The following is a 576,716-nucleotide window of genomic DNA, read 5'->3' as shown; positions in this document are numbered from 1 at the left end:
TCTACATAAGACCTCTTAAAGCAATAGAAATCCCCCGAAAAACATTTTTTTAAGTTTTTCTTTGATCGTTTGCATAAAATGGAAAAAAAAAGTGTAAATGTTACTCGATTACGGCTTCCATATCAGCTCATCAAGAAACTGCACAATTGCAGCACTGAATAGGCGATATGTTTCAGTAAACTTTGCCCTTGGGGTACCAAATGTGTTTCCATAGCACTAAAGAGGCACTAGGTGGCCTTTCATGTTATCCATACCTCCACTTCAAAAGAATGACTGCAGCTTTTTGTTAAAAAGTTAACACCTGTCTTTCAGATATGTGAAATATTGACACAAAAACAACCACCGCAGGCACGCATTTGCATCTGATCCTAACCATTTTTTTGACAAAAACTCCCATTTTAATTAATGGTACATATGCTAAATTGCATGTACCATTTTCCCATTTAATAGATAGACAAAGTCCTCATTATGCATGGTTAGTAAATCTGGTACGTTTAGCTTGCTTTCATATATATATATATATATATATATATATGTGTATGTATGTATGTATGTATGTATGTATGTATGTATGTATGTATGTATGTATAACCTTAACAAAAGTCAATGCACCGAAGTTCCATTGAGTTAAAACGATATAATAGCAATTCACTACAAAAAATAAGTCAAACTTGACGTTCCATTCTTTTTATTAGCAGTTTGGTCTTGGATGTGAAAATAATTTATTTGTCTTTGCTTGTTAAATTCTGTAAGTGTGTTAAAAATCACAAACAAAAATAAAGTAGTACCAACACTTTAAAACAACTTCATGGAGCCAAGAAAATGTTTGTGATCAAAGCAGACTTGTATCCATTAATTTAACTTTGAACCGAAACAATCTTTTCAGTGGATGCTTGAAATTGGGTTGCAAATTCAAATAGTCTATTTTACATTTGCGTATAAAAACATAATTGAGGAATAGTAGCAATTACATCAGTTTAGTCCCATCACGCGTGCAGCTTCAATCATTACCCAAAGAAGTATGATAATCAGGTAATAAATAATAAATAAAAAAATGAACATCCTTTCAGGCTTTTGATGGCTATTAGCTCTATCTGTTGCATCTTGAAAGTCACTTCTTATTCTAAAATACTCAAAACATTTGTGTCAAATCAATCAGGTTGAGGAGTTTGAAGAAGCTGCTACTTTGTTCTAAAAAGGTGAAGCGGTTAATTAGGTGATAGGAATGTGACTGATGCAATCTGCTATGTATCTACAGCTCGTGCGACAGGGAGAGAAGTCAAAAGGGCTGCTGCTAAATATGCCCTCCACCCCCTTACTTCTGTGTTCATCTGTTCCCATATGCTTTTGAAGTCAGGACTGTCAGGCGTTCAGTGACACACGCTCAGCTTTATTGGATTTCATAGAGAAAGTGGGCTTTGTTTATAATGCCAAAGTTTGAATAGTTCTCAAAAAAGCCAAAGTACATTTAAGGTTTTCAAAGAATGTTATTTTGAATACTGCAAACACTGGGGCGCCTTTGCTCTCTCTTTCACCTCTCACTAATTAATGCATGTTTTCTGCAGTCACAGAATTTGAGCAGTTCAAGGAAATGTAAGCACAAGAGAACCACAAAAAGTGACACCTGCGAGTCTGTACGTTTGAAATCGTTTCAGGTGATTGAGGTTTTTGTGTGTTTTAATTTTTTCTTCATTACATCTGCAAAAGGAATTACACAACAATCGGGAACATATTTGTGTTTCCTGCCATTTCTCCTGCGACAGATTTACTGACTCCTTTTCCTACAATGACATACAATATTGTAGTTACAGCAAGTAATCAGATGATGATTATAAAGTAAAAATAGGTTTGTTTGTTTGTATGAATGCGTGCTGACATGTTAGTAATGAAAAGATAAAAAAACAATCTGTCACATTTATATAATATATTAACTTTGATCTTTTAATCTCATTATGTGCTTAACCCACACAAACGCAAAAGCACAAAAGCAAAATAAAACTAGAAATAATACATATTTTAAAAAGTCTTTTGGTATTAGCTTGATTAAAGAAGCACAGCAAAAAATACGACGTAATATGAGAGGAGAATAAGTGTTAGGAGGGATAAGGTTTCAGCTTTATACTACTTTATGTTTTTACATACACTTTTTTAAAATTTACTTAAAGAACCCAGAGTGAAAGCTATAGTTAAGTTTTGTCACCATGAAGACAGGTGTAGTATTACTGTAATATAAGCTCTAATTCTGTGTAGAAAAAATATCCACAATAAGAAAATCGACTTTTTACAAAGCTGCTGTCTGCCTCGCCTAGCTTGCGAGGCAGACCCAGGCGCTGGAACCCAGAAGGAAAAGACAAGGTGAGTAAGTAGGTAAGTAAAGTTTTAATGTTATTCGGAGTTGTTTGAGATCTTGATGTGGCTGGAGGCCGAAGCGAAGCAGGTGAAGTAGCTTGAGGTAGATGTGGCTCGTGCCGAGGCTGAAGGTCGGAGTTGGCTCGTGGCGAGGCTGGAGGCTCTTGAGGTTCAGAGAGGTTCTGTGGCTCAGGTGATCTGGTGACTCAGGTGTCCACTCGTGGTTAGAATTTCCTGAAGGTGGAGCAATAACAAGGTTACACGTGAACATGAACACTTGGACTGACCTAGACATGAGAACAGGTTAAGCACCATCAGGGGCAAGAAACTGGCGATGAATGCTGGTTCTGGATCTCCTTATGAAGGTCTGGTCGGTGATGAGGTGACTGGACACAGCTGAGATGAATCAGGAGCCAAGCAGAGAGGGGAGGGGGAGGAGAGCTGACAGAGGCACCATGACAGCTGCAGCGATTACAGTAAAATGGTGCTCACTAAAGAAATTTCCTGAATTTGAATTTTATGTTATTTCACTCCTTTTACATCCCCTCTATTTCTATTGATAGACATTCCAGTTTCAGATAAATTTTGATCAAAGGAGGGCTGATAAAAAAAAATGAAAGTAGTTACAAATTTTTACTTAAACTATGGTCAAATGTTATATTTGCAAACCTAATTGTAGTGAAATATTTCAATTCATATATTACATAAAGGACCACATTCACACCAATAATCTTTACTTTTTTTTACGGGACTAATCTTTCCGATCTCATTTGTGCCTTTCTGCAAGCTCCCATTGTTGTAAGAAAAGTAAAAAAAAAAATCTAAAATAAATCTGTATGTCAAAAATAAATCTGTATGTCGAGGTGAGCATCAACTAAAAGGTATAACTCACTGTTGTTACTCAACTGATTCTACATGGTTCTCTTCTGGTGTTTGAAAGCAAACTGAATGAGGGTGGGTTTCTATTTAATAATATCAGTTCCTAGAAAGAATCAAAATAGGCTCAAATAATTTTTTGACCACTGTGTTAGAAACGCACCCTCAGGGCCATTTAGCAACAATGCTTGCTGAGGCGTGTAATGCGAGGTTTATAATGGTCATCATATTGGTAATTTGGTTTTCCTCCTGTGCTTTTAATCACCTCCACAGTCGGTTCAAATATGTAGCGTGTCCCTGGACTCCAGCACTCGACCTTCTGTTGTTTGCCTTTGACAATAATTGCTTTGCTTTGCTTTGCTTTGCAAAGTAATAGATGTTTGCTTGCTCAAATGAGTTAATTGATCACAGGCTGTGACCCAAATCAAAACCCTAGCAAGCAATTAGGATCAAACCTGAAAAAAGATTATAAATTAATGAAGAAGGCATTAATGAATTATTAATGATGAAAGAATTATAGCATTAATGCATTGTGTGTTGGTGACAGATGGAAGATGCAGAAAATGAGCTGGCTTCATTCAAAGGATCCCCTTTTCTGCACAAACAATCCTTTTCTTCAAAACCTCATGCCAATAGTTTCACTTTGAAATATTTTTATTGTGTTTTTTTTAAAGAACCCCTTTACACTGTTAGGTGATATAAAAAAACAGATCATTTTTTTCAAAACCATAATGCATTTTTATTTTTATTTTTTTTCCTTGGTTTTTTACCAATATGGACCCAAGAGCTAAAAATATAAAAATACACGACACACATGCACCTCCAATTCATTTAACCGTCGTGCATGCCAGATCCCTGGTGAAAACACTTTCCAGCATGTACCAGAACTATACAAGCCCATGTTCTTTCATGGTGTCAACCAAACACCGCATTCACTGTGTGGGCTGCTCCCCAGCCACTATTCCCTCTCAGAAGTAAAGTAATCCACAGATAAAATGCAGCATCCAAGAAGAAAAACTGCACGCGAGCATCAGAAGGAGGCTCATGGAAACTTGCATTGTTGACGGCTCACATCAAACAGAGTTGTTTTTTTGACGTAAAAGTTGCAGTATTTTTTTCATTAAGACAACAGTAAGAGTAATCATAAAAAAGCTGATAATGCAATGCTATCATTTTTAAACATTGGCCTCTCCACTGTCTCATTGACATTACATTTATGCCAGCTTCCTGAGTTCCTTACTCTCATTTTTTATTTTGAAGCTAAGAATGATATAAATGTTTCTTTTATTTCTCCCTTCTCATCTTCCCTTTGGCAAACGGGGGGAAATTCTTGACTTAATTCCATTAACTTTGTATTGCTCTTCAATCTTTTGTGCCCCGACCATCAGCGCTGTGGCTTGCTTGCCTGTCTTTTACCAGTTCTGCTTCAGTGCTCTTGGATAGAACATGACAGTTACATTAATGTCTACATGTAAATTGCTGTCTACATGGGGGAAACAAGTGAAAGGGGGAAAGAAAGAAAGTATGGGACATTCATTGGCCCAATGACAGGGGAATTACTACAAAATTCATTGTGTGTAGCCCTAGATGGCCAAGTCTATAATTGTGTGTAGCAGTTGCACTGAGGAGAGACCGCAAAAACAGAAAGTCCACACGCCGTATATTTACCAAAAAAAAAGAAAAAGAAAAAGCAAAGAGAATCTTAGATTTCTCTAAATATATTTACAGACAAGTAAAGCACCTATATATATATATATATATACACACACATATATATATATATATATATATATATATATATAAGCACCTATATATATATATATATATACACACACACATATATACATATATATATATATATATATATATATATATATATATATATATATATATATATATATATATATATATATATATATATATATATACACACACACACATATATATATATATATATATATATATATATATATATATATATATATATATATATATATATATATATATATATATATATATATATATATATATATATATATATATGTATTGCCTGTGTATGTTTTTTTGGTCTATTTTTTGTAAATATGTTAATGTTGTAAATTTTATGTGTTTGGCATAATTTGAAATGTCTATTTTGCGTATTGACCAATGACCAAAATGCGAAATATTCTATCTGCAATTTTTTTATTTTTACATTAAAAGGTGAAAACAAAGATAACTTCACATTTTCGTTGAATCTGCAAAAAAATACTTTCTTTTTTAATGACAAAAACGTCACAAGAGGAAAACCTCCCATCAGCATTGACTGGACTATTTGAAACTTTTTTCTTGTTCCCTAAAGAAAGGGATTTTTTTCTCAGAAAGGAGGCTTTTATTTTGTTTTTAACTGCAACACACAATTGTCTTGGCAGTTTTAATTAGAAAAAAACAGAAAAACCAGCTGAGCAGAGCATGAGAAGGTTTTGTTGAAACTAATTTAGTTCATTATTGTTTACACAGTATAAGTTTCAATAAATGTTTTGCTGTTCCTTTCATTTAGTCCTTAGTCCATACTATTGCACACAAAGAGTAAAGTTTATAAGAAAACTATTTTCTCCACTACAAGGTCACACTGACACCGGTTACCACTGGTTGCATAAACATAAGAAAAAGAAACTTTTTACTTTTAAATTAGAATCTAAAAATATCGACTTCAGACTTGGTTTCAGAAACTTTAAAGTTTTCTTCTAAACAGCCTGCAGTGTGTGATCTCAGGGCAATACAGATGTGTGTTTTTCTATAGTGAGGTGGGCAGGGTGGACTTCAGAGAAGATCTGACACAAAAGTTGTGTTGTAAAGATGACAGCACTGTGTGTCCTGAAGACATGTGCAAAGATGAGTGTCTCATGCCTCATCTTTGTTGGAGCGGCAACATTTCAAGAGTCACCCACCTCACACTGAGCCACTTGTTAGGACCTACGTACCTTGGAGCTGTCTCCTTCTCAGTGTCTGGTGCACTATGTGCCGTCGTAAGTAGAGAAACAGATTGAAGACAAGAATGTGGAATTTTTGATAACATTTCCAATTAACCAATTCATCTAGAAATTTTAGGCAGCTGAAATTTCTCAAGAGAGACTTTATTTTTTTCTTTTTAGTTAAAAGAAAACCTGAATTTATCATCATTATAATAATAATAATAATAATAATAATAATAATAATAATAATACTAATAATAATAATAATAATAATAATAATAATAATAATAATAATAATAATAATCCATTTTATTTAAAGTGTCTTTCAAGAAACTCAAGGACACTTTACAAAACAAAGGTTAAAAATAAACAATAAAACCACAATAAATATAAAGACAAAATAAAATCATGAATGTCAATATTCTGTGGAAATATTTTGTGGTTAATCTTTTTAACACCTTGATGCCTGTGGGTTGATGTATGTACGCATTATTAGGGATCAAGGGGTTAAGGGCCTAACAAGACAAAATCTAGTTTACGATTTAAAAGCATTTTGTGATCGTGCCTTAAACTTACTTCTCTTGAAGCAAAATGTGCATTGAAGCACAGAAAATGAGTAAAGTAAATATTTAATGCGATGTCACACAGCCACTACATACATTTTGCGCATATTGCACAAAAAAAAGTTGGTCTTATGTAAATATATGTGTAAAAATCCAAAAAAGTTGTGGTCTTTACGTGAAATGTATCACAAATGAACCGCGTTTAAACCACTGAAGGAGTACGAAGAAACCATTCAAAGAACACGTAAATCAACATGAAAGCCAAATCTGTCCCAAAATATGTGCATCGATTACGCTATTTCAATGTGAAATACGTGCCACATATGTGATATGAAAGTTATACATCAGCGGTACATGCATGAAACGTTCGTTAGACATACAGTACAGACCAAACGTTTGGACACACCTTCTCATTCAAATGAATGGGAAGGTGTGTCCAAACGTTTGGTCTGTACTGTACGTGAAACGGTTGTGGAAAGCCACAAATTAGCATATGCATCTTGCAAAAATTATGCACGATTGCATAAGATTTACGCAATATGTATTTGTGTCTTGACTACTTAAAAATGCATAAACAGCGTAATTCTCAACCGACCAAAAATTTTGAACAGCTCAAAACCCAATTCAACAAAAAAAACCTCGATGGACAGCTGTGCACATAGATAAATGACAAGCGCAAGAAACACTTCTGATTTATGTATATCACACTTGTATGAAAAATTTACAAAATGTATGTAGTGCCTGTGTGACATAGCCTTTACAATAATGCATCAATCAGCTAAGAAAAGCAAAGCACAAATAAACCATGTGTTCAATTTAAATTCACAATTATAAGCCAAAACACTTTTTTATGCTTTTACAAAAATATTTCCATATCACTGTTTTAAAATAGAATTGTTTACACGTGAGGTTTGGTTGACCAAGGTTTGAAATATGACACTATTAAAAAGAATAAGGGATATTTCTATTATCATGCCATTGCTGCAGCATCTCTACAGGGACCCTTACAATATTCCTTTTTACACTTTGCTATCCATCATGATAATGAATGGCAGTAACTTATCCTGGGACATTAATCTGGCAAGCTCCAAAAGTACCCTGACACTGCATTTAATTACAACACATGTCTAATTGAAAGACCCCTGGAAAATAGTGAGATGTCTTTCTGGGCTGTAGCCGGGTTAAAAAACTTAATTAATTATGAAGCACCTCCCTCCCTCTTTATTCTGAGTCGCTGGCGTCCCTGCCTCAGTGAGCTGATGACATTTTCAGCCTCCCTTTCATCCTTCAGAGAAACGAATGGCGTGGCAAGAGCGTTATCAAATGAGCTGTAGAGCCAACCAGTGAATATGTCATTGACTGTGACATATTCCCTTAGTGTGACTGCTCCCTGAGTGAATTGTGATTTATCTGTATGGTTCCCTCGTCATGTGAGGGAAGTGACTTGCTACCCAGAACCCGTCACCCCCACCCCGTGGCTGACAGGCTCTGTAGATCATCTAGGGATATCTGTAGGTTAGATGCTGGTAGGCAGCCCCCCTTCCTCATTGAATAACAGTAACTCTATATTTGACCCCAGGTGCTCCACACAACATTCAACTGTTTCCATTCATTTCTCTACAGCCAATCAATAGTATTTGGAACCCACATTTATATCTTATTGGGTTAATGTTCATGTCAGTGCCTTTTGTGGAGGATTGAAGTGTGCTACTTCAGGTTAACTAACACACATGACTGCACGGTCCTTCATCTTTAAAATATCCTAAATAAAGGCGGGGGAAATGACTCCCTGAGCTACAGAAAATGATGTATTTTGAAATGTGTGTTGAAGACTTGTTCCTCTGTCGACAACTCCTCTACAAACACAGATGAGGTAAATAAAATCAATGGAAACAAAGTATATTATTACTGAAATGAAAAAAAAAGGAAACTAAAAAGTTATTTTATCTTTCAAAACTGATTGAACAGTCTTTTTAACAGCCACACACAGCTTAATTTAAGAAGTTTTTCTTCACTTTTGGAGTTCACCAAACTGTACACAACCCCTGCAGTCACATTAAAAATTTACCTTAGAAATGTTCAGGTGATGATATTTCCTTGGGCTCATAAATTCTGGTTCTTTTTTAGACCATCTTGTCTTACTTAACAGACACTTCCTCAACTAAACAACCAACCAAGCCCCTGAAAATATAGCAATTTTATTCAGGAGAAAAAGTAGTTATACTATAAAGCACCCTTCCGACTTATATTTTCTACTGTACTTTGTCAGCATATAGCCGTAGGGGAAGGAGACAGATTCTATTTCCTCAAAATGTTTAACATTCAGGGTCAGATAATAACCTGATTAAGCATTAAAAAAATGTTAACAATTAATAAGAATTTTTGTTTTTAATAAAGGTTTAGTGAGTTGGGCCTGAATACAGTTGTAACCCCATTCACTTTGCTCCCACCAGAAGCACCATTGGTTAATCCCAGAAAGTGGTGCCAGCTGGATTCAAGGGTCTCTCTAGTGGGTTTGGCACGGTGATTGATGCTTTTCAAAATAAAATATCAAATGCAAATTCTGAATTGCTCTAAAAATCAGACTTTGACATAATTCCTGCACTGTAGTGAATAACCATTTTGACACTTTTGTATGCGATTACATTAATGTACAAAATAATGTTTGAGAGACTGACAAGCAGACAACACTTCATTACTTATTAGCGATCATTTAGCATGACTTTATTTACTTTTATAGCACAATTCATGCGAAGGGTAATTCAAAAAGACACAAAAGATTAATTAGAGGCAGATCGACAACAATTACAGAACAGTAACATTGTATTTCAAAATGTAATAAATTAATTTAGAAAATAAAGTTGAAAAACATGAATGTCAGTTACACAATTAATTTTCTTTATTTTTCACATATATTTTAAAGTTTTACAGCTTTTTGTTATCAGAACAGATTTCCTCAAGTTTTTTAAACCATAAAATTAAACTCTCCAAAACAAAAACTATGTTTCTTGTTTTTTAGCTCACAATCCATTTCTGATAGAATGTTAAGGAGAAAATGGAAATAGTTGCACATCCAAAACCTACACAGTGTAAACAGTGGAAAAAATGCAGTTCCTGCTCAACTGTCATAACAACTGTTTATTTTGAAGGTTCCACGCTTGTTTTTGACATCCACTGAAGCTTTTGTCAAAAAAGTTGACTTTGAAAACTAGAAAAACTTTGAGGAAATTTTCATCAAGAAAAGCTTGGAGTCGTTGACAAGGCATGTCCTAAAAAAAGAAGAAACAAGATGCACTTTTAAGTTGTTCATCTATGAATCAAGTTTATGTGAATAAGGAATGCATTCATTAGCCTTTTAACCTGCGTTCAGTGCCTCTGTCTGGCAAATGACATTTACAAGTACATTTGAGCAAAGGACTGTTGGGTAAGGACAAGCAAAGGGGCTGTAAAGAAAAAAAAATGCTCTATTCAAAAAAGGTGATTTCCAAATATTCCTTTAACCATCTTCACGTGTGTCACCAACACTCCCCATTCATGAGCACCTGCCCCACCTAAGCTTGATTAGTGAAAGCCTGAAACGGTCGTGCAGTGTTAAAAGGCTGCCAGCAGACACTCAGCACCAAATCAAAAGCTTCACTGTAAAATCAAAAGAGTTCAGTTTTTATCTACATAAACATGAGAGCGTTGGAGGTAGTGGGCTGCTCTCAGTTCTGACACTCCCCGGGCTTCTCGCACACTTTAGCTGTATGCTGTCACATTCAGGTGTCATTTTTACCCAAGTAAAATTAGAGTTGTACACTTTAACTCTCACTTAAATCTAAATGGGATGTTTTGTTGAAGGATTAGAATAATCCATGGAATGATAATTGAAAATTAGTAGATGTGCCACTCAAAACACATCAATATGTTTCTGCTTTTTTCTTTACCTAGTGTCTTTAGAAGTCAGTTATTCAGTTCAATTTAGAAAACACAGAAACTAAGAGTAGCAATTCATTTAACGAATAGTCAATTCATTTCATAAGTTCTGTACTATGAACTGTGGTTGATTGTAGGAACCATGGTTCACAGTACAGTTCATAGTCGATGTTGATTCCTTTTGAACAATCTGATTCACTGACCTAAAATTGATCCAGTACATCTTTTTTCAAAGTCAATCAGTGTGACTCAGAGATAAATACCTGGGAACTGAACCAATCAGGTAAAGTTTTTACACTGTAAATACAAATTAATGGTAACTCCATTCACATTTTAGTTTCATGAATTTTAGTCCACTGTTGTTTTTCCACATAAAAATAATACAAATGGAAGATTATTTGTCATGATTTGAAACTGTTGTCTTGTTTTGGTCCTTGTTCTGTCTTGTTTCTGTTTCCTGTTTTATTTTGAAAGTCTCCTGTCTTGTCTGTTTTCTTGAGTTTTACTTCCTTTGGTCCCCATCTGCCCTGATCGTGTTCACCTGTGTCTTGTCTGCCCTGTCTGTATTTAAGTCTTGTCTCTGCCTTCCTCCTGTGTTGGTCCATTAGTATTCCTGTTCTGGTGTTCATGCCATGTCATGCCCTGTTCCTCGTTCCTTGTCCCTCGCCACGCCACAGTGAGTTTTCGTTTGGTTTTTGTCATCCTGCTCTGCAGCGCTTTTTGTTTGTTCTTTTTGTGCATTAAAACCCACTAGCCCTGATCCTTGCCTCCTGCCTCTGCATCTGGGTCCAACCGGCTCTCGAGCCACCTCACCGTGACATTATTAGAACAATTCACCACACTGTATGGCCACATGTCTTTGTATGGTTACATGTCATTGGACTTTAATGATGGCTTCATCATTTTTTTGTCTGTCATCACAGGCGTTTTGTCTATTGTGATGGCACTCGGTTGTTTTTACATTATAGTAAAATGAACCTACTGTACTCAATCTAAATGGGGTTTTCCAATTTTGATTATCAATTCATCTCATTTTGATATTATTTTTTAATGGTATTGGTCCATTTGATTCAATTCAATTTGATTAGCAACTTTCCTCAGGCAGATCAATCTGGTGTGATTGTAGGAACATAAATCGATAAATTGATTAATCAATTAATTCTTACACTCCTATTTGTTATGATACAATTCAGTTTAGATATATCTAATAGTCAATCTGGCTTCATTGAAATGATCTTTGACCAGGATGTACAGGTTTACAACAAATTTTATCAAACTGTTTTTGGTGTAATCTTGATACTGAGCAAGCAAAGGGTCAAAGGGGTTCTTTCTCTTTAGTTTAAGCAAAAATTGTATGTATGTGTGGTTTTGTATGGTTCCTTGTGTGGCTTTAACATTTCATGCATTGGGCCCACATGAGAGATGCATCAAGAAAAGCCCTGACTACTGGATTTTATGTTGTTGGAATAATTGACTTGAGAGGACATGTTGTTGTTCCTAGACGGCGGTTTGCTCTCCTACACAAACTTCCATATTAGTGCCATTTCCGTCTCCGGTAAATGTCATCAAAACAGACAGGTTGTTTACATTTTTAACAAAATTACTGTACATTTTTTATTTGTCGCTGAAATTAAAGACTTTCTTAATCATTGTGGAATGAGGGGGACTTAGCTGACGTACTCATGTGTTTCTGATTGCATTAGAACTGATGTGGCGTGGCATGATGGATATTTAATAGTTGCACTGTCCTTCTGTATCATGTCAGGAGCTTGACACACAGATGCTTTGGAGCTCTGCAGCCCTATGCAGAATTGCTTTAATTATTAGGGCTATCATCTCAGCCTCCAGATGAGAGGAGGGCTGAGGAGAGTAGAGAGGAGGAGAAGGCGAGATATACAGAGAGGCAACACAAGGCCGAGAGAGACAAGTCAAAGGTTGTTGTCAATGGTTTTAAATGAGTTTATCAGACATTTGTGCATGGTGATATAGTATCAAACTGACATGCCATATCCTGTTTGTCTGCAGTACTTTCTTCTCCACAGGCCTCATAGCAGGGCCTAATTGCTGTGTGTATCTACAGAGGCTGCGAAGAGCCCACGGCAGCCCTGTAGTGCCCCAGGCAGTGTGCTGATCAGATCTCCCTCTCGGTTGCACTGAACTGTCATCTTCTACTCCTCAGTGTTATGTGTTGTGTGTGTGTGCTTTACATTGCAACAGAAAACTGATTCTTCTTGATTAAAAAGATCAAATGATGGCCATGCCAATACCAGTACCTCAAAAGAAGTTGCATCACCGGTAACATCACTTCTGCTCTGGCCAAAATACACAGGGGCTGGCAAGTCAATTCTTCTCCATGCACAAATGTCGCAAAGGAATATAAGACAGCCAAACAATTTTGGAAGAATATTTTTTCTGGAAATAAAGAGGACAGATGAGAGCAGAGGCCAGAGAGCGATTATGTGAGAAAGAACAGCCACTCAACGTTGGCACTTCCAGCTTGCGGGCCATCTGCTTAGAGGGCCTGGAAATGACGATGACAATGCTAATCACTGCCATGGAGGCCTGACTGGTGTGGATGAATGGCCATCTCAGGCTCTAAACACACTGAGTAGGGCTCATCACACAATGTTTTTGTCTGGGCATGCCAGGTCCGCAAGCCTCCACCAGCCCCGCCCTTTTCCTGTGCACACTCCATCACTCAGTGGCAACATGTGTATGGTTTCCTGTCAATTCAGGAAGTCTTGGTCCATGTCCCAGCCATATTAATGGTCGAGGCAGAAGATTGTTAGTAATTTCCTATTTCCCTATTGAAGCAATTGTTCTTGGCTATTCTCATTCATCTCAGTCAAAAAAAAGTTCATTATCTCCTTTTTGTTTCTGCATTGTCCCATTAAATCCTTCATTCTGTAACTGTAGCAGTTGCTCCTTTTGATGTGAATTCATCAAAAAGGATTGCTGCTACATTGGTGTAATGCTGCTACATCAGCAATACAACACAGGAATTGGCAGTAACGTATATTCCGCAGTGGAATTTTAATTTGTCACGGGAGAGGTCTGTGTTGCAAAATAATTATTAATAAAATGTAAAATGTCACTTTTTTAACATGATTGATACCTTAATGCCCAAGACTGGCCAATTAAAAGCCATAACTGCAAATAAAAATAAAGCACATGAATAATATGGCTATTCATACAAACAACTTTTAGTCTTCATAGTTTACAGCTTGGAGTGTGCCTTTGCAGGGGTCTCCATAGGAGTGCTGAAGTGGACCAGCTGCCCCGCAGACCTGGGGTTTTTTGCCAAATTCTTTAAAAAATTTCTGGGTTTTTTATTACTGCAGATGTTAACCCATAGGTTTTCTTAATGAGAAGGTCTGGTTATTCTTAAATAAAAAAAGACAACAAAATGGTAACTAATTATTTTAAACTCAGCTTAATATCTTCACAACTGTAAAAGTGGTATTGCTGAAATTTTATCAATAAATTTATACATTATCTGATAAAGCATTAATGAGTTAAAGTCTTTTAGTTAATGAGTTTTAGTTAAAAAGGATTGAAAACATGTTTTATAGAAAAAAAAACATTAAACCTTAAATTGGAGCATATACCTCCTTTAATCTGGATATTTAATATTTGTATGTTTGTCAAATTAATATCTCTGCCAGTGATACACTTTCAAAGCTTGTTTTTTCTAGTTGTATTTATTTATGAAAATGATTAAATTGAGCATGACCCTGAACTATCCATATCCACTGCAATAATCCCAAATCTGCAGGGATTTTAACGTCTAAAAAGCTGGAATAAATGTTCAGAGAAAACTCACACATGCAGTGAGAAAGTGTTAAAGTTTTTTCACAGAAGTATCCCTCTCAGAAGTTTTAAAACATATTTTTGGGTTGTGAGGTAATAGTGCTACACTCAATACCACCATAGAAGGAAAAGAATGAAATGATATTCCTTTTTTTGTTTTCTAAAAATTGTGCCAAAATTGAGTTTCAAATTGGAAACCTGAATGAAAATGTAGAAAAATTCCAGCTTTCTCTGTAAGTCATGTGACAGGTTAACTTTTATACTTGACCTGCTGTGAAATGTCATTCTAATGTGCTGCAGCAGATCACAAGTAAGAAATAAAAAGCCCAGACAAGTACATTACTGTCCGGCCTATCAGCTTTGTTAAATATAAGCTCAGGACCGCCTGCCAGAGCCTTAAAAGCCGAGCTGGTTGACTGCAGGACTGGACGTGACAAAAGCAGATTCTATTATCTGTTTTTTAGAGAAGGAGACTGGACACTAAAATGTATTTTCATGCATTTACAAAGAGCTCATTCTGCCCCCTATGAACCAGTAATGAGCAGCATGCAAAAGACTTGAGATACAATTATCCCCTCTGTACTACCTTCTGTGTGTCACTAAAATGAGAATGAATGTCAACACGATGTCAGGTTGTTCATATTTTTCCAAAACATATAAAGAGGCTATGAAAACATGTAAACTTTCTTTCTTTCAACAATAGACTGCATACATAAATTGGTAAACAGGCTTCAGCTGTATAATTCTAAAAGAACGATATTCCCTTATTCAGCTAATTCCCTGTAGAACTCACAGAATCTATACTCATTGATATGGACTTGTTTTGAGCTGTGAAATAAAAATCTACTTTGAATCGATTTGCCAATTTGACGGAAAACATGAAGCTAAGAAGGTAATCCATTAATGTAAGTGTATATAAAATGTATTTTTGATATAAATCTAAAAGTGTTTATCCTTAAGGCCAACATTTCAGCAGATTAGTTTTGAAAGAAGCAATATAAGCAAAAATGGATTACAAAACAGTTAAAAAGTTAAAACATATCTCACCTCTGCTTTACCCAAAATAACTTATTTTAATGCCACCTGCTGCAGGGTTTCACACATAACAAGGCTAATAAGTTGAATAGCATAGCATGGTCTTGCCTTTTGCTTATTTGTGTTTTTTTCCCCAAATTTCCTTGTTATTGAAATCAAACAAATTTCTGATCTCAGCTGGCATTCACTAATACATCCAAAAAACAAATGTGTGATTTATTTTCAACACATTTTTCACATTGCCAGTTTTAGTGCAACTAAAATCAGAGCTAGTCTTCAAGAGATGCACTCAGAGAAAAAAACACATAAGCATCTTCAGGAAACCAGTTTGTCTGGCAAATAGGTATTTTAATTGACTAATCGGTTTAGATGGACATGAAAACAAAAACATTTCTGATGTTTACTTACTGGGGAAAATATATTTTAAAAATTAAGTTTGGCTAAAATGATATTAAAAGAAAATGTTGTATGTATGAAATTAAATTAAAGGTAAAAAAAAGGGCTTCTTTAATTTATTTTGTCATCAAAACTATTTAATCCACCTTAAATAGATGTCTTGAAATATGCTGGGGAAAATAATTCGTGTTGTTTTTTTGTTTTTTTTTTAAGAAAAAACATTTCATAAAAATGCAAATAAAAAACACTATCATAAAGTTGGGGTCCAACAATATAAACACGGTCAATATGTCTGTCCTATTTCTCTTTCTTTAATATTTTCTTTTTAAAAGATATTCTTGAATGACTCTGTGTGAAGTGATTCCACTGCAGTGGCACAAAAAGGCTGCAAGGAATGGTCCAGCCACAATATGCCTGAAAGATGATGAAGTCACCCCATTCCACACATTTACTTCAAACCTTTTCTACAAAGTGCTCCAAACTGAGCCATAGCACAACTGAGGTGAAAAAAAATTGCTTTTATCACCCATCTATTTGAACACTGGTCATGTTCCCAGTCAGACAAACAAAAAAACAAAAAAAGCTCAGTGTGTTGCTATCACAGTCCTGTTTTGCATGTCATCGCTTCAAATAATTTACCAGCCGCAATTAGTACACTTTGGGAGTCATCTGTGCTTTGGGGAAATTTTAAGTTATTGAATGAATTTTAATAAAAGTGTATCTGAAAATACTGTATATATACACACAAAAGCTATGTATGTACATGTGCGTATGTGTGTATCACCAATTGCAGGGACCAATTCAAAGAGGAAAAAAAGACCTTAACTTGACAAATTAGAAATAAACCTGTTTGACAGGCTCCGTTTGGTTAGAACAAATGCGAGACATGAAAAATTGTTTGACACACTTTCATAAAAGCAAGTGGCAGCAACCCATCCTTTAGCATGTGGTAATGGCCTCTCGTTGTTAGATTCAATGGAAAAAGCTATTCATACTGCTATGTGATTGAAAAGAAAATTGAATCCTTTTGATGTTATAAATGTGTCTATTACCGCATTTGCACACAAAATTTCTATGGAAATTATAGAGAAAGGAGTGATTCTCTGTAGGAAACATTTTGGAATGAAATATTGAATTCTATTCCTTTCTGAATATCAATATAGTGTTGCAGAACAACTCTAAAACTATATGATTTTTCATTGGGCTGAAAGGCTAAAATTACTACACTACATATACATAGTGTGGAAAAACTGCTTTAATGGCCAGACATTTCTTATGTCCTAATGAACAGTCTCTTCAGTTTACTTCTTAAGTTATAAGAAACTTTCTCTGCCGCTCTCTTGTGCATGACAAACTGTGTCTGTGGCTTAAGGTTGTAGTCAAAGAAAGCTTTCATAAGTGCAATTGGCCTGAAAAATCTGTTTGAGGGGGTACAAATCTGTGAGGGTAACGACAATTTTTTATTTATTTGCACACTTAATTTTTGTTCAATTGCACATACATGCTTTTTAGGTGATAATTGTTTGAAATTGGTGATATGGAAATGTAATCTAAAATAATAAATAATTTTAAAACAACATGTAAGCATTTGTAACATTCAACATTGATGAATCAAAATTAACCTGCCCTATAATTGATCTTAAACATATACCGGTATGTTTTTTAATAAAATTGTTTTTGTGTTTTATTACTACATATCAGACTTACACCTTTTATGTTTTATGTTTAGCTTAATTTAGCTAGTTTTTTTTTTCCATTTTTTGTTTTTGCAAATGTTTTTCTGTGTTCAGGCAATTTTAAGTGTTCCGGTATTCTGTTTCTTGTGCTTATTGACATGATTTCTCCAATTTACTTAGCGTATTTAGTTTCCCACAGATATGTTTGCTGTTATTTCTGATCATTACTGCTGTGACATAAATTATATATCAATGTATGTATATAAAAAAAATACCCACAAAACACACACATGTAAACACGTTATGTCAAAGAATTAGAGTTTCAATAATTCAATTTGTTCGTTTTGCTTATTCTCTTTATTTTGATGGTCATGATCAGGCACTGGCATAAGACAAAAAAAAAACTTTTATGAAAGTACTTTTTATTCATCCCCTTTTCAAAAACTAAAATACATTTTTATTTAATTTCTTTTTAATATTTCTTCAGAACTGTTTGTTAAAACATAAACATAAAGCAAAAAAATACTAGAAGGTTCATTTAGAAATACTTACAATGTTTATTCCTTTGGATTATTCCCTTTTTCAATGGTATGTAGAGTTTTTTCTTGGAAACATAACAGTCAATTTCACAACCTGGTGAGTCAGTCTGCTTCAAATAGGATTAATTGATTTGATTCCTGGAGAAAAAAAACCATCCACATTATGTGGCAAAACCACACAAAAGATACAAGAGCATGAGATGAATTAGGTTTTAAGAATACCACGGCTCAGAACCAAATCCATTGCTGAATATGAGTTGCTTTTCTGATAAATGCATTTAAAAACTATTGAGCTTTGCCTTTTTTTAGGTTTCAAGCCTATTGTGAAAGCGTTTAGAAGTCCCAGCAAATGGCAGCAACGCTTTCTTTAAAACAAAAAAAAAGAGATCATTGATAAATTCAAATAAAACTTAATATAAAAGACTGATTCAAGTTACTGTGACTAACTCAAGGGCAGTGTCTTTGTGGAGCTACTTAATATGAAACAGAAAGGGGAAATAGTAAGTTTTAATCAAATCTACGTGTATAATAAGAAAAGAATATGTACATGTACTGTGCACTTGAACGATTCACCCCCTTAAACTGAGGCCAGATCTTCTCAGAATGTTTAATTAATGAAGAAGCTGATAATTTTTTTTCGTTTCTTTAGAAGGTTATCAAAGTTTCTGCATTGGGAAACCAATTTATCACCAAAAATCCAATGAGTATTTGCAATTGAATATATTTTTAAAAACCTTCACGTTAGACATATCCAGCTGCAAATTCATTTTTAAATTCATTGTTTTATATTTTTTAATTTATTATAGGAAAATTAAGGAAGTCAAACAAAGTGGGGAACATTGGGCCTGATATGGTGAATCCGACCTGAGGGCAACAGGATATTAATTTGCATGTGATTAGCGAGACTGTGATTGAGTGGCTACAGAACTGGCGTGCTGTGGTGTGTTGTTCCCGAGTCATGGGGTTGTCATTCGGTGTGCGTGAGTGACAGAGCGATTGTGTAGCGAGTGTGTGAGCATGTGCGACTGGAAAACAAGCTCAGCGGCTGCAGGTGTGAAAGTAGCCCAGGCTGTGAACTCCCCACACTCCAGAATCCTTTCTCACTTCCTCTAAATTCATTTTACTTTTTTGGTTTAACACTGCCGCATCTGGTCCTGACAGCCCAGAGCAGACACACATTCAAAGTAAAAGAAACAAAACAACCTATGTTATAATTTTTCAGTTTTTCCCATCATGAGAGAAATATTAAATAGATGTTTATCGATCAACTTGTCCTCATTTTTCTATATTAGCTTGTGAATATTCTGAACAACCAAAAAGATTATGTGCCATTTAACTTTTGGAAATAAATGCAGCATTGTTCTATTCTTGATGTGTTAGTTGAAAACATTGTCGTGAGGAATGGTAATTGGCCTACTTATATTCAACCAATTGTGATACCACAAAGGAATATTGATGAATGTTCATTCTTTTTTCCTTGAAAGCCCTGCTTTGCCATCATCTTTGTTGCACTGCAATGCCACTCAACACGGCAAAGTGTTCTTTTCTTCCAGTCTCGGTCGAGTTTGGTAATAAAAAATGATTTCAAAGCTCTGTCAGCAGCATTCAAAATGAAAATTATTTAAAAATTAGTTGACCAAACTAGATTAGCCACATTTTTTGCGATACAAAATGCAGATACAACAAAAATACTTCAAATTTGCTGTCATAATTTTGCTTTTTGCTACATATTGAATGATATTTTAAAGTGACCTGGTTAAGAAAGAGTTCCTTACTAAGCCATTTAAAAAAAACATGATTAACCAATTAGTGCCTTAGACACAATTTAATTACAAGCAGCTGCACACTCATAAGCTGCATCAGGTGTTCATCAGTTTTAGTTTTGCAGTCTGCTAACTAAAAAAAGAAGTTAAGCAAGCATATTCACTAAAAGTAATTAGTCTGACTTGTAATAATTCTTTATTTGCTTTTATTCTTATTATCCCTTATAAAAAAGGATTAATAATTGAGCTGGGCTTATGTTAGAAACTGTTGTCCTTGTATTTGTTTTACATTTGATTTTCCAATAAAAATACAAAATACAATTCTTAATTTATTTAATATTTTTTAAAGCTATTTTGAAATGCTAACTTTGATCAAACATGAGTTTTGAACACTAACCTTCCTGATTAAGGAAAATTGACTTTTGATTCATCAGATCAATTTGAAAAACTTCATCAGACAAATAGTAATTAGTCAGGATTCTAAAAATATGTCATGGATTTTTCTTAATTTGGCTTTTTAACAGTCAACATGAACACATACACAGATGTGTAAAATGCATACTTATACATGGGAAGCATGTGTCTAAAGAAAATCATCTTTAAGTGAGAAGAAAATAACAATTAACCAACAGTAAAAGTAATTACCTCAGGTCAAAGTTTCAACAAAAGAAAAACTGAGCCTGGGGAATAATAGACTTGTAAAGAAAACCTGGTTTTACCTGTAGTTCTGTTGGTTCTGAAGCAGTTTAACAAAATTTGTCAGGTTTTTTTCTTTTTTATTCTGGAAGAAAGGAACTGATTGTACCTGCTGGTTTCTGACATTTTTGGAATGTCTTTGCGCCATAGGCAGAATTTCATGAATTTTTAACAATTAGGATTAGGCAGACAAGAAGTCTTTGTGGTAGAACGGCATCAATGCAGGAAAAAAATCCACTGGATTTTCAAAGTAAAATACAAGGTGCAATCTGTGAATGTTATCTTCTCTCTTGATCTTAGTAAACTGCACTCAGGCACTCAGACACAGTAAATCTACTGTTTGCCGCTAAGTATGATAACATCTGGGCCTTTAGAGTAGACGACTGCTAACAAGATTGCTTCAAAGATAACATGGATTTTATTAGATGACAGTGTTGGTGTACCATGAACTAATGACTGAATTTTTATTTTATTTATCGAGAATATTTATGGCAAAACAACCATGGTATTGTTTACTTAAAAGAAAAATGCGCCCGAAACTAACTTAAAATATATTTGTGTTTGAGAATGACCATCAAACCTGCTTTCCTTTTACAGTTTTCTTTAAATATATTAATTTTATAAAAGCTGCAAAGCTTCTTATTTTGGCTGAAGTGCTAAAGATATTATGACCCACAAGTTAAAGTAAGATACAAAACAAATATTTATTTGTAAAAAATGTACTATCTGGAAGTTGACAGATTTGTTTTACCTTTTACGGTACTGGTATGTGAGTTTATATTTAAGCTACCGGTAATTTATTTCAGCAAACTCTATACAAGTCCAGTTTATTTCTCCTGATGTAGTCTCTGTCTGCAAGAACTTCAGAGAACACTTTGATTTCCTGTGATTTAAACACTCTTTAGTTCTTTTTAAATGTGTTTTTGCTGACTTTTTCTACAGTTTCCATTACAAATCTTTTTTTATGTTTTTTTTAAGTTTACCCTCATAGACAAGATGTTTCTCAGGGTGTTTTCAGACTGGGAAAACCGTTTGGTCAAGATCGAGTCCTAAACCTTGAGTTTGGTCTGTATTCAGATTCTCTATTCAAGGGGGCTTTCCTGATTCGAACCAAAGCTAGTAAACAAAACCATGTGACTAAAAATCTCCTCACTCATTGTTCATGAATTACGAGGGTGGGGTAAAACAACTACAGACAGAAATTATGGAAGTCCTGCACTTTGCTAATTCATTCAAACTTTATACTTCACGCTTTTAAGGAACCATGCAATTCAATCCAATTCAAGTTGGTTATATAGGGTCTCAATGGGCTTCATACCTTTGGTTTTTAGGATGACGTCACAGCGGCGCCCGTCAGGTGAACTCTGGTTCACTTTAAGCGAACCAAATGTGTCCAGTCTGAATACACCCTTAATGTGTTCTTAAAAGAGATTGACACATATTGTCATGTAAATGTACATTGCAATGTGTTACCCCAGAAGCACAAATGTTTGAGTTGATCTCATTGGCAGCTTGAGAGCTATATCACTCTTGAGTGCATTATGGATTTAAGAATATACATTTTTTTATTACATGTTGTTTTTTCTAAGCAAAAAACAATAAATCCGATAGCTGTTCTCATGGATGCAAAGAAAAAATATAACTAAACAACATTAGAAAACGTTCAATAGGTTTTATATTTAGTAACATCATACTAAAACTATAGGTTTTCCTAAGTTGTCCTTAAACCAGCGCCTGAAGTAACAGTATGGATGCAGAGTAATTCCAAGCTTTTAAAAAATGACAGGTCAGTCTAATTATGTCTTTGCATAAAAAAATAAGCCTGATCCTGTACACCTCAGACAATTGTGGGTTGATTTTCTAAAGAAACTGTGTTTAATAAATTTAACTACAGGAGCAGGACCAGGTGGTCAATCATTGTCCCATTCTCAAAGCTCTTGATGAGCACCAAGACACATCAGGAAAATAATGCATCATTGTTCTGTCTAATTACAACATGTCACAGACAAGAGCGGATTTGCATTTTAAACAAGCACTTGTTCTGATTGAGGAAACAATTGTTATATGTTTCAACAAATGCGTGAGCTGTAGAGAGGGCAGCATGCGCTTTCCAAACACGAAAGGCAGATATGAACCACTTTAAATCCAGAAAAACTGAAACGGCAATCCGTCATCAATTTGCGATACCATTATAAATATATATTTGTTTGTTTTTACTTATTTTACATCTATGCATATTTTATTGATAGTTTCTCCCCACCAACAATTAATTTAGTCTCTCAGCCTTTCTTCAAGGTCTTTCCATAACACCCCCTCTCTGAGTTCAGCTGGAAAAGAGAGAGGAAGCGGAACTAAACAAGATGCAAAAATCAAATACCCTTTAACAGTTTTTGACTGCTTTTGCTCTGTTTTCTTAGAGTGGATTTGAAGCAGGGCTGGGCTGCTTCCTGAATATCTTACAGCCTCCTCAGTGTCTTTATCTACAATTCCACTTATTTACAGATCACTGGAGGAACATCTGCTCCAACACTTGCCCCAAATCTAAGAAGTGATGTTTTGCAATATACCCTTTAATTTTTAATGCTGAAATTCCGTTCTCTTTCAAAACAGAAGAACTTTCATAGATAAGCTGCTTTTGATGACAACTACACTATATCCAATAGCCTGGAAATATACGAATATTCAAGAGATAAACAAAACTCTGGCAAACAAACAACCGCAGAAATGGTAAATACTGCAAAAGTTGACAATATCACAGCGACATTAAAGTAGCAGCACTGTTTTATCTCAGTTATAAACAAGTTTGGATTTAGCTAATCAGAAGGAATAAGCAAAAGGATGTCAAAAATACATCCACTTATGAGGAGAAAGTTTTTTTTAATAAAGTTAACAAGAAGGGGTCATGCCTTATTACTACTTTGAAACAACTGGAATAATTAGCTTTACAGGCATAAAGGTTACAATAACAAAACCCTAAAAGATCCACTGAAACAAAGAAAACTTCAAACCATCTGGTACATTTGCCCTGAAATAAACTCCTGTAATTTTTACCAATGTATTTTTTTCCCCCCTGATCAGCAGAAGAAAGATGTTATGCACCTGCATGTGTTCAACCACAGAGGAATACAGGCTGGCCAAATGCCAGCACTCTGCACTTCAGCTGCTGCCAAATGCTACGCATATTTGATTTGTAATACAGCATAATAGACCATCAGCTTAATTATTACTGAGGAGTCATCATTCAGAACCTTCCAGTACACAATTGCAGAGACATAAAGAACCGCTCAAAATACCAATATGTGTGTGTGGCTCAACAATAATACAGAGAACTCGCCAAAATGTCTCTTTTTGTTTTTAAACTCCATTATGATTCTACTTGTTTTACAAGAAATTGCGCAAAAAGAAAAAGGGCTGTTTCTTTTAAGAAATACTGCTAAACTCAGAAAAAAGAAAAGATTTGAAATACAATTTCTGCTGCAATCTATTTACTATTAAACCATTGCTGATCTTCTAATTGAGCACTTCATGTGGACATATTTAAAAAGAACAAACAACATAAAATCATTTTTAACATTTGCGTCATAATTACACAACACAACATTTTAATTATTGCATTTCTGAATGTATCTTGCACTGAATTCAGTGGGGTCAAATCCTTGATTTTGTGTGTGTTTATAGAGTTTTTTCAAATATGTTATTACTGAAAACATGAAGGGCTCATTTATTTGCTGCATATTAACATTCATTTCAATATTATTTCCCCTATTCGAAAATGGTCATTTTTCTTTTCATAAATTTTCTATTGGTAACTGGTTTATTTAAAAAAAGATCTTGGTGGTGGCTTGCACAATTTTCCTCTAAAGGAAGAAGATGAGGGAAACAAAGACGTAATGGAGTGAAGCAGGGGCCTGCTAACTGTAGTGCCTACATCACTGCTGCAGGCTTTTTCCAACGGCATTTTGCGTCTGCTCCTGATTCACAACAATTTGAATAAAGAAACAATTTAAAAAAATGCTATTTTAATCCCAATTTTTTTATATATGTCCTCCATCATGAGAAAAATACTACAAGAACATGATAAAAACGACAAAAACAGGATTTTTATTGGAGTGTGTCTTTAAAATGATCTATTAATGAAAGACCAGTTTAGACTCTTAGACTGGGTTTTTACCCATACATTGGGGGAAAAACTGTATTTTGTAGTCACCAATTCTTCAAGCTGCTCCTGCTGACGACCTGACATGTTTGACCTCTGTAATTGCCAACCAGGTTAACATTACAAAGTATTGCGGTGATTTTTAGTAATTGACGAAGTTTTCTGTGCCAGTATACACAAATTCTTTAGAAATCATACAATGATGTCCAGGATTTTTTTTTTAGATATTCAAGTCTCTCAGTTGAAACTTATCTATGATAAACCTGGAAGACTAAAGTCATCTTTTTAAGTGTGACAACTTGGAGAATTGTTCACTGATTACGTATTTTTTCTCCCCTTGTTATACAAAATGCAGTATGCATCCAAATGAGCTGGATTCTAAGGGTACAATATACTGTGCATTTGAGCAGTTCAGAATCCTGTGATGTTTTACTTGGCCTTGATCAGGAAAGCTAAATTCTCCACCATGTTCCTCACAACAGCCAAACAAACAGACAGACAGACAGACAGGCTGGTCAGTAAAGTTTAGTTCTGGAGGAAAGAAAAACTCTTTTGGAGAAATTACAGTAAGGTGTCAGCCTTTTTGTAAACACAAGCTCCTGGGTAAACATGGTTTGAAATAGCTGTTTAGTGATGATAGACACACATCAACACTTGACCCCAGTCTTTGCCTGTGTTTGCCATTTCATTGTCAACTTCCTGGTATTTATTTGATGGCTCCTCATCACACATCTTGTGTTTTGGGTTCTGGCTCTTCAGTGTTCCAGCAACATTGCTACGAGTAGCTGTCAATCACCGACTGTGGGGGATACTTTCCTTCCGATGTGGTTGTCCATCAGAACAGTGTTGGACACAACATTCACATATAGCAACTGCTCCTTGATAAATTTGACTTGTCTTTGAGGCTCGCCTTATTTCTGGCTTTGATTCACCTTCCTCATACAAACAGAATTGCGTGTCTGGACCTTGTTTTGACAATGCAACAACATGATTCAGACAAAACCCCAGTCTTTCTAAGTTTTTCTGTGATCAATACAATTTTCTGTGAAGCAGAAGTTTTCTCCACACAGGGGAAGGATATGCAAACTTTTGTTTTAGAGCCACTGTCTTTGGAAGAGATCTTCAAATAGAGGATACATCAAACAGAAAACCAGAACACTTTGATCTCACTTTGAATGCAATGAAGTTACGTTGCATTAAAATTTAAAAACTGGTCTTGAAAATAGAATACTACAGGGGAAACCAGTACAGTGAAAAAGACCTGCGTATTGAAAGAATATTGTACAATACTTTTTGAGGAGACACACTTCAATAAAATGTGTAGTTTTTTTTTAGATTATTAATGACTGATTCTGTGCGAGGTCTGCAGAGCTAAGATTGAGAAAAGTGTTTTTTAACACGTTTCTTTGACTTCTTTTCATGTGGTATGGTTGTGTATCCTCTGGTCTGCATAGTGCTTTTACATTTCTGTTCTTTAATACCTTATGTGGGGCATGTAAGAGAAAAATAAATGCATTTTTAAACTAGGTAGGAAACCCAAAGCAACATAACTTTTTTTCAATAAATCTGGCAGCCATGACACTTAAATTTACCACACATGAAACACAAGTGACAAGGTTTAAGGTCCCAATGACTCCTATCATCTTTTGATCTATTTTTAAAATCTTTTAATGAGGATTAAGTTGTTTTCTAAAACTTAGTTTCTGCAGAGCAGCAGGAGTTCATTTGCCTCTGAGTTGTGGACAGGTGTCTCAAGAATAGGCAGACAGCTGGTTCCAAATGCAGTAGGTTTATTAGCTCAGCTAAAAGTCCACAAAGCTAAATCAGGATCAGACAGGCAGGGGTCATTAACAGGCATGAGATCATCAAAAGAGAGAGAGGGTAATCAGGATCCAGGCGAGAGTTAGGGCAGGCGGCAGGGAAACAGAGTCAGAAACAGGGTCAGAAGACCAGCTCCAGATACAACAATCGACAATAAAGGCAGAGTGCCACAAACAATACTTTGCACTGAGTGAGGCTCAGTGCAGAGCTTAAGTATGCTGTGATTGATTGGGTGAATGAGAGCCAGGTGTGCAGCATCCAAGAAGTGTGCACTGTGTGAGATGTAGTGTGGTTAGAACTCTGGAGATGGTTCCCGCTGGTGATAAGAGGGGTAGACAGCTCTCTGACTTCTGACAACGGGACTTTTGGCACGGAGTAAGCCTGCTCTCACTCCCCATCATCCCTTTATTTACACTTTCTCTCGCTAGCTTACAGTCCCTCACAAACCCAACCTTACAATAACGGTGAAACAAAAATGGCGGGAAATGTTGGAGCTATCCAGTTATACAATTTGAGCCAGATGCCAGCTCAGATGTTACAAAGATGTAATGGATCTAGTCATCTACAAGTAAATGCATTAGAATGGAGCGGAGCAGAGGGCTTGTGGCCTCCTGGTTGTAGTTTGTACACAGGAACTACAAGTTTTTTTGAATGCCATGTTTTCGCCTTTCCCTGATTCACCACAATTTCAAATAAAGAGATACTCAGAAATTCAATTTTTTAAGCTTAATTTTCTCTCTCTCTCTCTCTCTCTATATATATATATATACTCCATTCTATAAATATATACTCCATGATGAGAAAAATGCTACAAATGTTACAAAAAGCCAAAAACACAGTTTTTCTTGGAGTGAATCTTTATTTGTTTAACAATTTCCCTCTTGAAGCATTACGTAATAACATTACTATGGCTCTGTTGCAAACACAGGTAGATAGAGTTCCCTCTTTCAGTTGCTGAGATAAAGTATGTAAAAAGAAAGGAAAAACAAAGGAAATCAGCATGTACACACAAAAGCTTCTGTATATAAGATACCTGCGCTATTTCAACACCTATGCACATCAGTCATTATCAATACAGAGAAAAAAAAGAAAACACACAAACTGTGCAAAACATTTCACTTCCGTCAACTAAAAGTGCTTATCTTAGATTACACTAGGTATTGCAAACCCACATTGTTAAATAAAAAGAAAATTGTAATAAAACATGTAAAAAGATGTATATTCATTTGCTTTCTTGGAAAAGAATTCTGTGAGTGCGTTTGAACTTATTTTCCACTGCCCTGTGGAAAACTGCAGAGGTGAAAGGCAGAACAAGCAGACTACCAGTATGAAGTTTACAGTTACAGCTGTTAACATATTTGAAAAGGATTAAGTTTGGAGGTGGGTCTATATTTGGGGTGGGGATCTTTTCCATTAGGGAGTGATTAAATAATGATAAGCTTGTGAATATTTACTGTGATATTACCGTGAATGCAGAGTGTGACCCACTTTAGACTTTCACATCTAAAAAGGATAAACCCTTTGATAATACGTTGACTGCAGACACTATTTGACAGTCTGTTTTGAGTAATAAAATATGCTTCTATGCTGTTTTCCCCCCTACTATCTCAGTTCTGTTGAAAATGCACTTGTGGTGGGCTGTGTGATGTGTGGTCTGAGGTGGATGTGACTGAGTGATGTGTCATATAATCTCTTGGACATGTCTGCAGAATAATATTCTAGCAGGGGATATGGGGACTGTCTCATGAAACATTTATTTGGAGTAGAGTAGCCCGGCGATGGCAGAGAGATGGAGTGACAGAATGGAATGAGGTAGAGAAAAGAGAATAACAAGGAAACCACTTCTTTCACCACATTTCCCTGTCCCCTCATCTTGTTCTCCTTTTCCCCCCACTCTAGAACTATTTTGAATCCAGACTGTCCTATAACGTGTAGGTACATACACCTAGTGTTAGATGTTTCAAAGAAATGCACATACATAAAAACACACACCTGTAGTTATAAAAACTACTGATTTTTAGCTCAAAACCTAAAGTGTTTGCTAAAAGTACTCAAGTTTAGTCAACAAAAAAGTGATCCAATAGTGAAATATGGCTGCATCTCTGAGACAGAAATCTAGTTAAAGTCATTAAAAACCAATAACTTTACTGTTGTGTGGGTCAAACTAACTATATCAAAAAATACATGAATGTACCTTCAACACTTACCTAAAAAATGTTGTATTTCCTTCAGATAATAAATTAAAAGCCACATTGTTAAATGAGGAAAGGTCCTACTTCATTAAAAATATAGGTATGTTAAGCGTACTTATGATCAGAATATTTTTTTAAATAAAAAAAAAAAAAGATTTTTGTCTAAATGAGGTCCAAAAACATCCAAGGTTTAGAATTTTCTTTAAGTTTAAATTGTATTTTTTTAATTTAAATTAATGGGGATATTTTAGTTTTTTGAGTGTATTTTCTTAAATTATAAAGATGAAATGATATTGGGCTTCAGAATTATCTTTTCTGATTCATGTTTTACATGTGTTTTTTAGTAAACATTACTGCTTAAAATTTTATTTTGATTTTATTTTGCACAACGAAAAGACAAGAAAAAAAAATAGATAAAAGAAAATTGAAGACAGTGCAGGGAAAGGCAAAAAACCTGTAGGGCTTTATTAAAGGCTCCACCTAATACATTTGCAACAATAGTATAGAACTCAGAAGCACAGAATTAGGTAAAAACAAAGGAAATTACCGTATTTTCCGGACTATAAGTCGCCCTTTTTTTCATAGTTTGGCAAGGGGTGCGACTTATACTCCGCAGCGACTTATATTCGAAATAAATTGAAATAAATACATTGTTAACCCTCCTGTTATGTTCATTTGTGAGGAACAGAGATGATGTTCCTGGGTCAATTTGATGTATGAGGTATGTTAAGTGTTAAGAGTATGTTAAGTGACTCAGAGAATCAGCAAACTTTTTTTTACAGTAAGATCTTGAAGGCTAACAACATAATATTCTATTTTCCAATGATTTCATAGATTCAGAAATGCAATAAAAGTGAAAACTGTTTCTACAAATACAGGATGAAAACAGAGTATTAGTTAGCCAATGATGCTTCATGAAAAGAATAAATAAATAAGTTTGAGAAAAAATTACTGTGAAATTATTAGATAAACAGTCTGCTATGATTGTGTCATATAAGGTTGTGAAAGTTAAAATGCGACTTATAGTCCAGTATAGTATAGTCCTTATCTGTGTTTTTTTCTACTTTATAATGTATTTTTGGGCAGGTGCGACTTATACTCCGGTGCGACTTATAGTCCGGAAAATACGGTATACAGTGATATTAAATGTGGATAACATTTTACAAAGTAGAGTTAAATGTTTTTTGGGCATTTTTTGTTAACACCTTAGATGCAGCTTTCACTTGTATCATTTTACCTAAATAGGTCATATATTTGTTTCAATCTTATTCAAGGCAGATTTGAACATAGCAAAGCTTGCATTACTTTAATATATCACTATTTTGTCCTTGTCATAAAACCTTTTTAAGTCAAAAAAATATCACAATACCATATATAGATATTAATAATATCTTTATGCTCTAACAACTGCCAACACAAATCAACATCCAATTCAAAGTACTTTTCCATAAACCATGAAACAAAATAAATCAACACTTCAAAACTTTAAAAAAAAGTATGACAATGTAAAAATATGAGAAAATAAAAAATAAAGAAAATATATCTTACACAAATGAAAAAGTAAAAATGTTTTATAGTCTAGTGGAAGCTTGGTGCTCTGGCCTAATCCAGACAAGGTCATGATGGCCTCTTGTCATTATCCTTTGGACAGATGAGGAAAATGCATTTCTATTTAGAAACCATTAGAGGCCAATCCCCAACATGCAAAGGGCGTACAGTAAGCGGCCACTAATGAAGACGGACAGGTCAAAACAGCAATCCGAAGCAAAGGTTACTGTTGTCATAATTTCAGGTAAGTCAAAGCTGCAGATAGCTCATCTAGTAAAACATAAGCAGCAAAGGTTAAGTTATGTACACATTTCATGCATGCATTAGTGTCATTTTGGTATTGTCAATGGCTCAATTGTCTTTCACTAAAGGCTTTTATTGTTCAGAAAATGTTGATTTTCCTCCTTGAATTTAGAACATTACAATCAGAAAACGCTACTAGAACATGTTGTTTCTAGCTGTATTGGAGTGATCGTTCTTTCAAGCAGTACAGTGCAACGCTTAAAGTTTTGCAAAGTTCCTTCATAGTGTACTTTGACTATTGCAGGATATAAATAGTTTTTAGATTTAAAAAAGTTGTGATTTTCTTCCAACTTCCAAAATGAAATGGAAGCACGTACAATGTGACACGCAATATGTTGAGTCAATGAGGTTGCAAGCACAATTTCAAAGTTTTTTTTTGTACACTGGTGTGTATACTTGGTCTTAAGTTTTGGGAGAAATAACGGCCCTTATCACTGCACTTCCGTTCATCTATCAAAAGTGAAAAAAAAGATCCCTACATCCACAGAAAAAGAATCCAGTCGACCACCTGCTGTTTTACAAGTCTAACCCTGTCAACAGCAACATGATGTCAATAACAGGTTGTCGGGCTTGCAGAATATTTCCCTCGAGCTTTGTTACTTTTTAGTGACAGTAAAAAAAAAAAGGTGCAATTATGATCAGCAATCTGTTACGAATCAGACCTCTCATGTGCCTGCATTAAAGCATGAACCTAAACGGGGGATTTAAATAAACATACAATATTTACATGAATCACTATGAAGATTTAAAGCATTAACATCCAGATTTTTCTTGTGTAAAAATATACTAAACTGTATGCTGATACAACTAAACAATTAGTAGTGGTCACATAATTTTGTTAAACACGAAATTGAGCTAATTGCTGTTATAAACCTTTAAATAGGTTGTCCCAAAAATACTGTACAGATTATTATTTTTTCAATTTAATTAATAATTACATTAGCGGCTTTGATTAATTTATCCATTACACGATTATTATTAAAGTTAAGTTAGCAAGTCGACTTGTGGTTGGGACTTTTCATTTCTTTTTGAACCATTTAAGTTTCTGTGAATAAAGAAAAAACAAACACACAACGTAAATCCATTGTCCTCTTGTGTCTTTTCATCTCTGCTAAGGAAGAGTGCTAAACGTACAACTACAGATTTTTACACACCTCCTCCCACTCCACGCTTACATGCCATGTAGAGGTGATCAGCTGGAGGAAATCAAGTCCCTCTCTAAATTTCCTCTCAACTGATTAAGATAAACTGCTTTTCAGCCATGGTTACCCCCCCAGCCAATCAATTAAAGTAATCAATTAAAGGCCTGCCGGCTGAGGCTTTGGTAATTGAGGGTTGAATAAACACAGACTGCTGATACTGATCATGAAGCCGGAACAATAGCATGGAAGGGGCTTAAAAATGTCATTCCTGGGATTTGAGTGTGTCTCAATTGTAAGAAGGAAAGCTAGACTAAGTTATTTATTTCATTTCATGCAGTGGTGCTCTCTGTTCATCCTCTGCTGCCAGAGATTCTATCCTAGGACTTTAAATATTGAAGAAAATCACCAGCCAGGCCCTTCCAATTGGCTGAGAGTACTTTTTGAAAAAAAGTGCCAGTCAAATTCGAACATGGCACTGTGTTCTAGCATGTTCTCTAGTGAAAGCAAATCCTCAGAGGCGGGTGAAAGAGACTCTTTGGCCAGCTTGGCCTTTGCATGGCTGGCTTCAGGCCCAAGAGGTGAGGAGACTGTGTGCTTCAGGGATCGCAGGGCTCTCTTTCTGAGCCATATATCTATATTTATATATACACATATATACATATACTTATATTTAAATATCAAGCAGAAAATAAAACCTACAAAATAAACAATTTTTGCTTGTATTCTCTTATTAAACAATTTTAACTAAACAATTCTTTATGATCTTGATTTTGATATTTTTAACTGTCATTTAGTCTTTCTGGTATTTGTAACGATTTTTGTGGACCCTTTCCTTTGTTTAGTATCTATACTTCAAGGGTTTTTGACACGTTGTTTGTGTCAAATATATTCTTGATGTACACATGTCGCAAAAATGAAAAAATCTGCATTTTGTGCTAAAGACCTAATTAAAAAAAGCTGTTATCAGACGTAATCAAACACACCAACAGTCTTTTAAAACAATCCAGCCATCAAATTCAAAAGGTGTAAAATAAAACACTGTGTGCAGTAAGTGTACAGAGAAGAAAGTGCTTTGCCTGCTCCAGCTCATTATCTAACAGAAGTATAACATAATTCAACATTTCCTTTGTGTTCAGGGACACCGCAGCAATTAGCTAACAAGTGGGTCATCCATTAACCAGGCCCACGGCCCTGAGAGAGATGTAAGCCTCCAGGGCAACACTCAACAATTCTCTGTAATAGAACGACTAAGAGAAAGAGTCCATTAGTAAACATTTAGGAAATAAGTGAGAAGGCAGGTCTTGGTGGGTAATTATATTACTGATTATTTACAGCAAATACTCACCATACATTATTATGTATTACTGCTTTATCCTCCCTGCAAGGTCGTTTTTACCTTTGATCATCTACCACTCGCAGGTCCACATTACTGAGCTGAGGTTATTAATAAAAGTTTGTTGCCAGGGCCTCTGAGCCTGAATACAGTTTTCTCCAAGACAGAGCTTTTTTAAAAACAGAAACAATTGAAACTCTGCAGTTACATGATCACTTAAACTGAAGACTGGAACTGGCCCTCTGGGTTTCAGAATTCTGAAGACTGGCAGATACTTCTGCCTTTGACTGTGATTTCACTATTGATGCCCCAAATTGTAGACATAAACAAAGAATTGGCTGCACCGTTGGACCCCACTCTCAACAGGGATGATCTAGTATGGACACCCCTTTGAAATAGTTTACTTCAAAATAAATACTTAATGCAGCTTGCTTTTTCTGATGAAATAATTCATTGAACACACTAACATTTGTAATAGCTAACCAACCCCTCACAACAGTGTTAGAGTAAGACTCAAGGTTGATCAATAGAGGCCTTAGGGGTTTTATTTTCTGTTCCTTGATCAAGGCTGTCAGATTAGTACAGGTACACTGTGAATAGGACTGCTCCTTGAGCAAAGACGGCAGCTCTGCAGCCCAGGTTGACGCATCGCTCCTTCATTAATATGATTAGGAAAACAGCCTTCGGGCAGTGAGGATGCAGAGCAGCCCACACCAAAGCTCAGTGGATACCAAAAACAGTACAGCGGCACAATGGATCACTGTCAGGGCGTTTTTTTTATGCCTGTCCATTGCAAATCTACTCTTCTAACATGACTGGATAAATGGTGGACAAAAGAGAAGAGGTTTTCAGCAAGCACTGGCCAAACTCAGAACTGATGCAGGCTCTTGTGAAATTAAAAAAATGTCAAAAAGTAAAGATTTTGAGTTTGAAAAGACTTAACAATTCTTACTTTTAGAGATTATTAGTCATTTGTTTGCTGAAAAGGTTATCTTTCCCCCCCCCCAAAAAAAAATCCTCTTCTGGAAACTTCCTTTTCTAATTTACTTAAAAACAATTAATCAGGATTAATGCAAATATGAATCACATGAATATTTTGAAAAAATATACAAAGTAGCATTGTATGCTTTTTGCAAGGCAAGAAAGGGGAAAAAAACCCACAATAAACATTGACACAATTTTTAATTTTGCAATGACAGAAAATAACTTTGGACCTCAAATCAGTGCAGTTTCAAAGAACCATCAGAAAACCTTTTTCCGTGTGTTTCTTCATTACACTGTGGCTGTCATCAAGTGTCATCAATAATTATCATTAGTCTGTGTGTCCTAAGTCAGTAAGGACGGTGACATTTCTACTGATCTATTCATCTTTCAGTGTGGATTAGATCCTATTTGCCTTTGTAAAGCAGTTGTCACCTCCTCAATTTAAACAAGACGACAAGTGTTATAAGGATGTGTTCCGTATTCAGCAAAGAGGGTGAAAGTGAGAGGAAAATGGCCTTAAACTGCAAGATCAGTGTTTTGTGGCAGTAACTCTAATGAGACAGTGTTGCTCTTGTACTGTTCAATTCAGCAAAAACACTAAGTCCCAAATCAGTTAACCTTCCATCGTTTTGTTCTTTAATAGCATTGTAGGCAGAGATAAATCTGTCCAAATGTGTTACCTTAGTCACGATTAGGGGCAGTCAGTCTTTAAAAGGTGGAGGTCACAAACGATTATCAGGACTTTTTTTTTTTGCATGTCCCATCATACTAGCAAATGAAATGCAGCTAAAAATCTAATAAACATCAAATAAGTTGTCAGTCTCAAGAGCGAAGGTTGCACTCTTTGAGTGTGCTGCACCACTTGTAACCAGTAGATGGCAGTCTTCTGTGGGGCAAAGCTTAGAGAGAAAGGTAGACTCCTTTTAGATATATTTTCATTTATTTGATTGTTGTGTGTAAATAATCAAAAATTAAATAATTGATTTCAAAACATACTTTATTTTTTATCAGAAAATTAAACATTTTGATGTTTGAAGCAAAACATAATTTCTGAGCCGACAAGTTGAGGGAAGTTTAATATTAAAGGACTCCTGTGGATTTTTAGGTGGACAGACATGGAGCACATGGCCTGTCTGCAAGAATGTTAAAAGATGGACTAGTAAGATTATTCCTGTCAGAATTCATGTAACAATGCTTTATTTCGGTGATTTCAAAGGCATTTGTTCTTTGATAAAGTACCAGAAACAGTTTGCGACAAGATGGTTGGGATTCTATGGAAAAGAATACACTTTATATCAATTGTGTGTTCCTTATCCCCTTGTGGCGTTTGCTGGGTCTGGGAATAGGCAGCATTCTGGGCACTGGTATTGTGAGATAGCATTCACAGGCCAGAGCACAAGAACAGGCTGCATTCAGCCTGAGGAACCGGGGGCCCTGCACTGCAGAATTGTACACAGGGATGGACAATGTACACTATCTTTGGTCTGGACACAAAGAACCACGGCAAGAGTTCTTTGTGAGGTTTGGCAGGTTTTGTTTGCTCTTTCTTTCATTCTTCCTTTCCCTTCCATTCTTATTATGTCCCCGTATTTACCTGCTGCTTTCCATGTTGCAGCATTTTAATTAAATTTGCGTATCATTGAACATGGGACTAATTAAAAGCAAAATCAGTCTCTCCTGTCCGGCATCGCCATTTCATTTTGCATTGCCCTTGGTTTTTCTACTTTCTGCATTATGACACAGTGAAATCTTAATTGTGGTCTCCTTTCCTATTTTTCTTTTTTTTATAGGGAGGTTTTCACAAGCATTTCTGCTCCACTTTTTGCCAAACAGTACAATAAATATTTCTGCAGCACATGCTCTGGAAAAAAAAGCAGCAATGCACTGATGTTGATATTGACATAATTGATTCTTTTTAATAATTGGCACCACTGCCTAATGTCTCCACTGATTTGTGATCCATTCAGAGCTGGAGCTCATCAGACGATGTGAAGGCTAAACGTTTTTATTAGAAGTTGGACCCACTGCTGCCACCCACAGAGTCGCCACATTGCATTGGATAAATTAGTATTATGATTTTAAGGGATAAATACCGTTCCACCTAATTAATCCAGCACATCACAGGGTGATATGACACCATTAGCCCAATAGATCAAGGACTAGAGATCAAAGGCAACACCACTGTTAGAATGCTACACAAGCAAGAAGAAGGTTTTCTTGTTTATTTCTATGTACAGTTGGCCTGTAAACTAATGACTAAAGAATACAGCAATATACGCAGATTTGTTTATCGGTTGTTGACTGAAATATGCAGCCACGTTGGTCATCTACTAAGCATGTATAATTAGGCAGTGGGGTTTTTAGAACTTAAAACTGATATATTTTAAGGCTTCATGAAATTCCTTGTTTGGGAAACCAGTGATTTCTCATGAGCATGATGTATGATTTAAAGTGAGTGTTGAATTTAACTTTCATTTGTTCACAAGACTCAAAATCTCCTTAGTTTTCTATTTTCCTTTTCCTTTTGTAAAAACCCTCAAAATATGCAAAAATGTAGGTTGTTCTGGTGTATTGGTATGGGAAAAGAGTGTTGTTGGACAAAATGTATACAGTTGATAGTTAGTTGGCACACTCTGTCAACAATATTTTGAAACCTTATGAGACACCTTTTTACAAATTCAAACCTTCTAATATTTTCAAAAACCTTTAAAAGACCATGCTTTAGGTCTGGGTTCATGCAACGAGGTCTGAAGAATCCGGAAAACAAAAAAAAAACAAAGATGCGAATCAATCTGCTCAACCTGATAATAAAAGAGCAAGCTTAATGCGCTGGCTGTGCACTCAAAAATGTCACTGTTCTGCCAAGTTTACTGCATAGTCACTGTTTACTTATGGCTGTTACACATGTGGGTTTTGCATACGCTCTCCTCTCCCACTTAAGTCATCTTTAGTCCTTTAACTTTTCCTTTTTTATATATATTTTTTGACATGTGCAATGTTGATGCTCCCACTGAGGCTTAAATTTTTCAAGCAAAGAAAAGGCATGTGCATGAAATAATAATGACCATTTCAGACATTTTTCATATATGACTGTCTCCTTTTTTCCTTCCATCCCTCTGGGGCCACTGAAGTACACATAGCCCTCTTTTCTATTTCCTTTCTACTTTTGTTTTGTTTTGGACATCAACGTTGCCATTTCCATTTCACGTCTTTGTTTTTCATTTCACACTTTTTGATAACTTAATTTTTGTCAATTCTTCATATTTCTTAATTACTTGTTTACTCAATGTTACAACTGCATCCTCCTCTGAAAGTTGAGCTTTGGACTTGCCCTCATGGGGACACAACCCCCTGACTGGACTGACTGACTAACTTGGGATTATGGTCTTGTCTTCAATAATTCATAGAGGAGTATAAAGCCCTTCATTAATATACTATTACTATCTATGTCAAAACAGGAGCGCATTCCCAATAAATAGAGTAGTTACAGTCTATTTGAATTCCTTTTTTTAAATTCTTAAATCCCACGCCTTCATTGTCAAGAAAATTGCCCCCATGTTGTGCCACTCAGCATATTTTTAATGATTTATTAAAGGATGCACAGAGACTGTTCCCACATCCGTCAGAGAAAATGATGTACATGTGTTTTGTGCAGAGCATCTTTCACAGACTGTTTGCTTTGTTGCTGTTCCTTTGTGTCGTCAGTTGCAGTCCCAGCAAAGTGTGGATGTCACAAACCATTAGGAGGTACGAGATTCAGGGTTTTACATTTAATCTCACAGACTTCCCCAGTTAGCACAGGAGCCAAGCAGCAGCAGCAGTGAAGGGAGTCCCAGCTTCCTGTAGAACAAAGCTGGCTGACATGATGTTTGCCTGAGGGGCCAGCACTCTCTGTCTCTCACAGGCATAGTCTCAGAGCATGTAAAACAATGAGAAACCAGTCAGCTGACAGATACACTAAGCTGCAGTCACTTTGAATGACAACAGTGCATGAAAGAAGCAGAGGCAGCCCCAGACTGGGACTCAGTACAAACAGCAGTTCAAACAGACAAAGTGCTCTATTACAGATATCAATCAGGGCCTCTGGGATCTTGCTGTTGTAGTTTATTGCATTGTTGGAGTACTGCAGAGTCATCACATAGTGCTTTTCATCTCAGTATTTCACCCAACACAACAACAGCCTGTCAGGGACCAGTTTAAATTACGAGGCATCTCATTCATTTCTGAATCTGTAAGAGTTTCCTAACAGCCCGCAGATCATCGGGCAAGTCTTTTTGTAGCTGTGGTTGCTCTGGTGCCGTCCCGGGCTCTGACCGCTGGCCCACCTTGCAGAGGTGTGCCAGATCACCGAACCCTGGGCAAAAGCAATGCAGCGGTGCATTGAGCGTGAGCCGTAATGGAGCTTACGGCCAGTAGGAGTAAACCCTTACTGTTTTAACATACGTATCAAGCTACGTTTATACCAGGCATGTAGCGCACGTTCTTGAATGTTCTTGAATGTTCTTGAATACGCATCACAGGGACTTCTTTTTCTTGTTCTCTTTCTTCTGTTTACTAACACATATCTGCCACCTACAGTTGGAAGAGCTTTGGTGAGAAATGTCAAAACTGTATTATTCCTATTCCAATATATGAGAGACTAATCCCAGCCAGGCGCAAACCGCAATTATTAATTTCTCCTCCATGATTGATTTTCCAATGGTTGGCACTTCTGAGAATTAAAAAGCCATACGTCACTACTAAATTCTATGTTTGGTCAGTTAAACCTGGTTTACCATTCTACATGCGTTGAGCGGCCGTTTGCTTTGTAAGTAGATCCCAAAAGCAGTTGTGGAAACATACATATAGCAACATGTGAACGTGAGAGTTTTGAATGCAGAAGCCCGAAATGTGCAACGCCTGGACACTTATGGCAAAAATAGTTTGTGTAACTTGTGGCTTTATGCTGCTTCATGGTTTTACAACCCCCCTCTATAATCACCCTCTTATCCCCCCCTCTCTAACATCCCTCTCTTCTTCCCTTCTTTCCTTTTCCGTCCAGTCCAACACAAAAGATTTTCAAATACGATTAAAATGAATAAAGTTTGGCCTCGATTACAAAAGGGGTCTATTCAGACATACATCTGGTTTGTCAGAAGATTCATAACCCCTGTTGTTAAAGTAAAGTATGTCCAACACAAGAGGTCTTCAGCTCCCATCTGTTTGCCCAGCTGTTTGACAGGACAAGTTAAGAAAAAAAAAATAGTTTGAGTGGGGACAGGGACAGCAGTCAAACCCCTGTGGTGCTGTCGGCATGTCACAACTGGTATGCTGTCAGCAGACCCTAAAGACTGGCTATGCTTTTTGGTTAAACAGGAGCAGATGCTGACTTGGACAGAAGTTTGAGAGGCTGTGCAAAGCTGCAAAACTGCAAACCCTTTGGAACATTTTGGATTCATTTTTTTTCTCTAGTTAACATCAACGAGATTGCATCAGCCCCTAACAATCTCAAAGGTTATCAAAGCGATAATCAAAGGAGTTATATTCACTTGATTTGATACGAATTTTACATACCATACCAGGCTTTTCCTGTTTATCACAAACTTTGAAACCAGGTCACTAAAATTTGAAAGGTCACCCTGGGTTCAAATCTCTTTTTTTGACTTCAAATAACCCTAATCCCCCCCAAAGAACTGCTCCAGTGATACTGATTGCCTTCTTTTCCATACCCAATAAAAAGAGCCAGGTGAGCAATATTTGCAGCTGACGCCGGCCTATCGCCACCACTTCCTCCACCCTATCAAAAAGGTCATGTGCCTCAGATTGTGGCTTCTCTGATCGTCCCCCGTCAACCTCTCTGGGGTACAAGAGACTTTTCGGCATACACCACTTCTCTCATTAGTACAAGGCAGGCGGCTAGTTGCTGTGGCTGAATCCAGGGCATGTCAGGAGCCATGTCTAGGAGCCACTTCATCTGACAAGATGAGAATGAAGGGCCAGGGGCTGGCATATGGTGCTGATTAGCAGTCAAGTTTACAGGGGTTCTCCAAACACAGAACATAATCAGATCTACTTTCAGCATCCTGCCCCCCGAACATCAACTAACACACATATTCCCCCATAACTGCACCGTGCCCTCAATAGGAGAAATTATGCTGCATTATTTTAGACTTTTACCCCAAAGCGAGCCCTAAAGTTGTGTCATTTAACTGGATCTTACTTGAAATGGAACAAAAATGTTTCAGCTTCTTTCCTTACAAACACATTTTTTGAATTTCGTTATACAATTCAAAACTGCTTGCATTGTCCAATGGAGAATAATGATTGATTTATAGAGGGATTGACAGGTGAACCCCATGACTGACAACAAGAAACCACAAAACTCTTGCAGATTAATGAGTGATTTCAATTAGTCTATCCCTACCTCTCTGCTCACAAGGCACATGCAGCGCACAACTCCCCTCAAAGAAAACTTCCAGTGCCACAGTCGAAGCAGCAACATCTGGCTCCTTATGTAGGCACTTATTAGGATCAAATTAAGTAGAAATGAATGGGATGATACATGACAGGGTGCAGATGTTCAAAGCGCTGGTGTGAAAATCTGAGGGCAGAAAACAGCTTAATGAATTCTGCGTCTTACAGCAGGGGCGAGGCTCCGGGTTCATGGGTTAAAAAAAAGGCTAATTAAATTCTGAAGCAGACGCAAAAGATTATAAATGTTTGCTTGCCGCTCTACTGTTTACCAGAGGCATGTAAAGGGACAATGTTATGATTTGCTGTTAATCAAATCATATAACTGAGCGGTTTGCTCTTTTGTTAGTTGTGGACGAATCAGTGTTGACATGATGTCCCTTTTGAAGGGCAACACATGTAAGCCGTGTTATAAAAGCTCAAGCTTTTTTTCAAAATCAAATCTAATAGTGTGTTATTATTAGAATTGTACTCTTAGTCTGGATGATCATTTTGAAGTTTTATGCACAGGTTTCCTTTTCATCTTTTCATCTTCTCAGCTGGCAATAGGCTCAAAACTGTATGACTGGTCAGTTCACATATTACGTGCCATTATTGTTGGACCCGTAATGTTATGTTGGGGTTGTAAGGGACTGTAGGATCATGTAGACAGAAGGATGGGCTTACTCTGCGCCAACAGTCTGACCCACAACTCGGAGCTAATTTCCTATTGAACTACTGCTGCTCTGCAGAACCATGTCTACAGAAAATTCTAAAATCTAAAACATTTTTTTGATTTTGGCTAAAAACTTCATAATCATAATGAAAAGACCACTAGAAATGCTTTTAAAATTAATCAAAAGGTAATCAGACAGGGACTTTAAATCTTGCTATTTATTGCAGACATATATTGCAAGCTACTTATTTGGTTGTGGAAATACTGGCATTAGCATTAGCCCAAAGGATTGCTAGCCACAGGCCAGTGAGAAATCGGGGGAACAAGTGAGGAAACTGTCCCAAGTATGCCCTTTGTTTAAACGTGTGGTACTTGTCAAAGTGACATTCAGACAAGTGCAAGAACACTAAAATGTCACGAGTGTGATCGTTGAAGTACATAATGACAGGAAAACCAGAAGCAGGCTTGGCAGAAAATTAAATACAGTGATCCCTTGATTATCGCGGGGGTTACGTTCCAAATAGAACCCGTGATAAGCAAAACCCGTGAAGTAGAAACCTTTATTTTTTTACAATTATTATACAATGAAATTCACTATTATACATTGAAAAGAAAGAACAAACCATTTAACAGGCTAAATCAATTGTTTTTTTAACAAATAAAAGTACTTTAGAAACGTTTTTTCAACAAATAACTTCTGTAGTGTGCTGTCAAATAATAATTTCAATCATCGATAAGAACAGAAGGCTTTAAATTGCGGAGATTAGCCCCGCCCACCGCGACCCGAGTGGATTAAACGGAGGAAAATTTAAAATGATTATGAAAAAAATAAAAAAGTACAGTGGGACAGATAGTGACACCGGTCTTCTTTTTCACTGCTCTTCATACTGAGCCGCTGCATCCTGTGCAGCGTTTTTTCCTTCTGAAGCCCGCGGTGCAGCTGCAGGTGTGTTTGTTCGGGAGAGGAACATAGTGATAGGCAGTTGTTGTCGCTCTTTTTTCTTCTTTGCTAAAGATCCTTATACACCGACATGCCACCATCGATTATGTTGGAGAACTGTAATGAACGGCTCATCAAAGGGTCCCATTCTTGAGCTACTCGCTGAGTGACTTTTTAGCCAATCAGAATGCAGAACACAATGCACAATCCAAATCCGTGAAGTAGCGAAACCGTGAAAAGTAAACCGTGATATAGCAAGGGATCACTGTAAACCTCTTGGGGGGGGGGGGGGGGGGGGGGCAAATGCACAGGTAAAAACTAAACATGACAAAAGTTGAGCTTGACAAAGTGAAAACAAGAAGCTCACGGGAAGAATATGACAAAACACTGGCTTAAGCACACTGGAGTACACTGGAGTACAATATTCCAACAGAGAGCAGCTGTCATGAGGAGAAACTCAAGCAAGGTCTGACATTGACACAGCAAGAAGAAAAACTTAAGAATCAAGGATGGGACACAATCTCACAAATTGATGATTAGAGTCAATTGTGAGAACAAATGAAACAAGCTAAAACAACACAATTTTTCTCAGCTCAGTGTTCTTGTGTTAGAGTGGCTGCCCTGTGACTGGAAGGTCATGAGATCAAATCCAGGCCAAGTCTTATCAAAGACTCTAAAATTGGGTCCCAATACCTCCCTGCTTGACACTCAGCATGAAGGTGTTGGATTGGGGGGTTAAACTACTAAATGTGTCTGCAGCTCACCGCTTCTCCAGGGGATGGGTCAAATGCAGAGAGCAAATCTCACACACCTAGGTGTGTGACAGCTAATGGGACTTTAAAACTGGGGAAGATTTTGCCCTGTTAGTTCTTACGTACATACTTTTAACTTTGATGCACTTATATGTTGTTTTGCCACAGTTCAACATCAGGTTGGTCATAATTTAGCACTGAGATGATTAAACCTCATAATGTAGGACTTGATTCTTAAAAGATAATAAATTAAATTGTCAACGACTTTGTAGTTAAATAGACTTTAAATACTAACTGTATTAAAGGCTTTGTTGTTAGAGGTGTTACCCCTTTATTGTATTAGATCAACAGTTTTTTTTTTCTATTTTTGACCACTGGGATGAATTTATGCCTAATTTCATGTTTTTTTTCTCAAGAACTTTAAGTCTGCATTCATCCACAAATCTGCCAAGTACAATGAAAAACAAATAGAACAGTCCAAACTCTTTCTGTTGGTGGTATCCACTAAGAGTCATTCCTTTTTATAAGTCCAAGTTGAGCACTGGTGACTCATTTTTTTTGGCAAAGTTTGCACATAACTGTATTCCTTCATATAATGCAGAACCTAATAAAATGTCCAAATCCAGACCAACTTCCCTGCACAGGAAACGATTCGTGGCTTGTTCCAGCTGTTCTGACACGTAAACACAGATTTTTACAAATTCACACTTGTAGAAAGTACTCCTTTGTTTTTACATGAATAACCATGGAGTCTAAACAGTAGAAAATTCTTGTGAATGAGAAATTAAACATACTTTTATGACATAAAGAAAATGTTGATGTATTATTACCATAACACATAAAAAATGTTTGCACTAAAATGTTCTTGCTGTTACTCCATCTTTCTGGACTGGCACATCCTACAGGAAACTGACAGTATTGGGTGACAGCATGTTAAACAGGGAAACTGCTGTGACGTAGTGACCTAAGTACAATACATGTTTTTGTTCTTTCTTCCCCTTAAAATGCTCAGCTTCCCTCTAAAGCTCGGTGTTTCTATGACACCAATAACAACAAAAAAAGACCTTTAATTGTAACAAATTGGAATACTCAAGGAAAGGAAACTATTCATTTACACAAGACATTAGAATAAACAAAAATACTTTTGTTCATGTTGTCTTAAAATGATATATGATAATGATTTTGTATTCATTACACACAGTTTGTTGTGAATTATATTATAATAATTTATTATATCCTGAATTTCCATCTAGCTTTTCAAGGTTGAATCATTAAAAATCAATCAATTACTTGATTGATTGAGATAATCAAGGGCCACATCCGGCTATATACTTTGGACCTTTTTGGCCGTATTTAGAGAAAATATTTACAGCAAAAGCAGAAACCTTTAAAACCATCAATTGAGGATTCTGTTTTAAATAAATTATTTCATACAATTAAAAAATGTGTTCAAGGGAATTTTTCATTTTCAAATTTCTGACTGCATTGAGGCAACATAAAAAAAAAAGTCTAGAGTTAAAATCTAACTCAAGTCTCGAGCAGTTCAGTGCTAAATCTCACGTCACAAAACTAAAGAGGAGCATAAGTCAAAAATGCTCTTGTGACTTTTGGAGTCAGTCTTTATGTCCTCTGACTAAAGGTGAAGTCTAATGTTGCCTGAGTAGTGAAGATGAACAACGTTATCCAATAATCAATTCAGTTCAGCTTATTTATGAAGAGCCCGTTAACAACCAGGGTTGCCTCAAAGTGTTACACAAAGGCAGAACACTTCAGACAGAGCTTTATTTATTTTCACTGCTATAATCCAATCCAGTCAATTATGGTTATCTTAATTTTACACTAATGTCACATATAAGTGACCGACAAATTACATTGAAGGCTTTTGGTGTAATAACCATTATGAGCAAGAGAAGGCAACAGTGGAGGGAAAATGTCCTCTAAATGGAAGATTAGGAAGAAGCAGAACCAGAACCAGTAAGTAAGACCAGTTAGGGTCTGAGAGGACAGGACTTAGACAGACAAACTCAAAAAATATTGGAACATGACTAGTAAGATGAACAGGCAACTATGAGAAAGGAGATTAACTGTCCTGTCCACTGTTATTGGACAAGACAGTGGAAACAGGAGTTAGAAAAAAATAAGCAGATGAGCAGAAAGTCACTGAACATCTGTTGTCAGACAGAAATATGCATAACATGACAGAAATAGATGAAAGTGAAGTATCATTGGAACATCAGTTATAAACAAAAGCAGATGTATTAGTAATGACAATAACAGGATTACAGAATAAAGACAAAAAAGATGAATATCTGTTTGAACAAAACACATGTGTTTGTAACTGCAAAAATGAGACAGCAGGAAGGAGACAGACACAAAAACACTGTGCCATCATTATGCTGGGACAAACTTGTTTTTAAGCTAGACCTTATATGTGTGCTTTGCTTGCTGCTGTGTTCAGCATGGTCATAGAATTTGACGCAAAAAAAGCAGATTGACTTTATTATCAGTAGTTTAAATTGGACAAAACAAATGTGACTTGGGCTTGTAATAAACAAGCAAATGCTTTTCTGTTTTGTGAGAATATATGACAGAGTTCTGCTAAGATTTTACTTTTACATAAAACTCTTGAGGTAAAATTAACAACAGTAAAAATTTAAGGTTGTATAGACGCTCTGTTGTGATTTGTTACCTGCTTAACATACAACAGACAGAATATTAGCCATACCCCAGTCTTGTTGTCATGTCGTGTCCTGGCTTTGGGGAAAGTGTGTCTCAATTTGCTATTGTAGAATCCACTACTTCTTGTTGCAAACCACAATCCTCACAATCTTGAATACTTTACAAACATAGGGGCTGTGTTTCTTACACACAGTGATAATGGTGTTCCATTTCATGTTAATCAGTTGGATAACACATTATTTCTTAACACATTTCATTGTTTTTCACCCATACCAGTTTGTATAGAAAGATTAAAAAGTGGAAATAAAAATCAGATCTCAGCCACCACACTATAAGAACACATCTGCTATTCTCAAAAAATAGCTTTGAGCAAAAATTATTATTATGAGTGTTAGATTATGAAATGCAACTAGCATTGCAAAGGAAATAAATGTGATCGTTTTGTACTTTTGGAAAATCAAAGCTTAGTCTGTAGTAGTATAAATAATACAACAAAACGTGTAAATTATAATATAAGTTTAATAGAGGTGAGATTGTAAAGGTTTGCTTCTTCCCACTCTCTTTCAAACAAATTATTATTAAATTTAGTTCAATGTATTATTAAATATATAATATTGTATATAAATTATTTATATAAAATTAGTATTAGTATAAAGCCATAGTATATAAAACTAGATTATAAATCATAGAGTACAGTAGGTCGCTTTTGTTAGTTTTACAGTCATAGTAGTTTGTGTTTCAAAGTTCTTCCTCCTCCCAATCACAGCCTCATCTGCTTTAACTATCCTCAGACAACTTGACCTCAACTTTCACCGCAGCTGATATCAGCTGAAGAAGGATATGGACCTGAATCTAATGTCTGCAGACATAACATGGAAGAAAACTATTAACTGTTTAAACCCAGAAAATCGGCTGTTATCAGTAAAAGAAGAAATGCCAACCTTGGACAATTCGACAGTTTATGGACCCTTTTTATTTTTCCCCTACAGCATTACTTTACTTTATTATATAAAAAATAAATAAAATAAAAATACAAAAAAAATATATATAAAAAGAGTAAAACAAATGATTAATCACTTTTGAAAATTGTTAAATTGATTGACTTTTGATGATATTACTTCACTAGCTCCTAAAATTGATAAATTGATTCAAAAATCTTTCCTAATGTAGCATAACTTTGCACATGTTTTTAACTTTTGATACTTGATGAAATTTTGCTATGAAAATTCCTGAAACAGTGTTGTGTCTATTTTACTGATATAGTATTATGTTTTAAAGCATATGAATGACTTTTAAAAGTAACATAATTTGCATATATTTCAGATGCTGCATTTGCCATGTTGATTTCTAAAATAGTTATTTTTGACGTAGTACTTAAGTAATTCATCTTTGGCATCTGCTTTATTGATACCTTATGATTGTTAATTCTGTCTGATAAAACCTAGGAACCGGATATTGATAAATCATGTAATAAAATGGTTATAGTATAACGGGGTGGGATTATATAAGTTCGCTTCCTTCCACTCCCTTTCAAGCAATATTTATTAATTATGTCTAATTATCCTAAGTTTGATTAGTTACTGTATGAATGTATAACTGATGATTATATTGTTTTTGTGTATTATTTCTATTTTGATTGCTTGAAATAAACCATTTCAAATCAAATCAAATCAAATCAATATTTAAGAGTCTTGTTGTAAGTTTATCTCTGAAATGTCATTTGTTGTCACACTTTTTTTCCCTTGGTCCTCAGGTTTGTCATGTTCAGGTTGTCGGAAAAAGTTTTAGGTTTCCCCCCAAACCTCATGCTTTCTGGCTCTCCAACCATTAAAAAAGAAAGAATTAAAGAAAAATACAATCAGAAACAGACTCAAATACCTTTGAATAAATTAATACATGTTTTCATTGAGATTCTTTTCGTGACCTTCAATTAAATAAGTCAAAACTAACCCAGAAAAAAAAAAGAAAATCACATTTTACTGTGACATTTCTGCGGTTGGTGACTTAAAGCATTGCCTGTATTTTTTAACTTATACATGTAAAATTTTCAATTCAAATGAAATATGTGCAAATTGTTGAACATTGTACATTCAATTAAATTAATATCCAAATATAAATGTTTTCAAGACTCAATAAAGCTGTTTTCTGGCTTGTTCTGACAGGGCATTTTTGACTTGCCCCAACTTCATTTGGGCTATAGCCGCACAGCAGGAAGAAGATAAAAGGGGGGCTTTGCTGCAGGAGAAAAAAAAATCACAGCACATTAAAAACAAATCTACTGGGGAATCCGCCAGCAGCTTAAGTGAGCCCAGACGATTAAAGGGTCAGTGGTCATAGACTGCAAGTTGAACATACCTGATGCCACTCACCTTGGTCCATAAGAGGAATTGCCAAAACCAATCTTTAAAAATCCAATGCATATCGTACACAGGAGACAGAGCGAAGGTCAATGCAAAGTTATCGTCAGTAATGGTATCTAGCTCAGCAGATCTTATGGCTTCTTATGTCTTTCTTTCAGAAAACATATTCCAGTGATTTTTTTTCTCAACATTTATCCTTGAGCATTTAAACATGCAAACCTTTGCTTTTGAGAGGATGATGCTGGTTCAGCTATAATGCATGCTAAAACAGAGAATATGTCATAACTATCTTCACTTAGGGGAAGTAAGCTATACTAACGATCTGGATCAAAGACACGTCTTGTCAGTTTTGAATGCCTACATTAGAAAAAAATACACTATCTCTCATCTGTTCAGGAGGAAGGCTTTTAAATAGAAAAGGTTCAACGTGTATTGGACTAAAAGATCAGTGGTTACTTTGCTCAGACACTGGGTGACACCTAACTCTGATACAAGAGTGGATTGAGGGATCTGAATCCTTTTCTGGAGGATATCATGAGTTATTTTTGAAAGGATAGTCCTCCCTCTTAAAACCACAGCAGTTTTAGCAAGACAATTAGCTATCAAACCACTGTTATGCAAAGTTCACACCAGCCACAGCAATGTACGCTTCCAATAAAAGTCTGCGTAAACGCATGTTTCGAGAGCTGTGAAAGAAAAATCTGAAGCAAGATACATATATTTTCACTGCTTCAACATTTTGCACTGCAAACACCTTGCATCGCATGCCCTATGTGTACGTAAAATTACTGTACATATACGTTTGAGTAGGAATATTAAACTTGAATAGTATTAACAAAATAAAAAAAATAAAAAAAAACTTGAAGCTGTTCCCATTTTTTAATTTCTGAAATTGGAGAGATTACGTTTTATTGGAACTTCAGTTTAGGCACTTTATCTAGCTCAGTTACCATTAGAGGTTAATATTTGATTGAAAATGATAGACAATAACAAAATTGTCATTGTGGAATTTCTGTTTTTAATGAACAGTTTTATTTTCTTGCCAAGATTCACATGGATCAGAAAGTTTGGACAGTTTCTTATAAAATACCTCCTGAGAAGATTATTGACAGTGGGATTGAAAACGAACACACTGCAAAATAATTTGATTTCTAAACTTTCAACAACAAGGCATTTTGCCTCTGGTGAGGATGCCTACAACTTTATTAACATGGTGGAGAATGGACGGTTCAACACATTAGGCACAAGTACTAAGCCCCTCCAAGAAGTTTTCTCATTTTATCTTCCACAATAAAGATAAACCAAGTCCAGTTGACTGTTGTTGTTTTTTTCATTTACCTTCTGCTCCCATTGAATCAATCTGAATTAATGGCTACACAGAAATCTACAGACCAACCTGTTAAAGTGTGGGGGACAGAGAGGCCTAAATAAATATGATTGTCATAAAAACTGGTATTTTCTAAATACAATTTATGTGAATTTATGGCATATCCACCTTTATTAGCAGCTTCCTTGTATCAGTAGAGCGCTGATGGCTCCATATTACACAGGCTTGTGATGTTGGAATAACTGTCGCAATTATCCATCCATCCGTCCGTCCGTCCATCCATTTATCATTCTATCCATCTTATCCGGGACTGGGTAGCGGGGGGCAGCAGTCCAGGCAAAGATGCCCAGACTTTCCCTCGTGCCGGCCACTTCCTCCAGCTCCTCCGGGGGGACCCCAAGGCGTTCCCAGGCTACCCGAGAGACGTAGTCTCTCCAGTGTGTCCTTGGTCTTTCCAGGGGCCTCTGCCCAGTGTGACATTTCCGGAACACCTCCCCAGGGAGGCGTCCAGGAGGCATCCGGACTAGATGCCCGAGCCACCTCAACGGGCTCCTTTTGATGTGGAGGAGAAGCGGTTCTACTCCAAGCTCTCGGGGGACCGAGCTTCTCACCCCATCTCTAAGGGATCGCCCAGCGAGGGATTCCTATCCTAAGGGATTCCTACCCTACGGAGGAAGCTCATTTGTCGCAATTAAAGGAATCTTAATATTGTCTGTCAAGCTAGAAATTTAACTTAAACCGAAATAAAAAAGGTTATGTCTTTCTGTGTGTGTGGCTTACTACCAATTGACCCATTAACTGGTGCTGGTTTAAGGCCTGGTGGCCAGGGGTCACAGTATAATGCCCACTAAAATAGACCATTTAGCCAAATTATTGATGTTACTTCAAAGTACAATCAAAGGCTGTTTATCAGATTTCTTAAATCTTAAACTGGACTTTATCCATGCACAGCTGTAATTACATGAAACTGATTACTCCAGATACTATAATGTTGCAGCACTGCAGACTCTTGTTATTTTTAAAGTAGTAAAATTCATGTATTTTTGTGAATTCTAAGGTCGGCCAGAGACTAAAGTTCACTCAGATCGAGCAAAACATCGATGTTAGAGAAAATAAATGACTTGACTGCTTTGATAAATGGTACAAAATTATCAACAACTGACCTCTTGTGAATCCACTGGTTCATAAAAGCTATGTTTAATGTGTTTTAAGAATGCATATTTGGTATGTCAAAGTGGAAAATGAGTAAAGTATGAACTAAATCTTGGGCTGAACTTTTTCTTTCAGACTTTGGATGGTGACTCAACCTTCTCTCGTTTTTGTGCCACTTGTAGCGACTGTTAGTGGCTCTCGAGCCAAAGAACTGCTTTATCAAGCAGCCAATTTAACCAGACAGCTCCGTTTATGCTACTTGGCTATTCTAGTTGTAATAGATTTCCTCAGTGAGCGCCTCTCTTTCTCCAGGTCTCACAGTTTTCTGTCTGTGCTACTCAGCTCCGCGCCGGAGCAAATCTTCCAGGACTGACTTTGATTTTGTTAACTGGTCCATTGCTGCTTTATGTCCACTGCTGCCTGGAATTTGGCTTCACTTTGGTTTTCTGTGACTGACACCTTGATGTAAACTGAAAAGGCTAATTTACAGACTATATGGTGTTAATCTACAAACACTTGTCATTACACTACTGCCACACACAATGTCTCAAATTCTCTTTGCATTTCCAGAGTTCTACTAACAACTAAGGTGGATGAAATTTTATCTACAGTATTTAAAAAAATAAGTTTGAGTCAAACTGTCAAATCAATCAGTAGCATCTGCAAGTTATTTCCCATTTGTGCATTAAGCGCTGTGTAGGTGAATGTGAGTGTGCATGGTTGTGTGATTTGTGGCCCTGTGACAGACTGGAGACCTGTCCAGGGATGTCTCCTGCCTTCTCCTGCCTTTGCCCGCAAGTGGCCGTGATAGGCTCCGGCAGCCCCATGACCCCGAAAGGGAGAAAATGGCTTTAGAAGATGAATGAATGAACTAAATTTTAATTTTCTGTGAAAATCAAAAGGGGCTCTATCAAAATAAACAACATAGTTGTTTTTCAGATATCTGGCTAAACTTGGGTGTGTTTTGTCAATGAGAAGCTACAATACCAGATAAGTTGGAAGACACAGGTCACTGGCCCGCCAGGCATGGAGTTTGACATCTGTGGCCTAGCAAAATAGTATGATGGGACCAATCTTTAACCACCTGATCCACCATTTAAAATTGTGATGTCAGTTTTGTTCATACACAATATCCACCTATTGACTTTTTCATCTGACATACATAATGTAGGACGTAGCGGGGACTGCTGATGTAAGAAAAGCTGGGAAAGACACCACGTTTGCCATGTTGGATCCTAAGTTATGAAATATTTTTTCTGGGCCTCCATGGATCTGACCTTCTATCGACCTCTAATCAGTTACAAGAAAACAAATGCCCAAGTCGATTGTTTCACCAATAAACAACATTAGCTGGGTTAATGATAAAAAAAAACAAAAACTTTTACTTGAAATTTAGCAGTGTAATAGAAAATATTAGAAATTATGTTCTGAAAACAGTGTTATTGTTAAGTACCATTAAGTTTTTTGTTTTTATAACATGTCTGTAAAACTGCTGTTTACTACAAACTAGCAGCTTCTCCATTGTTAACATCTCTTTGATTTTCTTTAGCTTGTTTATCAAAACTAGTCTTGTGATTAAAGATTTGTCCATCCAATTGTAACAATGTTGTAATAAGTTTTCAATAATCAAAGTATTAATTGCCAGCATCTTAAACAAGAGAGAAAAAAGTTAGAACTTCAAATGACAAAGTGATCCAAATCCATTTGCCGTCATATCCACAAGAGTCATTCCTCAGTCAAATGTCATTCCTCTCTAATGGATCAGAGGAAAACCCTCAGAACTTGGTTGCATGAAACAGATGGCAAAATGTGATTTATCAACTGTGATTTCAGACACTAACAGTTTTCAACAACGTGCCAAATTTCTAAGAGCCTACACAGTTGAAGCACCACCACCATCCCTGGAATTAACATCATAAAAGACTACAGCCATTCACTCAATTTTTCCCCCAATACGGGGTAACTTTTAAATAACTAAATCATATTTTTTTCTTCCATAGAATCAATTTTCCACACACAGTACTGCAGAAGAGAAACATACTTTTCATTTGAATTGCAGTCAATGTCCTATAAAACATAGGTTATAGGTTTATAAATCACTGCAATTCTATCTTTGTCTTCTACACATTATTCAAGAATATCCACAACTTATACTAATGTTAACCTTCACTCCTATACTCATTATAAAGGTTTTTTCAAAAGCTCTAAGCAATTAGTCCTGCTTCCATATTCTCCTTCTTCCTTTCCTCTCATTACTTTTGCCAATACAACACATACATAGAATATTACACGCTAAAAATGATGTTTTCTTCTTTTATTCAATGAATCAACAGTTAAATGTAATGGCTTGAATGAGTAAGACATTTATTTTACACAAACATTAATTACATTTTGATGTTGAAAGTATTGCGTTTTTCCACACAGACACACTTGAATTAATTTTGATTGCACATAGGACATCAAGTCTGATCTTTCTGTGATCTTTCACAGCATTCATTGCTGGTCAGTCCTGAGGCAGTGGTTCGTAATGAGACATAAGAATTACAGTGGATGTTTAAAAGGCAGCCTAAATCAAAAGGCTTCACCACCTCTGGGTGAAGGGTAATTGAGATTGCTGGCTTTATTCTGTCGCTCAGCAGGGACTGGCTAACAAAGTCACAAGCCACTATAATTGATTTTACAACTACTTTCTTTCCTGCTGGTCATACCGTGGGCTGTGATGACAATAGCATTACACTCAACGACTGAATTTTGCAAAAACTTTAATGAATGCTGAATAAACTATCTAATTGGATATAAATAAAAATCTGAGATGCTTCTTTGTTTGTGGAATAAACTACCCAGACAAAAAAACATCAAATAACAGATTATTAACTGTTAAAAATTGACTCAAATTTCTACACTTTCCATACGCCTTTTCAAGTCTTATGCTTTTCTACTTTTTGTCACAACATGAACCTGTGATCATCTGAAAATTTTCTTTATGAAACATTATCATTGTGCATGTTTAACATAATAATTACCTTAATATTCATCTCTAATATTAATCTCTTTTATTCAAGTAATAAAAAGGCTATGTTTGATCATTTTTTAAAGCCAGTGACATGATGGCTGGAACTTGTTCACATACCATAAATATAATAAAGAACGCCTCATTTTTTAAAAAGTGAGCATTTTCAAGAAAGAAAAAAAAAGGATTTGTAAAAAAGTATTTGCACAGTTTTTTTTGTCCTGTCCAGCAAATGAACACAAAGATTGCCGCTGAGTGCTTCTCGTGATGAACATATTTTGCTTTTACAATTGGCGTTGTTTGTAACTCTTCCAGTGAGTCAGATGCTTCGGAAGCTTCTGAAGCTTGATAATTTTATACTGTAGGTGGCACATGTTTGCTTGAACTTCTTACATGGTTAACCACAAAAAAAACTGCCTGATTTAAAATATATTTCAGGACAGAATTTCTCTTTTATAAACTGAACACATTCAATATATTCAGACTAAACCAAATAAAGTATCTCTGCATAATTATGAAGAGAGCTAATAGAAATATAAACAAACTGACCTGAACTGAACTAACAGGGGAAACATGTTGACTGATTAAACCACTGGACCAACAAGGAGAAAATTCAAACTATTTATCAAAGACAACAGACAAACCGTAAATAGCGTTGGCATTTTAGTGGGAAGGAAGTAGAATACAGAATTGACACAAATTCATTGGCAGAACAAAAGCCTATAATAAGAAAAAATGAGTTGATGGCAACTGCCCAATTCCTGGCTAGTGTGTATGAGGGTTTTGGTTGCAGGATTGTTTCTGTTGGATAGGCTCTAACCGCACAGCACAACTCCAGGTGCTAGACCCAGCCAAACCCACAGCAACTGAGACTTGAAAAAGGTGGTTTAAATGTAACTAATAAGAAACCTATTTAAATCAGGTTAACTTTGCAAAAATGCAAGAGTGGGCGCACTACAAATAAACACTAATGTACCGTGAAAATCCACCCATCTCTCCATTTTCTATACCTGGTTTATCCAGTTAAAGGGGCTGCTCGAGCCTACCCAGGTACTGTTTGGTGAAGGCAAAGCATATCCTGAACAGGTTGACCGTCCATCACAGGGCCACACAGAGACAGACAACCACACATATTTGCACCAAAGGGGCAATTTAGCATCACCAATAATTCCTCTATAGAGGATGTTTTTGGACTGTGGGGGGAAGATGGAGTGCCAAAAGAATACCCAGACATGCATTGAGAGAAAATGCAAAATCCACATAGAAAAGACCCAGCTGGAATTCAAATCAGACCCTTCTTGTTGAAAAGCGAAAGTGCTGACCATTACAACAATGTTCTGCCCTAATGGGAAAATGTTATATATATATATATATATATATATATATATATATATATATATATATATATATATATATATATTACCTCAAATGTGTGAGTTTTAATTAGGAAAACATAATTGAAAGAACTGAAAATCCAATCTCAATGGAAAAAAAATGCTTAAATTGGGATGTACAGTGAGAGAGAGAGGAGGGGGCAATAATAGGTGTGGCAGAGTTTACAGTCATCTCAACTTTAGTGATGTTTAACAAATGTTTTTAAAAAATCCCATTCTAATCATTAATAATCTAATAATCCTGGACTGATCATCAAACATTCTTATTCCTTACGTACATTTTTAAAAGGATCTAAACTAACATTTTAGCTGAGATGTTGGACAGGGTTTACAGGACAGATGTAGTTGAATGTGTAGTTCTTTCAGTAATTTTACTGTAGTCTGTAAATTGATTTATATCTGATAAACAGAGATTTTAATAGTTATTGCAGACTAAGAAATAGTTAAGACTGCCATCAAATCAAATTTTGTACATCTATGTGCACAAGGTGTGTGTGAACTGACACAATCATTTTGCTGCAAGTGTTTGGATTTTCGTCTTAATCCATATTTTTGAGTTACATCATGCAGGAAAGGCTTCCCAGATTACATCAAGTGCGTAAAAATGATTTTCCTCAATTTCTATGAACATCTTTGAGGTCTAAGCACAACAGAGGCTCACAAACATGCACTCCATATGATTCAGTTTGCACATCATGTACAAAACATGATCTATCCAGCTTAAGAGAGCTAATGGACGGATATTTGCCAGCGCAACAGTCATCAGGGTGAACATCTCCTTTGATGCCCCATTGAGCAGAAAGCTTTTAAACAAAATGTTTGAAGTGTCTGCCTGTGTAATAATGATTTATAATTCTCTTGAACTCATGCAAAATTTGCTGGTAAAATTTTGGAGAAATAAAAATAAATTGTGCCCAGAGGGTCAGGCCAAGATTCAAAAGAAGATCACCCAAGAGCAGCAAATGATTTAATAAGCCACCAGCTCCACTAGGGCACGAAGAGGAGCAGGATGAAGAATTTCAAAGTGTGTCTAATTAACATCAGTTTATTACCATGTCAATCTCTTCAGCTGGAGTGTGAATGAGATGTTTAGAAATGGAGAACAGCGTTTCATCAATGTATGGAATAACACTCAAGTCCTCAGGTTAATATGAAGGAATTAAGGCAGGAGACCCAGTCGTCTGGCATGGGTCTATTTCGTGAGACATTAACCTCATACAGCCAGTCCTTTGAAGCGTTGTTCAAAATAATAACTAACATAATCATTAGGAAAGAAAAACTGCTTCCAAGCGTGTTCAATGAGAAATATGAATGCATTACATTAAAATGTTGTATTGAATAATTGATGCAATGTCCACATATATGATTATAGATTATTAATTATAAGAACCCCAAAGCCTAATGAACTCTAGGTCAGAGGCAAATTTCAATGGTTGACTAGGAATATAGTTCCTCTGCTGCAAAAATGTGGTACTCTGTTAATAACAACCAGGTTTATTTAGGCTTGACAAAGTTTAGTTTTTCTGTCTTAAATCCATGGTATCACTTTGACTGGACTGTCTTTACTTCCTTAAGCTATGTTCACACCGAACGGGATAATGCAGGGGCAACCAGTTTTATGTTAGGCCAATGTACGGACACGATCAGAGGCCCTGCAGTGGGATTTGAGTGTCGGGCGTAGTGGTCTGGCGGGAGCGTGTTTTGTGTAGGTGCAAGTTTGGTTGATGGGTCTTAAAAATGTTTGATGGGGCCTTTTCCTGCCTCCTCTGGGGCAGGGGTGGCCAGCCCCTGCCTTTTTTTCTCCTGGACTAACCGTGGGCTGAGTGGGTGGCTGCCTGGAGCGTGGGGCGGGTCTCCCTTGGGGGGGCCTGGGTAGTGCCTGGGGTTGGGGTGGGGGGATGCTCAGAACTCCCGGGTGGTGGTGGGCGGCGGGGGGGCTGCTCTTCTGTTTTGGTTGGAGCTTACACTCTCTATCCCCCTAAGCTTCCCTGCTCTCTGTCATTGGGCGCCCCTGTGGCGGTCCTGCTGGACCTGGCCTGGGTGGCGGATGTGTTTTTCTCCATCTGCTACCGTGCGGGTGTTAAGGGGGTCCTGGCTGCCGCTGCAGCGGGATGTGGGGATGTGGTGTAGGGATGACAGGGCACTCTCCTTCCTTCTTTTACATTCCATTCCATCATGCACCTTAGAAGAACATAAACACTCCCCTGAGCACAGGTGCTATCTCACCTTTGCACAAATAGTTTGCGTGACTGAATGAAATGTTTCACATTTGTTAGTCTGAACGCACAAGTATGCGTGTGTGGATGTTAGTTGTTTCATGTCCATGTAGGCCTTGGCGAAAAATCGATTGAATTAATTAATTCTAGTTTTTTTTTACGGGCGATTTAAAAAATAACTAAATCGAGTTTTTGTGTATTGGTGCATTTTTGGCTCCCCAGAGCTTCCATAGTGTTAGTTTCACTCGGCAGTATGGTAAGCAACAAACAAAAACATCACAGCACACACGAAACAGCAAGAGACAACATGGTTACCGGTGAGAGTGGGAAGTTTGTTCCCAAGACATGAATAAGCACCACAAACCAATTCCAGCACCTGGGGGAAACCTTTTATTACTGTTCTCCTTCAGTCCTTAACTCCAAACATGAATGGCGTCCTCAACGCTTGTTCACGCTCTCACTCACTCTCGCGCAGCACGCGCTCCTTCCTCCTACACACACACAGCGGGCTGACACACATAAACATACTCATTCTATAACACCTATATAGTTAGTTCATTACTTAGTTAGTAGTTAGTTGTAATTGTCATTTGTCAATAAAGAATACTGCGTTGTAATTATAAATTGTATTGACTTGCGACGCGGCCGCCAGGGGATTTTGCGTTCGGCGGCAGGGCGGTTGACCGCGACTCCTGCTGCTTCATCACCGCGGTGGTCAAAAATCCCACACCGTCACAGCTCTAGTTTATATCTTGTGGGACACAAAAAATGTGACTTCTTCAGGACCGATAGCAGATCTGTTGCGGTCAGATCTTACGGATACTGCGGTCTTGAAGAATGTTGCCCCGGGGCTCATTCATTACCGGGGCTCGGTACCCATCCCTAAGAAAGTGGCACGGTGGACAACAATCACTGAAGCGATCGCTTTGCATATAGCCAAAGACATGGCACCCATATATACCGTAGAGAAGACAGGGTTTATTAATTTAATTAAAACCTTAGACCCCAGATATGAGCTGTATTGTTAATCCTTTAGAAAATGGTGCTACTCTCAAGGTGAATGTTCAGATTTGTGAATCAAAAACACAAACTAGCTCTGAAGAACCAAAGGATGAATCTGGAGGGATCTGCTGCTTATTTGAACGACCATCTGACCAGAAGGAATGCTGAAATCGTCAAACATGCCAGGCTTCTCAGGAAGCGTAAGCAGATTGAGAACACTTGGGTTAAAGGCTGCAGGATTTACGGCAACCCACTCGGTCCACCGGACCGGTCCAAAGTTCTGGTTGTGCACACCATGAAGGAACCAACATGCAGTAATAAATCAAAGAGCCGAATAATTTCAAGAAATATGGCGCCTGGATTCATGGCTTTCTCCAAAAGTCTGAAGTGACCTGGATTTTTTAAAGCAAATTTCTGACCTGCAGACAACTTGACCTCAACTTTCAGCGCCGCTGATATCAGCTGAAGAAGGATATGGACCTATATGTAATGTCTGCAGACATAACATCGAAGAGAACTATAAACTGTTTAAACCAGAAGAACGGCTGTTAATCAGCAGAAGAAGGAATACCTACCTTGGGCATTCGACAGATTATGGACCCTTTTTTTAATTTTACATCACAGCATTATCTTATTATAAAAAAAATAAAAAATAACAAAATAAATGATTAATCAATTATTGAAAATGGTTAAATCAATTGATTTCTAATTATAATATTTCACTTTTTCACAAAAATTGAAAAATTGACACATGATTTGTCCTAATGTAACATAATTTTGCACATATTATAACTTTTGATACTTGATCAAATTTTGTTCTGTTGGTTTCTTGTGTAGTGTAAGCCTTTGTGATAAAAACCATTGTAGAAATGGATTCTTCCTGTATTTTGGGTCCCTTGGTTTTGGCTGTCACATTGACATTTTTTTCCCTCCATTTTCTGCAAGTTTTATTTAGTTCCATTTCTTGACAAATACCTGTTAACTCATTTGTTATAGGCATTGTTGCATTGACAGTCTGGTTGACTGATTTATTGTTTCATCATTTTAAAACAATGCACACCATTACAAATTTAAAACAATGTACACCATTACAATAACATTTGTTTATTTCATTACATATTTAGGGCTCAGAAGTCCCATGATACATGTTTCTCAAAGGGCACTCATGTTAACAACAAAGGGTCCTTTGTAAATTTACATAAATGTATTTGTGCACCACAGGGGAGCCTGGAACAAAGTGGCTGCATGTGTATTAAGGTAGCTGACATCTTTACCTATAAGGAAAAAAAGATGATTCCCATGTGCTTTTGCAAACATGCATTCATGTTAAATTTATGATGCAGTCCTGGATGCTGGCTAGCACTCGCTGGTGTTTTGCATTTGAAGTCAAGTTCACTTGGGGATCAAATGTCCTTAAGTTGGTAATGATTTCAAGACAGTAGCTGGTCAAATATGTAGACATTTGGTGAGGTTTGTGGCTATTAGAACATTGTTTCTGTTTTATTTTATTCTTTTTACAGGTTTCGTATTATCATTAGTCAGTCTCACCTGGTTTCATACATTATCCACAGCTGTTCCTCTTTTGGGTAAACTCCGAGTCTACAAAGAGTCGCGGTCATCTGTTGCATCCCTTTTACTCTGTTTCTGTGATTTTGCAGTTGTATTTTGTCATTATTAAATGTTTACATATAAAGTTTTAGTTCTGACACTCTGGTTCTAATGCAATTTGGAATCCACAACCACCCCTGTCACACTGTTTAGTAAAGCTACATGTTTCATGGAAATAAAACTTTAGGAATAAAAGAGTTTGAGTTCATTTACCTTCTCCAAAACGTCTTTATTTTGTCTGTTTTGACTTGAAAAAACATTTGCAACCAGAATGTTAGAAGAAATCAGTAATATGCAATATTAAATATAATTTTTAATATAAAAAAAAAGTACACCCATATGCTAATAAGAGTAATAGTATCAGACAGCTGCACTCAAATGAACACAAATTTCTGTGCAAATCATATTCATTGGATTACAAGAATTACAGATGTAGCTCAGAATCTCAGAAAATGTGGTGATGAATCTTTTTTTTTTTTTTTTACTTCTGACGGATAAATCATCAGTCTGCACCGGCAAAGTATGGGGCTTGTGAAAAATGTATGAATTACTAATTAATGAAGCATTCTGGCAACATTTACATATTCATAAAGGTGTGTAATTCACATATGCATGAGGGAGCGCAGCAATAGTTTTTGAAAGAAGAACACATGTTCAAAGAAAGAATGCCTTTATTTTGCTAAATTCTTCAAAAAGCAGAGGGAGCAGAAATCCTTCAAAAACACACACACTAACACACGCACACACACACAAACATTGCACATTTATTCTTCCCCACAGAAATACGGTCAAATGATTTGGGAGACAAATGCACTGAGGAGATGCAATGATGTGAAACTGTATCCAAAATTACTTTTTATGAAATATTGTCCCATGTGGATTTTCAAAAGTTCATTTAGCAGCTCAGTGTCCCTAACAACTGTGAGCAGAAAATCTGAAAGATTTGCATAAACAGAAATATATTTTCCGTCTCATCTCTCCTTGGTTGTGAGGAATCTGGCTCACCCTGTATACAAAATAATCAATTTTCATACGACTGTGATTTTATTTAATACTTTTTAAATGTATCCATTTTCAAAGCTTATTGATAAAGAATTTTAAGATATGGCCTGGGTAATCATTAATACAATCATGATGGTTTCAAAATGTCATCTGAAATTATTTTTTTATGTAAACAGTTATCAGTGTACAGTTTGTTTCAGCAGAGTTCAAAACAAAAAAATAACTGGAACGTGATGTCAGCCTTTTGGAGACAAAAAGCGTCAGTGAGGCAGCTCCAAGATAGCTTGGCTGATGTTAAAGCTTGTCCTTTTGAGACGGCCTCCCCATTGTTTCAGCCCCCCCCCCACAAGAGCTATGTGAAAGCAGAGTGAACATGGGTCAGAAAGCACAAATAACATTCAGATGGCTCCTCGGCTTTCCTCCCAGCCAAGCACTAAAGAATGACAAGTCAACAAAGCCATGTCGACTTTTTCACCCCCCTCAATTGTTTTTCTGGAACATTTACTCCAAGCTGGGCCTTTTCAGGAAGGCCAGAGTTGTGTCAGGCCTGCTCGGACACAGACCAACTCCAGCATCAGACTTGGACTGTCCAAAGTACCACACAGAGTCTGAAGCGCTCCTTTATTCCAGTTCCGAAAAGCAGTTGCCATTGTCTTTTCATGAAGTGCACAAAGAGAAAATACACACACACAAAAAGGGCTGGTTACAATGGACGAATTAACAGTCCACGCTGGTTCTTTATTAAACAACAGGAAGTGAAAACAAGTGAAAAATGTCAAAAAAAGAACTAACAAAATTTAATTTGTATTTTTGTTTTAATGGATGCTCTATTGTATCTTGTGATGCATGAATAATGAATTATTTAAATCTGCAGATATTTAACAAAATACATCAAAAAGACAGTCTAAGATGAAGTTAAGTGGTAAACGAGGTTGGTGTTTTAAGATACGTAAGTTTGAGTTTAACCTTGCAGGACTTTTGGAAGGCACTTCAGAGCCTCAGACGCAGGGTTTTGGCAGCTGCACAGGGAGCCTGGTGGGTCAGCTCTTCTAGTCGGGCTGCTCCTCTACACTAATCTATTTTAAACCATCTGTGAAATTAGCAAGATTTCCCAAGTCCTTCACCTCCAAGGATTAAAACATTGCAAAGGGCGTGGTGTGTTCCTACATACAGTTCTGGTGTACATGTTGGATGACTCTTGAGATCACTCCCATCGTGTTTTCATTTACCTCTGTTTTAAACTGACAGAAACAAGCAAGAAAAAAATCAAGTTAGAACTGAAAATTGTAAGCAAAACGAAATATTTGGACAAAAAAAAATGTTGACAACTTACGGTGTTCATGTTTGGCAAAATTTCAGACAAAAGGATAGCACTGACACAGTTAGATACACCCTAAGATCAGGGGGAGGGGGGGCGTCAAAGCAATTTCATAGAGATTTACCTAGGCATGCAGCACCTCTGCCAAGCCCTGCACAATGAAGTCATGAGTCAACTCTAATGAGAAAATCAGATAAATAGCAGCTGTTCTTGGGGAAATGGGGCTGTCTGACAGATTCACTGGGTGCAACAACTGTAGCACTGAGCAGACCCAAATGGGTAAAATATTGTTTCGAGCTTCTGTAACTGCTCTCCTTCCCTCCGGTGTTTAGTCATTGGAGGAGTGAAATAGCAGCCCTCTGCTACATGACAGCATTGCTGTATTAATTATTCTGTGCCGTTCGCGTGTACATATCTTTGCACAACAGTGACAGCTCATCCGAAGAGGCCATTTACAAACAGCAGTATTACAAACTGTAGCTCACTGGGCCCTCACTTATTACTCAACCGCTTAAAAAAACGTTGAATCAAGATTTAAAAGAATGTGAGACAATGTAATCAACTCAGCAGAGAGAAAAATTTGCACAAAGACAAACACTACACGTGCCTTTAGTTGTCATGTGTGCTTAAAAACTACTGTTATTTTACTTTATATGATTTATTAAGGAAAGGTAAATGTCTAGGCTTCCATCTACAGCTGGAGAGCGGTAATATAGCCATCTATTACAGATATTAAACTGTAATTCCTCTGCATTCTCTTGAAGGCACAGCGTTGGAGGTGGAATTTGTTTTTAGACATTTTCCAAAGTAAATAACACAGAGAAAACGTGTTCCATTGTCACATACTGCCTATTAAATATGTCCTCTCTTTTGTATGAAAGTGGGAAAATGCCAGTGTAAATAAGGGGGAATGTTTGTGCTCATTAAAAATAGGAAAGATTTTATTCTTTGTCTCAAGGTGGATTTTAAGGCATAACACTCATGATGATCATGAATGTTGGATGGCAGAGATCCAGAAAGGAATGATGAGCATGGTCTGGGTTCACCCTTATCAGACGACCTCTGGCACGCACACCTGTCTCTATAAGCTCACACTGACTCCTCATGATAAGTACTTTGAGGTCAAGGAGCCACAAAGAGTACCTCTAAAACACAAAGAACACTGTTGAATTCCATTTTAAGTTTTTAACAAAAATCTATTAAAACTGGCCAAAGAATGTTGTTTTTGCATTGGATCTTTTCTATTGAGGTTCCAGGTGTGTTATATGCATCCATCTGCTGCTTACCTGATACTTGCATATCTTGATGATTGATTAGATATAGTAAATACATGATTTTATCAGCTGTCATCAATGTTGTCACAATAAACACTAAAATGCATGATTATGCCACGCTCTTTGAGGGTATTGGGATAAATCAAACTGGTTTTCCTTGTTCAGGTTCACTGTTTTTTGTGACCAAGTCCTTTTAGCAATTAAAGAAGAACCTATTTTTTTGCAAAACAAAACCATTTTTTAAATTAGGTAAATACAATGTTTGTATTTTTGTGATGATGCGTTTTCAATATGATGTCGTTAAAATGGTCCAAAAGTATTAATAGGCTACAGTTTTTATCCAGGATCCTGTACAGAGTAATAAAATTTAAAAAGTACTTACCGTACTTTCCACTCATGAATTGTGAGCACAAATATGGCAGGATCAATGGAATTAACTAACTTTTTTTGTTCAATCTTGTTTAGTTTGTGAATGCTGCATTGGTGTTACCGATTGATTAACACATGAACATTTAATTTTTTGTGTACCTAAGGATTTTATGTAATTGAACTGGAACCACCTGTATCCAGCTGGAGAAAAAGTATCAAAAGCCATGCCCATCTCACTTGTGATGGTTGAATCCAGGTCTGTTTAGCAAATATTTACCAGGGGGCTTGTCATTGGAAAGACATCAGTTCACATTTACCATGTTACAACTTTGTAACAAATAAACAAACATACATAATATTCTGCTTGCCAAATCTTTTTTGATGCAGTGGTTAGATTTAATATAATAAGTACTAAATATAACTTCTGGTACTCAGCCAGGTAAACAAGGAGTTATTTTAAAAATGGCACAGGCTGCATGGTGGTGTAGTGGTTGGTGCTCTTGCCTCACAGTGAGAAGGCCCAGGTTCAAATTTCAGCTGGGTCTTTTTCTGTGTGGAGTGGCATGTTCTCCCGTGTATGTCTGGGTTTTGTCTGGGCACTCCAGCTTCCCCCCACAGTCCAAATCCCAACATGCTTTGTGGGTCACTTGAAGAATCCAAATTATCCCTATATGAGGATGTGGTTATGTGTGTGGCACTCGGAGAGTCTGGCGACCTGTCCAGAGTGTATCTGCTGTCACCCAACAGTAGCTAGTACAGGCTCCAGTAACTCTGGAACCCAAAAGGTATTCAGCACATTCAGAAATGATCACAAAATGGCCTGATTCTTTCTCCTCTAAAAGCTCTTGCTAGTTGACCATGTTAGTGTCTTTTGAAAATGAATGTTTGTGGGCTGCATGGTAGAATGGTGGTTAACGATTGCCTCACTGCAAAAAGTTTTTTTTTTTCCTTCCTTATAGCGCAGTCCAAAAACATGCTTCATAGATTAATTTGTAACTCTAAATTGTCCCTAGGTGCGAGCATGTGTGGTTGTGGGGCACTGCAATAAACTGGTGATCAGTTCTGCATGTACCCTGCCTTTGCCCAACAGAACAAAGTCTGCTGCACGTCATATTAAGTTTCTTACCACTACCTTCTTCCAAAGAAATCTTGCAACTTCAGATTCATAGAAACTAAATTGAGAAACATTCAAAAAGCTTTGAGATTGATCATAATGAGAGAATATTTCATCAACACGTGCTAAAACCTTAACGCTATTTAAAGACTTAAATATGCAAATTTACAATGATTGGTATCTCAGTACAAGTGAAACAGACACTAGAAATAATTAGAAGATTGGAGAGGTATTTACTTCAAAGTCAAATGAAGGCACTTTTCTTCCAAAGGTCATGATTGACATGAAGTTTGTGAAGTTTGTCCAACGTTCTTTAAGATGAGGAGTTTGTTAGGCTTGGAGTGATTGTGCTGTTGTCTCATTAGAATGTACTATATGTGTTCAACATGTTACCAATTCCAACAACATGACGGGCAAGATCCTAAGACTCAAAGGAATTGAAAATGCTGTTGCTTTTTTCTAACCTAAAATTTCTAACACATAGAGAGACAAACTCAGTGTGAAGTTAAGGAGTCACAAGAGTTTATTGAAATAAATATATGATTATGTGTATCTTCATTTTCTAATTACAGTGAATGTCTTTACTGACTTGTTTAAGTTACGTTTTTGCATCCCTGTACATAATCATATTTTTTTTTATATCTGTTTAAATGTAAAGAATAATCCAGAGTTAGCTTTTCAGTAAATAAAAATAGGAATAACTATAAGACCAGAGACTAGTAGTCTGAAACTATTCAGATACTTTTTTAACTCTTGTTCCCATGCTTAGTTTAGACACTCTCTGTATAGGTTACTATACGGTTTTGTAGAATATAGGTTTATGAATTAAATGCCTGTCTTAAAATATTAAATTAGCAGAGCATACTGGTAGATCTTTTACTGAAAACTCAACATTTTTTTAAGAATCCTGTGAATCTGTAAGACTTTATGCAAAGGTTTCTTTTGTAATTTGGAGAAAAACACAATTTTACTGACTGTCTTTATTGTGCAATACAGTGTGAGCTAGCAAATAAGTCAACCACACTGCTTAATGTAAATAATAAATCTCAAGCATCCCGCTTTCTGAAGCCACATTCAATAAAGGATACCATCCTTGACAATGAAGTCTTAAAACAAAATGTCTCTTTAATTTGTAAGTGTCAACAGCAGTACAAAAGATGGAGTGAAGTGAGAAGTTCTCTGCAACATAGTTTCTCTTTTACAGAAAAGGAGGGAGTTCTTGAGGTAAATGAGCTAAAACAAGCAGTTAGTCAGTTCACCGCAGCATCAATACAGTGAACCGAGACATACAGGAAATGTGATCCTGTGAAGATGCTTTAACAATTTACAGTATACACATTACTATGGTGCCAGGATGTACCCATGTGTGTCAATCTATTTTTTTTCTTGCTTTATTTTGATCTTTTTTACTTTATCTAGTGTATTTTTTTCTTTTTTACTGAGAAGAGGGCCTCCACACACACACTCACAGCAATGTAGAATTATTCACCTTACGTTTACCTCACGTCAATACTGCACATGGAAACCGAAGACTTGCTGGTGTACACTTTGAAGCCAAACAAAACAAACATTAAGCAAAAATTAATTAACACTTTCTTTTTTTCTCTTATTTCATTTTTTAAACAATAATACCCCTTACCAAATAATATTTTTTTTTGTATAAAGAAAAATGTGAACACAAATGTGATGGCGCGTTTTTGTCTTTTACGTTGAATTAAAAACTTTACATTGGACTGTACAAGATATTATGATAAACTATTTACATTCTCAGACACACTTTTTTCAAAAGCAGCAACAGACACTATGCATTTCAGTTTCTCTAATAACACCCAAACAACACTTGGTGTGGGCCTAGGTACCTGCCAGGATGGGGAGAAAAAGGATTTCTATGCGAGAACAGTTTCGGGTTGCCAGCAATTTCAAAACAGTGGCTCCAGTGATTGAAGAGCCCCACACAGTGTTGCTTGAAAAGACAACTCTAAAAAGCAGAGTACCGAAGGCAACTAAAAATGTTGCCCTGAACAAATAATTTTACACTTCTGAACAGCAGCTAGCATGTCAGTCCAGCATGTCAGTGAATTGTGCTGATTAAATTAACACGAAGAACAATCCCACCATATACATCACAATGTTCAGACAGAGAAAAAAAAAAGAAAAAAATCAAATCAAAGTACAGTAATGTTGAAACAGCAAAGACGCTTTTGTCATCTGTTCTGTCAATCGAGGAAAAAAAAAGAGGCTTTGAAGGCTACATTTGGAGGACAATTCATTTCAACTGGGAGCAAACTGAAAAAGTCAGGGAGAGTACCTAGATGATGCAGTTTGTCTATACATTTTGCCTCTTTTAAAAGAAATAAATACTTGCACACTCCCACTTGAAAAAGTTAATATTAGGTGTATTAACAATATAAATGTGTGGAAAAAGATAATAGTAGAGATTAAATGTAGTTTTCAGAATTCCAATGTATGCAGATCTTTTTTAGATGGTCATTAAAACGATACACATTTTCTTACCCCCCTTATAAAAAAAAAGGGACACCATCTACCAAAATACTCAGATTGTATACTCATTAAAATCAAATTGTCATCGTTGTTTTTAACATCAAGTGCTTCTTGTTTGCATTAGTACCTTGCTAATTAAAAAAAGGGGTTGGTTGGAATATTTAGTTGCTCCTGCAAGAAGCTGTGTGCTTCTCTCTGTCTCTGGACCAATAATACATTCTTGCAATTGGGAAGAAAACTCAGCATCTACGTGAGGTACAGTGACTTGTCAGGTGTGAAAATACAAATTCATACAAAAACAAATGAAACAGAATGTAAAATAACCAAATACAAAGCTTTTTCTGAAGAAAAAAAATACTGTCATGTCAGAATTCATACATAAATGAAATGATGCATATTAACTTCAATTACGATTAAAATTTGATCTCATTTCCTCTGGATTGTCCTTTAACTGTGTACTGTCAATTTTAGAGCCATCAGTGGCTGGTAATAAATACAAGTTGATGGGAGTTTACAGTTTCAAACACAATGTTTAATGCACTAAAATCTGGTGTTGACTGGCTCTCTGAGCCTGCTTTTGATTTTTTTTTCCTCTTCCTTGTGCCAAAAGCAGCCCTGAAGCTTTGACCATGTGTTCATTCATAACACACGTCTTTGCATAAATACATAAAATAAGAAAACAAATAAACAAACATTGAAAACGTATTTTTTTAAGAGTGACAGCAAACTGACTTTAGTCCAGCAGGGGGAAATTTGTTATTTTATGGTGTTTTTCCTTTTAAAACAGCTTCACATTAATCAGTATTGATAAAAAATACAGTTTATATCCAGTGCTCGGAACACTACTAAAACATCATCTCTGTCTGAGCTTTTGTTGTTGTCTTTTTTTCCTTTCCATGTGTTTTCTTGGTAGAAAAGCACAGTCAAGTTTCAGTTCAGCGATGAGTCCTTTTCTTTTTTTTAACCAGCAGCCACCTAAAGCAGTGTGGCATGGTCGTGAAATTATTTACAATCACACACAAATCAATGGAGCCACCATCAAACAGGAGCAAACAATTTTCAAAAACCTGACAGCTTGAATGGGAGGGTTATCCACTAAAGTGTGTTTGTACGCAAACATGCTATAATATTTATTTTTTGTACCTTAAAAAAAATGTATAAAAAAGATGGGAAGAAATGAAAATATCAATGAGGTGAATTAAAAAATAAAAATATAAATAAATATTTTTAAAAGCTGAACAAAGTGTGTCAGCAGAAAGACCTAAGAACTAAGTAAAGACTTATCTGTACCAATTGGATTCAGGAAAAAAATGCAGTGACCAGCAGTGGGGATCTTCACCAGTCAAGGCCAGTGGCCAGCCATTCAGATCCTTCAAAAACTCTACTCTTTCTGGTCTGGACACGTTCAAGGGCACGGGAGGGGAATAGCTGGACTCATGCATTAATAATGCTGTATTTCAGTTGATACCCAGTCGTCAGTCATTTTAATAATCCCCCACAGCTTGATGTACTTGTTCCATCTGCTCGCCAGTTCCTGGTGATTGAGCCAGGGTAGGAGCCCTGTTGAGGCCTTACTTTCAGCACTTTGATGGAGAGCACAATGAGGAACACACACCCCATTTTTATTGTTTCCCATCCTTCCCTGCTGCTTTCTACTTCTCTGAGCCAGATGGCGCCCCCTGGGTGCTGAGGTTTCCACAGACTGGGGTCAAAGCATGGCAGGGAGGAGAGCTACTTAGACCTTCTGCACTGAAGAGGATTTGAATCTCAACATCAAGGCCTTGAAAATGTTGCATCTAGCTTCTGTCATCGGATGCAGAACTTGTTGTTGATCTTCCTAAATTATTACACTTTGCTTTCTTTATCATGTCAGGTGAAGTCAAAAAGATGGTCAGAATATTTGAAATAATTCAAAAAAGGTTCAAAGTAAACGGAAAATAAAAATACGTTCTGTGAATAATAAAAAAAAGGTTTCTTGTTATGTTTGTTGTATGCTCATGACATGGTAAACAAATGTGACTTCAGCCTCTGCTTGTTGTTGCACAGCCCATTTCTTTAAAGACCACCTCAGTAATTATGGTGTGGCATCAGCCTGACGACTCTCCTCCCTCTTAAGACTTCTTAGTGTCAGTTTAAGATTTACAATGTCTAAAAAAAATTACATTTTAAGACTTAAAAATGCCATCCAAATGAGGCTAAAGTGTTTACCAGAATGTGCTGTGGGTTTACGGCCACACATTGTACATCAATTTGAGCTTGTAATGCCACCAAAGCTGCCTTTCACGGCTGTTCCAATCCTTTGGATTGGAGGCCTTTGGCCCTTTAACATTCTGGCCTGATTACAATCACTCTGATTAAGATCTTGGTAAATCAAACTGGGTGGCAGTGTTGAAATGAGTGAAAGATGCAACATTGGCCTATCTGGACTGGGTTTGGAGTGGGTCTGTGTTATTAATGTTCACTGCACTGACACTCTTGTGTTGTGACAAGCCATTGATGCTGCCTTCAGAGCTCGTTGCCACTGAGTTCCTGAGTTTCATAGTTGATTTTAGTTCAGGTAAATTAAAGAGGGAGGGGATAATGAAGCTGCATTAAGAGATGAAGATTGTCTAAGACTTGCAAAGCCTCTTTCAAGAGACTTTCCAGGTCTGAGGAACATGTTTGGCACTTTCACACTGAAATGTTGTGGTTAAAAAAAAAAAAATTTAAATAAATCAATAATAAAATAACAATAGATTACACTATTTGAGTTTTAGATCTTTTGTCTTGTATATTTTGTCCCTTGAACTGAAACATTCTTGAGCTGTTGGCTGGCGCACTTTACCTGAGTGAGAACTTTAATCACATCCTGAACTGCAAAACTGTCTTAGTCTGCATTTCCCAACCCTGGTCTTCAGACCATCTCGCTCTACACGTTTACCTACTGCAGCAAATCTGATTCAGCTCATCAGATCTTCACTGAGCTCCCCAAAAGCTGGATATATTGACACACTCATTTGCATAATGAGGGATGGAGCAGGAAAACATTTCAAATCTGTAGAGCTCAAAGTCTTGAAAACCCAAGCTGAAAATTTTGAAAAACTTGAAAGTCATAAAAAAATGACTGTCAGAATAACAAATGTTGAAAACAAAGGTTTAGCTTCAAGTTCTCTGACTTTTGTTTTAGGCTAAATAACTGTGTAAATGTGCATGATATGAATGGCAATGAAAACAAACAAACAAAAAAAACCCACATACATAAATTATCGCAACCAAAGGCCTCACACACTTGAAGACCTAAGAGCTTTTGATTCTGATGAAGCCATGGCTGCATGCAGGCTTTTATGTGATATATCACTGCTTAACAAAAAAAAAAAATTCAAATTTGTGGTACAGTTTTTGCTTGCTTATGCTTTTTCCCTCACCAACATTAGCCCAGTCCTCTGGGTTTCTTTCTACGTGAATCGTGTATCTGCATTAGTCTATTCAACAGAACAGTCTCAGTTGGTGCTGACTGGCTCTTGTGTGTCATTTTCACTGCTATAGTCTGATTTAGGCTCGTCCTCAAAATCTTCGTACATGTCCATCTCGTCCTCGCCGTTGACCGGTTCGCTGTTGTTTGCCATGGTGCTGGGCTCTAGCTTCATGTTGTAGGTGCTTTGAATGACGGGAATGGAGGGCTCAGGACTCGCTGAGGCACTTGAGCACTCCGACGTCATCTGAGGTGAGGGTGTGGTGGTTGCCATGGTGATTGCCCCTGGGTAGACCATACTGGCGCTGGTGGTGATGGGAATTTGTGGTGGCTGCCTAAAAAGATTTTAAAAAAAACTGTTTATGACTAATTATTTAATAGTTTTATTGCAAAGAAACACAAGTAGATATTTACAGTATTGTCAAGGTGCTGCAAAGAGTAGGCAATGTTTTTTCAAGTCCTGAAGAGGGAGCTTCCAAAAGAAGTTTTCCTCAGCTCTGCAAAAATAATTTGGGAAAAGAAAACCTCTCCTGACTCCGTCCGTTTTAGATTGTTGAGAAATACTGCCCAGTTTATTGGTGACATAAAAGCAATTTGTGGTTAGAGCTGCTCATGTCTGCTGCTGTGCTGAATGATTGATGCTCCAGCCCCAGAAGCTTATGACAGACATGGGAACACCTGGAGAAGAGTTCTTCTCTTAATCGCATACAGTAAATAAAAGTGTTAAGGCCCAGACAGCATCTCTTAATGCTTCTACATGGTTACAGCTCTAACTCTGTAATAATATGTGCACTCTCACGCTCAAATCAATTACTGCATCTGTATGAAACTATTCAATTACAGCTGTTGAAAAACTATTGCGAAAAACTCCTATCCCTATGTAATCCACTATGTAAGGTTAAAGCAAAATTCCTTTGCAGTCACATGATGATGCTGGAATTCAGATCTGTTTGCAGAGATAAATTGTGACAAATGTCTTGTGCACGTACCCCACAGTAAAGAACTGCCTCATCTCTTGCCGTCGAGAGCGCATCATCTGCTTATACTCCCCAATGCGAAGTTTTTTTCCGTCAATAATGCAGGTCCTCTTAGGCCTCGGCTTGTACTTGTAGTTTGGATACTTCTCTAGATGGAGCTTGCTCAGGCGAGCCTGCTCTTCGTAGTATGGCTGCTTGTCCTGGTTAGACATGGACTTCCACCGAGACCCTGAAAGAGGGGGAAAAATCAAATATTTGATATTTGAATATATATGATTTTTTTTTTTTTTTTACAAGATTAGGGAATTGGAAGTTCATAAATAATAACATAAATTAACAAAAATGTGCACATAAGAGGGCATCCTTTACTGCTGAGGGTTAGGATAATTAAACACAGCTATATATCATGGTTTAAACTCACAAGCAAAGATTTATGAGCAATTCAATACCAACCTCTTGATAGCAGTGCCATTGCACATTATCACAGAGGAAGAACGTGCTTGGTTCCTATTGCCAAACAGTAAGCAGCACCTTGTGAGTGTAGTAAATACTACAGCTATGTGAAGTGGTCTACATGGGCATGGATGACAGCCCTTTTACCAGCTCTGATGTATGGACTTTAGTGCTGAGGGGACAAGATCCATTTAGTCTCTGTCATTTTTCATGACAAACACTTATGGTAGTGATGGGCAATAAATCCATCTGTATGCAGAGTGAAATGATGCACAGTGGCCTGTAGGATAACACAAGCTCGCTCCAGCAGACACTGGCTAATGTGCACATTTCACTGGGAAGTACATTTTAACTTTAAAGTGAATAGACCCCTCAAAAATGTGTTTGTAATTTAACCCTTTTTATGTGAGATAAAAAAAGCAGTTGCATGGTCTGAAAGTAAAGCAGTCATTTCTGATTTAGTGGACTTACCCAAAATTTTGCTTATATTGGAGTTGTGCATATCGGGGAAAGCCTGGAGGATCTTACGCCGCTCATCCTTGGCCCAAACCATGAAGGCATTCATGGGCCGTTTAATGTGAGGCTCATTGCTGTTCCGTCCGCGCGACTCCCTGAAGACACGCGCCTCAGCAGATCCAGGGCCTCCTGTAGGCCAACAATAATAAGGTTCGGGTTTATCTGCAGAGCCATTGACTTGCCTAGACCCTGGAATAGCCAGAGTAGGAAGAAGAGAGAGCGAAGCGAGACATTGATTAAATGACAGGCCAAGTTTAAACTCTCCTTCGTCTCTTGGAGTGACTGCTATCATCATTATCACCATCATGGTTATTGTTTCAGATGTGTGCAGAGGAGGAAAATCCTCCTTAAGGAATTAGATTTTCTACTGAGGGAAATATCCAACTGGACTGTTTCATGTGGGGCAAAAGTGAATTGTCAGTTTACAGAGGAGCTGTGCGCCTCACATCACTCTCAAAAGAAGTAAAAATGTTGACTAGACTTAAAAGTTTACACTTCAAGTGTTACTTTTTCTTAAGCATAAAGATTTTAGTTTGGGCACGTAGAAAAAAATGCCAACCTGAATAATATATGAGAGAGCCTTTAAAAATAATAACATAAAATTTCAACTGGGAAACCAAACTTTAAATAGCATTCTTCAAAAGTAAATCTTGCCATGCGCATGAGCACAAACATTTATTTTCTTCTTTTTCTATTAATTTTCTCCAAGTCTGTATGCACACACGCAAACGCACACACTTGAACAAATCAGGCCTGCTCCTCAAAGTGCTGTTTCTCAATCAGGGCATTCACAATCACCATAAGAGAGTTTCTCTCTGTAATAAACTGTACATCAGAGTGATAATGATTTCTGTTTGCATGCACATTTGCTTCCTTTTATATGTAAGATGTGAAAGAATTAAATAAAAGCAGTATGAATATTTAAACAAACAAAAACATGTTGATAAACAAGGCTTGAAAAATAAGACAAAAAAGCCTTCCATATGCTACGATACATCTTTAATGATCTCAAATCTGGAAAAGAAAGCTTGGGATGACTCATGCATATTTCATCATCCACATGTGAAGCCTTCTCATTAGACCACTGCGCTAGCAGTCTTGGCACATGTTACCTGGGGTTTGATTTCTATTATTATTTCAGTTGATAAACAAAATCAAACTCTTAACGAGTAGAGGAGAGTTTTGCAGATTCGTTTATTTTCAAATCCCCAACCTTCATTTACCTAAATCCCTTCAGAAATTACAATTATTTTGTTGTTTGAATGGGCTCTATAAAAAAAAAAAAAGTGGCCATTATTTGCCGAAGTTCAAGTAAAGTGGTAAAAGAGAATTTCTGATTTTAGTTTGACTTAGGGTTTTGGAATTGTGGCCCACCACTTTAAAAACAACCCAACTGACTAATATCCATTCATTTTTAAATGGTGGTGGTGGGGGGGAATCTACCTTGTTTATCTTTAAAAAAAATCGTCACGGGATGAAATAAATGTTCAATGTCAGGGGTTGACATAGCCCAGAAATTTGCACTGGCCCACAGGGCCAGTAGTTTTTGAAACTTACTGGCCCTGCCTGAAAGTTACTGGCCCGACACCGCGCATAGCGGGACCCGCCGCTCCGCAGGTGCTTGCAACTTTAGGGGGGTCCGGGGGCATGCCCCCCCGGAAACTTTTAATATGGTGCAATTTGGTGCATTCTGGTGACATCACTTATTTCTACACTTTTCAATGACTGAAAATAGACCATATCAAACTTAAATCTGCTCTAGTCTGTTTCAGATGTTTTGAAGAGAGCACTGCAGTGTAGTAGGAAACACTAGTTAAGAAGTTTTCATGGTGCTTCTAACGGCAAATAGCGCAATAAATCATAAACCTTAAATGTGTTAAAACAATCTAATGGCAGCTTGAACCATTTAACGAATCAAATAAATCCCTTAATGCATTTGACCAATCGGATGGACGCCTTCACATTGTTGACCAATCAGATGGAGCCCTGTTATGTTAGATGTTTGTAACCTATGTCAACGTGGGTCATTTGGAGTATAATTTTTAAACTTGGAATGGTTATTTGGTTATTTTGCTGTTTGTTTATATACCGCAAATTATATCGTTATCGCAATTTTAATCTCTGATATCGCATATCGCGAGTTTTCCTCATATTGTGCAGGTCTAACTGAGATCATTCAGCTAACTAGAAATACTTACTGCTTACAGTGTTGTAAAGAAAAACTAAATTAAGTAGTTTAACATTCTACTGCATTTGAGTCTGAGATTCAGGTATTTGGAGTTGCCTTTGATTCTTTGACATTCAGCTTAAAGCTTAGTGGATACAGTTTCATCTTCAATGCATTCATTAAATATCTTGCTGTCCATACTACTAATTATACCCACTACTCCATCCAACATATTCCTATCTATTCCTGCCATGTCTTCCACATCTCTGACATGCTTCAGTCTCTCTTCAGTGACGGTGTCGGATTTATAATCAAATGTAATAATAACCCACTGGCTTGTGCCTTCCTTGTTGCTGTTTAACATTGTTTTGTATTGAATTGTTAAATTCAATAAAGTTTGAAAAAAAAAAGTAGTGAGCGCGTGCCGCGTGGTGCTCGGCAGTGAAAGCCACGCGCGCGCAGGCGGGAGAGAAGGAGAAGTGATCAAAGGTTTCCCATAGAAACCCTTGAAGTCTGAACACAGGACTAGCAGAAAAACTAAATTATGAAGAAGAGGTAAATCTACACGTTTTCGCAAAATTTACTTTATTGAAAAAGGTGAAGAATAAATAAACCGTTAGATATTTTAGTGGCCCGAGCGGGCAAGTGAAAAGTAAAGTCTTGTGGTCCGCACTGCTCGAAAAACAGGACCGGGCCAGCGGACAAATGGCTATGTCGAGCCCTGAATGTTATTGAACATTTCAACATTTTTCAAAGTAATAACATAAAACATATAAAAGGTCTCTTTTAGTCATATTCGTGGATTACTTCTTCGCCTGAAAATACACAAAATCAATCTAAATAATTTTATCTCATTTAAAAAGTTGAGAAGAAAACATTTCTCAGGTTTTTCCCCACACAATATTTCATTAGTTTGAAATGTTTATCATGTCTCGACAGCAAAGTTCTATCCGAGATATTGACATCTGATGCTCACACTTTGAAAGCTCTTTCCTTTTAAACTATAAAACTACATTATTAAATTGTTTACTCTCCAAAATATGCACATGGATGTTTTTAGACACACATATATTGCACTCCAATTGAAATTATTGAAGATCCTCCTAAATTCTGCATGAACCTTGTTTTTCCCTTTTTTGCTTCTGCCTCCTGGAATGCCACGAGCCCTAAGGCCATCAAGAATCCAGATATAATACACTACCTTTGCTGCAAGCAAACCCCCCGTATGTTAATTTCATTTAGCATGCACTCACTGTACAGGATAAATTGATTTCACTTTGTTTGGTTTTGACAACCATGTTTATTGTGCAATGAAATGTGGTGTGGCGAAGGGTTGACAGTATCCATCAATGCAGGGCAATCTGCTGACTGCCGGGGCCAGATGAAGGTATTCATTAGCTCAGGAGCGCAGCGCTCACTCAGACACGACAGCCAGTGTCTGCACCACGGGATCGCTTGCTGTAATTTACGATGCCTCCCGCGCCATTACTCTATCACTGACACTGATTCAGCAATTTATATACTGGTGTGCATGCATACGGGCAGAGGTGATCTTCTTATCGGGGGGGGGGGACAAAACAACTGCCTGACATCACGGCGTGCCACATCCATAGTTAGCCAGGAAACCAGCCACGTGACTGTTTTCGTTCAAGAGGAACTAGATGAGCCATGTTTTTTTCCTCACATAGCTGCACATGTGGAAGACAGGCTCCGTCAGTCCTGATAAAGAATAATCCAAGTTTTCTTGCTTACTATACCTGAAGGCTGCTCCTGCAGCGTAGCTCAAACATTGATGTTTGACTTTGTAGTAGTTATAGTTTCCATAGTAGTTTGAAGTAAATGGCTTTAGCTTATTTTCTGCAGCAAATTTCCAAAAAATATTTTATAAGTGGCTAATAATGTATTTCAGTGGAGAATAGAGTTCCTTCGATTAACGCAGAAACTTTCTAAAAATTACTCGAGATATAGGTGAAATATGTGAAGTAGGAATATGAATCTTATAAAAGCCATTATTGCACCCTTTATACACTTCTCAGAGAAAAAACATTACCATTGCTATCTTAGATGACCCCACCCTTCCATTGACGTGTTCTCCCTACCATGACAAAGGTGGATAAAGGTGGAAAGATTTCATGTGATCCATGGACACCAGTGAAGATCAAAAATCATTGATGAAAAAAGGATTTAGAGCACTGTCTAGTGGGTCTAGATGACCCAACTCCCAATGTTAAAGTGCCTAGGATAGCACAAGGGTTAACTCTTGTTTAAACTCTCAAAGTTAAAAAAATAAAAACGAAAGTTCATATAAAGATTCAAAAATACAAATTTGATCGCGATCACAGATTTATGTAGATTGGCCAAACAATGCATTCTGGGCGGGAGACAAGGCACAGATGAGATCGACTGACAAGATCTACAGCCAATCAGGAGGAAAACACAGTAAGCTGTTATAAAAAGGAAAACATGCAGAAAAATTTGTTAGAAAAAGAAAATCCTGAAACAACGAGATCGCAAAAGATCAACTGTGATATAGTGAGGAGACACAGTTTTTTTTATTATTGTTTTCTTTTTATTTATTTTTTTGGAAGTCATGTCACTGCTCTGGGATTTTACAACCCACTATTAATTATTATTTCTACAGTACGGGCAAGGCATTTAGGAAACAGTTAGTTAGGTGTGTGATTGTGTAAATAAACACAGATGTTTAGCAGTGACAGGACCAGGCCCCCTGGGTGGCAGATGAGCAGAGAGAGAAACAGAAGAGGAGCTGCTTAATAGAATTTATTGTGATTCATGAAGCCCGCAGCTCAAGTGTGACAGAGTGATATGAGAATCCCCCTTTTAATTTGTCTCTCCTGGAAGCGCTGCAGATGAGCGGCATGAATTATGGTGAGAAAGACAAATGTGTGTGCATGTGTATGTGTATGAGAATAAAGAATGAAAAGAGAAAGCAAATAACGAGGAAGCAGGGAGGGAGAAAATTGCAACGAGAATGCTGTGCGTCCCCCAAGCGGGTTGCACCTGTGAGATGCAGGCTCAGACTCGACTCTGGATCCAGCTAGAGGGTAGCGCTGCTCCAACTGCCCTCTCTCCTCCTTTTTTCTTCTTCTAACTCATCTTTGTTCTTTCGTCACACAAATTCTGTCACCCAGGAATCTGCTCAAGAGGATGAGCCTCAGTTAGCATGCAACAATTACACAAACCTGCCAAGACTCCCTGTTGGGATCAAATCTAACACCTCTGACTGAAGGCATTTACTGCTGACAATTGAGCCTTTCCCCTCAGAGCAGGATCAGGCCAGATTAACTAGTGTGTACGGACTAAACCCTCTCTGAGGGATTGTTACCAAATGAGTTCTTGGCATTTTAATTAAACCATTGCAAATGAAATGTAATAAAATCTGTAAAATTACATGTCAGGTGGCTTTGTTTGACACCTTAAATTATTTCAGAAGTTTTGGATTGCCCTTATTTATTTGATGCTTTCTGCAGGTTTTCCTTCAGTTAGATTACTTCACTCTCTAATGCGTTTATTTTCCAGCTGTCACAAAAGGCAATGCGTGTGAACACAGAATGTCATAAACATAAATTCCACTGGGGTAAATCTGTATTTTACTCACTTCAAAACACAAATTTGTTATTGATCAGTTATTGTCGTTGTGACTTTTATACATTTTTATTTACAGGATTCTCCATCTAAGCCTCTTTTTTGAGTATTCATATTCTTTAAAAGCCAATGCTTGATTCCTTTGGCCTCAGAAAAAAACCTCAGAACAGCTTTGAGCAAATATGAAGAGAGTCATGAGTGATCACACTCAACAATGCAGCACACTGTTCTTTTGGTCTTATTCCAGTGGGACTTTACGAATAAAACATTGCTTGGCAGAATCGTATTTTTTTCTCTTTTCATAAATCTCTCAGACATTGCTTCTGTTGTTTTCAGATTTTAAATGATGGAGGCGGTTCAGACAAATCAGCAGTTGACTCTTGCCTGTTTCTCACAAATGTAAAATGACAGAAACCCTACGCGTTCCTTATGCCTTTTTTTTTACTTTGAGTAATCCAAGTCTATCGTATTTTGATTGCTCCATGTTTGGTAAATATTAGCTCAGGAAACATAAAGCTTCTGTGAACTGCTGTATAACAGATGCTGCTTGTACACTATGCCCGCTCAGTATAGCTCCTGTGTTCTGTAGGGGAGCTGCTACACACCAAGGGGCTTTCACACCCGACGTATGGGATTGGAGTTACTCCCAGTAATTTTCCCTTTCAGGAAACACTGAACACATGCAGTTTGTCTAGATGTGCTCTGCATAAAGCATGTTGAAGCCCAAAAGTTTCCAGATTTTTTTTCTACGGGATTACAAGACCAATTTTTTATGATTTTCTTTATCTTCTTTTGCAACATTGACTTTTAAATGAATGAATAGTTATTGTACAAATTTAGCCCCTTACTCTTTTTATTTATACTCAACTCATTTAATCATTTGAAAAAAATAATGAATCTAAAATGAAGACAAAGATCCCGCAGAAATAATAATGACAATAATAATAAACATGTCCTGTGAAACAATTTCCAATGTCTTTTTGTTAACAATGTTTAGAATGGCAGACTGTATATGTGCTTTAGGATGAGAAATATTAACTGCACATTTTGAATTATGTGTTCTGCCACGTCTCTTGGCCCCCCCGCCTTTAATCCTGGGAAAAGGACCTGTCCCCTTTGCTAACCTCTGCCTACTCCTAATGTAAAATCCACTGGGAACACTGAAGTGAGGCGTCTGGCTTAAGCTTTTCCCTTAGTCATGAGCAGGACTTAAAAGGACACATATGTCCTGATACATGCTCTGTTTTTGTCCTGACTCCACGGTGGCCACAGAGGGAGGGTTCCCACCGGGTGAAAGAGTGCCGAAAACATCCATCTGAGGAGCGAGACGGGTGGAACCAGATCCTCTGCCGTGGCTCGCATGGGAAACATGTAAATGAATCCACTAAATGCACCTCAAATTCTCCTTTTTAAGATTGGGTGTGATGTGAAACGAGTCACACTTTTGGAAAATGCTTTTGATCGTAAGCTGTAAACAATATTTTTCAGGGAATTTTTTTGTTTATTTGATTTTTTTTTCTTTTTTTTTAAACTCTGTGTGAGTCTGTTATGCTAAATCATTTCTTTCTGTGTGAAGAAGCATTTTCAAGACTGCATGGGTCACAAAGTCCTGAGAAATATCTATTTCTCTCACTCTTTGACGCATCAAAGATGAGTGAGGGCCATTTCATCCGCTGGTATGCTTCTGAAGTGCCATGGAAACTGCCACAAATATTTGTGCCAGACAAACACTTCTCCACTAAGGTACTCCCTGCTTCTAAGTGGGAGTCAGCTTCACAAAAGCAAATGACGCTTTGTCACATTGGTGTAATCAGAATTTACACCGCTGTGCCTGGGACCTTAAACAAGCACAACAGCTTCAGGAGGTGAGCCTGGAGACAAGCCAGCTTTGTCTTTAGGCACCCTTGTCCTCCACTCACCTATCTGTGAAACCCTGGAGCCACTGCTTATTTCAAATGCTGTTCACTTCAACTCCCACATTCCTTTTACACAAACCTACTTGTTTCGGCACAAAGGGCTCTCTGCATCTAATACAGACAGGCAATGTTTAAAAAAAAAAAGAGTGTTTTTTTGTTGGTTTTTTGAGAGAGCAGAGAGCAGAGTTAAACAAAAGTTCACACTAAATGTCCTAATTAAAACTAAGCTTAATAATTTAAGAAATTAACAATTTCAGCTGCTAAACCAACAATAGAAAATGAAATATTGGGGTTTGGCCTTACCGTCTAGATCCTCTGGTCTGGTGAGGTCGATAACCCTGTGGCCAATCTTTCCTTCCTCTCCCAGTTTACTGAGGTGCTGCCCAAGGCTTTCAAAGTGTCCCCTCTCCTATAAGAAAGGTAGAGTCAGGTAAATTAAAAAGCAAATACTTTTTTTCATATCCAGAGAAAATGGTTCAAAAAAAGAAAAAATAACCACATAAGGATGTGAAGATTGAATAGGAAAAAGTGTCTTCGATAAATGCAGGTTGTTTTGACTTCAGCTAGAAGCAGCTTTTTCCCTCATTTCTCTATTCAGCAGCAGATATAATGGATAACAGGAGGCAGGGAGACAGTGAGGGCCAGGGGTTCTGTAAATAGATTTACAGAAGGATACTTTGTGATCTGCAGCGCACAATGAGGCCATGGCCCTCTTTGCAGTGTTCAGATTTTCCTCTGTAATCTTCTCCTTACATCCTCCTTCCAGTCTACGGCGCCCAGAGCTCAAAGCCCATCATTTATTCAGAGTTCATACTTTGCAGAACACACCGTGTTTTCCCATTTGTCATGTTGCTTTTGTGCTCAGATTAAACTTGGCATCATGTTGTACTTGACGCACAATGAAACCCTGTCATTCAGCACTCCGTGACAATATTAAATGTCATGTCCGTGTGCATTTACAGAATAAAATAACAGCTTTCGGGGGCTACTGAATAGTTGCTGCACATTACACTTAATGTATTATGCAAGGGGAAAGTGCCGACTGCTGCTGGCTCCATTGTTGAATGACCTACTTCCTCAGTGAATACACAGGGCATTAGCAAAAGGCTGTCTTCCTCTCTAAAGACTCAACTAGGAGATGGACACTTTGACTCTGCATGATACAAATAATCTCCGCCTCCCCCCCTTTAAGGTTTTGCCCGGATGACACTAAAAGCAGGCATGTTGCCACCATTCACAAAGCAGTTGTTTTACTCCCAGGGTGTGTGTTCAATCTCTGCCAAAGATGCACTGCCTTGCTCTGACCTCGGCATCTTCTCTTTGTAAAAAAAATCCTATCACACGCAGGATGAACACACACTCAGGTAGAGTCGTCATACATTACTAACAGCTCCCCGAGCTCATGCATTATCCTCCAAGTCCCCTCTTTGTACCGTCTTCTCTACATAGAAGTTTTACAAAAAAAAAAGAAAAAGAATTCAGGAAAATTTACAAAACTGTTTATCTTTAAATTCAGTTTAATGCTGACAATAATATCTAAAAAAAATGTTTGAGGATTTTGGAAAATATATTAAAATTTTGTTTAACCTTTTTGGTATCTTGGAAAAATATGACAAGATGAAGACAGTTCAAAGTCCATTTGAGGCCTTTCATACAAAATTTTGATTTTCCATCATCCTTTTATTTATTCAAGAAGTATTTCTCAAAAGAAAGAAGTCGGGAGAGGGGGCAGGAAAAAAGCCCGGCAATTTCCCAACATACTCGAAGAAGCTCTTATTATTTATGACCAGCTGAGTGATTCTGATGTACAATTAACCACTACCTGCTTATGGCCTGTGATTAGAGCCTGTCTGACTGACGGCCCTTTGCTTACTTAAGTGTTTTCTAATTATGACATATGTGGTGGTCCCTGCTGGGCAAGAGGACACTTTGTAAAGAGAAGATAGAGTACGGCGCCTTTCATGGTGTCACGTTCCGTGTAGAGACACACATGCACAAACGCGCACGCCCACGTGCATACAGCGGTATCCATCACCCAGCCACATTATTGCTCTTAATGAAAGACGCTAGCAGCCTGATGACAAAGTGACTGAAATGTGATTAGCTGGATGTTGCTGCTTCAGATGCTTCTTGGTCAGTCCACGAGGAAGACACAGCTTTCATTGGAGCTGTATATCCGTAATAAAGTAGTCATTTCATCCCTCTTCTGCGCTTCGTTGGCCCCTCTTGATCAATCAAGTCCTTTTATAAACTCATGATCATTAAGCATCATGTTGGGCTGAGAAATAGAGAGGGTAGGAGCCATCCATCAATGCATGTCATTAATAAGTAGTGAAGTGTTGAACGTCGGCCTTCACAGCCCTAACTCACAAGATCAGTGAAGATCAGCACATTAGATTGGAACAACACTGAATTAAACTTTTGTCTGAGGATTCTTTGATGTTGTATAACTTCTCACATAAAAAGAATAAAGAAGGCATGATGATTATGTAGAAAACACTGAGATAGAGCTTTTTTTTAACATATATTTAGTCCTAGCTTTGACTTCTACAACCTCATCTAATTTCAGTAAGTATTGCTTTGTTGCTGTGTTAATTATTATCAGACTATCTACCAAATACGGAACCACAAATTTTCATAAAACTTTATAGACTGAGCTTAATATACTTATTGGTTCTACGTTTGATAATTTACAACACTGTGTTAGAAATATGGTTGAAATTGAGGCTGTAAATTATCTGCACAGCACCAGGGGTTTTTGTTTAAGGGCTGGAAAATATTCAGCCAACTAATTCTTCTTTACTGCCCACGCATCAAGTGCTGTGATAAATTAATGGCAGTTTTATTATTTTATAGTGTCATTAAATTTTTACTGATCACTCTGACAGGGAGGAGTAGCAAAGGACATGCAGGATCTGTGGAGGCTGGCCATTTGCAATGAGAAGGGATGGGAAGGCTGCAAAAAGGAAAGCCTTTTAATATGGGGAAATGGCTGGTATAAAAAAGGACACAATGCATGGATTTGACAAGTGAAGGCTTCCCTGAAAAATTATACTTTTGACTCCTCATGAAAAAAAAAAATCGAAATGACGCATATCTGACCACAGATGGCAGGTTGAGGGTGGCCAAAAGAAGAGGTAAAGATAAAGAAACAGGAAACAAAAGATGTAGCAGTGCACATTATTCCCTACCCGCTCTGACCAAAACTGCTGGCAAGCTACCGGTCCCACCCCTAAATGAGTTCAGCATGCATGCTGTCCATACCACAAGTAAAATTACAGCAGTGCGCTCTGAGCAGTTGCAGACTGCCACCCACAATAATTTCATCTGCCTTACATGCGCCTTCGTTGTTTTCAAAATTTGGTAACACATGTAATACTTGTTCTGTGAAGTTATGAGCCAAGCCGCCAGAGCCTGTGAGACAGAGAACGTAGAAGATGGACTAAGGAGATGGCAGAATGTATCTCATTCTTGGATGAGGGAACCCAACAGGCTTTGTTGATGTTGTAAAGGGAGCTTTAAACCACAGAGCATGTGAAGACGGACTTCAACTCTGCCCACAGGGTGTATTCTGGGCAGATGCGGGTGGCGTGCGGCCCTTTGTGTTGTGCACGCTCCTGCCCTGTATTTAGGCAACACACTGCAAATCCTTTGAAGTCTGCCACTCTCTCCTTTGAAAATAAAACAAAAACTTAAGAATAACAATATGATCTGACATTTGTTCATATGCAAATTAGAAAAAGTTGACCGCTGAGTCAGGTGGATTTTATTTGCTTGAACTTTTTATGAAATAAACAGCGGAAAAAAAAGTTTAACAGTCTGGTCACACTACTCTACTCTACCTTTTAGTGATCAAATAACTCGGTCAGGTTGGAGATGGACCTCACTGCTGTCAGGGGTCAAGGCTGGGATGTCTTGATATTCTCTGTTACCGCCAATTGCGTGTCATTTTCACCTTATTGAAGCTTTGTTTAAAGTTAATTAAAATCCTTTTTTTTTGTCAATTCCAATAGGTACACAACTGTTTTTTATGACTAATTATAATATCAAATACTTTTAGATGACTTTTAACTGATAATACATAATGAAAATACATTTAAAATTGGTTGATTGAATCTTGATTGGATTCAATTTACTCCTTTAAAAGAAAACTATAAAAGTGTAACTTCAAGCGATGTGTTTTTTTTTTCTGGTGTGAATTTTAATTTAAATACACATTTTAATTTAATATACTTTCTTGAAATCCTACGGCAATAACATATACTTTATTCTCCTTTCCTTTTTAAATCTTCCCTTTAACAGCTGTGCAACCTAAAATAGCCACTTTATATTTGACAATGTGCAAAACTAGCTCTTGTTGTCATGTGCACCTGGCATGTGATATATTAAAGGCAATGCATGAGACCACAATGTAGGGCTTTGTGTACTGAGTGTCATTCACCACTGTGGTCTGCAGCTCTTGAGTGAAGACTCAAGAGTTACTCAAGATAGTCTCCGACTAAAACCCTCAGCAATCTGTCCAGGTCCTGATGGAAACAAAGACTGCGCTTTGACATGGCATCAGCTTCTCACAGCCCAACGCCTCATCTGGTTTTTATTTTCATTGTAACCAGTTGCAGTGTTATTTATAAGTCTGGAGCTTTCCAGTGGCTTTATACTAGTTTTGAACCATTTAAATGTTAAGTAAATCCAGCCATGCGGTCAACCTGTGGGTCCTCTCATATGGGCTGTTGCTTTCTCTAACCAATAGCTCTCCTTCTCTGCTAAAGCTGGTGTAAGTAGCAGCAGAAGCAGCAGCAAGAGCCACAGAAACCTGGCACATGTTCTAACAGTAAGCAAAGATGGAAATCTACGCAAGTTCTATTTGTCCTGCCAGGGCATCACCCCATTTGTTGAAAGCAGTCAGTTTACATGAAGTGGCTAATATTGTGTTTGTAAAAGTGTGTTTATATAATATGTAAGATATACACATTGTATGAGTGTGTGTATGCAATAATCGTATCAGGGCATTCTCCATGCTTCTGGTTTATTGTTTAATTGAGAAAATACTTTTTCTGTAAGCATTCAAATGTGGGCTGAGAATAACACTAATGACGTGGCTATTTCGCTAACATTTTTTATGCACTGTGTAAATGGCTGAATGAATAATGCTTTATTGTGCTACATGATTAATTAGAATATGCTGCAAAATTTAAAGTTGGAATGTCTAATGTTTGACCATTTGAATTCTGGGATACATTCCTGACAGCACTGTTTTCCTCTCCTCCCTCGATGATATCATTTGTGTTGACATAATGTGCTTTTATGGGCTTCTCATCACTGGTGATCCAGAACAGTTTACTGGGTCTTACAGGGAGCAAAAGCTGGACAAAAGCCCCAAGTTTTCTCAGATCTTCCAAGATGCTAGCAGGGGGAAAAAACAGCAATGCTCTTTTTGACTGGTGGAATTAAATATCGCTCTTGTTTTACACAGGAGTTACAAAACCAAAAAGACTAAACTTTGCAGCCTGCTTTTTTTCTGCCTTTTGTATTGTGTATGCATGTCAAATACACAGACATGTTTTAACCATGGGGGACATTTAAAAATGAAAGAAGGACACAAATTTTCAATGTGAAAAGACAGTTGGAGAAAAATAGAGAAAGCTAAGCCATGGCCATCAAATTGCACCACAAATCTACAATTCGACGTCGGTCTGGAGAAGACCAAAAGAAAAATGCACACACACACAAAACTTGACCTAGGAGCCTGCACTCAAAACACACACTCTGCGCTCCTTCCAGAACCTTACATTATTCTATTCATTTGGCTAAAGTGAACAATTGGACAAAGCATTAAGGTAAGCAATCTTCACAATAGCACTTGCTGGCTACAGCCAGTCACTGAGAGCTGAGCATAATCTAATTTGGATGAGCAAACCCTCGTATGCCAAGGATTTACACTGCAGCCAAAATGCCTTGCTTTGCAATTTCCAAGACAGGAGTCGAAAAGGAGCGGAAAATTGCTTCCAGGGCTGCAAAGCAGACAGGGTTATATTTAAAGTCTTTGTGAGGGTTTTGCCTGAAAAGAGGCCTGGCATCACACACACCCACATGCTCACATGTGTATGTGCACGCACACACCGATTTTACACAGTAACCACTACAACCAATAGGTTAGAAGTCTGGATTTTGTGGAGCACATGTATAAGCTCCATTTGAATATTTACAGGCTGAGCTTTGGGATGTAAGATATGGACAATTGGAGTCATCAATACTCAAGGAAAGAGCAGTTCAATAGGTTAATACACTGACCTTTCCCCTTTTGATTCCAGTTAGGGACTTGTCAGCATAAGAATATATTTCATCCAGTGCAACCTCTGAGACATCAAATATCCTTTTTTAGACCTAACATGAGATCAATTGATACCTGAGCAGCCAAACCTTGCAGGAGAATGCAAACAAGAATTCTACAAACACATTTATAAAGCTGAAGGGGGACAAACTGATACATTTTATAATTTTCATTTTTCTTTTAATATATATTTTTTTCCCTTTTTAAATTATGATTTACGTGACGTAAATTTTTAAAATGCATTTCTCTGGATATTTGTAAAACTGGGTACATGTTTTGTCAGTAAGAACTCACTGTTTAATACTTCTTAGTTACATACATGTGTTTGCGATTATAGTACAATTTAAACAAGCATAATTTTCAAGATGGTGTCATTTTTTATATATATATATATATATATATATATACATAAATAAAACTCCAACTACGTTTGACCTCATTTATATTTTTACTTTTACAGTTGAATTTAAGAATGTAATTGAAACACACAGCTTCAATGGCACTAAAGCATTTTTGTGCTGAGCCAGTGGAACTGCATAGCCGAGAGTACTCTGTCTCTGACCTCCTGTCTATATATTCTAATAGGCCATAAATGCTGATGACAGGCAGCAATATACAGCTACTGAATCCCTGTGTGGACTGTCTGAATCAAAACATGGTGGCACACATGCTTATTAGTTTATTCGCCTGTAACCCTGAAAATCAGCACGTCCAGTTAGAGCTTCAGTAGATAATAGAGGGAAACATTTCAAGTAGTAACAAATGGGCTCGGATGGACTGTGTTTGACTGTAGGCACACTGCTTCTTTCGAGGTAAAAGCTTCCACTGGGTGAGGAGGAGTTGGTAAATAATGGAACAAAGTAATTGCCCTCTGCAGACAATAATACTTTTACATAAATATTTCAAGAACGAAAATTGCAGAAGTGTTATAAAAGGGCTTTATTGTACTGACGGGATATAGTAAAAACAGACGAATAAAAGAAGAAGCAAAAACATCTGTTCCTGTAAAGCATGAATATTTTACATGTCCTCGGGTGAAAGGCTTGTATTCTGTTGAACAGAGCATCTGATTTTGCTCCTGTTTTCCTGAGTCGACGGCCAGGAAGGGAGGGAAGGACAGAATCATAGCGATAAAGGTTAGGGAGGAAGGCATTGTACTATTCAGATACACTTTGAATGAAAAGATGAATTGATCCATCTGTAAGGAGCACTTAGACCCACTCCTCTGCCTGGTCATTACAGTGGGATAAATCAATATTTAATATCCCCTTCTTACAGCCACACTGAATGATCTTAACCTCTCCTTAATCCCATTTATGTTACCTTTCCAGAATCTTCTTTATGTACGCTCTTACTATGATAAACTTCCAAACAAGAAAGTGGGAGGGGTGGCTATTAAAGATCACACCGTATTTATGTCAGGTGAGGCGTTTACTTAAAATATTAATATTCGGAAAATGACTAAAGTGAAAGCTTTTACTGTATCTGAGGCATTCAAGACCTTCAGGTCTGTTGGCTTGTTGTATCAGCAAAAAACTTGCCATTCTCTTTTCACAGCTGAATTGCAGTTTATTGTTCTTGAGATGACAAAGCACTTTTTGAGGAAGACTTGATTTAGGTTCCTGCCTTTTGCACTTCCATCCTGCCAGTGTGATGTGTGAATAAGACTGACACATGACAGGCCAGCCAGTCAAATGTTAGCAGTTTAAGCTCTTCACTGACATTGGAGAAAAAAAGAAGAAACTTTATCTAAGGTGATGCTCTTTTATGTAGGGTGGTATTTGGCACAGACCTGTGTGTTTTTTGCGGCGTGCAGAGTCTAAAAGGCATCAGATACCTCTAATTAGTTTATGCCATTCTTTTTTTTTTTTGTGATGTTGGTTTACTCTTGTACTCAACACCCGCACAAACACACGCCATCTCCCTCGTCTTTGGTGGCCAACACAAACAAAAGGCAGATTACAGGTGAGGACGGACTGACTTTTCCAAGTAAAGGAAGCCAAAGGCTTTTTTTCCCTGTGTGACTCTGGAATGATGAACACTGCTTGAACACAGGTCGAGTCTAAAAATTCCATAAAAACAAACTGACTCACAAAAGAGTGAACGGGGAGTAAGAAAAGGCGTCAAGCTCCACTTACTAAGCACAATGAAGCTGTAGGTGTGCTTACTCTGGAAACTGGCATTGTTTAGCTACAGCCTTCAAGTCATGACAGATTTGACTGCTTGACTGACCACAAGCACACCTTCATTTTTCAGGCAGGTTTTGGGGAGGGGCGGGATTAGCAATATGACTGGAAGTAAGGAAAAAATTGGTTTCTTGCAAATTCATGCTCAAACTCTTAATCTAAAGACAGGAATTCTCCTCTGACAAGGAGAAACTCGTTTAACAAAAGTAGTTTTTTTTTCTTTAGTTTTTTTCTTTTTGTCAAGGTTTTGTTGCCGTAAGCCATAAATTTGGCAACATTTATAACAGTTCTTTGTCAGTCCAAGAATGAGATAATGGATTGCTTTCTTTTAAAAGAGGTTTTGAGGCTTGTGGAGGGGATCAAGAGATGTCTCATTTGTTCCCCTCCTCTTCTCTTCACTGGTTTATTTGCTTCATTTCAACCCAAGCACAGAAGATTGTCACCTGCATAAACAGGAGTCTCCTCCAAACACCAAATTAGAGGGAAATCAAAATAGATATTCATTGACTTTTTTACATATACATTGACCTAGTTGAGGGTGTTGGTTGAAAGTGTCAGGTGCTGAAATATTAATGAGCATCGCTCCTAGTTTCTGCCTGCTCCTCACAGCCAACTGGCAACATGGCATCAAGCTGAAAAGAGGAGGACAGCTTTTTTCTTTCCTTGATTGACTCATTGATTGAAGATATTTTTAAAGGGAATCCCTGGGAGTGTGTGCTCCTGGTACAAAGCAGCCCCATCCCGTGTCAAGGGACAGAGAGGACTGCAAGTCGGCTTTAATTGGGCAGAGACTTCAGAGTCTTCCTAACCCACACCGGGCACTGCCATGGCCTTTCACGGCCCTCACACCAACATCAACAACGCAGAAGCCTCTAGACACAAACACACAAACATATTCATGCTAATTTGAGTAAATATACATGTGCCCCCTACGCTGTGCCAACTCTTATCAATACGACCACCCTGGACTTGGATTAAAGAAAGTCATTCGTTTTAGGATTTATCACTATATCAAAATCTTTCACTTCTTCAATAGTTCCTTTTCTACTTGCAAGGAAAGCCGAAACTCTTGTGGTCTGCTGGTTATTTTTTGATTCATGGAAAAAAAAGGTTGAAGTATAGATGACCTGGAACGAGGATAAAACAGAAGAACTAAACCAGACCGACTCTAACCTTGTCGACTCTGCAGTTATTGAGGCCTACTGAACCGAGGGAGGACAGCTTCGCCTCCATGCCCTGCTGGTGATGTTGCAGCTGCTCCCTTTGGATCTGCTCTCTCATTTTCCGAGCTTCCTGGATGGCTTTCATCACTGTGTCCTGGTCTCCAAACAACGCCGTTGAGTTTAGGCTGGACAGAATGTCTACAAAGACAGACGGCAAAACTATATAACAACATTTGTAATGGGTGAAGAGGGCTCTTGCATGGCCTTACAATCTTATTTAACATTTTGGTCTTACCAAGAGAAGACCCCCGGCCCAAGCCACCGAGCGGGCTGGGGATACCACTTTTACCGATGAGAGTGTTCGGGCTGCTTTTACTGCCAGAGAAGAGGTTTTGCGTTGGGGACGAAGGGGATTTGACCATTTCTGCTGTTTTGGGGCGAGCAGACAGGTTGAGGGGCTGTGTTCCCTCCTCCTAAAGCAGCAGAGATAGGAGTATGAAAGAAGACAGATGGGAATTCCCAGACAGCAATGTTCTCCTCAGTTACTGGTTAATTATAGGCTCCCTATCCTGACCCACACCCCCCCTCTTGATTCCTTCTCTTCTTTCCTCTCCTCTTCTCTCCTCTCCTCTGCGATCTTCCTCACAGTTGCCCTGCGCCTTTGTTCACGCTAATTAAAGCAGATTCTCTCTCTCTGTACATCTTCATCTGTTCTGCCTCTCCTCCCTGCTCTGTGTGTCTGCTCTCTGGTTCGAAGAATAAATAATGACCAGATAACGGCAGTGACAATGATCAAAGACAGCTGTTTCATTCATCAGATGTTGACTTGCATTATCTACTTCATTAATTTTTTTTTCATTCCTCATTTGTGCATGCTTGGTTTTATCATGCGCTTTGATATGCCTTTTTGGTAAAAATGTGAAGTGTGGAGAGGCTTTTATGAGCTCAAAGGAGGATGCATTTTGTTTTGTTTTCCTGTTTGCTGAACTACTTGCAGCTTTTTTGGAACAGTTAGCGCTGTGAGATGAAGAGCGACAACCTGCCATTTCAAACACTTTTGGGCAGAAAACTCAGAGATCTTTTATTTTCTAGAGATATCCATGCTAATTTAAATTAAATCAACATTAAAAGTGAATTACTCGATCAACACTCTATATTATAACAATTTTCAGATATAAAAATTCAAAGATTATAAGAAAAAAAACACCTTTGACCACATTTATACTAAATACTAACATGACTGAAAAGTATAAAATGCCCTTATTTTCTTTGCAGAAGATAAAGGACATTTGCACAGGATAAATTTTCTTGTGTACACAGCAGTCTTTCAAGTCAGATTAGGGCTCATGTTGTCAGTTACACTATATTTCAGAGCCCAAGTGTCTCCTTGTCCAAACATATGGCTCAAGCATAGACTGCCCCAAGGCCTTGTTATTACTGTGCCAATAACAGTTTGTCAAGCAGTGAAGCCTTAAACAGACAAACAAAACTGAAGGCAATCTGCCTCCACTGGAGTTTGGACAGAGATGGGGGGATGCCAGTGTGTGTTTGCCATCAATTTATTCATGTTTAATTCATATTATTGAAGGCCCTTAATTTACAATATACATGTGTATTCTATAGAACTGAGCTTTTGTTGGACTGACCTTATTATATATATAAGAATAAACAAAAAAACAGCTGCCATAGGATGAAATGACTGTATTTTGATGGAAATTCCAGAAGACAGGAAAACCGAATAGTTATCGGCATGTAAGAGGAAGCGGGTGAAGAAAAGCTGGAGTGGTTTCCGCCTATGATTTATTGTTTTTCTCTGTTCCAATATCACTAAGTTATACTTCTTTGAATGGTTTTGATTAGGGCCTAGTGAAAGAGAATGATATATGTAACCTTTCTTAGTGCTTTTGTGCCAAACAGCAGCCAGCAGCAGAGAAGGGAATCTGCATTTGGTTAGTTCACTTGACAAAGACTAAAAAACTTCCGCTCCCACCACTCAATGCTTTACTTTTATCAGCTGTTGAACAACCCTGTTTCAACTGACATAAGGGTTTGTATAGTAGTATTTTCAAAAAACAAGATATTTCCGGATGAAAATTTATACATATATATATATACATATATATATATATATATACATATATATATATATATATATATATATATATATATATACATATATATATATATATATATATATATATATATATATATATATATATATATATCTCACTGGGTAAGTGTGTGTATCCACAAATTACTGGTGTGGAGCTGTTATAGCTATAGCAACCATGCCCACAGAGTTTTGGTAAAAAAGAGAAGGCCTTGTTAAAGCTCCAGAGATTGATGGCCTGTAAGAGGCTGGACCACCAGCTGGCTGTAACACTGAAGTAGCAAACATTGTAGGTGCTTGTATTTTTTTTCTTAAACTACCATTTAGACTAGGCTACATCAAGTACCACTTAAGGTCCAGCCTGTGGGGTGTTGTTTTTGTTTTTTTCAAGAACTGTACCTTGACTTGAGCAATGGGGCTGGAGGAACTCTTGTCATTCTTCAATGAAGAGGGGGAGATGGGCCCACTGGCACCAAGGGGCTGGGGGAGTGGCGGCATCTTGGCACCAGGAGAGACCTGCATGCTGGCAAAGTGGGCGGCATACAGTTGCTGTTGGGGGTGGGGGGGAGGGGGGGAGAAACCCACAAAGCGTTAACATCCGAATCCAGCAAAACATTCAAAGTTTTATATTCCGTCTTTTCCTCTCCCTAGAATCCCCATCACCTCCTCCCCCACCCCCACCCCCCGCCCAAAATCTTTTACGTCTTTCCCCTCCTTCCATGTGGCTGGCAGTGAACCTCCATCAAAGGTCTTAACTGTATTTCAAAGGCTGAGCCCAGAGAGAGACAGCAGTCTTAAAACCATACAGAGATGGCATTCAGTCAAAATACTTGGAGCCTCTATTTTCCCTTCATCACAGAGATAAGTTTGCTGCCTGGATGCAAGTGTGTTTGCAAAGTACTCTAGATCTCTTCAGTTTCTATTGAAGTTCCTGGCCTAGGATTTGTCTCCACTCTGTCATGAGAGACTGTCCCACTCCACAAGGAACTTCAGTTTTTGCCATCATAGAAAAACACATTAAATACACATTGTAAGTCTTGGGAATCTGAACACAGAATTTGTTCTACTTCAGCAGCATTAGTGAGTGCTGGAAACAGGGTTAAAGGCTTAAAATTCAACCTTCCTTACACAATTGTGTTTGCTTTTTGACCTTTATAAAGTGGTTACAATTAGGTAGAGCCATTTAGATGTACGTTGTATCAGTTTGTAATTCTTGTAAACTTAAAAACTTCTTAAACCTGTTTAAACTGAAAGAAAAGCAAACAAGTTACTTCACATTGCACCTTAGATCCAACTTTGCTATTTCTTACTTAGCAAGATGTATTATTGTGTTAGTTAGCTGTTGAAGATAATCTAGTTTCTGTTTTTCCAGCCAATCAGCCAATCAAGTGTCTCATTTCCTGATTTGACTTTTCTCATCCAGCTCACTTTTCTTAAAATAAAAATAAAAAACAAACTTTAATGTCTTCACCTTTGGTGCTTTAAATGAAGCCTAAAGCCAAAAAAAAAAAAAAATCCCTTTTTATCCATGCACACATCTGCAGACACAAATGCGTATGTGCTTCCGTAAGAAATGTTATCGCTGCCACATAAGCGGCAGTACAAAAGGTCCATTCTTCCAGGGGACCTCGGGATAACAACAGCGCATGGGCAACGGAAATGACAGACTGATTATGTTCCCAAAATGATAGCACTGCCTCCATCTCCCTCACAAATGCTCTTTTGTCTGAGACCAGACTAGACACTGGAGCAGACCTAACTTTATTTTCCTCTCACCTGACCTAAACCTATTTAAGGCCAGGAGAAAATGTATTTGTGAGTTAAAGAAAAGTGACAAAAGGGGGAAAAAAAACAAACTGGTCCAACAACTATCACTTGGAGCTACAAGAGGTCTTAGTATGTCTGCTGGACAGATGTTAGCTAACAGGCCTACTGATGGGCAAACCATTGACCTTGAGTGGGAAGAATTTTATTGTCCCGGAAAAAGAACATAATTAGACTTTTCCTCAAATTGCACACTGTCAGGATGCCAACACTGATTAGCGGGTCAGTGCCCTGGGGTGAGAAGCAACAGTCACCCTTAAAACTCATACAACAATAAATACAATCAAGAGAGAGAGGCTGATGTAACCTTATGTTGAAGCATAAAAAACTGAAAAATGGTTTCAGAGACTGGTGGCTTTTACTTAAAGCGTAGCAGTAGTTAAAATGACAAAAGATTACAGTGGATTGTGCAATTCCAGGACAATAACAAAAACAAAAAGAGCCTATCAAAGCCAATGCAGGAAATCTGGCAGTTTAAAACAGCATTGTACAATTACTAATATTATTACCTTTAAAATTCATCATACACCTAATTTGCTCAAATAAATTAAACATATTTTGGAATTAGATATTTTTTTAACATTTTTTTTGTCAGAAATAGTGAAGAAAAAAAACATAATAACAGAAACTCTCCTCTTACACTAAAATGTGCAATTAAAAAAAAACAGATATAAAAAAAACAACATTAAAAGTCATTTAAAAAAAAAAACGAAGAACTTATTTTGATGATTTCTTTTTTAATGGGGTAACTTATTTGCCTGTTGTTATCTTTGATTTTATTTTCATTTCTGCTCCTGATGAAATAAGACTTATTTATTTCTCCTAATTTGTGTTTCTGTGAGCAGTGCAATCTTAGAACAACTATCATTTTAAGTTAGATGTAAACATGCAGTTTAGATATTGTTGTCACATTTTTTTCAAAACAATTTGAATGTGGAATAAATCTGCATTTCACGAGAATAAAGCCCGTATTCAAACTAAAAACATAACCTTAGACATACAGATAAATGTACAGATTTAGCCATTACCACATACAAAGCAAGCTGTTTTCAGTCATTGCCTTTGAATATAAAAGCATTTGTTTAAGAAGACAAGCCCTAAAAGTGCTCTGCTATCAGCTGCAGTCTTTGTAATTAACATGTCATCTTCCAACAGAAAAACATACTTTACTGAGCGTCAAACATTTATGTCATACACTAAGTGAGCTGTTGTCAACTCCAGCACCATTTTTGGCAGCTTCTCCAACTACTACTATCTACAATCAAGTATGCAGACACACAAAACCCCTCTACAAGTAGTAGGCTTACATTTTTCATCATTGTTGCTAGACTGTTGACATTTACCTGTTGCTTCACTTGTTGAATATCCGAGATCACCCAAAATCGTCTTGTTTACATTATCTACTTGTGCACATATTGTGATACTTCTGTAGCTCAAACTGGATAATCCTCACCCAATTAAAAAAAAGGCAGATTATGAAAAGCACATATATTATTCTACACTTGCGAGCGATTATTTGGGTGTCTGGGCTTCTGAAGTGACTGGCACCTTAAATCTCAAACATAAAAGAGCCTTGACAGTTTGATTGAAGCCTCCAGTCTGAAAAACACATAATCCAGTGAGTGGTTGAGATTTGCAGTGCAGTTACTGCAACATCACAAATCAAGGTGGAATTATCTTTTGTTCGTCTCCTCTCAGTTTTGCCTTGGTGCTGCATTTGCTGGATTTTAAATACTGGTAACACAAACCTAAAACACCAGTGATTCAAACAGCTAATATATTTTTGTCTTTTTTACAGACATATAATTATTTTGTCTTTTTTTTCCCATTCGCTGCTTAATTTCTATTTTAAATTATAGTGCCTAGCTTTGCTGCCCAGTAATTGATGAAGGTGTGATGGATAGGAAAGATGAGGGATGTGCAAGTTACAAGTGAGATATTTTTAATAAATGGATCTGGTGTCAGAACTCAAAAAAGTTTTTTTTTTTTAAAAAACACACTTTTCTGAGTTCCAGAGGTCTGTGTCTACCAGATCTACTCTGTGCAATTCACCAACTCATACTTTATGTCAATTTGGCAGGTGAGGGCAGACAGAAGTTCACCATAATGATGAGGGTCAAGCTGAATGTCAAAGCTCAGGCTGGGAGGTTCTGAGGGATAAAACTGAAAAATTGACATAATATTAAAACTCCCTCCACCTTTCTCTTTTTTACTCCAGTTTTGTTTTACACTATTTTTTATGTAGTGTCTTTCACTTATAGATCTGTTACTTAAAGTCTAGGTGTGGAAAAATATGCAAGGATGACATCTCTATTGTGCAAACGGCGCCATTTATCATTATTTAAACCATGTTTAGACAAAAGCAGTATCTAAGGCATAAGCTTTGACCCCATCGTTCTGTGATACCCCACAGAGCAGAGTCGATCTCAGCACACATAGATTCAAAGTGAGTTGAAAGCACCCAAGGTCAGCCTATTAGCCTCTGGTAATTAAAAACAAGCCCTCTGGAGGCAACAGAGGTTAAAAGGAGGGGTTCTGCCTGCAATGTTGAACTGGGTTTAACACACACTACTGATAAAGTTGGAAATCTCGCACGCATGGTACGCATTTAAGATGGGCATTATTTGTATATCTTTTTAATAAAATAAAAATAACAATGTGTGGCGCAATTAAGCATGTTGTTTATTTTAAGGGAAATGTGTTCATAAGCCAAAAAAAAAAAGAAAAAAGTCAGACAAAATTCAAAACAATTTAGTCATTAAAAAGGTTGTTAATGTGAGGTTAAGTATATTTATTTCAAAGTCTTGTGTTTTGATCTGTCTGTTTGTTTGCACATCAATGTCTCATTCACCTCTGAGTGGCCTGGGCACAAAGCACTGGACTGGATATGAGGGCATTAACTTTGCTTCACTGCACCCCACCATTTAAAAGGCAGCACAGCGCCAGCCCCGTTTGCCACAAGGCTTGTACAGGCTCATTGCCCAGGGCGACCATGCAGGCTGACCCAGCCTAGGCCCAGATGTCAAGACTGGGGGAAGGCATTCTGGTGCACTGTGCCGATGCTTTCCAGTATGGCTCAACATCTGTTTCATCTGCTGGCACCCAACCTGCGCCTCTCTGACCCTCCTCCCTCATCTTGGCTTTTCTCAGTTTGTCCATCTTACAGCCTTTGGAAGTATATATTTATGCCCTTCTCTCTCTGTTTTACACATACACACACATAATCCAACTCTGTCTTGTGTAAGTGTGCGCACTCCCGGCCCGTGGCCCCTGGAGCCTGCCCTCTCATTCATTGCTGCCTGCTGCATTATCAGCTCTATCTGTCCATCTGTCCCTCTGTTCACCACTGCCTCTATCCAGCTGCTCACCTAGCCGTCCTATTAGCCAGCCTTCCGCACACTCTAGCATTGCTGCACTGCTCTTGGTTACCTTCAAAGACCGAGCTCCTTTGCTCATAAACACAGAAACAGCTGCTCTCTACAGCATGCCTCTCTTTGCTCTCCTCCTCCTCTCTTCCTCTTTTTCAAAGTCAAAAGTGCTTCACTTGTTAATGATAGAAGCTATTTCTTCACATCTGTACAACACAGGCATTTACATCTAAACAAAAGATAATGTGCGGTTTGCTGCTCTCCCACTTTCTTCCTGTTTGTCCCTCACTGTGTAGCACTCTTTCTTATCACCGCAGTCGTCTGAGCCAGTGAGTACTCCTTCAGATCTGTCTGTCTGCCTGAAACGTGGTTGTTGTTTAACCATATGGGCTGCTTTTCATCTTTACAGGGGTTGCGCGAGCTGTGGATGGGCTCAGGTCTATCATGGTTCTAGAAAGATGCCATAGCAAATGCGACGAAATGTAAGCGTGCAACTATGTCTCATCTAAAGGAGGTCAATTTAGCGTACTGTAGGGGTAAAAGGATGTCATGGGTCTGAAAAAAGGGCAAGACAGATCAGGAGAATGACAAAAGGAAAAGATTGGAGTAATCGACAGACATTTCTTAAAGTCCCACTCAGACGAAAATGGTGTTTTTTGTGTTTTTAATATGTTCTACTTGGATTTTTCTCATGATGGATGACATAAATAAAAACAATTAACATTAAAATTTTATTACAAGATGATCAGGGTGGGACCTTAAATAAAGCACAAGTGGTTTAAGATGTGAATTAGAAATGGAAAAAAACAAGTTACAAAAACAGGGAGTGAGAAAAGGAAAACTGTGTGTTTCCTGAGTGAATGCAGAGGCTGGATTTCTATTTATTTAGACCAAGAGTGATGCTACACACTAGGAACCCAGATGTTCTTTTTTTGTCCAATATTATCTTCTTTTTAAAGCTTTAAACTCCAAAGTGTGCCCCCAATGATATAAAATAAGACTTTTCTAGGTCTGTCCCTGCTGTTCATTTGTTCTCTTAAAATGCCAGGTGACATATTAACTTTACATTCTGTCTTAAGTAAATTGTTTTTTTTTTCCACTGGGCAATTGATGTTAGAAATAGTGTACAAGCAGCAAATTAAATGCCCTCCCTGATAGAAAATTCTTTTGTGGAATTAGAGAAAATCCCTTCTTGTCTCCTTTCTCAATTTAATATATTGGATATCCTGACAGATTGGGGTACAATCTGAGTACAATTTCCTATGTTAGGTGAGACATGTCAGTTGTAATCAATGAAGGACAGGCAGGGATGGAGCCATTGTTTCCTGCTGGTCCTGGGCTCATCCAAGCTCTGTGTGGGCATTAATGAAGAGGGGCATGTTGCGCTGGGGTAGTTTACCCACCTCCTCTCCTGTGAGTTGCAGACCAGAGCCAATCTGTCAGGATAACATTGGGTAAAATTGCCCTTTGGTACAGCAATGCCTGGTGACAGCCACTTGCAGACTGTCAGCCACCAGAGTGATGTTACCACCCTGTATTGACAGGCAAATTACAGCCTCCCTGCACTCAAATGCATCCTGGAAGATTCATTTACATCCATTGGCTTTAAGCCTTTGTTACCTACTGGGGTTTCTTCATTTTGCAAGGGGCAACGAATATGACTATGACAGAAAAGATCTTGAAGGTGATGTGTGACAGTTTTTAAGACTTGGTGTGGCCTCCTAACCAGCTGATCATATTAGCCCTGCATTGCTGTGGGAAAAAATTAATTGTACTAGTAAGGTAATTTTTTATGGGTCACTCGCAGTCCAGCAGGAGAACATTTTACCATGTCATGAAATAACAAAAGACAGATCTTAAATACCTACTCCAATCATATATTGATCTGGTCTATTAATTATGATTATCAGGTTTTTAGCCAAAATTTCAATTTCATTTTCTAGGACAGTTTTTGCAGAGCACCAGTAGTTCATTAGAAATTTGCCTCCGAGTTGTGGGCAGGATAGTTTGTATGGAGTAAGCCCCCCTTCACTTTTCATCATCCATTTGTTTACACTCCCTCCCGCTAGCTGACAGCCCCTCACACCCCCAACCTAACATTAGCGGTGCAACAAAAATGGCGAGCAATATTAGAGCTATTCAGACATACAGCATGAGCCAGATGTCCAGCTCAGACGGGAAAAAACAAAGACGTACATGGATCTAAGGTATTTGTCTGGAAGGGAGCAGAGCAGGGAGCTTGCTCAATTGTAGCCTGCCAATTGTAGGAATCTACAGAACAACTACAAGCTTTGTTAAACTCAATTTTTTGTCTGCTACTAATTCAACACAGTTTGAGTATACTCAGAAATATACTATAGAACATACTAAGAAATTCTGAGAAATGTAATTTTAATCTGAATTTTCTTATATGTGTCCTCCATCTTGAGAAAATGCTACAAGAACATGTTTAAAACACTAAAAACACAATTTTCATTGGAGTGGATCTTTCACAGGTTTATACCAATTTTTTTATGTGGGATTGTGTTTAGAGACTCAAGTGTTTGTAACACCGATAATGGATTGGAAACTCAACACTTCATAGAACCATAATAAGCAGTATATAACAGCAGTATGTTAACTGATTTACATGTATGCTTTATCTAAGAACTGATATTATGTTTTTAATTATCCTCCAAGTGCTTTATAAAGGAAGTGGCACCTGTTCAATGGTCTTTTGATCCAAACATTTTGGAAAAGGGCATGTTTGACTGTTTTAGGGAAGAGTGATCACTATGCAGGGTAAATAGCAGGCAAATTATGTGACAGGCTGACAGACTTCAATTAATAAAAAATGGTCTTCTTTTTGTTTACTTTGTTGAGTAAAGGTCATCTAAGTCATGGTCTTGGGGGCGCTGTTCTTCCCAGTTCCCAGGGTTATATACATAATCAAAATTAATGGCTCTAGATCCATTCCTTCATCTCAACCCTACCATCCGATATATGGCTGTCCCATGTGACCTCATGGAGCTCTATAAATAGCCTGAGCATGTCTATCCTAACTGGCACTCCCTTCCAAGGAACTTTAGTTGCAACAAATTTGCTCCAGGAGCACATTTACAAAACGTCTTGATATATTTCACATTACCCCCCTTCAAACTGAAACAGTTGTACCTTGTATCTTGTGACAGGCACTTCAGAGACAGCTTCATGCATTGTTGAAACTTGCCAAAGCTGGTTAACGCCGACAGTAAAAAGACAACTGCCACGTACATCAGCATGCTCAGATTTGCAGTTACTGTTAGGCTTTCTTAAGCAATCTGGTGAAGCTTCTGTCGGCTTCTAAGCATCACAAGTTGCATTTGTTGATAAAGCAGAAGTGGCCCTTTAACCATGTGCTAAAAAAGAGGCTCTTTAACTATTCAAGCACTTCTTTTGTTAATTAAGCTGATTTCTATCTTCACACTCCTGTAAAACCTAAAATTACTAACATTTGTGAAACAGGCAAGTTATTCTTTTACTATTTATTATGTTTTTATTTAATAAATGCAAATAAAAAAATAAATCAAAGAATTACAGTATTTGTATTATTGACAATAAGCAGGATAAATGAGAGATAACTGTCTTCATTAGATAGTATGGCCCCAGGTTACGCATTGACTTGGGTTCAGCTCTGTAAATGCTGTGTGAGAAAATTCCTGGAGCAGCCTGAAGGGGCTGGATCTTTTTGTTTTTTTGGTGACACACAACTTCTGTTCAGCTTTGTTTGAGATTGTATAACATGATCCCAACAGAGAAAAGGAGCAAAGCCTTAAACTATTCTTTCATCTCAACTGTTTTCCACTAAAGTTAAATAAACAATGTAGTGGTTTTGCAATCGGAAGCAGACTTTGCAAGTCCCTTGATAAATTCACTTGCTGGCTATTAAAGCAACTAGAGCGATTCTCTTTCCCTCTAATAACTATTATCTTCCTAACTCTAATGTTTTGCAGAACCACAGGGGATAAATCTTCTATAAAATAGGGATAAATTACATATGTAAGGTGATAAGCATTTGTGAGCCAGAGGCATCCAGGATTATTAAGTGTGCAGCTCATTACTTAGCGTACAGCTGCTTAGCCACCCTTTCTGCCCTGAGCTTTCCTTCACATTCTTTATCATAGAACTTCACATACCTGAAGCTGGAGGGGGCTGAGTCCTGACGCTGCTGCAGCTGCCATTGTGGATGGAATGAACTGCACCGGGTAGTTATCACCTGTCAGAGCGAGAGAGAAAGACAACAATGCATATAGGTTCAGACAATGAGCCAGCTCACAGCGACCAGACAAGTGCCAACAGGGATTGTGGGTCCTCTGCTGTTTATGCCACAGCAATGTGCCACATTGCACCGAGCTCTGGGCTTCAAGCCCATGCATCTGCATTAACAAAAGACTAAGGTGGTATGCCTGAAGTGGGATTACCTAGGAACGGTTTACACTGTTGCTTGTTTACCCCACCTGCACGCTATTCATCCTGGAAAATCCCATCACACCACAACATGGCAAAAAAGTCAGGGGTTCCATAAAGGCTTATTTATTTGGGTGTGTCTTTTGATTGCATCTTCCCTCATATTTATTCAGTGAGTTTGTAAAAATGGAAAGTATGTTCTTTCTGGCAGTTCGTGCAGCTACAGACTTGTCTGGCCATTGTTTAACACATTGTTTCGGAATGCAACTTTTGGCAGCACAGTGAAAGCACTTGTATTCAAACTAGTTAAAACAAGTGTGCAGTCACAATAACAAGGGCAAATAAACGTCCTTATCTCACTTATCACTGTGATCACGCAAGGAGGAGCAAGTTTCCAAACCCCCCCCCTATTCATTACCGTTGCCCTGCCATCAGCACGTTTGCCAGACAAAGATATAAAAACGGCTGCAGGATGAGTGATGTCCATGAGAGTGCAGAGGCTTTTACACAGTCAACCTAGTGTGTTGAGATGGCACAGCGCTAGTACAGGGGGGAGGCTGGTTTGATGCATGAGTTGGGAGGAGGGGATGTGGGGCGCGCACAGTTGGACAGGGGTGGGAGGTGGGAGGGGTGTTGGCCTTCGCTCAGACCCCACTTCATCCTGTCACTTCTCCTCACAAACATATGGAGCCATTAAGCAACAGACAAGGTAAATGTATGTACCTTCTCTTTCACTTTGCCCCCATCCACTCTACTCACTCTACAATCTTGTACAGCACAGCACAATGTGATACAGGCCATGAAATTCAATCCCCATTTAGTAGCAAATAAAAACACACAGCAAAAGTGGTTTCAAATGGTGCTTGGTTGGATGTTCTAGGAGCACACGATGGTTATTTCTACACCTCTTAGTTTTGGTATTGCTTTCTCTGTCTCATTTGCTCTGCGCTGTCAGTGATGTAAGATTTGGGGCTGATGGATGGCTGTATGTCTTTAAATGTCATGTGAAACCTGGGGAGGGTCATGTGTTGCTCTATGATTGCTGGGGGTCTGCCACTCCGAGGTCTGGGTTATGGGTGCACACAGTCTGTCTGAAGGCACTGGACTCCAGAAAAATGGGCTCAGAGCCCTGATGGTGTCACTTAACCATAAGAGAAATTGCATTTAAAACATTTTTTTTTCGGTCTTAAAACAGAGCCATGAATGTTTGCTTGCTCAGAATCTGGACTGTAAATGTTATCGGAGAAAGCAGTGCAGTTGACGCCATGACTATATTTTCAAGTTCATTTGGTGTCATGAAATATAAGTCATAGATCTGCTGAAGGTTGACAGGTGGTGCTGAGACCTTTCTTAGTGCAGATCACATGAGGATGAATGAAATATGTGACATAAACCCTTCAAACACAAGTAATTATTTTCACTGTTGTACACATATTTTTTCCAAATTTGATTGGAAAAACAAGGCTTGAGTAACAATGATCTTTACAAGGTATTTTAAATAAATGCATTTTAAAGTACTGTTAAATAAAGTAAATGCTAAAGAAAAATGTCCAAAATTTTGTGATTTACCTCATTTGGTGGTAAAGTCTCCTACCAATCCACCCAACTTGTGTAACTTCAATATAATGCAACAGTCTCAAGAAACAATTTAAATGCAGCATGTAGTAAAACCGAATGGCACAGGAAAACTATTAACTGTCAGCAGGATGTGCATGAGAGGGACTGGTAGACGTCGGGGTCATTCTTCAGCTCCATTAGAGGTAGCCCAGAAAAAATGCAGCCGTGTCTGTATAAAATGGTTTGAATATACTAAAGAAGTCCAGCTTGTATCTATTTGTTTAAATGATGAGTTGGAGTTTCTATAGCTGTGCTTGTCTACCATGTAAAACCAGTACATTGAGCACAGCCAGTGGATGGGGTGATGGCTTGCCATTATGGGGCTAGAATGGCTACGTTGCCATGAGAGCACTGCGGGGTTGAGGGTCATGAGCAGCGGCCCCTGTGAGCTATCTCATAATGATAACATCAGATTAGTGTTTCTTAGTCTTGGAAGTGAATGCTTGGTCACTCACTTCATGGAGAAAGGATCCAGCAGCATCCTGTATACCCTGCAGGTGGTGATGATAACATTGTACTCTGTGGGTATATTGTGTAGAAATAATGAAGGCTTTGAAAACACCTCTCCCGACTACAGAAGTCATTTTCAAACCCTTTTTACTATTTCTTCATGAACTCATGAATTATGCAGGAATCATACACATTGTGACCCCTGACCATGATTCCATAATAGCTCTTGTTATTTGAACTAAAACATTTTCCGTGTCAAACCTACTGCAAAAAAGCACGGTCGTGACAGGCTCCCCCTCAGGCACTTTGTTTAAGCTGTCATGGCTCCATAGTTCCAAAATAGCTGACTTTCTTTTTTGTCCTGTCGTTGTATAGTTAATTCATTAACTGCTCTACCACACCTTTTAATGTTCTGATGTAAACTTGCTGACTTCTGGCAGGGTTTTTTTTTCTTTCTGGCATTCACCTGCTTTATGGTTTTATTTCATTTTTCTGTTTTTCTTGATCTATTTTTACATCCCAGACAGAAGTTTTCTTTTTCAGCTCCCTCAGAAATCAGACATCAGTCTTTTCACGTGTAAAAGGTGGATACATTATTAAGAAATAAATTAAATGATGGGTCTGCTAAACAATAGGTTTAGTAGTTTTTTTTTTTATGTGGAGCATCTTTCTTTGATATATTTTGCATGGACAAAATGATGTGATGCCACTCTTGACATTTTTTTTTTCATATAGATATATAGGTACAGTTTTGGCAGATGGCAAAAACAATCAATTTCACATTTTTTTGTTCTTTTTTATTTATTTATTTTCTGTTCATTGTGTGAAATGTTTTTATTTTTCAATTTTAAAGACAAAAGAAGAAAAAGAGGCATGTTGTTACATGCAAAAAAAAGCTACACATCCAAGAGAGGCAGTTCTTGCATAATCCAAACCTAACTAAACTATGACTTCCTTTTGCTCTTTAAATATCTTTTTTTTTTAAAAGAGTTTCATTTTAGGCTCCATAGAATTAGTGGAATGTTGTGTTATCAACAGTGCATACTTTAAAAACAACTACAGCGATTCCTCTCCTCTAAAAGCTGCGTGCTAGTTGAGAACAATGTTTGCAATCCTCTTTTTTGTGCCCATATCTTCTGTTCCACATGGAGTAGAATGTGTTTCAATCCTTCAATTTAACACCAAGTTTAGTTTAAGGACCAACCTTTGAGGCAACTAAATGTCTTTTTCATATTTTATTTATGGTGGAGAACCTACCGAGAATGCTATTGTTTTTAATAGACACAAGAATTAAAATAAGATTAAAAATATGGCTGAATGACTGAATTCATACCTGGTTTATAAGACATCCCTGGAGGGAAAAGAAAGCCTTGCTGGGCGGCAGCTGCTGCTGCCAGAGTGCGTTGGTCGTGTGGAAAAATGGGGATCATCAATGGAGGCATGTGACCCTGGACCTGCTGAACAGATAGAGAGCAAAGATCAGAGAGAGGCCTAAGCATAGACACAGAAACAGAGCCTTCGATGGGTAAGGACAGATCACAGCTTCTCCTAACACGTGCTGACAGGGGGCTCTGCAGCAACGACAGGTCTCGTGTGCTCGCACAATACCTGCTCGAGCTGTGCTGGCTCTTAATCCAAAGCACAATTTCACCTTGGTACATCAAAGACTCTGCATATTCACTCTGCTCCAGCATCACTTTCTATGAGGCAACATACAGGACAGAAAGCACCTCTTTACCCTTGAGTGCTGTACATTTAGATGTGAGGCTGATAGTTATAGTTGATCCAGCATGTCAGCAACAACACTGACAAACATGCAGAACTGATTAATGGGTGTCTGCATTTGCACAGACCCACATATATAATAAGGTGTATATAGGTTGCAAAAGCTGGATGACAAGAAGAAACCCATTGTCCTTACCTAAAAAAAAACTTAAAAAAAACGTTATTTTACTGTCATCCTCTGTCCATTCTTCTCAGTAACTTCTAATGTATTTTGTCAATTTCTGTAGAAAACATAAACATACATTTTGTACATTCTGGATTTTAGAGTGGCTGGGTGTGTTTTCAGAGTGGTTTGCACACATGTTGCAAGTCCAACTTTTCTGTCACTGTCAGCTTCCTGAGACTGCATGAGAGGGAACAGCTGAGCTACCTTGGGGTTCCGAGGGTTAATCTAGCACCAGGCCAGATCACCTCAGGGGAACCTGCCTGGAAAATGGGTTAATAAAGGTCATCCCCCAAAATAAACACTTTACAGAATGTTTCTCCATTTATCCCTCTTAAAATCAACTCGCAATAAAACAGGTCTGGAGGTCTGGGTGCAATTACTGGCGCTGCATTGGGGCATGAAATCAACCTGTCCCATGTTCTGGCTGAGGTCTGCTGTGATCTTCACTTTTTCAGCCTGTGTTGCTCTCCCCTGAAGAGCCGTTGCACCTAGTTTCTCTCACAGCTAGCACGCTACATCCACTTTAGACAACTTTATTGATTTGTGCAGAGCTGCAAAGCTAAACTGAAAACTTAATAAATAAAACCATTTTTATGTCTACTGAGCTTTTCAGAAGTGGAAGTGTAGAAGGTGCAAGGCACGGGAATAGAAAAGTATGTAATTCTTTAAAGGAGTTTTGTAAAATATGCTGTTGCCAAAGAAAAAAAATGGCCGAGGTGGCTGTGACATAAACATCACTTTATGGATTTGTGTTCCAACTTTCCAGGCTGAACGGATAAAAGATGGAGCTTGGCCTGGTATGTATGGAACATATGGAAAAACACAATAATTAATGTCACAACATGAGGTAAGGCCAGTGACAGGCGGGGTAGTTGGGGGTTGGACACAGGGGAACACTGCTTTTCTCTGTCTACATTTTTGGACTGTTAAAACAGATGGGGTTTGTTGCTGAATGCACGGCAGTTATAAGACAGAAAGCATTCCTTCAAGTTCATGTCCGTTAAAGTTTGGAAAAATGTGTAACATGGCAGATTATTTATTTTATGGATTAAAATGCAAACTCAAAAGTAACTATTTAAAGACAAATGATAGTTTTTCACACACGCTACATAAACAAAGTTTGCATATTTTTTTATAGGACGATTTGCTCTTATTTTTCTGACTGTACACATTACATGTCCAAAAGTTAATTCTTAATGCAACTTATTCAACTTTAATGCACTATTATTGGAATTAGTCAGATAGATATACAATTGTGATGACGTTTGGTGGCAAGGCAAAAAGGCCTACTAAAAGCTAGATAAATAAGAATAGTCTGAACGGGTCACATTTAAAATGTAAAAAAAGGAACAAAAGTTTATTTTAAGCTGCAAATACTGACTTTGTATATTTTCTGGACTATATAGATATAATTTCCAAAACCAATAGAGAAAGAAAGGAGCATACAGATGTGTGGCATTCGCTCTTCTGTTACCACAAACCCAGCCCCCCACCTTTAAGAGTTTCCCTCAAGTTCATCTGTGTATGGGCCGCATGCCCAGGATATTTCTATTGCCAAGATGATCTTGAGGAGTCTGAGGATGAAGTGGAGCAGATGTGAGGGGGGCACTTGGGCAGCGTCCCCCTTCTTCATATATACAGCAGCATTATTGTGCTAGTTCTACTCTCTCTTTGTCTTAGCACTGCTAAGTACTGGATAATGTCATTTCACACCATCTGCCCCCAGGCTTCATTAAAGATACATGAATGGGCCATCTTATGAGGAACAGGTGCTATTGTTTGTCCCTCAAGACCCGACACTAAGGATCTGACTCGGAATACTTGAAGAGGAGCATCTGTAGTGATCAGTTAGACTTGGCTGAGGCCCTCATCAGTGCCAGCATGTGCTCCAACAGAGGTTTCTCCGGGAACTCAGCCGCCACGCTACTTGTATCATCAATTCAGATGACCTGATGAAGTCTGTAGCAGGCCAGCAAGTAATGTGTTTCACTCACAAGGTGAAGTCTGATAAATAGACACAAATCACAGTTGTTGCAAATATGATCAAATACTTTTTCAAAATGTTATTGTAATAAAATAAAATGAAAAAGCATTACTTTTATTTTTGACAGAATGTGGGCCAGTCACACTTTCCTGCTGGAATATTACTTCAAGGGCTGGTTGATCAAACTGAACTCAAATGTGTTTTTTATCAGATGAAGAAAGCGATGACTTAGACTCATGATGGACAAAAGTAGTCTGTCTGACTGCACAAGGTGAGCCCCACAGCTCACATGTCTGATGTGTAAATACACAAGGTGTTAAGGAGACAGGCTTTGACTTGAAAGAGCTCCCCTTATTTCTCCAACATCATATGTAATGCCCACATTCATGAGTAGAACACACAAACAGCTACACAAACTAAATTCCTCCCAATACTAAACTGAATCATTCATTAGACAATTTCTTTGATGCATTCACTCCAATCTTTCATTTATACTGATGCAACCTTCCTTGCGTTTAAAAGACAACAGATTCCTTTTTTTTTTTACTTATTAAATAAAATGCATTTTTAGCAATGTCGTGAAAGTATTTGTGCCATTTTCTGATTTGCTCCTTTTTGGCCAACAAATCCTTCACCTACATCGTGAGCTCAAACAGATGAGAAAAGGCTGAGTGCAAATGGAGATGTACAGCACTACAGTGCTCACTTGGAACCCTGTCAACACCCATGCCCCTCACTGTCTGTTACGGCCTCTTCAAAGCACCCAAGAGGCCTTAGGACCCCCTCTGCCTTTCCCTCTGAACCCTTTGACACATTTATGCCCTGATTCACTCTTAAGGTTCACTACTTATTGTGGATTACAATGTGGCGTATAAAAAAAACAGTTAATATTGACGAGATTGAAATACGAATGGTGGAAAAAGGCAAGACAGCTCTATATCATGTTTTCAGCATGGTCCATGAATATTAGCCTAAAATGACCTCTGACAGTTTAGGCTCTTTAGTTCGTGCTTATTGCTACTTGACACCTTTTGACACATCTCATGTCGCTTCACTGTCATGATGTAAATTCCTTTGAGCAAACCTGTAAAACATAAAGTCAGATCCATCAACTACATGGCATCAATTTATGGAAAAACCTGCAGCTGATTCTGATCACTTTTCTTTCAACTGTATTATTTGTGGAAGAAATTGCATAAAAATTAATAACAAAAGCCACTTAAAGTTACATGTACCAATACGCTTAATAAGAATGAGCTTCACACCTATATAGATCTATTGCCCTCAGACTTTTGTCTCAAATCATCTCCATTCAGAAATTACATTCAAGCAGGATGAAATCTAGCTGCTTTAGTACAAACTGATGGTTACACTTTGATTCCTTACTGCTTGGCTTTGGAATCTGTGGAGAAAACTGCCACAAGTACGAGTCACCTTTTTTGTGATCCACTTACAGTGAAAGTAATCTTGAGCTTACTGGCAACTCTGGCTGCTATCCAACAGCAGCGCACACAGTAAAACTGGCACTAGACAGCAGGATATGTTTAACACTCGCTACTGTGTACAAAGCCCGCTGGGTGCACGCTGCACCGGAGCAAAACTAGGAGGAAAATCATTCAGTGGAAGCAAAACTGCTGAAAACGCTGTTACTTCTGGATTTTTTTTCTCCTACAAACAATCAGCACTATTTAGAGAAAACATTCCTGCTTTGCTTCTGGGCAGTTCCTGCTGTACACTGAACAGGATGACAAAATTTGACCAGAGAAGCAATTGTCTGTAAATAAAGGGTATCAAACGATAAGATTATTTATTCGATCTGAAAATAGTCTAGGACGGTTTAAAGCGCACCCCCTTGCATGGGTTTTGAGTTTTCATGTAACCCTTGTGCTATCCTAGGCACTTTAACGTTGGGAGTTGGGTCATCTAGACCCACTAGCCCTTGTGCTATCCTATGACCCCACCCTTACTTTGACGTGTTCTCCCTTCCATGACAAAGGAAGATAAAGGTGGAGAGGATTTCATGTAATCCATAGACACCAGTGAAGATCACAAATCATTGAGAAGAAAAAAGGTTCAGCGCACTGTCTAGTGGGGTCTAGATGACCCAAATCCCAATAGTAAAGTGCCTAGGATAGCACAAGGGCTAGACAGTGCTCTGAACCTTTTTTCTTCAATGATTTGTGATCTTCACTGGTGTCCATGGATTACATGAAATCTTTCCACCTTTATCCACCTTTGTCATGGTAGGGAGAACACGTCAATGGAAGGGTGGGGTCATCTAAGATAGCACAAGGGTTAACGAAACATTTGAGTGAAACACATCCATGCTTATCTAAGATGGGAACTGGAAAGGCAAAAATACTTAAAAGTTTCAGGGGAAGAACAAAAGCCATTTTTCCTGATCAAATCTTTGGCTTTTTATCAGTCTGCACTGCTTTTATGTTTTTTGAGCTAAAAAAAGAAAAAGAAAAAAAAAGGAAATTATTAATGCATAGATGTGGGGGGAGAAAGGCATCTAAAACATAGATGGCAGCAAAAACCCAATTAGGGAAAAAAATAAAAACAAAGAACTAACAGTCCTAAATGTGAATAATGAAATAAAAAACTTTCCCAAATCCCCCAAGTAAGGTGTCTCTGTGTTGAAAAATAAAAAAGAAATTGATGCATTTATATATTTAAGTGCTATGCCATGATATTCACATCTATGTCTATTTTGTTGTTCAGGAATGAACACACCTATAAAGAGAGACACCTTTATTATGAATTAACAAACTGTCAAAAACGATCAAACATCACCCCAGTGACTGACAGCAGAAATGAAAACAAGTCTTCCCTTCTTTCCTTTTCCGTCCGGTCCATCACTAAAGATTTTCAAACATGATTGAAATTAATAAAGTTTGGACTCAATTACAAAAGGGGTTTATTCAGACATACCTTTGGTTTGTCTGAAGATTAATAACCCCTCTTGTTAAAGTAAAATATGTCCAACACAAGAGGCCGTCAGCTCTCATCTGCCTGCCCAGCTGTTGGACAGGACAAGTTAAAAAAAGAAAAAGAAAAAAAAGAAATGAAAACAAGTGAAGAAATATTTAAATATTTCCCAAAAACACATGCAAGAAAATTTTAAAAAGTTAGTTAAAGACAATTAACTCCCAAAAACTAATAATGTATTGTGCAGAATAGTACGTCTAACAGAACAGCTCATTGATTGTGTTCTCCTGGGGAATGCTTGGACTCCTCTCTCCCTGCAAAAACAAAAAGCTCCTTTTTTGCATTTGCCGCAAGCTCAATGCTTTGCTTTGCCACCCCGGCCCTAAAAAAACATGCACCCCTTTCTTGCTCCCCCCGTACACAGTTGAGTCTATTAATGCAGCTCCTTCTCCCTGTAAGTGCGCCCGCTGCTGAGGATGTCGGCCGTGCAAAGCTCATGGAATGACAAAACAGTTTGCACAACATTAGCAGAGAAAACACAGTCTACGCTGTGGAGGAGCGAAAGCAACAGCACACTGGCGAATGTGTTCTCCCTCAATTGATATTTTTCCTTAGCAGAGTTGGAGGAGGTGAAGGGCTGTCACAATGAGTGTAACTGTTTTCCCTCCATCCAGGAAAGGTTGAAGGAGCTCCAAACAGGTGCAGTATTACATGATCAGAATGAAATGGCACAGAACCCCATTCACAGTTTTTGTTAAGAATAGTTGTTGCCATATTTTGCACTACTGTTTAAGCGTGTATCTGTTTTAATGTGCAAAATCACTGTGGTGATGGTGACGTTCTGTCTTGTGTTGTCACATATGACAGCTAAAGATTTGTGTGATCAATTAACTATTCTCAAGGCTGCTTTAGAAACTCCTCAGCCATCTAATTAATTCTGCCTACACCACTCAGGTGTTTAAAAACAAAGGACAAATGGCACAAATGCATGGCTTCATAGTGTAATTTACGACAATTACAAAACTGCGTCCCTGGTTAAAACTACTGTAAGCTTGCAGCAAATGCTTCATCTCGCCTGAAGCTTTACTTTGTTCTTTCATCAGCAAATGTCATTATATATTAATGTTCTGATTACTTTGCAAACCATTCTCAGCAGTTTTAACCTCTCACACCTTTTTGTGCATCATTAAGCTTTAACAGGGCCATGATGGCTTTATTGTTTAACTTCGACAGGACTTTGTTTAACGTCAGCGTTTCCTCTGCTTCCTGACAAGGAGTCACATTTCATAACTAATTAAATTGATCCCTCCAGCCCCACTGACAGAGTCCACTAAATGGAATTATTTGTATCCGAGTGTCAATATATTAAATCACAGGGGCTAACGAGTCAGGCTATGGCTTTCTTTTATCTTCAGTCTTGCATGTGCAGATCTTCATCAGCTAACAGTCGCCTTAAATGGAGGATGAACATGCTGGACTGAGCCTCCCTGGGTGAAAGCCAAGCCTGTCTGACTACGCTGTTAATGCCGCCCCATAATCCTACTAGCAGGGTAACAGTGCTCCTCAGCAAACACAGGGGAAGGAACTGGCAGCATTAAAATCCACACACTGCGCACGCAGCGCACGTAAAGCACACACACTTACACATTATCATTTCCCTGCTCTATTATTCCCTTATTATCATGTTAACAGTTCCAGCCTGGCTGTGCTAATTGGGGGACTTACACATTCCCTTTAACAATGTCTATTCCGGTGTTTTTTCTTTCTTTCTGTTTTTTTTTTTTTGCTAGTGCAATAACAAGAGCTCACACAGAGAAAATAATGTGTGTTGAGGAGACAATAAGAGCAATTGAGAATACACAAATTAGCGCTTCTATCTTTATGTAATTACCATACGACTTTGTTTATTTAAAAACACATTCTGATTGATGTAAAATATTTACCATAATCGCTTATTTTTGGAGTCTTTGCTTTTCTAAACTGATAACCAAACAGAATAGAAATACTTAATTACTGGATAAAATAACATGCATATTTTATTTCAAGAATGAGACCAGCAAACACTATAAAAAGCAATCCTAAAAGGCTATTTATCTTATGAACCAAGTACCATTTTGACAGATTTGTTTGTCCGCATGCTGGGAGGTCGGGTCAAAGAACAAATCTAAATGAATATATTTAATTCTCCTTATGTAGGAAAAACCCGTGTTTAGCTCATGAGGATGGGAACACCAGAAGCAGGCCGAACATTTGTGGGAAAGAGCCAAAACAGTGGCATCGACTTTACACTGGCATGATGATTTGTGTTATAACTGTGCCATGACCCTGACCCCCAACCCCTTCAAGTTACATGTGAATCACTGTGGAAGAGTTTAACAACAAGAATGTGAAATGCCTTTTGGTGGCTCAGCAAAGGCAGCATCTGGATTTTAAGGAATATCTGGAAAATACCAAGATAATGGCTTCTGGTCAAGTTTAACTTAAAACAGATGTTATGCCAAAAAAAAAAAGCTCTTTGCCTTTTGTGTTGTTAAAAAGTGATGTTTCAAACATATTTTGAAAAAAAAAAGCATTAATGTAAAGAAGCCTTCGGTTTTAGAGTTTTACAACATTTATTTATAACATCTTAGCTTTATCTATGTTACTTCTGTGCTCAGCTTCATTTTTAAATGTGTGACTTTAACTCTACCGCTGGATTGTTTGCTCTATAAATTGTTTGTAAATGCTGGAGTAATTTAATTTCATCTTTTCCATCTCTGGACCTTTAGCATTAAACGTCGGCGTGACCTCCTGCTGTTTCTCTACACCATTAAAGACATGTGAGAAAGCCTTTGAGACTTTGAAGTGTGTGGTGGACAACAATATACCGGCCTGCTCTCTTCTAATCTCTGCTTTCCCTTTTTAAAAAAGAGAGATGCATGCTGGGTTGTGTATCTTTGTGGGCACAAGGTTAAAGGTAGGATGTGCAGACACAGATTGTGTGTGTGTGTAGTTTCATGCCAGGCAAGGAGAAGGAGGAGGAAAATGGGTGATAATCTCACTTCGTCCTGCTTGATGAACAGATCATTAGGGATTTAAAAATCAAGTGAAGATTAAAAAAAAAAGAACTACTCACAATGGTCTCAACATAAATTGGAATTAAGCACAGATTTTTCTTTTTACAATGTACCTCCAGGTTAAAACACAGAATGCTGTAATCTGTAGAAAAATTAACAAATGTCAAAAAGTAGTGAGATTTAATGGCTTAAAAATTTAACAAAACTGTCTGGATGGAAAAGTGTTTCATTTGCGAGGCTCTGCTTTCTCCTGTTTGTGAAGATAAAGTTCACCCTGACCTTTTGGCCACTGTTTATTCTCTTGATATTTGTTTCAGAGTGTCCCTGTGTTCCTACACACTCGTGCACACTCTTCTCTGCTATGTGTGTGCTCGTGCATGCCAGTAAAAGGTTTGTATTGCAGTTTTCTCTTGGAACAACTGGATTGGGCTTATTCTTACGAAGGGTGATCACCCAGTTAAAGTCTGAGAGCCTCACATTTTATGATACAATTCCTGACACTGACACACAACCTCAGCCTCAGCCTCAGGTCTCCACCTACTAGCACAACCGCAGAAGGAGAGATTAGTACTGCGACTTAATTGACAAAGTAGTTCTCAGCTAATATATATGTTAAATCGTCACATGTGCCTTAAAAGATTCTATGGGGTGTTTGAAATTTTCAACCAAATCAGTTAATCTAATCCTGGGATTGAATTGAATGCCAAGTTGATTTCAACAACGAAGGATGGATGTGAGAAATACAAAGACCCAGAGGGAAAAACACACAAAGCCCAGAGCTTTAACTTTTGATAAGCCTCCAACACATCAATCTGCCATCTTAAAACAAGTGACATTGTAATCCTGAGGGACAAAGACTAAATCCCTCTCCCTCACTTGTAGGCATGATGAGAAAGGATAAAGAGACAAGGCTATTCAAACAGGAAACTTGATTTAATGCTAACCCTCAAGCCACTAACCCTATATAACTACAAAATCCTGAACCTTCTTGCAAAAAAAAAAAAAAAAAAAACCTCTTGAAAGTACACACATAGCGTGCCAACAACAGTCTCTGGTTGCAGTCCCCATGGTTTTATTGTTTGGACTGTTTACAAAGTCACTATGTGATCACTCACATCATCAATACGAGACCTTAGCAACAGGCTCTCTTGGATTTTTCCCTAAAGCAAAAACAGAAGGACTTTGATGGCAGTAGGGTCTCCTATAAAGTTTAGTGCTCTGCATGCTAACAGCAGAGTAACTCAATCCCTGAACACTGCTTATCACTTTGCTAAGTCTGTGACATACTGGCTGGAAGCTTGTTTACAGAACTAATTAAGTCAAAGCTGTTATATATTAAGAAGGCTGGGGCACTTTGAAGAGGCTGCAGTAATGAAAACAGGATGGCAAAAATGCTTCTTTAACTTGCAACACTTCCATGTACTCCACCTAATACATCAGAAGAGTGGCCATCGGAACTCTGGGTATCTGAATTTACTTGGATGGAGATCAACGTTTATATTTTTTCTTAGACCCACTGTCCCAGCTACTAAGACCAAGTGGGCCCCATGTAATTTATAAGTGGGCAGAAAATGTGGGCCTCGAATTGGTTTCCGTGATGGCCCCACCTGTGTTTTCTCACATTGGCTTAAATCGGCTAGCATAGTGAGCTATGTCAGTGGGATGGCTCACTATGCTAGCCAGCCGCCTGGTGGAAAGCTACCCTCAATCCAGCAACCTAAGTTTTAATGCAACCTAAGATTTAATGTTGCCCGGTGGACAACGGGTAGACTCAGGTCAGCTGGCTAGCATATCAGGCCTGCCCACTGAGTGCCCACTTAAGCCAACGTGGGCAAACCGAGGTGGGCCCACCAAGGAAACTGCAGGCAAACCCACTTGGGGCCATATTTTCTGCCCACTTTTAAACCATATGGGCCCCACTTGGCCTTGCTGGCTGGGGTGTCAAGCATAGCTGGTGAACATTTGTGAACAATGGACAGATGTGAATCTTTATTTAATTTGACTTTTTAATGAAACATCATGAAACATCAATTTGTGTCCAAGAAAAGCTAAATTTCTGGTCTTTGGCAGATAGGACTCTGCTTAGATGTCAAGTGTTTGAACTTGATTTTTAATAGACATGTTCTAATATTTGCTGTTCCACTTTGCTTCAAAACTGCATCAAAGAAAGTTTTCAGGTATCATTTGTCTATAAATTTGCGATCAAATCAAGAGTCCTTAAAAGGGAGATTTTAAAGACTATGCCCTCATGCTCCATGAACGTAAGTAAAGGGCTCTCTGTGATAGGAGTGCTAGCAGCCCCTCCGTAATGTATAAGGTACTTCATCCTAAAGTGTTTTTCACAAGGAGCGACACGCTCCCTGCTTGTCTTTATGAGAGTGGAAATCATTTTTCTAATAAGCGATCCACTGTTGAAGTGAAAGGTCAAGGCCTTGTTGCTTCTCAAGAGATTGCTGAAATAGTATTTCCCTTGGGGGGGGGGGGGGGGGGTATTGATGCCCTCAATTTAAATCTGACTATTAAACAAACTGCTGTTCAAACAGATGTCTCTATCTCTAAAAAGGAGATGCACTAAACTTTTTTGTGGTGACACGATGATCGAAATAGGAGAAAACACTGCTTTCTCAAACACAGCAAAAGTTGTCGCTTGGGTTGAAGAGGACAAATTTTATATGGCAAATTCCCACCAAAGATTTGCACAAGGGTTGCTGAATGTACAGTCTGTTAGAATTAAATATTTGACGAAAAGAAAAAAAGCAAAGAGATAGCTCTCAGTACTGTCAAAGGAGAAGGATGTACATGATACCAGGCAGACCAAGCACAAAGGCAGTCAGGTCCATAGCCTTGACCACTGTCGGTGACCAAACCAGGATTACCCTGTGCCCTCTAAACACAGCCAGCATGTGTTGCCTGGGTGGTCTGAGTTCCAAACCACTCACACACCAACCATGGCACCACTTGTGTAGCTCTGTTTCTATGAAAGTACAACAGAAAAAAATAAAATCCAGAAAGATTTGCAACAGGTTTAGCAGGAAGGATTACAGGGAATTAAAAAAACATGCACATAGCATGATGACAATGTAAGTGTCATCCGCTCTTGTGTGAAGGCAGATTGCGCTGCCCTTCAGAGACCAACTAATTTCAGAGGCATTTATCAGCCTCTTTCATGTCCCCCACCTCCAGGCTCCCCTCCATCAACAGGACTCATTAGCTGTTACTTTTACCCCTTTTTTATTCATTAAGATGTGCTAATTATTCGCCTCCAGATTTTAAAACCCCCACGATTACCAACAGGCAATTACGATATGATGAGAAAGATAGATGTTTGTGTAACACAGAAATTACAGACATAAAGATAAAAGAAAGAATATTAGGAAAATTAGAAAATATATTTAATTTCATGTCTGATATTATTGATCCACTATAGCCCCAGTGGACTCATGGTGGGAGCAGTTGTGTGTTAATTACATCGGAGAGACAGAAGCATAATTGAAATATAGCTGGATAAAGAAGCAGGAATGACATCCCCCTGGGTTACGTGGCCAACAGGATCACAAACACTGACCTGGATCTGCTGCTGGAGGAGGTTGATTTTATGCTGCTGCTGCAGGAGCTGCTGCTGTTGTCTTGCAATCTGGTTGGGAGAAAAAAGCAAATAACTTAAAGGGCATCCAAAGCAGATGTAAAGAAAAAGGTGAGAAGGTCAAAAACTTTATTTCTACACTTTTTGTTGCCATTTTTACTGTAATATTGAATAGATTAGACAGACAATGTAAAGGGGTAAAAAAGAACTAATTAGTTGAGTGGAATTTTATTTGTTTTGACATCAAACAACTGTAAGTTTTTTTCTTTCTTCAAAAGAATAAAAAAGATGTGCTGAAGACCCCCCCCAGGCAGAGTTTGTGGTGAAGAAGAATCAATGATTTACAGGACAGACACTTGCGGTTATGAAGGATATCACTGGCACAGGCAGAATGTGAGTGACAGACGCTACCAAGAGCCTTGAGTGACATGCAGGCACACCACAATGTTTCTCTGTCTCCTTCTACAGGCCCACTTCATTGAGCATGACAACCAAGTTTTAAGTGTCATTTAATTTTCATTTTTAAAATATAATTACAAAGTGTTCACTGTAAGATATCTGCCATCTGCAAATGTGTCAAGATTAATTTGTGCTGGTTTCCTCACGAGTGTCAACAGTTAATTACTGCGTTGTGTCTTGATGGCTTGATGACATTCTAGCTCTCAGCAGGCTCTCCCTCTATCCCTCCCAGCTCGCTCCTCCATTTTAATAATATTCTTCCATCTTAAAATGAGATCTAATATTTTATATCCCTGCTCATTCATGCTGCAATCTCTGCAAAGCCTACAGACCAGGGCGTAGTTTGAAGATGAGCATCATTGATTGAAAAAAGAAATCAATACCGTTAATGTATTATTAGTGTACTATGACCAAATGTATTGCTCTGGGGTATATGGTGTATCTCTTCATTTACCATGGCAAGGTCTGAGAGTGCGCTGAGAAAACTCTGAGTGAACTCCCAGCTAATAATTGATTCATGCCCATTAAGATGGCTGGCGATAATAAAAGTGTCGTCGGCGTGGATAGTTGTGTCCTTATTTCTTCCCAGACATTAACACACTTCATGGCCTGTGTTAATTTGCTGATTTGTACAATATGGCTCACTGGCCTGATCTGTGCTGAAACTCTAATGTCATTATTTTTTTTTATATATTCTGAGTCAGTTTATAAAATATCATGTTTTATTCCCGCATATCTTTAAATTTGTTAGTCAATATAACCGATCAAACAACTCGATGCATTATTATATGGCATCAAAACATGTAAAACTAATTTGCTGAACTCTTTTTAAAAGATGTGTAATTTTATAAGCACATTTTGAGCATAAAGTGCTTTAATTTACCATAACTGTACTGCATAATATTTGATACTTGCAAAGATTTAGAACCTTGTTTTAGATTTCAAGATGTTTGACCAGGTTTGAAGTTGCTTTAACTTATTTTAACTCTTAGCCTTTCATAAAATCAGAACAGTCCAGATTTTTTTTGTCTCATTAAGTAATAAGGAAATTATTTTTAAAAGTCTAAATCAGTTTGCTTCATAGTTTTGATAATAGAAAACTTGCCTCAAGATTAAAAAAAAAACTATAGTTTTGCTGTAATTATTGGTTAGATTCTAAATGATGGTATTTTAAAATTCAATAAATGTTGACAAGTTAGACTGACATTCATTGTCTAAAATGAGTCTTTTCCACTTAATACACTAGTTTTTTTTAGTTTTTTGGTCAACGTAATCAAAATAAAATATAATGGCTCACATAAAAACTCAAAAAAAACAATTGCTCAGAACTAGCAAAACATACTTATTATTGGGCTGTATACCATTCAGTTTGAACTAAATTTCTCTAACAGTTATTTAGCCATGTATTTCCTAAAATGACTTGCTTCATGTACAAATAATTTTACAACTTTCTAGGGATTTTCTTCCTAAGATTACTGTTGTTTTTCCTTTTTTAGGGTAACTACCTCTTTTTGCTGAGTGGAATTCAATTAAATCAATTGTATCCCCTTAATTTAGAGGGAACTAACAAGTGATCGAACAAAGGCTATTAGCTGAGACAGACAGAATGCGGACGACAGACTGAGCAGTTACCTGCTCCTGTTGCTGACGAGCCAGCTCCATTTGCTGCCTCTGCTTCTCCATCTGTGAGGCGGCCAGCTTCTTCTGCTCATCGTGGGCAGCCAGAAGCTGCTCTCGCAGGCTGATCAGCTGGCTGATCATTGTAGAAAGCTGATGTTCCTTTTCTGCCAGGCTCTCTGGAGTTCCTAGTGAAGGATGAGAGACAACAAGGTCAAGAGTGGAGAAGAATCACATTACAAGCCATATCACAAACTATTTGTGCCATGTATATCTGACGGAAAGAGAGGGGCTTAAAAGGTTTCACGGTGGATACGAATTGTAAAAAAAAAAAAAAAGAGTAGGCTTTCGGAAACCTATTGTCCATACTTTGTCTACCATCAAATATAGGAAAGTCACCATGCTGCTCATACCGATCATCACATTGTGCTATTGTAGAGCACATAATATTTAATACAAAGAAAGCCACACATGCAGCAGGCAACTGCAGGGAATTCACTCAGTGTTAAGGTCACACACAGCCTGTAGTTGATGGTTTTGCTTAAGCTAGTGTTCACAGCTTTCAGAGAAAAGAGGGGAAGAAATTGTTGCTAGCACATTGACAAAGAGCTGCAGGGAGCTGTCATACTGAGGTGGCAGGTTGTGTCAGACTTCCAGGGGTTGTTAAAGAGAAAGTTTTAAAAGTCATTGTTTGCACTGGCCTCTGAACTGTGTTTTAGATATAGCAGTCACATCAACTTATTTGCAGCAGCATGGTGGTGTGGTGGTTAGCACAGTTACCTCACAGCAAGGTGGTTTCCTCACTATGTCCAAGCTGGGCTTTTACTGTGTGTTGTTTTTTTTAATGTTTTTTCCGAGCACAAGTTTTCCAAAAATAAAAAACTGTTGTTTTCTGCATACTTGTTATTCTCTTTTGGGTAATTAAATGGTGGTTGTGCTTTGCATGGGCACTGGCTCTGTGTGCACAATGACAATTATCAACTGAGATCTTCATCAACACGCTTTCTCTTGTAAAATAATGAGAGAACGATAGTCTTCCTCCCTTACAGCTCCATGTCCGCACTGAGCGCGACAGAAGAAGCAGCCCCGCTGCACCGGTCTCTCCCTCCACCTAATCAATGCTAAGTGATTCCACCATTGACTTACACAGCCAACATAATTGCCAGTGAGAGGCTAGACAGTAACTCACTTCCCCTTCCCTGTACTCCTGTGAGACAAGCTGATCTGAGGGAGCTCACAAAAAAAACTGATTGGAAAATGAGGAGACAGACAGAGTCGGTCAAAGAAAGGGAGGAGGATAAAAGCATCAAGACTCAGATAACAGTACAGTGAAGTCTGGACTGAGGCCAGCAGAAGCTGAATTCTTTCCTAGGTGTCTTCCTCTTGTCTTTGACCACATCTGTCTTGAGTTTCTCCGAGAGCTCCCGGGGGCCCGCTCCACTCAAACTATTTTAATTCGACTAAACACCTGATTTATTTTATCTCTCCAATGAGGAAAGCCGTTTGTCTTAATAGGGCCTGTCAGACTCCAGAACCCATTCAGGGCAATTTACTGGCAGGCTTGTCTGAACCTCAGTTCGCCCCTCTGCCTCTGCTGCCTGCTGCAATGGAAGAGAGCTGCAATTCTCCATTTATCCTCCTCACAAAAAAAGCACCTAAAAGCAGCTATTCATTGGGGCTGTGTGCAGTTTCCAAGGCCTGAATTGACTTCTTATTCACCCAACTACACTTGTTGTGAATGGCTTATCTGTAAAATTGATACAATCGGCTCCAATTTTATTAACCTTTGGCAGTGTCCATGAAGGAGCTGCCTTTTACAGGTCACTAGTAAGATACATCAGGTATTGTCACAATAAATCACTGCAACCAATACTATGGACTCTTGAAAGAGGCAGAACTAGAGAAGAGATAGGAACAAAAAAACAAAGAAAAAGATTAAGACAAGCAGGTCACAGATGAGTTTAAACTCAGAAAGTGTCTGGACTTAACAGGGCTCTGTGGGTCTTCATGTCTATACATCTCTCAAGTAGCTTTTTAGAATTAAAAAAGAAAAAAAAGACTCAAAACTTTCGAAAGTGTGTGGAATTCAGGCACATCACCAGTAGACTGGTCCACCGAGGGATCTGATGGGCTCGTCTGAGTGTGGGGCACGTTGTTCTGCTTAGACACCACATGAATACTAACAGGAGGGCTATTGTTGTGTGCCCGAGCTAAACTGTGGGAAGCCCAAAGCATCCTACTCTGTAATGCAATTGAATCATTATAATCGGTACTTTATATTAGTTTATGGTCCCTAAAAATTTGAGCTCAAGTTGGTGCTCAATTTAAACATTAAGCTGCAAAATAAAAAAATAACTTTAAAAGTAAAGTATTTTTCAAAGCAGTTTTTAAAAATACATTTTGACATAAATGGCGAGCATTGAAAACATTGTCAAAAACAGTGTAGATGTTTTTTTTCTTTACCTTGGAGGCTGCACACAACTGTGCTGAAATCAGACACGTGTTTTTTGTTGACTGACTCGTGTTAAAATCTCTTTCTTCCTGCTTTAAATTATGAATCAGCTTTAAAATGCAGATAAAAGTTTTATTGGGTGGTACAGAAGAGCAGATCAGTGGTCTGTGTCTGACCAGCGCCCTGACAAAAGAGGCCGTTTCCTGCATATTGCATGGCTTTTAACAGCAGTGGGGCTGGGGTCTGCCTGTTAACATGTCTCCTCACATTGCGCTTCCGATGGCAGACAGACAGCCCAGAGATGCTTTGGCGCTACATAAACCTCGGCAGCCGGGCCAGACCTAACTAGTTGTGACATCCTTCTGGTAGATGACTGAACCTCAGTAGGACAATACCAGTCTGACACAGGAAGTGGAGGGCCAGGAGTCAGTGGTCAAGCTGTGTTGGCACATTGCTCGTTGTTTTCTCAGGCCAACTTCAGAAATACTGCATGGACTTACAGAAAGGCGAGGCTGTGCAGTTTCAGCCTTTTCAGAATTCACCTTTTGAGATTCCTGTCTCTTTTAAATGCCCCAAAGTAGGGCAGAAAGCATCAACGGGTGACTAAATAAATGATAAGAGAAAAACAAGCCAAGCTACGGTTGCTTGGGGAGGGACAGGGGTATTTGAGCCTTGGGGTCTTTGGATAAAAGGCACTTTGTAGGGGTGCGATTTGTTTTGTCCAATACTCACATCTCCCTCTCTCTTGGCTCCCTTCTCTCTGCTCTAATCAAGCAGTCTCTAATTTGGGTTTCAAGTCTAGTACCGGGGAAAAAGAAGGAGGCTTGTTACTTTGAAGAGTCCCGAGTGAATAACACAGATAAAAGATTCAGGCACAAAAAAAAAGAAGAAAAGCAAGAGAGGGTGAAAAGGAAGAAAATCACAAGGCCCCCTATTCTCTGGCCTTCCTTTTGGTTAAGACAGCTGAGCCATTATGACAGTCCTGAATTGAGTTTTTTAACACCAGAGAACTGGAAATTCTTTGTGTCTTTATCAGTTAACTATTGTGGATTGCCCATATGCTGAGAGCACGTCGCAAGTAAATTAAGACCTGTCCAAATGCCGATTGCACCAACTCCGTGAGCACAGACACTACATAGGTTGAACGCCACACATGCTGGGGTTCCCTGCTTTTGCTCTCTATATAACTGAGCATAAAAGTAGACATGACTGTACAGATGTTTCCAGCGCAAAATGTCCCATGCCAGCAATCACTAAAAAGTACATCTCTTTAAGTAAATGTGCATTTTTTAACTCGTTGGTCACATGACTTTTTGTCTGGTCTTTACAGGGAAAGAACAAAGAGGCCAATTGTGAAGAACAAGGCTGCAACTATTGGTCCTTTAATGACCCACTCCAATGAAAATCATGTTTTTTTTGGTGTTTTTCTTATGATGGAAGACTTATATAAAGGAAATTAAGATTAAGATTCCACTAGTAACACATTTACAATAGACCAAAAGATAATTGGAGTGAGACTTTAATGTTTCCTCCCATAAAGTACTGTTTTTTTGCCACATATTTCTACAAATACATGCATCAAATATAAATCTTTGAAACATACCATCTATATATTTATTTCTATTTACAAAAATGACCTTTTAATAGTTTTTCTTTGCTTTTAACCCTTTCCACATATGCTCAGCAAAACGACACAGTTGCATTAATAGTTCACACGGTGTTAATGTGTTTCCATGTCCTACAACCAAAACAATGAGCAACAGCTGTTTTACCTGGCTTCCTGCCTGTTCTGTGATATAAAACCTGTTAAACGTGCCAATAAAACCCCCATTAACAAGCAGAAACGGCGACCCACGAACATGTCACTCTCCAGCAGCAGTAACTCTCAGTCCTATCTGTTTAAGGTGTTTGAACACATCCACCGTGGCTTTTGAAAAAGTTTCCCATTTTCTTGTTGAAAGTAATATTGAAAGAAAACAACATTTTAAAACACCAAAGTTTTCATAAAGATCCTTTTAAGCAGTAGGTGGATAAGGAAATGACTGCTGATAGCGTTCTCTTTCAACAATGCTGGTTGTCATGGTGAATGTCATGACCAAAACTATTATTTTTGAAGTTTAAGAAAGTGTCTCTTTGCCACACAAGCATACAAATAGAGAAACTGCAGCACTTAAAATCCCGGCATGACAAGGACAAAGTGAATCAACAAAGCCAAACCAGAAAGGTCGACCGTTACAAGAAACGTTATGAAGACGTGCTGTGACCCCTTAATTTACACATAAAACAAAAATTGAAAAGAAAATTGACACTTTTTTCTTTTATTTATATATATATATATATATATATATATATATATATATATTTACGGATCATAAAACAAAAGCTGTGATCACCTCAACAAAGTTTATTATGAACATATATGTAAGGTAGCACAAGAAAGAAAAATATACAACATTTCATAATTTCTTTCATTTCTGTTGCCTTTATGATAAGTCTGACCCATTAGCCCTTAATACATGAGCAGAATTCACAATTTAATGGTATCTAATACACAAAACTCCTAAGGTTCTCAAGGCAATGGCTGACTGTAAGTAAGCACATCCTTGAGAGGATTTATTCATTTGTCTGACACATACAAATGAAAAAGTAAGCCAACGTTTTGTTTTGCAGTTTAACTAATGCATGACATTATTTATGCCTCCCTCTGTGAAAGTTATTCTAGATAACTTTTGAGAGACTGAAAGAGGAGGACTAACTACTATAAAGAGTATAACAGACAAAAATTTATTTTTGAACCTTTGAATTGGGTTTGCTCTTTTTCACGTCACATTATATTCTATCATCTTTTACATTGTTTTTAGGTATTAATGCTTCGTTTTCCATTAAATAAATAAAGAAGCTAAGAGCTTTTGAGACACATACTGAACTCTTATGGCAAACTTACTATTTTTAGATATTTACAACTAAATCATATGCCCAGTTGACTCCATCCATGTTGGACATATTTCCTGTAATCTCATCTGGAAGGGCATCTCTGTGAAAAACTGTGTGAATTTAGGAAAGACTATATAGGAAGGAGGATGTAAAAATAAGAATGAGATTATGAAATGCAAACAAGGAACACAATTATGTATGCTTTATGTCAGTATTTACATGTCTTACATTAGAGTCTGGAAATTCTGTCATTGCGTGGCAGAAATTACACATGATCACTCCACATTGATCACAATTTGAACTTGACTGTGTTGAGGTTACTCTGCAAATTGAAAGGAAGCTAAATAACCTCTTAAAAATATTTTAGCTTTCCTTTTAATAAAAAAAATACTTTGCTCTGTGCTCTTCCTGGCTGTGAATATACAATTTGTTTGGCTGAAGGAAAGACATCAATATTTTAGGAAAAAAGCTTTATTTTTCAAAGAAATCTCTTTGTTACACTCATGAATGTTTTGAACTCCTCTTCTGCAAAATGTTGACACGAATGTGCTGGTAAATATATTTGCATGAACAAATCATGCCAAAGCAGTGGAATAGAATCCCAAAAGTGGACAATTTTGTCCCTGTTTCACACATATATACGCAAACACCCAGCAACAGAGCACTACCTTTTTACCTCCATTGCCACAAGCTAAATTCCTCAATTCATTAGAGGAGAAAAACACACAGTCCAACACTCACTTGCATTCATCTGGCAAATGTGGCCTGAGGAATAATGATTTACTGTGGTTCATATTTCACTTGAGTGCACAGGGCAAACAGTTGACTGAAGTGTTATGGAGAAAATGCTAACTGAAGCATTTTTGACTGAAGAAAACTGGACAGATAGAGTTTTGTGCTGCTCCTATGAATGTTATATACTTTTTGAGTTGATAGCTATAATTAGCAGGATGCAGTTGACTACAAAGCTACAAACAAACCCTAATATATACTTTATTAGTGAGCTTTGCAACTGCATTTTTCTCTGTACCTGATTACAGAAGTCACCCCACAACCGATTAAGGCATACAGTGAATAAATATGTTCTGAAGTTAACGTGGGCAGGTCGACAATGGGAGCTCTGTGTTCACACAGTGCACTTCTTTCTGTCTGTGAAGGAGTATGGTCAGCACAGGTATGAACGCCATCTAATCGGTCTCAGTCACCATCCTGCCCTGCCCTTTTCCTCTTCTCATAAAGAGCTTCCACTTATCTGCCCTCCCCAGGACTGTCTGTGTGCAGCCCACTACTGTCATGTAGTCACCATTTTAAAATTGATTGTGAAGGTCCAAAAAACCCTGATTTTTCTGCTTCCGAATTCAAGATGCCATTTTTTTTTGGTACATTTATGTTTTTTTCTCTCCCTATTTTTAAGCACATTCCAGGACAATAAATACAGCTTGTGCTCTTAACATTTTTGTTAAGCTTCGGCAAAGTCTTGAGCTGAATGTGTGTTAGTTGTTTTTCTTTTTTGCCGCTCAAATTGGAGCCAAGAAAATTAGCTCTCAGCATGTAAATTTAAACAGCTTTGTCAATTATGAAACTTATAGACATCTCACAGGGAAATACAGAAAAAGGGGATGAACTGCACATAATATAGTACCAGATAAAATATGTATTTCACTAACCATATGTGATATTTGGCTTAAATATAGTGTGATAAAGTAACACTGCCTTTGAAGCGTGTAATTATAAATTTCGGGTCTGATATGCCACATCTGACGTCTCTCTCTGGGTGTAATTCTCTCTTTCACTCCTTCCACCTTGCCTTCTATTATCTGCTACTTTGTGTGGTTTGGAACCCTTCCAGCTGGCCTCCCTTTCTTTGTGGTTTTGTTCAGGAGATTTCATCGTTCCTGCAGATTGACAGCTAAGCCCAGGTATGAAAACACACAGTTAGCTCTGGAATTGACGAGTGAAAAGAAATCCGCCACTAATGCTCCCTCACAAACTCTTCTTTTTACATGCTCCTGCTGACATTAAACCTTGACAAAAAATAAAATAAAAAGGCAGATTTTATATCATTCACCCTCGATTCTACATGTTTTTCTCAGACACATTTCCTCTATGGGATGATTGTGTTTGTTTCAACTGACTTTGAAAGTCTTCCCCTTATTACCAGCTCGCTAGACAGACCAACACCCACATGACAGCCGTAATTATAGATTTGTCATCCGAGTTTGTGGGCCTTGAAAAGCGGATCTTTGATGCTCTTGACACCATTGTTTTGTTCCATTTGTTTACTGTACTTGTTCACCTCAACTGGATAAAGTATTCTGGGCATGTTTGAACACAAGTGCAGTGAAAGAATGTCTCCCTTTTCATGGGTAAAGCCTCAGGTCAAATTCTGTCACACCAAAATTGTTTCTGCACCAGTCATATTCCACCACTCGCCGCTGCGATAATATAGTTAATTGGCTTTCAAGGTTTTTTATGAAACATTATCAAAAGGAACCCTTAAATTTGCTTGGTATAAAAGATAGGAATCAGGTAGCAATCTTGATATAATCCACAAGGCCACTCAGCCAGTAGATGCTGCAGTCTTCATCTTAATGTCAACCTTTAGTCTATAATGTCCTTATTCATCTGAGACCAACAGGCATGTTTGCCTTTTGTACTCGTTTTAACCTGACAATTAATAAAACCTCTAATTCATCACAACACTTTAGATCTTAATCATAAGGTGTATTCTCGCTTGGTACCTTTTGTTTGTGTTTTAATTAGGCAGACCTTGTGCATCTCCAACCCTGGGCTTCTTTTTAATTGCCCGTATTTACATCAGGCAGACATCAAACGCAGGGAGAGGGAGAGACATTTGTAAGGGTGAGCACAAAGCAGCCCTTTGAAATGTCTACAGTAATATGAAATGGCATGCTAATTAAAAATCTAAGGTTGCCCCTACGATAGGAGCAGCATTTATGTTTGTAACTGTGCGGCGTCGACTGTCCCCCATAACTTATCAACACAGAGGCTAAAGTGTATATTATCAGGCCCACCGACCTGTTTACTAACCATAGAGTAACCTTCCGATTCTCATTCATCAAAAAGAAGAAATGCCCTGCCTGTAATTTAACGCACCAGATTTCAAAAGGCTAAGTCGTTTTAAACATTTTACCACATGCACTTTGATCTGAATTCACACGGGCTGAGATTACAATAAATCTAGTCTTTCAAGGAATGACTAATCATTCAGTTAATTTAGTACAATGATAAATTATAGACTTAGTGGATCCCTAAACAGCATCTTTTATTTTTTATTTGATAAGGAATAATTGTAAATAAATGAATAATTCTGATGCATCCACTTACAGACAAATAGATCTACAAATGTCTTTGTTTTCCTCGTCTGAGCTGACATCTGGCTCAAAACTTTACAGCTGGGGTAGCTCCAATATTGCTTTTTACATTTTTTTGCACCACTAATGTTTGGTTGTGATTGTGAGGGGCCATAACCTGGTGGGAGAGAGTGTAAACAGATGGATGTCGGGAAGAAGGGGCGAGCTTACTCCGCGCTAACAGTCCCACCCAAAACTCAGAGGCAAATTTCTAATAAACTACTGCTGATCTGCAGAAACTAGAAAACGTTTTTTTTAAATTTGGCTAAAAAAAGGAAAATAATAATTAAAAAACAACTGGGAACAGGTCAAAAGACGGTCAGAGTCTGTCTTTACCTTTTCTCAGGATTAAGCATCGTTCCATGTGTTTTATTGGTAATGGAAAGTTTTTAAATTAAAATCTCTCTGAACGTTTACATAAAAAACTTGTTCTGTGGAGACATTGAAAAAAAAATTTAAAGTGTAAAAGTCTACCCTTTCTGACTAATGTAAACCTATTTTGACAGTTCTTTGTTTTGTTTTTTTACCATTATAAAAAGTAATGTAGACAATTGCAATTATTTAATTGTGCAAATAAAAAAAAGCAGGAAAAATAGGAAATGCTGGTTTCCATAAAAAATTCAAGGAAAAGAGCTAAAGTTTCTCTAAAAGACTTACTGAGCGAGAATCCTTTTTAGTTATGATCCGCCAGCTGGTATTGTGCTTTTCAGGCCTCTATAAACACATGTGCTTTTAGTAACAGTCAGTGCTAAGAACTAAGCAACAGCCCTGCCCATCCTCAGCCCACCTTCACCCTGTCATAAACATAGATTTTGTGGGAGTGCTGAGTTGCACTTCGGCGCGGTGCGCTCGATACTATGCGTAGGGCGTTCACTGTCAGAGTCAAGACATTCCACTCAAATGCAACTCAACGTGGAGACGACTGTGCACGTCTCTGCACCCTATTCTCTCCTTTCAGCTGAGCCAATCTCTGTTTACATCAAGAGAACTTTGTGATCGACAATTGCAAGTGCGGCAGGAATACTCAGGGTGCGTTCAACCGTTCAATGCGTTCAATGACAATAAAGCATTGACGAGCACGGAGACCCCTAAAATTTGTCCTAATAGGCTGGAATTTTGGAGGAAAGCTCTTTGGATAGATCTGGGCATTCCAACTACAGATAAGGGAGGAGAGACATGAATAAGGAGGGCAGCCAAAGGCCTTTGTTTTACCTCAGAGTACAAAACATTTTCTGATATTGCAGTGTACACATTTTCTAGGTCTGACAGAATAAAGACTTTTTTAAGATTGTTAGGCTTTAACTCATTCTTACCTTTTACTTCTCCCAGCAGCTCACTGGTGTTTAGCCTTTCCATCTTCTCCTTCCAGTCTTTTGAAAGAAGTTTCTCCATGCAGGAGGTTTCTAAAAAAAAAGAGAAATCAACATACCAATTAAAACAGATTTTATTGCCATTGTAATAATTTTCTTCATTTAAAATATTGTATGGAATATAAATTCTCTTTTTATTATTCTGTAACTGACATAAATCTATTCACCTAAATGAAAAGTCAGTGTATCAGATGAAAAAGAGGTATTTGATTTGATAGGGAACATAAAAAGAGACAGCCTGACAGTTGAGAGATGAGCTCAGGGTGGAGTGAGGATGGAAGTGGGTATTGTGGGGATAGCATAAAAGGCGGAGACGCACATTAAGTGGGAGGCAAGGAGTCAGGCTGGGTACGTCCAAACGTTCACATAGCTGCCAATGATGAAAACAATTAACATTTGTCCAGCAGACAATGAATCAGGGGAGGAATCGCTGTAATCTGCCATGCTGTCGCTGGTGGAGCTGATAAAGAACATGCTGGGCTGTCTGACCCAAGCCTCTACCATCTTTGCATTGAAGAGGGTTCAGCCTGTTCCCATCAAATATCAGTGGCACGACCAAGCCTTCAACCCTCACCTTGACCCAACCCTTTTGTCCTGCGTGAACAAGCATGCTTAAAAAAATACTTTAAAAAATCCTTAAAAATCATAGTAAAGACCCACTTTGATCATGTTTTAACATATTAAAAAAAACTCCCTGTGTTTTTATTTTTATAAGGATTATGCCGGGTTTAGCCGAAAATTATGTTTATGTATGTTTATGCATACCGCTAGCTTACAGTCCCTCACACCCCCAACCCAACATTAGCAATGCAGCAGAAATGGCGAGCAATATTGAAGCTTTCCAACCATACAGTTTGGAGCCAAATGACAGCTCAGACGAGGAAAACAAAGATGTACATGGTATTTTTTGGTCTTCAAGTGGATGCATCAGAACGGAGCAGAGCAGATAGCCAGTGTATTTTCTACGTTACAAATAAACTTTCTATCAAAAAGCATTTTTGTGTGCTCTTTTTTCACAACTATTTAAATAAAGAAATACTGAAAAATACAATGTTAAACTTAATTTTATATATATATATATATATATATATATATATATATATATATATATATATATATATATATATATCATGAGAAAAATGTCACAACAACACGTTAAAAACACCCAAAACATGCATGATTTTTATTGGAGTGGGTCTAAGGGAAAAAAAAATAATGAAGTGTATGTTTACTTTTCTGCCTTTTAATTGGTTGATATATAGATTGTAAAAGCTGTAAAACTGAGGTTTTTAAAAAGTTTTTTGGACATAAAAAATATTTCAAAGCCTTCAAGAGGCTTGATTTTAATTTCGATCGTGGCTCCAACACAACAAGACAAAGAAAAAGGCAGGCATTTCAAGAAAGTTTGGGTTAGGCATCTCAATCATCACCAGCAGGGTTGTAGAATTTCCCTGCTTTTTATTCTTTTCTTTTTTCTATTTTCTGAAAGACTTAGATGGATTTTTCCCAAGGAACAGACTGATCCTTTCAACTCTCACCATTATCGTACTTGACATCAAACACACAGGAGATTTATACGGTTCAGGATGTATACAAATGTTTTGTTTTCTTGTATCCCTCTGTTACATCTCCTGCCCACTTTTATAAACCAAACAGCCCTGCCCCCTCCCCTGGACAAGCACGCTGACATCTGAGGAACAGGGAGTAACAGGGGGTCAGTAGTTCTTGTGGCCTTGTTTCAGGATGGCTTTCAGAGAGATCAAGCAGAGTCACCGTTTTGTTTGATTGTCCACTTCCTCCAATATGATGGGGGTCGACAGGACATCTTCAGCTCAGGGTCATTATAACATTACTTCTGCTTTATTGACTTTCCAATTCCCAACTCACAGTTTGTCCCCTTGACCCTAAGAGAGGGAGGGAGAAAAGGCTGTGTGTTGCTGCGTGTTAACTCCCCACGTAGCACAAAGATCACAGATCTTAAAACAGGGGCCAGAGGCACAGGGAGTAGAAAAGCTCAGCTCTTCTTCCCTGCTTCTCACCCCTGAGTGAGACCGCTTCCTCTCCTGGAACAGCGAATTCCCTTCAAAAAATTCCAATCCCAAGAAAAGCAAAGCTGCACTAGCACTTGACACACATGTGCACGTGCACACTTTCATCACAGATGCTCCTCCAGCACTTGATCATTAAGGAATGCACCAACAGTTGGAGATAATGTGGTGCCAGCTTCCATTCTACTCCAGTCCTCCCCCTCCTTTCCACCTCCCTCCCAGGAGAGCCTCCGCTCCTTCACCTCTCCGTTGGGTTGGACACAACCTGCCAAGTGCTCCGGCACAAGAGACTACAGCTGGAATGCACTGCTGTCCTCCCTGAACCCTCACCTGGGGAGCATGAATGATGACCTGGATGATTCTGATAAAAAAAATAAAAAAATAAAAAAACCGACATGTCTCAAACACTTATTTGTGTGCAAATAATGTTGACAGATGAACCAAAATGGATTTGGGGAAAGAGGAAGTTTTTGCACATGCGTAGTTGTGAAAAATACTCAACGAGGAGTCTGGCTTCTTTCAAACCACCCTTCTCCAGCCCATTTTCTTCAAGAACTTTGATTAATAGAAGGAATGCTAATTTAGTTTTGGAAAAGAATGTCTCTTTCCTCAAGAGGAAATAAAGATGCCAATGGAAACACTGGTTTGTATCAACAAAATAATTACTGTTGGAACATGACAGAGAACCTTATCAACGCTTACATACCAAATACACACTGAATTACAGCAAAACAGATTACTGTTGATGTTTTAGTTACTCTTAATTTATGATTTGAGCTAATTTGGAAGGAAAAGCAAGAACAGTCACCAGTGACAGCTGGTGAACTTCTTAAGTTTTGTAAAGTTTTTAGTTCTTGCCTTTCTTGTTGTTTCAAACTAGGACATCACATTCTGGGGAATTAGCTTAAACAAGAGAATAGTCCTGCAAGTTTATTTTTATTTTCCTGTGGGGGCTATTAAGTCTCACACACCCCCATGCCTTCCATTTTGTTCCCCTCCCCATCCTCAGATAAAATGCTCAGCGGCTGGGGAGCAAGCCATTCAGCTGGGATGAGAATGGAATGAAAACAATAGCCCTTATCAGGCCTTTATTTACATTTTCCCAGCGTCCCTGCAGTAGACAGCTTGGCTTGTCACCAGGCTCAGATCGCCCCACTGGACCCAGACCAACTTCCTCCAGGCCCAGCGATTCCAATGGTCCCTATGGACCCTCGCCTGGCACAGACAGAGACCTTCCACTCTGCAGCTAGCACAGATAGCCACATACAAGACAAAACTACTGGAAAATGTATCCAAGACATTTTCCCATTGAGAGCAAAAAGGCTTCTGGACTTGTAAGCCTGCCTGGGAGTCATTGTCTTGGGCTTGTGCTACAAACTCCCCAAAAAATACTCCGAACATTTTCTTTCTGCCGAGATAGAAATGATCCACCGTCTCTAAATTGACATTGCCTGAAGTGGTATTTGTCTTGTATCAGAGCTGACATCTTCAGTGTACAGCTTTTCTATGCAGGTACTTTGTGATCTTACTGATGGGGATAAACAGGCGCAGGAGAGAAAATACCTAAAGCAGATAAATTGGCAAGATTAGACTGCTTCTTTAACTGTATTAAAAACAAAGCTAAGGAACGTCATAAATCTTAACAAAGGAATGTTCTAAGTTGATGCATGACATAAGCAAAGCCTTCAGCACCTGGCAGCCAGTGGTGCTTTAATATCATGTTGAGTGTAAACCACAGGAGTAAAGCTGCAGTCAGCGGCAGGTTACGACTATCTGTCCTGACACCGACTGACTCCCTGACAGTTTTAGGGAAAAATATTACAGCTATTTCTGCTCTTTGTCTGTCATTCTATCTTCTCATCTTTCAGTTTTTTTTTCTTCTGACCATGAGGGAAACAACTAATCAGAATTTAACTTTTATTTTCTATTGCCAAAAAAAGAACGAAAAAGAAACCGATGTCTATTGCTAAATTAAGTTCAAGTTAATAATTTATGGAAGCAATTCTGTGGCATAATTAAAAATACATTTTAATTAAGTGACAGCATAAGCGGTGTTGAAGAAGAAAATGAAAAAGCATTTTGGCGGATTGCTTTTTCATTTTAATTTTGAGTCAAAAAATGCAGCTTCATTTTGAAAATGAAAAAGAATTTCTGGTTTTGACTTTTATTTTTAATTATGCTACAGAATCGCTTCCATAATAATTCGTGGTAAAGTTAAGAACAATAAAACAAAGATAAAAGCGCTTCACGTTCTAATTCTAAAACAACCATGAAGAGCAAAGTGGAACGATAAATCATACTAAACTATTAACTTACAGCACTTACTTTGACTGCCTCACTTCACACATTTTCAGGCTTTTAAAGAATTACTAAAAAAGTTGATGCAACGCATTAGGCCATCATGTTTCAGAGAAACCATGACCGCCTCAATGCATAAAAATGGTTTGTTGAAACATGCAGCAGCGGGTTTTTTATTACCCTGGGTTGTCAGCAACGAAAACGTTTCAACTGCCTGCCACTGCATTCTGAGCCTCTCTGTGAGACTTATTCTCCCAGGAGAAAGATGATACTTGTGTTTGAGTGTTTGTTGTGTCGAAAAGCAGTTGGCAGAGAAAAGAGTCCTTTCTGAAATTTTGCATAAGATGTGGATAAAAAAAAACAAAAAAAAAAAAAACAAGAGACTTTGCCTTTAGCTCTGGGTTATGAGCAAAAATCAACGATTAGCTGACACTAGGCATATTAATTAATTGATAACCACAATGCAGAGGATTGAATAGCAAATCATAATAGAAGAATTTGCATTTAAAGTGGAGGGCGGGGGAGTAAACTGAAGAGGACAACTTATTCTGTGTAAAGTATTTACTGTGGACTGAAACAAACTAGTACCGGTGCACAACATTTTTTCTCAGTGGTTAGAAAAAGTCAGCGGCATTCGAAATATTTCTCAGAAAAAAACAAAAAATAACCCTAAATACGGTCAGACAAACCACTTCCATATCTTGTCTGGAAGAATAGCATGTACATGACTAAAACTAAAAGTAGGAGCACAATCTTTTTATCAACTAGTCCAAAAGCTTACGTGTGAAAATTATTAGGCTGCATCAGTAGCTTTAGCAAAAGTAATTTCCACATTTGTTCTGGCGGCATTGGTGCAGAAAACAACATCGACATTTTAGAGAAACACAGCCCGACTGTAACACAACATATTTTTTTCAGGCATATCCTTGAATACCTGATGTTGAAGAACATTGGGCGATATTAAAAAGCACTGTAAAGAAGGAATCACCTGAAAATTCTGGTCTCACTACACATTTGTAAAAATTCTTTAAAGTTATAAATGCAGCAGCAATACCCTTGCACACGTGTTTTTTAAAGATTGGCACTTACTCAAAGTTTTTTTTTCCTGTTTTACAGAATGAAATGTAAGAAAATGTAGTTTAAATTTATTTATTGAGGCAAAATATGTGACTTTGTGGGCTGATCCTGAATACCCGTAAATAAAAGTCAGAATAAATCTGCATTTTGCATTCATCTAAGATCCCATTTAATTTAAAAAAAAGAAAAAAAAAGAATGAACCATTTCAAAAAGCAGTAAAATTCCTGACATTCTCACACATGTGGGAACACTAAATTTCTTTCAGAGATAATTACTCTTAAAAAGTACAACCGTCAGACTCTCAGACAGACTGCAATAGGTTAAAGTCTAATTTCTCATCCACTCTGCACTGAACGGGAAACAAATCAAAAGTCGAGATTGATAAAAACGATAAAATGACTGTGACACACTCCAAGGAGTCCTTTGAATATCTTAATCACAGGCACACTAAAAACAAGACCCCGTCATCAAACCAAATAAAACATAATAATTGCAAGAGGCAGGCAGGGAAGTGAAATCCTAAGAGAAAACATGTTTTTGTCATTCATCCGGTAGTCCCTGAGACAACAGCTGTTGGAAGCTGCAAATACTTCTGAAGTCTCCATAATCATGCTGTTATTGAAGTGAGGACAAAAAGGGCACTAATTGCAAAGGAGCAATCGGAACGCAATAGGTTACACACCCGGGTGATGCTGCACAATGCAAACTCTAAAGCGGGAGCTTGAGAGAGGAAAAAAAAAACATTCTGAACACAACACTGCGTTGTCGCTCATTTTCAGGCAATTACCTTTCCTCATTGTCAACAGTTGTAATAACCTCTACCACTTTCCAGAAGACTCTCAGGTGCAGTTAAATGATTCCAGCTTTTTAATGTATAATTACTGGTGCTGTTGTGCATAAATAAAGAGGTCCAGCTCTGTGCCATTGTAAATGTGATGCAGAACACCTGCTCTTCGTGGTGGGCTCTCTTTAACTGACACCTAATCATTATTCCACTGGCTGAACATCTCTGTTAGTCACCTTTAGACGATCCTGTTCCCTTATGTAAACAGTTGTCATTAGTTTACTTTTAAAAAAGATCTGCTCCATTCGGAAAAAAGGAACTACTTGCTCTTTTTTCTCTCTCTTTTAAGCCCATTCCTGCTGAGCGTCTTTGTTAAATCAGTCTTGGAAAAGGTTAAAAGGTCACCAGACGATTTCTATTCCTGATAAGTCAAAGGTCTTTTCATGATCAGCTGTTTGAGGCTTTGGAAAAGCTTTGATAAGGCCTAACAGTGGATTAACTGTTAAAATCAGAGTTGTTTGAGCTTTAAACTCTTGCCTTGCTTTTTGTCGTTGATGACAAATTTCTCTTAGCAAATTTAATCATGCTGCCCTTCTTAATTATGTGGCACCGGTTCACCGTCGTACTGTCTGGAGGGGTTTAAGAAGAAGAAAAAAAAAGATTAAAGATTTCCAAACCCCACGCAACTTTCAGTGTGTTTGTTCTCACTTTAGGAAGCTCGGCGCTCTGGTTTTTTTGCCTCTCGCCTTTTCTCTGTCTGGGCTGACCAAGATGTTAATCCCACTGAGCTGACCTCCCCATTCTGAGGAGCTGTCCACACGCGTACACAGCACTATGACCTTTCCAAACAGGACACGTGTCTATCAAGCATATATGAATTAAGCATCCCCGAGAGGCTTCACCTCCTGAGCAGAGCAGCATGTGACCTGTCCCAATCCATTTTACTGCGGCACTCTGTGGCAATCAGGCTTGAATTATTAAAGTGAGCAGTGAGCAATGATCAATTCATTGCGGCCCTTGCTCGTGGACTGCCCAGCCGTACTTCAGCAGAAATGACATTAAGAACACTTGCGTTTGCTTCTAGACAATGCCCATAAATGTGAAATATGTCAGCCTCAATATGTCAATAATCATAACTGTACAGGCTAAGGCCATGTCCAAGCTAATCCTCATGAAATGCTGGCAGATCACCATCGGTTAAACAGATTTCACAGTTGGGATATCTAACAAATGCTTTCATGAGAAAGCATTTCCTTTCTTCCGTTCTTTTCTAGGAGGATTCCAGAAGCCAGATTTAAAATCGTACACTCAACCTGTTTCCAAATTTGAAAAACAAAAGCAAAGACACCAAAAGACAGAGATTGACAGGGAAAGGCAGTCAAAAAAACCTGGAAGTAGGAAGGGAAAAAACAGAAACTCTCAATCAAAGTTTTGTGATGAGGAGACGAGGAGCCAAAATAAACCAACACTCAGCGCCCCCAAAACTGCAATTTTCCCTTAAGCCGGAGAGTGGCAGCTGGCTGAACAGCTGGTGAACAGGATTAATGTCAGAAGAATGAAATAAAACTCAACATATGTCCGAGCCTGAGGTGTTGGGACTGTGCGTGATTGTGCCCCCGATGGATGCCATGTGTGCAGCTGGAAGAAGCTGCTGTGCAGCTCTGCCTTCTACCCCACAAGGTCACTTTTAAGAACTAAGACCATTAAATGCTTGGACGGCAAAATGAACTTTTTATTCCCCGTTCACTCTCCAGCCTTTCCTTGAAATATTGTTTCAAGGAAAGGGAATACTGAGTCTTATCACTTACGAGACAATATTGTATTTTATTGATAATATTGTTAAATAGCACAATTGCTACTTTGTATGTTGGCACAGAGGAGAGAGAGCTTAGGGAGTAAAAAAGGACACATAAAAATAGATCAGATCAGCACTCGGGTGTAGGGAGGCTGAACACTTAGAGCAGAAACATGTAGACTTGATTTCATTTATAATTTACATTTGATGTTGGCAATCATTACGGTCCACACACTGTAATAAATTATAATAATTTTCCACAAAGATTTAATTACTGGGTACCTTGCATAGGGGAGATTTTTTGGGGGTTTACTATGCAATTTTACTGTCAGACGTAAACTTGCCTGCTAATCAATGCTCAAAAAACATTCGCATTTATTCATCTATGTTAAATTAATGTGAGGAAAACGTAGAGTACTCTGATCATGGCAGTTGAGTGGGATTTAGCAAATTAATGGGTGTCTGACTCTACAAAAAGAGACTAATAGGATTCACATGAATGCGTCTAGTGAAGACATTGAAATTTTATTTTGGGAATGCTGGACAGCTTCCACTGAACACAACTAAATTAATGAACTTCATACTTATTTATAATTTTAAAAAAAAATACTGCAGATGACATGACAGTAAATGCTAATACTGCTATTCGCCATACTAGTTAATAAAAAAACAACAATATTAATAGTGTTGATTACAGGCACAGGAAATGGGAAAAATTCCAAATAAACAGCTTAAGCTAATTTTTGAAAATTAACTTTGTTTGTAGTCTTTTTATATAGCACTACACTTAATTTGCTCACTGGAGAGTAATCAATAGAGTTACTGCTTATTTTTGTATTTTTATTGAAGCTGCCTCTAAGCTGAACAATGGAACATTACGGTAAGTTGCAAAAGCCTTTATGAAGGTTAAACTCCTTAACTTTTAGGAAGTCCACATCCATTTGCCGTCTGCCAAGTGTCCTGTTGTTCGGCTATAATAAAGGCAGCATTTCTTGTTACCACTGCCTGTCTGGGCGGTATGGAGCTATACAGACTGAAACCTGCTGAGCAAAGATGGAGAATTTTGCTTCTCATGGGACTCAGCTCATTGGTCCAGCTCACAACGGGGAAGCAAACAACAGGCTTACAGCAGAGGCTTTGTTGAGCAAAGTGCCAACCACCCAGAACTAATATGAGAAAGAAGAAGAAGGCAGATGATCGCAGACAGTGTTGTAAAAATAGGGGAAAAAAAGGTCAATTTTTGTCAAAAAGAATTTTATTTTTACGTGAACATATGAAATTACCTCACAAGGAAGTGAGGTTTCAGTGTCCAGTATTGCCATAAAAATTGGCCTTAGGAGTTCTCCTGACGACAATAATATTCATCAGGTGATTATAATCATTGGCACCCACCCTCACTACAGTAATAAAATACAGTTCTGCTCATTGTGTTTGACAGTTCCATCACGCCTCCCTGTACGTGTAATGTTTCTGTACAAAGCAGAAACAAAGATCGGGAGGAAACAGTGATTAAATAATCTCTTTGTTCAGGAAGCAGCTCATCACAGTGTAGTGGAAAATGCTTGATGTTTAAGGGGGGGTAACAATGCAACTATGTTAATAGAGTAAATGTGTGCGCGTTGTCATGTTTTGTTATGTAAAGGCGGATCTCTTTGCGGATCTCTTTGCGAAGTACCTTGCAGAGAAATCATTAGCGGGCCGCAGAGGGCGTCTGTGACCAGGCTGGGAGTTCCACTCACACTATTTTAATCCTTGGCCGGATGACTCAGGTTCTTTTATCAAGAGATCTGGGGAGAATGTTAAGGATCTGAATGCTTTAGCTACAACGGTAATAGGTGGCACCCAAATGTGGCACAATATTTCAGCGTTCTCAGACACAGGACATATGTGTCCTCACTCCGTCTTTTTATCCATATTGGAATAGCCCTTGTTCCTTCTATTTCTGACTGCCTGAGCACCCCCTCCCCACCACCACCACAACCTCATAACTGACTCTTCTTTAAGTTTAACTGCCTAACAAGGGTGCTGTATCACAGCCCACACAGCTTAATGACAAATATAGAAGCATCAATGTCTCCTGTCCTGTATATGTCCAAAAGCTATGCTGCAACATGAAACTGTCGGGTCATGACAACTTCTGCTAAAGCTGTAGTGGTAGTGATGTCACAAAGTGTGATTTTAACAGGAACTCTTCAAAAATTAGACTTACCGATGCCAATGTGTGAATTAGTGACCAAGAAAAGACAAGCCAGGCTCTGTGTGACCCTGGCTGTGATTTGTCACTCAGAGACACCCGCTTCCTCCTATCAAGGGGCTTCTGTGCAGCCAGTAAGTTGGCATCACAATGGGAGTTTTGTGCAGCATGGGTGTAGGGATACAAGCTCAACAGCTGAAACCCAGGAAGATGGCCCCTGGAATGCTCCACAGCAGTTGCTACTGTTGACTAATCGGAATATGAGAAGTGAGGAAGGTGATCTTGAATGCAAAGAATGGGACATTGAAGAGGCAGCTGCTTGTTTTGTCATCGGAACGACCAAGACAGCAGAAAGGGGTTGTCGTTTTGAAAGGGGCAACAAAATCTGTATCTTAGGTTGTGTGAAATGAAACCTGTGCTGAGTCCCTACAGGGGTGGGCCTGTTTACTTGAGGGCACTGTTTTGGAACTGATAATAGATACATAATTCAGTGGTGGAGCAGACACCCAGGGCTTACCATTCCCCCCTTGGAGCCACTGCATTTAGGAGTGGGCTCTGATCTCAACCTGGCAGAGAAGCAACTGTATCACTGGAGAGTTAGAAAGGGTGGGCAGGAAATTTACGGGAGGAGGAGAAAATGTGGATTACGATCAGGTAAGACAGACAAGAAAAGCATAGAAGAGAGGCATTTTTTTTAAGTATAAAAGAGAAGGAAGAGGATAAATGATAAAAACAGGCCGAGTCAGCGACCAAGTTCACATGTCAGCTTGGCAGGCGGCCTGAGGCATGCAGCCGAAAATCTATTTAACGTCTCCTTCACAGGGTGACAAGAGGCTTGATTGGCAGAGAGCACTGAGCCACTTTTGATCGTGTGTCCTAACAAGCGATTCCAGCTCATGTCTCCTCAGCCTGAACACATCTGCATTACCCATTCAAACAAAAGTGACAGAGCAGAGCGCTGCTCCACTGAGCTGCTGCACCACGCCACAGGCCAAGGGAGAACACACACACACACACACACATATGCAGGAAGGCCCCCACTGACACGTACTGTACATGCATGTGTGAACACACACACAGAAAAATTGGCTATTTCATCAAACAGATTATCAAGATAAAGAGCGTGCTGAAATTTCCTGAAAGAAACAACAGCTTATCAAAGTTGTTGGAACATCACACTGGGGATATGCTTGGCAGATGTCTGGCCTGTGTGCATGTCCTAACAGCAGAGTCCTGGCCTTACACTGTCCGGAAGGATGCTGCAGTCAGAGGCACACAAAGATATTTGCAAAAAATGTCTCAAAATCAGGAGCCAAGGCAACTGGATTTCCAGCCCTCATTGCATATGCATGCACCGAGGCTCATGCTCAGATCATTATAACAAAGATTCCTATTAATTAGGTGGGATAAAGCAGAACCAGATGATATGGCAGCTGGGATGAGATGAGCAGCAAGAAGGGCGGAACTTAAAGGGGAGGTAGAAAAAGCAACCCTTTTTTTAAAAGAGGGACTCGATCTTTACTGAAATTTTTGTGTATTAAAGAGTGCACAAAAACCTTTTTTTTTAATTATTTGGTACATGATACAAACTAAATATATGCAAAAAATGAGATAAAATAAATCTGTGCAATCAGCACCTGCAGCCAATTTCTAGCAAGAGTGTACTCAGAATAAGCTGTGACACTGACAGGGAAGGGTGTGACAACAGAGTCAAGAGTTCATCAGTGCTAATCAGACCAGAGGCTTAGAGATGATCCTATTCTCTTCCAAAGCTTTCAACCATCCCTGATTCTCATTTCATGATATGTTGTTATAGCATTTAATGACCGGGGGCTTCTCGCACAATACAGATCACTCCTCTATACTCAACTTACTGCGCAGTCATTATACAGCCACAATACACAGACTCGCCACGGGGACTACACTTACAAATGGGGGGGGGCACAGAGAGAAAATGAGGTCTGGGTGGAAGTGAGGAACCGCAAACAATCACAAACCAGCGCTCGAGCACAATGAGTCAAGAGGCACACCCTGCTACACTGCTTTATGTCACAGCTCCAACATTACCTGCTCCACTTAAAGTGGAAGTCTTTTCTCAGAAGCTGTTAAATAGCTGTCAACCTGGGATTAAAAAGCAACTGTAGCTTTTTTCTTTTTTGACTCCTAGTTGCTGAGCTAATTAGCCATGAGTCTGTCAAAAGGTTCCAGGTGTTGAGCATTATTAAAGCATCTACAGATCTGCTCTGGCTGATGCAAAAAAAAAAAAAAGATCTAAAAAATTACAATTCTTTTTAGGTATTTTTGACTCAAAGCCTATTTTGTTGAGGCTCTTTGACAGTTTGACTATGAATAATGCTGTGAAAGTGTTAGAATTCCTAATATTATTAAAAATATTATTCTGTCAAATGTTTTATGTTTCAGAAACAGCATCAATAAAATCATTGAAAAAAAGTATTTTTTACTGAAGAAAACATAAAATATAAAAACATTAACTATTAATCAAAAAAATCTAATCCTTTCTTCTTCTTCACAAACTTTTTACTTAAAGAAATTTTTTTGGTTAAGGCTTCGCATCTTTCAGCATTTTGCACGGTAAAAACAGATGGACACGATACATTTCTCTTCAGTCCTGCTCGTTTTTGGCATGGATTCCACAAGTCGATACAGATCTCGAGAAAATGCCTAAAAGCTTCAACAAGAGGCGGAAACCCAATTACTCGTCCTTGTCTTGGGGACGATCATAAAGACTCAACACACAAGTATTTCTGTGTTGACTTGCCAGTATTGATTAATGCTTTAGTGCATTATATAAAACAGTTCTAATTGCACGTGAATCAAAGCAAGGTCACCTTGGCGTTTTATAATGGTGGCTATTTTTCTTTTTGCCCCAATACTTAAAACTGACATTTTATCTCTTGACAAGCGCTGTCTGGAGGCTTATCCATAAATAATGCATTTACAATACCTAGTAAATAAACATGGGGCACAATCGTTAGCCCTGCTGGCAACTGGGCCTAATAGAGCTTTTACAGCAAAGGTGACTATTCAGCTAAATGCAGTGCTCACTGCTGGGAGGACATTTTCATTCATTAGCACAGTCACAAGCACTTAAAGCACTTTAAGGAGCAGCGACGGAGAGAAAGGGTGGCTGGATAGAGAGGTTGAAAGGGTACATATATAGAGAGGTAGGGACAGGGGAATGATACCTCTAATAATGTCCATATTGTTATAGGTTTATTGGTATTGTGGTAAATAACAAATGGTGGTACATCACTTCCTCAAATGGATGCATAAAATGATATCATGTTGATTGCTTTACATTAATTTATCTTCATTCCTTCCACACTTTTGAACCTAAAAGTTAATCTATGGATGCAAAATATCCAAAACACGACCATAAATGAAAACACCTCAAATGCGTTATTAGTTCGTCTCTGGGAATAGGACTGATCATTCTGTCATTCCCTCATAGAGCGTTTTTGTGTCCCATTTGGTATGGACACTGTAAAGTGGAGAAATATTACAATAAGCCATTTGTTTTTTTTATCTTCTTCAAAATCCCTGTTTATCTTCATGCCATGAGGACAATGAACTATCATGACCTGACAAGACGGCTTAGAAGAATGGCAGCAGATGGCCAAGCTTCATTGAGGACCATATGATCCTGACCAGACATGAACCGAAGCAGTAAAATTAGACACGCCAGTTGTCATGTATAAATAATCTTTAAATTTAGCTCCTCTGTTGCTCGTGACACAACAAAACATCATTAAGATGACAAACGTCTTCTCATACATTTTTGGGGTTTCCTTGAGCATTCCTGTTTTCATTCTCAGCATCATTTCTAAAAAGGCAAAGAGTTAAGAAATAAAGTTCTGAAAGATTTATATAAAAAAACTTTTTTTGTTAGATTTCATTTTTCTTTTAAAGCATCACTGATCTTCACCACTAAAACTTAGTCTTTGAGTGTTCTCAGGGCAAGATCATACCTGGTTCTGGCAGCATGAGCACAGCCCGTTGAACTGTCTGGGGCTCTTGTCTTTAGCAATGCTCATCCCTTAGAAACTAATTTCCTCCGGCAAGGGAGTGTGTTTTAGTTACAATGACACACGGCACATGAGGCAGACCGAGCCACTATTATTAACAGGAGATTAAAACAGCTGTATGGCTCTCCAAAGCACTCTCCCCTCTCTGCACTAGCATACGGCCCTGGATTACAAGCTGCACTTGACCATTTAAATTACTGCGAAAACCAGCCTTCACCAGCTGGGGCTCATTATCATAATGCCCACTGATGCTACTGTGAGCACTAACAATATTGCTGTAAAAAAAATCAGCTCTGAAACAAAAATGCAGGGAATGCACTGTAGACAAATAAGTAGCACCGACTTCTGACTTTTAAATGACAAAATATTGTTTCTGAGGTTATTAAGCTGAAAAATGTAGGGGAAAACATAAGCATTAGGACAAAAACACACAAGAAAGATTAAGAAATTGGAATATTCCTAGTTTATAGCATTTAATAGAAGTCCTGTGCAGAAAAAAATGTTCTTCAATCCATGTTTTTCTTGCAGTATTTGCAATTTTTAACGATTTGGGTAATTTTATGCATTTGATAACGTCTACTTTCTGTGTGATTACCTGTTCTTGTTAAGCATCTTTGAGTTTTCTAAAAAATATCTTCTTCACCGGATTCTGGATTCTCTGAATGACACAAATGATCAATCATATCAGGACCAAATGACAATCTAGTGAGAGGCTTCTGATGCTGTGATACAAAGATCGCCATATGTACACTTAAAAAAGAAGTGGCAAATTATTTTTAGGCTAACAGAGGTCTAATTTATTCATCTGATGAAGTGCTTCAGCTAAGAGCTCCCCAGACACTAAATGAGACACATGCTTTCCCAAGGGGGTTTAACATTTGATTGGATGTAGTTATATTACTACAGCCCTAATTAAGAAGGGGGATGTGTTTCAGCAGCTCTTTCAAATATTTGTTTTTTTGCTACATACTCCTGACAGACTGCAGGCTGTACTAGGGAGCAGAAAACTGGGCGAAATAGGTGCAGACATGACAAAGATCTAAAAGTCTAATCATAGTGTTACACTGTCCATACTATGTTGACTAAAATGAACTAATTAGGCACGTAAAACATGTAAAAACTTTGAAAAGGCTTTGGAATATTTTACAGGTTGCTAAAATATAACTATAAAGTGCTGTGTGAGGCAAAAAAAAAGTCCCTGTTCCTGGCGTCAGTTCAGCACCGTGAGTTTTATCGTCAGTTTTCCTTGGCGTGAATGAGGACCACACTTACACTGAGGAGCTATGCCACACAGTCTTTGTCACATTGGAAAAGGTTCAGAACAAACTGGAAATACTGTAACGTCAGTATTCCCAGCTTATGTTAGTCGGCGAGACAGAGACATTAAAAGAGAAGTGTGCCAAGCAGGAAGCAAAGTAAAATGTGTAAAGAAAGAGGTAATATCTGAAAAGGCCCAGTTTGGAAGAGGTAGGCATTCCACAAACACACAAGTGCACACTCAGGGGGGAGTCATACCGTCTTGCTCTGTCTTTGTCATCTCCTCCAGTTTCTTCTGCTTCAGTGTATCCACCACGTCTGCCAGACTTCCTTTGCGCCGCTCAGGAGTTCCAAAAGCTGATCCGCTCAGCAAGTCACTTCGCTCCCGGGCCCCCTCCTCAGGCTTGTGTGGAGAGGTGGAATTGTTCCGAAAGGAGTACAAGGAGCATACTTTGTTGCTGTCAGATTCCTGTAGAGACAGAAAAAAAAAGTTGAGAGGGTTCAGATGGAAGGCATGATGTATATTAAATGATGATGTGCTCTGTTGGAGCTCTTTGAGCTTTTTGACATTTCTTCATTCAAATGCAATGATTGCCGGTTTTTAGCAGCTCAAGGGGCGATTTGCCTTTGCCAAATGGCTACTTTCTGTCTTTATATGGAGCAACTGTACTTTAAGCATAGCCAGCTGATATGACAAGTGAAAAATTGGGATGAAATGATGATGTACACTTGAAGCACACCTATAATGCACCATAGCTTTAGTATTCATCTGAACAGACTACACAGAGAAACATGCCTACTATAATCTTTTAAATTACTGTTGAGAGTGCATCTGTGTTGGGGTGTCTGGTGTGTAATTTGTTCATTTTATGGTGGAGAACTATCCTCAGCTGAGTGCCTGGAGCATTCGTAAATCTGCGTTCTGTCTTAGACTGTTGTTTTTTCTTGGTCCCACCTGTAAATGGTTTAGTATTTAACCGAGGGTCCTGTTTTTGGCTTACTGGTCGAGTGTTCCCCATGCACAAACTTGATGGAAAAGGTAGAGAAGAATAGGAAGGAGAATACTCTGCACACGAGAGTGTGTAATCAGGACCCAGACCGCGACTGAGGCCCGATTCCTGCAGAAGGTAGCGTTAATTATGGTTTGACGAGTCTGAGAAAGCACAAGATAGCAGAGCAGACAGGGGTCGTTAAACCTAAAAAAGTTAACTCTGATTTAAATGTTACCACACATTGTTAAGAGAATAAACATCTATAATGGAAAAAACCCAATAAAAATGATTTAAATGAGATAAAAATTCTAAATAAAAAGCCAAGATCCCTGTAAACTGAGCGGCAGTCTTGACAGTGCCAATTTCTCATCCCCTTGTGGCATGTCAAGCTTGAGGCAGACTTGCAGTGAAGTGTGGGGTGGTCTGGTACCAAGCGCCAGGGTGGCACGACCGGGCGGCACCTCCCAGCCTTGGGCTAGATGATTATGCAGCGCGGCAGAGACAGTGGAGAGTGCTTGAGGGGAGTGGAACAGTGCTGGGTTAATCAGTTGGCGTGAGTTCAGGGCACAGCCCACACAGACACATGGCACGGCAATACGGTTTGTTAATCAGTAAAGACAACACTCAGATTCCCTCCACCTTATCCCATTACCTTCTCTTTTTATCCTTTTTTTGGTTTTAATCCTTCTCTTTGTTGTTTTTCTTCTGTTTTGTTTTCTTTTATTTAAAACAGTTTGATATGTTACAGGAAAACACTCCAACTTCTGTATAAAATGTGCAACAAACCCACATTGTGCTCATTTTAGATTACTGTGACGCATTTATTGTCATTACAACTTAATCAAAAAATTATTTTTTTAGGCATCAACTTTCCTGTGCAATATTTTTTGTTAATCGTGCATTAATTATTACTGTATAATGTGTAAGTAATAGAAAAAAATTTCACTTCAACTTTATGTGTTAAATCGTGAATTTAAAAAAATGCTCATTCGTGTTTGGCAATGTTATTTTTGTTGCTATTATAAGGCATGTTATTGCAGCTTTTTTTAAATAAATGTTTTAATCTAACATAAATTAAGGCATAATGTACAAAAGATAATTATAAAAATTAAAAAATCCTTTGTTGCCCAACCTGCATTCAGTCTGGTTTGTCTGGACTAATTTGCTGCAGTACATATGTGTGTGTTCACATAATTCTTGTGCTGCGAAGTTTAGGTGTCGAACTTCCCAGTAGACAACTACAGAGCTGCTTCAGAGGCCCTCTGGGTCTCTTTAGTGCAGAGCCGTCTGTCATTGACAACCACCTGTCTTCCATGTCCACGCAGCACAAGAACATGTGCTCTTCCTTGTTTTGTTCATATCAAAGCAGGTCTGCTTTGTACTGGGGTTTGGCTGCAGATGTACCTCAGACACAGCACAAAAAAACGTCACGTGCCACAGTCAAAGTTGAGATATTGTTAGAGACAATGTAAAACAGTTGTAAGAAGTCGCTAAACTCATGTGTTTTTGTGCAAAAAAAAATGCTTTCAGTGACAGTTTATAATATTTACCAGTAGTCTGTTGGTCAGATAACACCAAAATCCTATAGGTTTCACATTAGTAAAAAATGAGGGCATCGGATGAGACAATTTATAAAAAGCAAAATGAATACATGTGTTAATCAGGGATCATGAACATCCAAGGAAGGATTAATAATTTCTTTCAATTTATAGCTATATTAACACTGGATTAGGTAGTGCCTCTTATAATGAGAGTCTAATATCACATCAATTATCATAGGGATGGATGTAAATATGTGATCATAAACTGCTGATTGTTTTTGTGTGTGTGTGTGTGTGTGTGTAGTAGTATCCCTGGCTCACCATGCGCTGCTGTGCTGACATTAGGCTGTCCCAGTCGCTCTCTGTCGGTACACTGCTCAGAGGCTGCATTTCATCTGGGGCCTTTCCATGAAGCAGGCTGTGCAGGGGGAGCTGTGGTGTGCCGTGGGCCTCTGAACTCTCTTCTTTCTCCCAGGTCAAGTGCTCCTGACTCATGGCATCATCACCATCAACCACAGAGGCAAAAGGAGACGTGGCCTGCTTAGAAGACATGACTCTGCTGTGGAGCAAAAAAAAAAAAAAAAGGAAATGGAGAACAGAAAAGACTTAGTATCTTGTGAGAATTGCTTAAAAAAAACATTTTGGATATTTATCCTGCAATTAATGAAGATGAATGATGCAGTAGTAGAAATGAATTGACAAAAAAAGAAGAAGAAAAATTTGATAAAACTTTTTTATAAAGTTAATGAATAAAAACGCCTGGTAGCTTTTTTTTCTTTGATGATTTAATTTATTTCCATTATACCTGAGGTAATTTATTTCTTTTGGGGTTGATTTGGTCTTGTCTTTCAACTGACTTCATTATTTCCTAATATTCCTTGTAAGAGAGAATTTTACTCAGAAGTAATCAAATACAAACAAAAGCAAATCTCTACATCCTTTGATTCTATGAGCCCAATTAGGAAATTATTAACATTTTGGAGCGACAGTGGTCCCCAAGGCAAACAAATCCCACTTAGGCAGCTTAAAAACCAAAAGCTGTGGGCTGCATTCACAGAACTGTCATGTGCTTTCATGAATATTGCAGTGAAGAGTGTAAGTGATTATCAGGTGCAAAGGAAACTCATATTAATTCTAATTTCATATTTTTTTCCCCGCACCTTTTTCAATTGAACTCTTTTTGTAGTAAAATTTAAGCAACCAATTTTACTTCTTCTCACAATTAATGAGGCTGCACTCATGCCTCGTGTTACATTGAATGAAATTAAACAGTGCCAGCAAATCTAATTATGCATTTGGTACTAAAATAAAAAAAAGGGGACAACATGGCCTTCCTATGATGTGCAGTGGAGAGGAGGAGTTTGGCCATGTTCTATTCCAAATCCCCTTTTCCTGAGCTCTTGCTCTGTTTATCCCTCTCAATTGGAAGATTTTGTCTCATAGAAAACTGACTACTTGTGGCGCAATCTTCTGGGGGGGACAAGTGAATGCATATTTTTCTTTGCATGAGCCGGACAAGAGCAAACATTTGGTGGCAAGAAAGTCCTCTGCCTGCAAACACTTCTACATTTCATCACTGATCACCATCTGCCCCGTTCTCCTGCTCTATCCACAGGGGTCAGTGTGACAGCACTTTACATTCACCCTCAGCTTGTTGAGGGAGAACGTGCAGAGAAGGGTGGTGGTGGTGGTGGTGGTGGTGGGGGGGGGTTTTCAAGGTTGAAAAGCAGAGGGTGGTGCGTTGGTGTCCTTGCGCTCTTTGCTGAAAGCCAGGCAGTGCTAGATAGGCAAAGATATGTCCCACATAAGAAAGGACACGTTGCCAAACAAGGTCTCTAGATCTGACAGTTCATGGTCTTACTCAAGGAAAATGTGAGATGCTTATCTCTGCACAAACACCAGTGAATTGTCATCAGTTACAATTGGGTAAAGCCTCTTGGAACAACCTTAAACAAAGGTAATACAAAGTACGAAAAACAGCAATAAAGACGATGATGATGAACTACAACAGAGGAGGGAGAAGTATAAAATGAAAGAAAGTATAAAGACATATTTTCAGTCTCTTATAAATAGAAGAGAGGTTTGTGGCTTTGATTTAGAAGTTGTTGTTGGAGCAGAACTCTCGTCTTTCCTGACATTTGTTCAAGATGCAGTATGCAGACACGACAAGATAAAGGCCGCGTAACCTTTTTTTGTTTGTTTTTTAATAACACTTTAATCCAGCCAAGAACCTCAAAAAGATATGAGGTGTGTGGAAAGAATTCCTGCCAATGAAAATATGAAATTATTTGGGAGCAAATTTAATCACTTGGAAATGTTCACCGGAAAAAGTATATGCAATGATATTTTTCTTTTTCCTTTTTTATTCATTTTTTTCCTTTTTCCCTGACTTTTTCCTGAGACTCAGAACTGCAGCTTTAGATGATCTATCGTGGATCGGCAGATGTAGAAACATTTGTTAAATCAGAAGGCAGATCATGAGTGTGGACCCCCTGCTTGATCACCTATGCGTCTGCCTCTCTTCAGTCTTTAAGCCTCGGTGAGCAGAAGTGTTGTCGGCTGTGTTTTTAGTGGGACTTGGCCCTCAATTTTAATCAGCCATTAAATTGTTTCCTGCAATTATATCAAACAGAACATGAGCTCCGAGTTGTGTAGTGTTAATTGAAAATCAAGAGTCAGAGCAGAGTTCAGAGCATGCATGTCATGGTAAGCAGCAAACGGGAGTGCGATAGAGTGGTGGGACGATTTTTTATTCATGCACCCAAAAAGGCTGAGCCTGAAGCGCAACAAGCGCCTCGTCTTCAATGGAGTGTGAGAGTGAAACAAAGCACTGCTTTTGTACAACACAGTAAATCAAGTGGTATTATTTTAACCACTAAAATATTCAGTCTCTCAGGCACTCTTACTTTGGTCTCCAGCCATCAGTCAAGCTGCTGAGGCGTGAGTGAGAGAACAGGATAGACAGAGAGAAAAGAAAGGAGGGAGCAGCGGAGACTCTATCCTCCTGTAACATGTGTCTACAGCAATCTTGTTAAAGAATGCAACAGATCTGCAGCAGGCTCCATAACAGTATTTGTCAGCAGGAGTTAATAATTTATTAGCAGAGCTGGGAGGGCTGCGCTCAGGCAGCTAAAGGGAGCAGAGAAATCCTTCCGCCCCACCCCCCAGTTTCTGACAAGACCCATACAATACTGCCTCATATTATTGAAAGGGAAAGGGGGAAGTGTGGCAGTAACTCTGAAAATATCTGAGGGCAAGCGTACTCTATTTTATTCCTCGTATTTAAAGTGGGGGATCTCACACCCTTAAGATCTAAAGGGGGGATCTGTGGATCAGATGGGAGCAGACACAACAAAGACTTTTGACGAAATACAAACTAGAGAGCCGTATTCTGCTGCATGTGAGAGCTGTGCGAAATTCGATCATAATTTTTTTTTTTTTTTGGAGGAGCACTGTTTACCCTGTTGGTCTCCCCGTCTGCAAACAAAAATCAGCAAAACAGCCCTTTTTGTGCAGCTGCAGTTCTTGAAATAACCTTACTTGCATTAATAATTGAATCCGTTTCACTGAAAAACAAACTCCCATTCTAAACACTGAGAATACAGTGAAAAGGGAAAGGTAGCTCATAAATTCTTGACAATTCTGCTCTGCTTTGCGCACAATAAGCAGAGAAAAGAGTGCAGAAAGTGCCCTCTTGTCATCTTCCTTAAAGACAAAGCAGAGTCACTTTGAAGACTTGAAGCAGACACGAGGGAGGGTCAGACAGAAAAGTGATCTGGTTTATAAATAGCTGACAATATTGCACACATTAGAAGGATTAGGACTTGGGTTCTCTGGACGTGGACTAACATGGCCAGGAATGCTTTGAGTCATGAATTGTTCCCTGAGATAATGTTTCATCATGGTGCAAAACAACTTCAGCTTAATTGGTGAGTATTAGAGGGGTGTTGTGCGCTGCTAATTTCAGGGGTCTTGTGACTGCTGGGCCATGTGTTCCCAGCGATCCCATTTCCTCTTTCATCATAAAAGGTTCTGACTGACTTTTACCCGCTGTATCTGCTCCGTCACACTGTTTACCTTTTATAGACAATGTGGATAAGTAAACTCCACACCTTCTCCCCCACCACCCCGTCCCAACCACTTGTCTGGCTCAGTGAAGATGTCCTGCACCTTTTGGATTTTGATCACATGTTGTCGGCACACCAAAGGAAAAATAGTTTGTTTCATAAAAAAAAAAAAGATACTATATCAGCGTAAAGAAAGTTTTAACTTTAACTGTTCATATCAATCAATAAGTCTGTGAACACAAAAAACAACAACATGGAGGCAGTTAACATATAAAGCTGCTAGTGATGAGATGGGAAGTATTATGCTGTGGAAGAAGTCAAAGAAAAGCAGTCCTCTTTGCACACCGAAAAGGGAATCTTTTCAGTGTGCAAAAAGTGGTTACATGGTTACATTTTGAAGATTTGACATCAATGAGTCCTGGCCATTCTTATTCTCCTCAAGCATAAATGAATGATCATTCATGTGATCAAGTATGTGTTTGATCTTGTTTGCAAAATATTTCCACTCCATGCATTTTCTGAATAAGAAAAACTTAGGATAAAATTCTGTTTTGAGGAGAATTTATGTACGACATTTACTTGCACCAATAACAAATAAAGCATAATAAATAGTTCGTTTTTTTGCTCTGTTTGTACTTTGTGTATCACACTAAATATTCCATGTATTGTGAATGAACTTAACAGGTTTGTGTGTGCGTGCATAAGAGAAAAAAAAAGGACGTGTCACACAGTGGGAAAATCATCTGTGAATTTCCCTTCAGGGGTTCTTCGTGTTCTAACAGGTGTGTTAGTAGGGTTCCTCTGGGTTCTTCACCTGCCATAATGAGATATTACTACCTGACAGCTCCCAGCTGGAGGAGCTTTGACACCGAATCCACCGTTTAGCACAATTAAATTATTACCTTCCATTGTGATTGTGGCATGCTGTGAAACAGCCAGAACACTGGAAACATAATCGAGTCATGAAAAAAGACAGTAGAGTGCACAGTGTTGGTGTTTTTTACTCCACGTCTACTGTGTGTATTTATCCACACAGTTGTCTATTGTATAATTTCTGCTCTTTCAAGCCAACATCAATCTGAAAAAAAGTGAGTTTCTTCTGCTTGACACGGTGATCTGCAACTGATTTAAATGTCTTCAGAATTAGCAGACAAAGTAATTACACATAATGATATTAAAATATACCAAATGGCTGAGGTAGTACTGATTTCTCTCCCCTCACAACTATCTAAAGAGACAGGGGAGTTTGAATTTAAATGAATTTGTTTAAATTGTTCCACCATAATTGTTGACCTTCCCCTGCAAAAAGTCAACTTAATTACGGTGGTACTTCATCCTCACTTCAGATTCTCTCCTGATACCTCCAACATTAGAAAGAAGCACAGTTACCCCTGCTAAAATCCCCCCTCAAATGATAGCCACCCAGAGCAAATTAAGTGAGCCACCTGAAGAGCAGCACTTTACATATTGAGCAGAGCACTGATAATTTGCAGGGTAAATTATTTGAAATAATGTGCCGCTAAAGGATCTGTATCTCATTCGGAACACTTGCGCAGTTGCAGTGACAACATGTCTGGTGTCATTGCCCCCCCCCCCCCCCCCCCCCCAGCAGCAGCAAAGGCTGATGCAGGTGTGAGAGTCCTTAAGTGTCCCTGTCTGTCTAATAGGGAAGGGTCGATGAGCTCTCATGACTGAGTCTTTCCCCTTCTTCATCCCCCTTCCTCTCCTCTCCCTTATGTCCCCTGTGCCACTGGCCCTTTTTTCTGATCCCAAGGCTCCAGCTTGATGGTAAAACAGCCTCTCAGTTCCTCAGGACACAGAAGTTTACTCATGTGTATATTTTTTTTTAAATGAAAGCTAAATAAAAAAAAAATTCACTGCTGGTCTTTTTCTCTGGAAAATTATCCACAAGAGGAAGATGGTACAAGTCTTCCACTTAAGGGAAAACACACATCGCCAGACACTGACCGTTCCAAAACAACAACTTAAGCAAGATGTTTTCTTTTATTTGTTGTTCTTTTTTAGCTGTTCCATCGCTGGGCCTGCTGACTTTAAACAGACTCTTCTGTTGCTACTGCAACACTTGATCTTGCGAATCTCACAGCAAGTCTAGTTACCAGCAGACACAACCCTATTTGATGAGCAACAGTGGAGCTTTGTGGCTTTCCTCATAGTTGACAGTAAGTTACAAGTCCTTTGTGAGCAGGAGAAGCAGAGCAGGGACTGGAATTTGGCAGAGACATAATAATACAAAAAATCTTCTGTTCATGGAACCTGAAATTTTCAGGGAAAGAATTAGGCATTGTTGGGTGGAAGAAAAGCAGTGGTGACAAGTGAAATGACTATAGGCCCCCTTTTGTAAAATGTTAAACAAAGCACCATTCAAGATAAGTTTATTCTATCATTAAAAAGACAAGTTCTTTAGGGAACTAAAATGCACTTCATTAGGCTGGGCATGGTGACTTTGTTCAGAAGCGTTGCACTTTTATCCTAAAAGTGCGAGTTATACTCCAGTGCAATCTATGCCATTAATAAATGCATATGGCTAATTAAATACATTAATTTATAGAATACATTGGCACTTTTTTGTGCATATGCCCTCCATACACTAACTGTACCTTTCTCAAACTTGACTCCAGGCCAGAACTTAAAAAAAAAAAAAAACTTCACGGGTGTCTAGAGGAGATTTAAGGTTAGTAAAGAGCAGCCATGTTTCATGTGACAAATATCTATTGGTAAAATCAAAACAGTGGTAGTTAATTTGCTCCACCCAGATGGAGGCCATCTAGCTGAGCCATGATGAATAGGGGTCAAGCAAGCCGCACCTCAAAGATTTATGATTAAGTCTTATTATGTTGGGAAACTGACATTGATTGCTGATTTAAACTACTGAAACCAATTAATTTACCAAGGCTGAATAGAAAGCATGGTCGACAGTGTGTGTCTTTCTGACAGGTTCAATAGGAAGAACCCAAGCAAAAGTGAAGTACTAAATGAATGGCTGGCACCCAGCTCTGGGTAAAAGGGAATAAAAGTTACCAAGCATGATTGACAGGTGATACAGGAAAAATAAAAGAAGATCTGGAGAGCAAAACCAGAAGTCCTAGCCACTGATCTGAGTAATTGCCAAAAATTTTGGTTCACAGAAGACAAGTACAAGCTCCTGTTTTAGCAATGCTAAAATGGATTCATTCGTTGAACATAACGAAGGGAACCTGAGTACTTGAATGTGAAACATTGCACTAATAAAATCAGAAAACTGACACACATGGTCAAATAGAAAAATGTCCTGCATTTCTACACCAGAGAAATGGACACTGCAATGGATTAAACGCTGACTGACACACAGGCCTTTACTAACCACAGCTTTCTACAGTCATTGCTTTAGCTCTTTGCTTCATTTGTCCAGAAAAGGCACATATGTGCATGTCAAAGTGATAACCCAAACACAATGTACCACTTGAGTGACTCATGCAGTGTGTAAATGACAAATGAAGTATTATATATGGTTCCTTGTTGTTTCTGGAGTGGATGTAGAGGGAACCGTGTGTGTACAAACACATTTTGCTGTACGTTAGGTGCTCCTTAATTCTGCTGGCTTCATCAAACAACAGAAGCCTCATGAAAGCATGGCAAAATGAAATCATTAAATAAACTGCTTTCTTAAAAACCCTTCAAGTGTGCAGCAGGACTCTCTGTTTGTGTGTTTTTGAGCGTGTGCATGCTTGTGTGTTTGTTTGGCTTGGGCTGCAGGCCTCTGGTTCTGCCCTGACTCTGTTGTGGTTTCCTGCCACCGCACTCATTATGCTTGGCCTCAGCTCAGCGTGGTGCTCAGCAGAATTCACCTCACTTTACTCACTGGGCTTGTAGGAAATAATTACCGGTAGTAATCTCAAACTACTCTACCATTTCAACTGTGGCATCATTCCCACAAAAAAGACTCAATCAGGTTGGATCTCACTCAGAAAAATCAATCGCAAAGGCATTAAACAGATATGCTTCCTACAGTTCATTAAACTTGTTAATAAACAACAAATAATTGAAAATGTTAACAGAATGATAGAATGCGAGAATTATCTAAAGGTAAATTTAATGTTTGAAATAAAAGATCAATTTGGAAAGAAACACAAAAAGCCATGTAGATGTTGTGCAACAAACTTTCTGGAAACATCATCAATTTGTCTGAAATAGATTTCAATAAACAAAGCAAACTGAATGGAGGGCAAACAGAGAGTGAAGGACAGACAAATATTTGATAAAAGGAGAGTAACTGTGGCCAGGCTGTGTGACAGGGTAGCTGAGGAGCCCTTCTGCCTTCACATATGGCTTTACAGTATCTGCTCTCCACTGCGCTAAAGGTAGCAGATGTTTGCTTCACAGCCAGTGGAGAACGAAACCAGTCTGCAAACAATGGATGGGACTTGACAAAGGTCACCGCACTTGCAGCGCAGTCTTTTTCACAACAGGGCGGTGAAATTTCCTCATCCCAATCAGTAAATAATTTACCTTTTTGCTCTGAAGACCACTAAGGTATTCATTTGTTATAATATAATTACATAAAACACACAAGCTAGAAAGCTAGTAATATCTTTAAAGCCCTCTTTAATCACATTTTACATGGCTGAAGATGGTTTTTGACCTGTAAAGGCAGAAGCTGGTTTAACACGTGGAATCCTGTCTAGCTTATAAAAATGAGACTGTGAAGTATTCAAACCTCATGAAAGAGAACAGGGAGACAGCATTCTCCAATACATTTTCAATAAATATAAAAATATTGGATTTCGTGTCAAACACAGTCCTTAGTGTAAAAGATGTAGTGAAAACTTTATAACTTCAGTAAGGTCCATAAACGATCCTCTCTTGTGTCAGCAGGGCAGCCCCCAGCAAAGGCATCCGAGCTATAAATGGAAGTTACGTCACTACAGAACAAACTAAAAATATAGGACCTAGTTTCTCCCTCTTCCTTGTATTCACAATTGTGTGTCAAACTTAAGCTGGTTGAGTCTATAATACAAAATCGCTTAGGCAGAGTAATCTGAAAAACAAACCAGATTGTATCTCTGTCTACAAGGGAAGTTTAAGAACCCACTCTAAATGCAAAAGTTTCAACATTTCCCACATGCCCCTCCTGTGGGTGTGCCTGTTAAGTGCTTCACTCCCTTTTCTTGAGAATCTCAAAGGAGTTGCATCATGGGATGGCGAGTGAATCTTTGGGAGCAACATACTGCAACATATGGAAATATTTTATTTTGGTTGATTCTTAAAAACCTATGGTGTTGTGATCACTCGTGTATTGTACCCAACTCCTTGCACAGCAGCCAAGACTTACATTAAAAAGCAACAGTTTTTTCAGCCTTTTGTTTTCTCAAACTAATATTGTATATTGGCTATTTTTCATTTTCAGTCAGTCTTTATCAGACTTCTTGTTTGACAAGTTTAAAGTTAGATTTGAAGTATTATAAACTGCAGACCAAGAGTCAGGAGTGATCTGCATATTCAATAACTTGTGTAATTATATGCGCAATTCATCAGATGGGTTGTGATTGCACGGGAAGTGGAATAGAGAGGAGCAGAGAGGTCTGATTCCTGAAGGACGAAAGTCTAATCACAAAACTAACATGATAATTGAAATCTAAATTGAAAGGCTTATCTCTCGGGGAGAACATGTCAGACAGACAAGTGTATGGCTTTGCTGAGAGTGTAATACAGCAAGAAGAAGAGTGGCAGAAAAATTAAATCTAAACAAGCTGATAACAATATGCATAAAAAAGGGAGAAATTATGTGTGCTACTATTAAAGCAAGTGTCAAAAATGTCGCAGTGAGCTATCCATAAAATTAAACTTGTTGATCTTAAAATCACACTTTTGGATGACTGGGATATTTAATTAACCCATAAATGATGTCTAAATCATTTAAATCAAACAGGCTTTCATTATGGTATGTATTATTCTTATAATTTATTGCTGACTTCTTTTTGGGGTTTTATTCATTCTTTTAAAGTGGTTGACTTTATCTTTTTACTTGCAGTAAACTCCCCTCTGAAATTGACAAACAGAATAACTCAGATTAGTTAATAATTACTTAGCAAACCTGCATGTTTACTTAGTTTGCTGGCTTGTAGTGTTATGTGTTTTGCCAGATATTCCTATTTTGTCAGCCTTAAGATAAGGATTGCTGCTTCTTTTCTTTTATTTTTATTTTACTTAACTGGTTGTTACACTTTCCCCTTATTTCATTTTTCATTTTTATTCATATTTTGTGTAGATTTGAACACTTTTACATTTTTATTGTGACAGACTTGTCAAAGAAACAATTTAATATTTATATTGAGGTATCTAGAGTTGCACAAAAAATGTGAAGAACGTGTTTGTTTTAAGCACAACTTGTACTTTTTCTATCCTAATTTTCTTGAAACAATTGGATAATCAAAGTAAGGTCAAACTAATTTAATGTCCGCACCCAAACACCTTTGAACCATGAAATTAGACAAGATGTATTTTTGTTCGATAAACATAAGTGTCTGCTTTAAGTAGATACTTAGATAAGTATGATATGATATTTTTCTGCTTCGTTTGCGCAATTATTTTTAGAGTTGCTGAAAAGTTAAAGATCCTCTCCACTGAAAAATGTGTTTTTGGTGTTTTTAACATGTTCTTGTGGGATTTTTCTGATTATGGAGGACATATATAAGAAAATTACAATTGCATAAATTTGCATTGAGTATTTCTTTATTCAAATCATTATGAATCAGGAGCACACAAAAATTGCTCTTGAAAAAAGCTTGTAGGTGTAACATTGAAGCCACTATGGCAAGACACAAGCTCCCTGCTCTACTCTTCTCTGATGCATCCACTTGTAGATGACTAATTCCATGTACGCCTGTTTTTCCTCGTCCGAACTGACATCTAGCTCAAAGCTGTTCGGCTGGATTGCTCCAATTTTCTACGTTTCAGTTGCAACAAAAATAACATCCATGTTTAGCACAGATCTATGGTGGGAAGCTTCAGAAACACATCAGTAAGTGTCTGGTATTAGCAAATTAATTCACAAGAGAGGTTCTAATGCTTACTTTATATTTACACTTTGCATTTTCTTTCCAAAAAAAAAAAAGTATTTTCCAGAAGTAAACCTGTGTTTTATCCCTTCTGTTTGGAATGTCCTTCCTATGCATGAGTTAACTGGACTCCCTTCTGGTTCAACAATTAGGTGAGACAGGTTGATTGCAGTTCTAAATTGATAACAGGATTTGGAATAAGTGGTTGTTTGTCTATATATGGTCCTGCGATAGACTTGTTGTTTGTCCAATGTGTCATACTAGAGACCTAACTTAATTATCTCATTAAGAAGAAGAAGAAGGTACAGAAAATGGAGTGATGAACTAAGTGACTCAAGTAATTGGTTAGCAACTGTTGTGTGAAAAAGGTCATCCCACACGGCAATGCTGAACAGAAGAACGCGACAAATCACTTTAGCTCTTCGTTTGCTCTTTTACTCAAGTTAGGTCATTGGACTGAAACAACGCTGTCCTCTGTCTCACCTCAAGTACTGTGCTGCCTTCACCTTCATTGTGACTGCTGCTTCACTTGTTGTGAGTATAAGGCCCACAAAGACACAAGAACAAAGTGCTGAAAAGTCCTCTGTCACATCCTTTGTCCCCCCTTTTAGATGTCTATCCCAACCACAGGATTCATAGTTATCCCTCGATAACATTTAATTAGTAATGCCAAATTCATTAACCTGTACTGCTGTTATGCTGGCCTTGGCCATAAATTAGATTAATGTGAGCAGACGAACTGCAGCTGTAATAAGGGACATAAAACCCAAAGAGAAACACAGACACTTAATCTGTAGTCATGGATCATTCTGGTCCTGCCGTGTTCTTTTTTTACTGGGAGCTCTGTTCAAATAGGCCCAGGATCATATTGTTCAAATAAAAAATACTCTATATAAGACATGCAATTTAATTTCCCATTGGAAAGAATATTAAGCTTGCGTTACAGTTTTGGTGAACGGGGTTTTGCCTCGTATTATGAGGAATTTTTGTATGTGTTGTGGGTTTTTGTATGTGTTGCCATGGCATTGAATGATTTTTTTACTTTTTATTAACTTATTTTGTGCCATTTAGACTGATCTATGTTTTAGATTAAACAAAAGATGAATTCATCCACTTATGTGGTTAAGCATGTTAAAATGTAAGTTGTTTGGCTTTATGTGTTTTTTTAATACTAACAATCTATTGGTAGATTCAGTCATCCTTAATTTTTAGTTCTTTGCAGCTCTCAGAAAACTGTTAGTTTTTTTTTTTTTTTTGTTTGTTTCTAAGCAAACACATTGATGAAACAGTCTTGCACATTGACCTCTGTGGTCTTCTATCCCCCAGTGGTCTCGCCTAACAGCTCGCACCAAAGAGCCTATTAGACCTGAATTCCACTTTGTTGTTAAAAAGGGTCTTGTCCTTTCAGTTCTCTCACTTCCCTGCTTTCTGTTTTTTAAGCATAGGTGGCGAAGGAACACAAGTTCATTGTTCCTTCACAGATGGAAGTTTGGGTTACCAGGGTAACAGCTCTAATCCTCCTTTTTTTGGCCATTTCTTTCATATTAGCAGTATATCGAGTGCTACCTTTTAAGTCACACGCAAAAAAGCTCACTCACTTTTAATTAGCTATGATTCTGTTTGCCAGGAGACAGCGTGATGAGCTAATCGAAAATTTACGAAATAATGACGTACTGCAAGCAACCACTTCTTCCTCCTGAGGCCTGCTCCAAGAATAACAATAATGAGGCCATTATAGAGGATTGCACTTTAAAAAGCTGCTCTGCCAGCAAAACAGAGGGCATAATTGTTCTGGTGTTTTCCATACAATCAACAACCCATTGTGGGTGACTTGAGATCCAGGGGAGCAAAGAATGGGTGTCATAATGATTGGTCTGTGCTGCCTTCAACATCCTGCACAAAGTGTCTTCCAAGCATGGAGCTCGATAAATGACTGATTTGCTTGTGGATGAAGGATGCTTTCTGGCTCTGTGGAAAAATATCTTTGCTGTTTTTTGTCTGTTTTGCCTCTCAAACAACCCCGAGGTCATATTAGGGAAACCCCATTGATGCAATGGAAGCAAGGAGTCTAACCCTGGGCTCACAGTGTATCCAGTCGGAGCGGTCCAGCTACGGTAGATAACTCACATTCCCTACGAATAGCTGCAGCCCAGGCTCTGTCCCTTTTGTCGTTATCCTTATAAAAAGGATATGCAGTATCATAAAGGATGGGGTGGTTCTGGACCTCTGTGATCATGCTCCTATCCTCCACTGTGTTAAATGACCAATATGATGCTCTACCACACACTTTGTGACCCCGTGCAGTGGCGGTTTTTCCTATGGACGACCTGGGCGGTCACAATCGTATACGGGCCCCCCCCCCCAAAAAAAAAGTTGCCAGTTTTTTATCCACCGTAGTTTTCCTAGACTAGAGGCGACCACTTCGGCGTAAAGTTAATGAAATTTGCGCTAGGGCGCCCCACTATCATGTCACCTTGCTGCTGTAATGACAGTATTTTGTGCTCTCTGCATAACAGGTAGAGGACAGTAGAGAGGCGGAGGAGGGGCTTAGACAGACGGAAAAGTCTATTCAAGGTTGTGGATTTTTTCATTTATAATTGATGTCAGGGTTGTATTCAGCTCAAGAAAAAAACCAGAAAAATGTGGCAAGTTTTACCAGAACCAGCCTTCAAAAAGAAAATACAAACTGATGCATGTTAAGACTAGCTTACATACTAGATCTTAATTGTGAATTCAACTACACAAGTATATTTTACTGATATGATAATATAAGTAAAGTAATAAAGTAAAATAAATGACATTTTGTTTTTGTGTTTGTATGTATGCAGGCTTTGAGTTATTGAGGGCGGGGCTAGAAAGTGACGTCCAGTGTGTCACCCAGGGTGTCAGACTAACCAGGACCGCCTCTGACCCTGTGTCAGCAGAAATGACATAATGCTTGGACTGGAGCTGGACTGGATGCAGGGTAAGAGGGTAGATTTTTTTTTAAGTCACAATTTCATAAGAGTCACAAAAAGGATTTTGGAGTCAAAAAAAAAAACATTTGAAAGAAAATGTCTAGTTCCTGTTAAATGCATGTTTGTCTGACATGACTAGACAATTTAGAAAAAAGAATGTGTAAAAATTTGCATGATTAAAGAGAAGTTGAGTCATTTTGAAAATGGAAAGAACAAACAGTGATTAACAGGAGGGAGAAAATCTAACATCTAAACCTGTAGGTTGGAAACTCTGTGGTCTTGTAGAAACAGAGCTGAAGTTATTAGCTTCTGCTCCATTGTAAAGGAGCAAAGAGAAACGGGGCTTGAGGGCAGAAGGAATGCTAAGTGGGGCCCTTAGTGTAGTCAACCTTCAGTGGGTTTCATTTATCTTCATCTTGTTAGACTAAATTAATTAACAATCTCAATGTTGCACACTTTCTCCTTTCATTACATCAAATAATGGCAGAAATGTAAGGGGAGGTCCTGCTCACTGGGAGTAAGTTGAGCCTGAACATCTTTCTTTTTTCAGTGCTTATCTCTCCTTCTCTCTGTTCAGTCTGCATTCAGTTCCTTCCCTTTTCTCCATCGCCCTCTCATTTTCCCAGTTGCTATGACTACACAAACAAAAACCAGTTAAATGTTTTTTTTCCTAAACAAATGAAAAATTTATGTAAAGAGAAAACACATCTTCTCGACAAAAAGAATCCTTACAAGTACGATTGTCTATTAAAGGCACCAAGTACTCAGCATACTGTATAAAAACAAAGGCATAACTGCAGCTGCATCTTTGAGAAATAATGAGAATTCCTAACACACTTTTGTCACCAGATAAAACAAAGCCTTTGAGCTTTGAGATAAATAAAAAGTTTAGATGTGCATTCTTCATTTATTATGTATTTTTTGCACACGAATGCTTGATATCAGGTGCCATCATTAAGAAGCAGTGGTTGGTTAAAAATGAAAGTGAATACCCCTGCAGAAACTTTACCTCGCTTCAAGCCTGTCTCAAAACCAAACTCATGACTCATTCCATTACCGAAAGACCCATCTGGTATGCCGCTCAGATATGAAGTTGGACTTGAGGAGTTAACAACAAACCTGCATGTCTACCGTTCAAGCCCTGATTGGTCAACTGTAAATCTCTCTCTCTTTGCCACAAACCAGTGGGATTCTTGCAGAAAAATATCTAAGCGGGATGTTTTTTCACTTCAATCCTTTTTCTGCATTTTTACCCACCACACAGCCCCCTGCCCACTCCAGGACACAAGTTCTATCAAAGTAAATGGACTAACCCCGAAGCAAAGCCTCCTTTTAATCTTGCCTTGATTGTCAAGGCCTTAGCCTGAGTGACATCTTTCTGCTGCTGCCTTTAATTAAAAAAAAGACACTGACAGAAGGATGCAGATTTGCAGTGTTCACTTAGAATAATCAGTGTTTGTCACAGCTGTGGGAGAACAATGTTGGGAAACAATGAGGTTAAAGGTAATTTTTGTTTGCTCAGTATACTAACATTTCTATTTGGGCCAATCTCAAACCAGCCTCATTGCAATTTCACGCTCATTCCTACAGGATTCAACATACAGGGGGTGTTTCATTTTTGGAACACATTGTTATTCACTGAGGTGGTTTTGACCGTTGAAAAAGTTAAACACAGAAGAAACAGAAGAAAAGAAAATGAGAAATAGCAGCACATTTTCAGCGCTTTAATTGTCAGACTGCAGCACATATACCATACCTGATACATTGGTGCCATGCAATGAAAAGTATTAAAAAAAACAGAAAATTGTTTATATTGTTGTCAACATTATGAAAAAAATCAGAAGGCTTTTTGCAAAAATCCCACAAATAACCATTTTTTCTTACGACTGCATGCCTAATCACTCATCTATAAAATAGGTGAAAGATGTTTTTATTGAATTATCAAAGGATGTTTTAAATACCAAAGGTAATGGTACCAAATTGTCCTTTCTTTTTAAAATGCGCCCAACAGTTCTGGAGAAAAAATGCTGTTAATTTAATCAAATAAGTGACCTTTTGAAAAAGAAATCAAAGAGGATTCATTAGCTTTAGTAAAGTTTGTCTGACAGCAGCTTTGAAAGGCAGATGCTGCTGCTGTGGCTTTTAATGAGCCAACCCTAATTAGGGAGCAACACTGCAGCCCATAGAAGGTGGCTGACTAGGAAAGAAGCCAATGGTAAATAAGCATGCTTATTTATTTCCTCTGTGTGTAATGACAGCACAAATTTTTAATTAGAATCGCAGGAAGGGTAAAGACAAAAAAAAGTAAATCTTTCGTTTGGGTTAAACACAAACAAGCAACAGGAAACAACTGGGCATCATGAGACTGATAGGCTAACAATTTGCTCAACATCCCTGATTAGGATGGTTAAGGGAGGACAGCTGAGGAGAGTGGTTAGACAAGAGCGTGGAGTACAAAGACATGGAGGGCATGACCTGCACGTCGTTAAAAACTGTAAAAATAGAGAGAAAATGGAAATGCAATCTAAAAAAAGCAGATGAACAAGTTCTGTACTCTACACTTGTACATCCAGCCGGTCTACTGGAAATATGCATAGTCACAAATCAAATATTAGAACTTTTCACAAAACCAGGATTTTTGTGTCACTCAGTCTGCAAGAACAATTAAATAAAATCTCAGTTTACTATTACATTCTTTAAACAACTATTTTGTGTATTTTTAGCTAATTTGAAAGAGCCATTCTTTAAGACTACTGCGGTTTAACAAAAACGTATAATGTTTTGCTGTTTTCTTTTATTTTTTACTGTTCCTGTTAACCTTCAGTTGAGTTAGCCCTTGTGCTATCCTAGGCACTTTAACATTGGGAGTTGGGTCATCTAGATACACTAGACAGTGCGCTGAACCTTTTTTCTTTAATTTTTTTGTGATCTTCACTGGTGTCCATGGATTACATGAAACCTTTCCACCTTCATCCACCTTTGTCATGGTAGGGAGAACACGTCGATGTAAGGGTGGGGTCATCTAAGATAGCACAAAGGTTAAAGCAATATTTTGGAAATATGTTTGCAAAAAGAATGTCTATGCCAATTGCTTCCAGAAATGTCAAATTTCTATGCGTATACATATAACTTTATGCTGATATGTTAGTTGGTTCTTTAAGTTGATGTTTCCAACGTATTTCAGCATTCCACTGTATCATATACTACAGGAAGACAGTCGCAAAACACAGCCAGGGTAAATGCATTAACAGTCAAGGAGTTTTTTTGTTTGACAGTGTTCAAATATACACACACATGCGCGCACACACAAACATGTGCATGCACATATGGGGGGGGGGGGGGGGGGGGGGGGGGGGGGCTCCATGGCTAACAGAGTGCTTCGTCCCGGTGAGCCCACCACCATCCATGCCGGGTTTGTGATCCTAAATGGCAACAAGGAAATGAAACTAACCTCAGTAAAAAGCTGCTACGAAGAAAGCCCTCCATGTCAGCGCGTGGGGTTCTGGCAGGAGAAATCACAGAGAACCATTTTCACTATGAAATGAGAAATAATCAAGAATAACAGCAAGGAGGGGGGATGAAAGAACACATAGATCATGCATTTTTCTCCTGTATAAGGTCTAATATCTTTAATTAAAGCAGAGATATGACTAGATCCTTTCTTTCATGAATACATCATTAATTACACTATTTTTTCTACAGAGGGAGAGGATTTGCATACAACATTGGTTTGAACTGAGAGCCTGATGATATGTTTGCATCTGCCTGCTGATCTCTATACGGCCTGTTTCCACCACTTTCTGCATGTACATCCAGCGGAGTAACCACAGAGCCAGCCCATACAGAGTAGCTAGCGGTGGTCCAGCTGCAGCCCATGTGTGACGAAACTGCTGTGGCTCCTGCACGTTCGGCCGCAAGGGACCTCAGGCTGGGATCCGCAGCACCAATGAGGCAAAGGGATGTGGTCATGATGTCACCACTTGCGTTGGCCCTTCAAAAGGCTCACCCACAAAAATACTGGAGACACATTGCTGAAAATGGCTCACAAGAGGTTTCCTTTGGGCTGTGTTACTGGTCTGTGTAATATGCATTTTTATTATCTTCAAACTGGCTGAAAATTGATTAGGTCTTGCAGGAACTTGGTTTTCAGTGGTAGATTAGTAGGTGGAAATTTTATCCGTGGTAAAATGTAAATATTTCACAGAGAATGAAGAGATTTTCAGCTTTCTAAACATTTCTTTGGGGGCTTGAAAAATTCATTTAGAGCTATTGACCTCAAGATTTTCTTTGGCCAGCATTCTTTTATTCAATTTTACGACCTTTGAGTTTGTATTACAATAAAGTCAGCACATTAAAAGTTCTACTGTAAAAAGTATGCACTTTAAGACCATTCATAGAAAAAAAAAATACTTTTCTGAACATCGCCTTTAAAGTTGCCTCTTCGTTATCATTTCAAAACACAAAATTCAGCTGCAAAAAATTAATCTTGGATGTTAACCACCCTAACTTTTAGTGACATGGCTGTAATTTGGCATTTTCTCCCCTTTGCACTCTTGGCTTAAAAGACAAAACCTCTGAGAGAATGGAAAGAATGAGCCGGGCCCAAGGACACTGTGCCTTTCAGTCTGGCCAGCACTTAGCAAGGCAGGGAACCACGAGGCCCAGAGGGCTCAGCCGAGACTTTTCTCACAGTGAGGTGTCTAGGGAGGCGTGAGTGGCATAGCCAGGGGTACTGCAGCTCTGCTCTTTTCTCCACTATGTTGGGCTCAGCGCACATAATACCATCACCATGCCACAGCACACCAAGCCAGTGACAACGTGAGAAAACAACCGTCAAACAGTGCAGAGCAGATCAAGCGTGTCTCCTCACTTCTCTGAGTGCAAAAAGCACACATACTTGACGGAAGACACACACAAACCAAAACAATAAAGGGCTAGCCCGAAATCATTTGAGTTTAGAAACATGTACTATGCATTGGGTTTATTAACTGTATTAAATCCCTTAATAAGAGACAGAATAGGGGAAGAATTGTGATTTTACATTGAGAAGTAGGTCAATTGTGACTTTTTAACAAGTTTGCATGAAAGAAAGAAAAACAGATAGCTAATACTTTTCCAGTTGTCGTTGTTTTACTCCGTTTGTTTGAGGTTCCTTAACTTTACCGGCTGTCTTCAACCTCATCGTGGACGGAAAAAACAAAAGATGCGTTTAAAGAATATGTCGAAAAAACACTGTCTTCTTTTCCTTGCTGAAAACCCAACACACACACCCACACAGAAAAAAAAAACGAAAAAACATACCGGTAAATTGTGAATTAAGGCTTGACCACAATTCAAGGCCAGGCTTTTTAATGAGAATGAAAACGTGCGCGTAGACATCACTAAGTTGGCCTGGACCAGTCTGAGCAGAGCGGTAGCCCTGTCAAGAAATGAGCTGCTGCCAAAAGCTGCCTCTGTTTTACCAAGTCTCCCACCATCTGTAACAAATGTGCTCTATTAAAGCAGTACCATATGGACAACAAGCTAGATATGAACACGGCCTCAGAACATCCCCTTAACCCAGCCCAGATTTCCAACTTCCAGTTAAATTGACTGCTGATTTAATGCACCGCCAGCAGCCATGTGGGTCTTGGCACAGGACGACACTATCAGTCCTTAGTCATTAACAAGCTCACGAAGTGCACCGTCCTTAGTGAGACACAAAGGTTAGCTACACAGATCGCACAAGTTACTAGATCCCAGGTTAATTAGTATATTCATGAAATAAAAGTTGATGGGAAAATTAGCCATATTTAAAGAGGAATATATGGAAAGTAAGTCTGGATAAAGCAGGGACTCAAAACATTTTTCAAAAACTTTGGCTCTGAAAATGTTACCACTGAGTGAAAGCAAACCTGTGAAGTGCATCTTTCTACGGAGCTGCCGCAGCCTAACTGATGACTGGTGTCTCAGTTGTTCCACAGTGATGCAGAGTGTATGTGCTTCCTCTGCATGGATCCAAAATGGCAGTGATTAACCCTGCAGGGTGTGGGGGGTGGGGGCATACTTTAATCCCCACGGGCAAGACAGGCATGTTGACGCCTCAACCTTCTGAGTCACAGGGTGACCCACCCACTACTAACAAAGCCATGCTCTCTTCTCGATCGTGACGCCATGACTGTGAGCCCTCTGTTTTTTGTTTTTTTTTACCAAACCAATGACAAATACCAAATCAGTTGCAGTTCTGCAGTTCTGACTCAATTTGAGAAATTCTGATCGTTTTGTTTATTTTCTCCTGAGTCGGCTGAGTGTGCCGTTCCGCAAACGTTGTTTAGCTCACATTTTGACAAAAACGTTAAACTTTATAAATAAGCAGCCCTTCAATGCTTGTTCGACCAAACAATACTTCATATCAGTAAAAAGACGGGACCCTTCTTTCGAGATTAGTGTCTACAAAAGTTCATGTGATGAATTAAATGAACCAGCTCAGTGGCCTTGTGGTAGAGCGTCTGCCTTGAGACTGGATGGTTGTGAGTTCAGCTGAGTCGTACCAAAAACTCTAAAACTGAGACCCTTCATCTTCCTGCTTGACACTCAGCCTTAAGGGGTTGGATTGGGGGTAGTTAAAGCACCAAATGGTTCCCAAATGCAGCTGTGTCTGCAGCTCACCGCTCCCCCAAGGGATGTGTCAAGAACACACCTAGGTGTGTGACAACTATGGGACTTCAAATTAACTTTACAGACTGCCTGTTGACAGTCTGATTAAATAATAATCTCTGTGGTTTCATCAGTCTAGTGCAATGTGTGAAAATGTACTGCTGATTGTGGAAAAAGAAAATTAGGAAAAAAAATCATTTTTAGTCTAACTTAAAGCATCACACCATCGGAAAAACCCCAGAAGAATTGGGATACCTGATCCATCCATACATCATTCTACACTGCTACTTATGCCTATACACTTGAGGATACACACGAACACTAAATGTTGCTTTTATTAATAGCAACAATGTCCCATGAACCTCTCCACACACCTTTACTCATGCAAACACAAGCACACACTCCTGTGCAGAAAGACACATCTCAATCAGAGTTGCCAGATGAGTAGTGAATTAATTTGTGTGAGCCACTCCAACATTAGGAAGGTGTGTTGAAAGGTGTCTGCTCATGTTTCAAATTAAACGCGTTGCTGGTCAGCATTAGCACCTCGCCACCCGTCGGCAACTGACACATGAGGGGGGTTGTGGGGGAAGCAGGGTAGCCCATCCACCGTTCACACTGGAATAATTAGAACATGTCAGGAAGAATTAATTTCCTCATTTTTCAAAAGGATACACAGAAATTACCATGTTATTATATGACAGCATCCCTGGGAGGATTGGATTAAATTTGATTTCTTGTGCAGCCCACACAACAAATTAAAGTCATAAATAAGATGGAAGGAAGCGGGGCACAGAGCATATGTTTATGGCAATGAGTGAAGCCAAGGGAGCAGAAACAACTATCTTCATTTCATTTTATTTAAATTGGGCCGACACCGTGTGTCTGAATGACAGCAGTTGCTAATGGGTCGAGATTAGAGGCTTCTTGATACTAATACAGAGACACAAGAACTTCAACTAAGGCAATGGAAAACATACTGTGTTGTTTTAAGACGATCCTGTTCTGCATTTACGTCCATCCGCTTGATAACACCTCATTCCTTCACGCATCAGAGGAGCACCACAATTAACATAAGGGTTCTTGTTGTAAATCAAGCCTTAAATAAACCTGCAACCTGAAGATGTCCCAACTAATACACTTCAGTGGCATTACTTTTGTGTTTATAAACTGTAATGGTGAGCATGTCTTCCACAACATGAAAAAACCCTTTGCTTATTTTTGCCTTTCTGTCAAAATACTTCTTTTTAAATAGATTTACTGACATTAAAAAAACACAGGATTTAAATTTGATTGGCTGCTTACCAAAATGCTGATGTCAAAGGTCTTTGATAATTTTTATTTTATTTTTTATTTTTATGTAATTCATCTCAGTGGCAACAGAGCCTTGATTAATAGGAATAGAATAAAAATGTACTGAGCAAACATACTAGTGTGGCTGATAGATATGTGATATTCTTCTCTAAAAATACAAAATACATTGACTTTACAAAAATTGCTTGTTTTTACAAATGTTTGCTGTTTTTTTCCTTTTTGGCTTTCCTGTGTTGGATTGAAGTGAGGAAATTAAACATATCGCAAAATCCTTGTGGTCTGTTCACCTAGTTGTGTTGGACACACAATAGTTCTCTATCTCTAGGCTCAGAATACACTTGTCAGTTTATGGTTACAATGTAATACAGCTTTGGCCAGGAAGAGTTTTTCAGCTCTTCTGAAATGGGCTGTCATTAGAGCCTAGCTCTCCCCTGGGTGCCACAAACTTTAAATAATTTGCAAATCAATTAACTGGCTACTTTCAACGCAACACAGATTTCACACTCCGGCGTCGTGGTGCATTATCAGTTGGAGACGATTTGTGGCTTTTTTGGGGAAAAGCTCATAGTAATTCATCTTACCAGACTTTTCACTTTGCATTACTTTCAACAGCTGCAGGACCAAGAACATTAATAGCTTGTTCTTGGGTTTAGTTTTTTGGCAGGAGCAGCAACTGAGTAAAACTCTGTCCCACATGAAAAGGGAAGTCAGTCATGAGAAGTTGTACAGCAGCCAAATCAATTATTTTTTATACTCCTAATAACAAAAACAATAGTATTTTCTCAAATTTGGGGCCTTTCATCTGGGCACAACACAATCCAACATTCAGGTATTTAGATGAAACAATTAGATGTCGTAATTTCACCCTGAAATGATTGGATCTGATGAAATTAGAATCTTTGTTAAGCAGCCGTTGTCAAGCAGTCACTGTTCAGCAGATTGACCACAATCAGTGGAGGGTCAGTGGGCTGAAGAGGCTCGTTTGGTAAATAATAGATGGAGAGAAGCCATTCAAAGGTAATTTATTTTCATTTCACGATGAAGTGCTGTTTATTTAATTTCTGACAAAATGACTCCCAGCATCCCTCCAGTGGAGCCATCAATACTGGGCTAAAAAGCTACGAGACTGTGTGGCTGTGGCTTATTAGATAAATGGCACATTAACAGAGAGTGCATCTATTCAGATGGTCTTACAGACTCTCAGGTGTTTCCAAATGAAATTGCATGAATGTAATTAAGCGAGCTGTATAAGCTACAAAAACCCAATTACTTCCCGTCACATTCTGAGATTAATTAAACCCACAGATCAAAATATTCTCAATCGCATGATCCACTAAATGTAAGCAGGAAAGAAGCACACCCGACACGGCACGACTTCATGCTATGTTTAATTCTAATAAACACTGACAAGTTGTTAATAACATAGCAACGCCCATAAACCAAAAGCCACAACGTTTTAGACTTTTTCAGTCAAACTTCAAGCCAGTGTATTCAAAATATGATATACTTTTGGAGACTTTTTCAGGGTTTTTTTTCTGCACCACTGGACATTATTTGAGTCCTGTCTTTTTAGGTATTTGCAGATTAACACTATAAACGTGCTTCTGAATTTTATATTCAACATAAATGAGTCACTTTTGACACCAGAGCAAATGCAGTACATATCAAAGGCTAGACTGTTGGCATTATCAATAATGTGTCAAATATGTTTAAGTTTATTATAAAAGGACAATGTATAATTTTAGATAATACCTTTCTGTTACATTTTTTTATCCAACAATTGAATTTAATATGAGACTTTTAACTAAGTCCAACAATTTTGAGGTTCTGATCTGGCTGATAACGGAGCTGCGTTAGTTTGAAATCCTAACAGGTTGCAGCAGCGGCAGGTCGCTGATAGACGGGTGCACATTCATCTGAGCAGACAACGCCGTGTAATATGAAACGGCATGATCAAACAATGGTAAATGGCCATGAACTTTAATGCAGAGAGACATTTCACAGTTGTTATTGAAGGGCTTTCCAGTCACATTCGTGAAACTCAGTGGTGACATTTAGAACAGAATAATATCAAATTTCTCACTTTCATTTGTTTAATATCATCAATGCAATTTTATTAGAAATCTGGCAGAGGCTGAATCTGCTCTAAGAGTACTAAAATAATATTACTGCAGAAAAAAGAAAAATACAGTAGACAGCTCTGGTTTGAGGCTTAATACCGAACACTTGAGTTTTGGAATTTTACTTTGGAAATTTCCATGAAACCCTTTATGAATGACTTTTTGTAAAAAATTACTTTGATCTGGTTTAAACATTGATCTAATGGTTTGTATAGGTACAGAAAAATGTTTTTCTTTAAAACCAAGACGATAAAAATGAAACACATTGATGTCTAACTCAAAGTTTTGTTGCACTTTGATCATTTTAAGCATCTGTAAAATATTTTTTATGGAAATAGAAAAAAATAAGACAGAGAAACATAATCACGATCAAAAGTGATATTCGCAAGAATAAACTTTTTAAGACTTTAGTGTGTAGGCCCAAGAACTTTGTGCTGCAACCATTTAATTGTGCATACCCTGTGTGCCTATCTAATTGTCCACCTCATTTAATGCAGGTGTTCAGTGTGGGTGAAAGACAGCAGGGGTGAAGGAGGCATGCAGCAAGACAAAGACAGCTGAAAAGGCAAAGTGATACTTACAAAAACTGAAAGACTCTATCCCCAGCTCCCAGTGATCACAGACTGGATGGTTTTGAAGTCATGAAAATAACCTGGAAGATCAATACAGACATAAGAGGAGTGTTATTTATACATATATGTGTATAGTATATGTATATTCCGATTTTTTTGTTACATTTAAAAACATGTTAGGTAGATGCAGATATGCTTAAATTTGGATTGAAATGGGAACAGGTTTACACAAAGAACTCATTGACCATCTTTTTAACTATATTTGCCAACATCAGAGACAGGGTAAGAAGAAACTAGATCATATTGATTCTTGAGGGTCAGAGTCTCCACAACTGAGCCAAAACAGCTTTTCTAGTTCAGCCGTCATTGACGGACATTTGTTCAACACAATTTTGAAAATATATTCGGCTACCTCATTAATCTGCTTTGCTGCCAGCAGATTTTCCTTATAAACTATTTCATATACTCTCATATTCTCATGCTCTCATATAGTCTTTTTATTTGATTCTGCTGACTGTCATCAAACAGCTCATGCTAATGATTTATTCAGAGACTGTGTTCTGCTTGTTTTTTAGTCTCCCTGTTGAAATGAAGTGACAGTGCAACATTTTTTGAGAGCACAAAAATGAAGGGGTTTCATCACAGAATAAAGTTGCAATTATCATTCAAGAAAAAAAAAAGTAAATCAATGCTTGAGTTTTTTTTTTAATGTCAAATATTTTATGGAACATATGCCATCTAAGTTTATTTTACCTTTGGCATTGCTAATTTATCTCCAATAGATGTATCATCTTATTTTGAGACTTAAAGCACAGTAAGTGCTTAACTTTGCTGTTACTGTACACTGAATTAGAGCACATGAAAGCGATTTCTTTAATCGTGGTGATACTGCCTTTCCTTTAAGGTGAAAATTAACCTCAAATAAAGACAATAGAGAGAAACTAATTTACGGATCAGACCACAGAGCTGGAAAGGCGACAAAGGCTTCAAGCTCATTCATGATCATTTTCCACCATTATCATGTTTTTCACAATAAGCCAAGATCTCATTACCAGCTGATTTATGCAATTAGTCCGCCTTAGCACTGGCAATTAAACAAGGCTAAGGGTTTTTTAAGGTCACACTTATCTGATCTGTCACTAATTTGCACTGCAGAACCTCAGTTTTTTATTGCTGGGGCCAACAAGCCAGCACCCCGAGACTAAATAAATATATAGACACATTGTTGCTACAGCAAAGCACAGTCCGCAGCGTGGGAGGCTGGTTGGCTGACAGAGTCAGACACATCTGAAAGTGGCAGCCTTGAGGCTGGAAGTGACAATAGGTGTGAGGGAACTCTGCTGACCCCAGCTAAAAGGGAATCTGCTCAACATGGCAGTGATGCTGCTACCTCTAAATACATTGTCATCCTACAGCTTTCTTTGCTTTTTTGGACCACTTACTTACGTTTTTTGGCAAATCATATAACAGACACTTCACAGTTCATCAAAATTTAGATGAACTTGAATAGAAGAAAGAACAAATATGACATCAAACTGTAAAAAGTCTACTTTTGCCTCTTAACACTATTCCACTGTTTTCTATGTACTGTGCTCCAACGGCAGCCACCCACTCTTGTATTCACACATACACATGATTAACTTAACATTAGCAGCCATTCAGACGACATCGACAGTCCCTTCCTGCTGCTAAAACCTCAAACAAGATGAAAAGTAATTCGATGGAGGCTTTGTTTAAATAAGTGAGAGCTCTTATAATTGCAGAGACCATTTTTATTAAGAATGCTTTGAATTTATAATTTGATGTTAATTGAGGACAATGAGGAGACTAAAGCATCAGGGCATGTATTCTTTATTCACTGATTGTTGAAGTAAATTTTTAATATGAGAAGGGAAAATAAAAGAAATTTTAATTGCAAAAGAAGAGCAAAGCCACATGATATTAGAAAGGGGAAAATGTAGGAGTCCCTGTGGTGCAGTGAGAGCATGTGTTTGCTGCAGAAAGGAGCACTTTTCTGTTGGCATCACCTAAATCAAGCATTAAACAGATTCACTGATAATTAATCATTCTTAAATACCAGCAGGAGTGCCTATAGTTCCAGTCAACCCCAATTGCAAACCGATGTGTTTAAAAAAGGGAGCTGCAAAGAGGCAGAGTGAACACAACACCCGAGCAGAAGTCTGGCTCTCAGGTATCAAAATCCAAGCAGACTGGTGTAGCTGACATCAAAGAAGCAGAAACAGAGAGCTCACAGACACCTGTGGCATTTTTGTCAAAGAGTACTCTTTTCTTCTGCTGCGGCTGCACAGACTTCACATTTGTTCATGCCCTTGCAAACTCACAAACTGGAAATTGCAAAAACTGCAAATTCTACCCAAGCTCCGGTGAGCTGAAAACTGCAATTCGCGCTTAGATATGCTAAAATTCCAACAATGTTTTATGTTATAAAATTCTAACTCAAATTCTCTCATCGTCAAAGGTTTTTGATCGGTAGTATGTCTGGAAAAAAAATGCAATTCTGGTTTGAAATCTTACAGTGGCAGTGAATTCCACATTCATCATCTTTTACAGGAAAGTTTAACTGCCGTGGCTCACAAAGATTCTCTTTTACATCAACCTTCAAATTCCAAACATGTTTATGTAAAGTGCGGCCGGTGCTTGATTAGATTTTCCCTGTGCATAAAAGAAGGCTGTGTTCTATTAATGTCATGCGACAGCGGCTTAGCATGAATACGCAACATCGACACAACTGCACGCAAAACTTAAGAGATCAATCGCCGACTGATCTGACACAATTCAGGTGCTGTGTTATAAGAACTTGGGTTGAATCGAAGTTGAACTCGTCCAAAGTTGCTTTCACATTTCCTTATGCGGTGTGGGTGTCTCCATCAGACTACATACGGGCAAACCAGTTTCGTGTGGATATACATGAGCAAGCAAAAAGTTGTACTTAAGCTCTTGTTTGGAATTTGTCCAGATCTGCAGCATGTTAAAAAAATAAAATAAAATAAGGACCATATCCTCCCAGACCTTCATTCCAAATACTCACTCTGCGTCCAAACACATGAAAGTGGGAATTTTGCAGAGTTAGTTATTTTGACAATACAGGTAATCTATGCCATCAGAAGGCTGCTCTCTACCTGGACGCAGTGTGGTTATCTCTGCAGGAGCAGCAGCCACATAGTCAGGCAGGCAGGGGGCTGCAACAGGGAGTTTGGAATGCAATGGGATGATGCTATAAGGGTGGCCTAATGGGAAATAGGGAAATCAGAGGAATGGGTTTGAGGGAGTTGGGGCCTAAGGGGCGGAAAGGTGAGGAGTGTAGCATTCTGGCACAGACGTATCTGATTCACACAGCAGAGGTACAGCAAAAAAAAGTCCAGAGGTGTGCCACCAGAAAAAGACAAGCTGTATGTCTACGAGAGATCCACCGTATCATTGAGTTATTTGCTGTTAGAAATGTGGTCAGTCAGATGCAAACAGCCGTTTCTTGCTCCAGTGCACCGTTAACTGTCACAACCTTACAAATCTCTCTTTTTTCTTTCCCCTTCTGTTTCTGCCCAACTCCTTTTTTCCTGTTTCGAGCTTCCCTGCCCTGACACTAAAATCCATCACAAAATGTCTCACACCACAGTGTCAAGAATGGCTGTGGGGGTGTCACTCTAGTTAAAGTATCTTTGTTGAAAGTGACAACGCAGAGTAAAATGGCAAAAGCGCGCTGCTCTTTTAAGCAACAAGCTTTTATTTCTTTTTCTGTTTTCTTTTACAAGCCTGATACAGATACAGAGCTGTGGCCGAACAAGACTTTTATGCACCGCTTGGCAAATACATTATCTGCCATTTTTTCTGCATCATATAACATGAATAAAAGTCTATTTACTGAGCAACTAGATTGAGGCAGGGTGAAGGGACAGAAAAGACAAGGATGCTCTCTGCCACACTGGACGGATTTCAGCTTTCCTAACAGGCAACCTATCAGTTTAAATTTTTTTATCTAACAAATTCTTCACTGTAAGACTTAAGACAGAGGACAAAATGCATTTTAACATGCCGTAAAAGTCCTTAACTGCATCCTTAACTTCCAAGATATTCTCTCATATTTTCTTTTCCTTTTGCCTTTCTGTCTTTTTTCATCCAGTGTGGGTCTTTGTGTGCATGTTGGGGGGCAGGGGTATGGAAACAAGTCTTTCCCTTCTCTCCCAGGTAATGTGTTTATTTTCCCGGACCCATCTTCTAGTTTACTGCGTGGTGGCGTTTCTCCCCTCTTATCGCCTGGCCCTCGTGGGGCACTTTAGCCCCTCAAATCCTGTTCACCACATACTGGTTTTAGAATCTGTGAAATGAGTGCTAGAGAAGCGTGGCCACAATGTCTGCCTGTGTTGCTACTGGACTCAAATGGGCTCGGGTTTTTTTTGTCCAGGGAAATGCATAAATGGAAGTTTTTAACACCTCAAAGGAGGCTGGGCCTTTGTGGAGCCACACTAGAGAAGCCTGCCAGTCTCCTGAGGAGGCAGACACACTGAGTGCTGCAGGACAAAGAGCTGGAGGAGCAGAATCAGCAGGGGCGTCACTCTGCTTAGGGTACCGAGCGAACACACACACATATAGATGCACTTACATTTGGTGCGAAGCCTGCATGCATGCAAACATCCCACTGATAAGGATACAGTGACGAGTTTCTGACTGCCTGCAAACACAAGGTGATCAAATGATGCTTTACCATCAACCAAACCCATTCCATAGTCTGAGATGTTACCAACTCTTTACAAATGTGTTGTGATCCATTGTTACAGGTGGAAACTCCAACGACCTGCAGCAATAACCAAACACTATGGGGACATGACTAGAAACTGTTTTTCAGCAGTTAAAATAAATACAGCTAACTTCCAATAGGTTTCAAATATAGGTTTATATGTGATTATGCAAACAAAAAAATACAATAAGCACATCACCGTTTTCATTTTACTGATTCCAGCACCACTGTTTGAAAATCATTTCCTCATTTCCCTCCCAGTTTTTCTTATTGAAATACTTTTTTCTTTACTCCAGAGTACGGCATCAGCTGGCATTTACAATCAGTCTTTATGCTGTTTAGATGTCTACAATAAGCATTTAAATGCAAATATGCCTTGTACAAACAACTTGCAACTTCTGTCAGAAACAACATAATCAACTTGCAATTGTCTCCAGCATCTGACAAGGCCAAAGCCATAAGCATCTGTATTCAAATGATGCCTCAATTCAAGCATGGTTCAGTGTGGATATTTTCCACCGGTACTGCACTGAAAATCAATCACATGGTGAATTAAACCAGAAAGGAAACAACTGATCCATAAATGAACAGGTTACAACAAGGCATTGGAGTCCACAAATTATTTAGCACTTCCCTCATTTTGAGGGAAGGCGAGGCATATTTGAAAACAATGTTTTAGCTGGCAGGGAAGGCAGACAAGCTGGAGTATTGACATGTAGGAAATCCCAGTAAAATCCTTCATGAGCTGCATTGTTCAGACTAAAAAGGCATTGACAGCTCAATGTAAAAGTGTTTTAACACAGATCAAAAATGTAAAGCTTTAAAACTTTAGCTGAAACCGCTTTTTGGTGACTATTAATGTTTATTCTTTTGTTCAAAACTAGTAGTTCCAAACAAAAGGAGCATGTCGCCTGAAAGCTGTAAATACAAAAAGTCAGAGTGTAAATCCACAAGCTGAGTTTATGCTCCATCTCCCCTAAAACATACGTTTTTTTTAATATCTGCTAAATTTATTTTTCAAATGAACAGCCTAGCCAGCAATTAGATAAAGAAAAATGAAAAAGAATCTGTTCTCTTTTTGGCAGTTTTATTGTTAATGACGTTTTGGTTTGTTCTTTTCTTTTCATATTCTCTGTTTTCCCTATCTGACTTGTGTCTCCTCACCAGTCAATTTCATTCTCCTCCAAATTCACCTCTGCCCCCCCCTCCCCCTCCGTGTATGTAATGCTGGAAGGGGCAGATGTCAGAGACAAGTCGCTGAGAGCAAAGCTCTACTTAGCTTAGCTCCTCATAGGAAACAAATGTAGTGTTTGAGCCACTGATCACTGGTCTAATTGAGTTTAACACTCCTTTCCTGGATTAAAAAGGGTCTTTGAAATAAAAGGTCAAATTACCTCTACAGCCAGGCAATAAATACAGCAATTCAAACAAGGTACAGGGTTCCTGCTAGCATATGTTAGTGGCAAATTAAATTAGAGAAAATCAGGAAGATTTTCAAGTTTATACTGCTTTGTAAAAGGCCAACGTTGAAGTCCTTTCTTTTAAAGCAAATACTGTCAGTTATGTTAAAATATTGTTGCACAGTGCAGCAGCCTCTTTTGTTTTTAAATATACATGCAAACTTCATTTTATAAAATTAACCTACATCAATTATGCACATAATTAAGTTACAGGGAGAAACCTTTTTTTTTTTTTTTCACAAAAAACATTTGGGGTCTTTAGCCTTCATGCTTCTAATGCATGATTTTTCCCATTATGTAAGCTCCCCTATTGGTCTATTGTTTATTGATTGCAACACAATAAAAGGAAATGAATATAACGTAGAGCTGCAGTCTGGACTGAAAGAACAGAAGGTGGCCAAGCAGGGCTCAGAACAAGAAAATGAGGGAGAGCTTTATACCCAAAAAGTTACAATGTGCCTTTTGTGACATAAAGGCAACTCTGCAGCAGATTGTGGAAAATGCCTCGAAATTTACTGGCGTGCATATCCAGCAATAACAAGTGACATCACCAGAAGTAGCATATATTCCACATTTCTGGATGTGTTTCAGATTTCGTGGAGGGAGGGGGCAAGAAAAACATTGTCAAGTGGTTATTATTTTCCCATCATGCCCTGTGAGCTTATTGCACCATGGCACAGGCAATGGTAAAACTGAGAAACTGTAGGCAAAAAGCAGAACGCACTGAAAGCTAAAGTTAGGATTCTTACACAGAATTGGAGACTGTTTAAAGGACAAATTCTACAAACATATTGAACGTTTTAATTCTGATTGTCATGAACTTTACATGCCTTTGCTTCTGTGCACTGTTTTTAGATTTAGGCCCCGCAATTCCAGGTGTCTTTACAGAAAGAGCTGTCCTCAAGGAATGAAAAAGAATTTTGTGATTACAGGGGTTTGAAATCTTACTTTGTAAGTGAAATCAAGAAAAACTGAGGCCCATCTACATTTAAAATGACTTTATAATGCATGTACGGGCTAAGTATTCTTAAAACATTGCAGTGAACAGAAAAAATGAAGAGGTTAATAGTTAAAATTACAAGCTATGTCTTGAAAGGCATGAGGACTGTCAAAGCTTTTTTTTTTCATTTCTTAACATTCTAGACTTCAGTTGGCTTGAGCCAAATACTCCTGCCGACTGCTTTGCATGTTCTTTAGAAATGTGAACTAATGCGTATACTTAATAAAATATAATAACAGACATAGATTTGCTGAATTATGGGACTTCCATCCATTAAAAATCCATTGGTACGATTTCAATAATCAAAAGCTACAATAACATTCTGAAAAAAAGGAGCACAGAATGTTCTGTGCATCTGTGTGGGCCGCATGCGCTCCAGTGTGTAATATGTGCATGTATGTCCATGTGTTTCCATGCATGGTCTCCACAACAGCCCCCAAAATGTGGTTTTGGAAAGAGTGTGGTCTAACAGTAAAATGTTGAAATTGGAAAAAATATTACCCCTCTTTTTCTTGAATGGTCCAGAGATAAGCAGCCTTTGGCAATGAAGCCAGTGGAGTTTAAGCTTATTATGAATACCTCTTAGAGCACAGAAGCATGGACTGTGGAAATCAAAGGGAGTAATAGGCAGGTAAGCCAGTGTCATTTTAAGGAAGAAGTCAGTTGTGAAATTGTAAAATCGTAAGGCCCCGCTGACAATCTGCTGCCCTCTGAACACTCGCATACATGATTTATAATGGCAGAAGCTATCAAAGATCTGGAAAAGTTGTGGGTCTGAGAAAGAAAATATAGAAATAAATCCAATGCTCATCTTTTTGTTGATGGAAACTACTAATAATATTAATATCAATACCATTTATCTGTGTGATTAAACAGCACACACAGTACTCTGAAGTTCATAAGAATGTGTGATTCCTTGTGAGTCCTGTAATCTTCCAGGCCGTGCAGAACAGTCCTCCTGGTTTTATGTTAAATTGGCTGTAAAAATCCACTCTTATATGCTAGACTGAGACATTTAAAAAAATCCTCTTCATTGTTTTTTCAAAAATATTTAGAATAAATGAGATGCTTATGGGTTTTGAGTATCTTCGCAGTCAGATTGGGGGGTACAGTTGTGCCCGTTAAGCTATAAAGCTTCTCTGCTGAGATCAGTAGTTAAGCTGATATCATAACACGGCTGATCCAAGGCAGCATGGGCACTCAAATATTCTCCGAAGACACAGACACACAAAGACACTCACGGACTGCAGCATACTGAAGCTTTCTTCCCTGAATATTCATCCATGTTTCCACATCATCTGCAGGTCTCATAATCACAGTCACTTCCCCTTTAATCACAGAGCTCTAATTAGGTCCTAATAAACCATTTTGCCATCCTCTTGGAGCGCCTCTATGTCACTCACACATCAAACCATAAAATACTATATTAAGGGGCTGTCAACCTCAAAGAAAGCTCCTCCAGCAGCAGCCTTAAAGATACTGCAGGCACACCCTCTTACGCTAATTGAAATTATCGAAAGCTCTGCTTACATGTGACACTTGGCCGTGTCCTAAGCCCAGGTCTGAAGTACAGCAGGCAAAGCACGATGGTTGTACCAGAGCTGCTGGTTTCTCTGATGTTGGATAATTGTTTAAACCTGAGTGGATATGGCACAAGGCCTTGTGCTTTTTGTTCTGCCAAGAGAGGAAAGACGTTTCTCAGCAGCACTTTTTCTCCAGTTTCTTCTATTTTAATTCTGCCCAGCTTCATGGAAAGCTTCAGTGATTCCACGCTCATGTTGTAGACCAGTGTTGGGGGACAATCATTACTGACCACAACTTGAAAATGATGACTGGTTAATTAGAAGCCTTTCTTTGGCCTGGCTATAACCGATGCTGCTCCACCCTCCAGATGGTGACCAATAAATTCAGCTTTGCTAAGAATGAGGAGGAACGTTGTACCTCCCCATGAGTACTCACACAAACCCCTTCTTCTGTTGCTTAAATGAAAACACAGCTATAGCAATGCTGTGCAATAAGGCTAAAATAATGTGTGATTTCAATCTGTGACTCTGAGCTTCAAGTTAGAGTTCAGGAAGTTTTGTGGGTAGTTAAGCGTCAATTTAAGTCACCTTTTAGTGAATGTATTAGTTTGTCTAAAACTGAAACCCATTGTTAGCACTTTTGTCTCAGAAGATGTATGAGTCATCTTCAGTCTAAACAGATGCAAATCTGTTCTCATCTGTAAAGTCTGTAAACCTGATCATCAATCTGAACCTCATCAGAATTAATTTCACAAAGAATATCTGCATTCAAAATATACCACAATCCCATCATCAAATAAAGGGTTTCAATGTTGACAGCTTTTGACATTTTTACACTAAAAACTCCAAGTGATTTTGAGGAATTCTCTAGAAATGTGCACAATCAAACAAGCTCCAAAATTGTTGAGTATTAAATTGTGCCTCTTTAGGATGTGTAAGAAAAGGTTTTAGTTGTCAAAAAAAAAATTTGAGGCACGGCGTAGAAAAACATGTTACGTGTTGTAATTAATTAACTCACCTGTTTTTGAATCTGAAATGTGTTTTCCAAAGTGTAAAATGCTAAAATGTTATCGTCAAGACACAGCAACAGAATAAAATAATATTTTAGAGCTAAAATAAACTATTAGACAGGATTAAAAAAACATAAAAATGGATTTATAACACTTTCACAAACAGTTCTTCAAGATGGACTTCATTATGGTACTTAATCAACTTAATCCAAAACCTAAACACACCATGACAACATATGTTATTAATCCAGTCTAGATGATAGAGAAAGGTATTCTTTTTTCCTCTGACGAGAGGACTCGTCCCATGTCCTTGTGTCTTCACCAGCCTGTCAGTCACAACCTTTGAGGCAAGCTTTCTTCTAGATGTTCTACATCCATAACCCCTGGCAGTGTCACCACGGGTGTGTAAATTGCATTCGGCATGTCCCAAAGTGGCTGTCCCCTTAAATTGTCAATGAGGCTCATGGGAGAATTACATCATAAGCACAAACCACAGACTTTCCCTTTCATTTTAGGCCACTTTTTTCATTTTTTAAAATCTGCTTTTTTTTGTTTTAGCTGCCATAACCAGCTTTACTTAAAAAAGGGCTGCCATGTCCAAAGTCTCTTGAAGAGCAACTCAAGATGATTTGCAGCATTCATCAGTAAGCTCTATGAGTTCTTATTAGTTCAAACATTAAAAAAAGGAGCAGACTTTCATGGGGGAAGAGCAGAACTAAAATTCTACATGAGCTGTAGACTCTCAAACAAGTTTCATGATGCAGATCTTAAACAATAACCCCCCAAAAAGAAAAGAAATGCTATTTTTTTATATTTGTTTCTCTGTAAAACAAAAGAAGTTCTGTACTAAGAAAAGTTGTATCTTTTCTGACTTTCATTTGTTGGCTAACAGTACTGAAACCTTAGCTCTTTTTTTTTCTTTTTCACAATACTGCCTAAACACCACCTGACTTTAGTGAATGTGTGTCTGTGTCTAAGAGAGAACAAAAAAGGAGAAGTCTTGAGGTTGTGGGTTTGTGGTTGAAGCCATGTTCTCTTAATGTACATTAAGAGCAAAGCCTCACAACGACACCCAAATAAAGACACGAAATAAGTAACAAAAGACCAAAACCAGAAGAGAAATTGCCATTAAATTTATGAGAACTTATCCTCAAAAGCCTTACCATCTCTTTCATTCCTCACTGATTTATTAATGGCATTATTTGAATTTTCCACAGGAAAAGACTCGAGAAATTCAAATCTAGTTTTTATAGGCTATTTTATTTTTCATATATGACACATTTAGGTGTCATTATAGGTGCTTTATGACACTAGTAGCTGAGAGGTGCTAGTTTATAAAGACAGATAAAAAAAAACACACAAAGCTTTTCTCTGGAGAAACTAATCTCCAGTCATGTTATGAACTTTCCAAATGTTAGGGATAATTTTGCATATCTAAAATGGAAATTAAATGCTGTTTTCATTAAAACAACCATAATTTAACCCACATTTCTGTATCATTTAACAAAATAGTTGTTTTTTTTAAACTAGATTAAATACTTTATTACCCTTTAAGAAGAAAGTACTTTGACTACAGTACATGAAATTAAAAGTTGCTAATATAAACAAATGCATCGAACCAAACGTGCGCTCACTCCTGAAGCTAAACTGTGCACTTATGAAGCCAGATTGCCATTATCAGGTAACAACTATGATGCTAATTTTACATGTGTGAGATCGAGCTGCCAGATGTCAAGCTGGCAGTTAACCATCATCAAATAAAATAATAGTTGTCCAGCTTCAACGAACCACATAAACCAGCCATAAAAAGCCAAAATACCTAGTGATTTTAAGGACTACAAGGCACGTATTTGATGATTTATACAAGAAGATCAATAAAAACTTTTCTTTTATTCATTTTCTGAGAGCGAAACAAACTTATTAAGATTGAAATTGTGTGTAATAACAAATTCAGCTTTGCTGGAGAATACTGCTTGTGTGTTTCACAGAACAGCAGAAGAGCAAGGCCATACAAAACCTCCACATGCCTGCACTTTCATCACGGCGTGGCTCACATGAGGTATCGCAGTTTCTCAAAGGCTGGTATTTGAAAAAATTTTTTTTCAAAATATAGATTGCTCATGAAAATATAACATACAAACATGATATGATGCGTTTGCTGGGTGTGCGCTTGCTTCCATGTTGAAAAAAAAGTTTCAATGGCATTCCTTCACATTTCTAAGTGTCACAGCTGCCCATGTTGGCTCAAATTATATGTCCAAGGGATCCTTTAATTCGTCCTCCTAGGCTCTGGCTCGCCCATGGGATGGCCTGATCCAAACACAATGAAGGGGATCACAAGTAAAGGTTGTGCGGCTTTTGTGTGTGAGCAGCGCAAAAGCCCACATTACACTAATCTCTTTTCCCTTGTTCACTCGCAAGACACAATCTCAAGTCTACAGAGCGTCTCCAATTCTAGCAGGACAGAAATCAGTCGGGGCAAAAGATCACAGCACCCCCCCCCCCCTCTCTCTCTCTCTCTATCTCTTTTTTGAAAATGTCCTGGCATTCTACAAGCAAGGTCAGTCACACCTACACACTTTTACAGTCCATTTGTATGTCTGTGAAAAGATTAAACCTGCGTGGACAAATAAATACGATTTTTCTTTTTTTTTCTCTGGGACCAACATAAAAGGAAAATTTAATGTGACTGATGTTAATGAGAGCGGGTGCTAAATCAAATATTAAAAATAATTAATGGATGACTCAAACCATAGTAAACAAAATGTGTGCCTCAAAAAATTGCAAGATTGTTTATTTTGCATTTTATTTTTAACTAATTGCTTTAAGATAAGTGTCTAAATTTCTGAAGAAGGACAAAAAGTGTTTGTTTAAATTTTGCTGCACTATTTCTACACGACCTGACAGTCCTCAGCCTGAGTCGATACTCCTCGCACGTGCATGAGAAACAGAGAGAGTAAATGTGTGTTAGTGCGTGTTAGTGTGGGTACGTGCGTGCATGTGCATGAGTCTGTGGTTGGTGTGTGTATGTGTGCGTGTGTGTGTGTGTTTGTGGGTGTGGGTGCGACGGTGTGTGTGTGTGTGTGCGTGCGTGCGTGCGTGAGTGCATGCGTGCGTGCACGCGTGTGTGTGTGTGGGTGTGTGGGTGTGTGCAAGGACTACAAAATCCAACACATTTTAATTACTGCCCGGCTACACTGTGTGTCTCTTTGATATGGAAATGAAGGCAACCATCTTCACACAGCCACTGTACAAATCTTCATCTGATTCATAAAAACAATGAGCCCCACTAATTCCTCCACCTGATTACAGTTCCAGACCTGTGTCAGCGACATGCGGCCACCAACTCCCTCCCAATTAATTCTACATACTAATATGTGATAAAAAAATAAATAAAAAAAAACTAGAGGCTACTTACCATAGCTGAGACTGTTGCATTTTTGAAGTCAGTGTTAATTATGCACAACTATGCTATGGACTGAAAGAAAATGTCCAATTATTTTCAGAAAAACAGATTCAGTAAGAGGGTGAATGATACAGATCAAAATGGGCCACTTAGGTTACTTGTGCAATTATGAAAATCCTGTGATGATACATTTATTTTGTTTTTTCATCTATAATCCATTAGTTAAAGTCTTAGCAGTTCTTTTCACGTGGTGCAACCAGAGAGGATGAAAATCTAATAAAAACATTTTTTTAAACCCCGTGCCCCATTGGTTTTAAGTTCACACACCATTTATCTGATCATGTGTGTTTCTGATTTAAAATTAATAATAATAATCACACAAGAAAAAAATGAAATGCTGCAACGTGTAATCAAGGTCAATTATTCACATTTAAAGAATATGCATCCAAAGGAGAAGAAATTTATGCACAATAGCAAAGTATCTGAGTAGTTAGTAGCAAATGAGCAGCAGAAGCTGAGCAATATTCAAAATGCTTCAGAAGACAGCTGGTGGATCTGCTCCATCTCCCATCTATTGGACTAGCTCTGCGCTTTCATAGCCCTCTGTCTCCACTTTATGTGTCCTCACTACCACAGCTGACCCATCATCTATCTGCATCTCCCCCACCTCAAAAAAGTAAACTCAGTTACAGCTGGAAATGAATTTAGTGATGTTCATTAATGATGTGTTAGTAAGTTGTCAAAAACTTCTAGAAATCCCCCACAAGCACACTCAGACACAAATATGACATGACATCTACTAATAATTTTGATCATTGTTGAAATACTCTGCCGCAAATTAGATAGCACTTAGAAAGACAGATGTCACAACATGTGCTGCCACATTTATTATCTCTTGCGGTCCGCCAGCCTTCTGCTGCTGCTCTCTTCCTCTACCTTTGCCGGGCCTGCTGTTGTTTACCTCTTCTCATCTTGTTTATCACCAGGTCCCGGTCACAACCAACACAAAGAGAAGGGGGACTGGTAATCGTGCACCCTTCAGCTGATCCCCTCCTTTATACGCTGCTTAGGCTCTCCCTCCCTACATCCCCTGCTGGACCGCGTAGCTGGGAAGCAGAAATCTGTCTTCTCTCCTCCACAGTTTGGATCAAATCTTGGTACTACTGTCTTTATTAGGGGCAAATGAATGAGGCAGGCGACTGGTTTTTTTATTAATATCATCATTATTTTCAAAGTTATGGATTGTTTCTGGCTTTGTCAAGAACAGAGACGTTCCTGCAAAACATCTAAGAGCTTAAAAGTCTCACATTAGTGCACACACTGAAAAGCAGAAGAACTCTGTTTTGACGCGCGAGCACTGCAGATATTCAACCAATATCATTTTTTCAGTCCTAAGATACAAAAAACAAACCAAAAAAAAGAAATGTTCTGTGAAGCCTAATTAAAACTTATAAAATTATCTTTTAGAATATTTTACTTTGCATCACCGTCTTTACTGCATCCGACAGCCCATTACTAATGCAAAAGATCAATTAAAAAATTATCTTTAATTCCTTTTTTGTGAGAAAAACAAGCCCATTAAGATTGTGTTTTAATTCCAGATTTAGCTTCACTACGGACTTCAGTTTAGGTGAAATTGTCAGCGGAAGAGCAAGGCCATCCAAAAAAACCTCCACACGACTGCACTTTCATCGCAGCATGGCTTATAATAAATACATGATTGTTCCTGAGCAGTGATTAACACTTCTGGATCACAACTGGAGTCACCGCATGTCAAACTGAGAGAGCAGGCATTTACTTTTAAAAAGAATCAAACACTGATGATCCTGAGGAAAATGTGAGGGATTTTTTTTTCTTTCTACGTGTTATTTTCTTTGTATCCTTTTCTGCCTTTTTAAATGTCTAAAATGCTTTAAATGACGAAGACAGCTATGACAAAAATCCACACTGAGTTGTTTCGCCTGACAAATTTAAAGATCAACTAATTGGAATCTTTTTTTTCCTTTCAAAAGAAAAGCAAACACCAAAAAAAAAAAAAAAGCTGGTGGCAGGGGTTTTGTGTGGCAGCAGCAAGGTGAGGGTCAGCAGCACAGTTGGTCATCTGATTTGTGACACATTGGACCTGAACAGAGTGCAGGGTGTGTTTAGACAAGAGAACCATGGGCTTTACGCCAAAATACAAGTCCTAAATATGTTTGAATGCATCATTTTTTCTTAGGAGTCCTGCTGAGAAAGGCTGCTTTAGTCTCGCAAAACTAAAAATAAAATAATGATTTCCGAAAACAAATTACTGAAACACATGAAAAAAACATAAATGGCTATGCAGAACAGCACTATATGTACATTTTATTTATTATTTGTTCTGAAGTTTTATTATTATTATTATTTGTTTTTTATGAATTATAAAGAGTTGTGCAAATGCCTAATCTGGTTAATTCAAGCAGGCTTTTCACAAAGTGAGCTTTAGTAGAGAAGCAGCTTCTGCACAACTCTACATTTTCAGCAACTGCCAGGCTGAGTTTGCACGAAGAGGCTGATCACTTCTGCCGCTGTTCCCCCTTCCCTCCCTCGCTCTTTTGGGGGAGCCACACGCTGGGCAGCACAGGCTGAGACAGGGAGAGACGGGTGTCCCTGTAAGCAATCAGGACAATGTGCTGAATGAGCAGTCTAATTATAAATGTGCCATTTAGACTCGCATTTGGTCGTCAGGACCGTCTAACCTTATGGAGAGACTCGCAATAACACTCACGGACTGCCCTGCAGGAGGCAGGAGAACTTTTAGGAACAGACTTTTGCGCACGGAAAGCAGACATTTTACGCGTCATAATTAAAACAAAAAAGTTTGGAAAAATTAGAATAGAACGTGAAACTGCCATATGTGCTTGACAATAACCTGTATATCAGTCCGATTTTTTTTAATTAATTGGATTTTACCTGTAATTACATAATAGGTTTATATTATAGCGTTGTTAAAGCTCACTAATGTACACTTAAGTGAGTCTAATTTGGAGAAACATCCTATAATGAAGAGAGACTGTCTCCGCGCTTCTCATATTTTTGTATTTCGTTCCAATGTAAAAATGAAAAGAGTGTTAAGTATAAAAAACTGTCTGCAATTAGGTTAACCTCCATATGGAAAAACATACAAATGTAAGAGCAATGTTTTTTTTTCTTATTAAAAAATATAAATATCACGTTTTGTTTTGTTTTTTTAATCTAAAAATAATTGTGGGCTATATTTGAACATTAGTTTGATGCACGCTGTTGAAAGCGAAGAGCATATTGGGATTATTTTGGATTGTAATAACAGCAATAATTATGGAAAACACGCGCGCTTTAACTAAGTTTAACAGAGAGAACTTTGGTCCTGGAGCGCACGGGCTGAAGCCGAAAAGTTTTCGGCTTAAATGGAAAAAGAAAATCGACTCCGTCTACTTTAAATGGACAAGTCCTGCGATTGTTGAACTTAATTTATGGCTTACGCATTCTTAAGAGGTCAATTCCCTCGACCCCGTGAAAAGTTGAGGAAGAGCAAATTCTCAAGCTGCGCGCCTGGATGAAAGTGTGACTTTATCTTTAAAAAAGTAAGTGATAAAGTAAAATTAAAGACAACATATCCGTATAGTATGTGATAGACGCAGTTAAAGCGCGCGATAAAGACTCAAAGGTGTCAAATGAACTTGCCCTACGCAGAGGGGCAGAAAGCCTGTCAGAGGGGGGCACGCCGTTGTCAATGATGGTTGGTACCGCTTTGTGGACAGAAGTGAAACTACCGACAGCAGAATAAATAAAGTTATGAAACACATAAAGACAGAAGCGATTTGAAACTTTGACCATGTGGTGGTTGTATAAGAGGCTACAAACGTGTGTGGTTAGTGAAAATGTTTTTGGTTTAACGCAGCTGCCCCTGCGCTGAGAGCGTATGCTGGCGCGGCGAAGCGCTGCTGGAAACGGGGGAAAAAAGTAGTAAAAAAAACGTGAAAATGTGTTTGAGGTTGACGTTTGGCTGTGGTGAAGGTGCATGTTGATCGTAATAAAGAACTGTAAGTTGTTGTTTTGTTTTTCTTCTTTGTGTTTGTGCGTGTGAACCGGGAACCCCTCGCTTTCAGCGCCTCTAACGCGCCTCTGTCGTCCTGCATGATGTGCTCGGCTTGTTTTGATGAAAGCGGCGCATCACAGTCGCAGTTAAAGTTTCCCCCTCCTCACAAAAGTGGTTGGATTTGACGCCGAAGTACTTTTTAAATTCCATTTTGTGTGCGCAGGACGCTCTGGACGCTTTAACTTGGAGGAGTCATCTCTGAAAGGTGGGAATGAGCGCACAGCGTTGCGCGCTGGAAAGTAAAGCAAAAGAAAGTCTGGTTTACCTTGATGATGTGAGTCGTGAAGAATCCGTCCTCTCCCCCCACCCTGTGCGAAAACAACTCTAAACTTAAGTAAAACTTCACAAAAATGGGAAAAAAATCCAAAAACTAAAAGTGAAAAGGATCACTGAGCTATCTGTTGAGCGAAAACTTGACTCGGCTCACTCGGGGCCATGTATGAGGGGGATCCCGTAGACTCTCCGTGAAGTTCAGTTGTCCAAAAACTACAAGTATCTTTTGTTGTTCGCCTGTCTGCTCTATATGTTCTTCTCTCAGATAAGAGGAGACTATAGGAGTGGAGCGGCTGTCAATCTCGGCAATCAATGCGCGCAGCCATGTCGCAAGTATTCAAAGCATTTCCCGTCGTGCAACATCAGAAAGTGAGTGGCCAGGGCATTGATCTGAGGAAGGCAAAGAGGCAGGACTCCCCTCTCCTCCTCCTCCCCTCCTCCTCATCCTCCTCCTCCCCCAGACAAGAGAAGATGCAAGAGAGAGAGAGAGAGAGCAAGAGAGGGAGGTAGAGAGATGTGACATAAAAGTGGAGACCGGCTGGATAATTGTTTCTGCCCGCTTTGAGTGCGTAAAATCCCGAATACGCATCAAGCGACGCAGGAAATGCAAAGTTAAGGGCAACCTTTCCTCCAGGAGAAGCTGCACTCTCCTTGTAGCAACATTATTTTTATTCTTTTTTTATTATTATTATTCTAAGAGCGCACCTCTCCAACTTGACAGAAAACATTTAGGAATCACATTCTTTGAAGAGGAGACAGGCGGACAGCTAATGAATTTTCGCGCGCAGGTGAGCAAAACCTTCAGAGATCAGACAGAGGACTTTAGACCTGACAAGAGACGAAAACTGTTTATTTGCATGAATAAACATCTTCCAGACTTCCTTTTAATTCCTTTTTTTGAATTACCGTTTAAAAGTGTCATTTTGCAGGTTTTTATGTCACTCATAAATAAATGCAATATTTTATCATCATGTGGTCTCCAAATTTTCTTTTATTTATCCCCTGACACCTACAAGGCTATCATAAAAAAATCTAAAATTTTAGGAGGAGGACAATCATTTTTATTTTTAAAAGTATCCTAAAATATTACCTCAAAATTTACACAGCTGAATTTAAAAGAAGTGTAAATATTGTCAATACAAGATGAAAAGGAATTGAAGAATTTTGAAATTTGTTTGGGCTCAATTTTAAGAAGGCACAATTTCTTTAAAAATGTATTAAAGACAAACTCTTAATATAAATTCTGCTAATTTTAGTAAAATATATGAAACTATGTAGGTATTTTACACTGATTTTTATAAAGAAAAGTTTTCATCGTTGACTACAAAATAAAATGTAATGCATAAAGCACACAGGTTGCATCACTTTTACGCACAAGATCCGCTTTGACACCGCAGCATTTATCCACTGTACTGACTGAACATGTGTTTTAGGTTATCCGACAAGTAGGATGATTAGGAGGCCCGAATGAAACTGAAAAAATTTAACCAGAACCGCATAATTCAGTAGAAAAAGAAAAAAAGAGTTGACTCAACTTATATAATGAAAAGTTATTATGGATAAATTTGCAGCTTCATAATTTTTTAAAGCTAAGCAAAGACACACTCATGTAAAAATGGAAAAAAAAGTTACTTACAAAGAGAGGAAACAGCAGGAGGAAATTCTGATTGTTAACGGCAGAGTGCAATAAAGCTGAAAGAGGGAGGAGAAGAAGATAAAGAGCGAGAGGGAGAGAAGAGGGGGGGAGTGACAAAGAACTGGAGATGGGCCGAGAGAGAAAGAGAAGTGGAACACAACGACTCGTACTGAGGTGCGCTTCGAGTTCTACCACTTTCTGTCCAGGTGAAGGAGAACACACACAAGTCAACACCAGCGCGGTGACCTTCACTTTGGCGCGCGTTACAGCGCGCATCTCTACCTTCTAAGAAAAAGAACACACTTTTCGCACAGTGTGTCAATTTTAAGAAAGAAAGGAAGGAAAGAAGTTTATCAATACCAACTTTTGTGTGCTATGACACAAGAATTCCATTTTTAAAGAAACTTGGTAATTTAACCACGTGGCATGTTGAAAATAATCCCATTATATACCCGTGTTTTTTTCTGATCCATACATGATGATTCATAAATGATGCCTGCCCTGAGTGCAGACACTAAAGAGTGGATTTTTCTTTTACCACTCGGACTCCAACGCGCATTGCACGCTCCTCATGCGCCACCTTTTGGACACTGAAGGGAGGACAAGGACGCGTCCTGCATCATGTAAAGAGGGGAAAAGTTGCGCGTGTGAAAATGATACATTTTACTGTTTAGCGTGAATTTGTTAACTTAGGCGTGTTTTGTAAACTGTCACTCATGGCACCAACTTTTAACACATAAAAAGCTTTGAAGATTCCAGAAAATAAAAGATACAATGACGTGGTTCATAAATCAACTGCTTACTTCACATTTTTACAGCAGTGACACATGATTGGGCAACTAAGCAGGAGTTAAAGAGAAGAAGTTTATTATTATTATAGACTCAAGGTCCATTTGCAGCAAGAAACACAAAACAAATAAAAGACTTAAAAATAAAAATAAAGGCATTCACGATTGTACAAGTATAAAAACAGTGACATAAAATTACCAAGTATCTTAAACGTAAAAAAAACAAGACTAAAACTATTGTGTTGGACACACACAGACACTTCTGCAAACATGATTAAATCACCTATATATATATATATATATATATAGCTAGGTGATGCATAAAATAAGCAAATATGAGATAACCTATATACATTATTCCAACATATTGCCGATTAAAAAGCTAAAAAGTTTAAAAAAAAGGCGACCATACCAGTCCCCTATTTGGGGGATACCAGTCCCCCAAATAGGGGACTGGTATCTAAAAGTGCTGTACCTTACTTTTGTTAGAGTTAAAATGATTTTGCTATTTGAAGCCTCAAGAGAATAAGTACAACCATACATAAAATGTCTCAACAAAGCTTGGAGAGTATTAACTCTTGCACCAACAGACAAACTGCTTGCGCTGCAGCAGCGTGGCTGTTGTAATAAAATCTTCAGGGCATCATTATAGGCAACCTGCAGCTTCCTCATGCTGGATGCCCTGTAGTTGGTCCACATGTGGGAAGTCTACAATGGGACAGTAAGTTTTGAATAGAAGAATTTTAAGATTGTCAGGACATGAATAAAAACTGCATATAAAATACATCATTATCATTGATGATATGTCTAAGATACATTTCTTTGAGACAGACTCAAGGTCAGAATCAGAAAGTTTAAAAGAAGTAAAATTCATTGTAACATCATCCTTTGTATGACAAATTACCACAGCACTTTTACTGGTATTGTATAAAATATCAATTCTTAAATCCAAATTCAGAACAGACATTTCAAAGTTGTTGCAATCCAGAGCTGCTGGGGAAAAAAAAAAACAAAATCATCTGCATACATAAGATGATTTACTAGAAAACCACCAACCATGCAACCAGTTCTACATGCATCCAGATCCTTTGACGGTCATCTACGTACAAGTTAAAAAGAAGTGGGGATAAAATACCTCTTTGTCTTACCACATTGGTCATACTAAATGGAGAAGTGACCACTGATCCCCACCTAACCATCATTTTCTGATGGGCATACCAGAAGGCTAGTAGTCTTATGATACACCATGGCAAGTCCTGATTTTTCATTTTCGTAAAAGGTTTGGTGTAATTTACCCTGTCAAAGGCTTTAAATGCGTCAATAAAACACATAATTATCTTGTCTGTATTTATTAACAATTTCTTTTAACGTAAAAATGCAAAAATGTCTGTCCTATGTTGAGTTTTAAAACCATACAGCAGATAAATCAGAGATAAAATTATTTCCAAAACCTTTGATAGGACACTGACTAATGCTATAGGTCCATAATTGTCAATACAGTCAAACTTGCCTGTTTTGACAATTAACAGCAGTGACACATGATTGGGCACCTAAGCAGGAGTACATTCAGTGTCACATAGTTTCCCAAACAGCTTAATCCTTGTGCTATCCTAGGCACTTTAACATTGGGAGTTGGATCATCTAGACCCCAGTGCGCTGAATCTTTGTTCATCAATGATTTGTGATCTTCACTGGTGTCCATGGATTACATGAAATCCTCTTCACCTTTATCCACCTTTGTCATGGTAGGGAGAACATGTAACTGTAAGGGTGGGGTCATCAAAGATAGCACAAGGGATAAACTGGCTTTTGTTATACACAGATGAATGTCTTCCTGTTTGGAGCTCAGATGCATGAAAGCTTGCGTGAAGAGCAAAAGACAGTCCAACTTGTTGGGGGGTAAGGCAGACACATTTCCATACCCTGTGAGTCTTTGATGCATCTTCAAATTCATAAATATTTGAAAAGCAGAGTGCATGAAAATCAACATTTTTGTTACATTAAATTAACATGTGTTCTTCTCCTGTTCTGCGTGGTTAATTAGAGAAGACCATTAAGTCAGGGAGTGAGACTGCGGGGGTGTCTGTGTGTGGTGGTGGTGGGGGGGGGGGGGTCTTTTAGTTATTGTGTTGTCAAGGCAGGTTTTGAAGGCCTGCTGACTCATGCTTGATAAAACAATATTTATCTGACTGAGGATTCACAAACATTAAAGGTGTGATTTAGTAAAAGTTTAGATTTAAACTAAACCAGCAGTGTTAGTTAAAGTAACTTTAAATTTGTGAGTGACATCATTGTTGTGACTACATTTTCAGTCTCTGCTGGAAGTCATTTGTGCTATACTAACTCAGGTTTCAGCAGAATTCAGGCAAAATCTTAGTATATTTTATGTAAATGTAACAGAGAGAACCGGCATGCGATGGTTGGAGAGGATATCTCAGAATTTGTTTTACAGAGGTTTTATTGTCCTTTATTTTTTTATTAACCAAGGACAAACAATGTCTGTGATGCACTGGGAACCTGCTAATGGTGAAACTTGCCCTCACCTGAGCAGATACACACCTCAGCATGACCTCCAATTACTACCAGAAAGTACTGAGTTATGTTTATGTTTCCACCCTTAATTTAGAATAGGCAGATACTGTGAGAAGCTTTAGTTTGACCTGATGGGTTCTAACTGAGTTCATAATCCCCAGCAGCAAGTTACAGCTGTAAAAACAAAAACAAACAAACTTAAGTCTCACAAAACTGCATAATGCCAAATTATCTTCAACAGCATTTGCATACATGCAAATGTCCTCTCCCAATTGTCATGGCTGTGTGAGATGCTCTGTACTCATTAGTTGACCCAAATCTCTTACTCGTGACTCTGGAATTCATCAGAGTTTAGACAGGATCCAGGGCAACGTGCATGTTCTATTTATCGCAGATATCACCCCACAGCTTGTTCCAGCATACATGGCAATGTACACCTATGCACCAACGTGAAGTAACATTGACCAGTGAAATATGACTGTGCACATCCTGATTCTCTTTCATCAATGCTGTTTTCACAAGTGTTTATAAGAATATACTTTAACTTTGTAAAATACCGGTACCTTATAAAGTGTTTTTTTTTTCTTGTGAGTAAATGTGTTGCCTAACTGAACATGATGCACCAACCAACTTCTTACGCCACTCAATTGAATACATTCCTGTTAATGTGGTTTGCTGTTTGTAGGTAGAGCTGGTTAAATAAAGTAAAGGCCCAGGGGCGTTAGGCCAATTTTTATTTTTTAACATTTATTTTGTTGAAGGAATATTTGTTTTCTTCTACTACTTAACATTTGCTTTGTCTCTATTTAGATATGAATAGTTTTGATGACTCTATATCTTGAAGCTTCATAATAAACTGCATTTTTTCCAGTTTCTGCACACAGACAGGATATCCCATGACTGAAACCCTCATTTCATTCTTTTATAAGACCATAAGAAGAACATTCAGGGATTCCTAAGCAATACATAATTCAACAAACTACATTTTTTATTCAAAAATGTACTGTATGTGGAATATGAAAATGATAAAACAGCATTTAAACTACTTTTTTGAGTTCATAATTGGATTTCTTTGTGTTACAATTGGAGTAAAATGTGAGATTCCCATAGCGTGTAAATAAGGCGCCAACCATGTTTCCATTGAGGTGTAGTCCTCAAACATATAAGGTAACAATAATGTTTATGTGATGAAGGTACAACTTGGAAACATTGCTGAGTTGGTTGTCTCTATTGTCCAAGAGACACTGATGCAAAAAGAAAAATGCATTTGACTGAACTGAAGACGAACCCAGATCTAAGAACAAGTGGTTCTCTCCTGAGTAAAAACACAAAAACATAGAGCTGTATTCTAATCACTGTCACTTAAAGTGTTCTATAAAATTTGATGTCTGGCTTTTTGTTTTTAATCCTGATGCTCCAAAGGAGAAATTTTATTTACATGTGCTGCTACTTATCAACTTTAATTTACACGTTCAAAAACCGCTCTTAAGCATCATGACACTGAGGCCCACTCTCTCCTCCTCTAAAAAGCATTTTTGAATTTGGTAAGTATTTAGGAAAAGGATTAATGTGAGAGGCCTTGATTGCGTTTAACAGAACAGGACCCTATTAGCATAATAGGCCCTCTTTCATTCTCTTTGAAGTCCAGGGCATGGAATAACAAATGTACATAAACCTCCAGCCAAACGTCAATACATGGAAATGCCACAATCCTCAGTGGGAGTTCTTGGATGATTCTTTTTTCCTTTTCTTCTTTGCGGGAGGAGGGGAAAACATCCTATTTCATTGCAAAAGTGGGAAGGGAATTTTCTTCTAGTCGCTTGGACAAGCAAAAATATGTGGGGTTATAATAATAATAATAATAATAATTGATACTTTATTTATCTCACAATTAGATTGAAGCAGGAAGCCTGGGGTTGGTAAACTGTAACTGTCAGGTGGATTTTTTTTTAAAGCACACTGTAGTGCAGATGGGCAAAGCAATTACACTCCACTTAAAGATATAGATGTCAGCCAGAGGAGGGCTGTATCCCAAAAAGGTTCAAAGCAAAAGAGCACAACACATTCAACCCTTGTGCTATCCTATAGGGTCCAGATGACCCCACCCTTATATTGACGTGTTCTCCCTACCATGACAAAGGTGGATAAAGGTGGAAAGATTTCATGTAATCCATGGACACCAGTGAAGATCACAAATCATTGAAGAAAAAAGGTTCAACGCACTGTCTAGTGGGTCTAGATGACCCAACTCCCAATGTTAAAGTGTTAGGATAGCACAAGGTTTTAAGGTTGCGATGCAGGGAGATACATACACTACTATGAATATTTATCATTTTATATAGCTGCTTTATTTGGTATTAGCAGCACATGTGATTCTTCTTTCAAGGAGCATGCTCTTTGTGTTATTTCTTTTTGAAGCCACAGTTCAATACATGTATTTCTCCGAGGTTTCTTTTACAATTGCAACGGAGACCAAGTTCATGATTTAAAGATATGAATTCTGTACTTCAAAATCCAGAGTTATTAGCATCCACCTTCGTGGTAAAAAAAAATACACGGAATTAAAAATGCCCTTTTGAGATGGAGAAAGCTTTGAACTTAAGAAACATTTCAGGAAGGCTCTCTTTTTTATTGGAAGTTCACCTCTTTTGAGGGGACTAGTTTGGTAAACTTGTCAAATAATGGAATGAAGTTTATATTAGGTCGAGGAATCCTTGAGAAAGTTCAAAGAGAATGTTGGAACTATAAAGAGTGCTCAGTTTGTATTTTTGCTTTGTACGTGATTTTACTAGATGTAATAAAAAAAAAAAGCATTAGATTTAAATACAAAAGTCAACACGTTAATATTGACATCACTATTTTAAAAAAGAAGAATACAAAAGTGTCTCAACATCCCACAAAGGGAAACACTTGACTGTTGATTCATTTACAGATCATTTTACATCATTCCTTAACCTCATCTTAAGGTGAATAAAAATGTTTTGTGTTTCTGCTGTCTTTAGCACAGGTTTATATAAGTCTGGTCTCCAAAGTTTTCTTTTGAAATTTAAAATACAAAATTGCAAAAATGAGAAAATCATTTATTTTGCAAATTATAACAAGAAAACTTACTGTGTGAAGTTTTTCAGACAGTGGAATAAAATATGAAGTGACAATGTACTTTAAAGACCCACACCTATGAAGTCACTGTTTTTAACATGTTCTTGTGGCATTTTTCTGATGATGGAGGACATATTTAAATAAAATTAAGATTAAAATTAAATTTCTGAGTATTTTTTTATTAAAATTGTGGTAAATCAGGAGAAACATCAGATGAATAAAATTATGTTTGAAAAAGCTTGCAGTTGTTAGGTACAAACTACTATCAGCGAGCCACATGCTCCCCGCTCCGCTCCATTCTAATGCATCCACTTGCACACAAATGGATCCATGTATATCTGTTATTCTTGCCTGATCTGGAATTTGGCTTAAAACTGTTCGGCTGGATAGTGCCAATATTGCTCACCATTTTTGTAGCACCGCTAATGTTAGGTTGGGGTTGTGAGGGGCAGTAAGCTAGTGGGAGAGAGCATAATTAAAGGGTTAATGGGATATCATCGCAGGCTTACTCACCACCAACTCAGAGGCACATTTCTGATGAACTCTTACCCCTCTGCAGAAATTATGTCCTAAAAAATGACACAGATCTTTGGATTTTGTCTAATAAACAGCATCATTGTAATTAAAAGACCACTGTGAACACTTTTACTATAAATCAAAAGGTGATTGCTGTGGGACCTTAAATTTGAGCACAAGTAAAGATGAAGCATTTGCTTTTGATTTAGAGGATCGTTTTGATTCCATAGAAGAATTTCAACTTTCTTTTGTCTGTGATAAGATTAACAACTACTGTATTAAAACAGCCTTGACCATTACAGCATTTTTAAAATGTGTACAATTTGAATGTCCTCTGGTAAACATGATGGGAAGTTTATGAAAGTCATCAACAACCTATCGTCTTCATAGGGTTTATGGGTTTGAGTTCTCTCTTTTGGTTAATATTTGCATGTTTTGACAGAATTTTTTCAAAATCTAGATTTTTTTTCAAGAGCTACAAATCCTAAATTGTGAGAGGTAATATATATTTAAAAAGCATGTTGCCATATCAAACAATGATTCATGACTTTCTGGTAAAGAATGTATATTTCTTTGGCAAACAAAAAAACATAGTCAGGAGATTATGTCCTTGGATATGCTTTGTAGGAATAACTGGGCATTATTTTGAACACAAGTGACTTTGAATTTTGGCTCAGATTAGTGTGAATCTCTATTTTGGCATTGATAATGCCAGGCTTTGTTTGTAACTGTAACTGATTCAAATCTGTCTGTTCCTATAATTCAAACTAGACCAAATATAGTTTACATGTGCTCAGACAAAACCGACAACGCTCATCTTAAAGCATAAAACTAGTACTTAAACAAAAAATCATTATTTTTTCTAGAACAATGTTATAATTCAATGTTTGAATTGCCATATTTTGATGTTTGCATGACTTCTGCACCTACTTTTCAAAATACTGAAGTTACACAATAACCTTCATGTTTTCAACATCTTTAATATTCACATTTACAAATGCCATTTTCCCCATCTCTCCTAGTTACATAAAAATATCATGAAGTGTAATTTCATCCAGATATACCCAAAAATAAAATTCATTTTGGCAAGCCTAAATGATACAGGCAGTGCTCCAGGTTCAGTATATAAACAAGAGATCTGGGTGACTGATAGAATCTAAGTAAAGAAAAAAATAATTTTCATGATGCATTTAGTTACTCTTGTTTTTTACATTCTGTACCTGGAGAATAACAACAATTCCAGTTGAAAAGTCACAATAACAAAAAACAGTTGAGTCATTTTAGGAAAACATGATGCTGCCCGAAACTTCTCAGTGGAAAAAAAAACTTTTAAAAGAGTCTTTATTATCTTAGCATAGCTTTTCCAGAAATAGGTGCTTTCAGTCCCGCTGCTTGTTTTTCCCAGGAAGACAAAGCTTTCAGGAGTTAGAAACACATCACGTAAGATCATTTCTTTGTTAGCCTTAAATTAAATATTGACTACCACTTATTTATTGCTGAATATAGAGATGTCCCAGTCAACTGAATTCCCTGGTTTCAGATGATCCAATGGTTTCCCAATATGTTGGACTTGCACCTCAGTGTCCGGAACTAGCTTGAGCTAGAGAGACGATAAAAAAGACAACAACGAAAAAGTAAGAATAGGAAAGAGAAAGCGCACACAACAAAATTAAATGCATGAGATCATGTTTGTATGTTTAAAAGTCAACACTGGTCAACACTCCTGCCTTTCAATTTATTTTAAAAAATATGTTTTCTTTTTGCATGCAAAAACAAAAGTAACAGGTAAATTACAAAGATGCAAAATAGCATTTTACTGAATGAACCATAACTTTCACCTATTCTACCAATAGTAAAAGCAGGAAAAACTCCCCAAATCCTCTCTGTTTAAAGGACAACCAAAGAGCAGTGCAGTGATTTTCTGCACTTTTCAAAGATAAACTGGCTAGACAAGTCCCCTAAAATACTTGGTTTCAAGTGAGTCCTGACTATGTCTACATCTGTCTTTGGAAAATCAAAATTTTCCATCAAACTGTAGTCAAACAGACAACAGATGATGAGCACAAAATTACATTTCTGGTGTCAAGCTGGTATTTATAAAAAAAAAAAAAAACACAAAGCAGATAAATTGTAAATAATCTTTTATAGTTTAAAATAGGTCTACGAGATTTAAGTTATGATAAGTAGTCATGGAAAAGTAATGATATTTAATACTCATATTAAAAAAAACAAAATCTGTGTCTTTAGTTCCTATTCAATAAAAAATAATATTTTACATTATTGGTGACATGAAACACAATCTTATGACAAACCGATCATAAAACATGTTCCCTCACCATCAGAAAGCTTTAATACACAAGAAGAATAAATGTTCTTTTTGTAATAAAGTACATACAGGATAAGTCATTTTTTAAATCTTAAAATGAGATTATCAAATTAGAAAAGCATACTTTCTGTAATTACAGCAAGAAAAGTGATGAATTCATTGCATCTTTCTTCCTCTGACTTAACCGTGCTACAGATGTGGAGCTAATTGGCACAGAGGGAAGCAGCTGTTCTGATTATAGAACTGTTGAGGTGCTAAATCAGAAGGTGTCTTTTTTGTTAATTACACACAATGCTCCAAACAGTCGTAGTCTTCTGAGACCTTTCTTATCTCAACAACGCATAAATATTTTGGCAGTTGTACAGAAAAAAAGACAGCAATTTGCACACAATTAAACCTGAGGCAAACTTCAGACGAATGTGTATTGTGATGATGAAGGGAGTGGAGGCTAAGATTTCCTGAAGCTCAGGTTGTTGTTTGTTTTCCAGCCACGCCAATATTGTAGGCCATCCCGGTGGGTAGAGAGCACAAGGAAACATGCAACTATAGGTCTTACTTTGACTTTCCCGTCACACAAACGTGTAGTGAATTCCGTTGTTTAGAGGAGAAGGAGGTGCCACAGAAACAGGAGGAAGAGGAGGAGGAGGAGGTGGAGGAGGGGGCGGGGGAGGAGGGGTGGGCAAGTTAACCTGAGGTGGAACTACAAGGAGAGGACAAAAGAGAAAGCAAATAAACACGGGCTGTTAGTCGTGTTAGTCAGAAAGTCGAAGGCTACAGCTGCTTGATGAGACCTTTGGAGGGGGGAAAAGGATCAACAGTGCAAGTGATTTGTCTGTGTCCACTCAATATTTATTGTTTAAGTGTTATTTTTGCACCAGAAAAAGGATTTTGTTTATTCCATATTTACATTTATTTGCATTTTTTGTCACAAGATGTTTACATTTTTAAAACATATCAGAGAAATAAGGTAAATATTGACAGATGATTAAGGCTTATTTTCTTCCTATCACAGCAAACATAAAATTAGAATTTTTGTGCATTTTAATAAAACTGCAAATAAACAGTCCCAAAATACCTATTTAACCCCCCAAGAAATCTTAAAATGTGGACCATTTAACTAATGCAATCTAATTTATGCAAATAACATGACACACATTTCATTGGAACTTAGCTGTTTAGAAATTAACATTCAAGCAGGTATAAAGGAGCATATAAGCAATTTTTAAGTTCTAACTTGATGAACCATCACATATATCAATCAGTACATGTGCCATAACATTTTGGGATGTTAGGATTCCTGCAATTAGGATGCAGTAGTTTAATTAAGACAGCAAATGAATTTCAATATTTTGATAAAAAAAAGAAAGACTATACGTTTGGTAATAGGCGTGCAGTTAACACCTCCCACTACATCAGGTGATTGAATATCGATGTAAACAGTCCACAGAGGCCCTTTTTTTCTTTTTCTTCATATCAACATGGCTACAGCTAAAACAAAGAAAAAAGAGAAAGTACACATTTTTTGTGCATACATTTCTGGCACAGCAGTTTGTTTCATTAACCTTAAAGCAAAACAGTCAACTTATGTTGGGAATATCAATTCAACAATCCAAAAAACACCATTGTGAAACAGAGTGCATGTAAGTGCAATGTTGAATCCTCTTGCTTCCATGGCAGCTGTGGTCTCTGAAGTCACTCATGCATAAATAGACTTTTCTTTTAATTCATGGGTTTGAAAGCACACCAGCAGACCTCACTTAAACACCAAAGGGAGAGGAACTCATTGCTTCTGTCTGCAGTGACAAGATGCCACCAGTTATATTCTTTGGCACTTTTCTACGCTGGAAATAATGTTATAATTGTTGACTTTACTTCACTGTGCATATTAAGCTTCCACACACGCTGACAGCTTGAGTGTTAGGGCATGTGACACATATATGTGTGTCTCTGCAAATGTGTGTGTGTGTGTGTGAGCAGACAGACTGACAATCTGCAGCAGCTAGAGTGAAAATTAACTCGCCTCTCTGCTGTAAAGTATGAAAGAGAGGAGATGTGAGAGCAGTGTCTTTTATGCTGGTTCAGAGCGGCGTTCAAAGCCGCCGTAGCAGTGCTCAGATGCAGAGTTTGAGTTTGACTTGGTTGATTTGCCATTGATCAGCCCACAAAATGGCCCCATCAAGTGATTCCTCCCCCGTCTGAAAGATTCTACATGGATTGCAATTAGAGACTATCTGAACCTGTAATAAGAATTAATGTTCGGTTATTAGGAAATGAGCGGCCTTACTCCCTGACTCCACACCTTACGTCTTTTTATCAATAGGGCATTCTTGAATATTTTACCCCCTTAAATCTTTTTTACAAGCTAATTTCCCCACAAAGCCATCAGTTTAGCACATTTCCTCCTCATTTGAAAGACAAACCATTGAATTTTGTAATTGTTTTAGGAAGGTACACATCATCAGCTCATGAATCCAAAATAATCAAAAAGGCACAGTGGTTTTAAATCATCTATAAAACTGACCTGCAACTAGTTTGCTCTTCAGTGAGGCTTCAGAGGCGAGAGCATAGGACATGGTGATGAGCCTCTCCTGCTCCTCCAGAGCTGAATCCAGGGTCACCGGCTCCTCCTCAGGTTTGTCCGCAGACACTGCTGGAGCTATGTTCTGCATGCTGTCAAATGAGTACAAAAAACCCAAACATGAACACTTATGAACAAATATTTGAGCTGTAAATGAGGACAAATTAGATACCTTGACTTTGCCAGTATGCTTTTAATACGCTCAACCTTTTTATGGCGCTCTTCCACTTCCTGAGGACTGAGTGGCTCCTCAGGCTCTGAATCCACGTAACGCTCTGGAATCAAAACCTTCTGAGGCTTGGACAACTGGAAAACAAGTGGGTTTAGTCAGGCTCTTAATGCAGTGGTTCTCAATTATTTTTTGCAAGACACCCCTAGGAAAAATAAAATGTCCCCCCCCACACACACTCGCGCGGTGACAATATATAGATTAGTATCTATAAAAATTATGTAAGTATACCTAAAATTGCATCTTTTAACATTAACATAAGAAAAATATCAATATAAATCCACTTTCAATAAATATTAACTTTATTTTGCCACATAAACCCTGCTATAGTCTAAAACAGAAAAGAAGTTTAAAGTGCCTGAAATAAAAAAAATCTGTCAGTCCTTATTTAAACTACAAACATTTTGACCGACTGAACTATTTGATGCTGAGAAAAATAATTCAATCAATAAATAATATTAAATGTGAATTGCTCTGAAACATCAACACTGCAGCACCAATATATTTAACATTTTTAGTCTGAAGAAATAGGTTAAAAAAAAAACATTGTGCAGATTTTTTATAAATGATCGATTGTTTATTTATGATCTCATAAAGTGCAGCAGTTTTCCTGCATTACCTACTGTCTTTATGTCAAATACTGACACCAACTAAACGACAGGCAGACAAAGAATACATTTATGGAAAACAAAGACACGTCATTAAAATGTCTACAATAGTTAATAAAGAATGACATTATAAGCATGAGCTGAGTAATCTAAAGGCACGTGATGATCCTGGTGTTGCGCAATAGAGGCTGCTCGTTCCACCTGGCAGCCTGAGCCCACTACTCCTCTTCGTTCCTTCACACACACAGTCGCGTGTGACAGGAGACAGGAGCGCAGCTGGAGGGACAGCAGTTCACAGTTTTAGGCTGAACTCTGTCATATAACAGATAATAGTTTTTCCAAGCACTGAGCCGCTGTCACCACCGCGTCCCGTTAAATTTGCGCTCCAGGCAATTTCCCGTATTACCTGTGCCTAAAACCGCTACTAGTGCGCGCCCCTCCCTTGCACTATTTGGGAAGCACTGTCTTAATGAGACCATGCACAAACAGAGATTAGCATTTAAATAAAAGTCATTTCAAGAGCTGTACCTTAGTGGAAGCAGCTCTCTGAAACTTTAAAATTATGGAGCTCACCAATATCTGCTCTCTGTTTACCATGTAACAAGTGCTGATTCAAAAGTCAGTGTTCTGCTTTAGTTTTAGCAACACAAAAATTCATGTTCACATTCTGTAAAAAAAGTTTTAAAAAAAATCCTGTCTGTGATGTCCAAAACCAGAATCCAGAGTTTCACTTCTTCCTTCGAATTGTGATTTTCTATATGACTATGAATTTGACACTGCTTGGCTGTTTTTAAATGTACCTTTTAAATCTGGTCAGTTCTTTATGTGAGCTCATCGGGGTAGGATATGTGGCTGTGCAACTTCTATGGAAGCTGAACAGAAACTTTTTAAAGTTTTTAAATTGTTTCGTTTTTATGGAACAAATTGTATTCACAAGTGATTTGAATTGTTTAAGTTGTATATTTAGGGATAACAAATGCAAAAAATAATGTAAAAAAAAAAGACATTGGTGAGAGGATCAGATTTGCAGGATTCTGTGACATCATAGATCCAAATAGAGTAAAATAAAAGTCACATTTTTTTTCACCAATTTATTGTCTTACTGCACCTAAAATGTGTGAATTTGTTACCTATAGGATAAAATAGAATAACTACAGGCAGATCCTACAAAAGATATCCTTTCCCTGTAACTTTCTTTATTACTAAATAAACTTTTTTTTTAAGTTTTGGATTTGTATCATCATTTTGACCCCAATTCCACACCTGCTCAGCTGGAAATCAGCCAGGCTGTTCAGTTCTACTGCTGCCTCCTGCCTTTTACCAGATTCTGTCACCTGCCAGTCCCTGTCTGCACCTCTGACCTACCCTGGTGAGATTTTTCCGTTTTTATAATATGGTTTGAAAAAGGTAAAAGATTAAGAAGAGGATTCCGATTTTTACGTTCATAATGTGTTTTTTTTTTAATAAAAAATGAGTCTGAGAAAAAGAGTGCTTATGAGGAGGAGACACCTTTAGGAGTCTGGTGTTGCACAAAGAGGAAGTGAAATTGTGTTTGTTTATGCTGATCAGCCTCAGAACTTCTCTGCAGAGGTGACTTCACCATGAACAAACTGTCACCAGTGAACTTTAGCAGTCAGCTGCCTTGACCTTGCAGCCCTTTAAGTGACACAATGCAGGTCAGATCACCACTGCTTATACTGAAATTTTCCTTCAATGGTGATCAAAATATTTCTTCACTGCAACCTGTTCTCTTCTTCTGTGCTGCCCTTCAGAATGGAGGCCTTCTCCAGAATGCTTAGTTTCCTTCACCTTTTTTATAAACTGAGTTTGCAAATAGAACAGTTTAACAAACTCCTACAAATCATTTTAGCCTGTCTTCGGAGCTGTTACAATCTTCAAGTATCAAGTGCACATTTTTTTCGTGGTGTGTTAATTCTGTTGCCTCATGGCATTGAGGTTAAAAGTTCTAATCTGTACACCGTGTGATTTCAGAGTGAAGTAAAACTTGTTCAACAAGTGTATGTGTGCGTTTAAAATCTACAGCTTCTTCCCACAGGAAAGACAGCACAAGTGTTGGCTTGTTGGCTTTAAATCTGAGCACAAGCAAATCCGATTCCAGACATTGTGTGTCTAGAAAACATATAGTTACCTCTTTACTGAGATCCAGCTCGTAGTCCAGTGGCTCTAAGTCAGCCTCCTGGGTGGGAGGTGTGGTGGTGAAGAAGCGGAAAGTCAGCCATTCATCAGAGTGCGAGCGCTGTCTCTCTTTGTGTTCAGGAGGTTTCTCCGCTCCCTGGACACTCCTAACAATCTGAGCTTCCTCCCCTTGAACGGCTCGCTCAAGCAACTGCAGGTCAAACTCCTGCTCTCTCTTCCACTGGACAGTGTACACAGGAAAGACACAGAGAGTCAAACAAACCACAGGGTGCTGCCATGATATCCATCAGGCCAAACTGAAATGCATCATGTGACTCATGCAAAGCGCACTGTACGGAAATCTAGCTCTGAACAGATTTATCAGTATTTAGCAAAAAGAAGTGTGCATGCATATGTGAAAAAAAGCAGAGTTAAATATGTTAAAATATGGATTTAAGTTTCTAAATGGAATATTTAGATCTGTCAGTTAGGCAGCTCCAAAAACACTGAAGTGGACAGCTCCAGATGTATCGACAAAAATATGAAAACACACTCTACATTCATGAAAGACAATGAGAAAAAAAACATGGCAATAAGATTTCTTTGGAAAATACCATTTATTTTTTCCCCCATCGTTTACATTGTTAATAGAGACAACCTTCCACTTAGCATTCAAACTGAAGCAAACAATCAAAGCTATGCTTTGATGTAAAATGGAAGCCATTTACCTCCCGGTTGGTTTAAAAATAATGCTTTGCTCCAAAAAAAAATTTACGAAACAAAAGCAAGTGCTGTCTCATCATCAACCACCACATATTATCCTCTGAAGTAACAGAGGAAAAAAGAAATTGGAACAGAGACACGTTGATCTAAAGGCGCAAATTACAAACAAAACATAAGTAATTCTCAGATGTTGCTCGATTTATACACTTTACAATCACTATCCACTTTATGAGGCACACTTGTCCAACTGCTCATTAACCCAAATTTCTAATCAGCCAATCACATGGCAGCATTTCTATACAAACATAGTTCAAACCAAGCATCAGAATGGAGAAGAAAAGGGAATGAAGTGACTTTGAACATGACATGGCTGTTGGTGGTAGACGGGCTGGTCTGAGTATTTCAGAAACTGCTGATCTCCTGGGATTTTCACCCACAACCATCTCTGGGGTTTACAGAGAATGGTAAGAAAAAGAGAAACGATCTTCAACAAGGCAGAAATGCCCTGTTGAAGCCAGAGGTCAGAGGAGAATGGCAAGACTGGTTCAGACTGATAAAAAGGCAACAGTAACTCAAATAACCACTTGTTACAACCGAGGTCTGCAGAGGAGCATTTCTGAACACACAACACGTCCAACCTTCAGGCAAATGGGCTACAGCAGGAAAAGGCCACACCTTGTGGTTCTCCTGTGAGCTAAGAACAGGAAACTGAGGCTACAATTCGCACAGACTCACCTTCTGTACAATAGAAGACTGGAAAAACATTGCCTAGTCTGAAGAGTTTCCATTTCTGCTGCAACATTCGGATGGTAGGGTCAAAATTTGGCCTCAAAACATGAAGGCATGGATCCATTCTGCCTTGTATCAGCAGTTTATATTATAGATATATAGGGATATTTTCTTTGCACACTTTGGACCTCTTAGTACTAACGAGCATGACTACCTGAGTATTGATGCTAACCATGTCCATCCATTTATAATCATAACTGCGTGGTGCTCTCATGTCAATATGGACCAAACTCTCTGATGTTTCCACTACCTAGTTGAATCTATGCCACCAAGGATTAAGCTAGTTTTGAAGGCAAAAGGGGGTCCAACCCGGTGTTAGCAATGTGTACCTTACAAAGTGGTTGATGAGTGTAGATCAGCTTTAACTTGCCTTAAAGATGTATAACTAGCTTTTCTTCCCCCCAGAAGTTTGCAGTTTGTCAAATGGGTAATTTCTAGAACATTAAGATTCTTTTTTTGAGGGACCATGACAAAACAAAAGATGCACAGTAAAGTAAAAAAAAAAAAAACATCAGAATGATTGGTGGTCTTTCTTTCTGTTCATTTCTGCTTCATTCATGCTGACTGTTAATCCTGCCTGTTTGTTCCCTCAGTCAGACAAGGACACTTTTTTAACCCTTGTGCTATCTTAGATGACCCCACCCTTGCATTGACGTGTCCTCCCTACCATGACAAAGGTGGATAAAGGTGGAAAGATTTCATGTAATCCATGGACACCAGTAAGGTTCACAAATCATTGAAGAAAAAAGGTTCAGCGCACTGTCTAGTGGGTCTAGATGACCCAACTCCCAACGTTAAAGTGCCTAGGATAGCACAAGGGTTACACAACCAACCAGACTTGAAATAAAATGAGGTAGAATATAACAGTGACCTACATTTGACAGGATTTTGGATGGTTGTCTGTTTTCCACTTCGAGCTTTTTTACTTTCTTTTTTTTTCAAATTTTTAATTGTGTAAACTTAAATAAAAACATTTAAAATCTGAACATTTGGTTAAATGCCAATTACTATGGAGCAAAGTGAGTTACCATATACATGCAGGTTTTCTCACAGAAAGTAAGCCAGTATATCCAGAAAAACAACAGGACTCGAACACATGCTGTGAATACACTAAAGTACCTCATTAAGAATCTTGCACAATCTCAAGATATACGTAAATGCACAATTTGAACCCTTATTGTAAAATGTTTATTATATTGTGAGGTTGAGATATGTGAGCTTTTAGGAAGAATTGTTAATGGAATGTAAATTGGTTTTGGTAAGTTTTGTAAGGTTTATTAAATTACTTTACTTTTTTATTATTATTGGGGATTATCAGTTATTCTTATATATTTTTCTGACATTCGCGCACACAAATAAACACACAAACACACCTACAAACAGATGTAGAGCGCAGAGACTGCAACAGCAGCGATCAGACAGCACAAATATAATAAATGAGTTAACAAAAAAGTTGATGATACTTTTCTTATATAAAAAATGTAAACAGATTTTAAAATGAAATGGATAAAGGGATGTTAGTGTCATGATTTGAACTTGTCTTGTTTTTGGTCCTTGTTCTGTCTTGTTTCTGTTTCCTGTTTTATTTTGAAAGTCTCCTGTCTTGTCTGTTTTCTTGAGTTTTACTTCCTTTGGTCCCCATCAGCCCTGATCGTGTCCACCTGTGTCTTGTCTGCCCTGTCTGTATTTAAGTCTTGTCTCTGCCTTCCTCCTGTGTTGGTCCATTAGTATTCCTGTTCTGGTGTTCATGCCATGTCATGCCCTGTTCCTCGGTCCTTGTCCCTCGCCACGCCACAGTGAGTTTTCGTTTGGTTTTTGTCATCCTGCTCTGCAGCGCTTTTTGTTTGTTCTTTTTGTGCATTAAAACCCACTAGCCCTGATCCTTGCCTCCTGCCTCTGCATCTGGGTCCAACCGGCTCTCGAGCCACCTCACCGTGACAGTTAGAATGTGTACTACTCAGAATTATTTGAATGTTTGTGGGAATTGCTACAAAAACCTGTATCTGAAGTAGCCTACTTTGTATGTTATAGTATTATTTCTGCTTTCAGATAACAGATCTGAAAGAACTGTACATGCTTGTAAAAAAGAAACCTTTGCACTTTTGTTTCCAGAAAGTTTCAGTTTTGTAATGTTTTGCTACAGAAAGACAAGCAAACATGTAACTCATGTCTTGTTAACTTTGTGGATTACGTTTTAGAATAAAAATTACTGAACGTATTGATTATTTGACATACAGACACATGTCACTGAGTCTACTTAAACTAATCGTGCTATTTGAGTAAAAATGTCTGCAGTAAAATTTTATTTATAAATGACTGAAAACAACATGCAAAAAGAAAAGTTATAGCTGCACAGTGAATTACCAGACTGCACTCATATTATGGCTTCCTTTTAGCTTAAAAATATCAGTGTAACATAACAGAGTAGGAAAGCATGCATTACTAGTGTGGATCACCGCCCAGTTCACTGCATGCATGCAAGAGTGACATGTATCAGCGCTTTAGTAACATACTGATCCCAAGTCGGCTGAAAGTGGGCGTGAGGAAGAGGCGCGCGGTGATGAAGATGCATGCCGGTCTCCATGACTCAGAGTGCGTTTCCGCTGGCGGACGAGGGCCTTCTGGTGTCTCTTCATTCTTTCCAGTTGTTCATCGGCGCTCATCTTCCCCCTCTGCTGCTGCACTACATCCCCAGAGTACAGACGCTCCAAGGCACTTTTTGGTTTCTCCTGAGAGGAGTAGAAGGAAATAAAGTTAAGAAGAAGAGCAAAAGGTGCAGATGACAGCAAAAAATAAAGAAAGTAAACAAGCAGACCTAATAACCAGCTGAAAGTATCCTTAAGCTGACATTTTGAAAACAGACACACCCAAAATAAGCCTTTAAAGCTGATGCTACAAAGAGAGACAACGTGCACATTTTTATATGCAAAGGAACATTGGTATATTATTTTGTATTACAGATGATATCAAAACAATTATATTAATTATTGTTTTTAAGATTTAAGCTCTTGAACAAAAATGTTCATGGACAAACTGCCTGGAGCTAAACGTTTTTTTAGAAAATATGTGTATAGGAGAAAATATAGCTCAATCTTACATGCAAAAATGTCAATTTGAATGGAAAATAATATACAAACATGTAAAGTAGCCAAGCTGCCCAAATAGAAAACTGAAAATGTTATCAGGTCAGTAGAGCAGAAAGTCAGCTTTGCAGTCAGAAAAGGTGAAGCGTGTCTCACAAAGGAGGAACGTAAACAAATAGACTACATGAGACTTGTGCACAGTGTTTACAGCAAAAAGAAAACTAAATGTAAGGTAAAATGTTAAAAGAGAAGCATGCAGAGTATAAAAACTATCACAGCTGACATGACCCTTTATGGATTGTTACCAGACTGTTGTTGGCACTAATGGAACACAGAGGGAGACACTGTTTTTGTTTAGGATGTGATTGGAGGTGCATCTTCTGCATCTTTTCTCTGCGAGGGGTGGCAGTTACATGCTTGCATCTCATCCGTGCCTCCAAATTCAGCAAAAATTCAGTTGTCTCTCTTCTGTTAATTGTGAAAACTGTTTTTTTAAGAGACCTTTATCGCTTGTATTTTGCAGTATTCAGAACCTCACACAGCGGTGTAAATAGTAAACGATCAATACAGAAATTTATTCCCACACCTCCTTATATAAGGCATATACTTTGAAAATTTACACGTTTGTTGGGTATTTTTTTTTTCTATTCAACGTGACTGATTTACCTGTGGAAAACCCTGCAGAGCTTCATGTAAAGTTGACAGAAGAGGGAAAATAAACACAGAAAAAAAAGCTTCTCTTATCACATCTTTTTTCTTTTGTAAACACTGATGTTTGTGTTAAAAAATTGTGAATGTGCATTTCAGCTTCTTTTCTCCAACTTTTTTTTGCATAGCATCCTTTATAAATGAAGACCCCAAGGAGGCAATGCAAAGCAGCTCCACTGGCTGGGAACCAGCTGGGCAATCTAAGTGGCTGCTTCTTTAATACCACAGTAAAAAGTCCTTACATCTAAAGGAACATATGTTGGCATGCTTGACAAAATGAGACACACACATTCCTCATTTACATTTCAAGTTAAGCTTTCATTTGAAAGGGCTCTGGTTTCTACTTGGTTGATAAGCCTTTATATTTTCACTTATCAAGACACACAAGCAAATCTTTATTGTATGTTAAATCTGTCTTTTGAGGTGAGCACAATGTAAAAGAGCACAAAACGTGAGCATAGTGAGAAATAGCAGCTACTTTTAATTTGAAGTCATTTTGTTCTACAGCCAGTTTTTGAGAGTGTCGATCTCTTTAAAGTTTTATTTTTAGTTAAAAGTAGGTCAAGGCACAGTATTGTGAAAAATTATAATGCAAAGGAGCTGCAACCTATTATCCTATCCCTAGCCATCATTTATGTTGGCAATCCCATCTATAAAGGAGCTAATTGTTTAAACTATATTTGAAAAGGGAAACTTTTATGTGTAACATTTTAAAATAGTTCTTTGAAAATTCATACTAAAATGAGTTGTTTTAAATTTTAGATTTCAGTGTTCAATTTTTTACATCAGAATCACAAAAGCAGTCAAAGAATTTAAATGTAAAGAACTCAATTGCCTTTTTGATTGAAACAAACAAACAAATGTTTCTGCTTCCTTCATTTCCCTAAATTCCACATATCTGATGCTTCTCCTCGCATAACCGCTCATTGTGAAAAAAGGTTCTAAGGAAAAGACATAACATTGCATTTATCCTACAACCGACCTTTCTGAGTTCCCCAGCACCATTTTGTTAACTTAAAAGCGCCAGAATGTTTTACATCTGCAACAAGCGTCAAAAGATTTCTCCTAAATTCATACATTTCTCTGTAGAATTGAAGACATGGAGAGACATACTAAGGATTTGCAGTACAAGACTTTATAATTCTTTTTATGCAATTCTGTGCCTCACCTTCATTGCAGCTGCTGAGGCTGATCTCCGGAGAGTCACATAAGAGGAGATACTTGAAGAATGATTCATTCGTAGTGAGGAGCCAGCCGATCCTAAGGAGGGGGGGTCAACAATTATTAAACCCTGCTCTTAACTATACGGCCATTGGTGCAATATTCATAATTGATTACAAACACTATCAGTATATTGGCCTGTCTCTCAATTGTTCTACCTCTACTGGGTAATGTCTGGTAACCTCCATCGTGCCTAGGTAGTGCAACACTTATGTGGCTGGAGCCATCACCAGCTCCCATGAGCTCCGGATCACTTAAGAAAGGCCTGAGTTCCACCTGGGGAAAAAACACAGACATTTCACATGAGAAAACCCTTCTTATCTGGGCATAAAAGGTAGCAAAAACATCAAAAGTGAATGTCTGCTAGATTCACCTTACTGTCCCCGTTTGTGTACTGTCCAATCTCTCTGTCCCTTTTCCGTTCATCTGACTGTCGTTTGAGGCCGCGTACAGACGTGTGTCTGATGACTGTGGTCTCCCTAGGCAACGGTGGCACAGCAGGAGGATGCTCTTCAGGACTATAGAGCTGAGGTAGAGGAGGTCTAGGAGGTACATCTTCCTCACTCTGCATACAAAATAGTGTCCTACTTGTAAATGTCCTAGTGTGAGTCCTCAAAGGTCACTTAACATGGATGGCAGACAGATGGTTTAAAGACCGTTTTTGCAAGACAGAAAATATTTTTTTTTCTTGAAACAAGGGTTATTTTCCTTTCTTAAGATTCTGTTTTTGCAGTGCAGAATCCCATTGGTGTTGTCAGAGATCATCAGTCCAGTTAATGTAAACTTTGGAAAACACAATTCAATTGATTTTTTTAAGTCTTTTAAAGGTAACTGCAGTCCACTTGTTTTTGCTTCAACATTGGTGTTTATTGCATCTGTTATAGCTATTTTTTCAGCTTCATCAAACAGTATTCCTTTAACAAGTATTGCTACTTTGGTTTACAGTAAGGAAAGTAACAACTTTTAGTAGTCAAAATTGAACTGGTAAAACAAAAAAAGATATTTTTTGTTAGTTATTTACCCCTAATATATATAAATAAGTTTTTTACTCTTACAAATACCCTGTCTCACTGTTGTGGCCCCAAATTTTTATGTAACCTTAATAAAAGTTTGATGACAAAAAGTTAATGTTTACAGATCAAAAGCACAATGATAATCTTTTTTAAGAAAATATGTTTTGTAGCATTTTTACATGTATTTGTAAAAATAACAACATTTTCTAAACTTATCATGTCTTTTGCATTTTTTTTTGTATTTCTAAAAAAAATCAAGACTGGTGAGTTTTTTTTAGTCTGGAGCTAGGTCTGAATGTGCAGAAACATCTGTCGGAAAGTCACTCACCCATTTAAACCCACTGGAGGTGGTTGCAGAGTGCTGTAATGGTTGCTGGCTGAGATTACAAGAAAGGGTGTTGCTGTGAATGCTTGGGGTCTGCTGCTGCTCCTGCTGGGACAATCTCATCTCTATAGCAGATGGGCTTCCAGACAGTGAAGAAACTGAAGGCACTGACACTGAAGGCACAAATTTCCTCTCTGGGGATGAAAATCGTACATATATACACAAATACTGCAGAGATGTTGCTTTTTTTAACTATGCAAGTAATTTAATCGATTAGTTGAAAGAGGACCAAGTACACAATTTTTCAAAATAGAGATATTATTTGTTCTATGGTCTTCAAGGGAAAAGCTATCTGATTATGTGCAAAATGGTCCCAAGTCCGTTGTAATGTATTGACTATGCTTGACATTTAAAATGCATTAAGTGCAAAAATGTCTGGACTTGGGCCTCTTTTGCATGGGTTTAGCTTTATCCCATAGATGGCAGCACTAGTTATCCAATATGGCAGCACCCCAGTTTAATTCAAGAAGGGCCCAAGTCCAGAGACTTTAGTTTGCTAGTCCTCTGAAATTATAACAGTGAGGTGCTTCATATTATAGCATTTGTAAGCTATGAACTGGTGCTAAATCTGGGTAAAGTATTAATCATTTGGTGTAGCCTCCCTTTAAGCAATGCAATTAAAATCATTTCATGGAAAAAATAAACCTCTTGGACTTGGGCCCCTTTTGAACTAACCGATTAAATTATTTAAGAATAAAAGCTAAAGCAATTAATATCATGCTTTATTCCAACACAATAATACATTTTGTAAATGTGGGGCCTCCAGACCTGGGTTGGTAACAGAGGAGATGGTGACTTTATAGTTGGCTTTATTGGTGCTGAGGCCAGCGATAACATCCTCAATCCTTCGCAGCTCCTTCTTGATCTGGGCTTTTTCTTGCTGTTCAGGGATAAACATAAACACCCATCAGATTCTCTTTACATACAGCACACTTTCACTACTCACATTCCAAGGTTTGCACTTTTCTTAAGCTGCGCTTACGGCGTTCACACTGGACAACTGCTACCCAATACAAACACATGTACCTGCAATTGAAAAAGGCTTGGTACGAAATGTTGAAGCGGTGCAAACCTCGCTTTTTTTCACAGCTCTATTCCGGTACATGAAAGACTTGATGTCATATAATTCAGCCACAAACCACAATTATTCATTTCTTCATTTCAATCTTGTTAAATTTTTAACTGGTTGGCACTTCCGAGCTTTGAAAAGGGTGCTACCCTTGCGTCACTACCACATCTAAGTCCCAAATTGGTCAAAGTTCAATTGGTTTAACCACTGACACACGTTTTGTACATAGAGCCTGAAAACTGACTTAAAAACTGTCAGCATTTGTGAGCCAGTGTGACCGTAGAATTACAGTAAATAAGCTTCTTTGACAAATACAGAACTTTCAATTAAATGTGATGGGGCGACTTTAATTCTCTTGTCAAATTAAAACACAGCTGTATTCTGAAATCTTTTTAAGCTCTCAGCCATGTAAAGCCTAAAAGTGAATGAGTGCTTGTGTGAGTTGCATCACGAAGGTTCGAAGAATGATTTTTTTCCTAATGTAACATGATTTTGCACATATTTTTAACTTTAGATACTTGATCAAATTTTTCTATGAAAATATCTGAAAAAGTGTTATGTGTATTTTACTGATATAGTATTATTTTTTTAATCATATAAATGACTTTTCTAAGTAACATAATCTGCATATATTTTGGATAACTGATCTGCATTTGCCATGTTGATTTCTAAAAGTTATTTTTTACAAAATAATTTATGTAATTCATCTTTGTCATGTGCTTTATTGATATTTCAGGATTCAATTCTGTCTGATAAAAGTTATGAACCGGATATTGATAAATCATGTAATAAAATGGTTACAGTAGAACAGGGGTGGGATTATATAAGTTCGCTTCCTTCCACTACATTTCAAGCAATATTTATTAATGTTAATGTTAATTTATTAATTTATTAATGTCTAATAATCCTAAGTTTGATTCGTCATTGTATGAATGTATAACTGATGATTGTATTGTTTTTTTTGTGTATTATTCTTATTTGATTGCTTGAAATAAACCATTTCAAATCAAATTCAAATCAAAGGTGCAGACCTGGGTGAGATCAATGCGGTTCAGCTGTCCCTGCAGGCCAGACCTCAGCCAGTCAACATCCCTCTCCAGTCTGCTGTACTCGTTCCATGCGTTCTCCATCTCCTATAAAACAGAATGCAACATCTGTGGAGTACCGTAGTCACAGTTTCTCATGAATTTGTGCTTTGTTTCAGTAGTCGAGAAACACAGAGTACGGTAAAGATGTGCACCTAAAACTGTGACAAATCAAAAGTTAGGAGAAGGGGCCTTCAGTTGCTTTAATTTTCTTAGGCTTTCCTGCTTGGTCAGTTCTCCAAAAGTGAGTCAGTATTAATTCATATACTTAAATACACACAGAAATTGTCTAGAGAAACAGTTTAATTTAAATTAACGCAGCGCTAAGATGCCAAATCATGTTGATTGGTATGAACAGTTTGGTAAATCATTACTTCCTATTCAAACAGTACATATTTTGAATATCAAGCAATGAAGCACACTAATTATTTTCTCTGTCTGCGCAGGTCCGTCCCCCACTCACTCATATTGAATCATTTTGTACCAGCTCTCGAAACCACCAGAAAAGGAACAGCTAAAAACAGAAGTGAGCTCGTATCTTGTTTCTAGCTCGCTGGAAAACAAGCATTCAGCAGAGAGGCAAACACCATAACACTGTTGGAGGAGGAGGGCATTGCATATTTTAAGTTTAATCAGTCAAGTGGGTCTTACTGTGGAGACTTGAGATATTTCAGCCCTGATGTGGACCACATCTTCTTGTAGCAGTTTTTGCTGATAGGCAATTTTCTCAGCATGAGAGGGCTGATCTCTGTACTCCTCCATTTGTTGATGGGAAACATCCAGCACTGTCTCCAACTTGTCCTAGGTAGCATAAAACAGTGGAGGATGTCTCTAATAACAAGAAAGTAGAGAGAAGTCTCCCTCCAGCCTGATTATTTTTGGTTTTTGTATACAAGTTAACAGGTTAAATAATTTAATCATGGAGGAAAATTCATTATCTAAGGGCTATTAAGGGCATATCTGACATAATTCACACCCACTACATGTAGTATCATTAGCAGCCACCAGAGTTTACAGCAGCTAAAAGTAAATCCAGATGAACAACTTTAATAAATTCCACTATTATACATTTAAAGACCCACTCCAATGAATTTTCTTCTTTGTTGGGTGTTTATAGCCTAGTGTTCTAGCCTCCTTGTCATGATGGAAGACACATGTAAAGAAAATCAAGATTAAAACTTGATTTTTTAGTATTTCTTCAAATCATGGGCAATCAGGAGCAGAAAAAAATGCAACTAAAAAGAGCTTGTTGTTGTTTTGTACAAATTTCAAAAGGCAGGTCACAAGCTTCCTGCTTGCTCCTTTCGGATGCATCCTATTGCAGACAAATAGACATGTACGTCTTAGTTTTCCTTCTCCGACATGGCATCTGGCTCAATATTGCTCGTGTAAACAAATGCAACAAAGGCGTGTAAACAAAGTCAATGATGGGACATGAGAGCATGCATACTCCTCACGCCCACAACAAGAGGCGCATTTTTGAACTACAGCCGCTCTGCAGAAACTATGTCCTAGAAAACAAGACAGGGTTTTTTTCATTTTGCTTAAAAACAGCATACCGGAAATTATAATTAAAAGGGCACTGGGAACGTTTTAACAATATATCAAAAGATGATTGGAGTGGTACTTTAAATGCAAATTTAATTGAGATCATAAATATGAAATAAGTTTTGTGCTTCGTGCTAGTTATTGTTCTAAATTTAACAGTGAATAGCAAGGCCCGAATTAGCTTACTCTTACACTGTAGGAGTAACTAGTAAACTGTGAATTTCAGATCTTTGCTAGCTGTACATAAAAATCACCTAAAATGAAAACACTTAAAACAGTATACACACTTGAAACAAGCTAAATTGAATCAGGCTCATTTCACATATTTTATCAAACAAAGACATCAGAGAAAACTGTTTTAAACTCACAGTACCAAAAAATTAAAAATAGGCAACTTTTGTAATATAGGACAAAAGACCTTGTCCTCCTTCAAAGTGCAAATCCTGGCTTCTAGCTCCTGCAGAATCTTGTCTTGTTCACAAAGTCGACTTAATTTCACCTAGAGGAGAAACAAATTTGAAAAATAACAACAAAAAATGAAGAAAAGCAGAGAATGAAAAGTATTTGACCTAAACTGGCAAAGACATAAACAGCAGAGTAGAAAGAGATGAAACAGCAGTCAGAATAATATATACAGCACTTGTTTACAACACAACCGCTCCATTCTCAGTCTTCGTTCAATGGCAGATAGACGAATTGATTGTATACTGTAGTATTCATTGTCTGTCAATAAGGCTTATCTTTGGGAAAAGCCCAGAAGAATTCTCATTTCTCATTGAGAAATATCAAAAGGCTCACTGGTGTCTGGATTTGGAGCGTGTTTCACCCGTAATCGCCATTATGAATGATCATAATCAAAAATACATATTTTTACTCTTGGAGAAAGCCATGTTTACTGAGGCTGACGGATTTGTTTTCCCAGAAATGGGTTATGTGTTTATGAAAACAACATAAGACTGCCTAGTTGACAGTCTTTTTCACACTGTTTTTTTTTCTCAGATCCATTTATCATTCTGTTCAATTAATTATTAAGCTGTTTTTATTTTGCTGCCACATATTGTTGTTTTTAATTGCATGAAATATTCATCGTTTCAACAAAATTACTTGAAATTTCTTATAAATTGTTAAAGTGGAACAATGCTAATGATGAAACGCCAGGACATCCATATTATTTACCTCTATTTAGCGAAAAACAAAGGCTGAGAAGAGCAGGATCAGGAAAATCAAACTGAAAAATTTAACAGCTCTACATCTAAAACTCCCATTACATGTATTTTTCTCTTTAAATTGCAGGGAGGAAAATAAAAGTGGTGGTCGATACTCTCAGGCCGGCACTGTGCTGAGTGGATGGGTGTCCCCACAGTGTTGCAACGCACATACGTTCCATTCCCTATGCAGCCCCTGTTTACCACAACTTAAGAACACACAGACAGAAAAACGGCCCGAAAACACACAGCAAAGTCGGAATAAATTCAGCTCTCTCTGAGGGGATTGTCAGCGATCGGAAATGGAGATCTGACAAAAAGAAAGGCTGTTCATTTTGTATATCTCGAGAACTCTGAGATTTACTCACGTCAGCTTCACTTTCCGCTATTTTCACAGGTCTCGATCTGTCTTTTTTTAAACTCTCATGTCCTGTGACCTAAAATCCAGTCACAAAAAATAACAATTAAGAGACATTCAGTCGCATGCTTTAGCGCATTTCACCAGGCGGTTTGGTTCAACAGAAGACACTTTTTACTTGCAACTCAAATAAGCCAAATCAAAATTTGGAAGAAGATAAAACAATTCAATGTGACACAAATTTATGCTGAAGCAGTGTTTTCAGCATCTTTGTGTTGTAGAAAATCATAAAAAAACCCTCTGAGCTGCTCTTTCAAGACTTACTTGCACAACCACATACAATATAAAGGGAGTGAAAAATATGCTGAGAATGAATATTTATCTGTGATAAAGTTTGCGTGAAAGGCTGACCATATGCAAACATACCCATAAACATGCGTATTCCTAGAGCCTTTCATTTCATAAAGCTTTAGAAACACCAAAAGGCGGTATGATTCAGAACATACATTTTTAAAAAGAGGCTTTTGCTGTAGCAGATTTAGTTTGAAATGAACAAGTAATGAATAAAGTATTCTATACTGCACTTTAAGGATCTACTGTGCATCAATGACACAACCTCTCTACTATATATAATCCAAATTAATAAGATTTTTACATTAAAAAAACTTTTAAAATTTAATTATTTTGATTAGATTAAAACAGTCCTAAATTTTAGCTTTGTTTTCCTTTAATATTGTTTATATTCAATGCTTAGTTTATGTTGCATATGTATTTTAATCCTCTCTAAGCGAAGCTTACTAGATTCCATTCAACCTATTTATTGTTGATTTAAAAAAAAATGTTTGGAGGGCGACAGAAGTATTGGGACACAACTTTTATTCATTGAATCAATTTGATTTAATCAGACAAACACTTTAAGGATGTCATCATGGCAGAAAGCCAAATATGGAGAATGAGGACATTTCATTTGTGATGGATAATGCATGGCACAATGTTGGTAATAGTATAGGAGAATCATTGGAAATAGCAGCTATGTCGTTAAATATTCCGTTAAATCAGACAGCAAACCGAAATTGCAAACCCAAATGGACTCATATTGGTAGAGGCACCTGTAAAGCTTTGTGCTCAAACAAGATGGCAGGCCCCTTGATTTTCAAAGTAAAAAAAGTTTCAATGTTTCACCAATATTGCAAAACATTTTGGATAATGTTCAGTTTCTTTTTTTTCTGCACGTGCACAAGGCGACCTCCATAAAGATGTAACTAAATGTTTTATCAGAACTCTGAAACTATTTCAGATAAACCTATTGGGAACCTGGTAATGGAAAACCTGAACCTGTATTTTTTAAAATCAAACTTCAAATTCTGAATGCTTAACTTTCTGAAAACTCTAGAATGATAATGAGCAAAAATATATACGCCTTCCAAGACAAGTGAAAGCAGTTACCGCTCCAAAGAGATGGCCATCTTAAGTGTGAAGGTTCATGCATTGCGATGCAATCTCATGAAAGTTTCTAGTAGTAATTTGTCCCAACACTTCTGTCCAAGGCTCTCATAACACCTACCAATCTGCCAAATACAATATACTCTACAGTTGAAATTGTACTAGGGTAGAAAACATACCTCAATGGCGATACATGAAGACTTTTAAAAGAAATATCCTATTTGCACTTGTTTCATTTCACTTGTCAAGTATAATATTTTCGTTATTCAAGGGATATTTTACTTAACAAAAAAGCATTTGTGTTGTAAATTTTGACATTGTATTACATTTTCATAATTCTTTTTAAAAATCACAGAGATTAATTTTTTTTATCTTAAACAAGAGACCATCATGAAAGTAGAGGCCCTAATATGGAAAATGATCTTTTCATTTTGTACCACAGCTTTGTGTGAATTGGTTCATTTATTCAAACTGGTTTTGGAAAGTTTTGACTTCCAGGTAAAAAAAAAAAAAACCTTGAAAATACCAAAAACTGTTTTGCCACAGAAATCTTCAAGAGCAGCACAGAGTCTTCGGGCTATCTCTAATGCTCTAGCCGGCAAATCATGAGCAAAGTAATGACCAACAGACTTTAGATGCAAACAGAATGCTTCTTCACATGCAAGGAGGTTATTTACCGTGAGGGCCTGTGTGAGTTCATCTCAAATGAAAATCTAAAATAAAATAAAATGTTGGGGTATGTCATAGCAGATGATCTGACAAAGGGATGAGGAAAATCCAGTGACATTCCCTGATATGCATCACATTCCATTTGAAAAGCTTTTGCATAGATCCCACATTACAATGAAATTCAAGTTGAGTTTGTCAAGACAATGTAAACTAAAAGAACCATCTACTCAAAAATTTGTATCAGCTTTAAACTGGAAAAATATAAGTGTTATGGTTTTGATAATAAAAAAGATTTAAAAAAAACAATAATTTGAAATGTTTTGCTCAAATTTAAATACAGTCTAGTTTTTCTTTCAGACAAATGACACTTGGAGCAGACTGCATCTCTCAGAAGACGGCAGGTACATGGGGCCCACATACTTAGCTAATTTTTGACTAGACTTATATCCCATCTATTAACAAATGAGTCAATGATGTTGTTCCAATCAATACTGGATGTGTGCATGTTGGATGTGTCCCAGTATTGATGCAAAGACAGTTTTTTATTCTCAAATGGAAAATGTACAAAATGAGCATGTCCAAAGGCATAAACTGGGGCAGAAATTAAAGAAGTAAAAAGACAGAATAAGAGGACACAGGTGGGAGGATGCTGGAAGCAGCAGAGGGAGAAAAGGATCGTAGCATTGAGTGGGGAGATGAAGAGGATGAAAATGACAAAGTGGCATTTTATTTGTTGAAGCCCACCTTCAGATCTAGATATTCCAGGTCCTTCTTCAGTTGTATGTAAGTATCATCAGCCTTTGAATAAGTAGTGGAGAGATAAATCAATTGAAATGAAGCTGTAACGTATAATGGGCGGTGAGATGACTCCAAAAATGTTCATTTGTTTCCATTTTTTCTACTGAAGTTATAGGAGCAAATATTTAATTATTAAAACTGGTTTAACTTCTCATATTTGACATAAAACATTTTTCGAATACACGTTTTGACCATGACGTGGTAAAACGGAGTGATTCTAATTTACAATGAGCATGGAGGGTGGCCAGAGAATGACTAGAAATGGCGAGGAAATGGGAGGAGTTATCATTGCTGAGCACCAAGGCAACTTTACAGTGCTCTGCTTGTGTGGCAACAGTGTACTTTCCTCACAGGCTGGAAGGACAGAGACCTGCAGCTGCTTCACAATGATGACCCCAAAACTAAACCATTTATTGGTGCAGAAAAACAAATGTGCTGGGTTTTTTTTGTAATTCATACATCTGACAGAGAGAAAGAGGAGTCGAAATTGCAAGCACATTTGACAAACAACATGCTTTAAACATGGCAAGTTACAAAATACACACCACACAAAGCTCTGATGGCATTCTCCTTTAGAGAAGTGGGACTTGTCAGGAAGTCATAGTTGTGAAGGTAGTGAAAACAGAGTGCAGCCCATGCCAAAATGTTCGAATAAATACATACAACCACGTAGAAATAGTTTGGATGGTTGAGATGACAGGGAAGTGATTGCGCAGGAACAGTTGGGCTTAGAAAGGGACCATGATGCACTTTGCTGCATGAGGCTTGAATGAGGGTCCCTGACCTGCATGCTGTGGCCCAGTAGGCCGGTGTGCTGGTGGTGCTGCAGGTGTGCAAATGCATTGCTGGGGCTATGTACACCAGCCAGCTTGGCCTGGTGCCTCTGAAGTTGAATGAGGAGCAGAGTCAGCTCCTCTGGCTGCAGCCAAGCCCGGGTTAAAGGGGGCAGAGGCCAGCGAAAGCACAGAGGGATGAGAGAAAATATTTGATAACATTTGGACAAAACAGTAGCTGAGAGAGCCAAGTGGCACAAAGGCCTGCATACTGCTGTTCCTGCTATAACTGCTATTAAAATATAAAATATGCTAGATTGAACAAAGACTTAGCTTAGGTTAGAATCATGTAAACACTTTTATTTAGTAAAAACCCTTCAGCTATGCTTTCAGTGTTGAGCTGCAAATGACTGTGCTTTTTCAAAGACTTCCTACTTTTCTACACAAAAACCTCAACTCATTTAGCTATTTTTTTTCAAATAACACAAAATTCATACCGTTTTGCCGTGCAAGCTGGGAGCACTGACAGTGTGTGTGATGTATCCCATGGCTGGCACAGACCTTCTCTGAATTTGGGAAGTCTGTGGAGAAATGCAACACATCTTCTTGTATTTAGATCTTTAAAATCAAACAGAATGCCTAGTTCACTAAGTTATCTTCAATGGTGTTAAAAGTACAGAAACCATCACTCTATCACACCAATGTAAAGTTATCACATTGCCTCCAAGTATCCAAACAAATCTGACTACACAGCAGATTATTTTTCTTTTTAATCCATCTTTTCTCCCTTTCCCAACTCTAAACTCCTATTTGAAACAAGGTGTGCCAAGAGTTTTAGTTGCTACAGGGCTTGGAAAATGTGACATTTTTGCTTAACACACAGAATTAGCAAAAAGCCAGGCCCACTTCAAAACCTTAAAAGGACACAAACAACAAGAGATTTAATTAGCAACCCATAAATTAAACGAAACCTGCTTTCTTAAAATAACATTTGTTTGCTACCAGCAATAGAAGCACTGTAAGCCGCTCCTTTGAGATTCCCATGCCACATTTTTTTGCTGTATAAAAGGTTTTTTATTTAAATGCGAGATCAGAAGAAAGAGTCCGCTGCTGATGTCTGAGATACTGTAAAGATGTTTATAGGCTGCTAAGAAGCCCTGGGCAAACTGGATTAGCCACTAATAAAACATACTTCCTAATGATATTCCATGGAGGCATACATATTGCTATAACGTAGGCGCACTCCAGCCAAAGAGCACCATCAGCTTTGGAGAAGCTGGGCGCAATAGAGCCAAGACCAGACCGAAAGAAGGAGTTCCCACAAATACGGCCTGCTTGCACATGCTCTGTGGCTGCCTTTGTTGAAAGGACAACTTCCTTTCAAGAGTTTTCTGTAATTGTGCATCACTCCATTCAGTGGTTGTAATTAGTGTCTTGACTTTTTTTTATGCTTGTGCGAGGCCATGGGCTCGGTTGTGAGACTTGTGTGCGCCGGCGACTGTGGTGATGGTTTGGTGGGTTATCTGTTCACATGTGGAGGGTGTGGAGGGGAGACAGCACAGGGTGTGGATAGCGGGACGTCCTCTAGCTCCGGCTTCTGTGGCGGTTGCTGTTCTGTGTGAGCGTGTGTACACACTACACTGGGTTTGGGGAAAGGCTGAGGATGCATGTTTTCGCTCAAGCACACTCACACCACCTGTGGAGTAGGCCTGGGTGTGGACTGTGTGAATGTGCAAATGATTCACACGAGCATCAAAGTGTGTGTGCTGAAAGGTCGGAGCCTTCTCAGGCTCTTCGTGCTAATCTTCCCATGGTGTGAGCTCACATATTGACATCCCAGACACCTCGCATCCACTTTTCAAAGCAACCGTGAGAATGAGAGTTTTGTCATTTAACTAAACACATTCATCAAATTTACAGCAGTCCAGTGCCAATAACAGGCTGGTGTTTCCTCCTTGTTTGTGTACTCTGTTAAAGCCCCAATGAACAAATCATGAAACCAACAGTTTCCAAGCTGTCCATTTGATACTCTAAACAAGCATCACAGCTGGGATAGTCTGTATTACTAGTCTGGGAACACTGGTGTTGTCTTTGATTCCTTTTATTGAGAATGCTGTAACTACCAATCAAAATTGTTTCACTGCGATTTTCTCAGGTTATCTTTACACACTTGCGAATCCAATTTGAATGATTATTGCTTGGAACAACCTATGGAAGATAAGCTGCACACATTTTACCATGTTGTGCTTCTACAAATATGGGAAAGAGGCCAAAGTGATTGGCTAGTTAGGACAAACGTTCACACACATTTTTATTTACACAAATGTTAGTGGTGCACTACTGCAATTAGTTTTTTTAATTATATGCAAAATCATATTTGTGTTAATATTTTAAAATTCTATTTGTGTTATTGCAATCATTTGATGTCAGGCAAAGCAAAAGCTGGCAGCTATACTTCATTGAATGGGTGTCCTACCTGGAAGAGATGTGTGCAAAAATGGCCAGGGGAGCTTGATCTTGTGCTATCGCCGGGGCACATGTCATCCAGGGGTCTAATTGTGCGTCTGTCTGAAGGAGTGTGCGGCCTTCGAGGAGAGAGGGGCTTGAATGAGGAGGGCACCGATGGTGGCACTTCACACGGTGATGGAGGGACAGAGATGGAGCGCGGCATCTCTACAGTGACTCTGAAAGACGAGGAGTCGGTGAAGTTTGGCCCGGTGTAAATAGGAGCGGTGGGGCTGCCATGCCGAAACTGCTGCCGCTGCTGCCACTCGTACAGCTGCCACACCATCCCCTCCTTTGTGGCCATTCGATCATCGGAAGACATTCGAAAGTGACTGAGCCGGTCATGGGCGTACTTATAGTCACTGGGAAGGTTAGATGTTAGTGGAGGAGAGCTACTGCCTGATGGAAGACGATGGGACTTTGGCAATGACTGGTAGGTGGTTTCCACTGTGCTGGATTTGGGTTTTAATGGAGGCGTCCGCCGTGGGAGGTTGTACTCAGCAGAGGGGGTACTGATGCACAAAATCACAGAAAAATCTTTCATTTTATATATACTAAACATTAGCTATATTCAGAGTATCATATTAAATGTGCTTATGTTAATTAAAGTCAATCGTATTAAATCATAACTCATTTCTAAACAGATGAAGCATGAGCAGTTCTTTTTCCACCAGAGGGAGACAAAGCCACAAGATGAGATCATCTTTATTCATTCTACAGAAATCAAAAAATGACGGTTGACTCAAAAGGACTGACCTCTTTGGCGCCTCCCCTTTGTGAACTTTGACCCACTGTTCCACCTGAGCCAGCGCATTTTTCCTCTGAACTTGCTTTCCAGTATCTGTCCTTGAAACAAAACCTCTCTGAAAGACAACATTTCCGTTCTGCTCCGGTGGAAGAGCCACTTGGATCACGGCTGGCTTTGTGTTCTTCTGAGTGACACCATTGATGGAGTCAGGAGACTGTCTTTCTGCTCTTTCTTGTGGGGCAGACTGACTGGGTTTTCCCTGGATCTCCAGCCTGTACCTCGCCTCGTCCTCATAAGCCAGCCGGATACCTTTATCCTGAGCTTCCTGCCTGTCTGTTCTGAGAAGTTTCTCTGACTGAGAGGAGTTCTGGGTGATGTGAATGTGGTTTGTCTGTGGGACTGCTTGCTGTGCAGTCTTCTCTGGCCTTTCCAACTCTCTGCAAAAAAAAGACAAGGTTTGATGTGGTAAAGCTGTGAAGACAAAACTGATATGACCTTATGATTTCTTTCTAAAGTGACACGATTTGTGTAAATTGAAGACTTCATGTTTTAGCAATTACACAAAGCTAAAGTGACAGTTCAATAATCTTAACATATACAAATATAAATTACTAAAATAATAGAATAACTGTGACTTTCAAAATGGCTTAATTCAGAGTATAAAGATAAACACAGGATGTTTCTGGAAAAACGGGAAGATTCGTACTTTTTTACTGAACAGCAAATCGCGATGTTTATTGTTATTATGAGCTGTTTGAAGCAGTAAAATAGTTCATGGCAGAAAAGAACAAAACGGATCCAGGGGAAAATTAAAAACTCTTCCTGATCTGACACAAATTGAATTGTCTCCTTTATGAACAACTTGAAGCTTTTCAAACAAAGTGCACATTCAAAACGGCCATCATTCCACTTTCCTTCTTTGCGTAGCTCACAGCAGAAAGCTGCACTCCAAATGAATAAAGCGCAGAACGTGACGCTGCTTGCGCAACTGGACGGAAACGACCGCAGATCACTTTTCTCATTGATCCTTTAATGCACAGACTGACTGCCTGAGATCCTTGCTTGTCACTGATGAGGCAGCGAGAGAACCAGAGATGATTGAGCTGAAATCTCTTTGTTACGTTTTGGAGAACAGAGAAATCCCCGTGTGTAAAAGAGCTGTTCTCAAGCTGCTGTCAATGGTCTCCTCAATATATGTCTGTGAGTCCCTGTTTATTACCTTGAAACACGTAAAATCAAGGCATCGGTCCGTTCTGACTGACACTCACGTAAAGGAACCGATCAGAGAGGCTACAACTGGGCTGGGGGTTAGCCCCGCCTTCAAGACTTTTGATGCAAAAAGTCAGTCATTCAATTTTAAATTAAAAAAAACATATAAAAGCAGGATATTCTAATGAAGGTAAAAAATAATTCAAGTTGCACACAACTGAAATGTAATGTATTTAATGTGTTCATTGTGAATATGAATCCCTTAGACACCAGAAGGATGCTATGTCCAGATGTTTGTGTATTTGTTGGTGTAAGGGTCATTGAAAGATGAATGTTGAGATACAAAGAATTACCAGTTAAATGATGAATGGTGAAATATTCAGTTATTCAGAGTGAGATAGAGAGAGAGAGAATGTGTGTGTATGAGATGAGAAAGAGGTGCCTGTGTGTGTGGAAGGGGTATCTGACTTCCAGGGTAGTCGCTGTGTTAACTCTGGCTAAGCTGTATTTGATGTGTGTATTGAGGGTGCACACTTTCCTTGAAATAAACACAAGTACAAAACTTGCTGTACTGTTGTAGGGAGAGGAGTGTTTTATGGAAAATATTACAGCTTTAATTGCGTGTTTGTGTGTACGTCTTGGCAGGTCAGTGTGTGGTGTGGCTCTTTGACTCTCACAGTGAAAAAATTCGTCTCTTAGTGTCAAACTTGTTCGCCACCCCTGCACTAGAATGTCCCGCTTAAATATGAGATATCTTCTTTGAGAGTTAATAAAATGAGCTCAAATGTACTGTGTGTGCTTGAAAACAATACAAATAAGATATGTTAGAACAATGGATCCTTGAAGAGTGGACAAAGATCATTATTTAGAATTTGGACTCACCTCCAGGTAAGGTTTAATTTAAGGAGAATAAATTATAACACTAGAAAAAAAATACAATTTGGCAAAAAGCTCCAATAAATAAATAAAAAGAAAAATAATAAACACAACTATAAAAACCTCTAGGTGGCATCGTTGCATAGAAAATGTTATTTATGAAGTATATGCAGCTTATTACTTCATGGGCTTTATTAGTTTTCAGAGCATTGACCAAGACTACTGCAATCCCAGAGGAGATTACTATCTTTTTTCCTGTAAACGATTCTGAATATTTGGAAAATCTAGTTTTCCAGTTGTTTTTGCATCTTCTGATAACTTCCAAATTCTCCACCAGCAGCTGAATGTAACACCCAATCAAAAATATCATAAACCAAGACGCAGCATGTATACAAACTTAAATACACACAAAATGAAGACATTGGTGTGCCAGAACTAGGAAGAACAGCTGAAGCTACAGCACAAGACTGTTCAAATACATAAATCCAGAATGATTTTGCTTTGAATCACAATATTAAAGGTTTTTTCTTGATGAGTTTTACGTGAGATCATTAAAACTATTCAATAGTTTTGCTATGCTATGCTATGTTCTGCTATGCTTTATACCTATTTATTTTGGTCCTAATGGAAGATCGACCAATTGGAAACTGTGCTCTGCAGAGTGAGACAAACCTCTTTACAGTGTGACTCTGCTGCATCAGTGCAGCCTGGTTCATGGCCCTTATCCAACCATTCATGTCCTCCTGCGTGTCCGCACTGAAGAAATATGTCCGCATCCCACAGTGTTCTGCCTGCGAGCCAATCACAGAGTTCTTATTGTAAATGTAGGAGCGCATTCCAGTATGGCTCGCCTATCGCAGAGGGAGAGATTAAGACAGAGATTGAGGACAGACGTGGGAGATTTTTAGTCAAGCTGCAAAGGATGATAGCAATTAAAAACTTTCTTCATCACTGATAGCTGTCCTATTACTAAAAAAGAAATAAAGGCGGGGGCAAAGTTTGTTGATTCTGAGAAAGCAAAAAGCACAAAACGCTGGTTATATATTTCCTTCAGACTCTCAAGAAAGCGGTGAAAAAAAGAGACTTTCAGAAGCAAAGAAAATACAGTTACAAACATTTTTTAACCACTTCGGTCAAAGATCACACAACCACATTTCCTAAATCTTTGTCCTGATATTCTTTATTATCTTTATTCATTTTATTGTGCAGTATTATTTCTGCATCGATGTAATTAAATAGACAGTAGTGCCACCAAGTCCTTCCAACTTCATTGGGTTAAAAAGATGTATGAGATCAGTTGGAAGGTTTTAGCAATATTTTCTAGGGATAATCATTTATATCTTTTAATCCGACTCAAATATAGCTTTCCTTTTTATGAAAATGTATCTTTTTCTCATTCACACAACCTTCTTGGATTAAAGCTTCATAACAATAAGTTGTATTGAACTCCTCTAAAAAAATAGGCATCATAAAAAAGCCGATAGAAAAAAAAATATTCATTCAGGCTACATTTTTTAAGTATTTCCCAATAAATGATTATTATAAAATTCTTACTGTTAGATTTTTAAAATAAGGGCATGGTGAATGAAGTTAAGCAAAACATAGTTTTGTTACAAAGGCACAATCCTGACTTACATACTGTAAGAAAATATGATTCAAGCATTCTTAAAAACATGAATTGACTGAGATCACATGTTTTCTATCTATCCTTTAATGATGAGGGACAAATAAGACCTGCTTTAAATGATCAAAACAGATTAGAATAAATTGCAAATCTGCAGCTTATTTACATACATTAGAGCAGGGGTGTCCAAACCTATAGGCCTCAAGGGTCACTGTCATGTTTATTTTCCAGATAACCCTGTCTTACCGGCAGACAATTACCTGGATCAGGTATTTTCACCAAAGTGAAGCTGCAATGACGGCGTGGTTTAGAAAAGAAGCAGGACAGCAACCCCGAAGGCCTAAATTGACAAAAGTACTGAAAAAAATGGAACCCGACCTTCACCCCAACCTAAGCACCCATATGATGATGGAAAAACAAATGGGAAGCAGTATGAGAGAACAAATACCAGAGCCACTCAACTTCAAAATCACGCTTTGCCAATTTGTCTTTGTAGATTTTGCAAATTGGTTTCTAAACCTTCTATGTGATTTTTTTTTCACAATTTCATCAAATAATGGACATAAGATAGGTATAGACTCTTGCAGAGTTAAACTTCAGGAACAGCGGTTAGTGCAAAGAATGTGGAAAGAAAGCAAAACTTTCTTTCTGACAAATGGAAAGTCTCAAGGTTTATTTCACGAACATCCAATGCCAAAAAAACAAATCAAATCAACAAATCTAAATATTTAAGACAAGATCATTTTTTATATACAACACACATTTATCTGTTCTTGTGCTCTGGCATTTCTCAAAGATGACAGGCATGCTTGTTCAAGGTAAGACTCAAATGCACATGTCAAAATGTGCATTCAACAGCAGCTAGCAAGACATAAACCACAATGAGGAGAAAATGATGATCTACCCATGAGGCTAAAGGGAAATTAAATACCTATTCATGCAAGACAGGAAGTCTGTGTGACTCTGGACGGCCGCCCGCAGAGAACAGTACTCACTCCGCCCACGCAAACACACCAGGTCACAATGGAAGGCAATTGACCAACAGGGAATGAGAGAAACACAGTGAGATGAGCAAAAATAAGAGAACACAAGTCACAGCTGATCAGTAGCCGTTCGAACACAAAAACAGAAATGGCACCAGAATGGGGTAGCACCGGCAGCATTTCCACTGAGAAAGCAAAATATAAAGCATGGATCTGAAATACCCTTCATTACTGCCAGAGCAAGCTTCCCTCTCTGAACTGTTACTTAATCTCTGTTTTGACTGTATTAAAATCCAATCCAAAACAGCTGTCATGCTTCCTCAACAGATCCACATAATGACTGCATTATATTTTAAACGAACACTGGTTCCTTGAGAGTTAAGTGAGGGTTGGGAAGTCTTTGAATAAAAGGGTGGCAGAGCAAAGCCGATGTTCATTAACACTCCTAACCTTACACTGACTCTCTGGAACTAGCAGGGAGGACGATGACGGTGAACAGGCTTATGTGTGATTAATCTTTTAAGTGGCATCATTATCATACAAATTCCATTGTATCTCCCATGATCTTCAAAGCAGTAGATTCACATCACACCAGCACACACACTCAAATTCCTCACTGCTGCACTCTTCTTGTATCTCACATGTTTGCACTCGGGATCAAAGAAAAAAAACCCAAGAACAAAGGTTTGCAACAGAAATCCTCCAAAGCATCAGCTGTGCATCAAACATTCAGGTTCTGTTGTTCTTCCTAGAATCCCCCTGCTTCTGCAAAAGAAGTGTTAGATGCTGTTCTCCTGTGTGGAACATGAATGCCTCTGCTCTCCTTGGGCAGAATTTAGGAAAAAGACATACAGTACTTTGATGCATGCCTAGGGTATTTTGCATTACTTAAAGGTATATCATAAAACAAAAACACTGCAGTTTAAATTGCTGTGAAAGTAAGGTTCCTGCAGTTTTTCATCAATAAATTTCCCATGTACATATTTTTAAAAAAATGAGTGATTCATAATTTTAAAATTTATATTTTATTTCCTCGTTCAAATATATCTAAAACTAACTGCGAATTTGTGTTTTATGCTGATAAAATGTAGTTAATTTTTTTTAAACAAAAATGATTGCACTTATTTAGAAAAGCAATCAATAAAAACCACAGCTAACTTTTCCATTAGTTTTCTACAGGCGTTTCGTTCTTTCATCTGCTGAATAAAAAGAAAAAATTCTATGGGGAAAATGGAAATGCAGGCGACCGTCCAGGGGGCAAACAAAAATATGTGACAAGCATCATTTACAGAAGACACATTTCTCCAAGCCACATGGTGGCCTTTTTCTGCAATGGTGCCACTTCAGTGTTACCTTGAAGGCATATTTGCGGTTTATGTGGTCATCAAGCTCAACTGGCGAAATGACATAACTGGGAAGAGGGATGCTGCCAAGCACCGTCTCTTCTCGGCTGTCTAAAAAGCAAGAACACACAGGCACATGTGCAGATTATCTTTATATGAATCCACAACAGTAGATCAGCAAACAGCTGAGAGGTGAGCAGATGTAGCACTGTGAGCACATTGTAATTTATCTACTGTATTCTTCTGGATGATTAATGAGGAATAGGAGGTAGATGCTAAGAGGAACGCAAGCAGAAATTATATTCTCTGATAAAAAAAACTTGAGTTAATAAGGTAGAAGAAGTGAGGGGGAGTGAAAGCCAGGGAGAGAAGGAGATGTCACGCATCTAATCCCGGGCGTTCATTAATCAAAATGACAAGGGAGGAGATTGCTGACGGACTGAGACTCATTTCACGACTGTCTGTTAAACTTTGACCAAGTCCACTTTTTATAGACTCACCTTTGTAGTAAAACAAGCAGTAGTCTGACAAAACAAACCACTTCCGTTTCCACAGTCGCATTCCAGAGCTGTCCTGGAGGAGAAAGGGGAAATGCAATACTTAGTGCTAAACAACTCTTCCTCACCGAAACACATCTAATTGTAATTTCAGGCTTTCTTGCGTATTAGTTTGAGATAGAGGAGTATGTGCAAATGCTTATAACATTAATTTGTATTTTTTGTAGAAGCCTTAGCTTTTGCTTGTGCACAGCAATGTTGTGTGTGTAAGAGGATTTTGCCTGTTTTTCCATCTGAGTCTTTAGTTACAAACGTTCTAGTAGACCAAAAGTTTGGACACACTTTCCCATTCAATGAGAAGGTCTGTCCAAACTTTAGGTACTGTATGTCATCACAGTAAAAAAAAAAAAACGTAACTACACAGAGAGATGAACACTGAGACTGATTTGATACGCGTTTGATGTGTTAGCTCAGTCTTCAACACGACAGGTGTTTGAGTACCTGTGCCAGCTCAGCTCACCTGTTTGTAGAGCCAGCCTCTCACCACCACAGGGATGTTGGGGTTTCTCTTAATAGCGTGATCCCTCTTCCCAAAACTGTGTATTTTTGCGATCCCTCTGGAGCTCTGCAGGGGGTTGAGACAACTACACGCTTAATTTGATTTCTGCGGTGGCTTTAGTGTGACTGCAGAACAATTTACTTTGCTTTTTCTAACTGTTACTACTGTTACTAACTGGGGGGATTGAGTAATCCCAAAAGCACTGGGCTCCACAGAACAAAATGACAAACCATTGTTGGTTGAATAAAAAAAAATCACAAACCCTGAATTCTAAAAAAATATAATTTACCTGAGTCATTTAAAACAATAAAACATATAAAAGGACTAAAAAACTTTCTGGTGATCTGTGTGCGTACAGAAACCCCTTAAAGCAGTCTTATTTTACATCAAGTACAGTTTTTTTTTTTTACCGTAAAGAACTGTTTCAGCCTGACCACCACCTATGAAATGTAGTTGGTCTGAACTAACCAGAAGATATTTAGGAGCTACAAATATTGTGTTGTTTTTAAATACAAACACCCACTTTAAAGATGATAGCAGACAATAAATGCATTTAAAACAGTAAAAAAATAAGTGAAACAGGACAGTTTAATCCATCAATGCCGATATCCATATTGTACAAACTTGAATTTTTAATGGATCTTGTTTCGGGTAACAAATAACAGTTTTTGTTTTTTTTTTGCCTGTTTTTCTTTGCTCTGCCCATTACAGTGTTTGTCAACCCACATTAAGTATCTATTTTTCTCATTTGCCAAAGCTTGAGAAAAAACAAGCAAACAGATACATGTATTTGGCACCTATTAATGATTTTTTTCCATCCAGAGAAGATGCACTCACCTTTGACCCTGAGGGTGCTTCCACAGCTGCTAAGCTCACAGCCTTGGAGGACTGTGTGACCATGCTGTGAGATCTCTGACTGCCTGCTGACTTGGACATACGGGTCTTGATACTGCATTTGGGTAAGAAGTTCAAAAAAGCAGAGCTGGTGTGAGAATCCCCTAGAAGCTGCTTTGTCATGTCACATTCCGAGTGCAAACATGTCCTGCAGTGACATGTTGTGAAACAGAGCCCAGCCCTCTGCTGAGTTTCCAGATAGAAAGGATGTGACTACTTCCTGATCCCAACACAGGCCCTGTCACAGCCAATAGTGTAACAGTGGATATGATGAAAGTGGAAAAATATAACAGTCAAACTATTGTTTCTGAAACCACAATATGAGCATTTCATTCACATGGAAAAACCGAAAAATACACACAGATACATTAAGTAAACCCAAGCAGAACTCCATAACAACTCCGAACAACAGACCAACGGACGGAATAAGATGTTAATTCTCCAAAACAAACAAATGAAACAAGGATAAAACTTTATCGCTGACAAGATGGCATAAATGATCTTCGCACTAAAGATGATTTCTAGTAAAAGCTGTGAAACGTCTGATAGCTGTTCTTATCCTGTAGACTAACAAGCATCACATATAGGCAAAGCATTTGAATACAGGGATAGGTAGGTATAAAAATAGATAGTAAAGTAGTGCAATGACCCTTGTGTTATCTTGGAGGAAGTCCAAGCTAATCTTAGACTGCAGCTAGATAACATAGATATAATTCTAATGAAACTTCACACTTTAAAGACTTTAAGTTAACAAAGATGGGAACGATGTCCCTCTCTGTTACTGTTCCATGTAGTTAATAACCTACCTATCCTGTGTTTGTCCTCTAACATCTCCAGAGCACATTAGGATCTGTCCATTTGCTTACATTGCTGATACAGCACATGTTCGTCGTGTTGGATCATTACTCAAATGCATTTTATTTAAGTTAATGAGCCTACAGCATGAAGTTAATGGACCTGCTATTCTCCTACACATGAATATTTGTTCCAAGTTTTAGCAACAACAAGAAAATAGGGACAAATTTTACATTTCAGGTACAGCTATGACACAGTTTTCCAAATTTGTGGATGCGATTACTCAAAAGGATAATTTGACACCACTCATAGTCTACGTTTTCAGCAAATTACAATGCAACTATAACAACTTGTGTCCTGGAACTTTCCAGCTCCTTGCTACACAAAAAAAAATGTTTTTTCAACAGATAAGTGAAATTATACAAATTGCATTAATAGGATTAGTCCGATTAGCAACCTTTTCTTTTTCTAGTACTTTCAGCGGCTAGACAGCTAAACAGTGACACCAGAATATCAGCTCAGACCGTGATGCTGTGTAGTCTGGCTTCTGATGACTATTTCTAATAGTTGGAATTAATTTTGCATGGAGCTTAGTATCCTCTAAATTTCTGTGGCTATTGCTGGTCTTGCAACATTCATGCAAACACGTGAAATTACAAAATATAATGAATTCAATTTAGATTAACTCCATCCCAGCATAGTATTGAAAAGATTTCAACTATTCTTTCTTTTTGAGAGTTTCTCAAAACAAGGATTTTTTTGACATGATGCAGCATAACAGTTAGTTTGTACAGTGACTGAGATTATGCTCCCTGAGCTTCCAGCCAATACAAACTGAAACAACACATATACAGTGAATTTAAAGCAATGCAGTGCTTGTAGTTCTAATGTGAAACCACCAATTTCCAGTCGATATTGCAGCTTGTTGGCTCAAGACAATTACTGAAGGAGGTGTGGGAATGCTTTCCTCTACAAGCTCCTGCGTCTTTCCTCTGATTTACTATAAGAAAACGCATGACTACAAGACAACAGGAACCAAAGACACCAAAAATATAATTAAAGAAGCTTGTTTAGATTTAAGAATTTTACTGAGACTTCATGCAGATCTTTGCATATCCATTTCTAAAGTAGTCATTAGCTGGTAAACACAAACTTGATTGTTATAGATAGGTTTATGTCTGTGTCTATGTTTTTGATGTTTTTGCTTATGTTACAACTGCTCATTGTGTTGCACATGCATTCAAATGGTTGGTGAAGAATGCAGAACCTTCTCTGTATCCCTTAAGTTTTTATTCAATTCAAGTGTTAAATGAGGAGTTTATCAACCAGATGCCTCCTGAGCTTTTCTGCAAGTGGGTTGTCTCCCCAAACGCTCATTGCAGCACAGATGCTGCAGTGTTCAAACAATGCATTACAGCAGTGCCACTATCACAACAGCAGGCATGTCTGGCACTGACTGCATGCTGTAACAGCAGAGGGGGCTGTTGTAAGAATGACCCAGACATAAATCAATAAGAATGGATTATTTGTCATCACCATTGACCTGTTAGGAAGGAAAATCTAAATGTTTAATTGACAAGCAGAGGTGTATTGCTTGCGATTATGATTAAAGTCAGTTTTTCAAGAGAACATCATTTAAATTCATAAAATAATGTTCTTTAAAAAAAACATACAAATTTAGGGGAAGGTAAAAGAGTCACCACAAAAACTTCATAGTCACCTTACACTCAACTTGGAAAATGGCCAGTATTTTATAGGATGTGTCTGTAGCATCAAGGGGATGCTGAAGTTTTATGTGCAGCTTTCATAATGTTTATAACCACTGTCATTGGAACAGTTCCCCCTGGAAATTTATGGTAGCATGTGGACGGGCAAGGCAATATTTCACGTCACCTAAAGGTGGAAGGAAGAGTCTGTGTCTTCCTACTTATCATATTTTGATGGAATTGAAAGGATACAGTGTTTGACACTTTTTCATCCTTTAGGACATGCATGTGCATGAAAAGAGCTAATTAATAATAAAGTAGAGTTCTACATTATTGGTAAAATAAAGGCTGATCACACATATTCCAGTCAGCAGCTTACATTTTTCAAAAAATTAATGATTAGGGTTAGGATTAAAAAACTCCCTTCCTCCAAACAAGTGAACTGCTCTCATATCCCATTCTCTTGGTGGTCAGCTTTATTCATTTCAACAGCATCACATGACAACACTGCACACCAAAGGACATCATTTATATCAGAAAATGAGTTGTATATCTGAAAAATAAATGAAAAAAAACAGAAGGTGACCTTTTTAGTGTTGGGTACCACTGCCAAGAAACAGAATCAATTTAATTCATATTGACAACTTTACAATTTGATTCATTTTGCAATATGAGTCTTAAATAAATGTATTCATTTTTCAAAATGTAGTTTAAAACAAATGTATATGTGTTATGTAAAACACTTTACATACCTAGGGATGTAAACAGAAAAAAGGTAAAAATTTCATTCGTAAAATTATGAATTTGCCCATTAAAAATGAACTGAAAGCTGTTTATTGCCTGAAAGGACCAGAATTTACCAGCAATTCTTTAAAAGAAAATCAACTCCTAAAATGAATGAATTGATATTGATTTTCATGGCAAATATCAATTTGAAATCAAATTACAATTTTTTTAAGCCTTCTTCTATTTAAAAGCCGTGTCACACAACCACTACATACTATATGCGCATATTGCACTGATGAAAATAGGTCATACTTGAATAAACGTGGAAAAAGTGAGAAAACTTTTGGTCTTTATGTGGAATTTTCACAGGTGTATCACAAATCAACCGCATTAATATTTTTTTTTAGAATGTTATTCAAAATTATATTAGATAATGTTTTTAAAATGGCTTCTAAAACTCCAAAAATACATTTGAATGAAAGTAAATATATCATGAAATTTTACTATATCATAATGTTGTCAAACAGTGTGTATTCAGCTATTTATAATTTTAATAAATTAATTATTTGCATATGTGCATAAAGTCAGATTTATAAACCCTGAAGGGATTAAAACTTTTTCTAGCTGTGCTCATCGACTATTTTGGTATAAAATGTTCATTAATCTCGCGGGACAGAAATCTAGTGCTGTAATAAAATGAGTTCATATAAATTTACCAATACCACACGCAAAGTTTATTTTTATTTACAATCACTAATAACAAAAATTCAAAAAAAAAGGTAAATGGCATATTTCTAGTGAAATTGTACATTGTTTTATGTATTTACAGATGTTGTCCAGCTCACCTGTCATGTAAGGTATATTCGGTGTTTTCTGGTGAAATCTGTCCGGTCACTGGGTGTCGAAATGATGTGGTTCTCAGGTTGTGGCTGCAACACAGAAGAAAAAAATAGAAACAAAAAGCAACCACGTTTCAATTCTAGTTGTTTTATGCTCTTTATTTCTTGTCTAAAAATTGAAACAAACAGATTACACAATTTTTAAAAACCCATAGTGGTGCGTCAGTCGACAGCAAGAATCTACAGTGGTGCTGCAGCTTATAGCAGCTCAAAGAATGGAGCTCAGCAATCTCCCTCACACAGCTCACTGGGCTTTATCGATTTTAGCTATATGGCGCCATATATCGCTTTAACTAGAGCATAAACATATGTTACTGTCACGTGACAGAATAAGAAACAGTATCTACAGATAAGGCTGTCGGGAGGATTCAAACAGTTATGATTTAACTGCAGACGTCCGGTGAAATGTTGACAAAACCCAGTGTTATGCAGTGAAATCAACAACACTGCAGTAACCACCAGGCTGGAGCTCTGAGGAAGCCTTTGTATGGACTCATTCAGTCAGGATTCATTCTCCAAAGTAGTTTAAAATCTTATTATTTAACAAACATGGAGATTTTGCTCTTTTTTTATGGTGTTTTGTTTAATTATTTTTCAAATTGTACGTTAAAAATAGACAGGAATGGACCATGAAAAGAAAATTAGGGAAATGTTATCCATGGTTAAATGTCTGTAACACCTCTGTGAAAGAGTTTCATTCAAAATCAGGCGGATTGCAATTTTAATGCACTTTATAATACATAAAAGAAAATATGTACAAAGGGACATAAACTTCATCTTTTATTTAAGATTGATTTGGTAAAATAAATGTATTAAGGGACATGCTATATAGAGAATTTCTAAAGGACAGCTGCTGGATTTCATTTCCATAAAGATGCAGTGAAACACATACAGGAGGCGTTCCTTACTGCATCACCATGCAGCAAACTGAGGCAAATTAAACTCAGCAGTATGGAAAGAGTTATGAGCTGGCATTTCAGCAAAGTTCATAGAAGATTTTTTCAATATTGCTCACTCAGAAAACGAGACATCAACAGACAAAAGCCCCTTTTTATGTATATTATGCAAATTTTTCAGTTTAAAAAGCTTTGTCGTGCACATCCAGACCAGAAACGTGCTGAGCTGCATTGGACACAGATAATACACAGCACCCTTGTTAATTAGAAATCTGGATTCTTTGAGGCTTTTGTTTTTGCCGCATTATTTCTGAACTATTTGTCATGGAATTTGAAGCTTAGCCACTTTTATCCACAGGGACTGCAGTACAGTAGCTCTTTTTATTTGCAGAGAGCCTCCTCCGGTTAAAGCTGGTGACTGTGCAGGGGAAGGCACACCTTTTCGTAGAAAAAAATCAGCAAAAGAAATTTGAAACAAGGTCTGTTACTTTCAAATATATGTGATGTTATTAGAGATAATAGAACAAAACTCAGAGATCAAGATTCCTATAACAACTACTTGAGGTTTGACTAAAAAAGCTGTTTATAGTGAAGCCAGAGACATTTTTTAAGTATATTTAGGTACATTTAAGTAAGTCAGTATAAATGCATATGTATAAGTAGAAATGTAGAAAAACCAGTAAATCCCAAAGTTAAAGACATTTTATTTTAGCGCACCATCTTGCTGCTGAGCTAACTTGTTACAGAATGTTAGAGTTCAAATAAATAGGTCAGTTTCAAGCGAGATAAGGTAGCTAAAGAATGGCTGGCATCTCTTTATGCACACAAGAAATCTCACTCAACTTTTAACTTCAACATTAACAAGAAAAATAACAGTAAGTACTAAAACAAAACAAAAAACAGGAGCACTGTTTGACCTAAGATAAAACCTTGCAGACACAAATTGTTCCTTCTTTTTTTTTTTCAAAGTTCATTAAAAGTAGACTTGTTATAGAAGAATAAAAGTCTGACAGTGTGATTTATATTCCACCACAAAGCCAACATCATGGCAGATTGCATCGTGTGCAGAGAGGGTCTAACACTCAGATCTGGCATACCAAACTCATTTTTCAGAGTCCAGAAAGTGACTCAGGGTAATCCCTGTCCAACACAAGCCAGTGTCCTGGCAGAGAGACAGGAGAGGCAAAACTCTGCAGGCTAAACATCAAATCTATAGAAGCACACAAACTGATTTCCATACTCAATCAGCTCAAAAGCATCTTCCGTGAATCAGGGATCTCACCAACCTCTGTAAAGTTCTAAAATCGACAGAGATAAGATGTCCATAAAAAGAGAACCTCACATTACGAGCACAGAGTCTCCTCTCAATATGCAAAGAAGTCTCACCTGTCGTGAGCCTGTGAATCATCATGAATGCTCTGATGGAATCACTGTAAAGGTGCACCCACAGAAATCCTCCTGAGCATAATGCAGCAGGTAAAAGTGTGCAGAGAGGGTGTTTGGTAGCAGCTGCTCTCCTCACACAGCCGTGTGGAGTCACCAGGATGCAGCCTGAGGGGGGAGCTCTTAATCTCTATTTTCTACGGCTTGTGAGAACTGATCAGCTCACCCATCTCACTGTTATCTGATCGTGTTTCAGAGGCTTATCGGATGATCCTTCTTTTTTCTCTACATTTCTGCACCTCTCCCTGTTTTTTCTCTCAGAAATAGCTCAATATCTTATCTTTCAGGAGTACGTACAGTAAGTTATGCAGCTGCCACCAGTAGGAAAATACAGTCCAGAACTTCTGCCATCTAAATCATTACAACAACAACAACAAAAGATTTATTTGTGCAACAATGACTAGTAACTGTCAAGTTATTTAAAATCTTTGGTCACAATCAGTCAATTATAATTTCAAGGTACATTTTAGTAAAAGGTTAAATTTGAACACCGTTGGGTAGGGGTGCCTGTAAACTTGAGAAAGTCTATGCAGGAGTTGTACCTCTTGCAGCAATAACTCAAAGAGTGAGTGAATAATATCCCGGTATTACATGCAAGCCTGTGTTTGACCTCACTTTTGAAGTGTGTGTTCTGCAATCGTACAAACAATCCATCGTTAATACAAGCTGGTGTGTTGACTTAATATTCACACCAAATTCAATGAGCAGCAATAAAAGCACCATTAATATTATGGAGACGTCGGCAGATTAATAAAATGCCTCAGAGGAATTTGGAGAATCAGATGAAGGTGAATGGAGGGGCTGCAAACACACACAAACTACAGAGAGCTTCAGTGAATGCGCCACAAACTGAATCACGTTAAAACGGTAACAAATGAGTGCATGGCATAACCTATCCAGGCAACACAAAGGCGCTTCTATGTATGACATATTGTTGTATCATGGTAGATCTATCATGTCAAGTAGTAATGAGTGCAAACATCTTCAAACTGCTAGGGCAGACAAGAAGTAACCGCATACATTATATAGTATCCAGTAAGACAAAAGCCCTAACATTCAACACACACAGCTGGGACTCAGTACGTTTCAGTAGGAAATGTCTTTTAGACCCAGTTGATGCTCAAGGGACATTAAAAAAAAAATATTACACATGAATACATTTCAATTTACACTGATGTGTTTGTCAAATATCTTGAAAGAATAGCAGAAAGATGACTTTAGGCATCACACATTTGGATTTGTTGTTTACCTTTTGGCATATTCCTTCAGGACTCACCACAGAGTATCAACGTTCACTGATCTGCACAGGTGGCTTGGCAGAGATTTTTACGCTGAATGCCTTTCCTGACACAACCATATATTTTGTCTAAGCTGGGGACTGGCACAGGGACTGGCACAGGGAGACTTGGGCGCCCTTTATGACCTTATAGTGAGGCATTATCATCAAGGGTCTTGCCTAAGGTCCCACACTGGATGAAGCTCATCGCAGCCCCTGGGAAATGAACCCAAGTTTCTCATGAACCAATCCTACATGCAGCCAACTGAGCCATCCAGAGGCTATACATTTAACCCTTGTGCTATCCTAGGTACTTTAACGTTGGGAGTTGGGTCATCTAGACCCACTAGACAGTGCTCTGAACCTTTTTTCTTCAATGATTTGTGAACCTCACTGGTGTCCATGGATTACATGAAATCTTTCCACCTTTATCCACCTTTGTCATGGTAGGGAGAACACGTCAATGTAAGGGTGGGGTCATCTAAGATAGCACAAGGGTTAAATAATCATTTGTAACTGATTTGAATTAAAAAAGGATCATTAGCTATTCTATATTAGCCAGTTATGTAATTACAAGCTTAGTGGTTAAGTGAATGACTGACAGATGTATATCTAGGAGACCTAATTCCAGGTGAAAATGCTCCAAAAACCCATACGTCTATCCTTACATCCATCTTCATTACCCACTGAATCTCTTTCAGCGTCACAGGGCTACTGTAACCTACTGTTGGGCAAACGCAGGATACACACTGAACAGGTCACCAGTCTGTTGCAGGGACACACCCCTAGGGGCAATTTAAAGAACATGCTATGAAGCATGTTTTTGGACTGTGGGAAAAAGCCGGATTGTCCAGAGAAAACTCAGGCATGCACAAGGAGTACATGCAAACTTTACACAGAAAATCCCATCCAGAATTCAAACTAGAGCTTTCTTATTGTGAGGCAATAGCACTAACCACTGTGCCACCGTATGGCCTGCAATAAACTCTTCTTGTTTTTATTTGCCAAAAATTAAAAAAAATTAAAAGATTTGTTGAGAGTTGACCCAATATGACAAAACTTTACAAATACTCATCCAAAATTTACACAATCCTAAACTGCACGACTCGACAAACCAAACTAAGTATTTTTTTATAATGATTATTTAGAGTTCTTATAACAGCGCTGAATTTCTTCAACTAACCATAAATAATTCTAAATTCTAAAGACTCATACTAGTAATAAGAGGCCGAATTTAAGATCAGTAGGACGGCAATGCAACCAATAATCACTGATCATATCAAAATATCTTGTAATGTGTCTCTTTTGTCTAACTAAATGACAAAAATGTAAGCGAATAAAGAGTAAGTTGTTCTACAACAGTGGTTGTGTGTGAAGGAATAAAATGCAAGTGCTTTGTATACTCAAAACACACACAAAATACTCAGTCAAAAAGAAAACTAAAGAAAAAAAAACATTGACTGTAAAGTCAAACACTCCTACTGAGAGTTTCTACAAGAATTTGGCAGGAAAAGGCTGAAGCCAGTATGAATCATAGCGAGAGAGAAAAAATCTAAAATTATAATGGATGTGGCAATTAATAGAAATGCAATAAGGTGAACGCTCAATAATAATGTGCCAATTAACCAAAAACAAGAAGATACTACAATAATTCCCAGGTCAGTAAGTCATGACTTCATACAGGGGTTTTTTTCTCGTGGAAACTGGGGATGTCACAATTCGAAGACCTAACCAATGTTTGTGTTGAAAGTGTCAAAAAATGTTGCTTGATTTAGGAAGGATTTAGCATGTATTGATTTATCCCATTACACTTAGTATAAGCCAACAGAAATGTTTTCATCATTGTTATTTGCTTATTAGTAACTTAAAAAAGAAAAAAAGTCTAAATTTTTTATTTTTGTAACACACAAATCATGTATCAAACTGAAACAAAACCGTCAAGATTTTAAAAAGAACCCTTGCATTCCTAGAGGAAACTGTCCTCAACATCCCACTAAAACACATTAAAGATATCTTTACAAGCAGGGGAAACATCTGGATCACAGGTAGTGATTCATATTCAAAGACTGTTATTTTTCAAGTTGGAAATGCTTTTGAGAGGGTTTCAACAACTTAGGGGTGTTGTTTACAAGTAGGAGGAGAATGGAGCCTGTAGCTAATGAAACCAAAAAACGAAATCATGTCTTTTACCAAAACGTATCTGCTTTAGAACAAGGAAGCAGGCAAAAATGGAGGACAGAATGAGCGGTATTTTAGTTAGTTTTGCGGTACTTTTTTTGATCAATAGTTTTACATTTGATGCAGTAAATTTAACCAGAAAATTTAGGGATGTAAATGTATCTTATATTGGCAAAATTCATATAACTATAAGATATTTCAAATGCCCATTTTACTATCAAAAACATGATGAATTCTAGTGTTTGTATCACTTGATGTGCTATATACAGCGTTTGAGGAGAGTGCAAGAGGTTAGATTTGTTGTCCAACCTTTTTCATTGTTTCACCAAAAGTCATTGTTTGAGGACTTTAAATCAAGCCAGTTACATCAGGCCAAGGTTGCATCAATCATTGCACTAAAAACTGGCTTCAAACCAAACCAATGTGTCACACACCTGCTGTCCATCTGTTTGCAGTATTTTGTGATTCACTATAGTTTTAACATAGAGCATTGCTAATAAAAATATTGCAAAAACTTATAAATAAAAATAAATAAAAACAAACCATTGTTGTACACTAACAAAAACTTGCATGTAATGCTGTAGTAAATGATTTTATTTTTATTGTTTGTGAATTTAGATTAGTTACTTCTAATGTATCTCCTAACATGAATAAACCTTTTTAAAGAGGGATTCAGATGTCAGAAAGGAGGGAATGGCAAATCTGTACTAACATGCCTCTTAAAGTCAAATGAGAACTAAGATTGTTAACTTTTTTGGGAAAAATATACTTTTCATGCTCACCACAAATGAAAAAGCTATGCCAGTTCTAGGACCTGACCCACAACTGCCAACATACTTTCTTTGTTCAGTCTTTATGCGCTTTCAGAGGCTTGAGTCAATCTAGATGTTCTTCATCAGCAAATGCTTCCTTTTACCTGACCTGGGATCATTTTCTTTTAATTTGTCCTGACAGCCTCACAGACTTCCGGCATCAGCAGTAAAGTGTCTATATTCTAACACAATTGTACAAAAACAGTTGATTTTGAGGCTTCATTAATAATCATAAAATCAATAATTTTCAGGACCTTATGAAGGAATATTTAATAATCTTTAAGGAATTACTGTAATACATTTGCTATTTTATACCATCAATAAATTTATAATTAAATATGCAAAAACTATATTACTATAAAAAAAAACAATAAAATGTTATGCCTTTAAAATAATTAGTTGATTTTTGAAACAGGGTTCGATGAGTGTGCTGGTCTGGTTTTTGAGAAAAGTGATGCAAACACAACCACATTTTATACTACGTAATTTTTTAAAAGTGCTCTTATTATCCAATAAATATCACAGCTGCAGATGAATGTTAAGCCTTTACAGACCAATATTAGATCTAACTTGACATTAGAAGAATATAAAAGTAAAAACAAAAGTAAAAGCATTTAAATGTATTTATTTCAGTCTGTTTTAGTTGCATAACTCAATGACTGGAAGTAGCGGGGTAAAAAGTTGAGTTTTTTTATCTTGAGAGGTTCAATTAGCAAGTAAACATTAAGTAGCAAATTGATGTAAATATATTAAATCAGTTTTAGTAAAGAAGACCCATAATTTTGCTGTATCTGAATACAGCTTGCTGCATGCTGTGAGTGCTGATTGCAGCAGCCTTTATTGTTTTGGGTGGGTAGGAGTGGTTTGTGTTCAAGTACCAAGGACCTGCCTGCTCCTTAAGGTTCACACTGCTCTGTGATGGATGTGTGGCATTAATCTGTCAGATGCAGCTAAATTAAGACAATCTGTCTTTCTACATGCACATTCCTCCTGAGCACATAGAAATACAAATTGCATATGTTCACATAGAGATTATCCTTCTGATCCCTAAACTCTGTAATCCCATAAACATCAAAAATAAATCAAACATCCCCAATAATCTAAAAATGCAGTCGATGGACCAGAACAACATGAAGAAGAAAATGCTTTGTTGGATAAGACAGAGAATATCATCATTAGGTATAGTCTATTGTAAAATGTTCTTGTGCGACTTGTTAGTGGTTTCCATAACATTTAGCGTTTAATTATATGTTTTTTGTATTATTTTTTGATGTGATAATACAAATTTTTAAAGCCAAATTCTGAATATTTCAGATTTTGCTGGTCTCACAGCCTGCTGAGCAGGCTTTTTTATTTTTAACAAAGGTAAAATAAATAGCATCTCTTTAACCTTAATGGTCAAAAACATGTTTGCTTGGATTCCCTGTATTTTACATTTCATAAAAAAAGCTTCTCTTAGTAGTAAATAGTAAATAACCAGAACATTTAATAGTAAACCTCCCCTGTAATGCCATGCCTTTACCATGCACCTATTCTGATGTCAAATAAAAAAAAACAAACGGGACATCTGCAGCTTAGTTTCATTGTGTTCTTAGGGATTATGTGATCCAAACCAGAGTAATCTCTGTTATTCCTATACACTGCCTGAATCCACTGTTGTTACCCGGTGCTTTAATTCTAAAGCAAAGAGGCAGATAAGCAGGCACTTCATCCTCTAACAGAGGGATTCACATAATGCTTAAGGTGTCAAAACATACCTTGATTTTTCTTTTCCAACTAAAATGTCAGAGACACTAATATATAAATAGCCTCCACCCAACTCATTACTGCCTACACTGCTTTGATGCATGTGACTTTATAATATTGCCAATTCAAAAGATAGTACATCCTATGTTATTTTGATTCAAAACAATGGACATTAAACTACGGTAAGTTTTCTTACTCCTGATTACTTTTGTGGTGAATTTTGTTCAATTGTAGTGCTACACTGACCCAAAAGAAGATGCAACTTGGTCTACCGTAGGTAATAAGAATGATTAGTCCGGTAAATTTTGCTGCAGAGAATCGAGGCCCTGAGGGTATTCCAACTTTTATAGCAAGAGCACACATTTCACTGCAGCAGCCTGGTCCAAGTGACTGTGTTTGCCTCAGTGTGCAGCATATCCACAGCCCTTTATCAGCAGAAGCTAACAAAGACATCTCTGACCTCTTATCAAGTCGGAAAAACACTTACCTCTTTACTAACGTTTCTGCCTTTACAGATATGCAGACTGCGTGTACGTGTGCTGGGAGCTATCTGTGTTTAGGTCTGACTGGGAAGTGGTTGCACATCCCATTACAGTATGAGCACACACAGAAAGCAGAGTATAACAAGCCCCTGGACACATTTCCATTGGAGCGTTACATTACAGTGACACAGGGGGTTATGACACGTGTAATTCTATGACTGCAATGTTCTGTGGCAATGAAAAACATTCCAGCATTACACAAAAGCCACGGATGCGCAAAAATCCCATAGTGCACACCTAAACGCAAACATGGTTTAGTGTCACTGTCCTGTTTTATGATGTAATATGGCAATGAAGATGACTTTTGTGCATGAAAAACACACAATCAGATCTTAGAGGCTTTCAATCTTGTACTTTAAAGGGTAACTAAACAGTAAAGCAACATCTCCTGACTGTTTACCGGCAGAAATGGGTCTTTAAAAGAGCTGACTGTTGGGCCTTGCCAAATTTATGACAATTTAAAATAAATTTTTTTAGTCACATAATTGATAGCCTAAAACTGTCTGCGTGCTTCCCCTGGTGGTTGAAGTGTGGTAGTAAAGTTAAATTTTGTGATAGTCCCACGAAGTTTCACATCATCATGCTCCACAACTACAGTATAGAAGCCCATCTTTGAACGCTCCAGAGGGCCGGTTAGCTACCGAGAGAGGCAGAGCTTACCCCCAGATGCAAGAGGGATGGAGCTTGCTAAACTGGCCCATGGGCGGCTGGCTGGCCCGCAGACAGACAGAGCCACTGTGGGATGAGGAGACAGCCGCTCAGGCCTCTTAAACCACTATGATATTTTTCTTACTTTCGTCGAGACATTGATAAAAGGATCCTCTAGTTACGTCAAGCTAACCTATCAATCAAAGATCCAAACCACAGCTTCCTCACTCAGCCCGCCTCCCCTAGCCCCATTTTGCATTTTTCAAATCTGGGCTGTGGGTGGAGTCAGCCTCCAACTGTCCTGTTGTGTTACTTTATAAATGTTTTTTTTTAGTCCAGCATGAACCCCTTATTCAAATATTAACTCATCAAAAATTATATTTAATTCAAATGATCTAAAATAAATAAACTATTATATTTACAATAGTAATATAAGTTTTACAAGTCAGCTAAACTGATGAGTTACAGACATTACATTGGGTTCCAATTGGCATATACTGTGGATGATGACTAAATTTCAGGGTTATTTTTAGTTTCTTCCAAGTGGGGAAGGCTTGAAGAGACTTAGCAAGCTTATGAAATCAGGCATCAGACAAAAACAGAGGGGATCACATCTGGTGGACAGCTATTGTAATCCAATTTGGAATGGGTGTTTGAAATTTTACCAGAACCCTCCCCTAAAGGGAAGTTTTATCCCACTCGTGGAGGCTGAGCTGAATCAAATCCACGGGAATTCAATCTAAGACACATGAACTATCTATTCAAATAATTAAATCTTATATGTTTTATGATCAGTTTTTTATGTTTATTTAATCTAAATCTCAGTTTGAGTCAAAACCTTTAATCATTCTATCAAATAAACCACATATTAAAGCTTTTGGTTTTCTGTTCTATTTGACAATAGAGTGAAGCTGGGAGAATGATATGAGCAACTGAGCTATTTTTAGGGCTAGGGAAATGATTAAACCAATAAATCAGACGTTCACCTGCCTGATCAAAGCCACGCCAAGTTTAAAATGACCATTGCGAAATCCATTAGAAGCACCAAAGCACAAAAGACATCACAAAATCCACAAGAGGTCCATTGATGTCAGTTGGGCATGAGCTATGTTATAAATGTAGCCATATATACTGATGTGAAAACAGTATTGATTCACAGCAGGTCCAGCCCGTCTCGTGGTATTTGCTGATCACCAGTGAAGTCCTGCAGTCTGGTATTTAAAGCCCTCTGACTCTGAAACTTAGAGTACAACAGCCGACCTATGGGGTAACATGCAGGAATGATGAATGGGTTCAAAATCTTTATTGCCACAACTCAAATGCAAACTCTGAAAAAGTGAGTAAAGATTTGGGACTGCCTGTTTCATTTGAATCCTCGTGTTTTGGGTTGATCAAAATGAATTAAAGAGAAAAACACTGTTCATTATCACTTAATAAAACTTAAAAGTTCTTTTAATTTGTAAGGACTTTTGGCAAAACAGTTGTTACGTTTATACGTATTAGTTTACAAGTGAAGAACAAAGTAATATACCATCAAACATCTTGCCTACAAACACTTTAGCATTTAAATCGAAGACTTAAGAATCAACACAAACACTTTCTGATAAACTGATAACAGTTTTACCTCCTGCACTGCAGCTACACTGCATAGCTGCTTAGTTTAAAGTCAACAGAGCAAACAACATAGTCAGCAAAAATATGATTTTGTACAGTTCACCAATGCAGGAACAAGTGTAATAAGTAGCAGAAGCCAACGTGAGTGTCTATAATACATGCTGCGTGCCTTTGCAAGTTTGTGTGTTTACTTTATTAATAGCTAAGAACTGTGGCAAGGAACCCTATGTAAATAATTCCAATTCAAAAGTGTAAGAAGGAACTGCATTTACATACTACTACATTCTAGCCATAGAGACATCCCACATTAACCATGTTTATCATAATCTGCATCAGAGATCACAGCTTCGCTGCCATCAGCACAACAGTCAGTGACCTCGAATGATAAAAACTCCCGTCACTCCTTGAAAGACCCTTTCCTCTGTATACATTATTATGTGCACTCTCTAAAGGCTTCAGGAGGCTTTTATAGACAAGCATGTAAACATGATCTATGACATCTGCTTCAATTCTCCTTCCTGCACATGGGCTTTGTACCAAAACTTAATAGCATGCAAATCTCAATTGCAATTCATCTCCTACAGCTGCAGCTCAAGCAGATGCACCTCCTGAGGTGTGACGTAGCATCACAAATACGTTTTAGACACGCAATCCTACACACCTGTGAGACACCCCATTCCCCGGCTGCCTCTTGCGAGGGCCGTGTGAGCTTGACTGTCCTTGCTGTCCAAACATGTTCACTCCGGGTCCTTGGTTTCCAGCGCTGTGCTCATCCAGGTGCTGCCCGTTTTAATGTGCGCTGCTGCTGACGTGCACTGTGGCGTCAATTCATTCAAAACATCCTCTTTCCAGCGCCTCTTGTGTTCAGCTGCTTAAATAGAGCTAAAAATATATGCAATCACTAAACTGCCCTCTGTCCTAGAGACCATGCTTGCTTGTGATCTATACTATTAAAGTCGCTCAGTCCCACCAGTAAATCATGTTCAAAGCCATAGATATCACGTAAAACTACAGGCTAAAGGCTCTCACTATAAGCCATTTAAACAATCAAATCTCGCTCATTCTTTTCCCTGCAGTGGTGCTCTTTCTCCTCACCTCTCCTCTTCTAATGTATGCATCCCCCAGCAGAGCTTTGCTGTCTGAGCATTTCCCGGTACTGAACACTATCCCTGCTCCATTCCCTCTGCAGTCATGCGGGAAATACACAGCAGAGAAGGGGAGGATAAGGAGGAGGAAAGGAAGGAAAGAGAAGGAATTACAGTAAGGAAAGTTTAGCCAAAAAACAGACAGAAATGAGGAGTCACAGCCACGAAAATGCATGAACAATGCCATATAAACTCTTTAACAACAGAATATTTTAATAATATGACAGAAGGTCATTTAAAAGCTTAAAGGAGAAATGTGACTAGCAATATCTTGCAGGCTGCATTTGTTTATTTTTTCCAAAAATTGTTTTCTACGAGATAAACTAAAAAAACTGCACTTTAAACAACTTTAACAGCAAATCCTTCCAAACAGGAGATAAAGATGAATAATGTGAGTTGAAAAGAAATCTGGAAGCATGACAAATGGAAGTAAAGACAAAGCTATAACACCACAGCAAAAGAGACAAATGTCTCCTATCAGTTTATATAGGGGGTTATGGTAAAGGTGAAAAATGTCTTCTGCACCAAGTTTTAGGGTCTTGTGAATTATAGATTAAACTGACAATACTTTCACCCACACATATGCAGCCAGTGCATCCAACTGCAGATGACCTCCTTCTCAGAGTTTTCTCCTCTGCTGCCTCGTCTCATCTGTCCGCAGTACAGCTCTTTAATTTCTTGTTAGTATAACATAATTTTCAGTTTCCACCTAATGTTAACATTTATATGAAATAACTGGACAGAGAATCTGCAGCACAAGAAAACTGGCTTTGGAAGATAAATCTGTGGCATAAAGTTAGATCAAAGTTTTTAACAAATAAAAATATAAATACAAAAAAGATCGAAACGTTAATCATATTGAATGGTTTTGAAGGAAAACTTTTTTTTAAAGTATGTTTAAAACTGGAAAACATCTACTGTTTCATCATGTTGTTACTCTTTTAATGTCATTTAGTGTTGAAATTATTGCTAAAACTTGATTATACTCTTTTGTAAACAATGTTTTTATACTGTTATCCTGTTCTTCTACAAATAGAAAAAGCTGTATTTCAACTAATATTCAGGTCACGTTTCATGCTTTCATGAAACCATCTGGATGATCCAGAAGAGCACTGGGACAATTTCATTTAGTCAGATGAGTCAAAAAGAATTAAATGGCATAAATGCCACTTGTGAGTAAAAGAGAGAGTGTTGAGTTACATCCCAATGTCACCATATTAATTGTGAAACATGGAGGTGTAATCATCATGGTTTGGAGCTACTTTTCTGGAAAAGGGGGAGTATGAATGGCCCTTGAATGGGAGATTCTTGCAAGTTCTTCTTCCAAAAGCTAATTTCTTTAAAAAATTCACAATTTAAATAAAAGTCACTGAAAAAATACTTATGGTTTACAATGTTACTAATCCTACAGATGTTCCTGGTGTGAGAACAACAGAGTATATTAATCAGAATTTACTACAGCTGCAGGTAGAGATAAAATATAAGAGAGAACTGGATTTCAGCAAGAAAGTCTATCAAGTAATGGAAAGTATCCCAACATTGAAGGTGTCCCTCACAACTTCAATAAAAGTACATGTTCTGCAGGCAGATCCTGTTCATAAATGTATGGATGTGCAGCAAAAAAACTAAATGCCAAACGGCGTAAACTTTACAGTCACACACTGATAGCAGCTCGGCTGCCAAACACTGGCACCAACCTCTAACCACCAGAAGGAATGTGGGATTTGGCGTCTTGCCCAAGGACACTTCGACACATGGGCAGGCAAACCGGGAATCAAACCTGCAATATTCTAATCAGAGGTTGACCGCTCTACCTCTTCACCTACATGCTGTTCTGAACTCATCCACTCTCAGTAAAAAGTAAAAAACGTATCCGAAGCAATTCTGAGGAAAAACCAGAAGAACACCAGCAGGGGGCTCTCTCTCTATAGAGAAAACTTCACAAAACCACAGAAATACACACTTTCATTGATGTCATGACTTTGGTGTGTGTCATTATGTTGATTTTAGGAAAGGATATTGGTCACCCTATAATCTAAATACTTTATTTAAAACTGTTATTAACAAAAACTTAAATTCATTCAATAAGACTGTGTTTGGACATAAAAAAATTATTATTATTATTTCCAGATAATGACATCGTTTTCTATAAAAAGTTTTTTTTTTTCATTTATACCCAATTTTGTTTACAAGAGGAAGAGAGCCTAGATGCAGAAAATGTTACATTTGATCACTTTTATTTCAAAAATATTTAAATAAGTCATGAAAAACACCAATACTCCAACAATAAATTTTTAATGATTTATTAATATGGATAGTCACAAAGAAAGCATCCAGGTCCGTATGCATTGAGAAAAATAGGCTTCTAAAATATCCAAATAAATAATGTTTATAGTAAAGTGTACATCAAAAAGACAGATTAACTTAAAGCATTGACAAAAATACAATATTTATAAGCTAAGACTGAACCTGCCTGAAAAATAACCATTTAACTTAATTGCTAATAGAAACATAATGGTTGCTACTCACCCGCTGGAAAAAAGTAAATCCACCTTTTAAATGTTAAAATCCTCCCTGATAATTAAGCATTGACTGGAAGAGTCCATGTCAGGTTTTGCATATGGAAGTGCCTTTTAGATGTTCAGGAAAGGACACAGAGAGGAGAGTCAGATTATATTATATCTGCTGTTTCAGCCCTCCCTCTCCATTCCTGATCACATAGAGAAAAGCTCTCCCCTTCTGCTTTTAGAGGGATAAGATGATAACACTCACCTCTTCAGTTCCTACGCACAGGCTGATGACAGAGGAAAGAGGCAGGGACCAGCTCCTTCTGACAATTACAGATGATTAGTTATCCCCTCACCATGATGTCCAACAAAGCGCTGACCTTGGTATCTGACTGCAACCAGAGCCCTCTGCCTTGTCCTGAGTCAACTTTATCAGATCCCACCCCAGTCACTGGAACAGACGAATGACGGACGGCGAGCAGGACTGAGTGGCTGCTGCAGGCTCAGCTCAATATTCCAAAAGACAGACTACAGATAAGAGCAGAGAGCTGGACGAGTGAGGTGTAGGTCAACTGAGTCAACAGCCAAAGTGATCCTTCTTGCACTTCACACACCTTGATTTATTAACAACTATCCTTTAGGTGCAAGCCATGAGGGCACGCTCTCAGACTCGACATGAGGCCTCTCAATCAATACAGCTCGCCAAACAGAAATCAGTCAAACAGGCGAGTCTCCAAGTGTGGGGTACACCCCCCCTGCAAAACTGGTCCCGGGTGTTCTCACATTTAAGATTAAAATCTATCAGAACGGTAAAAATATTTTGGTAACAGACTTTTTTAGGGGGAAAAAAAATTCTTACAAGTTTGTAGAGCAAAATAAACAATTATGTGATCTCCCTTAGCATAGTCAGATAGCGGTATCTAGTGGCTACAGAAAGAAAAACACGACAACACCTCTGTGCATATCCCTACATGCTCTAAAGAACTGTATCAAAGACAGAACACAAATAATAATAATCCCATTATTAGGACCACTTGTTGAAAAAAATATATATATAAATGAGCTTTTGTTTTAATTATTTTGACAGTATATGCAAAAGGCAAAATGGGAGATGTAATCATAGTTTTTTAAACAGTTTTCAAGAATTAGAATAACAAAAATAAGACGAGGCTTGTGTGTTTTCTGCTTCAACAGCCAATTTAACGGGATAGTTTTACTAGCGATAACATAGTTTGCGATCAATGTGCTCAATAAATGCTGCAGAGTGAAATTGCCTTGACCACCTCATGTGCTCTCACTTGCAGCAGTCTGAAACCAGTTTTCATTAATCTTATTTAAACTCAATACTCTATTTATAAGGGAGGCAGTATTCAATGAAGCATCAACAGGAAGAACAATTTTTGCCTGAACCTATGGATACGATCCACTGCTGAACAAAAGCTTATTGAAACCACTTGTGTTGCAGTTTCAGCCCTAAATGAATAAATAATAAGGATTAAATGGCTCTCCTCTACAAAACCTTTGCTAAAAAGGTCTATTTAGCGTAATTTATTGTTTGAATGTCATGTGCAATAAGCCAAACATAGTGTTAGAACATTGCAGTTATTTACACTTTAAAAAACAAAACAAAACAAAAAGAATTAAATGGATTGATAGCTATACAGTACTTTATTCATGCACACTGTTGCAATCAAAAGCTCTAGCACCCCTGTGTCCTTAACAAACCTATTTAGAGATGTCACCAAATGGTTCATCAATCTTTACGCAGTCACTTGTATTAGGCTTCAAAAATGTGTTAAGTGGCTCTGTGGCTTTAAGCAAAATGAGTGGTCTCTTCCCCATGGCTGCACCAGCTTTACACCTCTGGAACTATTTCATTAATAAAAGCATTTAGTTAGACTGATGTTTATCTGATAGCTTGCATTTTTTAAAGACCAAAACATTTTTGAGAAGATTAATTCCAAATGACTGTAATCCCTGATAGAGACATTTAAATTGTCGCATTAGGGTTACATGTCTCTATGGACTGCAGGTAGAGATTCTCGTCTGCAGAAGAGAATGTTGGTCGATAAGAGGCCTTCAAAATTGTTACAATGTGCAGAGGGTTTGCTGGGTGTTTCATCACATTGTGCACATAATGTAATATTTCTCTTTGACAAATAAGCCTTCATAGACTTCATGAGCACACCCAACACTGAAGCAACCTTTTTTTCTCTGTTAATGTGCAGTTAACAAGATTTTCTCCACAGCTCACCAATGTTTATCACCACTTACTAGATTATTTATCTTGGAAAAAGTAAACACTTAAAAACTTAAACATGAAAAAACAATAATTTGATCATGCTGAAAGAAACCAGTAAGCAAGCATAACAGATTTGATAAACATCTGTGAAACTATTGACACAAAAATACATTTTTTTAAATATTATATTTAGCCTTCTGTGGTTGTTGTTTTTTTTTAGTTATTTTTTTTAGTAGGTTTGGATAAAAGTAATGGTATAACTAAAGTCACCGGTCTAACACAGACATATTTAACACTGTGAAAGGTAAGATCCAGGTTGGCAATACAAGTTGTTGATTGAAAGACAGACATGAACTAATGAAAACATGTTTTTGTTAAAGTGAATTTTGAATCAAACATGATGCTTTGCTGGAAAAAAAAATTAGAGAAAGAAAAGGCTTTCTGATGGTCTTCATTTGGTTAATTTTTACCTATGTAGCAGCAAATTAATCACATGTAGTTATGTTTGTTTAGTGAGATGAGATTAAAGTGGGACCCACTTTGTTCCGCAGTCAACGCTCACCCACACTGACAGAATGCAGCAGAAAGAACTGTCATTTAAATTCAGTCAGAGGAAGCCTAGACGCTTTACTCCCATCTCAAGGGCAGCAGAAAAATTTCAAACTGAATAAAAATTCACTGCTTAAACTATTGACCATTAAGTAGGATTTATATGTGAAGCTATCTCTGCATGCCAACTGAGTATTGTCCCCTGACCATCACTACAATCCAAACCAAAATAATAATCTGTTGGTTACCTTGTCTCAATCTGGCTTTCTTCCTTCTGCCCTTCTTTAAGCTGCGGCTCCACAGCCACCTCTGTGCTGCGATCATCCAAGTCCATCCTCGGGCCAAAAGGCAGAGAACAGGAGCAGCAGGACCCCATTGCTTCCCCTCTGCCACCCTCCTGCTCAGACTCCTGCAGCTCCACCTCTGACTTCCTAACCTGATGAAGCCCTCGGCCAGTAAAGGACTTACTCTTGACAATGTGGATCACTGTGCAAAGAGCAAATTGGGCCCGCAACTGTATATAATCAGTCAAAGCAGGTTCCTGAGTTCAACATTTCCTAATAAAAAGCTTTCCTTCTGTTCTGCAGCACAAATGTCCACTGTATCAGACACAAAAGCTACTCTTTGTTTTTTCTCCCTGTGTTTGGGATTCAACAAACAAACCTCTTTGAAGGCCTAGAGACAGCACAGCAAAACTGTTATGGTTAAACTGTTTAATTACTGCGAGTGGCATCATAAGTCATGCTGGACACAATATTGATGATGCAGTTCTTTTTATGAATTGCTCTGGGCTCAAGTGAGAGTTCTAACTGCTTGACATGTATGAAGGAATAAAAGTTAAAGTTAAAAAAAAGCTTGAGACTTTAACAAGAATAAACACATTTAAAAAACTCTTTTCAATATCAGCTGTACATTTATTACTTTTCTAAAACCAGTTTAGAAATAGCTATGTTCAAAACTGCATTCAAGGTATTAATACAACCTTCTGAACAAAATGTCATCTTCAGTTGGACAGTTTGTATGTCTTTGTGGACAGTTAGGATTTCTGCTTTGTCAGGTCCCATTAAATTCCCACTCAAATCATCTTTTCATCTATTTTTAAAGTGTTCCCAGTGGTCTTTTAATAATAATAATGCCATTTTTAGCCAAAAATGTAAAAAAAAAAAAAAAAAAAAACTGTATCCTTTTCTAGGACTGTTTCTGCAGAGCGGCAGTAGTTCATTAAAAATGTGCCTCTGCGTTGTGGGCAGAACTGTTGAAGGCGCAGAGTAAACTCAAACACCAAAGTTACTATTTTTTAACTTCTTTCTCTTTTTTTCTTTTTTTTTGGTTTTTCTTTCTTTCCACACCACAATCAATAAAAACAGGCCTTGTCTGCTTCAAAACCTCCATATTTGTCTCTGTTTCTCTTCACCCTGGTTCCAGTTTGTTTTTCCTCTTTTTGTGTGTCTGCCTTATCAAGTTTCTGGTTACATTCTGTTTATATTTAAGTGTTTGACCTTCTTCTGGAACAAGAACATTTTTCTGCCTTTACTCATTTTGTGATGTGGCCTGGCCTTTTGTGCTTCATGACTTTGTTTGTGATTTAAAATCATTTGGACTGGATAGAAACCGTCCTCTGGCTCATCTGTTTAGGCTATTACAGCACACAGTAAGGAGCATGTTTATTGAATTATTTCCTTCCTATGTGGATGACACTTTCTCCACATGGAAGTCATCACTCTCAAGTCAATCAGTAAACAAGGACAGTATAATTAGATCATCAGTCAAAACCACCTCAGTATTAACCTCTCCTGTGTTTCCCTTTGTAGAAATGCAAAATATTTCAGCCCTATTTTGGATGGGAAAACAAAAACAAGAAGCTGGCGGATGTATCGGAATCAGAAAGAATCAGCTAAATGTTATCGTCTAACTGTGAGGGCTGTCACTGCAGAAAAGAAAAAAGCTGCATACTGTGAGATACTGTATGCTCAGTGGTAACAAATAACACAATGCACAAAGAAGAAATATAAACTTGACTCAGAAGGTTAGTAAAATATTTATTTGCTAAAGATAAGACAGATATTTCACGTCTGCAAGTCAGATACTGATTTCTGCTGGTCATCCCACATTGACATGTCTCCCTACAGATGTGGTAGAAGCAGTACAAAAATCGGAACTGTCATATGATTTTTTTTTTTAGTCAGTAAAACTCACTGCTAATATTGTTTTTGTTTGGCCACATAAAAGCCCTGCACAAAAGCTGGAAGACCAACTGTTGCGCTTCAATCAGTTTAGTCCTTTCAAATGAAAATAAAGACCATCTACAATGAACAAAGGGAAAACAGACACATTTTTTTAAACTAAAGAACTAACCTACAACAACAGGAAAGGCTTTGGCTCTGTTTTAAACACTAATTAGGAAAAATTTCAATGCTAATATTTGGCTATATAAAAGGCTGACCAGAAATTTGGCTCACTATTTTAAGATTTAAAGGAATTTTTTTTTTTTAACATCGCAATATCTTAGAGCTTTGAACAATTATAATCTGGGCTGTTAGTCTGTTTTAATATGTAAGTAACTGAACATGTAACAGGTAAAATATTATTATAGAAATAGATTGTAATCATTTTCAACACTTTGTTCATGTAAAAAGCAATACGTTATTGCAATGTATTATTTTTGTAATGAGTTACTTCCAACTGTGCTTATTGCCAGCTCTTCTGTATATCCATTTTGTTTTGCTCTACTATCGTCTTTTAGTAGAATCTTGGTTCGTAATAATTGTTAGGTGTTTGTTTTTAGATTAGGCTTTATTTATTTTTTTCAGAAATGTTCTTTTTCCCTCGACTAAGTTGTGTCATGGCACTAAACTATGCCATGACACCTACATACTCAAATAACAAACTATTGCTATCTAAATATTCATGTTAACATTAGCACATGCACTAAAAGGAGTTTATAGATATATTATATTAAATATGTCTAACACAAAGTTTATATTCAGCATTAAATGCAGAATGAAAGAAAATGATTTACAATGTTTTAAAGAATAGCTAGAGCCATGAAATGAAAAGGACCCCTTAAACCTGAAACAGCAGACATGACACCTCTTCAGACACCTTCACTCTGCACTGCTCTGTCTGGCACGCTTTCATGATTGCCCAGGAACAAGCCAAACCAATCTAGGAACACGGTTGTTAATAGGTCTCCAAGGTAACCAGCGAATAAGGACTGTACAGATGTAACAATAGTTCTGTGAGGAAACACTGATCGTGACCTTTCCCTCATCAAATACAATTGTGACTTTACCATATAACCAAATTGTACCAATAAGCAAATTTTAGACAAGAAATGTTGATAAAGTCAAGAGAAAATTAAATAGAGACCCATTTTCTGTGCCGAACTTTCCTTCCATAGTTAAAAGCAACTGCCACAATGACCTAAACTGCCCTCTTTCTCCTGATGTAGTCTATTGCAGTTTCCTGCAATAGAAAATATTTCATTGTGGCATTTTCTCCACAAGTGCTTAAATAGGAACAGATCATCCATGTGGAATTTTTTTTGTTCTTTGACTTGTTTTATGCAAAAAGAAAAAAATGTTAACAAATTTTCTTTTTTTCTCTTGTGCTTTTGCATGTGGCAGATAGTCTTCATTTCATTATTAATATTCATATTATAACCGTAGTTCTATTGTGTTGGCTTTTTTTGTTTAGTAATATTTATGGGATTTCACAATCATTTAATTTCAAACTGCACAAGTATGCAGAAAATCCTGCCGGATGTCTCTCATTGACCACATCAGATGCATTCTAAATGTAACTATTAAGTCAATGCAGTTTGTAGATTTAAAATGATATTAATATATAAATATACTAAATAGCAATATTTCAACAGTGAAGCAGAGATAAAAACCTGCACATCCACACCAAGCTACCCAGGCACTGGAGAGCTTCACTCATGGCTGTTCTGCTACACCAGTGTGACATTTGGAGCCCTGCAAGTCATCATCATTAATCTGAGCTGCGTTCATTTCTGAAGGGGTGAAAGGTTTTCGCCACTCGAGAGTTTCTGCTGTTCCGTTCCTTCTTGAAATAAATAAATAAATAAATAATAAATCACTCTGAGCCTGGTTTCCTGCCTCATCACAAAAGGCAAGGAGAACCATTTGGGAGAACACTTTAAAGCAATGTCTGTCAAGCGAAAACTTTCAAACCTGCTGCGGTTAAAACAAGAAAAAGAAACATGTTCTTTGAATGGCCCTGCAGAAAGATACAGGACCTTTTTGAAATTCAGAAAATTCTTTTTCAAAATGCAATTTTATGGCTAAGCATGTACATTTTTCTTGGTTTGTTTTGCTTCTTGAGCATCGGTCAGAATTATAACCATATGTCAAATATAAATAAAACTATAATTTAAATATTGATTAAATACAAATATATTTTATATATTTGGATTAAAGACATCATTTCCATTTTGATACTTGAAGCTAGTTTCCGACATCACATTTGACAAACATTTTCTGACCTCTGCAGTGAGGTATGAAACTGATGTGTTTGCAGAAAGGAAAAGCTTCATTAAGACAGCCTTTAGGGTAACTAGCCTGGAGGGATACTTCTCCTTTTTTTATTTTTTTATTCTACATTAAAAGGCCCTACTTGAAAACTCCCAAAACATCTCATTGCTAAGTCAAGCCGTCCAGGTCAAAACAGTCAGCTATTTGAAAACTGCAAGTACAACCTGAATACATAATAAGCAATGGGACAAAAGGAGGTAAAAAAAAAGTCATTACATAGACTCGAGAAACAGTAAAATAATGACAAAGCACTTGCTTCTAATGGGTACATAAAATAGGGATAAAAGCTGAGTAAGCCGTTTTTGTTGTGCAAGTATTAGTGTGGGTATCAAACACTTCTTTCTGGACCATTCATGGAATTGTAAGTCCACTCAACAATGCAAACTGTGTACTCAACAAGACACCATTGTACCACTGGAGTCATTTTTTGACTTTGAAAGTGAATAATGTGGTGTATAATACACTTAAACAAATCCTGCATGTTGCCAAATCTTTAATTGAAACAATACTTTTTATTTATTTCTAAAAAACACACCTTATTGGGTCTAACCCTCAGATGCACAATTAAAACATGAAGAAGTTTTATCTCTTTCTACTTTAGCTTGAGAATCAGACTTTAAGTAATTTAATAAACTTTACAAAAACATAATATTAGTCATAAAAAGTTCATTTTTTTTACTTTTTTGCTTACTCAAATTAATCTAAGCATGTCTAAGGTGATGCACAGACCAAACTAACCAACAAGCCCCGTCATCTTTCACCTGTACTCTTATCTAGAGGGATTGAAATGTGAGGTTTTCAGAAGATGATTCTCCAACTGGGTCACCTCTTTGGAGAACTGCCAGAACTAAGACAGACACTATTTCAATCTGCTGCCAAACATGGCAACACATCCTCTATTTCCTACAGCTAAGCCTCCTAGTTCGTACTCAGAGTCTCTTAATTTATAAAAACTAAATTGGATTTTCCGGCACCTGTTTCAATTTTGGAAATAATTTGTTTTTTGATAATGCACCTATATTTATGGGAAAGATTCTTGGAAAGCATTAACCTGATAAGTTCTGGTCTGCAAGCAGCAGGCTGACCTACAACAGGGTAGAACCTAGTTTTCTTTTTCCCCCTGCTGCGGTGACTTAACAATACTTCCTTTGTGCTTCAGCTCAGCTAAATTCCACCATCAACACACCAATAGATCTACCAACTGTTGTCAAGGTAGCACCACGTGGGCTTCAGTGTTTCAGTTTGTTGCTGTGTACCTCCGGGATAGCTCAGAGAAGCAGACCCAAGTTTTTTTTACACAAACTGGTAGCTTTGTTTTGACTATCAGATCTGTCTAAAAAAAAAAAAAAAACTTTTACAGAAAGTTCCAATTATTTAAACTCTAAGCACTGTTTAAACTGTTCTTCACACTCTTCTTTTTTGTACATTTCTGAATGATTTATAGATTTCAAAAATATTTTTTTTCCAAGTGTTACACCTTAAAGAGTGAATTTACACTATTTTGTTTGGTTTGGTTTTTTTCCGTTTCCTCGGATAGCTTTATTCCGCTGATAAGAAAGCTCACTGGAACCAAACAAAAAAACTTTAGTCTGCCTGAAGACAAGGGTCTTGATTTGCTTGCAGGTGAACTCTGGTGTGCAGACAATCTGGTGGATGAAAAAAGTGAACTAAAAACAGTAAGTGGCATAAAGGCTAAGAGTACAGAAAACAAATACCAATAAATAGACAACTAATATTGTATTTGTGGAGAAAAATAAATCATGAAAACATTTGAAAATGTTTTATCACTCAGCATGGTGCGGTAAGAAGGTAGAAGGATTTATTGCATGACACCCAGAGGACTACGGTCAGTTTTTCTTCTGTGCCTTTTTTCCCTTTCTGGAAAGAGTAACAAGACTGCTTCCATACAAGAAGATGTTGCAACTTATTGACTTTTTTTATTTCAGATGTTTTATTAAACAAAAATGTCATCCCAAGACCGTAACTTTTCAACCCTTAAAGAGATCAAACTGAATCAGCGTATTCTGTCGCGGAAAAAAAGTGGCATTGTGATGGTATGTAACACTTTATATGGACATCGGGGAAAAGCCACTTTTAATTGTTGCTTACCAGCGTAAAGCCGCTTTTCTCTGCCTATCAGCTGATTCATGTTGATCGCATAAGGAGTTACGGTCAGAGTAAAGCAGGCTTTGACAGAGACAGCACCGGTGTTAACTTTTAACGCTTAAAGCTGGAAAAAAAAACACAACTCTTAGGGTCACCAGTTAAATTAGTGTTTTGGATTAAAAAAAAAAAAGGAGTATTTTCCGCATATTATATTGCCATGTTGTCTGCAACCAGCTTCTCTTGAATTTTCCCACCATCCCTTCTTAATCCAAATAAGTCAGTAGAACTGTTGTATAGCGTGTTTGCAGAAGTGTGTCTAAAATGGTGCCCTTTTTTTTGATCTGTCCATTTCCAATTTTTGAAAAAACAAAAGAAAGTTGAGTTTCAAGGGGAAATGTTTGGTGACTTTTGTCAACATTTTTCCTTTCTTTTCAAGGTAATATCTAACCCTTTAACGCCACGAATGTCGCCAGTGACATCTAAAAAAGATATTAGCTTTGCACTGATATGCAACACATCACTCTAGTAAATGTTTGCATGATGCACAAAAGTTGCTTTTCTCTGCAACAGAATCAGCTGATTTACATCAATTGCATAAACACTTTACTACTGTACAGTGTTACATATAAGTGCAAGTCTGCTTTTCTCTACTTAAGAATCTGCAGGAATTACGTTAACGTTTGAAGAGTTACAGCTGTCTAAAAAAAATGTAAACCCGGACGCTAAAGTTCTGATGTAAAAGGGTTAAAAACTAAGATCATTTTGGCATTAATATAAACATGTTACCATCTTGTACCAAAGTTGTTCAAATGTTCTAGCACAGGTGGCTTTCTTAACCTCTAATGTGTCAAACTAACTATTGTTTTTTTAAGAGAAACATATTGAATTCACCAGGGTTATGCACTCAGCACTATTTCCTGCACACAGAATAGAAAGGCAATTAAGTGGGGCATAAAGACATCTGCAACAACTACTTAAGACTATTTTTCTACACAATAATCTGAGTCATTTGGGAGATTTATGGAAAAGGTCACAAAACAGTCAAATAATATGTTAAGATTCTAGTTCAAATGTGTTTCTTTTTTTAAAAATTCATATTGTAGGTAAAGATTTTTACCTTAAATAATTATTGAGTTAAAATCAATATTAACCCTTGATTTTGTGTTACCTGATTTACACATTTCTACAGCTCCTCAACGGAAAGAGGCACCTGGGGCTGTCTTAGTCGGCAACAAATCAAGTAGACTAACAGTGATGAAGCGTTCAACAATAAGAAAGTGGCACGAACCATCCACCATCAGTTATCTGCACCTGACTGTTTGTGGTTATCCTATGTCAGGCAGGTTGCAGGATTGACCCGGGAGGACAAGCTGCTGGTCCAGAGGAAGCACACTCAGAACAAAGCAAAAGCGGATCTACCCACCACGCCAGAACCAATTGTACTGCCTTTTCACGTGGCAAAGAAACCCGGCAAGATGTCAAGCAGTGATTGGAGGAAGCAACTGAGCACAAGAGATCAGTGTGTTTCCCTGGTGCTTGTCACAAAAACAAAGAAAAAAGAAAGGAATCATTGTAAAAAGCCAAATGGGCATCAAGTAGGCGATCTGTCTCAAAGACTTGACATTTAGGATGCCATATATCACCAAACCTCACACTTGCATTGTTCTATCCTTCTGTTTCCTGAGAAAAAACAAAGATTCTCTTTATTCTGCAGATCAGCAAACAAACATTCATCTTTTGACACTGACATGTTTTGATTTAAACAGCATTTTTGTCTTTCTTTTTTCATTTTATGAAGCCAGCATTGCCACAATAAATACATGTTGTTATTTCACAGCGACACTCTGCGGAGCACCACAAAGAAAATGCCTCCCTATTTGTAGCGATCAACTGCAGAAAGCCTACAGCTATGTGGGCATAAAACTCACCATACAAGCCCTCTGTCTGGAGCAAATTGGGCAAACTAAAAGGGGCATGACTGGACATGGACCTTAAACAAGCTTTGTGGGTGACATTGCAGCTAATAATGATCCAGATCTATTGCATCGCTATTCGGGATATCACCGTTCTCCACTATTTATTTACCCTGAATTCTGACAGCATGAGGTCGTATTGCATGATTGACACGTCAGCAAATGTCCAGGTCATTAAGAGTGGAAATGCCTATAATCGGATAACATCAAGAGCATGAATCTTTCTGGAGTGTTTCGGCAGATGGTGTCAATTTTGTTAGTTTCTTTTAACAATCCTTTCATTCTAAAAGAAGGAGGGATGCACAAATTTCCCCAAACAAAAACTCCACAGCCATGACTTTGAAAATGATGTCCTCCCTGCTTCAATAAAGAAATCACGCCATTCATCTCTGTCATCAAATGGACACATCCCTCTCCTGGCTGCAACCTTTACAGCCTTCCAGTTCACTGCCACACAAGCTGCACACTTGGGCTGCACACCTATCTGACAGAGAGAGTAGAGGTCCTGCATGGTGGATGTGAGGGGAATTTTAATAACTTCCCTCCTGTCCTGCAAGGCACTCTCCATTCACACTGCAAAGGCGGACCATTGGTTTCACTTTTTCCTGTGGGGGTCCCTGAACGTCGCATTTCTCTGTCCCGCTGCTCTAAACTCCGAAGGGGTTATTTAAAAAAAAACATTTATTGGTATAAAACCGAACACAGAAGATACCAAAGTGTAAAGAAGCCCCAAACACAGAGCCATTTCGGACACTCACTTGATGAAGTAGCTGGCTCCTTCCTCCGTGAAACCCTCTTCCCATCCTCTGGGCAAGTCTGTAACACGAACAAGAACGAGCCATTATTACAAACACGAACCCCACACTGCAGCAGCAACGTCCCCCCTCCTCCGGACACCCTGAAAACCGCGGTAGTTTTGTCGGGTACCTGAACGTATCATGTGTCCGGAGTTCACGGGCTCACCAGTGCGGGGATGAAGCCAAGTAGTGCTACGAGATGTATCGCTGCAAGAAAAGACACCTGTTACTGAACGGCAATAAAACAATATCAAACCAAAGGCAAAAGAAAAGAAACCCAGACACCCGCCGCGCGGCGGTAATGCCTCAAAAAGTGGCGCCAAAAGATTGAACACCGCTCACTTTGTAAAGAAAACCCGTCCATCTCTGCAAACTCCGTACGACCAGTGGTCAGGTAGGGTGTCCCGTCCGAGAGGTGCCGCCATGATCCCTAGTCTCTGACGACTCCAGTCCCCCCTCCTCCTCCTCCCCGCGCCTCCTCCAGGCTCCACACTCCGCAGACTTTTTCTAGGGAGCCCGGATAATAATGCCACCTCACGGGCAACGTGGGTGTTAAAGGGGAAGAATGCCAAAGAATAACAATCGGAACAAAAGACTTGAAATAAAAATGATTCTTTCATCCACTCCAGAGAGGAGCACCGGATTCAACCGTTTCAAAATAATTTGACTTGTGTGCAATCTGAACTCAAAAGAGGATGTTCATTTGACAAATATTTAGGGATTATTGTCAACAATTCACACAAATAGACATGTTTTATCAACACAATGTCTGAGGAGAAAAGATTTGGCTCAGACAGATTTCCAACCCTTCAAAAAATGGCCATGAAGCATAGGATAAGGAACTGTGATAAAAATTAAAAATAAAAACCTGAAAAGTTGATAACAGTAAGGTTGGCTTGACTTTTCACCAGTGATGAGTTTGTTACATTTATATCGTCATTGTTTGTCCATCTTCATTTATATATATCAATTAAAACGTTATCAGCATTATCAAACAAACAATGAACATTGAATAGAAGTTTAAAAAAATGCCTCCATGCATTTTATATATTTCCTTTCAGGCCAGGTTGTTAAGATAGAGTCCCATAATTGTTAAGACAGGATTATTTGCTGGGCATTAAAAGAAAGCAACAGGGTTACACTTCATTAGGCCAATCTGATCAAAAAAATCAAATATTCTTTATCTATTTTTTGAGCAACAAGTGATCAAGTTATGAGGAAGTAGTAACAAAAACTGTGTATGAGAACGTATGATTGAATATGAGATTTGACTGAAACAAAAAAAACAAAAAAACACCACACTTTAGTTTGTGCAAATTAAGAAACATGAACCAGTAGCCTAAGAATTCAGTCAGGCTATCAGAGCTTATCATTAAAACGTTAGAGGGTAAAAATATATGGTTCTTGGCTCTATTTTTTATAAATAGTCTGTCTAATGATTATTGTTCTTTTGTCTTTTTTTAAGACGGACTTTAAAATTATTGGCTGGCATCAAGTCAAAGCTACTATTTCAAAAAGAAAAAAATACAATAAAAGAGAAAGCATTCAGAGTCAGGTTATTAGTGAAATCAAATAATTATTTACCATTTATCTAAGAAGCTGAATGCTTTCATTTATATAATTAAGGTCAAAACTTGAATGTAAAGATTGTTTATTTATTTGTCTTCCTTGTTTATTTTCTATGTGTAATCATGTTATGTTTTGTGTTCAAGTTTTCTGTCCCACCAGATTCCAGTGAAATACCACTGAAACACCTTTCAGTTTCACCTGGTTGCCTCTCAATCCATCGTCTTTGGATTTTCATTTGTCAGTAAGATAATTTTGTCACAGATTTTGTTTAACATGTGTTACTTTTGTTCAGTTTTTTTTTAATAGTTCAGGTCTTTAAGTCTGGCAGGTAGCTTCTCTCCCCTCAAGCTGGGTCCTCCAACCCTCATCCATTCTGGCAACACGATAATGCAGTGAATGAGGATTAGGACCACTGATGGGAGTAACTAAAAGCAAGTTATTAGATTAATTTTGATGGGACAAAGTATCACATGTTAGGCTATTTGTTTAACAACTTGTCTATTTTTTTTAAATCCGCCCAAAACTCCAGTTCCCAGAGACACATTCCTTCACATTTGCTATCATTGAAAAGCCCCAAATTTCCTCTGTATGTACCAAAATGTTTTAATTCAGAAGTACTAAGTGGTCGGGAAATATTCAGGTTTAGAAATGTTCTCAAATAATTTTGTCCTCTACTGTAGAGAATGCAAAGTTATATTGCTGGAAGTCAAGAGGATATAACAACAGACTAAATGCACAAAATGAAATTCTCTAAACCAGCATGACCATGTGGCATGAACACAAAAATGTCATAAAAATCCTTTTTCCTTCTTTTTTTTTCTTTTGTAGACATTCTAAGTTTTTTTTTTTTTAAATTCATTTAGACTTAATGAGCCCAATTTCCTTTTAGGCTTCATAACCCCAGACTTTTATTTCATCTATGTCTTGCTAAAAAGCCTATATTTTGCTATTGCAGGTCTCATAGAAAGATCAACTTGAAAGTAGTAAGTATTACAATTCTCAGACAGTAACAAATTATAGTAGATAGTAGCTAGTAGCAAAAGTAGCTTTTGAATAACATTAACAAGTTGTATTTCATGTATAACAGTTGGAAGTAACTTGCACATCAATGATGGCTAATATCTGCCTGTTGCCAAAAAGCAAACTCTAGATTTTACTTTTTTTTAAATTAAAATACTTGATGAAAATGTCTCTGTCAAATCAGTGTTTTACAGTTTAGGCTCTTGGGCTAAGTTGTGTAAGCTTTCTCATGCATTATAATGAGCTTCAAAGGTTATCGGTGAAATATGTGTTTGAATTTATGCCTGCCCTAAAGAGTGAAGTTATAGGAATCAATTTAAGAAGCACACTCTGCAGAAAAGGGTTTCAGTAGCTCATTCAGGTGTGGCTCTCCCAGTGTAAAGGCATGCTAAGTTATTTAATGAAAATCTGTGTCATTTATGTTAAATTTAGCTCATTTGAATTGATCCACATCAGTACTCTAAATATGTCCATCCTCAACATGTCTGATACATGAAGGGCAAAAGCACTCTCCATACTGCAGAGTAATCATTTCAGTGCTGCAGTCAAGTGATGGTGTTTGTCCTTGGTATGATTTATCATCATCTGGACTATATGAGCATCCATTTATACATACATACTAATCTGCTCACACAGATAGACACAGTTGCAGTTGCTACACCAGCCACTGCAGCTCTGCAGTGGATGCTGAATCCTTCCTCCTGGCTGCCAGAGGCTCACAATGCAGCAAGGTGACTCAGTGTTATTGTCTTCTCCTCTGAGAGCCTCCTCCCGCTGAATCACACCTCACGAAAGGTGCTGAGTAGAAAATGAAGTAAGGATTAAATTATTCTGAGTTTGTCTTGATCCTCAGTTTATTTGGATCCTAATCTACCTGGCAGAACCTCATATAGGAAATCGATGCTATTGTTTCAGAGATACTTGCCTTTAAAGTATCTCATAATGCCAACAATATCAAATATGCACTAAAAATTGGTCACTAGACTTGGAACTAAAAGAGCATGTATTTTCAGTTCAAAGTGAAAATAATATTTTAATATGAAGTCCATTTAATCAACACATGAATGGACGTTAATGGAAACAGAACTGCTGATTGTCTCTATTCGCTGAAGCTTTTCATTTACTTCCCAACGTCGTTATGATTCTAGGACAGTGATTAATTGCCTCTAAGCTCAATGAACTATATGGCAACGACATCTACAGGGCAGGAATGTTATATTTAGTGATCAGCTCACTTATCCAGGGAGAAGCTGGATTTATTGTCTGCCTGTACCTGCCAGGATTTGTGAATATATAACATGTAATTTTTAATTTTCGTTTTTAATTCTTGCATTTTTATTACAAATTTTATAGTTGCAATGACAAGAAAATTAAAAAATAATGAAAAAATATCGGTGTTGTGTTGTTCCCGTCAACATAATATTTATGGTTATTTCAAGATAAATCAAAACTTTTCTGTTTTCTTTTGAACAAAGTTAAATTACACCATTATTAAAGTTATGTTAGTTACTTAATTAAATAATTGTATCAGTATCAATGGGTATAAACAAGAATGCTGTTTTATAGCTGATTTTAATTAGTTATTCATTAAAATATTTTTACAAAGCTGCACTTGTAAACAGATTATTTTCTAAAGGACAATTCTAAACTGACAGGATGGATGGACGAAAGTCTTTTTTTTTACCAAACCAACAGATTACAATGCTGACCCCTACTGGAGAGGACAAATGATTTAGATCAGAGGACCATTCAGAAAAGATCCAGAAAGTGTTTTAGATTGTATTTTAGAGATAACTACAATCCAAAAAAAAAATTAGAGCATTTTTGTGACAATATACATACATTATAGAAATCACAAACATGTTTAGTGAATCATCTTCCTTATGTTAAAAAAAAAAAAAAGAAAATAAAGAAGAGGTAGCCCCATCAGACCAACCTCTCAATTTTCATTATTTGACTTTACAGTAATGAAGGCATCAAGATGTGTACGATCATTTCATCTTCATTCAACTAAGCTCCACTGGGTGGAGATGGATCTAGGAACATTATTCAGAGTGGTGCCTTCAAACACTCAAATAAAAGCTGAAGGAGATCTCTACTGTACATAGGTGGAGTTTTTACCACTAGAGCTTTTCATTGAGAACATGCTTTTCACATGTCCACACAAAGGCCATATGATCTTTTAGGTTGTTAAAAATGTGAACAGTTGTATTTCATCTAAAGGTGAGGCATATTTTTGTAAATCCGTTATCCCTACTAATTTTTACAACACCTTCTGCTTTCAAAAAAGATTTGAGATTCTTTTGAAATAATTTTGTCATACGCTTTTTACAGCCTAAATGAATTTGTCAGAAATAGTCAGAACACTACAGACTTCTTATTAAATATTATGTAACAACTTATCTATTCATAAATAATTAACTATTAAAAATCAAGCTCCTCTTTCTTGATTTACATATTTAAAAAATGTCTTTTTTAGGATACAAATAGACTTTTAATGATATAAAAAACACAAACTATAGTGTTAAAGATGGTAAATTGAATATCATTTCTTAAATTACTTTTTTTTTTTATTTCTTAATAACTCAGTGGTGGAATGTGACTAGGGCCCTGCGACAGACTGCCCACCCAGGGTGTCTACAGCCTTTGCACAACAGGTGGGATAGGCTCCAGCAACCCTGTGACCTCAACAGAATTTAGCAGGTTTAGAAAGGCTTTTTATAGAACTTTTAATATTCAGGATTTTTTTAAACATCATAAAAACCAGCGCAACTAGCAATTAGACAGAAAATATTGCCATGTTTGGGTTTACATTTCAAAATATTTAAAAATGTTAACCTGAAAACTTTAATTTGTATTTTCTGTAAATGTAAAGAATGCATTTTTATCTAAAATAATTTAAGATTTTCTTACAATTTTTTTTTATTTAAAATGCTAAATAAAATCAGCACTTTAAAGGGTGTTAACGAATTTCATCCTTTCATCGTGTAGTTTTTAACTGAAAGAAGCTGTTGAAACATTAGTGCAACTATTATTAAATTACAATTTTAAAAACACTTTTATCAACAGATAAGTTATTAAAATAGTTCATGTTTATTTTTTGCATACGTGTTCCCTTATTTTCCTGTTCTTTCTCAAAGTCCCGCCCACCTCTCTTACGTCATCTCGCCACGTACTGTACACTGCAACCTAACGTGCTATTACCGTTGTGCTGGCCAATTAGGTCGGCGGTGACTCGCGTTCTGCCTTACATGCTGAATTACGACCTAGCAGCCCCAGCTGAGAGCAAAGGGAGGAAATCCGGCAAATGGGCTTTAGAAATCACGTAAAAGTGAGTATTCAAACAACACAACAACGTTTAACCTTAGCGAAGGACTTTATGTAGTGTTTAGAGTAAGATAACGGGTTTGTATCCCAATGTCTGTGTTACCGTTACACGTTTACTTCGTTCCTTAATTTCTTGTAACTTATTTAGCCAGTTCTGACTGTCAGTGGTTCAGCTAAGGCTAGCCTCAAAACCCTACGCTGGTTATTAATAGGTAGCACCTCATGATAGGGTTGGAGAGCTGTCTAGACGACACATTCAGGGCAGCCGAGCACCTCGCTAATTTTATTTACGCTGACCTTCGCTCTTAAGCGACTGTTTTGGATTTGTGTTCACGTGCAGATGATGTGCTGGAGTCGAGCTCTTCTCAGCAGCTGCGCTCTCCTGCTGATCATGCTGCAGTCGTGTTTAGATGCAGTTCCGATCAGCATCGACAAGACGAAAGTCAAAGAGCCAGAGCAACAACCAGAAGAACCGCCAGCGAATGTGGTAAGAAAATGTCATGGCCAACAACCTGAGATCTCACCAGATATAAGAGAAAAGTTGTCAGTTTTTTATAAATGTTTTTTATTTTCTTTTGACAACCAGTATGAAAATGTAAAGAATTCCCCCACAAATACCATGTCCTTTTAAAATGTCATGGCTTTTTCGTTTAGATTGTCATAACTAGTGCCGGCAATGCCTTTTTTGTCCATGATCTCTTTAAAGTTTACACATGAACTGGTTTGTTACCACATGACAGCCACAGGTTTGTTATTACCACATGAAATAGATTAAGAGCTGACATGGAGCTCACACAGCCGCACACCACACTGATAAGGAACTGCTAGTGTCTCAGTGTTGTTTTGGAGATGTTTGTGTCTTTGCTACAGTTTAGGCACAAATGTATAGTGAAGCAGGTTGTGAAAATACTGCAACTGCATAAAAGAATGCAAAAGAAAGTGTACATTCATCTAGGTTGTCTCTGTAAAAAGTACTCATATTTTATCTTTATATTATTCAATGCGTTAGTCAATGCCTACATTTTTTTAGGAGATGATCTCAAAATGCTTTCCACAGGATAAGTTTCAGTTATTTAACACAGTATGCAGGCTATTGCTGCTTATTTATTTCAGGCAGTCACATTGCATAGGGATTTTTTTTTATTTTTTTTATCAAAATGTAAGAATTCATTAACTACTGCACAAATTCATGCAATTTGTTGGTACAACAGTTCTACATGGTATTCATTTTTCAAATACACACATACAACTGTCTCATTTCTGGACCCGAAATGAGTCATTTATCCTAAAAAAATAACATAAGAGGCGAACATTTGGTTATTGTTACTTGCTTAGTAACAAGGACAAAGAACCTTTCAGAGGCTTACACTAAACCTGGTGTAAAGTAATAAAATGATAAAAAATAACTCCTTAAATTTAGCAAAAAACATTTCTACATACACGTACTGGTATGTAGTAGGGATGCAACGAGTCACCACAATTTGGTTTAATGGTGTTGCATACATTTGGTTTTAAACCGAGGATTGTAATAATGCATCCAAACATTTTTAATGGGTTATTTTTATAGGATACTGGACTCCACTATGATCGCTACCTCAGAGAGGTTATTGATTTTCTTGAGAAAGATCAGCATTTTCGAGAAAAGCTCCACAATACAGACATGGAAGACATCAAGGTAAGATTGTTGTTTAATTTTTGAACATTAGTGACATACAATGAAGCAACTTTTCATAGATTTTTGCTATGATTAATTCATTCTTTTTTTGCTCAAGCTCACCTCACCAGCCAATTAAAACACAACTTTTCCATCATTTGTTTGTATTGTAGCAGGGTAAGCTGGCTAAAGAACTTGATTTTGTCAGCCACCATGTGAGAACAAAACTAGACGAGTTGAAAAGGCAAGAGGTCAACCGCCTGCGCACCCTGATTAAAGCCAAGCAAGACATAGAGGGCGGGAACGGTAGGCTTTGCTGCTTCAAGTGTTTGTTTTTTTTTCTGTAAATTGCGGCACAGTCCACTACAAATAAAATTGTTTAAATCGTGGTTTAGGAAATATTTTCTAATTTTACTTTTTTTTAACTCTGCCAACATGTTCTGTTTGAGAAGACATAGCAGTGGACCACCAGGCTCTTCTGAAGCAGTTTGAATATCTAAACCACATGAATCCACATACGTTTGAGGTGGAAGACCTGGATCGGCTAATTAAATCGGTAAAGCCTTATTGTTACTTCCTTCACAGTATGGATTTAATATGAAGTGTTACAGCTGTTCCTGCGACACAAATTGAAAAATCTTTCCACTTACACACTGAGCATCTCATACTAAAGGCAACATGGAGCTAAGAACTACCAAAGCCAAAATTGAGCAAAGGAAGTTGGAATTTTCCCAATTGGCCCAGACTTTTATTTCTGCACTACAAGCAAAAATGGTTTTAAAAAGCATAAAGTTGCTAATAAAAATGATCTTCTTTTGTAAATCAGGTAGTGCATTGTCATTGAGCAGGTTTATTAATGACCCCATGTTAGCTAAATCTTTCTTCAGCTTTTTTTATGTCTGTCATAGAATTAGTATGATAAACACTATTTTTTTTTCTTAAAATGCCTGTCTTGGTTTCTAAACTTTTCAGTCTAGCCCAACATCTCTTCACATTTTAATGGATTAGGCAAAAGACATTTTATTTTTGTCTCATAGACAAATACTTTTTTGCTCATGAAATTTAAAGTCTGGTCACTAACTTATTATTTGGCATCAATAAATCAATCCAAAATCCTTGTTCTTTGTCTAGGTCCAATCTTCTAAAGTCTCCCAGTCCTAATTCTGTTTCATTTCGTTTTCTTTGTTGATTGTTTATAAGTTGTTGTTGTTTTAATCACAAAGTAAGACTTGGAACACAGGTTCAACACAAATCATACCTAAATGTCAGTAAATACTGTTTGAAACAGCAGTAAACAATAAGTTAGTTGTGGTGAAGTGTTGAAGAGACAAAAATTGTAACACATGCTGGCTTTTGCGGTTTAGTTACTTCATCTAATCACGTGTTCACCCCTGCAATTATTTGAACCTGCGTCTAGGCCACAAAGGATCTGGAGAACTATGACAAGGAAAGACACGAGGAGTTTAAGAGATATGAGATGATGAAAGAGCATGACAGACGGGAACATCTGAAAACTCTCAATGACGAAGAGCGGAAGAAAGAGGAGGAACACTATGAGGAGATGAGGAAGAAACATGCTGATCACCCCAAAGTGAACCATCCTGTAAGTGATTCAGAGACTGTTTATAGTTTGTTTTCTGCACCAATGCAAGACTTATTGCATTTTCCGTTTATTAACCTTTTACAGACATGTTTTTTTTTTAATTTTATTAACTCTAATAACTCTTACTTTAATATGAACTCAAATGAACGCATCATTTCTTGCTGCAGGGTAGTGAGAATCAACTTAAGGAAGTGTGGGAGGAGGCAGATGGTTTGGACCCAGAAGATTTTGATCCAAAAACCTTCTTCAATCTTCATGGTAAATTCTTCAGCGGTCTCTTGGTTTTCATTTAGCCCTGCATAATTTGGGGAGTGGTATTTTTCATTAATGAAGCACTTCTTTAAAACTCAGATACAAATGGAGATGGTTTCTTTGATGAACAGGAGCTGGAAGCGTTGTTCACCAAAGAGGTAAAGCCACAGTCTCAGAAATCTGTTAGAGCATGTTGGATGACTTTGCGCTGGCTGATATTTTCTGTGATTTTTAGCTGGAGAAGATTTATGATCCCACCAATGAAGAGGATGACATGGTGGAAATGGAGGAAGAGCGGCTACGAATGAGAGAGCATGTTATGAATGAGGTACAAGTAGTCAGGACACATTTTCACAGCTGTCATCCTGTTGAATGTTTTTTTTTAGGTCAGAGGTGTTAAACATGTAAATTGTAATTGAAACCAACGTTATTCTTTAATTTTTCGCCTTTTACATAACATCAAACAAATAAATCAAATCAGTAATGACAATGTAACTAAAAAAGAGAAAGTGATGGCACAGATGCTTAGTAGCCAGTCACCTGTTAGAGCTTCAGTGTTTTAGAATAAACATTCTTGGATTTTAACCTTTTAAGTTTTCTTTTTCATTTACAACACTTGTAGTTGTATATTTGATAAATGATAAATCATGTAATAAAAATGGTTCCGGTAAAACAGGGGTGGGATTATATAAGTTCGCTTCCTTCCACTCCCTTTCAAGCAATCTTTGATTTAATGTCTAATTATCCTAAGTTTGATACGTCTTTGTTCGAATGTATGAATGCTGATTGGACTGTTTTGTGCATGATTCTTGCTTTGATTGCTTGGAATTAACCATTTCAAATCAAAATATTTTAAAGAGAGTCACTTTACAGAAAAATCTGCTGTTTACTGGAAAAAAATGTTCTTGTCATCTTCCTAGTGTTTTCAGGCTGGAAAGAAGAATGAAAAAGCAGTTTTTGAGATGTGGAAGGGTTGTCATGGTACTGCACATCAATGTAACATGTGAGACGGAAAGAAAGGAAGCGGACAAAATGAAAGGATAAAAATTAGAAAAATCAGCATTTCCCAACGTAAAATGCTGAAAATCAGTGTTGCAAGTGTATATCTAAAAAATAATTATATGTAGAAAATGTGGAAAAACAAAAAGTAAAAATATTTTCTACATGTATCTGTCTGTATAATCCAGACCATACACAGGTCTGGATTTTTGACATCCACGCACAGTCATTGTGCTTGTTTTATGTAGAATACTCGAGTATTAGTGATACTTGAGGATCTTGATATATTAACAACCGTGCTGTTTTTCTTTTGTTGCAGGTCGATACTAATAAAGACAGGTTGGTTTCTATGGATGAGTTCCTTGTTGCTACAAAGAAAAAGGAATTCCTGGAGCCAGATAGCTGGGAGGTGAGAAACCATATAAAAGGCTCTCAAACCCTAAATCCTAAAGATGTTCTCTTATGATTCTAGTGGTCACTGATGCTCAAATTACTTTGTTCCCAAGACTCTGGAGCAAAATCAGGCTTACACAGATGCAGAGATGAGGGAATTTGAAGAGCATCTCGCTCAGCAAGAGCAGGACCTCAATCAGAGGGCTGTTGACCTTCAGAAGCAGAGAACTGAGCTGGAGAGACAGCAGGAACAGCTCAATGCACAAAAAATAGAACTTCAGCAGGTAAGGAGTGCTACAGTGCAGCAGGAAAAAGCTCTGTTACAGCAGATGAATAATATATTAGTTGGGACAAATGGAGCTGGCAGAATATAAATCAAAGAGAGTAGGAAAACATCCTGAACAAAAGCCTTTTAAAAGACGTTTTAAAATAAAATGACTTCACATGTTGAAGTTCTCCAATCATCATTTGACCTTTTGTAAAAGTGTTCCCAATGGTGTGTGTTAATTACGATTATGTCGTTTTTAGGCATAATAAAAAAATAATAAACTGTCGTTTTGTGGGATATAGTTTCTGCAGAGCGGCAGTAGTTCATTAAAAATGTGCCTCTGAGTTGTGGGCTGGTCTGTTGGTGTGGAAGTAAGCCTGTGCACATTTCCCATCATCCCATTGTTTACACTCTCTCCCGCTAGCTTACGACCCCTCCCAACCCCAAGCTAACATTACGGAGCAACAGCATTTGCAAGTTACGGTATATTGGAGCTATCCAGCCATACAGTTTTGAGTCAAATGCCAGTTTAAACAAGGCAAAGACGTAAATGGATCTACAGTATTTGTCTGCAAGTGAATGCATCAGTGGAGCGGAGCAGGGAGCTTGTAGTCTGCCAATTGTTGTTTGTACGTAACAATTCTAAGCTTTTTCAATTTTTACTGCTGCTCCTGAGTCACAATAAAGAAATACTCAGAAACGCAGTTTTAATCTTAATTTTCTTAATATATGTCCCTTATCATCAGAAAATTGCTCCAAGAACATGTTAAAAACACCAAAAACACAATTTTCATTGGAGTGGGTCTTTACCTGTTGAAACCAGATGTGATAAAAAATAGAATTTGTTGTATTTCATGTGTGTAAGTACTCATGTTAGCTGAGCAAATGTGAAAGGCTAAAATATGGGACAATGAATGACCAATTAAGAGCTTAGTTTAATTAAAAATGTTTACATTTTTGGAATATCTTCTTAAAAATGTAATTTTTTTCATGCATCTAGTGATTCTGGTTTATTTGAATACAATGAGCTCTTTCCAAATGTATGAAAGTTTCACTGGTTGCAGGCTGTTGAGCATATGGAACGTCTCAAGTCGCAGAAGGTAGACGGTCTGCCGGAGGTGCACGGTGAGTAGTTACTTCACAGTTTGGTGTGTCCTTTTTGTCAGCTGTTTTAAAGCACTGAATGTCTTGATAACTCAAAATGGACTCCTTGTTACAGTTGAAGGAAATGATATCTCACACGTGCAAGCCGCTGACAACCAGTTGCATGTTGAACAAGAGGCTCAGCTTCCAGGACATCAAGACCAGCTGCCTCCAGCTTCACCCCAAGAACACCTCGTACAACATGAGGAACATCAACAGAACATCCCCCAGCAGACTCATCAGGAAATACCAGCAGTTCAACCAGAAGTCGGACAAGAACATCCTCACCAGCCTTAAAACTACTGCGAAAAACTCACCAAAACCTTAGTGGCACCTTAACTGGTAAAAGTGAAACACTCCCACTGAGCATGGGCCTCTTAAGCAGTGAAGACTACCCAGCATGCTCCATGTTAGAGAGTTCAATACACTTGACATGAAAAAGTGAGGCACATAAGGAAGCTTTTCTCCTCATTACCGCTAATCCTTGGATTACAAAAGGGCCTTACAATTTAAGGTTAAAAGATTTTAAGCATGTATCCTAAAACCAGAATAGAAAGTTTGAAAGAAATGTCAGCAAAGTTTAACCATTAATGAGTGTCAATAAAACTGGCTGTAAGACAAAAACAAGAATAGCGTTTTAATCTGAAAGACTGTTGAGCTGTAAAAGCTAAAAAACAAAAAGTCAATTTTTATACTAGCCTTACTTTTATTGTCTGATATAAGTTTTTTCCTAAAAGTCTTTTGAAAAAGTAAATACGAACATTATGGTGGAAAATGTTTTATGATGCAGTAATACACTCAAGACATTATGAGGTACATTTTGAACATTTTCTATTGTAATAAAGGTTTAAAAGAGCAAACTGTGCACTATGGGGATATTTAGCATTTTCAAATTTTATGTAGGTTTTGAATGAAACCTATTTGATTAAGGCTGATTGTTTTTTTTTTCTGCACACTTGGTCAAATGTTTACTCACAATGGTTTATGTGGAGTCCGAATTCTTTTTTCCAACCACTTTCAAACAGTATAGAAGCATTTTAAAAATACCTCCTTAGTTGTAAAGTGCATGGCAGCATTTTTCTTTGAGTGATCGAGTATAAAAAGTGAATCAAAGCTTTGTAGAAACAGGTCTCAGTAACTGCCAATTCCACCAAATTTAATGTGTAAACTGTGCTGGAAATAAATGAAAGCAAACACTTTGTCACTTGAGTTATGGATGGATGTCAGAAAGAATGCATTTGAAATTTAGGCATTTGTACACAAATGTATATGTACCATATTTATTTATGGTTTGATAAATGTCTCCAATCTTCAATTTGTTCAATGTATGTAAAATTTTAAGGTGTTCAGATAGTTAGCTGGTGTGTCCTTTGGTATAAACTGTTTTTGTTGATGCATCCAGACCAGATCCATGTTTTGCGGTTGTATGTTGTTCTCAAGAGTCTGGAGGAACAAAAAGCTGTTTTCCCTCCAGATCGCTGGCTGCTTGTTATGCTGTCCAAGTTGCATGCTTGTTCTTGTTGCAATCATGAGAAACGGGTGTTTGTGGCTCATTTCCCAGTTACTACAAGATCTCTTAATTTGTGGAGACATTTTTTTAAATAGAACCAATGGTACTACGGTCTGTATTGCTTTTTACAAAACACTTTTTTTTCTCTTTGCCGTCATGTTTTTTGTTTACGAGCCGTTTCTGAACAGCACAGCCTTTTCATTTGTACAGAAATTACAGCTCAATTTTTGTTAACTGCTGGCTAAGTCATTTCACAACTTTACACTCAAGTTCAAGACAATAAAAATCTTTTACCTTTTATGTCGCCTCTTATTTGCAAACCAATTTGAAATTGACAGCATACAGTTGTAGCGTTTGAAAAACTCCTTTACTGTAAATGTAAATAGGATATGGAACTCTAATCCTGTTATTTTCCACATTGGTAAGCTAAATTGTAACCTTTTCACCAAAATCTTAATGAGGTTGAAAGGACAGTTCAAGGTAGCATCTCTATGCAGTTAACTTGTCATTCATTTATAAAAAATAAAAAAATGGCAACTTCTCTGCCAAAGTTCATTGAAATGATAAGTAAAAAGTGAAGGCAATATATTTACACAGAATTTTAGGATACAACTTTATTGAAACAGTCTCAACCAATGACAATGTACAAATAGGTGATGACAAAACAGATAAATGAGTCAAAAAAACCTAAAATGCCTTTGTGGAAATGAAAAACCCCAAGTGTCTGATAGCACAGGCTGGGAGCAAACCATTCTCATGGGATCAGATTAACAGTGGCAGGGTATTTTTTTGCATTTATTTTGTACAAAAAAATAAATTAATGACATCTTTCAAGTTTACAGGAATATCTACTTGTAGTTTTACATCACACGTACTTGCTGAGAATCTTACATGTGGGGGAACTTCAGCACTTTTGTGTTAGAACATGTAGAGGAGCTAGACAGACAGAAGCAGGCTGACTGATAGGCCAACTGTGGAGGGGGAACAAGAAAGTTTGTCGACTGGAAATAAACAGTTTGGTTTAAAAAACAAAACAGAAAAAAAGGTAGGAGGGGCAAACACATTCGAAAAATCCTGAATGCTTAACGTGGCGCAACTTGGCGGTCTCTGTGGAAATCTTTAGGAGCGCATCGCTTGGGTATTGCCTCGAGACACCCCCCGAGGTCCTTGGGTCACTCCCCGTTTGTAGCCTTGTTGATATCCCTCCTTTAAAAATGAACAATTTCAGACAATTAGGCGTCCTATAAAACGCTGTATATGTGGTGTAATTACGGTGCGCAGAGTTTTACCCGCTGGTAGCTGCTACTGGAATAGTCCCGATTTGTGTTAAACTGGGCTGGGCCATAACTGCTGCTGGGAGGAGTGTTTGAGAAAGGAGGACGATAGCCTTCAAATCCCCCTGATGGACAGAGGACATGAATTAAAGCTTCATCTTCAGCTCAGAACGGGCCAGCGTGACCACAGGTTCTGATGTAAAGTGACGCTTGTACCTTTAAAAGCATTTGAGGAGCCCCGAAATCCATTCATCATGCCTCGGGCATTCCTGGGTCCACCTCTGGGTGCAGCTCTGCTGTTGTAAAAAGACTGGCTAGACTGGCCAAAGCCTCCACCTGCAGAGGAGTCTTCATGGCCTCCCTGTGAGGATATGACTTGGTCCTGGGGTGAGAATCCACCGACAACTGAAGGCAGAGGGCAGGAAAGAAGTCTGTGACCTTCTGGTCCATATTTATCCAGGTAAGTCATTCATTCATCTTCTTCCGTTTATCCTTTTCCGGGTCACAGGGCTGCCGGAGCCTATCCCGGCCACTTATGGGCAAAGTCCAAACACTAAATATTTCCTACTTTATCCTGGCTTTAAAATATAAACATAATATTATGTCTTGGTTCTAGTTATGGAAAATTGTTGAATAGAGTCTAAAATCTATTGCAGAGATATTAATGCCTCAATTCATTCATTCATGCTTGGTCAAATGTGCACTAGAATTACAGACAACAGTATAAAAACTTGCATGACATTAAACAAATATGGTTGCCTAAAAAATGTTTAATAAAAATGACTAAATCCTGGTTTGACAGGTTAATTGTGGGGAAAATAGGTCAGTGGTTAAATTTAGAGAGCCAAAACCCAGCAACTCCTCCCCATCAATTTGCAGCCACTGTAGCTTTCATGGGACAATAATGCATGTGGTTTTTAAGTGAACACTGACCTGACTGTAGCCTTTCCTTTGGTAAATCCGGCTGCTCTGAAGCGTTCTCCGTCTGGCTGTGAAAGCCCGCTCGATAGCCACCAGCAAACTGGCTGGACTGCTTCAGAGGGTCTTCCACTCCTTCAGAGGCTGGAGGGACTGGTGCATTCATATTAAAGACCTAAAACAGGGAGAGAATAGCATAAGGGCACTGGGCTCTGTGTCAAACAATATCATGTTCAATGTAGTAAAAAGAAAAGAAAAGTTGGGGAAATCTGGGAAAGTAGCATTTTCAGCTAACGTAGTTAAGCACTGAAAACCCTGGTTTTGGTGACCGAGACACAAAAACTGACCTTCAAAAAATTCTACCGACTTGACTAACACCTAATTAACCTTAGCTTGCACAAGCCTCAAGTCAAACAGCTTCAAATTAAAATGATTAAAACTCGCTCGTGGACTCAAAGCCTACCGCTTGCACTGATTGAAAAGGTGCTGCATTGACATTGGTGCCTCCGGTGAGGGTGGGTTTGGAGACAGGTGGGAAGGCAGGAGACAGGGAACATGAGGCAGGAGACGGTTCAGATGGAAGAGACAAAGAGGCCTGGGTAGGGGGGAAAGAGGGAATTCGGAAGGTAATGAGCAAAGCTAAGTTAGGACGTCAAGCAGGTAGGTCGGCATCTCACCGAAAGACAAGAATTGAGTAAATTTAGTCTATGCATAACTAGGGTTTGACATTTTGTTCTGTTTTCACTTGGGGGAGATTCAAGACAAACAAGCCCTTATCCTCCACTTACCGGTGAGGACTCCCGTGGTCCAGACACGGTACTTGTTTGAGAAAGTCTCGACTCTGAACGGACTGAAAAAATAGAATACATTTATAGGACACATTCTGACAGTCATCACCAGATCGAGAACAAATCCCTTACTCAAAGGGCCGCTCAACTGCTGCAGATCAACTGTCTGCACGAGCTTCATCGGCTGAGCCGACACAATGGCCGGGTCCAAAGCCTGGCCGTCAAATTCCAACATGGAGTCCTGTCAAAACCAAACATGTGGGGGTGCATCATGGAATTGGACTTAGAAGAATGTGTCAACCAAGAGCTTAAAAATCAGAATATTTGCAGATATTCATATTTTCTCAAACCGCATTTGATGTGGTTTGGCTTTTAATGACCTTTCTGAAAACAGATTGAAAAGTATAGCTAGATCTAGACATTTATTTTTTTTACTGAATAACCTTGTTGTTTTTCCACCCTTGCTCTGATTTTTTTTTTTTTTTGCTAAGAGAAAACTGTAACAGCACATGCAGAACCTCCTCACTTGCATGAAATTATATGTCCCTTGCATCTGGGCCATGAGGTCTTGCACCGCCTGCTTTCTGACCACTTGGTCAGATGCAGGAGAGGGCGGGCCTTGGTTCACAGCAGCTGTTGGCTCCGCAGCCAGCTGTGCGGGGGGCTGATGCTGGAGGGAGTTCACCATCTGCTGAACGCATCCAAAGACATACTTTAGAAAAGGCTGAAATGCAAGTGACGAGGAATGTGTTTGAAAGCGCTAAAGACTGTAGTGATGTACTAGTGAATTGACCTGAGCCTCCACGGTCCACTCCCCCACTTGGTCTTTCTCTGTGCTGGTGTATGTAGTTTCTGGAATGAACTGTCTATTAACAAACTAAGACCAAAAAAAAGAGGAAGATAAAGATGTGATCAGCAAATTACCGAGTTTGTCACTGTGCAGAAGATATGTGATAAATGATCACCTCTGTGGTTTCCACTTGAACTGGTTCTGCGTAGCTTTCGCTTGTTACTCCTTCTAGAATGAAGGGAAAAAAAATACCTCATTTGAAGCTGATTTTCTTTCCATGTCAAATAATTCTCTCTCTATCCGTCACTGCACTGTTGCATACCAGGTTGCAAAGGCTGCTCCCCCACCGCTGCAGAGTCAGCCACTTCAGTCTGCTCCTCTGGTGTCTCTTCCTCACCACACGCCCCATTCTGATGAGTTTGGGCTCTATCAAAGTAGCCACTCGACAACACTTTGTCCAGAATGTCCTTCAACGATTTATCTAAAGTGAGAAAAAATGAGCAAAAAAGACGTTGTGAGACATTGCTGCAGCTCTCCAATCAGCATGAGAGAACCACTTTACTAATAAACATGAGCTTCTTTAGTAGCTAGTACCTAGCCTAACAATAAAGTTACCAGTACTCTCAGTGACATTGAATAATTAAAGACCCTCTCTGATGAAAATCGTGTTTTTGACATGTACTTGTGGTCTTTTTCTGAAGATAGTGGACATATTTAAATTGTTTTAAATTGTGAATCAGAAGCAGATGAAAAATAATGAGCTTTTTTTTATGTAGAAAATACATCGAGCGGACCACAAGCTCCCTGCTCCGAGCTATTGGCAACAACGGGGCTTTGCTCTGCGCCAACCGTCCCGCCCACAACTCAGAGGTGATTTTCTAATAAACTACTGCTGCTCTGCAGAAACTATGACCCAATAAATGACTTTGATTTTGCCTAAAAACAGCATAATCACAGAGAAAAGAGCACTGAGAACGCTTACAAAAGATAAAAATATAATGATATGCAAATAAGAGTTGAACTTCATAGTAACATCTTTTCAAAAGTCTGAAATTTTTTTTTATCTTTAGTGCAATTTACAAGTGTGTTTAAAAATGTATGTTTTTGTCACATGACCACAGTAAATGAGGTATAATTTGACAAAAACACTAACATGTAGTTCCGGCCACAGCCTTATCTTTGCCCTCAAGCAAATCCCACAGATGTAGCATAGCCTCTTCATACTGCTCTGTCAACCTGAAAATGACAATTAAAAACAGGATATGATGTTGCTCTTTTTTAAATTAAAAAACTCTTTCTGAGCAATAGAAAGGAAGAACAAAAAAATTTACCTGACATCATAGTTTCTTTCGGGTCCAACCAATTTGTAAAACTCATCGAGTGAAGTGAGGTCTGCGTCAGTGAGCAGAGCAGATCCAGAGGTGTCTGGTTTTTTGAGATCCTGTCTCACAGCATCGTCCCCCAACTGGTCCAACAAATACTGGATTTCCAACACCGTTTTCAACCGCCGCTGCTCCAACTCATCCCGCTGCAACTGCTCACGACGCGCAGATTTCTTTACAGCTTTTTGGACCTAAAGATTCAGACAAAAATCTTCAATCATTTTCACGACTTTAATCAGTTAATACCAATGTAAAATAAAATAAAACAAGGTTTGCATTTGCTTTTCTGAATCCATTAAAAAAAATATTGAAGTGTTGTATCTGTTGTTACTTTAAACAAAACTAGTAAACCCTCTGCAAAAAAATAAATAAGAAAAGCCTTGTTCACATGCTTGACAGCACTGATTTCACTCACCTCTTGACCCAAACTCAAGAAGCTCTTCTGCAGTTCTCGAGCAAAGTCAAGGTTGTTGGAGATCTCTTGATACTTCGACAAGGCCTCCTGAAGGAACGGATTACAACATTTGAAGCAAAACCAAAAACTCGTTGACACAGATCACTGCAACAATTCCTAGAATAACTTTGTGGCAAATAGAGCTAATCACAAAAGAATCATTTTCTCACGAGCTGATCCTGATTCAGTCTTTCTCCCTTGTTCTTTTTTGCCTGATAGTCATCCAGTTTGGACTGTAAAACAACCACAAAAACACATTTAGAAAGAAATACAATAGAAGCAGACTTTCATATTTTAACTTAGACTTAACAGAATCTAAACATCCCCAAAAATAGTACATTAAAAAGAAAGCTCACCTTTTTCTTTTCCATGTTGCGGACCTTCTTGTCAACAATGGTCAGAATTTGCTTCATAGCCTCCGAGTTATTTCCACCTCCCAGGTCCAGAACAGCAGACTGGGCAGCATTGTTGCCAACTGTTACTGAAGGCATCTTAGAAGGGAAAATGCATTAGACACATTAGGTAATGGACAGTGTGGTGCCCGAGTCAATGAAAAAGCCAACCAACAAATTTGGTTCCCAGCAGAGGCCTAAGACGCCAACTCCACTAGTGAATACAACAAAGTGCACCCACATCCTTAAGATTAAACCTCTCATCTTTATAAACTGCACACAACTGGTACACATAGCAAATCATCTCTAAATGTGGGTCCACAATTTAGCTTGAATGTTGGTACCATGTAAGAGTTTTTGTAACATGAACATTTTCAACCAATTAGTAGGGGGTGCAATAATTAATCAACTTAATGGATGAATCGATTTCTTTTCCTATGATCCACCCAGATCAATCTGTGGGGAAAGTTGTTAATAGAATTGACTATACCATTACATAATCGTTTCAAAATTCAATTAATTGACTGTTTCAATCTTGGGAAATAGCTTTAGGATTGAGGCACTGTAGGTTTATTTTACATAAAAAGGACTGCTTTTACAGCGGACCACTTGGCCAGATGCAGGAGAGGGCAGGCCTTGGAACACGTGATGGGAGCAAAAAAAAAAAAAAAAAACAACGTCAATCCAGTCCAATGTGTGGACAGGCATGTGACCAAACAATGTGGTATCATGTTCTAATAATAATGTTCTGTTTGTATTATTTTGATGTGGAAAAACCACAACTTTATGAAACTAAAATGTGAATTTATCTCTTGATGTAATCATCTCAAGATATTTATCTCTTGAAGTTTTGGCTAAAGAAGTTCTGAATGGATTTTATGTCAGTGAATCGGAGCGTTAAAAATGAACCAAAATCGACTATGAACTGTATCATCAACCACAAATTATGACATGAATCTTCGTTCAAATGAATCATTACAGCCCCACAAATTACACAATGAAATAACAATCTTTTTCTTAAACTAGCATCAGGACATTTGGACCTGCGTGTTATTTAGCAAATGAAAACTTGCATTTTTTACTCATTGATGTTCTGCAACTTAACTGCACTCATCTCATATATAAAGGCAGTTTCTCTACCATTTAACATTTGCAAACAGATCATTTAAGCTAAGCGGTGTAAGATTTTAAACAAATTACCTTCTTTAGCAGTGCTGCCTCCTCATTATTGATTTCTGAAGCAATAACGTCTATCGCAAACACAAATCTGTGAAATATTACATTTTCTCTCTGAACTCAAACCTATTTACAGATTCGTCATCCCTCTCTGTTGATACTAAATGCTGCAACTCACTACATCTTCTGGTGGACTGCTACCGTCCAAAGTGAATCCATAACATGACTGATCTGGAAGTTTCCTCATCGTTTTGTGAAGAGTTCGTGGTAACCGTTAACACAAACGGCGAAGCCTTTCAACTTCAAGTCTGTTCTTAACAAAAGGATAGCAAAGCTCCGACAAAAAGCAAAGCCAGCACATCACCAGGCCGAAAACTAACGTTTCCACATCGGCTACCTACCTACACGTCTGTTGGAGCAAAAAGCAGCTAGATATTTACAAATAAAACCCTCGAGTTTCTACTTGTTTATTTGGAAATACATTTAAAAAAAAATCACAGTAAAACTGACCGTAAAACTAAATTAAAATGTTGGCCTTTTGTACAAAGTTGAAATCCTTCGCCTAGCTCGTTCAACAACCGGCTAACCTTGCCGATAATTGCCAAGACTGTGTGTTAACCCCCTAAATAAGTTAGCAATTGACTAGTGAATTGTAACATTAACTAGTTAAACCAAATCAGTTTATTCTTAGCGCCGTGCTCCTAATCTTCATGCCCCATTGTTAGCTGATAGCATGTCTCCAGCGACAAGCGCAGAATACCCCAAGTTCACCGGATGTTCAGTAAGAAATATATAACACAAGAAAAATCTAACAAATAACGGATTATTTTTGCAGCTCGGGGACGCCAAGATTTTAACGACGCAAAATAACGGCTGGGAGTGGGACAGGACGACAACTCGTTTTTGTGCAGTCGCCTCTCTTTTCAAATGACAAAAGAGTTTTTACTCAAATTCAAATCAAACGATTTTTCGGCTGTTGTTGCAAGCATGACATACCTTTATACTCTTTGTCTTCAAAGAGATTCTTCTCTGTTAGGGTTCACGTTAGCTCTGCAGTGCTCAGAACACTTAGTATCTTTTACTATAAGTGGTGCTTTTCTAGGAGGATGCTCAGGCTCAAACCGGCCAACGTTTGCCTAGCTGTTGCTCAGCTAACACATTACAGTTAAAAGGAGATTGTGCTAATCTCTTTCTCGATGGGAAAAAAAATTGTGGCAGTGCAGAAGCACCTATGCCTGAGTGCTGCCACCTGCAGGTCATTTCAGGAATAATTTAAAAGCTTCAAACCCTTGTTTTCCTTTTTGTTTTTTATGTTTTCACATGAAGTTTGTGATCTAAAACAGATCGGACGTAATTCTTTTCGTGTCAAATGTTTTTGGGGGAAAAAAGCAAAAAAATACATAATCGCAGTACAGTCAGATGATTTATTAAATAATTGTTGCCAAATCATTCCATACACATTACTTGTTTCTTCAATCCCCTAACTTCCAATGTTACTGCCCCATAAATACAATGTAAAACGAGTTTTTTGTTATATATACTTGTTTTTCCATTAAAGTAACTGGTAAACTAGAATTCCATATTCGATGGTGGCAACTGTTTTGTAGAAATTAGAAGAGGAATTTGGTGTGATAAAAAAATTGGTTTATTCTGGCCATTAATAATATAGAATTTATTAGATAAAGAAGAAATTAATTATTTGACTTTACACAGCCATTGTATTTGGAAAAAAAAAACCACACAACAAAAACGATCAGACTATCGGAATCCTTTTTGCACTTTAAAAATGCCATCATATAATGCAAGGAAAAAAAACTACATTAAGGCCACAGCAACAAATGAACAAACATGTATCTGTAGGACAAGACATATCACAACTCAAAATGTTTTAAGTTTCTGGATCTACAAAGCCTAACAGGAAAACAGGCTCAGATTTTACATTTGGGTTTAGATGTACTTTCCCTAAATAACCAGTAGATGGTGCGTGTGTCTCAACCACTGGAACCTAGTCTTCTCTGCATTCATAAAGATTTTACAAAATTATTTCTTGCAATAAGAAGAAAAGCAATAGATATGGGCTAATGTGTAGGAGCAGAAATATCAGAATAAAAATATTTGAAATGAGATTTAATACAATAAAACAGACATAATTTTAAGTGCATGCTTCAGAACAGTATACCATAACATTGTTGTTAAAACACTATTTACAGCTAAATTGTTAGGTATTAAAATGTGTCAGAAGTTAGCCAAGTCAGTTCAGTTAACTTTTTCCAAAGCCTGTTGTTAATTTATTTAGTTAAAAATAAAAATTCAGGACTTAATTTGTTTAATACTGTCAGGACTCCATGCTTTCTATATGATTCTTGTCCGTCCCCTAACCTGCGCAGCTCTCTCTGATGTGGGCTGCTGATCCACATCCAAATATCCTTCAGTACTCCTCTCCTGCTGCACATCTGACTGGATTAAGTATGTGCAGATGATTTTTTGGCTGAAAAACCTTCAGAGACCCACAAACACTTTGGCCCTGCACAACTTGTAGTCCTGTCCAGACGAGCCACCTCTCCCACCCCCAGCAAAAAACAACAACAAAAAGAAACGGAAAAGTGAAAAAGACTGATTTCTACGTGTCTTCTAATTCAAAATGTGCACTTTTCTGTCTCAGATTTTCCAAAAACACAAGGACAGATAACCTCAGGCTCATGGGTGTCTCAAGACTTGAAAGATGAAAGATTTCTCTCCGCTCTGCTTGTCTTTAGTTGTACAGACAGCATTAATAATTCATGATCCACATGTGTTGAAGACACACAGTGCTCATCTTGACTTAACGGCTCTGATTATCACTATGATTTTTATTCACTCTCATGCAAATACAACTCATCAACTTCCCAGTTTCAAAGACACTCTTGTTTACAATGCAGTCCTTTAGGAGTCAGTTTCAGTCTGATTCATCCTTAAAAATTATCCAGCGGTTCCTTTTATAAGACAAGATCAGTTTGGTGGTGTGCGTACTTCAAAGTATAAATCTGCTGGGAGTCTTCAAACCTTTTGCTTTGCCAGCATTGTCTGGTTTGTCTTTCAAAAACATGTAAAGGAAGCTGGACGAAAGCAGAAGTCTCCTGATAATTTACTGTTAGGATGGATCCAGGCACACATCCACTGTGGCTTTCTCTGGCACTCAGTCAGCAGAAAACATCTCTCAGCTCCAGAGACAAGGTCTGTGGTTTTCACCTGTCACTGTCTGATATCTTCACGCCAAATCTCAAACTTGCTTTGCTTTTTGCTTTTCTGAATGCATGTCACCAAGTACCCATACTGATAGTATGCATACATACACTGTTTTTTGGGTTTAACGTGAACATAAAATTAGTGTCATAAAACCCTAGATTTAATTATCGTCAGGAAGAAATAATTATTTTTCTCATCATGTTTGTCCCTCTGGCTTGAAGAGCATGCGCAAGCTGTTGACAAAAGTGTTCAAAAAGACCCTTCCATCCACTCTGCTCCCTAATCTGGAGGTTGTCTCTGGTAAGCCCAACTTTGTGAGAGTTGTCACCTTGAAGACAATTTGGTCCCGAACTGTGGAGACATTGGGACACTGGGTGAGAGGAATCTCATTTTCATATTTCTCTGTTTTGAGAGCAATGACAACAAACCCTAATTTTTTCATTATACATATCACCCTCACCATCAGCCCGCCTTCACCAAACGATGTTTGTGAATTGGTGCAACAATGAGCATAGAGTTATCTACTTCTTTGTGCACCTCAGAACCACAGAACAAATATAAATTAAATAAAAGCTAACGAAGTAACCCCCACTTTTACGAATTACTATAATTTTATTTGTATTCAGCCATAGAGCCACTATGGAGGGGTAAAAGAGCCACGTGTGGCTCTGGAACCTCAGGTTGCAGACCCCTGGTCAGGGTGTACCCCGCCTTTGCCCTTCAGTCGCTGGGTTGGCGTCAGCAATCCTGCGACCCTGAACAGGGATGAGTGGGTATAGAAAATGAATGGACAGATAGAAACGAGCTGAACACCACATCTCGGCACATTTCCATCAGTGTATAAGCTTGGCAGTGTCAAAATAGTCCTCATGTTTTTATCCTCAACAAAATAAAATCAAATAAATTATGACTGTGATGACTAAAACGGAAATACTTCATTTTGTTACTAAAAAGGCTACATGAAGGACTATTTTGGTTTCGTTTTTGGCTAATAATATATCAACTGTATGCCAAAGAAACCCGTAGCTCTGTTTGTTTCTGAATTCTGGAGGACCTTGGACTCCTATTCTTACCTTGGGTGAAATCTATCCTTTGCAAAAATTCAAAACAATAGTCATGTTTCATTTAAGATGGTCAAACTTAAAACATGCTATGGTGCAGCTTGACTGTGAATTGTCACAAAAAAGGGCTTTTTTTAAGTTGCGGAGGTATTTCATTTTGCAATCATAAAAAAAATTATCTGATGATCCAAGTCTTGTTAATTTTTTTGCTTAAAAGAATAGATCAGTGAATAGTTGTTAAAGCAGTGAGCTGAGGAGAATCTGTGCAGAAAAGGCCTCTCTGACTCATTTGGAAATACAGTGCCCAAATAAGAAATGCAATACCCGCGCTTCATGTGCCAAGTTTGTGCTTAAACAAACAGTTGCAGACCTGGACAATGACAAATGCATGACTGTTTCGAGTGGGTGCGCCGAGCTTTCATAAATGCATGATTGTTTCCGATAAGCATGCAACTTCAGGACACACAGGCGGTTGACGTCTGGTTTACATCCTCCACAAAAGTCTCTGTCATGAAAGCCCAGCGCTTCTGGTGCACATAGAAGGAAGGAGTATCTGGACCCTGTCAGTATTTCCCTACAGAGCTCAATTATACAGACCGACTTAATTAGATCAGCTCTGATTGCTATTTCAAGTGATGGGAATGAGATGAAGTTATATGTTTGTCATTCCCACCCTTTTCTTGCTGTCTTATTGCCTTTGGAGTGGTGTGTGCGGCGTTGTGTAACTCTGTGTCCATCATATCTGGTGCTGGTGGCTGAGTGGGCATCGTGAGGTTGATGAAGGGGTGACGTTTTGGGTGCTCTGCAGATGATCTTTGGTCAGACTCTAGATTGAGCTTGAAGAGCTTTTAGTAAGGACAGCCTTTTGAAATTATACACCTGGCATGTCATGGTATGTGGGTATGTACAGTGAAAGCAGCAACGCCAGACGACAACACAAACACACTCACATCACTAAGCAAGCATAAAAAGAGGCTGTTGCAATAGAGCATGCCTTGTATTTATTACATATTTATTTTTGGTAAATTTTTATTTACCATAATCTAAAATAAACATGAACATTTATTGCTATTGTTTGTATTTAGAACATTTACTGAACATCTTTTAATTAATAGAAAGGCACTTAAAGGTCTCTAAGTTGATTGCCTGTAAATGTTCATAAGATTTTGCATCCTTGTTATAATAACAATTTATAAAATAGTTCAATGCATGTTTTTTTGTTGCAAGCAATGTATTTTAGATCCTAGAATTCATTATCTCTGAAATTGGATGACGTCTTTTCAGATACATTTTGAAAAAGTATTTTTTACAACATGACATTTAATAAGGATTAACAAACAAGACAAACATAAATTATTCTGAGAAAGTGATACACAGATGGAGATGATTGAAGTGGATGAAAACCAGTTTAAAGATGGAGACAGTATGTGACTGACATCTAAGAAGCAGCATGTCATTATGTAGTTAGAGTGCAGATCAAGCTCTGTGCCGGTGCTGTGACTGTGCATTCATTGTGAAGCACCCTCCTGTTACATTAGAAACAGCAAAACAGGCCACAGAAAATTGAGCTTGGCTCCTCACCCCTCTTCTTGGCTATTAAATTAATTTGAGCCTGGGCGAAACAAGTTGAAAGTGTAATTTTAAACAAATAATGCAGGCAAACTGAAGTTCCATCCCTTTTGGAGCAGATGAAGTACAATGGGCTGCCATGAGAAGAAATTAATATCCTAAAGTCTGAAATTGGAAAATACCTAACTACAAAGCTCAGATTTTGTTTAGTGATTTAGAAACAGATTGTTATTTTTTTTAACTTATTTTTTAACTTTATTAGGCCAAGGGGGAAAATAACATGGAGAATTTAATTTTTTAACAGAAACGAAAGTTAGAGTGTTGTCATTATTGCAACCTGTGCAGTAAGGTTGTGGCCTTAGAAAAAACAAGTCTTTTTTAAATTTAATTCAAAGAATTTGCATTTTCTGTAATGAATTTGATAAATATGGGTAAATTCTTTATTGCTTTGACTACAACACTTGAAATAAATCAAATCAAATTTAATCAAATGAAAATACTGTCTTGTATTTTGGAATACTGTAAAACCAAAAGAAAAAGTCAGATTTTTGCCCACACAACTTTTTTTATTTAGAAGTGTTCACTATTTTCTCACACACAAAAACTACCTCTATCTGATGCAATCTTATGCATATCATTAAACATTGTAATTAAACATATTTGCAAATTTGAAATAATCTGTTTCATCTTTTTTTAAATTATTTTTCAATCAGAATTTCTTACTTGTTTTTTTTTACTGCTTTTCTTCCTCTAGACACACGGTGAAGGAAAACATTCTTTTAAACAAAAAAGTGATTTTTCCATAAAGAGATATACACATGAGATTTATAGGCAACGTGTCAGGTATTAGAAAATAACTTTTTGAACAATTACTCTTTTGTCCAGCCAGCATAATACTAGCAGGGGGTGGTAATAGGTAAACAATTGTTTATCATAGTTATAGCTTTTAGCCAGAACCTTTTTAAATTGAAATCCTGCTTCTTGCCTGGGACAAAAAAAGAGACATTACTGATGCTTGTATTGAATAAAAAAGATGAGACGTTTATGTTCGATTCATCTTTCATGTTGGGTATTTCAAACTTTCAGGATTTACCAAAACAGAAACGTGCGTTTTCTTCCATCCATCAATAATTTCCTTCCAACTTCAAAACACACCAAACACCATCACAGGTTTAGGTATGGTACTGGTTCTCAACTAAAACTGAGGCTCTATTTATTTTGTCCTACAAACGGGTGATTCTGTGTCCATTTTTTTCTTGACCCCTTCACGCCGTTTGTCATTCATTTGCGACACAATATTTGATCCAGGACTCTGCTTGATTTAGCATCACCTTGAATGAAAAGGAAAAACTGAAGAACATTTTTTTACATGATTTGAAATAAATTCAGACATAAAGATTTTTTTGTTTTTGTATTTAGTCTTTTTATAGTATATCTACCATGCGACTCGTTCGCTGTGGCGACCCCTGATGGGAGAAGCCGAAAGAGGAAGAAAGATTTAGTCTTTTTATAATACAAGTTAATGTCAATCACTGCTTCTAAAAATAAACATTGCAAATCAAAATGTATCCAGGTACACACAGCAATCACTTTGAGTGTATTTAAAGGTTATCCTAAACAATTGTTATCAATTAAGTACAAAGAAATTATCTATTTGGTAAAACTGACTCATCTCATTTTTAGTTTATTCATTGTTTGTAAAGTTTAAATCACCATTTAATTTTTGTGGCCTTAAATGCACATTTGTTCCACACGACTATCTCTGGTGCTTGCAGCTTATTCAACAAAACAAACAAGGCTATGAGAGCTATGAGAGTCATTAGAGAAATCAACAAATTCTCAACAGGACATCAGCGCACAGGCCTCCAGGCTGGATCAGGTTCTTCGGAAAGGGTGAGTCAATGTTGGAAGACAGAGTGCATTTGAAACGTGGGGTTACTGTGGGACCAGAAGTGCGAAATTCAAGCAGACAATGCCGCCACTCTCAATTTGGCTCACCATGTCCGTCATGGGAACATCATTTCTGTTTTCTTTTAATTAAGGAACAAATCTTCTCACAATCCTTCCAAACAACAGTGGAATAACATGGTGTTTACTCTACGTGGCCTCTGATGACTGGTTGTGGTCCATGTGGAGGATCATTTTTGTTGTAGGGATTAGTGATCTGTGAGAGCAGAAACTTTTTTTTAGTCTCAGAAAACAACAACAACAATGGAATTGCCATGGGACTCTACACAGTAAAATATTAGAATAGAAAGAAAAAAGGTTTAAAAAATGCTTTTATACTTTTATAATTTTAGAGACAAAATAATCTTTATATGACTACATTTATTATGCTGACCTTTTAAAAAGTTCTTTAAAAAGTCACAAAAAAGCTAGAACTAATCCAAAACACGTGCAAAATGGGACATACTATTTTACTCCATTTAAAACACGTGCATATGTTTCCTTGTGGCTGTTTATTTGGCAAGACAGGTGAGTGATGCAGAACGCTCTAGCCTGGCCCACCAGTGCACAGCTCAACGACGCATAACTGTTGTTTCCACGCATAGACTAGTTCAGACCTGGTCTGACAGAATAAGTTCTTCAGTAAACTTCTGCATAACACTCCTTAGCTTATTTTGAAGCTTCTCTAGATTGGACAAATAAAGACAGATCTCCCAATTTGGGTTGAGGTGAGATAGAATATGTAACAAGCTGGATAAAAGGAATGATGTCGAATTTGAAGATTGATGTAATTAAAACAGACAAACATCTATGAGTAAATATCATTTGAAAATGCTTCAAGAAACAACATTTTCAATTTCCAATTTTTTTTATAGTCAAGCCACGACTTAAATTCAGGATGACTATGAATCTTAAGGAAAGCTTCAAAGCACAACACAATCCGAAAGTTGATGCTTGGGTTAGGACTAACAAGTAACAAAATGTAATCTTGTTGATGTATTTTCTCAACAATTTCCCTGTAAAACAAATAACAGAACAACAGGTCGTTTTATATTTGATTTGCACGCCAATAAAAGCTTATTTTTCCATATATATTTTTATATTGCAACAGACAAATTAGGCCTTACAACTGCTTTTTGACTCCTTTATGTTGTTTCCTAACTTGATGATAAACTTGAATCATTCTCTAAAGTTAAGATAGTTTAGTTTCGTTTCAACACAGACATATTCATCTTTAATATCTGATAACCAAGATTGTACCATTACCATCATTTCACTTATCTAACAGGAAAAATAAAAATGTCTGCAAAATGATTCAATTGCCTGAATTGCAGATTTTGACCAAAAAAAATCCCACATGTTCAAGCTAAAAATATCCTTTAAGTATGCCTGAATTTATTCGTGATTAAATTTAAAAATATTGTTTAGTTTTTTTTTCTCAAAGTAATCCTAAAATAAGTGTAATCATGGATTAAATCCTATGTTGCAAATTCGTGTGAAAGGGTTAAAGGGAGGTTCCTCTTAAGGAAGATTAGCATTTCAGCCAATCTTTTTTCATCAATAATTTTGGAGGTTGAGCTCAAGTGTCTTTCACTTTTAAAACTTGTTGAAGCAACATTAGTTCAGACGGACTGAGGCAATAGATTTGGCTATCCAGTCTTCTCAATCCAGCCATTTCTCCCAGCATCGGTCTAAAACTGATATAGAATTTTGGATTGATGCATCTTTATTCTTATCTACATTAAAACTTCTGCAGATTTTTTATACAGGAAGTTACTCTGACATGTTCAGGTCTACAGGATGGTTAGAGTTGATACAGTTTTCATTGGCAAAGAAAGAAACATCCAGTTATCACAGGGCCACATGGAAACTAACAATTCTTCATGTTTACACACAACCTCAGTTACTTAGTGATAGAAAATGAATTAAAAAGTAATATACGGTAGATAAAAACGTGAGACTATCTAGAGTCTGGCTGTAAAAGACTGAATGTGATGAGCATTTCAAATGGGTAGTTGAGGTTAAAGTCAAGGTTTATAGTTAGATGTCAAATCTCCTGTTTATTCTTATTATTCCATATTAAGCGGCAAGGATCCTATTCAGCCCTGTGATAGGCTGGGATCTGTCCAGGGTGGACACTTTTGGGCAGGCAACTCTTTTAAGAGAGACTAAAGTTGAGATTTTGAGCATTAATGTATGATGAGGCAGCAGTGCACAGAATGACTCCAGCATACCAGCAATGCAAGCAGATTTAGGAAAAAACAGAAATTTAAAACAGTTTTTAACATTTTAACTTTTAAAATTTGAATAAATGTGTTTGATTGGGTCACAAGTTTTTGTCCCTTTTGCTTGTTTGTTTGATCGAACATCATTCATCTACCATTTGATTGTGACTTCAATACAGGTCATGTGACAAGAGGCCTTGCCAATTGTTATAATAAAGTGAGTGAAGCGGAGTGGTCTGTGAATCAGATCTTGACTGATAACTCTAAATAAGACAACAAGTCCACCTTGGCCTGCAAGACTATTAATATATGGGAAAAATGCAATACTTGGATACAGCTAAATGCCACCATGAGGCCTTTCATGCTGAAATGTGCATGCTTCATGTCTGCCAGGAGTCCTTGAGATAGTTTCCTGTCTTAACAGCATGTGTGAAGAAGAAGAACATGACCCGCTCACTTTCAAAATCATGGCGACTACAAAGTGGAGCTGGAAAATGTCTGTTTTGAAAAATAAATCCATGGCTTATCTTGTGAGTGAATCAAAGGGATGTTTGAACTTTGGCAATTACTGTCTGTTGGCTGTGGGGCCTTCAAGATATTCCCTGTACTTTGCAGAAACATTCAGACACTCTGCACACCCTCTGTTTTTTTTTTGTCAAAGTTTAGCTTTTAATGTAGCTGCAATCAACCACAACAAAATTTTTGAGGCCCTGCATTTATCCCTCCAAAATCCCACCAAACGTGAGTGGTATTGAAATTCCGGAGCGCCATGCCAACCGTGGAACCTCCGTGCCTCTCACGAGTGCTGCATGGAGAGGTAATTTTCCTCAGGCTGAACTTCCCAAAGCTGCCTCACCTGGAACCAATATGTAACACAATCGTAAGGCCCTGACTCAAAAGCCCATTCCTTGCCTTTGATACGCTCTTCTTGGTAGCCTGCACGTTGAGGGAAACAGGCGCTTTGCAATCCACAGTCAAAAGAGTCAAAAATGAAGAGTACTCAAAAAAAAATGGAGACACAAAGCTCAGATAATCTGTTCTCTTATGTCGTGAATTTTTGTCTAAAGATTTCATATGCTTTACTTTCATTTACATTTAATAGAACAACCTTATAAATGATGAGACATCATGGGAACTGTATCTCTCTGCTTTCTTGACAGGTGTAACTCAAGCACCTCCACTATAAAGAAGCATCATTTTTGCATTAGTCTGATTTATCCCAACAGTATTCTTACTGCTTTTCTTATGAGCAAAAAGAAAAAATAAAGTTTAATAGCTGTCCATTTAGGGCTCTTGGGATTTAAGTCTTGAGTCAACATGCCAAACCTTATTTCCTTCCTTCACTTGTTCTATTGCAGGCATGAGTTCCCTGAAGCGAAACTGCATCACAAAGTTTACCTCACTCACTTAGTTTGTGGCTGTATTAGAGGTCATGTGGTTTCCTGTGGAGGAAAATAGATATGTCAAAGAAGAAATTTATATGTACAACAGCATACAGCTTAGTGGCACAATCCATTGCTTTCTTCTGAAAGAAACATTTTTCTTTTCCTTTTTTTTACGCTCAGTCTTTGAATAGTCCGTGTCCTTGTTCATACATGTGATTTTGATTGAGTGAATGGCTCCAATTGAATAAGCAACAAAAGAGAAGCTAAAAAAAAATTGGGGATGTTTTTGCACAAAGTGGTGACAAAGTTTTTATTTTTGAATATACAGATATGTTTAAGTTGAATGCATGTCCACTGTCCATGAATGCATGAATACACAAAGAGTCTGTGCACTTCCTTGTCTCAAAGAGTAACATCCTGATCAATTATTGTAACTTTTACATTTCTTGGATTTTATGTTTCTAAATCAGTTGTTAATTTCGTTTTTAAAAATACGTTAAACTAAAAATGTTGTTACCTAAAATTGGCATCAGTGTGTTTTTGTTAGAAATATCTGTGTTCAAATTACTTTTTTAAAAAAGGTCTTAAAGTTTTTGAAACATTTTGTGTTGAAAGCACTTTGAAATTATATATTTTTTAAAAAGGATAGATGTTTAACATTGGAATGTCAAGGACTTTAATTACATCGTCAGTCACAATCCTTGGAATTATCGAGAGATCATGTTTTTTAAATTGAAAGGGTATTAATATGATTACCAGGATGAACAAATCTTTTTATATATCTCTGGATATATATACTGTATATATATAAACATATGCACGTGTTTTTTTTATATATATATATATATATATATAAATATATAATACATTTTATTTAAAAGCGCCTTTCAAAACACCCAAGGTCACTGTACAAAGTTAGAGGTAAAACACAATAAAATCACAAGTTAAAAACAATAAATAAATTGGATTCATTAGTAAAATCAGCTGACAGAAAATGAGAAACTGTGTTCCGGAAATGCAAGCTTAAACAGATAGGTTTTGAGTCTGGATATATATATATGTATATATATATATATATATATATATATATATATATATATATATATATATATATATATATATATATATATATACATATAAAATTATGTTTATAGTTAATTTTCATGTTTTTGGAAAGATAAACATATTACTTGAAAAAATATATATTAAAAATCACCTACAAAGTGCATTTATGGATAATTAAAAAATATAATAAAGTAATCTCACAAAAAATGTCTTTTTCCTAAAAATTATTTTTTTTTCTTATGAAGCCTTTCTTGCCATAAATTTTTTTTCTCACTAAATCATATATAAAAAGGTCTCCAATTTTATATGATAACAGTTTAGATAGTGTCACTTCACAAACAATCCCTTATCTTACTTTAAAAAAAGAAAACCCCAATACCATCAAAAACATTCACAGTGTCAAAAGAATCAGGATAAAATGTTTGCATCACAAGATTCTGTCTGAAAATCAGTGTGTTCCATTCTTGTGGTATTACCCTCAGGCAGATCAGCTTCCTCATTTATCCTTTCCTTCCTCTGCCCTCTCACACTGGTCTTCCTCTGTGTCAATTAGCAAAGACAGTTTTTCTGCTGAAACAAATTGATTTGTCATGCTTTGTCCTTCATGTGTTCAATTTGAATCCACAAACTTCATCTAAATTGATTCTGGTTCACTATTTAATAACGTAAAATTTAGATGGGTCTATCGTCAGTAACTTTATCTGCTAAGGGGTGAGGTTAAAACAAAACAAAACAAAAAAAATCAAGCAAAATAAAAACTACAAAAGTGTCAGGATGGCACCAAAGCCAAACAAGCTGGCAGGTGGTGTTTATCCGATCCGTCTCAGGTCACAGTGAACTCATGTTCCTCACTCACATACGTCTAAGATGAGACTCCTTTGTGCTTCGGCTTACATGACCCCAGCCTCAGTAAACAACACACGCAGCTTTAATTAGAATCACTTGGTCCTCTCTGCCGCCGCATGAAGAGCGCTTTGTTGCTGGAACGACTCCTCAACAACCTGAAATACCTCAGAGAAAGTGGCTCTCCACCACATCAGCAGTACAAACATCCCATGGTTTTTGGCTGATGATAATGATCAACCCCTTTATCAGGCACAGGGTAATTGATGCATTAGTAAAAATGTGATTTTCTGCTTTAATTGAAGAAAACAAAAACAGTGCACAGTAGCTGGGTTTTGAGATATTTTTGTAAAATGTAATTAGTTGGTGATTTATTGTTGCCGTGAAGCATTTTTCCAGTCAGATAACACTTAAGGAATGTTAGACATAAAACAGAGCAGTGAAATGACAGATGAATGCTTAACTTTTGAAAGATTTTAGTTTAAACAGCAGGAACTCAAGATACTGAAGGCAGTTTAAAGGAACTGCAGCACACAGATACAAAACACGGTTATAAGTGGTAATTAGAATTGTTCCAATTACATTTATGCCCTGCTAACCTATATAGCTATGGTAGTTCATTATGGGGCCACCCAAGCAAAGACATCAAAGAATGGATACTGAATTCTATCCTTGACTTTGAAAGTCTGGGGATTAACTTGAGTAAGGCCTGATTGAGAAATTTAAATGCCAAAGAAAAATACAAATGTTTATATTTTTTCTGTTCCACTTTTCCCTGAAACTTTAACAAATTACAAATGACATAAACACTTGTTTCAACATAATGTCTTTTAAAAATCATAAAGGAAATTAAACGTCTTACCAAATCTTATATATCTTTAGTTTAATGTAAAACGGTAAAGTTAAAGTAACCATAAAGTCAAATGTTTGGGCTGAGAGTAAAAGGCTCCACCAAAGACATGGATCTGTGTCAAACATCACTTTGGAGCAGTGTTCACTGAACTCACACTTTGAGCCTTTTCTTTTTTGGAAGGTTTTTCAAGATCATTTGATTTTTTTGAAAGCGTCTTGAAAATTAAATACCTTTGATGAACAGGCAGACACAAACTTAAAAATGAGTTGTTATTTAAAAAAAAATCATATAACTAACCTATTTGGTTTGCAAATAGGTCACGCAAAAAATTCAATGGATGATTCTAGAAGTCTGCTTAGGTCTTTATTCAATTCAAGAAAAATGCCAAACTTTTGCCCTCTTGTTTTAAAAAAAGATCTGACCACATAATTGAAGTAGTAGCTGTGATTCTTCAGACTTCCTTGATTTAATAAATGAGCAGTAACTGGAGGTTCATCTGTGTCTTCGAAAATGTCCCCTTTAATTGAATGAAGAGCATGACTCTCATTAAGGTCCTACTTTAAAAGACTTATTATTTTACTTTTCCTTTCAGCATCCAGGACATTCCAGGATATTAAGGCAGTCAGTGAGCCCTCTGTTTTCATTAGTGCCTGACCTTTGCTAAAAATGGTGCTTGGACTTCAACGCTACTCCTTGGCAGATCTTTTTTTTGGAGTTCCGCAAGGAATAATGTCGTTATTTCATCATAAATGCTTGATGAAGATGAGGTATGATCAACTGATGAAAAATTGACGTCAAAACATCACAGACAAAGCAGTTTATTGTGCCGTTAAGTTTGGAAACTTGGCATAAGTTCTGTTTAAGGGACTTCAGAAAGGTTTGTTTGTTATCTGTGCAATATTTTAGACATTCTGGTGACAGAGTAGCAAAATAATCACTTGAAACCAGCTCATTAAGATATCTTTTCCTTTTTTATCTTGGAAATTGAGAATCACAGAAACCTATAATGCAAAAAAGCTTTCGGGTCTGCCTATCTCTGTCTTGTCAAAAGCTTTTATCTTAAACAAGACAGATGGTGAAGATGAAGCTCATCTAAAGCCTTCTTGTTTTACACGACAGAAACAAAAAAGTTTTGGAGTGAATGTATTTAATACACACCATCACCGTAATAACTTTTGACGTCAGGAGTCTCAAACCTCCGGCTCAGGAGTCAGTTTAATATATGACCCTAAAATAGATTGCAAACTAGTTTTTCTTTTGGCCATTATAAAATTTGAGATTGTCTCTTTTGAAAAATTACTAAAGCAAGAGACTCATCAAGAAAAAGTTTCATCGACAGTAAAAGAAACAGAAAAAATTTGACATTTTTTCCATAATCTTACGAGAAAAGTTTGCAATGAGCTTGGTTTTTGCTTTTATTTTGGACAAAAGAGCTGAAGTTTGTGTATAGCTATTTTTCTCTTGAATGATTCATTGCTGAGACCTCACACCTAACTGAGCAACCTGACATAACCTTTGCTGTCAACTTCATGTCAGACACTTCTTAGAGGCTCAATCTAAACTGTCATTTAATGTAAATTAGACATGAATAGGATGGTCTTCTGTTTCCTGGATTTCAGCAGTGAATTTTACAGTTCCACTCAACAAATCTTTTTTTGTCTTGTGAGAGCACTGTGTCAAAGCAAATTTGTCCAGACTTTTCCTTGACATCTGTATCCACGTCGAGCAGCAGCTCTGCCCTTTAACCTCTCCACTGGGTGTCCCACATGCTGTGGTGGCCCTGGTCCCGAGAGTCACGATGATGTCCAGCGGCCGAGGTTGGTAGGTCACCGTGATGACAGCAAGCACCTTGCTGCGAGACTTCTATCTGCCCAGCAAAATAAACACAGCCTGGTCTGTTTGAGCCCTACAGCAACACACCCTGTCCAGCTCTGACTGAGTCTTTGAGATTAAAACCAAAGGATGCACAGGATCCTGGCCTTTCCCAATCAAAATACATTCGGGGTTAAAGGTTGAGCGAAGAGATCACAGTCAACTTTTATCCCGGTGACACTGTTCCAGGGAATGTAAAGGGGGGTTCTATGCTGGACTTCTGTTTGTGGAGCTTTTCAGAACCACCTGTTTGTCTTTCTCTTTTTTTCTTCCCAGGGACATGAACATGTGCAGGGGAAGTAGTTTACAGCACACACCTCATTCTGTTCCTGTTATTCAGTCTGAAAAAAAGCTTAAAACTTCAATAAAAGTATTGCAAATGGGTGTTTACAAAATTTAGAAAATACGTCACTGTTTAGGCTTCATTTATACATATAAAAGTATCTCAGTGCAGCAATGTTCTTGGGATTCTGTAACCTGTTGCTTTCCATCCTGTTGTGCATGTGAGCTGAGTGGAACGGTCTAAATGTTGTTCCACTTGTGTTATGTCACTGTTTGTGGTTTGTGAGCCACACACCGCAGGGCACAAAGTTTCCTTTAAATAGCAAGTGTTCAGATGAATGAGAGAAGAAGCAGATATTTATACTTCATTAAGCCTGAATGGAGAAGCCAAATGACCTTTGGAAGTGAGTAACTTTTACCTAATTACATTATGCCTAGATATTTAGTTTTTACTGTCCAACTAAGAGTAGTTACACCTCACCATGTTGGTCACCTTTACCTGAAAAGATTTGTCAAGAAGACATCAGACTTCTCATGTCATTAACTTTTTTATTGCTTGGACCATTTCTTTTGCACTTTTTGTTTCCAAAATTACCCTAAAAAAGAGATGTTTTTATTAACAGACGTGGTTAAAGTAGACTTTTTATCCAAAACAGCATTTCTAACAACATGAGTGTCAAGCCTGGGTTTTGTCCAACCAATCAGCTGATTAGCTTCTGCACTCACTCCCACTATAATTTATTATTTGGAAATACCAAAATTTATCCTGTGTTTTTACTGTTTGTTGAGCCTTTTCTGTACATTTGACTGTTAAGTGCAAATAGTGTTGAGGAATTATTTCAGTAGTTCCTTAATTATTTTTACTTTAGTAAATATTCTGATTACTTCTACTTAAATTATTTAATTTCCAAGTGTCTGCCCTCTCTTTATTGTACTTTTGGCTATGTTACCCACCTCTGCTAAGAGTTTGTTTTGTTTTGAGCTTTTAACAACTTGGTTGGTGAGTGGGTGGTCATGTTGAGTGGAGGAAGGTGATGTTTCTTTGTATTATTTTTGAGCATGAGGCTAGGATGAATGAATTGAGCATTGATGGTTTTCAACCACCACTGATCACAGAACATCAGTTTGATGCTGTAAGGGTTCATCTTCAGTTCAATGGAAGAATAGACACCCACAGCTGAGAATAGGACAAATGTATGAAAACTACATTTAGTCAAACAGTCTGCAGTCTAGGTGGATAGATTTATCATGGAATAGTACAACGATGTAATACTTTCAATTCCACAGAGAGAGTTTCATTTTGTGTTGAGTCCCTGAAGGCTTTAGTACTTTTTCACTGGGTTCCTCAGGTTACAGATGCATTAAACTGATTGGTGACTTGGAAGCTACAGGATATCAAAGTAAACGTCCATGTTTTTCATTTTGTGTCTGTTGTAAAAGTCATTTTAGTCAATCATTATAGTTAATTTTATACAAAACGTTAAAACACTAATAGCTTATTGAAAGTAGAGCCAGAACAATCAGAAAACTGTAGCATCAGCCAACAGTTTTCTGATTTTTTTTTAAGGAAGCAGGGAGGTAGACACCAAATTATTGGACATTTCTGTAATTTATTCAGAGGACGATGCTTTCTATATTGGAGCCTGGAACCTATTTGCATCTCTTAGAAGTGGTTGGACAAAGTAAGGAGCCAGAAAATTGTTTCTGAAGTGCCTTCACTTCACACTGGTCTACATTAGAATCACAGATGGTCTGGTTCAATTGGCAACATAAAGTTTCATGGAGGTAACTTCTTCCAGTAACAGCGGCAGCAGTAAACAACACCTGGACAATTCCTGGGTATCTTTAGGTAACTCTCAAACGATACTTTAAAAATCTGAGCATTTGTAGTTGACATCTTCCGGGATTAAATAAAATACAATAAAAATAATAATAATATTCCAAGGTGGATGAGCTGCCTGACCGCAAAATCACATGCGCTTTGAAGCAGTTTCATCACCTTCATTGCTGTCAGCACAGCAATCACCATCCAAGTGTCATTATTCTCTGTGGAGCTGTGCTGACATATTTGTGGCTGTGGTTTAAAAACCAAAGGAAGACCTCCCTTCAAGCATTTTGTACTCAGCAAAGTCAGTGCATTTTGTCTTGGGGAATGAAATACGCTCCCCAAAGGGTACCAAATATGTAAAAAGTCTGTCATTTTACCACCAAGGAGTTATGACTTCATTGTCAAGAGTTTCACTAATTGCAGCAATTCTCTCTGTAGCAGACTTTTGAACATCAAACAATAGTACTTCTTATACAGAGGCTCAGAACTGGCATGCACCATCCAATTATGATTAATCAGACAGATGTTACATGTTGCACTAGACAAAGTCAGATTCTCATTGGTGTCAATAGTTGAGATTTTATTACTTTATGGTTGCAACTATCTGCTATCTCAGCTCGTAACCCTTCTGCCGATCTCACAATTCTCTGCACTCAGACCTTTGTGTGGCAGCGGTGTGTGCCCTGAATTTGATGAAGCAGGATAATACTCTCAGCCGATCATATCAGTAAGGAAGGATTCCCAAGATCAACACCAGACCCTGGAGGTAGTCACATATGGGACACATTTTTCCAGATCCTAAAAACTTTCATCTGTGGATTTTGTGTATGTTGTGAAGCCGGATGGGCCAGGCACCATCTCCAAGATCTACTGAGCTCTAAGGTCAAGGTGTTTTTAGAGGAGGCAGATGTCAAATAAAAAAGTCTGAAAATGATGCATGTCTCAGATTGAGGCATGTGAGCAACACAAACATGAACAGTGCTATATTTATAGATGCAAAGACTATAAAGAGGAGAAGATTTCCACATTTGTGTTTAGTTTGCATCTACACCATACATTGTATGACATGTTTGGCTTTTTGATGAACTTTTTGGGAATGCACCATGTTGCTTTCGTGACATCAGCTCGACCAATATTGGTTTTAAAATGAAAAATAAAGTACCTGTCATCAAGCCAATTTAAACATCCAACTTCACACACCTTGTCTCCAGATTTCCAGCTAAAGGCGGTCACATCGTGTGTGTCAAACTGCTGCAAGAGAGCAGAAGAAGTCAGAATGTAAGCAAAGGCAAAAGTGTTTTTTTTTTTTTTTTTTACAATTTTAGATTCCAGATTTGGATAACATCAGCAAGCTCATTTAAGTTTCATCCTTGCTTTTTCAAAAATAAAATCTCCTTATTCAGAATAGGCTATCACTTCTAAAAGTCCTTTTATTTATCCCCACAATACAAGAAATGGATTAAAAAAGGGGATTTTCAAACCAGACTTTTCTCTTCATTTTGCCCTCAAATAAGCAGTTAACACAGAGTAAATAGTGGAGATAAAGACAACTTTATGAAAACAATTAATGAACAAATATGTGTTGTGTTTTGAAAATCTTTTACATGTGAACTGCAACTCAAACAAACAAACATCTGGTGTGCGAGCCCTTGAATCCACAGCCTGCCTACAGAGCATTTGTATACGTAGAATTGTGTGATGTGTTTTTCTGAACTTTCAAGCACTACCATTACACCAATTGCACATCTTAAACTGAAAAAGGCCCAGTTTTGATCACTCACATAACAGAATTATACAGGGTTTTATTTTTAAGCTAAATAACACTGAAATGGCCTTTGAAAACTTCTTGGAGTAAAAGCAAATTTTAATATCAGAATATCAGTTCTGCACTTCAATATAAAATATGAAGTTGTATCTTTTATCTTTAAACTTAACTCAATGAGCCAGATGTTTTACACTACTCTCAATGAAGGCCACAGATTTTCAGAGAGCAGGTCTAAACAGCGTGTGCTTCTCCTGACTTGTACTTTTCTGGCCTTTTTGCCAAAAGTTAAATAAATTTTTTAAATTTCTTTTATCAAAAGATACGAAGCCACTTAGATGAGTTATGAAACATTTTAAGAAATAAGATTTTGTGTTTAGTTTCCATGACACAATTTCAAAACGTCACCTGGATAAATGAGAACCTTCACAGACAAAAAATAATGTTATTGGAAAACAAGTTGATGCCTTGTTCATGTGAAACCAGTTGGAGTCAGTTTGTCAAAGTGTCATTTGAACAGGAGAATGAAACGATATTCCACTTTCAGAAGCCTTCACTCATGTGTGAACCAGTGACTGTCCTTGAGGGAGGTCGGCTCATATTCTGAGAGAAGCCAGCAAAAAAAAAGGAAAACATCTCACACGTTGATTTTTACTTCTAAAAGCGGAGCCTTTTCAGTGGCACAGAAGAAACTTAATGTTAAACAGTTTATTGACAAAGACACAAAAGAAACAAATAAAAATCGGAAGGTTAACTTACGCAGTTATTCACTTTAATTTCAGCATTTGTTTCATTTTTTTAAGGCCTTTGTTATTTTAAGTATTTCATATATTCTGGAGAAAAAACAGACTGAATGCTTTAGTAATTTTAAGGAGAAGTTTGCTGCTCAAACCCTCTTTGTAGAATCTAATAAAACATGTTTGTGCATAAACCTAATAAATGAAAAAGAAAAAAACTAATATGTCTGTGCTTTATAAACATATGAGGATATAAGTTTCATTTTACTTCTTATCTGCAAGAAACATGATCAGTTTTGAATGGTGTCACTCTGATTTATTGACCAAAGCATTGGACTTGAAAAAACAATTTCCATTTACCTTAAACACTATTTTTAAGCATTGGAATTAAGTTAACCTGTGTGTGTATTCAATCTCTTCCACTACATGTGATGTGCCGCATATCCGGCCTAAAGTCAAGTAAAGAAAGGTTTTGTGAGTACCAACTTTTGGCTGGCACTAAGTCTGTGGTTCCAAGGGAAGATTTGGAACCAAAGGAAGATAGCATCCCTTTTTTACCACAATACTCAGATAATGATCAGAATGGAAAGTCACAAAAGCTATAGTCAGAAATGAAAATATTGTTTTAACATGTTTCAATACAAAATTTAATTTATTTATGAATATAATGGAAAAAACAATTCCTTGAAGGAATTAATTCTTACTGTAAAACTTACAGTTTGCAAGCCACCTTAATCTAGTGTAAAAATGTTTTACCGTCTCAACACATTGTTTTTTTTGTTTTTTTTACTGTACTTTAACAGCATTATTGTAAATGTGCCGGTACAAAATACAAAAGTAACACTTTTTTCACTGTCAATGTTCAGGAGCTGAACACAAATATAGCTTTATAAAGGTATTTTTCTTGAAGATTAATCACAACTTTGGCTAAATCTGTGCTTGTGAGGACTTATTCTTTGATCACATAATTCCTGCATCATACAGGTATGAAATAAGATGAAACTGCTGGATTTTTGAAAAGGAGTTGCCACAAAAAATCAAAAACAAAACAAAACTCCAATGTGCAGTTTCACCAAATTAAGAGGCTATGAAAATTATTGGTTGAATGGTAAAGCATTCACCCCCATTGTTTTTCTTTTTCTCTTCCTTTATAGTAGTATCTTCGCCATTTTTTGGCGCTTAACTCCTACACATTTTTAGGCTATTTTAAACATTCAACTATTAAAAGTTCAGCTCTTTCAACTTTTTCCAGCTACGACTTCTGGTCCTTCAAATCCTAAACCTTGTCAAGATATTCCAGGTTTTCCAGGATTTTTGCCTACATTGTAATACATGGGGAATCCTTGGTGCAGAAGCTCGCTGGTTCAAGACCCGGTGCATGCATTTTTCACAAAAATATCTGTTTTGTTATTGTGCTGTTTTCACTTCATGATCATTTATTTATTTTGCCAATTATCACCCTTTAAGTTTCATTTTCATTCAGCAATATATCATTAAACCCTTCATTTTCTTCTGGAAATGCACCTCCTTCTAGTTGCATTCGTGTTTTTGTTAAGTGTTTTACTGATTGATGGGTTTACTGAAGTTTTTTTTTTTTTTTTTTTAGTCTGTCTGTCCATAGGCTTGAAAGAAGTTAAGAAAAGATAGCAAGAAAAAGAGAAACCAAAGGTATACAGGCCACTGTAGGTCAGAAACATTATGTTTTCAAAAATCAAAAATTCACCCAAGTCATTGTAAGGCGTTATGTATTAAGCTGTAGTGAACTACGTGCTTGGGTACAATTGCATAAATAAAAGTTGCTATAGTATATTTAACAGAATGCAAGTCGTTTGGAACACACTGCTAGTTCTCACATGCAAACTGTCACACGCAAACACACTCGGGCAAATTAGTGAGTCTACACAAACACAGAGGGGTGGGTGAAAGGTCCCGTGAAACCGCCATGTCTCTTTAATGTGAAATTAATTCAGATACGTTTTTAAGCCTTTCTATTTCCGGTTCCGTTTTATGATTGTGTTCATCCGGGATATAAATCCCCTCTCAACGGTTAATTAGCGCCCATCAATTGCCTCAATTAACCCGCAATTGAGCCGCTGGCGATAGACAACAATTTAACATTGTGGGTATGGGTTTGCGTCTCTTTGCCGTCCTTGTGTTTTCAACTGGCAGATTATGTATAAATTGTGAAATAAAAGCAGCAGGCAAAGTCAGGGAAACACTTCAGGGTCACCGACAATGACAACAGACTCACACATTGTGCTTTTATTCTTCTGAGGAAAGCCTGATTACACGGGGTCTCCTGCAGGGAAATTAGCCAACTGTGCATCAATGGAGTCATTTTCAAATATCCGGGGATGGCTTTTTTTTTCTTTTTTTTTTTTTGCTAACATTTTCCCCTCTGGGCAAAACTAGTATTCTTGTTTTTGGATCAATGAAACTTTTAGGAACTATAGACTATCGGGGAGGGGGAGTACTCACGAAAGAAGCAATGCTTTGAACTAAGTAAAAGTTTAGAGAAAGTAATAATATAAAAGTACTAAAACAACGTTGCTAGAAATTAAAACGTATTAACTTACAAATGGCAAAAGAAAAGCTTATGTTAGATTGTAGGCTCATTTCAATAATAATATAATTTGATTGTAGGCCTATTTTTTTTTACAAAGTAATCTTTCTTTAAAAACAAATGATTAGAACAAAATCAGAATAAATAGAAATATATGTGATGATAAACCTCTAATAAGCTTGAAACTACAGCAAAACTTAAAGCTTACATATTTATTTTATATAAACGCACAAAATTAAAAATATACTTAAAAAAATTAACTGAGTGATCAACATGGCTTCAAATGACGATTGGCTCTGCAGTGAAGGATTTTATATCGTCATTCTACTTGAGTGAATTAAAAAAATGTAACCTCGGTCATCATCGGTGCTGACCTCTTTCTGGTGGAATTCTTTGAAATATTCTACAATGCGTCTGTTTTATTTCCCTTCGGTGCCCCAATGCTTTTTTGTGTTTTTGCGTTCATGATTCACTGCAGGTGGGCCTACTGTCAGGGGGGAGCTTTCACTCTCTCTCAGCCACAGAACTGACTCGTAAAGACCTTTTCTGCGCTGCAGGACGACCTTGAGCGTTTATTCCAAACTTCCCAACAGTAAAATCAGAAATGTACAAGAAAATATATATATATATATATATATATATATATATATATATATATATATATATATATATATATATATATATATATATATATATATATATATATATATATATATATATATATATATATATATATGTAAAGATGAATAGGCTACACCAAAACTGAGGACTCTTTTTATATTGCAATATTTAAAAAGCTTGTATTTGCCTATATAGCCTAAGCCTATATAAAAGAAGTGTCAAGAGAGAGTAAAGATAAACGTATTTAATCCAGCTCCTAGTTACCTTTTTTTAATCCAGACAGGTAACTAATAATCCTTCAATTCTCCCATTTCTCACTAATATCAGTTTGCCCCAGAAAATGTTAGCAAAAGAGAAGTCTTTTTGGAGAAGAACTTGAAATATTATTTGTATTTTTCAGGAAAAACGACCGCTGTAAATGTTGTATCACCTTCCCAAAGGAAGTGAGCTGAACTTTTCAGCAGCATCACAAATACGGACAGCTCTCAGTCATGTGCAGTTCATTTAATCCAATAAAGTGAACACCGTACACACAAGCGCGCGCACGCACATAGACACACGTTCTGTACGGGAGCATACGCGCACCAGCTGTGCACAACCATGTGAATAAGTTTGCGTCTTCACCGCGGCATGCGCTTCCACATCCATTCTCCCTGTGAGGCTGTCAATTTTCCCTTTTTTGACATTCATATGTGAGTCTGCTGCACTCTTTTATTTATTTATTTATTTTTGCAGAACACCGTGCAATGCTCATTTGGCCCGCTGAAAAAAACCCAAGTTCGCACAAACGTTGATTAAATAAATCCACAACAATTTTGTTGTTTTTCCATAAGAAAGAAAAAAAAACGTACCAAACACCAGAGACCTTTTTATTGTTTTACTGATGAGCATGTTCATCCTCTCCATAAAAATCATTTTAATACGTTTCGAACTTTTTTTTTTTACATCTGTTTTTTGTGCCTTTTTTGCATTTGTGACTGACTGCCCTATTTCTAAAGAAGAATAAAATGAAATATATATTTTTTCATTAAGATTTTGGACAGAAAATAGCCTATTTTATAAGAACTCAAAATAAAATAACAAAGGGAGGCATTAGATAAAACCTTCCAATTGTCTTTTTTTTTATCTATTTTCACACTAAATCAATTCAAAAGCTACCATCTGTGCGCCATTATTGCCATAAAAATGAAAACATAATTATTTATTTTCCTTCCATATAGAAATACTGTTGAGAATTTAATAAAAATATATATCAATAGAAGATATTTAAGAGTGATTGGCATCTGGTGTCTGAAAAGATCATTTGCGCACGTGTTCAACAAAAATAGAAATAAAAGCGCGGGTGCCATAAGTGAAACAAGCAAAACAAAGTCACGTCATTATTTCCTGTTGTTTGTTGGAAAGTAGATATTTTTAAAACATTTTTCTTACTAAAAAATTAAGAAAATGTGTAAAGTTCAGTTGTAAATTAAAACATGCGTTTCGTACGCGTGAATACACAATTCAGCAAAAGCCACAGATGGATGCAAACACTGAATATGGAATATGGATGGTTTGCCCTTGATGAACCGTTGCGAATGAAGCATAAAATTGTGCCCTCTCTGCCCCCGGCCGTCACTCATGGGTTCATTCATATCCAAACTTCATTATTGTCATGTGTTGAGCCCCCCTCCCTTGTTTTCCAAACTCCCCCCCCCCCCCCTCTTTTTGGCTAATAGGCGACCTAACTCGCACATGTCATCAGCATAATCACTCGGGAGAAGCGTCCTGCAGCCAGAGGATCTGGGTCTCATCCTCAGAGGAAAGACGGCTTTGTGCAGGTCTGCTCCAACCTGAGAGAGACTTCTCAGTGTTTGGTCAGCGACAGCGGTTCCTGGAAAAGATCGGAATCGTTCTCTCTCTAACCAAACCCAGCTGTGGAGCGGTGCGCGCCGCAGTGCGGGTGCGTGCTTGTGTGAGTGAAGGAGGTAGGCAGAGAAAGGCTTTCCTGTGCTCCCTCTTCCAAAAGAGAGATAGGAAGTAAGGAAGGAAAAAAAAGTTTGGTCTTGTTCTCCTCTTGACTCTTATTTTAGGAATGGACGCCGAGACTTGCATTTCATACTGCGACATGACATCCATGGATTCATATTATAGCCCATCTGCTGCTGCGCAAAGTAGGGATCACCAGCCGGACCACTTTAGGACGTTTCCAGCTACTGACACCAAATACAGCCCCACTTCCTTCCTGCCCAACAAAGGTCAGGCTTACGGAGAAAAGTCCAGGAGCCCCTTCGAGCAGGAGTGCCAATCATTGGATGCCACCGCAGCTGGGCAAGGCTCTTTCAGCAAATACCATCTCTTCATGCACAGGTCTTCTTGCAAAACACCCCCAGAAGACGACAAACTGCAGCAAGAAAGAGGACCCAACGGAGTCCTCCCGTGCTATGGTGAGTGGAGCCAGAACGACATTTACGGTGAAAGGCAATAGATGGAGTCTTAAGTGCGTGGCAGCCCGATATTATTAAAGTCAGTCCTCTTTTACAGAGTCTGTTCTAAATTCTTGACCCAGGCAAATGGGCGGTAAACCCACCTGTTAATAATTTTTTTTACTAAGAAAATTCCTCCGCTCTGCTTCCTGTCATCCTCAAAAACTCCTCCACCCATCGGCTTATCACCAACAAGCGCGTCTCCAGCAGGAGAGCGCATCGCAGTGCGCAGAGCCGAGGCCCAGAAGCGCGTTAGGAGGTCAAGAGGAGGAACAGGATAATCGTCTCGACTATTAAATTGTCTCTTTAGGCATCAAAATTCAATTAGAGTTTATTTAATGCGATAATCTACATTACAATCCGCTGTGTTGGACTTGAGTCGGACAATTGAATTACCGGGTTCGCAGATGGCACAAACAGTGAGCTCCAAATTGATGATATTTTCATTTCTTATGGCTTGGTGTTCGGATACAATTAAATTTAAATTGTGAAAGGGTGCTGCTGTAAGAGGTGATTGATAAGGGCGTGACTAAAACGTTGACCTCGTAATAGTGGCCGCTTTGGAATTTACTTGTTTTTGTGTGCTTCAAAGCGATTTTTGAACGTTCATCACGTTCACTGAGGTTTGCAACGAGGTTTAAAAGTATATATATATATATATATATATATATATATATATATATATATATATATATATATATATATATATATATATATATATATATATAATAAAAAAATTGAATATTGACGGGAGAAAATGTTTTGCTTCAAGGAAAAGCCGCTCCATGTGCAATGTTGCATCCCATGCTCTCGCTATTTTCTCTGTCATAAAGTCTTAAATAATGAAAAGTTGTATACTGTCAAATGAAATTGTTTTTTTTTACCTCTTATTTTTTACTTTAATAACACACAAATAACATTAAAATAATACAGTTTGGAAAGTTCAAGACTATGTGAAAAAAAGTATTTTTTTGCTAAATGTAATGGTTTTTGTTCTAAAATTAGGTTAACAAAAGTTTGAAATGAAACAATTATCACATGACTGGTGTATTTAAGCATGAGGTCATCAGCTAAATTTCTTCACAAATCTGTCCAGAGTGCTTTGAGTTTGGAGAAGACTTTAAGGAGGCTTTGTCAGCGCCTCAGCCCGCAGGGACAAATCTGTCATATGGCTCCAAAATGACAGAATCTGTCTTTCAAAGCATCAAGCAGCCACTTTACCGAGTTCAAGATTTTATCGCTATTAATACTGATTGAGATTATGTCAATATGTTTTATGAAAAGAAGTCTTGATAAAAATGTAAAACTTTCTTTCAATTTGTCTATATAAGTGTGTTTTGTGGACCTTTTAAAAGTAAGATCTGACAGTGCAGGTCATCCAGCATTCTTGTTTTATAACAGGGAGGGTTGATGACCGGATTCACCATGAACAAGACAGGAAAAAACATCTCAGCACTACAGAGAAGACATGCTCTAATATGACTCAGATGTCAAATGTCTTTGTTTGCTTTTATTTCCTTGCCCACAGTGATTCAGCCCACTCTACTCTTCAAAAAAGAAACCTCATCTCTGTACATTTTGCTGACGATTAAATGGAATTATAGGCTAATGAAAGCTTGGAATCTTCTTGAATCAGCTATTCATTCGATTATCAACAGTTACACGTTTTTCTCTGCAAACTGGTTGCAAATAAATCAAAGTTAGAAGATGTCAAATACTGAAACATCATGCAGAGGAGGAAAAATGATAAATGATTCTTGCTGTTTTTCTAGGCAAATACCAGAGCATTTGCTTGTTTTTAAGTTTTTACGGACCCTGGCGCGCTCTTTAAAATTGTCAGAGGTTTGCTGTATTGTTTTGCTTCATGTTCTGATCCCGTCCCGTAAATATCGGCAGCTGAAGCCGTCAGCTGTAAAGAAACCTCTGAGGGATTGAAAAGGAAAGAGCTCCATGCTAAATATTTACGAAGTTGCAATAAATACCTGGTTTACTCTCAACTTGCTGACATTTTGTTGTATTAAAAATTAGCAGCTGTTGGTGGGGGGGCTGATTGCATTGGGTTCAGGATCACAGGGTGAAAATGTAGACAAAAGGGGAAATTGAGAAGCCATTGATGACAGGGAGATCCCAAATGTGTCAAGAGAAACGGAAATTAGCAGAGTTACACAAATGTTTTTTTTAACCAATCAGTAACAGTAAAGAACTTGTTAACAGGTCATCCAAAAATTGGACAAGAGACTGAGAAAGCCTATGATTTAAAAAAAAATCAACAACAACAGGCCCTGGGGAACAGATGAGTGACTTACTTCATGTGCTTGAAGCAGCCACCTTTGTGTTTTTGTGACTCTCCAGAGACTTCCTCTTTTGATGTGTCTGTGCCTCCTCTCAGTGTCTGAAGGTGCTGACCTTTAGCTCAGCTTTCCTGCCCTCATCTGTTTGGAGAAGAGAGTGAGTCCTCCCCGCATGCACACAGCAGAGAGAATCCATTTGAAACCCCCAGCTGAAGCTCTCTGGTGTCAAAGCAGAGCCTTTTGCAACATTTGGAGTTTGGCTCCATTTAACGGCTCCCTTGAGGCAAAGCGAGTGCGTTTGTGACTGTAGGATTTGCTAATTGTAAAAGGATCATGTCTCCTGTTGCTCTTTGTTTTTGAAACATTGCGGTGTACTTTTAGTTTGTTTTCTGTCAGAATTGGGGATGTGAGTGTAGAAAAACACAATCCAAATGTACATTATCTGGGTTAAACGTTTAATGTTCAGGTGACATAAGGTTTTGTCCCTTATACTTTTTGTACAATCTTCATTTTTAAGCCAAGCAATGGTCATTCAGTGGCCATCTGCGGATTGCTTAAAACAGGCTGTAATGGGAACCAGCCTCTCAACCAGGCACGCTTCAGCAAGTCAGCGACATGAGTGGAGGTGACAAGGACTCAGGATCATTTTACCATTTAGCTGAAATTTTGGCAGATTCATTTACATTAGGTTCTGTTTGCATGGTTGACTGAGAACAGCCAGGCAAAAGGCTGGTCCAAAAGCTTCTTTGGTCTCAGTGTTACGGTTTCTGAACTTGAACATAGATTAGCGACTGTCAAAACTTATAGCCACAGCTCTGAACGTTTTTGTAAACTCAGATATAATTTTTACTTTGAAATTCTATTTCTGTTAATGTGTCCATCAAATGTGACACAATGTGTCTATCAAATGTGAGTTTACATTTGATGATTGTAAAAGTGGAAAAAAGCTTTTTAAGGTTTGGTTTTATGCACTGCGTTGCTGCTTTTTTTATGGTCCCATCAAAGATTTTAATGGAGTGTGTTTGTTTTTTAACTTATTTTTATGGGAAAATAACATTATTGCTACTTATAATGCTAAAATAATGATAGTGATAATAGCTCTTTCTTAGCTTTCGGATTTAGACCCTTCAAAAATGTGTTTGCCATCCTTTCTTACATTTTGAAGTATCCTTCTTCGTGCACTTGTTTATTCTTTGATTCATGGGTGGATGGTTAGATATATTTGTGGGTTTGGCCTTTGGTGAAAAAAAAGTCTATTAATTTATATAGTGAATGGTTGGTTTGTCTTCTGATAGTGGACTATTATAATACATTTTTTTCAAACTTGTGAGACCAACTTACTATCGAGGTTCAAGTGCTTAGAAAGTACTGGGGGAAAAAAAAGTACTAAATTTGAATTTATTTTTCTCTCACAAAACTTGATAAAATGCATACAGAGATTGTTGTCCTTTTCATATTTTAACATCTTCTTAAACTGCAAACTCTCATTTGTTCTGTGTAAGTCGCACGCAAAGCCCTTACATGCTGGAATTTTCCGTTTTTGGGGAGAACTTGGGGAAACAGAGAAGATTGGAGCAGAAAGTTCAAGCCTTATCTTTCTATGTGGAGTTAACATGTTTTCTCTGTGCAGGTGAGGATTTACTTAAGGCACTGAGTAACATAGATTCCAGGTTTGTGATAGAAGCGAGAGTGAGCATAATCGTGGTCGCATTTGGTTTGGTCCACAGCAATCAAAGACTGCAATGACCAAAATGTAATCGCAATGTTTATTATTTTTGTTATTCTTTCATGTTTGGTTTTCCATGTTCCTGTTTGGACTGTCCATTGCAAACGCTTCCTCTTATGTATTGAAGGAGCTCCAGCTACTTCATAAAACAAAAGAATGGGAGTCTGAGGAAAAGATAGACTGAAAAAAGACTCAAATGAGTCCTTACAAGAGAGACAATATACTTTTTCATTTTTTCTCTGGTCATTCAGTTACTTAAGTTTGTTCGTATTTCATCTAATCTGTTTAGAAATGTTCCAACAAATCACAAGAGATAAGTCATTGTTATGTCTAAGTAGGCCTACTGCATTTATGATGGGTGAGTATTTCTTGACAAACTGATTATTATCAAACATCAAGCAGAAAGGTTCATATATATTTCCATGTTTTCTTCTAAAGGATAATAGGTCCAATTTTGGAAAACCCTGTACAGTGAGTGGGTTGTAGGACATGATGGAAAACAAAATCCTACAAACCACGTTCAACCCAATCAAGCATGGGTTTCACAAATATTTCAACAAATAATAAAACCTGAAAAGTTTTATTGCTCATAAATGTCCAAGAAAACCCTTAATCAAGTTTTCTTTTTAACGGTAGAGATTATCAATCAAGTTTAAAAATACTTAATTTCTGTAAAATGATGAAAAGGTTGCATCTAATGCAAGAATGGAAGCACTTACAGATACTTTAACTCAGGTGATGTTAAAGTTTTACGGTGGTTAACAGATCTGGGGGCTGTTGAAGTTCTGACCCTGGAAGAGGCAGTTATTCTTTTTATAATGCCATGGATCCACCACGAAATAATCAAGAATAATTTACAGGTTAAAATTGTCTGATGTTCCTGATGTTATATCTGTGACCTTTTGAACTTTGTGGAGTAGGAGCAAGGTAGAATCAAGTTTAATGTGACAGTAGAAAAAAGTGACACAGTACCCGTCTCAGTCCCAGTTTAACTGGTTTGTCTTTTAGACAACTGTAGAACCAGACTCTTTAAGTTAGAATACCTAATAATTTATTCTTTATCAGGATCCGAGGCTTGCTCTGCATTTAGAGCCACCCAAGGTAAATACAAAACAATATAATTTATTATTGCAATTCAAAATCTCTAACTTGATTGTGCAAAACAAACTACAAAATAATTGTGGGTCCAGTTTTTCTCCTCTGCTTTCTCCATCCATTTCACAATCCATCTTCGAAAGTTAGACCAGCGTGCTGTTAATCTCGCTCAGTGACTGTGTGGTGTGTGATTTATAGCATTTCCCCTTAACACAGTGAGTTGACCTCCTTCATTCAAAGCAATAAAGACTAAGGGAAGGTGCCCTGTCGCTTTACAGCCAGTTAAATTACACTTTGATGTCGCACCCTCGTTTTCCGCTGTGCAGCAGTAGTTGTCCGGCCCACATGAACTTGACACACATACCGTATATGGCATTGAGGAAGTCTAATAATATAGTGTTAATAACCACAGCTAAAAAGTGAAAACATAAACCAACAGATTTACTCACACTGATGGTGAAATAGCTTCTCCCTGACTCTTTACATTCATTTGTGCAGAGCTTTTTGCTCTGTTTGCTCAGAGCTGCAGACACATCTTTCCTCACTCTGCACGGCAAGTGGAGCACATGCTGGCTGCTGGATCCACTGCAGTGAAAACAGAACATTCTGTGGTTGTAACAGGTCTGTCAAACTACATTTTTGCCTAAAAAAAGGGATTCCTGTGGATTTTCACAGGAACTAGCTTGAGCCAAAAACTGCATTCACACTGCATTCATCAGTTCACAACTGAAGTTGTTGCTAAGTCTTTCATGTAATAATAAAAGGGTACATATGAAGAGTGACAGGGCTTTTGGTGTAGACTGTTCTCCACCAGTGTCCCATTTTTCTTTCTTGATTGGCTGGTCTTGTTGTAAGGCTTCTATGATCTCTGTACATATGGCGTTTCCTGCAGGAGGGCTCACCTTGAGCCTCACAGCTACGGACGGCATGGTGCAAAGCTACAAAAAGCTTGAGACTGTCACTTTATCCTGTTCTGGCCAAAAAAAGATCAGTAATACTATCTATACAGCTGCCTTTGATCAGCAGAGGCCTCACGATTTCAAACAGACTGCTCTCCATGGGGATCGTGGATGCCAAATATGATTAAATAACAATGATATTTGCGTGGAGATAAAACATTTGCTTTCCTTCAAGCATGGCGAGCTGTGTTTTTGTCATGGACAGCGCGTGACCACATCCGACTCTGCTCGGCAGGCCTGTCTGTTGAATCTCGAAGCAAATAAAAGCATCTAGTCCATTACTGGATAATCCAGAGTGCTAGGGCGAAATGTTGTAAAGAGATCGACTCTTATTACAAAAATTATTATAAAGAAGTAAAATGAATGCATTGTTTATTTAAAGAGGGCCTCTGCAGGGAGCACATTCAGAAAACAACTTATGTATGTTCATAACATTTTGCCACAACTTTGTTTTTCTTTGTAAGTTTGTGAAGTGTTTTTCTCTTTATGTGACATTAGGTAAATTTCATGCCATTACTTAAAAACTACAAATCAATCAAAATAAAATATTTTCAAACAGTTTCTTTACCGTTGAGCTTAAACATTTAATTATGTGGGATTTTAATGGAATTTTTTTATTGGTAAAACAAAAACGAAATCTTAAGAAAGTGAAAGGACCCTTATTTCAAGAAAAATTATCTCAGTTTTGGTCTTACAGGAAAAATTTCTGACCCCATTGGCAATATATATATTTTTTTTTAAAGAATATTTCTTAAATTTTAAGAATGTTTGACTTATTGGGGGGTGAGTGGGGGACTAAAAAAAAGTGACGCTTTGATGGTTTGTTGGCTTTTTAAATATTTACAGTGTTTTGGTTTCTTTAGTGCGTAATGACATGCAACCCTTTGAAGTTGCATGTTTTAGAGAAATTGAATGAAAGCTCTTCTGAATCCAACAAACGGTATATGACAGCAAAAAATGTACACAATGTGACTTTTGATCCTGGGGACTAAGTATTCCAAACACACTAAGCATATTAACATTATCATGAATCTCCAGCACTGGGCATTTGACTCACACTAAACACACATTCTTAAATTTGAATTTAGCCCACAGTGTGTTTTCTTTTTCTACTGTTCACTAGTGCATGTCTGCCAGTTGGAGGTGGCTTAGTGCGAAATGTCGAAGTGGTGCAAATCTCGTAAATTTTTTTTCACCCGGCTTATTCTTTCACCAGGCTTTTTTCCGAAATAGGAAAGACTTGGTGTTATATAATTCAAGCCGGGCTTGAACCGCAATTATTAATTTCTCCTCCATTATCAGTTTTCAAACTGCAACGTTATCCATATGTCACTACCAAATCTGAGTCCCGGATTGGTCAACATTTGACCTGGTTTAACTTGCAACACATGTTCAGTGGCCGAGCGTTTTGCAAGTAGAGCCTGAAAATGGTTGTAAAAACCTGCATGGTATGCATGAACGCAAGAGTTTTGAACACAGAAACTCGAAACATGCATTTACATGTGTTTACATAGACTTTTCCTTAGAAGTGGCCACGTGAATGCACATTGCTAAGAGCGAACTGAATGTAGCATAATGGGTATAGGTCAGATAGATGGAGGGTTGGATAAATGGTTGGACAAGATCTTAATTAGTGTCTTCAGTTTTTAAGGACACATAACATACAATCTTATTTTGTGGTTCTAACCTGACAAATCTGTGGATAAGTGGATGCACAGAGATCTCGTCACTCCTAAAAATATCTTAGTAAGTGCACAGACGAGGCTCACCACTAGACTAAATCTGGAAAAAAAAAACTTCTCTCCCTTGAGGCCATGCACACATATTACCAGCTGTAATCCGATGTGAATGCATAATAATCAATCAGTGGGTATGTTCGGTCTACAGGGAAAACCAACCTGCCAGCTCACACAGGGACACAGGCAAAGACAAATCTGTGGAAATTTATATTCAGAGAGCTGCCTGAGGTTTTACAGTTATTTTGTGGCCATGAATAAATCCACTGTGTGACAGAAAGAAAAAGGATTGTTTTTCTATCTCTTGTGCTTGGCTGGAAACTCTTTTGCAGAAATGTGGCTGTGATGCAGGTGATTTTACAGTCAGACCTGATGCATCTGAGGGTTAGGAGAGGGTGATTGGGGGAGTGGGGGTCCTGCGGGAAAGAGTTTTTCCAAAAAGCAAAGATGTGCAATTTTCACTCACCTTAAAAATCCCCTCCAACGAAAATTGTTTTGTTGGTGTTTTCAACACATTCTTGTGACATTATTTTTTCTCATGATAGAGGACATGTTTAAAAAAAATAAAGAGTAATTATTTACTCAAATTGCAGTGAATCAGGAGTAGACAAAAAAATTCTGTTTGAAAAAAGTTTGCAATTGTGATGTAGGAAATATGTCACAGAGCTCTCCATGCTCCGAGCTCTCAGCAATGGAGAAGGGAAGCGGGGTGAGGTTGCTCCACACCAATGGTCCCACTGAGAACTCAGAGGCAAATTTTTAATGAACTCCTGTCACTATGCAGAAATATGTCCTTGAAAATGAAACAGCCTATTCATAATTAAAAGACCACTGGGAACGTTTTTATAATAGATCAAAAGATGATCGGAGTGGGACTTTAAAGGATGATCTGTTAACCACAACTGGAAGCTGCAAGCAGCTCCTTCCCCTCACCTTAATATGGACACATAAATACTCATACTTAATGACCAAGCACAGAGATTCCTTCAAAAACCAAAAGAATCCAAAAGTCCAAATTTCATAAATGATGATTTTCTGTATGACAGAGTCAAAGCTTTGCACTTATTGTATATGTAAGTAAACACCAACGAACTCAAGTTTGTTCCAACTGGAAAGAATTTCTTTAAAGAGAAAAAAAAGGTTTAGATTAGTATGGTGTAAAGGCTAATTGAAATAATAATTTGATGGTAATTCATCCTCTTTGCTCCTCAGCAGGTAAAGATAGCTCTGGTCTGACTGACTCGGACTTGGCTCCAGACTCTGACCCGGCTGGAATGGACAACAGATACTTGTCCGTGAAGGATCCGAGTGTGAAGGCAGGTTCTGATCGTCCGCCGGGCCATGACTTAGCCAGCACGCTGGACAAGCCTGATGGCAGCGAAAGCAACAAAGGCAAGAAGAGACGCAATCGCACCACCTTCACCAGCTATCAGCTGGAAGAGCTGGAGAAGGTTTTCCAGAAGACGCACTATCCAGATGTTTACGCGCGGGAACAGCTGGCACTGAGGACTGATCTGACTGAAGCCCGTGTGCAGGTAATGCAGCAAACCTGATGCAATGGGGTTTCATCCCCAGCACATCTGCTATGTGACATTTCCAATTACACGTATTTCTATATAATGTTATATTATTTACAAAAATCCTAATGCATCCACATGTTTCTGCTATCAACTTCGGAAAAGACCTCTTCATCCTGACAAAGCAGGATTTAAACAGACTCACCTCGCGGATCTTAAGACATGTGCAGCCCTGCAAAGATAACGTCACTCACAGAACAACACAAGAGATTTATCTGGTAATGTGGGAGTCAGAGGGAAGAGTGGGGGAGTAGGAGGTAACTGAGGCCAGGGGGCCCAGGGGGCTGAGGTTGAGCTGCCTGGGCTTCATATGTGCAGTATTGAAGAGAACAGACTTTCATAAACAAGTCACTCTGCCGTGTGTTTCTTTGGGATGCCTCAGTGGCATTTTGCCATTGAACTTTAACGCTTTAGCTTCCAAACTGATAGAAAGTTTTTATGTCATTTTATGGATACATTTTCCACAGAAATGGTGATAAAAGCTGTTATGCATATCAATAAAAAAATGACCCCTCCACCACTTCAGCACCCTGTGTCTGTGTGGTGGTTGACATCCAAAGCCCCTGGATTTTTTGGGTGTTTTTCTTTCATTAACATCCTGTTCTGAAAAGAATGTGCCCCCGCTGTGGACTCTCCGGGCAGGTGTGAAACATTTCTCCTGGGGTTTGATTAATGTGGGGACAGATATTTCTAGTCTGTTTCCAGGCATGTGTCTTCCAGTTTTTGCTGAAACGATGAATATATTCAATAGTCTGGCTCCATTTTCGATGTGTCAGTGGCAAGCGGTGGATGGGGTAAGAGCTGGATCTTCGACACGATGAGTTGGAGCGTTCAGCGGGAAGCACAGGAAGCGTGTGAGGACACAGGGTTATAACTCATCCCTGCGTCTCTGAAGGTATGCCGCTCTGCTGCGAGTGCTATCGCAGGCCCTGCCTGCCTCAGATGGATCCAGCTTTTACAGCTCTCCCAGCGGTCCTCTTAAACACTCAAGTCAGAAGATAAAAGACACAAGATGCCTTGTCAGTCAGAAAAAGAGTTCTGAACTTTATTCAGGTCTTTTTGCACACAAAAGCACTCACAGCTCATCAGTTCAGCATCTGGAGCAAGGAAAAATGTTAAGAAAAAAAAGCTCTCAGCTTATGAAAAGCTCACCTAAAAAACCTATAGACTTTTTTGATCTTTTGAGAAAAAAACAGAGACCAGACGAAGAATCTGGTGGTTTTCATACAAAATAATAAAAAAAGGGACCTGAGCTGGACATTGTTTGCTTTTTCAGTCTCAGGGTTTCAAAGGAAGAGAGTGAGTTCAGATCAGCATCTCACACAGACTACACGGAAAGGGTCAGAAGGTCAAGGTTCATGGGTTTCAGTAGCATCGCATTTCCTAGATTTGCTGCTCTGATAATCCAGAGAACCAAAAATGGCATTTGATGAGGAGTTCACCGGAGCAACGTAGGTTCACCCGCTAGTTTATAGCTGAAAGACAAGAAGCTGATCTGACCTTCTCTGTGCCGATTCACGGGAATGCTGAAGAGGTCCAGGGGTATTTAATTTTACACATCAAACATCAAAATATTACCTGGGACAAAGCTTCATCCTGCAGAGTGGTTTTTAACCTTTTTTCACCAAACAGGAACACATGGCAGGAAGATGGAGTGGGTGTGCCCTGCTGAGCAATGATCGCATTCAGCAGGAACAGAAGTAGAACAGTACTTGTTATGCTCTGTTCACAATGAGCCTGTGTTACCTGAAGGTGCTCTCTGCGAAATGTCAAAGCGGTGCAAATCTCACAAATCTTGTTTTAGGCTTTTTATTTCACAGCATCTTTCCAGTACATAAAAAAACTTGGTGTCTGTGGCCATCCGGACACAGGTTGCAAATATTCATTTCTCTTCCATGGTCAGTTTTCAAATGGTTGGTACTTCTGTGAGTTTAAAAGGACGCCATCCATACAAAAAAAAACAAAATCTGAGTCCCTGATTGGTCAAAGTTCAACTGGTTTAACTTTCAAGATGGGCTCAGTGGTTACGCTTCTGAAAACTGACTTCAAAACTTGCATAGCGACACTTGAGCATGAGAGTTCTGAAAGTGAAAGCCCGAAATGTGCGTCTACATGTTCTTTTCATTGGAAGTGGTCACTTGAATGAGCGTTGCAGAGGGCAGTGTGAATGTAGCCTAGCACTCTTTAAAGTTCATTCCAAAACAAAAACTGTCATTGTCATAAATGAATTTTAGCAAAAGAAACATCACTTTCCTGATATGTATTTTAAGTAAATATACTGTGAACTACAGCTAAAATAGGGACTAAGAACTGACGTGGTAACAGATGATCCTCAAAACGTGTCTTGTTGGAAACTGAAGCCAGGCTCAGCCTGGAGTTTCATTGTACTTCTGAAATGAGTGACAGCAGAGGCAGACGATCAATCCTGGGAGTCACTCTTTCACTTCAAAGTGTTTTGGGCCCCGTACGGCTCTCCTGCTGGGGGCCGGCGTTTGGCATTTCTCTGCTCTTTCTCTCTGGGGCTGTAACATAAATAAAGCCTCATTGAAAGTCTACCAGCTACTTAAGCTGTCAAGGTCTTTACCAATTACTGTCACAAAGCAGAGTGTGCAACACAAAAATATGTTCCCCCTGTGTAATAGCCAACAGACTTGGCAGATGGGGGGGTGATGCGGGCATGTATTTTGACATGCACCTGACAAAACATTTTTAATAGATAGTTATTACAACGGATGAAATCACAACAGGGGTTTTGGGGTTGAGCTATAAGAAAAAGTCATAAATATATCAAGGAAAAATAAATTAGCTGTTAATTTGAAGGGAAAATGTTATGGTTTTTTTTCCATCAGCAAAGCAATTGAACAAAAAAAATGCTTTCTTGCTTATTTTTTTGTCATAATCAGTCCAGACTGGTTGCTACAACAAGAGAGTTGAGAGTTGTAAGCAAATCTTTACATTTAGATTCACAGTTTTAATAAGAAACATGGTGGATGATACCTAAAGCCCACCAAAAGCAAATTTATTTATTTAGATTGCCCTCTCACAGACTGATGGGAAGTCAAACACAGCCATGTTTTCAGTAAACAACACAGTCAGTCTTAGATGTCAAAGATAATTACAGAAAATGGAAAGTGCTCGTTCTGGACAGACGTCCAAAAAAGCTAAGGTTGGAGCAAAGGCTGTGTCTGCATTTTTTTTTTAGGGGAATGCCAGAGCGGGTAGACTGTTTACAAGCTACCTCGACCTCATCTTAACCATTTCCAACTCTGTCTCCTGTCATGCACTCACGTAACTTCTGCATGCCTGTGCACTGAAAGCTCACATTTAAAGGTTTTCTTTATGTGCTGCTCTTCTGGCAGCTCGGCATGGGAACATTTTTCCATTTGAAACAGAACCTTAGATTTATATCTATAGAAGAGTGCTTCCTTTACAGTTGAAGCGAAGGCTGCACTGAGTTTGAACACGCCACCTCCTTGTTTCTGGTGTTTTTTTTGGTCTCTGTTTGACCCCAGATGCCACTCCATGTAGAGAATAGAAAGCTGTCGTGATTTTTTTGATAAAATGTCAAAAAAAAATTTTTTAACATATTGAATCGATTTTATCTTACAGGTGTGGTTCCAGAACCGCAGAGCAAAGTGGAGGAAGAGGGAGCGTTTTGGCCAGATGCAGCAGGTCCGAACACATTTCTCAACTGCTTATGAGCTTCCTCTTCTAACACGTCCAGAGAACTACGCACAGGTACAGAAATAAAGCTCTGTCACACATCTGTCTACTAAGATCAAGCCTGCTAATGAGTTTTAATGAATAAACTATTTACACAGTAAATTTTCTGCTGTCCTGTCAGCAACAAACTTATATGGTTGACTTGTTTTACTAAAATTAATGATGTTGAAATTGACAAGATGTGGGTTTTTTTTGTTATAACTGATAATCACTCTTCACAACAACCTATATTTTAGAACTGGCAATGTAATAATAGGCATTTTAAAAAATCCATAAAGCTCACTAAAACATTTTGAATCTGACCAAAGTCAAAACAATCGTAAATTTTCTGAAAATCCTAATGGACTGAGTTTTTGATAAACAAAATGAAAGCAATAATCATATGAAAATGAAACTGCATAAAAGCATTAATTCCAAATGTGGTTACACAACCATGTCAAGTCAATCAAATATTTTCTGCAGGTGTCAGTGCGACACCTGTCAACAGGTGTTACCAGCCTGTTCCTCATGAGAGAACTGCTTCAATTGTGTCTGGTTCAAAGGGTGGGTTTCCCACATGGTTTAGCCAATTTCCCTAGGATTTAGATATCATGGTCATTTTTAATCTGTAAAACTGCAGTTCAAAGCCAATGTTTGATTTTCATTGGTTAATAATCATTAAAATGCTATTTTATCAGTCTTCCTGACATTCTGACAACCTATTACAATGACCATTGTATGTTTTCTTACTCTGATAGTGGGATACCAACAATATTGACCTTGAGTGCCAGAAATATTTCTGTTAATTTAAGTGAGTAGATGTGATAGCAACAGAAAATAGAACTGAATAAATAAATAAATATAACATGTTGGACTTTATAGTCAATTTTGAGCTAATGACGATAACTGATTTAAGCGCTTTTAAATAAAAGCCTTTTTTGTCTTCCCCTCTGTGAATTGCTCACGTTGTTCTTTTAGATTCAGAACCCGTCTTGGCTCAGTGGCAGCAGTGCTGCGTCTCCCGTTCCAGGCTGTGTTGTGCCCTGCGACACTATTACCCCCTGCATGACTCCTCACCCCCACTCTGCCAGCGGGGTCTCTGACTTCCTGGGTGTTCCCAGCCCCGGGGGTCACATGGGACAGCCTCACATGGGCAGCCTGTTTGGCGGATCCCCCGGTATCAACACGTACGATCTCAACATGGACCCTGACCGCAAGTCCTCCAGTATTGCAGCTTTGCGCATGAAAGCCAAAGAGCACAGCGCAGCCATTTCTTGGGCCACATGATGGGATGATCAGGGACTGTGCTGACGATGCTGTAGCATCTGTGAAGAGCGAAGCAGCAACACCAACAGAAATGCTGCATCTAGATCCTTCTGTAATGGAAATATGCAGAGACGGCAGTTTGTGTCTCTGAGTCAGTTCCTACAGGGTAACCTGGTGGGTAGAGATGAAAATTGTCAGAATTTCAGACAAACATATGCACTTATTTGCTCAAATACAAAAAATTTTGTTTGGGACAGTTTGGATTTTACTTTGTTATTTAAATTTAAAAGTGTTCATGTTTTTCCTTTCAGCTGAATATTTTTTTTTAATTCAAAATTCAGTTGGTTTACTGTTCCATCCATTTCACAGTGATCCTCATCATTGACCCAGGAAAAATCTGAGTTATTTTATGGTAAAAAAAACAACAACAACAACACAGCAACACTAATGAAACAAACGCATAAAAACATAGGATTTGGTGAGATCTGGTCATTTTAGTTTGTGAGGGATCCACCTGCTTCTGCCAGAGAGAAAAAGAGATTGAGGAGGAAACATGGGAGGAGCAAATAGATGCTTCACGTTGCTTTTCTGGCAGGCTTCGGGCAAAAGTGATGCCTATTAGTTGTGTAAACAGCCAGAAACGACACAGGAACCAGAAGACACCCTCTTGAGGCTGTGAGGGTTTGGAGGACTATTCATTCATCACTTTGTTTTGGTTTCATTTACATGTCAGAGAAAGCCATAAACTAAACCGCTGTCATAAACCTCTCATGAGATTTCAGATCAGAAGCTGTAAAAGTCAAAACATCTTCTGAAACATACAATTTCCATAACATTTCTCTCACATGAATACAAAAGCAGCATTTAAAGTTTTTTTTTCTAAAGACACATTCTCTTCTCTTCATATTCTTTCAGGTTCCTTCATATGTACAGTATTTTTTCTTACTAATAGCCCATAAAAACTGAATGTTTTTTCTGACATCAGACGTCACTTTTTGGCAGCTTCATTACTGCATCAGTACTTTAAAAGCTTCTGTCACTTCAGCAGCTTTAAAACCGAATACCACAGACAAAGCACTTTTGTTTTCAACCTCATAACTCTGTTTTCATGTTTTTTCTTTTTTCCTGTTAAAAAAATCTCACAGATAAAATCAGAATCTAGATTTTGGGTCATTTCCTGATAGCTTTTCTAAATTTCAATTGCTGAAAAAAAATATGAACAAAGTTAATACATAATCAAAGACATTTCTGCTGTTTTAGACATTTTTTAACTTGAAAAAAAATAATCTGTGTCTTCTTTAATCTGCGAGATGTGGTTTATGGAGGGTCCTCAGATAATGTTAAAAGAAATCATGTGACTCCTGAGTATTATTGGAGTAATTTCTACTCGTGTTACTATTTGAACAACATGTTTCAAGGGCTTTGAGAGTAAAGAAAATAATCCAGACTAAGTTGGGCTGTAACCATTTTTCTCATATTTTATAGGGAATGTTGTTGACAAAATGAATTGTTTTGTTTCAGGTGATGACTTCCTTTAGAGACACTAACAGCAAATTAGTTCTTCCATCACAAAGTCCTATATTTTATTTTATTTTTAGCAGATTGTGTTCTCTAGGGAGAAGCAGCCATCCTTCATTCCCTAAAATGAACCCCATTTTTTCCTTATTTTGTAAGAGCCGATATGAAAAGTCATTCAAGCATGTGCATGTATAGACGACAGATCTTACAAGACAGGGATAAATCCTTTCAGATGGGTCCGTGGGGGCCCGATGAGGGGGTGGTCGGAGGGTGAGCCGTGAGGGCGTCTGCTGTGTTCCGGTGTTCTGGGAAAAAGGACAGTGCACACAGCTGTGCTCAGGGGGTAAATGCAAAACAAACATGCCTCACACATGCTCCCCCCCCCCCCCCCCCTCAGCTGTCAAAGCTCTACTTTCAAAGATGCACCCCTCCTATCACACACCACACTGTGCCTCTCCCTTCATTCACTTCCACCGCGTCCACCAGCCTAAAGCTGCACTGTCGAAAGCACAGCCGCGCCAAGAAGGCTTTTTAATTAACACTGAGCCTTGTGGAGGATTGTATGTCAGGATGGACGGGACCGTCTGTGCATCACTCCGTTTTCCAGAGATTGTTCCCCTGCAGAAAAACAAAACAAAAACAATGGCACTGCTCAGGTTTACTGAACTTTTTTTTTTCCAGCATGGACTGAAACATGATGTGGAACTTGGTACATACATCAATTCAATCATGTTTTAGGCACTTCTGCATGACTCCAGCCTTGATTGATCTTTTTATGTCAAACTTTCTCATAATTTTTATACTACTGAACTTCAGTAAAGAAGATGCAAACATGTGCTCTGTTGTGCATGAAAAGTGGACTGAAGTGTCACGAGACTTTTGGTTTATTTTGACTCAATGTATCAAGTATTGGAGTGCATCACTTTTCTGAAATGTGTGTAATAATTGTTTTAAATGTGTTTGAACTGTTTTTCCCTTCTCTTTATATGCAATCTTCTCATGTTTGTGTAACTTTCGAATTAAGAGCATGAATCTGCTGGTTTGTTTTGTGATTAAAGGTCAATAAGTTATTGCAATTTGAGACAGAATTATTTAAACTAATTCCGGCTTGGTGTGATCAGTGGGAACATCTATAAATGGTGCTGTTGATGCTCTTCAGGCTATAACTGCTTCAGCTGAACAAATGATGTCATAAAAAGTTGAGAAAGGCAAACATTTTTCAAGCAAAAATAACTTTTTATGCCAAAAGAATCCCTTTTGGTGCCTTTTACACTCCTGCATCACCGTCCATGACAACACTTTCATAGTCAGCTCCTGAAATCCTGGTGCATTTTAGCCCCTTTGAAACCCAAGCAATGAAATCAGATCTCATAACCCGCAATAGTGTCACACTAATTGAAGCTGACAAAAATACGAACTGCACCCTTTTGAACTGCTGACACAGAACAGGGAGGATTATGCAGCACATATTAACAACAGGTGACAGGCGGAGCAGCAGCATCACAGCGAGCGCTGCTCTGGACGCTCATTGGTTCAACTGCACAGAAAAACAACGATGTCACCTTTTTTATTTTTTATTACCTTAACACATGCAAAACAAAACAAAATGACTCAGACTCCAAAATGTTACTTTACTTATAAACTAGAAATGCCTTCATACAACTCGGCACATTTCCAAAAGTCTGCGAAAACCGATGCAAAAAGGAAAATAAAACAAGGCGGCAGTGATAGTGAAAGACAGCACAGATCTCAAAGTTACACTCTAAACCTTGAAATGTGACACCAAAAAAAATGGAAATTAAAGTAAAAATTTTACAAAACAATAAACGTCGACATTCTACAGGCATTTACGCCAAAACATGGTAAAACCATAAGGCTTACAAATCTGCAGAAAAAGTGCCAAGACGTGTAACTGAAATAACCCTGCTTGTCTTTTACATTTAAGTACAATAAAAGGTCTTTAACAGGAAGTATAAAATCATAGAGAATTAAAACAGTAGCTTAGAATCACTCAAAGTCAGCGGTTGCTCACTATGTCGTCTACGGTTCTGATCTGATCACGTGATGTAATGTACTACTCCCAATCAACGCATAGATGTGTGTCATCATATAGAAGTTTTCTTTATAAACAGAATTTTATAGTGTCACTTTTTGAGAAGCAAAAAAAAAATATATAGACATTTTTGCTGAGAGGTCATAAATTATCCCTATCATACAGCACTGCTGCATAATATGTACACTTCCGGAGGAGCAGTGCTTGTACTCTTCAGCAGTGAAACAGCAACAAAGACAGGTTAACCAGTCGGCCCATCAATCATCAGATGACCTTCGTCCTGTAACATGTCCTGCTTATCGTGCGAATTGTGATTTGAAACACTTGAGAGAAGGTTCTCCATATGAAATGTGTAAAAACTAAACTGCAGCCACTCGAACGGAGACAACTCCAGACGTTTTTAGACTAAATACTGGCATCTTGACACGAAGAAGCACTGTGTTGGTGAAATGTCTTTAAGTGTTGCGAGGAGATCCGCACAGTCGTTGCAGGATTGTCAGAGGCTTCCGATGTTGGGAAAGCTCTTGAGCTTCTCCGGAAAGTCGTCTTTATAGAGCACTGGGTCGGCGCGGTGCTCCACCACCTTCAGAGGCATGGTTCCAAAAACGGAAGCAAACTTGTTGATGCACTCTGACCTACAAACAAATAAGCCGAAGATCAAGCAAAAAAATGTTTGAAAAGCAGGCAGCACAATGAGTGTGTGAAGTAAAAAACTGCACATTATGATAGATTTCTACAAACCGTACCTCTCAACCATGTGAGTCTGATCTAAGGACAGTCCATCAATTGCGGTGCATTCAGGACACTTGAACTTTTTCCGTGGGGTTACCTAAACAGAAACACAGTCCAGTCACACCAACTCCGTGCTCACTCCAGTAATTTGTTCAACCTCGGCAGCCCGGGCAGGAGCTGTCTGCTCTCATTTCATTAGACGTTTATACCCAGCTTAAGCCGGCTGTAGCTGCAAACTGAACACATGAAGGAGAGGCAAGAAAGAAGGGACCTGGAAGGAGGTGAGCAGGTGTAGACACGTGTGGAGGCAACGGTTTGACAGAATGGAATGGACACTTTCTGGTCAGCTTATGAAAACATGCTGGGTGGGGGGTGGAGGAGTGTCGGTGAGTGACAACCAGATAAGGGAGGCAAAGGTTGATGCTCGTGGTCTCTCCACCTTGACAGAAGCGGTAGAATGAAGAAGGTGGGAGGCAGTGATTGCAGAAGGGTGAGAGCTGATCAGACCCAGAGATGTTTGAGGCTTCAGCCTCCCCCAAACCACAGAGGACAATCAAGAGTCCATTGATGTACCTTTATAGGGGCTTTGCCTGTTATGTTAGCCACCAGAAAGTTCATTGCAATATCTTCACAGTTCATGTGAGTGTCCACCCAGTTCTTGATGTCTCCTGGCATCTTGTATGTGTACAAATAGTTGAAGTACTGAAACAGATTTAAAAAAACATTTAGCAGGAATTACTCAACTGGACTGCTTTAAAAACTTTTTTTCCCCATTTCTGACTAAATTTACCTTATGGTAGAAAGCAGCTCCAGTTAAAACCATGGAAACCTCGTTGGTCCACTCCGACTCGTACTTCCACTTTCCCATTTCATGATCCCAGAGGTGCAGGCGGCCTGGGTAGCCCACCAGCCTGTCAGGAAACTCCCTCCACACCTGGAGGAAATCAGCGGACAGGAGAAGGATTGTCTGGCGCGTTCAGCTTCAATGAAGCACTCATGTTGGAAGACGAATGATGCAGAGGCCGTCTGAGATCTGAGAATGAACGATCTAAACTTAAACTACCATCCGTCTCTGTTCTCTCTTTCATCTTGAGGCCAAAAATAACAGCTGAATGTCAACTACTTGAACACCACGTAACTAAACAAAACGCTTGAGGCAGAAAAAAGCTGAACATAATCTTTTAAAAATATTACCAGCAGGAGCTGCGCCTCACATTGAGCACAGAAGGCATCATCACCAATCAGGGAACTTCTACTGTTCTGCCTGTAATTCCATGTAATTAACCCTAAACTGAGGCCATTTTATAAAATGACTGCTAAATGGATTCAGGTGAGTGCTGTGCAACATTAGGCCGAGCAGGTACTGTGTGCATGGAAAGCATCAGCAGCAGACCTGTCAATCTCCTGCCCACATCAAACACACTCAGCAGGAAGTCACCTCTGCGAGCAGCAGGGAATCTGACTGGAATCTCCCTCCGTCACTCTAAACCCTGCCGTCAACCTGAAGGGGATCCATCGTCTTTGTCTCCATTTGGCTTCTGTAGGATGCATTTCTCACCTCATAGCCAAACTGCAGTTCATCAGACGTTAGCATGATGATGTCGTCATCGATGGCGAGCACAGCTTCGGTCTCGATCTCGTCATACGGGAAGAAACGGTTACTCAGCTTGTTCTCTTTTGTTCGCACCACTTTGAGAGGGACGCTGACCTTTGGCCAGAGAGACTCTGACAAAAACATAAAAACACACATAATGGTATGGTGGGTAACTCGTTCACAGTAAAGTCCAGAAAAGTCTTTTATTTTAACACAAACAAAAACATGAAACAGAACAACTGAAAGATGACCAATTTGTCAAAATACTGGTAAATCCATCTATATCACTGTTGGAGGAGGTTTACAGATCGTTGCTCTTAACCACAAACAGAGATTTCCAAACTGTAAGTGGCGATGGAAAATGCCGCCCCGACAGTCAAAACTTCATCCGCAGGCTGACATTGTTACCCGAACCTCAAGCACGTGCAAATCTAACCACACCACGATTCTTCATGAGGCACATCACCAGAGCCTTTTTCTCTGGGAAGCATTTCAAAGATCTTGGGCAGCGTCCATGGCACGACCCACAGCGGAGAGAGATCACAAAGAATGTGTCTCCACATTAATACGGGGACTGGGAGCTGGCAGCCCTAAAGAGGAGCTGCAGGTCCTCCTAATCACATCTGAGGGTTACTGGCAAAAAAAACTATTGTCAGGAAAAATATTGGTAAATACCCCAATCCCCCCACGCACGCACACACACTCTCAGTCAGCCATGCTGTTTCATCTGAGCTCTACAGACAGTTGGCTAAATATCTACTTGGTGTTGAAAATAGAGCAGAAAGATGATAGAACAAAGAGCATTAAAGCACTAAAATAATACGTAAATAAAGTTAATTTCTGAACATTTCACAATGAGATGTGATGTGTAGCTTTATTTCCCAACAGACTAGTTTTATCACAAATTTATATTTCTATAATTGATATAAACCTACGTTCAAATCACCCTCGGCAAAGCGCGTTCAAGAAGCCACTTCCAATGAAAAGTCTATGCTAATGCATGTTCTGAACTTCCACGTTCAAAACTCTAATGTAGCTACGCAGGTTTCTATGACAGTTTTGGACATGTTGAAAGTTAAACCAGGTTGAATATGAACAATCAGGGACTGTGGTTTGGTAGTGACACATGGATTTGGTTTATGAGGTGAACACAGACACGCCAACGGGACCGACGGCATCTGCGTTTGCGTTCCAATAAAGATAAAACCAATGTCCACTCTCCTGACATGATGGTCATCAATATCTGCTATTGCAGGACGCTAGCAATGAACCAAAAAGTTTCTGTGTAAGGCCCAACCATGACATTTGTACTGCTTTGAAATTTTGCGGCAAGCCTCCTCCAACTGTAGGTGGTGGACATGCGCTAATAAACAAAAGGAAAAGAAGAAGCCCCTCCCTGCTTGTCCAGTGTGAACACCATGGGCATTCTTGAACGCTCGTCAAATGACCGGTGTGTACATGACTTAAAGAGAGCTTCATACTGACTGAGAGACGATTTCTTTTGCTGTAACAATTTTAAAGGGCTAAAACCTTCAGTGAAATGTGAAAATCAGAAGCCAAAGAATAAATAAAGGATCAGACAGGAAATGCAAGTTCAGCTCAGACATGTTTACCTGCTTTTAGTTCCTGTTTCTCAAGAGAGAAGTTTGCATATAGCAGTTGTGCTTGTATGATGATCAATTGTTTAAATGAACTAAAAGCTATTATTCAGTCTCTCAAATTGCAGAAAAACAGCAGCAAGTTCAGACAATAACCAGGAAAATTGAAAATAATGAGTTATCTGAAGCCAAAGCTTCATCAGTAACAACTTTTCTTTCTGTGGCTTCAATGTGCAGATAATGTTTCATGGATCTAATTTTCGTGGTACGCTCACCTTCAGGGGGACTTTTGTTCTGATTGTTCCACACCACCAACAGCTTAGCCAAGCTCGGCACCTTGGAGATTTCTGTGATGACCCTGAAGAGACTCTCCACCCGGTCGTAGGTCAGCACCACGGCTGTGAAGCCCGGAGCCCTTGGAGGAATAAGTGGCAGGAACAGTGGACTGTTCACACTGGACCACTTCTACACGGGACAACAAAAACAATACTGGTTAGACCAGAAATGCCATCTTTTCCATGTCAACCGATGTGTCAGCTAAATAGCTTTATCATCAGACATCAAAAATGTATCTTTGATTGATCCCCAGTTTTCTACATAATGACAATCTAGAAAAGTGCCAAACACTCTAAAAGGCAGCACCACAGAAAAAACAGATGTGAAAAGACCTTCATGATTTCTGAGATGTCATTAGACATAAAAATGCAAACACCACACCCAGTTAACTGTATAGACTAAAAGATGAGATACATACATGTACCTCCCGCTAACATTTAAAAGAAAGAAACAGAAAAATTGAAGAAACCTCAGCTACTGCCCACTGTAGGAACAAAAAGAAATTACCCATTAGAAAAAAAGAAAACTTATAATTTTTCCTTTATGAAATATTGTTCAATGCCTCTGGAGAAACAAGCTTGGAGGTTTCAAACATGCTCCATCTTCCAAAACATTCACTCCAAGAGGGTCAAAAACAACTCATTTAAAAACTATAAAGCAGCGGGTTTCTTTAAGTACAAATAAAGGCCGTTTCTTCTCTTCTCTGGTGGCCACAGAGTGATTATGTGGCTCCATCGACGCACGTCTGCCGACAGAAACACAGCCACTAATTTTTTACACATCAGTCACTCCACCACCAATAAAAATGGACTTTACTAGCAAGTGGAAACTTTCCTGTGGTCGTTGTCACATTGTCGTAGGAAAAGATGGGGAAATAATTAAAGTGAGAAACATCAAAAAAAAAAGACTAGAGCATGCTGAGACCACTTAAGCCATTTGTCTAACAGAATAAATGAGATGAAAAGGGAGCCGCATGTCTGAACATCCCCAAAGATCTTAAGGAGCATCTCCTTATTTAAGATTTTATATGTAAACTAAAAAGAAGGGACTTTCTTTAAGGTTTTGCAACTGATGAAGCAGTACTCATTCTAAAAACCTTCAAAAGGACAGAAAAACCTTTTTTTAATCACAGAAAACGACAATGCGTTACAGTGCAGCCACGCTCACATTGACAAAAAAAAAGCACAAGTTTGAAGTTTGGCCAGTTTCTTTTAAAAAGCAGATTATTCCATTTGGGTCAATCTGGTGTTTAGTACCGAAAGGGATTTTGACAAGTGCATGCTGGGAGTTCAAACTATCTGACTGGCAGATTCTTTTTGTCTTTCACTTGGAAGGTTGTTCAAGGTCCTAAAATAGATACTTACAACTGATAGCGCTTTAATCTGAAAGCCCCTCCCCTCCGCTCCAAAGGCTTCTGCAGCTTTAAACAATGTGCTTTCAATTACCACCTTAAAGACTTAAGGAGGAGAGGCGCGGAAAAAAGTCTGCCTGATTTATTTAGTGATTTATGCGAACTCTTCTCACCATCCATTCCTCGAATTGATTGAGAAAAAAAAAACGTTAGCTCTCGTTTGAGGCTGGAGAGGCTAAAGGTCTGCACCCTGACGCAATTAAGATCCTCAGTGACTGGTCAAACTTTAACACCATGGTGATGCTGACAGATTGGACTCATAGCCCATTTTAAACTAGTAATGTCAAGTTTGACATGCTGAAAAGTTAAAAAAAGAATCAAAGTTTCACCATGGTGACTTTGACTTCCAGCTGACTAATTGCAGCATTAAGTGGAGTTTTAACGCAATAGTTGTAGAAATTCGATGGCTAGAAAGGATTACTTTGTATCCACACACACGGTGACATTCGCACGCCTCATTCCCAGGCGTTGCTTGAAGGAATCTCTGGATCAAACCGGGGCTGATTAACAACTCCTGAGAGATGACTGCCGAGCCAACATGTCTGCAGCCGTGGATTCCCACAGCCAGAGCTGCGCTGCATCCAGACACCCATCCTTCTTCATCATTAACAGCGCTGCACAAGACGCAATGACGATAACAAGAAGGAACTTATTTTTCACCACAACCAAGGGAGGTTGTTAGTGCAGAAGTGCTGACACAAACTGGCTGCCTCAGAGAAATCATGACGTGCTGCTTTCAGATGAAGCTATATTTTCAACCGTTTCTCTGCTATAGAGGCTTTGATCAACAGGGAGCAAAAAAGTAAGAAATGGTTTGGTGTGGTAGAGAATTACACTGATCTACTCTTGATGTTAGCCTTCAAGGAACCAAAAACCAAAGCAAAGAAAAATCTGAGAGACAAGACAACACAACGGTATTAACCAGAAATGCAAAAGCCACATACCACCACAGGTGGATTGTTCCACTGCTCGTAAGTGCGGGCCGCATAAGGATAGATGCGGTCATTGATGATCTGCAGCGTCGTCAAACCAACAGCCTTCATGGAGCTAAAGTAGGCATCCCAGAACCAGCGTGCCTGAAGACAAAAGAGGCTTCAAAAGGTGTGCACACAAACAAAACCGCAGAAGAAGAAAACTCTGAATTAAACCTATTTGAAACAAACAACAAATTAATTTGTCCACAGACCCAGCAGTTATTATATGGTTATATATTTTTCCCATATAAACAGCGATTTGTCCTTTTCCTATGTGCATTTTTTGCGTTGAAGGTAAAATAAACTTTAATATTTTTTGTCACTTCAAAGGAAATTATAGTAGAGAAACAACCATATGTCTTTCTTCAGATTCAATTTGGAGATACTTTTGTGGTTTATTTTAATCACATTTTATACAATTACAGGACAAACAAAGTATTACACAAAAGCGCTATTTAAAAAACAAAAGTTAGGTATCCTGTTGTTTAACATTTCTTGTGGTTCTTTGGTCGGACTTCGCTTAACTTTAACAGATGTCTGTTTAAATAACAGACTTTGTGGTGTGAACTCTGAAGCCATATATTAAAGGTTAATGATGCTGGTTCTCTAACAATTTAGATTTTTTTGACTGTGAAGAATCGTCAAAAGGTGAGATCAGAAACAGGGCACAACTATACTAAATGATGGAGCTTTACAGAAAACTCCAAGATAATGTTAACTACCGGTACTCCAAACTTTAGACTAATTCAAATAAGACAATTTTGGTGAATGTTTCACTTTTTCATGTGGGAAAAAAAAAACAGGACCAGAGATTTTCCAGATTCTGAAAGAGAAAAAACAAAACAAAACCCAGCACTCTTTTCCAAAAACCAGGGGTGAAGAGAATCTAAAAGGACTTTCCCATCTCAGGGGTCTATAAATCAACAAGTGATGAAAGTTTCTTTTCCGACCGGGAGGAGGCAGAAAGAACATTTAGCTGGCCCCAGGGCTCATGCAGCCACCCTCCACCCTCTTCCAGCGCCTGCAGGAATTTTTATGAGGAGGGAAGAACAGACATCACTGCGAGAAAAAAGAAACCATCACTTTGGCTTCCATATGCAGCATATGTCCTATGATCACGGCACAGTTAGGTCTGCTGCCGCAGGAGAAAGAGGGACGATGTAAATGACAGCTTAAGCCATTAGGTAACCTCTACACATTAAAACGTTCAACCTGCATGTCAGTGGATACAACCATTTGTTGAAAACCATTAGTGTTTCGCTTTTGTTCTTTTTAAAAGCAGAATTCAAAAAAGTTGGGTTGACGTCAAAATACAGTGAATTGTTAGGCAAGGTGGAGGCCAATATGTGCAACTGCATAAAATCCAGCCAGAAAAAAGCTGAACTTTTTTTGGTTTTTACTGGAATTAAAGAAAAAATACCTGATATTGCATTATACTGTTAGGCCTTTTTGGGCATTAATTGCACAATAAATGCCAAACATTGTTAACATAGATGCAGATTTTTTTTAAATAGAATTAAATTCCTATAAAAATGCAACAGGCATTACATTCTGAATTTTCACTCTGAAAACAACTAAACTAGAAGTAAACAAACCAAAACTCTCAAACATTAGAACAATCTCAGACTGTAAAACAAAGTTTAAGCTCCAAAAGCATTAAAGGTGTAAGTTCCTGTTTAAATCTACGGTCTAGACCCAGTATGTTTTCTCTTTATTGTTGATCACCAGCATAGGAATTGTTAGAACCAAGTTTACGAAGATTTTAAACCTCAGTCTAAGATCCCTGATGTGTTTTCAGAGAACAGAAGAACAACGTGGGACTCCAATCTGTCATATCTTCCTCAGTATTTTCACTTTATAATCTCATGTTTACATTTAAGATGCACTTATATCTCCTGGTAAGAGAACCAAAAAAAAGAAATGCTGGAAGCAGACTAAACATTCCAAGAAGACTAAAAATGCTCATCTTGGAATAAAAAGCTGTTATTTTATACATTGACTTTCAGAAGCAAAGCAAATAGACGACTAAAAAAACCACAGATCAGTTATAGAGAGAAGAGGATTGCGAGAATGACTCGAAAATCAATGATATCATACAAACTTTTGGAACACAGACTTAGAAACCTTTAACATACAATCAGTGTTTCCTTTAAGGAAACAGGAGTAGCACTGCATTATGGGCCATTTCTGTTATCTGAGCACTTATAAAAGGTAAATAAGAAACAAATGTTTGCTTTGAAAGGCTAGAAAAAGCTCTGGATGAAGGCCTATAGATGTTTTGTTTAAGAAGGTTTCCTTTATGTTCCCCAGGGTTAAAGTTTGGATGAAGTAAAACAAAAAATATTTAGAGGTACAAGTTCATGGCTATGTCACTATAAAAAAAAAGCCTGAATGTTAAAAATACTACACATTAAGAGATGTTACCATTCTTTAAAGAAAACTTACTAGCAAGTGGGAACTTTCCTATAGAAACTTTTAGCTGTAGCTCTAAACAGCTGATGTGTTTACAAAAGTTTGTCTTTATAAAGATAAAAAAAGCGGTAATGTTAAAATGTGTTGTTTTGTTTCTATACTATAAATGGGGTACTGTCTTCATGTGGACATCAGCAAGGCCTGCTGAGCCCCCTGCTGGAAAAACTCATAAAATGCTCAAGTTTGAAGGAAAAATATGAAGGAAGAAATCAGAGCTAAAAGTTTTTTGTTTGAACATGCAGTCATTGGCAAATAGTCTCAATTACAAAAACAATTTATGATTGAACCTTTTGTAAAACCTATTTTGCATAAACTACAATTAAGAAGTTCCCACTCATTTGACCAGAAGTAAAGAGAGGTTTGTCCAAACTGTTGACTCATAATAACAGACAGAATTAGGACAAAATGCATGTGAGATAGGTCAATGGTGTCTTCACAACAACACAGGAATAAGAAGGTATTCACAAAGCTGACTCACTCAGTGTTTTTTTTAATATACAAAGTTGCAGAATCTTAAAAAAGTTTGTCTGTTCTTGGGTGACGTGAGAATGTTAGGACCACATATTTCCATTCACAGCCCATCCCAACAAGCCGTAATGAAAACAGTTCCAGATATTTATCGTCTTGATAGTTTTTAGCACACCACACTTACCAAAAATTAAACTAATTCATAAAGCACAAGGTTTTAGGCTTTCTTTTAATTTAATTCAATTTTTGGGTCTTTGGCTTGAAATGTTTGCTCAGTAGAAATGATAATGACCTCGGTTTTTTTGTGTTAAAGATCATTTTACTAAGAGTTTACTTTCTGGCATTACCTGTCTCTGCATTTCTTCAACTTGTCTGTGGGGAATGCTCTTCAGTATGGTGTACATCTCTGACAGCTTCTCCTCTGGAATGACCACAGAAGCCCTGCAAGGGCGTAACAGGACAAAAAGGGCAAAAGAGCAAAGGGAAAATGAAATACATAAGGAAGTCAAAAGGTTTAAAGAGTTGTTTTCATTTCGTAAGAGGCAAGCAGACCTTTTCCAGTCGAGCACTTCAGAAAACGGCAGAATATAGGAGTCAGCCAAAATAACAGGGACACATCCAGCCTGAAGCACATCGCTTAGGGTCGCCTGACCCAGACGTGCCCCTCGCAAGACCACGCAAAAAGAAGATTCCTGTTGACAAATATTTTTAAGAAAACTGTCTACAACATGCTGTACAATATATGGTTCAGAACTACATACTGATAAAAATTGACAGCTTTAATTTCCTGCTTTTTATGAAGTGCAATTAAACATCAGGTAGGTCAAGTCTCCAAATAAAAGGAAAACACCATTTTTTTGGTCAAAAACTTTATGTATAAAAGTGAGATCAAAGCTGAATGTAACTTCATTTACACAGATTATGGGCCACAAACAGGGCTGCAGTTTTAAAAGCTTCTTTTGAACTGAAACTCTTTTTCTGTAATGCTGTTGAGCCTCAAACCTGCAGAATCTGTGGGTAGTCGTACACCTGGCCTTTGTAGCAGCGCTTTCGTGCAGAGGCAGCACCTTGGGACAGATTGCTGCACTTATCCAGGAGAAGAAGAGCTTCTCCATTTTCCTCCTTTAAGCGTTCCAGTTCGGCGCGATACTCTCGGTGAATTGCCGTCTGAGAAGACAGAATGAAGTAACGTCGCGGCCTACGAAGAAAGAAAATAAGAAGCATTAAACTGATTAGTATGTTACAAAATTATTGGGAAAACGTAAATATTTGTTGCCTTGCAATTACTTTAATTCACTTACAAAACCAGCCATATACAGTGTATACTGTAGACAAGTCATGCATTATTCAATTTATAGAGGAAGACATCAGTTACTGTGCAACATCTACTCACCCAGGTTGTCTTTCAGGCAGCTCTACGTCTGCAGACAAGGGGCTGTAAACTGGGATGCTGATATCATAACCTTGCCTGTAGGTCCATGTAGAGAAACCGCCTCCAGCTAAAAGGGCTCTGAAACAAACACACCTGGTTTTAACAAAGCTCTTCCACAGGGAGGTACTCAGTTGGATTCATTGGTTGAATGCTATAAATGCTATAAAGCATTCAACCCCTTGTTTTCCTGTTTCTCTTTCTGTATTTCTTTACTATATTATCTTCAGCCATTTTTTGCCTCTTAACTCCTACAATTTTTCAGTTACTTTAACCATTCAGCTATTAAATGTTCAGCTCTTTCAGCTTTTTCTAGCTATGGTAAATGGCGTATACTTGTATTACGCTTTTCTACCAACAAGGACAAAGCGCTTTACAGTCACAGACCCGTTCACCCAGTCACACACACATTCACACACTGATGGTGGCTCCGCTGCCAAACACAGGCGCCCGCCTACCACCAGAGGCAAGGTGGGGTTTAGTGTCTTGCCCAAGGACACATCGACTCATGGGCGTGCAACAGACTGCAATCTTACGATCATGGTCGGCCGCCCGTGGTGCAGCTATGACTTTTGGTCCTTCAAATCCTTGAACTTTTCAAGATACTCCAGGATTTTTGCCTACATTGAAATACATGGGGAATCCTCGGTGCGGAAGCTCGCTGGTTCGATACCCAGCGCTGGCATTTTTCAAAAAAAACATCTTTCTTGTTTATGTGCTGTTTTGACTTTATTTACGGTCAACTTTTATCATTTCCTTATTATTATTGATTCTTGCCTTTACACGGCTTGTTTTAGTTTTTCAACTATGTCTAAAGTGTTTGTACCATATCATCAACAAAAAGATGAAGAATTCTATCAGAACTGAACTGTTTTTAAACCATACAGCATTAGAGGAAACATAGAAAATGGATGGCTGGATAAACTATTATTAAGTAAATTCATTGCATCAAGTTGTTTTGTTTCTTGCTTAACCCAGCTACTTTTGGACGATGGTAGGATACACCCTGGACAGGTCGCCTGTCTGTCGCAGGGCCACAATATCGCACACCCATACACACTCACACTCACACCTAGGGACAATTTAGAGTAACCAATTAACCTATGAAGCATGTTTTTGGATAGTGGGAGGAAGCTCTATTCCCTGGAGAAAAACCCATGCATGCACGGGGAGAACATGCAAACTCCACACAGAAAGCTCCCAGTCAGAACTGGAACCAGGGCCTTCTTGCTGTGAAGCAAGAGTGCTAACCACTGTTCCCCTCTTATTGAGTGTGTGGGAATTACCTGTCTCTTGGCACATCTAAGGCAGTATTGTAGTCAGGAGGGCCTCCAGGTAACATGTTGAAAAGGAGGTGGTTCATCCCTTTGTCCCATCTAATAAAACAAAAACATGTTTAAAGCTGGAAAGAATGTTTACCAAGTTACAAAGCAAAGAAGAGATTTTTTTTTTATCTAGGAAACTTTTATTAACCGACAGTAGTATGACAAAAATAATCTAAAAGCCATTTTTGCAAATTATAGATTGATCTGCCTGAGCACTAAATTCAACAGCATATATGGTCAACTAAAAATGTCATTTGTCTGGGAAACCTTGCAACCTTGCATTCATGTGGATAAAAGCTTAGCAGCTACAAACTAAACTATTTAATAAAACTGAGTCTAGGTAAATTGAAATGACTTGCCTGGGTAACATTGCCAAAGCTTGAGCCGTCTCCCTGATCCGCAGGGAGTTCTGATTCAGCACATCAATCGAAGGAATAAAAAGACAAGCCCTGGTAACATCATCAGTGTAAAAGTCACTGTCTGAGATTGCACTGAGCAGGTCATTGTATTCCCGTGACAGCCCTGTGCTGCTAATCGGTACCCCGAGTTCATCTGCAAACCTCTGTAGAGGGTAGATATACACCTGCAAAGCATAACAATGCAACAGTCAGCACCAAACATATTAAAGCATATTTTAGTTTAGGCAGCTGTGGAGGATAACAGTTACCTTGATTCTGTTCTTGGGGTTGTAGCCACATCTGTACACATCAAAACAGGTGTGCATGCGGCAGCTGAGGTCCCCCCTCTCGGGAATGGGACTGGATACAGGGAGCCGGATAAGAGGTGCGTCGTGGATGCTGCGCTTGTCGAGGGTCCAGTCCGCTGTGGACTCAATAGAGTGGGGCCAAAACTGAAACATTCCGGTGGCGACCAGTCCGAGCAGCACCACGGAGAAAAGGGTGATGTAGTAAATGCGGTGCTTGATTTTCATCCGTGGGATCAAAGCGGGACCCCGAGAGTTGTATTTCCCAGAGGCATACATGGCTGACAGCTACGTTAGACCAGACGCTGAGAAAATTAACAAATAAATAGTATTAAGAATAACTATATAGATCACACCTGCAGACTTTCTTCTACAGCATAGCTAACCAACCAAGCTAATAATAAACGCGTCCTAACCGCAGTTCCCACGGCTGTATGCTTAACATTTCTTAACCAGAGAATATTGTTACGACAAATGGAACTAAATACACCAAAGTAGAAGAAATAAAGTGAGCTCCAGCTCAAAAAAATAAAACGAACTATTTGTCAGCAGGCGCTAAACGTTAAGCTTCATCGCTGTTTTTTCGCTGTTCTTCATCGTGTTCGGCTAAACCCGAAAATATGTAAACTGATAATATTTCGAAAATATGTCTTACATACCCAGATATAATTGGCTAATGTCCGTTTAGTGCCAATTCATAGCTACAGCTACATATCTAGCTACATTGAGAAAAAACAAATCTCATCTTAGCGTCACTAGCATTAAACAGGAAGTAGTTCAGTGATTTACGGAAGTTTCTTTTCTTTGCTTTTAACTTTTGCGTTCCCGACTCCAGCATGGAGCGCTTTGCTTCCCTCTAGTGGCAGAAAAGGTGTACTGACGTCCTGTTCTTTAGACTGTGAGTGTCTCAATGTTTGGAGGCCACCTTTTTTATTTTAGAAACCAAATTTTGCATATAAATTGTACTAATTGCAACTATAATACTTTTAATCAGAATCCCTGCGAGTTCAGCAATGGGGATTTATTTATTTATTTATTTACGCTTTATTTAATAGGGACAGTGCACATTAATGAACATCTATCAAACAATGATAGGCGTAAACATGCTGGATTATAGCAATGATGCTAATTTGCATCCATAGTCCCTAGGCAGGAAACATAAAACAGGACAAAACAAAAGACAGAATCACAGATACAATAAGAACACAAGAAGGTGGTACATTATGAGAGTTAAAAGTCAGTGGCTACAGGACTGGTTTGCTTTCAGCCACTGCTTGAGCTGTGTTTTGAAGGTCTGTAATGTTTGACACTCCCTGATGTACAGTGGAAGACTGTTCCAGAGTTTACTGGCCTTTACAGAGAGAGCGTTTTGTCCAAAGGCTGTTTTTCTGTATGGATTCTGTGTGGATGAATGAAATCATTTTCTTCCTCAGAACAAAATCATGAAATTTTGGAAAGCGCACCTTCAACACTTATTATTCACACACACAGACAAACACACGCCCACATGCACACGCGCACGCACACACAAATGCAGTAGTTTACAGGGGTGCTCAATTCCAGGCCTTGAGGGCTGGTGTCCCAAATGTTTTCCAACTTTCCTGACATTGAAGCTCCTTATTTACTAATTGATCAAGGTAATCAGCAGCAGATTAGGCAGGATTTCTAGAAAACCAGCAGGAGGCCGGCCCTCAAGGCCTGGAGTTTGACACTCCTGAAAAATATATCTGATTTAGCTGAAGAGCACCAATAGTTAGGTGTGCATTAGACGGTTATAAAAATCTATTATAATCATGTCACCCTGACAACAATTTGGCAAATGCAATATACGACTCAGACTTACTTGTGCAACAGTTATCCCATAATGCACAAGAAGCTTAAAATAGTACCTACTGATTCACAGTTGCACCATACAAGTGTTTTGTGTTTTACATATAGCACAGTGTCTAATGTTTTTATGGGATGTCAAAATTGTCAAGATGTAGTTTTGTTATCCTTTATTTCACATGTGCCAAACTATAAGCCCGGGCATAAAGGTTTTTAATTTCTTAAAATAAAAATTTTCTTTAGCTGATTACATATCATTTATGTGTAGCTATTGTAATTATTCAATGTTTGCAGGTCTTATGTGTGTATGCAGACAAATTGTTGTCATCAAACCATCAGTCGGATGCAAGGCTGTGTGCAACCTATTTTTGTAAAATGTTAAACGTGTAATAAATGTTCTTTCTAGCTCAGTTTTATGTTATTTTTCTTAATTCCTTTGGACAGTTTGATCCTTCATTAATGGAGTTATGTGGGTTTTAATAATTGGACAAAATTTAAAAGGATTTATGCGAAAGTGCCCCTGACACCCCTGCTTTATTTGAAAACATTCACAACTAAAATTCATCAAACTATTCAGAATATATACACAGTGTTGTTTTTCAAATAAAACAACACTGTTAATCAAATCTTGATAGCATTTGATTCAAATAAATAACACAAAATGTGTTATTCACTGTGAATATAAGAGTTTAATTAAAAAAAAAAGGAGAAAAAAACATCCTCACAAAACACACATTTAGGATGACCAAAGGTTTTCTTCGTGTTGGACTGCAAAGCATTTTTATTTTGACACCCTTTTTCACAATGTGAGATGATGGGAGTTCTCTGATTTAAAACAAAAAAAACAAAAAAAAGGGTGAGATTTTTTTTAAGGAAAAATAACCAGACTGTGAAGCAACTAAAAAAAATGGTACGGTAATTTCTTGTATCTGAATTTAAGACTTTTGTTTTTAGCACCCTTTAATTTACACATTTCTCCAACTCACAAGATTAAAAGAAAAACAACCTTTAAAAATGTCATGAAACTTTAGGTTAAAAAAAAAAGTTCCAAATGCCTTATCTGGAAATTCTCGAGTTAGATCAATTGTTGCTATTTTTATTTGTAATTTGTGATCTTTGTCCCACTCAGACACTTTTTTTTGTTTTATGTTTGACAGGATTTTTCCCAACCATAGTTAACAATAACACTATTTCTAGCTTTTATATGTCATTAAGAACTTTTCCAGGCAATAAAAACTCTCAGTTTGATCCAGTTTATCCTTATTTTTTTGAAAAGCTGCCATATTTGGGTTCGGTCACTTTCCCCCCAGTTTATCCCTTTTGAATTATGTATTAAACTGGCATTGAGACGGTGCAGACTCATGAAAAAGCTCTTTGTTAGCATCAAGGCAGCTTGGGATCAGCAAATAATGTTCACTTGCTGAACGGTTGACGGTTGGAATCTTGGCTCATGCAGGAAAACCCTTGATTCTTCCATTGCTTAAAAATGCAAAACCAGACTTTATGGATAAAGACAGTGTTGTGTGAGAGAGAGCCCATGCTGACTGCAGCCATGTAGCCAGCAACAGAAAAACAAGGCTGCACCGACCCTGCTCCTCCAGGGCTGCAAATCCCGGCAGGTTTCCTGGATCAGGTGTGTTTAGTTGAGCAGACTCTGAAAGATACAGTGGTAGGTAGAATAAAGTTAGACAAAGTGAATTGGTATATTCCCAAATCAGACTGAAGGAACACACCTGAGCCCAGGAGTCCGCAGGGATTAGTGCAGAGACAGCTGGAAAACAGGCAGAGCATTAGAGACGAGAGCTGTGCAGTTGAGGAGATACAATCTTAAAATATACACAAGTGTATCTCTGTAAGACTTCATATCAAAAGGTTGATTCTTTTTTTGTGACACGGATTTTCCAAAGAAATGCCACATTTATTAGTTAAATTAAATCCCTTTGGTAGACGCTAGAACCTCAAATTCTAAAAATAACATGAATGATCCTTGTTTCTGAATCAGGTTGCATGTATTCCTGTTGCTGTAGTTGTGTGGCTCTGTGAGGGGATGGCAACCCATCAGGGAGTGCCCTGCCTTCGCCCAACAGTAGCTGGTATAGGCTCCAGCAACCTCATGATCCCAAAAGAGATTAAACGGGTTTAGAAAATGGATGGATGCATGTTTGAGTACAGAAATCTGTCAAGAGAAAGTTATAGTTTGTGCCCACCCAGGAGGCCAATGAGCATAGTCTAAACTGTGACGTCCACAGTTTTCCTAAAGGTTGTATGACCTTATCTAGACCGTTTAAATATCATGCAAATGTGTTTTTTGTAACAAATATGTAGCCCAAGTACCACATCACGAGCCTTTAGCATTCATTTGCTACTTAATAGTAGCTTTCTAAGACAACATTTTAGGTTTTCCTTAGTTGTGCGTTCCAGTGTGTGTGTGTGTGTGTGTGTGTGTATGTGCATATGTGTATATATATATATACATAAAAGTTACACTTTACCTGTAATAAATATAAACTAATGAGACAACAAAATCTTAAAAAAATGATCAAATTATTTGAGATGATACCAATAGTTTATGGGAAATCAAAGGAGAAAAAATATCAGAAGGATATAATTAACCATGATTAACAGACCATCATCCACTTACTGACATCAGGGAGTTAGTTGCTCACACTACTGACAGACTCAGTTTTCATAGTTTGTAATTTATTCCATTACAGGCAGGGGGAGGGATCAATTACATTCTTATTGAGGGACAGAAATAAAAAGATGCAACCAGATAAACATGGACAAGACACAGTTGAATTATTCTTTTCAATGCTGACTAAATTTACCCATCTGCCAATAAGCTGAAAAACATTTTGTAAACATCAATATTGATATCTTTTAATATAATTGTCATCTTGATATACATTTGTTCTCTACATGATTATTGGAGTTTATCATTTCATAGACACCTGCAGAAGTAAGTACACACAGAAGACAGTGCAGTACACATCACCGTGCAACAAACTGCATTTTTCAGGTGATTTTTCTGTGTGTGTGTGTGAAAAACAAGCTGCGAGCTAAGCTACAGCATTAACATCAAAGTGTTTTCAGACTGTAAATGGCTGGAACTGTCTGCCATGCGTAACCTCAATAAATCCTGTTCCAACCAAAGAGATTATTTCGGTGACTCCAAGCTTGATAGTGTCGTTTCACCAAATACCACTGTGAGAAGGCTGTCACTCTACAGCATGTCTCACAACTTTGACACATTTGTATGTGTGTGTGTGTGTGGGGGAGAGAGAAAAAAAAAAAGCTTTTGTCACCATGATATGACAGAATGTCAATCATCACTAAGACAGAAAAAAAATCGTATTTCCAGAACGCCTTACAGTTAGGAAAAAATCCAAAAAGATTTCCCCGCACTGTCGTTAAAAACTTCTAAAAATCACAGACATCAAACCAATCTGATGTAATAAGAATAAAAATACAGTCAAATACACCAATGAAAGTGACAACAAGAACTCTTAATAAATAACTGAACAACCTGTTATACCCAGAGTGGTATGGAAGATTGTGTGCAACAAAGATGGTTTGGAATTAATGGCCAGGGCCCATCCGTTCAGTCAGTCCAATGTTCAGGATGTCTGAGGTGAACCAGATTAAAGGGAAGCAAACGCCTTGACGTCCAAAAAACAACTTTCGAGCACCTTCAGAACTACAAGAAGCGACATCCTGGAACCCTTTCCAACCTGCAGTTTGGTCCCATCTGGTGACCCGCTCACCTGCTATTAGGAGTCTATGTGATGAAGATGGTTGGAGCTTATTCACTGTGGCTTAATAACAAGACTTGTTCTATACCAACCATGCTAATTTCATTGTACAAAGCATGCAGAATCTGACCTGGGCATGTGGCTAAGAGTTTTACAAAGATAATTGCAGAGTATGACTTTGATCTAGTTTGTTACCTGCTCAAACTCAACGTGCAGAGGTTGTGTCTTTGACATGAAAGTCAGGGCAGTGTCTTTTTTTTTTATGTCTGGATGGCATCATGTCCCTAGTGCTGCTGACTAACAGTCTACATAGGAGAGTTCTTACAGTAGAGAATGAACTGAACCTTCATTTAAATAAAGCAAAATACATGTTAAAAATACATTTTATAAATACATTTGGCAAGACAATGCATTTTTTTAAAAAGTTTTGTTGGATTGTTTTTTTGGCAAAAAAGGTCAAAATTAGCTTTAAGATGTGTATCAACAAACCCAAAGAACACAAGTGGCTTAGTGACAGATTCTCCTCAAGAATAAATTAAATTAAAATAAAAAAAATCATGCATTACAAAATGTAAATCAAGACATCCATAGGCATTTATATTAACTTTATCACAATCACTAAAAGTTTAAGACACGTATTCCCACCAACATGACACTCTCTTTCTCAAAGCCAGTTCCCTGTAGACCTGAGCAACATGTCGTCATGTGTTCTCACTTTATTGACAAATATATCCATCTTCACATTTTGAGAAGTAAAAAAATAAAAATAAAATAAGCTGGACAGGTTTCTGGTGGGGCAGGGAGTTGCACAGTTCATCAGCCCAGATGATGTGCCGACTCTAACCATTTTTCTTTTAAACAGCATTACCTATCCCTGCTCAGTGACAGTGCTTCTCCCTTTGTTATTATTAAATCAGGAATCAGGTGTAATGCAGATACTTACCCTCAGGGGCAACACATCATGTCAGAATGGCATTGTGAAGCTACAGTTGTTTATGTACACCCAAAAGCAGCACAGCCCCTTGACATGCAGAGAGAGGTATTTACTTTTTGTGTCATTGCAATAATGTGAAAAGGCTATAGACTGAAGGGACACCTGAAGAATGGATACTGTAGGAGCTGGGCTTTTGTGGGCCTTTTGTGAAAGGTAGCTGGATTCCATTGCATGCTTTTTCCATGATATGTTTTAAGGTTTAGACTCTCCCACCTCAATAGAGGCTGAAGTCCTCAGGTCACACTAAACCATGGATGATAGTGTGTTCTCTTCAGGGCAGTGGCAAGGGGTGGATGTCCGTAAGGAGTGGATGACTGGCGGGGGAACTTCACTTGGAGAAAGGTCATTAAGCTCCTCAGACGATGAAAGAGGGAAGGAGGGGGACAAAGAAATTCCTGAAGAAGGATCAGCAGATTCAGCAAATGTGCGTGGGGGCTTTGGAACAAGGTTTGGCTCCAGCGTTGCTCTGGCCAGAAGCTGTTTCTCATCAAACTGCTGCACGTCTCCATCTGCTCCTTCTTCCTGGCCAAAAGAGCCCCGGCCAGACTCAGACTCCCCATCTGAGAGCTCAAGAGGTGGCGAGCTGCTCCCGTCCAGTCTGAAAAGAGAGTCCAGGTACTGTGCGAACTCCAGCACTGCCTGGCTGGGGTTTCCATTAGACAGCTGCGGTGGAGGGACGGACACTCCCTGTGTGGTTCCTGCACCTAACAATCTATCAGTGATCTCCCGGTCCCAGGATGCTTTTTCCCCATCAGCTGGTCTAGAGCCAAACTGAGGGCTGAGGGGAGCATTTGGGGTGGTCCCTGGACTGTAGACACTGGGTATCTGGTCTCCATCGGGAAACATCGATAGGCTGGAATTAGGCTGCGGTTGGAAAGGTTGAGCCAAGACGCTCTGGCCGAGAAGAGCCGGCGAATGGTGTCCACTGTAGCGAGGTGTTGAGGGAGAGAGACGCATGGGGTGATCAGGGGTGGATGTGGTTTCCACTGGAGTAAAGAAAGGTCCAACCTCACCGAGGTGTTCCGGTGATGCCTGACAGAGACAGTCTGCTGCCAGTAGCTCAGTGCGAGAGCTGAGAGATGGGTTCTCCTCTGGAATTGGAGCATCCAAAGGGAACGGCAAGCTACCCAGCATTGGTGAACCCCTCAGTGCCGCTGAAGAGCGCCGGGAATCTAGGCTATAGAGCGACTCTGCGTCCGAGAGGCTCTCCATGACAGCCAGCGGGGCTTTGCGGTCCTTCAGCTCCACCGCCAGGCGCTCCCGCGCTCCACGCAACACTACAGGCACTGGTGGAGGTGGGCACTCAGAGAAACCATCCAGAGATATTTCAGATTGGGCATAAGAACTGGAGGAGAGGATAAAAGTTGGTTGGAGAGTTATGATAAAGGCAGAAAAGGGGGAAAAAAAACGAACAAACCAGAACACAGGACAGACTTTAAAAACGGTCAAATAAGTTAGAGGACTAAAAGGAGGCTGAAGACGTTCACACTAGAACTAAAATCGAGTCTATGTGATTCTGGCTGCATATTACAGAGATGAAAGAACAGAGAAAAGGGACTAGAGGCCAATGGTGCTTTTCATCTAGCCATCGTATGCTTTTTCATGTCCTCTCTCCTGGCATGGAACAGAAAAGAATTTCCCTCCACCATCACAGAGAATCTTCTGATCCAATGCCAGATTTGTACATGTGGGACACTAGATTATTGATGATTTTGGAGGGAATGAAATTGCATGTTTGTTTTTTACCTCGTACTTGGTGCAAGAGGAGCAGGGAGATGCGTTGGCTTAATGAGGAGCACCAGAGGAGTGTATCCTAGTAGTGCAGATTCACTCATACTAGCATCTAATGCACAAGACATTAAATCATATCAGTTGTTACTAACAGAAGTTCACACCAACTTTGGACAAGGGCTAAACCAGAGAGGACAAGGTGGGAATCGAATACTACCATACGTTACAACTGTTCTGTTGTTAGACAGCGTGCAGGCGTGCATGAGAGAAAGGAGTACATTATGCAAAGTTATTACTGGCATGCTTTGCTTACCGTAATAATGGTTTTTGTCTTTTTTTTTTCCAAAAACAAAACAGAACAGACAGAAATGACGTTTTTTAAAAGATCTATAAAATGAAAGTCAGATTCTGCAATACATTTTCTAAAATGAATATTAAATCAAGATGGATGAGGTTTGGATCATTCTGTACTGAGACTGCAAACTGCACACAGCAATAGGAGCTTTTTTTTTCCATATATAGTTTGAGACTCAAACACACCCACAGCAGTGCCTCGTGTACTAACCGAACACTACTGTTCCTGCGGTGGTGGGTTGTAGGCGTCGGCTGCTGAGAGTTTGCTGATGCATCCATAAACAGGGTCTCTGGGTTCAAGTCCACTTCTGTGGGACTCACCATGATCTTGGCTGCTGACAGTAAAGCTGTTTTGCCTTTATTGTAGTTCTCCAGCACCTGTCAAAAGCACACATGTACATACAAGCACATGACTTTCCAGGGAAATGTGGTTAGACAGGAGGGTCATGGAGGATGGGATATGGAACATTTTGTTCTATCCATGCGTGTCTCTCCCAAAGAGGACCTCAACATCTGCTACCTCCAGTTCTACCTCCCGTCTCTTTCTCAGAAGGTCTCTAAACCAAAAACATGGCTGCTCTTTGTCCTGAAACCTTCTTCCACCTGTTCCAACAGCAAATCCAATGAAGAAGAAAAAAACGAAAACAAAAAGAAAAGAAAAATCTAAAATCCGCATTAAACAGAAAATCACTAAGATTTTGGAATCGCAAACTTTTCGATGATTATATGCGTTTAGAAAAACAGAGAATTGAGTTAAGTGATTCATAAAAAGAGGACAAACTTCAATCACATCAGTTAAAGGAAGTGTGTTATATTTATAATTAGTTAAAACAGAATACTTTGGTATAAAAAATGATGAGTGAGAAAACAACAAAAAATGAACAAACATTTGACAATTAAATGATGACAAAGTGGCAAAAAACATACAAAATGTAATTATAGGTTTATTAAGGTAAAATTACATAAATATCACTGACGTTTGGATTCTTTAGATGGTTAGAGTCAAGAATGAACATGTATTACTTGGAGTGCAATAAATGAAATATAAAGACATGAGTGTTGCAAGTGATAAATCACAGCAAATGTATGGCACTGACCACATCAAGTGCATAGTTGACAGCACAATAACAAAACAAAAAGAAAAAAAATATGAATAAAAACACTTCATGGAACATCAATATAAAGGAAAAATAAAAAGGAATAATAAAAATCACTATCTAATTCAAGTGATGAGAACCAGGATGAAGGTTGTAATAGGAGAAACATGCTCTCTTTGTTGCTTCATCTGCCTCTTGAGGGGAAAAAAATCTGAGAAAAAAACCTGAAAAGGTGCATTTGAAAAGAAACAAGGGATAGAAATCCGGTGAGGAGCTGCAGCCACTGAAAGAAAAAAAAACAAGCACAACTGAGAGGGAAGAAAGGCCATTAATGTGGAAGAAATTAGGTTACCATGGATGTTTCCTAAATACAAAGACAACTTATTAGGTCTATATAAGTGGTGTTTTGTTGAGCTCAAACTAAAAGGAATAATGTACTTCACTGTACTTGACAGATGAGGGAAAGACTCAGAAGAAGGTTATAGCACCTGATTAAGTACTTTTGACCCATAAAAGCTGTATAATCACAAATTATATTCAAATCAATTGTAACTCAGCAGCTATTAGTCCTCTGAAATTTTGCACAATCTGTCTTGAGGTTTCGACTAATTTCTGTCAGTCTGTATGTTCCTTAAATGCTTTTCCATACTTTTCAATTATTCCGTCCATTTTTTTGGGACATTTGGCTGCTTCCCAGTGAAGTCATTGGCACTTGAGGGCTTTTCCTGAGAACACACGTTTATGGAAAACCAATTAAAGCCGTTCAGAAAAGCTATTTATCATTTTTACTTATTTCTGCAAATGCAAAACTAGTCAAACTACAACAGTGGGAGTGTGCATGGCTGCTTTCAGCAGGAAAAGGGCAGAGTGTATGCCAAATCTGCAGTCTTTTTAAGAAAGCTCACAGTATAATAAAGTAGTCTTTAATGCTTACACTTATAAAAAAAGATAATTTTGTGTTTAAAATGAAAGGCATCATCTTATATTTAATACAAGGCTCAGTACACACTCACTGTTAAGGTTGGTTGCAGCTGAAGAACTAGTTTTACACAAAGCTTACGCAACAGAATCAGAAGTACAGTTTAAAATCTGTGATCCACCATTATCTGAAGGTTGTGGGGAGGTATTTTGCATCTCCTGAGGAGTTTTTTCTATTCGAGACTCGTTGGATAAGGTCTCAGGAAGACGAGTCGTGACAGCATCTTCGAAGGGGTGACAGACGCGTGGTACAGACTGGGTTTGTGGTGGAATGTGTGAATTGTTGTCAACTGGAATTGCTTCCAAGTGTGTGGTAGTAGTGGCGTTAGAAAACAAAGGGCCAGCCACCAAGCACGGCTGAGAGGCAGAGGTAGAGTCTGATAGAGGAGCTGGTGGAGGAGAACCAGACTCACAAACTGGAAGAGAGGAAGAAGAGACTACAGTCAGGGGGACAGAGACATCTTCAGTTTCAGAGACAGAAGAAGCAGAGTCTAGGTGGATGAGAGAGGAGGAAGCAGATGCAATAAGGTGTAAATCTTTCTGTGAGGTTGTAAACAGAGTGGTGCTGCACGATGGCTGAATGACTCCCAGCTCCTCTGGTTCCAAATTATCATGCTCAGGGAAGGGACAAAATGGTTCCAGTACCTGCAGAAAAAAATCAAAAGCATCATACTACAAACGCAGCACAGCACACACCTCTACAGAGACTCACAAACACAACAAGGACGAACGACAACACCAAACATCCAACATGTAGGGTTCATTCCACGGCACCGACAAATAAAACATCCAACACAGATTACCGTATCTTTCGGAGTAGAAGTTGGGCTTTTTCTTTTTTTGCATAGTTTGCGAATAATACTCAGGAGCGACTAATATGTGATTTTTATAAACACAAAAAGGCTCATATATAGTTGTTTGCCCACTAACAACCGCTAGAGGGTACTGTAGGTGTGTATCAGTATTTGTTACTGACTGAAGCGCAGAAGAAGAGGCACCATCCAAAACAAACAAAGTAGAATCTGATCGTTCTACTCCTGAACTTTATATTTTTCTTACTTGCATTAGGACATTTTTTTTTACAGACACAGAAGTGATTCTGACGCAACATTGTACTTTTTTCCCAAAAGTACAACTTATTCTCCAGTGGTACTTAATTTCTCATCTTTCTTATGCCTTTTTTTTGGCTGCTACGACCTGTACTCCAGAAAGACTTAGAGTCAGAAAAATACAGGTATTTGCCCTCATTAATACCCGCCTATACACAAGTTACCCTGTGAAAACATGACCTGGATGAATGAAAATCTTCACAGACAGCCCATTATCAAAACTGCTGTTCCGTCCCAGACGAACCAGAAAAGAGCATGAGTCAACTGTGAGGGAACAAACCCATGCTTTGAGACAAGAGCAACACAAAGGACATAAGGAAAAAATAAGAGCTTTATGAGATCTCCCTGTCAATATTTAAAAATCCCTAAATCTTTTCAAAAATTAGATTTTTATTCCTAAGCAATAATAATTCCTCTGTAGTCTTTTCAGCCACCATGTGACTCCTTTAAATGTTCATTCATGACAAAAGCCTGGATTTATTAGATTCCAGGAGAAATACATAGATACATTTCCTAAAAATATCAAACCACTGACATCCAAAAATAAAAAAAAAGGGAACCCAAACAATTATATTTAGAAAGGAACCCCCCAACATAACTTGCCATCGACACCTGGTGTTGGTACACAAACATGTCCAATAAGCCAGTTTTTAATGTACACCACACCCTCAGCAATATATGACAGAACACAACGAAGCTGACCTTATTTAGGCCCTTCATCACCATGTGGGGCATGTGCTCATTCAGCATGGCGGGTGATATGATGACCTCGTTGAAGGCCTTGTTGTCTCCCCACAGAGCCGAGTAGGTCGGCTCCTCCTGCCCACAGCTAAAGAAGCAGAGATGGTCGGACATGGTGGAATGCACAAATGCAACACAACAGATATAACTTGGTGTTCAAAAAAACAAAAACAAAATAAGGCATGAATGAAAAATATATACATGCTCCAGACATTCTTAATTGGAAATATATTTAAAAAAAATTGCAAAAGGCCTTTTTCAAAACTCGCCAATCTAATTTATCCCAGAAGTAAGCAGATCTTTCTTTAAAATGTTCTTTTATTGTGATTTGTAAATATCCTCCAACACAGAGTATATGATGATTTAACTACATGAAAGTGGGCTCCTTTACACAAATGTTTTATAAAAAAGTATTTAATGAAAGTGAAACACAGCTCCCATTGACATTAAATGTAAAGTTGCCTAAATTCTATCAACTGTTTATGTCCACATTTTCTTTCAAAAATTTAGTTAAACTGTCTTTGGCTGCTGTTTATGGCAATAAAAGCACAACCATATCCTTATAGAGTGATGGTGTAAAAAAATAATAGAATAAATTAAAAAAGGAAAACAAAATTATCTTATTTATTAATTTTTATGAGTAAAAAGAGAGTTTTTCACAGGTTTGTAACAAGATACACATGACAATGCTACAACTCACACTACATTTTCATCATTCAGTACCTAAATGACTGTAGTTGTAGCCAAACTGTCCCATGATGCTGTTAACTCCTAATTTCAAAATGTAACTATTATCTTGCCATAAAGGTGAACAACTTTTTCCATTTTTACCAGGTCTCTGGTGGATGGTTGTGCACCACATGGATGATTTTGCCAGGGGGGTAGAGAGGAGTGGAGGCTGACAGGGCGATGCTGAGGTCACTGGGGTGAAGCCACAGACGACTGTTGGGTGGTGGTGCAGGCTGAGGATCATCTTCCACTGGAAGCTCGGATTTGGGAATGCACTTGGTGCCTCCTGCAATGATCCTCCACTGTTTTCAAAAAAAAGTGTTGGTGGTGATTATCATAGTACTTTGTGAAATGATGCAGCTGTAAGTAAGTGTTTGTCTGCACAGTCAAGTCAGATTTCTGTAGGAAAGGTACCAAGAAAAAGGAGCATATTCGGGTAATGACATCAGCACGTTCACCTACATTTTAAATAAAAGCAAGCAGTGGATTTTTGACCTGTACCAAAATTAAATTAAGATTACCAAAGTGAAAGAACAGCAAAAAAATGACTACATCAGTGTTTATTGAGAAACAAAAATTCTTTGCGCTGCAGCTTTGCTACAGTTTGTTGTTACTTATTGATTTTTGCACCATACCTGGTGCGATGTCTGATATTTCTTTCAATAAAATGGACTTCAACAAATTACAGGAAGGCTACCATCCTTTGCAATGTTACAGAAAGTCTGACAGGGAGTATGTTACCTTCGGCTTGTTACTTTTCTGCAGCACTTCCAGAAGGTGTCTTCGGAAACCTTCCAGTTGTGACAGACCGAGCCTACAAGGAACCACAAGCCAAGGTAACACTGCAGACAAGTGAAACTAATAAAATACAGTGGCAAAAACAAAATATACCTTGGTACTAGGTCTTTGCCCAATACCACAGCTGTGACAAACTCCTTTGAATACTCCATGGCATCCTCACTACAGAAGGAGAAAAGGTTGAGGAAAAACAAAAGTTCAGAGATAAAATCAAACAGAAATGGTATTTTTGACCACATCCAACATTTTTGGTGTTTCACTATGTATGGCTGCCATTTAAACGCCAATAGCAAATATAATAGTTATAACAGTTATTAGTATCATAAAATTGGCTAATTCAATTAATTTCACATTATGATACAGCACTCAAATTTCACTTTATGGGTTCCAAAAGTGACCAAAAGCAATATACTATGAGCAGAATAATGAACTGAGTGAATTCACATTGTTTTTGCCTAAAGGTCAGCTTCTAAATTTGTATAAAGACATAAAGGCACAACGCCTGATGACACAGACAGCAAGAGAAGCACGATCAAGAGTTCTGAACATGGCGTCCGTAGAAATGCCTTGGATGTGTATTAGAGATGATAGGCAGTTTTAAGTTCACAGAAAATGAAACAGTGTTAAAGAAAAAAAAGCCTGGCTTATAAGCTTTGATGATGAAAAAGATAAGTACGATTATTTGATCTGAGAAACTCAAATGTCGCTGCAGATTACAGGTTCTCACTCAGGATGTGGCATTAAAAAGGTGTCTGAGAGTCTCGACGGATTCTGGGTGAAATGTCACGAACAGTAATGTATTTGGAGCTTCTGATGCAACATCAAGCACCGTCAATGTGCATATATTGATGTTAAAAAAACAGCATAGGTAAGCAAAGTGATATGTACTTCTATTTCACTGCAGCCAGTGCATTGGAATCATCACACAAAGAACTGCTGATATTTATTTATTAAAAGAAAAGTGACAGTTTTTACCAAAAAAGACCATTCTTTTATTTATAACAGAAATGTTTCACATTATTGAATCTGTAATAAGAATTATTACCTTTTCAATATTTTAAAATCACACAGTATTTTTTGAAAAATGACATGGTGTCAAACAAAGGAAGTAAACGGCAGGATTAGATGCAAAAAATGTAATAGTTAACCAAAAACATGAACAAATGTACTTTATAAATAATGTAAATGAGGAGGGATTAACAAGTTACATTGATGTGGGAGGCTAAAATAGTTCTTTAAGTTGTTTTTGGGTTTATTCATAGTAAAATTATATAATTGTAATGAATCTTTAGTCTTTTTATTTGATAAAACAAGGAGCTCTGCTTAGAGAATTTTGTTTCTTCATGAAGGCAGTTTAATGAAGTCAACTTTTGGTGGTGTTGGTGGAGAGGCAGTGCAATCCCCACATTGCAGTCAAAGTGTCCTTGGGCAAGACACACTGCTCTTGGTGGTCTGGTTATCTTTTTGTATGGCTGAAAAGCTGTAATCAGTGTGTGGATGTGAGTGTGCATGGATGAATTTGACTTGTGGCTGTCACTTTGGGGCTTAATGAAGGTGGAAAAAACCTTTTCTAGGGACACCCCATTTACCATTTACCCTTTCAGAATATGAGAAGAAGTTTACCAAATGAACGACATCTCTGCAGTAGGCATAGTTTTCTTTTCTCTTTACTGATTTATTAATAAGGCAGAAAACTTTTGTTTCCCACAGTCTGACTCACCTAAGGAGGCCCCCAGGGGGAGAGTAAGAGTAGCAGTGAAGGTTGGGGTACTGAGGTCTCAGCAAGAAGGAGAGGATAGCAGCAGTGCCTGCTCCAAGGGAATGTCCAACTATCACCAGCTCATAGTGCATGGTGCCCTTGCTCTGCGAGAGGCAATGACAGCGTTTAAACTCATTATAGAACAATTCCACAATCACAGATTAGACACTCACTTCTCTGTGGACAATAATACTCATGATAAAGATTATAGCATTATTATTTTCTGGTATTGCAATGAATAAAGCACTTGGATTATGTTAACATGAAATCTCAACGATCCAAAACAAGGACTGTTGCTGAGGCAGCCCTTCTTTGCCGAGCTTGCTGATCCTCTTACCAGGTCTCTTCCAAAAGCCTGTGACAGGATCATTTCCTGCTCCAGTTTCTTCTTAATGTATTCAGCTGAGTAAACCATACCCTGAAATAAGGGACACAAAGTGTGCGGAGTACAACATTTTAGTCTCTAGACATCTGTTTGAAAGATCCACAGAAATTACTTCATTACTAGCAGGTTAAATTTCCTTTAAAGACCCACTCTGATGAAAATTGCTTGGTGTTTTTAACACGTTCTCGAAGCATTTTCTCATGATAGAGGACATATATAAAGAAAGTTGAGGTCAAAATTACATTTCTGAATATTTCTTTATTCAAATTTTGAATCATGAACAGACAAAAAAATGCAGTTTAAAAAAAGAGCTTATTCGTGATGTAGAAGATTTGCTGTCTGGGCCACGAGCTCCGCTGCTCTGAGGTCACACCAATGGGGAGGGGAATGGGGGGGCTGGTTGCTCTGCGCCAACGATCTCGCCCACAACTCAGAAGTAAATTTCGATTGAACTACTGCCGCTCTGCAGAAACTGTCCTAGGAAGTGACAGTTTTTTTTACAACACAGCACTGAAACAGCTCTGCTCAAAGTCTCCAATGACATCCTTCTCTCCTCTGACTCTGGACAGCTCTCCATCCTCATTCTCCTGGACCTCACAGCAGCATTCGACACCATCAGTCACTCCATCCTGCTCTCACTTCACACTCACCCGCTGTCCAACAGACATCAAAACATGGCTTGAACACAATTTTCTCAAACTCTACTGTGACAGGGCAGACAGTCTTAATTCACCCCAAAACCATCACAAAATACATTCATAATTTTCAATTAAACTTCAACAACACCACTTTCTCCGTCACCAGTCATCTGTAACCTTGGGTTTCTCTTTGACACCAATCTATCCTTTGAACATGTTAACCAAATAACCCGGTATGCATGTTTCCACCTGAAAAACATTGCCTGCCTCCCCTCATCCCTCTCTTTTTCTGTTACTGAAACCCTCATTCATGCCTTTATTACCTCCCGGTTAGATTACTGCAACAGCATCCTTTATGGCACATCCTCTAAAATAATAAATACGCTACAAAACATTCAGAACTCTGCTGCCTGTCTGCTCTCACACAAACCCCCTCTCGTGAACACATCACCCCTGTCCTCCAGTAGCTCCCCATCGCTCAGCGCATCAAATTCAAAGTTCTCCTCATCACTTTCAAAGCCCTTTATAACCTGGCCCCGCCCTCCCTCACCGATCTGCTCCTGCATCACACTCCATCCCGCTCTCTGCGCTCCTTTGATGCAAACCTTTTGTCCCTCCCCTGTCAGACCAAGCATCGAACCTGGGGAGACAGAGCCTTCTCCATTGCTGCCCCGACCCTCTGGAACACTCTGCCCCAACACCTCAGAGACAGCACTGACCTCTCAATGTTAAAAAAAAAAAAAAAAATCCCTAAAAACTCATCTTTTTAAAACTGCTTTTAATATTTAATCTGTCTTTTTTATTTTTTTATTTTCATTGTATTAGCTCTTGTTTTTATTGACTGTTTTTCAATCAGGTGTTGTGAAACGCCTCTGTGTGCCATTAAAAACGCTATACAAATAACATTTATTATTATTATGTCTTTTTTTGCTTAAAACTGCTTGATCATAATTGAAAAAGCCACTGTGAACTCTTTGAAAGTAGCTCAAAAGATGATTGGAGTGAGACTTTAAAATCTTTGACATGTTAGAGGTGTACAGGCTGAAACACAGACAGACTAGAATATGTAGGTCTGCGTCGGACCTTGTGGCCAAGCCAGGTGCCATGCTGCTCCTCCACAGGCAAACGCTCAGAGTCACCCGTCAAATCAGTCAAGGCATCCTGAAACAAGAAAAAATAATCAGTGGGAAAAAAAAGTCAGACAAACAAAAAAGTCCCAATAGTAGCTCATCAGAGCAAGAAAGAAGACACACACATACATGAACATACACATGCACGCATACCCACACAGCTAAATTTAAAATCTTAACCTGGCTCCATTTAGATGTTATTACGCTCTAACATTTTGCAAATGGTAACCTTTGTTTTCAAAACCATATATGAAAAATCTGCTTATCAGCTTTAAAATAAAACATATATTTCACTACTGTAAGAATTGACTATTGGTCAAAATGTAGTTTAAAATTATGCTTGCCAATGCTTACATTGAATGAAAAGAACAGGACATTTCACTCAGAGCTGTAAGTCATGCTCACGCTCTTAATCTGAAGGGTGTAGGAGTTTTAGAACACTGCACTGAACCATGAGAAGTTCACCTGCTCTGGAGGAGTTTATCTTGGGAGGGGCTAAGGTGAGAGTAGGGTCAAGTAAAATTTACTGGTTACATTTGTTACATGTTTTAAAACTGACAAAAAACAGTTTACCTTTGGTGAAAGGGTTCCTCTGATACTGATGACAACTTTCCTTTTTACATGGTCCACTGCCACAAAAAATGGAGTTTCGTAAACCTGTGTGACAATGGAAATGAAAGAAGAAGAAAAAAAGAGTAGTTCATCATCGTAAGTAAAAAGAACAATGAATTTGTCTAGCTAAAACAAGGAGAAATCTACAATAAACCTCCTTCAAGCAGGCATGCAATTTGGTGAATCAGTAAAACCAAAGTGTGAGTTGGTATTATGCATGTCCAAATCTTTAAAAGAAGAGGGACAAAGTCAAAAACGTTTTTATGAAAGCCCCCTTTAAAAGTCTAAAAGCAAGAGAGAAATTAATTTATGAAGTTTTGTGTAGTTGGTTTTACATTTTTGTGCAATAGAGTTTATGCTAATTTCACTATTACCTTTACAAGAGAAGAACTCCTGATGTGGTTGATGTATAGTGACTGTACTAACGTACATACAGGAATAAAGTTTGAAGAAACACATAGGCCTATATAATTAGATAAATAGCCACAAAACCTTAACAACATTACTGGAATGTATTCAATTCTGATCATAATAATATATACTACAAATCTGATCAATTCTGTTTTACAACACAAGTAAGTTTAGATTCTTTACATTATATATATTTTGATTTAAATTCAAAAGTAGTTTTTTATTTAATCAGTCAGTAGATTTAATACATTTCATTCAGTCATCTTACAGTTTATTATTGTTCATCAACAGGCAGAGTGCTCTCCACTGCAAGCCAAATTGACCCATGCACAGATCACTCTTTATTGTAAACAGCTTTCAAGCATTACACAGAATGTGTGGAAATCTGTATTTACATTGAGCCATTAGGCAGATGCTTTTATCTTAAACAATTTAAAAAGGAGCTACATAATAAGCAAAATAAGTCGGTCAACTCCTTCTAGGTTAAGTGTACTACTGCAGCCTCAGACCCTGCACTCAATTGTATTTATTTTACTGTGTTGCATGCACTTAAAGATACTTCCTTGTCTAGTTCTTGAAATCTCTCACAGCTTTATATATTTGCCTAAGAACTCTTGTGGACTAAAAAAATAAGGAACTGCATGCAGAAGAATATGTTATTATCAAAGGCAAATGAACAAGTACATACCTCTGGCTTAAATTATTGGGTCTAGACCAAATTGTGGTGATGGCTGGATAGCTGATAACGTTTAAATACTTCTGTTACTCTTACATGGTACATATTAGACTAATTCATTAAGGGAAATTATGTTAAATCTAAGAGGGCATCTTAATGGTTTTTTTTCTGAACAGGTCATCAGATATGTACTGTAATATTTCCTATGGTGAAATAAAAAAAGGTGTTTAAGCTAAATGGCAAATTCTTGCTTTCGATTTCAGTCATATTTCTGATTATAAAAGACAAGAGTTTGCTGAACCCCTTTAGGACTTTACAAGATAATAATGTTTGCAGATCACGTTGTGCAGTTGTTTAATGCGACTTTGGGACCATCTTTGGTTTCACCTTTCTACTGAGCAGAAGCAAAGAGAATGGACCACATCACTCCTGTTCTCAAGATTTCACACTGGCTACAAGTACTGCTGCTAGTTTTTAAATTACTTGGTGGTGTGAGACCCATATAACTGTCTGATGTATTGGTGGTGTAAAACCCAAGACAGAGATCTGCTGAAAGCTATTAGAACTCAGAAGAAAAGAGAGTGAAGCTGCTTTCAGCTTGAAAGATGAAAAGCATCTCCTTCAACTGTTTCTATATTGAAGCCAAACGTAACATATTGCTATTTTCTGTTGCCCTTTTTTTAAAATATTGCACTCTTACAATGTATTTCAATTTCCTTTTGTCCATTTGGATTTTATGTTTATTATCTTTAATTATTGTTATTTATTCATGCTGCAAAAGTTCAAGCATTTCTGTAAAACCCTTCAAATTGCCTGTGTGCCCCTAAAGTGCAATTAAAATTACACTGCTTTCCCTTTTACACTTTGCCATGCAAACTCATGAATGTGTTCCTGCAGTCCTTATGTAAAAGAGCGCATATCTGTGGCAGGAGACTCTTTAAGCAGCTGTGTGAAAGGGGCAATGATTTGACTCACAGCCCAGCAACAAGAGCAGCTCTGCTGACTCTGTCATCAAACATTTTTCATCTTGGCTCAATTCACAGTTAGGAGTCGGCGTATTTATAGTTGGAGGCAGCGTCAGTTAACATAACAGCTCCACTGTGCAAATCAGTGGCGGCAAATGCAGGGTTATGTCAGGAAGACCCAAAGACAAATGAGTCCGAGATTGTTGCAATAATGACCCACATCTAAAACACATTAAACTGTTACTCTTGTCTCCTCAAAAAGATTCAGCGTATACTTTGATTTACTTTTGTGGCAGCTGCTAAATTACAAGTAAAAAAGTCTGTGGAGGTTTAGAAAGAAATACTTCTTTATTCACTTTTTTCTTTTAAATTAGACTTTGACAATATCCTCAAAAAAAAAGAACAGATAAAAATTATTCACTTTTTTTTTTAAAATTAGACTTTGACAATATCCTCAAAAAAAAAAGAACAGATTAAAAAATCCACTTGTTGAGGGAAAAACTACAAAGGGATATGTTACTTGTTTTGTACATTTTACTTAAAAAAAACATTTACAGTGTGACCAAAACACTGTATGAAAATAGAATTTAATGTTGTAAAAAATAATTTGACAGCGAATGAGGATGTATGTTAAAGAAAGGAGGAGGGGAAAAAAAAGCTTAAGACACATTAAAATGCTGTTCGAAGGCCTGTGTGTCAGTGAATGAATGAGTGTGGCTTAAAGTGAAATAGTTGTTTACACGAGCAGAAAGGCACTGCACAAATGAACTCTATTTACTTACTCGCCTGGGGGACATTTAGAAGCAACTACAAGAATGCCATTGGGTCGTTCTTATTCACTAACTGCAACTGCTGAGATACTGAAGCTTCTTAACATGTGTTTACTATAAACAAGGCAGGATATTGTAGTACTCAGTACCTTCTCCATTTCACCACAAAGTATCCTTGTTCAACTAATCAACTTAAATTAAATATGAATGAAGTTTAACTGAACTAATCACTGTGGTGTATTAATTCCTTTTTCTTAAAGGGGTTCTTGAAAGAGCAGACCCTTAACCCTTTAATGAACCCCTTGTTGGCTGAATTTATTTTCCAATTATGAAATGTAAAAGTATCACATATATTATGCTTTCAAGTAGATGCTAAATTACCGTAAGTGAAGTTTGGAGCAGAAGTGGTTTGATGTGTATTTAAATTGATTTCGCATTAATGGGGTTAGTTTATTATTAAAAATGTGGTCCTGTCTCTCAATAAGATTGAATTATCTTGCACTGTTAACCTATCCTCACCTGATCAAGGTCATGAGTAACATAAAAGAGAATTTCATCAATGTTAATTTTCACAAGGATTCCTTTCTGAGTTATTAGCTTCTACAAAAAATATTAAAGGGGGTGGACCATGATTTTAGTTTTTTATTAAGCTATATACACTATGTTTCCAAAAGCATTTGCTCACCTGCACACTGTATATGCTGGCAGTTGAATATTTATAATTAATCCATATCAGACTTTAACACGTTGTCCACATATGTTAAATGAAGCTATAATTGATATTACAAAAATAATTTTAACTTAATTATTGGTATAAAATCTGAATTTCAATTATTCTGATCCAGCTCTCAACCCATCAACCCTCCCTGTGATTATTTAAAGGATTAAATGAATAAACTCCAGGCTGGCTTCTTAAAAATGAATAAATATGAAAAGAGCCAAAAGGGCCAGTCTTTTGCACGGCTCTTTAAAATCAACTGATCCAAAAGATTCGGCTCCCTAAAGGGAGCCATAAAGCCCATCACTACTGTGAAGAATGGCCAAGTCTTTTCTGGGGCTTTAAGAATATTTATAGCAGAAAAACGGTTTGCTTTTGAGACACAGAAGCAGCCTTAGAGGTTTTGTATGTTTGGATTGCTTCATGAAGGACAACACGTTGGGCAAAACCCATTGTGAGGTTAGATTTATCACTTAGTTGGTTCCAAATTAGGACATTTTTCCAATTGCTCTGGTGTCTGCTAAAAAAAAACTAGTGATTCTATCATGAGAACCAGTCACCAACTCTGCCTGTATATAAAAAACCTTTAGTTAAACAATAGGTAACACAAAGTAAAAAAGAAGACTTGGTCTCAGCATGGCTGGGACATGTTCCAAGATTTCTCACAAAAAGAGAAATAAAAAAGGATGAACTTCCAATGTGAATGAGCTATAAGAGTAAACAAAACAAATGATTATAATGCCAGTCCTCGAGTACATGATTAGGATACAATAGGTTACCAACAACAGCCTCTTTGAGTTTTTGAAATTGTTATTTTGGGTGTAAAATATCCGAACAAAAGGGTAGATTTTCAAAGCCTATTATTATAGTAACCACTCAAACACCACAAACTGCTAGTCAATCGGATTAGATTACTCACAGCATCATGGCAGGAAGTGTAGACTATGTGGACCTGCTTGAGATCCTTGTCTAGGAAATGCCTGCGGATGGCAAGAACATTGCATCCGCAACAGTTGTCCTCCTCCACGGTCACTGACTGAGACAACCGAGAGCCAGAAACAGACGTGCAGCTGATAACAAAATAAGCAGACAAAAACAAACAGTATATGAAAATAATTTCCATCTCAGTACAGGAAATCTGGGTATGTGAAACATTGTAGAAAGCATTTGTCACAGAGTGAGTCTAACTAGACCCCTACTGTCTCAGTGGATTACCACTTGGCAAGTGTTGACACATGTGATATTTGATCTGCACAGAAGAGGCTCCAGAGACACAGAAACCAAATAGATAAAACTGTGCGGGTGTATGCTTGAGTGCTTACGGGCAGGAGCTGGCGAGGTGACACAACCCACAAGCAGGATTCCTCATCAGATACATGGGCCAGCCGTATGCAGCCATGGCAAAGAGCATATAATAGCACACATCTTTGTACATGTTCATCTCAGTCTGGGAGAGGACAAAAAAAAAAGCATACAGATCAGCAGCCCACACATTACTGATTTAGAATTCTTCTTAAGAGAGCTAATATAGTCAGAATTATCTGGACATCATTTCAGCTGAACATATAACACTACAGATCCAGAGTTTTACTACATATACTGCTATAAACACGTTTGATTTACTTAGTAGACTTAAAATTCTCACCGAATTCTTCAAATCCAGGTATTTAGTGTTACGAGTGACAGGAATTCCTGACAAGAATGCTAAAATGTCATTGTTGGCCTTTGGAGAAGAACACAGAGAATCATTTGTTATAATTCACAGGTATTTTCCTGCAAAACAGCTAGAATCTTTTCAGCCTCCTCCTTTTCTCTGAGAGTCATACCTGGTCAAGGATAGCCGACCTCTTAGCCCTTTGTCTCTGGCGCAGGAGCACCAGGCCAGCAATGATATCACTGGGCACAATGTCAAGATCTCGGAAGAACTCTGCAAAAAGGCTCGCCACTTCTGAGTAAGCATCCTTTTGACAAAGCAAATAAACAGCAGCAAGGAAACATTTTGAAAGACAAAAATGATATTTAACAGAGTAGAATATTTATCTGAGTACAGGAACATGAATACATAACAGGTATAAAAAAAGTTGGAAAATCAGAATCATCTTCTGATTTTTTATTTTTTTCCTGTTAACATCTCAAAGCAAAAAACGCATGCTTTGCACAAAGAACAATGTAAATGTAAATGGTTAAACAATTTTTCCAAAATAATACTGATTTGATTCTAATAATTTGGAATGATCAGAATATTATTAATGTTACACACATACAGTAGTATATGGCTCGAGATGACCTCAGCTGTAAGTTGACATTATACAAATAAACAGAAGGAAATAGCACTAAAGTTCCACACCAATCATATTTTGATCTACTTTCAAAGCATTCCCAGTGGTCTTTTAATTATGATTATGCCGTTTTTAGACAAAGATAAAAAAATCTGGACAACGTTTTTGCAGCTAGGCAGGAGGTCATCAGAAATTTGCCTCTGAGTTGTGACTGTTGGGACTGTTGGTGTGGAAGTTAGCCTCTGCTGATATCCCATCATCCCTTTTGTTTACACTCTCTCCCACTAGCCTCTCACAACTCCAAGTTAACATAAGCGGTGCAACAAAAATAGTGAGCAATATTGGGGCTATCCAGTTTTGAGCAAGATGCCAACCAAGACGTTAATAAATCTATTTGTCTACAAGCAGATGCATCAGAATGGAGCGAAGCAGAATGACAACAGTAATATTTAAATTCTGAAGTGCAAATAATTGAGAATTCTGTAATGATTTAATTTGAAACCTGTTTAAATTTGTTTTTAGAATGTGGTTAAACAATGAATAAAAGTTTTATTTTTGGCTGGAATTTTTCTTTACTAAGAATAGTACAATTGAAAAAGCACAAAAAATGTATTTAATTCAAAACATTGATATTTATTAGACTTTTGAGTAATCAAGTCAGTTTCTGTGAATTACTTTGACTTATCTTTTTTTTTTCAGCCCAATTGCAAAGAAAGACTGCAACAACTTCTGACTCACCGACTGTGTATCCTGGGCTCTGGTGCAGCACATGAAAAACTTCAGCCTCCTGCTCCAGCTGCTGGCTTGGCCTTCTTCTAATCTATGTCTTTAGAGGGGAAAAAATGAAGCCACAAGTGAAGCTGTTTGAGAAGCAGATGAGGTGGGACCGATTCATTAGCTGAAGCGAAACCAAAGCCGGAGGGCAAAAATACTCTCTTCAATTGAAGTTCCACATTTTAATGGTTATATGTAATCTATTTTTCACTGATCCACCAGAATGTGACATACAGTAGTAACAGAATTGTTTCAGTAATTACATTCAAAACATAAAGATTTTTTTTCTTGCAAAATCACTAAAATGTCAACAGAATTTATTTTTATTTTAGAATAGTGGGTGGGGCCCAAGTAGATCACTTCAGTAAACCAATCCAAACAGGTTAGAGTGGACTCTAAGGACAGCTTCTGCTTTTACTAGCCGGTCCAATGGGAACTGACTTAATTGCTTCAAGAGGATCGAAATTATCTATGAGTACCTCAGAGTATATGTGGTGAGGTTGCGCTGTCTGCGGCGTGTTGCTTTCAGCTTTACAAACGTGCGACCCGTCGGGTCAAAGGTGCACATGAGGGTGATACAAACGCTTAATATCACCAGCCAGTTGCATGAAACAATGCCTGCAGAGAATGTTGAGATAGCATTTGAAATTGTACCAGAAAAGAGGAACATATAAAAGAGAAGTTGTTTCTTTTACTCACCTAACGCCAAGTTTTTGGCTGTGACATCAGAGCACGGCTGATAATACTGGACAAGCCAGGCAATTCCTACAACAGCATATGCGAGCTCCACCAACAGAATAGCTAGAATAAAAATGAGAAGGGGGAAAGATTGAAAAAGAATAAAAGAATAGAAAAAAAACACTACCTTAAAAAGAAAAGAAAAACCTACTTAGTCGTATATAGATGACATATTGCACAGCTTCTCTGGGCTGGGTGTGCAAAATGCTGCCCCTCATGCTCAACCACATGATAGCACTCTCACATATAAGGCAGCTGACCAGGATGCCCAAGTACCCTCGGCCATGATCCACCAGTGTCAAAGAACAAGGCTGTTCTGAGCCATACGGAAGGCCAAAGAGAACCACAGACAGAACAACCAACCTGAACACAAAAGAAGATCAAAAAAAGAATTGGTGAACAAGGTAAAAAGAAAAAAAAAATTATCTATCCACACAATCTTGTGAAGGAACAAAATGGGAAAACTTCAGAAATCCGGGTTAAATGGTAACTCACCAAATGCAGTGTATTAAAAAGAGGAAGAGGGCGGGCAACACCAGGTCATCACTGCCAACTGACCAGCGCCGCCGAAACATCACCATTCCAGGCATCACTGCCCTGTGAGGAAAAAAATTACATCATTTCAGTCAGGGCTGTTGTTTCGGAAATGCACAGAAACAGCATTCATCCCAGGTATTGCAGATAACTTGTTTTTGTCAGAAATGTCTTAAAATCTGGTTTTAAAGCACAACAGAATCAGAATGATAAGTCAGGCACATCCTGTTTTTGCCCTTAAACTACTAAAAAAAAAGTGGAGGATTGCAAGGTTAACTATAGATATCCACTCAGGAGATGAATAACAGTTAATAGGAAGTGAAAGAAACAAGACAGATGATTGGCAACAGCAACATGTACTAGAAAAGATGGCAAAAATGTATTGAGAGATGTGTCATGTTGCATCCAGGTTAAAAAGAAATGAACTATAAAAGACATGATAGAAGTGAAATAGGCAAAGGAGGGAACCACAAGGAGGCTGATGAGCCTTTGATGGCTTCTGCGCATTAAAAAGAAAAAACAGCTTTTTATTCACTTTAAAGGAACTGGCACCGTCAGAACCAGTAGCTGCAACATATTTACATCAGTCAGGGAAGTAACAATGTGTTAAATGACAATAGAACTCAGTTCTGCACTCTAAAGTAACAGAGTGAGATGCATCATTGTTAAAGGTAGTATCAGGAAAATGCACATGACAATTGAAGTACGTATCACAAGGGTGGCTTTAACAATGAATGTATGGTTTTCAGTCACATTGCTCAATGAGTGAGTTAGAATCATAACACATACATGGTCATGAATAAAAGCATTTACTTTGGTAAGTATAAATCAATTTATTTAAAATATAAAGGGTCAGATCTGATGAAATATGAATGCAGCAGATTGAGTTTCCTCTCTTTCTTGTTTACTTGAAGGCATATCTTTGGAGCTTCGCGGTTTCAGCTTTAGTGCAGCTGAAATGAACTGCATTACCTTCTCTATGTTTCATCGTGTATGTAAATGAAGTCCCAAGAGAGCAGTGCCATCCTATTTTTGGCTCATGACGGTGACGTCAAATTTTGGATCAATACATGGCATCTAAGGAAGGCGAAAGTTTACAATAAATTCACCTTAACAACCGTTAGGAGAAATAAAAGATGGATTTTTCAAACAATACCTTTGTGAAATCATATCTATTTGGCAATAAGCTTCACACCATCTGTGTGCAGCACCCAGAATTTTACTTCAGCTTCCATGTTTACAGCTTTGAGCATCAAAGCCATCTGTGACCCCGAAGAGTATAGAAGGGAATTGAAAGTCATTTGCGTGTGCAAAAGCACATGTGATTTGCTGTAGGAGCTCTCAGAGTAGATACTCCAGGTGCGTGAATCAAGCAATAGCTTGTTTCGAGAGTTATGGAGTCCAATTTGAGCTTAAATGTACATTTAAATTAATTTAAAAAGGCAAAAAATATATATTATCTCTTTTATTTTGCAAAAGATTGAATTCAGTAGCCGGGATAGGCTCCGGCAGCCCTGTGACCCCGAAAGGAAATAAACGGAAGAAGTTAAATGGATGAATGAATTAATGAATTTAATTCAGTATTTACACCTGACTTAAGGAATCTTCCTTTAATTTTAAAGCATTTATCAAAACATAATTTTATTTTTTGTGGAAAAAAAGTATGATTTAGTTTTGTTAAAAAAGTAGTAACTGACAATAATGCACATCCTTTCTATTATGTATACTACAGATGTGGCCAGAAAGTTAAAAAAAAAGTCCTATTTTTTCTCCACAGTCTGGTACTTCTTCCTAAAAGCTTTGAACAATTACAGGCTGCATTTGTGAATCCCGTCTTCAGTTTTTCTCAATTTGTCTATTTAAAAAGTATACTGGAAAAATGGCCTTAATAAGTTTTCACTGGTATAACATTACATCAACTAACCTTTTCTAAAAATACGAGACAAATTTCATATACATCACAGGGGAATCCATTTATTGGTAAAGATATTTCCAGATTGCTACTGCAAGAGACAATCTGGAAAACCTTAGGCTATGTGACTCAGATGGTTAAGCAGGAATTTTTGGGGGATTATATAAATATTATTATTGTTCAGCTACAACATGGGGATCTTTGTGCATCTTTTGCTCGGTATGAGTACCAAATTACCAAATGTATTAGATTTATTAAGTATTTGATTTACAATAGAATGTAAATCCCACCAAATTCCATTCAAAAACAAACAAAAAAAACATTCTTTTGTAAGTACTTCATTGCTTGAAAAATAAATAAGACTGAGACAAATCTATTTATGGATTTGATAAACAGATTTTGTTAAGAAAAGATCTCATTTAATGTTATTGTCATAGCTGTTTAAATCAGATATGTAAAACTGTCTTTATCTGAATGGCTAATATTAACTTGGCAGTTTTTACTTTTTAGTTTTACAATTTTTTTTCTCTTCATAGTGATCGATTTTAAAATGTGTTTATAACAAACACAAACACAAATATAAATCTAAATAAAAAGATTACATTACAATGACAAAAAATTGGACAATACAATAAAGAGAAGCTAAGTTTTTTTTTTGGCTGGCCTCTCCAAAAGGATCCCTAAAATCTAAAGTGATAAACTTTGTTCCTAACCAGTCTGACTCATCTTTCATTACAATTTATGGATGCCTGAAGTGTTCAAACAACAAACACATGGGAGAACACAGACAAACCGTAGAGAAAGAGGACACTGAGCAACTGAACACCAAAACAACAAAGAAACCGTTTTCAAGATGCCGACACAAACTACTGACACGACCCACATAGAAGGAATGAAGAAGCTGACGGGTCTCACAGTCAAGACAAAAATTATAAAACCTACCTGTCTGAGCCCCTTGACGCCTACTGATACAAATATGCATCAAACCACTTCTGCTCCAAACTTACTTTATTTTAGAATGTGCTTGAAAGCAAAAAAATGTGATTTTTGTTGTTGTTGGAAATAAAATTCAGATGTCAAGAGGTTAAAATATTCCAAAAAACAACAAAATTATAGAAAGTACTGTTTTCAGTGTTTGAATTTTAGTAATGCAAGTGATTCACAGAACTGTTTGTCAACAGCTCCTCCAGATGCACAATGATATCAGGGCAATAATGTTGCCAGCACATAATTGCATAAAGTCCCATTAGTCCAATTAGCTGAGAGTGTAAATTCTGCTGCGTTTTTCGGTTTGACCCATCCCTTGGAGGAGCAGAGCGCTACAATCAGAAACCATTTGGGGGTAACAACCCTCATCCCCCCAGTCTAACCCAATGATACCAAGCATCAAACAGTAATGCAATGCATCCCTTTTTAAGTATTTGGTGTGATCCAACTGTGGATTTGAACCCACAACCTTCCTATCTCAGGGAAACACAAACTATCGACCATTAAGCTGGTTATAAAAATGAAATGTTGGTCAGCTGATCCCAAGTTTTCTCCTGTGGAGTATCAAAGATGTAGTTCTGCTTTGGCCGTACAGACACGATAACGTTGAACACCTAACTGTGCCTAAAATCTTTTTAACCTTTTTCTGGGTTGAGAGCATAATAAAACTACAATTACCAGTAAAGTAAGAACAACTTGGTGCACTGTCTTCATAAAAAGAAAAACTCGACTATTTCAAAAACTGAAAGAGGGATATAAGCCAAATTGTGTTTGAAATTACAGTTATATCTGATTTCTACAGAGATTCCACATCTTGGATTGCTAAACAACAACAAAATATTACAACAGAAAATATTAAAAAATAAAAAAAAGACAAACGAGATTCATAGTCAACTGCTCAAACACAAACACAAACACTAAAACTATAAGCAAACTGCTTATTAGTCCTAAGTATGTTCCACAAAAGGAATCTGCATTCCCAAAGTAACAACGCAAGTCTCACAGCAGCATCCTAACTGTGACAAATCAGTGGAGTTGGTTTGCTTCAGCAGATCTTAACATAATGGTGCATGCCAAATCTTTAGACGTTAACTAAAAAACATGTTTTTAATGATGCAGAGAATGTGCAAGCAGCTATTAAAAATTTACATTTTAACTGCAAATAACAAAAGCAAAAATAAACACAGTTTTCAACGCGTTTACACAAATCCCTCGATAATACAGTATAGCATCAAGCTAGTGATGTGAAAGATCATATATAGACCATCTTACCCAGCTTGACTGTTGTGCCACAGGCGTACCAACCCATGAACGATTTACGGGAACAGTGAGAAATCTTTGGCTATGAGGAAGCTTTTTTTAAAATGTGACAAAACATGAAAGCTCCATTTCATCAGCGGTCCAAATGGTGATTATTAATGGTTGTTAGAGGTATTACTTCGTTCATGTTTCCTTCAGGTGAGTGTGAAATAGCTTCCACCCTTGATGCGTCCTAAAGAGGTCTTGTGATCTCAGTTTTACAACTAAAAATGGGAACTGCTAAAGCAAGTTGTGGCCACATTTAGACACAAGTCAACACTGGCAGACAGTTGCTCTGTTTGCTTGACGAAAAGGCAAACAGCATTGTACCACACCTATGAGACTCACAGTACACAAAAGGGAGCTTTACTTTCAGTCTTTCGTTCCAATAAATAACAGCGGAAAACCTGATGCTTAAAAACCAGCAGCGCCACGTCTTTTCCTTTTCAACCTATTCTTAGTTTTTTACAATCAAGAAAATGTCTAAAAATTGGTCTGAAATAATATTTATCCAAACCATAAAACAGCACTGAGATGACATTTTTACACTGAACATGTGTGTAAAAAAACTTGTCGTGTTAGTAGACTCATGTGACAGAAATCAACTCAGTAAACTGTAGAAGGCGTTATCTGGGTTAGACAAAGAAAAAGGAGGACAGTGGAAAAAAGAAAGGAGGGAAAAGGGGCAGGAGAGATGATCCTCTAGGTGTCTTTGAACAAGAAAATACCTTTTCAGAGTGCAGTAGTGCACATTCCATCAATAATCAAAACTGTATTGCAGGTATGTTGTTACAGTATTAGCTTTACTCCTAGAGGATGCACCAGCAAAGAGCTAATGTCTTAACTTTGCCTTAAAGTCAGATTAAATGTCAGACTAAATGTTCTTACTTTTCGTCTCCTGGGGCTCTTTGTGTCATGTGTTGTAGAGATAATCAGCACTTTATGCATAAACATAGTGTTGTTTAAGCATAGTTCAAATCTTTTTTTTTTTTTTTTAACAAAATAAATGACTTTAATTTTCGTTATTTCTATGTTCAGGTCTTTGTTATTGCCTCTAATTCTGTGTAGCATCTCTGGTCCAGGAGGAACATTGATTCACTTTGCTGTGTCCTGAATCGGCTACGTATGGTTGAAAATGACAATTACCGTAAGTTTCATTAAAATTTGGTTTTGAACAAAAGTTACATTCCAGTAACATAATTAAAAAGGCAAATAATCCAGTATCCACTACATATGCCAAATAAGCTATATAGGGTCAATCTAAACTGCTTGATTTGGTTTATTTTCTAAGAACATACTGCACGTTGCCTTAAGGAAGGAAATCTTTTGTTGATCTTTTTAAAGCCTGCCACTTAAATTCATCTTTGTGATGTACTATGTCAAGTGGCAACTTCCCTTTAAAATATTTACAAAAACAGTAGGATTCATCTTTTGAAATAAGTTTCATTCGAAAAACAAAGCAACTGTTTGTGTAGCCCACTTAAAAAGGAGATGTTAGTATTAGCCTTTAAAAGAGAAAGGAAGCAAGATGTTAATGTATAAAAATAGAAAATTGGTGTGTGGCAAGAACCAACTTATAATGGTGAGTCTACACAGCTCTGAGAATCAGTGCAGCATCAGCAGTTTTGCTCTCTTCCTGGAAAAGCACTTTTACAAACACTCAAACTAGACACCAATTGTCTTAATGTGCATCTACATCTGTGTTGGAGGGACTTCAAGGCAATGTCAAAAAGACCCTTGACAACTTTGACAACAAATACACACCATATAGTGACAATCACAATCTAATCCGCTGATAAACATGCTTGTCTTATAAGCTTAGAAATTCAACAAGATGTCTAAGTTTTCAACAGACCCTAAAAGATCATTTCTGTAGCACGTATGGTGGTACCTGAATGAAAAACTGGTGAATCTGAATGGTCAGATCAAATAAATTTACTTTTATCTAACTGGCTTTAGAATGCAGAAGTTAAAAGGTGGAAACTTTGTGCTTTATTAAATAGTAGAGTAAAAAAAAGTGGGTAGGAACGAGTGTGTGAATATGTGCGACAATTCCTCCAATAGAAATGGAAAAAGGATGAAGCATCAATAGGTGATGAACACATCCTTTTCAATAGCCGTGCCACCATGAACACGCCTGATATCATCAAATCTCGGAACTAAGAGTTGGGTTTATTTAGTTCTTGAATGGGAGACCACCTGGAACTGCCAGGTGCTTTAAGTTACTGCCACCACATGGGGACAGTTTCCACTATTTCCATGTGCAGGTCCAAAGTCTGGGTAAATGCAGAGGGTTGGGTCAGAAAGGACATCTGCCATAAAACTGAAACCAAATCACATCCACAAATCGCAGTGATTCATTTTGGCACCCCTTAAAGGAATTAGCTAAAAGGAGAAAAAAACATTTTTGGGGCTAAGCACTAAAAAAAAATTATTTTTAAATAACAAAAAAAGCCTTTATAACCTTATTGAATCTTACTGGGTTTTTTCCCTCATATTTGAAACCAAACAACTGTAGAATGCCAATAACCCAAGTGAATAAAATATACCGGTATTTAAATATAAGGAAAAGCACGGCCTTGTAAATAGTTAGAGGCTTTAGTTATCCTGCTACTGTCACTCTAACCTCTCACAGACCATTTATAAATTGCAACAATTCAGGACACTATTGCATAAATTTTCCTTTTTTACTCTCCCTTTCCCTATCCAAACAAATTAAAAGTGTGATATTAAAAGTTAATTGTAAACGTCTCAAAGAACTAATTCTTTCTTTTATTTCAGTAAAGACACATTAAAAACCTAATCTTTTTAAATTATTTATTTCTATAGTATGTTTACTTGTTGAGTTGTGTTTTATTTTTCTTGTTGCTTTATTTTGTTCTGAACATTGTCATTGGGTTTTTTGAAAGGTGTTCCTAAGTAAACAGAATTTATATTTTTCTTTTTTCACAATAAAACAAACACAAATGTTAAATCTTTACAGATTTTACAAAAGTTTGTTGGGTTTCTAGAAAAAATGTTGTGCATACATGGAAAAAAATGTTTTAGAAGAAATTAGGAAAAGAAAACTATTAAGAATCTTCACAAAAACGTAATCAGATGATCAGTCTTGTGTTCTGCACTTCAAGGCATTCACTGGAATTGAATCAAAGACCAGGTTTCACTATTCTAATCCCCTGGTAGCTGAAACGTATTACAACATACCACATTAGTTTACACGAATTCCCTCCTGGAGGGGCTTCTCATCCATCATCAGGAGGACGTTCGCCCATTAGAGGCAATGTTTGGTTAGTAATGTTGACATTAGCAGATGCACTTACTTTCTTCACCACAACCAAAACACATTACACAGACACTGTAGTTCATAACGAGATCTTGCAGAAACCAGATCTCTTTTAACAGTGCAAAGGCATTTGTCAAGAACCCAGAGCTGAGTTCCATCTTCGTTTGGCTCCTTCTCGGTAAGGAGAACATAAAAAGATTAGAGGAAAAAAAGACGTGGCAACACAACCACTGTCTGAATCGGACAGTCCAAGACGGTAGGCCTGCACAATAAATCGCAAATTTATCGTTATCGCGATTTCAAGCTGTGCAATATCCATATCGCAAAAGTTGGCGAAAATCGCAATAAATGGTAAATCTTAAATGTGCTAAAATAATCTTATGGCAGCTTGAACTATTTAACGAATCGAAGAAATCCATTTATGCATTTGACCAATCAGATGGAGCCCTTGATGTTGTGGACCAATCGGATGGAGCTTTTATGTTAGATGTTGGCCTCCTATGTAGACCAGGGTCATTTGGAGAATAATTTAAGATATTTTAACTCTTATTTAAATTAAACGGTTGCAGTTAAATGGAAATGTTTTTCTTGTTTTGCTATTTGTTCAAGTATCGCAAGTTATCGCAATACTGATCACTAATATCACATATCGCAAGTTTTCCTCATATCGTGCAGCCCTACAAGGCGGTCTTTGAAATTTCAGCTGATTGATCGTGCGTTCACATCTAATGTCCATGACTGATAAAAGGAGTCTTAGTGATCCTTAATTAATAAAACTTATTATAAAAAAATGGTTTCAAGTCTTAAAAAACAATCTAGATCTAGATGTTTTCTCTGTCCATTGAAAACTGCATTTAAAAACATGATTTTACACAGTACAATTGGAACACATGGAACACGCAAATACGAATTGTAGCAAATTGTAGCAGAAATAATTAATTAATTGTCAATTGCATGGAAACTAATCAATACATAAAATAATCACTTTGCCCTCACTGTCATATGCAGGTCTCACTGTCAAAATTACTGTCCCCCCCGTGACTGGAAGGTCGTGAGTTCAATTCCAGGCCAAGTCATACCAAAGACTCTGAAAAAGGCCCAATGACTCCCTGCTTGACACTCAGCATGAAGGGGTTAGATTGGGGGGTTGAACCACGTAATGGTTCCCGAGTGCGGCTGTGTCTGCAGCTCACCACTGCCCCTGGGGATGGGTCAAATGAGGAGCACAAATTTCACACACTTAGGTGTGTGACTTCAACTTTAACACCATTAATCAATTCGCCTCACACAACACATAAGCTACAATTAAGCTCATTTGCAGCTAAAAAACTAAATATTAGGGTTCTTTACAAGGCCAATGTAAATTATCTTCTAATGTACAGATAGTGGGTCACTCATATCTATATCCAGCTTCCTTAATATATAAACAGTCTGCCAAGTATCTATAGGTTAAATATTGTGGGAAGAATCTTAAAGCAAATTGCATGTTTTGAAACTTTTAAATTATTCAAAAAATCCTGTTAAAAAGGAGGTAATGCCAACATTTTTGTTCAATCTATTCAAAGTAAATTAATATATATTTCTTCACAACTGAAAGCCAGCAAACTACCGGTACACATTTCTTAAAATTAACACTAGTACATTTGACATACTCTTTTATTTGCTCATGATTTTTACAAATTCCAGTCACACATAATTCTTGATAACCTTAGTTCTTTTCTCTTCACCATCAATTAGCAAAATCATAGAAAATTCTTATTTTAACTTCCGGCTCTACTAAACATGCTGCAAATTAAGGTGCCTTCAAATGCACAAACAAAACCAGCTTTACCCCTCTTGATTCTGCTATGACATGTATTCTTTATGAGGAATGACTCATCTAAACTTCTCTCGTCCTGAGCGAGCGGCTCCCGCTGCATCTCAATGATGCTTTGTGGAAAAGACTGTGTTAAATAAATGCATGTGCAATGCTTTTGTACCGCACTGGCTGTGTGCTACGACGTGCCAGGCAGGCCCATATACCCCACGTGATGCAACAACAATGATGCAAGAACAATGTCTGGGCTCCCGTTTGATATTACGCCTTTGTCTTTGGAAACGGACAAAGGAGGCAAAACTGTGCAGCAGTGCATCCATAATGCTTTAACTGTGTCTATATATTGAGACAAGCAAAAGTATATAGACAGATATGCAAACATTTCCATTTCATTGAAGCATAACCTGATAAAAGACACAAGCTCTGCTCAATGAGCTAAAAACTACAGACGTGAAATAGAAGTTGTAGATACTGAATTGCACTGCATTTCTAGCCGTGAAGGCTGATCTGCCTGGCATCTGGTCTTTTAGTATCATACACTTCCATCTCACTACCAGTGAAAAAAGTCTGCAGTACTGGCAGCATCAAGCCAAGCAGTATCACGCAGAATACTGATCATATCCACCTGCTGTAAAATGAGGAACCGGCTCAGATTAGGAACACAGGCAGCACACGTTTTCCCAAGCATCCCTTATCAGAAGTAATTTGTTTTAAAACTACTTTGCGAGATCTGCCGAATATCCACATGCTACATTCCGTTAAATTCCACATGGATCCTCAGTTTTACATATGATGAAAGGAAGCATGAAGAAAGACTATGCTGTGTATCCATGCAGTCCTGAGAACAGATAATAGCCAAACAAACTGACTAAAAGCTGATCTTCAGCTTGAAACTACAATTTTTCCCTTACATCTCTAAATGTAGCAAGTGAGTCTTGAGTAAATGCAATCCGAGTTTCATTTGTTTAGTCTAATTGGAAGAAGCTGATTATCGGAAATCCCGTATCAACTATTAGAAAAGATAAAACTTTAGGGTTAGGGCTTCTGCGAACTGGAATGTTAATCGACTTGAACGTGTTCTAATCAATCGGAAACCTGCCTTTACCAACAAGCTATGTCCTAAATACGCCACAGAGGATGCAGATCTGAAGCCTGGATAGAATCTATCGGGTTATTAAGCAACAAGAAGGAGAGCTCCAGCGTTTCATGTGAATCTGTTAGATGTGACTGTTGGCTCAGACAACAGGTGAGACTTGGAGCTGTCAAATCAGTTGTTAGGATGTGTAGGTGTGTGTGTGTTTGCGTGTTGAGCTGCCCTGTCTGGTTTTAAAAACAGCTTTAGAAGAAATATCCATCTTGCACAACCAAAATATAATAAAGTCTGTGGAAAAGAGAGAGAAAATACGTTGTTTTTTAAACAACAGAGAGACACCGAGGTCTGTTAGATGGATGGAAAAACATTCAACCGTTTTTATGAAGAATTGTGGAAACAGTTTCATCGTAAAAGAAGAGAAAATATGTTTCAACCCAATGTATTATTTTTATTTGAGTTATAAATGCAAAGTTTGCTCTTCTGAAACTGTCAATTTTTAAACCTACATTTATATAAATCATAAATAAAACAAGAATTCCCCAAGAAAAGGCTTACAAAAAGGATCCAGAATTAAACCCTAAAACTTTTCACCTACTTTGCACATTTTCCCAAATAGGGCAGAATGTTCAATTTTTACTCTCATTCAACAAATCTCTTAATGAGTAAGCATATAATGAAAGTGTCACTAAAAGGCTTTAGCACCAATTGCACTTCAGACAGTTGAATCATGCCCGTGTATTGTGCTGGGATAATTTTTGAACTTTTGCACCAATCATCATTGAAGCGGAGCTCTCTGAACACATCCATTCATCTTTCCGGTCCTGGGAGAAGCTTTTACTTTTTTTTTTTTTGTGTTGCCTAAGGAAAAGAGGCTGTAGATAGCTTTGAATTTAGTGTGCAATCTCGGATACTTTGTATGTCTGCAGAACATCGTGTATTTGAGCTGGGTTGGCTGACGGAGTGGCTGCAGCACAGTCCCAAGTTCTTGTCTCACTGCTCACTGCCATGCATCCATCTGGTCCAGTCTGTCTCTTCTCTGCCTGGGTCAGAGTAACATTCTGCTCAGATCATGATCCTCTCCAGCATTTGTCACAGCCCTAGCTCTGCTGCTCCTCTCTCTAATTATGTCATCCTTTCCCTCTTTCACTCTGACACACTCCAGCAGTTTTCTGTCCATCCAAAAGACTCTCAGTCTCATTCTTAAACACATTTTCCCATCCGCGTTTTAACTGCGACTTCCACATTCATATTTGAGCAGCAAAAATCTATGAGCGTGAAAGTGAGCGTGTGCATCTCCTCCACCATTTTCGCTGCAGAGGAAACCTACATTTTCTCCTAAAGCCTTTCCCTGCCCCCCCTCCTTCTTCTCTCTTATCTTGCTAAACCAGATTCTGGTATTGGTTTCGTGCTGCTCATCTTTTTTTAGCCTGAAAGCCATGTGCCACTCACTCCTACTCTCCCTCTGCCTCTTTCTCCATCTTTTTCTCCCACTGCCACCCACTCAATCCCTTTCACCTCTTCCCACTCCATTTTCCTTGCTTTCCGTTGATGTGATAGTATGCGCACCGTAGACCGCGTGGCTGCTGTGTGCATACACGACCGCTCCTTCGAGGGCGCTCATGTGCGTCAGGGGGGTAACATATGTGGTCTGCCAACCTGTCTGAGGCTTGCTTGCCCACAATGAGCATGTAAGGATCTGTTTGTGATTATATGTGGTCTATTGCTGACAAGAACTGCAGCAGTGTTGGCAGTTGCAATGCTCTCCAATCCCACATCTCTTTCTGTGAGCTCATCCTGCTACATTATATTGACATTTGGGAACTACTTGTTTCTGCAGGATACACATGTTTTACAACCCAGTGTGTGTCAGGAAAACACATGCATCAGTTCCACATATAGCTTAGATTATCAGTGAGGTGGCCTTTTTATTCAACCCTTTGACCTAAAGAATAGCCAAAGTCCAAGCTTAACTCCAAGGATAATAAACACCTGACAGAATCATGACACGTGAAGAAAAATAGAAACATTTAGTTATTTGGAAAATAATGATAATAAGAACAGTTCTTTTAAAAAATACACAAGTTTCCTTTCTGAAATATTGTTTCTAAAAAAAAAAATTGCATCTAATGCAGTGTATAACAGAATAAAGACCCACTACAATGAAAATTGTGTTTTTGGTGTTTTTAACATGTTCTTGTAGCAGTTTTTTCATGATGGAGGACATTTATGAAAAAAAAATTAAGATTAAAACTGTGTTTCTGAGTATTCTTTAGTCAAATCATGGTGAATCGGGAGCAGACCGAAAAAAAGGCAGTTTGAAAAAGTTTGTAGTTGTTTTGTACAAACTACAATCTGCAGGCCGCAAGCTCCCTGTTCCGCTCCATTTTGATGCATCCACTTGCAGACAAATATATTCATGTGCGTCATTGCTTTCCTCATCCAAGCTGGCATTTGGCTCTACGCTGTACAGCTGGATACCTCCATTATTTCTCACCATTTTTGCTGCAACGCCACAGTCAGGTTGGAGTTGTGAGGGGCTGTAAACTAGCGGAAGATAGTGTAAGCAAAGGGATGATGGGAAAGTAGTGCGGGTTTAACCCCCTGCCAACAGGACTGCCCACAACTTGGAGGCAAATTTCTGATGAACTCCTGCCACTCTGCAGAAACTGTCCTAGAAAACAACACAGGTTTTTCTTTATTTCGCCAAAGAAACTGGCGTAATCGTAAATAAAAGACCACTGGGAACGCTTTTACGATACATCAAACGATAACTGGAATGGGACTTTAAAGGGTTTTTTAATAGATATTATAAAAAAATGACTTCTAGAGTCGTGTTGTGTGATGTGCGCGTATATACTTGCTGCTTCAATGGAGAATTTTCATGTGATGTCAAGAAAATAAAAATAAAAAGTCTATAATGAACACAAGTTTTGTTTTTCTTGGTATTAACAGTCAAAATAGTCATTTCCAGTTTCCAGTTAGTTAATTTAGCAACTCCTACTAGTTAATGGTGTAATGTTAAAGTCAGAGAAGCAGAAAATGAAACTATGTTTTATGTTCCAAATCCATTTTATTTTAATCATTTTATTGTTATAAAAATGAGAATATCTGCGGGCTCAAATGTAGACATATGAGAGTTCAAGAAGTACAATTAATGAAGATGGAAAAACATTTATATGAATTGGAGTAATATGACATTTAGTTAGATAAATATGTAAATTTCAGTTGTAAAAAAAATACTGAGTTGGGTTGAAAAAATTTAACCCAATTACTTGTTACCAATTGATAAAGTGGGAAAGTTATATATATATATATTTATATATATATATATATATATATATATATATATATATATGCGTCACAATGAAAAAAGAAATGAGATAGTAACTCCTGCGTTTACTTTGTCCATTATTTGTCTCCAAGCAGAAACTCTTTCTTTTGCTGATGCAGCCGTATTACTTCTTGATGGGCGTATAATCTTTATACGCCGTCATTGAAATGTCCGACTCCGTCTCACTGAAGTATGGCGTTCTCTTTTTTCACCACGCGCTTCCATGGTGACACCGGAAATCGGCAATCCATTGAGAATGCCTTTATGTACTTGCCGAGCACGCACATTAACTCAGGGTTACCTAGTCGAGCGTAATTACGCTAACTCATATCCGGTATTTTGGAACCGACATACCCAGAGTAAGCAAGTTCAGACAGACTTCAGCCAGAGTTCAGCGTTAAAGTCAGGGCAGTTTAAACATGCTTTCTGGAATAGCCCACTGATCCACAGAGACACACTGCAATCAAACTATCCGGGACACACAAACAACTGAAATACCAAGTATTTCTAAACTTAAGGTCATTTTTTGTAGTTGAAATGATCAAATTATTAATACTGTAGAAAATCTCACAGAGCTCAACTATGACTGCATTTATTAAGTGGGTCCTCTCCATTAGTTAAGCCGTTTTCTGGTTTAACTCATCTCTTTCTGACAGTGAGATCTCTGCGGAGCAGTGCGGGTATACATTTGTGCAAACCTTTTCTAGCAACATTTGGACATTCTACCATGATCTATGCCTCCAAAATGACACACAGCTGTTGACGTTTAGTGATGTGATGAACATGCTCTATTGTGGAACAAATTTACAGTGAAAGTTACCAGAATAACCAAGTAAAATTATACAGATTCATGTAGCTTTTCACATTTCTATTCATGACAAAGTTCTACTAAAATTGCTTTTTTTTTTAAATATATGATTTCTAAAAATAAAAACAATGTTTAACTTAAACTAAAAAGTTTTGCAGCTTTGTAACAAAAATCACAGAGTTCCATATCAAGGTTAAACTTGTATAGCAAAGAGTGGAGGTGTATGGAAAGACTAATCAGAACACAGCAGGTGAAATGCATTTCTATAGTCTGAATAGCTCAGACTAATTTGTAACTGTCTGCATTTTTTCAGTCAAATAGGATTCCTGTCTTAAATTTAACCTAAACAAAAAAAACCTCTACAAAAGTCTGTTTGGATCATTTAAAAAGCACCATCTTAAAGATACAACAAATCACATCTGATGCTGCTGCTGCTGCTGAATGATAAGATAGATAGAGATGCTTTATTGATCCCAAACAAACAAATAATGAGTAACAATCAGTGAAGCAATCAATCAGCAATCAGTCAGAATGAACTAAATAAACTCACTCGCCAGCTGACTTGTACCAAAAGAGGCATCATTCTTTATGTCTCTGCAATAACCAAATTGACCAAAACTGGACTCGGATAAAAATCAATTTAAATCAAAAGTACTTACAAAGAAAAACTACCTTTTCTTGGTTCAACAGGAACTGATATTTAAGCTCTTGCACAAAGTGACAGTCAAAGCAAACAAAAGGAAGACAATTGCCAGCACTATTCCACTAATGGAATCTGTAGCTTTAACTGGACAACTGGGATATCATCTCATCAAGGTCTTCTGCAGGCCTGAAGCAGGCAGCTTGAGGGATTTACACTAAAACACTAATGTTTACAAGACTCCATTTAAGTGTTTTTCAACCGCAAAAATAAATTTGAAAAAATCACTTGCTTTTCAGATGATTTAAGAGGTTTGTTGGATTAACCTGTCATTGTTTCAACATCATGGTGGAACTTTCTTTTATTGAAAAATGAACTAAAAAGGATCAATTGTACAAACTCAAAGAAATTCATTGTGTGACCTGAATGCAAATAAATTCAAAATCCTCTTACTTTATATCACTGTGTTTTTATGCAATGAGAAAAACAAAACTCAATCCCGGTGGTTTTATGCAACAGCATATTAATACGTGAATCTAACAAGTCCAGACAGAGCAAGACAGCTGCTGAAAGAAGCGTCCTGCGGGCCTAAATAAATGGAGAAAAAGACCCACAAATGTGCCAGAAATCTGCAGGAACTGAGGCTGCAGCCATGCGTTTGTATGTGTGAAGCGTATTCCAGTGTGAGTATCCGAGCCCGGCAGTGACTGACTGCTCACCTGTATTTTGACGATGCCTTGCCAAGATCCAACGCATCGGTTCCGGTTTCTTTCCCATATCCTTCCAAACGGTTGACCCGCCTTAGCCTCGCACTAAGCGACCGCCGGGGTTCGGATCATGATGAGAGGAGTTTGAAATGACCAGAATTAAAATAACCGTTCGATCGTCATTACCAACAGAAAAAAAAAGGTGAATGAAGAAGTGTGACACGGGAGCTTTCTGGAGGACAAGCTAATATCTACCGTCACTGAGTGAGAAATTAATGACACGGTGCATTCAAAGCAGAACTGACAGCCGCGTCCCCTCCTCGACTGCAACACGTCGTCGGCTCTTCACAGAGTGTGAATGTCCTGCACGTCCTACCGTCAGAGCTCGGCATGATCATTTGTGGACACGGGAGGAAGAGAGGACACTCGTGTTGCTCGAGGAAGATCGGCTCGGGCTGGATCGCGTGTACAATCCGCAGGGCAACTCCCAAATCCGGACATGATGGTCCCAAGCTAAAGCGGCTACACTACAGAATGTAGCATTCCCTTTTTTTTCCGCCGAGAATCTAACCCATCCCTTGGGACATGTTCCCACTGAAAGATACGTACGAAGGCGCTATTCGCCTAGCGCACGTCACTAGCTGCGCAAATGACGTATGGTGTTGGTGTGTGTAATGCTCGCGCTGGGAATAAAGGTTGGGAATCCTGCGGTGAAAGGGCGCCACCGGTGGTCTGTAAACACAACACAAAATCTAATCTAGGCTCGAAATCTCAGTGTCTCGCCTTAAAAAACTTGCATCTGAAGATACTAAACATTATCACGTTTTTAAGGTTCCTCACATGTCTTTTAGAAAAAAAATCATTGAACCTTTTTAGTCATATATCTTGGTTATTTACTGTAAGAATAATTTAGCAAAAATTCAGACATTTAAAGTGTAGGTCTCAAAAGGTTATGCAGAAATTTGTTTTGTGCTATGTCATAAAGCAGCACGCGCTGCACCTACAACTTTTATAGTAATCTTGCCTTTGTGCATGTTCTTTAGGTTATTGTGAAGGGGCGTGGGGTGGGATAGCTTTGTATTCATAGCAATGGGAGCGTGCTCTCTATTAAATAATACATGTTTTCTTTCTAACTTGGAAATTTAAAACAACAAATTGTGATTCACCTTAGTTTATTTTTATTTACAGTTTCTTATCCCCGCGTTTTCTCTGTTTTATTACTCTGTGAATTTGGAGCCACGTTTTGGGCCAAAAAGCTCTCGTAAAGGATCATTTATTTAAAAAATGTCACTAGATATATAGATTTTTTTGATGCAAAAATCAGGGGGAAAAAAATCTAAATTCTATTTATTCTATTGAATTGTGACAAAGCAGTACAGTGTTTTTTTTAATCTATATTAATGCCGAGGGAAAAAATATGCATTTGGCAGTTTGCAGTGTCGTTGTTTATAATTCAAAGCCTGAACTTTTTCAATAAATTCCAATGGTTTAACAAAAAGGAACACGTTTCCCCCTCTTCTCCGTTTAAAATGGTACATCCCAGTTTGCCCTCCTCTCTTTTTTATTCCCCTCCCACCTGCTTCCAGTGTCCTCCATCTCTCTGCTGTCTCTTATTTTCCAATATAAAGGACATTGTAACTTCCACAGATTCCTCTGCCTGCTCCTTCATCCTTTACTCATCTCATCCCTGCACTTACTGGAAAGGTAGGAAATATTCATTTATGTACTATCATGTAACAGCCAAAGCTGGCAGAAGACATTTGTGTGTTAAAAAATGTGCTGTGATGCATCCATTTATGCAGAATGTATCCCCCTCATTTCCTTTTACCAGATTTTTTCCATAGCCCCTTTCCTCCATCTTGATGTCCTTTTATAGCACAAATGACTCATGAAGTTTTATGGTGACGGCAGAAAGAAGCGTGTCTTTATATCACTGCATTTTGCTGAAGAAGTAAAGATTCAGCTTTTGCCAGGAAAAAGCTGTGCAGCTTCTCCACTCTTCATTCACCCTCTGGTGTTAAACCAAGTAGACTGTCCCATGAAAAAGCTAAACGGAGGAGGCTGCTGTGAAATTACGTCAACAAATAGTTATGCCATTGCAGCTGTGATCAAAGTAAACATTTCTCTGCTTTTGCATGAGCACTGTCAATGTCATCCTTTTCCAAGGTCATGTTTAAGGCCTCATCGCTTCCTAGCTAAGCAAAGACTGTTGTCTTTGCTTAGCTAGGAAGCAAAGCAAAGACAACAGTCTGATTTAGCCACTTTTTAAAAATCCATTCCTAAAACCTCAACAGAGCCGATCATATTTGATATCTAACCCGGATTTAGAAGACAATCATTCTGTCTGTTTTTCATTAGAGAAGACTGCTCCTGACCAGACCACACCTCAAGTCCCTGTGTCCATGGAAGCCAAAACTAAGCCTGGGGCCCCAAAGCCCAAGGCAGCATCACAAGCAGAGAAAAAGGAACCGGCAGCAGTCCGCAAAGCCGAACCAACACCTGCAGTCCCTGAAGCAGAGAAACTCCCTGCCTCCCAGGATGGAGCGGCAGAGGCTGAATCAGCAGCAGCAGCAGCAGCAGGTGACGAGACGGCAGCCTCTGGCACAAACTGTCTGGAACACCTGACCCCCTTTCTGATTGGTGGTGCTGTCATTGCCGTGGGGGCCATCTTGCTGGGAGTACTGCTGGCTAGGAGAAACTAAAACTAAATGTTGAAATGAAGTTGGAGTATTTATTGGGCACTATTAGAGTCCAATATTCTGCGTGTTCTTCACGACTGGTTCACAGACTATTCAACTGCAAATGACCGATGGGGAGACGCTTTATTTTGTTTTGGCCTGCTATCACTGGTAGTGAATTCACCCACTCAAGTTTTGATCCAGACTGTGTATGGTACATATTAATATTTAGCATAAGCATGAAGTTGCCACTATACCACATGTGAAATGTAATTATCTTAAAAGAAAATGAAGAAAAAAACCTCACACTATACTGTTGAGCAAAAGAGGCCTAATGTGGCTTTATCAGCTTTTACTGCTTTATCATGTTTAACTTGGACTCATGGTTGCAACATTTTTGGTTTATTTTTGTAAAGATTATGAATACTGTATTCGTTTGTTTCTCAATGTTTCTAGTCTGTACAGGCTCTGGGATTTTTTTATATATATTTTTTTTTTTCAGGAGGAAACAGAAATCATTCTGCAGAGATGGCAGAAGAAAAGGCAGGGTTGTGCACAGTGATTTAGTAAGGCACATATTTAACTTTGAAAAATGTCTACCCTTTTACACAACTTACTAATCTATAAGCAGACTTTATGACAAACATCTGGTATGGAAAAACTGGCCTATCTCTGTTTGGAACTGTTTGCTTTTAAAGTATTTTAGTATTATTTTTGATTACTTTTTGGACAAGTCGGTTCTGTCACAGACACCAATATCAGTGAACATAGTTAGGCTGTTTGTGAGCTATAATGTGCACCACGCCTGAACCAAATTATCTAGTTCAGTTACAGTTTAGACTTCTGAATGCAGTTTAGAAGAGACTGAATTTCATAAAAGGTTAAACAAAAAAGAAACATTTGTACATTAAAATCAATATACTATTTTTTTTAAGACAAAACATAGAAGCATGCAGCATTTTAGGGATAGTATTTAATTGTTGGACTATTATTGTACACTTTGGGGGAAAAAAAGTTAAATTGTATTTTGAAGGAGACAAAAATAAGAGATGAAAAGCTCTACTGTAAAATGCTAAGAGGAATCATTAACATTTCATGCCATGCAAAATACAATCAGCCATCTCAGATCTGTCTGTTTACATTGTTGCTTAAGAGCCATTAGTGTTGCAGTATCAAGTTGCCAAAACATGTCTACTGGTTGTCTATCCCATGCAGTCTTATTGCCCGAAATATCACCTGTACAGCTCCACAAGCATGTCTGTTTAGCTTGAATTATAAAATTTGAGTTTCTGCTTTCATGAAAACAGGAAGAAGGAAGGCAGTGGTAACAAACACACACATAATTTAAGTTGTAGAGGAACTTCGATATTGCGCTCAGTTCTGACAGAAAATTATCATAAAACACTCACCACAGCCACCCCTTCCAACCCCTACCATGTCCAAGAAGATAGTAGCACCAAAGTAAATTTCACCTTACATTGTACAATATAGTGTACCAAAAAAAGAAAAGGAAAAATTCTTATTTTCATAATTTTAACAGCGTATAAATGCAATAATTCAGGTAGGACTATTCATTTAGCACATGTGCTGTAGCAAGTTAAATTGCATAGATGATGTAATAATGTTTGGTGTTGACGATGGCGATGTTGGTGACAATACATGATGCCAATGATGATGATAGTTATCATTGTGTCTGTTAGAATGATACGAAGGATATTTTATTATTCTATATTTTAACTGATTTTCATAATGCAGCCCGGCTTTTGTCCCCAAATGTCTAAATGTAAAAAAGGAAGAGTTTAAACTTCAGCCTCAATAAAAGAAGTGAACCAGTCTGAATTATTTTTTTAAATGCACAAGAATTATCAAAGCAATTATATTAGTAGAAATGTGAGTTTCAGTTAAATTTATGATCTTGTAAGTTCTACCCTGTGACAGACTGGCGACCTGTCCACAAGTGGTCGAGATAGGCTCCGGCAGCCCCGTGACCCCGAAAGGGAAAAACGGTTAAGAAAATGAATGAATGAATGAATCTTGTAAGTTCAAGAGAGTTTTAACATGGACTGCCAACAAATATAAAAAAGGAATTGGGTACCGGTACTTTTGAATACTGGTATGTTGAGAAATCTAGATGAGACTAAGGCTTAGATCAGATTTACATTTGATTTATGTTCACAACTTTTTTTTTCTGCAAATGAAAATAAGGAAAGACAGTTAAAGATTAGTTAATAAACAGCAACAGTTTCACAGAAAGTATTGGCTAATAAGCTATCCAAATGAAAATATTTAAACTTGAAAATGAAAGCTGTAGATCTACAGTCAAGATTAGAAAAAGAGGATTTTTTTGGGATTTGCATTTTATGCCAATTCCCAAATAAGGATTTTTTATTTTATTTTACTCACATGACTGTGGCAACATTAGAATGTTTTCTAAATTATTGCAGAGAAATCCTCAAATAACAAAAAGTAATATTTGCATATAGACAAATGTTGGTGAATACATATACCATATAAATGTAGTTGTTTCCTTATCATAGAACATGAATGTGTAGGTGATTTAAATTAAAGCATTTAATCATTGGACACATATGTCGTCTGGGATTAACTGGTATTATTACAGACCCACCCAGAGAGATGTGATTTTATTTTGGTTTGAGGAACAGATTTCTCAATATTTGAGGGCCGATGCAGGTTGTATTTAGACAATGTGCTACCTTCTTTAAAAAAAAAAAAATATATATATATATATATATATATATATATATATATATATATATATATATATATATATATATATATATATATAGTAAAAATGCAAATCGTACGCGTCAGTTTTTGTAACAAATACTTTTACGCGATAAAATAATTTTTTTGTTAAATCCTAAAGTTGTGTTTTACATACAGAAAATGAACACACAGCAGTTAAACTCAACAGCATTGTTTACCTAAATTTAGTGGTTTATTTAAATTAGTTTTATTTTGTAGGATCACATCCGGAAGCTCTGTATTACACCGGAAATGGTTATTTGAGCTGTGATGTTTATATCGTCAACGGTTAAACTTTGTCTCTACTATTATTACAAATAACGCTGTTTAAGTGTTGGACAAACTTGACCAATAAAGGTGAGTTAACAACTTCCTTTTTTAACGTAATGTTACTAATATTTTTATTTCATTTGTACCCGAGTTTGGGAAGCATGTGAACGACGGCGTGCTGCTAGGCTAGCTGCATGTACGCGGCTAGCGTTGGCCTTTCTTTTTGTTTTTTAAATCTCAGTAATTTAAACACAAGTTACTTAATTATATTATATCGTTTACAGAAATTGTAGCGCAAGATATTTGCGTTCATTTTAGTTACGACGTTCCTAAACAACGTGTTGGTACCTTCCTTTAGAAGTATTTGCTAGCATCATAAGCGGAATTATGTTGTAGGAACATGTGTAACATAATTACCCTTTCTCAGATATGACCATATTCATATTGGCATGTTTTTGTTTATTTAATTTTTTTTTATTATTGATTTGATTGTTGATTATATTATTTATTGTGGATTGAATATCTTAGTTTGGCTCCTTCTTCAAGCATCCAGAAATGATTATCCCGGTGAGGTGTTTCACTTGTGGGAAGATCGTGGGGAACAAATGGGAAGCCTACCTTGGTCTTCTTCAGGCCGAATACACTGAAGGGTGAGACAGATGCGCTTCATTTTCATTTTACCTTCATGTTTCGTTCGTTCAACAATGTGTCACCGTAATGCTATATGGTCAAGTTTTCTGAAACTAAATAAAGGCCTTCATTCAACCTCTACTCCTCCTGTTTCACTGTCAGTCAAGATGTTAGTTTGAATTCAGACCATTTGAGGATACAACATTTAAAACTAACTATAGAAATGTTTTTTTTTTTTTTTTCTGTAATTATGCAAGCAATATCTGGCACTAAAATTACTTTTCCATCTTCCCTTTTCTAGTGATGCTCTTGATGCCCTGGGCCTGAAGAGGTACTGCTGTCGGAGGATGCTGCTTTCCCATGTGGATCTTATTGAGAAATTGTTAAATTATGCACCGCTGGAAAAATTTTAGCTGGAAGAACATGCTTTGAACATGGCCTGTGCATATATTCAGTGTTTAAGAAATGTCAACAATAATGACTTGGTGTATTGTGCACATATGTGGCAATGAAAATTTTATTTAAATAAAGTTTTTTCTTTAAAGTATTCGATTCACTGAGTTGAGATGCCATCTAATTTTTGAGGCGTTGAGTTAAATCGCTCAACCTTTCACTTTATGTACTTATGAAAACATGCAAACAAATAATGTTATACTATTCAACAGCAGAGCACATAAGACGAGAATACTTTGGGATTTTTTTTAATTGTAGATTTTCTACCAAAAGAAATGTGAAATTACAATGATTACAGAAAGAATTGTTATGGTGCATGCAAACAAAGTCTTATTTTACAAGAAAAAATCTACAGCCAATTTTTGTTAAAACAAGTCCTATTATATAAAGGAAGAACAAAACCGTGTTCTCAGATTGAACAAACAATCCTTGATTCTTTTATATACAACTCGACGCAACAATGCTCCTCTGCCTCCAATCTGGGGAAGCAAGAACAAAACATCGTCATGGCGGTTGGAACTTTAACTCTTGAAGAGTTATAGTGAATGTGCAGAAGGTTTTCAGCAAATTACAATGCCACTTTGTTACCAACAATTAAAATGTTTACAACAATTTATTTATAATAGAGCATTTGGAAAAAGCAAACTCTCATAATGCCCTTTCAAGTTTTAAATTGGTCCAAAGCAAATTACAGATTTTTTTTAACAATCACACAGCACAACTGCTGTTGAGATGTGTAACTAAGATTCAGTTGTGATAAATAAAGCCATTTCAAACAGCAAAAAGAGCAGAATTCAGACAGTGGATTTGTTTTGATTAAATTATATAGAAAAAAGAATGTGGCTGGTGAATTGGCCTCCTGATTTTTTTTATAAATTACGCTCATAAAAGCGTGACTTAAAATAACTTGAAATCTCCCCTCTGCATTTTTCTGGTCACAATTGAAATAGCTGTATTGAAAAAAACTCTGGGTTTAAATAAATATTAATCGATTTCAAACTGATTTTCATCTTTGAGAAGCTGTTGTTGATAAATGAAATCCATAAGTGCTGTTTGCTATAAAGCAGTTTTTTCAAAGACAAAAACAATTTAATGTTAGAATTATTTTAATAAAATTCCAACTTTTCTCATTTTATTCAAATTAAAGCAAAAATGGCCACGCATAAAAGCGTTATTTACATCACTAGTTATGTGGAACTAAGAATTTTCCAGTGAAACTTAAAAAAGAAGTGCAAAATTCATAAAGTAATGGCTTATGTATTTATTACCGTTCCCCGTTAGCGGTGTCGATCCCTTTGCTGTTCTCGAGACCACCTCTTGTCCCTTTCTTCACTCCAGGAACGCTCCCTGCGTCTCTGGGACATTCCCGCACTTTCCCCGCTATGGAAGTAATCTCTGTCGCGATCTCTGTGCCGCTCTCTGTCGCGCTCCCGTTCTCTATCCCGCTCCCTCTCTCTGTCACGACCTCTTTCTTTTTCTCTAGAATGACTACTTCTTCTAGAGGGAAAAACCATTGAAATGGGAATAAAACTCATTAAACAGCAAATGTGTTATTAAATGGTTAGTTTCAAGTGAGTCAAAAGCATTCAAATGAAGAAATGTACACACCTGTAGCCATAATCCCCCTGAATGGAGACCAAACAGTCTTTAAGGGAGGTGACCAGGGCTTCACAGCGTTCATTTCCGTACACTCTGGACTGCTTAATAACTGCAATGGCGGTTAACAGTGTTTCCATGGCCATTTGTAGATCTCCTGGAGTAGCAATTGGACAGAAAACACATAGAAGAAAACTAATTTTAAGTAACATTAAGCTCGAAGTGGGCAAAATTCTTTAAAGATCCTGTCAAGAGATAGATTTTTTTTTTCTATTTTGAATTTTTTAAGTTACAGAAAAGCACAATATTAACAATTTCACCAAACTTGACTGAACTGTGAGGCATGCAGTGTTAGCTTTTAAGAGGATCCAACTTCTTTTGAAGGCATGAGAAGTTGCAGAAACAAACTTTCATATTACTTCTTTCATTTTGTGCGATGCTCCTCCGCACTGACACCCAGCTGCCTAACATGTGTAAAGTAAAAACTATAGCAACAGAACCCAGCTACAGAAAGCTGAGGCAGATTGGTTATTAGAGCCAAAGAGTCAGACTGAGAGGGCTCATAAAGTTTGTGAGCCCACTAGCAAGACTATACATGTCTCAGAGATAAATCTCTTTGTTTTCTTGACCATGTCAGGGGAAACATTTTTTGTAAAAGTGAGATTTAAAGATGCTCTCCATCTAGCCTGGAAGAACAACAGATGATCTGCAGAGAGGCAATATACCACATCGTAATAAAAAAATTCAACATCAAAAAGCCTTATATCAATAATTTCCTTTATGTCAGCTCTCTGTTTTGGATTTACTAAACACTGCACTCTCAGCAAAAGCTAAAACAATATCATAAATATTTTATAGTGATATTCAGCTACTCAACAGTCTCTAGGAACTAACAGGTTAGAAACTGTGCATTCCGTTTTAATTTTTCCCCACGAGCGTTCTGTCTTGCACTTTACTTTAGAATTTCATAAGTTGAACTTACCAGCTGTGGCTCCAGACACAGCTTTTGTGATTGCAGTGCTGGCAATGGTTTGATTTCTGTTCATTAGCTCCTCGAAATCTCCATCTGGAACATGTGATCTTTGGACAAACAGCAGTTATTGTACAGCGAAGACAAAATCAGTTACTTCAGACAAAACTTGCCAAATATAATGAAAAATAACAACTTTAAGCGTATTCCATTTGAGGGGAATCAGACATTTTGATATGTAGCCTGCTCTATTCCTGGTTGTGTTGGTTTGATCTCAAAGAAATTCTCAAAAGGAACATTTTTTTTTGGAGATATGAGATGAGTTTCTTACTTATGTTGGCTGTATGCATTGTTGTTGTATCCATCTTGTGGGTTGAAGAATGCAGGATTTAAATGAAAACTAGGAGAGGGTTGTCCAGGGCATTGGGGAATTTGAGGAGGAAAAAGACAGGGTGGTGAAAGTTGTGACATTCCTGGAGCCATTGGTGGGAAGAGTGGAGGTGGATGGAAAGGAAAAGGAGGAACTGGGGATGAAGGGAAGCTGTTTGCAAGTGGATGAGGTGGATGAGGTAGGTGAGGTGGAAATGGCGGTGGCGGTGGCAGTGGAGCGGGGCAAGGACTGGACTCTTGTGATGAAAACGGAGCTGGAAAGTTTTCTGCCAGATTAGGTTCTTTGGGACTTGAGTTGAGGCGCAGAGGTATACCTGTGGACAATACACTGTTAGTAAAAACTGGTATTCATATATTGATATAAATGTTTTATTCCCTTAATTTCGTGGTGCTCTTACGCTTATTTGCAACATCCTCAAACATAACGAGATTCTGGCGGGTGGCAAAGCGACAGTCTATCCTTTCTCCGTTGATTTTACACTTTGGTATTCTTTCCAGCATTTTTTTGAGGGACTCCTCTGTTTCAACCACTAACTCTGCATAGCTGCAACAGAGAGGCAACATCAAAGCATGTAAATTGAAAAAACAAATACAATATAAATACCAAACCAAGTTGTAACATGTAGTTTTTGATAGAAATAATGTAAAAGATCTCTCAAAAGCAAGTCACCCTCTTGACTGGCCATTGATTTTATTCTCGGCAAATCTGATTTCTGTGACGTCCTTCACGCCAAGCTTCTGAGCCATGCTCATGAGGTCCTTGTCAGATGTCCACTGCAGATACAGAAAAGATTGAATGGAGAAAACCACAAACGGTTAGAAGACAAGATAAACATGGACAAAAAGATTGTAGTATAAACACAAAGCTAACATACAGTTAAGGCAGATCTACACCTGCAAAAGTACAGGGTAGATCTGCTGGCTTCCAAGTAAGGAGGAACTCTGAGTCTTTGGCTTTTTAGTTTGAGGGCAGAGGCTTAGCCACCGAGGTGGTTACTAACAAGAACCATGTTTTATGTGTAAAAGCAATAAAAGAAAGAAGCTAAATACGAATTAAAAAACAACAAAGAAACATTAAGGAAATTGTTGGACTATCATTTTTAAAAATGCATTTCTAATTTCCTTATGAATATTAAAATTTGTCACAGGATTTTCATATAACTGTGTAAATTACATCCAAACCAAGAGACCAATTGTTTTTTTTTTTTAAATTAATTAACTACTGTTTGTCTTACACACATAGAAGAAATTACAAGTGTCGTGTTTTTAAGCAGGAAGAAAGTTTCACCTTTAAGAAAAAGTAAAAACGTTATCAAAAAGTCAAATATAAGATTTGAAAAAAACATTTTAATTTTCTTCCATTTATTATAACAATACGATTCTTTAATTTTAGCAACAGGTGCCTCTTTTACCATAAGGTGCTTTGGACCTCATCAACAGGAGGAAAATGACTGCACCCACCTGATGCTCAATGCTAAATTCTACTTTCGCTTTTACAGACTTACCCAGGGAAAATTTCCAATATAGATAGCCAGTCTCCTCTTTGAATTTCCTTGAGCTGTTTTCTCCATTTGGATGGATTTACCATCTTTCTTTGTTTGGGCGTGCTGCGCAGCATCCTCTTTGATATATGTCTTCTTGTCTTGATTGACAGAACCAGTTAAAACGGCATCAAAAAGTTCATTTGCTTCTGCAATTTTATCAAAATCCTGTAAAGAATAATAATAATAAAAAAAATCAGGCATAGTTTTATATCATTTGTCCATAGACAGCTGCAGTAAACACAATGAGATAAATGTCAAATTCAGGATCTCACTGGTATGAACATACAATTTATATTTTCAAATGGTCAAAAGAAATAGGGATTTAAACTAGCAATTTGTTCTAAAATATACGGTAACTGTAAGGTTACCCTCATATTTTTAGTGTGACCGTTGATTTCCTCATTTCTTAAGAAATCCGAGTTGTTGTTTTTTTGTTCGTATATTGTCAGAAAATACATTGTCACAAACGAAGTGGTATCAATATAACGAACTAGGTGCATGTTTTTTTTTCTATTATTGACTCTGAAAATGTTTTTAGCGTACCTCTGGTTCGTTCAAGCCATCATATATGTCATCGAGGTCTTGTTGTGATGTGCTGGATGATCCGGCTGCAAGCTGTGTTGCAGCCATTCCGAGAACCTCGGATGTGCAGTTCGCGCTGTTTTTTTCCGCCCACAAAATTTACAGTCTGTTTTTACAAGCACTGTCTGTAGAAATTCTCTTTCTTTGTGAATTGAGGCACCGCTAGTACTACTAGCATTAACAGTTAAAACAATGTTAACGTTTGCTGCGGAAGGCTTGCGAACAATTCACCTGATAACTACCACCAAACGCAATAAACCGGAATTTAAATGATCTAAATTGGCTTTTTAAATCAATAATCAATAAAACGTGTACTACGTTTCACGTTAAATGCACAACAATTCCATGCCAGACTACTGAATACACGCTTGCTGATTGGCTACTGCTAACGTTTTAGCATTTCAGTGAAAACGTGAACGCACCAGTGACTACCAACCGGCAAGAAAGTAAATTCCACACATAGTTCCTAGTTTAAAGTTCCTATTACGATTTGATTTAAAACAGTTGCATTTACACACCAAAAATTTAGAGTAACGCAATTCCGACATTTAAAAATGTTTTTTTCATGAAGTTGGGCATAATTACGTGAATGAGTGCCTTTAAAGTGTCTGTAGTTATGTAAAATTCGCCAACGTGAGTTTTCAGTCGGAATTTTGAAGGCGACGCACAGATTTGCTTGTGTAATTGCACAACAATCTGTCAACTTTACACAAGGAAGGTGAAGATGTTGTCTGGTCTTGTGGCGAAAAGAGTGAGTTTTTCCTTGACTTACTATTTACTTGTTTAAAACACGGTTGCCGAACAGTCAGACTTTAGAGTGGGTTAAAAAGCACGTTGAGAGAGATTGTTCCCTGCTATGTAATTGTCTCGTCGACGACCGTGTTTTATCAAACCAAACAAAGTGTAACATCGTTGTTCGTACAGAAACGGAGAAGACAAAAGTAATGTCCTTGATTTAAATCCTTGATTATATGTATATGTTTTACCTAAGAATATCTTAGTTGAGGGGAATTGTTTGATGTTAGTGCTCTTGGCTTAATGTCACTTTCTGCTTGCTGGAGAGCTTTTTCAAAAATGATCAAAACTTCTTATAATTTAAAATTTAATTAAATTTTACTTTTAGATATGCTAGGCAAAGTATGAGCTATTAAAGACATTCGTGTAACATTAGTGATTTAGTGTAAAACAGTTTTCGTACGTTTTTAATAGGAAAGGTGCTATATAAATAAAGTTTGATTTGATTATTGTCCAGTAAACATTACAAAAAGTCTTAGCAAAAAACGTTTAAATGTGTAGCCCTTTTCTATCCCTAAACAAAGTTTAATGAAACGGGCTAAAAGAGTGATTGCATAACATGACATCACGTTGAAAGGTAAATAAACTTAGCTCAAAAAGGAATGGTGTGCTTGTTAGAAAAAAGTTTTTTTTTTTTTTAAAGTGCTACGCTTTTAAGTAAAATGCTTGTGTGTAATGAGCGGCAAAGCAGAAGAGGATTTAAGTTTGAACAACCAAGACATTTCAACAAAGTACCTGTTCATTTAAGATACAAGAGGCTATAAAGTGTGTGGAAGAAGCGTATACAGTCACAACAGCCTGACTCCTCCTCGTGCTGCTCATTAGCATCATTGCACACTGCTGCAGCTGGCACTTCATCTTTCATCCGGCGTTTGTTGCAAGTCGGTTTACGTGGTTGCGTTGGTCACTGTGGCTTAAGCAGTACCCCCAAACTGTTCCCACAAGTGTTCATTGATGTCGTGGTCAGAAATACCATTCCATCCTCCAAAACTATTAAATTCTGGAGGTAGACTATGACAACCCCCATACTCAGCTTAGCTACTTATCCTGCAAATTCATTTTCCTTACTTGAAAAGTAAAACAACCCAAATGTCTTTACTTATCATAGGTTTACAATGGAATACTCAGGTGTTTCTCTGATGTCCTTTTTTGTGTGTGATTCATTCCAGCTTGTAACAGGACTGTGTCAGGCATCATGGAGACCAGCCATCACAGGGATGGTTTCATCCCGTGGTTACCGTGGAGACGCTCCTGATGACAATAAGTTTGACCTGATTGAGATCCCTTTGCCTCCATGGCTGGAAAAGCCAGACGAGCCCATCAACATCAAGAGACGCCGGCTTCTTTATGAAAGTCGCAAGAGGGGCATGTTGGAGAACTGCATCTTGCTCAGGTTGATGTCAAGTCTGGTACAATAGATCCCAGAGACCTATTGTTTCAGAATTTCTCCTTACGACATCTGCATGAATTATTCTGCATGAATTCTGCATGAATTTGGGGGGCCGTGGTGCAGCGGTAGGGCGGTCGACCCATGATCGTAATATTGCAGGTTCGATTCCCGCCTTGCACGCCCATGAGTCGATGTGTTCTTGGGCAAGACACTGAATCCGATCTTGCCCATGGTGGGAGGTTGGCGCCAGTGTTTGGCAGCGGAGCCGCCACCAGTGTGTGAATGTGTGTGTGACTGGGTCTGTGACTGTAAAACACTTTGTGCCTTGTAGGTAGAAAAGCGCTATATAAGTATACGCCATGAATTAGACTGTAATTGTCCTTAGTTATTTTAGTTTTTTTTTGCAGTTTCATGCAGGTTCTACTTACTGTCGTCTTAAACAAATATTTCCTTGATAAAGTATTTCCTTAATAAAACACCGTTCCCATGATTTAGTTTTTGTATATTTTTGGACAATTGTTTGGGCTTTTTTTTTTTTCAACAAATTTAATTTTCCTCCTTTACTTTGTCGTCATTGCGAAAGGTTCTTTCATGTGCAATGAAATCATCTCTACGGAGTATCTATGAATTTCTATTCAGGGAAGTGAGTAAAGGGTTTAATGCATTCTAATTTCTTTTGTAGTCTTTTTGCAAAGCGATACCTGAATACAATGACAGAAAGTCAGCTGCTGCAGTACGACAGACTGATTAATGAACCAAGCAATGACTGGGACATCTACTACTGGGCCACAGGTAAGATATTCATTCTCTTGTTTTTTTAATCTTGTGTTTGTTAATTTCTGGGACATTTCATTTATAACTTAAAAGCTTTCTAGCTCCAGCGTGAAATGAGAATAGTTTAGACCCAAACAATAAAACTTAAAATAGCTGTTAAGCAGTCAATGGATTTTGATCTGAGACAAATTTAGCTCATACTGTAAACATGAGGACAAAATCAATTCAATTTCAAATCATTGAATGTCCATGTTTTTATAACAGTTTCGTTGTTCTCAGCATAATTAAAGTTTGGGGGTTCAAATCTTGGCTGCTGTTTTATACAAAAAATACAAATGTAGAGATCAAGGACAGTTGATTTGGAACATCAAAGAAAAGTAGAGTCATTTAAAACGTCAATAAAAAAGGTAAAATTGAGGATAAAAGCCACTCATTGTCATTATGTGAATTGTTGACATTATAAAATATTAAAATTTGTTATGTTGGCATCATTTTTTGGCAGAGGCTTCACTGTAGAGCACACAAACTTTCATCTAATTAATAATCCCTATATCGGAGGCACACATGGGCATCCATAGTAGGACATTTCAAGATTACATATTAAGAGGGACACAATCCTGTGTAGTGTCTTTATTACCAATATACAGAAAAATATTCTTATTTTCACCAAGAGCACAATTCATATTTAATTCTCGTTGTGTCTGCCATCCGTGATACTATTTTCAGATTGTCCTAATTTGAACCGAGATGATCTCCGACAGGCTCCCTGTTGTGTACCCATCTGCCTCTCTGTTTCTTCTTGGATCCAGTAAAAGATTTTAGAAGTACAAACAATATTTTGGAAAAAACAACAAATCTTGTCCACCTTCTGTTTCTAGAAGCTCATCCAACACCAGAGGTGTATCAAGGTGAAGTCATGGACATGCTGAAGGAGTTCACAAAGAACCGAAACCACGAACAGAGGCTGGATGCACCCAGCTTAGAGTATCTGGAAAAGGAAAGTCAGTGACCCTCTGGATCTTCTCCGACTCGTTACAAGGATGCTGATATGTGGAATAGATCTTCAGAAAAATACTTGGAATGTCAGCAGTGTTACTTCAGCAGCATGAAATAAAATAGATGTGAATGACACATGGAAATATATTTCTTAGCCAGCCCTTGGATTCTTTTATTTCACCATCCGTGTAGTCGGGATTGCATTTATTATTGTGAAAATGTATCGGAATTTTGTGATTCATTACTTTCAAATTTTCTTTTTGTGTGAGATCTTCAATAAATCCAAATACTAAATACTCTGTTCTGAGTCAGTATGATGGAGTACTCACTCATGCATCACATATGTAGATTGGATGAAAGGAAGGGGCTGTGATGGACAGTATCATTGCTGTGTTACATAATAAAGGTTGTTCTGTGTAATATCTATTTTCAGACTCTAGATGGCAGTAGATCACCTTTCATTCATAGAACAAAAAAGGTCCGAGAAGCAAAACTTTCTTAAAATATGGATTAACAAATTGTTCACAATTTGACAATTTAGTGACTATCTGATAAGAACATGGTTGCAGCAAATGAACCTGGAAGTGAAGTTGTAAGGCCCGTGTAGATAAATTAAGTGAAATATTTTCAACCAAGTGTGATGTTTTCGATAGAAGACAGGGTCTGTGGGGTTTTGTTTTTTTCATATTTAATTCTAAATCTCTCAGTTGGACCTATATCTCATTAAAACCCCACAAACAATGTTGGCTTAATCTTCTGCTTCACCATAGGATCATCATATTGAGAACATTTCTTGTCTGGCTGCGTGTCATGTCGGTTCAGTGGAACCTTGTACTGATTGCAGAAAGGAGATGCCCTCTGGCCAGGAGATGTGCACAGAATATCAAAGCAGATGACAAGCCAGCGTGTGAACGCACCCAGAATTATAATGCACAAGCATGATCCAAGGTGTTACACAAACAAGGCAACCTCATAAACACCTGGGCAGAAGGTTTATTTGACTTTCATACCAAGTTTAATCACAAGGAAACACCATTAGTAAGAATAATCCCCCCTCCTTCCTTTAAAAAAAAATCCTTTTGAATTCTCAACCTGTTTTAAATTAGACTGAGATGATGTCAGAGGGGTTCCCCTCTGAGCTCCCGCCACCCTCAGACCATCTGTCCTATAATTTCAATGGAGAGTGGAAGTAGCTGTGGTCAGGAACCTTAATTTAGAATTCAACTGGTTTTGTTATGGGGGAAAAAATATATATATATATATATATATATATATATATATATATATATATATATATATATATATATATATATATATATATTAGATTCAAGTTTGAGCCTGTTAAATTTTTGGTGTAACGTGATTACAAATAGTGTCCAATTGAAACTGATTACATGTTTCATCATAGATGTGTCTGAACTGGAAAAAGACGTAAACACTGTGGGTTTACATAAAAAGATTAACATTTGTGAACAGAAAGAGTCCTTTTTCACATAAGATGACCTAGATCACATGTGTCAAATTTAAGGCCCGCGGGCCAAATGTGGCCCTCCATGTCATTTATGTGCCCTGTAAAAACTAAAAAACTAAAAACTTTTGTGCTCTCACACCAAAAATTGGTGTGTATTTATTCACATCTAGGGGGATTCGGACTTGAAATATCAGATTGGGCAACTATACATTAGGACTTAAACACTGTCCACATAACCTACCCTGACAGAATCAAATGTAAAAGGGTTTATGCTAAAGTAACAAGCAAACATCTGTTTTCTATGCAGCTGTTATTGTCACTTTAAAAAGTTACAATAAATAAATAATGAGTTATTCAACATTAAGGAGTAGTTACATTTATTTTTCATTACATTTAGTTACATGTATAAGTTATATCTGGCCCTTTGAGGACAACTGCTATGATGATGTGGCCCTCGGTGAAAATGAGTTTGACCCCCCTGACCTAGATGGTACACAAGATCTGGGCTTCAAAAGTTTTTCTCAAATCTAATTATTTCTAGGTTACAGGTTTTAACTGGATCGATTGGATATCTTTTGTTGATATCACTTAAGTTTTGTCACACAAAGCTGTTTTTCTGTGTTTTTCTAGTAAATGAGCACTTTCAACAATTTCAGTCTCATCTTTACTCATTTTAACAATACAGTTGTACGGAAAATCATTTTCACAAAATGAGTTGATGTAAAATTGAATAAACTGAAATGATTATTTTGTAAATCTAGGTCAATCCAGGCAAATGGCAGTGCTACCAACCCCAAATTACAACACAAACTACTCACCATTACGGCTACCCTGGTGAGGCAAAAAAGTATTTGACAGTTACTGATTCTGCAAGTTCTCTTACTTTAAAAGATGGGAGAGCTCTGTAGTCTTCATCATAGATAAAATTCAACTGTGAGAGACAGTATAATGCAAAAAAAATATTCAAAAAAATCCCATACTTTGAATTTTTAAAAAGGAAATATGATTATTTATTTGGTCAATGATGCAGAAGTATTTAGCTCCTACAAACAAGAATTCTGTTCCTCACAGACTGGTTGCTTCTGTAACCCTTGTGCTATCCTGAGCACTTTAACATTGGGAATAGGGTCATCTAGATCCACTACATAGTGCGCTGAACCTTTTTTTTTCAATGATTTGTGATCTTCACTGGTGTCCATGGATTACATGAAATCTTTCCACTTTTATCCACCTTTGTCATGGTAGGGAGAACACGTCAAAGTAAGGGTGGGGTCATCTAAGAAAGCACAAGGGCTAATAAGCTCCTCTATCCTCCATTAAATACATGTTTTTGACACCTGTTTGGCCTGATTATCTGTATAAAACCCTAAATAGTCAGACTGCAACCTCACCACCAACAGAGCTGTCTAAGGACACCACGGAGCTTTGTGAAAATAGGTCAACTGTTGGAGCAATTATTAGAAAATGGAAGAAATACAAGATCACTAAACAATCTCCCTCCACCTGGAGTTCCACACAAGATCTCACCCGGTGGAGATTAGTTGTTCTTGAGAACAATGAGGAAACAGCCCAGAACTACACAGGGTAACTGGTCAATGAGCTGAAGAGAGCTGGGACCACAGTAACAACACTTAACTAATGGTAGCACACTTAAGTCATCATGGGTTTAAATCTGCAGAGCTCCAAAAGTCCCTCTGCTTAAACCATCACATGTCCAGGCTTATCTTAAGTTTACCAGTGACTCTCTGGTTGATCCAAAAGAGGACTGGGAGAATGTGTTTGGAGGGAAAAAATGCTGAGTTACAGCTCAAGAACACCATATCATTAGGACAAAATATGGCTAAATCTTCCAGGCATAACAATGATCCCAACTACATTCCTTGGTCAACAAAGGGCTGGCTATGTAAAAAGCATTTCAAGGTTCTGGAGTGGTATAGTCTGTCACTGGAACTCAATCCGATCCTTGTGAAGGGAGTTAAAAGTCTGTGTTGCAGAGCGAAAGCCCCAAAACACAAAACACAGCCCTTGAGAAGATCTGCATGGAAGAATGGACCAAAACAGCAGCCACCGTTTGTGATAATTGCTAAAGACCTACAAGAAATGTTTGACCTCTGTCAAAGACAACCAGGGTTAAATTACAACCTTTGTTATGGACCAAATACTTATTTTCAGCATCATTACTCAAATAAACTATTTAAAAATCATACAGTATGATTTCCTGGATTCCCTTTTGTACATTCTGTCTCACAGTTGAAATGAACCAATAATGAAAATTATATACCTCATTTTTTTAAGTTGGACAATATGCAAAATTGATGAGTACTTATTTGCCCCACGTAATAGTTTTTTACCCACAAAACAACATTATGTTTGATCTCTCCTTATCTTTAAATTGTTCGATTTGAATTAGTAAAGAAATAACTACTAAAGGAAGATCTGAGTTATGTTTCATCAGAATTTTTCTGCTTTGATATGTGCAGAATCTACCCATCTTCAAGGAATTCAATGGCAAAATATGATCCACCGCAGCTGTCACATTTGAAAGAAGAGAAACCACCTTGAAATCATACATGTAGAGGAAGCACAATTCCTGTCTCTTTCATTGCCCTGAAGCTTGTTTAGGACATAAATTCATCAGTTGCCCACACACGCCCACCCTGCCTATCTGTAGCCCAGCGCTCATGTCATCCTCGCTGCTGCTTCTGCGTCGTGACACATCTCTGTTTAATCCACAGCTCTGCAGTCACCCTCCACTCCTCTGGAATTTTGCTTTCACACGCTTTCTTTTCCTTACTACACCAACAGCTGGAGCTGAAGATTTCTGCTCAGAAGACCACAAAAGAAAAATGCTAAAAAAATAGGGACAATAGTTTGCGTAAATAAAGCATATACAATGAGGTTTTTTCAAAAGCATTATTTTGTGAAGAACAAATCAAATCTTACCGGTAATTTGAACCAAGAAAATGTTGTCAATTAAAAAAAAATCAATTTCCAGGATCCAAGTTTGCCAACTGTAAAGTGGGAGGCTTGCCGACTACAGAAAACGACAACTTTTCTAGACTGGACTTTTGTAACAGGGTTGCTAGTTTGAAATGTTCAGTTCTGCACTTTTTTATGTAGCCTACTTTAAGGCATATTGCCTTAGAAACTCAAAACAGAAAAAAAAAAAAAAAAAAAAAAAACAATTACAAAAATATTGTCCAAACTGAGAGTTTAAACTATCCAATTTTAGCGATTGTATAAAATTATTTTGATACAGAAAAATGTAAAATATAAGAAAAATTTGAATAAAAATACAGAAATGGTGAAACTTTCTAAGTTTAACCCCTTCACGCCTGATTCATTTTTCAATTATATTTAAAAATACTCGTCTATGTTTTTTCCGCTCAAGATGATACTAAGGTAAGTGGAATCCTGAATTTAATTAGTGACATACATCATAAAGGGGTTAAGCCTTTAAACTGTTGAAAAATACTGAGTTTTAAGGAGGAAAATGAGGGATTTTACTGTTTTAAAAAATCTTTTTTGGGTTCAATTGAAAAAGGCCGTCTCTAATTAGTACTAATTGTGTTTCAGTAATCTCTAAGATGATGGACTAAGGCCAGAATTTTGTATCCTGGATCAAAAACAAAAACCTTTAAAGTCTTCTGGCAAGACGTTGAGTAAGAACTCCTCCAAAATATGAGGTTATCCATGAAACAAATATTGATACCCTAAAAAGAAAAGGAAAAATGTTCAAAAACCTATTAGCATTAAAAGTCACCTACATAATGTTTCAGGCATTTGTCAATAAAATTAAGGCAAACATCTGTTCAAAAAACTAAATTGAGGGTGACATAAAAACCCCAAACTGCTATGAAAACCTCTGCTTTCAACTTACTCTTTTACCACATCTTTGGAAAATGATGCTTTTCACTTCATACCAACTTTGAAAATCAGACCCCCCCCCCCCCCCACACACACACACACAATATCTGAGGTTAAATATTTGTAATTTAAAAAAAAGAGATTTTTAAGTGTACTGTTCTCAACCTTAAATGAGGTAATTTATAAAATAAATCATAATACCACACCAGAGGCATCTTTGTTTATATACACATTTATATTTTATATACACTGTACAGATTTAAAAAATAAATAAATGACTGATATTTAACATTGTGCACCCCAAGATTATGTGACCAACAAGAGAAAAGAAGTGACAGTGAAGTTATTGACCAAGAGATATCAAAACCCAGATCAATACAGACGTTTTGTTATCTCATTGTATTTTTCTTTTATTTTTTACATACAGCACACTTTAAAATTGTTTTTAAAGTATATAACATAAAGTGTTGCTGGTTGACCTCTCTTCAGTCAGTCCTTTAGGAGAATGCCCTATAACAGAGTGAACATGTCCAGTAAACCTGTGTGTGGTATTTGGCGGAGAGAGTTGGCAGATGAGCTTTCATCTTGAGTTCTTAAAAATATACCAAACCCTGACTTATATTTACTCAACACTTAGGTTGCATTGATTGAACTGACTTTCGCTAAGCTTTTGGAATGTAATATTTGTTGGCAGCTTTTAAATCAATCTCCTGCTTTGACACATGACTCGGCTCTTGCTCATTTTAGAAGCTCCTATAGGCTCTGCTCTGACCTGAGACGTAGATAACAGTGACGCAAATGATGTGATGATCATCCTTTGTCTCACCTTTAGTTTTTTTTTTTACCTCCACCTCTCCTGACACCAGGAGAGGCAGCACATATGGCAAAGAACAAGGTGTGGCAACATTTATAAGGCACACACAGATCACTTTGTGCCAGAAAGCATGTGTGCACAATGGGGATGTTTTGGGGGAGCGCCAGATGAGATTTCAAGGAGCGGTCCTGTTTTTTTTTTTTTTTTGGTGTATCATCTTAGACTATATATGAAAAATAGAAAGGGACAAAGATAAAAGGACAAAAAAAATGTTGGTTTCAGTTTAAACAACCGATCAAGTGCACAACAATCAAATAATAGACATGTAGGCGTGGCTTCAGTGTGTTTGTAAAAATTTGTCCTGTGACCTTCACTGTCAGCTCAAGTGGAGGAGATTTCCTTTTCATGCCAAACGTCACACACTAGGAGAAAAAAGCTAACCAAAACAACAAAACATCCTGCTATTAAGAGAGGTTTATTCCAGCATTATCTCCAGAAAGTTCAGTGCTAGTCTTAAAAGCGAAATGATAAAATTTATTTGCAGATTTAAATCCACACAGAAGAAAAATAGAAAACAGTGTTTTTTTTTCACTCTCTCCTAAACTGGCAGAATTATTCAGGTACACAGCAAGACTTACAGTAAGCACAATCACACAAAGCAAAGTCCTAGTACTGACATTCACACACGCACACAATCCTGAAGACACAACCAACAATGGAATGTAGAAGTACTCCCCTCCCTGCAGATATTATTTCTCTTTTTTTTTGTTTTCCTTCATGCAACACAGGTCTATTTGGAACTCGATGAAGGTCACACTGAGGCAGTAAACACCTGGAAGACTGACCTGAACTTTATTCAGGAGCCCCAAATTATCATAAATTCCCCATCCAGTGGAATCTACAGATTCAATGTTCAGGGTTTCAGACCACACTAAAATGCAACTCTGTTGACAACTTAAAATAAGTTTGTTTGATTCGTGTGGTTTAGCTCTACTTTCTTGACAAATCCTTTTCTGGATGATTTATTGCATAAATTTGTCAATCAGTTCACCCAAATCGCACACAAATATTCAAAATAAAAATTAAAAATAAACTAAAATTTTACTTCATTTATTTGATAGCTTTTTTTCCCTCTGACAGTATTGCACCTTGGTCCCAAACAGTCACTCCTTCTCTGGCTCACATAAAATGGCATCAGAAGAACAAAAACGAGTTTTTGTTCAACAGAAGTTCAAACTTTTCTAATGTTTTTCATTTTGTAAAACTAGGTAACTGAAGATAATAGAATACTTGAACATTTCCCAAATTGAGATCAATTCTTAGCATTAAGCCACTCACTTTGTTTGAACAAGCTGGATTCAGCCTTCAAAGCAAAGCAAACGAGCTTGTAATTCAGACTTTTTCTCAGTTCAAAATCAATTTCTGCACGACCAGGATGTATGTGGGGCGCCAGCCTTTCTGGTAGACTTCTTCTTGTGTCAAATCATTTTTTTAATGCAGTTTGTGAAAGTTCATATGCAAAAATTTAGAAAAGATTACAACTCTGTATGAGTCTGCTTTGGCAGCTATATTTGGAGAGTTTTCATTATTTTAACAGATATTTTTTCAGATTCAGGAAACTTGTGTTTATGCAGTGGTGTTGCCTGGTGTGTGCCATCCACCACTGGCAATAATCTTACAGCTAACTCATGTTTTGCTTAGTACATTGGAAAGGATGTTGTAGGTCTGTGATTTGGGTAGACTAATACTTTGCAGACTTTTCTTTCAACTTTTTCTAATTGTAACATGCTGATCAATACCCTTAATATACCCAGAACAACGTAGTCTTCTGCACCTTACCATTTTTTTTTTTTGGAAGAACAAACTCATTCCTTACTTACTTGTAAATGATACAATTGGTGAATCAATTAGCTTCTTCTTTTTTTTTTTTTTTACATCTAACAAGATGTTTTTTTGGAAAAAAGATATTTTCATAATTTTGCCTACCAGACCACTGTATTAAATGCTCATATCCATCTATTTATGTTCTTTTTTTATTTGTTGAGGAACCTCATTTGGGATTACAGCACGTCACTCACAGCACGCACAGACAACAAAGGGGTTCCGACCAAAGGGAGAATTATTACAGTGTTTAGAATGAAAGGTGAAAAAGATCAAACACAAGTTGAGCGGTTCTGATCTCTTTTAAAATTCAGCATGTGCCTCTTTTTCTTGCCTTTGAGGGGTTCCTGATTTTCTTAGGAATGGTATGGGAGTTTAGGACCTGTAAAAGAGAAGCAGACCAGCCAGGAGCAGAGTGGGAGGCTCCTGCTTCCGCATCATAGGTGGGTGGTAAATGGGCTCCACAGGTCAGTGGCGGTCACACTTGTGTGCATGTTTTATCACGGTCCATCTCGCTGTCAGAGAAGATGGCTCGACAATCAGTTTGATCCTTTTTTGTTGGTAGTTTGTATTCATAGATGCTCTGATGTTACACTCTGGGAATGGTCTCAATCTTTCATGATGGAAGAAAGATTGAAGGATATCTCGGGGAAGAAATGGAAAGAGGGCACAGGGAAGTAGAGACATCAAAGGCATTTTTAAGTTCAGACAGACAGATAGAAAAGAGTCAGGTGGAAATCACAACTTGACAAGGGGTGAAATTTAAGTGTCACATAGATGAGGAGAAGGAATATCAAAGAGGCCTGAGAAAAAAGAGGTGAGACATGGTCTACAGCCCACCCCTGCGTGCAAGCAGGAGGGGCTGTATGCTGACGGGAGGGACTGAGCAACTAATGCTGAATTCTGGGGGGAAAAACATTGCAGGTAGGCCGCCTGCTGGCTCTCTCAGGCCTTGAGAGCATGCCACTGGGCCACGGCAGTGCGAGGATGACCCATCATGTCTTTCCAGTGTTTCACTTCTGCAGGGCCACTTTTCCATGAAAGGTAAATCTGCCAGAGAGACATGAAAATGTAGTTCCTCCAGTATTGCACAGGGATATGTTATTTGTAAAACAAACCTGAAACATATTGGAGTAAAAGAATATAAACTCAACTTTTCTTTTACTGCTAACCCTTCCCCTTTTAATAGGATAATAAAAGTTTGGCGCCTTAGTAGTCTCTGAACTCACGATGCTTTTGCCAGTTATATCAGTATTTTACAATGATGTATAATGACACAGAAACACTGTTGGCCTAGTTTTCATTCAAGATTTAACATAAAGGTTTAAAAAAGGTTTTTGGATTTTTATGTTTACATTTTTTTAAAATGTAATAATTATGACAGTTTGTTTTTTGATTTATAAATTTTTATTTCATCTCAACACTTTTGATCTTTGTTATGAAGCAAAAACTGCTTGATCTCAATTTTTGTAATTCTTGCAATGATAAAATGACACAATTTACTTTAATATCTGCTCCCTATAGGAGTTTTTTTACATGAAGTTACGCAAATACATGTTTTTGTAATTTTGGCATAACTCAACAGGTTAGAAGCACTTTATTTGAAGAAAAATAAAGATTTAACTTAAATAAAGATTTAACTTTCTAATATTTTATGCAGAACCTACGCATTTCTCAGTTATTTTAAAACCAACATTCCACATGCAGCTCAGAGATTAGTTAATGTTTGGTTTTAACCCTTGTGCTATCTTAGATGACCCCACCCTTTCATTGACGTGTTCTCCCTACCATGACAAAGGTGGATAAAGGTGGAAAGATTTCATGTAATCCATGGACAACAGTGAAGATCACAAATCATTGAAGAAAAAAGGTTCAGAGCACTGTCTAGTGGGTCTAGATGACCCAACTCGTAATGTTAAAGTGCCTAGGATAGCACAAGGGTTACATGAACAAATTAGTTGGTCTGCAAGATGGCGATTATTGCTTTGGGAGGGAACTTTGCAGCTCAGGAGGGAGAGCAGATGTTAGCTGATTGGCTGGTTGTCAGGTTGATATGAAGCCTGAACAGTCAGCACGCTACTATAGTTTGACAAGATTTGACAAATGAACAAATGTAAAAAAACAAATGTTGGAATAGGCACCAGGGCTTTAACTCGAGGGGACTGTAATGTTCAAAGGCGCAGGACTAAATTCAGCCAAACAGTGGTCTCAATTAGAGGCACACAGCTATGGAATACGCTGCCACAGCACATTAGGAACTGGGAAAACTACCCTACCTTCCAAACAGCTCTTAAACGATGGTTAAAAACAAACCAGTCCTGCAAACATTAGTTATTGTTGTTTTTCTGTGACTGTCTTGGAATTTTTAGACTTGCTTTTTATTGTAATAACCTTTGTAAATATTTTTACCTCTAATATTGTGCTATTTCATTGTGTTGTAAATGTAAGTGTTGATATTTTTATCCTGTCCTAGGACAACAGATGAAATTTAGCTCCTGTGCTAACTCTGGCATATTTATGTTAAAGCAGCTGCTGAAACATTGTTTAATATGCATTGTCCTAATTCAAATAAATAAAATAAATAAATAAAATAAAAGATTTTAACTCAGATCTTCCCCTAACTGTATGCGTAATAGAAGAACTTACCATCTCTTTCAATCCTCACTGATAGGGTATTTATTATAGAAATTACTTCCTATATTATATTCCTATGTCCAAAATATTTCATTCTTGGCACACAAGCATGATTTTTGCTACTTGATCGCTTTTTGTAATTTGATGTTTCTAGCTAAAACCAACAACCTGCTTATTGACAGCCCAGTGCCATGTCTATTGAACCACAGTCCAGGCAACAGTGGCTCACAGAAGGCTGCTTCCACCTTTAAAAAATTTACACAGACGTGTTATTGTTGTCACATATGCTGCAGTAATGTTAATCACCCTAATCCAATCTCTCACACGAGTTTGGCTGCAGCTGAATCGGTCCATCATGAACTCCTGGAGAGGTGTTAGATGTTGCTCTTTAACAATCAATGGTGAAACTGTAAAAAAAATGAAATACTTCTGTCTTTTACCTCAAACAGGATTCGAGTTTTAAGTCCTAAAGTTGCAACTGTTGTTGCTGTTGTTTTTTTGTTATAACCTCAAATGTGTCTGGTTTATAGTATACATTTATGGTATCTCTTTACAAATGGGGTCCATGTGGGCTTAGCAAGATACAAATCAATTTTATTTTGAAAATTTGTTTTTGATTTTGCTTCTTGTATCACTGTCCTTGCTCTTCAGGAATTTCACTTTGAAGAAAAGTGTGTATCTTTTATACAGTTAGTTAAATGACAAGGACTATGAATAAATAATACTATTTTAGTTTTGCTTAGCTGACTTCATTTAAATCTAAATTTTTGATATTTTGCTCCTTCATTTGTCCAGACCAATATCTTAGATGTTTCTGGTTTTATGAAAATTAAAACACTTTGAATTATTTAGTCCTTTCTGGTCGTGGACTTGCAATGAAATAAAAGGGAAAGATTGAGCTCCTGTCAAGAGAGGACTGGTTTATAGACGTTTTTCTTATTTATTTTTTGAGCCTGTGAGTTGTAGATTTGACTACATAGACAGCACATGCCACTTTTTATAGTCTTTTGGTTGAAAGCCCCAAATTAAAGCTGAAAGCTAACAATTTAAGCAGATGTTTAGCTGTTTCTTTTCACGGGTGCAGAAACTACATTTTTATTTTGTCCTGATCCAGCAGGTGTCAGTAGCGACTGCTTTAACAATCTGATGAAGCTGATGAACTGTGAGAATTACAGAAACACAGAGGAAGACAAGAAGCAGGAAGAGGTAAAGAAGGGAAACGGAGATACCTTTCCAATGACATCATTGCGACTGAGTCTGTCCTTGTCCATGACAGTGATAATTATGGTGGTCTCCCTCAGTACGTGGGCAGGCACGTCAAAGGGGAAGGAGTCATTGAAAACAGGGTTTAGACAGCGTTTCATTACCGCTGTCTTCTTCTTCTCCACACGCTTATCCTTGTTCATCAGCCACACTTTTACATAGGGGTCTGAGGACAGGGAAATTAAGCAGTAAGAATGCTGTTTTGTGTTACTTTTTTCTTGTAATTGCAGTTATCAAGATGAGCATACATGAAAGGAAAGAGAAACAACAGGTCATACCAGAAGTGCCACCAATGTCCATGGCTTTCAGATTGCGGGCTTTGATGATGCTCACAGTGATGATGTTGGCTGTAGGGTTGTAACACAAAGAAACCAGCAGATCTCCTCGACTCCCCTGCAGACACCAGAGCAGCAGAAAATTGTTAGCTCATCATCACAACCCCCCTTTTTTTTTTTTTTTTTTTACTTTTTTCTCCTTTCAGTTGCCTGCTGTGCATCTCTGCTTTCTCCTTCAGCTGTCTGTGTTTTCTCTGTCTACCTGTCAGGCTCTCCACAAACCCTCCAGCCCTTCTCCCATCAGCTGCCACATCTCCTCTGGAAACATCACAGCAGCCAGGAATGACATCATGCATTCTGGCCCATTTTTCCTTCGCCTCCGCCTTTGCTTCCCTCCTCCCCTTCTACTTCTGTTTCGCGTCTTTCCTCCAACCCAACCCCTGAACACCCTCACCACCACCTACTTATACACACACACACACTTACACTGCCATCGCTACATGGTTTCAGCTCCTTCCAGAAAGTTTGCATGTTGGCCAGGTCCAGTTTGTTGAGGGGGATGGATACTTCTCCTATAGGGTCATTCCTGCTGAATCGGTCGTAGTCAAGAACCTGCAGGTACAGAGTCCTCTGAACCACCTTTTCATAGGGAAACCCTGATGAAAAGACACACATGATACAGTTCCTGTTGGCAGCAGTAATGTGCAGAGAAAATTCAAAACGTGCACATTCTGACAAACACTTTTTTTTAATCATACCCTCAAACAGAAAAGTCTCATTCCAGTGGGGATTCAGATTTTTTCTTTTCACTTTCGTCTCGAGTTTGTGCTTCTTGTCAGGCAGCAGGTACAATTTAACAAAAGGATCTGAAGTTCCAGAAAAATCCTTTGCAGGCAATTCCTGACCCTTGAGGATTTTGACAGTGAGTGTTGAGTCTTGAAAGCTGTAGCCCACGCTGAACTGAATACGACCCAGCTTCTCACACACCGGACCCTCATGCTCATCCTCCTCTGAGCCTGGAGACAACTAACATGAAGAAGAGACGTCAACCTCACAATAGCTTTAATGCAAATGAGCTTTGAATCCAAATTTCAAAGAAATGTAAAAAGAGAAATTATGTTCTTTAATTATTACATATTTTTAGAAATCTTGTCATCTTCATTTTGATTTCAATTTTAAATCCTCATAACAACTTAAATAAACCAAGAGTTGAAATATTTTGACATGTTTCAAACATTTGACAAAAATAATGATCAGAAATATAACTGCAACCAGCTGTAATACATGTTTGCATTAACACTGTATTTGAAAGACTCCTGCAATTTTTATCTGTCTATTTTGTGATCTTGAAAGTTTACACATTGTGTTTAAAAGACAAAAATTGAGCAGATATGACGCATACTGATTTTGCAAATTGCAAAGATTAAGCCCACATTAGCCCCCAGAGACTACAAAATTGCCTGTTTCTAAAAAAATTGCCCCTCTCACCCTTCTGCGGGTGGTTTCTCACCCCAAGCTCAGGTCATCTACCAGAGGCCTGGGAGCTTGAGGGTCCTGCGCAGTATCTTAGCTGTTCCTAGCACTGCGCTTTTCTGGACTGAGAGGTCTGAAGTCTTTCCTGGTATCTGTTGTAGCCACTCCTCCAGCTTGGGGGTTACTGCCCCGAGTGCTCCAATTACCACAGGCACCACTGTCACCTTCACTTTCCATGCTTTCTCCAGTTCTTCTCTGAGTCCCTGGTATTTAATTGATTGATTGATTGATTGATTGATTGATTGATTGATTGATTGATTGATTGATTGATTGATTGATTGATTGATTGATTTCAAACATTGTAGTCAAAGCAAGAAAGAATTCACACAGATTTATGAAACTCATTACAAAAATTATGAAATGCATTTATAAAAAAAAAAGAAAACAAAAAAACATAAATCACATTTGTTTAATTAAATAAAGTTATCATTAACTAAAGACATGCTGAGCTTGTTTTATTGCTTAAAAAGAAGTGGGAAAGAAGCAAGCAGATATAATCCCACCCCTACTGAGTTACTCCAGTTTCTTTTGTTCCTTCTACTTGATGTTTCCGTCACTTGGGACTGCCACATCCACCACAACGACTTTCCTCTTTATCCAGTGTCTAGTTGGTTCGCCATTACCATCCAGTCAGTCTGGATCTGGAAGTCCCACAGGATCTTTGCTCTCTTATTCTCTCCCATTTTTGGAGGTGTTTCCCATTTTGACTTAGGGGCCAGTTCCTATTCTGCACACATGTTCCCGTATATTGTTCAAGCCACTTACTTGGTTGTGGCTCTCCATGTATGCTTTACATATAAATATTTTACGTCTCTCTCTCTCTCTCTCTCTCTCTCTCTCTCTCTCTCTATATATGTATCTGTATTTATATCTATATCTATACATATATATATACATATAGAGAGAGAGAGAGAGAGAGAGAGAGAGAGAGAAGAGACGTATAATATTGCCTACTGGCTAAAGAAACTCACCACACTCCACGAGCGCCTGGACAAATGAACCACCTGCTAAGAGATGGGACTCACCCCGAATGGCTAACGAAGGGCAAACGATCCTGATCCAGAAGGATACCTCAAAGGGTGCAGTCCCATCCAACTACCGGCCAATAACCTGTCTCTCCACAACATGGAAGCTCATGTCAGGTATCATTGCAACCAAGATAAATAGGCACATGGATCAATTCATGAGTAACACACAGAAGGGCATTGGTAGAGACTCCAGAGGAGCCAAGCACCAACTCCTGGTTAACAGAACAGTCGCTCAAGACTGCAGGTCACGACACACTAACCTGTGCACAGCCTGGATTGATTACAAGAAAGCCTATGACTCAATGCCATACACGTGAATCACTGAATGCTTGGAGCTGTACAACATCAACAGGACTCTAAGAGCCTTCATAGAAAACTCAATGAAGCTGTGGAAAAACCACCCTTAAAGCCAATGGGAAGCCACTTGCACAAGTGTTCATCGAATGTGGGATGTACCAAGGTGATGCTCTGTCCCCACTGCTGTTCTGCATAGGTCTGAACCCCTTTAGCCAAATAATCACCAAGACTGGCTATGTATACCAACTCAGAAATGGGGCCAACATCAGTCACCTCCTCTACATGGATGACATCAAGCTGTATGCTAACAGCAAGTGTGACATTGACTCCCTGACCCACACCACCAGGATCTACAGTACTGACATTGGGATGTTATTCAGGCTCGAGCCAGATAGGGACAAAGAGACAAAGAGAGGCAGGGTAGTTGTGTACCTCGTTTACCAAGCAATTCTCTTGGTTTGTCACGCCAAGTAATTTAAGCTATCATCTACAGAAAAAACTCATCCACCAAGTGCTGACCTGGGTTCATCTCAAGCTCCTGACCATTAACATGACCAAGACGTCAAGACCTCCAGCCACGCCATCCCTCCACGCCACGCGACCTGCCAGCTTATCCTCATCCGCCTCGTCACTGAAGAGTCCACAACACTTACCTTCTGGTCCACTCCTCGTCTCAGCCACCTTAAGTGACGTTCTCCAGGGAGCTCCTCGCCAACATCCTAGAATGACAACCTGTTTTCTTTGCCAAGCCCTCGTGCGTCATCTTTCTGAGTTTCAGCGATTGGGTCTATTCTTGTCATAGTCAATCATGACAGGTGGCTACTATGAAGAACGTACAATATGACATATTTTCCGTTGTATTACATTTTTTTGTTATGTATTTAAGTCCATATGTTCTAATTCACAGTTTTGATGCCTTCAGTGTGACTCTACAATTTTCATAGTCATGAAAATAAAGAAAACTCTTTGAATGAGAAGGTGTGTCCAAACTATATATATATATATATATATATATATATATATATATATATATATATATATATATATATATATGTATAAGATTTGTTAAAATAACATGCAAACTCTAACCAAAGGATTTTTTTTTTTCAAAGTGTTGAAATCTAACCCTCTCAAATAAAATGCAAAGTGTCCATCATTGTATAATAAACATATTTTTGACTGCAACAGACTGATACTTTTCAGAAAAATTGGAGAAACCAAAAGCAAAAGGGGTAATAATGTCATAATCCTAAAAATCTCTCTGCTTTTTATCTTTTCTGATGGTAAATATTTTTTTGTTGTGTGCTTCCAGTAGCTTTTCATTAAATTCTGTGGCACCATTTCTAAACAGTGTTCCTTTTTGGGGCCCACTTTTATTTTAAACCCTGACAAAAAATTTGTTGCTAAATGTTTTACATATTTTTATTTCAATAAAATAACTATGGTTATAAATAACAAGTTAAAAGCAGTTTTTGTCTTCAATGTGTACAATATTTTTTCTTCTCCTTCAGGTAAATATAATGATTACAGTGGATTTTTCTTCAGAGCTTTCTTTAAAAAATATGTATTATCCCATTACTTTGACATAAAAACAACAGTTGGACATCTGGAAAGCAATGCAATAAAACTATACTTTCTTTCCTTACCTGCTTAATCTAACATAAGTTTAAATGATACACAGATAAGCATGCTTTCTGTAATAACTTTTTTTTCATTTTGAGAACAGGTTATCATTTGCAATTACTGATTTGTAGTAACAAACTTGATTTATTTATACTGTAAAATCTAGCCAAAACATATTTTGTTCTGATTTCTTGATAAAATAAACAATTGCAGGTCTTTCCTGGCTTCTTCCACACACCCTTTTGATGCTAATCATCTTCAGGGGTGATAGGTGACAAATTATCACTTGGTGAGACCTTTAAAAACTGTAAACAAAATGCATTAGGCTTTAAAGGTCAAACTTGCTGAAAAAAACTGGAAAACCAAAGTGAGTTTGAGAATTTTGAAATGCCCCAGGAACCTTATCACATGTTTCAAAATAATTCTGGAAAAGTGAGAACTGAGTTGTGTAAGCTCAAAGAGCCCTTCATGTGTGATATGAGGATCTTGGTATTTATTCGGATTAAGTTAACAATAATCTGTTGCTACTTTCTATACATTAAAATCATCTTTTGTTCCCTTATAAATTGTATTTTCTTTTTGTCCTGTGTTTCAGTTTATTCAGTGTTCTTTCAATGTACTTTAATAATCTGCATTTGGATCCTCATAAAAAAACACACTTCATGACACACACTGTCAAACTTTCGGATATTCAAAGCCTGTTCTCACACTAATTAAACCTTTGGAGCTTCTCAGGTTGTCAGTTTTCTCTTGACTTAAGAGAATCAACTTCACAAGGTGCACTAGTCTGACCCAAAAAAGTACATATCGCCACTTCTGACAAAAAAAACTAACATTAAATTCAGTTAAACATTTGGTACTTGCCTTGCTAAATGGAAAATACGTCGTACGACTGTGTGTCAACACACAAAACCTTTGTATCAACAAAGAAAAAGGTCAACCCTCCGAAAAATGTTAAATTTAATTTACTGTTCTGAGCTTCTCTTCTAATTTTTGCTGCTGCTTAGGCTAAGCCTTTTCTCCCTGCTGACTATTTCATTATACAGTTCTCCAACTTTTCTGTTGCTCCTAATAGTTTTTCTACATTGGTCACTCTTTCTTTTTCCATGTTTTCCACTTTATTTTCTGACATAGCTGATGTAGCTTTTGCCTCCTTTCCTCTCCACTTAAAAACCCTCAAAAGCAACAAGAAATTAATTACTTACTCTGTCTTGGATAAAAGTTTCATTGTTTCTGTCCTGAAAATGATTTGAGTAGACTGACTTCATCAAATATTGGTAGTTGTGTACAAGCGCACCACTAATGTATTCAGCATGCTACCTCCATGCACATCTGCAAGTCTTTGTGTGGTTCAACACAAATAAACAAACAATCTTTAGGGAAGTGCACCCTAACCTTAACCCTGACCCTAACCACAGGAAGTGCAGTGGCAGACACTAATGCACCAATACCTGTTTGAAGGACACTAAAGGGGATTCACCCAAATGCTTTTTATGACAAATACATATTTATTACCACTTGAATGTGTGTGTGGATGGGTGGAAAAAATGTATACGTATATATGCTTAGGTTGGAGGTAGAGCGTTTAGCCACCAAGCCCCTGTTTTATGGAATAAACTCCCAGCTCATGTAAGAGAGGCCGACTCAGTTTCTACATTCAAAGTTAGACTGAAAACATTCCTCTTTGGACAGGCTTATTGTCAGACTAGTTAGTATTAAGAGATTATTTAACTTAATGTTAGTTTGTTTAAATTAAACTTAATAATAACTATTTCTTTTAAAAGGCTGCTAGAAGTTGAAGCTGGGGTAACTATGGTGCATTGTGGTTCTGTCCTCTTTCGATTCATGTATTGTCCCTCTTTTCCTCTCCCCTCCTGGGGAGTGGGAGTGCTTCCAGACTCCTGTTGTTTCATCCGTGCTCCAGTTGCTGACCGTTTACCTCGTCTCTGCTCCTGCTCCTACACCTGGCTGTGGATCCTGCCTCTGGCTCATCTCTGGCTCGTCTCTGCTCTGTACCTGACCGAGTACATCGTCTCTGCTCCTGCTCCTACACCTGGCTGTGGTTCCTGTCTCCGGCTCGACTCGCGCCTTTGACTGTCCCCACAACCACGGCTGGATGAAGCTCGTCTGCTGGACTTTTATATATGTAGTTGTAGATTTAGATAAGTTAATTCTTCTCTAAGAGTTCTGGTAAATCGCCTGTCCGTCCTGGGGGAGGATCCCTACTTCATGTGGGCACCCCTGAGGTTTCTTCGTTTTTTCCGGAATCCGTTTTTTTTGGGAGTTTTTCCTTACCGCAAAGGGGGATCTAAGGGCAGGGATGCCAGTATAGCATAGTCAGTTTGTTAGTTCATTTTAGTATTTTCCTATTGAACTCTTTGTATTCGTGATCCTTTTAATTTCATGTTTTACTTCGAAGCCCATCAAGACGACTGTTGTTGTGATTTTGGGCTATACAAATAAATTGAATTGAAATTGAATTGAAAGATAATTGAAGTTATTATTGGTTCACATATTTTCCCTTGGGTTTGATCCACAGCTGGATTGATCCCACAAAAAAAGCACAAGGAACCCCCTGCAAATGTGTGATAGTATTGAGGAGAAGACAGTTTTACGCCACTCTCTCCATGACTCTGAGCATCACACAAAATGAAAGCAGTGTCAGAGTACATCCTGATAAGAGCTGACAGGATACCCATCCACCCCCCCACCCACTCACTCTCAGGTGAGATGCTTCAGAATGTTGGATGGACATTTACTGTGACACCAGATGCCATTTCTGTCTCTTCTCTTCGTACAGTCAGAGTACAGGATCACATTTTTCAGTATGAAGACTTTTGAATGATATGCAGGTCACTGGAAAAAGAAATTCATCATTCAGTACCATTTCTATAAATTCCTCAGTTACGCCATGAAACTAACGCAATTACAAAGTCTCAAATCCTGTCATCCTCTCATAGCAACTGCGTCACTGCATGTTTCTTCACTGCTAATTACAGAACCTCTCTGAACAAGTCGCACATCCCCTCTCCTCACTTCTCAGCTCTCACTTCAAGAAGATGATTTGAGTATTTTTCACTTAACTATGGCAGAAAGTGAAATGCTCTACAGGTGGGAGAGCTCTGTTTCTTGGTGACAAAACACTTCGAAAGATGAAAGACCTCTCATGAAACTTTGTTCAGAGCGCATATAGACTTCCTTTTCAACTTGAAAACTTTATTATGTGCACTGTACAGAAAGAAAATCTACAAAGCTTATGTGAATTTACTTTTAGTTTAAGTTTGTTTTAAATTTTGAGAACTTACCTGTCAAAAGGCCACAAGTACAGGATACAAGTGGGCAGAAAGTTCCAATTTTCTTTAGTTACCTTGTTAAACCTCTATTCCTCTTAAACTCTTACAGACACAGCTGTCAGCTAGCTAGTTTTTGATCATAAAATTGTATACAAGAACCATCCATCTTTCAAACCTGCCGAATCTCTTTTGAGGCCATAACTGATTGAGCCTATCCCAGCTGCTGTTGGGCAAAGGCAGGGTACACCTAGCCAGGTTGCCAGTCTGTTGCAGAACCACACACACTCACTCACATTCACAACTTGGGGCCATTTAGAGCCATCAAATAACCTATGAAGAATGTTTGTAAACCACCATTAATAATATGAATACATACATATTGAAATGACTTTGTTTTATTGTTCTAGTCAAAAGCTTTTAATATTCAAAAAGGTATTTAAGAAAAGGAAGGTGCATTGGCAAGAAACATTTGGGAGTCTTGGATCTATGAAGCAGACGTTCAAACACACAGCTTAATCAAGAAATGCTTCATTAAGTTGCTTGTCCATGATACCCAATGTCAAACTTTTTTTTTGTTTTCATTGCAAAGAACATTTGTTGGTTACTGTTTGTCTTCTCTTGAGTGGGCTTTGTCTCCATTGGGAGAGGCAGTGGCATCATCTCACTCACCTGTCGTTTTTGCATGTTGTTGCTGCATATTTGCACAATGAAGAAGTCACACCTTAAGTCAAGTAAGAAGCCTTTGGCTTCCAGACTGAAGCGCATTTAAAAAAAAAGAAGATCTGAAGCCATGTCGGTTTACCAAGTAACCACTAGATGGCTTGACTTCTTCTTCCACTTTCGGCTTCTCCCATCAGGGGTCGCCACAGCGAACAAGTCGCATGGTAAATTTGGCAATGTTTTACGCCGGATGCCCTTCCTGACGCAACCTTCGCAAACCGGGCTTGGAACCGGCAGAGGTAGAGAAGGGAACAGGGAGCAGCCCGGAGTCGAACCCGGGTTTCACGGACGGAAGGTGCCGCAAACCAGCACGAGCTAAACTGGCTCGACAATCTATTTATTTAATCAAAAATGGTCCACAGAAAAAAAGGCTGGTTTTTAAATTGTGTTTTTTCTCTGTTGCTATAATTTATGTTTATTGTGTGTTATATAGTTTTGTTTGCATCATCAATTTTTTTTTTTGCTTTAAGATCATTACCTACAAAAAGTATTTTCAAATGAGCTATAAAACCTCAGCTTAATGACAGAAGATCATATCTGGCCAAGATAGGAACCACCCTAAAAATAAAATACTGGCCGGCCAGACATACAACAGTAGACAGGGTGGTCAAAGCTGATTTGAACATACATGTATGTTACAGACATTGGCTATCGTGCACTGCAAATTTTTATATACATTTTAGTAGTTAAAAAAACATCGCAGTTCTGTGAAGAGTGACAATTGTTTATCTTTCTTTTAATTGCAGACAAGAAAAATCCAAACAATGATGTAAGCAAATTTTAGGAAAGGTTCTGGACTGGGACAACAATTTTTTTTTTTAGTATTAACAGAGCTGTATGAATTTCAACATTCAAGGAATGGCTTTGATTATTATCATTGATTCAAAAAGGCAATTAATTATGAATTTTGGAAATCAAGTTTTGTGAAATAAAATATGAACTTTAGTATTCTCTCATTATTTCAGTTTCTTAAAAAAATCTGTTAAAATCCTTGGTAAAATGTATTTTTTGTTAGAAGAAGCTTAAGCTCAGTTTGTACAAAGATCAAACTATAGTTTCAAAAATAGCAGATAAACCTGTTTTTTATTATAATAGTAAATGCCAAAATGTGTTGGAGGAACATTCACTTTTTTTGGCTTAGTTTTCACTCCTATCTCCTAAAATCTGTGCTCTAGTTTCAGTCTTCCTCTTGGAACCAGACCTGAAAACACCACAGAACCCCACCCATCAGCCAATCTGTTATAATTAAATGCTCATTTGACAGCAATTGTCCAACTTTAATGATAAATGAGCTTGACAGGGCAGCAAAAAAAACACAGATGAGTTTGTGGTGCATCCATTAAACCTCTAATGATGCTAAAGAAGCAATGAGTTGTATTACCATGAGCATTTCACTGGTGACAGAGTTGGCCAAGTCGGAGACAGAAGAGTTGGCTTCGTTGCTCTGCCCCTGTCTGCGTCCAGCCTCTTCCGCTGTCTGACCTCTGGTGCTGCTGCCTGGTTTGTTACCAGGTGTTCTGGTAAAATGAACACAAACACTGAAATAATTATCCTCACCTTCTGCACTAATGAACATTACGGACACAAAATGTAAATTTTGACCAAAAGTGGCACTTTTACAAACCTATTTGTGGAAGGCCGTTTTGGGCAAAAAGAAATCATTAAACCTTCACGGAAAATGTTTAAAGACAGAAATGAAAGAAAAAAAAAGAATGTGTTTAGACATAAGCAAAATATTTAATCAAAATAGGACACTACAATCTGTAAGAAATGTAGAGAAAAAACTAGGTATAAATATTTTGTTAAATTTTGCTCAGTTGAACTATAAAAAATTGTAAAACTTGGATATTGATTCAAACTTTTTTGTTTTGCTTGTCAAAATTGGTAGTGATAACAGATTTTTCTGTTTCCTTGTTTCTTGTTGGGACACTAAAGCAAAGACTCACTTCATTCAGCTAACCCGATTAACCAATGAATTGGAAATAAAATATTCTGGGTGGTGTTTTTCAGATAAAACCTTTTAGATGTTTTGTTTTTAAAATCACGATTCTATAAAGTCAAAATGATCACATATAGTTTAGAAAACTTAGTTATCAAACATATTAAAATCTCGTAACATAAAAACCAGAACCAAGGGAAAAAAAGACGAAGTGGAGTTGGTGTGAAGTGGATTGATTGCATTTTGTGTGTTCCCACTTAAAAGTGTCTCTGAAGTACTGTAAGTGTTCAGTGCATCTTGACCTATTTTTCAGATATTTTAAGAGCCACTACACTTGAGTGACAAAATCCATATAAACAAAAAATAAACCACAAGGAACTTGGCCGAGCATCTTCCGTGCATTGTGCAGCCCGATTTTTTAAATTGTAAATTTTCTAAATGTGGCTTTTTTTAACATAATTTTTCTGTCACATAAAATCTGTGTCTGTGACTTATTTGAAGTGGCTATTAGATTTCATATATTTTTTGGTGTGGATGGGATGACATTTTAAATTGTGAGAGCTGTTCTTTTTATATTTTGTTCAATCACCAGACAAAGTGATGCGGATGGTTAAGTTCACACTTAACCACTTTGATCAAAAACTTTTTGTTTGAAAATGTTTAACTTTTATTTGCATCTTTACTGCTTCATTGTTTCATATTGATTTTAGTATAAATTTGTGTAAACAAATTGGTTCTTTTAAGTTATCTGGGTTTTAATTAAAGTAAAATTAAGCTCTGTAAGAGAGACAATTAAGTTCGTGTTGGGTACCACAGGTTACAAAAAAGTGATAATAAAAAATGCTTGTGCGAACTTTTCTAGGACAGAAATGTGAGCCAGAAGTTAGATGTAAAACCAAAAAAATGAATTGAACACCGACCAGATACTTTGAAGAAACCTGACATCTGAATGCAGAATAAAAGAGGACACAAAAGGAGCACAGGCAAATGACAGATGTGCAGCAAAGAGACAAGCAGAAGTAGAGCAACACTGGATGTAGAAAAGAAAAAAAGAAACAGCGGAAGAGTAAAGAATTGATTTGTCACTGAGCGTTGGTTTCTTGTGATCTCCAGGTCAGAGCACCAACAATGCAGGTCCAACCCAATCCAGACTTTAATGGCTTCTGTTCCACAGCTTGGTAAATTACAGTTTACCTTTGCTGTTGCTGTCTAACAGCTGAAACATGCTGAATTTTTGGCTCAGGAGGTCAGAAACAATGCTTTTTATAGCTCCTACTATCAACCCACAATGCATTAGCTGCAAAGTGTTGCCTTAAATAGCTTCACAACATTAGGTAGTCGCCCACATAAAACCATAAGGCCTTCTCTCTTTGGGACTAACCTGACTTTCACATGCTCTGTTCATCAAAAACGCGCTTTACAAATTAGCTCAAAACATCAGAAATACATCTTTATTTCATGTAGAAATATTGGAAACTATGGTTTATGCTCCATTCTCAGATGTATTTATGACATAAGGAAAATCTTCTTTATTTTAAAAGAAGAAAAAGGAAAGATCTCAAAATTAATTAAAATTGTTTCTAATACTATGATCTAACACAAAATCAGTCTGAAACATTATTCCTTGAGAGAGTTTGCTCCTAGGATCCAGTTAACATTATAATGCAGCACTGAAGCAAAATACATGAATTAAAAAAAAGAAGAAAAAAAAGGAATGTGACATAGGTTGTGTATTTAGAAATAGTTGGATTGGTCTTCTTACATAACCCAAAGTGAACCATTACAAGTAATTCTCTCCAGTGTATATTTACTCTAATATAAACTGGTGGGTGTTGTGCTTCCCCTGGAAGGAGTCTGCAGCTCATTTCTAGAAGCAACTCAGTTGGACTAAAACAGTTTGGGGTTTGGGAACACTGCAACATGAAGCATTTTTCACTTTAATTACACAGAACATAATGCATACCTGTCAGCTGGGATCTTCAACCTAATATCTACTATAAATGCTTACTAGAAGAAGGGTTGGCTCTGTGACAGACCAGCCAAATCTCTGCACGACACTAAACTGAGGCAATTACTCTTGTATAAACACAGGGTCTGACAACACTTGTACCTAAAACATTGTCTTAAGCAAAACTGTAAAAATGTAGCAAGAAATGATTTTGAGTTTGCGCAAAGAAACCAATACATGACAAATATGGAAAACATGGCGGATCTACATGTCATTTCAGTTTCTTGAATCACTCACGTGTGTGAAAAAAATACTTATAGTTATACATACAATAAAGCATATTACCGTATTTATGAATTAAGGAGTTAAGGAGCATAGCAAAAAGAACATTAGTATAACCTTTATTTTTCCAAGGTATTTCTAACTGAAGACACCCAATATGGCATTAGAGTATTGCCTTCACGCAACAACATCTCCTGAATGATTTATAGTCAGTAGTATCCAAAATTATTCACTCTATTAATAAAATCCTCTGCAAAGGATACATTTGCCAAATAATTTGGAACAATCTAAAAATGGGTTCCAGCTGTTGAGGATAAAGTGAGAAAACCAATGACCCATTTTCTTAAAAAAAAGTAGTAAATTCAAGCAGAACAGGGCTTTCTTACTTGCTTTCAACGTTTCATATGCTGTAATATTTCTCAAATGGTAAGCAAAACGTCAAGAAAGCATCTATGTAGTTCTTGAAGTTTATTTTTCATATTCTGAACAATTTAAAACAAAGTTAAAGCAGGGATGTTTACACTTAGTAAAAACTGCCTGCTGCACGTGGAACTGCAGGTTCTCACAACAGATAAATGAAGATCTGCCACTGCAGCAGAGAGCCCTTGAGTCACGACTGCTGACACAAAACAGAACAGGGACATGGAGCTTTCAGACCCAACGATGAGCTGAGTTCATTCATGGATGTAAATACACATATTTACTCAATGTCAAATCCACACACCAGCTGAGACACACGCTCAGGCAAGGTGCCAAAAGCTGCATATTATTTCAACTAGACAATGCCCTCAACTTTACCTTCGCAAAGAAATAGAAAATAAATATTTAGACATGTAATATATGGGCTTTGAGGTAAGCAAATTAGGATTTTTCCTTCAACCGAAAAGTCAGTGTAACTGTAAGGTCCCACTTCTTGTCTGCCAGTGACTATCTCATCTAAAACCCAACACCAGTTGCATAATTCATCCTGTAGAGGTTGTTGCTCTGTGATGACTGAGACTTGTGCTCCCACTTAACGTTGTTCTTGGTACCATCATACATTTTACAGTTGCAGTAACCATGGTAACAAGAGCCTTAAAAGGAGGCCATCAAATCCACAGAAAGTTCCAAATAAAAGGGGGAGGGGGGTGTAATAGAATAAAGGGAACAACAACAAATACAGGAGGCGAATATTTGTGAGACCTTTTTTTTCAAACTCACGTCTTCATACCTGCAGAATGCATCTGCAGCCCAACAGCCACCTGCGACCCCACCTCAGCACACTCCTACAGTGTTTGTGAGCTCCCGATAAAAATAGCTCATTCATAAATATCAAAGAGAAGCAAAAAAAAACTATGGAAAAAACCTTTACCCCAGTGAAATCAATCTGGATGATCAGACTTGAGCAGGCTCAGATCCCACTGAACAATTTTTTGCCGACAGGGCAATGCAAATGAACCACAAAGTCAAGTATCTAAAGCAGATCTAATGAGCACACAAGCAGTCCCTGTGGAGGCCAAGGGTAAAGCCTCTAGAGAATGACCACTTCCCCAGTGCAGTTGTCTCAAAAAAACCACGACTTCCTGACCTCATGGCCTCAATCTGAGTTGAAAGCTATCTTCTTAGTTATTGAACAAAGCAGGTCATTACATCTCTGAGGACAATGTTAGGATGTCTTATCTTCTCCCATGTCTCAGTGTCTATTGTCTGTTGTTCAGCATTGAGTAGGAAAAGCACAAAAAAAGGGAAAAAGAAATCCCTGTTCATTCAGCTCTGATTGAGATGTATTTTGGAAGTAATTATTGCACTGGAGGCCATGTTAATATGAAAAAAAATGCTGAGCTTTGGCAGCAAACAGCAGGAGTAAAATCTGTACTACCCTGTGTCCTGTATTGTAATTAATTGTCATGTTAACATGTTTTTTTTTCTTTTATGCAGTCAAGCTTTTAAGCCCACCTAATCAAAAATCTATAACCATCATTACATAGTCATAGCAACGGCCCTGTATAAGAGTTTAATAAATAGATGCTGTAATTAGTTTTTAAAATAATTTGTTTGTTGATTAAATAACATGTGCATTTTTATAGGATAATACAATAACATTAAGTGACTAATAAAGTAAATCGTTTGAGAATTCTGTATTGCACAAAAGCATAAAAAAAGAAATTCTAAAATCCAAAATAATTTAAAACATAGTTAATTTCTTTGGTGTGTATTTTTTGCCTTCTTAAAGTTTTTTGAGTAAGAAGTCGCAAAATGCAACTTTAGAAACGTAGAATGCGTTTTATGCCTGATTAGTTCTCAGTAGATCAATCGTCTAAATTTAGAGCAAATCAGAATGCAGAGATGACATCTAAATGATTGGAGCTTACAGGCCTTCATGAAGATGCTGGGGATGGAGACATCCATGTATAGAGTAATGGCAAAAAAAGTTTTACATAATCATTTTAAGTTTTAAGCAGAACCTCAACATAAACAAGAAAAATGGCGAGAAATATTGGAGCTATCCAGCCGTAAAGTTTGGAGCCAGATATCAGCTTGGATGAGGAAAACAAAGATGAACATGATAATACTTGTTTACAAGTGGATGGATCAGAATGGAACGGAGCAGGGAGCTTGTGGCTTGCCAATGGAAGCATTTTTGCATCTGCTCTTGACTCACATAAATTTGTATTAAAAATGCTTGATTTCCTTTATATATGTCCTCTATCATTAGAAAAATGCCACAAGAACATTTTGAAAACACCCAAAACACAATTGTCATCAGAGTGGGTCTGTAAGTATTGGTTTCTCGCATTCCAACAGTGAAACAGCTGCTATAATAATTTACTAAAATAATAGCTAATCATAAAAACTGTCCAAAAAGCAAAATAAACAAAATCCAAATCTCAATTATAAACAAATGAATTTAAAATATTCTACTATTTCAATCAGATCTATTTAAAAACTTGACATGTACTTTAAATTTTTTAAAAATATTTTATAGGTAAAGGCATTTCTGTGGTTTTTGCAAGCTGCTGTTCTATTCGGTTTGGAGTGTATTGAGGTGCAACTCGAACGCAGTCACTTTCCCTAATGACTTCAAAACTGTGTTGTTACTTGTTTTTATTTTGCCAAATTAAAGTAGAAAGTATAGTAAGATAAATTAAAGCAGAAAGGATAAATCCGAAAATGAACAAAAAAAGTATTTACTGTTTATTTTGTAGGACGTAAAACATCATCAAAACTTAGATTGTGAAAGTAAAAGAGTTAACAATTTCAGTCCCTCCTAATCTCATCAGGCTTAGAACTGGTTGTAAAAAATAAAAGCAGACTCACAGGAGTTTAAACAAATAAATGATCGCTCCAAAACACCACTCACAAACATTTTTTTTTTCTTTTGCATGCCCCGCAATGAAACAGATTAATGAGTGTGTGTCCAAGGTGACAGTCATTTAAAGTGACAAGGCAGCAGTGATGTGACATCATCCCATCAGTACTGTAAGCCAATCCACAGCCTCGGGAAAGGGGAGGATCAGGTGAGGAGGAATAGGATAAAACAGGAGGGCAAAAGACCAACAAAAAAAGAAAGTATTCCATTAAGCTAGAGAACGCAAGAAGGGGTAAAACGACAGAGGTGAAGGATTGAACGATGGCAACAGAAAATATACTGAGAAGAGGAAAGCAATGACGTTAACGGAGGAGAAAAGGGAGACAAATGAGAGGAAGGGTCTGAATGAGAAATGTCTCACTACTAACATGCTGTATCTGGGTCCTGCTGAACATACACTGGGCCTGAGAGACCACAAAATACAATTGAGGGCCCCATGTTTCATGATGGATGAGGCTGGGGCTTCAGTGTCAGCTCACTCAGCGCTCCCCCGTCAGCAAGGACAAATCACTTCATGACCGCCCCCCTCAGCATGGCAAACACAAATAATGATGCCATCTACACAGATGGACTACTTTGATACTTTTGGAAGATTTTTTTTTCCAAAACCACAACTTTACTTAAAATAGCAGAAAAAGAGCAGTTGTGATAACTATTTCAAATTAAAAGTCCATGTCAATGATGTTTGGCATCTTTTCCCTGCATGATCTCTAGGCTAGGTTATGATTAAATATATTTTTTCAAAATGTCTCATTTGTTTTGATCTACATCACTTTCTTTTCCAATCTTCTTCACTTCTGGTCCACCGAGGAAGCAGTGGAGGGTGTGGAAAAGTCAAGAGCTGATTTGACTCATAGTTGCTGGCTGACACAGAAGTCCGTTTGAAATTCAGTCGGAACAAATGGTGATGAAACTTGTGCTTTGCACTGTGTCTTTTTGTACATTGTTATTTTACGTGATTTAAAATATAAGTTATTAAAAATATAATATGGAAAGCTTTTATTTTATGGGCGACCGTGGAGCAGTGGTAGGGCAGCTGACCCATTATCGTAAGATTGCATGTTCGATTCCTACCTTCTACACCCACGTGTCAAAGTGTCCTTGGGCAAGACACTGAACCCCACCTTGCCTCTGGTGGTAGGTTGGCTGCCAGTGTTTGGCAGCAGAGCCGCTACCAGTGTGTGAATGTATGGGTGAATGGGACTGTGACTGTAAGGCGCTTTGGGCCTTCAAGGAAGGTAGAAAAACACTCTATAAGTATACGCTATTTTATGCTTCAATGTGAACCTAAATTACTTTATGGATGTCTTAAAGACAAAAAATGTAATGAAGGTGGAATTTTTATGACCTTAAACCAGATACAATATGAATTTGTAAAAAAAGGAAGCATCCACATTTCAACATGTAAATGTGTGATAAGGAAGCCGTCTGACTTATGTAGGGCAGCAAAAAAACAACTATAACGTGTAGAGATCTTTACAATCTGGAATAATTTTGACAAACAAAACTTAAAATCTTTCTGCTCTAATGGAAATAAATACCGTAAGCTCATTTTACTGACACAATAATTCAAAGAGATTTTTTTAGCTCTCCTGTGTCTGATATTTGTCAGTATTTCAGATCAAACAATGTATAATCAAAAACCAAAACAAAGAGAAAATAGATTTTTCAAACAGCCATCTGTAAAATGCTTAAACAAATAGAAATTCTGTAAGGAAAGTGTTATTTTTTCAAACCTGATGTCTGATTGGTCTCTACTTGTTATGCTGGTGCACTCAGCTTTACAGCGACTTACAGTGAGGCATTTTGTATAGTAGGAATGTTTCAACAGAAGGCTTCTTTACATTTTAAATGTGCAGACACACTGAAAGCTCCTTGGTTCAGCTTAAAGAAAAAAAGAGGGTATTTGCATTACTTAAGAGACCATTTGTACGTACAGTTCCTCAGAGCACATCAGGTCTTGTGCAAAATATAGAATAAAGACAGATGAAGGAAATATTTCTTGAATTTGAAACAGAACATTCTGCATTTTTGTCATAATTTTCAATTTGCTTTGCATAAAAGTAAAACAGTGTTATTATTCAATCAGATTTAAATCACTGCAGCCAATTGTACAATGGATGATCTTTTGTAGAAAAGAAGAAGTCTCTTTTTAAAAATGGTTCCTTTTTTCTACGTTTATGATGGGCCTTTTCTTTGATTATATGTGATAACTTGAAATCCTTTCATAATTCCCGGAATAAGCCTCCTTATTAAAAAACATGTTCCTTTTTCAAGATTTTATTTTAATAGATGAAAATGAGGCACAACAAGGCCACAGTGGGAAGAGGAAAAAAGTCTAAACGAAGTAGATCCTAAGTTGAACATCTCAATCTTAAAACAAAAAATACAACATTTGGGATGTGTGGGGGCTATTTAGCCCTTTTATTGGACTGAGATGTAAAACCTAAAGAAAAGTGAGTAAACCTTGGGAGTTATTTTGATAAAAATAAAGATAAAATAAATATAAGTCAGCTTGACATTTGGGCAAACGTGATTTTGTCTGCTTTTGTCTGCTTCACCCTAATAACTTGAAAAACAGAAATACATTTTTTAATGCAAGTTATGTATATTTGTTTTTACAAAAATGAAGGCTAAAATATTTGAGCAGTGTTCTTAAATTTGAGAATTTGATCCAATAATCGTCAAAATTTGTGCTTGGTATGTTATTTATATTTGAAGTTTGAATTTTAACAAAATTGTGTCATCCTTTGTCAGATTTGATAGAAAGTTAAGTTGATATTCCCAATACTCTAAGTAAGGGTATGAGGACTGTGCACCCTATAGAATTTGCAGCAAAGTCTTGGCTTGTATTGCATGATACTGTTATGCCTTATAGAAAGCATTGCACATTCAAAAGCTTTGTAAAGTCAATGTTTATGAAATATTCTTGGGCTGCTGAGGTCTTTGGAGTTTATTCATTTATTTCCCTCTTGCATCTCTGTGAGAATCTCTGAGCTCATTAAGATGCAGCTCTGCAGCGCAGGTTCAGCTTTCTGAGATGATAATAACACAAACAGTCTCAGTGCCTCCATCATCTGCAGGTGGATGATTATGCTCAGTCCACTGCAGGGTCTACAACCGTGATCTTTCTTACATAATGTGGCGCTACACAAAAACAATCAGGGCTTTACTTTAACAGAGTCAGATGTGCTACATTTTATTAGACACTTCATTATGACCACTTTGGTGTCTTTAGGTTTCACTTCAGAAGCTTTTAAATATAAAAAAAATAGGTATTTCAGGTTAAAAGCTTGAGGTGGTCCGTTACATTCTGTGCTTGTGTCCAAACCTTAAGGGGGCAATTTAAAAAATGTCCTGCTTCACCATCAGCATGTACCAAAGCTCTTGAAATATGCAGGAAGTTGGCCAATGTCTAAAACAACCTAATGTCCAAGTAAATTACAGCGATTTTCCATCTTTCATTTTTATGAGTCACGTCTTTGAAAAAGATGTGTAGAAATGGTATTCAAAACAAACAGAAAAAAACACGAATAAAAAAAAATATTGACCTTGCAAAAAAATCCTGAACCACGAACACATTTTGTGAAGTGAAACATCACATTTTGAGATTTACCATTTACGGTACTGGGATGGCTTTCGGCAGAATAGACCAATAATGGATTATTGTCCTTTTGTCTGCTCAAATAGGCTACATTGCAGAGTGGTCATCTTTTGTTTCCAACCAGCTTATGGCTTTGAGTGGAAACAGTGTGAATTAGCATAGAACCTGATAATGGTTTTGATTCAGTCACAGGTGTGCATTAATCAGAAGCCCATAGGTGAATGTCAGAATTGTTGTTAATCTTTTGTTAATATTTTCCAGACAGCAGATTTGTATCGTGCAAAGCTTTAGATTGTTAGCCATTAGTAAGGGAGAGGCTGATATATCATACAGAATTTAAATTATTGCAGAATTTTGTTAAATTTATAGAATAAAAAAAATAACTCCTACATACAACTTTATGTATCTGAATAAAACACATACAGACCACTAATAAAGAGTGATAAACATGACTGAAAAGATTTGGCAACATGAAGAGAGTTGATTTCTTGTGTGTGAAACATTTGGGATCTATGTCCAATATTGTTAGATGGGTTCACAGTGTTTTGGGGTTCTTACCAGAAACTGTAGTAGACTGTAGTTTAAAACCCAAAGTTGCACACATGAATTAGGATTAGAACCCATCAATCCTTACTATGAAAGATTTTGAACATCCTAAATTTAAAATAAATACCTTCTGCTGCTCCTTTCAAGAAAATAAAAAAGACAAATGTCTGCATTCCTGGTTTGAGAGTAAATAAATGGAAGTTTTATCCATGTGTTGGTTGGCCACACGTTTCACCTAATATGGTTAAGCAATACATGGAGAAAGTGGAGAGAAGAGCTTAGAAACTGTTCCCAGGTACTGCTTCCAGACAGGTCAAGATCATAATCCTGGACTAAAAGCCTTTATAGGACATTTCACTGTAATTCTGTTGACAAAAGCTTAAAAATTACTCATTAGAGATCAGCCCAGCCTTCCTGGACTATTTGGTGATCATTGAAGAGGTGTTTTCATGGGAAAGTGTACAGAAAGCCTCCACACACAAATCAGTACTTGCTCTGCCATTCCAATCCCCTGTTGCAGCACAGTGGGATCAGAACCTTGCAGCATAGAGCCCAAGGCATTACCGCAAGGAAAACAGAGTAACAAGTTACAAGTTCTTTGTTAGTTTGTTAAGTTGACCCCTTTTATGGGCCCCTTTAAATCTGTAATGTTTGGTCAGTTGGACCTTGTGAATTTTGTTTGACGTTAAAAAAGGATTTATTTTTGGACTAAATACCTGTGTTCTTAGTTGTGATTGCCTGGTTCACCACACCAAGAAAGTCAAGCAGATTTTGGGCTAGCATGACATTCATTTCAAATCAGATCAAACAATGTATAATCAAAAACCAAAACAAAGAGAACATAGAGTCATTCAAACCGTTCAGAAACCGGTTCACCCCAATACTACAAAAGGGGAACTGTGATGTTGTGGGAGACCACGGTACATGCCAATTATAATTTGCAGACTGAGCAAGGCTTCATAACAAATAGAGGATTTCTCTAGACCTTAAATCTTTGAACAGTTTGCACCAAGCAGCATAGAGGAAGTGAACTCCTTTTCAAGAAACAAAAAAGACCATTCAGCAAATGATCATGAATAGCTTTTTCTTCTTTTTACCTCTAAATGCTCAACACATTTAGAATCAAGACTGATTTAATAAAAAAAATGCTTTTTTTTAGTTCAAATTGATACAATATTTAATTGTTAGCCTGTTTGGTTAATGAAATAAGCTAAGAACGCTTTAAACCATTATTTTCTAAAGACAAATGTTTGCATTTCTTTTAGTCTCCCCATCACTTGTTGACACATCATCATCATGGGTTCCTCCCATGACACTTCTTCGGTTGCTTGGCTCTGTGAAAACAGCCAGAAGCAAACGTGCAGACCGGCACATGGGGCTTATGTAAAAACTACAGAGACAACTGGACGACAACGCCAGACATGATGATGGAGAGATGTTATTAGGTCTGGAAGGGCAGTGGAAAACTTGGCTCACATAGGCCTTCTGGGTAAATGCAAGGTGGTTGGCTGTGATCACAACAAAGTACTAAGCAGACTGTCAAACAACGAATGAAGCAAAGAAAGAACATTGACCAGATGTGAGGTGCTCCCCTTTCTAAAGATATTGCAGTTAAAACAAATAAAAAGGTAATTATTGTTACTTTAACACCAGACAAAAAGGACATCCTCTTAATTTTTCCTTTTTGCTGAACAAGTTTTTTTTTTCTTTCTATCAACCCCAAATTCACAGGTGACCTACTTAATAGACATGAAAGCACCACAGAAAGGTTTCAAGAAAGCTTTAGGCATTTGGAAACTTTCTGGAATTAGCTGCTTATGCTGAGCGTCACCCAGGTTTAACATTAGTCCAGATGAGACAAAGCTGTAAGGCTGAGCACTTTATCCCTCAAATGCTGATCCGGAAGAAGGGGAGCATGTTCAAGAAGCACGTTTAGCCAGATGTTGGCCGGCTGCCTTGTCCACCGTTTGAGGAGAGAGGATAACACGTTTTTAGACATTTGTGGTGTCGTGACTCTGATTAATAACTGACCTGTGAACTGTAGATCTGTTTTTAATGATTTGTGAAAACCACATGGAACACAAAAGTCTAAAACCACATTATGTAAAAAAAATGTAAAAGTCAGAACACAGTTATCTATTTCTGAGTCAAAGTTGTTGAATTTTTGGCTAAAGATTTCCTGGATTGATTTTAGGTTTGTGAATCGGATCGAATCGGATTATTCAAAATGATGCAATATCAATTATGAATCATATCAGCAACCACAAATCATGATGTGAATTGAATTGTTGTTAAAATGAATCATAACTGACCCTTAGTGTGGTTCAGCAACAGTGTCAATGCACACAGACATTATTTAGAAAGTAAGTGACATAAGAATTGTAAAAAGTTGCAAAAAATGGTGAGAATTTAAATAGTGTTTGATATTTAGAGCAGCAGCCAGTTTTTTTGTCCTAATTAGTGTTTGCTTTTGGTGTTTGATTTTAGAAATGTTTCTGAATATCAATTATCTGGTTATGTCATATCCAGCCAGGATGGTGATGGCGAACACAGAACTCTACCTTCAAATCAGTCCAGAGGAAACTAGTGAGTCAGGTGATCACACAGTTTGTCCATCTTTAGTCACAGTCACTGTGGGCAGTGTGGAGTCGCCCTCAAACAGCACCAAACTTAGTCAGTTATCCTGTCTAGCTTTCTGGAAAAAAGCAGTTTTTAGACAAAACCCAGATCACGCAACATTACAATAAAATTAAATGAGATCCCCAGTGATTTCTGCACGTATTTGTGTGATTTCCTTTGCTGTGTACATGGGGAAGTTGCCTGATAATTCAAAGTAACAAGTGCTAGTTAAAATACAGTACAAAAGGTAAACATGCTGCTATTCATGCTGGGTCTAATCTCCTTAAAGCTTCCTAAATCTTTTACATCTGAGTACAGGCACACGTGAACCTGTACAGACACTTCTCTGAGTATCCACCTTTTTTAACACGTTTCGACATTTTTGGATGCTCTGAACACTAAAAAACTTCCGGTCTGAAATCACTGCATGTGAAAAGCAAAAAAAGAGAAAGAAAGTCATGCAAAATCAAATAATCTGTGAAATTCTAATTAAATCCTAATAATTGAAGTAAATGAAAATCCAATTCACCCCAAATTATAAGGTCAAACTGCCATAACTACCGTAATTTCCAGGCTATGGAGCGCACCTGATTACAAATCGCACCCACCCAATTTGAGGAGGATTAACCACTTATTACATACACAAGCCACATTTGTAAACAAGCCGCATGTTATGGCGATGTAACCCTTTTGCTATCCTAGGCACTTTAACATTGGGAGTTGAGTCATCTAGACCAGTGTTTTTCAACCAGTGTGCCGCGGCACACTAGTGTGCCGTGGGAGATGGTCAAGTGTGCCGTGGAAAATTGCCCTCATTACCTGATCTAAAAACATTAACCATCTCCAGGAAATCAGCTCTTTGTTCATCCAAACAGGTCCTGATAAAACACTGAGTAGTTAGGAATATGAAAGATCATAAAATACTTATTTCTTTGTGTTTAACTGATTCTATTAAAGACATTTTGATAAGAATGACGGCAACGCGATTTACCTGCAGCTATAACTGTTTTCTGAAAAGTCCCGCAGCTTTTACTGTCTCCACGACTCCACCAATCATTCTTGAAGGCTTAATCACATGTCATCAGTCTGACCAATCAGAAGTGTTTAAAGTCTAAACTTCCTTGTTCCAATTTAGCTCATAACTCACTCATTTCCAACAAAAACACCAGCTAAAGCTCGTCTTTAGCGGTGTAGCTTTCCACAGAATCCGGTATCAGACCGTGGAACAAGTGAACAAAACCATGAAACTCAGAGACGCAAATGTTTCTGCCGTTTTCTCGCCGTATTCACACTACATCTCCCATGATGCATTGGCTTAAAGGGACAGCGCCTTAGCGTACAATGAGTCGTCCTTGTTACACGGATTGAAACCACAACGAACATACAGTTTGTATGTAACTTAACTTTTATTACATCTTTTAGAAAAAACATCTGCAACTTCCTGCTTTTACTGCCACAATTATCACAAAAATGCACGTCAGATTGGCGGGGGGGGGGCTGTAGATCAAAACAGACTATGAGTTTCTGCTTTTTTGGGGGGGGGGTGCTGGTGTGCCGCGGGATTTTTGTCAAGGTTAAAGTGTGCCGTGGCTTAAAAAAGGTTGAAAAACACTGATCTAGACCCACTAAACTTCGCGCTGAACCTTTTTTCTTCAATGATTTGTGATCTTTACTGGTGTCCATGGATTACATGAAACCTTTTCACATTTATCTAACTTTGTCACGGTAGAGAGAACACGTCAATGTAAGGGTGGGGTCATCTAAGATAGCACAATGGTTAAGTGTTATGTCACCAGTTACTTTTGCCTAAAAACTGAGAGACCACAGCATTCTCAGAAAGGTAGGAGTAATCTGTAGTTTAACCTATCTATTTGAACACACTCACATCTGCCAAACAGCATGGACCTAAATTCAGCTCACAGCTCCCTCAGTTATGGTGTGAAACTTCACACCCAGATTCCCCACTTCCCATGAGTCTTAGGGGTTTAAGGGAGGGCTAACCCCCGGTTCGCCACACAGTGTTGTAGATTGAGGATGTATATGTGCTGAAACCGCGTGCGTGTTTAAGAAGGAGCAGGGAGCTGCAGCGGAAGGCGAGAGCATCTCTTCCCTCCTTCCGCCTGTGACACGGCAGCAATAAGGAAATAACAGGGCTGGTTGAGAAAACATACCAGTAAAAGAGAGCAGCAGTGACTCATAAGCACGCACGGCACACGCTCTCCGCAGCTCTGCGCGGCGCGCGTGCGTGCCTCGGCGCAGCGCATACGCCAGAAGTTTCCTTCCACAACAGTGAAGGAAATTTCTGGCACGCAGCAGACGGGCTTTTCCAAACCCATTGGTGATGGTGGATTTTTTCACACTGCCTTTAACAATTGCTTTTAACTTGAAAGCTGCGTCATATTGTAGTGGCGGTCACGTGCATGTTGGGTCTAATGGCACCAAAGGATTGTGGGATGTTGCTGAGCATGGGTGTTTCTTTTATTGCACCATGACTTAAGTGTCTCAGAGCTGAAGTCAGGTCCATGCTGTTTGACTACTTGTGTGTTTGTCAAAGCAATCGCACATGTTGCTGGACATAAAATTATGCAGGCCGTCTCCCCTCCGAGATTGCTGGCGCGCTCCTGGCGGCCGTTAAATAAAATCATAAAATAGCCACAACTTTTGTCGAAAGTTCGTGACAAAACTCAGGGCTTGCAGTCTGGCAAAAACAGTACTTTTTAATGTCTTTAATTATACAGGGAAGGTTCATCGATAACAACCTGTTCACATTACGTTTAAAAAATCCCACTAGGGTGCTGCTCAGTAAAACCACAGATTAGCCTGTGGCCACGGATTTTATGATTAAGCTTTGCTTTATAGCCCATGAATAAATAAACAACATTTTGAAGCAAATAGACGAATAAGAAAAGGTACTCCTAAATGGTTTGACTTAAAAAAAATTATATAAGTTATAAAGAAGCCTTACATTTGCAAAAACACCCAAAGATTCAAGGATAACGATAATTCTTCACATAAAAAACAAAACAAATTTGTGCCACGAAACAAACACAAGTTTTAGCTTTATTTAACCATCTGTGGTTTGCACCAGTTCTTTTTAGTGTCTGAACATAAAATCATTCAGTCACTGATCATTTATCATTTTAACAAATTAAAAAAATATATTTTTTACTATTTTTCACTGACACACATCTGTAACAAAGCTAGGATAATCTATTTTATTGCTGAGGTAAATAAAAAAGTTTTGCTTCCTTTTTTATTTGATAAAGTAAAATAAAAAATGTCTTTTGTGTTACTTTCAGGAAATTGGAATGTTCAAAGCAAAACAAAGTAATTACTTTGTGATTACTGAGTTTTCAACAGATGTCTTTTACACTAAATCTCTTTCACTGAATCCACAAGCTTGATTGTTTCGCAAAACCATCTGGACAAGGCTCAATAAAAAATGTTTCTAAAGGGGAAGGAACCCACAAGAAAAAATAACTGGCTGAAGAACATGCTTTTTAAAGTCACAACTTTAATCAATCAAGTAAAGCGAGCTCTGCCACACTGGAGCAGTTGGGAAAGGGAGCTGTGTTTGGTTGCAGTTATTACAGCCAAAGCCTGCCTAAGGACTACAGGACACCAACTCAATATTTCTGATCTTGTGAATCTCAAGGGAATTCCGGACTGTTTGAGGTTTCAATTCCTGACAAACAGGACTTTGACAAAAAATGCACCAACATGAGAACTTGCTCCACGTTCTGAGTCTGCATGTTCACTTCTCCCACATAAAACCAAAATTACATTAAATTGTTTTTTTGTCAGGATCACCTCACCTATTTGGAAATGCTCTCTTTTACAGTACAGTACTTACAGTGTACTTAAGTGGTATTTACATAAGATAAGATAAGATATTCCTTTATTAGTCCCACGATGGGGAAATGTCCTTGTTGCAGCTGCAGTACAGGTACAAGAGCAATATATAAAGAAAACTATAAAGTCAATATACATACATACATTTCCAAAAATTGCACAGGATGACCATATAATCAGTTATTACATATATGGTACTTATTGTGTAACTACTGGGTAATTGGTAAATGGCGTATACTTATATAGCGCTTTCTACCTTCTTACGAAGGCCCAAAGCGCTTTACAGTCACAGTCCCATTCACCCATGCACACACACATTCACACACACATTCACACACTGATGGCAGCTCCGCTGCCGAACACTGGCGCCAACCTCCCACCAGAGGCAAGGTGGGGTTCAGTGTCTTGCCCAAGGACACTTCGACACATGGGCGTGCAAGGCGGGAATCGAACCTGCAATATTACGATCATGGGTCGACCGCCCTACCGCCGCCCCACAGCCACCCCAACTTTCAGGGTATTTACATGGTACTTTTTATCGAATTTACTGGGTACATACAGGGTGTTTTCATGGTACTTTTTATGTGACTTACTGGGTACTTACATCTATCATGTTTATAAAAGAGCATTATTGATTGATTTCAAGCATTGCAGTCAAAGCATAAAAAATCCACAGAGATTTATCAAACTCAATACAGAAATGATTAAATAACTACAATATACTTTGCACTTCATCAAAGTCTTTATGCTTTTTACGTTCATTTGAGCTTGTATTGTGATTTTTCTTGCAGTTACAAACACTTAATAAGTCATCCACCATTACCAAACTCTGCTGAAGGAATTTTGACGGACAAAAAGCATGACCCTCACATGTCACCAGTGTAAAATAGACAGAAATACAATAGATTTGACTGCAACTATTGCAGAAATAACTGGATGGAAAAGGTGAGGATCTGGGGCCATTTCCTGTTTTCACGGTGGGTGACAAACTCATGAGTTATGCAAAGGAGTGTGAATCATTCCTGGAACAACACAAAACTCTGGAAGAAAAGATAAATAATATGCAACAAATCTGTTCTTTGGAATGCTCATTTTTCTGTTTTGTTGTGAACTTCAAACTAATTTTATTGTGATGACACTTTGTATGCTGCAGAAGTGCATCATATTAAAGATTGTTGTTTTCACTGCTGTCTTGTTCCTCTTTAATTTGCCACATGTTACAAGAAGTAATCAGGCCAGAATGTGTTTGTACAGTGCAGTTACTTCACCCTTACCAGCAAGTTTGCATTGTCTCATTTGGTAAGGTCAGGAGATCAAGTGTGTATGTACACTGTACGGGAAGGTAATACGTGAACAAAACCCAGCATTTACTACTGAAAGTACCAATTAATAGAGTGGAAATGGGGCTGAATTTCTTTAACAGTCCAGTTTCATTGTACTTAAGGGGTAAGTACCAAGTAATATTCAAGTGAACATGCCCAGCATTTAGTAATTAAAGTACCAAGTAATAGAGTGGAAATAGGGCTGACTTTCTTTTACAGCCCAGTTTCATTGTACTTAAGGGGTAGTTTCTGTGGTAAATTCATGGTAAATACCATAAAACATACAATGAGTGCAGACCTAAAGGTCAAGGTACTTTATTTGTACTTACCTTGTTCTTACATGTGGTAAGTACCACAAAAGACACATTTGCACAACTTGTAAATACCCAGTAAGTATGTTATAAATACCCAGTATGTACCACATAAGTATAAACCAAATAGTACCACATAAATACACAGTAAATACCATGTAAGTACAGAGTAGACACCAAAAAGTACCATGTAAGTACCCAGTAAGTCACATAAAAAGTACCATGTAAACACCCTGTAAGTACCCAGTAAATTCCATAAAAAGTACCATGTAAACACCCTGTAAGTACCCAGTAAATTCCATAAAAAGTACCATGTAAATACCCTGAAAGTACCCAGTAGTTACACAATCATTACCATATAAATACCACTTAAGTACACTGTAAGTACTGTACTGTAAAAGAACGCGTTACCAACTATTTTTACTGTCATATCTTTTATCTATTTGAACATAAATTTCAATTAAACAAACACAACTGTTTCTCACCTGGAAAATAAAACCTGGTTTCACCACTAAAATGACTCCAAGAGCACAAGAAACACCCTCAAGGGCTCACTTCTAAACTCCCAAGATAAGAATCTGACTCAGCTTTTATGTGATGCAACAGAAAAAAAAGATGCTCACTCCATGCTACGGCTTTCAAGATCCAAAGGAGAAACCCAGAGTTCCCAGGTTCAAAAGATGAAAGAGGGCTTTTAGGTAGAGGTGCACATCACAGGATAAGTGGTTGACAAAGCTTTTCTTAGCTTCTCCACTAATTGTGGCATAAAAACCACATCCATCTCTTTTTTCCCCTTCTGTCGTTACCTTTTGTCTGGTGTGGTTTCATTTTCTTTGCCTGTTGGCGCTTCCTGAAGATCTGGGAGGTTGGCAAAGTCATCCTGTTCAGCCAGCCCGATTGCTAGAGACAGAACAACCATCTTCCCCTCACTGGACACAGACAAACAAGGCATCACAAAACCACACAGGTACAGAGTAACAGACAATGGGGTAAGCATTATAAAAGAAGAAAAAATAAAGACGAAAAAGACACAAGACAGAATCCCACCAAGCACACATTCATATCATGTACAAAGAGAAAGTGGGAGAAAGAGTTTTGACTATCGTTTACTGATCTTTCTATAGTGTATCTTGCAGTTCTTTACAAGCAGTTATCCTGGTTATTTCGCAACTTTAACCTTTAAAATAAGAGTGTGCCATATAGAAGTGGAAAACCTGAATTGAAGAAACTCTAACCAGTTTTTACAAATATAAACAGAATTGCAAAAACCCTAAGTGGTCAAACTATGCGTTTCTATTTCCTTTTGTTTTTTTCTTGTGGAGGTGCTTTAAATTCTCAATTTAAAAATAAGTATTTCGCAGAGGAGCCTTTTTTTTTTTTTACTTCTTACAGGATAAATCATCCCCATGTTATTCAGCTACTGTACGTTCCTCTAATAGGATGAGTGATTTGTTCTGGAAAATCAGGTTGTTAAGCCGCCCGATAATGTGTCACACACTGATTAGTTTCTTTACCATGGCATTCCGCTTAAGGTTGAGTTTTGGTTGCACGATTTTCCTCCAAGTGATAAAACAATTAAGAAAAATTGGTTAATTTGCTTTGGCGATAGTGACATTTTACAGCTACAAAGGAAAACTCGTTGACTGTATATGAATTGGACAGAGTAACCCCTCACTCTTGTTGTTCAAAATAGGAAGTGCCAGTTGGTTCTAAGGAGCAAAAATCCCATAGACTTCTATGGAGAATTAAACTCAGTGAATCTTTTTGTCAGAATAACTATTCTTGCTCTGCTACATTTTTTTAACATGTTCTTCCAAGTTTTGTCATATCTTTTCTGTATTGCAAGTTGTTAAATTTATAAATGACCAATCACATGCCTTAATAAAAGTATGTGATATTGTGTCAAACGTTTGAAGCGTTTGATAGATTCTTCTCCCACTTTCAGTGGTGGGGGTGTGGCCTTCCAACAAGCTCACTCCTGATTGGTGAGATTGGTTGTCATAAAAACAATGATCTAAACCAACTCAGACCAATCACTGCATACTGATGTCGTCTGGTTCCGGCATGGTAGCGTACATATCACGAGAAAAAAGGGTAACCCGGAAGTAATCCGGTTTCTATGGGTGACATAACACGCTCTGTCCAGTTCTATTGAAAACTCAAGCATCTCAAAGGTTTCATCGGTTTCTGTCTTTCTGATTTAACTTTTCATTTCAAATCTGTTGACATAGAAAAGCAGCTTCTGTTACTGGTTTTGTCAACTATATTTCTCTGAAATAAAAAACTTTTGAATCTAAAAGAATTGTAAAATGAATGGTTATGAGGTTTCATAGAAAAAAAATCATTGCAAAACAGAAATTGAAAAACAAAAAAAAGAAGGCAAGAGAAATCCATGAAAATTGATTTGGCTTTTCTTGAATAAACTGTAACAAAATAGCAGACTCTCAATTCTCCAAAGTTATTAGTCCAAACATTTCTAAAAAAATTAAAATTAATTTTTGTTACAGTAAGCGTTTCCATCATTTAAAGAGGCCTTGAAAAGAGTAACCTTAGCAAATCAACATTTGCACACTACTAATCCTATGAGTCACAGGTAAAAACATCCTCTTACATTCTATTTATTGTTGTTACTTCCAATGGTTTATTCTCACTTGTTTTAAAGTTATTCCACCAATTATCCTTAATGTTTTAAATGTCCCACTATGCAGACTGTCTCTCCTTCTCAAGTCTGTTTTCACTATTTTACTAGGTTTTTCTCAGTATATGCTGTTCTCCAATTAACATGTAAATGAGTCCTCCTCTGCCACCGTGACACATTTTGCCAATTTTGAAAAAAATAAAATAAAATACAACAGCAACAGAACAAATCAAAGGTTTTGTTTCAGTGCATTTACATCTGCTGTGCTGCTTTCATTGGTGGTGGTGAGGAACACACTTTTCTTTTGATATAGTGTAGGAAATCTCACACCTTTTTTGTTTTCCATTGGATGCAATCTTACTTTGCAAATGAAATTCACTGATTCCGCAAGCTTTGTCCAAACTCATTATCTTGATTGTCAAGCACCTCAAGGGTCTATGCTTGGAACAATCTTGTTTTCCTTTTAAATGAATGACTTTTATAATGTTGGTCAAACATCAATTATCAATTATGTGTTTTGCACAGAATACTCCATAGTTTTACACAAGCAATGCAAAAGTTAAAGAGGGACAAATATTTACATTTTTTTTATTTACACTTTTAAAACTTCTTAAATGTATTTCATTATTAAGCTGCATAAACTCCAGGAAACCGCATAACACTAGTTTTCTTTTTTATGTTTGTCTTTGTTGACTCTATTTGTCTTTATTTTGTGCTGTGTCTTTGCACCAATGGACTGCTCAGTTTGTTTTTCCTTGTAATTCAGGCAGAGTTGCAGATTGTTGCTACAGAGATCAGGTTCATGGCAAACTGACATACACAATGAACAAGCTGAACATATAGTCAGCAGAGATAAAAATATGAGCACACAAAGAAGAGAAACAATTCAGCAGTAGAGACATGTTACATCCACTCTCAAAGTGTTTGATGGTTTAAATCTGAAGTTATCCTCAGTTATAGGACACAACAGGACTAAATTAGGGCACCGAACACGTTTAATTAATGTGTTGTTTGGTATTCACATTTTTTTCTAATCAATTTTAAACTTTTGCTTTATTTCATCAACTTTATTTGATTTGTTAATACATATATGTATTAGTTCAGAATTTTCAACACTTCCAATGCTACAGTATTGTTTTCAATTAAACCATGTCTAATATTAGAACCTCAAGTTTGGAACCTTAGCCTTTTTTGTCATCTTTTAAACATGTCTAAATTTATATAGCACATAATCTGCATGAGAACTGCTGGCCACTACTGTGTGTCCACATGTGTGTTGTCCCGATTAGAGTCATGGGAAAGTCTATCTCAGCTGTCTTCATTGCAAAGGCAGTTACACTCCTTGAACAGGTCACCATAAAAAACTACATCCATATCCTCATCCTCGTGCACTCTCTTTTAAATTTGTGCACAATCTTTCCTTAAAGGTTTTTGAAGAGTTTTCAAAGACATTCTTGAAAAACATGGGTGTCTAACTACACAAAATTAAATTTGCCACAAAATTAAAATGACTTTTTCTGAGGACTCTATTTCAGCTCTATATTATTACAAAGTGTTGGGATTGTTCAAACTTAATTATCTTGATGGTCTGCCTCATTTGGCAAGCATAAATGTTCATCTGAACTCTGGTACGAACTAAACAAGCAATTGGTCTTTCTGAAAATGAGGGCCTCTTTTTATTGGCAAGTGAACCCTGGTGTAGACAACTAAAGAATGCACATAAATTCAGAGGAAAAATTATTTAGAATCCTAAAGACCCACTGAATGAAAATGATGTTTCTGGTGTTTTTACATATTTATGTTTTCTGATGATGAAGGACATAATTAGAACATCATCTCAAAATTGTGTTCATTGAGTATTTCTTCATTCAAATCGTTGTGAATCACTTAAACAGAGAGCTTTCAGAAAAGGGGATGGGAGGGGGGTGTGGGGTTGCTCCGCACCAATGATCCCGCCCACAACTCAGAAGGAATATTTTAGGAGATATTGCCGCTTTGCAAAAACTATGCCCTAGAAAACGACAAAAAATGTTTGATTTTGGCAAAAAACTGCATAATTATAATTAAAAGATCACTGGAAACACTTTCAGAATGGCTCAAAAGATGGTTGTAGTGAGTCTTTAAAAGTTTTAAACTTAGTCTTTCAATTTCTACACTTGAAATGCCTTCAAATGCCTTGGAAAGATCGAGGAGAATTTTATTTTTCCTTTTTTTTTTTAAAAAGTCATGCTTTTTCTTTTATTTCAATTAGTTACAGTTGCTTAATTATTTATTTGTTTTCTTATTACATTCTTTTAGGTTAAGAAAAAATTATGTTAATTATAATATATGAATTATCTCAGCTCTGGCTGGCTGGCTTGTTTGTTTTTTGTGATTTTATATTGGGAAAAACATTTAGGCTCCAATTGAAAGCTTGACTGATACCCAAAGATTTGGGTTTGTTCCTTTCTTCAACGTATCTGCTTCTAAGAGACAAAGTCATGTATGGAGAGCAGAGAACCCAAATATATATTGTTACTTAAGAGACAACCCTTTTATGCTTCTAAAATAAAAAATAAAAAGACTTTTTCCACATGCTTCATTCATAAGCCAGACACTGTGGTTGATAAATGAAAAACTGTCAACTTAAGTAAAACCAATGAGCGAATTCATTGGAATCCAAAGTTTCATAGTTGTATTTCTTGTAGAATTGTCCATGTATTGTAATATTCATCTTCTAATTTGCTTTTGGTAGAGCATTCCTCCACTTACAAGATGCTGTTTTGGAAAATCAATGCTGACAACAAGACAAACAAGAGACAGCAGCCCGCTGGGGAAACGTAAACAACACCAATGCTCATCGATGAGATGAATGAATTTGTCTAGATGACGAAAAAAGACAGGAGCACTCCAACCAAATCATTACCACCTACAGCTGGTCTATTGATCTGAAATGAAAGTGAGGTGGCACAGTGTACCAGCAAACGTGATGCAGCTGCATTTAGCTGTTCTTACACGGATGATCACAAATGCATCATATTAACATTCCCCACAGGGTCAACAACTCATGTGTCTGGTCCAGTGAGATTCAGAAGGAGGGGGAGGAGGGGGACTCCACCGCACTACATATGTACTCATTTTTTTTTTTTTTGAAAAATGATTCAAACAGGCAGCAAGGCCACTGCCTGCAGACAATGTTAATGGGAGGACACGCAAAAACAGCTTTGCTACATGTGCAATATTTGACTCTTTCTTGAACATTGCATTAAGTGAGAAATGGTGCAAATGTCTTAATAGAAACACAGTTTTACCAAATTATATATATCTTTATTTCTATTCACAGTAAATTGTACACTGAAATGTATTCCATATTTTGCAAATGAGTCACGTTGGAGAAGTTACACCTTTTTTTTATTAGACTGCTGCAAAACAATTACAATTTAGGAGTCTACAAAAAAAACATTAAAAGAAAAAGTTTGAACGATGAGGTTAAAGATAAACGATCACACAAATATAGCCATATTAAGAAAATTAAAAATATTTAAAATACTATAATGCCTCTGGCCATGTTGAATTGGGATCACTGAATATGAACTAATGCTTGTTCATCTTCTTTAAAGATGTGATACATGTCCTTCTGTAAAATTAAATGCATTCATTACATTTTTGTCCATTACTTATGACTTCTTCAGAAAGTAACTTTGCTGCTGATGGACAACAAAGCACACCAAAGATGGGTAGTGAACAAAAGATATATTGGTTTAAGAGCTGTATCTTTCAATTGGAAATGAAAAACAAGTTTCCACTCTGCAAATCCAGGACGTTAAAGTTAAGCAATGTCTGATTTGATATAGGGATGGAGGATCAGTATGGAACTTGGAAGGTATTTTAATTAACTAAATGTGAAAGAAACAGAATGAGATTGAACAAAATGTACACTTGAGATGATCAGCCCCACTATGTGGGAAATTAGAGCACCACACAAAACTTTTTTTTAGATTTAAATACTGTCAACTTATATCTGCTTAAAATTACTAGATGCTTAAAGCAATGACAGATGGGCAAACAAAAACCAAAAGCTTCAGATGCATTTGCACTTTTTACCTTATTAAAAACTTCATATATTGGTTTTAGAACAAAAACATGGATTTTGAAAGCAGGGTAAATTGTGATGTTTTGTTTTTGCTTTTAAAAAGTTAATCTTTAAATTAACCTGTTTATGTGCCTGAGTTAGAATGTACCATGTGTAGTTTATGTTTTAGCAAAACTGATAGATCACAATGTCTTAACTCTTCAGTTTATCATTATGTAATCTGGTTTCCTAACATTATCAAAACTATTTAAGTGACTTTAGATGAAAATAGTGCTGTGCATTAGTGACATTCTTCCCTTTCAACAAATTATATATATCTGTATTTGGTTTCAGGAAACTTATCTCTGTTACAATGTCCTACTTAGATCAGATTAGACAAGTTGTTGACACTTACAGGAAAGACTTGACGTCTAGCCCTCTGTGACGGATTTGCTCCATCATGTGGTCCCAGCTGCCAGGATTTGAGCGTGATCGTCCGGCCCCTGTTCGATACCGGGAGGCTCCAGCCGGACTCCCCCGGACCCCCCGCGGGCCCCCACGGTGGCCCCCGCCGCCTGGACCCGTGTGGAGCTGGCCCAGACTTTGTGAGGTGACCGGAGGGTCGTTTGGACCCGGGGGAGGCTGGTGAGTGAGAGGCTGTTGGAGGCTCTGCTGCCGGACCAGAGGACGGGGCCTTGCCACAGCCGAGGATGGGATGTGCTCAAGGGTGGAGGCAGAAGAAAGGGAGGCGTCCCCAAAACTGTGTGGATCACAGGGCCAAAGAGGAAGAAAAGAAATACAAGTAGTCGACCGTTAAACTTTTAATAAAAGCTGCAACACTGAAAAGCAGCTGCAAAATCAAAGTCTAGAGATTTGTGCTGAAATTATAAAGCATGATTACACTAAAATGAAATTACTGAAGACAAACATGGAAAACGAATTTGTAAATGCAGCACAGATTAAAATTGTGATAACATAATACTGAGTGTGGAAGATGAAAGAATAAGAAAAATTAGACATCACTTCTGAGGTTTATTACTTAGAAATAAACTACAATGTAAAAGTTTTTGGTTTCATATTACAGTTTAATCATTATTGCAAAACTGTAAAAAAAAACTACATTCAAGGTAAATCAAAAGAAAAGTATCACTGTTCTTTACTGAACGGAATTGTTTCTGTGTTACACTTCTTAATTAGCATTGACCCACTTTCACCTCCTTGCCTTAATGCCTTTAGCTTCCATCCATCTCTCTCCAAGGTCCTTTCCGCTCCCCAAATGTTTTTCCGACTCTCCTTTCTCTCTTTGCACTTCTTAAGTCAGCTTTCTTATATTCCCTGTTTGTTCTTCTCGCCCCCAATTCACATCTTTTGCATCTCTCTATCTCTACAGCCCTTTCAATCGCCGCTCTTTAAATCTGCTGTCTAATTATTGCTCTGCTTCACTTACAATTCTGTAATAGTGCTTCGCACCTTATCCTCCCCTCAATCACTTCTCTGTCTGATGATTGTGAGCTTGTGCTAAACAGCCCTGTCTGGACCTAATGTTGTGAGGGAGGATTTACTGCCTACACTTGAGTTAAGCGAGCAGAGTTCTTCAGCATTAGCTCGCCTCTAACTCTGTTGGAGGGCTGGAAGACCATCAACCAGAGGAGCAGAGCACGGCTATAGAAAAAAAAGAAAAAAAAATACAAGACAGGCACTTAAATATACATGCACTGAAGCATGCATGTTTTCCCACATATAGACACTCACTGAGATCAAACCATTAGGTTTCTCCTTTGGACAGGCTTTGATTAGAATCTGTCTTTTTTATGCTACATATGCTCACAGACTACGACAAAGCCTTAAAGCGGTTCAGGAGATTTAAAGTTTGTCAAAATCGAGTTCGAAAAGATGAGAAATACTCTCTATTTAGGTGTCTGTGCATACGACTTTGAGAGCTTGAGTGATCCTGGGGTCTGTGCTGTCTGGGGCAAATGCTCCTGCGAGGGTCTTCCATTGCAGGTGACGATTTAAATTTAAAACAAAATCTGCAACGTTGCCTGGACTGTGCCTGACAGCCCAATCTGGACTCTTGAGACATGGGACGTCATCTCGTTGGGAGGAGAAGAGCCTAAGCTTGAGCCAGTAGCTGTACAGAGTGCTCAGCCTTCTTGGAGTCTTTAGTGAACACAATGTCAGAGACCAAGGCATCCCTCAGTTCATGTGGCACCAAGACATCCTCAACAGAAGATCATCTGATTTTGGTCATGTGTCTTTGACAACTGGGGGAATAGAGGGGAGAGCATAAATAAATAATCACATAGTAGCTGGACTTGCCGAAAAAGACCGACCAACTCAGCTGGCCAGAATCTGTCCCTTGGGAAAATTTGGCTGAGTCTATCAAATGGGTCGTCAACTTCAAAGAGAGATCTTTGACCAGGTACCTATGGGGGGGTTGGAGACATTCAGTCAGAGTGGCCCATGTTGTCCACATCTATTGTCTTTGCAGCTGTTTGAAGCTGTGGCTGTAAGGTCTCTGTTGCCTGTTGGAATGGCAATCCAAAGCCTTGGTGGTTAGTGGAAGCAAGTGATATAGTGTCAAACTGAAGAAGGAGTCCTATCAAATTTGGCTGGCCTGTGGGATCCCTGAAGGAGCTGACAGGTACCAGCAGTTCAAACAGCATGCAATTGCAGAGGCAAAAACTTGGGTCTGGATGGAGTCCTGGTAGACTGTGAAAAAGGGATAACCGTTGGTCTCAAAGAAAGTCTGGCAAACTAGTTGGCACCTCAGGAGGAGAAATCTGTTCTCTGCCGACTGAGAGTATCATTGAGAGGTGAAGGGAAATATTTTGACAATCTCCTGAATGCCACAGATGTGCCCCCTGCTGAGGACCCAAAAACAGAGAACACAGAAATGGGCCAGTTCACCACTCAAGCTTAAGTCACTGAGGTATCTCTTTAGCAAAGCACCAGGGAGTGGTTGAGGTCCGCCCTGAGGGCCTCCAGCCTCTGGAGGTTGTGGACCAGACTTAAATGACATCCCACTGTGATGCTGCATGGAAGTCAGGTGTTTGGTTTTTTATTGATGGCAGTAATTCAAACCTGTTCTTGGTGCATTTTGGATTCTGGCAGGGATGCCCTTTGTTACCAGTTCTGTTTATAATTTTTATGAACAGAAGTTTAAGACTCAGCCAGAAGCTGGAAGGAGTTGAGTCAGGGAGCACAGGATTGCATCTTTTTGCATCTTCTTGCATATGATATTCTGTTAGCTTTTTCAAAACCAGATCTTCTGTGTACATTTGAGTTTTCAGTGGACTGTAAAGCAGCTGGGATGAGAATCAGCAAGTCAGAAGCCATGGTCCATCCACCCTCAGGTGGTTGGAGGGATGGATACAATTACTTTTTGTTCTTTTTATTTATGTTCCTGCTAACTGACATGTTATTTAGATTAAAAAAAAATACTGACAGCGATAACAGAAACCCATGATACTGTCAAAGTTGAGAAACATAGAGTTTAAGAGCAACAAAAATGTCAAAAATATGCTATATCATTTAAAATGATATAGCATAATTTTAATAAAATATACAAAAAAATTAAAACAAATCTAGATTCAAATTTTAAAGCCAACATTCCTTACTCAAAATAAGAAGTTTCTACTGTTATTAATGTATTATTAATATAAAATATTAAACATAAAAAGGTGAATGAATTACATAACACCAGATATCCCCCAGTGTAAAGCAGCTTTGGTGTTTGTCCTTAGACAGCTGTTTTAGAACTAAGGTAAATCCCAACATTGCTTTCAGAAAAAGTAAGTTTAAACAGGTATATGTAATAATTTCCCTTTCTAATGTATTGTTGGAGTTTTTTTTGGATAGCAGCAGAAATCTATGATCCTATAAAGCTGCACCTGGGTGCGCTGTTAGCATGTGAGTTGTGAAAGAACTCAACTCACAGACTAACACACAGCTTGTTGAGAGAAAACAATTTCTGCTGCAGTCTCATAACCCTGTAGTAACACTGGCAAATGTTTTGTGTTGTGCTACAAACCCGTTTTTGTAAAAACAGCAAGAGAACTTGAAAAACAAGCCAAAATTTTTGCAGATGTCACTTTTTATGTCAAGTACATTATTTTCTTTATATTTTACCTTTCATTTTTAAAACCTCAAAGCTCATCAAAAGTGCAAAGCAAAAACAGTACATGGGTTATTAAACATAAAAAACATCCAAGACTTAAAATAAATCAAATCAGAAAAAAACAGTCCAAAAAACCCTTTCAAAACAAAACACTTTGTCTTTTTCTGTAAATCAGTTTCCAACTGCATCATCAGTCAGACTTAAGAGAAGAAAACAATCTTTCTCCTAGAAACATTCTTTTTAGACTCCTAAACCTTACTTTTTACTTTAATTTGTCCATTTATTTGACCCAATTAGAGATTAAAATTTCTGATTCAGGATGCCTCATGACAAACATTTCTATAGGAACAGTTATCGAAATTTACTAATATCTAATATCTATAATTGGATACAAAATGGTTCAGTAAATTTCTGATTATTTGTACTGATTATGAGCACTTTTTGTAAAGCATATTGCTTAAAATGAGTCAACTAAGTACATTATCAAAAGAAAAGAGCATGGGTCAAGTTTGGCACACTCATCCTAAAACTGTGAGAATTGAATTAATCCAACATCAAACTCACAGAAAGAAAAAAAAAGACAATGACTTGTTGTATAGACATGCAAATAAAACTGCCTCTATGACATGATCAATATGAACAACAAATAAAAAGGTCAGCTGACAAAATCTCTGCTGCACATTGTTTTTAGCTTCAATCAACAGTCAGTAATATAACTGACATGATAAATTAATACATCTGGCTGGATTGATGGTTGTATTTGCTCCAACATCTGGGGGCCAGTTTTTGTGCTGATACATTTTGTTACCTCATCCAGTGTCATACAGCTGACACTAAATTTATTCATTTTGAAAAAAGTCATCAGCCTTACAGAATCCTTTCTTCAGAGCGATTCCCTGGATGGCTGTAACTACATGTCCTGTCAGGCAGCGTACATCTTTGCTGTCTTCTACATGTATCTGAGTCGCAGCAGTCATTCATATGCCCTGAGCATGAGCTTTCTTTATCTGCCGAATCCCATTACCGACTTAGAGGGTTATTTTCACATTTCATCCTGCTTGAAAGTCAATTAAGATGACTATAAACCTTGAATGATTTTGTAATTAATGAAAGTTTAAGGGAGGGAAAAACAAGGAGAGTGCAAAAACAGAAAGAAACACAGAGAGGGGAGTGAAAGAGAGACAGACAGAGAAGAAGAGAAGTTAATGCCCAAAATAGAAACCAATTCCAGAGGAGAAATGGAAACATAGCCAGACTTAAAAGGAGAAGCGAGAAGTGAATGAGACAGACGAGTGACGGAAGAAACGATTAGTTAAGCTGATAATTAAGATTCAAACTCACAAACAAATATTTGTCAAAATTTGAAAAACTCTCGCACAATGCAGCATTGATTTGAGATAATACCAAATTAATTAAAATATAAGAAAAGGGGCAGATTATGATAGCACATCTTTAGAAAACCATGCAAAGGAAGAGACACAGAGCTGAAGAAAACACAAACAGCTTCACAGATGCTGGGCATTTAAAATGTAATGCAAGAAAACATCATTTTAATGATGTTTTCTTGCATTACATGAGATGAAAACTATTTGTAAGGGCTTTGTAGGCTGTTGTGAGGTGATCTCTGCAATGAGAGGAAGAATTTCCACGCATTTCTCAGATTTTCTGTCCAGTCAAAAGACAAGTGTCAAAGCAGAAGATGGCTATTTTTCTGTACTTTCAGTTAAACCAGAGCAAGGACACACACTATCATGAAGAGTTCAAGACAGAGCTTCAATAGAAGGGTGACTTCACATGTCAAACTGTTTTGTTGAACGTTTTCCACTTTTCCGAAGGAAATATGCTGTTTATTTAACAGGTTCTGTTTACAAAAAGACTATTTTAATTACTTGGTTCTTCGTCTGCAATACTAGTTTATGCAGTCACATTTCCTTTTACTTCACTGATCGGAAATTTTCCAAATGCTGGATTTATCAATGCACTCATACTTGATTGGAAGCAAAGCTAGCCAATGATCTGATTCTTCATTAACTGTTTGTCTTAACTCTGACAAACAAATACTTTTCAAAACCCTATATTTTTAACTCATCCCAGAGGCCAGTGGTTTGCTTCAAGCTTGTCTTTAACCACTAGTTAGTGTGACAGCAACACCATAGATTAATCTCTAAGTGTCACAACAACCCATTGATTTTAAAACAAAGAATAATTGCAGCTTTCAGTGGTACATATAACATTTTGCATTGGTATTTGTCTTTTTCTCTTTTGTGGTAAATCTGCTTCTTTACACTTAAAGGTGGACAACGATATGAATAAAAAAAGCTTTAATGGTTCCTACATTTCATTGCTTCCTGAGTTTAAGGCCATCACTTTGACACATTAAAAATTTGCTCCCAGTTTTACAAGTAAACCTAATAAATTGTCATGATCAATCAACACAGATACAGTAAAAACACATTGGTAATAAATAGTTGTTAGAAAAATATGTAAGTAATGGCCAGCATTTTTGTTTGTTTTCACAAATCCTGATGCTTTACAGTTCTCGACTTTTTGTGCTTTTTATGTAAACAGTGAATTTGCATTTCAAAGTAAAATAAATAAATAAAATGTCTGAAAAAAAATGCAGGCAGTTATGTTACTGAAAGCCTTGATTTGAGCAATTCTGAAAGGATTTTCTGCAAAAGAATATAAGAACTTTCAGATAGATTGGGCTTTACAAAGTTACTGTCCATATGTGTTGAAAATCTCCAAAGTTTAGTTGGACACCCCCATAAAGCTTTTTGGATAGCATAAAACAGACATGCAAGTGGAGAAACAACATTTCTTCGACATTTTGCGCTAAGCCTCTTCCAACTGTAGGTGGCGGACATGTGATCTGATATCAGATAGTGACAGTCCAGTGTGAACATCATATGCTAAACGCACGTTCATCACATGCCCGGTGTGAACATAACTTAAAAAAGAGACCGTTTCTGCGTGACGCAACTCAAAAACCTTTAACAGAGCATCAAATAACACCACAGTAAACTATAGTTATCTTTTTTTTTTTCTAACATCCTCTTTTATTTTCCTTTACAGACCTAATTTTGTTCTCTTTATACATTTACACAAGCAGAGAATTATGGCTTAAATTGAAATATGTTCATCCATGTTGCAGGAAAATGTTTTGTTGGTATCTTTGGCCTAATAAAACTTTGTTGCTACTGTTTATGCTCCGGTGGTTCAGACTGAAATGGGATATAACTTCAGATGAATAAACATTCATCTTTTAAAGGTCTGAGCATCTTGTGTGAACTAAGTGAATTGCAGACTCCAGAATAACATAATAATACCTTTGACATCTGCTGCTTGTAGGGTGATATTATTTATGAGTCTGAAGGTTGTTTATACTAGAAAGGCTACTTGTTTTCAGTCCATTCTGTTGTTTTTACTAGCAATGCATCCGAATATTCTTTTATTTTTTAAAGTGCATGCAAGACATCCATGAATGATACTTAGACAAACTCACTTCTGTGATATCCACACCATGCTGCTGTTGTGCCCATGGTAGCCCCTCATGCGTTTCCCCAAGTCACCAAGATCAACTCACTTGCCAAACCGCAGGCCTCCGGCATGCATGTGGCTCTGGACCGTCTGCCAGCGCCCTGCCTTGCTGCCACCAGACACCATGCTTCGAACGCTGTCACTGCGACTTGGCCCTGCTCCTGTACCGGAGCAAGCACCACCCCCGCTGTCACTGGCCCCCGGCGAGGGTCCAGCACCACCCTGACCACCCTTATCCACTGCCCCACTGGGTGGAAAAGGGCGGTGGGAGTCACAGACAAAATCACACGGACGAACGGGAAGAAGGATTTTGAGAAGATGTAGAAAAAGAGGGATAAACGAGACAGACGCACAAACGTAGAACCGGAAAGCAGAGGTTGTGTTAGTCAGATCTGTTAGCTAAACCAGTGATTAACACATTGCATGTGAAATTAAGTGACTTTAAATAAAAATCAAAGCTCTACTCATGGCTTTTAAACCCTGTGAACAAGAAAGTAATAACTTTTTTTTGTTTAATAAAAATCTATCTAGCCTAGGCTGGGTGTAAACGATACTTTTGCCATGGCAGCTACAGTCATCTCCAATCTACCTTAAATCAAAATAAATCAGTTTGCTTCAGTTCACACAAACACAGGAGACTGGAATTATCAAGTTTCTGGCTCTCAGAAGTAAGCAGCAAAAATGACTAATGACGAAGATGCATCATCTTCAGGCTTTAAAAGACCAAGGCACAAGTAGTGAGACTCAGCACTGGTCTCTATAGCTTCAACACACATAATGTCTTTCATATCTCAAGCAGTTATTGCCTGCAAGTGAAGCAGGCAAATAAATGCAAAAAAAAAAAAAAAATCATTATTGTGTTCCTCAAAGTCACTACGGCTCACCTGGACACCCTTGTGGCCACAGAAACGAGAACAAACAGGATGCCGACTTCCGCGCACAATGTGGGGACGCCACACAACACAGAGCAGTACAACAGGACAACTTGACAAACATTTTAACATATTTATAAAAAATAAAATATATTTATAACAATTAATTTACTTACAACACAGCAACATGTGTACATTGCCTTCTGGCATTCGTCTTTCCTGACATTTTCTTTTCGCAGCTAAACATTTATGAATTGAATTAATTGTAGACATCATGCAGACTTGCTTACTAAGCCCTGATTCAACAGGGGTGTAGTCATTTCTGTGCTATTGTTGAAAGGTCTACTCATCTTAGTCACAGGTAGTACATGCATCAAACTGCTTTGGCTCCAAAATTACTTTAATTTAGCATCTACTTGAAAGTAAAAATCATCTATCCTTTCATTTTTATAGCCCACCAAATCCCTTTTGGGCTTTTTACAGGGTCACCTGGAGAGGTTGCCAGTCTGTCGCAGAGTGACACAATCACACATGCACACCTAGGGACGATTTAGACTAAAGTGGCCAATTAATGTATGAAGCATGTTTTGGGACTGTGGGAGGACGCCAGTGTACCCGGAGAAAACCCACACAACCTAGCAAGAATGTAAACTACGGCCTTCTTGCTGTGATGAAAGAATGCTAATCACTGCGCCACCGTGCTGCCCCGAAAGCAAAAAGATAAGTGATTTTTTTTGTTCGCCAGAAATAAATTCAGGAATCAAGAGGTTAAACTTCTGACTAGACTTATTTAGTTAGGAGTGTCATTTTTCTACTCACACTGTTCCTTCAGCTTTACCATCCACAAATCAATGGAAAGATGGGATTGTCAGTGCTTACATTACCAGGATGTGACTTTTGATGGAAAACAAGCCTTGTGTTTTAAATGCTTCATCTATTCAAAATTGAAAATCTCACAGCTGTCATTAGTGTTGTTGTTTTGCTAAAGTTTTGTCATTGTGAGCAAGTGTGCATTGAGCAAAACACCAATAAAGTACAAGCTTTGAGGAAAAAAAGGTGGAAAACATTTTAGGATCAGATTGGAAAGAAACTGGGAGACCAAACTGCATCCTTATCTACCTTTTTAAGACAAACGTTGAGCCATTTTAGCCTAAAAGGTGAGAACACTAACTTCCTAACTTTTGACTTCCACAAGTTTTTTCTTTTTTCATTTTTTAGGTTTTGTTTTGACCTGTTTTTACATGATATAAAATTCTCAAACAAGACATCTTTGAAATCTTGCAAAACAATTATCAGAACATTTCAGAGACCAGATGATCTGCTCTCACATACAGCAGAAGTCAGATCGTTAGTAGCCTTATAAATGCCACGCAAAACTGAAACACTGTTGTCAAAAATATAATGAGCAGTCGAATAAAAACTGTGATCACCGCCACTCACTGAATTTAGCATATTTTCATCTCCACTGCACAGAAAAAGTAATTGATCACCTGGTGACTCCAAAAGAGCTGAGTGAGTAGTAATTAAAGAGAATAGGAACAAAGAGGTTTACTCGATGCCTCAGTGATCGTGCAAAATGCATCTAAATGATGGAGCAGAGATTGATATGAAGCAGGCATTTTAGTATCAATTTAACATTCGGTTGCTCTGTTGCACACCTAGGATAGCATTTCTTTTCAAACAGCGCTGAGGAGGAGAGCTGTCAGAGTGTCTCTTAGAGCTCTATGAGAAGAGAAGACAAACACAAAACATGGACAGGTTGAAAGTGTGATATGACAAAAACAAAGACTACATACTGGCAGACAGAAAAACATAATTTAATGTGAAACGACATTGTTGTTGGATTATTTGGTATAAGATATACATTTGGAGTTAATGAAAATATAGTAAAAAATGTAGAACTATAACAGCTGTTAATAAGGAACTGAAGACACCAGTTGTTTTTTTTCCCTACTTCCCTTTTAAACCTGTTAATTTTGAGGGGGAATTAGCCTTGAACAATGACCTGTTCAGGGTACATCCTTACACATCATTACATCATTACACAACAAATGAATGGAGCTTTGAACAATGTTTAACTTTTTTTAAACACCTTGTTTAACCAGGTCAGGATTTAGCCTTACTCAATATGGAGCTCAATATTATCCAGATATTCTTAACTGTTTTATTAAGTCTTTGGTTTGGTTTAGTACCAGATTTTTTTTAAATCATGTCTAAATCATTCAGATGCTTTTGACTGTTTTCAAATGTGCTTGACTTTTCTAGTATTTACCCTGGTATTTAAAGCATTTTAACTATTTTAACATTTTAACTTAAAATGTGGTTGCATGTTGGTCCAGAACTATTCACTACAGACAACTTTGAATTAGTTTTTTTATATGCATTTGCACTGCTAGAATTTAGCTTTCACCTAGCTGTGGTCAATGAGCTTTGTTTTTCCTTTTATCTATTTTATTTATTATTTGATTTTGCTAACTCTGCCTTTGGAGGCATTATAGCCACATTGATGGACTTATTAGGTTTGAAAAAAAAAAAAAGAAACAAAGAAAACACAACCCACTATAAAATAGCACTGATAACATTTTTTAACACCAAAACATATATACATATATATGTAGTGAGATAAAACAAACTGTCTATTAGCATAAAGGTTAAAAAAGCTAATAAAAAAACTGTGAAGTCAGTTAGGGCTCATGCTTTGTTGACTTTATAATGCTGTTTTTATCTCTTGTACGTCTTTATCTGTATTTACATATAATTTTATTCAAATGCATATATGAGACTGATGAAGTGGAATCCCTCTAGGTAAAGTTACTTCTGAAGTTTTCAGACTTTATTGTTTATATAGTTTTGCACTGTGTACATAAGTTAATTACATGTCGGGTCTCAAACAACTGTTTTATTTTTGCCACAGAGTCTGTGTTATTTTTTGGAATCCTTCTGTTAAAATGTTATACATAAATTATATTATTGCACTGATAATAACTGCTAATAGTGTTGCTCATCCATCCTTCTTTGGTTCCAAAAGGAAAATAAGCGCACTTGCCCTAATGTCAAGATGTTCATTAAAATGAAAAACTACTGGGAAACATTTTTAAAAAAGTCAACGAGAGTCAAGCTCTGCAGTGCATTCAGTGCCTTAGATTTCCAGATTAAGTCAAGTTTTTTACAATTTCCTGAGAAGTAGATTTAAATGATTGGTGTTGAGGGGCTACATTTTTAAACATGTTCATTCAAAACATTGAAATTTCTCAGGACTGTGGGTCTCCATGGTAACACAACACAGGCTACAGGTGAGAGGTAATAAAGGTCTCCTGAGGTTAGGAGCGCTGAAAACCATTACATTGTCAAGATTTTTTTCTGCAGAGAGAACATAATGCTTCCATTTATTGTTCCTTGTACGAAATAATCAAATTAAAAAGCCTCTTTGGACTTGTGTTAGAATTCTCAGGAACTGTTTTCTTATTTCTTAAAAATGTACAAACTAGAATATTTGATTAGGCTTTTTCTGGAAGACAAAACCTGCATCTTCTCAGCGAAAACCCATTATGGGTAAAATGTAACAGCAGTTGTCAAAACAGCAACAATAGGTAATGGATCTACACATCTTTATTAGGTGCTGCATGGCAAGCAGTGCATATTAAACACCACCAGAATGTGGACATGCAGAAACATGAGGACTGGCAAGACTGAGAAGAGACTTCAGTAAAAGATGTGTCTAAACTGAGGATTTTCCGCTCCACATTAGACTTTTAATGTGACCTTATAACTAGAGAAAGAGATATTGATTGACCTTTCCATTTGATTTGAACGATTTCTGAGTGATTTGCAACACACAAACATCAAAACAGGTGGTGGGAAAAACTATTCACTGCTCTGTAAGCAATTTCCTAGTCATTTGTCTTATATAAACAAGCCCTACATCCTGCTACTCAAATTTGAAGCCAACCGGGAAATTCCAAAATGTTGCAGTTATTCAAATGACCACTAGGGGCTGGTTTCACAACAGAGCACCTTGCCATTGACTCCTACCTTAAAGAAATTCAAAAATAAATATATGGAAATTACTCTGCCTATAGTAGTTATGCAATCAGTGATGTATAACAATATATTCAGTTTATTTCATTCCACCCAATGATATTTGCAAGGTTGTAGATGTTTTGATTTCACTACAGCTCATAGTTGTACACAATTAAAGGCATTTCAGTGTTGATCTGTGGTGAACCCCCATGGGTTGACTTAACAAAATTCTTATTTCACCTTGTTCCTCCTAACTGCCCAATATTGGAATGTTGTAGAGTTTGGCAGAGTAAACTCCAGTCAATATGGCTACACCACTTCAGGCTTCATTTTCGCCCCTCAGAGCCTATTAGTGATTTCAGAGCCGATCACAGAGGTGTCAAAGTCCAGGCCTCGGGGGCTGGCCTCCTGCTGGTTTTCCAGAAATCCTGCATTGTCAGCTGCTGTTTACCTGGATCAGGTGTGTTTAGCCAATAAGGAATGGCAAGTTGGTTGGAAAACATGTTGGATACCAGCCCTCGATGCCTGGATTCTGACACCCCCGGTCTATCAGTGCACTTTTTTAGCTTGAAAGTCTTAAGCAGACGTGGCCATTCAAATAAACTGCTCATACAGAGACATCCACGATCAAGACTTACTTTGGTGTTAGACGAGGATCTCCATAGGGAGCGTAGGGAGACATGTTTAAGAGAAACTCTTTGGGTGGATAGGAGCTCCACCTCTGCTGCACATTGCTGCTGTCATTGTTATTCCAAAAATCTCTGTCTAGATCACTGCAGACGGAAAAAGAGAAGGGAATGGGGAAAAAAACGGTTAAATAAAACTAGCTTTAGACAAAAAAACACAATGTATAAGAGAAGGTCAGTCAAAAGTTTGAGTAAGAAAGTAAAATTTTAATTAAATCAGACCTAATTTAGTAGTAATGCTAGCAGGCTAACATTCCTGTCTGAATTAAATATATTGCACAATATTACTTGATAGCACAAAAGAGGTTGTGCACTTTTAAAGAAAAGTGTGGCACTGATAAAGAAAAACAGAGAAGGTACATCCGTAAAAATAAAGACCAGATTATTGAGCAAATAGACTCTTTGTGGAATTGAAATGAATGATACTTTGGCCATCCAAAACTCCCTTTATTAATGCTAAAATAAAACAAAGATTTCATATGCTGCATTTAAAAAATATGGAAGACTCATTTTTTCCTCAATTTTGATAATTGTAAAAACTAACAATCTTTACTAAGACAAAAAAGTATATATATCTTCATATTTTGCTATTTGAGACATTACCCTCTTTGAAAAACAAGAAGCATTTTCATATAACTTCATCTTGGAGGAATAATTCAGAATGGACATTGCACAGGGAGCTTTCAGCACTACATTTGCAATCAAAAAGACTTGTTAAAATGTGATAGTATCACCACATCCTATATAATTTGCATGCAACTACATCTACTCCCTCCAAGACACTTACTTGATGGCTTTATTTTCCCCTCTGCCTCTCACAGAATCTGGAGAGCCAGTAGCTTCCACCCCTGGCTTATTCCTCATGCCCTGCAAAGACAAAAGAGAGAGAAGAGAAACAAGGGGACAGAAGAAACTTTAGAAGCAACGTTTCAAAAAAGCTGCATCTTTGCTGCTGGAGTGTTTGTTAGACATGCTTCAAAGGAGCATCAGGTTCCATCACAAAGATTGATTTGGTTTGATGCCAACATAACAGCTGGCTGCTGAGGATCTAACAAAACAAAGGGTTGCTGTACTACAATGTGATGCAAATAAAAAGAACTCATGCTTGAATATGCAAACAACATAACAGACATTGTAGATACACATAAAACGTATTAAAATAAGCCGTGTGAATGCATTAACTAAAAAAAAGTAAAATTTAATAGCTATCATTATATGGTTTAATGCACATTGTGCAGTTCTGTCTGTTCTTTGGAGCTAAAACAGTGTTTTGATAGTAGAAAAATAGCTTACTTTCTAATTAGCATGCCAGCAAAGTAGCAATTATTTGAATTAATCATTTTTCAGAATTAATGAACATAAGTAATATGCACTTAATGACGGACACCACCTAATCATGTACCACACGTTATTTTCAGTGCCTCGGTGTTGATCAGAAAAGAAAATGTAAAGTTGGGGTACCATGCAGATGGGTCATCATGGGGCCAGTACTTGCACCTTACTAACAACTAAAATTACCTGTATGGCATAAGTGTAAGCAACTTACATTCACCTAGCAAATAATCAAAAATACACTTACCACACTCATGACAATCATGTGTTCCATTTTCAAAAGTTACCCTTAAGCTGGCCGAACAAGCCTCAAGGAGACTACATGACACACCTTAAGATGTGTTCTCTCCTCTCCATGACCCTCCACGGGCCCGGACAACCTAAAAACCTGCAGCACCCGCATCCATACAGGTTAACCCCCTGTAAGTGTGCATGTGACTAAGACTTTAATGGACTTCAATTCTTTTAAGGGAGATGACACTCAGTGTCATCTGAGTGAAAGACATTTTGCGCAATAATGTGAAAGGCAGTTTGCGCAGGCTTTTGTGCAGGACAAAGAATTAATTAAAAGCATACATGCCTTTATAAGTTTGTTCAATTGAACACGATCCAAAACTGCTGTTAAAAAGCAACCAGCTACCAAATCGGGTGAGCTGAACAAATAAAAGGCAAAAGTACTAAAAAGTGCAAGGTAAACATTTGGAACCTAATCTTCATAATACTAAAAATAACTGTAGAATTCAAACAAAGTTAACATGGCAGCAGGTAAAGCAGAATATCTTAACATGACATCCATCATGTAGTGGTAACTTCTCCTTCATGTTTCATCATGGGACTGGGTTAGACATTCACAATATAGACACAATCTCAAGCTGCTAACAGAGAGGATTATATTATTATGCCAATAATAACATTTTCAATTTAACACAAGAAAGTACCTCAATGGGCTCAAAACTCGTAGGAAAATTCAGTTACATTACCATATGGTGCTGTTATTAATTATCTGCCTCATTAACTTGAAGTTTTAATTATCCACCATGACACTTCTTGCTAATGTTTTACTGTAAAGGAATACTCCACAAGGCATGAACCCATTATGCTTGAGCTTGTAAGCTGGTAATCAGACACTGCCATACAGTAAGCTAAAGTTCTAAAGTATCACACATTTGCTTGTGTTGTCCTTTCTAGATAAATTTGTGATACAAAGACAAAAAAAACATTAACCCTAAAGGACCATTATAAAAAAAAATAATAATAAAAAATTACCTCTTTAGAAAACTCTTCTTTAGAGTCAAATCAAGATGTTGAGTCATAAACCGAAGATGACGTTGCCATAGCAATGTGCCTCCATTGAGGTGGTTTTTTTTCGGTTTTTGTGGAAAACAACATGGCTGCTATCCCACAGAGATGAATGCCCAGCAGCTCCATACTCAATGGAAAAATCAACATCATATATATTATTCAAATCAGCTCAGAAGGTTGTCAAGTAATTTAGAGTGACAACTGACAGCAGTCATTTAAAGGGCTGATAACATTCCTGCAGTTTTTCTGTCACACACTGCATTTGTTAACACTCACAGCTTTAGCAAGAGTATTTAATGTGTCCTTTTAAAAAAACAACAACATGGATTTGATAAATAACTCCAGGTTTTCTTATTGTCTGACTTATGTGTTTGACAGGATTTAACAATTTCTTATACAGATGAGTGTAACTCACCTTAAAGATGAGCTTAACCCTGAATGAATATTAAAAAAAAGCTGCTTTTTTAATAGCCTAATGTTTAGGTTTATAAGCAAATCCCTACTATTGCACATTCCAATCATCACGATCTGTGCAGTTTCCTGAAGATTAAACACAAAAAAGGGTGGGAGTCTGATGTCAAGATTCAAAAAAACCTGTTTGTTTAATTATTTATCTGTGAAAAGTGTGTTTCTTAGATTTTCGGGTATATATATATATATATATATATATATATATATATATATATATATATATATATATATATATATATATATATATATATATATATATATATATATATATATATATATACATATAGGCAATAGGCAATTATACACACACGAGGTCACAGAAATATTTAAACAAAGTGTGAAATATATGGTATGCAATTTTTAAATATAGTATATGGAGGCTTTAAGCGAAATCTAAAAGTGTACCACATGAAGAGTTATTAATGCAGCTTCATGCATATTTAAAGGCTGTCTGGGAAAGCAAGTAACAGATGCTTTGAGATGTAGTTGGAGAGGATTAATAGCTCCCTGGTTTGTTATGTTTTAAGTGACATAAGGACACTTGTTCACTCAGAGTAAACCCTAATTGTAGCTCCAACCAAAATCTTCATTTGTCTATTTTTGACCTATTTTCTTATGACAAGAGCAAAAAAAAAAAAAGTAAAATTTAAAAAAGGTAGAAATTTTTGATTAGCTTTTAAAAATTATTTTTAGACGTTTGTCCAGTGTCCAGCAGATAGTATTCTATTGTGTCCATCTTTAATTCCTCTTCAGTCTACTATTTATCATGCCACACCTCTTATTCCCGCATAAATGATTTCAATGGAGAGCCTGGGGGCTTGAATTTTACCTACATCCACTAGCCTGTAAAGGGACCGAGATGGATGGACTTCAAACAATCAAAAATAAACTATCAAGTGCAGCTCATCTATCATTCACCAGAATCATAAAATCTTCAAGTGGCTGGTGAGGAAAGGTGAAGGGAGCACAACACGGTGAGAGTGTAGGAGGATGTGAGAAACAGAAGGGCTGATCGGGAGAAACAGGAGCAACTGAGAGGCGCACAGAGTGGAAGGGGAAGTGAGAAGCACAAAGAAACAGGATAGAAGGCTTGAGAGAGAATGTGGAATTATTAAGCCGAGCAGAGGATGATAGAGATGCCACAGGAGATGAAATGCACAGACAATGACGCCTCTTTCAAAACGGCGTGGCCCTCCAAAGTGGTGCTATCGTTGTCTTTGTCACAAATCTGGATGTTAAACACCAGCCAGCAGGATCTTCCTCTCCTCTCTGAATGTGTGCCTCTTTGCGCCAGTCTGCTTTACATCCCCTTGAGCTTTAATATAAACTCTCACCTCCCTGCAGAGTCAAACTATTTGACAACAGTAAAGTGACGTGGTCAGATGAACACAAGAACACAAAGTTCTATGGTTTCAAAATATTCAGAATGTGTACGCGTTCTAAATTAAATTATTTTTAAGATTTATGAACTCGTGAAATCAATGTTCTGTTATGAATTCTCTCTTTCAGTTACTCTTTTGGATCAAAGGTAGCTTCATTACCTTGAGCTTGTTTAGCGAGCAAAAAATAAAGTGAACAGGACTCCTATTGTTTTGTATTATAAATTTCAAATGGAAAAGCTCTTGTCACTTTCATCTATTTGAGACACTGAGAAAATAGAAAGTCTTATTGTCAACACTCCTCTCTTTACCTTCTGGCTTGGTCAGTGGTAGATCAGATCAGCTGGATTGTTCATGATAATCAATTTGGCTGCGTGGGCAAAGCGCCAGAGGTGAGATGCTACACTCCTTCTCACTGAAACTGTCTGTTGCACTTCAGGGATAATCACGTTTGCTGCAAAAGGTTTATGGCATTGTATGAGCTCATAAGGTCCAAGCTTAAAAATAAATAAATATAAACATAAATGACTAGTATTTGTCTGAATAATTGGTTTGTACAGGTTAAACAAACATCTGCAGTTTGGGGAAAAATTGAAAAAAATAAGAATAGATTTTTTTTAGACTAGTTAAAATCTTATTATCATAATATAAAGCAAAGCAAAGAAATACTAGCAAATACACACAAAGTTTCTATTCTAAATAGAGTAAAAACCCAATGTTCTCTTTTTTTTCATAGGTTTTCTGTTAACAGGCTTTCCAGCCATTGCAGTTGTTTAATTAAAGAAAACTTTCATTCCTTATGTTTCTACATCTTAGGACAAACATTCAAATCACCCTTAATGTTCCAAGTAAAAATGTTTATAACTTGAATAACTTGCACTCTAGTAAAAATATGAAAACATTATTTGTATTCGCAAGACCATGTTAGAAAAAGGTAACAGAGCTAAAATGGTTAAAGACTTATTTTTCCTGATTACTTTAAAAAGAAAAGTAGAATTGTAGATTATAATCCAAACTAACAACAGGAAGAATAAAAGGAAAGAAAACATAAAAAGTGATTTTACTTTTGTGCCTTATTGTCAATGGTAACTTATTATTTAGCATGAACATTTTCCATCTAAACGTGATTAACTTTTGCGTGCGTACATTTTGCGAACATCTGTGCTACAGCCACCATTCAGACAGAGGCAGACAGCAGAGGTGAACATCAGAGAGGTAAGTGGAGGAAAGCAGGACAGAATGTAGGAAAGCAGATAAAAATGTATATGAGGAATTAAAATCACTTCATTTTGCCTGTGGCAGAATGATACTCATTAACATATGAATCACTAGAGTGTTGCTGGAGGCTGGAAGTAAACAGCCACGATGCACAAAGCTCTTTGCACACATAGCTACGTTTGCAGAGGGCACTAATGTTTTCTGTCATGACCAAACACACAGCCTCCCACTTCTCACCACAAGTACACAGTCTACATTCAATTCAAGGTCGATGTGTCACTGTTGTAAGCAGAAGAATTCAGATTCATTGCTATTAGTATAGAAGTATAGAAACACATTGGGGAAAACATATTTATGTAAAAAGGTGTGTTGAATGTTTAAATATGAGGTGGAACACTTAAGCAGTACTGGCAGTAATCTTATTTGCAAAAAAAAGGACTCCATGTATCCTAATCGTTTTGGAGCACATGCTTTATTTTGGAGACTTAACAGTTTAACGCCACTTCTTAGTGACGCATCAATGCCAAGACTTTTGCTCTGAAATGTGTAAAGCAGTAACTTACCAGTTTACGCTGACACCAGGTGCAGACGCCACATAGAGCTACCAGCCAAATGGTACATATTACGAATGCAACAGACAGCAGGAAAACACTGAGAGACTCTGAGCCTGAGGAGAAGAGACAGAGGCACAAAAGAAAGACACAGAGACCAGGGTATTAGTGCATTTAATGCTTAACATCTTGTCCAAGCTTTTGCATTTCACCTTGTAGGTGCACTAATACCGGTAATTCTGTTTGGAAGAGACAAAAAAGACACACCGGGGAAGGTTCTCCTGTAGTTTTATTTAGGAAGGATTAACTCTTTCTTTTTTTTCTTTTCCTTTTTATCTTTGTTATCTAGAATGTTTCATCAGAAAACACAAAACAAAGTTGAAGAAATGTGGGGAAAACAGGAAAAAGACAATAACAGCCTCTTGCCTATGTTTGCTTGATGTATCAGTGGGAGATGTGCATATGTCAGGAGGAAATGATATCATTAGGCTAGAAGCCATGCAATTACCAAACTCTGTTTTTCACTTTCTCAGCTTTAAGATCCATTAAAAACTTTGCTCCTCTTTTGACACAATCATTTTTCACTTTATCTTTGTTTTTTTTTGCAAACACGAGTCTGGTCCTGTTTTCTCTAAAACACAGTGTGAAATCTGACTGTTCTCTTTCCCCCCCTTGGTGCCAGTAGCCATTCATGGAGAACCGAATTTCCTATGAGTCTTTTTCTTTTCCTAAAGCATAAGTTGAGTTCAAGTGAACCCACTTTGAAAACAGTTTACACCAACACATACAGGACAAATGACAGCACAACTGAAAAAATCTACAGCAGCTGATAATACTGTCCTGCTGGAGGACACATGTTCTGGAATAAAGTATAAGTCCTTTGAAAGCTTTTAGAAGTGTCAGACTTCCCGCTTGGAGTGTGAAGTCTGACCATTTTATGCTCAGCGGGGTGTTTTGAACAGGGCTACTTTATGATTGTTAGGCGTTTCATTCACACTTCAAATAGATTTCAGAAGATCTTGTCTGCTTGGTATGTAGAAAAGTCAGATAACCTCCTAACCATGCAAGCATAAAGTGACAAGACTGACACAAACTGATGGCCGTGCATTGAACTTCCATTCTTCTGATTTTCACTTTCATTTTCAACTCGTTAATAGAATCAGTCAGTATTTGTTTGAGATAAGAAGAGAGAAAAGCCAGCTCAGCTTCCACCATGACATGTTTATGATAAATATTTTAGAAGTTTCTATTATTGTAAAAAAAAGTGACAGGACATGATTTTTTTATACTACAAAAAATCTCAGGCCCAACATTTAGTTTACAAATAAGAAAGTCTGAAAAAAGTGAAACCCTTTAAAAGCAATTCTACAAGTGAAGCTTTTAGGCCAGAGAAAATCCCACACATCAACCAACAGAAGGATGGTTTACAATGCTTATCTATACAGTGTTTATCTATGACAAAACATTTAACAAAAGTAGTAAGTATATCAACAAGGTTTGCCATCTCTTTCTTTTCTTTCTTTTTTGCACAATTTTTTCCTAATTATTATAGTTAGCAAATGTATTCTGGAGCTATTTTTATTTATTTCCTTGTTTTGAACAGATACATACACTATACACTTCCTGTTGGTAAAAGCACCAACTCAGGCTATGTCCAAATTCCTTCCTTACTCTCTAACTGCTAAAAAAACTGTAAAGCGTGGGACTAACACCCTGCTCACTTTTTTTAATGGTAAATGTGATTTATTAACATAAAAACCTTATAAATATGAACATTTTACCAAAACTATTTATCAATCCACTATGTTCTGATGTTGAAAACGTTTTTCACATGAAAAAAATTGTTCAAATGCAATGCATTGTGGTCTATATTCGCCAACCTGGTGAGCATCGATGCATGTCTTTACCCGATCTGTATGCAGAACTTTACCAGTTTCACCGCAAGACCCCACGCATGAACCATACGTCACTTCCTTTCTTCACCGATCTGACAAATGACAGAAGACATCACAATTCCAATTGTTCCTATCGACACACACTAGCATGAACACACTTGAATGTCACTAAATTAAACCACACACACACACACAAACAAAATTTGTAATGATTCGCATACATTTTTCATTAGAGCTTTTTTGTTTGGTCAGAAGATGGTGGGATCCTCCTACAATGGAGAGTAAACCGCAGTTAAACAAAACGAAAGAAAACATTTGCACATGCACGATACAAATTTCAAGAGATACTTATTATTTTTAACACCTTAGTTACTACCACGTAACAAACCTTTTTGGATCATCACTAACATTTTTTTTGGCTGAAGTGACATATGGTTTGCGCATGTGGTGAAGCCAATAGAGTTCTGCATACAGATGACAGTGCCCACTAGTTTTCGCTGAGACTTTTGGGAAATATCTAGGGGTACTATATCTTGAAAACAAAATGGCACTATATTCCTCTATGTAGTGAGTATGCAGGAATTCGGACACAACCTCTGGCTTCTAACCTGAAGCTAATTTGGAAACAGAAGCAGCTAAGAAAGCAGTTCATCAAGTCATCATTGGAAACAAAATGAAAATATTTCCACACAAAAAAACAAAACATAAAAATCATAAATTTAAAGTGTTTCTTTACATTTAAATTGGTTTTGACCCCTTGCCTTCAGTTTATGTTCATGGCTCTAGAGGAATTTTGTATGTACCTCCTATTATATTATAAATTTGACCTTAAAGCAGCTTTTTAATACTTTTGTCAATAGATAATTTATCAAATAATTTTATTGACAAACAACCTTCGATATCCAGTTCTACAACGACTTCTTGGGGTGCGTTCCAACAATCGTCCGGCTTTCTTGGTCCGGTCCAGTGATGACATCACAATAACTATGGAGCTGAAAAATTGGCGTAACTCAGCTCAACAACAAAAACAATAAGCCACATGAACACATGTTTTGTTCATCTCATTCAGAATCATTTGTTCTGCTGCAAAAACACAACTGCTCTGTTGATAATCCTCCATCAAAGCTGCTTTTCTTCTTATTCACATCAGGACTCATGTTACTCCACTTTTATGGGATGTTGGCAGAAGCAGCTGAGAAGCCATTAAGCATAATTAAATCTCTGTGGTCATGTTAGCAGTGTCATTGAAAGGACATTTTAAAAGGACATGTATTCTGGTCTTAAGGTTGCTCACTTAAAAGATTAGCTTGTTAGAGAAAGATTTTGCACTTGTGTGCCCCCACATACATTTAATAAAAGAAATAGAGAAATGTCAATTGGTTAAACTCACTGAGTCATATACTAATGCACAGATTATGCTCTAGCTATTATAGTTTTCACTCTTGAAATGTAGAGTAGGACTAAATTGTCCTGCCAGATGGAAAATGTGACATCCATAAAACAATAAGAGAAGCCATAATTTATAGGTTTTCTTTTTTTTGGCTTTTGGTTCATTTCAGCATTTCTCTGTGATAGATATGGTAGCTCACATATTACTCAAACTGAGCAGTAGTTGAGATAGCCCTCAGCCAAATCCTGAACAAATAGGAATTCAGCTTTTATCTGTGAGTTTATTCACCTGCTTTAAGACTGTACTTAGAGCAAGAGTTTATGATCAATTACAACCATATGTCAAGATCCAAAGACAGTCTTAAAGGATCTCATAACTGTTGACTCATCCTCAGTGCTCCCTCTAAATCAAATCCTGTTAAGTATGAACTTCATTTCACACCAAGGTGTTATTGTTGTAATGTGGGCAATTAAAAACTACCACTTAATTTTTGTTCATCTCCGATCAAGTCTTACAGCTTTCTCCTCATTTAACACATGCTCTACAGAGGCTCTATCATCAGACCATTCTTCTCCACTCATCTTGTGATTTTTTCATTCTTAGAGTAAGTTTATTTATGTACAAAAATGTCTACATTTTGCTTTTTTATTCTACAGTATGCCTTTTCAAGATCTTCACTGTATACTCTAAGAATCCTTCAGTCTTCTGAATCTTTTGGCTCATGTTTACAGTGGAGGGTTGTGATGTGGTTGAGTCTTCTTACTTGTGTTATATAAAACACGCACACACACACACACGCGCACACACACACATCCTGCTTGCAATCTTTATGATGTGAGTTAGCATCACTCTGGAACCACATCCATGCAGAGAAGAATCCAAACCCTAAGAAATCCACTATCCGCAGATAGCCTGCTTGCAGAGAGAGCATTAGATTATGGACCACTAGATGCATTACCATGAACTAATGATTGTTGAGAAACAACAGTGAGAAGATCTGTTGCAGGCCAATGGACACTAAGCAAAACAAGCTGACAAAATGACTTCAAATTTAAGACAAAAAAAAGAACATTTAGAGTTAAATAAGCAAAACAAACAAAAAAAAAAAACTGACGACTAAAACATAAATTATATTTAACCATGAAGCAGTGAGCAGCTTGAAGTTAATAATTGAAAAATAATCCTTGCAGGTATTTCATACATTTTGCTTTTCTAGGTGAGCACATGCAGGACCAAAAAGTACCATCTACAAACAGAGCAAGTATAAATATGTAGCTAAAATACACGACTTTGTTTAGGACATGAAGCTTTACTTGCAGTTTTTCTAAATAAGCATGCAAAGGCATATAACAAAAATAAGTCCTTCTGAGCCACAGAGGGTAAAAGTCCTCCCTGTGCTTGTCTAATCAGAGTTTGTAACATCCAAAACGGCATCCAAAACTGGAGCATTTGTGAAAAAACACATGAATAATAGCAAAACATGTCAGCTTTAAATTGAGATATTCAGCTCTACATGAGATCTCCTTAAAATCATGTTAACTCAATGAAAACAAATACAATGAAAGCAGGAAAAGGGCAGAGGATACCCAGGAATCAAGAGCGGATTAGGGGAAGCAGGATGTTATAAGGTAATGTAGCAACCATTGACTGTGTTTCCTCTGCTGAACAGTTTCTTTAAATCATATAAAATAGACAGTATATTTAATACATTCTAAATATAGTTTACCGCTAATTTACAAAAGCACAGTTTAATAAAAATGTAACTAGAACAAGGAAGTAGAGTTAAACAAATCGTGGTTAAATTGAGCGACAGAATGTGCAATAAAATGTGTGATATGTGCAACACCTCTATAGCATCTAGCATGGGAGAGCCTCTACTGACTCCCTTTTTTCCCTAAATACGATTGGAATTAGTGTGTAAATGTTCCTTTTTTCTGGACTGTTTTGGGAATGGGGAGGGGGGGGGGCATGTCTATTAAACTTTAACAATTTAGTGTGTGTGTTTTTTTTTTTTGTGATTGCATCATTTACTATTTTAAAAAATGGAAGCTTCACACGGCGGATATTGTCTTGATGTAGCGATGCAATTTCAGTTAGATGTAGGTTCAAGAAATGTGAATTATCTTGATATAAAACCCCCACTGTGCTGTTTGCCATCCCACAGTGGACCTCCCATGGCTGCAAGAGTAAACAGAGACTGACTGGAGCACAAGCCCAGCATCTTCTTGCTCTGTATTTTGTGTCATACACACATAATGAAAGAAAAATCGGATTATTAATCACAAAAAATATCATCCCTCTTCTTCTAACCTGGAATATTCCTGGTTTCTGCATCCATGACCTAGTTTCCATTCACGTTATCATACAGTTTGCAACACCAGATTACAAGAGTACATTTGAAAAATTGACTTCATAAACGGCTTCTGCTGCTCTGTGTTTCCTGTGATTAATGCAGCTATCATGTTGTGTTTGCTGAGTTTCTTACAGCTAAATGATCTTGGAACTGCTGTTTTGGTCATGACACTTGTTACAAAGGATGAACAATGGGAATGATTAATGCAAGAATGTTTAGAAAAACATAATGAGGTGTTAAATGCCAGCCTAACATGGCATCAAAACTCAACCACTTAATGAGCCTTTTGAGCAAATTGAGGCAAAGGTAATTATTATGAAAGAGACAAAAAGTTCGATCTAGCACCTCAAAAGGGAATATGTTTTCCTTATTAAGTTTACCACTTGATGATTACCATTATTAATCCGAGTCCCCTGTGACAATTACATTAGTTTTGCTTCTTTAAAAGATGCACAGACTACTTCAACACTGTCTCTTTTAATGTGACGTTGGAGCATCCTCTTTTAAACTCTTCTGCACTTTTCTGCTCTGATTCAGTGCGCTCTCCTTTCTCCTAGGGGCACCAGCATGTCTCTGTCAACCGTGCCCCGGTTTTCCTCTGTATTCCCCACTGCTCCACCTGATGTGCTTATCTGTGGTCTATTCACTCGTTCCATGGTGTTGGTGCGACACAGAGAAAAAAACCTTATTAGACACCGGGGACCTCCTAAGAAGCGGGCTACAGGTAAGCAAAAGCACGGATTATGCCACCAGTGAGTGGGACGACCCTCGACAGGCACAACATACTGAAAAAGGAAAGGTTTCAAGAACTGAGATAGCTTCGATGATCAGATATCCACCAGGGCTGTCATTTACACCAAAGAAGAATACTAAGCAGAGTAAAAGCACCTTTTTCAGATGTTCATATTTCCCTTCACTTGGACTTTTCATAGAAAGCCTGTTTGTTGAAATTTCCAATTTATTATTGATAAAACATTGAGATAATAAAATCAAATGAAAATGAAAGTTAAAAAAACAAAACATTTGAGGAAAAAGCAAAGGAAGAAAATTTGAGAGAGAAAAACCTGGTTTTAAAGTATTCTGAAAGTTGAATTATCCATCCATCCATAAATTTTTTTAACCCACTATTTTCCTTTCGGGGTCACAGGGTTGCCGGAGCCTGTCCTGACTACTGTTGGGCAAGGTACATCCTGGACAGGTCGCCAGTCTGAGGCTTGACTAATGATTTTAACACATATTTTGTTTTCAGGATGTTGACAACACTTTTGTATAAATCAAGCAATCAGGTGAAACAACAAGAATAAACTGTTGGGAACATTTCGTTAGGTTAAATTTTCTCTTTTTGAATGAAAAACAAATATTTTGGTTTTAGTTAAATCAGTTTACAATTTTTTTTTTATTGAACTTCATTCAAGTCACACAAAGATTTTCCAGGTGGGAATATGAGTCACAGGACACTTAAAAACAAGTTTTGTCATTGGTAAAAGTGACCATGAAAAATAAAATGAAAAAATATACAGGGCCGCCCTACCTCTGTTTGGAAGATGCAGGTTCAATTCCCGCTCTGCCCGTCCTCGTGTCGAAGTGTCCTTGGGCAAGACACTGAACCCCACCTTGCCTCTGGTGGTGCCAGTGTTTGGCAGTGTGTGAATGGGTTTGTGACTGTAAAGCGCTTTGGGACATCGAGGAAGGTAGAAAGCGCAATACATGTACAAACCATTTACCTTGATCTAAGCTTTCATCGAGTGGATGTGTTATTTTTTAAACATTACTGAAACAACATGACTTGTTTTCAGCAGCTCAACAAATTGCAGACTTCTGTTCTGCGTCGCAAGTAGACCTACAAGGTTTAATTGAAAGACTATTTGCTTCTCATCCATACATTCACTTCTGGTCCAATTTTTGCCCTAAAACTACATGTATCAAGAGGCAAATATCTTATTTTTGGTACCAAAATAAAATCACAAATTGGTGAAATTTAAGATCTTGTTGGTATAATGATGTACAATTGTTCCCAAGTTAACTTTTAACATTACCAGTTTACAAGTTACTAAAAATCTCATCTGGCAAAACTTAAACTAGAATTTTGTAAAGTTTTATGAAAGTCTGAGCACAGACAATTTGCTGTGAACCAGAAGAAAGTAAATTAATACCATGAATCCAAGTGGGGACAAAATGTGGCTTTGCTCACAGCCTTAATTCAAGTTTGGCGCTTATTTTGAGGGAAATTCCCTCCAAACAAGCAGTGGTTGACGTTGTCTATATAGTTTTATTGTATCATACTTTTGCCAACAAGCAAGATTTTATAACATTTTTTTTTATGATCAGACATTCACGGTTAAATAAACTACTTAGTTCATTGATTTAATCCAAAATTATTAAAACTTGCATTTTAACTCATCAAATTAAGTCATGTCAACAAAGATGCGACATTCTGCTGCAGTTTTAATTATCTGAGACTGAGGTTCTACCTAAACTTTTTCACTTGCAACATATGCCGTACAATCTGAAATAATCGTTGCTGATGACAATCCTTTGTGAACTTTAAATGTTATTGGAAAAGTCAAACGAAGTCAAAGGGTGCAAAAAATAGCTGGAGGTCCTGTCAGGCAGATTATACTTCCATGCAGCAGGGATAATAGACAAGAGCCCGACGAAGGTCCTCTCCAGACAAACGACAGCATCGGCCATTTGAAGTAAGTTCTTGTGACAAAGCCCTCGAGCAGTCATAGTAATGACGGGGGGTACAGGACGGAAGGAAGAAAGAGCAATGACGTCAAGGAGGTCAATATGGATGGTTGGAAAAAAGTCAAATTCCAGTACGTTTGTTCACCTTTTTAAAATAGGCTGAACACTCCTGACCTGCATGGGCGATGACTTCAACTGAATGTAGGTCCCTCAAAAGTCCCTGAACAATGAAGTCATTTAACCTTAAACCTCTTAGTATTCTCAAGGTGACCAAGTCATTTGGCCATCCTAACCCAACTAAACCACCATGGTTATAAAATCACAAAAAATATATGTGACTATTGGGTTGTGCTGAGGTGTAGTGGTTTGCACTCTTGCCTCACAGTGCAAGGCCCTTGGTTTGAAACCCCAGCATGGGAACTTTCTGTGTTTCCATATTCTCCCGAAAATTGTGCTGGGTTTTGTCCGGGCAGTCCGGCTTCCTCCCGCAGTCCAAAACCATGTTTCAGAGGTTGATAGGTCACTTTAAATGGTCAATTACAGGTTTGAATGAGAGTGTGAGATGTTGTTAGTCTCTCTGTGCCCCTCTGATGGATGGGAGAAAAAACTTGTTGAGTGGCTGGGATAGGCTGACCAGGAGTAGGCAGGTTTTCAGAATGGATGGATATGTGACTGTATAAAATATGTATTGGTGGCAAAAATTCACCTGATTTTGATGCAATGTTATTAAATTGTATCAATGCAGAGTCATATTAGTCTTATTTAAGTTCTTTAATCTTATTGGACGCAATGTGTGTGAAACAGAACCTTCTTAGTTTTAGACAGTCCTGTAAAAACAATGTCTCCATTCTGTTTGCCATTTCTTCCTCTCTCTTTCAGGAAACTATAGATTCTCCAATGGATGTCTGCTGACTTCATTACTCTCATGCCAATGTATCACAATGACTTTGCATCCCTGCGACCCATTCAATCAAAACATCCAAAGCATTCGCTGCGTTTGCCTGTTGCTCAGGCCAGCCAAGAGAGGAGAATTCACACTGGCAACCTTCCAGCTTCAGCAGCCTTTTTCCCTTAAAACCGCATTCAACAACTTGGTCTATCAGACATGTGGCCACAGAGGGAAACCTGAAAAAAAACAAAGTCTCATGAATTTTCCTGTCACTTGCTACAGTGACTAAATACACCATGTGTTACATTTTAGGACAGGTGAGGTGCAGCAAACAGGCTGTTGTTGGCTGTCTCAGAGGGGTTTTAGACTACATACCCATGACCGACTCATAATTTGGTGCATTTGAATGACAGGTGTGTTTATTCAGTTAAAACATCCTGACTGTAGAAGCAGTGAGGTGTTGTCCACAAAGAAGAGAATCTTCATGAACAACATCTTGTGTGCAGCAAAGCAGAGTGAACTGCTCTGAAGGGGCTCAGAGGAGACATTTTTGAGAGAGGTTAATGAACGGTCGTTGAAGAGTGTGTGAAAATAAAGAAGTCAAGAGGATAAACATACACACACACGTATTAAATTTTTTTTCCAATCAGTCTCCACTGGAGTTTCATTATTCACCGGTTGGTTTACCACTTCTAAACTCATTAAAGTCCTGTTGGGAAAATCCCAGCATGATAAACTAACAATAAAGTGACTAATGATAACTGGTAACTCCTGCCTTTTTCTTTTTGATTGCTTTTTTGTCTCAAGCTATAAATGTTTTGATTGATCCAATAAAATTTAGTTCACTGCATGGTGTTGAGCAAACACAGCATCATTGCACGATGAGAAAGGACTTTATACCATGGTCCGGGTGAATACTCGATTCTGATTGGCTGCTGGGTGTTCATTAAAAAGTTTTATACCACAGGATAACCCACGGTGAAAAAAGAAGTTCCGGTCACCTAGCTTAAATGTTTTGTATCACTGCGCCGGATTCTTTAAAACAATGGTTTGCTTCATCATTTGGACAAAAACAAATGGTAAGAGGTGAACTTTCTCTCTGAACTGATGTTTTATTCAACCCATTGGAAAGATCAGCATATATATATCGCTTTATATTGCCGAATCTTGACTGCAGCGGTGGTGCGGCGTGACACGGACTATTTGTTACGACGCGTCGCACCTCATAACAAATAGTCTGCTTTTTGTGAGAAAAGCAATCCAAATCAGAAAAAAAAACAAGAATTAAGGACTAAAAACTGGTTAATATTTATTGCTTTTGTAAGTGACCCTGGTAGAAGTTGGGTAATGGCCTTCACTTTTTAACGCACTTCACGGAGGACGGTTCAGGCTACCACGGCGTGAGTTAAAAAGTGATAATGCACACTTCATCGGCCATTAACCCTTACTTATTAAACAGAAGCTTTCTAAAAACAAAAATTATTTAGAAATAAATTACAAAAAAAGAAAAGTTTGAAGAATAAAAACAATATTTACAATGGGGGTCAATGAAAGTGAAAGTATGGGGACAAATGCTAAAAAAAAAAAAAAAAAAAAAAACAGAACATGGATGGTGCTAAAATAAAAGAAAATGATAATAAAACAAAGAGAAACAGCAGACATAAAGCCACTAATATGATCAAATACTGTATTTAAGCTGTGTTTCTTTTAAATATATTGGCTCATCCTACATTGAAAAAAGTGCATACTCTGAGTTGATTATGTTACATCATGCAAATGCAAATGCAGGAATCAGATGTATTCATGATAAAGATTGCCAATGGTGATTCATGAAACAGATAATAGCTGGGATATTTCTGCAGCAAAAATATTTCACTGTTCCTTTAAAACAGTCGTCTTTCTCTTAAAAAAGATTTTTTTTACCACATTGTGACACTGACAAAAAAAGCATACGCTAAAATAAGTTGTTGTCATAAGCCATGCAGTCTTAGTTTCAGCACTATTCTGTCACTGACAGATAAAACACAGAACTTTGTTTTTGCACGCATCAACTCACATAATGGTTTATTTTGTGGAAAGCCAAGCTGAGTGGCTGATTCGCAGAATCTAGCCGTAGATAAATGCCTTTTATTGTGTGTTGGTTTGCAAATCTTTGCTCTTTTTCGCCACATCTGCTGCATTTTCTGTTTGGTTTTTCTTTTTGGAGAATTCCCTGATGTGCTTCTGCTTGAAGGATGCACTGCCTTCAGATCTTTCATCCCTTTAAATGCAAACTTGTGAGTTGGCATGTTGCAACCTGCTTGTCTAGACTGAGTTTCTGCTTATAATTCATAGTGAAGGGAAGGAGGCCCATGAGTCCCTCCTTCACTGAAAATTTCACTTGATTTTCCAGACACAATCATCCAGTAGCTTTCTCATCCAAGGCCTTGGGCAATAACTAAAAATTGAATAAATAGCTTGCTTTAGTAAATAAGAAGGAACTTTAAAAAAAAACAGTTGCACAAAAAACACATCAAGCTGATTAAAGCTATTTAGTCCCAATTTTGTTTGCCTTTACTCAAACGTTTATTCAATATAATTTATTGTATACTAATCTTTTTTCTGCTGTTCAGTCTTCCTCTTTCTAATGGAAGCAGTTTCAGGTGATCCTCAACCTATAATAAGACAACGTCTCTCCTACATAAGATTTTTGTTAAGCGATGACAGGTGTCATGAACACAACACCACACGTGCAAACTCATAACCAGCTAAAACAATCATGACTTTAAGGAGCTTTGTAGAAAATCCACCTTTATAGAGCAATTTGTTTAAGTATTGTGCGCTATCGTATCTCTGTCCAAGTAAATTAAACTGCATCCACTGCTCTGTGTTATAAATAACTATTAGGAACAAAAGAGAAGACTCTTTACAGACCTAAAAAGCACTTGTTTTTGTGAATAAGGAGATGAAAACCCTCCCAAAGAGTGACTCGAGGGTCGGATAAACAAGACTGTATAGTTCCTCTGAGGAGAAGTGCCTTCAGCCAGAGCGCCTTCTCCGTAACAGCAGCACAAGTATGGAACTCTGTCCCTCACATCATAAGACACATCACCACATACACTCTGTTTAAAAACAACCTAAAAAACTGGCTCATATCACAGCAAACATGTTCACATTGAACTGGATTAACACCTGCCCTTCCTCCTCCCCTCTATCACCTTTCTGTCTTTTATACTTGTTTTTTATGTTTTCACTATGTGCATCTTTTTATTAGTATATGTATTTTATATGATAATTTAATTGTAAATGTATATTTTTAATTAATGTATTTAATTGATGTTTTTAGTTTTTTAGGTTGACAATTTTTAACACCTGTCCGGGGACTACGGATGAAAAATAGCCTTTGGGCTAATTCTGGCGCATTGCAGTGATGCTTTTAATGTGCACTGTCCCTGTTAAATAAATGACTAAAATAAATAAATAAAATAAAAAGTCAAACTAAGAAAAAACTTTTTTTATTTTGACATTTAGACCATGTTTATTCTAAGTGTGTAACATACCTCAATATTCTGTTAAAATAATGAAATCTTTCGGTCTCTTTCTTGTGTTTTGGATGTTGGAGTAATGAATACTTATAATACAGTGTACCATTGTGTTTGTAAACTCTTATAATTTATGCATATTAATTTATAGTAAAACAAAATTTACATTTTGGGAATGAAAGAAAAATCTGCAGAAATTCCAGTGTTTGAAAGCACAATAGTTACTATCATTCTGGGGCGAAAGAATTTGGAAGCAAGTTCCTAACATAGTCATCCAGACAGCGAAAGCTGAACCAAACAGCTGGTGTGTGTTTTGAATAAGATGCAAAGTTTTTTGCTTTTGATTTTTTTCCTGGAGAAGGACCTTACAGAAGGAACAACTGTCAGGGCACAACTCTGCAAAACCGTAAGTGACTTTGGTCTGATGGAGGCCATTACTCACTAAAAGACACACAGTATTCCACTGAGAGTTTGAGAAAAGGGACACTTTATATCAGATAAAGCAAAATTCTCAGATTATAGGAAGGATTAGCTCTTAAACTACAAATCTTAAATTTGAGAAAATTAAACAGGGGCCATTACTTTGTTAATATTACCCTTTCTTTTCAAACAGTGATAGCAGCATGATTCTGAGGGAAGCTCTACGAATGATGCAACTGGGAGATCAGCCAGGAGAGATCAAAATGGGAAATGCAAAGATTAAAGAAAACATTTAGAGTGATGAGAACCCATATTGATATTAATATTTTCATTTGAACAGATTTTTCTGTCATTTAAACTGTACACATTAGTGAAAGAAAAAAAGTGTATTTGAACTCATACATGCATGAAAATACCTGAATGTGCAGGTTGGATGACAAAAGCCTGGAAATCTTTGACTTATACATGTCCCTTTATAGTTTCTTGGTTGGTTTAACCCAAAACAGGCTACAACTAATCAATTATTAGACAAAAATTATTTTCTTTTCTTTGAGTCCTTAGGGTGCATGAGCACATTCATGCTTTGAGTAGAAAAGCACCCTCAGTAACTATATTATTTTAACATTCAGTCACCTTTTTTTTTGCCTAAAATTAGCCATTTTTCCAGATCTAAAGCTTTTTTCAAATGCTTGAATAGGAAAATTATGCTTTATGCTGTAGAATTAGCATTTTACATAATATGTTAGGAACTTTTCTATTTTGTATGACCAAATGCAAAACATTTCTCACTAATATGAAGTAACATGTAATCTAATATTAATTTCAAGATGAAAAATAACCTTTGTTATTAACACAGTGACTAATAAACTGTTTAAAAATGAACTTGTAAATTAAAAATGACTCAATGTTATTTTCCAGCTTGCAATAATGGGTTTAGTTTGATAAATTGAAAGAAAAGTGGGGTTTTGCTTTAGGAGAAAATCAAATTGCTGCACAATTGCTGCCTTTTAATTGACAGATGTTGCCCAAGATGTGCAGCTGTGGTGAAGTTTATTAGACAGAGTCAGGAAACAGGAGATGATCTCCAGATGACTCTCCTGTCCCAACAACACGTTTCTTCACATTCTTAGTGCACTTATTTCTGTTATTGATTAACTGTCTGAAGATGTGTTCTGTAAATCCACATGCTCTGATGACAAAAAATACAAACAAACAAACAAAAAATGGCAGCACTGCCTAATTTATTTTCCAGAGTACAAGTCGCATTGGAGTAGGGTGCAGGAACCCAAAAAAAAGGCATAATAAAGAAGAAAAAAAATCCATATAAGTCACTAGTTGCACTTTTGGGAGAAAGTGCAACGCTTCTGAACTAATCCGCTAATTCCGGTGTAATGCCGCATTCACAGCAAACGCCATTCACACGTTAAATTAGCATCCGCTGCCTCTTTTTGGTCATTTGCTTATACTTTTAGTTCCCACGGCAGGTTAGTGAAATTGGTACTGAAAAAGGCTTCAAAATTGCTCCCAACATCACCTCCATGTCACTTTTCTGCTTTTATTTTCAAAGGTAACACATCAACACCTGAACTGGAGCGCATTTTGTCGACTGTGCCCTGCAGCAATGTGACTGACAGTTTTAAACAGTGATTGTCACCTTAATTATATAAACACAAGAAAGTGGAAACAAGGTCACATGGGGTCGGGGAGGGGAATCTCACACTAAATGATGTTGCACCTCTGCTTAAAACACCTCAAACTGTCCCCAAAAGCACTTTAAACAAGTTTGTAAATGTTTCTGATGAATTCATTTCTTTGACACTGATTCAGAAACCGTGACACTAAAGCAGGATTAATGTCAGACGGATGACACGGGCAAGCTGCTGTGAAGTATCACTCCTCAAGTGATGGAGACACGTGCATGAATCAAGGAGAACGTGAGTGACAAGACACTTTTAGGCAACTAACATATGAGAGATAAAACATTTCCTGTTCAAATTATTAGCTAATAACATGACTATTGAAGCAATTAAACTGTAAACCCTGTTTTTTTTTGTTTTCTAGAGGGAAGTCAATTAGAAATAAGCGCCAAATGAAATAATTATTGGATAATGAGCTGGTCCAAATTGGCTTTGAAATAATTTGTTGTGTAAATGCATTCAAATGTTTGCCATCCAGCTGCAAATGCTCTTGTGAGAAGACTTTGCTCTGAGGAGTGAGTCTAAAGCGGCATCAGAGGTGTATTACTCTTACAAAGATGTAAAAAGTAAACATTTGAGGTCAAAAAGTTGGTCTTAGGGAACTTTAAAGCTTGTAGACTTTGGAGCAAATTCAAAGAATGACAGATTTGCCTTTTTAGAGAAAGATAAGGCTAAGTGTGCAAACAAGAAATAAGAAAAAAAGCTTTAACACTTCTTATTAAATTCTATTTGGATATTTCTTGGCAAACATGTCCACATATTGCAATTTTCCAACCAGATATATTTTAATGTGTTTAGAAAAAATTCATGTGGGGAAGAAAGATGAATAAACACATAAAAAAAATTAAATTTATATTTAAAAAATAAAATCTTCTAAAACACGTTATATTTTTATTGGGGGCGGGACTGTTGGTGCAGAGTAACCCTGCCCCTACTTTCCGTCAACCATCTGCTAACACTCCCTCCCATAGTTTAAAGCCCCTTACAACCCCAACCTAACATTACAGATGCAACAAAAATGGCAAGCTATATCAAAGCTATCCAGTCGTTTAGTTTAGAGCTAGATGAGGAAAACAAAGACGTACATGGATCTATTTTTTGCAAGTGGATGCATCAGAATGGAGCGCAACAGGGAGCTTGTGAGCTTGTGGCTTGCGGTTGTAGCTTCTGGCTTACAGCTACAGGCTTTACCAACAGCATTTTTACATCTGCCCCTGATTCACCAATGTTAGAACAGAGAAATCCTCAAAAATGCCACTTTAAGCTTAATTTTCTTTATACATGCCCTCAACCACAACAGAAATGCCACAATTACATGTTAAAAAACAAAACAAAACACAATTTTCATCACATCTTTAAGTTGTGATGATCCTTATTATTATTATCCGAGCCAGGTAAATGACATCCTTCCTTTTGTTTTTAAAGCAATAACTCTTATTTCTTTAGATTATTCAAGATTTAAATAAAAGCTAAATTGTTGAGTGAAGTGTTCAACAGTCTTTATGTTAAGAGTTTGCAAGTAGGAATTTAAGAGAAAAAGTTTGCTTTCCAGAAAAAAATACTGAGTCTCTTAAGTTTCTCTTCCAAAGCACACAAATCAAATGTTTGCATGGTGAAATATTTAGAATAAAATTCCACTATCTCACCTGTTTAACCCTGAAGCTGACGTTGTTGTGGCTCAGCTAGGAGCACTGTGTTGGCATTGCAAAGCCTTCTTCATGAGATGAGTTTTTTCAGAATCCGATCAAAATGTTGACATGTGCATATAGTGATATAATAGCCTGTCATATTTGAATAAAGCTGGATTCTAGGCTCCTAATTAAAAGAAATCACTCCAGATTCATTGTTTCTCCAGTTTAGTTATCAACAGCTGGTAATCTGTGTTTACAGCCAGTTTACTTCCCTCTAAGGTCCTACCGTGGATTGTTTTATGACTTCATTACTGGCACTTAGACCTGAGAACAGTGTTGACCCTGACCAGATGCAGGATGATGGGCCGCACAGCTGAAGGGCCTTGACAGGGAAGTCCATGTGGACGCACCTCCTTTAGCCTCCCTGACTGACTGCGTCTCAGGAGGGACCTGACTGGGTGGCTGTGTCACTGCTCCTCTTATCTCCACCTGTGTAGCTTCAAGTCTACCCAGTGACCTCTCCTGCTCACCGAGAAAAGACATAAATATATTTATAGCATCACTCATCCTTGAAGACAGGCAGATGCAAGATAACGAAAGACCCACACACACAGAGAAATCTCTGAGCTGAGCTGAAGACATCTGGTCTGGGGACAATAGATTTAAAATAGAATAGATGTGTTTAGATTTATGTGAGACTGTGGATGTACCGGTGAGTATATTGAGTTTCGAGTCCCGTCATCGCTCAGACAGAGTGATCCTGTGTGTTGGACAAAAGAGAAGCTAGTTCATGCAGAAGCTGTTGTGTCATCCTCTGGTCTGCAAACATTAACATGCACTCAAGACGCCCTGATCGCTCGTCACAGGATCACTTTTAGCCATTTCCCCAATTAGAGATGGCATGGCCTCAAGGTCACTCGCACAGATGAGCAATGTGGACCAAACCATTGTTTTTATCTGACTTTTCTGGTCATTGATGCTAATTTACATGACAGCAAGAATTTCTTAAGACAAATAAAAAGTGGACACTAGTGGCAGGAAAGACAAACACAGGAGTGGTGGCTTCATTTCACAAAGAGAGAAATTAGATTGGTGACTTCCATCTCAGATGCTCTGATGAGTTTGCTCAAAATGCCCTTGGCAAAGTTGTATAATCAAAAAGAAAAAAAGTGGACTTAGCACCAATCAGAACCACTGAAACTCCCGGCTCATTGTATCAGTGTTAAAACCACAACACAGCAGCAACAAAAGTCTCACTCATCTCTGAGTCAAGTTGGCTGGAGAGTCAGATGCTGTTTGAACACATTGCCAGGACAGTGTTACACTAAGCTTATGTAACATTGTCTTATGAGCTCCATCAAACTTAATAAACATGATGGTAAGGATGCTCCATAAAAGCACAATGACTGTAAACAAACAAACTAAAACCATCAAACAATATCAGCATTTGGATCATGAATACTTAACCAAATACATGTTTTTTGCAAAAACAAAAAAAAATAAAACTTTAGTTCACTAAATTCTTTTTTAAATATAATTTCCACTGGTGATGACAGTAAATGGTAAATAGCGTATACTTATATAGTGCTTTCTACCTTCTTTTCGAAGGCCCAAAGCACTTTACAGTCACAGTCCCATTCACCCAGTCACACACTGATGGTGGCTCTGCTGCCGAACACTGGTGCCAGCCTCCCACCAGAGGCAAGGTGGGGTTCAGTGTCTTGTCCAAGGACACTTTGACACATGGGCATGCAAGGCGGTAATTGAACCTGCAACCTTACGATCATGGGTCAACTGCCCTACCGCTGCACCACGGCCGCCCCTACAGGGTAAATTTCCAGCCGACAATGCAACAATGAGTGGTTCAGAGATATGAGACATCCTTTTCACACATGGTTTGGCAACAACAGAGTCCTTTTTTACTTAACTTACTCATCTTTAATGTGTTTTGGAGAAATGTGTGCAGCAATAACACAATATAACAAACATTAATAAAGGTTGAAATAACAATTTATTTGGGATCAATCTGGTGTCGTGATGAATAAGTGACCTCGAATGGTGCCAAAATAGAAGACAAGAGCTCAAAAAAAATTAAAGGAATGCTTTTTTTTTTGCTTGGATACAATATAAAACTCATTTTAAATCAAAGTCAAAAAATTTTCAAATCAGAAATTTGTTTTATCTTATTTTCTATGAACATAAACAAATCCGTTTTTAACGAAAATGATTTTCTGTTGAAATATAATGCTTTTCCAATTTACATTTTTAACACTCAGTATAAATAATCATCTAGCTTATAGCGTTCCTAACGTTAACACATTAATTTTAAGACCAATTGATTGGAACTAAATACATTTTGGGGTTTATTTGTTGTTTTCTAATAAAAGCTGCTTCAACTCAACTGTCACTGATATTTACTGTATGTCTAACTCAGCATGAATTTTATTATAAGCCATCTTTGGTTTTTGTTTCTTTCATGGTGTTGGTATTTAAGGAAGGGGCTAAATGCAGCAGACTGACTCACTGAACATTTTTTTTAGACTGAAACAAATATTTTCCACTTAAAACAGTTAGAAACTAAACAAACAGCTAACACGAGAATCTGAAAACTCACCAAAGGTGAATCTCAACAAGGATTTGACACAAAGATACAAAGGAAACCATTACGCACTTTGGAGGATAACAACAAACAAGAAGCAGCTGTGGGATTGGAAACAAAACTCAGGTGTTAACACTAACAGGAAATAAATCTCACAAAAGACAAAAAGAAAATCAATCTATGTACTTCACCGACGGCATGAAATTTTCTAACAGAAAAGGCTGAAATAGGAGAAAGGAATAAACCTTTTTTGGATCTTAGTAACAGGTGGAGTCTGAATCAGGGAGAAAACCTGTGATTTTTATGATGACAACAGACTGAATGATGGTTACTCTGCCAATTACAGATTTACCCCAAATTTACATGGAACAATGAAAATCGGTTGCCTTTACCACGGCCAACCTTTAAGTTGGACAACATGGTTTCCAAATAAATTGTGATCGCAAAAATATTTACTGAAAAATATATGGATGAGTTATGTAACTAAGCTATCCGTTTATAATTTGCAATAACCTTATTAAACTATGCCATGTAATAAGAAAAGTAAAATAGGCAATTCTTTTACAAATACAAAATTATTCGTTGATTTAAATCAGTGTTTTTCAACCTTTTTTGAGCCACGGCACACTTTAGCCTTGACAAAAATCCTGCAGCACACCAGCATCCAAAAATTAAAAAAAAGGGAGAAACTCATAGTCTGTATAGATCTACAGTCCCTCTGCAATCTCACATGCATTTTTGTGATAATTGTGGCAGAAAAAGCTGAAAGTTGCAGCTGTTTATTCTAAAACATGTAATAAAAGTTAAGTTAGAAGATTTAAAAAGTGTTTGTTTGTTGTGTTTTCAAGACGTCAAAGGAAGACTCATTGTGCGCTGAGACGCTGTCACTTTAACCCAGTGCCTTATGGGAGATGTAGTGCAAACAGCCACAGAACGCCAGACAGACTCGCGTCTCTGAGCTTCATTGTTTTGTTCACTTTTTCCACGGTCTGATACCGGATCCAGCAGAAAGTTACACCGCTAAATATGAGCTTTAGCTGGTCTTTTTGTTGGAACTAAGCAACTTTATGAGCAGAATCAGAACAAGGAAGTGAAGACTTTAACCACTTCTGATTGGTCAGACTGATGACGTGTGATTACGCCTCCAAGAATGATTGGTGGAGACAGTTAAAGGGGCGGGACTTTTCCGAAAACAGCTGATGCTACGGCTAAATCGCGGTACCGTCATTCTTATCAAAGTGTCTTTATTAGAATCAAACACAAAGAAAAAGTATTTTACGATCTTTCATATTCTAACTACTCTGTGTTTTATCAGGGCCTGTTTGGATGAACACAGAGCTGATATCCTGGAGATGGAAAATGTTTTTAGATCAGTTAATGAGGGCAATTTCCCACGGCAAACTAGTGTGCCGTGGCACACTGGTTGAAAAACAGATTTAACTTAGTACAATTTTCATAAGAACATTATGTACCTCAAAGCTGGGACAGATGACATCTTATGTATATTTATGAATACCATTAGCAAAAACTCTTTCAAATGGAATAAAGCGGTTAACATTTCCAATGTCTGCATTTAACCGTCAACATTAAGATTGTTCAGTTGTATAATAAAGTTTAATTTTCCTTCGATGCAATACTTCCTGTGAGTTGAATCAGTCTAACCTCACAATCCTGAGAAAAACTCTGATGACTTTGAAAAGGTTGTTTGCCACAAACTTGTAAGAGTTTGGATGTAGTCCAAAACCTCATCCCCTGCTCACTGCAGGGTTAAGATGTGTCATGATTTACTCATGACATACTGTAGGCACTCACATATTGCTCTGGCATCTACCTACCCACTAACATTAAAGTTAGTAAACTTTTAAAGCAATTTATGTGTAAAAACTTTTCAGAAACAATCTCTATACATTAGCTCATCCTCTTGGCTTTTGGGCCATGTTTTAGAAAATGTGAAATCTCGGGTAGAAGTTAGTGTACTGCAACTATTTGCAATCTTGGCAACTATAGACTCAACACACCGGATGCCATGCACTGCCTTTGTCTTCAGCAAATCCAATTTCTGTCAAGGTTACTTTTCCATGGCCTTGGTCTGTGCCTTTTCTCAACACATTTCCTGTGTTCTTTCCTAACCCTTATGTTGGATTATGTTGAATTCTTGTTGTCTGATTATGCCTAATCTAAAAAGCCGCTTGATAGCAGTCACAATAAAGACCCACTCCAGTGAAAATCATGCTTTTTGTGTTTTTAACATGTTTTTGTAGCATTTATTTCATGGTGGAGGACATGTAAAAAAAAAAAAAGATTAAAACACTGCTTTTCTGAGTACATTTCTTTGTTCATATCAAGGTGACTCAGGAGCAGATGTAAAAAATGCAGTCTAAAAAAGTCTGCATCTATGATGCAGATGCTACAGTGGGCAAAACACAAGCTCTTCTCCATTCCGATACATCCACTTGCAGACAAAAAGATCTATTGATGCCTTCGTTTGAGGTGAACTCAGAAGTGAATTTCTAATGAACTGCTGCTGCTCTGCAGAAACTATGTCCTAGAAAACAACACTGGGTTTTTATTCATTTAAAAACAGCATTAATACTAATAATTTTAAAAAACTGGGAATGCTTTGAAAATGGCTCAAAAGATAATTAGAGTAGAACCGTAAATATTCTTGAACTCCATCATTTTGTAAGTGTTGCTGCTAACTGTTGCCATCAACGTCAAGTCTCCCGAAAGGGCACAGCAAACAAAGAATCTTGCATTCCAAGAAAAAATAGGAAAGTACTTCCCTCCACTGTCAGTTCTACCAACTGAATGGCAGCTGTCACTGGCAGGTTCCATTGAGAGCTGTCAGTTTGAGAGGCCAAGATCAGATGCAGGAATCCACGGGAGACTGGCACAGGTTTAAGAACATCTTAAGAATGAAAAAGCTCCCTTCAACTTAGAACATTTGTTGCTATCTGTTGCAATCTCTTCCAAGAAGAGTGTCTCTTTTACTTGTTTGCACGCCTAAGACCTTGAAACTCTCAACTACCTTGAAGGGACATTACCCAAGCAATCAAGATTCTATTTAGTGATTTCATGCTTGTTAGGAGCAAATTGTCAGTAAATATATATATTTTTTTAAGGTGGGAGGGACAAAGATTCATGGTCATTCATGTAAAGCTGTGGGTCTTAAAAACAAACAAGCAGATAAAGTAGAAAACACAAGCAAATGAAAAGCAGATAAAATAATAATAAGATAATACGATATTTAAAAAATAATAGACTACCGGTAATTACTGTCAAGATGAAGATTTCTTCATATTGGTTTCCCTCTCTAACCCCCCAAATATCTTATCTGAGTGGACTGATGCTTCTATGTATATGTGTTCTAGCACTAAATTCCACAGTTGAGAATTTATATATATATTTCCTTCCCTTATTGGCATTAATTGAGTAATAAAACTGCAAGAATGCACATGCATGTTTTCTTACATGAAGCACACAAAATGTTATTTCCACATATTTTTATAGGAATCTACTGATGCTGATGCTGCTTTTAGGTTGCAACACGCCAAAAGTCTTGCCCACAATTATGATTGTAGTGGAACTTTAATGTAAGTAAGTAAAGCATAACATAGGCAGTCATGATTAGACCAGTTAATTACATTTCAGTAAGCTTTTGGTAAATTTGCTGAGTTTCATTGAATCATTCAATTATATACATTTTATTACAAAAATTTAGCAGTAATTGTTAAATTACTATTTTGTTTTTACTAACATTAAAAACTCATAGAAAAAGATGTAATACAGCAGTTTGACACAGAGTGATATGGCTACCCACAGCTGTGACTGAGAGTCAGTTTTGGCATCAATTTTCTCTGAAAGTGTTTGGCAATTTCATGCTCCTCTCCCTCCCTCTCTTTCTTTCTGTCATTTATCACACAATGATAACAGTGCAATTTACATTCAATTTCGAGGTGCATAAATATTAGACCAGGCACATGCTGTATAATGTGAGAAGGACAAAAGATATAGCGGAGGGCAGGGAAAAAAATGAAAAAGAGATTCTGCTGCACATCAAGTATCAGACTGCAGCTTGATGACTGCTTCATTGGGATCTGCAGGCAGCTGGTTGCTCAGGGGATATCAGGCCAGAACCAGACTGACACGCTGAAGCTGAAGTTGCACCCTTATTTCTCAGCTCACAGCCCTGACCTCATTTATTCCAGACTTGTAACACAAAATGCTGTATATGTCATGATGATGTTGTTTTTTTTTCTTTTTTTTTTTTTTTTTATTTGGAGGGAAAAACTAGCTAGAGCAGAAATTCACCTGTATTATCCAAATCCCATTTTGTTACAGTGCACATTCCTGTCAATGTCCTAGTTGAATAAAAAAAAATGCATATATATATATGAAGCATATTTTGGTTTAGGGTCCTGTGGTATAAAAAATAACACTTATAGAATAAAAATGTATGGAGAAATTACTTTAAAAAGCAGGCCTTCAATTAAAGAAATATGTCTATCCTGTACTTGAAGGCCACCTATAAATCATTTGTCATAATTAAAGATACAGTCTTTTAATAATTGAAATCAACTAGAAATGGTCATTATTAATTCAATGTTCTCCCTAATATGTCATATTTAATTCATGAGAGAAGTTCAGCCATTCAGTCTGAACTCTGCTTGGCAGCAGTCAGGAGCCATGAAATCAGTAACCTAATGCACCTTGCCATTAAGCACACAAAGCTGCCTAATAGCAATAGCAATTTTCTGTGCTTCAGAGCTGTAGTGCTTTGCTTTGGAAAAAGTTGAAGGATTGCAGGGAAAGAAAAAAGGGGACTAAGACTGAACACCTGTGATAATCTACAGGTGTATTTGTGAAGTTCATAGCTCAAATAGAACATGCAGTCTTCCAATCAAAACTAGGCGACTCATAATCTATACTGTTTTGGTCAAAAATAAAATTATGTACGCTGAACAAAAATAAAATGCCGGACACTTTTGTTTTTGTTCCCATTTGTCACGAGATGAACTCAAAGGCCAAAAACATTTTCTACAAAAAATCTGTGATAGTGAACACTTGTCCTTTGCAGAGATAAACAGGTGTGCTATAACAACATGCTGATTAGACAGTATGATTATTGCACAGGTGTGCCTTAGACTGGCCACAATAAAAGGCCACTCTGAAACACGCCATTTAGTTTTGTTGGAGGTCTAAGGACTCAAAACTGGTCAGTATCTGGTGTGACCACCTTTGCCACATGCAGTGTAATGTATCTCCTTCGCATAGGGTGGCTTTTGATGGTGGCCAGTCAAAGGCACACCTGCGCAATAATCTTGTTGTCTAATCAGCATCTTTATACGGCAAACCTGTGAGGACGAATGGCTTATCTCAGCAAAGGAGAGGTACTCACTATCACAGATTTTGATAGATTTGTGAACAACTTTGGAGAGAAACGGTTATTCTGTGTTTGCGTTTATATTTTTGTTCAGTGCATGTTGCATATGAAATCCAGTATATGAAAATATTTCTGAGACATTAATAACTTTTATGAACATTACTGTTCAAAGAAAACTGAATTGGTGACCTTGTCTGTTAGGATAAATACCCCTTTATAAAAGCTATTCAAGCCAAAGGGTTGTCAAGGTTGACTTACACATTTCTATCTGGTCACATCTCCCCTAAATTATTTACATCATCCCATGACAATTATCGAATTCAAGTGAAAAAAAGATGATTTAATAGAAAACTAAATGTGTTTGTGTGTGTGTGTGTTAAAATATCTCAATCTACATTTTTCTACAGTTTTAATTTCTTGTTTAATGATGTTGAAGAAATCCTTTTTATTCACTAAAATGTGATTTTATGTTGTTCAAGATTATAGTCAGGTATTTCAAGACCTGTGGAGTTTTCTCTATTTTTGCTTCTCTTTCAAAAGAAGAGATCCTACTTATAACTTCTTCATCACCTTTGAATGTTTTTAAAGAATTCTGTGTACCTGTATGTCTACCTGTATGTAGAACACAGCAGAAGTGAGGCATTTGTTAAAAAAAACAATAATAATTTCAAACACAATACCAACACAGGCCATTATGAATGAAAATACATGGAGTGAAATTATGTTTCTAGATACTTAATAAAAAATTTTTAAAAAAAAGCTGGGGGGGGGGGGGGGGTCATGAGCGTGAGGTCCTTCCTGCTGATGCAGTTTGAGGTAATGTCTAAAAAAATATAAAACAGATGCTGCCAAAATAAAAATGAATAATTAATTAAACAAAACAGATTATCATGCATTAATATTTTTTTTTCTCCCTTTATTGAACTCTTATCTGTCTTTTATGTTTTATTATAGTTTTTTGTAATGTTATGCTGTTGTTTTTTTATTTTCATCTTAATCTGCTTAATTTGAATTTTGTATCTTGTTTAAATGTAAAGTACTTTGTACCCTGATGGTATTGTAAAGTGCTAATTAAATCAAGTTTAATTCATTCATTCATTCATCAATCATTCATTCATTCAATGAAAATAATTAGTAATGCAGCTACAGAACAATTTATCCCCACATACACTATCATCCCATCCAAAATTAAGATTTTGAGATGGGCAATAAGGAGAAAAATACAATAATTCCCAAGAAAAATGTCCCCAACTGGGAACACTGTAAAGTTTTGCAGAGTGTGCAGCAGTAAATCAGCCTTCACAGTCATGCACATGCTGCTCCAGCCTCTGTTACTTTGTTGTTGTTTTGTTTTGTTTTTTTCATTTCATTGTACCTGAAACAACTCAACACCTCACCTCACTGCCTCTTCGACGAAGGTGTGTTTTGCTGTGTAACGCATCACTTCACTGATTAGATCTTCCTGCAGAACAAATGCTGTGAGCGCCTGAAAGTAGTTTATCACAAATTCTATCAGTGATTGATACAAGAGTACATACAAAAATGACTAGAAGGCAAATTACCCAGCCCCCCTGAAAAACACACACTCTTTTCAATCAACTAAAATACAAGCATATATTGTCTATGTTTTTTGTGTGCACACATACGTGTGCATGCGTGCGTGCGTGCGTGTGTGTGTGCGTGTGTGTGTGTGTGTATGTGGCAGTTTACATGTGCAATGTGACTCACCAAAGAGCCAAGAAAGATGTTTAGAATAAGCAGACCGGTAATAAAGAGAAGTGACAGCAGGAATATCACAACCCAGAGTTAGCTGTTCAAGACAAAAGATTGAACTTTTGATCTATCGGAAAAGTTTATTGAATAAATAAATAAATAAATATACCCAGAGATGACAAATTAGCCCACTTCTAGATGATGATTGATCTATCCACACGCACATGCAAAAAAATAAGCACAAACGGAATCAAACTTTGATGAGCATTTGCATTACCCCTTTCCTTGTTTTCTGTCTTCTTCCTTTTTTAAATAACAAAGACCAAAAAAAAGTATTGCTGTTTTATGTGACAAAAGGTTTACATTTCTGAGAATTAAATTTGCTCTCGTGGTTTCACTTTTCACAGCAGGATTCATTTCATCACATAAGCAAACAGGACAGAATAATCCCAGTAGCCAACCTTAACATATTGTACACACAGACTCAAAAATGCACAATATGAAAGCCAATGTTCACTTTTGTCTATGAATCATTTATAATTTTTACGAGCGACTTTGAATGTTAATTTTCTTTTCCACAAAAAAACTCATGAAACAAAATGTAATAAATATAAACAATGTAATATATTTAGATTCTCTCCTCTAAATAAACAGCATTTTTAAACAAATGCAGATTTTATAACTTTATTCTTAATGATTAGAAATATTTGAACACCAGCACATTAAGCACAAGTTTGTAAGGAATGTTCAGCTGAATGAGAATTGCTGTTCCTCCATTCTTCATGCAGCAGATCACTGGTCCCTAACCTTTCTCATTTCACCTTAATAAATAAAGGGAACCAGATCACATATGTACTCTGGTCTGAAGGTAAAGTGCCGGTCATTGTTGTCAAGCTGCAAATCAGCAGTTAAGCTAGCGGTCAAGGTCAAAGTAAAGGATGGTCACATTTCTTAATAGGGCTTGTTTAAAAGCAGCAAAATTCGGTTAAGAGCTTTGTACTCAAATGCAGTTTGCTAATGGGAGGAGGAAGCAAGAAAATAGACTACATTGTAAAAAATAAATAATTCTGAACTGATTAAAAAAAACACAACTCCGCCCAATCCAACGGTCCATTTGAGTGCCAAACTGAGGAAGAAAGTAATTAGTAAAAGTGCTTATTAGGCAGTTTAGTTAGCTTTAAATTTTTTAATTAAATTCTACAAATATTTGAAATACAAAAATTGTAGTTTTACACTTTTTATTGCAGTTGAAATATAATTGTTTCCATTCTGAGCTATTCACAAACTGGATTTCATCTTTTCTTTTAGCCCTTTTGTGTTTTTTTCTTTTCCAAATGAAAAAGAAAACTTTCTAATCCTTGTTCGCTCATGCAAGATTTGCTTTTGTCATGTTTCTGTTCCAAGGACTTCAAAATAAACACTGTCTGACCTATTCGAGATGTTTCTGTTCGCTCCAATCCAGCGCAGACTGTTACTCAATATATTTATCTTGACCCTTTGAATAAAAACCTCCTCAAGCTTCTCACGTCTCATCTCACGCCTGCAACTCAAACTGAACTCTTTGATAAATGAACACTAGACTCCAGTTAATGAAAGCTGCTGATGAATGATGTAACAAGCTGAAACTTCTTAGTGGATGCAGAAGAAAGAATTGCTGATTACTTGAAGCTTTATGAGTGTTACTAAAAATCTGCTCTAAAGTTTTCCACAGTATCACAAAGCACACATTCTTTGTTTCACGCACACAAGCCCATATATACACAATGTGGCTTTTAAGCTCTACCTTTAGATCTTCTTTTCTGTTTTCTTTTGTCCTGCTCCTGTCTGAATTGTACCCTGGTGATCTGTCTACCACACAATTGTTTGAGCATTCTGGGACTCGATACCAGAGCAATCTAGGACAACTTAGAAAAAGTAAGACACTGCAAATACACTGGCACACTCAAACAGAGACAAAAAATGGGATGAACATAAAAAACTGCAAAGTTGACTTTAGTTTGTAATTTCTGGAGAATAATAGAAAAAAATACTGTAGTTTCAGCAAGTTGTCCTTAGTATCTAAACCAGGCAGCTTACAAAACTACTGAACTATCAGAAGAAAGATATTTCTCCCAATCCACCATCCATGCATCCATCCATCTATTTTCTTAACCCGCTTTATCCCTTAGGGTCATGGGGTTCTATGCAATCCACTTTTTACATGAATCTGTTGATGAAAAAACCTTTTACCTGATCACATGCTTTAAGCCTTTGCCCCTATGGTTGTCACCCTCTGTAACTTTTTTAAAAGCCAATTAAAAAGTCACACATAAATGCAGCCTGGTTTTGTGTGCATTAATGTTAAAAAACGTTTCCTGATAAAGTCTGGGTAAGTTAAATCCAAAAGTAGCCATCAGCTCAGCTTTGTTGTACTGACAAACCAACTTTAACCCCTTGACCCCTGAATTTATTTCCAGCTATGGGGGAAAAATAGGTTTTGACTTTCATGTAGATGCTAAATTACTGTAATTTGTTAGCTGAAGTGGTTTGATGCATATCAATTGGCATCATGGGTTTTGAAGGTGTTGTTCTGAATGACAAGTCTTTATCTTCAACAAATTCCACCACAAGGCATTTCTTGGCTGTTTCATTTATCCTACAAACTATAGACTATCCATGGACTGCAAATACCTTGTAATGGTAAAATGGTGCACACTTGTGTGGCGCTTTACGACTGTCAGGAACTGGTGGTGGAGGACCCAAAATGCAGGAGACCAAGCTTGGTGACAGGAAATAAAACATTTAATAAACAAACTGAAACATGACAATGGGGCAAAACAAAAAGGTGACACAACAGAGCACATGACCTGACAAGGGTGAACAGAAACCAAGACACTTAAATAGGCTGAGGGTAATTAACTGAACTGAAGACAGATGTGGATCATTAACCTGAAACTGGAGTGACTGACAAAATGAAAACCAAAAACATGACCAAGAACAACACCACAGAATCCTTACAAAGACCTTCCTTGAAGGGCCAAAGCGCTTTACAGTCCCAGTCCCATTCACCCATGCACAAACACATTGAGACATTGATGGCAGCTCCACTGCTGAACATTAGTGCCAACCTTTAACCACCAGGAACAATGTGTGGTTTGGTGACTTACCCAAGGAAACTTCGACACATGGGCGGGCAGGGCAGGAATAGAACCGCCCTACCTCTGCACCACGGCCTCCTCAATGTAGAAAAAAAGGCAGGACATTAAAATCCAACAAAGCTTACAAACAGGGCAGCTTTTCACATGGTGCTCACATCTAGTTTGTTTATCACTGCAGACTTAAACTAAAAAAAGAAAAGAAACATGTTTTCACTTCAAGTCTCATACCCTGTCAATCATAAAATAAGTTTAGGAAGTTTCAGACATCATACAAAAATTACTGTTTTTTTGGAGCCACAACAGAGATTGGCCTTTAATTAATTCCAGTACAAATATTTTAAGTAAAGACACTATTTTAAATCCCCACAAAGGCTTAATCCCAACTTAAATAATTACACTTGAAAAAAGCTTTAACAATTGGAGGGAAAATAAATAACTTCTTTCAAAAAACTAAGATGAGAGCAGCTGTAGTACGAGTATCAGCTTGACATAGTAACAGAAACTAATTCAAACACTGTCACACATCATTACAAACACAGACATATGCATGAGCAAACAGCCTCATTTGCAAAGGAATGGGACTCTCCATTAGACTAACCTGTAAACAAACGCATACTCGTATCTCTCTCCATCTCATCCCCTAGAGAAAAGTACATTGTATGGATATCTGCTAACAAGAATTTTGCATTTCAATTCATCAGTAGTAGTGTGCAGGTGGTAGGTGCACAGTAGTAATGGAAAATACGGGCGGTTTGTATTGACAGGTCATAGAAGTCTTGCTGTGCTTTTGAAAGCACTTTGTATTTAGTGTGTAAATATAATAAAAACATTGGTAGTAAGCAGAGGATAGGGAATGAAGAATGGGATTTAAAATGTGCATATTTGTGGCTCATTGTAAACCCAGAGAATACAAAAGAGCACAAATTTGAACTATTCCATAAAACCTGTACTACATCCCTGCAAATATGTGCTTCAAGAACAAATGTAAATCACCTCTGTGCCCCTTCTTCTTCATAAAAAAGAATACTCTTTCCCACTGCTGCATATCTTGAGCTGCAAGTTCACAGACGCACACGAGCTAGAAAAACTGACAGCATGACATAAGAGAATGACTAAGGGGGCATTAATGCTGGAAGTTGCACCAGGGTTGCATTCCTTGGACAGTCCGCTTCATTTGGCAAATGTGAAAGCTCATCTGAACAAATCCTGACCCGCTGGAGAACGAGAGTTTTGGTTCACTTCAGGGTGAACCAAAGTGTCCAAGTGAACTAAAAGGAGCAAATAACATAAGTGCAGTATATTACAACTACAAAAACAGCACAGCGCTGAAGTAGGGGAAATTACACACAAAAAAATGGAAACTGCTTGAGAGGGTAAACATGATGTAGTGAGGAAGTACGAGCACTCAATATTATCTGATAATCAGAGAGTTAGCGGGACTATCCGGTTCCTCTTCGTGCTTCTTTTCCTTTCTTAATCAGACAATACTGTATCCAAATAAGTAACATGATTAGCATGCATAGTTTAGTCTGTCCCAGGTTTTGGTTTGTTTCTGATTGTGACCCGGCCATTATATTTTCTATGTCAAAAATTATTAGGTTTTTTTGTATGGTCCTGATTCACAACAATTTGAATAAAGAAATACTCAGAAATGCAATTTTTTAGCTTAATTTTCATAATATATCTCCTCAAAGGACATGAGAGAAACACCCATAAGATGATTTTCATCGGAGTGGCTCTTTAAATGCAAAACAACTCAAATTCAACTGACTCCTTGTTCAAATCCCTTTGTCTCTTTTACCATTGGCAAGAAAGACTCAATTGAGCAAACTAACATCCATGAATCTATAAATATTACTGAGAATAAAGCTAAGTGCAAAATGCTATTTGTCCATCACAACGATGCTGCATTTTCAAATACAGGTAAAATATAGTAATCCCTGCAGCTAAAAGAAAACTATGGGGAGACGTTTAGGTGGCTCACGCTTAATGATCACATTTTTTACCACTAATGCTGCAAGCTTGAGCTATTGCATGACCTACATTTCTCCTTGAAAATAGTAAACTCTTCTGAAAACTGCAACACTAAATTGCTGTGTTCTTTAATCAGTTGCACTGGATGTACCTGGTGAACAAGTCAAGTGAAAGCAAATGTTGAAATGCCATCTGATGGGGGCATTTGTCTGTCATGGACAGTACATTTTAGCGGACAGATAAATGAAAACGTTTTTTTGCGTTGTTATTAGCATGCGTAAATGTATGATAAAACATCCCCCGGTTTAGATCTATAATTTTGATAACTTATGCGCCTCTCACTTATCTAAAAACTGTCGACAACTTGATATATAAAAAAAAGCTGAAATGCATTGTTTTATATCTAACAGGGGGTGGTAGACAGCAGAGTGAAAACAAGTGATTAGGTTGATAAATGTGTTTGTGGACTTATAAAATGCAGGAACATTTATGTATTAAGTTCCCATAAAAATATCACAGCACTCATCAGGATAGAACAAAAATCAACTGGACCAACCATCAAATCAAAGCACCTCAAGACAGATCGAGTGAAGATCAGACATACAACCACCTACTATCATATAAAATCATTTTATTGTGAATTTCAGAAATCTATGTCCATCACTGTTAAGTGCCGTAACATATCAGAAGAAAAGATGGAATTTATGATAAATCAACATAATAACATAATCACATGAAGCACACTGCAAGGACAATATGGAAGTATGTCCACAAATATTCCGTTAAAGAATTGGAGTGGCAGAAATCCATGCAATGAGAAGTTAAAGCAAGAAAAATAAAAAAAGACAGAGACCACCAAAAGGGAAAGTGTGCCAAAGTATTACATAATATACATATTGATGTGTCCTTGGGAAATGCACTTAACTTCCTGCTTCCTTGGCGAGCGTGGCTTGTAGAGGAAAAGCACTCTGAGTGGTCAAGCAGAAGCGCTATATAAAGGCATTTGTCATTTCTTAAGAGACTCGGGTCCACCATTGGCAGTGATTTAAAGTACAACATGAAAGACGGCTCAATAAATTTGTAATTTTTTTTTTAAATCAGTAAAGAAGACATGAATGTTTTCTTTCTAAGTCATTGAGAACCCAGTGTAAAAAAGAGAAAAGAAAAAAAAACATTGAAGATGTCTGACGTAGAGCAAAATGTGCAAAAATATTCAAACACTTTACCCCAGCTTGTGGCCAATGTGTGTCCATCAAGATGGGCTACAGCTGGTTTTGTGCACAGTTTACACTCCGTGACTACAAAACGCCCCCCAGACTACCAGAACTCCACATGCAACCTGGACACCAGCTGATGTCAGCTCTACCCCAGGGTGAGACTTGGGTTTGGATCTCTCATGTTCACTTATCTGTGACCTAGCCATTTGTGGTACATTTAATAATCCCCCAAGAGCTTCTTTGCATTAGCTTATTTAATTATATTTCTTCGAAACTACCTGTGATGAATAATTAAACGTCTAATTATGCCTTCTCTCTAAAAGCAGACTTTCAAAACCAAGCTCAAGGAAAGCGCGGTGAACTGCGCAGACATGTTCTTCGCAATTAACTTTTGGAGAGTGTAACTGGAAGAAGAGGACTGAGCGTTGGTGCGGCAACTGAGAAATAAATAGTGAAGGAAACTGAACAAAGACACAGAGGAAGTGAAGAGCTGTGGGAGTAACAGTGACAGCAATGAAGCTTTTGAGATCATTGAAACACTCTCATAAAGACTTTTACAAGCCTAAGACTCTTTATATGTGTCTGTGCATGTACACCCTGACAGCGTTCACTGTAAGTACTGTACTGGCAGGAAGATCCTGTCTGTGCTTAGCTCTGTCTCACCATCTGTTCCTGACTAGACTGCTGATATGTCCCATAATACCCTGTTTGCCTTTTTACGGAGGTGGGGTGCATACATTTGGGTTACATCCTGGCTCTTTGCCTTCAACTCATCCATTCATTTATGTATCAATCCATCCATCATCCATTTCAACAATTATTACAATCTTTTTTGTGTTTTGTGTGCTTGGATGCTCATTAACAGAGGAAAAGCCAAGTTGCACATCTACTATTGATGCGACAGAACTCCCTCAGTCAGGCTTCCATTCTGGGTAACAGAACAAACCACAAATAGCTCTGTCTTATTCATCCTGAGTGCCTTTCAGAATCACACACAGAGCCTGTGGGTGGAAACAGGAGTCCCAAGCAATATCTGGCCCCATCCTATATGGCTACTACAGTGAAGTAATCACCACTTGAACAAAACTTACTGTCTGTTCAGGCTGTTTTCTTCACTGTCACTGTGCCTTAAAGGTCACTGTTTGCATGGTTTGCAAGTTGCATAATCTTTTTTAATAATTCGTAATATTCTGTCATAGTTCTGTATCAAAAGTTTGGTCACATTATTTTCAGGGTGGGTTTTTTTTTTTCGCAGGCAAAACTAAAAAGGGTAAGAGCGGTTTTTCTCAAGTTTCTCACCCTGGCATTGACACAGTTTTTGGAAAGGTCACATAGCATCGGTAGCTTTTTTGAGGAGTGGTCAGCCAAACAACAATCAAATCTGTCTCTGCATTTCCTGATGTCAAATCTTTTTTTTCCACTGTCTGGACAATTTTTGATCCTGTGATCTCTGGTCCAGTCTATCGTGCCATTTTGGAGAGGTCTAATATGACGTACTTTAAATGTTGTTGTTTGTTTTTCATTTTCTTTGTTGTCTCATTTCTTTTGGAATATTTGTATTCTGTTTTTCTTATGTTTACCTTTTGTTCTGTCTCTCCTGTGTCGGTTCTACCCATGATTATTTAGGATCAGAGTTGTGGATGAAGGGTAAGTTAAGGTTAGGGCGTTGGCATCAACCCAAAAATCGATATAACTCAAAACCTTGTGTGTGTTTCATTATTTTTCATGCTGATTTGCTGACATGACTGTCTTATTCACACGCCTTCTCCATTTTTGAATCCAGATTGGACTGTTCTCTTGTGAGGAAGGACTTCTGGTTAGCAAACAGCCCTTAAAATTGGTGCCCTGCTGTTTGAAAAAAAAAAAAAAAAAAAAAATTAATACAGTTTTGACTTAGACATTTTTTTGATCAATCTTGTGACAAACTGCTAAAACAATAGAACACAAAACACATACAAGCCAATCCAAAAACATGACACTTCTAAACTGTATTTTTTTCCTGTTAAATTATTTTGACTGTCCTACTCTGACATATCTGATAGACTTCTACAAACCAGTACTGCTTCAATGATTTCCCTGATTAAGGGGGTACGGTGTCAGTTGTTTTGTGTCTTCCTTTTAGTGGACATGCTTGAAGCCATATAATGATGTATAGTGTAAAGATGTTCTTTCCAAGCCTACAATACTTTTCCTTCTTCCGCTCTCCCTCTGTCTCCTGTTATCTATTTTTGGCCTTCTCCATCATGCCCCCATATCTGCCAGTAACATTTTCAGCCCACACTTCTGCTATGGCTGCGCTTTCCTCCATGCAACCTCCACTGGTTTCCAAAATCGTTTCCTTTATTAATAATTGAAATGTGTGAAATTTGAGGAGTTCAAGAAACAGAACGTTGACACAGAAAACAGAAACTCCAAAATCCAAGGTTTGCAAAAAAGAGTCAGTATTATGTCAAGTTTTTTCAGTCTTTCAACAGATGTTGATCCAATCCAGACAAATATCTCACATTTTTTGTGCTTTTCTTGTGACACAACTATTTGTGAAACATCCCAAGTGTTAATGAATACATCACCCTTTGAAAACAACATGAAATCAAAGGTTTTTTATAAGATTCTTTAATATTTTTCCTTCAAAAAGCTGACAAACCTGCTGATGTGTCTCACACTAAAAACACGCTTCTGTTAATTCCAGCTTATTTCAAATTTCACACACACAAAAAGCTGATGACAGTTTCCCAAAACCACATCCTCTTGACCCCATGTAAGCCTGTCTTTGTTAAACATAGCCTCTTTTCTTTTGCTCGCCATAGTGTGATTTTTCATTTCAGTCGTGACTTTTATAGGATCTTTTATCAGGTTTATCTTTGGTTATAAATATGTGCACTATTAAGTCGAATAGAGCAATATTTCTTCTTTTGTGTCTGAGCCATCTGGTCTCTTGAGTCTGAAACCTAAGTGGCTTGCTTCCCACCGCTGAGGTTCGCAGTCGAACTGGGAATAAAAATACCTTTTGTTTCCTGTTTCCTAATTACCACTTTCTCTCTCTGCCCTCTTTCATAGTTTGTCTCAAAACACTAATAAGTTTCCATCCATTCGTTTCTTTCTGGGGCTTTTTTTGTCCCCCTAAGGTGTATAATATCAAACCCTAATCTGTGGGTCAAACTAAAAGAAAAATGTCAACAATTTTTTTTTCCGTAAAGCCTATTGATACTTCAAAATTGCCTTAATTTAGCATCAACTTGAAAGCAAAACCTTAAGGGAAATCTTTTTTTCATAGCGGGAAATAAATTCAGGCACCAAGGGGTTAAACCTCCTCTGTAGAACATGACTGTTTTCCATGGCAGTGTATTAAAAAAAATGATAAATATATCATGAGCTTCAAAATACATTTCAGACTAGTTAATGGCTTCTCTTTAAGACTTCTCTTAGAGCAATAAAAAAATGACTGATGTTGACAACTTGAAGCTAACAAGCCGAAGGCGACAACGTTGCTCCAACAGCTGGATAATGGAAACATCAGTGAAAACAAAATTACCTAAACTACAAGAAGCTTAACTGAAGTGCATGTAGGATCATAACCAGGCTGGTACTGATCTACAGAACGTATCACTTCGCAGTTTATCTTGGAGTCACAGTGTTGTGATGACTTTCTTTTGAAGGATATGCATCCTTTTTTGTCAAATCTGGTGCTCTCCTTACGGTACTGTTGCTATATGGTAGTTTTTTTTTTAAATCTCTATATAAACAGTGTCAACATTTGCAAACTAAGGCTATTTTTATTGTCTTTAATTTTGTATCTCCCTTAAAAATGCAAAGAAAACAAAGCAAAGCAAACAAAAGTGGAGTCCAAGAGATATGTTGGGACACAGTGAGACTTCCAAAAGGAAATACTACATGACTAAAATTACTTTTTAAAAGATTGGCAGAGAACAGTAACTACTGGGAATTAAATATGTTGTTGTTCACCTTTTGGCATATCCCTTCAGAGGTCGCCACAGCGTGGTTTGGCAGGGAATCTTTACGCCGGATGCCCTTCCAGACACAACCCTGTATGTTATTCAGCCTGGGGACCAGCACAGGGGGACCCAGACTTAGGCCCCCTTGTGGCTACATAGTATAATTAGTATAAACATAATAAATAATAATAATAATACAGTATAAACATAATATTCTGTATTATATACTTTTTGTATGAGGCAAAGTTTTTGTTTTGAGCAGTCTCAGATGAGGAGTAGCTGATGTGAAAGAATTTTGCTGCTGGCCAAAAAGGTATTCACTGCTGAAGAGAGGAGTTTCAAAGACAGAAAGTGAGCAAAGACAGCGCTGGAAAAATGACAAACTGATGAAGTCAGATTTATTGCTTTTGTCTATAGCACTCATACAACTCAGTTATTTCAGACCCAACTTTTGGACCTCTTTCAGAAAATAAACTGAACTATTTTTTTTTTCATTTATGGTCAAGACTCAGAACAAAGTCTTTAAAAAAATAAAAAAATAAAACACCATTACTTTATGTCATGCTGCATCACTGTTGCGTTCTGATGCTTGGTTCTGATACACTACTTTACCAGTGTATTTATTCATTTAGTTTCTCATGGTCCACAACAAGACAGTGATGAAACATGATTTTAGTAATAAATCATCATTTCTCTCAGTGAAATAGGACTATCGATCAATGGATGTAAGCATCAATAAATTAGTAGAGCTGTTTATCACCATCATTTGCTCTTTGGTTTAAATTCATAATTTATTATTTGATTTTAATAATGATTGATTCAATAATTTAGTCTATGTTTGTTATTAATTTATGATTTATTTATTTTTTGACATTTTCATTTTATAACTTATCCTGATTGTTTTATTGGTGAAGTTTACATAAATAGTCACTTATACTAAAGATGTTCAAAAATCAAAGCATTGCTTGATGAAGGTTTGCTAGCTCAGTAGTTTTTTGCTATGCTGAGACACAAAAAATAAATACGAATAAACATAATTTTTTTATTCATTTTATAAATCTATTTCACATCCTCTAAGAACAAATGAAGCAAAATGATTTTGTTTCTAAATCACATTTATAATTCAGGCTTTAAAAATGACTTTAGGCGACATTATTTGACTTTGGCACTACAACTTAGTGCTTTCATGAATCAACACATACCCCAAAAAAGCTACAAATGGGGGTAGGAGCAGTGTCAGAGAAAAAAAAAAACTTCATTAATTACCATTAGGCCTAACATCTGGACAGATTTGTACTCACTGTTGCTAAATTAGTGAATAATTTGTCAATTATCTAATTATTGCGATATTTGTGAGTGAATCATGATGGTAATGCAAATTTATGTTTGCAGGAATTCAGGGGAAATGACAGTGTACCCACAAACTTGATCCCCTGTAACCACACTTTTGAGTCCTGACCGCGTAACCCTCAGCGTGTCCCTAAAAATGGGTCAGCTCTCCTAGTCCTGTATTTCTAAAAGTTGAGTAATAAAAAGAACTGTCATGGAATCATGAAAACATTTTGAGGATGGTGACTCATCTTTTGTCCCCGGTGGGATCATATCTGACAATGAGGTTACGAGACATTTTAGATGGGGCTGATGTTGTGTGCCACTGTTAAGAGGACCATTCATCACACAAGGGACTCCTCAGTGCACAGCTTACAGCTGATAAAAAATATATATTAACATTCTATGAAGGCTGTCAATTAAGGATTGCAAGGAAATATATTTTCCTTGTTCTTTTCTCCTGGGGAACTAGATATTATGAGGTAATATTTGAATTTTTTTGTGTGAAGTAAAGATATGGTTAGTTGTTTTGCCAAAAAGGATTTTAAAAAATGTGCATTTACAGAAAGATGAAGCGATCAACATTAAAATGAAAGCGAATTATATAATGATGGTTTTATTGCAGCTGCATGTCAGTCATTAAACTTCCTCAGAAGGGGTGTGGTGTGCATAACAGCAGTCCCGTTGTTTCTTAATTATGCGTAACAAGGCTCAGGCTGCGTCACGCTGAGGGACGAATCTCCTCCAGCATCAGGTGTTCGTCGGTGACCTCGACCTCAGTTCAAAGCCGGAGAGTGAAATGATTCTCTGTGGCTCCCTGGAAGAGGCAGCAATTCTCATTTAGCCCTATGATGATGGAAAGCTTTGTGTCATTACACACACCGTCTGCTCCCTCATCCTCCCCTCCAACCACAGCGGAGGGCGCGCGTCCGTGGTATCAGTTAAGACGACCACACCACCACAACCCTAAAAAAGCTGCCAATCACTTTGACCTTGTGCGTTTACGCACAGGTCACATCGTGGAAAAAACGGATGGAGGGGGGTCGGTCCAAGGCGAGCACAACAAGTGCTCAATAAGTGTCCGTCTCGCAGACAGTCTCCATCCCGCCACCAGCATCCCTTTTCGCTGCCGTGAGAAGCGTTCCCAGCGCGCCCCGGTGAGAGGCGCATAGGCAGATTAGTAACGGTCGATGACAGCCGTTACCTTTAGCTTGGAATGACCCTCAGCATATTCTACACATCACCAAGACGCACTCAAGGGCATTGGGGAAACCAACGCGAGAGCTTTGCAATTTTCAGACAGACTGAACTCCAATTATTTAGCGTAAATCTGTTGCTCACCTTTGCTGTTGTCTTCTTGTGTGTTCAGATGCATGACTCTTCCTACAGTGTGCGCATTTAGGGTCGCCTTTTGTTTCTTGCAAAACTGCGCGCGTTTCCAAACACTTCCCGTGATGAACTCTTATTCCAGTCTATATCGGATGCTTTGGCGCTCAGCGCATTGTTCGGCAGGCACGCAAACGCGCCCGCACTTCTGCGTCCTCTTCCCCTTAATTCTGCTGTTTGATGTCAAAGAAGATAGTCTTGAGAATATTGCAGTTATGTGTTTCGGCTCTATCACTTTCCCTCAGGGTCAGTGATGTCCAACACAGAGCCGCTCCAAAGGTTGATCGCTGTTAAGGTTTAGGGGAGGAGACGATAGGCAGACGGGCGGGGTGACTTGAAGTAATAGGAGGTCGTCTTCTTGGAGGCTGACGGGGCGAATCCACGCTGCTCACTGAGGTCTCCAGTAGAGGTTTTTGGATCCAACAGACCAGCTTTGGGTGGAAAATCTACATCGATTAAAGTGAGAAGCAAATCATTCGATGACAAAAATCACGTCATCCTCAATAGGTACAGTTTGCATTTCTCCTTATATGAGATGAGATATTCTTTATTGATCCCACATTGGGGAAATTCAATTTCTTTATATATATATATATATATATATATATATATATATATATATATATATATATATATATATATATATATATATAAACATTTATAAAGCTATTAAAAACAATCACAGGAAGACGAGACCATCGCGTCAAGCTTCTAATGTCAGAGTCAAAATTTATAAGTATAAATTTCATGTTTGTACGCACAACCAAACAGGTTATCCGGTGTTTTCCCTCACAGTTATTGCCACACTCAACATTGTGTCCATGTCATGAGAAGCCACGACACTTTCAGAGTACTTATCCGATTTCAGCCACTGAACCCAAACATCTCAAGAACATTTACTCACTGTTCACGTTCGCCACAAGTAGCGCGTAATTCACGGTTTATTGGCGCCCTCTAGAGTTCCTCAAGTGTTAGTGAATGATTCAAAAATATGAAGAAAAACGTGTTTTTTTAATTCAAAGTTTAATTGAAACATATGTTAAATAATGTTCAGATAAAGTATCATGCACAAATACACACTCACACTTTAAAGCATTATATTTGCTTATTTACATGTAATTTGCCTGTAATGTGTTGGGCATGTTCAGGCAGCCAGAAATTGTCAAGTCAAACTGTAAATAAGAGGATCTTATTTAATCTCTTTAGTCACTAGAACCATTTAAAAACATTTTAAGATACAAACAATATATGTCTATTTATGCAATGATAATTTTAACTTAGAAAACACAAAGATATCAAATTTAAGGTTAGATTGTATATTAAAGATCCACTTATATGGAAATTGTAATTTTGTTTGTTTTTAACATGTTCTTGAGGCATTTTTCTGATGACGGAGAACATATATAAAGAAAAAGAAGCTTAAAGTTGTGGTTCTGAATATTTCTTTATTCATATTGTTGTGATTTGGGAGCAGACAACAAATGCCATTGGTGTGATTATGGTGCTACAGGTAAGCTACAAGCTCCCTGCTCCACTCCATTCTGACCCATCCATTTGCAGACGAATAGAGACATGTTGGTCTTTGTTTTTTTCATCTGAGCTGAAATCTGGCTTAAAATTGTACGGCTGGATGGCTCCAATATATCTAGCCATTATTGATGCACCTGTAATTTTAGCTTGGGGTTGTAAAGAGACTGTATGGTGGCTGACACAAAGTAGGGGATCGCTTACTCTGCACCAACTGTCCCACCCACAACTCAATTTCTGATAAACTATTGCAGAAACTATGTCCTCAAAAACAACACTGTTTTGTTGATTTTCCCCACATCCCTCAATGAACCACTACCATTTGGCATAATATAGGATTAGAAGAAGAGTTTATATGGTGACCAGGCTTGCATTAGGCTGACTAAAGAGACTGTGAGGCAGTCAATTTTGAACATTTAGAAACCAGAGAAACCTGGTGGCCGTGGATACTTTTCATGAACATGTTACTAATTGCAATCAAAACCTGAGTGAAGGCCATTAACATGAATCTGGTAAATACAATAGGATGAATGGGAAGACAGAAGTGTTTGGCTGTGGTTAAAAAGCATTTAAGCATAATCTGTCCAAGGAGTTTCTTCTCACTGGTCAATGCAAACGGTCTTGCTTTCAGGAATAATCAAAACACCTGCTGTGAGTTTGTTCTCTGAGTGAAACCTACAGAAATGTCCATCAGCAACAGAGCACAATCAGTGGTTTTAGGATCTGCTGCATCTTCAACTCCTGATGGGAGTGAGGAGGGCCGTTTGTGGAGACAGAGCAGAACTGGAAGTTTTTTTAAATGCTGGATGAGGATGGCGACTGTTGTCGATTTTAATGAGTCCTTTTGGAAGCCTGACTTTGCTGTTGGCCCCCTAGAACAAGGATCTGCAACCTGAGGCTCAGAAGCCACACACTTCTCCTTCCTCCCCCCCACTCATTAGTTATGAAATAAAATGCCAACAATTTTAATAAATAAAAAGATTATGAATTGTTTCTGTAAGTTAACAAATATTTGCTTATCATAGTTACAATTTTTAACATGTTGCAAATTGCATTTCTTCAGAAAAATTCTTTAAAATCCATGGGCAGAATTGGTTACCTATTCTTCCAAAATTTAATTCCCCCAAAAAGCTTTGTTTTTAAAAACAATCTTTGAAAATCTTTTAAAATTGTTAATCTAAAAAGGTATGAAATTTCTTCACATTAAGGTTTCATTATTCTTGTTTAATATAAGGGACCAATATTAATATTAATATTAATTACAATGAATCAATGTTAACTCATTGTAATTCATCTTAGCCTTAGTAAGTGCTCTTTCAATTTAAAAAAAAAACAATCATTTAAATTTAATGTAGGAGTGTGGTACAACAACCAATTTTAAATCGTTTTCTTTTGTTCAAAATGACATTTAACTCTTTCATTACCAAAAAAGTGTCGACACAAAACTGTAATGTCTAAATATGGCCACTTGGAGGGACTGCTGGCCTGGACAACAAAGCTGAGGTAAAACACCTGATAGGAATGTGTTCTTTGTGAATGCACACTTTTTCCTTTGCCTTACAGGAAAACAAACATAACTTATCTAAAACACAATCATGGAAATTAATTTGGATTGAAATGATATTCAAACCCATTAAAAGTCTATAATTTATTGACATTCTTTTGAAAATCAAATTAAAAACATTCTTCATTTATATTCCACATTTGAGCTGACCAAAAGGAATAAATATGTATGTGTATGTTTCAGTACAGCTGTGGGTCTTGTACCCTCTGTGAAATGTATTTTTTATAAAATTGTTCAATTTGCACAAGACTGCATTATTTGGATTGGCAACTTTCACAAGAAATACTTTTTTTTTTTTTTTACAAAGAGGGGAACTCAGGCAGCATAAAAAATCAACAAATAAATTAGGTATTATAAAATATAATAAAAAAAGAACAATGCAGCAGTAACACAATCAAAGACAAAATAATAAAAAGGGCATACAAAATAGACAGTTCTGTTGCATTGCACCAATTTTTCTGATTTCTCAAACATCAAACAGATGTACAAAAGAGGGTTTTCTGTTAAACTGCATGAAAATGTAAAAATGTTTTCTAAAAAAAGATTGTCAAAGGAATTAAAAAGACCAAAACAACAACAACACAAAAAACCCCAAAGCCTCAATACATTTGTCTCTAAATAAAATAAATAAATACCAAATGTTTAACTGTTTTTAATATTCCTTAATCTAAAGTAAAATAAAATAAAAGAGTCCTGTGGTAAAATCACCACTTCATTGCAGAATAGAAACAGAAAAATGAATAGGATGTTTTCCCTTATGAAAAAGAAAAATCTACTTTAGAATAAAATGAGAAATAAATGGCCTGCTGCAAATCAGAAGTTATTTATCTAAAAGCTTCTTATTTGGGAAAATTAAACAGCCAACTATGATGAAGGTTGTTTATCTTCTTTAGTTTGCTCATTTGTCTGATCACTGTTGTTTTTATGGTATGCATGTAATTTATTCTGTTTAATTAGATAACTTTGGTCAGTGTTCTCTGATGGTCTGGAACTCAAAATGTGGAATTTTAGAGTTGACTTCTGAACCCCAGTAATAAGTGAGAGGTGACAGTACATTAAAGGGTTTGAAATCTGTGTCAGCCCTTGGGCAAGAGACTTAAAACCACGGCGCCCTAATGTTTGTTAAATATAAATGTCCTTAAGAAGTAGTCGCTCTGGCGTTGCTCGAGTGGGGTCGCTGCAAGGATGCTGACGTTGAAACTGTTTTTCCACGCACCTCTGATGCTTTTACCCAGACAACCGCAGTGAATCGCTTATGCTATGCTCGTTCCGGGGCGCCCTCGCCGCTCCATACGCTGACGGTCGGTGAAACACGTTGATGCCACCAGCAAAGCTCCATCCCTCAATCATTTGAGAAGGATGTGACTCGTCAACGCAAGGCATTCTCCTGGTAGGTCTTTCTTTGGTTTTATATATATATATATATATATATATATATATATATATATATATATATATATATATATATATATATATATATATATATATATATATATATATATATATATATATATATACATGTTTTGAAGATACTAAAAACGAATGCGCATCGCTGGGATCACTGACTGAAGTATCGGATGCTGACTGCTCAGCTCGTAGGTTTGTCTTCAGCATCCGTGTTATGTACTAAGAACAGGGCGTCTAACTCCGATGGAAACGTGTTTTCTCCTCCTCTCCTCCTCATCCTCTTCCTCCTGGTCGTCGTCCACGAGCGTGTTTTCACCGGGAATCCCCTGAACTCCTCGCGCAGAAGCTTCGTTTGAAGGTCCCGCACACGCATTGTCACGATTGTCGGTGATTCATCCCTGCGCAGCTCAGTCTACGCCTCATGTCATCGATTTAGAGTTCAGCTGGGTTGTGAACGGGCTCTAAATGTTTATGGCAGAGCAAGGTCATCAATTTTTGTCCACTTCAATTCGTAGCTGCTCCAAAACGCCACCTTGCAGCTCCCATTAAGTTCTTACGTGGAAAATAGGTCTTCATTAGCCACACCTGCTAAGCTAAATTTGTTTAAAAAAAGCCCAATTTTTCTCCTCATTTCCTTCAGTGAATAAATAAGAAACACTTCTTTTCTTCAGAAATGAAGCTAAAAATAGCCCTCCGCAGCCTGTCCTTGTCATAAGTACTGGTTTTTAATGCTGCTATAGTATATGTGGTGTTATGGTGGGTTTGTGGATCCTTCAGTTCCAGCTACAGGGTAGGACAGTTGTTATATGCTGTGTGTGTGTCTGGGGGCTTTTTGTTCTTTGTTCTGAGGGAGAACAGAGCACTATGCTTCTGTCACATTTATTTAGTGTCTTATGTCCACTCATATATGCTTTGTAACACCACGTTTAAGTGTCTTTTGGAGCCAGCTATAACCAAACACAAACATTTATGTTTAAGTAAACAACACACCTCAAATAATTTCAATCAGATTCAAAGAAGCATAACCGTCTCACTTGGACATGTAAAACCCTTATTTTAATTCTAGGAAGAAAACCGGTAAAGTTAAGCTATTTTTTAAATTAAATATGTTCTATTTAAAAACAATCCTAGTTTGTTGATAAAACAGGGGTCTCCTTTCTTCTTCTTCTTTTTTTTGTTTTTTTTTCAAACTTCAAAACTTGGACTGCAGCTCTGCAAGCAATGCCTGAAATCAATGTGGATCACAACAACCCTGGTTTCTCTGTTCAGCACTGTTGCATTTTCTACTATTGAGGCTTCTCTTTGATCTATATAGCTGTGATTGCTGTGCATTTTAGACACTATTTGCATGCAACAAGACCATAAAAATATGTGATGGAGATTGAAACGTTAACTATCAGTAGGCAAAAATACAATATCCATAATTTGCCGACTGTTTAGACAAATAGTCAGGAAGGGATTGGGTGTAACTATTGACTATTAACTTAAGAAATTCTGATTCAGCTGTGTTGTGTAACATTTACAATCCATGTAGTTAATGTAGTGAGTTTCAGCATTAGTATTTGCATTCTGTTTGCCATACCGTGTGAATGCTATATTAGCTACAGCTACAACAAAAAACTTTAGGGTAAGTAGTAGGGATGGGCCGATATCATTTTTTCAGGCTGATACCGATAACCGATATTTCCCCTTCAACTGTGGCCAACAGCCAACATTTAAGTGTCTAGAATAACAAAAGGTTTAGATTTCCTTTGTTCCTTTATTAGAAATGCACAACTTTTCAACATACAGTAAGGGATTTCAAAGAAACAAAAACATTGAAAATATATGTAAAGACAGTGAGACCATTTACAAACTATTGGACATAACTGTAAAACATAAGCTTCCCATTACCAGGGATCTTTTAGGAACAACATTTAATCCTAATCATAAGTAAAACCAACCTGAAAACAGTCAGTTGCTGGCTTTGACTGTAAGCTTCCCAGTGCCAGGGATCTGTTGGGAACAAATATACATTTCAAAATAAAGTTTATCTTATAACAGTAAGAACAATACCGGTTGTATTTTTTTAATATACTATCTGAATGCTACATTAGCTACAGCTACAACAAATACAACTGTTCTGCTAACAAAGTAAAGCAAATAGACTGCAGCACAAAGTTTGAAAAAGCAACAAGCATAAACATGTTCATTTGTTTAACAACTGCAGAAGAAATTTGATGTAACATATCTCTTCCTTCTTTTGGTTTAAATGCCAATGTAAGGGTCAAATACTTCACTATTTTCCAAGCTTGTCTGTCATAAAATGTCCTTCACTTAACTAATAAATAAACCTTTGTTGCATGAGGAAAAGGTTTTACAGGTTCAGTTTTTTAGTTAAAAAATGTTAATCAAAACTGTCTTCTTTTTGGATTCAAAATTCTTGGGCAAAATTTTGATTTTATTTTACATTTTTGCTCTGTAAGCACTTTGTGCCTCCATGACCCCTCTTTGGATTAAGTGGGTATGCATCATTAAAAAAGCGGACCCGTAATTAAAAAGACAATGGTGGATGTGTGTTGTTTTGTAGTAAAATGTTTTGGTAAATTCATTTTACAGGTGAGATTGGCACCTTGATCCCTCAGTAGAGACTTTAATCTTTACTGATTTCTGTTGATTTGTTGTCATTGCGTCTTTGAATGCACAAAAACTGTTTGTCAAACAGATAAATGGTTTTCAGCCGAATGGCCTTAAAACTTAATAAGACTGTAAGGAATGACTCACCATGACTAGATCAGAAAGATAACATTGCATTTAAGATTTTCCCATAGACTGTTCTATGTGATAATCATCATCTATACGCGTTTCTTTTTCTTTTGTATATTCAGTGATTTTTCAATTTAATGTTTTCCAAAGCTTTTTTGTTTCACTTTTGTATCTACTTGGGATAGAATAAAATAGTTTCTTTAGATCAGTACTATAGATAGTTTTCACACATAGTTTTCTTTTTATTTCATTTAACGTCTGTTTCTTAAATATAATTTTCCTATAATTCTTGTTCCATGAGACAACTTTGAAGACATTTTCATTCAGTGGTCATAATTTTCTTGTTCTTCTGCTACCAAACCTTTGCTCGTGCAAAGGACCAGTTTATTGTTCTCTGTAGAGGAAGAAACAACTTTTTTTTTAAATTTGAGTTACACAGGAGACATTTTTTCTTAAAACAAATTAGGATTTACATATTATAGGATGTAGTAATAATACTACATATTTAAGAGTCGAGAGAAAGTTCATAATAAGTGATAAAGCAGCAAACCTAGATCAAGACATTGTTTAAATAACAATAATAATGTTTCCTGTTTTTCTCCTTTAGTCATTTTTAAAGTCAGTTCCCAGGTTATTTCATTTTTGTTTGGTCTGAATTTTCCAAACCATTAGTGAACCATAACTGTGTGTCATTGATTTTGAAGCAGTGACTAGTTCAGGCATGAATAGGCTCACATGAAATGTTGCAGGCCAGCAAGATGTGTTGCTTGCAGTATGACAGTGTGCCACTTCAAGTGTAAAACCAAAAGCAATTCAGGACTTAAAAGCACACATTGCAGTGTGTCTTGACGTAAGATTTCATTACTGTTCACAAAATCCTTTTGTTATCGGAATTGTCTTAATATTTACCAAGTGGGTCATCTGAGTTTTTTTTAAACTATGTTGTAGTTTTGTTCACGTTAAGCATTAAAACTGAAAATCTTTTAGCATTTTTTCAAACTAAATCTAATTAAATTGGAAATACTAAAATAACACCAAAGAAACAAGAGAGAACTTGTGGACAAGTAAATTCATGCAGTTGTATATGTATGTATGTATGCAGAGTTTCACAACTAACAAGTGTTATAATTCAATTTTATCTTGCACAAAAACTCATTATCAAATGTGTTGATGAGACGATTTCAAGAACACTAAGGAGATCTAGAAATGTGTTGGACCTTCATAGAAATCCCTCGTCTAAAACTGTTCACTCACCATTTTCATTCACCTGCTGTAAACAAAACATGAAAGCAACTATCAGTTGGGAAAGAATGGGAACATAGTCGCTTGTGGTTCCACTCTGCCTCTAGTGTAGGTTCCTGTAACTGTTCCCTGTAACTGTTCTTGAATTAAGATTCATAAAATATAATCCAGAGTTATAATCTGGGAACCAGACAATTCCCAGAAAAAAAAAAGTGTTTTCCAAAAAATCAACAATAAGATAGAGCATCTCACCTCTTTTTATGGAGGCAGCATTCAAATGAGTCTAAATCAGTTTCACACTGTGTGACTAAATTAGGTCACATTGGGAGGAAAGCAAAATGGTAAAGAAGAGACGAAGGAAACTGTTCTCCCACAGTGCTTGGTGAAAGAGAAACCCATTCAAGGGGGCATTAATCATGGGTTGCACCAAAGAATGGTTCTGAAGCGGCACCGAGGGAGTGAGGGAGGAAGAGAAAGAGAGGCTTTTAAAACAGCTTCATTCGTTAACTGGATGTGTGTCTGAATGCCGGTCGTCGCCCGCTTTCACTTCCGAGTTGGTTATTGTAACTTGCCTTTGTGTTCCACAATTACATTTGTTTTCGTCTTCTGTGTTTTCTAATATCCTCAAAAGCACATTGTGCTTTCGTGTACCACGTACAGATATTGCATTTCCAGTCTTCAAAGCAACACTTGAACTGAATGGATACCCCTTATGAATAAAACTAAAAAGAATTTAGTGTGGGTTTTTTACTGTGTACAAAATTGAATTCCATTTACAAGCACTTTTATGATACCACAACACTATTGCAAAAAGAGAACCCAACATAACACAATCAATAATGGGACGAGGAGCAGTTGACTTACATTGGAGTGTAACCACCGCTCCTAGTCACAGAGGGGCATTAAAGACCCACCGGTGAAAATTGTGTTTTTGGTTTTTTAACATCTTCTTGTGGCATTTTTGTGATGTTTGAGAACATATATCAATCAGGAGCAGATGAAAAGTATGCAGTGTCAAAGAGTATATTTGTGATGTAGAAAATACACAGGGTGGGCCACAAGTTCCCTGCTAAGCTCCATTCTGATGCATCAACTTACAGAAAAATAGATCCGGGATTTGTTTTCCTTGTTTGAGCTGGCATCTGGCTCAAAACTGTACAACTGGATAGCTCTGATATTGCTCGCCATTTTTGTAGCACCGCTAATGTTTGGTTGGGGTTGTGAGCGATTGTAACCTAGTGGGAGAACGTGTAAACAGGGAGCTCTCAGCAATTGAGAGAGGTAGAGGAGCAGGTATCTCCACACAATAGTCCTGCCGACAACTCAGAGGCAAATCTCTGATGAACTCCTGCCACTCTGCACAAACTATGTCCTAGAAAATGACACAGGTTTTTTGATTTTAGCTAAAAATTGCCAAATCATAATTAGAAGACCACCTGGAACGCTTTCAAAATAGCTCAAAAGACGATCGCAGTGGGTCTTTATAGATCATCCAGCTGAGCCAGGTGTATGATAACTAGAAGCTGCATTCATACCACCTGCTGTAGATGGTGTTGAGCTCAAGGGTCTTACTTGTGATTTAGACTGATTGCCTCATCTGTTCTTCCTCAGAGGTACTCGATTATCTGTCAGAACTGAGGACTCATTTTAGTTATGCTTTTAGCCACGACCTTGACCCTTTTAGAAATAACCATTTAATTTGAATTAATTTAGCACTTATTGATTTTCTGGCCAAGTAGTATCCAACAGACAGTTATCCTTTGTCCTCATTTGAGTCTTTAGTGTGTACTTTGCTTATCGCATAACGATAGTTCAGATGTAGTTCTCAACATATACGGCTTATTTAGTACTTACTTGATTGTTAATAGTGGTTACAGGCTCCTCAAGATGAAGTCATTTTTCAGCTAAACTTGTGTGTAGGTTAGTATTAACAAACGTTTGACCTATTTATAGAATGTTTACCTTTTGTTGCCTGGTAAGTCAGAAGCTGAGTCCTCTTCTTCAGGGTGCTGTCACAGTATGTCATCACTCAGATTTCCGAGGCATTCACCACGCTATCTCATTAGCTGCTTTTTTATTTTCTATTTGAGGAGCAGCATGTCATTAGCATTTAGATGTGGGGGTTGGCTCACCTGCTGCTGTCATTGTTGGAGTCTGCAGACAAAGTCACATCTGGCATGCACTCTTTCTTTTCACAGACAGATTGAAGCTATTTCACGAAGCAGTGTTGGGTAAGATGCAGAGGCAAATGTCTTTTTTTTCTTTTCTTCCATAAATGCAAACCAGGGCTGTTATTTAAGTATGATGATGAGGCCAGCCTGTGGGCTGTCACCATTATAACCCTACATATTTGCTGATTGACAGCAGACATGATTGTGTTGCTTTTCAGGCTATAAAACCACAGAAACACAACTAGATGGCTGATGTATCACAGTTGCAGTTTGGGGAGTGCAGAAAAAAACAAATTTGACAACCAATTGCAGAGTGCATCCTCCATGAAGTATTGGTGGCCGAGCAATTTAAAATGTTTGTGAAAATGAATTTTTGGGATACAATTAGACTCCAACTGCAGCAATTTGTTTTTTAGAGAACATTTACATAGATTGTACAAAACTTTGCTGTGAAGTTACATAAAAATGAGACTGGGACAAATAGACCACCAACAGTTTTTTAAGGTCGACTCTCCTCTCACACCAGATTTACTCTTTAAAAGTTTCAAAATATGTCAATATTTTTTTAAAAACAAATGATTTTATCACTATAGATTTCTGTGACACATAAACCTAGTGAGTCTGTTAAACAAAAATCCACAAGCCAGTGGTTTTGATCTGCCATTTTGACTGTTCATTGTCTCTCTGTCGAAATCTTTATTGTAATGGTTTTTTATCCAACGTACAAAAAAATAATCACAGATGAAACCACAAATTAAATCTTTTCATATCCATCACAAGCCTTCTCTTTTAGCCAAACAATCTTGCTCAGAGCAACAGATGAAGTAAAGACTCCTCATACTCAGTGAGAAACAGGGTATTATGGGAGTCTGTGCTGCAGTGGGAAAGCTTTATTGTGACTTTACAAGAGTTCTGTTGTAGAGCTTCTTGTGAAGTATTAGTATCTTGACAATTAGGAGTCTCCTACCCCCTCCACCTAGTTGCGGAATCCTCAAGAAAAGACATACCCTGGAGTCAGTCTGTAGCAAATCCAAAATACTTAGAGTTGTAAATCTCTTCATTCATTGTCTTATTTCCATTTTACTTTTTTTTTAAAACCAAATGACTCTAGTTTCTGTTTTTGAAATGGCTTGATATTGTAATTTGCCATCTGAAAAAGAACAAAGTATGTCATACACTGTTTTGATTTTTTCTTCAACCTCACCCTGGCTTTCTAACTTTCAACAGCAGCTCACATACATTGTAATGATTTTAATATAGAGAGCCTAAAACTTCCCCATGTCAAGGCTTAATAAAAAATGCTCGAGAGGGAGCGTGGAGAGATGCAGTAGAGAGATGTTAGGCTAACAACACTGGAAACGCTGACATTACCAAAGAAAATATCATCTTTGTAAGCATCTGAGGGAAATACAGGAGAGGTGAAAACTGGTGTGGTTTTGACGACTGATCTAACTGCTACGCTACTGGTTGACATGAAAGTGACTTCCATGAGAAGAGTGAAATAATTCGGTCAGAGACACTTTAGTCCACATAGGACGAACACAATTCACTAGATACGCCCCTCTTCCCAGGTTACACCCTAGACAGGCAGCCAGTTCACCTCCAAACAGGAGTTGAACTGGAACTTGATATGGAAAGAACGAGAAACAAGGCAAAAAATACTAACACTTTGATGAGCAGCAGAGGTATAAATGCAGTGGTTGGCAGGAGAAGCAGATCATAGTTAACAGGGCAGAGATCTTTTGAGATACTTTTTACTCAAGAATAAAATATCCAAGATTATTTTATGTTTTGAAATTGCTACAACTCCATACAAGTTTATGACATGCTGAAAATTAATGAATTAATGATCTGATTTTGGAATGCATTTATTATTACAAGTATTCTAGTTATTGGTCGTGGATTTAATTTTTTACCTCAGGTATTGCAAATTGGAATTGTTTTGTTTACTGCACCAACAACGTACAGCAGTCACACTGAAAGCATGCATCTAAAGTTCATGTGTGACCTTTAGATGCATCTAAAGCCATGATGCGTTCTCTAACCAGAACAGCACTAATTTGTTAGCTGCTTCCTCAGCCCAGACGAAAAATTGGATTTCTATGTGCTTGACTGGAATCTGCAAAGCGAAAAATCAGCACAAAAACAGCCAACAACCAATTAATCAGTGCATGCCAAGTTTGTGTTGAAGGCATTGCTTTATTACTGCAAAATAGAGCTTATTTTCTGATTGAGTATCAGTTAGAAAAATAACTGTGACAAAAACCATTGAATAATAAGCTGCTGTCAAGGACAGCTTTCAGGCTACAGTCTGTTTATTTGTGGTTTGTCTTGAAACCTTCACATTTTAGTTTCTTCATCTTTAGGTGCTTCAGCTTCGCAATTCAGGGAGAAATGTTAATTTATTGCTCCGGGACAGGAGGTCATGGCAGGATGGCATGTGAAAAACCTTGTAAAATGTTGAGTGTTTCTCTTCATGTTGAAGTCAGGGAACACCTCATGCTTGGCTTCAGAGTGAACACGGGACTGTAAGCCTTTTGGCGGCCATGAATGATGAGGCTGCAGTCTGGAGGTCAATAGGGATAGATTTCTTGCAGTGTAATGAGATGTGCTGTGTAGATGTGTGATGGCTGAGTCAATCTGGATTTGTTTGTTTCTGTATATAAAATATTAGGACTCTGTTTAAAAAATAATCTAAAAAAATGAAATTTGTAAGATTCTGGAATTGTAGATGGTAGATTTCTATTAACAATCATGGAGTTTAAACTTCTGGATTTGTTTTCATTTGACAGATCACCCTCTTATGCAGCCTTATGCAATGACCCTCTTACAAATCTGGTAAATAAAATAACAGCTTCATTTTCTATTAAACTTTGGATCCTAAGATTAACTCTGTCGACTTTTGATTTCCAGACAGCTCACAAAACTAGGACGATAGCTCTTGCTGCTGACCTTCCCAAGAGTGAAGGTTAAGACGTCAGAGTAGAGAAATCTGTAGTTACTGCTCTTTATTTTCGGGAACCATGGTTTCCCGTTGTTCAGCCAAAAATATAAACCCATCTTATTTTTCCTCTAGAAAAAGTGCATGTATTGTACTGAAATTGTGTATACTCATACATGCCTTCCTTACTTTGCTAAATGCCCAAAGTGTTTCATAGTCAAAGTCTCATTCACACAGGTACACACTGTCACTAACTGACGGATGGCTCTGCTGCCAGTCAAGGTGCTAATCTGTAACCACCAGGAGCAATGTGAGGTTCAGTGTCTTCACCAAAGACACTTGGACACAGGGGCAGGCAAAAGCAGGTCTCAAACCTGTGACTTTGTAGATCAGAGGTCGACCAGTCTGTCTCTGTTCCACAGATGCTCAGGTTGATCTTTATTATAAACAAATATTGACATCAACATTGTTATTTTCAATTTTATTTAAATAACGGTTCACCTATATATAAAACAGAATTTTGACCAAAGAACTGTAGAATAAAAGGGTTTATACAAAATACATTGATAAAATCAAGAAATAAAATACATTGCTAGATGCAACGATAAAATATAGGTGTAAACAATAATAAAAAACATGGAAAATGACTTGCAAATTTCCTTCTAACACAATAGTCTAAAATTAGTTTAAAAAAAAACTTTCTGTTCAATTTTGATTACTTTGGGTTTTGAGCATTAAAACTTTACCTTAACGATGTATTTTTAAAATGTCTGGAAAGCTATTGCCTTTTTGTACTAAAGTCCTGATCTTTAATAAAAACATTTCAATGTTTATGAAGATGGACAATATGATAACCTTTTACCATTTTACATTATTATTTTAATTGATAATATTTTAAGTTTCATGTTATTTTACAAAAGACCAATGGATTTTTACTGATTAGTTTAAGACCCACTCCATTGGAAATCATGTTTTTGGTGTTTTTAACGTGTTCTTGTAGCATTTTCTCATGATGGAGAACTTAAAATTGTGTTTCTGAGTATTGCTTTATTCAAATTGCCCTCAGTCCCATCCAATACTCAGAGGCAAATTTCTAATGAACTCCTTCTGCTCTGCAGAAACTATGTCCTAGAAAACCACACAGGTTTCTTTTTATTTAAGCTAAAAACGGCATATTCATGATTAAAAGTTGAATGGGAACACTTTTAAAATAGATCAAAAGATGATTGGAGTGAGACTTTAGTATAAACCATTATCTAGTATTTTCTAGCATGCAGTTTTGAGGTATATGAGGGAAATTATTTTTCCGTCACCTCAAATTTTTGTAGCTATACTGTATTTTTTTTTTAAAATATTGATAATAATAATATTATTCACCCTGGTTTTCTAACATTAACTAACCAGCTCATTGGACTTGGATCAAACCTCATCTTTTGACAATCAACCTTTAATGACACGCCCAGTTTCTGGCATGCTTTGGTAGTGAATTACAATAGAAGTGTAACTGTGTCAGTGAGTACTGACATGGTTCCTAGAATTATTTCCCCATATTTCCCACTGCAGTTGAGCAAGTCACACTCCAACATGTCCTCGTCCTCACCCCTAGAGAGAGGCTCCATATACATCTAACTGTGTACTTTGTAGCACTGATGGGTGATCAAGAGAATATATAACATACACCATTATTCCCCAGAGTATCAACATAGTGTTAGATAGGATTTATGTCCTCGTTTAGATGTAGTACACCTCAGCAAAGTACTTTGCAACATTGCTTCTTTGGGGAGGTGATAGATAGCTATCAAAGAGGAGCTCAGTGGATTAGGATGAACCCTAACGAGTCTGGCCTCAGCTCATCTGTTTGTTTTACTAGAGAGTTAGTCAGTTTGTTGAGGTTGTCAATGTAGTCTATCACTCATGTGGCCCATGTGATATCAAAGGGACCTTTTGATGTTTTCGAACACTTTGAAGAAGCAAGTTGTATTAGTGCATTGTTTTGTGGTAAAATGTGGTTGCAAATGTTTTCCTGGTCTCAGCTTTTGCCCCTCAGGGTGCAATCGCTGCTGGCTTTTTTGTGCATGGAAATGACTCACTTTGATATTTACTGGGTGAAATAAGTATGCTGTCAAATACAAGTCTACTTTAATGTTGTCAAGACACCATGTTTTTTGATGTTTTTTTCCCATTTAAAACTTACCAAACCATAACAAATCATTATACTTTGAACTGATTTGTGATATTTGTGATATTTGATATGATTTGTGATATATCATTTACTGAAAAATCTCAGAAAAAATTGATCAATTCAAACTGTTGGAGCCTCCTCACTAACTTATTTCACAATTATTGACCTCATTTTAACAACCAGCTACCTTTCATCAGCACGGTCCAGTCTAACATTTAATACCCAGCTGTTTGTTAGTGTCTTTAGGAATATAACAATTTCAATATCTTCTTTCATCTAACCCTTCTTTCGTTCATTTGTTTGCTTACGATATTACGTTATGCTTCTTGCTGAATGTAACTAATTGGAATTAGAAGACAGAAGTGTTAAATAGATTTGTTATACATCCCAGTTTCTAGCTTACCTTTTGATCCACAAAGGATCCACTATTTCAGGTAAATGTGTTTCTCTGAATGTCACAATAACGCAATGTAACAACAGTTCACCTTATTTTCGAATTTTGTCCACCTGCATGCCACAGATATTCTGGATACATTCTTCACAGGTGTACATTTTACATTTGTTATCAATAGATTCCAAAGAATTTTTTTTCCCCATAAAATTCTCTGTAAATAAACAATTTCCTCATGTTAGGTTTACTAAAGCACAAAAAAGGAAATTGTTAGGAATTTGGCAGTGGAAAAATTGTTGAGATTTTTAAAATGATTTTCAACTTTCCAAATTTCACAATTGTTATCGAAATACCTTAAATGAAATCTACACCAAAGCAAAAATTTTGTAAAGCTGTGAAAGAAAAAAGAATCTACTTCTCCCTGAAGTACTTGTGTGTATGCCACTGGCTAAAAGCAGACACACATATTTAAGCTATGATATACTGAGAAAAGGCTAAAGAGTCTAAATCCTGTCCATCAAGTCATCAGACAACGTGTTTTCTGTTCGATGATGTTTTACTTTACAACACTCCATTTAACATTAGCCCTGAAATTGTTACTATGTAAACTGCAACTTCAACCTACTACTTTCAAGGCTTGGTAGAAACATGGTAACTAAACTTCCTGCAACATGTTGATTTTTACAAAAATATGCCAACCCTTTTAATTGTTCATTCTTTAACTCACTCAGTTTTAATAATACATCAAAGTATATGATTTTTAGCAATAACTCAATTATTGCTAATCTTTGTATTTCATTTTAAATTAAAATTATGGTACAATAGTAACATGTTCATTAGCAAAAATCTGGTAGCAGTATATGCTTTTTCTAATTAATTCACTAATCGTTTAGCCTTTCTAAGCCTTTCTAAGTGTGACATGCTCTATACCGTTAAACACCTATACATACACGAGCAACAGTCCATGTTGGGAAAAAGTCCAAAACATAAAGCAGTGGTTAAAACTAAAATGTCCTGAGTTTACTGTCATGTAAGAAAAAGTCTTGTAAAAATGTATTATGCACATATCAATATTAATTTAATCCTTTGCATAAAACAGAAGGACACAAGTTCCAGAGCAAGAACAAATAGCTTTCATTTGTAATGGCACATAAAACCGCCCTATTAAAATACAAACGCAAATGTACCATGCTTTCATGCATTCAGGTGGCAGATTTTAGGGTTCTTAACCTCATCCTAATTGTTTTACCTTCTTAACTCTTCACATTGTAACTACAGCCAAAAGTTTATAGTCTAAATTTGTACATGTTGGGTTTACGTCTTCATGTCATTGTTAGGGCTCCCCAAACAGAAAAAAGGAAATGGATCAAATTAAACATTATGAATCTAGAAAGTATACCTTAACAGATGAGCCTCCACAACTATACTGTACTGCACCGCATAATGCCAATGCTTGCAGTGCTAATTTATAGTCATGCTAAAAGGCTACATACTGATCATTGTTATGTAAAGGGATTTAACTGAGAGCTGCAGTAATCCAGATTCCTGTTATCATGAGATCAGTGTTGCTGCTGGCCATCCTTGTCTGACGGTTCCCTGTCTTTCCGGTCTCATATTATCTCTAGCTGGCTCCCTGGAGACTGTGAAATTAGTAGTCAGCACACCATCCTGAAGTGACTGAGGCAAAAAGAACTACTCACAGCCATCCCTGCATCATTTAAATGTTCCCCTGATCTGACCTGTAGTAAGTAAAAGTGCTGCTATTACACCGATTAAGATTTTGTTTGCACTAATGTAGCAGAAAGACCATCAACTGGAACAACATCTTAAAAAAATGTGCTTGCAAAATCTTTGCTTCAAATGTAAGCATGATGTTACTTGTTCAATCAGGAGACACAGATCAGCTTAGATAAATTAAAAAATTACATTGCAAAACACAATGTAAACTTAATTTAATGGGAAGATAATAGAAGATATCTCTTATTCACAGAGAAAACGTTCCAAAAAACCTAAGCATTTTAAGTGTTCTTTAGGGGTCATCATGTGAGTCATAATGCATATAAGAAGATGTAAAAAAGGGATGAAAAATTGCTAAAAATTATACTTTTCCACCCCAGATTTTTAGTGTAGAGTACTTTGCCTCAATTATTTTTTATTACAAACTGCCCGTTTTGGATTTTGGCACAGTTTTCATACAGGGATTTCTGGAAGATTTCCCCAAAGAAATCTTGGTTTTAAAGCCCACTTTCCTAAAATAGCTTTGAATCATACATTATTACATAGTGAGCTCATCCTTTCTGTCAAACTCCACATGCTCCTGTGTTTGTCTTGTCAAATTCCATAACTTGAGATATTCCCATACCCCTCTAATATACCTTTATGGATCAAAAAAAGTAACTCATGTATGTATATCAACTTTGTAATCATGGAGTATGTATGCTTGAAGGCAGATTGGAAGCGGACAGGTTTCATTCTTCCATCTTTACTATACATACTCCCTTTGGGTTCAGTTAAGCATAAAAGATGCTGAGCGGTGCAACACTCTGCTGAAACTGGCTGCTTTGAGAGGATTGATGTGGGATTTTTACGGATAGAAGGGTGCAAATTCACACACTATTCACACACCACACTCATTCAAGCACACTGGTGCACTGAACCACAGATTCCCTGTCAACAGACAGAGATCGTCTGACTGGTATAACCGGCAAGTACATATGAATATTTAGGCGCTCTCTGATAAGCAGAATGTCATTTCAGCATTGGTCTGTGATGATAATGGAAACCAATTTTTGTGCATTCATTTTTCATGCCAAGACCAAGCCCGTTCCTGAACAGCTGCTGTCTCAGGGCTGTCAAGTAGCCAGTCAAAACACAGAAACAAAAACTCATTCAAAGCTCAGCAGCACAGGTAGTGGCAAACCATTTTTAGGTGGTGCAGACATGGTTGGTTACACCAAAAGATCTCTTTTTTCACACAGGCAAACAATGATTGATTGGAAACTTAAGATGGGGCCATGCTGCAATTTTAACCTGTCCAACGATAATAAAATAAGTCAAGCAAAGAGACATGCATTACAAATCAGCATTTCTTCTTTAGAAAATGTCACCATAAATGACAGAACCCACAAGGTATTTTAGGTGTCTGCCATCAGAACAAAATGGACAGCCCAGTATTTGTCATTTTTCTCAGCAAAATATAAGGAATTTAATTTATTTTAACATTTCCTTTGGAAATTAACCTAACTAAATACAAGCTGTAAAAATGTTTGCAGAACAATGCAGCAGATGTTTTGTGAGCTACCACTAGCTTGAGCATCTCATAAAGAGAAATACTAAAATGCACTCGGCTCAGGATTTTCGGAAGCAACAGCCTTGAAGCGGATTGTGCAGCATGTGAAGCTGCATGTGGTTTGATGCTCCAAGTTTGAGTCACAACTCCAGTGACCAAAATCTAATTTTTGACAAACCAGCCAAGTTGGCTGGTAGATAAAAAAAAAAATCTACCAATCAAATTATTCCATTATTATATTAAATTATTAATTAAATTATTATGTTAAATGCAAACAGAGAGGAAGTCACAACATAACAAAACAACATATTTTCATACTGGTTTCTCTGCCTTGCTAAAATGTTTTGAACGACCTCTACTGAATTGCAAATTCTTAAACTCCCTTTGGTTGTCTTTGCCACATTCACCACAGTGCACAGGATTTCTCTGTACTCCTGTTTTCTTTATTTTGTCCTCTCAGGGTCCCAATGTTTTACAACACTTGTACAAAATGTAATCAACTTGTGCCCTCCTTCTTCCACTTTTATCTGTAACCATATTTTCAGCAAAGTCCACCACTATCTGTCCTTCTTCATTCATTGTTCTGAACCCCAAACCCCAAACTTACTTCCTGGTAACCTCTGTTTACCTCACCTACATGCCCATCAAAGTCTGCCTCAATCATCATCATTCTCTCCCTTCTAGGGGTACCTTGAATCTCATCCATCTCCCTCCATAATCTTTCCTTTTCCTCTGATTCACATAATAGAGGAAGACATGACCACTGACAAAATTCACCATCACACCTTCAACTTCCTGCTTCAGACTCATCACCCTAACTGACACTCTTCACAACATTGTTAGCCAACTTCTCTTTAAGTTTCACTGGTACCTTTTCCTCTTTTCACCCACACCATGATAAAACAGTCTGAACCTTCTCCCAATCTATAACCTAGCCCCCTCTCCATCTGGTCTTGAACACACAAGATCTTTACCTTTCTCCTTTTCATCACATCGGCCAATTCTCTAGTTTTCTCTTTAAAGATCCTTCATCCAAATTTTGTATTTTGAGTCCTATTCTCTTGACATTTGTTCCCCCAAGTCCCTACATTTACATATTCATGAAAACTTTAGGTATTTGAATGCATGCTCCCTTCTTCTCTATCTGTCTTTTTTTATTTTTTTTCATTTACTCCCTTTCATCAGTTATCAAACCTTGTTGACAGCTTCAGCTAAACCATGTGAAATTGCCCCAGTATTAGTCTCCCTCTGGGGCTGTTTAGCTGTACTTAGCTCTCTTCATGCGGGGCTTGTTGCCAGGCAATCTTTTGCTGTGTTTGGTGTTCTTTTTAAAAAATCTAGGCCATCTTTGCCCTGTTTGTCACCTGGTCCTCAGACAACTTAGGTGCCCAGTTGTACCTTCCAGTATTCTGAAAGTTGGTAATGAATTATTTCATGTTGTAATTTAATGCACAAACTTTTTTATACTTTTCCTTTTTTATTATTTTGGTTTAAATACATTTTTCAATTTTGCACAAGAAGTAAATCTCAGCCTCTTCAATCATTGTATCCAATCTATTTTATATTATTATTACCAGTGTGTATTTGCCTACTTAACACTTAGTGGTGCCACAAAGTGTTTTCATAACCCTTGTGCTATCCTATGACCCCACCCTTACATCGACATGTTATCCCTACCATGACAAAGGTGGATAAAGGTGGAAAGATTTCATGGAATCCATGGACACCAGTGAAGATCACAAATCAATGAAGAACAAAGGTTTAGGGCACTGTCTTGTGGGGTCTAGATGACCCAACTCCCAATGGTAAAGTGCCAAGGATAGCACAAGGGTAAAACATTGGAAAAACTGAGTTTCTGGAGTACAGACTAAAGCTACATTTCCATTAGCTCCTTCAACTCGACTTGCCATTTTTCGGCTTAGTTTTTTTCGTTTTCCCATTATATTTGAGTACCACCTCAATGCACTTGAATGGCATGGCAAGACCACTCAATATATCTCCCACTGGCTAGCACAAAAAGTCCCCAAAGATACCAATCAAGAAAATAAGCTGAACAAATCAAAATGTGTCGTACTGTTGGCTTGGTGAAACTATATTTTCAGTATTTTATTCTCTCAGTTGAAAAGGTTCTGACATGCATAAAACAAAAGAACACTTTCGTTGACTTTTATTAACCAAAGTCACCAACTGATCGGAATTACTGAACGCCAGCCTTTGATGATTAGCACTCAACACAGAGCACTGATGAGCTTGAGGAGATTCTTATTAGTTTTGAGGAATGTGCTCTCTGTGGATCTCCACAAACAAATGTAATTTTGATGAATCTTACTGTTAATAATCTTCTTCTTCAGTCAGCTCAGTGTTGTAGAAACATTTTAAATTTGTTTTTATGGATTCTAGATACAAACTCTTGAAACTATTACATTAAACTCATTACATTAAAAAGGTAATGAATTTGGCAGGTAGATCTTGATGTGAATTTATTTTTTTCTAATTGGAAATTGTTCCCCTTTCTAATTACAATTGCAATCCATTTTTAAATATTTTATTTTTGTTTCCTGTGAATCATTTGTAATGCTGGTTGTGTAGAAAAAATCCATTTAGATAAACAACAGAAGAACCGTATTAGAACAGTGAAAATATTAGCATGATGTGTGTTTGCATGTGTGTTTGGTCTGTGCAGAGTTGTTTGATAATTGCCTCAGCCAGTCCCCCTTGGAGCTAAGCTAAAAAAACAAAAAAAACAAAGGGGTTGCCATAGTAACAGTCAAGAGTGAGGGAGGAGGGTGTGTCTGTGGTGAAGGGCCAGAAGTGCCGTAACGGACATTGGCAGTCAGATTGGTGAAGGATTGCGTTATGTGCTCCCGATTTATTCCTGCTGCTCACCAAGCCTCTGCTTTCCCTTCCTGCCCGGCTGTAACATGTCCCTCTTGTTGTCAACTCAAAGTGAGTGGGAGACTGTGAATGGAACCAATGCGGAATCTTAATGAGAAGCATGAGAAGGGACTCATGTTCTCGCTCTGCCTCCTTCTGATGTTCCTGCTCTTTATTTACTTGCACACTGTTTGTCAACATTTGTTCAGTGATGTGGAAGTGTTATAAGGGCAGTTTAATGTCAACAGTTAAATGTTGACAAGATCACGCGATCAGACCTGACCCTGGTTACGATGATGAATGAGTCATAGGAGCAGTTATTTCATGGATCACAGAAAGTTATGGGCATGGGGGTCTCAGAATTGAATGTCTCGCCGTCATTGTTGCATGCCCTCTTGTATTTCTAATGGATGACTTCATCTGCAAGAGACTTTTCAATGTGAAAACCCTTTTTTGATATTGTATAGGGCTGCAAACAGAAACATTTGATTAATTCATAAGAGCTGATTCACTCTTTTTTAAATGTAAGAAATCTTTGTTACAGCCTAATGTTTAACACTCAAGGGTGGGCTTTTATGAAAAAAAAAAATTGAGTAATTTTTGATTTACAAAAGATGTATATACCCTGAAATATTAGAAACTATGAAATAATAGACATGACCCTTTTTTGTACAAATAAATCTAACACCTGAGTAATATTTTTTGCGATAATTCCTCTTGTACGCCATCATATCACCTCCTAGGAGATGCTGATGTCCTTTCTGATCAAGAAATTTATAAAATTCAATAGGTGTCAGATGTTTTTATATGGCAAGCTTAGATTTAATTGATACAAACACACACACTTTGCCTAAGATAAAGCTTATGTACTGACATAAATTCAGGTGATAAACTTCAACTCAATACTATGTGGATTGTTGATCGGAGGCCTGACCAGCCATTTGCCAATCGGTTGATTGGGAGTTCAGTTTCTAGGCATTACAGTCTTTGTGTCCTGGGGGCAAAAATTGAAAGCCAAATTGTAAAAAAACAAACAAAACACTTTACATTTTCTGCTTAATATTTTGTATCAACACAGGTGTCTGTTGCATCTCTACAGTCCTCACAACACTCTAGAGAAGGAGGGAGCCATTTCAATTAATTCATCTACAATTTAGCAACAATTTAATTAAGGTTCACCCATCTGTTCATTTAGATGAGCTTGAATTTAGAAAGAAAAAGTGATTCTGCCCCTTTTCAGTAAGCTATCAATTTCCCTGTCATTCTAGAAGGTCAACAAAAGTCCAAGCACAACAAAATATTAACAATTCAATTATTATTCATTTAAAATTTACTTTAAAGTAATACAAAAGAAAATGTTTCATAGTAAATATTAGATTCAAATAACCCAAGTCGAGTTCTTGATTGTTTTACACAACGTAATTATTCAAGTTCTGACTTTTGCGCCTCCACTCTTGAATCGCGCAAGGCCATATGCTCAAATCTCTCACCAATGATTTAAACTTTGATGCCCCAATGCATGATTTCATTTTTGGTGAGAACGCACTCGACCACGCATGTTTGGTCAAATGTAGTTTTTAACCCTAATGCTGTAAATGACCAATTCAGAAATGTGATTGTTTTAAGGAGTAACACAAAAAATGCAAAAACCATCAAACCAATTAAAGCTCTTAACCCTTACTATTAGTTCTCGAATAGAGTCCGAATCCAATATCTTGCATTATTTGGATATGATTATTGAAACCGAAGGCAGTTGTAAGCAGACAGTAACAACAAATGTTAGAACATTCTATTCCTTAACCCTTGTGCTATCTTAGATGACCCCACCCTTGCATTGACGTGTTCTCCCTACCAAGACAAAGGTGGATAAAGGTGGAAAGATGTCATGTAATCCATGGACACCAGTGAAGATCACAAATCATTGAAGGAAAAAGGTTCAACACACTGTCTAGTGGGTCTAGATGACCCGACTCCCAATGTTTAAATGCCTAGGATAGCACAAGGGTTAAAAAAAAATCTAGGGGAATTAAAGGCTAGAGTCAGCCAAATTTACCAGATGTATCTAACATGTTATTCATGTCAGAAAAGCAATGAAAACCTGAGTGTGGCATGAAAAGAAAGGTATTTCTTCTGTATTTCCCTTCTTACATGCAAATTTTTACTTAAACACAGAGCTTTCCACCACAACAATTTTTATCATATTGTAAAAGAGCTATAACTAGATATTTTAGACATTGATAATTCAGGAGGCTTTCAGCGACAGCAGACATCCACAGTTGCTGCTTGCAGAAAATTGAAATTGTATAAATTTCCATATGATTACCACTGTGCTGTTTCACTAAGAACCTAGTTGATCTAAGAGCAAAACAGGCTGTTTTCAGAAGCATATTTGCTGCTGTATTGTTAGAGCCATCTATTTTTCTCATCTTTGCTTTGCAGCTCAACAAAGAGAATGGGAAATTGCAAACCAACGCACATAAATTATGAAGAAAACACTGTGGTGCTACTTCTTTTCATAACTCTGCTTGAAGTTCTGCTGTTGTAAGTTGAAATGAGCTACCTGTGAGACACCATTGAGACTATTGGCACAGTTGGTGACCTGACAATTTTTTTAAAAAGTGTTACACTTTGCATGTCAACTTGAAGCGAAAAGTCTGCCTGTAGCAAAACAAGAAAAACAAAACAGAATTCTAAACAAACAACAACTTTTAAATGATTTTTTTTCTTTATGGTTTTATATAATTGTACATCAGTGTTCCTAGTTAGTTTCAGCCTGTGCATCAATGTCTTCTTTTATTTAAAAAAAATCACTAAATTAATTGTAGACACATTTTCGGCTTTACAAATAAATAAGGAGCAACTTAGATAAAGCACTTTCCTTACGTAAAATGAAATCACTTTTTATTCTGGCATCTTAGTATGTTGCAATAAAGAGAAACTCAAAGAAATAATAACAAAAAATTAAACATTGATTGCAGCATTACATTAAATTAAAGATAGAAAGTGTAAGGCAAAATGTTAAAACAGGACGGGTGAGACTTAGTTTACAAAACTATTTGCAGTAAACCACATAACTGATATTTTACTATATATTAATTTGAACGCCACTGAACAGGTGGAATCGATGCCTTTTATGCTTTGTAATGATGACATTATCAGTCATGTATTGCTACCAACACATGTCAGACAAAGAATTATAGAGAGAAAAAAACAACTGGCTATTTACTTGCAAAAATGTCCCTGATGAATGGGTTTGTTTATAGTGAACCACTTTTAAATATATTGGAAATAAAGATGTCTTATTAAACTTTAACATATAATTATTATGGTGGAAGAAATGTAATTTCTAACAACAAAAGAAGGGGTCAAAGGGTATTGGTCCCCAGGGATGCGGTTGCCCCTAGTAACCAAGCCTAACTCTTGACTGTAGGGAATTGGTTAAGGCGGGGCTAAGCTTATTGTGTATGCTGGCTGGGCTGTAACACAGAGGAAGGGAAAGGGAAGGTGGAGTCACAGAGGTGAATGCTGTGTTGCAGTGACTGGGGGAAGGGAGAAGTGAGGAGAAGCATGAAGAAGGTGGGCAGGGGAAAACTCTCCTTCAACAAATGTGGCATTTCTGTGTACTTCATCTCTCATCCAGGTAAGACGGGGAAGCAAAACACAGAAGATTTAAACAGGGGTGCATGCTGGGAAGATTAAAAAAACAGCTTTTATTCAATGTTAAATAATGAGAATCTTGTGTTGTTTAAATATTAATGATATTCAGTGATCAATAATCTTGTGTTGGAGTTATGTCTGTGGCAGACTAACGAGTTTATTACTGGTGATGGAAAAATACAACGACAGTAAAATAACAACCTAAAGAAAGGCAGCAACGAGGTCCCTCTGGGAGTAGTTGTGGATAGCAACTGAATGACACAAGTGGGAGATGACTAAATAGATGACAATCCATAGAGCTGGCACAACAATACACCGTTCAGATGTTATAGGACAGCTACAACAGCAATGATAAAACTGTATCCTGGAAATCCATGCTGTTACCTGTGTAGTAAAGGATTTATTTGTTTTATAAAAGCCACCTGACTGTTTTCTCTTAAGTTTGTGTGGTGAGTGCACATAATTTAACATTTTTGGACTGAATTGGTCCTTTTTTTCTCTCTTTCATCTATTTCAGAGGAAGATCTGAAGGTTTTTGCAAGAGCAACTACATTTATCTTCCTCACTTCAAGGGACAATTTTAAAAAAAAACAAGCTAAGAAAAAAGATACCATAAGAGGAAAGAGAAATTATTCATCCTTCTTGAGAAGCAGATTCTTTGCACATTTGCAGTTGATGTGTCCTAAGTGTTCTTAAATCAAAGTATGAGCATGTTTTAGTAATCTGCATAAGGTTATCATAGAGGCATATCCCATTGATGTCTATGTATATACTTATGTCAGAAAGTAAACTTTTCACCATCATTAAACTTTGGCACAGACTGATTGCAAAAATGTATTATAAATGTTTTGCAATATTCTCTATTTATGACAACTCTGGGGGTGGGGAGGTGAGGGGTTAAAATCTGCATTTTCTTTTATTTTATCGAAGTTGCTATTTGTGCATTATAGGACGTGTTTTTTTAATTTGGTATGTGGGTGGTCCCATGTGTGAACTTAACAAACTCAGTCTGCAAATAACCATAATGCCAATGAAAATTATACATTTTTCTGAAATGTATTGAATCAAATAAGCTGCCAACAAAAACTAATGCAAATTTGAGAATATCCCTAACACTGTGTCATTTATTAAATGTACCTTTAACTGAAATGTTAGCTGATTTTTTTTTTGGCTAAGAAGAAGTCCTTGATAAATCTGCAAAAGGGCTTCTGGTTTGTAAAAACGATTTGTGACCAAGGTCAATGGGTTGTAACACTGTGATAAAGTAGTTTTCCTATTTAGATTTATTATTGTTGAATAAAAATATATGTGGGTGTGTTAATCCAAGCATCTTTCTTTGTTGTTACTCTGAATCTGTGCCCTTTGTCTTCCTCTGTCCCACAGCATAAAGGAACCAACAATGCAAGCCTTGTAAGCTGCCAATTATGGCTCAAAGGAAAAGGCCGGGGAGTTGTGGGGGAAGCAGCATGGCCACTCAAGGTCCAGCTTCCTGTCCTACACCTCGTCATGCAGAGTCATGTGATCTAAAAGCCCTCCCTGCAAGACAACGCCCTCTCCACTACCACAAAGAGTCATGTGACCTGAAAGCTCCCGCTCATTCCTGTAAGGCACAATATTCCTCTCTGAAGCCCCAGGAAGGGGATCACAGTTCCTCTCAAAAAGATGCAGAGGTGGAAGGAAAGCAGTACAGCAACAACGATGCTGACATTGAACTGAAGAATCAGCATCCAGAAACCCCGCCCTTGCCCGAACATAACCATGAAGATCATGACGAGGCCGACTTCCATGGGGGCGCTGATAGTCTTGATGATGACTCCAGCTCTGACTACATCAACAACTCCTCAGACGATGAGGAAGACTATGATGATGGTGAGTTTGACGTCAGTTTTCAAGGGTTCAGTCACACAGTTCTGCTGAAAAGTGTTGGCTAAAAAAATACACAGTGATGATAGCCACTTTCATTTAAATGCAACAAATCCTAAAAAAAAGCAATTGTTTATGATTGTTAAACTCTTTAGGACTGGCAGAGGAGGATGAGGGTGTGACCTATTACATCCGCTACTGTCCAGAGGACGACAGTTACCTAGAGGGAATGGATTGCAGCAGCCAGGGAGAATGCAAGGGTGGCTGTGCCATGCAGCAAAGCAGATCCCACCCCGATGAATGCCAGGAGGCTGTGGAAGAGTGGGGTGAGGAGCAGGAGGAGGCTGACGGCGAGGTTAGAGAAGAAGAGGAGTGGGCGGAAGATGAGGAAGGAGAAGGGGCTGTCAGGGATGAATGGAGAGAAGAGCACGGGGAGGTGACAGAAGGGTGGAGAGACAGAGATGAGGAGGTGCAAGAGGAGTGGAGGGAGGAGAGCCAGGTCAGGCATGAGCAGTGGGTGGGGCGAGAGAGACAAAGGGTGGAGGAGTGGTGTGAGGAGGAGGGGGAGGTTCGCTGTGAGGTGGTGAAACAAGACCCAGATGAACAGATATATAACGGACGGCCAGAACCCATCCTGGACCATCACCACCACCATCGCTATCACCACCAGCCTGACATGCAAGACACCTTACACACCTGTGGAGGTGACAAAGAGGAGGAGCAAGATGCAGAAAGTGAAGAGTACAACCCAAATGAGGAAGAGGACGACGAGGATGGTGAAGAGGAGGAGCGACATGGTCGAGCATACACTGGAGACTACTATGTCCCTGAAGACAATGGCAACTCAGTGGTGGTTTCTTCATATAGTGGCCGTAAAGTCTTAGTGGTCGAAGGGGAAACGGGGGAAGAGGCTGAGGAAGACATTGATCAAATAGTTGCTGAAGTAAAAATGAGTATGAGCATGGGGAGCTTAAGCAGCGGCACTGACCAAAGTCCAGAGGAGTTGGCCCAGGACCCAGCCCCAAGCGTCTACTCTCACTCTAAGCCTGAGGCAGCCCCTTATCCACCTCCTCATCACCGCCATGACAGTCGGCCCAAGTCCCTGAACCTTCCGTCCATGCACCACAACAACCCTGACCTCCAGAGGGGTATCAAGGCACATCTGCGCTCCCCTGAAGACAGACAGAGATGGGCTCAAGAGCAGGTAAAGTTGTTTGATCTTAGAATTGTTGCAAATTTCCGGGAAAGGTTTTACTGTAAGAGATGTGTTACATCATTGTTTCATAGTGCTATCTATTAAAACTAGCATGGTAGGCTAATGAAACAATGATTTCATAAGTGGTTGCATGGTGGTGCAGTGGCCCAAACTAAGTCCTTTCCATGGGGAGTTTGCATGTTCTTCCAGTGCATGCATACTCCAGGTTGAAAAACATTCTTCACAGGTGAATTGGTGAGTCTAAAACTGTCACATGAGTGTGCATGGCTGTATGCCTCTGTGTGACTACATGATGGATTGGCACACTGTCCAGCATGTACCTCGCCTTTGTCCATTAGTGGCTGGGTAGGCTTCAAGAACCACATGACCCCAATCAGGTATAGACAGGTTTAGAAAGTGGATGAACTGGATTTCCTTGTTGTCTCTTGTTTTTAAGAAGATCCACTGTGTAAAGAAAGGCTGTAGTGTACTAAAAATGTATCTAGGGTAAATTGTTTCTATTTATTTATTTTTGCCATTTCATGGCATCTGATATTTTAACAGTCACCAACTTGTGGTTATGGTCATTGTATAAGTTTAACCAATAGCTAGACCTAAGTATAGTGATTACTTAATTATGCAAATGTTATTTTTGGAATGAATTAGCTCATGCTTATAAGAAGCTTTAAAACAACAGGTTTCTTTTCATAGTCCAAAATTGCACTAATCATTTTAAATTGGTGTAGGTGGGATGGAGTGAATGTCACCGTGTTTCAGTTTTTCTGATATTATAGCTGTCGAAGGCTCCAGCAAACAGTGTGGCCCTAAAAATAATGAAGCTTTAATGGCTGAACAGAAGGGACTTTTTTTCTTTATTAGTTTTTAAAAACCTTCCAACTTTTAGTATATTGCATTTTTTGTAACTATTTCATTTTAATTCTGAGCTTTTTCATGTCTAAGATGCAGAGGGAGTTAGTGAAATTACTTTGTATGGGGCACTCAGTTAATGCAAAAATCTGTTGCTTTTCAAAAGATTTTAAATGATAAATGGCATGTACTTTTATAGAGCTTTTCTACCTCTAAAAGCTCACTGTCACAAGCCCCATTCACCCATACACACACACACATATTCACAGACTTATGACGGTGCCTCTCCCATGCAAGGCGCCAACCTCTAACCAGCAGGAGCAGTGAGGGGTTTAGTGTCTTGCCCAAGGACACTTTGACACATGGGCAAACAAGGCGGGCCACCTTCAATCTTGCGATCAGAGGTTGACCACTCTACTCTGCACCACAGCAAAAATGGCAGGGATTTTTTAAACTGTGTTATAGTCACAGGTTTGCATGTGAAAGCAAAAAGTACATAAAAAAACAGACAAACCCAAAAATGTTGTTTTTTGTGTCAATTTAAAGAAGCAACATTCCTTTATTCCTCTTTTTCTTTGTAAATATTGCAGTCAGACACGCTGTTTTGTCTTTATTCAGAAAGTGTTAATTCATTATTAGTATTTAGAACTAAATCTATTCCCATTGTAAAATTAAAAGTCAACATATTAGCCATGCTGCTTGAAACAGAGGTAAATCATTTGCAGCCTTTAACAGTATTAGATCACTGTTTCAAGAGACTCCACAAAATAAGGTACAGATGACACGTTTCGGATCATGCCTGAGAAAACTGGAGACTCACAGTTCATTTGTGTTACCTCAGGATTTAACTGCTGCTTCATGGAAACTAGATGAAGGCAAAAAAACTGCACGCACACACATTCTTCACAAGCAGTGTTACCCTGGTACAACCCCCCCCCCCCAACCCCCCACCCCATCTGAATGTCAGATGGTAAAAGAAGAACATCTCATGGGCAGCATCAGATCCACACCTGCTCTGCAGTGTGCGCATGTGCTCATGATTTCACTGCATGTAGCTCGTTTGTAACACAGAACTGGGTCAGGTTATTACCAGATTGCATTGGAAGAATGTGCAGGATACAACAAAGTAGCTGTTAGATGACTCCCAGACGGGCTGATATTATTTTAATCATTTTATCCACTGTAATAAAGTCAGATGTTCTCTACACTCTACCACAGAAGGTTTACAGTGCAGCTGCACTGTAACTCTTAGGTAACATAAGACTATCAAACTAGACCCGACAAGACAACAAGACATGCGTCAAGACATGCTTATGTTTCATGAGTCAGGCATCTATGATAAATTAGAGCTTTTTTAACATGTTGAAACTTTCAAGGTTTGTTTTCATTTTTTTCTCTAAAATTAAAAATGTAAAATAAGAAATAGCAAATATTTTTAATTTTGTTGGATTGCTCTAAATCAAATTTATCTGGTGTTAATTCATAAGAAAATAAACACTTGGATTATAAAAAAATATATTTTCTCTTTTTGCAAATTCTGTACAGTTTTCCTAACTTAACTTTGGATTCTTTCTACAGTAGATTTGTTCTCTACAAAATCACATTTAGCCACCAATTTGATCTCATGCTACATAGTTGTGTATACTTACACTGTTTTACATTGTGTGCTGTTTCATCAAATGTTGCAGAGTCTTTGATTCATATGTTACATTTTATATTGACTATTCAATAACAGATAGCCTCCAAATTCCTGTGAACCCCTCTTGTTCAGATCAAACTCTTCTCTATTTTTGTTCCTATCTTTATTTTTCTTCACCTGCATTTTTGTGTGTTCATCTGCCAGGGCGGCAATGGTGCAGAGCAACCAAGAAAACAGCAGCGATCAGACCTTAATGTTCCTCTGGAGAACAATAATGTGCCAGAGGTAAGATACTTCTGCATATTCTATCACGTCGTCCTCACTGTCCTTTTTTTCTGTTCCTGGGTTGTGTGTCCGTGTGTGTGAGAACACGTGTGATGATCGGAGTAAATGAGCAATTGTGTAATTACAACCACAGCTCATGTCTTGTGCTTACGGCGTGATAGTGCGGTGGTAATTGAGCAGCATGTCTGCTCGTGGTTTTATGAGAGCCATATTTCTCTGAGATGTCAGCGGACGATGATCCACCCACAGCTCATTGTCCTTGAGAGGTGGAGGCTCTCTGACTATGGTGTAAACTGCAAACAAGACTTAGTAGATCCAGCAGGAGTGTGTGTTTTAGCCTCGGGACATCACAAACCCTTTTCCGTCTTTGTATTGTTTTTCTCCACCACCCACTGCAGTGCGAGCGCGAGATATTCTCTCCTTGCACATTTGCTGAACTCAATACATGAAATGTCTGGAGTAGTAGAAGCACAGGAGGGTTGCTGTGTGCATGTTTGACTCAAGGTGTTTCCTGGTTTCTGCAAATATTTGCATCAACTTTACAGATGATTAGTAATCATTGTCTATCATGAGCCAAGAGTCTAATTTTAAAGGAGTTAATTGACTTTAACATATTCTCTTAAATGTGGACATAAACATGGTTTAAATGTGAAAATCCAAATTCTCTAATTTTTCTGTCTTTATTAAAACAAAAATATTCTACTGAATCAACTAAATTCTTAATGCTACATTTATACTGCTCTCAGATTCCGCATTCCAAACTCTAGCGTTCACACGTAGCTAAGCGCATCAGTTAAAGCAGGTCGAACTCTGACCAATCAGGGACTCTGTTTTGGTAGTGACGTATCGATGGCGTCCCTTTTTAGTTCACCGAAATGTCAACTGTTTGAAAATTAATCATGGAGGATGACACCAAGTCTTACATATATAGGAATAGAGTTGTGAAAGAAAAAGTCTGGTGCAATATTTGCAGGATTTGTACTGCTTTGACATTTCGGACCAAGCCTCTGTTGACTGGAGGTGGCAAACATGCGCTAATAAACAGTTGCAAAAAAAAAAAGAACAACAGACCTCTCCCTGCTTGTCCAACGTGAACACCATGGACTAAATGCACTTTAAAAAAAACATCTTTAGTGTGGTTTTAAATGCATGTCCGGTGCATCTGTAGCTTTATTCTAAGGTTTGTTTACAGAAAGGTAGTGTGATATTAAAATATTGTTATGAAACTACTAAATACCCCCAAATTACCCCAAATTGAGTCATTTGTGACAGGAAGCAGTCAGACAATAAAAGACAGATTTTTCAGGATGTGCAGTGGGCCAAAGACTCATTTAAACGCATCTGGCAAGGTTTGACCCAACCCATAACTGATTAAATATTCTTTTAGAATTCAATTTCCTTTTTGCTTCAAATCAATTTACATCTTTTGAATGAGGTTTGCTTGCTGTAAGAATCAGCCCCAACAAAACTCCCGAAAAGGAAAAAGTTACTCATTTCTGTTTGTGTTGTGTCTTCTGTCTGTTTTGCAGCCAACAAAGAAAGTTGCATCTTTCCCCAGCTTTGTGGATGGTAAGTTTGTTTTTCTTTGCAGCTGCATGGTAATAAACAACATGATAATAGTTACCTGGAACATTTACAACTTTCATGATATGCAAACAAATATGTGAAGGGCTTAGGTCAGGGGTCGGCAACCTTTTTTACTCAAAGAGCCATTTGGGACCGCCCCTAATGAAAAGAAAGCACCCAGAGCCACAACCCGTTTTGACATCATTATATATATTATGCATGTATATATTATATCAAGGGTGCTCATTACGTCGATCTTCAAGGACATGAGTGTAGATCGCGGGCCAGAAAAGATAAAAAAAAGTACTTCTTAAAAATCCACCAGCCAATCAAAATCCTCACTGAGAAGTAAGGGACTTGATTGACACGTAGATTGGGCAATCGGACATCGTCTGAAGCATACATCACTGCAAATGCACATTGTGTTCTTAAAAGGATGATACCGCGGTCGCGTTGGGAGGAGCCACCAGCTGAAGTTATGGTCTGATCGCTGCATGGAGCAATGTGTTTATCAATGCATGGTAGAAACTGAGAATGTGGAGAGATCAGGTTTATTATTTTGAAGAGTTCTACTTGGTAATCATGTTTCCATGTTTGAGTTCATAAAATCATCCCAGGGAAAGTCTCTGCTTCAACTCCTGCAGTAAAAGCTGCATCTCAATCTGACGCCGTGTTTGCATCTCTCTGACAGAGTTTGAAGCCAAAGCCCCTCCTCCGCCTCTTTACCTGCTTTTCCTCTCTACCTGTTCACATCCTGAGAACAGCTGAGAGTTGGTTTCCCCGCGCTCCTCAGTGTGTCCTACACAGAGAGCGCAAAATACGATAGTCGGGGCGCTCCAGCGCAGCATAAGGATGAAAGACCCGGATGCAGGTTATAGCTGGGATAGAGCGGGTTAAGCAAATGAATGGAAGAAGGCGGCCCGCTGAAGAAATATTCAATATTGTACACATTTTATTATTAGTCTGAGCTATCTTTTATTTAGAAAAATCTTTTATTTTGCTAAATCAGTCCAGTGCGAAAAAAAACATCAACAAAAGTTATGTTGGGCGGTTTTTGGCTGGGTCTGGTGGTTTTCAGATGACTTTTGGGCTGGAAAACTGTGACTCTATCTGGCACCACTGGCGCGAACTCTCAGTCTGTCATCAGCGAGTTGCTCTCTGCCCCGCAGCACGTCAAGTTCCCGGCAGAAGATCACTCCGGACCGCGTGTGTCCTCCTGCTATCAGCTCTGCAGTTCTCGTCCGATAAATACGAGCTCATTTAGGAAGCTGGTTTTGACGTGGTACGCGCTTCGTACGGAGCCAGCAGATGAACAAGCTAAAATAAAATTTAATTATTATAAAATACTCATTATTTTCCAAAGTCACAGGGAGCCACAACAAAAGGATGAAAGAGCCACATGTGGCTCCGGAGCCATGGGTGGCCGACCCCTGGCTTAGGTGCTGCTTTTTGCTCTGAAGTAGTGTCACAGTATAGATCTAGACAGAAACAGTGGGGTGAAAAATGTATTTTGCTGTCACAGATTTTGCAAGTTGTCTAACTTAAAAAAATGAGAAAGGTCTGTAAAGATCATCACAAAGACACTTCAACTCTAGCCGTAGTCGAATATTAAACAAAAAAAAATCCAGGAAATCACATTGTATGGTTTCAAATGAATTTATTTGAATAATGGTGCAGGAAACATGTATATTAGCATAAACCAACAAACAAGAATGGATTAATGAGAAGAAAAAACTGTTGGAGCAATTATTAGAAAAAGAAATAAAGAGGCCATCTGAATGATCCAGTGGATGATCCAGAGATTTTCATGTGGTCAACCAAAATAGAACTCTTTGGTTTAATCGCCACTTATCGTGTTTTGAGAGAGAACGAAACTCAGTTGCATTTCAAGAACACCATGCCTATTGTGAAGGCTGGGGATGAATGGGGCCATGTATTGTGAAATATTTAGCAAAACCACATTCCATCATGGGAACATGATCATGGTTACCTAGAACACTGATGTGGGATTTTGGTTGGATCTTCCAGCATGGAAATGATCCCAAACACATAACCCAGGCAGCGAAAGAGTGGCTATGTTAAAAAAAAACATTTCAAGCTTCTGGAGTGGTCTAACCAGTATCTGGACCTCAGTCCAATAGAGAATCTGTGCAGGGATTTGAAAGTCCTTTTGACCTAGTGACAGCCCCAAAACACCACAGCTCTTTTTTTTTTTTTTTTTTTTTTTTTTTTTTTTTTTTTTTTTTTTTTTTTAACTTGTCCTGTCCAACAGCTAGGCAAACAGATGAGAGCTGAAGGCCTCTTGTGTTGGACATATTTTATTTTAACAAGAGGGGTTATTCATCTTCAGACAAACCAAAGGTATGTCTGAATAAACCCCTTTTGTAATTGAGGCCAAAATTTATTAATTTCAATCATGTTTGAAAATCTTTGGTGTTGGACCGGACGGAAAAGGAAAGAGGGGAAGAAGAGAGAGGGACGTTAGAGAGAGGGGGGGGTAGGAGGGTGATAATAGGAGGGGAAGGGGGGTAAGACCATGAAGCAGCATAGAGCAGACAGGTTTACTGGTTGTTTATCGTTACGGTACGGTTCAAATGTAGTACAAAAAGGGCGGGGCCTGTTCACACACACTCAAATATTATCAACACACCTGCTAGCCACAAAAATGTCCACATGTCAACATGCACACAAAACAGATAGTGTTCACGAACGCATACCTATGCCTTTAAACCAACTAGTGTGAAATCTTTCATTCATTCAATCATGCAAACTATTAGTGCAAAGGTGAGCTAACACCTGTGCTCAGGTGAGTGTTTATGTTCTTCTAAAATGGATGGTGGAATGTGAAAAGAAGGAGGAGGAGCGCCCAGCCACCCCCACACCCATACCCCCGCCGCAGCAGCAGCGGCAGCCGGAATTCCCCCAACGCCACACGGGAACAGGCAGGGAACAACCGCCCCCCGGGCGACCAAGACCGCCACCCAGGCCAGGGCCAGCCGGACCGCCGCGAGGCCCCCAGAGCCAAAGAGCAGGGAGGCGCAGAGGGAAAGAGAGCGCCGCCCCAGCCCAGCCAGGAAAGCAGCCCCCCGCCGCGCCGGAAGAGCCCAACGCAGGGCCCCACCGGAGAGGGACGCCCACAGCCCCAGACGAGCACCCCACCACCACCCAGGAGTTCCGGGCATCCCCCCGCCCCGACCCCAGGTACGAGCCAGGACCCCCCAAGGGAGACCCGCTCCGCACTCCAGGCAGCCACCCACCCGGCCCACGGTTGGTCCAGGTAGGAGCAAGGCAGGGGCCGCCGCCCCCGCCCAGGAGGGGGGAACCCCGGGGAAAAAAGGGCGGCCCACAAGGGATGTTATAAATATGGCCCGACCAGGCTCGGCCATGTTGGAAGTTTGGCGGGGCCCAGCGCCCAGGGGCAAGGACCAGGACCCACCCCCCAGGGACACGAACACCCCCGGCTCAGGTGTAATATGAACCCCCCCACCGTGCGGAGAGAGCACCGCCGGGCCCAGGGAGCCGGCACCCAAGGGACACGGCCGCCATCGCCAAGGGGCCCGCACCCCCCACCAGGGAAGGGGTAGGGGACAGATGGACCCAGGTCCCACCTTCCTTGTAAAATGTGTGTGCGTGTATGGGTGTTTGAGAGGGTGTTTGTGTGCATGTGTGTGTGTTTATGTTTGAATGTATATATTGAAGGGGGAGGGGTGTGTGTACTAAGGGGGGTGCAGTTAAAATTGGCGAGTAGGGCACTAAGGGGACATCTCCTGATTACTCACAGTGATGTCCCCTCACCCTCCACACCAAGGGGCCCTAAATGTCTAAGGTGCGGTTAAAATTGGCGGGTAGGGTGCCAGGAGGACATCTGCTGCTTGCTTGCAGTGATGTCCAAGCACCCCCCCTACCAAGGACCCTACATGTCTAAGGTGCAAATAAAACCGAAAGAGGGGGGGCCCACTCCATACGGCAACCATAGGAGGGGGGCCACTCCCAAGTAGCCCCCCCCCCAAGGCGCATCGCAGGCTAGACCCCCCACCCCCTCACCCTAATATGAGGTTATATAAGGAAGGGGGTAAGTTGGGGACAGCTGGTAGACTGTCCCCCGGTGGTCAAACAGCCGTCCCCCAGCCCACCCCCAGCAAACGGGCCAGGGCCACCCAGCCCAGGGGCCCACCCCCGGAGGCGCCGACACCCCAGGCCCGGCACCACCCACCCCACACAGAGAGAGAGGAGCCAGAAAGCGTCGCCCCCCCCCGGAGCAAGCCCAGGCCCCCACCCCCAGACGCCGGCCCTAGAAGAGCTCTGGTCAGGCCTCGACGGGACCGAGGAGGCCAACCGGCCGAGGCAACCACTGATTGCCTCAGCGGAGACCCCGACCCGCTAGCCCCCCCGACCCGTACTAATAATGGGCCCCCCCTCCCCCCCAGAACGCCCCCCCCACAGGACAGGGCCAACAAGCCCCCCACCCCACCCCACCCCAGACCCCGCAGCCGAAGCGGGTGACACCCAGAGCGGTGGTCCCGTCCCGTCCCAGAGCCAGGGAAGGGCCGATCCCAGCCCCAGAAAACACACACACAGATGAACAAGCTAAAATAAAATTTAATTATTATAAAATACTCATTATTTTCCAAAGTCACAGGGAGCCACAACAAAAGGATGAAAGAGCCACATGTGGCTCCGGAGCCATGGGTGGCCGACCCCTGGCTTAGGTGCTGCTTTTTGCTCTGAAGTAGTGTCACAGTATAGATCTAGACAGAAACAGTGGGGTGAAAAATGTATTTTGCTGTCACAGATTTTGCAAGTTGTCTAACTTAAAAAAATGAGAAAGGTCTGTAAAGATCATCACAAAGACACTTCAACTCTAGCCGTAGTCGAATATTAAACAAAAAAAAATCCAGGAAATCACATTGTATGGTTTCAAATGAATTTATTTGAATAATGGTGCAGGAAACATGTATATTAGCATAAACCAACAAACAAGAATGGATTAATGAGAAGAAAAAACTGTTGGAGCAATTATTAGAAAAAGAAATAAAGAGGCCATCTGAATGATCCAGTGGATGATCCAGAGATTTTCATGTGGTCAACCAAAATAGAACTCTTTGGTTTAATCGCCACTTATCGTGTTTTGAGAGAGAACGAAACTCAGTTGCATTTCAAGAACACCATGCCTATTGTGAAGGCTGGGGATGAATGGGGCCATGTATTGTGAAATATTTAGCAAAACCACATTCCATCATGGGAACATGATCATGGTTACCTAGAACACTGATGTGGGATTTTGGTTGGATCTTCCAGCATGGAAATGATCCCAAACACATAACCCAGGCAGCGAAAGAGTGGCTATGTTAAAAAAAAACATTTCAAGCTTCTGGAGTGGTCTAACCAGTATCTGGACCTCAGTCCAATAGAGAATCTGTGCAGGGATTTGAAAGTCCTTTTGACCTAGTGACAGCCCCAAAACACCACAGCTCTTGAGCGAATGGACCGAAATAGCAGCTGCAGTGCAAACCCAGTGAAGATCTACAGGGAATGTTTGACCTCCGTCATTGACAACCAGGGTGGCATTACAAAGGATTAAAGTGAAATTTTGTTATTGACTAAATCCTTATTTTCTGTTCCATTACGCATAATGTGATTTCCTGGGTTCTTTTTTTTCAACACTCTGCTTATTACAGTTGAGGAACTTAACTGACCTCCCATCTTTTTAAGTTGGATGATTTGAAGAATCAATGATTGCCAATTAATCTTTTTGCTTTTTTTTTTAGTTGCTTGGGATCATAGTGTGTCCCTCCCAGCTTCATCCTGTTAGTCAAGCACATCAACATTTCAGGTCTAAATGCTTCTTGTCTTTCCTTGTTTCTTGCTTGTTTATCGCCACCTGCTCAGTCCCGGGACCATGTGAACCCGAAGACCTGATTGATGGAATTATTTTTGCTGCAAACTACCTGGGCTCCACACAGCTGCTTTCTGAGAGGAATCCTTCCAAGAACATACGCATGATGCAGGCTCAGGAGGCCGTCAGCAGGGTCAAGGTACGACTCTCATCCATCAACTGATTCACACATGCAAACACAATCCTGAAGATATGCACAATTAAATCCATTTGCAGGAAACTAAAGAAAATAGGTTTTTTTTCTCTGTACAAGAGAATCAAAAACTGTTAAATTAACTTAAAAACCGTACTTGAACATTTTTCTAAGTTTGTTTTTCAGGTTCTCAGCTGTTTTCTTCTTTTGTCCTTAATATTTTCCCTATGCTATAAGGAAGTCATACTAGTGTGAGAAATTTCCTTTTTCAGATTTCACATTTAAACATTTAAAATGATCAACTGGATTTTTGTAACTTGAAAAGATTTTATTAAATCTGATTATATAAAATGTATCTAAACTAATGTCTTATTCTCATAGTAAGAGATTATACCATTGCTGCCACGTAGCGATGGTATAACCAAAGTATGGACATTTTGGAGGTAGGTAGCAGTCAGGTTATGATTTCTCAGTGTTTGAAAATCAATTTGAGTTGATGGATAAAGAAAATTCCTTCATAAACAGCAAGTTGAGAGCCTCCTACCTTTTTGAACTTTTTTAGCGCTGTCCTGTGGAGAAAGAGAATTCTTGATGACAGCAGTTCTCCTCTTTCAAGCTTCTCACCTTGTCCTATAATCATACACTGTAAAAAAAGAAAAAGAAACATTTTGGAATTAGGCTGGAATGTTGTCTCTTTTTGCATTTTATAAATGAAGATGTGTTTATCGCCAAAGATGTGTAAAAATGAATTATGCCTTTGCAAGGTGTGCTTTACTCCTTTATTTTAGTTTCACAAAGGATGTACTTGAGAAGAAATGTTTTGAGTCTAGAGACAGACATTATAGTCATATTCAGACAGAAAGTGGTTAAGAAGGCTGCTAAAGAACTTAGCCAGATTAACCTGAAGGGTTTCTCTATCACAGCTGGCTGGATAATGAAGCAGCTGGCATGCAAACCTTGTATTTCCCTTGCTAATACTCCCTACTCTTACCTGCTTAGAGGGAGTTTATTGCGAAAGCATTTCTGTAGAGCTTCAAAATGTTTCCACCACAGTTACTTTGTTAAAAAGAAAAATCACCTTTAAATTTATTTTTTTTTTTTATTAAAAGATTTGAAATCTTCAAGAACAGGCTTCTGGTGTTGGGGATTTTCAGGTAACTTGTGTGATCAAAGGGAGCTTTGTTGTGATGTGATGACAGAATTGAACCTTAATGTTTAGCTGCACAGTTGTTACCCAGACACAAGTCCCTTTTATCTCCCTCTCTTGTACACTCCAGTATTAAGGAATGTCTGAATAATGAATGCAGTGGTATACTTTTAGAAAGACACACAGTGTGACATTAGTAGTAAGTGAGGATACAGATGAATTTTGTTTGGATGCAGTTTTAAATGTTAGCTTGATTTCCATGATAAAGCTCAGGATGTATGACATTACAAAACTCAAATAACTGTGTAGTAGTATTATATACCATAAATAAACATGTTTTGGGTCATATTGCATCTCATTCCTGATGCCAAAATTGATGCTAAAGGTTTATATTCTCTTTATATGCTCCTGACTCACCATGAATTGTGAAATGAAGTACTCAGAAATCGCAATTGTAAGCTTACGTTTCTTTATCCTCCATTATTAGAAAAATACCAGAAGAACAACACCAAAAACACATTTTCCATCGGAGTAGGTGAAATTTGGTAGCCTTTGGATTTGCCGATGTGGAAGTAGCCGTGGGTCTTTTCACAATATGATAACTTTCACTAAAGAATTACTGTAATGCCGTTGAGGCTTTATTGTATAAATATTGCTAAAAATCTACATTCTTCCTATTGCACCTTTAAAGTAAAATATGAGAATCTTAAATCTCTGAAAAATGTATGTTAACCATCAAATTGAGGGATTTTAAAATGTTTGAACTAAACAATCAAATGTAACTCGTTCAGATGGATGTACTCCGGCGGTTCTGCCAAAACAGAGGAAGAATAACTTTATGTCTTAACTATTGATATTTTAGCAGTGACACGCTGATAGGCTGCACTACACTATACGGTCTCTTTGTTACGAGAAAGCTCACCTACAAGTACGAGCCTTGTTCAGTACACACATTTGAGACATAAAAGTGGAAAATACAGGGGGTTGTGTTTAACAACAACAAAAAGAAACCACAGTAGATTTTTATGGTAAATGGTAAATGGCGTATACTTATATAGCGCCTTTCTTCCTACAAGGACAAAGCGCTTTACAGTCACAGACCCATTCACCCAGTCACACACACATTCACACACACATTCACACACTGGCGGCGGCTCCGCTGCCAAACACAGGCGCCCGCCTACCACCAGAGGCAAGGTGGGGTTCAGTGTCTTGCCCGAGGACACTTCGACTCATGGGCGTGCAAAGCGGGAATCGAACCTGCAATATTACGATCATGGGTCGACCGCCCTACCCCTTCACCACGGCCGCCCCTAAATAAAGTTGTTCGTATTCTGTTTATTTTGTTTAATACTGTTTGTATTTCATTAATGGTAAAAATGTAAAAGTTAAGGGTTTGTTGCACACACTGATGAGATGTGCTCTCTGATTGTCAAATCATAGTTGAAATGTTGGTCCCTTCTTCTCCCGGGGGGTATTCCAGAAAGCATGTTTAAACTACCCTGACTTTCACCCTGAACTCTGGCTGAAGTCCGTCTGAACTTGCTCACTTTGGGTATGTCTGTTCCAAAAGACCGGAGGTGAGTTGGCGTAATTACGCTCGACTAGGTAACCCTGGGTTGATGTACGTGCACAGCAAGTACATAAAGATATTCTCAAAGGATCGCCGATATCCCGAGTCACCATGGAAACACGTGGAGAACAAAAGAGAGCGCTATACTCCAATGAGACGGAGTCGGAGATAATTACGGTGCATAAAGATAATACGCCCATCAAAAATGTAATGCGGCTGCATCAGCAAAAAAAAGAGTTTCTGCTTGGACAAAAATAACAGACAAAGCAAATGCATGAGTTTTTGATTTTATTTTCAATTACATTGTGATGTACATATATATACAACTTTATAAAACTTAAATGAATTAATTCAATTGGTAACAAGTAATAGAGTTAAATTTATTCAACCTAATTTCTTATGTCTATCCAACTCAATAGTTGTTTATACAACTCAAATTTACATATTTATCTAACTAAATGTCATATTACTCCCATTCAATTTATTAATTTATTGGACTTCTTGAACTGTCATAATTTTAAGTTAGAGCCTGCAGATTTTCTCATTTTTACGAAATTAAAATAAATGATACAGTGTGGGTTTGCAATACATACCTTGCATTTAATTTATCATAACTCACTGGAACTTCAGTTCATATTCCAGACATTTGCACTAGGGGTGCTAAATAAACTCATCATCCTCTTCCTCCCTCTCACTCATGGTGCAGAAAGAATTAAACATAGCAGGGTAAAATAACTCAGCAAAACACAGTAAAGCTACAACTAAACATTTAGATAAAAACCTACACTTGTACCCAAATCCGTCCAGACAGGCAAAGGGAATGGTATCCCACAATTCCTTTGCGCTGCCGATCTAACAGCAGCACCAAAGTTACATCTACTTAATTGAATTAATTTGAATGAAAGTAAAACAAATGTCTGATAACTACGTGTTATTTTTAATTTGACTGAACTAAAAAAAAAAATGATTTATCTTAACTGAAGCAAATAATTAAGTTAGATCAATGTAAAAAAGTTTATCTTTCCAACATCCATACATGGTCTTATCACCCTCTCATGGTGGAAAAAGTATTATCTGAGCTTCTTAATCCACTAAATCATCTTCAAATGGACACGCCACGCTGCTTCACCTCTCTAAAAACAAACTAACCTTCAACTAAACCTGCTCCAGACCAGGTTATGTTCAGAGCATGAGTTGCTATGGCAACTAAGCATACCCTGAAACATACCTCAATTTTTGGAACCGAAAGCTGAGGTTATCAACTACCTTAGCCTCAGACTTACCGTGGTAACTCTCATAACATGCTTTTTGGAATACCCCTGGTGGCGTCTGCCTTGGTAATATTTTCTTTTTTTTAATTATTGGTACACTTCTTTACAGCTGGCTGTTTTCTTGAACAGACAGAAAGCGCTGGTGGTTGTTCTTTTTCCAGAGGCTGTCATGCATAACCAATTGGGTCTGTGCCAAACTGTGCATTAGTATATTTCTAAAAAAAACATCTGTCATATCTGCCTTATTGTTATTATTTATCCGAAATATGCATACAACACATTAACTCATTTTAATATAGGTTATTTAGAAATTTAGCTCGCTAGTTTACTATCATCTGACCTTGACTTATGAGTTAGCTTCTTTTGATTTGAAATTGAGCAAACACACGTTTGCCAGGTAAATGGTGTCAACGCTATAGTTTATTAATGCTCATCTGTTTGGCATGACATTCACTGTGATTGATGTAAAATGTATGAAGCTTCATCCCCACCCTGACATTCACTGCTTCCTGGCATCCTCCCTCCACACTCTTCTCAGTCGAGCAGCAGCAGATGTTTCACTCTACATGTCTGTTTTGTGTGCAGGATGATGAAACTTGACAAAATGGAAAACACTCTTTCCTCTTGGCTGTTTGCAATACGGCAGAGACACAAAACAGAAAAATCCGGTTTTGATTTTGTAAATCAGCATGCAGTTAATTCAGTAAGTGATCTATGTGTGTGTTTGTAAGAGAGACCCATGGATTAAATGGAGGTATTACAGTTCGTTGGTTCTTTTTTGAAGTTTAACTAAAAGCTGTCTTTCTCAAAAAGTGTAACTGAAATACTAGCATGTGTAATCTGAAACCTCTTTCATTCTAACAAACTTTGTTCTCCACACCATTAATCTTCACATTGTTTTTCTTTGTTTGTTTTTTTTGTTTGTTTTTTATATATCTAAAATCAAGCAAAAAAAATGCTCTATATCTGATCCATTGATTGTCTATGAGAACTGAACAGAGTGACCCCGCCCCTATCGCGTTCCAAACAGGAAGTACCTACTGGTCCCAAGAAGCAATCCCATAGACTTCTATTGAGAAATGAACATGGTATTACTCTGTCATAATATTTACAAAAAAACCATTCTTGCTATGCTACCTTTTTTAATGTTCTTGCTTTATTGTGTTTTTTTTTCTGTATTGTAAGTTATTGAAGTTATAAACTGGCCAATCAGATGCCTCAAAAAAGCATGAGGTCTCACATCAAATTTTTGAAACATTTGATTGACAGATTCTGTCAAGCCGGCGTTCAAGTGGTGGGGGTGTGGACCTCCAACAAGCTCACTCCTGATTGACTTAGTGGTTGCCATGGAAACTTTGACTCAGACCAATCATTGCTTACTGACATCATCTGGTTCCAACATGGCAGCAACTGTATTGCAAAAGAAAATGCAGACTAAATTTATTTCATTGCGTTGGAGCTGGAAGTAAGCCATTTTCTATGGGTGACGTCACACTCAAAGAGTCCCGTTCTCATACTCAGTCAATGATCTAACCCTTAGGAAGGATTCACCATCTTCCAGGTACTTGCAGCTACAGGCAGTTTTAGTAAAAACTTAACCACAAGCCTAACTTTTCAAATGAGAAAATGACTAATAGTTACCAGTTCAGTGACAGCAACTCTCTGGGTGAAGAAATATCCTCTTTTTAGGTAACGCCCCTTCATTTGAGTGTTTTCTTTCTTCTCTTCTGAGTGTTGTGTTATGATAATTTTTTTGCTAAGGTATTCTGAACTCCAATTTTTGTCTTTGTTGTTGTCTTTTTACAATCATTCAATTTTAGTAGAGACCTTCAGATCTTTTAGTTTGCGTTTGTTGTGGTTTTGTGATGAAGAAGAGCATCCTCATCAGGATGGACCCAGTAAAGCTGTAAAGGGAGCTAATGCTGGAGTTTAGTATTCACTTTTCATTTTAATTTGTTCTTCTTAACAGTGCCACTAACAATGTTCTTTTAAAACACACAAAGGCTTCATCATCTCTCCTATGGGATCCCGTAAAACTCTGTCCTGGAGCCCTTTGTCTTTGCAAGCATGCCTTATGTTTTCAGTTTCAATAATCCAACAGCATAGTTTGTTTTTTAATGCAGATGATGTGTGAATGAACTTGTTGTTATTGAAACGTTACCCTATAACTTCAATATAAATCTCAAAAGTTAGCATGTTTGATGAAGGAATGGCATATTGAGCTAGAATTTTTAAGACAAATAAACATTAATCGTAGTAGCTGGTCAGATTATCAAACAGTTTCATCAGAGCTATGATAATATTATACATTACACCATTGGACACACGGGCGTGTCAGACACAATGTTTTCACACTAAAGTGTTAACTTAGCGGCTGCTTTTGGGTTTTCTTTGCTTTTTGGTATTTTTACTAATTGATCTTAATCTTGTGTCTAAATTCTAGTAAGTGGTGTGAATACAAAACTGAACCTCTAATGACCCCCTAACATTCTACTTATTGACTTCTTCCATGAAGCATATTTACAGTCTTTTCATTCCTGTAGGCCTTTGATTACATAAGGAGAAGCAATTATTAGCCTCTGTAATTGATGTTTTCATTGGATCAGATTATCCTTGTTGCTGTGCAAGCTACCTCCTAAACACACACACACAAAAAAAAAAACCTGAAGAGCACAGCGCTCAAACACACTTCCTATGTTTTTTTGTCATCCTCCCTGTTTGTTAGATTGCTGGGTTTTGGGCTTTGTTGTCTTACCCCCTTTTTATTTACCTTCTTTATGTCCTCCTCCTCTCCCTCCTGTTTTTTGTGCTCCTGTATCTGCTGACTTTGTCCCGTCCCAACGCCTGCCTTCCTGCCTACCTACCAGAGAGTACAGAAGGCTGCCAAAATCAAGAAAAAGGCGGTGTGTAACCTCGGGTCATGCTCCTTCCACTCTCACTTTTTCATTTTCATCGCATTTTTGCCTGTCCGTGTGTCCTCTGTTACCTCCTCTCCCATCTGTGTGTCTCGGACTTCAAAGTGGTGTCACAGATTTCAACATTTGTTTCTGTCTTTGAAAAAAAAACGTTCATGTCGACACACAAAAACATTAATATGTTCATTTTAAATGGGAAGTATGATCCAATGTGGAATTCCAGTTTTTGTCAGAGAATTAAACCTTTTTGATAAAATTATTTCAAAAGGATTTAGACTCCAAGCTACCAAACCTATACATACCTTACTCGAAGACCAATTACAGCCAAATGTTTGAAGTAAAGTCTTAAAAACCCTTGTTGTCCTCAGATGACAGAGGCTGTCATGAGGATTTAGCTCTATGTGTTCTTATTGCCTACAGACCCTGTTAATTGATGGGTTTGTGGGATGAAGAAATGAATTATAATTATCTGTTATTATTACAAAACAAAACCTTGATTTTTAAAAGCTATATTTAAATGAATAAAATAAAAAATAAAGCTGAAGTTCATTTCTAAAAGGCATTTATCATACAATGTTATTTTGTAAGCTGGGATGGTGTTATTGATCAAACTCAACTTTTACCAAAACCTACGACTAGGTATGATTTACACTTATAGTGTTTGTCTGCAGAAGAGCCTGTTCAGGGAAATAGTGGTTTAGAGTGCGGAAAATGATGGGCTTTTAAGAGCCTCTGAGACAGTTTAGTTCAAGCATTTCTTTAAAAGACCTTTTTTTAACTTCTCTACTTACGGCCAAGTGGCTTCCAAACTGATGTAACAGCTAAAATACATGATTCTCTCTCGATATGGACTTTTTGCTTTAGGGACATTTTTCCGCTACTCCAACTAACCCAAAGCTGATGATTTTCATAAAAAAGCTCTGCAATTTGGGTTTCCATAAAAGCCTGCTTGGAGCTCACAGCAAAATAAAAATGACAGCATCTGAGGATTTGTCATTTAGAGGATTTCAGTCGGTCATGGAACTTAATTCCAATTGTTAAATTTGTGAATTAATTTTTGTTTTCCTTTTTAAATTTGACTTTTAGTTAATTTATTAATAACTAAAACTGAAGTATTAATAACTTAAATTGAAATAATCACAGACTCATTTGTTTACAGAAAAAAAATATGCTCATATTTGTTTGTGACTATTAAAATGTTACAAAATATTTTGTATGTAAATATTTATTTTCTTTTTTGTTAAGTACTTATGGTTTCTACCATAAAAAAACGTATAACTACTTTTTTAGACACATCAAGAGCTTGCCTTATCTTAAATTTGCTGCAAATTTTTTGAAATCAGGACCATGCAAATAGTTGTCCACTGGAGAAGTCGCAGATTGACAGAAAGTTTAATTGCAAAAAAATAAACATATTTACAATGGAATCCATAGGAAGGACTGTGTATGACTACAACCATCAAAGCTTGTCCGGTTATTTAATCAGCTGGTTTCATATGTTTTTCCTTTCTCTGACAGTTGATTATAAATTCACATTGTTACCCTGAGCATGCTAAAATTACAAAGGAAAAACAAAAAACAAGGTACAAGAATAAATCCACAACTTAAAAGTAGTTCAGTTAAAATCCAAATCTTTCCCACAGCTTTTCATTTCATTTATTATGGTATTGTTACTTTGGATGTTCAAGTGTCCTAATTAAACTAAAGCAAATATATTTTTATCAGTCTGTATATCATAGAGATTACAGGGAAGTGTGCACAAGCTTACTCTGCTCTCACTGATGTAACAACCAGCTGGTTAAGGTTTAGAGTTAAGCTGTTTTGTATTTCTATGCCAGCTTGCAATCCTCGTGCCAAGAGAGCTGAAGTGAATTACCACAACGCCAAAAGCTCCCTTTTCTGTCATTTCCACCTCACCTTTACACTCAACCACTCCTACATCAGGGAAACATTTTACCAGCTGGACGGACAGCTTAGCACTAGTGGATTTTTCCGTATTTGCTGCATTTAACACCAACATCGTTCAAATATTTGTTTTCATTTTGATGAATCCCTTTGTTTCCCTTCAGAATGCTGATGGAGACACTCAAACTCTGACTGAGGTCGATCTGTTCATCTCCACCCAGAGGATAAAAGTCCTCAATGCAGACACACAAGTAAGTGCTTTGTGTCTATGTCCAACATCTCGTCCCTCAGGTGATAATAAAAGCAAGTCAAGAAACAAACTGACTTGAAGACCAGGCACATTAGAAGGGTTATATAATGACTGATCAGACCATTGACACAAATGGAAAGGAACCAAAAGACCCTAAATAAAACACTGTCTTAAATAAACATTTAAATTATTAACTTGACAAAAATTATGATTACTATAAATAAATTAACTGCTAAGTTAAGTAGTTCCATAGTTCAATAGCATCTCCAAATTATCAACCTCGGTTCCCCCTCTTCTTCTGATGCTATATTCACATGTGATGCACAATCAAGAACCCATGCCTTTGGACCACAAAGGGCTGAGAGTGGAGGAAGGAACAAGGAAGTTAAACTCCTCAGACAACTGATAGGAATTAAAATTAAAATAATACAAAAGTTACTAAATGTACGTACTATATGAAGTTGACTTTGATGTGCTGATTAAACTGAATAAAACTAGTTGCCTGTGTATCTTTTGCCCAGTTACTATGGCTGTAACTGAAAATACCAAAATTTGATACGAATGTGGTAGAGTGCAGAATTCAGTCTTTACTGTGTGGCAGTGGAGATTGCTATCACTGCCCAAAGCTGTTCAAATATGTGGACACCTCTGCCTTGTGTGTGTAACACATGTATAAACAAACTTAATGTGTTTTTGATAAATTCACTTTTTTGAATTTAAAAACTTTGTCAAAGAGTTTTTCAACCTCTTTAAAGCAAACTTTGAGTGGGCAGAAGCACCTCAGACATGATGAATGTGGCTCTTTTCTCTCTGCAGAAGTTAAATCTTTATGTGATGGAAGATCCATTTTCAACATTTTTGCCCTGTTCATGCTTTGGCCATTTGAGTGGAGTGTCAGAATGTACCAGTGTGAGTGTGGGCAGCCACCCGGCTGAAAATAACACACTGCAATGCAGTGTCTGTCTTCCTCCTTTTTCCATCTGGTTGTTACTGGTTCTGACACATCTGATATAGAAAATTACAAGTAAAAAGCCCTACTTCTGTGGCCAGAATCCTAATCCAGCCTGAATACGGCTTGTTGAGTGAGTTAAATTGAAGATAACTGCGAAAGAAAAGAACCAAAAAGTATTCAGTGTAGGTCATAAAACCACCACAGAGCGAAAAAGAACTAAATGCAAGTTATTACTAAAATAAAAAGGTAGGACTCAAAATCATTACAAATTGAAAAGTCTACATAAATTAAGAATATTTTACAAATATGAATACATTATTCCAGTCAACGGGCACTTCTGACTTTTTTCTGCAGCTGCTCAATATCATCAGATGAGCAGGATTGACTCTTGATGTGTGTAAACGGGAGTTTGGGGGCCTGTGATCAGATTAGACAGCTGTGTTGAATGCAATCAAAGGGAGACCTTCTTTTCTCTCCTGTTATAATGCATTTAACTCACTCCCTGTACTCAGTGGATGATGAAGCTGTGTCAAAAAGCAAACAAATATGCTGCAGACCAGCTCGTCATGAAAAATAGGATAATTGGCAGTCATGTTTTCTGATCTCCTCAGTTACAGCATGTCATTGTGATGATTTTGGCCTCTAACAGAAACTCAAAAATATTGTGTTCTGATTTTTTGTTGTTGAGTCAATGATTATGAAGCTTTTTTAGTGAGCATGAAACATTTTAAAGATCTGTAAATCAGACAACATGTAAACGTTTTTAAAATCTGTCTCTTCCTGTTGTTTTGTGTTTGTGTAATTTAACAATATGTATTTCAAATGTGCTGCTTCCTCCTGACCAGAACTCTATTAAAACAAGAGTTTTAATATCAATAGGACTTTCCCAGTTGAATAAATCTAAAAGAATAAAATGGGTCCGAGAATCGAACCTTGGGGTACTCTAAATAGTATGGAAATAACATAGTTCCCCCCTTCAGGATGAAATCTGACCCAACTTTGAACTCTTATTAATAATCTCACCCACTTTCACTATTAAACAAGTTATTGTGAGGTACAACTAGATTTATTACTTCCCAGGAAGTACTGTAATTGTTGGAACACCATCATTGAACTATGGAGGATTTCTTTCATGTTTTGGTTCTGACAGGAAACAATGATGGACAATGCACTTCGCACAATCTCCTACATCGCCGATATTGGGAACATCGTGGTTCTGATGGCAAGACGCCGAATGCCTCGAACGGCTTCGCAGGACTGCATCGAAACTACCCCTGGAGCACCTGAGGCAAAGAAGCAGTACAAGATGATCTGCCATGTGTTTGAGTCAGAGGATGTAAGTGACAAAGATACATTTTTACATTTAAATTGAGCTGCATGTATGTTAGGGATAGAATCACAGTACAATCAAGTTTTGAGATATTTAATTATGATTATTCTGATTATTACGACTTTAGCCAAAATCCAAAAAAACCTGTGTCATTTCCATAGATCAGCTGTTGTTCATTAGAATTTCACCTCTAAGTTGTGGGCGGGATTGTTGCCACTTAGCAACACCACTCCCCCGTCCCTGCCCCTTTGCCAAGGTTTCAGAGCAGGGAACTTGTGGTCCAGCCGGCGTATTTTCTTCATCAAAAATGAGCAGAATTTCAAACTCTGTTTTTCCTGATTCACGATTTGAATAAAGAAATACTTAGAAATTTGATTTTAAGCTTAATTTTCTTTATAAATGTCCTCCCTCTTCAGAAAAATGCCACAAAAACATGTTAAGAACAATAGAAAACATGGTTTTAATGGAGTGGGTCTTTAAAAATGAGAAAAAGCTCTCGTATATACAATGGCTCAATTTTTAATCCTTCCTTTTATTTAACTTAAAGACATTCTTTTAATTTTGATAAGTTCTTCATCTTTCTTCACATTCGTGTTGTATTTACTAAGTGGCCCCTCTAGAATTGTCTTTCCGCTTTTTACAAATCGTTGGAACAGCCCACTGATGTGCCATGATGCAAATTGGCTGGACACTTTTCATTTTTATTTTCTTATTTATTTATTTTAACTCTGTGGAGCCGCTGCTTGCTTTGCTGAGGCAGATACGGAAAGACTTGGCAACGACAACAATGTAACTCAGAAGAGCCAGCAGCTCATTTCTTGTGCCAAATGCTATGAAGGCTGGGATCCAATCTGTCCCCTCTTCATCTTCTGTTGCTGCCAGGGCTTAAAGGCCGGCCGGAGTTTTAATGGAACCATTCAGCTGCTCATGTGTCAACTTCTAATCCATTTTTGTTATTTTGAAGTCTCGCTGCATGCATTGAGTGTTTCTGTCTTCAGACTTTTTATTGTGCAGTCCTAATTAACGATTGCTTTGCCATTTTTTCCCTATTTCTGGAGCAGGTGTTGAAAATTAGAAAGTTACTTTAGAAAAACAGAAAATTTGCTTAATTTGATTTTTTTTTCTCAGGAAGAAATAATAATTCAATTTTTCTTTATTTGGTAAATCTGTAAAGATCCATCAGGCAGAAAACTCAGGAAAAACTACAATTTTCTCTTTTTACATTTCCTTCCAGCTAAGATATAAGTATTACATCTCTTTGCAAAAAGAAGGTATTTGATAATACAAAGTAATATACATGTAATATATTGTTATTCTGCTAAAGTGTTGAACACATGAGACAGTCTAAAGAAAACATGACATCCTGTCAAAGAAAAACTTGCTGCTTGACTTTTTGTTTTTAGGCCCAGCTCATTGCTCAGTCCATAGGTCAGGCCTTCAGCGTGGCCTACCAGGAGTTCCTCAGAGCCAATGGAATTAACCCAGAGGACCTGAGTCAGAAGGAGTACAGTGACATCATCAACACCCAGGAAATGTACAATGATGACCTCATTCATTTCTCCAACTCTGAAAACTGCAAAGAGGTTGGTATATATAATGCCAGACAGAACAAATATGTACGCCTTTTTCACTGCAGATGTTCCTTTCTGTCTCTGCAGGAAATGTTTAAAAAAGAGAGAAGCACTTAGACGCTGCAGGGCAGTGAGGAAGCCACACATATAATGGCTTTAAACTAATTTAAGTAATTAAAAAGTCAGATAGAATACGTAAATTTGCTCTGAGCATGTCCACTTCCTTTTATTTTCTCTTTTATTACCACTGGGCTTGAAAAATACAAATAGGAGCGAGATGGAGTTGGAAAGAAATTCAACACAAAAATACAATTAAATCTGTAAAAAAGGAGACTGTCACAATAAGCTATGTAAAATTATAATTTAGTTTTAACCAAAAAAAAATAATGTTTACAACCATTTCACAATCAGTATTCTGCAGGGTCTCAGCCTTTGTATTTTCAATCAATGCAAATTTATTTTATTTTCAGCTCTTTTAATAATGAGACTTCCTATTGAAGTGACATTTCCTTTCTATTATAGCTTTCCTTCTTGGCCGTCGGTTTTGATTTTATAAAAAGATTTTGGTCTAATTAAGCAGCTTATGCATATTTTGTATAATTTATACGCAATTTTTATGTAACTCTTACGCAATTGTGCGTGATTTTTGCAAGATGCATTCGAAAATTTGTGGCTTTCCGCGTATGTCTAACCATCTTACTACACATACATACCACAGATGTATAACTTTTAAATGCTGTATACGACGCAAATATGTTAAAATTACCTAATTGAGGCATGAATTTTGGGCCATATTTGGCTTTTACGTTGGGTTACGTGTTCTTTGCGTGGGTTATGTCTGTGATTTTAACGTGGTTCATTCATGATACATCTGCGAATAGCTTACTTAAAAACCACAACTTTTCTCATTTTTCCACATATATTTACATATGAGCAATTATGCATCCGTGCAATATGCGTAGAAGTGCGTAGTGGCTGTGGGACACTGCCTGAATTGGCCACTTCAAAGCAAAGTTTAAATTAAAGGGAAACAAAAAAGCCACTAAATGAGACACCGCCACAACAAGTGCAACCACAATTAGGGCAAGGATGATGTGACAAAACCCTCACAGGAAGCACAAATCAAAGCTCCATAAAAGGAACTATCCACAACAAAAATCTTCAGTAATGTTATTTCTTCTAATTTAATTCATTTCAACTAGTTACTGCACAAGCTAAAAAATTCTAAATTATAATAATTTACACTGGACAGGAGAATATCATTTGGGATTATTTCAATTTGTGGCCTTTTTTCAGCACTTTTTAAAAGAAATGGTGGTGTGTTACTAGTGTTAAACCTTAAATGAATCAGAAATAAAGCTAGAAAATCAATTGTGATTATGCTTAATGTTATTAGAGACATGTCTATTTTTCTCCCTGGAGCTGCAAGCTTAAAATACGGTGAATCTAGTTGCAGATGTGGCTACAACATCCTATATCCTGGAAGGTCTGTGTTTTATTTTCACCTTACTTCAGGCATACAGCTTAAAAATGGATGTACATTTTTAACATCCATGTAGGAGAAGGTGAGTCACTAAAAGCTTTTTTTCCAATTGAATAGCAAATTCTCTTTGCATGTTTATATTTAAATTTTTATGACTTTAAATTGTTGATTCTACAAGTTATTATTACTTATTAAACACCTTGAGTAAAATGGTTTTCAAATGTGCTCATGTCACTATATTCTTGTACAAGTTTGTAATTTTACTTTTTGTCAATTGTAAATTGTTGTTTGAATGCATGTTTTGCATTCATAGATAAATCCAGTGATGGTTACTTTCAGAGTAACAGAAACAACTTCAGCAAGTTTAGAAGATGAATTTGCCTTTGTTCATTAATGTAACATTTCTATAAATCCAGCGATTCACAGATACTGCAGCTGATTGATTTGCAGTTTTATACACCCTCAGACATTAATCCTTCCCTGTATGCTCTGCATTTCTAAATCTCTGACCAATGATAGATTGTTAAGCCTCGTGATTCCAGCTCTGCCCTGCAGTTATGTCATAGATTCCTGCTCCGATTTTGGAAATAAGCTGCAGGAACAATCATTTTTAAATTTAGAGTTTATATGTTATAAAAATGTGAGTTGCACATTGTTGTCCTACAGGTTTAAGTAATATTTCTGGTCTGAGCTGTAGCAGGGGACTCTATCTTCAAAATAAAAGTAAGCATCCAGCTGTTTGTCCCCAGTTGCAGCTAGAGAAGAGCAAAGGCGAGATCCTGGGGGTGGTGATCGTGGAGTCCGGCTGGGGCTCCATTCTGCCCACGGTCATCTTGGCCAACATGATGAACGGAGCGCCGGCTGCTCGCTCTGGCAAGCTCAGCATCGGAGACCAGATCATGTCCATCAACAACACCAGCCTCGTGGGGCTGCCACTCGCCACCTGTCAGGGAATCATTAAGGTGCAGAGAGAGAGAGGATGTGCAGTGTGCCTGCAGAGGGCTTTGAAGATTGTCTTCAGCAACATTTTCCGGTGAATTCCTGACATAGGTTGATGATGTGTGTCTCTTTAAAGGGCTTAAAGAACCAGGTGCAGGTAAAAATGAACATTGTCAGCTGTCCCCCTGTGACCACCGTCCTTATCAAGAGACCGGATCTGAAATATCAGCTGGGTTTCAGCGTCCAGAATGGCATTGTGAGGATATTTCACCTTTTAAAAATCTGCATTGAGCCAGACTTTCTGTCATTAACACCAGGAGTGTTTTTACCCCACTGACTGGTATTCAAGTGGATTCAGTTCCTACAGAATGACACAAGAACATTTTCTTTAAATTTCTTGAGCAGATATGCAGTTTGATGCGTGGAGGCATTGCAGAGCGAGGGGGGGTCCGCGTGGGTCACAGGATTATCGAGATCAACGGCCAGAGCGTGGTGGCCACAGCACACGAGAAGATTGTTCAGGCCCTCTCAAACTCCGTTGGCGAGGTTAGAGCGATCCTCACAAACCAAAATCCTCTTCCATTGGAAATTGGTTGTGTTGGAATTTCCTCATTACTTTCATGTTGTAAAGCTATCCAAATTCATAATTCCAAAATCCTGTGCCCTGGAAATTTCTCCAAAGTTTCTGCAAAAAAACAGTGTGTATTGATGCTCACTAAACTGGCAAATATGGACCACAGTGCATTGTGTTTGAGTGATTTTTCATTTAAAAAAATATTTTTTACAATTTTTTTATATCCATTATTTTTGTAAAGTTTTGATCATTAGAATTTATCATTAATAGTCCTTGTAAAATATTCATGTTTATTAGGTTTTTACTTTGGCAAATGGGTGATGTCGTATTTGCAATTTAAGAAATAAAAGAAGTTGTGAGCATGTGTTCAAGTTACGTTCAAATCCAGGGCACTATATAGTGTTTTAGTGGTTAGGGAGTAGTGAGGGCATTCAGACGTAGCCTAAGTGTTGGTATCCACACAAAAGCAGGAGGTATGCTAACCCCTGTTAAGCAGCTGATATGACTGTAATGACCCTTTAAAAAACGGTGCTAGGAAAATAAATCTAATTAAAGATTCATAGAATGGTATTGTAACTTTAATTTCAAATCAACCAATGAATTGGTTTAACAAATCACTGACAGAATAATCCATACATTTGGCATACCTACTTGTATTTTCTCTAATAAAAAGTAAAAAAAAAAGAAAAAAAAAATAATTCTTCTGGGACATTTTTCAGTAAAAATACTTGAATGTTTTCATCATCCACTATTTATCCAAAGAAAAAAAAAACCTAGAGACTGATTGTTCTGATCTGCACATTAGTGTAAACATCCAGAACCCAGCAGATGGAGTCACTGCTTCCACAGCTGGTTGGTGTCGATTTATCATGCAGCCTAACGATTAAACAGTAGCAGGTATGCTGGCTGGACTGGAAGGAGGTAAACTCACTCCTGCCCTGGAGCAAAAGAAGAAAATCCTGCATGCGTAGAAAGAGGATTAAGATTAAGATCAATTTGCAGTTTTTTTTATGTTTGGAAAAATTGAATGCAAATGTTCTATAAGGACTGAAAAGTGCAGTACGGGGTTACTTGTAAACACTTTCCGCACTGTTTAATTCTGATTTTTTTTTTCATTAAAAATGTTCAAATTCACATTAAAAAGGCAATAAATACCATCAGAATGTTTAGGTTTACATGATTAAAACCTGAAATTCCAGGACTTCTCTGTAGGATTTGAGACCGTCTTCCCCGTCTGCTTCAACAAAACTGTAATCTTTTTGTCTTCTTCCAGATCCACATGAAGACGATGCCGGCAGCCATGTTCAGGCTTTTAACAGGACAGGAAACACCCATATACATATAGATGAAGATAAACAACAGCCTGTAAGCATCCGGATTCTCATCTTTCCGTGCAAAACCACACGCAGAGTGTCCACTGGCGGGAGGATTACTCCTCTCTGACCATTCGAATCTCTGTTTCTAATTTCTTTGAGCTGATGACTTTCATTTTTAATCATCACCCCCTTTTTACCCCAACCCCCCTGACATGCAAAGGCCATTTTAATGACAAAACTCGCTTAATCCATCAGAGCTGAAGAGGCAGCGCGTGACAAAATGATGGTTGTCCTGTCTGTACTTTTTTTTTTTTTGTCTTTTGAGTAACGTTTTCGGAATTTTCGTGATGCAATATTTGATTTTGACATTTGCCTTTATTTATTTCCCATGTAAATACACATTTAACTAACACTGGGGAGCGTGGAACGGCTGCGTTTGTAAATAATTCTTGAAGTTGCAGGCAGACAAAGCTCTGTCGTCAGGCGTGAAAACGACTTGCGTCTTTGAATGTGCTGAGCTGTCGTGTTCATCCAACCGACACCCACAGAGGGGGATTATGGGAGAAACGCCATATCCGTTTTTGAGTTACCACATTTTAAGGCAATACACAACTGCGACCTCTGAGCGGCGAGTCTTTTCTAAATCTCATGTACAAAAATGCCGCTCGCCCATATAGCAGCAGTGAACATGGCAGTAGTTATGCTTTTGATATCAGGTCACATGGATGCCGTTTCTCTCGTGTGCTTACCCTCCACATCCATCTTTATTGTTCTGACTGATTCTCTCTTGGAGACTGGACTGTGAATGTAACCGTGTTGTGTATGAACTGTCTCATTTCCACGAGCAGTATTAAAATGTCTGTGCATAAAAGAGAACCTCGACTAGTATTGTGCTAATGATGAGAAACCAGAACACACAGGTTTAACCACCGCTATCATTCCACTGGACACCGGCCCGCCAACAGAGAGCGCTGCGAATCACACACACTGTGACAGAGATGATAAAAAAAAAAAAAGCCTTACCCCAGAGTGACGCTTTCACACCTCACTGTAGTACTTCTAACCGTATGAACATTATCTGTGTGCATGCCTCGTAATCTAGTATCATGTCATTGTGGCAAGATAATAAACGCTCAGTTGAACCTGTCTGGAGGTTTTTTGTTTTTTTTATAAAGTTCTTGTTTCAGTTCTATCAGAAGATGAACAGTGAGACAAAAAGCCAAACCAACTCGTCTATAACAGGAGGGGAATGGAAACCTGATGTGGGATATTCCTTAAATTAAAGCCCCAAAACAATCAAGAAAAGAAGTACATATAATGTTCTGTGAAGTAAAGCTGATTTCCAGTCAGAATTCCTTTATCTAGAGAACCATTATTCATCTCTTTTCTTAGGTTTATGTCTGGCTGATAGCGGCTGGGAGCTCAGCTGACCCACTGGAGGTATTTTCTGCTTGAATGAACAAAATATATGACACTGCTGTTCAGCTGAAACGCTGCATAAGGCACATTCATAATGTTTTTAGGGCTATGACAAAACTGCAGCATCAAGATAAATGTTTGCTCTATTTTTCAAATGAAAATTTAAAAAAACAACCACGTTCAGGAAAAGTTTTTTAAAGCTCTGGCTTTGATAAGTGTTTAGCCTCATTACAAAAAAACTTTTTGGTTTAGTCTTAAATACAACCGTAACCCTTGTGCTATCCTAGGCACTTTAACATTGGGAGTTGGGTCATCTAGACCCACTAGACAGTGCTCTGAACCTTTTTTCTTCAATGATTTGTGAACCTCACTGGTGTCCATGGATTACATGAAATCTTTCCACCTTTATCCACCTTTGTCATGGTAGGGAGAACACGTCAATGTGAGGGTGGGGTCATCTAAGATAGCACAAGGGATAAACATGACTAAAAGTATGTTTTTGAAGACGTTTATTTTGATCAGACAAAATGGTTAGGATTCAATTCAGTTTTTTTTATATATAACCCAATATTACAACACAGTTGTCTCAACAGTAATAGAATTCGTAAATCGTAATAGAATTTCATTAAATGTTTGCTCATTCACAAGTTTAAAAGGTATGAACCAACTAATTGTTTGTTGTGATTGAAATCTGACCCTAAAAACAAAAACAAAAATTACAGTAAATGTAAAGAGAGTTCAAGGATAATCACTGTGTTCCCATATGAATGGATTTTAGAAACATCTTTCCTGTCACAGCTGTTCACCCAGAATTCTTCTCTGAGCCTCCGGCTCTCTCTAGTGGTAAAGGGCGTGCAATGCAGGTTCTTTAGGTGAAGAAATGACATGTTTTGCAATTTCTCTTGCTGGAAAAAGATTTATTTTGAAAAATTAATAACAGTCATTAAATCATGCTTGTATGAAAAAGTAATGAATATTGCAGAAAATAATGTATTTTCAAATCTTGGTCAGTAATAAAACAGTTGGGGGATTCACCCACAGCTGATCGTGTCAAAGCAGCAGATCTGGTATCACAGCAACGCGGGTTCATCACCTTGAACTTGTTCTGTTGTCTAACTGAGGTCGGAGTACAGCTTGCTCTCGTCATCCGGAGCCACTTCCAGCTGGTTTGGTTTGTGTCGCTGCAGAGTGTGGGCTCAGGGGTTTGAGTCGTTTTTGTCACATTTTAACATGACCTTTATCCCGAGCCCTTGACGGGTGGTCTCGAAGGCCTGGACTGCCTGCTCCAGAGGGAAGCGATGGGTCACGAGGGGCTTCACGTTCACTTTACCTGAAGCCAGCATGGCGATGGCCATAGGCCAGCTGCAAACAAAGCAATAAGACAAAAGTTTTGTCTTTAAAAGTAATTTTTTTATTTTATTTCCGAACTTGTCGGCTTTTGCACACACTTTTATTCTGACGCAACCTGAAAAAAGAAGGTATGTTTCCTCACGTGTTGCAGTAGCGGAAGACCCCTCTGATGTCCACCTCCCTCACGGCCGCATTTATCAGAGGAACAGTTGCCATCTCGGCCCCAAGACCCACCAACACCACCACACCTCCAGATCGGGTTCCCTAATTTAAAATAGAATAAATAAATCAACAAAAGTTCTATCATATTGGATAAATTTTACTATTTAAAATGAGGAAATGCAGAAACAAACAATGATGACTTTTTTTTCTTTTTACCTTTGGATGTATCAGAAAGAATTAATGTATTCTACTATGTTAATACCTCCATGTTTTAGTTGATATTACGTGTGGCAGATGATATAATTGGTGAAATTTTTAATATGTAATGTATAATTTTAAGCCCAAATTAATCCAATACTACAAAAGGAACAAAAATTAACTATTAACAAACAGTAAAGTTGTTCAATATCAAAACACTCCAGGTCAGTAAGATTTGAATACAAGACTACTTGAATAACGGATCTAACAGCATCTTCTTTTTTTTACATTTAGACCTCTAAAGGCAGTAAAGATTCTTTTCACGGGTCTCCACAAAAAGAAGATCCTTCTGAAAACATACATAGATGGCAGTTTGGAGGCAGCTCTCAGCACCAGTGCATTCGATGGTGATTTGAGGCTGAACTCCCAGCAGGTCCTCCACTTTTTTGGCCAGCTGCTGGGGGCTATCGCTTTTGCTGACCGTCACCTGGAAGTCTGCACCCAGTTCTTTGGCCTTGGCCAGGCGGTCCGGGAATAAATCTGAACACACAAAGAGAGGCTTGTTACAGGTGACAGTAACTGAATGCAGGTATGTTTAAACATTTTGTTAGAATGTTTTTTCTAATGTCACTGTCAGAGGCCTGAAGATTTAACACTGAAACATTAAACATTAACATTCCTGATGGGGTTAACAATTACCTGGAGTGGCTTAGCAGCTCTTCCCACTTAAATGAAGAACTCAAAATATAACATGTTTTGTTGATAGAAAACGTTTGGGGTGATAATTAATCAAATACATTTAATCACTTTGACTTCCAATTCATTGACACCATTTCAATTTTTAAACTGTTGTCAATTTTCCAGATTTCAATTTAAAAAGTTTTTGTTACCAGTGATGACGACTTGAGAAGCTCCCATTGCCTTTGCCACAAGTAAGCAGACCAGCCCAATGGGCCCTATGTGGCAGACATGGAGAGATGGCTTCAGGCATCAGTTTATAATATTCTGTGGGATTCAGCTGACTGATCATCACTGGCTTAGACAGTGATACTAATCTGAGTTCAGTTTACCTGCACCGCAGATGAGCACGGAGCTCCCGATGGTCACTCCCGCCCGGCGGCACGCATGGATCCCCACAGAGAGAGGCTCAATGAGGGCCCCCTCCTCAAAGGTGACATTATCAGGCAATCTGGACAGAAATAGTGTCAGACAAAAACCTGCTTGTTAAGCAAGAGGCATTTATGGCATCATGTCCTTGGTGTGAAGTAATGAAGTTAGGGCTGTACGGTATGAGGAAAACTCACGATATGCGATATTAGTGATCAATATTGCGAAGACAATATAACTTGCGATAAATTAACAAATAGCAAAAACATTTCCATATCACTGCAAAGGTTTCATTTAAATAAAAGTCCAAATTCTCCAAATGACCCTCCTCTAATTAGGAGGGCAACATCTAACAGAAAAGCTCCATCCGATTGGTCAACAACATGAAGGGCTTCATCTGATTGCTCAAATGCTTACAGGGATTTATTTAATTTATTAAATAGTTCAAGTTGCCATGGAGATTGTTTCAGCACATTTAAGGTTTACCATTTATTGCGATTTTTGCTGACTATTTGCGATATGGATATTGCACAGCTTGAAGTCGTGATAGCGATAAATTTGCGATAAATAGTGCAGGCCTAAATGCAATGTTGAAAAGACTGTTACTTGTAGCAGAAGTTGGCACTGTGCGTGTAGTATTGGCACAGGTTTCCGTCATCTGGAGGTGTGGCACAGAAGAAGATGGTGGGGGACAAGTTATATCGTCCACTTTTGAAAAACTCGTCCATCTCGCGGGGTACGCCAGGTTCAATAGCCACTCTGTCCCCTAAGAAAAATCAAGAAGACTGTGCAAAAACTGACTCCTTTGTAGTATGAACTGATGATAGCATTGTAAAAAGATAAGGCTAAAGGTAGACACTTTGTTTGAGTCCTTTATGGGGCGGTAAATAATACAAAACAGATAAACATATCTAAATAATCTGTGAAACCCTATAGACCAGGTGCAGATATCATATCTGATAAGCTTTTTCTAAATGGGGAAAAAAATCAGACCAAACAGGCTGCACTCACCAACTTTAAGGTGCTTGACTTGGGAGCCAATTTTCACCACTGTTCCTGCAGCCTCGTGTCCCAGGACCATTGGCTTTGTGAGCACAAAGTCCCCAATTCGGCCATGTTGCCAGTAATGCACGTCTGATCCACAAATTCCAACAGAGTGCATCTGCAGCAAAACATCTACATGCAAGACATGACAGTCAGTCTTGTTCTTTTTCATGTTAGGATCATTTTACAAACGGAAGTCATCACAATTATTTTAAGGATTTTTCAACTGATCTGAAGTTGAGAAGAAAGAAGCAAATCTAAAGCTTGTCTATTGTAAATTTTCCGTTAAAAAATATGTCACACGCATAAAAATAACAAAATAAAAAAAGGATTTAATTTCCAGTGGACGAATTTGATCTTTTGAAACCAAACTTTCTTGTCTTTTTTACTGCATTTGCTACAGTGAGAGTAAAGGAAGCCCTGCGGAGGCTTGGACTCTGAACTGATCAATGAGGTGCTCTGAATGCTCCATGCTTACAACACAATTCTACATGCAGCCCCATCCCCCCTCCCAAAAAAAGACTTTCTTTACCATTCGGTCCTGGCTCCGGCACGGGGCGGTTTTCCTGCAAACAATAAACGTTTCAGAAGAAAACAAAGCCATTCAGTGCGTGCCAACTGAACTGCAAGCCGAACGCGAAAGTTGTCATAAGAATGTGGGGTTTCGTACAAGCCTGAGGTCTCCCTTAGAGTGTAGGACCACGGACAGATTCTCCTGAGCCATGACGGAAGCCTAACGCGGACAAAATAAAGTCGTCGAGCGTGGATCTTTCAGGGCAGAGTCTTAGAGCTCGTCAGACGCTGTCAGTGTCAAAACACATACACGACCCTCACGTAAGAACAGTCTCGGAGGGCGGGGCTGCTCTCACAACAGAGCAGTTGATTGGTCAGCTAGAAGCGGAAGAGTCCATTTAAGAGGGGTGAGCGCGAATCCATTGATGTCTGAAAACCGCTTTGGAAATTCCTTTAGTCCGCTTTTTTTTATTTAGTAAAAGTACCAGTCGTTATAAAAAAATGAACATTTTGAGGTGTTAATTTTAACTCACTAGAAAGCTAACTAAAATCGAACATTTTTAACAATTTTAACTGGCTTTTGGGCAGAGCCAATGACTGACAAACAGACAGAACCAGGATGTAAACCTATTAAGACAAATAATCATTCTTCTGCATAGTTTTTAAAATGACATGTTTCCATTTCTTTTCAGTACAAATCATACAGAAGAGACAAGTGATATTTAAACTGAGAAACTGGTTTATTGCATCAGCTCTTTGGGATTCTGGTAGAAACTGGCCTAACAAATGATAACAATGATGGCTGGTTTAATCAAATCAAACAAAGAAGAAACAAGTAAAGAGACTCAAAATAACAACTCAGAAGGTATCTGGTCTAACAAAAACTTTATTTCTCGATAGTTGATCTTAAATAATCTTAAACAGCAGAGGTTGATCTTATTTCACTTAGAAACAGGAAGAAAAACTGGTTTCTTGCAAATCAACCAATCAAATGCTTTTGTAAAACCAAATGTAGGCATTCCAAAAGGCCCAGCTTGGCAACAATGGACCTTAACATAAATGTTTAATAACCACTGCTATAAACACTGTACTGTGACAAAATACAGCGTCCATCATTTTTAGATTGTGTCAAGTTTTTTGTCAGCCTTTCTTTTGGTTATGGGGGGGGTCAAACAGACGCAGGCTCCACAGTTCAAGCATGGGAAATGCTTTGGATAATAATCACTCAGTTCACCTGAATATTTCTGCAGGCTGTCCATGCTGATGTACCCTGATGGAACCAAACAAGAAACAAGCAAACCTCCATCAATTTTTTTGGGGAGTTTCATATGAATCAATAAATAACAATCAACAGGGACAATATTCAAATTTAGAATATAGACGTTCACTTTTTAAAAATAGGCTTATTATAAATTGATCTAACTTGATGAGCCATAAAAAAAAAAACTTTAAATCTGAAAAAGATTTTGCTTAACTGCTTCCAGATGAACTGAAATCTTGTTACTTTAACATATAAGTTGATAAGGAAAAATCTTTTTGTCTTTTAAAAAACAGATAAGTTGACCATTTTTATATGTTCTTTTGACCTATTTTAAATAAAGATAAACACTTTTAGTATCACTAAAGAATAAAAAGAATACCAAACCAAACCAACAAAGACTTATTCACACTTTTATCTGTAGTAAGATGAACAAAATGGCCTCAGTAAATGTGCTGTGAGACAACTGCTGTTCATCCAGAACGCTGCTGCTCGGCTCCTGACCTAAAGGAAGTGCAATCACAGGAGCAGGTGAAAAACATGACCTTTGAAAACGAGTGTATTTGTGACATAGAAAATACGCTGGGAAGGTCACAAGCTAACTACTCCGCTCCATTCTGATGTTTGTCATGCATGTCTTCGTATGTACGTCTGATGGTGTTGGGGCTGTAAGCTAGCAGAAGAGAGTGTACATATATGCATATGTGTCTCAGTTATGGATGATGGGGGGGGGCTCTGCACCAACAGTCCCACCAACAATCTATAATAAACTACAGTCACTCTGCAAAAACCTTGTTCTAGAAATCAAGAGTTAAAAAAAAATGGCATAACCATAACTAGACAACTGGGAAGGCTTTTACAACAGGACAAAAGATGACCAGAGTGCAGCTTTGATGTGCAAATAATTTACCTGTGAGAGTACCGTTTGCTTTGTTTCTTAGGTGATTTTCCTTTTCAGGAGATGAATCTTCATCAGATGGTTCACAGCTGTTCACAAAGACTGGATTAAAAAAGTGCAAATTCCACTTCAGTTCCAAAGACTCACAGTGAAGTCAACACACTTGCTTACGCTGAGCTCTTCTCCGCTCTCCTCATCCAGGCATTTACTACTCACTGAATTTTCCTGCAAAAAAACATTGTCAGTTTGGATATTTAACTATTACCCTACATAATCCACCTGTCCTAAATGTTATCCTAAATGGTACAATTACCTGTGTAACTGATGGATCACTTTCACCCTCCCAAATCAATCTTCCAACCGCCTTTCTCATCTCTTTAACAATAGAAATACACTAAGTTAGTTACAACTAAAAGAATAGCTAAAGCCTGGAGGAACCTTTTTGGGGGAGGGGGGTTGAACTAAAGACAGAAAACTTGATACACTTAAAAGACAACAAGAACTAAAAATATCCTGTAGGTACCAGAAGCAAATCTAGGACATCTGCAATGGCTTCAATTTTTCTGAATGTTTTTTTCCCTGACATGAAGCAACAGCTTTTCCACAGATGAGCACTGATGGCAATAATGATCTTCATAGACAAGCTGTGTGAAAGTGTTCTTTCTTCATATAGTTATAGTAAGTATATACCATATACTTGTGTCTTACAGTGAATCAATAAACGTGTTGTAATCCTCACCGTTCTGCACTGGGACTGGGGGTAGCACATAATGACCAATGCATACGGATTTCACACTCTGCCTTTTTTCACAGGTCAATAGGAACAAGCTGTGAAAAACTGTCACTTTGTCCCAGAGGAAATCTTTGCTCTCAAATATCCTTAAAAAAAGAAATAAAAATGTGAAATGGTTTTTCCATTTGTTTGTATCCCTTCTTTATTTTTTCTTATTCTAGCATTCGTCTCACCTTAAAGTGTCAGAGGATGTTGCATCCTCACTAAAGATGAAATCGGCTTTTCTCCAGCCTGTGATGGTCCCACCTTCTTGTACTACCAGAGAAGTATCATCAAAACAAGCAACCAGCAAAGCAGATCTAAGAAGTGTGTGTTATTCTACATGTCCTTTGGAGACTCAAAGTTTAACCTTTTCCAAGACATCACAATGAATGGAAATTTACCACATTTTACCTTGATTTTTCCTATATATAGTACTCCTATGGTCACACACAAATATGTGGGTTCAGGTGCATCTAAAATATGCAGGATCGAATTTCTACACTAGACATTTAGTTTAATGTGTAGTTATTTACTTAAAATAAAAATCACATTTTCTATATAACTTTCTATACTTTTGTGCTACATGTGAAAACAAAAATTTTTACTTTTATTTTTGGTATTTTTGAGGAGCTATATTTACAATAGATTATTACTTTACAATAACACAATAATACATACACAATTTTATCTGTGTTTTGAAGCCGTTGGAAAGAGATTTCTTACCCCAAAACTTGAGGTGTGCCTCATTCACACTTTTGGAAAACCAGGCCGTCCTACACTGAAACATAACTTTGATAGGAAAGTCCCAAATATGTTTGCTAGTTTAAAATTACATATATTTTGAGCTGTTTTTCCCGCCAATTTTGCCGGAAGTGTTGGAATGGGCATGCGTAAAGACTGTCTGAGCAGGTGTTAGTCCTTAAAATGCGCCCTGCCTCCGAGTGCATCCCGCTTACGTAATCGCTCTGCTAGAAGAGAAATAGCGCCCCTCCCCTCTTGTTTTTCAGCGTGACTATGAGGCTTTAACATAAGGTCACGCTTGGCTGTGTCTTTATTTGATTTTTGCTATTACAATCTTTCATATTTTACACTAAAATTGTGTGGGTTTTTTATTTATTTTTTTTAATGTTTTTCGTGTTTTGTTTTTGTACTGTTTTGTTTTCAAGCTTATTTGGTACAGTCTCACTTGTCGGTTTCATTTGCTAATTATCCACAGCTGTTCGTTTCAGTTAATCATCCTCAGTTAATTGAGTGTTTTGTTTTCAACTCATTTTGGTCAAATCCTCTGCCATGCTTTGTCTTTTTAAAGCATTTATTTTCTCGCACCAACGTTGTCTCCTGCATTTTGGGTCCTACGGTTTAATTGATTTCTGACACACTTCTATTACACCTGTCACCAGATGTCAGTAAAATCACTGTGTTTTAGCCTGTTTGAAAACACATTACACAACCACAGAGCTATGCTTCTGTTCTAGTTTAAAGTATGGTTACTCCTAAATTGCTTTACTGAATGTTCAATAGGACTAGGTGACCATTTATTAATTTTGATTATACTAATATAATGGTTTCGGTCTTAGTCTGGTAAAAATTAATTAAACGTTCGAATCCATCCACGTTTTAAATCCTTCCGACAGTTTGTCTGTTTTGAATCACAGCCCATGCCGACTTTAAACAAAAGGTAAATTTAACTCCAACAAAGCAGTGGTAAGAAAAAACAGTTTCTAAATATAAATCCTGGTATATATGAAAACTTGTTAAAAGAAAAAAAAAAGACCCAACAAAGAACCCTGAGAGAGGTAATCTAGAGTACCGGTATTCAGGAAGGATCTGGGGTTTGTGACTGTTTCAGATGACAGACATGGAAAATACTGTGGTTTTGCACATTTTACTTCGTTTTGATAGACAACAGTCTTTCATGATTCCCAGAGAGACATGGAGCTTGTTTTTAGCGCAGATGAAACTAAACATAGATTTGTCAATTCACAGTTCAGTTGCACCTATTTGATATTGGAACAGTAGAATCCAGCATATTCCTATGTGGCATCTTTAGAAGCTCAACAAATACCTTATAGCACCATTCCGACAGAGTAGAAAGGAGTCCCTGAAAAAATAAAAAACTCTGACAGGTGTCTGTGGTCTCATAGCAAGCGACAACTCTGCATCTGAGCACAAAGTTTAAGAGGAGAAGAAAGCAGAGTTACACTTACCATAAATAGTCTAAAATTTCTATGACATTTCAGAATCAGGTTTATTTTCAAATGCACAGCATACACTGACACACAAAATTTCTTTCCAGTACAACTCGAACAAGGTCAGACATACAACAGAAATACATACATACAGTTCAAAGTTGAGTAAGGCGCAGCCATGTTAGACGCACCTTACTCAGCATGGGTGTAGATGGATTACAACAGTGGGGGGCATCAGTGACAAAAAAAAGTCACAATGTTTATCTACAATGTGTAGATACAAGAAAAAAACTGCACCATTTAAAACTGTAAACCCTCAAATGAACAAGATCCAGCATCTAGACACAACAACAGACTGCATTGGATCAAAAGGGTTCATTTGTTAAAAGTCCTGAACCAAGGATTTCGATTTGCAGCAAACATGAACAGTGACATCCCTTTAGAATAAAATCCGTATTAAGTGTTGGTAAATGGTTGAACTCAGTTCACAGAACAGGATTTCTTAGCTTAATTTCAATAATGAATGTTCAAAGCTGGAATAAGAGACTGAGTGAGGTTCTTTTTTTTTTGTTCATTAAAATTGGATTTTTCACACTTAAGCTACTCCTAGACCCCTGTCAGAAATCTGAGAAAGGTTCAAGAAAGGGTAGCCATAAATAGATAAGTTCAGAGAAAGCTAATGTAAAAAACTGTACTGCTGCATAGTTTTAAGTATGAAAGAAGCATTGTGACACAGCAAAAACTATTGGAGACTGATTTATCTGGCAATCATTGCAAGAAACAGAGAACCAAAACAGCTGCATGGGAACATGAAGAAAAACACATAAGCCAAGTTTTATAATGTACTAAACAACTATACACTGTGAGCAAGTATTTATTAATTATTTTTTTTACATCTATCTAAATTGCATCAAACTGTTAGCTGAAAACAACAAAACATCACTATTTATACAGTTTATATCAAATGACACACACACCTCTCCCACATGACAGTAACAAAACAATAAAATGGATGTGAAGCGTTTAAAGTAGAAACGTAAGGGAAGGACTACAAGCCCGCTAATAAACACACAGGTGAAAGGAATTTAAGGACAATGAAATGAAAATAAAATCCAACTCTGGACATTTAAAGAAGTCCCTGCCCAAAACTGTCTCGTCTCCTAGCGACCGGACATTTGCCTGGGCCAAATGAAGAACAAACCCCACAATTTTCTTTGGAATTCCTCAGAATAACTCGTAAAGATGAGAGAAATCCACCACAGACCACAATCTCAAAGCTTGAAATCAGACTACAGTCCAAAAAATCCAAAATAGTACACTTCTGTAATGAATTTTGAAACAATTCATAAAGTTCAAATAAAAAAATTCTATTCTATTCTGTTTAAACAGAGAACTAGACAAACTAGGACAGACTGAATGGACTAATCCACCTCAACCATGTGTAGACAAGACAAAACAAACCACAAAAAAGACTGATATTATTTAAACAAAG

At 37.8% G+C, this 576,716-nt stretch overlaps 15 protein-coding genes across 42 annotated transcripts; 6 read left to right on the top strand and 9 right to left on the bottom strand.

Moving 5' to 3' along the window:
• Positions 1-70,654: 70,654 nt before the first annotated feature.
• sox6b (SRY-box containing gene 6b) lies at positions 70,655-148,031 on the bottom strand. Its single transcript, NM_001164868.1, has 22 exons — positions 147,801-148,031; positions 145,205-145,415; positions 129,390-129,479; positions 119,332-119,504; positions 107,048-107,079; positions 105,069-105,232; positions 101,394-101,477; positions 96,727-96,775; positions 93,573-93,615; positions 93,457-93,489; positions 92,451-92,600; positions 92,200-92,361; positions 86,668-86,707; positions 85,760-85,797; positions 84,398-84,453; positions 84,036-84,046; positions 82,956-82,988; positions 81,849-81,859; positions 80,565-80,670; positions 72,528-72,701; positions 71,616-71,832; positions 70,655-70,961 (listed from the first exon to the last, which is right to left on the bottom strand). Exons 1-22 carry the CDS (start codon positions 148,029-148,031, stop codon positions 70,655-70,657), a joined length of 2,415 nt encoding a protein of 804 aa, NP_001158340.1.
• A 51,224-nt stretch (positions 148,032-199,255) lies between these two features.
• Positions 199,256-265,892, bottom strand: LOC101165134 (pleckstrin homology domain-containing family A member 7). 14 transcript variants are annotated; one of them, XM_023953433.1, is made up of 29 exons: positions 265,779-265,892; positions 265,567-265,643; positions 265,398-265,455; positions 238,353-238,436; positions 234,224-234,335; positions 233,348-233,452; positions 232,831-232,903; positions 232,341-232,441; positions 229,053-229,231; positions 226,304-226,732; positions 225,519-226,059; positions 223,540-223,623; positions 223,054-223,188; positions 222,216-222,269; positions 219,370-219,438; positions 218,215-218,295; positions 216,900-217,049; positions 216,195-216,296; positions 214,863-214,974; positions 214,038-214,228; positions 213,070-213,261; positions 212,855-212,972; positions 212,644-212,735; positions 210,198-210,413; positions 206,186-206,413; positions 203,372-203,505; positions 203,143-203,291; positions 201,178-201,321; positions 199,256-199,895 (listed from the first exon to the last, which is right to left on the bottom strand). In XM_023953433.1, the coding sequence occupies exons 1-28, from the start codon at positions 265,859-265,861 to the stop codon at positions 201,191-201,193; spliced, it is 4,080 nt and encodes a 1,359-aa protein (XP_023809201.1). In that variant the 5' UTR covers positions 265,862-265,892; the 3' UTR covers positions 199,256-199,895; positions 201,178-201,190. The 14 variants fall into 14 exon arrangements, with proteins under 14 accessions (XP_023809201.1, XP_023809202.1, XP_011487758.1 ...); XM_023953434.1 differs by having other exon boundaries at positions 229,053-229,171; XM_011489456.3 differs by lacking the exon at positions 201,178-201,321.
• Positions 265,893-271,223: 5,331 nt separating this feature from the next.
• Positions 271,224-279,472, top strand: LOC101163155 (nucleobindin-2). The gene is made up of 13 exons (XM_004067019.3): positions 271,224-271,356; positions 271,693-271,839; positions 272,920-273,027; positions 273,180-273,312; positions 273,459-273,562; positions 274,424-274,609; positions 274,777-274,867; positions 274,961-275,019; positions 275,097-275,189; positions 276,180-276,269; positions 276,367-276,537; positions 277,586-277,646; positions 277,741-279,472. The coding sequence occupies exons 1-13, from the start codon at positions 271,333-271,335 to the stop codon at positions 277,959-277,961; spliced, it is 1,488 nt and encodes a 495-aa protein (XP_004067067.1). The 5' UTR covers positions 271,224-271,332; the 3' UTR covers positions 277,962-279,472.
• Positions 279,473-279,762: 290 nt separating this feature from the next.
• Positions 279,763-287,531, bottom strand: LOC101165381 (caprin-1). 3 transcript variants are annotated; one of them, XM_011489509.3, is made up of 17 exons: positions 287,345-287,531; positions 285,137-285,271; positions 284,951-285,013; positions 284,742-284,828; positions 284,276-284,517; positions 284,098-284,180; positions 283,267-283,425; positions 283,120-283,172; positions 282,948-283,031; positions 282,681-282,842; positions 282,287-282,395; positions 282,155-282,216; positions 281,830-281,961; positions 281,382-281,541; positions 280,665-280,853; positions 280,464-280,573; positions 279,763-280,380 (listed from the first exon to the last, which is right to left on the bottom strand). In XM_011489509.3, the coding sequence occupies exons 2-17, from the start codon at positions 285,269-285,271 to the stop codon at positions 280,294-280,296; spliced, it is 1,917 nt and encodes a 638-aa protein (XP_011487811.1). In that variant the 5' UTR covers positions 287,345-287,531; the 3' UTR covers positions 279,763-280,293. The 3 variants fall into 3 exon arrangements, with proteins under 3 accessions (XP_011487811.1, XP_020569380.1, XP_011487814.1); XM_020713721.2 differs by lacking the exon at positions 287,345-287,531 and adding an exon at positions 286,373-287,192; XM_011489512.3 differs by lacking the exon at positions 281,830-281,961.
• Positions 287,532-311,939: 24,408 nt separating this feature from the next.
• Positions 311,940-329,597, top strand: LOC101165626 (homeobox protein aristaless-like 4). Its single transcript, XM_023953432.1, has 4 exons — positions 311,940-312,612; positions 321,671-321,993; positions 325,645-325,773; positions 326,716-329,597. The coding sequence occupies exons 1-4, from the start codon at positions 312,261-312,263 to the stop codon at positions 327,022-327,024; spliced, it is 1,113 nt and encodes a 370-aa protein (XP_023809200.1). The 5' UTR covers positions 311,940-312,260; the 3' UTR covers positions 327,025-329,597.
• Positions 329,598-330,079: 482 nt separating this feature from the next.
• On the bottom strand, positions 330,080-344,412 carry ext2 (exostosin glycosyltransferase 2). Of its 2 annotated transcripts, none has more exons than XM_004067020.4 (15): positions 344,276-344,412; positions 343,581-343,921; positions 343,273-343,496; positions 342,875-342,964; positions 341,553-341,669; positions 341,162-341,357; positions 340,712-340,851; positions 340,507-340,600; positions 337,190-337,321; positions 334,774-334,963; positions 332,865-333,031; positions 332,097-332,240; positions 331,880-332,008; positions 331,321-331,403; positions 330,080-331,209 (listed from the first exon to the last, which is right to left on the bottom strand). In XM_004067020.4, exons 2-15 carry the CDS (start codon positions 343,893-343,895, stop codon positions 331,071-331,073), a joined length of 2,160 nt encoding a protein of 719 aa, XP_004067068.1. In that variant the 5' UTR covers positions 343,896-343,921; positions 344,276-344,412; the 3' UTR covers positions 330,080-331,070. The 2 variants fall into 2 exon arrangements, with proteins under 2 accessions (XP_004067068.1, XP_020569369.1); XM_020713710.2 differs by having other exon boundaries at positions 343,581-343,918; positions 344,276-344,404.
• A 3,710-nt stretch (positions 344,413-348,122) lies between these two features.
• On the bottom strand, positions 348,123-386,668 carry dagla (diacylglycerol lipase alpha). Of its 4 annotated transcripts, XM_023953429.1 has the most exons (22): positions 386,247-386,667; positions 386,004-386,096; positions 370,077-370,178; positions 369,733-369,944; positions 369,543-369,644; positions 369,323-369,461; positions 368,808-368,895; positions 367,617-367,751; positions 367,436-367,513; positions 367,113-367,237; positions 366,710-366,860; positions 362,212-362,295; positions 361,592-361,669; positions 359,823-359,903; positions 359,447-359,589; positions 357,820-357,888; positions 357,670-357,742; positions 357,031-357,230; positions 356,161-356,287; positions 352,486-352,652; positions 352,234-352,251; positions 348,123-351,534 (listed from the first exon to the last, which is right to left on the bottom strand). In XM_023953429.1, exons 3-22 carry the CDS (start codon positions 370,169-370,171, stop codon positions 350,433-350,435), a joined length of 3,267 nt encoding a protein of 1,088 aa, XP_023809197.1. In that variant the 5' UTR covers positions 370,172-370,178; positions 386,004-386,096; positions 386,247-386,667; the 3' UTR covers positions 348,123-350,432. The 4 variants fall into 4 exon arrangements, with proteins under 4 accessions (XP_023809197.1, XP_023809196.1, XP_023809198.1 ...); XM_023953428.1 differs by having other exon boundaries at positions 386,004-386,667; XM_023953430.1 differs by lacking the exons at positions 386,004-386,096; positions 386,247-386,667 and adding an exon at positions 374,287-374,307.
• Positions 386,669-387,505: 837 nt separating this feature from the next.
• LOC101163646 lies at positions 387,506-390,504 on the top strand. Its single transcript, XM_020713693.1, has 2 exons — positions 387,506-387,695; positions 388,350-390,504. Exons 1-2 carry the CDS (start codon positions 387,521-387,523, stop codon positions 388,691-388,693), a joined length of 519 nt encoding a protein of 172 aa, XP_020569352.1. The 5' UTR covers positions 387,506-387,520; the 3' UTR covers positions 388,694-390,504.
• A 1,156-nt stretch (positions 390,505-391,660) lies between these two features.
• polr2l (RNA polymerase II subunit L) lies at positions 391,661-392,887 on the top strand. 2 transcript variants are annotated; one of them, XM_020713689.2, is made up of 3 exons: positions 391,661-391,792; positions 392,252-392,355; positions 392,637-392,887. In XM_020713689.2, exons 2-3 carry the CDS (start codon positions 392,261-392,263, stop codon positions 392,746-392,748), a joined length of 207 nt encoding a protein of 68 aa, XP_020569348.1. In that variant the 5' UTR covers positions 391,661-391,792; positions 392,252-392,260; the 3' UTR covers positions 392,749-392,887. The 2 variants fall into 2 exon arrangements, with proteins under 2 accessions (XP_020569348.1, XP_020569343.1); XM_020713684.2 differs by having other exon boundaries at positions 391,663-391,792; positions 392,234-392,355.
• A 133-nt stretch (positions 392,888-393,020) lies between these two features.
• cpsf7 (cleavage and polyadenylation specific factor 7) lies at positions 393,021-398,308 on the bottom strand. Its single transcript, XM_004067024.4, has 9 exons — positions 397,832-398,308; positions 397,250-397,453; positions 396,415-396,518; positions 396,143-396,288; positions 395,686-396,058; positions 395,367-395,464; positions 394,397-394,541; positions 394,057-394,285; positions 393,021-393,267 (listed from the first exon to the last, which is right to left on the bottom strand). The coding sequence occupies exons 1-8, from the start codon at positions 397,916-397,918 to the stop codon at positions 394,066-394,068; spliced, it is 1,377 nt and encodes a 458-aa protein (XP_004067072.1). The 5' UTR covers positions 397,919-398,308; the 3' UTR covers positions 393,021-393,267; positions 394,057-394,065.
• Positions 398,309-398,498: 190 nt separating this feature from the next.
• On the top strand, positions 398,499-402,126 carry sdhaf2 (succinate dehydrogenase complex assembly factor 2). The gene is made up of 4 exons (XM_004067025.4): positions 398,499-398,621; positions 399,835-400,058; positions 400,738-400,847; positions 401,708-402,126. Exons 1-4 carry the CDS (start codon positions 398,595-398,597, stop codon positions 401,836-401,838), a joined length of 492 nt encoding a protein of 163 aa, XP_004067073.1. The 5' UTR covers positions 398,499-398,594; the 3' UTR covers positions 401,839-402,126.
• Positions 402,127-407,901: 5,775 nt separating this feature from the next.
• Positions 407,902-508,086, bottom strand: LOC101166118 (synaptotagmin-7). Of its 4 annotated transcripts, XM_020713656.2 has the most exons (13): positions 507,607-508,086; positions 468,489-468,592; positions 463,011-463,090; positions 462,176-462,310; positions 456,692-456,892; positions 449,401-449,745; positions 443,103-443,225; positions 423,906-424,041; positions 414,789-415,056; positions 414,517-414,686; positions 414,034-414,148; positions 413,722-413,921; positions 407,902-410,908 (listed from the first exon to the last, which is right to left on the bottom strand). In XM_020713656.2, the coding sequence occupies exons 1-13, from the start codon at positions 507,638-507,640 to the stop codon at positions 410,804-410,806; spliced, it is 2,016 nt and encodes a 671-aa protein (XP_020569315.1). In that variant the 5' UTR covers positions 507,641-508,086; the 3' UTR covers positions 407,902-410,803. The 4 variants fall into 4 exon arrangements, with proteins under 4 accessions (XP_020569315.1, XP_020569320.1, XP_011487847.1 ...); XM_020713661.2 differs by lacking the exon at positions 443,103-443,225 and having other exon boundaries at positions 507,607-508,084; XM_011489545.3 differs by lacking the exon at positions 456,692-456,892 and having other exon boundaries at positions 507,607-508,081.
• Positions 508,087-511,987: 3,901 nt separating this feature from the next.
• Positions 511,988-565,458, top strand: apba2 (amyloid beta precursor protein binding family A member 2). 4 transcript variants are annotated; one of them, XM_011489571.3, is made up of 15 exons: positions 511,988-512,132; positions 533,521-533,624; positions 535,025-535,510; positions 535,660-536,708; positions 539,410-539,490; positions 541,020-541,059; positions 546,946-547,091; positions 553,944-553,979; positions 556,061-556,147; positions 558,249-558,434; positions 559,832-560,011; positions 562,232-562,444; positions 562,558-562,677; positions 562,827-562,967; positions 564,269-565,458. In XM_011489571.3, the coding sequence occupies exons 3-15, from the start codon at positions 535,066-535,068 to the stop codon at positions 564,338-564,340; spliced, it is 2,796 nt and encodes a 931-aa protein (XP_011487873.1). In that variant the 5' UTR covers positions 511,988-512,132; positions 533,521-533,624; positions 535,025-535,065; the 3' UTR covers positions 564,341-565,458. The 4 variants fall into 4 exon arrangements, with proteins under 4 accessions (XP_011487873.1, XP_011487866.1, XP_020569313.1 ...); XM_011489564.3 differs by lacking the exon at positions 533,521-533,624 and having other exon boundaries at positions 511,989-512,132; XM_020713649.2 differs by lacking the exons at positions 511,988-512,132; positions 533,521-533,624 and adding an exon at positions 512,385-512,507.
• A 1,168-nt stretch (positions 565,459-566,626) lies between these two features.
• Positions 566,627-570,444, bottom strand: sord (sorbitol dehydrogenase). Its single transcript, XM_004067027.3, has 9 exons — positions 570,262-570,444; positions 570,124-570,157; positions 569,559-569,723; positions 569,154-569,313; positions 568,511-568,629; positions 568,331-568,396; positions 567,802-567,980; positions 567,223-567,344; positions 566,627-567,092 (listed from the first exon to the last, which is right to left on the bottom strand). Exons 1-9 carry the CDS (start codon positions 570,313-570,315, stop codon positions 566,927-566,929), a joined length of 1,065 nt encoding a protein of 354 aa, XP_004067075.1. The 5' UTR covers positions 570,316-570,444; the 3' UTR covers positions 566,627-566,926.
• On the bottom strand, positions 570,261-575,181 carry terb2 (telomere repeat binding bouquet formation protein 2). 2 transcript variants are annotated; one of them, XM_020713639.2, is made up of 8 exons: positions 573,759-575,181; positions 573,227-573,308; positions 573,000-573,139; positions 572,574-572,635; positions 572,424-572,485; positions 572,273-572,349; positions 571,775-571,866; positions 570,261-571,374 (listed from the first exon to the last, which is right to left on the bottom strand). In XM_020713639.2, the coding sequence occupies exons 1-8, from the start codon at positions 573,820-573,822 to the stop codon at positions 571,330-571,332; spliced, it is 624 nt and encodes a 207-aa protein (XP_020569298.1). In that variant the 5' UTR covers positions 573,823-575,181; the 3' UTR covers positions 570,261-571,329. The 2 variants fall into 2 exon arrangements, with proteins under 2 accessions (XP_020569298.1, XP_011489204.2); XM_011490902.3 differs by lacking the exon at positions 571,775-571,866 and having other exon boundaries at positions 573,759-575,173.
• Positions 575,182-576,716: the final 1,535 nt, after the last annotated feature.

Source organism: Oryzias latipes, chromosome 3 (assembly GCF_002234675.1).
Source record: "Oryzias latipes chromosome 3, ASM223467v1".
Classification (NCBI taxonomy): Eukaryota; Metazoa; Chordata; class Actinopteri; order Beloniformes; family Adrianichthyidae; genus Oryzias; species Oryzias latipes.
The sequence above is the reverse complement of the archived record's forward strand: the minus strand, read 5'-3'. Positions and strand labels throughout refer to the sequence as shown.

Bases quoted from the DNA above. Each gene is read 5' to 3' on its own strand.
- LOC101163155 (XM_004067019.3), top strand. From the start codon at position 271,333: ATGGGCTTTAGAAATCACGTAAAA. The intron at 273,313-273,458 runs GTAGGCTTTGCT...CTGTTTGAGAAG, and splicing joins AGACATAGAGGGCGGGAACG to ACATAGCAGTGGACCACCAG. The intron at 274,610-274,776 runs GTAAGTGATTCA...TTCTTGCTGCAG, and splicing joins ACCCCAAAGTGAACCATCCT to GGTAGTGAGAATCAACTTAA.
- terb2 (XM_011490902.3), bottom strand. From the start codon at position 573,822: ATGTTTCAGTGTAGGACGGCCTGGTTTTCCAAAAGTGTGAATGAGGCA. The intron at 572,636-572,999 runs GTGAGGATTACA...CTATTGTTAAAG, and splicing joins CCCAGTCCCAGTGCAGAACG to AGATGAGAAAGGCGGTTGGA. The intron at 572,486-572,573 runs GTAATTGTACCA...GTTTTTTTGCAG, and splicing joins GTGATCCATCAGTTACACAG to GAAAATTCAGTGAGTAGTAA.
- sord (XM_004067027.3), bottom strand. From the start codon at position 570,315: ATGGCTCAGGAGAATCTGTCCGTGGTCCTACACTCTAAGGGAGACCTC. The intron at 570,158-570,261 runs GTACGAAACCCC...TATTGTTTGCAG, and splicing joins CTAAGGGAGACCTCAGGCTT to GAAAACCGCCCCGTGCCGGA. The intron at 569,724-570,123 runs GTAAAGAAAGTC...TCTTGCATGTAG, and splicing joins GCCGGAGCCAGGACCGAATG to ATGTTTTGCTGCAGATGCAC.
- sox6b (NM_001164868.1), bottom strand. From the start codon at position 148,031: ATGTCTTCTAAGCAGGCCACGTCTCCTTTTGCCTCTGTGGTTGATGGT. The intron at 92,601-93,456 runs ATCAGGAAATGA...CACCCCCAACAG, and splicing joins AGCTGGATGAGAAAAGTCAA to CAACTGTATGCCGCCCACTT. The intron at 70,962-71,615 runs GTACGTGCACAA...AAATCTTTTTAG, and splicing joins AGGCAGTTCTTTACTGTGGG to GCAGCCACCACAAATTCCCA.
- apba2 (XM_011489571.3), top strand. From the start codon at position 535,066: ATGGCTCAAAGGAAAAGGCCGGGGAGTTGTGGGGGAAGCAGCATGGCC. The intron at 536,709-539,409 runs GTAAAGTTGTTT...TTCATCTGCCAG, and splicing joins AGAGATGGGCTCAAGAGCAG to GGCGGCAATGGTGCAGAGCA. The intron at 562,968-564,268 runs GTTAGAGCGATC...GTCTTCTTCCAG, and splicing joins TCTCAAACTCCGTTGGCGAG to ATCCACATGAAGACGATGCC.
- polr2l (XM_020713689.2), top strand. From the start codon at position 392,261: ATGATTATCCCGGTGAGGTGTTTCACTTGTGGGAAGATCGTGGGGAAC. The intron at 392,356-392,636 runs GTGAGACAGATG...TCCCTTTTCTAG, and splicing joins CAGGCCGAATACACTGAAGG to TGATGCTCTTGATGCCCTGG.
- sdhaf2 (XM_004067025.4), top strand. From the start codon at position 398,595: ATGTTGTCTGGTCTTGTGGCGAAAAGA. The intron at 398,622-399,834 runs GTGAGTTTTTCC...GATTCATTCCAG, and splicing joins CTGGTCTTGTGGCGAAAAGA to CTTGTAACAGGACTGTGTCA. The intron at 400,059-400,737 runs GTTGATGTCAAG...TTTCTTTTGTAG, and splicing joins GAGAACTGCATCTTGCTCAG to TCTTTTTGCAAAGCGATACC.
- dagla (XM_023953428.1), bottom strand. From the start codon at position 370,171: ATGCCTGGAATGGTGATGTTTCGGCGGCGCTGGTCAGTTGGCAGTGAT. The intron at 359,590-359,822 runs GTAAGAGGATCA...TGCCTCTCGCAG, and splicing joins AGGCTTTTGGAAGAGACCTG to AGCAAGGGCACCATGCACTA. The intron at 357,231-357,669 runs GTAACATACTCC...TTTTGAAAACAG, and splicing joins AGAAAAGTAACAAGCCGAAG to TGGAGGATCATTGCAGGAGG.
- LOC101165626 (XM_023953432.1), top strand. From the start codon at position 312,261: ATGGACGCCGAGACTTGCATTTCATACTGCGACATGACATCCATGGAT. The intron at 312,613-321,670 runs GTGAGTGGAGCC...TTTGCTCCTCAG, and splicing joins CGGAGTCCTCCCGTGCTATG to CAGGTAAAGATAGCTCTGGT. The intron at 325,774-326,715 runs GTACAGAAATAA...TTGTTCTTTTAG, and splicing joins GTCCAGAGAACTACGCACAG to ATTCAGAACCCGTCTTGGCT.
- LOC101166118 (XM_020713656.2), bottom strand. From the start codon at position 507,640: ATGCATCTGAACACACAAGAAGACAACAGCAAAG. The intron at 414,149-414,516 runs GTAAGTGTGTGT...TGGTGTCTGCAG, and splicing joins AACCATGTAGCGATGGCAGT to GGGAGTCGAGGAGATCTGCT. The intron at 413,922-414,033 runs GTATGACCTGTT...CCCTGTCCTCAG, and splicing joins GGACATTGGTGGCACTTCTG to ACCCCTATGTAAAAGTGTGG.
- ext2 (XM_004067020.4), bottom strand. From the start codon at position 343,895: ATGTATGCCTCTGGGAAATACAACTCTCGGGGTCCCGCTTTGATCCCA. The intron at 340,852-341,161 runs GTTTGAGGCTCA...ATTTGTCAACAG, and splicing joins ACTACCCACAGATTCTGCAG to GAATCTTCTTTTTGCGTGGT. The intron at 331,210-331,320 runs GTACGGTTTGTA...ATTTGTTTGTAG, and splicing joins CAGACTCACATGGTTGAGAG to GTCAGAGTGCATCAACAAGT.
- LOC101165134 (XM_023953433.1), bottom strand. From the start codon at position 265,861: ATGGCGGCACCTCTCGGACGGGACACCCTACCTGACCACTGGTCGTAC. The intron at 234,336-238,352 runs GTGAGCTGGACA...ACCCAAATGCAG, and splicing joins GAATATACCTTACATGACAG to TATCAAGACCCGTATGTCCA. The intron at 213,262-214,037 runs GTGAGTGACTTT...TTTTGTATGCAG, and splicing joins CCTCCAGTGGGTTTAAATGG to AGTGAGGAAGATGTACCTCC.
- LOC101163646 (XM_020713693.1), top strand. From the start codon at position 387,521: ATGGTACATCCCAGTTTGCCCTCCTCTCTTTTTTATTCCCCTCCCACC. The intron at 387,696-388,349 runs GTAGGAAATATT...GTTTTTCATTAG, and splicing joins TCCCTGCACTTACTGGAAAG to AGAAGACTGCTCCTGACCAG.
- cpsf7 (XM_004067024.4), bottom strand. From the start codon at position 397,918: ATGGCTGCAACACAGCTTGCAGCCGGATCATCCAGCACATCACAACAA. The intron at 396,519-397,249 runs GTAAGTCTGTAA...CTGTATCTGCAG, and splicing joins ATATTGGAAATTTTCCCTGG to TGGACATCTGACAAGGACCT. The intron at 395,465-395,685 runs GTAAGAAACTCA...GTTTGTCCAAAG, and splicing joins AATGCATACAGCCAACATAA to ATCACATGTTCCAGATGGAG.
- LOC101165381 (XM_011489509.3), bottom strand. From the start codon at position 285,271: ATGCCTTCAGTAACAGTTGGCAACAATGCTGCCCAGTCTGCTGTTCTG. The intron at 283,426-284,097 runs GTTAGTGTTTTT...TTCTCACTTTAG, and splicing joins GGCTGTGGCCGGAACTACAT to ATAAATCGTTGAAGGACATT. The intron at 281,962-282,154 runs GTAAGTGGAGGA...CCCCCTACCCAG, and splicing joins GACCACGGGAGTCCTCACCG to GCCTCTTTGTCTCTTCCATC.